Below are 519,542 nucleotides of genomic sequence, written 5' to 3'. Positions count from 1 at the left end.
TTGCGCGAATCATGATCCAACGATGTAACAAAAGGCTGTAATGGCAATAGTGCCACGAGAGCTCCGGTATTTTTACTCCTAATAGCAAGGTCAAACGGTGTTTGATTGCTGTGATTCACCGCGTTAAGGTTTCCTCCACCATTTAAGATTAAAATTACTATACGTGGTAAAATAAATTTGGTGTTCTTTACAGCCTCGTGTAATGGAGTGCCTCCATTACTGTCTATCGCGTTCACAAGAGCTCCGTGTTTCAACAATAAGGAAACTCCCTCAGGATGTTTTGTGAAAACAGACCGGTGTAAGACGGTGGTGCCTGAAACCTCATGACGTTTGTTCACATCGACACCATGGCTAAGAATCTTCTGCACAATTTTAATTTTTCCTTGCCTAACTGCATATCCTAATAAGCTATCAAACATGTCGGGAAGTTGCACGACAATGGTTGTATCTAATCCAAGGTCCAATAAAATCGAGAGCATGTCGTCGCGGTTCTTGTCAATGATCTCAGCCATAGTAAACCATTCTTGTAACATGTGACTGTTCCCAGATAGTTTCGAAGCAACCAATTGGACCATCTCAGCGCTATCAGAATTTACAGCGTCTTCAAGCAGACTGTTATTACCGAAATTGAATATGAACGGTATGATAATTGGCGTATGTTCCAAGAGATCCTTGACAACTGGTAGTTCCATGAGAAACTTGGCAGCTTCTAATCTCCCATTCACAACCGCAATATTCAACACTGTTGAGGAAGAGCTATGCGTCGTTAATAATTTCAAAATTGTAAAAGATGCTTCATCACCAGCTTTTTTTAAAATGTCGCGTAAGTCCTTTACGTTACCACGTTGAGCTGCATCAAACCATTCAGTTGCCAAATACATTTCATCTCGAATGTTAGCAATTAAGGAATTCACAACACCCTTGTGGTCTTTTACGTAGTGAATAGCATTTTGAAACAATTTCCAAAAGGATTCAGAACTTAAAAACTGTTTAATGTATTTCGATAGTTCTAGTAATTTTTCTTCTCCAAAATAATCTGGTATTTCCTTTTTCTTCAAGACACGTTTTATTCGTGGTAGAAAATTACGAGGAAGATGGTTTAAAGTAAGGACTTCGGTAAAAGAATTGTTGAAAAAAATATTCACCATACATTTTAATGTTTCATTATCGAAGTCAAGAAAGGGTATCTGTTCGAAAGCCCTTTTTAAATCGAGACTGAAACGATCAAAAACGGAACTGCAATCTTTCAAGTTCGCTAAATATTCGTGTAAAAATACACGAACCATATAATATCCTCTGTCATACAAAAGTTGTGACCCGACAGTTTGAACTATGCTATCTGGGATCTGTGGTTTCTCTAGGGCATTTATTAAAAATTTCGCGACAAAAAACTCCGCGAAGGTCAGATGGACGAATTGAATTGGGGTTTTAACTCTGACAACCAATCCCACTTTTAAGGCTATCACCTCAAGCATCTTCCTGACATCTGGTTCAAAGTCTTGCATTTCAATCGGGGCTGAATCTGTATTTCCGTATAGTATCTCAATAGCCAACTGCCCATGAAATTGGCGTAACAGTCTAAGGGCCAGTTTTTCACTGTTTTCCAAGTTGATATCACCGCGGGTACTCTTGCGTTTTTCATTTTCGTAAACTTCGATCTTCTTCTGCTCAAAGGCTTCGTATAAACTAAACAAGGATATATTATCCGATATATTACTAATATCCGTGTCTTCATATACTTCGGCTAACAGCCGACAATGCAATGGAACGCCGGCAAAGTTTGTCTCCCGGATGGATTTTCTAAATACTTCCATCAATTTCTTGGCTTTATTCTTCAAATCATCATTTGATTCATTATTAGTGTTTTTAAGCCAAACATCCACCAATAATTTAACTTGATCCTCCATCGTGAATGACCGCATTACAAAACATTGCGTTTTTAGAACGGTTTCAATTTGGTCTTTTGAGAAAGGTCTTGAGGTGACAAAAATGTTTGTGATCTTGGTTTTCATTAAGACGCTAAGTAATTCGATAAACACGCTTTCATAATTGGGGCTGATTTCATCAAATGCATCGAATAATAGAACCACCCCACCGGTATCAATTAATTTTCGTTTAAATATGTTTTTCTCTAACGTGGTTGCGAGTTTAGTATTGACATTACAATTCATAATTTTATCTAATAAGAAATCAACCGCGTTCGATACTTTGGGTTTGCCAAATTTTTCAGGGTCAAAATCCTTGCATACTTCTTTAAAAACCTCGGTGCAATCACTTAGATTAATTCTAACCACCCATAAGCTAGGATTATTTGACTTAATCTTGTGGCTTAAACTAGTTAACGAAGTTGTTTTACCCATTCCGACTGTGTCTGAAATGACCAACGACTTCATACGTCTCCTAGCATTTTCTATTTCATTTTCCTCCCAATTATGAGTTTTTCTATTATCTGTGAAATTGTACAGTTTATCAAACACTGTTATCACGTCCTCATTATGATGCAGATTTTGTTTAATATAATCTACAGAACCATGGGTTTCTTTCCATTTTAAAATATTCGATTCAAGCGTTAACCAATGAACATTTTTCGCTATTTTCGAAATCCTAACATGTTCAACTAATCGATTGAACTGATCGCGATCATTTTCACCAAGTATGAAAATCCTACCACGCTCTATATTAAAATTACCCTCATCGCACATTTGCACAAAATCTTTTTTTACACCAAACTGTTTTAAACCCTCATAGTTTATATAACTGCCACTAATTGCAATAATATCTCGAGTATTTTCTCTGTCCAATAAAACATTGGCATTAGCCTCGAATTCTAATAGAAAAACTCGAGGGACGTAACTATTCGTTATTTTTCCCAAGTCCGGGATTTGATTCCCGATTCGTATAAGTCTGCCTTTCATTAAAGAAATTATGGTTGAATTGTCAATGATATCTTGAATTACATCGTTTTCACGAAGAAGATGTTTCAAAGATATTGCTTCAACGGAGCCTTGAAATATCACCATGTTTTTTGACAAAAGCATTTCTTGGGCGTTTGATGTCAAGTCTGTCCATTTTAAACCTTCAAAGTCCACAATTTTAGCGGCTCCTTTAAGTTTCCTCTTAGTTAACTTTTCTAAGCAGCTGGTTATATCGGTTCTAATTTCACTAATTACGATAAGTTTGACGTTTTGCTTAACATTGGGATTAATCAAGACTTTTACGAGTTGTTTAAAAAATTCTTTAACTTCATCATCGTCCAAATTCACTATGCTCGGATTACAATCGAAAACTAAAAGTACTTTTCCAAAGGCCTGCGACATAAGCACTTCTTTTAAACTAACTGATTTATTCAAAGCTAGTACATTCTGTAAGCGCATAACTAAATAGTGTTCATGTTTTTTAAGCAAATTGTTTAACATGGCGGTAACAACATCGGTATCGCAATCATTAGGCGTTCGAATTTGTAAAATTTTTAAATCTGTTTTGAAAAATTCCTTGACAAGTTTTCTAAGTCCGCATTTTTTGCTGAAACAAACGGTCATCTTTTCCAACTTATTACTGTACTCGATTGACTCATTTTTATACGCGTATTTTCTAACCTCATCAATAGTCAAAGATTTTTCAGCCTCATCATTCAATTTAGGGTAAAATTCAAGTAATCTCTTAAGAAAATACACTAATTGTCCTAAACTACTTCCACTGACACACAGTGACTTAACTTTACCCGATTTGATTTCCAAGTATTGCAATTGTTCAAGTACGTAACTAGATTCAATTTCATTTGATGGCAGAATATCTTTAAACATTGTGATTGGTTTAAAATACTCGGGAACACCTCGTATCCATTGAAAGTGCTTTAAAAACTTCTGTTCGGGCAAAGTAAAGACACTGAGGCTACACGTGTTTTCTTTAAATGGTTTGGTTTGATACCTGACTGGAAAATAACCTTGACTTTGTGTCTGAGCGTAAACGAAAGCTTCGGTTTCGGTATTTGGAATTGCGCTTTTATCAAGCCATTTAAACTCGGGCAAAAGTAATGTGTCACATTCGCCCAAATTATTTATTGGCCAATCCCTTACGACTCTCATATCATGACTAGATGTCGACAGGTAGTCTAAAATGAGTTCTAAACTACTGGAATCTTGATAGTACTGGTCAGGGAAAGAATATTTGTCTGAATCAGGTTTAGTTATAAGAACAACATTCCCAATGTGTTTGAATAAACAGTTAACCACATTTGGGGATACAACAAAGTTGGTGATGTCCAAGTTGTTCAAATCAATTGTCTTGTCTTCATAACGGATATCGAAGTCATCAACAAATTTAGTTAAAAAATACTCACATCCGGCGCTATCAAAGACTTCAGTGTGAACCAAGTATCCGTCATCAGCATCCTCGCGTTGCAGAAACACATTTTTTAAACAGCTGCCTTTAACTAAGTACCGGGTGCTAAATGCTGCGACTTGAGCCAACCATCCACCGAAACCATGTCCAGTAAAGAATATTTGGAAACGCGCGTTAGTTTTTCCTTTGAATTCGTCAAGTTCTTTAATGACCTCGTACGCGAAAGTGACCGCTGAATGGACTTGCTTGAAGCATCGTTCGGAAATAGCTTGTAAGTGAGTTTTGTACGGTTCCTCATTGCTGTTTTTAGCACCGCGATGCGCGATAACTACTTGAAGTTTTTCAATGTTTATATAAGCAATTCCGAAGTAACCGCTTTTGTTAATAGGGGCAGTTGTTAACATCTTCCAACCATTTGGTAAACCAACGTTACTTTCGCTTTGTTGCGAGTTGTCACAGCATTTATAAGCAAATTGCGCCAGTTCAAAAGTCGACGGTGGACTGAGAGTTTGTAGTTGCAATAACTCATATTTCGTTTTTTCGAAGTATTTATTTTTTTTTAATTCATTTTTTATTTTCACGTTTAAAAGAATGAATTTTTTATCCCACTTCAGACTCTTAGAATAAGGAGCGGTTGCAGGTTCTTCGTCAGAATTTGTCTCTTCAGACGGTGTCTCACTGTCGTCAACTAAATTAAGCAACATCTAGTATTATAAATACGCAATTGGTTTCCATAAAACAGAGTTCTTGAAGTAACGATTAAGGATTTCGATTTTGAATGAATAGAAAGGATCAAGTTGGCGTCAACTAATGAAATAATTTTAATTACTCTAGAAAATATTGCACGATTTAAATTATTTCTAATACTTTAATCATATTTAAATTGATTTCCGAAATATTCATAGAGTGACGCTTGTATTCGCTACTCTCTCTCAACCATTACTTCAATTAACCCTGCCATTAACCATACCTCTAGCTGAGGTGTCCAATCTAGCTTTATTCGGTTTGGAACCCATTTTAAGTTCGGTTTTGTAATTTTCTCTCGTTAAGCCAAATTAAAAACTGCTAAATGACAATAAGACGTTAAATTTAAAAAATATTTAAACCCTAAATGCGCTCGGAAAGTAAATTCATTAAATAACTTGCCTTGCAAACAGACACCTTGTTTTCAAAAATATCAGCTGCTCCACATTCTCATCCTTCTTCATTCTAGAAGAAATGTTTGTTTTTAAATTCCCTTAAGTTAGTCCGGAGTCTTGTCTTTGGTTTTTACCTCTCCAAGTTTTCTTTGTTCTATGCCAGTCTTCCTCTTTCACACTGGCCATTTTTGAACCGAACTCGACCTCAAGGTACTTTAGAACAAGTTGGGAAACCAAAATAAACCTCTCCGAGCCGAGACGAATTTACTTTCTAAACACAGGTCCACCTGCCAATGAGAAAAACCGGAAATACGTAGTACAAATTGGCGAAATATTGCCAAGGTCTTTTGTAAAGGCTTAAGCGTTTAACAATTTCCTGTTATTCTAATAAGGACCAAATATCTATCACTGAAGTGTGTATTTAACTTTCGGCTCACTCTGAACCGTTTAACACCTCCTATAAGAGGACGCGAAACAAGGTCAATTCTAGTTTAAATCTTGGGTATCTTATTTCACAGACCCAATCATTTCAACACTTGTAGAGTGATCAAGAATTAACATCCCTATTGTCTAATGAATATAAAAAATGAGTTTACACTATATATAAATGTAGTAAAGCTGAATTAAAGAGTAAACAACCAATTTGAAATGTTAATATCAAAAGATGTTCTTGGAATATTAAGATGAAAAGAGCTGTATAGCTACACAGCTGCTAAAAGAATCGTATTGCCGAAAAATATTTGAAATATTTCCTATTAATATTCTGCAAAAAGAAAATGGTATCGTTTTGAAAGAGATCTTTTCATCCTACTCGCTTTATATTAACTTTGATATGCGTGTAGTGTTTCGATTCAGATGCAATCTTCATTACTCGTTCTATATAAACTCTCACTTGTGTCATTACATAGAAAGAAGTTTATCTTAAATAATTAAATAAATATAACTAATATTAATTATTTTAATCGTCAGTATTTTACGTTAATTATAGTTAAGTCGGTTTAAGAAACTTAATTCCTAAAATAATTGTAAACATAGCTATCTTTAACGTTATACCTCTAGGGAACACCTATATCAGAACTTTTGTAAATTTAGGGTATATAAGGCGATTGATTCACAATAAGGGATAAGAAAATACGCAATTGCGTGAACCTTTGGTGGAAGCCCTGCCATTGGGCATGAACGGAGGAACGGAGGGAAGCTTTTGTGAATTAGGTAATATTTCACGTATTAATTATTTGAATATGGGCATATACTGCGTGTATAAAAGCCAAAGTTATACGATAGAAGCCTGGAACCATGCTGCCACTATATTTTGAATTTGTTAAGTCGAGACATGGTCGAGAGAGGGCGTGATAAATGTAGCCAAAGAAGCATCATTTTTTTTTTTTTTTTTTGACCACCTACTAGCACTAGTGCTTAGCCGTGAGGCCTTTAGCACCAGGAAGAATTGAGCGGGAGACCCTACGCGGCCCAGCACTGACGGGGGCCGCTAGGTCGTATGTGTAGAAGCAGGGAAGGAATGAGGTTTTACTTGGGAGGTGACGGAAGGTGGAATTGGGGTAAGTCACCTCCGGCGGACACGGGACAGTCGGCACCTATAGGGTAGGATCGCCGACATGTGTCGTATTCCCTCAAACTTTGCCGCCCAGAAGCTTGGCTTACAGGAGTGCGCCACACTCCCGGCAAGAAGCATCATGGTGGTTTTACCACAGTGTGCAAGAATCTTTCCCCATTCCATCCCCCACAGTTTTCTCCCACTTGGGGGTGAAACTTACTACGCATAGTGACCGAGAAACGCTACTCAATTCGACTCCTCCCCCCTTTCTCCATGCTCCGTTGAAATCTACGCGCCACGAAATAGCAGAAGGCAATTAAATTAAACTCGCCACCATGGTGCCACAGACGGCGCCAGCTAATTAGGTCACGTGTGTTTACCACGATGTGGATGATGCGACCCCCACTATTTCAACCCACCCCGTCCTCCCGTTTTTGTGGGAAATTATATCGCGGATCGGGGCAGAGTTCGGTTCAAGATTTCGACTCCTCCCCCCTTTCTCCATGCATTGGGAGGCTAGACGTTTCTCGTAACCCTAGCCGCTCGCCGCGTACATCTTAAGCCTAACGACGATGATGGAGTAGAAGCCAATATTATAGATTGGTGTCTATGTGGTATAGACGAAAGACCAGTAGATGGTGGTGTTAGAAGCCAATGTTGCGGATTGGTGTCTATGTGGTATAGACGAAAGACCAGTAGATGGTGGTGTTAGAAACAAATAAGGATAGCTTGGTGTGTTTGTTGTATACACAAAAGACTAGTACATTGTGTTGTTGTTAGAAGCTAATAAATACCGATTGGTATTGAGTGAAAGAATAGGCGGTTAGCCAGCAGATGAAGGTGTAACGAATAGTTAATGACTGGCGATAAAGAAGATAGATAAAGTAATGAAGTAAAGTTTTCGGAATTTCTGTGTACTGCGAACGCGGTCCGGAAATTGCGAACACGTTTGCTCCGATTTGCCAACTGCGAACGCGGTGACAGACACACATCCACACAGACAGACACACACACACACACACAGACACGTCCAGTGTAAAACCTCTCCGTGACGTCATCGTCACTCGGAGAGGTAAAAAATCTGGATAACACTCCAATGAAGTTTTCTCGAAAAGATAGAGATCCAACCTTTTGATACAATTAGAGTCCTATTATCTGGTTTTCTAATGATATTGCATTGAAAAATATAATTGCAAGGAAAAAATGACATTTCGACCCCTCAATTAAAGGGATAAATAATATAGTATATATCAATCATTTAATTTTCAAAAGAAATGTGTTTGAAACAAAATATGTGCTTTGTTTTGCACAATTATATATTGCAATTTCAATAATTTTTCATGCTGCGGCACTATTTATGGAGAAAAGGACTCGAACTACACATTTGTTTCATCCATAGTGTCCATTTAATTTTACGCTTTAGAAATATTTACAATTTCTATCTAACTTTTTAATTGCCCATTTAAGTATTTAAAACTATCCAAACTCTTGAGTTTAAATTAACATTTACTACAGATAGTTTACACACATTGAGGATTCATACCATTTACACCAAAAAGTCTGGCTACGTAAAGGACTAAAGGCTAGTTTTCAATCAACCAAAAAGTTTACGCTTTTTGCTTACGATTGAGGTGGCAAATAAGCGTTATTTTCAATCAGCGCGCTACCGCGTGAGAAAAAAGCAAACTGCAAAACTACTAACCGTTTTCAAACTGGTCGCGCAAAGCTTTTAAAGCGTGTGGTTACCGATATCACGTGATAGTGGGCGGGTACCAAAGCATTTTCACCCCTAAAACTATAAAGAAATATGGCGGTCACCTCGAAAAGACGGTGTATGTTAAGCCTTAAGTTTGCTTTATGTCTCACCAATTTTTAAAAGCGCCATCTTTTTTAGCGGCCTGTCTTTCTATCCGTAGCATTTCTTTCATTATTTATTTTTTTATGCCATTTTCAATAATAGCATAATTGTTACAAGTTATTCAATGTAAAATATAACACTAAAAATCTCCGATTCTAACGGTCAACCACACTCAGAGGCATGAAAAATCGAGAATTTCTATTGAACACTAAACTGTGACGTCATCCTCTATCGCGCTTGAAAGCAAAAAGTTAACGCAAATATCTACGGAGGATAGATATCTGCTTGAAAGCAGAAGGGTTTTCGTCCTCCAGATGTAAGTGGTATGAATCCTCCTTGTTTTTATACTATCTATATCTAAAATAATTATTTTGGGTACTGTGCTTTTTGTATTGCACTAAGGATAAACTGAGCCCATGGGAGTGAAAATGTATCATAATATTTCATAATTTAGTGCCATTAAAACTAAATTAATTCATAATTAAAAACCAGTTTTTAGCTTACCTTAATTTCTGAACGCCGCTGTTACGCTATGTCCCGAAGTACCTAAAATCATCCGTTGTAAATGATTCAAACCAACAAGATAAGATTAAAAATCCTTCGTTATTGGTTGGCTTACAATGATGTCATACGGGTGATCTAGCTAATCGAGTCTCGAGACCAACAGCTGCTTCGATTTAAGATAGTATTATAACCGATTTTCGTACACTGAGATTAATCGCAGTGTTCTAACTGTAACTTTGACCTCTCGTCCTTGGGTAACGACCCCTGGTCATTGTCTTATTCCTTAATGTCTAGATATGACGAAGTCAGTGAAGACTCGGTTTTCAAGAATGATAATAATTTCAGTTTTAAAACAACATTGCATGTATTTTCAAAAATAACACTGATCGATCATGTTAAGTTTAACATTGCTATCTACTTTTAAACCCATGTTTACACTATGTTATTTACAATTACCGATGTTATGTGTAATTATCCAATTAACGGCCTCAAATAGCAAAACAACTCTGTTCCAATGATAAGATTAAAGGTATGTAGACGTATTAAAGTATTTTCGAACAGGTAATGTCCTCTTTAGAGTGAAACTATAAAAATATAAAACTTATCTTTATCTTTTTATTTTAACCATAGCTATTAAAAAATGTCCTATAAGCCTTTAAAAGCTAAAAACTCGTAGCGTAGAAACACGAAGACCTTAGCATTACGGCAATGCAATCATGTTAATGTATAGTTTGATAAAATATCAAACAAAATCCACTAAGACACAGGAACTAATCTTATGACGGAACATCCCATGGTATGTGAACATCGAAGACGTGTAAATTAAGATATGATGTCAAACAATACGGACTATCCAAATTTGGTGCAGGACTGGTAACTTTGAAGCCTTATCTAACGTCTTTGTTGTCCACATACCACCGGATGTTCTGTCTTAAGCCCATATCAAGCAAACGATAACTGCGCCCCCACCCCTTTTAACAAAGGGTATCGTAGCAAATATCCTATTGGCCCATACTTAAGGTGTTTGAGCAACTTATGGTCTTAAAACGGACCATCCGTTATGTAAACAGCAAAGACGTTCGATATAGCTTCAAACAAGAGGACTTTGGTGCAGGACTGGTAACTTTGAAGCCCAGTCAAACGTCTTTGTTGTCCACATACTACCCGGATGTTCCGCCTTAACCCTTTATCAAGCATGGAAAATTAAGTAAGCAGACGATACTGCGAGCCCTTTTTGACATGGGTCTATAAAGGAAGCATACGCGTGGACCCATACCATAAGTTCATAAGATGTGTTCCATAAGTTTGTCACTGGTTAGAAACTGGAGCTTGTCATGAAGTGATTGAAGTAGATCATAGATTCAGGGTAAAGCGACGCCTGGTGAGTGGGGCGCTGCTGTCAAATTTGGGCTTAGTAAGTTCAGACTAAATAGGACCTAGATGGAACTTGGTCCTGCAAAATTAATTAACCACCACCGAGTGTAGTTAGGACTTCAATTGACTCGCTTCCGTTGTTCTCCTTCTCGAACTAGTTATCTCTAGCTGTAAGCCCATCTCTAGCATTACGAACTTGTATAGGTAATGTCATACTTATGGAACATATCTTATAAAATTATGAACATACTTATGGTGAACATCATATGCTTATGAATACTAACGCAAATATATTTTTCCTTAACTGTCGAGATGAGGCAGGGCATGCAAGAGTCGCGAGAGAGAGGCTATTTGGCCGATTCAAGCCGTTGAAGCTAACTGGATCAATGGAACGATCGATAAGTTGGTCTCCGCAATGCAAGGCAACAGAAACCGTGCGAGAGCGTCGGTTCACGCAGCGCCAACGCCAAGAAGAAATCGGCTTAACACGCAGCATACCAAATTCTAAGACTCTCTACGAGTCTAAGAGAGGTCACGCGTTGCTAGCTGCTGCCAGTTGGGCTGGCAATTTGGTCAAACCAGGACTGTTACACCACCTCGCGCAGACGATGGTGACCTAAACCACTACCACCACCAAAACGTTGCACGTGGAATAATGCGGAGTGTTTCCAACATAGTTTCATTTTACATTTTGTTACTCTAAGAGATACCAAAGAATATTTTAAAGTGATCAACGTCTAAAAACAGGACAACTGGAAAAATGTAGTCGAATTTGATCCAGACAACAACACCAGAAATGATTTAAGAAAAAAGGTAAGGAAACCAGTGATGTATTTTACATATTTTTTGTTGCGGGCTTTGTTTTGGTTTTGTTGTCGATTAGTATTGATTTTTTTGTTAAGCGAGTACCTTTGACGTATCCGTATGTTGCATTTACTTGGGGTCTTTTTTTAGTGAGGTTAGAAAATGATTCCAAGTTTTGCGTTGTAGTTCGTACACTTTTTTTACATATCGCCTGTTGAAAAGGTCTTTAAGTAGCTTCAAGGTTATGTTTCATATTATGCTCCTTAGGGTTAATTACAACCTTGGCAAGAAATGGCGCAGCGTTAACCATAAGCTATAGGTTAGGTTAGATTAGATAAAGCATATGTATACGTTCAAAATTGATAAAGTGTACTCAGAGATGTTAGTCTTTGAACAAGTACCTTTATCCCATTTTAGCTTTACTTTTGGTTCTTAAAAGGTTCCTGGTTCAGTAAGATAAAATGACAAAAAGTTTGTGATACGAAAAATGGGACATTAATTGCACTTCATCTAGAATCAAAGAAATACTGTCGGCAATCCATACCCGAGCTTTTTCACCTGAATAAAAAGTACTAAGGTTACAGGGCGCAAATAATGATTATCGTAATTATCATTTAATTAAGTAAATTGCGATCCATTCTAAATAACCTTACATCGTTATGGAACATTTGGAAAAGATACCGAACGCGAAGGTTCTTTTGAGATAGGGTTAGGGTAAGGCAGGAATGCATTCAGTTATTAGGAATCATGGTTTAGGTTTCCTTGACCTCTTACGTTTTTCACACCTCCCAATAGGTACATAGGTAACCCTCAAGTAACAGTGGGTAAAAAGTGACATCAACACACTACAACCCAATAGACCCTTTCCTTCAGGGGAAGGCAATTAAGTCTGCTCGAGATAGGGTTAAGAAGAAACGTCCTAACGGTATGTGGACAACCAAGACTTTAGATAAGTTACCAGTCCTTGCACCAAAGTCCTTTTGTTGACGCAACATCTTAATTTAAGTCTTTGTTGTTCACATAAAGGATGTTTCATCATAAGACAACAGGGTTGTCAAACACCTGACTCTATTTTTCCCCCGACTTTTTAAAAGGATATATTCTATATTTTTTGAACGCGTCCTCAGCACTAAAATAGGTTCTTCATTTCAAACAAACCCTAGAAGGGCTAGAGAAATTTCCTCCCCACCGTTTCTTAACTTTAACTATAACTTTAACTGCGCATGCGCTACATTCAGGGTTGCCAGTAAGTTGATATTAGAGCATCTCCTACATCATTCAGGTAATTGGACACTGAATGACAAGTACTGAATCGAACAGAATACTACAAGCTTTTCAGTACGATTGTTGTAGATAGCGGTTAAATTGCACATGTCATAAATGACTGCCAACACTTGTCTGCAAAACATAGTTTTATCACAACCAAAATAACGAGTTAGGGTGTTTCCAGTTGAAATTCGAAGGCTACTTGACAATAAATAACCACTAATGATTCTAATTCCATAAAATCGTAGTTGTTGTTCCCCTTGAAGACCCGGCTCCACCCCGGTAAAGTAACAACTAATGTTCACCCATCAACACGAGCGCAAACCTCCGTAGTAAACCCTGGAAAAAGGCAGGATCCAATTTCACATTTTCAGGTTTAAAGCAAAGTAACCAAACCCATTACGGAAACTTCAAGTCTTTCCTTAAATTCCGGTTATTTTTCATTATGTACATTACATTTAAAGGACAAAAGAAGAATGGCATACACCAATCCCCCACCCTCTCTCTTCCCCCCCCGTCTTCCGTTATAAATGGTTCAACTGACAAGTATTCCAAATTGCGTTTCAATAATGGCTTTGAGAGGAGTTGCAAAGGCTTAAACTAAGATGCCTTGGATTAAATAATTACAGGAGTTAAGGGATTGCGTACGAAGAAACCAATGAATACACTAGATTATTATCGGAAACATTTAGTTAATTAGAAACAGTAACTGAAGAACTAATTAGTAATTACTGAGTTTAATAAATTGGGGAATGGAGGTAAGACGGAAATCTCACCTCCCCAGAGCATCATGGTGTGTTGGATTAGTTCAGGTTAGTTTAGGTTAGGTTTGGTAAGGGTTTGTTGGGGTTAGGTTAGGATAGGTAAGGATTTTGTTGGGGTTAGGTTAGGATAGGTAAGGATTTTGTTGGGGTTAGGTTAGGATAGGTAAGGATTTTGTTGGGGTTAGGTTAGGATAGGTAAGGATTTTGTTGGGGTTAGGTTAGATTTGGATAGGTTTGGTAAGGATTTTCTCGGGGTTAGGTTAGATTTGGATAGGTTTGGTAAGGATTTTCTCGGGGTTAGGTTAGATTTGGATAGGTTTGGTAAGGATTTTCTCGGGGTTAGGTTAGATTTGGATAGGTTTGGTAAGGATTTTGTCGGGGTTAGGTTAGGTTTGGTAAGGATTTTGTCGGGGTTAGGTTAGGTTTGGTAAGGATTTTGTCGGGGTTAGGTTAGGTTTGGTAAGGATTTTGTCGGGGTTAGGTTAGGTTTGGTAAGGATTTTGTCGGGGTTAGGTTAGGTTTGGTAAGGATTTTGTCGGGGTTAGGTTAAGTTTGGTAAGGATTTTGTCGGGGTTAGGTTAGGCTTGGTAAGTATTTTGTTAGGGTTAGGTTAGGCTATCCCTCACTTATAAAGGTTTTACCTAAGGGTTAGTGGGTTACCGTTTCCTAGCCCTTTGTCTTCATATTTAAATTGTTTGTTAATTAGCTGTTTCAAATTTCCCATAAACTTAAAAACAACTTAATTGTTCTCCGTTTGAAGACAATTGCACTACATAAACAATTAACTTATGAAAGTGAGAAATCCATGGAATTTAGAGTAACCCCCACGTTAAAATTTTTGAAATTCTTAGACGACACGTGATACGAAATCTTCTTAAGTTATGCTTCCACCAAATCTATATATGAGCCTTCTTAGCAAACCCCTTTTGACTTGAACTGGAGCCAGAAAAATCGCGGTATCGTGCACCCTAAGGAATCCTCATTCTTCTAAACCAACCATCCTTGCATTGTTTTTATATTAGAAGAAATGGTTGTATCTTAAGGCACTTGCCGTTGTGGACTCGAATTCTTCTTCGAAAAAAAAAGCTTGGCTTCTGAAAATAGAAACGGACGATCGATACTATTACTATTACTAGCCTCTTATCATAAGTAAATGAAGATAAAGTTTGGGATGTCATAAATTTTAAAGGAACGTACAATGCTTTTTGTAGAGACGTGTCAACTTCAAGAACTATGCCTTGAAGTAGTAGCGTTACTATTTCCTGAAGTAGTGATTGGGCAATGCCACGTGACTAAGCGTGGAACGACACAGCGGATAGATTCAACGGATATGTCGATGCACTGATAACTCCACGAAATTCACGCATGCCCAGTAGAGCTTGATGGAAGATTAGCTTGATATAAGCCACGCCCCTACATAACATATAGTACAGCCCTTTAACTAATTCGGCACGCAATTTGTACACATACATCTAAAACCCGAAATTGTGACGAACGTTCAATAACGTGTTTATTTAAATACCATAAAGGTTACTGGTGGATTGGCTAGTGCATTCTGGGTAGGAGATGTCCTCTCCTATTGGCTGGTTAGGCCAGGTTCAGCGTGTCTTAGAAAATATTAATCAATTACGAGTGAGCTAATTAAGGGGGTCAAAATTTCTACTGAACGTCAGCTCCTAGCCTTGACTTGCGTGAAGTTCGCCGCCATTTTGGTTGAAAGGGGAGGAGCCACACGTCCCTGGCCTATCCCCAAGGCAGCTAGAAACCGTACCTGAAGCATCTACGATCTAATACATCCCATAGATATCGCTCAACGCAAAATTCATCTCCTATTTCCTTACCCCTTTCGTCTTCCGCTCTATGTGGTTCACCACCATTTTGGTGGAATTTAAGTGGAGGAGTCATATTAAGCCACACCTCCGTGGCCTTTCCCTCTAGGCAGATTGAAACCGTGCTTTATACATGCACGATCAAATACAGCCCAAGGATGTTGCGATGCATTCACTACCCATAGATGTCCCTCCATTCCCATTATATTCCCACTTTTCCCAAGCCCCTCAAATTGGCAGCAGATTCTTTACCTTCTTCGATTAGAAGACTTAAGAGAAAAGACTTATGCTCCGGTAAAAATAACGGACCAAAAAATATAAGAGAAAAAAAGTTAGCCTGAGCATCTCTGGCCTGTAGTCTCGGGCTCAGAGGGTTAACTTCATTAGGGCGTGCCTTTCGGACTGCTATAGTAGATTGCCGGGAAAATGTCTCGATTGAAACCACCGCCAATTTCCTTGACAGCGCACCGATATAAAGGCATTTACAGTCTGTAGAAAGCTTGTTGCGGAGCCGTGTCCCATTAATGGCGTTTTTACCGAAGAGTATTAGAGATATCTCGGTCTTTGAGCGCTGAAATCGGGAGGGTCAAAGTCATTTAGTTATGGTTATGTTTTGGTACCCGTTAGAGCGTGAATTATAACCGGGGGACACCCTGACATTCTCAGAATTAATGAGAGAAATTAACGAAGACATTACAATAATTACTAAGTTTCGATTAACTACAGAGACCATAGGGTCGATTTTGTAGTAACAGAAGGTCATTACTTAAAATTATCCACCGATGTAGAAATGTAAAATAACAAATGTTACTGTCTTAAAAACTCATGTTTTGGTTGAGAATAGTTTTGAATAATATGACCTGTATCTTTAAAATGACAAAAATATCAGGTTATACCATTGTCAGTTATGGATGGATTTACCTTTTACCAAGGCAAATTAGAATAACAGAAGGGTGGATCAAAGCTTTCCGTATTTGCTAGTTCACCCTAAAGACGACTCCTTTTCTGGAAAAGTATGAAAGCAAACCAGTAAGCAGGTATGAGGCTCGGAGAGACGAAATTCTCTGTCATCCCCCCTTTCAAAACCGGTACCGAGCTGCAGCTCATTATCAGAGTTCTGCACATGCGCAATCGGCGCAACAGAGGGGAATAACTCAAAAGTTTGTCTACGGCCACGTGATGTCTGGCTCCTCAGCCATGCGCCGAGGTAGTTGCGCGTGAGAGAGATATCGGACTGTGCCGTTATAGTTACCTTCCCTCTTTGACTCCCCTTCTTATACGTGCTCACTGAGCAAACCAAATTGAAGTCAGTTTACGAATTTCTGATATAATTCTGTTAAATCGCAGGAGAGACAGACTGAGTCGTGTGGGCGAAACCTTTGTTCTTACCACCACTTTTTCACTTATAATGCAAGAATGCAAGCGGGGTTGACTAAATTAACACCCCCTCTCTTTCTAATTCTTTTATCGTTGTGGCTTTCAAATTAAACCAGGCATGCCTCGGTCGCTAACAAGCCCTAGCCAAGGCCTAACTCTAACATATTAAATCCCTTGATCTAATTAAGTCTGTTCCGTTGGTGGCTGCGGAGTCCTCGCCCGGCCATAGGGAGGTGATTGATGAAGATGTTCCGGGAACACGCTAAGACTCTACATCTTTGTTATTCTGCCAGATTTAACGCAATCAGGGTCGTTTATAATTTAAGAATTAAACTGCTTTTAATATCAACCACAATTAAATTTGGAGAATGGAAATGTGGCATTTTATAATTAGGAAAATTGGGTCATTTGGGGATGGTGTAGATTTGTCATGTGATGGATTAATATTATCTCTATAGACCATTCTATTAAATACTTGAAGAGAAACCAACGCACAGGGGCGGGGTCCCCAACGCAGATTTATTTCCCTTGCACTAAGAGGCAACACCGGACGCTCCCACGTTCACTACACGAGGAACTGGCTAGCCCACTCGAACTGCTGCCTCTAACGGTGCCTATTGGTTGGCACGAGGAAAATAACCCAAGAAGGTGATCTCCCTAGCCCCTCTGTGGTGTTTGGTGCTCTTATGGTATTAATGGAAAGGTCTATTACTGTACAAGTTGTTCCAAAAAGGGTCGTTGTGCCGAAGTACAGTGGTTCTATAGGGACTTGGCAGTACTACGTCAGGCTACATTCATAAAACATTTTGGCTTCAAAAACATACAGGGCACTACTTAAGCCTTGCATCCACACCAGACTCCAGGGTCCCACTTTCTGAACATTATTTCTATTTGCCTTTGGTATTGGATAACTACATCCGGTTTTTTTGGTTTACAAAAATTAATATGTATTATAGGAAACCGGAACTAAGAAAGTCAAACTTAATATAAAAAAACATACTGAATATCATTTCCGGAAATTGTAAGCGAAAGCTCAGAAGGTCACTATTTCAAGCTTAACCTAATCTTGCCTAAATTCTTTGTGGAAAACAAATTAAATGTTAAGTCGTGAAAGTAGGCTATGTACACTGAATACAGATTTCGGACCTATAACCAAGTTTTGGCGGATTATGATTGCGTGTTTGTGAGCTTTGCAAAATCGTACCAAGGGTAAATGTAAGAAGCAAGGTCGAGAAAAATCAATGTTTTATCATGGCTACAGATGCGGGACCTCAGCCGTTGCCTTTGCCTTTGCGTTTTAAAGGCCGGGATCCAACTAAAAACGTTCGAAAGAACTGTAAACAGAGCATCAAAACTAACATTTAGTTGCTCTCAGAGTGCTGTTCAAAATTTTTCATGTTTCATTCGAAGACTTAGATTAATTCGTGCTCGGATTGTCAGATTCATTCTATTTACTGAGCGTATGTACTCGGTGCTCGGTTTGAAGTTTGGTAGTACCGTTTATCGTTGGAACTCTGTCTTTAACCCATATTTATTTGGTAGCTCTGAAGCATTCATTTCATATATGACGTACTTCGGGTGACGTGACCGTTAGAAATTGTCATATATTATTAACGATTTCTCTAGAAAACCACGCATTCTTCCACCCTCCCTCCCCCCTAGACTGTAGTTTGTTGTCGAAACACGGTAGGGATTCTTTGGAAAGACCTTTACGAAACTAGGCCGAAAGTGTAATTTTTTTAAATAAATTTTAAAATATTAAGAATGGTGTGGTCATTCATTTCCCCATAAGTTTATAAGATTTGTTCCTTCCATAAGTATGACAGTACCTATACAATTTCGTAATGCTACTGAGAGACTTACAGTACTCGAGATAACTAGTTCGAGGGAGAACGACGGAAGAGAGTCAATTGAAGTCCTACACTCGGGTGGTGGTTAATTAATTTTGCAGGACCAAGTTCCATCTATCTATTTAGTCTGAACTTACTAAGCCCAAAATTTGACAGCAGTGCCTCACCAGGCGTATGTCGCTTTACCCTGAATCTATGACCTATACTTCAACCACTTCAAAATTACAAGCTCCAGTTTGTAACCAGTGACAAACTTATCATGGAACATATCTTATAAACTAACAACACAACGAAAATGTTGATGTCCATTCCCTATATGCACTGATAATGCTACAGCATTCACGCATGCTCAGTAGCGCTCTATTTGATGGATCATAAGCATCATATATGCCCCGCCCCTTTGATAATGGATCGCACATCCCTTCAAACATCCTGACGCGATAACTTCAGCATTTTCATTGAAACTTTGGCATGGAGTTTATTAGGAGAGTTTTTAAGATTGTTGGAAAATGGCGACTGGAAAAGTAGGTAGATCTGATTAAACTTTGTTTCAATTGTTTTTTTCAGGGGTGGAGATCGAACGTGGTTGATTCTTTCGGTTCAAGAAAATAGTGCAAAACGAGGGCCAAATGGAAAACGTCGAGTAGGAAAGCTGCTGCTGCGAGCATCTGTTTACAGATGTTAAAGAAAGGAGCTAGTGTTTCGATGCCATGCCAACGGCTGACGAGGACCGAATCAAGGACCGTGGTCGAAATAAGACAACGCGTCCTCCTCCTAACATTAAACACCACGTGACATTTCGAAAGACTCCGCCTTGTTTGCACATTGTCACTCCTCCAATCAGCGCTAGCTCTTCGCCGGACAATCTTTCGAACAACCAAGGCCCTTCTTGGAACTCCAGACCTCTTAGAATCAATAACAGACTTTTAAGGTAATGCTCCGGAAAAAAGAAACAACTTAACTTTCATCGGGGAACAATAGTAAACACTTTCGTTTCATCATAAGTTTATAAAGATATGTTCCATAAGTATGGACACTACCTATACTTCGTAATGCTACAGACTTACAGATCGAGAAAACTAGTTCGAGGGAGAACTAGTTTTCTCGATCTGTAAGAGAAGCGAGTCAATTGAAGTCCTAATTACACTCGGTGGTGGTTAATTAATTTTGCAGGACCAAGTTCCATCTAGGTCCTATTTAATCTGAACTTACTAAGCCCAAATTTGACAGCAGCGCCATACTCGCCAGGCGTCTTCGCTTTACCCTGAATCTATGACTTACTTCAATCACTTCAAAATTACAAGCTCTAGTTTCCAAGTTACCAGAGATTAACAAACTTATGGAATGGAACATATCTTATCTACTTATGGTTTCATGCATGCGTGTACATTGGAACGTTAAAGGCACTCTAGTTCTCGAAGCGTGATTGGCTTAGCGATATCAATAATGCCCTAACACATACGCAGTTACTATTTTTTTTTTTTTTTTCTAAAGACGGGAACTGTATCCGAGATTTTACCGCGAGTGAGAGGAGAAATAGCAGACGAAACGTAAATCAATTATTAGAACAATAAGCTAGGCGCCTTCCCAAAAACCCGCCTCCGTCATGATCCGTGACAGTTAAGCCTCGTTACTCTCGTGCCCAGCGACTTCGCCAGTTTCTAAACGCGCATATAATTTATAAAACCCTCGCTCGATAGATATAGCGCAAATTCTTTCTCTTCTCTAAATTGGTTTACTCATTTTCACACAAGGTAGGCAGACCCTTGTTTTTGTAATTAGGAATGCGCCCTCTAGTCATAGCGTCTGGAATTCAAAATTGAAACCAAGGCTTAATGATTAGAAAAGTATTCACAAAGTACGTCACGTGATATTACGAACGGTTAAAGCGCTCGCAACCAACTTCTCAATAGTCGATACCGCAATGGTCTGCTTGGAATAGAGATAAATTCTATTGCCATTTATTTAAAACTGATGTTTAAAACAAAACATAAGGTATGGGATCCAAAGACATTCGATAGGGCTTCGTAGTTACCTGTCCAGAACCAAGTCCTTTGTTTGAAGCCATATATAACGTCTTTGGATTTATGTTCTGTCTGAAGACAAAAAGGTGGTCACAAACCAGAATATTTTACCTTCGACATTTGAAAAGGGTATATTCTACCTTCGAGTGTTCGGTTAACCCGACTTTCAGCTTCTATTAACCTTTGCACACACTCCAGTTTCGTATATTTGCTCTTGATAAAAGTGTGCCTTTTTCTATTATCCCTGAGATGGGGGCCACTGAAGAGCTACAATTTCTAACAAGTAACAAAGGAAATATGTCTGAAAGAATTTAGATGTCTCGTGTATAGCTGTTCTTCCGGACTTTCTATCGAATGCTATAACATCAAAAAAGGAACCAATATATTCGGGCACAACATTCCTCTCGACATAGGGAAAGTTTAAGAGCATTATAACATAATGCTAAACAACATAGAAAAGAAAGTGGTCTTGCCAAAAGTACGGGTGAACACGTGGTATAAGTTTATAAGATATGTTCCAATAAGTATGACACTACCTATACAAGTTCATAATGCTAGAGATGGACTTAAGCTCTCGAGATAACTAGTTCGAGAAGGAGATAACGACGGAAGCGAGTCAATTGAAGTCCTAACTACACTCGATGGTGGTTAATTTTGCAGGACCAAGTTCCATCTAGGTTCTATTTAGTCTGAACTTACTAAGCCCAAATTTGACAGCAGCGCCCCACTCACCAGGCGTATGTCGCTTTACCCTGAATCTATGACCTCCCTACTTCAATCACTTCAAAATTACAAGCTCCAGTTTCTAAGTTACCAGAGATTAACAAACTTATGGAACGGAACATATCTTATAAACTTATATTTATAACAATAGATCAAAAGTAGAATATCTCCGTCCGGGAGACTTCCTTTCAACCAAAAAAAAAACCATACTCATCTATATATTGACTATTGGATCGAACATGGTTTTGGTTGGTTCACTCTGATTGTGTCTTACGAAGCATCAATCTTGGTTGGAGCACGCGATGCGTGAATCTCATTCCGCTATGAAGGTTTCTTTTAAAAACCAACCACGAAGTTATCTTCAACACCAGGGTCTTAGGACCATCTACAAAACCCTTGTTAGACTTTGTAAGGCTTTTCAAAGCTCATGCGATAATAATTAATGAAGATTTAGCACGGTGACAAAAAATTTAGACAGGACGTTATAGGACTTGGCGTGAGAAATATTCATTTCTATTGATTTTCCTTTTCCAATATCAGAAGATTATTTTTTTTTTCATATGGAGATTCTGGTTCAGTCTTAGATTAAAACCGATTGCAATAGAATTTTTTTTCTCGCAAAATTCTACTATTAATATAAACTGCCTTTCAAGGGACCCTTTTTGAAAGGCGGGGATTAAACAGTACGCTTTTTGAACACCTTTGGTTTTCTTAAAACTGAACATTGATAGGACGGTATGTCGACAACAAAGTCCAAAGACGTAAATTAAAGGACTTTGGTGCAGGACTGGTAAACTTGAAGCCATATCTAACGTCTTTGTTGTAAACATACCTTATGTTCCTATTTAACCCTATAATAACAAGACGATATTGCACCTCCCCCTCCCCTTCGAAAAGTGTCTATTCACTCTGTGAAAGTTTTACTTAAAATCAAAAATTCGCTAAAGAAATTTTGTTAGTATTATTGACGTATTGATTTGCAAAGAAATTTTTAAATTATCTAAAAACGTCTGGCCTTAACTCAGGGTTGAGAAAACGGTATTATTTGAACTTTGAAGAAAGACAGTGCCATCATGACATGGAAAAGGGTTCTCAGGGTTATCGAAACAGTGGTATCAAGAAGGTTGCTTAGGTTTTCCTTAGTTCATTCCAAAAGTTATTCTTTATTCAACCCTGAATGGTTGAACAAAAAGGCATTGTGTAAATTTACATACCATCATGGAAGTAACGAAGGGATTGTGTTTTGTTGTCGGTTGCAGATATCCATCGGAAATTATGCAAAACGGTGGAGGCGCTATGGGGGACAAGGACGAGAGTCGCTCGGTGGGATTGCCGGGTAGCGCCATGGTCGGCAAAACAGTCGGTGGTGTCCCGAGAGCCGTAACGGCTTCCATGACCAGCATGTTGTCACGACGGCAGTATTTTGGCCCGGACATTCTCATTATCGTCGGCATCGTTCTATCCATTATAGGCTCGATCGTGACAATCATCGGCATTCACGTGGAGATTGGTAATGGCCCGATCCACACGCTCGTCATGGGAATCGGACCTTCATTAGTCGCCATGGGTCTGTTGTTCGGCTTGTTAAGATTATTCTTTTGGAGGCCAAAGCTTCCGAACTGCTTCAAGTGTTGCTGCAAGAAACGGTTTCGCGCTACCGTCGACGTTGGTCTCAATGGCTCGGACCAATCTTTGACAATGGCCAAGCACAGGATCAACCCGGCGGATACGGCCGTCTTAACAGACGAGGCGCAAACGGGATGCGGGAATGTTTACGGAAACAGAAACTCCCTAAACTTAGACGCTTCCGTCCTTATGGCTGCTTGCACCGTTAATAACTCCAATCTTATCTCATCTCCGGCCAGCGCGGGTCTAACTTCTCCCAGCAACGATTTATCCGTTTCCAGAGTAGGTTCTAAAGTAAGTACCACAACCAACCCTTCTCGTATTAAACGACTTTGACTATATCATACACTCAATTTAAACAATCATAACAGGGTATTCCAACAAGGGTTTTAGGACAGAAGTACAACGGGTTCTATTGGTAATTTTGAGTCGAAAATGTAATGTCCAAGACTCAAAATTGCCCATTGTACTTGGATCCTTCCACACTTTTTGGGAAGACCTGCATATATTCTATTCATCATGCCTGAGATTGTGCAGTGTTATTTGTATATTACGTCCATTAACATAGAGCTATTTTATCGTAGTCGTTTTGTCACGTTTTTTTGCGACAAGATCGAAAAATCGTTGAAAGAACTTAAGTAAACACGAGACTTGTTGAGCTCTGCATGGTCATGTACTTATTGTCTGGTTTAGATGTATTTGAAAATTGGTAAATATTAGTTTCGTAACAAGGCTCTGCCCGATTATAATGATACGAAACGATAAATAATAGCATATGTTCATAAGATATGTTCCATAAGTCTGTCGCTGGTTACAAACTGGAACTTGCCATGAAGTGATTGAAGTAGGTCATAGATTCTCGTAAAGCGACGCCTGGTGAGGCGCTGTCAAAGGCTTAGTACAGACTAAATAGGAAGACAGACCGAGTGTAGGACTTCAATTCTCGCTTCCGTCGTTCTCCCTCGAACTAGCTCGAGCTGTAAGTCTCTAGCATTAAGAAGTATAGGAAGCGTCATACTTATGGAACATATCTTATGAACTTATGAATGTCAATGACTCAGACGAATGGACATGTTCCTACTTGTTTAACTTGAAATTTGAAAGGGAAATCATAGAAAAGGATTAGAATTGATTCCTTTTTTTCTTTAAATGTGGTTGTAAAGCGGAATATTGCGTTGAATTTGACTAATAATTCCATGCGCGGTGTGCATGCGCACTAAAAGAAATTCATCATGACCTTGCTCTATCTCCTTTGCTATTTTTCCTATTGAAGCACGTTTGTAAACACAAGGTCTTTGATTTCGCTTAAACTCATTCCATTAACGCCATCATGAAGGTCAAAGAAGGCGAATTATTTAAAATCAAGGACCTTGAATGTGACGCTCTTTGCTTAAATGTTCTTAGCTTACAGATATGTTTTGTACATGTGATGACGCTTCTCTCGGGCAGAGTATTTGCTTGACGGGTAATTGTTACGCGTCAACGTGGCACTATGACGGTAAACGATATTGTTAAAGTGCCAATTTGACGCGTTTCGCGGTCAGTTTCGGAAAACATTGTGAAAATTAGTCTTCGCAGTTGTTCGCGCTCGGAGAGACTAATTTCGTTTTTGTTTTTTATGCCTAGTTTGTGTTTTCTTTCGAAAGGTTAATACTCCAGATGACGGACACGTGACGGAAGCTTCGGAAAACGAAGACAACGAAATAACTGAGACGTTAATTAATTGCTTAAAAAGCAGCCGGTCCGCGAGAGGTCCGGGCGTGTCGTACGAGCATCCGGGATTAGGCAGGGAATTACCGGCTCATCTATGGAATATCCCACTAAACATATCTGGTGCTAATAGACCCCGGTCCGCCCCCACATCCGTTGCCGCTGTCACGCCGGCTTCATATCCAGTAACGCCATCTGACGAGAGAAGCGCCATCATAGGCGGAACTATCTACGGAAGGTAGTTTGACCAATTCGCCTCAAGTATAGACCACTTACGAGAGAAATTATCAAACCTCCACTAAGCTTATCTAGGCATGGATGATACCACCGGGAATGCATACCGCTAATAGGAAATCTATGTTTATTTCTATGCTGGTTTTGTGGGCGGGGCTTGGGTATTATCCACCCCGCGTGTACTAACTGTGATTTCATTGGTTGGTATCAACGCGAGGTCAGGTGCGCGCGTGCAAGGTTCAAAGCGCAGCGAGGTAAAACCATCCATGACGTTAAATTCGTCATGCATAATGATAAGTCTTTGCACTTCCCAGAAAATCCGCCTGGATACATAAGCATATAGTTTCAGAGATTTTTTTGAGTTGGTCTATACTGCAAAAGGCAAAATATAAATAAAGGGTTCTATGACAATGGCCTTTGTTGATAGATGCTCACAGTCACATAAAACTTACTCGCGAGGAAAGTGCTTTCAATTGCCCATTAAGTCTAATCGCAGTACCATTACAAAAGCGATATATTTCGAGAGAATAATCCAGAAGTTAATGACTTCTATCCAAGAAGTATAAGATTCATATTCGAAAACCAACGACAACTTGTTTATTAGTTCCAACAACAGCGCCCCTATTGTGCTTTTCTCGATAAGGCACGAGAACTGGGTCATTTCACGAGGTTAGGAACATTTTTACCCCCCTCTCTGATTAACCAATAATTCTATTGAGAACCTTTAGTCTTATACTTCTCAGGATCAAAGTCATTCACTTCTGGAAAAGACTCGGTTTTCCTTATTTGTTTAAAAGCTCAAGTAATGAATATGCATTTAATAAAAGCTTTCAAACTTTCTTAAAGTCACGTATTTCACTGCTATTATTTTTCTGCTACGAAAATAAAATCAGAGTTTTAAGTTCTTTTTGCAAATATTATTTTTTTAAAAAAGGCAAGTCAATAAATTATTTCCGGGTGTCTTTCCAAAACTTCCGGTGTAAGTCCCATTATCTAAAGCGTTTCGAATTATAAATTGGGCAGAGTGTATTGTTGTAATGTGTACTGTTACAAAAACACACATTACATAATCTAATGCGAGCGCACTAATGGGATTAAACACATAATTAGGATGTACTTATTTATGTATAAATAGAAATGGGTGTAAGCTGAATTATCTTTATACTTAATCTCAAAATTTTATCATTAATTCATGGGCGGAAATGGTTTTGGAAGTTATACTAATTAATACAGTTTTGCTTACGTTACTTGCCCCATCTATAATACTTCATATCATCTATGCATAAAGCAGGAATGCATACAATTAATTGGAATCGTTGCGCCCCCATTTATCCCATGTTAAATTCGATGAATTCGGGTTCTGTGGGTATTCCGGGATTGAGAACTAACTACGCGTCACCCCTATTCATAATTCTGATGGAGTCTTTCTAACTGTTGTTTCATTGGTTGGTAGCAACTCGAGGTCAAGGCGTAAGGAGCAGCGATATAGATATTATTCACGAGGTAAAATTAGTCGTGCAAAATGATTAGTCTAGCTAGCTCTTTCCATAAAATCCGCTTAGATACCTTGAGTGAAAATCAGGATACACAATGATTCCTAGTAGCTGTATCCATTCCTGCTAAAGCCATAAGAGTTACTTTGTTACCCCTGACGTTTCTTCGGGGTTAAACAGAGTCTTAATCGAAGTGACTTATATCGAACGGTACAGGTCTGACAGATTATATTTCCATACCAACGAGCATCGTCGATCTTCCTTGAACACTTTACCATCAGTAGATTGCTCCGCGTCACTGACGCCATTCAGTCATCCGTACCATCCACTTCAAGAAATCAAACGCTTCGAGATACGAAACGGTTGAACACATGCACCGCCCATCGTCCAATAAAATGGTCAAGTCTTACAACTTAATAATCTTCAATGTTTTTTCAAAATAAAACAAAAAATCGGATCAGAAGCGTAAGGGTAAATGGAAAAATCGTATTGAGAACATACCCACAGACAGCCTGCCAGCCAGCCAGCTATCCAGAATGTTTAACGAACGCGTATACCTAATAAAAAAAAGCTCAATACAACTTGTAATTGTGATCAGTTTCGCGTTCTAGGCACAAATACGATGCCAAAAAATGCGCTATCCGTTACGGTCACGTGTCTGTGAAAACAATTGAAAAAACGTTATTAGCGCCATCTGTCTGTCAGATTGAAAACAATTCGCTATCTCGTGCATTTTCACGCCAATTTTATTTTCGATATTTCTTCAGCAGGCCTATTTTGTGCGGTCTATAAACAATAAATGATAACTAATTATTAATTAAGACATTAAGGGTTGTGACCGTCGATCTCTTTCGAACTATTTTCAGCTAAGATGAAAAGGGAGATGTCCAAATTCCCGCACACGTGGTTAAGACTAACTTACTTACTAACTTTTCAACTGAGGAAAGAATCAAATTTTACATAAATAAAAATAAAAATGTTACTGAAGTTTTTATTTTATAATGTTGATGAACGGTTTTCCATATTGTACCGGCTTTGAAATTAACTTAATTTGATTAGTGAAATTGAAACTCTTGTGAAAAACAGTGATAATTAACGAATAAGTTTAACATCATTAATAAGAATGCATTATGTTTAAATTTGGTAATGGTTTAACCAGAAATTTAAAGATACTAGCAAACACTTTGCATTATAGCTGAAGCGTTTTGCCAGCCATGTTACTCCCATCTGTATTTATATTTCAGCCATTTTAGATTATCATTCTTAATGCCCAATAAACAATTATCTATGGCAATAAATTATCTATTAATTGCTGGTTTATTCTTTGCAACTTCTATAAAAGTTTTTCACATATTTTCAATAAATTAATCACGAAATTAATCACAAGCGTAAATTTCCAATCAAATTAAGCGAAAAAAATTCAAAATCGCTTTTCAGAAATCGTCCTGAAATAAAAAATAAACTAAATTAAATTATATATTAAATTTCAATAAAAAAATATAAATAAATTCACATAGCTCTGGAAATGAAACAGCTACCTTAATATTTCAGAAATAAAAAATTAATTTGCTAAATCGAAATTATGATCAGAAATAATTAAAGTGCTAATTAAGTGAAAAATATTAAAAACGGTGCATTTCTGAAGTACGAAACACAAATCAAATGGAATCAAACCACTTAAAAATTTCAAATTCGAAAAAATAACACGCTGAATTAATCACTTGTGTGTAATTACGAGGTTTAAAAATAATTCGTAAAAAAAATTAAATCACGAGCTGAATTCCGAATATATGAATAGCACCGCGTGCACGTGTTAAAAAAGCACTGAAATTAATGGATTAATGGATAACCGCTCATCACGAGTTATAAATAATCACTACTATCAACTAGGAATGGTTGTGCCATTTTAGCCCAATTACAGCTAATTAAGAATAATGGAGAGAACTGTATTTAATGTAGATTAAAATTTACAACAATCAGTAGGTGCATGAGTAGTGTCTATCTTAAGAAAACATTTTAAATAACTAAAATCGTGTTTTTAAAATTTAAAAATAATTGAAATAATTAAAAAAATATTAATTATAAAAGGCCTGTAATTGATGCAGCATTGAAAACTAAATATTAAGGCTTTGCATTTTATATTTAATCTCAATTAACTGTAAAAACCTAACCACTAATTTGCGCTAATACGAAGCACCCAATTGTTAAATTTTTTCGTTGACGTTTTACACTGAAAAAATTTAAATATGGTAAAATATAGCCTTGCTTAAAGAACCATATATAATCTTTTACAAGACCTTAGCACTAACCAGGTCAGAAAAACTTTCCTAAATATTAACTAACTTTAATTGGCTTTAAGCCTATATAAACATAATTTAAATTAAGTCATAATCATATCTTTAATCATATTAATTAAGCAAAATATGATTAAAATCATTTTAAATATAAACCTATATTACATTATCCGATTTTATTACGCTCAAAAAAAAAGAAAATGTTTTTATTAAAAAATAATAATAAAATTGTTATAAAATAAAATATTAGCTTTTACGAATATTAAAAAAAAAATAGATTTAGTATTTTAGATATTTTAAAGTTTTAAAAAGTGGTTATTTAGAAAATATATATATAGTTGAAAATAATATAACAGTCTTTGATAACTGGTTTAAAAAAATTGCTGCGCCTGCGCAGTTAGCATAACCGCCTTTTGTAGTAGACGATAAGATTTTAAACAACATTTAGTACAAGTTAATTATATAGCAATAGTTTTGTAGCAGTAAAAAGAGTGTGAAATTAATTAATAAACTTAAATATTATATATTAAGGTAATATTAAAATTATAATATTAAAAATATATTTAAATGAACAAATATTAAATATATATTACGTTTACAACAGTTTTCACAGGATTGCCATTCTTTCCAGATTAAAATTTCCACGTTTTTCCTGACCCTTATAAACTATTTCTCCTGACCTTTTGACCCTTTAATCATTATAACTAATAATTTATAATGAGCAATACAACTAAATACCCTTTCTTTTAGCCAATTTCAAATCCCCTGTCTCCTGATCTAGTTTTTAAATTCCCTGACTTTCTCCTGACCTAAATATCAAATACCCTAACCTTAGGCAATCCTGTTCATTATCAAGTTATAAATAAAATATAGAAAACCATATAATAATATAAAACTAAGCAAATACTAAGCCCGAATATTCGAAACTAACTATAATTATTATGCCAATTAGATATATTAGCTCGCTGAGATCTGAAACATATCTAGAACCATCTACCAAAACTGTATAAATAACACCACCAAAAAGTACGGTTATCCCTGTTGTCTAGAGTATATTATAATTTTATACCCTATAAGAAAATATCATCAATAATTTGCATAAACTCGCACCTGTTAATGCTGAATTTAAATTCAAAATTCAGAAATATAAGCTCATGTTTAAGCAATAATTGTTAATTAAACTTGTTCTTAAACATGCGATGAAAATGTATATGATAAAATGTGAAGATAGAAAATAAGAAATGAAAGTGTAAATAGTAAATAATACTAACAAGTTACTTTGAAAAATTTGAATTTATGACCCTCAATAGACGATGTGTCAATACGATACAAGCTATGAAGGTGCATTAAACTAAAAAGGTACTAGAACTTGCGTAACTATTTAATTTCGAAAGTCTAACCTGTGGTTAAAGACCTATTATTTGTGATTACATTAGCCAATGAGTGGAGAAACAAATAACGGTGTGTCAGGGTGATACGCACACGAAATTAGTAATAAAGCACTTGTTGATACTCATATATAACTAAACTGTGTGATCTCAACTAAGTGAACACGAAAACCAGCCAGCCAGCAAGCCAGTAGTGGTATGAATAAAACTTTTGTGGTATGCAATCGCGTAAAAAGCAAAAACGTAAAATTTTTCCACAAACGTAGAAATCACACCTTTTGGTAAAATTAATTCTAATTTTAATTAAATTAGCGTAATAAATACCCATAATTCCTTACCCTAAAAGTGATATTAGAGCTTCGAAAAAAAATATTAAATTAAAATGCTCAAACCTGTATATTAATTTCTAATTAACATAATCAGTCAATTAACTTAAGCCTAATCAAATTGAAGATTGCTGAAAACCCAATTATAATATGACGTTCATAAAACGTATGTATTAATATAATACAAATAAAAATAATCGATATATAAATGTTAATCACGCTTAAACATGACCTAACTAAACATTAAACCCAATAAACCCACGTGACACGTGACGTTACCAAAGTAACATGAAGTAGGCATATTCTATGCAGTTGTCTATAAAGTAATCTATAATTTAATGCCTGTAATAACGAAGGTACAAATACTATTTGATTAACAAATTAAATTGTCGAAATTAAAATTAAAAATTTCGGTTACGCCGCAATGTATGTAGGTGTTTAAGCAGCAATATAAATATATATGACAAATATCTTAATTCATATTAAAAAAAATGCTAACTCATTGATAAATTAATACAAATTGTGCCAACGACAATGGAAATGTTATAAAAATCTGATATAAATAAAATAAATGTTGACTTTAGACTAATTGGTTGATTTTTCCACCAATTTTATCACCATATTGGCAAGTAAATCGATTCATTGGCTTTTCATACGTTCTTAGGCACGATATGGGTTCTTGCTTTCGTTTTCTTTCACAACGTTAAGAACTATTCTGTTTTAACCATCTCTAGATTATTTCGCGATAAATTCGTTAAACTAATTCATTGTCAATCATGGTTAAATATAAATTAATTAAATGTTATAAATAATAATTAATTAACGACGGTAAAAGAAAGAGTATGGCGTACGCGACGCAATTAGGGTAACAAAAAGAGTGGCACTTACCTCGTGGAAATTTCCGTTAAACTGAGCAGCGCTGTCTTGAACGCGGCTGGAAAATAGGCCTAATCTACTTCTACCGAATGTTAACGTCATCATTTTCATTATGACTGTTTTATAAAAAATTAATAAAGCTGAACTATAGAAAAGACGAATTATTACGACTATTATTTATTTATTTGTTAAATATTGAGAATTAAAGAAAAATAATATTCTTAGTTTTAAAAGAAACCTTAAAATTAATTAAAAATCCTTTTTTAAATTAATTAAAAATCCTTTTTTAAATTAATTAAAAATCCATTTTTAAATTAATTAAAAATCCTTTTTTAAATTAATTAAAAATACTTTTTAATTAATTAAAAATACTATTTTTTTAATTATTTAAAAATACTTTTTTTAATTAATCAAAAATATTTTTTAAATTAATTAAAAACACTTTTTTAAATAATTAAAAATACTTTTTTAATTAATTAAAAATACTTTCTTAATTAATTAAAAATACTTTCTTAATTAATTAAAAATATTTTCTTAATTAATTAAAAATATTTTTGTAATTAATTTTACATTTGACTTTCTTGACGAAGAAGAAAAATGTATTTCAGAAAATTCAATTTGACCTCATTTTAATTATTAAATGGAATAACACCTTTATTTGTTGTTCGTGTGAAGGTTTTCCATGATGAACACGAGGAAAAATGGTTCTTACCAAATATAATAAATTGGGGCGTTCAAAACTGATTTAGAATTAGATGTTGAAAATTGCAATTATGAGTGTAGTTTGAGATTAGATATTCTTCCATTCTAGTTTGAATGTTAAAATTCATGTCTACTTATTTGAAAGTATCATAAGATTATGTCAATCATTTTTGAAAGCGACCAAAATAACTGTAGATCCTTTAGAAAGGGGGGGGGGGTTAAAACGGAACAAGTAGACCCAAAGACGTTAGACAGGGCCTCAAAGTTACCAGTCCACCGAAGTTCTTTCGTTTGAAGCCCTATCAATGTTCCTTCTTATGACAACAAGATGGTCATATATCAGACTCTATTTTGCAGTCCACGTTTGATAAGGGTCTATTTTCAATTTGAAGGTGGTGGTGGTACCTTTAAAACTCTTCATTGTTTACCATTACCGTTCTCCGGACGAACAGCTTCATCGTTGAACTGCAACAAGATGGCACAGTACGTCAACACGGCTGCCAGAACGTTAATCATAAAACTCCTTGAGACGATAAAAAACTTATAACCACTCAAATGCAGTTGAGCGTTTTGTAATTGTCTCTCAAAAGTCAGGAATTGTAGTTTACGATCCACTGTATCCAATGATACGGAGTAGGCTACTTTGGCCAAGTCATTCTTGCAATTCTCTCCGGCAATGTACACGGATGACGCACTCAAAGAGAGAATCAGGAATGCACCAGCAATAAAAATCACGTTTAGAATACTGTTTCCGAGATAAGCGGATGCACTATACTGTCCTTCGCCGTTGATTAAACTCGTAACTGTAACTAAAACAAACAACAAGACGGCCAGTATCCACCATAAGAGTTAACCAGAGAATACGTCTTCTATGATATCAATTACTTCCGATATGAGATACAAACGCTTTGAGATTTTAGCCATGTAGAGATCTTTCTCACTGGAACTTCTATTGTTCTTTATGTTATAAATGTCAGTTTGAAGAGATCTCAATAATCTGGTGATTAAAACGCAGAACAAGACGAAAAGGGTTATGACAAAAATACACGATCCCCATAAGAAAATGCTGAAGAAAAATAGGTCGGCTAAGCAAATGCACGTTGCACCCGTAAAGGTGACGCTCTCCATTTTGACGTTGAAAAAATCACCAACGAGGTAGTCGTTTAGATCCAGGACGCAAGAAAGTGTTGATAGGCACACCAATAAGACTAATACTAGGAACCAACCGAAGCCAACTGCTATTTGGACTGTTCTCTTCATTTGAATTTCCTTGAAATCACGCAGAGACATTTCTCTCTTTAAAAAATTTCCAAGCTTTTGAATCTGAAAAATACAGCAAGAAGTCCTGGGTAAAAGGTAGTCTGGGGTTTAACCAACTTGTTTATTTAAGAAGTAAATTAAGATACCGCGCGCCACCCCGTTTTGAAAAGCCTCTATTTTAAATAAAACAATAGAAGATACAGAGAAAGAAATCAAGACTTGGCGTAGCACGTCGTAAACATCATACTGGGAATACACTTCGGAATCCTTTCACTAACACCTACATCCCCAGTGCCTAGCTCACAGTTATTTGAGTTTGATAAAACTAGACCTATACTTCGATACACTCAAAATAGCGCCATATCATAGCTCTTTTCTTGAAATGCAACGAGATACGTTATAAGCCTGCAGGTCACGTATCTACTTTGAAAACATCACATCAATTCTACTAAAACATCGTGGCTTAAACTCGGTTGCGCGTATTTTTGTACGTGCCGAGTTTTAACCCTTAAAAGTGTTGCAATTGATCCTTTTCAAAAGGAGGGCGCAGTGTCGTCTCCTTAAAACCGAACATCCGGTGGTATGTGGACAACAAAGACTTTATATAGTACTTCAAAGTTACCAGTCCTGCACCAAATTTGGTTCGTATTGTTTGAAGCCATATCTTAATTTGCACATCTTTGGTGCTTACATACCGACCTACCAATGTTCAGCCTTAAGAAGGTGCTCAACACATCAGACTCTATTTTACCCTCGAGTTTTGATAGCATCTCTCAAAACACTGCCTCAGTAATTCAACCTAATTCACAAGCCTATCTTATCCGTTACCTTACTAACCTGTTTCCGTTTGTAAATGTAGATATCCAATGGTAAGACAGCTGAGACGCATATCAAGACGTCCAAACTTTGATTCCAGCGATCTTTGTCGTAGTAAATAACGGAGGCGCAGTTGTTCAGGACGCACAGATGTAGATAGATACAAAGCAGCTTATTTCTGATTGACAATTTTCCATCTTGATTTTGAAAGTTGAATGTTGGTAACCCCAATAACCGCATAGAGATAAACAACGGACGAAACGGTGCCCATATATCGTAAATGGCGTCCGAGAACACACGATAGTTTTCGTCTTCACTTATCTCTTTGGGTTCTTCCATTTTATCTTTATCTGAATTTAGAATCGAGACTAGGTTCGAATCGTCCAATGATAGTTGATCACTGAAAGTAAGTATTATTATCCCTTGATGTTTAATGGTTGAGATCCAATTAACGAAAGGGAACCTTCTTAGCTAACTGTAAACCGACCATCTATAACAATAAGTGACCATGTCGATGTCGGTCAAACGTTTGAGGAATTCTATGAGAACGACACGAGAATTGAAGCCCTACACTCACTTTTGCAGTCCATCTTCCCCTATTTAGTCTGTACTAAGCCTTTGACAGCGCCAAAACCAGGCGTGGCTTTACGAGAATCTATGACCTACATCACTTCATGACATGCTCCAGTTCGTAACCAGTGACAAACTTACGGAACATATCTTATGAACTTATGTTTAGATTCAGTTCGCCTATATCGTATCAGTTACCTAGCTAGAACCCCTCAAATTTTAGACGTCATTGGCTCTGTCATCCATTGTTAGTTCACTGACGGTTTTCAGATTGCCTTTGACCCTTTCCTTGAATCTCAACTTTTAAATCATACTTTACAGTTTTAAAAAATAAAAAATAAAAAACAGTTTTAATCTTACGGTAAAAGTAGTACAGAGACCATGAGACTCCAATAAGTGACCAAGGTAAAAGTTGAAAAATAAACGCGTCAGGCTCAAATATGCGTTGGTATTTTAAATCCAAGTGTTTTTGCGTTCAATAAAACTGGCCATGGGAATCCTGCTTGCACGAACTGACTGTCAAGTGTGGGACCGTTGAAATAATCGAGCAACAAACGATAGTTTAAGTATTTTACCGCTCTTAATAGCGCAATGTCGTGCAGTTAGAACAATACCACTTGGCAACGAATAAATATATGGGAACCGTGGGAATTAGATCCCATACTTTCCCCGAAAGGGTCGAGTGTCCATAAAACTCAGCAACCTTTCTTTAGCGAAATCACCTGATCAGTGAGACACAACAGTCTTGTCTGAAGATTATAAAGGAATTGAAACTTCTTCGTAACCACTCCTCTTAGACCTTGTAGAAGGAAAATTTATTCTGGAGCGGTAACAGAAACTTCTATAATCAATGTTTTCAGTTCCTGGTCCTTGTTTTCTTTGACACGTAAAAACACCACCTGGAGACAAAGTTCGAGACGCTTTAAAGAGTTTAGTAGCAGAATGCACTTTTTTTTTGTTTTGTTTTGAATGGCGTATGGTTTTATGAAACCCAATATTGATCTTTTTCTCTTATTCTTTCGTTTATCGATTTTGTTGAATGAATTATTAAGTATAAAGTCCTGTTGTTTACAACATTTCGAAGTTTCATCCGTGAACTTAAGTACCCTTCTTTTTTTATAATAAATAGTTTTTCCAGACTTGTCCATTAGTTCAATCATAAGCTAATAACACTAATCTTAAGTTACCGAAGAATATTTTTTAACTTTTCATTCATGCGATTCGAAACTTAAAAGCAAGTCACGCTGTGGTTTAGTTTAAACTAATGCCACTTGATGATCCCAGAGTCGTGGGGTGGAGGGCTTGCTAAACTTAGCAAAGGCTAGTTTTAGCTCCGCCTTAGAAGTTAACGAGTTTTGATTGGTTCCTGCCTTTGTCAACGGTAAAATTGGTGTGTAGAAGACTAGTCAGCATGTTAGAGGCGCCACAAAAACCGACATTTACTAGGATACTACTACAACAATTGACATTGCTAGCATTGAAATATACACTTAAAGAAAAATTATTTTTACAACTGCAAATTTGAGCGATACATATTTGTGAACAGATAATGGTGAATAGACCATTTCGATGTAACAAAGAGGGAAAGACACGGGGTGAAACTTGGCCTTCCATCTCGCTTTTTGGCGCCTGCGCTGTAGTCTTTTTAAATCATGAGAGTGCGCATAGATGGATGGCAATGTATCAACACCCTTGTATGCCCCAATACTGAGGGGTGTCTACCCCTTTTTTACATCGATACAGGTCTATGGACACAAATATTATAAACGTTTACACCTTCATGGTACTGGCATTACTACCAGGAAGTAAGCTTAGAATAGAAGTAAAACAATCAACCCCTAAAGGGTGAGGTAGAACCAAAAGGCTTTAGAATTTTCATTCAGGAACTTGGACAAACAAACCTTGTACAAAAATTTTGCATTGCGTTCGAGTTAGGACTAACTTATTGTGCTGCATTATTTTTCTCTGGGTTAACAACTTCATCGTTAAACTGCAGCAAGATGGCGCAATACGTCAAAACGGCAGCCACGACGTTAATCATAAAACTTCTAGAGACGACGAAAAACTTATAACCACTCAAATAAAGTTGAGAGTTTTGTAATTGCGCGTTGAACGTGAGCAATTGCAATTTACGATCGGCCGTATCGGAGGATAACGAGTAGGCCACTTTGCCCAAAGCGTTTTTGCAATTTTCTCCTTCAATGTAGACTGAAGAGGCGCTTAGAGAAAGTGCCAAGAAAGCACCGCAAATGAAAGTCACGTTTAGAACGCTGTTTCCGACGTACGAAGAGGCGCTGTACTGCCCTTCTTTGTTGATTAAACTCGTAACTGTAACTAAAACAAACAGTAGAACAGCTAGGATCCACCATAGGAGTGAACTAGAGAATACGTCTTCTATGATATCGATTACTTCTGATATGAGAAACAAGCGTTTAGATAGTTTAGACATGGCGATTCCCTTGTCGTTGCAGCTTCGTTTGTTCTTTTAAAAGAAAAGTCAAGTAAAATACATCAGAAAGGATTGGGTACTTATTAGTGACAGGGCGCCTAAAAGAGGGTAGATACTTTAACAAGACTTAATCAAGGTTCATTTCAAAGGAGTGCCTTACTCTAATCGTATTTAATTAACTGATCAAGTTTAATTTAATTGTGGAAAGTTTTTAAATCAGTTGAAACACCGGAAACAACTGAGTATTTGTAAAATATCTCCTGAATTAATATTTAAAGTCTAACATTTCTCATCATTCTTAATCTCAACTGGGACCACTCGCTATGTGGATTCGATCATAAGATATGTTCCATAAGTTTGTCACTGGTTACTAAGAGCTTGATGTAGGTGGAACGTCATAGATTCTCGTAAAGCGACGCCTGGTGAGGCGCTTTCAAAGCTAGGCTTAGTACAGACAGACTAAATAGGAAGATGGACTGCAAAATTAACCACCGAGTGTAGGACTTCAATTCTCGCTTGTCGTTCTCGAACTAGCACTCAGAAGTATAGGTAAGTGTCATACTTATGGAACATATCTTATAAACTTATGGAAGTATCAATTTTAAATTAAACATTCATTAATTTTACCTTTAAATTGTAAATATCAGTTCGAAGTGATTGCAATAATCTGGTGATTAAGACGCAGAACAGAATGAAAAACGTGATTAAGAATATGCAAGATCCCCATAAGAAAACGGAGAAGAAAAACAGATCAGTCAGGCAAATACAAGTGGCACCGGTAAATGTAACACTCTCCATTTTGACGTTGAAAAAATCGCCCATCAGGTAGTCATCAAGGTCCATGACGCACAAAAGTATCGAGAGACTTATGAGTAAGATGAACACGAGGAACCAAGCGAAGCCAACAGCTATTTGAACAGTTCTCTTCATTTTAATGTTGGTAAATTCACGAAGAACCAATTCTCTTTTTAAAAGATTACCAAGTTTTTGTATCTGAAACATGAAATTAGCTTCAAATTAGAACTTTCCAAAAAATACCAAATGCAACTGAATAACAGGGTGAAATGCAGTAGGTAGAACCAGGGATAGATTTCATTTTAGAAGTAGGAATGGAGAACGGTTAGTATTTACTTCAGTGAGCCCCTCCCTCCAACGCGTAACAAAAAGTTTAAATTATCTTGGCTCACTTAAACTACGTTTTGATGACGTTGCTGACGGAGACGGCGAAAAATACGTAATTCCTTTTTACCTCTGTCGCTATGACCCGCCCCGCCTCTTCTTTCATACCTCCCCCTCCGTACCGGGGAAGGGGATCCAGGACTTTGACGCGCGCCCGGATATTACTCTGTTCTCCATTCCTACTTCTAAAATTAAATCTATCCCTGGTAGAACGTAGGCAACATTCTGTTCAAACGTTCTATAAACCAATCCAATAATTACATAAACACCACCTACAAACCTGTTTTCGTTTGTAAATGTAGATATCCAATGGAATCACTACCGAGACGCATATCAATACGTCCAAACTTTGATTCCAGCGATCCTTATCGTAGTAAATGATGGAGGCAACGTTGTTAACAACGCACAGATGCAAATAGACACAAATCAACTTATTCCAGATAGATAATTTCCCTTTATCTTTCGAATTTTGCAAATTAAAAATTGGCAATCCTAACAAACGCATCGATATAAACAATGGACGAAATGGGTTCCAAATATTGAAGACAGTGTCTGAGAAAACTTGGTAGTTTCCATCATTAGCGATCACTTTAGGTTCCTCCATTTTATCACGATCTGCAATCTCGTGTTAGAAATCCGCCCGGCAATGAAAAAACTGATAATTTTTTGAATTGAATTTCGGAATTCGGAGTAAAATAAATATTAGCAGTGTGGGAATTAAAACTTTCTCGTGACAAATATGACGTCAAGCTTATAAAAATCGTACCACTTTCACCTTTGACTACAACCAAAGGCTGTTATATCATACTACTTCTCTTTCTCTAGTCTCAGGTGATATTGATTCAGAAACTTCGCAAACGTGCACACGCCACCTTGGCTGTGGAAAAATTTTCAGACAACATTGTTAGACTAGAAAATTTGTTAAGGAATAGAAATTAAGTATTCTAAATGTTTCTATCGAATCAATGAAAATAGAACTGAGCAAAACCATTTTAAAAGGTCTATTTACTTACAATTCCTTACTCTAGTTTCTTTGACAAATTTCGCAGCACCTGGAAATAGTGAGAAAGGAGGTTAGAAGGAGTGGTAATGATGGTGGGCGACCTGCTGCAATGAAAGTCTCCCAGTGTACCTTGAGCACGCCTCTACCCTTCGATAGGTGACCATTAAGTGCTGCCACGTAGCGCCATTGTATTTGAACGAGAAGCTTCTTTTTTAAGACACTGGGGTCATCCTTGACGTTTTCGTACTGTACGATCCTACTTAAACGCTGAGCATACTGGGAGGATTTCGGTGCCTATCTGTAGTTGAGGATACAGAGACAACGTTATAGGTTACCACTCCACCCCTCTCTCCTTCAAGCTGGAAACGCGTTTGTGTATCGGATTATAGAAACATAATGTAACACGTTTTTAAAATCCCAACATCGATCTGTTATGTTTCCTTGTGTTGTATTATTATTGATTCCCTTGAAATATTAAATACCTCTCTGGTTGTTTACTCTATTTCGAAGTTCCATCGAACTTAATACACTTAACGCAACACTGTCTTTATAAACGTATCATCGCTTAATAGAACCGTAAGACGAAGTGATTATGTTACATTAAAAGGGTTTAGAGTGCCGCTTCACCTGATATTACCAAAGACATTTTCATTCATAAAATTGTCAGTGATTTTATTGATTAATGATCTGCAATTAGAAACTTTTGTTTTAAGCAGATGTCACCTCCCTAATATACTGCCTAATCTTCAACACGTCAATTTTACATTGCAAAGGCAGGGGCCAATCGGAACTCGTTAACCTCGAGGGTGGAGCTAAAAATAGCCTTTCCTAAGCTTAGTGTAAATCCAGTACCCTTCAATTTGATGTAGTTTTAACGTTTCGTCGCTAAATGCAGCCATTTTGGGGATGGTTTACTGGCCCCTCAATGATAAGGGGGCCATAATTTCTAAACAAAGGCTTACCGTGTATTCTCCATTTATTTATTGAGGAAGAAAAGTTACATAACGATGATTGGTTAAAGTGCACTAAATTTCAAAAACCAAAAAAGGCTTAACTACATTTTTTCAAATATATATGCCAATGTCGGTTGTGAAAACTGCAATTGTGCATTAACGGTTTCAAGTATTCAAAGAACAGTTGCACGCTGCTTCACCCTGCAATTTTCTTAACACGGTTGGATTAAGTTGAATGTAAACAATGGTGTAAGTCACTCCCATTCCAACAAACGATAAAAACATGCTTCTTGTAATCAGGAACAACCCGGCAATTTTCACTCCAAAATCCTCTCCTTGCAATTGCGACTTGATAAACATATAGTCATGCATTCTACCCTTTGCGAAAAAGTCCTTCGACAATGTCAACAGTTTTTCGGACACTTCATTCATGGCTTCCGGTATTTTAGAGGCGAAAATTGTAATTGAACTTATGATCAATAAGTCCTGAAAAGCCACGTTTCCGTCAATATTTGAGTTTAAAATGAAAGCCATTAGACCGTTGAACGTGGAGTACAACGCACTAGAGAACCAAAAAGCCAGAAGTCCCTTCACTTGGTGATTTTGTCGTCGAATGAGGTTAACCAAGAAAATAAAATGTTCGTTGAATAAGTCCATTTGCCGAGGGTTAGCGGTGTCTTGCAAGATGTCCTTCAAATACTGGGAAAGTCGGGCCGTTTGCAGAAAGGTCAAACAAAGTGTTATAACCAAAAATAGTCTTAACGCCAGAAAACTCAGGAGTTCACAAGAAACTAAGATCACAGCGCAGAGCGATTCCGTAAATGGCGAAACTTTCTGATTTAACCCAAATCTCAGAAAATTAGCAAAACTAAAGTTTGGATCGTGGCCATTTTTAATTGTGGGCTCCAACGCCATATAAAACGCAAAAAGTACTACATTAAACACTACAGCCAAGACGATGTACCATTTTATGATCTTGTTTATCCTGCAAACCAGTTGCGGTGATACAATACGGAGCCGTGTAAAACCATCTAGCAAGATTTCCCGAATTTCTTGTCTCCTGTAAACAAAAGCGTACGTCGAAATCAAGAATCCAGCCATGGTGATCGATTTAGCGAAACCAATGTAAATGTCTTTGGAACTGTAACACATATATAATATGTCAGCCAACAGTAAGTACTTCATGATGAACATCGATGACCAGAAATAAATGTTGACAAAAACGGGTGTTTTTGAACCAAATACGGGTAAACGCGACGATACGTAATCTTCATCCATGGTTAATCGTTTAATTTGAGTTGTTGAAGATTTGCAAATTGAGGCACCCAACATGTTTAGATCGCAGGCGAATTTCTTCGTGTGGTTAGAATTTGGTTCGAGTTGAACTGTCAAAAACCTTTGATGATTTGTTAAGACCATCGATGAGAATTTCGAAATGACCTCTGGCTTTTCTTGAGGTATAAACAAGGGATAATATTTGCAAAACACAACAGTAAATGTAAATGTTTAAATAGAAAATGTTCTGAATACACAGAATCTTTTATTTTCTTACCATAACAGATACAATACATGGATGAGTGAACACAAATACAAGAGTGTACATTTGATGTATTTTAACTTTATATTTAATTATAATTCTAGTTTACATAATACTAGAAATAATTATTACTAAGGGCGTATCAATCTTAAATTATGATATTAGCAAAGTATTTCGCCACGATACCAATGACTAGCGTGCGAGGGTATAAGTTTCGAGTCGTCAGAATTTGTGGCGAGTACAAAAAAGATTTGAAGTCTTTACCTGTATATAAAGAAATAAAAAAGAAAGACCAAGGACTAACGAATTTTTCAAATTTATATTTGTTATAGCAGCAATGGAATTTTCTACAAGAAAAAATTACTTTAAGTATTCAAAGAACAGTTGCACGCTACTTCACCCTGCAATTTTCTTAATACAGTAGGATTAAGCTGAATGTAAACAATAGTGTAGGTCACTCACATTCCAACAAACGACAAAAACATGCTCCTTGTAATCAGGAACAACCCGGCAATTTTCACTCCAAAACCCTCTCCTAGCAATTGCGACTTGATAAACATATAGTCCTGCATTCTACCCTTTGCGAAAAAATCCCTCGACAATGTCAACAATTTTTCGGATACTTCATTCATGGCTTCCGGTATTTTAGAGGCGAAGATAGTAATTGAACTTATGACCAATAAGTCCTGAGACATGGTTGGAATCATAGCAACGTTTCCTTTAATATCTGAGGTTAAAATTAAAGTAACTAGACCACTGAACGTAGAGTACAACGCACCAGAGAACCAAAAAGCCAGCAGCCCCTTCACTTGGCCATTTTGTCGTCGGATGAGGTTAACCACGAAAAGAAAATGTTCGTTGAATAAGTCCATTTGACGAGGGTTAGTGGTGTCTTCCAAGATATCTTTCAAATACTGGGAAATTCGGGAGGTGTGTAGAAAGATCAAACAAAGCGTTATGATCAAAAATAGTCTCACTACCAGAAAACATAGGACTTCAGAAGCAATAAAGATCACAGCGCAAATGGATTCCTTAAATGGCGAAACGTTCTCAATTAACCCTAAACTTACAAACTTAGCGAAGCTAAAGTATGCATCGTAGCCATTTTGAATTGCGGGCTCGAACATAATATATAACACAAAAACTACTACATTAAACACTACAGCCAAGACGATGTACCATTTTATGATCTTGTTTATTCTACAAACCAGTTGCGGTGAGACACTACGGAGCCGTGTAACACTATCTCGCAATATTTCCCGAATTTCCTGTCTGCTGTACACAAAAGCGTACGTCGAAATCAAGAATCCAGCAATGGTGATCGATTTAGCGAAACCAATATAAATGTCTTTGGGACTGTTATACGTATATAATATGTCAGCCAACAGTAAGTACTTCATGATGAACATCGATGACCAGAAATAAATGTTGACAAGTAATGGTGTTTTTGAACCAAATACGGGTAAACGTGAAGATACGCAATCTTCATCTATGTTTAATGGTTTAATTTCAGTTGTTGAAGATTTGCGAATTGAAGCACCCATCATGTTTAGATCGCAGGCGAATCTCTTCTTGTGGTTAGAATTTAATTTGGCTCGTGTTGGACTGTCAAAAACCTTCGACGATTTGATAAAACAATCGATGGGAATTTCGAAATGTCCTCTGGCTTTACTTGAGGTATAAACAAGGGATAATATTTGCAAAACACAACAGTAAAAGTAAATGTTTAAATAAAAAATGTACTGTATGGACACCCTCTTTATTTTCTTACCATAACAAATACAATACACGAATGACTGAACGCAAATACAAGAGTGTTCATCTGTTACATTAGCGCTTGACAATTATTTTGTCATTAGTGTCACGAAATAAAGGGCTTTATATTTCAATTATAATTCTAGTTTTCTTAATACTATAAATAATTATTACTGAGGGCGTATCAATCTTAAATTATGACATTAACAAGGATTTTCGCCATGTTAACAATGAGAAGCGTAAGAAGTTTGAGTCTCCGGCTTTCCATGCTAATTCTAACTAATGACGGTGCTATAATTTGTCAAACCCTTTCAACTAATTGTTCCTTAAAGCCATTTTTGTTTAATTTTAATTCGTATATTAGAGAAATTCAAAAGAAGGGCCAAGGCTTAGCTAATTTTCAAATTTATATTTTGTGTTAGCAACAACGGAATTTTCAACTAAGGTGGTCATAAATTACTTTAACTATTCAAAGAACAGTTGCCCGGTACTTCACCCTGCAATTTTCTTAAAACGGTTGGATCAAGTTGAATGTAAACAATCGTGTAAGTCACTCCCATTCCAACAAACGATAAAAACATGCTTCTTGTAATCAGGAACAACCCAGCAATTTTCACTCCAAAACCCTCTCCTTGCAATTGCGATTTAATAAACAAATAATCCAGCATTCTACCCTTTGCGAAAAAATCCTTCGACAACGTCAACAGCTTCTCGGACACTTCATTCATGGCTTCCGGTATTTTAGAGGCAAAAATTGTCACTGAACATATGACTATTAAATCCTGAGACATGTTGGGAATCCAAGCCACCATTCCTTCATTACTCGAGCTTAAAACGAAAACCATTAGGCCGTTGAACGTGGAGTACAATGCCCCGCAGAAACATAAAGTCAGAATTCCCTTCACTTGCTCATTTTGACGGCGAATGAGGTTAACCACAAAATTAAAATGTTCGTTGAATAAGTCCATTTGCCGAGGGTTTGTGGTGTCTTCCAAGATATCTTTCAAATACTGGGAAAGTCGGGCCGTGTGTAGAAAAATTAAACCAAGTGTTATGACTAAAAATAGTCTTATTGCCAGAAAACTCAGGAGTGCAGAAGCGACTAAGATCACAGCGCAAAGCGATTCCGTAAATGGAGAAACGTTCTGATTTAACTGAAAACTTATATAATTAGCATAGCTAAAGTCTAGATTGTGGCCACTTTTAATTGCAGGCTCGAACTCCATATGAAGGGCAAAGATTACTACATTAAACACTACAGCCATGATGACGTACCATTTAATTATCTTGTTTATTTTAGAAACCCCATGGGGTGAGACATTATTGAGCCTTGAGAGACCACTTCGCAATATTTCCCGAACTGCTTGGCGATTGTAGACAAAAGTGTACGTCGAAGTCAAGTACACAGCCATGATGATAGTTTTAGAAGAAACTGTGTAAATTTCTTTGGGATTGTAATTCATATAAAATAAAGCAGCCACAAACAAGAACTTCGTGATGAACATCGATGACCAGAAGTAAATTTTAAAAAATAACGGTGTTTTTGAACCAAATACGGGTAAACGTGAAGATACGTAATCTTCATCCATATTTATTCGTTTAATTTCAGTTGTCGAAGATTTGCGAATTGAGGCACCCAACATGATTAGATTGCAAGCGAAATTCTTCGTGTGGTTAGAGTTAGAATTTGGTTTGTGTTCAACTGCCAAGAGCATTTGAAGATTTGATAAGAAAATCGATGGGGATTTCGAAATGACCTCGGGCTTTTCTTAGGTAAATGCGAGCGTCGAAAGAACGGATAGTGCTTGCACGACACTACAGTTAAAGTAAATGTTTACATAAAATATGTTCTGAGACCACACCCTCTTTATTTGCTTACAATAACAAATACAATACACGCATCACTGGACGCAAATACAAGAGTCTTCACCTGATATATGTTAGCTTGACACTTTTGTCATTTGTGTCACGAAATAAAGGACTTTATATTTAATTATAATTCTAGTTTACTTAATACTATAAATAATTATTACTAAGGGCGTATCAATCTTAAACTCTGACATTAGAAAAGTTTTTTGCCATGTTAACAATGAGTAGCGTGCCTGACGATAAGTTCTGTGTCGTCAGAACTTGTAGCGAAAAGAGAAAAGGTTATGAACTATTCACCTGTACCTGAAATGTTAATTCTCCAGATTTCCGCCCTAGTTATGACTTCTATCAATAACGATGCCTACGTAATTTGTCAAAAATTATCAACGAGATCTTAGAAGGTCCAAGGCTTAAAGAGTTTTTCAAATTGATATTTGTGTTAGTAACAACGGAATTTTTTACTAGGGTAGTCATAATTTACTTTAACTATTCAAAGAACAGTTACCCGCTACTTCACCCTGCAATTTTCTTAACACGGTTGGATTAAGTTGAATGTAAACAATGGTGTAAGTCACTCCCATTCCAACAAACGATAAAAACATGCTTCTTGTAATCAGGAACAACCCGGCAATTTTCACTCCAAAACCCTCTCCTTGCAATTGCGATTTGATAAACATATAGTCCTGCATTCTACCCTTTGCGTAAAAATCCTTCGACATTGTCAACAGTTTTTCAGACACTTCATTCATGGCTTCCGGTATTTTAGAGGCGAAAATTGTAACTGAACATATGATCAACAAGTCCTGAGACAAGTTAGGAATCAAAGCCACATTTCCTTCATTACTTGAGTTTAAAATGAAAGCAATCAGACTGTTGAATGTGGAGTACAACACCCCGAAGAACCATAAACCCAGGACTCCCTTCACTTGGTCATTTTGCCGGCGAATCAGATTAACCACGAAAATAAAATGTTCGTTGTATAAGTCCATTTGAAGAGGGTTAGCGATGTCCTCCAAGATATCATTCAAATACTGGGAAAGTCGGGCCATGTTCAGAAAGATCAAACAAAGTGTTATAACCAAAAATAGTCTCACTACCAGAAAACTCAGGACTTCAGAAGCAATAAAAATCACAGCGCAAATTGATTCCGCCAATGCCGAAACATTCTGACTTAACCCTAAACTTAGAAAATTAACGAAGCTAAGGTTTGGATCGTGGCCATTTCTAACTCCGGGCTCGGACGCCATATGAAGGGCAAAGATTACTACATTAAACATTACAGCCACGATGACGTACCATTTAATGATCTGGTTTATCCCACTAACCCTTTGCGGTGAAACTTTCCTGAGCCTCGAAAAACCATCTCGCAATACTTCCCGGATTGCCTGGCGATTGTACACAAAAATATAAGTCGAAACCAAGTATTCAGTTATGGTGGTCGTTTGAGCACCCATCACGTAAAGTTGCTCGGGTTTGTGAAAGATACAGACTGTGAAGGCCACAAACAAGTACTTCAAGATGAACAGCGAGGACCAGAAAGTACTTTTTAGTAGCCATGGTGTGTTTGAACCAAAAACAGGTAGACGCGATGATATGTAACCTTCGTCCATGGGTTCAGTTTTTGAAGATTTGCGAAACGAGGCACCCATCTTGACTAGATCATAGGCGAATTTCTTAGTGGGATTAGAATTCGGTTGAACCGTCAAAGGCCAAACCTTTAACTATAACTTATATACAAGTCAATCGATAACAGTTTCGAAACGTCCGTCCTCAAGTTTTCTTTATGTAAATAGAAGTGAGAAAGGAAGGTATTTACTTAGCACAACTGTTTACGTTTAGGCGTTAATGTTACAAACCTACCTGAAGGTGGGGCCTTTACCTTATCTCAACGAAATATGGCGTGATGACGCGCTTAGCTATACTTCTATAAAGGGGTCATTCATAAAAATAAATTTGCTTTTGTATAACCATGTCCATGGTTATGATAACTTTATCGAGTTTAATAAAACATAGAAGAAATAAACGTGGGTAAAATAAAACTTTACTATAAAAGTTAAAAGTATTTCCAGAAGCTTACTAGCTCGTGGCTCTTCTTCAACTGAAAGCGACTCGTTATTACATATTTGAACTTCGTTCAAGCGGTGTTTCCTACGCCTAACCAATATTTTTCAAAACAATATTATCCCATTTTTTACCTGAGAGGTTTCATGAAGTGACCTAAGTGAAACGTCATAGATTCTAGCAAAGCGATGCCTGGTGAGGAGGCGCTGACTAAATGGGAAGATGGACTGCTAAACCGAGTGTAGGACTTCAATTCTCGCTTGTCGTTCTCGAACTAGCCCGAGCTGTAAGTCTCTAGCACATAAAAGTATAATTAGTGTTATACTTATGGAACATATCTTATGAACTTAGGCTTGTAGGAAAAGAACGCCAACAGAAACCTCTTTTTGAAAGACCCCCAAACACCACCACCTATTTCTTTACTAACGGTTCTACATTCTATCAGAAGGGGATAATAGAAGAAGTATGCCACTCTGTATCCTCTTAATGCTTTAGTTATGTAACGTCATTCTTCCTAGGCTCACCCTTTTAGTTTGCTTTCCCGCTCATCAAACTACAAATGGGCATCGCACCGTACGGTCAATTCTATAGTTGTTTGGCACTAAATCCCCAGCAATCATCCCACAAACCTCGTCTTGACGTGGGACAAAATGCACAAGCGCGTCTTGCCAAATATTTAAGCGCTAATAGAGTAATGATGAGGGGACTATTTATCGTGTATGTGATTCGGTTTAGTAACCTTGCTCTAAATGTTCCGATGTTGGGAAGAGTGACGTTACACTTACCCCGCTTTGTGGTACACTTCTCTCGAAGAGAAGTATTATATACTTCTGATTCTATCTATTCGTCTCTTTCAAGTCAACGTAGACATGCTGGGAAAGGAGTGAAATCCCTTAAGGGCATGGTAAAGAAATCTACACCTTCAACTTCGGGCGTTTTGCCTAGCTCAAGTCAGTCTGCCCATAGCACCATAACGTCAGCTCGAATGGGGGATTTCAAATCGAAACAATTAAGGCGTCGACGAATTGGATAACAAAGCGAACAAGGTTTCTTTATTGCCATATTGCAAGATACACCCTTTAATAGCAGGGCGGCTCCCCTTAAAAGTGTGTGTGGAGGGAGCATATAAATTTAAAAAATAATACTTGCATAATAAAATATTAATATATAGTACAGTAATACATTTAACCAAAAATATGTAATATTTCATAGATACAAATGAAATATTATATATTTTCGATTTAACTAGCAACAACCAAGAAGCATGCTATTTAAGTATTTGGCTTTCAACAGAAATATATTACCTTACACGAAGTTCACTTCAATAATGGTTAGTACCGTGGACATCATCTATGAAGAGAAAACCCGAAAAAAAACTTTGCAAGAGTGAAGAGGCGTGATTTTTTCCCCCTCCCGACGCGCGCTAGTCGCGAAGAGAAAAAAATTTCCTCTCGAGAGAGAACTGTGATAAATGGCCACTGCCAAGATAATCTGACGTTTCCTAGAAACGGCGGGATTCAACTGTATTTCGCGCAAGTGAGAAGCCGCTGCATAAGATACAACCATGATACGATTGTAAGAAAAGCACATTTTTCTCACTACGCGACGCTAGTGTTTTTATTTTCACCTATCTGCCTCGCTGTTCGGGAGGAACGGTACCGTTTCTTGCCTGTAAAAATACTTCATAGATGATGGCCGGCGCGAGGTAGGGAGAAGTGAACTTCGTGTAAAGTAATATATTTCTGCTTTCAACTATATAAATTAATAAATGATACACAAACATGGAAAGGTTGACTATCCTATCACTTGGCTTGTTCCAGGGTACAATACACTGGATGCAATTACAAGTGTGTTCATTTCATGGGTTTTAGCTTTAAAATTACGTAATAAATAAAAAATTACTATTAAGTATTCAAAGAACAGTTGCCCACTACTTCACCCTGCAATTTGCTTAACACGGTTGGATTAAGTTGAATGTAAACAATCGTGTAAGTAACTCCCATTCCAATAAACGATAAAAACATTCTTCTTGTGATCAGGAACAACCCGGCAATTTTCACCCCAAAACCCTCTAATTGCAATTGCGACTTGAAAAACATATAGTCCTGCATTCTACCCTTTGCCAAAAAGTCCTTCGACATTGTCAACAGTTTCTCGGACACTTCGTTCATGGCTTCTGGTATTTTAGAGGCGAAAATTGTAACTGAACATATGATCAATAATTCCTGAGTCATGTTAGGTATCCAAGCCACTTTTCCTTCATGACATGAGCTTAAGATTAAAAAAATTAGACTGTTGATCGTGGAGTACAACGACCCGAAGAACCATAAAGCCAGAACTCCCTTCACTTGGTCGTTTTGACGGTGAATGAGGTTAACCACGAAATTAAAGTGTTCGTTGAATAAGTCCATTTGCCGAGGGTTAGCGGTGTCTTCCAAGATGTCCTTCAAATACTGGGAAAGTCGGGCCGTGTGTAGAAAAGTCAAACAAAGTGTTACGACCAAAAATAGTCTTAATGCCAGAAAACTCATTACTTCAAGAGCGAGTAAGATCACGGCGCAAGTGGTTTCCGTAAATGGTGAAACGTTCTCAATTACCCCTAAGCTTAGAAAATTACTGAAGCTAAGATTTGGATCGTGGCCATTTTTAAATACGGGCTCAAACGCCATGTGAAGGGCAAAAACTACTACATTATACATCACGGCCACGACGACGTACCATTTAATGATCTTGTTTATCGCATGCACCCCTTGAGGTGAAACATTATTAAGAAGCGAAAAACCATCTCGCAATATTTCCCGAATTGCCTGGCGATTGTACACAAAAGTATAAGTCGAATACAAGTACTCAATTATGGTGATCATATAAGCGCATACAACGTAAACTTCTTCGGGTTTGTGAAAGATACTGACTATGAAGGCCACGGCCAAGTACTTCAAGATGAACAGCGAGGACCAAAAATAAATCTTGATAAGTAATACTGTTTTTGAACCAAGTACGGGTAGACGCGACGACACGCAATCTTCATCCGTATTTAAAAGTTTAATTTTATTTGTTGAAGATTTGCGAATTGAGGCACCCATCATGACTAAAATGTACGCGAATATTTTTACGTGGTTAGAGTTTGATTTGCCAAAATTTTCACCGTCAACAACAGCCGTCAAGCTTTAGCTATAAGACTATGGACAGGAGTTTCGAAACGTCCTCGAGTTGTCTTTGTGTAAATAAGAGCGAGAAAGGTATTTACATAACACAACAGTTAATGTTTGCACGAAAAATACATTGAAACCACTCAGTATTTATTTTTCTAGGGTAATCATTCACAATACAGGAACTCAGTGGACGTGCAAAATTAACGCAAATAGAAAACAGCTCTTCTGATACATATTTTAACTTGACAATTTTGGCATTCATATGAAAATATAAAAATTTTACAAACATGTAATTATAATACTCGTTTACTTACTATTATAAATAATTTTGAAATAACAGACTCTTTCTTTGCTTACCATAACAGATACAATACATGGATGACTGAACGCAATTACAAGGGTGTTCTGCGTTTGGTATATTTAAGCTTGACGATTTTGTCATTTGTGTCACAAAATAAGTCATTATATTTAACTATAATTTTAGTTTACTTAAATTATCAATAATTATTGCTAACAACGCATCAATCTTAAACTCTGACATTATTAAAGGTTTTCGCAATGTTAGCAATGACTAGCGTCTGCTAGCGTGCGTGGATATAAGTTTCGTGTAGTCAGAACTTGTGGCAAAAAGAGAAAAGGTTATCGTTAATTCACTAGCTTTCTACTAGGGTAGTAATGTATTACCAGAAGTGAGATGAGACTAGAAGTGAAGGGCTCTAGCATTGATAGTAGATCCTGGCACTAGTGAACAAATTTGAGGATTTTATGCCGCTTCCCAAGCGCCTACACTACTGAGGAAAAAATTGGTCGAGTTCCAAAAACATTTCCTACCCCCTTCCCCTCAACCTAAAGCCGCCGAACACGGACGCGGCTCCATGAATCTAGTTCGGCCGTCTACCACCGCGAGCGTCTCACGTTTTGGAGGGGAAATTCTGAAACCGCCACCAGAGGGCCAACCGTTGGTGCGTTATCAAGAATATTCACTAATGCCGAGTGAAGAATTTGGTTAGCTCAGTACTTCTGGTCTCATCTCACTTCTGGTATTACTTCAACTATTCGAAGAACAGTTGCCCACTACTTCACCCTGCAATTTTCTTAACACGGTTGGATTAAGCTGAATGTAAACAATTGTGTAAGTCACCCCCATTCCAACAAACGATAAAAACATGCTTCTTGTAATCAGAAACAACCCGGCAATTTTCACTCCAAAACCCTCTCCTTGCAATTGCGATTTGATAAACATATAGTCATGCATTCTACCCTTTGTGTAAAAATCCTTCGACAATGTCAACAGTTTTTCGGACACTTCATTCATGGCTTCCGGTATTTTAGAGGCGAAAATTGTCACTGAACATATGATCATTAAGTCCTGAGACATGTTAGGAACCCAACCCATGTTTCCCTCATTACTAGAGGTTAAAATGAAATCAATTAGACTGTTGAACGTAGAGTACAACGCCCCGATGAACCATAAAGCCAGAACTCCTTTCACTTGGTCATTTTGTCGTCGGATGAGGTTGACAACGAAAAGAAAATGTTCGTTGAATAAGTCCATTTGCCGAGGGTTAGCGGTGACTTCCAAAATGTCATTCAAATACTGAGAAAGTCGTGCCGTGTGTAGAAAGGTCAAACAAAGTGTTATGACCAAAAACAGTCTTAACGCCAGGAAACTCAGGAGTTGCGAAACCACTAAGGTCACAGCGCATATCGATTCCGTGAATGGCGAAACGTTCTTATTTAACCCTAAACTTATAAAACTGGCGAAGCGAAAGTTTGGATTGTTTCCACTTTTAATTGCGGGCTCAAACACCATATGAAGGGCAAAAACGACTGCATTGTAAACCACAGTCACGATGACGTACCATTTAATAATCTTGTTTATCCTACTAACCCGTTGCGGTGAAACTTTACTGAGCCTTGAAACTCCGTCTCGCAATATTTCCCGAATTGATTGGCGATTGTACACAAAAGTGTACGTTGAAACCAAGAATCCAGCAATGGTAATCGTTTGGGCACTCATCACGTAAAGTTCTTCGGGATAGTAATAAATATTGACTATGAAGGCCACAAGCAAGTACTTCAAGATGAACAGCGATGACCAGAAATAAATGTTTAGAAGCAATGGTGTGTTTGAACCAAATACGGGTAGACTCGACAATAAGTAACCTTCATCCATGGTTAAACTTTTAATTTTATTTCTTGAAGATTTCAGATTAGTTGCACGCATCATGACTAAAACTTACTCGAATCTTTTAATGTGGTTAGAGTTTGGTTTGGAAAACCTAAGCTATTAACGATAAAACAATCGATCGGAGTTTAAAAACTTTCTCGAGTTAGTTTTCTCACTCTGTGTAGCTAGACGAAACAAGTGAAGGTATTTACACAGCACAAGAGTTAATGCTTACACGAAAAATACATTGGAACCACTCAGACTTTATTTTCTTAAAATAAGCGAACACAGTAATTGGACGTGCATAAGTTACGCAAATAGTTTTACTTGTCAAATTTGACATTCACGTGACAAAATAAATTCTTATATATATTTTAATTATAATTCTAGTTTAGTTAATATTATAAATAACAATAGTTGTGGTTCATTCGAAGGTTAAATCAATATATTCCAAGATATTTTGACATGTTAGCAAGATTAGCGTATTGTGAAAGCTCACTGTGAGGATAGGTGTGTTTAGAATCTATCATCTTTAAATGAAGAACAAATTCAACAGCATTTCATATAGGCCTTAGTACAACTTCTTTCAATTCAATATGGTGCTTGTAATTGGCCGAAAGTTTTGAACTAATTCTCTTTTAAAAATCATCTTAGTTTAGTTTTTATGTTTATGGTAAAACAGAGAAAAATCTATTTAAGGGCCAAGGCTTGACAAATTTATGTGCTACCGTCCGTTTCACCCTGTAATTTTCTTAACACATTTGGATTAAGTTGAATGTAAACAATCGTATAAGACACTCCCATTCCAACAAACGACAAAAACAAGCTTCTAGTTATCAAGAATAATCCGGCAATTTTCACTCCTAAACCGTTTTCTTGCAATTGCGATTTGATAAACATAAAATCCCTCATTCTACCCTTAGCCAAAAACACCGTCGACAATGTTAACAGTTTCTCAGACGCTTCATTCATGGCTTCCGGTATTTTAGAGGCGCAAATCGTTACTAAACACGTGATCAGTATGTCTTGCAGCATATTGGGAATCCAAGCAACGCTTCCCTCATTGTCTTTCTTTAAAATATAAATAATTATACAGTCAAACGTTGAATACAACGCACCGGAAAACCATAATGCAAGAAGTCTCTGCATTAACTTATTTTGTCGATGAATGAGATTAACCACAAAAAGATAATGTTCGTTGAACACGTGCAATTGACGAGGGTTAGCGGTATCTTCCAAGATATCAGTCAAACACTGCGCGAGGTTCGCCGTGTACAAAAAGGCCAACAATGGTGTTATGACTAAAAACAATCTTAACACGAGAATGCTCAGTATATTCGATAAATAAAAGCACACGGCGCAAGTGGTTTCCAACGCTGGCGTGGCATTTTGATATAACTGCAGAGTTATCATTTTTGTGTGGGAAAACTCTGAATCGTGGCCATTTGTTACTGCAGGCTCAAACGAGAAATGAAGGGCTAAAACTACGACGTTAAACACCACACCTATGATGACGTACCATTTAATGATCTTACTGGTTCTACCAATCCCTTGCGGTGAGATATTGTTAAGTCGTGTAAAACCATCTCGAAAAATATCCCGAAATCCTTGGCGATTGTACAACATGACGTAAGTTGAAACAATGTACCCAACTAGGGTCATCATTTTAGAGGTCAAGGCGTAGAATTTATCGGGATTGTAATATATATACACAGACCATGTCACAAACACGTACTTCATGATGAACACCGATGACCACAAAGAAATGTTCAGAAATAACGGTGTGTTTGAACCAAATACGGGTAAACGCGACGATACGCAATCTTGATCCATAGTTAAACTTTTGATTTCATTTCGTGGATATTTACGACTTGGGACACCCATCATGACAATAGAACGTATGTAATTTCTCCTTGCGGTCATAATTTGGTTTGTGAAATGTTCAAAAGACAAAAACCTTCGCCCTAATGATAAGGCAATCGAAAGGGCTTTTTAATGTACTCGAGTTTTTGTTTAAGTCAATAGGAACGTAGAAAAAAGGGAAATCATTTACATAATGCAGCAATTAAAGGAATAGTTCAAGGTACATAACATTGTATCTTAAATGAACGGACTTTTTCTAACTACAAAAGGTAAAACATTAAAGAAAATAAATGATCTCTTGTTACAAAATAATTAGCATTTAATTTGGCTTAAAAATAATCAAGGACTACTGCGCCAACCGCCATTGGTTTAGTGGCTCCGGCTACCCAGAACCTGTTACCCCCTTACCTCTCTCAGCCTGTAAGAATTCAACCAATTCCGTAGGGGTAAGAGGTTCAGGGTAGCAGACGCCACTAAACCAATGGTGGAGGCGCAGTAGTCCTTGATTTTTTTTTAGATTAATTAAATGTTAATTATCATATTGTAATAAGAGTTCATTTATTTTAATTTTAATATTTAACTCCTTTTATATTTAGAAAAAGCAGCCGTTCTGTTAAGGTATAATATTATGTTACCTGAACTTTTCCTTTAAGGTTTAAGTACATATGGGAAATATACTGACAAGACATTCCTAATGGTCTTACATTAATACAAAATACACAAATAACAGGAAGTAGGCAAATTTTGCACGCAAATGCTCTTCTGTTATATAATAAATTGGTATTCATATTACCGAATAAAGAACTTCTTTATATGATTAACTATAAATTTAGTTTACTTATTAATATAAATAACTATTGCAATGTCTTACATCAAAGGTAAAGCGAAAGGCAGTATCAATCTTACATTATGAAACTATTTCGCCGTGTTATGAATTAAAATTAAGCGTGATAAAGCATCGACTTCGTAATTCTAAGCAGGTTCAACAAAAGGAAATGTTTTTTGCGAACTGAACAATGTCGTTACCCCCCCCCCTAATTGAAATTTTAACACCATTAGGTCGAAGAACAGTTGCATGCTACTTCACCCTGCAATTTTCTTAAAACATTTGGATTAAGTTGAATGTAAACAATCGTGTAAGTCGCTCCCATTCCAACAAAAGACAAAAACAACTTTCTGGTAATCAGAAACAATCCGGCAATTTTCACACCGAAACTGTCCCCTTGCAATTGCGACTTGATAAAAGTATAATCCTTCATTTTACCCTTAGCCAAAAAGACCATGGACAACGTCAACAGTTTCTCAGACACTTCATTCATGGCTTCCGGTATTTCAGAAGCGCAAATCGTTACCAAACACGTGATCATTATGTCCTGCAACATATTGGGAATCCAAACAAAACTTCCTTCATTGTCTTTCTTTAGAATGTAAGTGATTATACAGTTTGAAGTGGCGAACAAAGCTCCGAAGAACCATAAAGCTAGAAGTCTCTTCATTACGTCGTTTTGCTTACGAATGAGGTTAACCACGAAAGTAAAATGTTCGTTGAAGACGTACAATTGACGAGGGTTAGCGGTATCTTCCAAGATATCAGTCAAACATTGCGCGAGTTTCGCCGTGTACAAAAAGGCCATCATTGGTGTTATAACCATAAACAATCTTAACACGAGAATGCACAGTATATTCGATGAAACAAATAAGACGGCGCAAGTTGTTTCCAACACTGGCGTGGCATTTTGATATAACTGCAGCGTTATCATTTTAGTGTAGAAAAACTCTGAATCGTCGCCATTTGTTAATACGGGGTCGAACGCCAAATTCAGGCCTAAAACAACTACATTAAAAGTCACAGCCACGATGACGTACCATTTAATGGTCTTGTTTATCTTGCTAATTCCTTGCGGTGATAGTTTATTGAGATGCGTAAAACCATCTCCAAATATGTCCCGAAATCCTTGGCGATAGTACACAAAAGTGTAGGTTGAAATCACGTATCCAAATAGGGTCGTCATTGTAGAGGCACAGCCATCAAACCTATCGGGATTGTAATGTACAAATACTGTCCAAGTCACAAACAAGTACTTCACGATAAACACCGATAACCAAAAAGTAATGCTGAAAAGTAACGGTGTATTTGAACCAAGTATGGGTAAACGCGACGATATGTAATCTTCATCCATGATTAAACTTTTAATTTCAGTTTTGAAAGATTTGCGAATTGATACACCCAGCATGACTAGAACATAACGTGAATGTGGTTAGAGTTTCTTCGAAGCTACAATTTTTTATAAGAAATTCGATAGAAGTTTCGTTATGTCCTCTAGTTTTGGTTAAGTAAATAAGAGAGCAAAAAGAATGGAAAGTATTTACATAATGCAACAGTTAAGGAAATGAAAAATATACAGAAACGAAAAACTCCTTATTTACTTACAATAACACATGCATCACTTCACGTACGAAAGGTACACGGATAGATAAGACTTGTCGGTGATCTGTTATGTTTCAACTTGACAAGTTTGGTGTTCGTCAAACCAAATAAAGACTTCGTTATATTTGCCTATAATTCTAATTTACTTAATATTTTTAACAACTATTAATAAATCTTACGTACTGACACATTGTAAACTATTTCGCCACGTTGGTAATGACAATCGTGCGTGTTAAAACATGGACTTAGTAATTTTTAAGGTGACCACCTGTACACAGTGAGCTTAAGTTAAAATGTAGTGACTGTGAACTTAATATATTCCAGAAAAAATACATATATATATCCTCATTTACATCGAAAAGTAGTTACTTGCTGCTTTTTCTAGCCATGTTTTATAAGAAATTCGATGGGATCGAGTTTATATGAAAAACATACAAAAACGAAAAACTCTTTATTTACTTACAATAACACATGCATCACTGGACCAACCAAAGGTACACGGATATAGGCCTATAAGAGTTGTCTATGATCTGTTACGTTTTAACTCGACAATTTTGGCGTTTGTATTACCAAGTTAAGACTTCGTCATTTTTTACAATAACTAGACTTTACTTAATATTTTTAAAAGACTTGCTATATCTTACATCAAAGGAAAGGCATACGTACTGACATATTGCAAACTATTTCGCCACGTTGCAAGGCAATGACAATCGTGTGTTTTTAAACACCGACAATTTATAATTTTAAAGGGGACCAGCAGAGTTGCGTGACCCGAGCAAAGGTCAAAACCATAAGTTATATAAGATATGTTCCATAAGTATGACACCTCCTATACTTCGCAATGCTACAAACTTACAGCTCGAACTAGTTCGAGAACGACAAGAGAGAATTGACACCACTCGGTTTTGTAGTCTTACTTCCTAAATAGGAAGCCTTTGACAGCTCCTCACCAGGCGTCACTTTAGGAGAATCTATGACGTTTCAACTATGTCACTTCATAACAAGCTCTCAGTAACCAGTGACAAACTTATGGAACATATCTTATGAACTTGTGTTAAAACGTTGTGAAGTTATATTCCAGGAAATAAAATACATATCCTCATTTACATCGAAAAGCAGTTGATTGCAACTTTTTTAAATTTATAGGCTATAGCGTTAGTTGCGTTAGCTGCAACGAGTTTTTCAACTTGTCTTAAAATACTTTACTGTATCATCTCTTCAGATTTCACTTACACGTCCATCTAGATCAAAATTTCAGGCGACTCAGCTGTTGTAGATTGAAGGTAAACTACGATATAAGTGACTGCCATACCCAGAAACGACAAAAACGACAAAAACAAGCCTCTTGTAATCAAGAACAACCCGGCAATTTTCACTCCAAAATCGTCCCCTGGCAATTGCGACTTGATAAACATATAATCCAGCATTCTACCCTTTGCAAAAAAATCCTTCGATAATGTCCACAGCTTTTCAGACACATCACTCATGGCTTCCGGTATTTTGGCAGCGCAAATTGTAAGCAAGCACATGATTAGTATGACCTGCACAATTTTTAGAACAAAAGTCACGCCTCCTTCATTACGTTGATTTGAAATGTAAACAAATACGTAGTCAAATATTGCATACAACCCTTCACAATACAACAAAACTATGAGTCCCTTCATTTGTTCATTTTGCCGGCGAATCAGGTTAACCACGAAGTTAAAATGATCGTTGAATAAGTGCATTTGTCGAGGGTTAGCGGTGTCTTCTAAGATATCATTCAAATACTGGGAAAGTCGGGCCGCGTGTAGAAAGATCAAACATAGTGTCACGATCAAAAAGAGTCTTAAAGCCAGAAAACTCAGGATTTCAAAAGAATAAAAGAACACGGCGGAAATCTTCTCTGATAATGGCGTAACGTTCTGGCATAACTGGAAACTTACAAGATTCGTGAAGATTAAACGTTGATCGCGGCCACTTGTAATTGCGGGCTCGAACACCATATGAAGGGCAAGGATTACTGCATTAAAAACGACAGCCACGATGACGTAAAATTTAATGATCCTGTTTATCCTACTAACCCCTTGCGGTGAGACTTTATTGAGCCGTGTAACACAATCTCGAAAGATTTCCCGAATTGATTTTCGATTGTACACTAAAGTGTAAGTCGAAATCAAGTACCCAGCAACGGTGATCATTTTTACAGCCATCTTAAATTTTTCTTTGGGATAAACAATCCCAGATACAAACAAGTACTTCATGATGAACATCGATGACCAGAAATAAATGTTCAAAATTAACGGTGTGTTTGAACCAAATACGGGTAGACGCACGCTATCTTCTTTTATGGTTAATCGTTTAATTTCAGTTGTAGAAGATTTGCGAATTGACGAGCCCATTATGGAAGTGGTTCCTTTAAATAGAGTCACAAATAATTTGTGTTGGTAATCTCAATTCAAAGCTCCCTTAGATAAAACTTGATACTACCTCTAATGTATAAGGAAGGTTTTTTGATTGCTAACTAAAAACACGTTATAGCCTATCAACACAAGTCCTCGTTTACTCAAGCGTACGATTTCGTGCAATTCCCAAAAGTCGCGAGAATTATTATCAGATTCCGTTATTTCTTTTTTCCCAACACATTGCCAATTGTTCATGTACGATTTGACTGCTATGAAAGAAAGAAAGCGCCAAACCATATTGTTAACTATAATTAAATGGGTAAATAATAATTTCTCGTCATGTTTCTAAGCAATGTGCAAGTTCTTGCTTGGGTAATTTTCTTTGTCCTTGGCCATACTTTCACATTAACTCCGAATTATTCCATGGACTTTGTAATTGTAAAGAGGACCAACAAAGATGTCATTTTGGAGAGCAGAACACAGTGAATTTAGGGGAATACATTATTTACATTTCGTACGTGCCAATATTTATTTTTCATTATCGATAAATTCATTTTAATTTCCAGTCCCTACAGGGAATATTTACAATATCCATATTTCTAAGCGTGGTCAAGTGACAGAAAGTACATTTATGCATTAATAAAATATATTGAAATATAACCACGTCTTTTCTGTGCATACAATAAACAAATGTTTCGGGAAATACCACCTGTTATACGTGACATTTATGAAATTTCTATAATAACTAACCACTAGCATTATTTCACCTGGTAGTAACAAAACCAAATAGAAATAATCGAAAGTTAGGCACTGAGGTGGATGAAAATCTTCTGCAGTGCTCATGGTTACGGAGAATATTTGAACATTTTTTAGCCACATCGTATGATGTACATCTACGATGAGGCTCTTAGTTTGACCTGCCCTGTTGTCATTCTCGTAGTGGTAGTGTCAATAGTAGAGCCTTTGGCAGTATAAAATTTTTCGATCGTCATTGAAGGGAAAGTGAAAGTGATATTTTTCGTTCGTCTACTTAAAAGGAAGGGAACTATGATAGTTAGGTTAAGCCATATACTCTCCCTTAAAAATTCCTCTCACCTGTCGACAATAAGAGTTTCACGCTTTCAATAGTCAATACTTCCCCTATTTCAACATTCAAAGAAATCGTGGGAAATTTGAAAGCAAAAGCAAGTATTTACTGACGTTCTTTTTAGAATGGTCTTAAGGCACCGGGATATTACAATTATTGGGTGTTTTACCGAATTCTTTCTCTTTCAAACGCTTCTGGCCGTTCATGTTAGAAACTTATAAGACGTGAAAATTATGCGTCGGCGTAAGTCTATGTTGTAAACTAAAACTTTCTGTACGTGTATTAATCGAGCGTTAAATACATAATCATTTTAGCACTGTTATAGTTCACTCTATCATCGAGGGGGTAATCACTAAAACTTTCTGTTCTTCTATTAAGGGTTACTTGCATGTAATCATTTTAGCATTGTTGTTTTTAGAATGGTCTTACGGGCAATCATTTTAGCAATGTTAAGGGTAGCGCATCGAGGGGCTACTCACTCAAAATTTCTCGTTGTGTCGCACTATTACAATTATAACATAAATTTATTGTAGTAAGGATTACTGGTAATCATTTTAGCACAGTTTAAAGTAGCGCATCGAGGGGCTATTCACATAAATTTTATGTACGCCTGTTAAGTACGGCACGATGTGGCTCCTATTACGGGCCCTTGGGTCGTCTTGTTATTCATGCATTAGAGAAATTCAAAAGAAAGCCCAACGATTAAAGAATGTTTCAAACTTTAACTATTCAAAGAACAGTTACCCACTACTTCACCCTGCAATTTTTTTTAATACAGTAGGATTAAACTGAATGTAAACAATGGTGTAAGTCACTCCCATTCCAACAAACGATAAAAACATGCTTCTTGTAATCAGAAACAACCCGGCAATTTTCACTCCAAAACCCTCTCCTTGCAATTGCGACTTGATAAACAAATAATCCAGCATTCTACCCTTCGCAAAAAAATCCTTCGACAACGTCAACAGTTTTTCTGACACTTCATCCATGGCTTCCGGTATTTTAGAGGCGAAAATTGTAACTGAACTTATGACCAAAAAGCTCTGAGACAAGTTAGGAATCAAAGCCACGTTTCCTTCATCACTTGGGTGTAAAATGAAAGAAACTAGATTGTTGAACGTAGAGTACAACGACCCGAAGAACAATAAAGCCAGAAGTCCCTTCACTTGGTCATTTTGCCGTCGGATGAGGTTGACAACGAAAACAAAATGTTCGTTGAATAAGTCCATTTGCCGAGGGTTAGTGGTGTCTTCCAAGATGTCCTTCAAATACAGGGAAAGTAGGGCCGTGTGTAGAAAGAACAAACCAAGTGTTATGACTAAAAATAGTCTTAACGCCAGAAAACTCAGAAGTTGAGAAGCGATAAAGATCACAGCGCAACTGGATTCCGTAAATGGCGAAACGTTCTCATTTAACCCTAAACTTAAAAACTTAGCAAAGCAAAAGTTCGGATCGTGGCCGCTTTTAATTGCGGGCTCGAACGCCATATGAAGGCCAAAAACGATTACATTAAACACTACAGCCACGATGACGTACCATTTAATGATCGTGTTTATTCTAGTAACTCCATGAGGTGAGACAGTACTGAGTCGTGCAAAACCATCTCGGAAAATGTCCTGAATTGATTGGCGATTGTACGCAAAAATATACATCGAAACCAAGTATTCAGTAATGGTGATCGTTTCAGAACTCATCACGTAAATTCCTTTGGAATAGTAAAAGATACTGGCTATGAAGGCCACAAACAAGTACTTCAAGATGAACACCGATGACCAGAAAGTAATATTGATAACTAATGATGTTTTTGAACCAAATATGGGTAGACGCGACGAAATGTAATCTTCATCCGTGGTTAAATTTTGAATTTCATTTGTAGAAGATTTGCGAATTGATGCACCCATTATGTTATGGCTGTTTTTATAATAAAGCCATAATAAAATAGTTTTCAGAGCTAAAGCGAAGTTGATATTACCGACAAAGCTAAGAACTGTTATAAAGCAAGTCTCGTCTGTGTTTTACTTCAAACAAATGCCACTAGACGCTGTCATAGTCGAGGGGTGAAAGGTCCACTCAGCTTAGCAAAGACTAGTTTTAGGTCAGCTCTCGTTAAAGAATTCTGATTGGTTCCTGTCTGGGGCTATTTACTTGTCCAGAATTTCTAAGTAACTACGATCGAATTAAACCATGCATTTTTAAATTCTAAAGAGGACCGGCAATACAGCATAGAAATAACTCTACAGGACTCGGGCACATAGCTTAGGTTAACAACGTCCCCAATTTCTAATGTTGTCAATTTCAATAAGAACTGCTACTTCATGGAGTAAATTTTATATGTTTATTTAAAATTTAAAATTTAAAACTTTGGGAGCTTTCGGACCGCGGTCCTTCCTCAGCCAATTTTTAAAATAAACTCCCCAATTTCCATACCACTATAGGGTTTAAAGGATCCATGATTATAGAGTTTTCAAATTTAAGGCTTGTTTTTCGTTTTGCATATTTTATGAGGTTAAAATGTAGTACGAACCTACAGAAAAAATGGTCAAATGACAGAAAGTATAGCGCTATATCAGTTGAAGGGGGGAAACGTCACAGTTGGGCCTGCCAATAAACGGAGCCGGTTTTCACCCTCCCTCCGTGCGGGACGCTGAAGAACTCTATGCTATTTTTCCCGCTTAATATGGCACCTAGGCGGGGACTAGTGAAACCCCGCCTCAAAATCTCTCCTTTCCCCCCGAATTGAAATACCTCTATAATTATGTATTGATAAAATATATTGAAACCATTTTTAACACGCATTTTCTGTGCTATATCACATAAAATAATACAATACTTGAATGTCGCGGGAAACACCACCTGTTTATTCTACAGGGCCGGTAGGCCCTTGTAGATATGACTTGATACCGTTTTGTAACGTTAAAGTAATATTCACCTGCTTTTGCTAATTTCCTATGGAGATTAACATGGGTTTTTCGTGATTTTTCCCCACCGATAACTTAAAAACTACAGCAAAGATACTTTTCGGAATTATCTTAAATTAACAATTAAGTATTCAGGGTGTGCTATCGGCCAGCTTGATCAAAACAATTAAGTCTAAGTATGTTAATTTTAGTTAATTACAGAAGTACGGCTTTGACCATCGTGATTGGACATAAAAATTAGCTAGATCTCTTGGAAAACTCAGTTTCACTACGTATCTGTAGTGTGGTGGTTATCACGTCTGCTTCACACGCGGAAGGTCCCAGGTTCGAGCCCTGGTAGATACATGAATTGGACATAAGAATTAGCTAGATCTCTTGGAAAACTCAGTGCTACCACGTATCTATGGTGCAGTGGTTAATGGTTATCACGTCCGCATCACACGCGGAAGGTCCCAGGTTCAAGCTCTGGTAGATACATGTTTTGACCATCGTGATTGGGCGCTTGAATTAGCTATATCTCTTGGAAAGCTCAGTATTACCACGTATCTATGGTGTAGTGGTTATCGCGCCCGCTTCACACACGGAAAGTCACAGGTTCGAGCCCAGGTAGATACATGTTTTAACCATCGTGATTGGGCATAATAATTAGTTAGGTCTCTTGGAAAACTTAGACTTACCACGTGTCTGTGGTGTAGTGGTTATAATAAATATTTAACAATTATTTCACTTCACTTGGTTTAATAATGTGACATAGGTAGCGTACTTTTTCCCTACTTTTAAAACCATTAAACTAAGTAATATTAGAAGTTCAACAGATTGTCAAAAAAAGATGTTAAAAGCCACTGTAAATGGTGCTTAAATGCCTAATATTTCTTTAATACTTCCAAATAATATTAGTAAATGGCGTGAATTGATCATAGAAATGGGGTTAAAGTACACCCTAAATGATGTCTTTTTTGGCACTGGAAAAAACAGCATATATGGTGTTTGAATGCACCATTATATTTTAGAGTGCAAATGTATGACGGTAAAGCAAACATAATTATTCAAAATTTAATTACATTAAGACTCAAGTAACAGATATTATATAAAAACGTCTTGGTTTGGACCAAGGCCGAAAAAACAAACGATATGTGTGAGGTTTATCAATTGACTGAAGTTTCAGATATTGAAATTTTTTTCTAGTTATTTTTATCCACTCAATCCTTAATCAATATTTAATTCAATCAACTGATTTTACTGTTAATCGATCTAGTCCCTCTAAATTAATTTAAAAAATTACATATCTACGCTTTTTCAAGAACAATTTATTTCATGATAAAATGTTTTCGGAAAATGTAATTGTTCTTGAAAAAGCGTAGATATGTAATTTTTAAATTAATTTAGAGGGACTAGATCGATTAACAGAAAATCAGTTGATTGAATTAAATATTGATTAAGGATTGAGTGAATAAAAATAACTAGAAAAAAAATCAATATCTGAAACTTCAGTCAATTGATAAACCTCACACATATCGTTTGTTTTTTCGGCCTTGGTCCAAACCAAGACGTTTTTATATAATACGTGACAGTTTTGAAATTTTTATAATAACTAACCACTAGTATTATTTCCCCTGCTAGTTACAAAAGCAAATAGTCATAAACGACCATTACGCAGACCATTTGGACACTAGTTTTTTTTTCTTATATTAGATCGATTCAAAAGAAGGGGCAAGGCTTAACGAATGTTTTCAACTTGAACTATTCAAAGAACAGTTACCCGCTACTTCACCCTGCAATTTTCTTAACACGGTTGGATTAAGTTGAATGTAAACAATCGTGTAAGTCACTCCCATTCCAACAAACGATAAAAACATGCTTCTTGTAATCGGGAACAATCCGGCAATTTTCACTCCAAAACCGTCTCCTTGCAATTGCGACTTGATAAACATATAGTCATGCATTCTACCCTTTGCGAAAAAGTCCTTCGACATTGTCAACAGTTTTTCGGAAACTTCATTCATGGCTTCCGGTATTTTAGCGGCGAAGATGGTAATTGAACTTATGATCAATAAGTCCTGAGAGAGGTTAGGAATCAAAGCCACGTTTCCTTCATCACTTGGGTGTAAAATTAAAGCAATTAGACTGTTGAACGTAGAGTACAACGACCCGAAGAACATTAAAGCCAGAACTCCCTTGACTTGGTCATTTTGCCGGCGAATGAGATTAACAACAAAAAGAAAATGTTCGTTGAATAATTCCATTTGAAGAGGGTTAGAGGTATCCTCCAAGATATCACTCAAATACTGGGAGAGTCGGGCCGTGTGTAGAAAGATCAAACTAAGTGTTACGACCAAAAAAAGTCTTAAGGCCAGAAAACTCAGAAGTTGAGAAGCAATAAAGATCACAGTGCAAATGGATTCCGTAAATGGCGAAACGTTTTCATTCAACCCTAAACTTAAAAACTTAGCGAAGCTAAAGTTCGGATCGTAGCCGCTTTTAATTGCGGGCTCGAACGCCACATGAAGGCCAACGACTACTAAATTAAACACTACAGCCACGATGACGTACCATTTAATTATCTTGTTTATTCTAGTAACTCCATGGGGTGAGACAGTATTGAGCCGTACAAAACTATCTCGGAAAATGTCCTGAATTGATTGGCGATTGTACACAAAAGTATACGTCGAAACCAAGTATTCAATAATGGTGATTATTACAGCACTAATCACGTAAATTGCTTCGGAATTGTTAAAGACATTACCAATGAAGGTCACAAACAAGTACTTCAAGATGAACACCGATGACCAGAAAGAAATGTTCAGAAACAATGGTGTGTTTGAACCAAAAACGGGTAGACGCGACGATATGTAACCTTCATCCATAATTAAATTTTGAATTTCATTTGTAGACGATTTGCGAATTGATGCACCCATTATATTAAGACCACAATAAATTTGTTTTCAGAGCTAAAGAGTAGTTTATATTACCGACAAAGCTAAAGGCTGGTATCTCGTCTGTGGTTTACTTCAAACAAATGCCACTAGATGCTGTGATAGTCGATTGGTGAAGGGTCCGCTAAGCTTAGCAAAGGCTAGTTTTAGCTCCACAATCGTTAAAAAAACTCTGACTGGTTCCAGTCTGGGGCAATTTACTTGTCCAGAATTTCAGAGTAACTACAAATTATACCATGGACTTTGAATTTCTAAAGAGGGCCGGCAATACAGCATAGAAGTAACTATATACACGACTCGGGCACAGAGTTTAGGTTAACAACGTCCCCAATTTCCCAACCCTTATGGGGTTGAAGGATCCATGATTATAGACAACTCAAGTTTTTGTTTCGCATATTGGATAAGGTAGTACGAACCTACAGAAAAAAGTATGGTCAGATGACAGAAAGTACATTTATGTATTGATAAAATATATTGAAACAATTATAAACACGCCTTTTCTGTGCTATATCAAAATAATAATATACAATACGTGAATAAAAGCGAAATACCACCTGTTATACGTGACACGGTGACAGTTTTGAAATTTCTATAATAACTAACCACTAGCATTATTTCACCTGCTAATAACAAAAGCAAATAGAAAAAATCGAAAGTTAGGCACTGAGGTGGATGAAAATCTGGAGAACATTTGAACACAAGTTTTTTTCGTGTATTAGAGAAATTCAAAAGAAAGACCAAAGCTTAAAGAATGTTTCTAACTTTAAATATTCAAAGAACAGTTACCCGCCACTTCACCCTGCAATTTTCTTAACACTGTTGGATTAAGTTGAATGTAAACAATGGTGTAAGTCACTCCCATTCCAACAAACGACAAAAACATCCTTCTTGTAATCTGGAACAACCCGGCAATTTTCACTCCAAAATCCTCTCCTTGCAATTGCGACTTGATAAACAAATAATCTAGCATTCTACCCTTCGCCAAAAAATCCTTCGATAATGTCAACAGTTTCTCGGACACTTCATTCATGGCTTCTGGTATTTTAGAGGCGAAAATTGTCACTGAACATATGATCAATAAGTCCTGAGACATGTTAGGAATCCAAGCCACTTTTCCTTCATAATTTGCGTGTAAAATTAAAGAAATTAGATTATTGAACGTGGAGTACAACGACCCGAAGAACCATAAAGCCAGAAGTCCCTTCACTTGGTCATTTTGCCGGTGAATGAGGTTAACCACGAAAAGAAAATGTTCGTTGAATAATTCCATTTGCCGAGGGTTAGTGGTGTCTTGCAAGATGACCTTCAAATACTGGGAAAGTCGGGCCGTGTGTAGAAAGATCAAACTAAGTGTTACGACCAAAAATAGTCTTAATGCCAGAAAACTTAGGACTTCACAAACGACTAAGATCACAGCGCAAGTGGATTCCGTAAAGGCCGAAACGTTCTTACTTAACCCTAAACTTAGAAACTTAGCGAAGCTAAAGTTTGGATCCTTACCACTTCTAATTGCGGGTTCGAACGCCATATGAAGTGCAAAAACGACTACATTGAAACCCACAGCCACTATGACGAACCATTTAATGATCTGGTTTATCCCACTAACACATTGCGGTGAAACACTACGGAGCCGTGAAAAACCATCTCGCAATATTTCCCGAATTGATTGGCGATTGTACACAAACGTGTACGTCAAAATTAAGAGTCCAGCGATGGTGAACGTTTTAGCACTCATCACGTAAAGTTCTTTGGGATAGTAAAAGATACTGACTATGAAGGCCACAAAGAAGTACTTCATGATGAACACCGATAACCAGAAAGTAATGTTGAGAAGTAACGGTGTCTTTGAACCAAATACGGGTAGACGCGAGGATACATAATCTTCATCCATAGTTAAACGTTTAATTTCATTTGCTGAAAATTGGCGAATTGATGCGCCCATTTTAATAAATTATTTGTTTTCAGAGCTAGAGGGTAGTTGACACTACCGTCAAAGCAAGTTTAGACTATGGTTCAATTTAAATGCCACCAGTCTAGGAGAGGAGGGTCTGATAGACTTATCAAAGGCTAGTTTTAGCTCCACCCTCGTTAACGAATTTTGATTGTATTGTGTATGTCGGTTGAATAATAGAACATATGTATTCAAGTTATACCAATATTATAAATTATTTTATTAGCTAAAATCCATTAAAGCATTACAATAGAACTAACTAGTTCCGCGTCATTTTCCAGAGTGATCTCTAACGGTTCTTTCTAGAGATCCCTAACACGCCCCTATCGGTCAACTCGTGAACTAAGTCTTATCAGTAGTAGGTGTAATCTGTAGGCGTAATTACGTTGTTACAACAATACTTTCTCCTTTTTTTTTTTTTTTTTTTTTTTTTTTTTAGGGAGCTCCTAGCAAAATTTATTTATTACAGTAACGAGCTGGTTTCCTTTTTGTGCGTCGTGGGCGGTTTTGTATTCTGACTGTTGGCGCTACTGGTTGCTTTGCCGGGGGTGTCTCTTCTGTACTGGGTGAATTTGAATTCCTATCGTGCGAGGAATGATTTTCTGAATTGGGTATGATGTCCAGTCGAGTCTGGTTGGTCCCGAGTGGTTCCTTTGCTGGGGTTTGAATTCCTTGTTCTGGAACTACCGCAGGTTCACCAACGTCTTTGTCAGGTTCTGGAGCTTCTAGTACTGGATGTTCATCTCCCTGAAGATCAATATCTGTTTGTGGCTTTGGTAGCTTTGTAAACTGCGGCTTCTGACTTTGGTTGGATACTTCCGGTGTATTCGGTGTTACTTTGATGTCCGAGCTTCTTCGGCGTATTTGATTTTGGTGCCTTCTAATTATTCCAAAGTCTGTTCCTATTTCAAACATGGTTGTTCCAAGTTTACGTTTTATTCTTCCTCTGAGCCACTTCTCTCCTTTACCAAAGTTCCGGGCATATACGGGGTCTGAGTTCTCAAAACATTTTCCCTGGGATGTTCCTTCCTTTTCCGGATCTGAGCCTTGAGAGTTTTCGTGTGGAAACTGTTTCTTCGGGTTACACAGATCTAGCCTAGATCTTATTTGTCGACCCAACATTAGTTCGGCTGGTGATTTTCCCGAAGAATTTGGTGTTCTCCTATTGTTTAAAAGAATTCTTGCCAATCTTGTTTCAAGGGTTCCTGTGTGGAAAGTTCGTAACCCTGCGTTTAGCGTATCGATGGCTTCTAATGTACCGGCACTAACTTTCTTCAAAGCTTCTTTTACTGTGCGAACAGTTCGTTCTGCTTGGCCGTTGCTGGCTGGGTGGTATGGTGCTGTTCTCAAATGATTTATTCCATTTTGGGATGTAAAATCTCTAAATGCCTCGCTTGTAAAACAAGTTCCATTGTCTGTGACGAGAGTTGGGATAATGCCGTATCGAGCCATATGTTGGCGTAAGCTTCGTGTTACTGCTTCCGTAGACGTGTTGGATGTTACTTCGACTTCGATCCATTTGCTATACGCATCCACTATTATGAGGAGGTATTTATTTTCTATGGGCCCTGCGAAGTCTGCGTGTACTCTTTGCCAGGGACCTGTCGGTTTCTTCCATTCCTGATAATGAGCTTTTGGCATTGGCGCTGAATTTTGGCACGTGGAGCAGCAATTTACCATTTCTTCTATATCAGAGTTTAGCGATGGCCACCATATCTTGGCCCTTGCCAAATTCTTCATTGCTACTATGCCTTGATGCGAGCTGTGTAATTCTGTTAACATCTCTGCTTGACAAGCTTTCGGAATTATTATTCGGTTTCCACGGAGTAGTATGTTTTCGTAGTTTGACAATTCCAGTCTTGCTCGATGGTAAGGTTCTAGGTTTGTCGGAATCTTCCTGCTCGGCCATCCTTCCCTCATGTATTTTGCTACCAGCTTTAGGTCGGGATCTTGTTGTGTTGCAAGTTCGAGTTCCTTAACCGATAAGGGACCCTTATCCATATCTCTGAGTAATAGGACATACTCCATTGGTACTGGCGTAATATTTTGTTCCATCGGTAGAGGTAATCGACTCAGAGCGTCGGCATTTCCGTTTAGCGAACCTTTCCGAAATTTTATGTCATAGCTATATGACGATAGCAAAAGAGCCCAACGCTGTATTCGAGCTGCTGCCATTTGTGGAATTTGCGTCTTCGCTCCAAATAGCGTCACTAGCGGTTGGTGGTCTGTGTGAAGCATGAACTTCTTCCCATACAAATAGTCACGAAATTTCATTACTCCAAAAATTATTCCCAAAGCTTCCTTCTCTATTTGTGAGTAGTTGCGTTCTGCCGTCGTTAGACTTCTAGAAGCGAATGCGATTGGTTGATCTTCCCCCTTGTCGTTCAGGTGAGAGATCACGGCTCCTAACCCTACCGGCGAGGCGTCTGTTGCGAGGTGAACTTCTCGTGAAACGTCGTAGTGTACCAGCAGATTAGAGGTTAAGATAGATGTTTTGGCATCTTCGAAAGCTTTCCTGTGTCTTTCCGTCCAATTCCATTTTTCTTCCTTATGTAACAACTCGTAGAGTGGTGCTAATTTTGTAGCGTTGTTTGATAAAAATTTGGAGTAATAATTCAATAGTCCCAAGAAAGCGCGAAGTTGTTCAACGTTTTCAGGTGGGGGTGCTCCTTTGATTGTTGTTAATTTGCTTTCTTGTGGATGCAATCCGTCTTTGTCTAGGAGGTGTCCTAAGAATTCGACTTCTGTTTCTAGGAATTTGCATTTCTCTTTCTTTAGCTTCAGTCCATTTTCCCGTAATGTTGTCAGAACGGCATCGAGGCATTTTAGATGTTCTTCGGCCGTTTTGCCGCCAAGCAATATGTCGTCCAAAAATGGCGATACATTACGGTGATGCTGTAAGATTCTTTCCATGTGTCGCTGGAAAATTGCAGATGAGGATGATATTCCTTGAGGTAATCGGGTATATCTGAATAGACCCTTTGTCGTGTTTATCACCGTGAATTCTCTAGAGGGTTCGTCGAGCTCAAGTTGATTATATGCTTCCTTTAAATCTAATCTGGAGAAGTATTGACATCCCGCTAGCTTGGAGAAGATTTCTTCGGCTCGAGGCAGTGGATAAACTTCTGTGTCCAAGTTTGGGTTTACTGTCGTTTTAAAGTCCCCACAGATTCTTATGGAGTTCCTTTTTGCTGTTATGCGTTGGCCTTCATCGTGGTTTCTCTGTGTCTGAACCTTCTGGACTGGTACGATTGGTGACGCATACTCTGAAAAGGCTACTGGCTCCAGAATTCCAACTTTGACCATTCTTTGAATTTCCTCTTCTACATCCTCTTTCATTGCATACGGTATCGACCGTGCTTTGCAATATTTCGGTATGGCATCAGGCTTCAAATGTAGATGAGCTTGCACGTCCTTTAACTTCCCGAGTTCCGGCGTGAAAAGGTCTGCGTTCTTGTCCAAAATGGTCTGTAACTGGCCATTCTTGGTTTCATCTCTAGATTGTTTCGAGGTCTGGTTTACTCTTGCGGAATGGTAGATCGATGGGAGAATGTTCAATGACGAGTATAACCACTTCCTTCCACATAGGTTTGGTCCGGGTCCATGTACTATTAAAACTGGCAGATCAGCCGTTTTTCCGTTGAATTTTACTGTAACCTTGGTTTCGCCTGTAATTTTTAGGCTATGTCCGGTGTAGGCTTGCAGTGGTGCTCGATTAAAAGGCTGAACCTTGTTCTTGTACCTCATTTTGTCGAACCAACTTTCCGTAATCATGGCGTGTCCAGAACCGTTATCTAGGTCGAAAGGGATGGGTGTTCCATTGACTTCTAGTTCTACTATCTCTGCTGGCGGTACCTCGTAATCTTCTTGAGTGAGTGTGGAACTTTCTTTAACGTTATAGACCGGGTATGAGTATTCCGGGTTGGAATCTTGAATGTGATGGCTAGTACGAGGTTTCTGGAATCGACCTCTCTGCATGGGCTTGTTAGAATTTGCCGCTGTTTTAGCTGCTCCCAGACAGGCTACTGCTAGATGTCCCTTTCTCTGGCAGTTATGACATATTTCCTGAATGTATGGGCAATCACTTGATTTGTGTCCTCCTTTAGTGCATCTAATGCATTGGGAAGAGTTTGGTACGAATCTTCCAGGTTGAGATCTACCCTTTTGATTGGGATTTCGTTGGGTGTCCTGGTTATTCTGCTTCGTTTTATCTCGGTGCCGATTGCTTCCTACGGCATTGATGGTTGTCCCATTATCTCCGTTGGTGTTTAAAACGTGAGTGTTTTTCGAAGCGGTTTCCATCCCTTGAATGGCGTTAATTATTTCGTCCAATGTAGCATCTTCATCCTTGCCAAGCTCCTCGAAAACCTTGCTTTGCATTGACGGATTGTTTATTCCCAGAACCAGTTGTTCTAGAAGGCGTTCGTTCAAATTTGTTCCCATTTTGCAGTATCGGGAAAGCCGTTTGAGTTCGGCCATGTAATCAGCCAATGATTCTCCGGACTTCCGTAGACGTTTCGTGAAGTGAAATCGTTCAACATACTTGCATGTTTTCGGGTTAAAATGAGTGTCCATCGTAGACGCTAACGTGGCATAAGCTACTGTAGCTATATCTGCTGGGAATACTAGATCCGTTAATAGCGAGAGTTCGCGAGCGCCAAGCAAAGTGAATAAATGATTTGCTTTCATAGCCTCTGGAACGTTGTTGACTGCGAAGAATGAGTTTAATCGTAGAGAGTACTGTTTCCATGTTTCGTAAGTACTGTCGTAAGTTGAAAGTCTCGCTCCTTGCGTTCTAGGCATTGGATCGTTTTCCATCTTGATAATTATCTTTCAAAATCTTCCTTCCAAATCGAAATTGATGTTTGATAATGTTGATGTAGACCAAGGCTTAAGTGGAATGTTGATGTAGACCAAGGCTTAAGTTCCACTTCCTACTTCCTTTCCGGCTTCAGTTAATTTTGGCTTACGTGTTAAACCTTTACTTCTTTAATCTTGTATTAAAGTTTTTTTTCTAAGCTTTCGTAAGACGTAAATCTTGACTCCACTAATTTAATTTCCTTCGTCAGGCGTCCTTAAATATAGTTGTAACTTGTAACTCACGAGCGTGGTGTTGAAAAGTTCTATCTTCTTTTTGTTCCCTCGTGGACGTCGTCTGCCGGGGCTTCTGCTTTTTACTGGATAGCTTGCGAGTTGAGTTATGGAATAGTCCAGGTATCCGTTGTCATCCAATCTCGCCTCCGTCGCCACTTATTGTGTATGTCGGTTGAATAATAGAACATATGTATTCAAGTTATACCAATATTATAAATTATTTTATTAGCTAAAATCCATTAAAGCATTACAATAGAACTAACTAGTTCCGCGTCATTTTCCAGAGTGATCTCTAACGGTTCTTTCTAGAGATCCCTAACACGCCCCTATCGGTCAACTCGTGAACTAAGTCTTATCAGTAGTAGGTGTAATCTGTAGGCGTAATTACGTTGTTACAACAGATTGGTTCCTGCCTTTGGCAACGGTAAAATTGGTGTGTAGCATGCTAGGGGCGCCACAGGTGCCAAAATTTGATTGAAACAGTAATTACTTGACGTGATACGGTTTTCCATTCCCATTGCGCAATCACTTGTTGGGGCAATTTACTTGTCCAGAATCGAATTATACCATGGACTTCGTAATTCTAAAGAGGGCCGGCAAAGAAGTAATTCTACACGACTCGGACACGGAGCTTAGGTGAACAAAGTCCCCAGTTTCCCAAAACCCTATAGAGTTTAAAGGATCCATGATTATAGGGTTTCGAATTTTAATGGTAGTTTTTCGTTTCGAATATTGGATGAAGTTCGAACCTACAGAAACCAAAATATGATCAAATGACAGAAAGTACATTTATGCATTAATAAAATATTTTGAAACAATTATACATACGGCTTTTCTGTGCTATAGAACATAATAACATATAATGCGGCGGGAAATACCACCTGTTATACGTGACAAGAAACACTAACGTTGTCTAACTGCAATTAAGGTTTGATTTCATAATAATTGGAAACTATAGTTCGCCCTGCAATTTTCTTAACACAGTTGGATTAAGTTGAATATAAACAATCGTATAAGTCGCTCCTATACCCAAAAATGACAAAAACAATCTTCTGGTAACAAGAAACAACCCAGCAACTTTGACCCCAAAACCATCTCCTTGCAATTGCAACTTGATAAAAATGTAATCACGCATTCTACCCTTTCCCAAAAAATCGTTTGACAATGTCAAAAGTTTCTCAGACACTTCATTCATGGCTTCCGGTATTTTAGCGGCGCAAATTGTTACTAAACACGTTATCATGAAGTTCTGCATCTCATTGGGAATCCAACCGGTTCGTAGACCAACCTTGGCGCCATTCTCGAGAAGGTGAAAAATTAATCCAGTGAAGGTTGAATACAAGGCCTCGCAGAACCACAAAAGTAACTGTCGCTTCATGAGTAAATTCAGCCTCCGTATGAAGTTGACAACGAACAGAAAATGATCGTTAAATTGTTCCACGGTTAAAGAATTCTCCAAAATATCTTCTAAATACCGCGCAAGTTCAGATGTAATTAAAAATAAGGAGCATGATGTCACCACCAAAAATAATCGCACCGCGAGGAACGACAGTATTTCCAAAGACAATAAGATAATTGCAGACGATCTTTCCACCGATGAGGTTACGTTAAAATGGTGATTGAATGTCAGAATGCTCACAAAGCTCAAATTAGGATTGTGTCCATTGACCACAGCGTATTCGATAGACAAATGAACACAGAGTAAGGCGATATTGTACATCACAGCCACTAAAACACACCATTTAACAACGGTATTTATGCGACGAACTCTTCGTGGTGAGACGCTATTAAGCCTTGTCAGACCATCGCGAAAGAGGTTTCGAATTTGAGTTCGATGGTACACGAAAGTGTACGTTGAAATCAAATACCCTGATATTGGGACGACTTTAGTATAACTAACGTCCCATCTTTCGGGTTGTGTATATATAGTGGTGATCCAGGTCATAAGCATGTACTTCAAGACGAACATCGACGACCAGAAATAAATGTTGACAAGTAATGGTGTGTTTGAACCAAAAACGGGTAGACGTGAAGATATGTAATTGACGGAGTTAATTGTTGAGTTTTGAAGTCTTGGTCTTTTGCGTAACGATGTACCCATGATGGTTTCAGACGTTTTAGTTCCGTACCAAAAACAAAATTTAGTTTGTTTCTTACTGTCATGTAAGGAAAATTTGTCAGAGACAGTATTTTCTGAACGTTCCACTTGATTGTAATATGTATTTCCAATAAACACAACCAAGTTTACAAAAGGAATAAAACATATTTATATGGCAGTCATATGCAATCATAAGCTTATGTTAAAGAAACTGTAAGAAGGTACCGGCGGATGGATAAATATTTTTGAAACAAGTCAAAGGTAGCGCGTGACGCCAAAAGTGTGACTTTAAACACCTAGGTAGTCTTGTCCATACTATCAATGAACTCACGAGACGAATCATTTTCATAGCGATTTCATGGCAAATTCGCAACTCATATTTATAAAATAGTCCAAGTGACTACAAGCCTTTTTCTGAAATTGAAAAATATTTGTACCAAGTAACAACACATGAATACATTAATAGTGAGTCACTAAGACCCTAGTTCGAAAGCCTGATCATACTTATGGAAGATAAGCTTATGAAATTATGTTGACGTGAATTAACACACACCCAAAACTATTTAAACCACACCCTTTCTGAAACGTTTCGGGCAAAGAAAACGCGAAAGGTTCATCAATTATTATTTCACACTAACAATTTCCAATTTTTATCTTTTGTAAATAGGCTGTTTTGTTCACATTACAGGAACAATGGATTTATCTAGAAATAGGCGTGTTAAAAATAATATATGATTATATAAGGCTTAGAATAGGTTTCCTTAGAAAACGTAACTCAAGGACAACGAAACTAAGCACAGCAAATGGAACCAACATTTACTTTGTTTTTGTTTACAGCTTATTCTTGTTGTTCTAATGTTATTTTCAAGACAATTTTGCAAGAACTTGGAATATCGTCGTAAAGTTAATTCCAAGGAACCTTTAGGTGTGTATTAATCGATCATATTTTTGGTTTCTGTACTTTGCTTTCGTGACTCAAGAGTCGAGTCAATAAAGAATGTAAAGTTAATTGCAATAGTCTTGGAAAGTCCATTATTTACCTATATATGTTTAACCAGAAGGGGATAATAGAAGAAGGATGACACTCTGTATCCTCATAATACTTTAGTTATGTAACACGATTCTTAACAGGCTGACCCTTTTCGTTTGCTCTCCCGTTCATCAAACTTCAGACGGGTAACTATCGCACCGCGCTAGGGTGAATTCTATAACTGTTCGGTATTTGCTAAATCCTCGGTAATCAATTAACCAACAATCCTTGATTGTCTTGACGTGGGACAAAAACACACAAGCGCATGCATGCGCCTTGGCAAATAGTTAAGCAGCGCTAATAGATATAGTTATGATGAGGGGAACTATTTACATGGCGTATGTGATTCGGTTTAGTACGTAGCCTTGCTCAAAATGTTGGGAACGATGTTGGGAAGAATCATGTTACAATTACCCCGCTTTGTGGTAGGTAAACTTCTCTCGAAGAGAGGTATTATATACTTCTGGTTTAACTTACTTCTCTCATCGATTCTGAAGCACACACGAACCATGAACACAGTGCATTAACGGTCCACCGGTTTAGTAGACGTCCATTTGACCATTGATTTCAGTTATGTTAATAAACAACAAAGACGCACTAGTCCGAGCTAAATTTAAATATCCTAAGACTTTTTCGTGATAATGTTGGACAAAACAGTAAGACGGTACGTGGCACGTACAAACCATGTGCAAAATACATTAACGGTCAAGGGGTTTTGAAGGCGTCTATTTTATTATTGAGGTCAGTACTGTTAATAAACAATATAGAAGCAATAGCTAAAACTGAATAACCTTCGATGCAAGGTTGGACAAAATACGGTGATTTTGGTGGTAACACAGTTTGTTCATTGGTTTTCAAAGTAAATACTGTGCTGAACAGATAAGACGAACAATTTTTTGTTTTTGAGTAAAACATCATTGTACTACTGGTGAAACCAGGTCCGTCATTATTTATACACACTTTTAAGGTATGTACAGTGCGTTAGGTAAGGGCGTATCAAGAACTATATTTTGAAGTTGCAATGCTACTATTTCCGTTTCTAGTGATTAGGCAATGTCACGTCTGCTTAAACGTAGAAGGCGTGGAACTACTTGGCGGATATATATACAAATGCCAATGCACTGATAATGCATGTACTGTATAGCTTTATTTGATGGAAGATAAGCTTGATGTGGGTCGCTCTCCTACTTAATACATTATGCAACCAGCATTTAAACGCAGTGTTATACTCGGTTCATTTCATAGGTCTGACATTTATCATACCAATTATTTTTCCGTCGACAGTACAACAGCACTCAAAATATGTATTCTTCTAATCTGTTCCACATTGAATAGCGAAAAATAAATGAGTTAAATTTAAGTGTGTAAAGATATTGGCAATATCGAACTGAAGGGTTCCCATTATTTTTTCACTTCTGAAAAAACAAATACAATCAGTCATAATGTTTCCTTTGTTGTCAGATCTTTTAAGCCAATGAACCTCTATGTAGGATCGAATCTTTATAAAATTTCGTGGTAGCATAATGTATTCTGACTGACGGTTAGGTGTCACGAATTTCGCTCCAAAAAGGGCAGTAGAACTGTAGAGGAAGTATGGGAAATCAATTTTGAGTCGAAAATGTAACTTCTATCTCCATTTTACCACAAGTTATGATTGGAAGTAATACAATGAAAGGCAATGCTAATTTTAATTAAGTGTTCATCCCTAACACCCTCACCATAACTTATTTAGGGTGTCCTATGTGTCAAAATGTCATGGAAGCTTATTGACTCCAAATGACCAATTGAAGGTATTGCACTTAAATCCTATCACCCTTTTTACAACACACTGTATTTCAGGCAATGTTAGCATATGTTTGAAATCCCACAGAGTGCATTTTATAACGTCAATTTATATTAACCATGGGAAATAGGTTAGGAAACACCGAAAATGATTCCGTGTGCGGTAGCTATAATATTACATAAAGCTAATAGGAATTATTGTGTATTAGCCATTTTGACTCAACGTATGTAGGTGGATATTGTGGGAAGAGCTAGCTAGGCTTATCATAATGTTTGACGAATTTTACCCATAGCGAATTAATCTATCTGGCTGCCTGTTCTACCTTTCACGCGCCTGAACTCGCGTTGCTTCCATCCAATGAAATCACAGTTAGAAAGACTCCATCAGAATTATTAACAGGCGTGATGGATAGTACGTTCTCAAGCCCGGCCCACAAAACCCGCATAGAAATTGACATGCGAGATACGGATGCACAATAATTCCTATTAGTTGTATGCATTCTTGCATTGAATTATAAATGTGTTGGGAGCGCATTATATATATATATATATCCTTCATTTTGATAATGTTTGGTGTGCAATGTTGGGTACGTTGAAAATTATACTAGTGGCATAATTTTCCACAGTCATTAGTGAGTAGTTCGTACTACCAACTTAATAATTGATTTACCATTGCTAATTAAGGAGAGTTATCGCAGTGTTGAAGTGCAAAAATGTTCGATACATTATTAACAAGGAGCTGATCACTACGCTCAATCGGGGAAAGTGTAACTTTAACGATAGCATTGTGATTACATGCTACAAAAAGGCACTGTTTTTCTCTGAATCTTCTTAGCTTAATTTCTTAAATGGATGTACATTGTGATTGCTAGTGGTTAGCTCCTTGAAAATTAACTAGTCCCAAACTACGAGTAACTTTTGCAGAAAAACAAAAGCGAACCAACTTTTCTAACTTCTCTCGATTAGTTAAGCTCAGGTTTGTTATTTTCGAAATGGTCGCGTGCACATTGCTTGGAAGTCAATATTTACTCTGCATTTACGATAAGTGCACCTAGTAAACGTACCTATTAGCTGCATTATTTTAAATAGGTACGTGTTTCGACTCACGGAATAAAAGACGTAGCCCGGCGTTAGGGAAATCAACATGCACTGACAGTAAACACAGAAGACGTTTCTGACTCGAAATTATAATTCCACATTCCCTTGGAATCGGTGGAAGACAAAATGTGAAGAAAATTTCCATGTCCTTAAACTACATCGATCATTCTAGATTCGGTTTAGGAAAAATTTCGATGTGTTCGAAAAATCTCAAACTGTTAATGTCACTATGCATTGCCATATTTGCAATTTCGTTGCCTTGGAGTTACGCAATGCAATTGGATATTATGTAAGTACAACATAATTTAAAGAAAGTTAACCAGTAAAAATCACAAGTGAACATATTTTCCATACATTAATCTCAATTATTTTCTTTCTCCATTTAAGTCTTTCCCCGGATTACGCAATTCAGGAAAAGGATGTAAAAGACTGCTACCATTTGACTAACCCGACATTATCCGGTAAAATAAGGTTACCAAAATTTCATAGATTAAAAACAAAAGAATACTTCGATCGTTAACAGTTCCCAGACTTTGTCTGTAGACGCCATGTAAAATGAGAAGCAAACGACCTTCCTCTTAACCTCTACACGAATCAACCAATCACAGAAGGTTTTTGAAGGTCAAACGTTTATAGAAAGTAGTACTCTAAAGTGTCGATCCAAACGTTAATTCTTGGTACTTGAGCTAGTATCTGCCACTTCAGGAGCCTAGTCACGTGAATATAATCACACGCAGAGGGGGGGTCGACACTTTTCTCATATTACACGGTGCCAACAAGTTTCAACGAAGCATACTTTTTGTTTTTATTCATGACCTTTTGTATATACATTCTTTTGGAAGAGGAATCTTTTAACTATTGAATGTTCAGGTCGGAAACAAGATGTTAAAGTATCAGTCAACATCATGGACATTGATCAAATTAGTGAAGATAATATGGTATTACCAATTATGATTGGGTCACCATATATAATTTGCTCACAAGTTCTGAATCATATGCAGGAATTTCGCTTGCACTGTTACATAGCGGAGGTTTGGGAAAACAAGAATTTGAATATAACAGCCACGAACAAAATTAGACCAACAGTTCTACCGCCTCTTTTGAGCGATTGCATGTGGAAGCCAGACGTAATATTCCCAAACACTAAGGAAATCATAACGTTTCAGGACTCGGTGCCTAATGTGGGCTACAAATACTTGCTAGATGGGTCTCTTTACAGAGTGGAAAGGTATTGCTTGTTTGTTTCACGTTGCGTAATGTTATTAAACAAATATGAATTATGGAACACTATTCAATGTTAGTCCACTTACAGATACATGATGAGAGTCTCATGCCCAATGATGTTCAATCTTTATCCCTTCGATACGCAACACTGCGTTTTCAAAATTGCTTTGGGTAAGAACTAATCTAAACAATACGTTTGGAAACGTACCTAATGGTTATGACTGCAATTCCGCAGTTGTAAATCCGGACGAATTAGTGAAACTTCAATGGTACAATCATTCGAGCGAGAAAATCGGAGTATTTTATCAGTATAAAATTGAACCATTGCAATTTAGTATAGAAGATCCTAAACCACACGTGATAACTGAATCGTGGATAACAGGTTTTTAACTTGTCAATTATTCTCCATGCCGCTTGCAAGGCCTAGCACGAAACGTTTTGTCAATTAAAAAATAATAAGCGTTCAGCCTTTGATTGTTCAAGAAGGGCTACAGATGAACCAATTACAATCGAGTCCGACTAATCCTCCCCCATTTTTGGGGTCCCACCCAATCTGAGCCGTTCCACAGTTAGGGCGCATGCCTATTTCCATCATCCTTGTTTTAACTCTCATTTGCAGGAAACTACACCGAATTATGGGCCAATATCACTTTTCACCGCCGTATGACAGGGAACATAATCAACTTTTACATTCCTAGCACATTAGTCGTCCTATTATCCTGGTTATCATTTTACATCGACGTACAAGCAGCACCTGCCAGGGTTACCCTAGGTATGCGTGATAAATAGCCAGCCACACTTCTATCTGAAGTCTAACACCGTTTCTTCTTGTACGCAGGTGTAACGGCGTTACTGACGATAACAACACAAATGGTTCAAGCTAGAAATATTCTACCACCAGTTCAATACATCACTGCTATAGATATCTGGCTTTTCGTTTGTCTTAGCGTCGTTTTCGCTTCGTTTATAGAATACAGCATAGCCTATTCTTACCAAGCCACTTTGAAAAAATCTACTACTATTTTTACCAATGATTGCTCAAATGAAAAGAAAAATAGTGCTTGGCTTCGAACGAAAACTGAACAACAACAATCACCAAATTTCGTATCAAGTTACAACAAATTGGACAAACACTCGCGATGGATTTTTCCAACGTTTATGGCACTATTCGTTATCTGCTATTGGTCTTACTATATGCGAATAACCGAGATTCCAATACATGGTTAATGAAAAAAGTCGTTCGTTTGTTTACCAACCTTTACCGTAATGGCGTTTTCACACCACCGACCATGCGTAATAATGGCGTTCGCGCAACATCACGCCAAATTAAAAACTTCCAAGGGTAGTAATGCCTTTGCATTCAATACATTGATTTCAATTGAGATCTGTTTGGACTGTAGATTAATTGCGATTGATGGTGAATCAACAGACAGCAAGACTGATACGACTGATGTTGTAGCACCATTTTTCCCCCTCTTGTTCAGTGATATTGAAGAAAGTGTTTCAGCGCTGGGTTAACAGTTTCAGGACCCAAGACAAGGCACATACATGTTATTTAACTCCATAAGTTTAATTTGGGCATAACCCTGAAGATATTCCGGGCTACAGGCAATTGCTCTGTTTACCTCTAGAGGTTAATATGACCTTACAGTGCTGCATGGACAGCCCTTAACATGTTTTAGTATATAGATAGCTATCCCAGAAGCCTTAGTGTGACGTCACCCATGCTATTTGCTGCACATAGAACCAAAGCGGTCCCGAACATGGCCGCCCACTGCCAAAGTTAAGCCCATGACCTTTTACCTAGGCAGAGACGTCGAATTTGAGACAGAGACCTGCACGGGCCGAGTTTTTCAGGCCCGACCCAAGCCCGGCCCGGTTTTAGCATTTTAAATAAGCCCGAAACCCGGCCCGAGTCCGAGTACATAGTTGGTTTTTCGGCCCGGCCCGGCCCGTTACATGCATTAACCAAGCCAGGCCCGGCCCGACCCGACACATTGCATGAATTGAACAGGCCCGACACAGCCCGGCCCGTTACACGTAGTGCAGTTGTAATTTTTATATTTTTTACATAAAATCAATGATTTGAATTCATAGTTGCTTTAGCGTCGATTATTTTTCATTTCTTTTGATAATTGTTCGTTACATTTGTCCTTAGAAGCTTATACTCATTTAAATTATCTTTCATTTGAACTTTGGATTAAATGATAATAGAGTTTGGCCCGGATCGAATTTTGAAAAATGAACAAAAGCCCGGCCCGTTAATTTCCAAAATTTTAAAAGCCCGACCCGACCCGGCCCGTTAATTTCCAAAATTTTAGAAGCCCGGCCCGATACAATTTTCAAAAGTGGAAAGCCCGGCTCCGACTAAAAGACGGCGCGATAAGATAAACACGACACAAACATATCAAATTTCATAATTTTCTTTATTGAGACACTTGAGTATCAAATTTCATTATTTTCATTAGTGGGACAGTTCATTATCAATTTTCAGTGTTACCTTCATATAGCTTAAATATCAAGCCTATTATATTAAAGTAACAACAAATTACACAATATAAAATAATTTAGCCTTTCGAAGATCGAACAATTTGTAATATATTTACACCAATGTCACGTTGGCGGTTTAGCGGATAAAATTAAGCTTTGCATTTCTGGAACACAAACTACTTTATTGTCAATTCGACCTAAAACCAGCATTTGTCCATCACAATCTCCCGTTTTGATTGACACAACGTCCTGGCGAAAACCTTGAGTCGTACCCAACTTTACACTGAAATTCATAGATCCCAAACTCAATTTGGTTTTCCCTGATTTGTAAACTCTTAATTTTCCAACTAAACCTTCCGGTAAATCGGAAAGGGTACAACTAGGTATATGAGGCGGACCTGCCTCTTCCTGAAAAACACCAAAAGTTATATCTATAACTTTTACAAAGTTGACAAAAGGGTAAGAAACCTCTTTAGACGATGACGTAGATGGTTTATTAGTATCGGGTTTTTTATTATTTTGCCTTATATCATCATCAGGGGTGCTTGCAGCACCCGGCAAACAATCGGGTAACTGCACAAAATATAGATGGCCTTTGTCTAACAAGCACCATTAATTAGTTAAGGCGAAAAAACGTCTTATAATGGTTAACTTATACCATAGCCCACTTGATCACGCACGCTGGCTGCACGCGCTCTAGAAGCCCGTCCAAACGATTTTTTTACATGTTAACTCGCGAATACGGCGCGTCACATAGGTTCAGTCTAAACTTTCAAACCCGTCTGGTTTTAATTTAACATGGGCGTCTATGGGAGGGAACCAGTTTTTTCAACGTTTTTGACAATATTAGTGCACACACTGGTTCAAATCTCTTGAATTTTTAATGAGACGTGTATTGAAAGGTTTGATATTATCCTGTAAAATTTAAAGTCTTCAGCTATAATAGTTTTTTTTATAAAAAATAAAAATCATCACATAGTAGAGAAATTGATGATTTTTATTTTTTATAAAAAAAACTATTATAGCTGGAGACTTTAAATTTTACAGGATAATATCAAACCTTTCAATACACGTCTCATTAAAAATTCAAGAGATTTGAACCAGTAGATGCACTAATATTGTCAAAAACGTTGAAAAAACTGGTCCCCTCCCACAGACGCCCATGTTAAAACCAGACGGGTTTGAATCTTAGACCGAACCTATTATATGTTATTCTCATTTTTAGGGTCGATTGAGCGGGCTTCTATAGCGCGTGCAGCCAGCGTGATCAAGTGGGCTATGCTTATACCAACCAGGAATGTTATCAACTTGAAAAATTTCAGATGTAGTTGCTTCCCGTGATTTTTCATAATGTAATATTATATTTTGTTTCTTTTCCTTGACTTCAGTCTTGGGTATATCAACATCCATTGGCTCTTCTCCATCACTCAAAATCTCTTTTTTTACTAAAAATATACATATTTTTTATAATTTTGTATGCGTTACAGCAAACAATGTCAAACTCCATTAACGCCATCTAGCGGAGTTTTTGAGTTTAATATGTTCTTTCAATCTGCAGTCAATATAATTACTGTAAAAAATTGTTTTAAGCCCTTAAAGCGCAATTAGCTTCTGTTCTAGTCAAACCCCACTAGCGCCATCTAGCGGATTTTTAACTTCTATTTTTTTTTATCTGCAGACAGTATTGTCACTGTTTTCCAATTTTATTGCAATTTGCAAGTTCTACTTAAAATTCCTCGATTTTTCTTCGACTCCATTAACGCCATCTAGCGGTTATTTTTTTTAATATATATATTTTTTTATCTTAATCTGCAATCAGTATAAAACGTTGCAGGACCTTGCAGTCCAATTCCTATACTCAGTAACTTTACACTCCTAATCAAAGTTCCGCAATTTTTTCATGACTATTACCGCCATCTAACGGTTTGTTTTAAATATATAATTTTTTATATCAATCTGCAATCAGTATAAAACGTTGCAGGACCTTGCAGTACCTTTACACTCCTAATCAAAGTTCCACCATCTTTTCATAACTATTACCGCCATCTAGCGGTTTGTTTTGAAATATATATTTTCCTCAATCTGCAATCAGTATAAAACGTTGCAGGACCTTGCAGTCCAACTCCTACTCAGTACCTTTACACTCCTAATCAAAGTTCCACCATTTTTTCATGACTATTACCGCCATCTAACGGATTTTTAACATTTTTGTGTTCAATCACTATAAAATGTTACAGGAACCTATCAGGCCAATTCCTGCTCAAACTTCAGGCAATAAAACCTGTTTTACTTTGTCTATTACAATTAGCGAGTCCCTTTAATCTACTAATTAAAATTCCACACCAATAAAAATGAAGCGTACTATTAATTTTTTCATCCTTAATTAACGATTCCTTTTTAACTTCAAGACCCAAAAGCGGTAGTTGCACTGGAAGAACTTTCTTTGAATGTTTATCATCAACATCATCTATAAACTGTAAAAATTTAAATTAATTATTATTAAATATTTAGAGGGTATCGATAGAAGACAACTATTAATTAATTTACATCATCTTTTAATAACTGATTCAAAAGTCTTTCATCCTCCTCTTTCTCTTCTTTGGTTTTCAAACCAACTGGTTTGTACTTAGGAACGGCAATTGACGTGTCGCGATCACCACCCCCACCACTGTTTCTCTCGAAAGAGGCTAAACATTTATCAAATCAAAATCGTTTATATTTGATTATAAAGCAAAAGATTTGATTGCTCATTGCCAGTCCTAGATGACTTTATCAACCTTAGTATGAAACTGAAATTGCAGACGACAAGAACATAGATATCACTAAATTGTGAAACAAAATGGCCGCCATTGTGCCAAGGCTTAGCCGCCATTGTAAAATTAGTGCCAAGGCTTAGCCGCCATTGTAAAATTAGTGCCAAGGCTTAGCCGCCATTGTAAAATTAGTGCCAAGGCTTAGCCGCCATTGTAAAATTAGTGCCAAGGCTTAGCCGCCATTGTAAAATTAGTGCCAAGGCTAAGCCGCCATTGTAAAATTAGTCCCAAGGCTAAGCCGCCATTGTAAAATTAGTCCCAAGGCTTAGCCGCCATTGTAAAATTAGTGCCAAGGCTTAGCCGCCATTGTAAAATTAGTGCCAAGGCTTAGCCGCCATTGTAAAATTAGTGCCAAGGCTTAGCCGCCATTGTAAAATTAGTGCCAAGGCTTAGCCGCCATTGTAAAATTAGTGCCAAGGCTTAACGTAAGGGTTCTAAATTTGGTAATACAATAGACGATATTTAAAATTGAATCGCGCGCGCTCAGAGCAGCTCCAGTGCAGACACAGCGCAGAGCAGCCGCTAGGGTGCAGTCAAGGTATTGTGGTCCCCAGCAAAACGTACGAGAAGAGTGTTAAATTTAAAAATTAAATCTAAACTTATGATAGGGTTTAAGAAATAAATTGTAAATGCCTACTGTTTGTTGCGTTCCCTTGTGTACCCAGCGAGGGTATAAAAAGGTTTTGGCAGATGGATCAGCAACAAAAGTAAATAAATAAACCCAACCGAGGCTTAGACCGTCGCGATAACACGGCCACGTTAAACTGATAAAATTTGAAATCATTATGTTAAAAATTGAATACCTGTAGCGAAAACCCATGATTTAATATGCAATAGTACCGCAAAAAAAGAAATCGAACCCCTAAACTAATTTGTATAATTTATAATTAATCTCAAAGTTTAATATACTGCCATAGACTTTACATTAGCTCCATTTTTTTTTGACTGCACCCCTCCCCGACAGAGTACGCTATGTTCTCAGTGCAGCTCGCGCGCCAATTTTAAATATTGTCTATAATGGCCATCTTTATTGCTCCAGGTCGCGTAAAACCTGATAATTGTGTCATAGAGATCAGGCTTAACACAATAAGATAGTCATAGAAGGACCAGCACGAACAGCTTTTAATTTAATCTCATACATTTTTTAGAAGCCCCGAGAGGTCCCTCGGAAAAAGTTCCCTGTAATTGAATCACATCAGCTCCTCTCCCACGTCCCCGACCTCGTCCCCTCCCCCTGCCTCTCTCAGTCGAGTTACGTTTGTGATCTCCTTTACCATCGGCAGACGATGCTTCAACTTTTGCTGTACTATTCAATAACCAAAAACCAAGATACTAAAATCAATTCTGATTAAATCAAACACGATCAAAAGATCACCACTAACATCTTTTGGCGTTCTTTTTTAACTGGTATATTTGGCGTGAATGTTCGTTTTGGTTGACCACCGAGAGTCAAATCTCTGGGTGATCGTAAAGATGGCAGTCTATGGTTAAATATTATATAAAATTATATTTAATATTTAATATTTATTTTTAAATAATTTATAAAGCTAATTATATTAATAAAATTATTATAAATACCTCGCACCCCTTGTAATCCCCCTCCCGAGGAGTCCACGTGGTAAATTGAGGTAATCATTAGGTGAATTATTTCCCACATGATTTGCGCCAGGACTTTGAGAGTTCATCTTTTATTTTATAATTACGTTTAATTTAACTTGCTTCAACTTAAGGATTACTTTAATTAAAACATTTGTATCAAGAATTCTTCCCCATTTTAAATTAAAATTAGTGGTTAAATATTTCGGAACACTCGCATAGATCGCCGACAAGTAAAGAAGTAATTACAGAAACTGCCATGCCAATGATGCCATATCGGTACTCGGTAGATAACGCTTGCTGGTTCGCGCATTCTCGAAATCGTAGACCATAGCCCACTCGATCCGCGCTCTTACACACACAAGACACAACCAGGGCTGGAAATAAGCACAGGACACTGGACATTGTCCAATAAAATTTTCCGAAGTTTTGATAGTTTGACTATGAAGATGCGACACTATTTTTGCACACTCCAGTGGACAATGTCCTATAATTTTTCCAGTCAAAGGGGGCGTCACTGGACACTTGTCCTATAAGAAATTTCCCTTATTTCCGGCCCTGGACACAACTAGTAATTATTTGGACTATGAAGCTTTGGGGAACAGATTAAAATAAACAACCTCGTCAAAATGAAATCTAACATGGAGTAATTTAACTGTAGAGAAAAATTAATTCCTCTTAAGTGCCTTGAATTGCAGCTAGAACTCATATGATATTGCTCCAAGGTGAGAGTTTGCTAGCAGTCGATGGCAAACCCGGCACCATGATTCATACATTTACGGCTTATTACTAGCTCCGTTTCTTCCGAAAATGCGTCTGCTATAACGTCAGCACCGAGCCGAATTCGATAAATTATGGACTCACCAATAAACGGGACTAAAAAATAGAGGGCAAATTTTAAAACACTGAACTTTCAAGCCACGTAAGCACTATAATACACATTGATTCTCGCTTAAATCTTATCATAGTCTTTCAGCGACTTGGTTAGCCCCCAAAATAAAAACAAAACCTGTTTATCAATTAGTTTTAGGTTAAACTAGTGTACTGGAAGAACGTAGTATTTTCAAGTCCCGATAATTTGAAGGTCTCTGCCAAAAACAAGTGCAGCCTTGGCCTTTGGGGTTGTACAACATAGACAAATTCAGAGGTTTACATACAGCAAAACATAATGGCGTCCAAATTATTGCGAAAATCCCATGAGTCATGAGAATAATATATGACAAAAAAATGTTTAACGGAAACAGAAGAAAAAAATTTCGTTCTTCTGGCAGAATATAGCAAATTACTCTTGAAATGCAACGCAATACACAAATACAAATACTCCGAGATTTCAAATATTTACCAACGATCCAAGATATTTTTGGGGTTATTGTTTATCAGTGGGTTATTATGGTCGCTAATCATTGGCTTATTGCAAAGGGGAGGCAATTTATCATTTAATAAAACATGAAATTACACTGCCCAAGCGTAAACTACACCACAATTTACACAAAACACTCGTTCCATATGTCAGCGTGAGCAAATCAACGCAACAAAAACTCATGATAAAAGAAAACCCTTTATCATAGCCGTATTTATTACGATAATGAGAAATAGTTCCCTTTCAGTCCCACGCTAAACTGAGAAACTTGAAACGTAATCGCATTAACAGCCAATAATAATCGTCATTGAACGAAAATAATATTTGCCAAGTACGGGGGTAAACAATAGTGGGATTTTTTCCATTACAAATATATGAAAGAGTCTATTCCCACGGAAATCCCGTCATAGGAAACCTTGAGTTATAGGAGATAATAAACGAGGACCACTTTGTTCCACGATTGTCTTGATTGAGAGGGGAGTGTTTCGTTCAAGTAATATATTATCTGTCATTCACCAGAACAGTTGTATGAAACGATCGTCAGAACAATAAATTAAGAATATATTTTATGCGGTTTTGGTTGTGGCTTGGGCTGTTCAAGAGCCGCGGGAAGTGACGGTGTTGAGCCTGGATTAACTTAATTTGCATACTAATTAAGCACGCGTTTTAGATTAGTTAATTATTTAGTCATGGCCGGCGACAACATGGACACGGGTGAAAGCTATTCGGCGCTTGTAAGTATCAGTATGATAAGTTTCAATGTTTTATCTCTATTTCTCAACTCTGCCGGTGCACAGTATTTTTCCTAAATTTCAAAACAACTACATTAACTACATTTAAATGTCGATAGTTCAAAGCTGTCACACTATATGCATATGCCGGTCTACAACACCATTGTTCGCATTGTATTTATTCCATTTATACTGGTCTATAGTACGCTCATTCCATTTATACTGGTCTATAGTACGCTCATTCCATTTATACTGGTCTATAGTACGCTCGTTCCATTTATACTGGTCTATAGTACGCTCATTCCATTTATACTGGTCTAGAGTACGCTCATTCCATTTATACTGGTCTACAGTACCCTCATACCATTTATACTAGTCTATAGTACGCTCATTCCATTTATACTGGTCTGTTGTTACGAGCATTGTATTTATACTGGTCGACTGTATGCGTATACCATTTATACTGGTCTATTGTACGCGCATTCCATTTATACTGGTCTATAGTACGCTCATTCCATTTATACTGGTCTATAGTACGCTCATTCCATTTATACTGGTCTATAGTACGCACATTCCATTTATACTTGTCTATAGTACGCTCATTCCATTTATACTTGTCTATAGTACGCTCGTTCCATTTATACTGGTCTATAGTACGCTCATTCCATTTATGCTGGTCTATAGTACGCTCAATCCATTTATACTGGTCTATAATACGCACATTCCGTTTATACTGGTCTATAGTACGCACATTCCGTTTATACTTGTCTATAGTACGCACATTCCATTTATACTTGTCTATAGTACGCTCATTCCATTAATACTGGTCTATTGTTACGCTCATTCCATTTATACTGGTCGACTGTACGCGTATACCATTTATACTGGTCTATTGTACGCGCATTCCATTTATACTGGTCTCTTGTACGCGAATTCCATTTATACTGGTCTACTGTACACATTACATCATATACTACGATATCGATATAGCATTATTCAGCAGTATTGTGCACAAATCATATACAACACTGATTCACATAATATTTTGGTCTATAACATGCACTTATGGTTCTCGTTATTCTATAAAATATTGGTCAATGAAACTATTGTGCACATTCAATCACATAATACATTGTGTTCAAGATCGCCGTTTCCTTCAAAAACCTTCATAAACCATTCTGTTTTATTCACAGGTTGGCTTGGTGTACATCTTTAACTTAATAGTCGGAACTGGTGCCTTAACTATGCCACACGCATTCAGTAGTGCGGGATGGTTACTTAGTCTAATGATAGTTATCGCCTTAGCTTTTATAAGGTACCTCGTAACCCCTTGCCGCCTACACAAATACGCATTAACAACCATTCGCGCATTTTCTGTGCAGTTACCTCACAGCTACCTTTGTAATAGAAGCCATGGCATCTGCCAATGCAATTATACGTTGGGAAACTGTTAAACAAATAAAGAGAGAAATTAACGAAGAATCTCATAATGGTCCATCAACTTCCTCCCTCTCAATATCGTCGTCATCTTCAAGCGGATCAACCACATCAACAGTATGTTGTTACTTTATTTTTTTACATAAAAAACCATCCTACAAACTCCAGAGAATAAGTCACTGTTAAATTTTCAAACTATGACGTATTTGCGATAATTGGAAAAAAAAAAAAAACGTTTCACCGCAAATGGAATTTTCCGTCAACAAAAAAAAAACAAAACGATAATATTTATCGTTTATTTCTCATAAATTAGAAATTGTAATGTAGAATTCCCGAATCAATGAATTTTGCAAGAACGCCCAGTACTTTTATTTGGACCATGAAGCGATATCTAGTTTACTAGGGAGAAGGTATAAGCATGGAAGAAAGTATGGAAGGCCAACTCAGCCCTTTTTTTGAAAGGTGACTGGTAGCCCTGCATACTACAGCGCCCCTAGCTGTCATACTGAAAACAAACATGGCGGCCTCCTTATTTCTTTTGGTGAAAAGGGTGGGTATATTAACGGGATGGCGGGAAATTTGAAATTTTAAAAATCCCGCCTTTTTTGACAGCCTGGAAACGGTCGCTTTCAGTATGACGGACAGAGGGCGAACCCGTCGCTATTTTTAAACCACCTTTCACATCTCAAAGGGGGAGTTGGCCTTCCATACTTTCTTCCATGGTATAAGATGCCGAAGTATTATTCGCGCGCCATAGTCCCAGTCCCCCTTTCAAAATACAATGGGGGGGGGGCGGAAAAGGCCGGGCTATTTCGCAGCCTCTCTCAGTCGGAAAATACAAGTAATTTTCTTTATCATTCGCGTCGCGCTGACGTGCACGAGTTTTCAATAACCAATGAGATGCTGGCTGGTTGTAATTTAGAGGCGGCGGGGGTTAACTCCGGACAGGCTACGTCTTTTGGACTGGAGATAAAGCTAGATTATAAATGTGGAGGCGAATTTATACCTTCTCCCTAGTAAACTAGATATCGCTTCTTGTTTGGACTTTTAAGTTGTACCTCATTAATCTCAAGTGCATCTGTCAAAATCCAAAAGGATTTGTACAGATAAAGTACTTAAATAGAACGGAATTTGCGCGCAGTATGCAGATGTGCATGAACACTATAAGCACTAGAAAATTTCCGAAACTATTCCTACATCGCCGCTAGAGATAAGGCATCTCGCGCACCCCCTATGCGAGCGTTTTTGTATTTTAATTTCCCTTACGGCCTTGCAAAATTAACATCTACTTAATCCACCTTATTCCCGATGCGTGTGCCAAGGCTTAACGCGTGATTTTAACTGACAGATCGAGGTCAAAATGATGCGTCGTCCGCTTCACGGTAGAAAATATTGGAAGCGGACGCATCATTTTGACCGTGATACTTCAGTTATAATCACGCTTTAAGCCTTGGCACACGCATCGGGAATAATAATAATGGCGTGTGCCAAGGCTTAAAGCGTGATTATAACTGAAGTATCACAGCCAAAATGATGCGTCCGCTTCCAATATTTTCTACATAGCGGACGACGCATCATTTTGACCTCGATCTGTCAGCTAAAATCGTGCTATAAGCCTTGGCACACGCATCGGGAATAATAATGGCGTGTGCCAAGGCTTAAAGCGTGATTATAACTGAAGTATCTAGGCCAAAATTATGCGTCAGCTTCCAATATTTTCTATCGTGAAGTGGACGACGCATCATTTTGACCTCGATCTGTCAGCTAAAATTGTGCTATAAGCCTTGGCACACGCATCGGGAATAATAATGGCGTGTGCCAAGGCTTAAAGCGTGATTATAACTGAAGTATCACAGCCAAAATGATGCGTCCGCTTCCAATATTTTCTATCTTGAAGCGGACGGCGCATCATTTTGACCTCGATCTGTCAGTTAAAATTGTGCCATAAGCCTTGGCACACGCATCGGGAATAAATTAAATTAAAATTAAATTAAATCTGTTTTATATTAGCCAACTCCACCCGAAGAAGAGCTTGAAGAAATTAACTTTATCGGGAAAAGTGAAAAACAACCTCTTCTTTCAGGTATAAAATCAATCTAGATGGCGTTGTTTAACTTTTCCCTAACTGATTAACATTAACATTAACATGTTCATTTATTAATTGCGATTAGCATATCTTGTGGGCAGCCCTAATGTTAGTGCGGAATCTCTAACAGACACGCCAAGCGTTGATTATTATAACATAACTGAAAGAATAGAAATGGTATGATTCGATCGACATTAATCTTTCATTTAAAAAAAGGAAATCAAGTAAATATATTTACAGGGCAAAATGGCGTCTTTGTTCTTCAACAAATGTAATTATATAATTTTCTAAAGCATAATTAAAAATATTCAATAACGTTTTTACATAGGGGGGCGTATATTATTCAACGTATGCATCGCCATCTATCTTTACGGAGATTTAGCAATTTACGGAGCTGCTGTTTCTAAATCCCTTCGAGACGTAATTTGGTAAGAACTTAATTGAACATTTAAAATATATATTACAGTAACTTTAATTGAAATTATTAATTTCTTTTAGTTTCTACGATAACTCATCAAATAGTTCAGAGGTGATAATAATTACACCGGAAGATGAGCTCAAAATGCCATGCTGGGATCCTAACATTGCAGTCAGAAGGGGTGACGCGTACAGAATATTCCTGGTACGTTGCAACACGTTTAACATGTGGTCTGCGTTTTAGTTATGGAAATACCCAATAGAGGGCGGGTGAAACTGTTAGTAAAAGCAGAAGGGGATAATGGAAGAAGGATGACACTCTGTATCCTCTTAATGCTTTAGTTATGTAACGTCATTCTTCCCAGGCTCACCCTTTTAGTTTGCTTTCCCGCTCATCAAACTACAAATAGGCATCGCACCGTAAGGTGAATTCTATAGTTGTTTGGCACTAAATCGCCAGAAATCATCCCACAAACCTCGTCTTGACGTGGGACAAAATTGCACAAGCGCGTCTTGCCAAATATTTAAACGCTAACTGAGTAATGATAAGGGAACTATTTATCGTGTATGTGATTCGGTTTAGTAACCTTGCTCTAAATGTTCCGATGTTGGGAAGAGTGACGTTACACTTACCCCCTTTGTGGTACACTTCTCTCGAAGAGAAGTATTATATACTTCTGGTAAAAGCAATTTAACCTTAACCAAACCTTACTCTTTATACAGACGATATTCCTAATGTTGTTAGGACCATTTACGTTCTTTAACGTTCAAAAGACGAAATATTTGCAGCTTTTAACTACATTATTAAGATGGGTTGGTGAGTATACCATCTTCCAATCATAGATGGCGCTGCCTTACGATCAAAATCTGACCAATTTAATTTAATCTAATTTCGTTGCAGCTTTTATTTCAATGATCGTTTTAGCAACATCAATATTAATCAGGGGGGAAGGAACGGGTAGACCAGTGGTAGCGAACGTTTCTAAAGTCCCGAACCTATTTGGTGTCTGCGTATACTCATTTATGTGCCACCATTCACTCCCTTCCCTCGTAACCCCGGTTAGAAGCAAGGAAAAAATATTTAAGCTCTTAGCATCGGATTATATCCTAATCCTACTATTTTACTCTCTGTTATCATTTACTGGGATATTCGCTCTTAAAAGAGTCGATGATATATACACTTTGAACTTTCAACCCGGTAAAGGCAGTGGTGCCGTTGATATTATAGTTTCTAATAAATTCCTAGAGTATTTTCTAGCACTTTTTCCCGTTTTTACGTTAAGCACTAATTTCCCAATTATCGCAATTACTCTACGTAATAATATGAAGAATTTATTCTTAGATGAATCTAAAACGTATCCTTACGCGTACAGGGAACTATTTTTTCCAATTGCAGCCGTTTTACCGCCGATTTTAATCGCGTATTTAACCGAAAACTTGGAATTTCTCGTAGCATTAACGGGTTCTTACGCCGGTGTAGGGATACAATATATTGTTCCGGCGCTTTTAGTATATTATGCTAGGAAGGATACACTTTTAGCTTTAGGTTTGGGCGTTAGAAATAATTATTCTTCGCCGTTTAGGGGGACATTGTGGATAGGTTTTGTTTTATTATGGTCGGCGGCTTGCATTATTTTTGTTACGGTTTATCACATAATAAATAAGGGTTAAGAACTTAAAGGAAAAGGAGAAGTTCAGGTAACGTAACATTATGCCTTAATTAATTAAAAGAACGGAATGGATGCTTTGCTTTTTCTAAATATAAAAGGAATTAAATATAAAAAATTAAAATAAATGATCTCTTATTACAATATGATAACTGTTTCGCCATCCGCCATTGGTTTAGTGCAGGCGTCTGCTAGCCAGAACCCACTCTTACCCCTTACCTCTCTCACCTTGTGAGAATTCAATTCAGCCAATCCTGTAGGGTTAAGTGGTTCGGGCTAGCAGACGCCACTAAACCAAGGGATTATAAAGGACTACTGCCTCGCCATCCGCCATTGGTTTAGTGCAGGCGTCTGCTAGCCAGAACCTACCCTACCCCTTACCTCTCTCAGCCTGTAATAATTCAGCCAATCCTGTAGGGTTAAGTGGTTCGGGCTAGCAGACGCCTGCACTAAACCAAGGGATTATAAAGGGCTACTGCCTCGCCATCCGCCATTGGTTTAGTGCAGGCGTCTGCTAGTCCGATCCTACCTTACCCTTAACCTCTCTCACCTTGTGAGAATTCAGCCAATCCTGTAGGGGTAAGTGGTTTGGGCTAGCAGACGCCTGCACTAAACCAATGGCGGATGGCGAGGCAGTAGTCCTTGATTATTTTTAATTCTAATTAAATGTACTAATTATCATATTGCAATAAGAGATCATTTATTTATTCTTTAATATTTAACTCCTTTTAAATTTAGAAAAAGCAGCCGTTTCCGTTCTTTTAATTAAGGTATAATGTTATGTTACCTGAACTTTTCTTTTAATAGACCAAATTAAACTTAATTTAATTCCCGCCACAGACGATATCATAAAATTAAAATTAAAAGTACTCCATGACGAAATAGAATTATATATTTTTAGATTAACTATAACTACACCTTTCCTAGAAAATCGGGATATTACCAATATATTTTTTAATAATTTGTAATGATGTGATCATAAAAGATATGAATGTAATTCTGATCTATAAAAAGAGAGTTCCTAAATTTATTTTAAAACGAAACGAAACTTAACACTGTACGTACCAATATTAATAACTGAAGAAAATGAAATTTCAATTAAGAAACTCTTACTCGATGTTTTATAATTTTTAATCTTAAATGTGCAATAAAAGATATTTTATGTATGGTATGGTTTACTTTATTGAGTCCATAGTGGGACCTAATATCAGCTAAATCATAGCCCACTTGATCACGCTGGCTGCACGCGCTCTAGAAGCCCCCTCAATCGACCCTAAGAATGAGAATAACATATAATAGGTTCGGTCTAAACTTTCAAACCCATCTGGTTTTATTTTAACATGGGCGTCTATGGGAGGGGACCAGTTTTATATCAACGTTTTTGGCCCAAATAGTGCATCCACTGGTTCAAATCTCTTGAATTTTTAATGAGACGTGTATTGAAAGGTTTGATATTATCCTGTAAAATTTAAAGTCTTCAGCTACAATAGTTTTTTTTATAAAAAATAAAAATCATCACATAGTTTTCGAAATAAATCAAAATTCAAGAGATTTGAACCAATGGATGCACTATTTGGGCCAAAAAGGTTGATAAAATTGGTCTCCTCCCATAGACGCACGCCCATGTTAAAACCAGACGGGTTTTCAAATAGTTTAGACCGAACCTATGTGACGCGCCGCATTCGCGAGTTAACATGTAAAAAAAATCGTTTGGACGGGCTTCTAGAGCGCGTGCAGCCAGCGTGCGTGATCAAGTGGGCTATGGCTAAATCAAGTGACTTATCATATCAAATTCAAGGCGGAATTTCAAGGGTTTCCAATTGATTTTATCAGGCAAATACAAATTGCCTGATTGATCAGTTGTTCAAATACTTTATCAGTACTTTATTTGATCACTTAACTCTAATGGGCCATTTATTTTAACGTTTAGCATTGTTTCCATTCCCCAAAACCGATTTTCTGTTGGTTACTAATAAAAAGCCACTTACCTGTACGGAATCCGGATAAGAACCGTTTCTCTTATTTATAATGGTTTCTATTGCATAAATTATGGGATTACCGAGTAATACCATTATTTGAGTTATTGTAGTAGTTTTTTGGAGATTGCAGCCTTTATTAGATTCAATACCGTTTTTCATATGAAAAATGCGTGTATTCTCTTTCAATGGATTTAATGAATGAATGAATATAAAAAAACGCGTACAAAAATTCATGTTAAACATATATAACTAACTACAAGCTTCCTTCCTCGATAAACGCTCTCCCGAGATTACGAGCCAAGCTGAGTCTTAACAACGATATTTTTTCACTATTTTCATCCTAGATTACGACCGCATCAATGTAATTACTAATTACCCACCAGTAACCAATTTTTTAATCCATATTATTCCTGATGCCTGTGCCGAGGCTTATCGCACGATTTTAACTGAAGTCTGAGTCAAACTGATGCGTCGTCTGCTTCTGAGCATCAGTTTAAAAACGGGTTATAGAGTGGTATTGAGAGGGGAGGAGCTATTTGGACGTGAGGTCAATATTGGTATAGTCTAAATTGTATGGCCTGGCTTTAACCGACTAATCTTAGTCAGATGCGTCGTCTGCTTCTGAGCATCAGTTTAAAATCGCGCATTAGAGTGGTACTGAAAGGGACGAGCTACGGGGACGTGAGGTCAATATTGGTATAGCCTAAATTGTATGGCCTGAGCAGACGATGGTCGCAAATGCGAGGTAAGAGATAGGAGGGTGTGGCGTCACGAGAAAGTTCGTAGTAGAAGAGTATAAGCCTCGGCAGATGCACGCATGGGAATAAGGTGGATTAAGGGAACTGTTATGGCCTGAAAAAGGTTAAAAACTCGCGCGCAACCGAGATACTTACATCAGTTTGACCTTTACTCGTTTGATAGGATTTACTTCCAATTAGTTCCTCTAAACAATACAGAAGTTGGTTTGTTTGTTGACTCGTTACAATGAGTTCCTCAGCTTCCAGTAAAGGAATTGCGTCCAATAATAACGTCATCCAGAAGCTAAAAACATAATTAGTTAATTACATTTGAAATGCACTTAAAGATTTGACCTTTTGTCTTTTTTTACTATTTGGGAGCGAGATTGGACGCTAATAAAGAAACCAAAAGATTCGAGGCGGTATGGAAATCTTTCTCGGCATAAACTTGATGAAATTCACGGTATTTTCCCAAGAATGTCAATCGATCACTGACAAGCATACAACTACCGAGAGTATCTAATATGTCCAAGTTTGAAAAGACCCCCTTTTCAGCGTATTCTTCTAAAAACCTTCAATGAAACGGTGGATTATGAATGTACTGCATCTAGGAGGTCCGTGTTATGTTATAGAGGGTTCATACAACTTTTTCCCTGATATTTCCAGGTTTTCCCCTCATATATTTCCAGGTTTTCCCCTCATATATTTCCAGGTTTTCCCCTCATATATTTCCAGGTTTTCCCCTCATATATTTCCAGGTTTTCCCCTCATATATTTCCAGGTTTTCCCCTCGTATATTTCCAGGTTTTCCCCTCGTATATTTCCAGGTTTTCCCCTCGTATATTTCCAGGTTTTCCCCTCGTATATTTCCAGGTTTTCCCCTCATATATTTCCAGGTTTTCCCCTCATATATTTCCAGGTTTCCCCTCATATATATTTCCAGGTTTTCCCTTCATATATATTTCCAGGTTTTCCCCTCATATATTTCCAGGTTTTCCCCTCATATATTTCCAGGTTTTCCCCTCATATATTTCCAGGTTTCCCCTCATATATATTTCCAGGTTTTCCCTTCATATATATTTCCAGGTTTTCCCCTCATATATTTCCAGGTTTTCCCCTCATATATTTCCAGGTTTTCCCCCTCATATATTTCCAGGTTTCCCCCTCATATATTTCCAGGTTTCCCCTCATATATTTCCAGGTTTTCCCTTCATATATATTTCCAGGTTTTCCCCTCATATATTTCCAGGTTTTCCCCTCATATATTTCCAGGTTTTCCCCCTCATATATTTCCAGGTTTTCCCCTCATATATTTCCAGGTTTTCCCCTCATATATTTCCAGGTTTTCCCCTCATATATTTCCAGGTTTTCCCCTCATACATTTCCAGGTTTTCCCCTCATATATTTCCAGGTTTTCCCTCATATATTTCCAGGTTTTCCCCCTCATATATTTCCAGGTTTTTCCCTCATATATTTCCAGGTTTTCCCCCTCATATATTTCCAGGTTTTCCCCTCATATATTTCCAGGTTTAAGGTGACAGCGGTTGTTTTAGGGGGGTCGTAACTACGGGACTGGTTATTTTTATCGGGAGCAAGCCCTTCAAGAAAACTTACAGAAGCCTAACGCATTTCCTTCATTTCCCGGAGTTTTACTTTAAAATATAAATTTCCCTGAGTTTTCCCTAATTTTTAGTCAATTTCCCTGACATATCCAGGTTTGTATGAACCCTAATGTAATAAAAGGTTAAGAGTACCTGTCGGCTAAATACGATGCAAAAACAGAATCCTAAAAATAATGAAAATGAAATTAAAACAGTGAATTGCGAAATAGAATAATCAATTCCTTGAATTATTTGCTTTAGAACAATGTAGATGGCGCTCGCTTCATAGTAACTGCGATAATAATCGCAAACCATAAAAACAAACAAGATGGCCTCGGCCACATTACAGTTTTGCGCGGACAAATTGGTGGTAACACCAAAAACTGGGGAAGAAAGGGGAATAGGCGCCCAGCCGCAAGGGGACGGAACAATAGTTTTCCAGCTCTAAAGAGTGCAAAACTAAAAAGAATTAAGTACTTACTTTGCCTCTAACGGCCCACATAACGGCGGATCCAATTTGTTTATTCTTTAAGGCTTTCCTTGCCATCATTTTACATACATTATTTGCTTAATAAGAAAATAAATAACATTGCAACAAAACAAACAAAATCATATAAACATTCCTTAAACTTTACTCAATGACGTGATCTCTTTCTTTTCGGCAATATGAAGAATTTTCCAAGCCTTAGCTTCAGTGTCTAAAGGGATTCTTTCCAAATATGTTTCTAGATAATTACTAATCAAATGCAAAACATCGTGTGGGGATTTAATTAATGTAAGCTTAGGCATTTGATAAGTAATTTATTACCTTCCACTATGAGGACAATGTTCCAAATAACCTATTCCAATTTCCCATAAACTAAAATTGTAACAGGAACAATTGCAATTAAACTTAACATATTGATTGCAACAGCAATTTAAGTAATTCCTAACCTTTTATGAGAAAATAAACTAGACGTGTAGTTGATTAAGAAATATTCCCTCATTTTGGGTGAACAACTGCAATTATTTCCGTTTTATAATTATTTCTGTATGCCTTTTGCGTGATTATAACTGGTTATTTTCAACTCTGAAGCAGACGAAGCTTCATTTTCTGTCAGTTATAAGCCTTGGCGCACGCATCGCGAATAAGCCTCACTGGTGCTTACCAAATTTCTTGTATTTAATGTATGCTTATTGCGCCAAATTATAAATGGTTATTTTCGACTCTGAAGCAGACAAAGCTTCATTTACGTCAGTTATAAGCCTTGGCGCACGCATCGCGAATAAGCCTCACTGGTGCTTACCAAATCTCTTGTATTTGTAACTGCCCACTATGATGCATCAAATCAACAAGATGAGTAACAAACCACCAGCCATCCGGGAAGTAACATAATTCTTGTAACACTTTCGTTATGTCAAATTCCATAGCTGCTAATAGAATATAGTCGACTTCCTCTAACATGGCGGAGCCACCAAATATTTCAGTACATTCCTACCACCGAAGAGAATAAATGAGACTTTCTGCACTACCACTACCAGGGCTTTAGTCATAGCCCACTTGATCACGCTGGCTGCACGCGCTATAGAAGCCCGCTCAATCGACCCTAAAAATGAGAATAACATAGGTTCGGTCTAAAATTCAAACCCGTCTGGTTTTAACATGGGCCTCTATGGGAGGGGACCAGTTTTTTCAACGTTTTTGACAATATTAGTGCATCTACTGGTTCAAATCTCTTGAATTTTTAATGAGACGTGTATTGAAAGGATGATATTATCCTGTAAAATTTAAAGTCTTCAGCTATAATAGTTTTTTTTATAAAAAATAAAAATCATCACATAGTAGAGAATTTTGCCCCTTCAATTTCTCTAGCTACTATGTGATGATTTTTATTTTTTATAAAAAAACTATTATAGCTGAAGACTTTAAATTTTACAGGATAATATCAAACCTTTCAATACACGTCTCATTAAAAATTCAAGAGATTTGAACCAGTGGATGCACTAATATTGTCAAAAACGTTGAAAAAACTGGTCCCTTCCCATAGACACACGCCCATGTTAAAACCAGACGGGTTTTCAAATAGTTTAGACCGAACCTATGTGACCCGCCGTATTCGCGAGTTAACATGTAAAAAAAATCGTTTGGACGGGCTTCTAGAGCGCGTGCAGCCAGCGTGCGTGATCAAGTGGGCTATGCTTTAGTGCGCTAGAGGGCGCTGAACGAGTAACATCGCCAAGGGTTAACTTACTTTCGCCACACTGTGCAAGTTATAGGCTTTTACACATGGATCGGTGTACAACAAATAAGCCGCCATTAAGTAATACCATGAACCACAGCATTCGCTATTCATAAGAAAAACGAAGTTCCTAAAACCGCCTTTTCACTAATTCTCCTCAACCAATCACATCTCACCTTAATTCAACAAAAATTTCCCGATCCCCACATAATATCTACCGCGAAAAATTAAAATCATCAAATTCTTAAGAACACTGTGCCTTAATTAATAAGAAGTGATATCTATAGTTTATTATGGAGAAGGTATAAATTCGCCCCACATTTATAATCTAGCTTTATCTCCAGTCCAGAGTCAATCCCCGCCTCTAAATTACAACCAGCCAGCATCTCATTGGTTCTTGAAAACTCGTGCACGTCAGCGCGACGCGAATGAGTACGAAAATTACAATCATATTTTCCGACTGAGTAGAGGCAGCGAAATAGCCTGGGGCCTCCTTTTACGCCCCCCCCCCTTGTATTTTGAAAGGGGGAGTGTCTGGGACTATGGCACGCGCGAATTAATACTTATAGGCATCTTATACCTTCTCCCTAATAAACTAGATATCCCTTCTTGGCCTTAATAAATTTAACACAAAATTACTCTGCATATTTTTTCCAAATTCTCCGCCGATGAGAACTCGCCATTTTTTAAGCGTCTCAAGCATTCATCTTGCCAGTAGCGCCATCTAATGTTAAATTCCCCAATGGGTTGTGTCCCGCTAGAATGGTACACTGGCATTTTTCGTAATAACTCATCTAAGCTGATAAAATCATCTCTATTGGCGTCACCGTGGATTTTTAAAAGGTTCCGAGCGTTATCAATCATTCCCAAGAAGGTGTAGGAGTAGATCTAATTAATTAATTTACAATGGATGTTTTTGAGCAACGCTTTTACGGTTGAACAAAAAGAGAAGATAAATTTAACGCACGGCTTCCCAATATGAAGTTTGATTCTCGGGGGTTTCAAATTCCATAGCTTCGTTTGCCCTTTTATCTCCGTCATCGCTATGCCATCTTACCCATTCTAATAAACTATTTAGAACAAGTCCACCTACATTCGTAGGATTCAGTTTTGAACATTAATTATGTTCACAGCAGCTGACCAATCACGTATTAGATTAGATTATATAATACTGACCAGGTTGAACATCAATAAACAATACTTCACACAAATTCCAAATTAGTTCAATAGTGTAGAATAATTCGCCCTAAATCCGTAATAATAATGGGTTTGATAGTTTCTTAAAGCAAAGCGCGGGTCACGTGGTTCCCCTACAAGTTGACTTTCCTTGAGTTCGTAAGGAAAGCCAACTTGTAGGAGAACTACGTGACACGCGCTTTGAACTAAGGTATGAAAAAAATGCTTATGACGTTTTTGTCTCAAGCAAGCTGAAAAAGGGTCTTTACTTGAGAAATTAGATTGTCTTTAACAGTTTCCTCAGTTGCACTCTCTATAAGTTTAATTATAATTAGAATTAAAGTTAAGTAAAGTGCGGGTTATGTGGTTCCCCCATTAAGTCTCAAAAGTTATCCGCCATTTTGATGAAAAGGGGAGGAGCCAATTTTAAGACCAGTGATCCATTTTGGCAGTGATATTTAAAGCAAAGCGCGGGTCACGTGGATCCCCTACAAGTTGACTTTCTTTCTGAACTCCGGGTTTAGCTTGGGAAAGGCTAGGGGGCGGGGTTTATATGTGCACTTATAAATCCCGCCCACAAATGCCTCCTGCCTTCGCCAAGCCAACACTGGAGTTCAGAAGGAGAGTTAATTTGTAGGGGACCACGTGACCCGCGCTTTGCTTTAAATATAACAGCCCAAATGGGTCACTGGTCTTAAGATTAGCTCCTCCCCTTTCCATCAAAATGGCGGATAACTTTTATAGACTTAATGGGGAAAGTTCCCTGAATTGTTAAGAGAGGGCCCTGACAATTACTAAGAGCTCCTCCCCTTTCCATCAAAATGGCGGATAACTTTGGAGACTAATGGGGAAAGTTCCCTGAATGGTTAAGAGAGGGCCCTGACAATTACCAGGAGCTCCTCCCCTTTCCATCAAAATGGCGGATAACTTAAGAGACTTAATGGGGAAAGTTCTCTGAATGGTTAAGAGAGGGCCCTGACAATTACTAGGAGCTCCTCCCCTTTCCATCAAAATGGCGGATAACTTTGGAGACTAATGGGGAAAGTTCCCTGAATGGTTAAGAGAGGGCCCTGACAATTACCAGGAGCTCCTCCCCTTTCCATCAAAATGGCGGATAACTTAAGAGACTTAATGGGGAAAGTTCTCTGAATGGTTAAGAGAGGGCCCTGACAATTACTAGGAGCTCCTCCCCTTTCCATCAAAATGGCGGATAACTTTGGAGACTAATGGGGAAAGTTCCCTGAATGGTTAAGAGAGGGCCCTGACAATTACTAGGGGAGATTTTAACCACTCTGAACTATCAGTTAGTTACATACCAGCAGCATTTTGAAGATTTAACATACAAGCACTAAGTACCGATCTGTACTTATGGCTTGTAGTGAGAACGCTGTTAAAACCATATAAATTTATTTAACCATTAAAATTTAACATATTTTTAAAATAACTATAACTGACTGTTCTTTGTTCAAGTTTGTTTCTTCGTCGCTTGAAATTTTGGACTGCAGTGATAAGAATATGCCTAAATTTTCAGGAATAGAATCAATTTAAGTGAAAGGAATGGATAAATAGAGGGAATTGGTTGTTTTAAGGCTAACCCTGGGACTCATTGACGAGTTTTCTAGTAGATGCATTATGCAACATGTCATTCCAATGAATATCATGAAGGTACGTTGGATTTGGCAATTTATTGCCGTTTTTGGAATAATCTAAAACAATGAAGATGTCTATTCCACCATTTTTTCTTTCTTTAGTGTGAAATGCACTATGTATGTTACCTTTACGTTTAGATACATTTTTTGAAGCAAACGCGATAAAGTTATTTCCGCAACCGAATTCAATAGCGGTACCTAATTTTGACATTAACAAATCTGGTACCTCCTAAAATTAAGATCGTAAATTCGTAATGTCTATGTAAAGCATGCTTGATTTGCAATTTGAAATTTCCCTCAAATATTCCGAGCTTAGGCCTAACTGTCTTTCAGTAAAATAGACATAACTTACAATAGTAAATCCCTTTTTGTCCTGCATTTCGATTGAAAGGTGTTCACAGTGATTACTGTTATTAATGATTTATAGTAATTCAATTTACTGTCGTTTTAACTTAATAGACACGTTGAATTTCGAACGGTTTTTGTTAAACCTCGGCCTATAAACTGTAGAAGTAGCAGACTACCTATGTTGACCTCCGCGAAGGCGCGAACAGTAGTGGAAATAAGCACACGACACTGGACCAGTCTTGGAAATAAGGATTTTTTTGAAACTAGTCCTCGGGACCAGTGACCCCCAGCGTCTACAATATTAAACTGGTCCTTGGGACCAGTGACCCTATCCCTAATTTTTTTTTACTAATCCTATTGAAAAATTAAGGGAGTATTTCGTTGACGCACAGCCCATTCGATCGGGCTATAGATGCAAAATTATGTCAAAAATCAGAGTTAACTCCGTCATTGGGGGGAACACCGGTTTTTGGTCCTAATTTTGAAAATACTGGTTGAAATCTTTTGAAATTTTAATGAGATTTGCAAAATAATGTTTGGTATTTTTGTGCAAAGTTTTTCTCTTACAAAGCTTTTTGTAACAACATTAAAACGAAAATGAACCATAATTTAATGGCTTAGTCTCAAACAGTTTAAATTTGTTTCCTTCAGCTTCACTGGTTCGAGCATAGATATAATAAAACTCTAAAGGGTCTAGATCCACTTCGCTGGCTTAGGCTTAACGAAAAAACGCGGAAGGGGCAACGAGCAGACAGCCGCTATTTTCTGGGGGTAGCCGTATAAAACGCCATCTATCGGGGACAAATTAGCGGCCAAAATTGGAACTATCATAAGGAGTAGTGGCACTCTATGTTAACTCCCTATAGGGCATAATAAGTCAAACCCTCGGAGATGCCATTACTCCATTTTATACGAGCTAAGAGCGGAAAAACGTATTTTATAAATTTTACACCTGTAAAATCTTTTAAAAGACACTTGGAACTTGTATTTCTACTTACTTTCGAGGAAATACCACCGTTTTCTGAAGGTAAGAGTATTTTTTATACATTTATTAGTAATAAAAACATTTAAGGCGAGCTAAGCCTTGGTCTTGTAAAACACGGCAGATTAGTGATTAGCGTCGTTTTCAGCGTTGAAAAACGTTATTTTATCATGTTAAAAAAAACGTTAGCAACGTTTTAAGGTACTGATATTTAAATATCCGGACATTAAACTGTTACATATTCTTAAAATAAGAGTCGATAATGGTGCCCACCAAAACAAACTTTGTTAAGTGTGTGTCTCTATATTTAAAGGCATAAAACGAAATATAACATAAACGTTTTTATTTACTTATTTATGTAACAATCATGGCTTCAACTCATGTTTGCTGCGTTCAAACTGTGGGTGTAAAGAAGGTTTTCTTTCTTACCACAACTTTCCGAAAGAGACTGTCACTAGAAAGAAGTGGATTGATTCTATAACAACAGCTGATATCTCCAGTTTACGGATTTGTTCAAAACATTTTACAAAATCAGATTTCTTTCCCACCACTGGAAAGAGACTACGTAGAGCGCTCAAACCGTTCGCGATTCCATACTAATTTGGAGATCAAATTAATGTAACCGATGAAATTATCCCTAAACTGACTCTCCGTAATTTGACTCTCGGGCAACAATCTGAAGCATTAGAAGAAATGGGAGCGTTGTCCTTTGATAATGGATTGAAGCATGAACCCGCTGCTTTTTCAAATATTCAGGCAACACATCAATACCCAGTGTCACACCTCTGTGGGTTTGATTGTTAATCCACAATTTTGCTTCCTTGGGGCAAGCCCCGATCGCCTTATACTGGTTGAGGACCAGCTGTACTTAGTGGAGATCAAATGCCCTTACGCTATTTTCAAGAATAAAGAAACTATCAAAGGAAAAGCAGCTTCGGGTAACTTTCACCTTTACATTGACGAAGAAACGGATGAACTGGAACTGAGAAAAACTTCAGACGTCTATCATCAGATTCAGGGTCAGCTTTTCGTGTGTAACGTACCCGTATGCTTTTTGGCAGTATTTGTGCCACCCGATAACATCGAAATCTTGATGATAGTGAAAGACAACCAATTCATCAATGATACCTTGCTTCCAAAATTATCCACTAAATATTTCATTAGTCTCCTACCTCATTTTGCCATAGAAATGTTCGAAAAGCCTAAAAAATAAATTTTCCAAGTCACGAAAGTACAGCCTCTTTCATTCTATCATTCTATGTGCAACAGTGCAAATCTACATTATGGCCATGACCAAGGCTTAGCTCGCCTTAAATGTTTTTATTACTAATAAATGTATAAAAAAAGACTCTTACCTTCAGAAAACGGTGGTATTTCCTCGAAAGTAAGTAGAAATACAAGTCCCAAGTGTTTTTTAAAAGATTTTACAGGTGTAAAATTTATAAAATACGTTTTTCCGCTCTTAGCTCGTACAAAATTGAGTAATGGCATCTCCGAGTTTTTTACTTATTATGCCCTATAGGGCGTTAACATAGAGTGCCACTACTCTAAGCTCATCCTTTAATTTAGTTTCGAAAGTTACCGATAGATGGCGTTTTATACGGCTACCCCCAGAAAATAGCGGCTGTCTGCTCTTTGCCCCTTCCGCGTCGACCTCCCATTGAATTGTGTATCTACCCTTTTAATATATCTATGGGTTCGAGTCTCTTGAAATTTTAGTGAAAGGCATATTTAAAGGTTTTAAATTATTGTGGAAAATTTCGAACTTTTAAAACGAATAGTCTTTTTCCTAAAATTTCCCTAAGCGACTAAATAGGTTGTAGGATTATGCACAAGCACAATTTTAATGAATTTTTTGGAAGTGAATTGTTTCTTTGAAAACTTTGAAACTTTGCATCATAACTTAAAACCGTTCAATGTGCCTCTCACTAAAATTTCAAGAGATTCGAACAAGTGAAACGGAAAAACTTATTAAACCGTTCCAAGACCAAGCCCTTTAAGTAGGGCTAATTTTCGTTCTAATATTTATACAAAAAAACTATAGAAGGGAAACTTTTTAAAATTTCCAAAACATAGCAAACGTTGTTTTGCACATCACTTTAAAATTTCAAGAGGTTTGCACCAGTAGTTTCAAAATTAGGGCAAAATAACTGTGTTCCTCCCATAGCCGGTCATGTTAAAAGCTGGCTCCTTGGATTTTTCGAGCGAAAAAGCTCATAATTACCAACACGCGCTTTTACATAGGAAAAACATTGTGTGAAGCCAAAGCGTGATCGAGTGGGCTGTGGTTGTAGCAAGGAAGGCAACTTAGGCAAGAATGAGAAAATGTCAAGGCTAGGAGACTATATCCATGGAGTAGAAATTTATAATGACTAGAATTTTTAAACTGGTCCCTCCTGAATTTTCATAAAAATTCTCAATTAATAAACTGGTCCCAAGGACCAGTAACCCCCGGATTTTGAATAAAAAAACTGGTCCGAGCAATTAATAAACTGGTTTTTGACCTGTGGACCTGTGCTATTTCCAAGACTGCACTGGACATTGTCCAATAAAATTTTAAAATGTCCCATAACTTTTTTCGAAAACTAAGGGGGTCACTGGACGGTTGACCAGTAAATTTTTCCCAAGTTTTGATAGCTTGACTATGAAAATGCGACACAATTTTTGGCGCACTCCAGTGGACAATGTCCTATAAATTTTCCAGTTAAAGGGGGTATCACTGTCCTATAAGAAATTTTTCTTATTTCTGGCCCTGAGGCGCGAACAAACATGGCACATGGGTGCGGAAACTGCGAACCACGATTAGTACTGCAACTCAACAGCAGCAACCCAACTAATACTACTCCATGGTGCAGAATGTGGTCTCCTGAGAGCGCTCCGAGATCGCTCCATATTTTTGTGTTACGTCACCGCTCTAGCTCGGAGGACCGAATGTAGTTGCTCCCAATGAAAGACAAAAGTTTTTCAGAGCGGTTTTGTGACGTCATCAAGCGCTCCATTTTGGTCGCTCCGTCTCTAGAGTCGGAGCGGTTGGGATCAATCCGGGAGCAAACCGGGAGGGAGCGACTGGGCCAATGTAAGACGCGCCTCCGTCTCGGAGCAGCTCGTTTTTTTCCAATGAAAGACATTTTTTTTTTTCGGAGCACTCCGGGAGCGCTCGGATCACCTCAAAGAAATACGCTATACGTTTGTTGACTCCTGCGAAGGCACGAACATGGGTGTGGAAACTGCGAACCACGATTAGCACTGCACCGCTAAAGCAGCAACCCAACTAATACTACTCCATGGTGCAGACACCAGCCAATGGAAAAAAATCGTCTGATTAGAGTTCTTCTTTGCCGCCTTTTTAAAATTCAAAATTCAAATTGTTTGTCGTATTTTAAAAAGTTGTACGGTTTACCATAAAAATGGTTCGTAACTTAAAACGCCAACGTAAACTTCAGACACCTTTAACTGTCAAAATACCTCTAAACATTGGAGACGAAAAATGGACTAAAAGGGTGTCATTTGAGTTCTACCCTCCAGTCCGTGACTGTCAGGAAGAATGGGAATGCGAAATTATAAAAGAAAACGAACTCCTTAAAATTAATGGGTCAAACTACCCATGTCGAAAATATGACGAACCAGAACATAACATCTATTTCAAACTAAACATACTCAATATATATGATAAAAAAATTTTCTCATCCATGTACTTTGATGCAAACTCATTATTTTTCAACTTCTATGTTAAAATGGATGAAAATATAGCTGCGGGAAAAACATTGAATCTCCACATTTATTTTGGTTGGGCATATTGGTCACCCATTGACCTTGAACTCCCTAACAATCGGGAGAACATTGATCTAGAAACTGTTGTTGAGAATGGAACACCAACTAACTTAGTTCTCAAAACAAAGGATGGAGATATAGGGTGTCATTTAGACGTCTTGCAGAAAAATTGCCATTATTTTGAGCAATTGGCCATATGTCTAATCAGCGCCACTAGCGGATGGTCTGAAAACTACTCCCATAGAGTCTAGGTATATTTAAGCGGGTTTGCAGAATTTCCGTCAGATGGCGCGGCATTCGAGCCACCTGGCGGAAATTCTGCAAACCCTCTTAAATATACCTAGTCTCTATGGGAGTAGTTCTCAGACCATCCGCTAGTGGCGCTGATTAGACATATGGCCAATTGCTGAATGGAAAACCAGATGTGCAAGAATTGGAGTCGGACTCTTTAGAAAAATTTGACAAAGCTGCTGTTAAAGATTTCTTGTTCTACATCTACACTCGTAAAATCCCGCCAAACATTGAGGAGACTTGCTTTAATTTAATTGAAGTCGCCAGTTTAACATCGGAATTGGACTTAAAATTGATGTGTGATTTCACCATGAGTCATATATTATCCCTAAACAATTTTTTACAAGTTTATGATAAAGTCGAGAAATTTCATTTGAAGAATTTGGAAGAGGTTTTTGTCAATTTCGTCATTGAAAATTACAAAGATGTGGAGAAACAAGACAGCTGGAAAAATATTGACGATGTGCGCGGAAAAAAATTGCTTTTCTTAGTTTGTAAGCACTCCGCTTATGGTAAAGTCTGTGACTGTGACGATTATCAAGACGAGTCCTATTAGGCCTAGTTGTCATTGCCACAACTCTCTGAAATATTTTCTATTTTATTGTTTTTAAATTTTCAGTTCATTCCTTGTAAACATTTTTTTAATAAAACTTTTTAACTAAAAAATACGCTTCAATAATTATATTTTCGTTCAGAGTTTCAACTAGGAGTTAGAATACAACGCGACGCTTGGAGATGTAGCTTCGCAGTGCAGGATAGACATATTTATCCTTGGACTTTTCGAGAAAGCGTTGTCTGCTACGTCGTATGATACCGAGGCGCATGCGCTCATACCGAATCCGCCTAATTCCCTGTCACCGGAAGTTAGGATTATCTCGTTCTCGGATTCGTGGAGAGTAACGGGAAGAAATTCATCTGTCGTCTGCTACAAAGGCCAAAATATGTACTGTACCAGACGACAGACGAATTTCTTCTCCCGAGATAGGCCTAACTTCCTGCGATAGGATTAGGGAATAAGGTGGATTTAGCTATGGAATTTTTTGCTTGGATTGGGACAAATAATTTTTAACCAACAAAAAAACTGACATAATGCACTCACGTGATAGTGCATAATTACGTAACAAAGACATTTTAAGACCTCTATAGGTTTTAAATAGGAAGTGTGTTTGATTTTGGTTTGTTAAAGGAAGTGGGCCGATCCCGGAGGTACTGCAATACCGGGTCAACCCGTGGCGGAGGTGGAGCAAGCCCCGAACTCTCCGCCGCCGTTCAAAAATAAGTTTAATATCTTGGGCCCCAATGGGACCCGTATCAGATATTAAGCTGATAAGAACAGATACTACACTTTGATCTTAGCCAAAAGGCCGAGAAGCGATAACCTACATTTGTATCCTTTTAAGCATATATAAAAATTCTTACCCAAACCCTGTATGGAAGAGGTGTCATATATAATACCACGTGTGTGCTTCACATACCTACGTTAACATTCATAACTTAATGTAAAATATAGACATTTTTTATATATTGTGCTATCGAAAAACGTATTTAAAAATTGACCTTATTTACTAGATAATTAAGAATATAAGAGTTTATTTTTCACGTTTTTCCAATGAAAAATATTGCAAGCCGTGCCATCTATTTTGCCTTCGTTGATAAGATAATCAAATTTGAGCTATTATCTTATCATGTAGTTAAATAAATTTTGATTAAGATAAAAAATTGTAGTATTCTGTTTTTAACAGCTCTTTTAAATTTAAAATTCTAAGACAAATTGCTAAAAATTCTACCAATAGATGGAAGCATTGTTCCATAAAATATGATAAAACATAGAAAAGGCGCAGAAATTCAAACTTACCGAATCTGATATAGTTTACACACATGAAGATTATGTAATGGTATGAATTCATCATGTTTGTAAACTATCTATATTTGATCCATATCATCAGAAGGGGATAATAGAGAAGTATTATTCTAAGGTAGCGGTTTTAAATCTAAAAATTAAGCTAAACATTAAAAAACTTTAGAAATAGCAGTTTTAAAATCTACAAAATCTCTCAACAATGATACTAGAATTGTTTCCGTTAATAAATGCATGCATTTCAACTTTTATAAATGCGTTAACGAAGCTAATTACTAATTAGTCACAATCAAAACTCATAATTATTTAACTTGATATTACAGTGTGTCACCCTTCTTCTATTATCCACTTCTGATATTACGTAACAATCATTTAATTTAATTATATTTGGCCTTATCTACATAGAGGCTTGCCAATTTTGCAGTTAATTGTTTCGTCTTTGGCCCCTTATATTTTAAGTAACTCTAAACATGCATTAAAATTAACAACATTAAAATAAGCACGCGTAATTATTAGTAAAGTACGTTGATTAAACAAGTTTAATTAACATTAACGCGCTTAATAATTTATTTAAACTTAAAAGCTTTAAGCTTACCTTAGAAAGACGCATCCCAAAAGCACCACAACACTAGACTAGAATAACTCTATTTCTAAATATAGGCCAGGCCTAGTAAATACAAGTTGGGAAAACCAAAATATTACCTCTCCGAGTCGGGGAAAAGATTAGTATACGACTCAATATCGAAATACAAGAGCAACATTTTTTCCCTTTGTTTTGTCTAACGAGGCTTAAGTCATTGAATAGTTTTCTCTACATTGTAAAATATATAATCATCCGCTAATCCTAGGTTTCAAATCATTATTTACAAAGAATATATAAGTTCTATGTTAAATTTTATTCTCTGATGCTTACCACTAACCCGATAAAGATTAGCCCTTTCACTGATCTAATGCTACCATGATGCTTTCTTCTATTATAAAATCTATATCTGATTACTTAAACGTGTATTTAACTTTCGGCTCACTCTGAACCGTTAATGTCCCTTCATTACAGACACGATAATCAAAACCCAAAGTTTACTCCACCTCAGGTCTCAATTATTTACTCTTTGGTTTACTAAGCCTATTGCGGATCAAAGTTGATTTACCCGACAGAATCCAGGCCTTAACTTTCTGCTTGAAATAACTAAAACAAGGATTATTCTATATACAGATGTAGTATAGCTTAAGTAATATATAAACAGCCATTTCAAATAATAATATTAAAAAACATCCTTGGAATATCAAAATGAAACAGAGCTTTAAAGCTACAAAAGTACAAAATGCATAGTAATTACGAAAAGGATTTCCACATATTCACTTTATATTATGGAAAAAGTGAATATCAAGGTTCTGTATGATTTCTTAACACATCAAAACAAAGCGAACTACTAACTCGGCGCACTAGTGTGACAACGGACAGACACACACAGACAAAAAAATAGACTGCTTTATAACTCTTTCCGTATTAATTTTGAATTGAGAAAAGAGATTATCTTAAATATAAAAACAAGATTATCTTAAATATTAAAATAAATATAATTAATATTTAATATTTTCTTCGTTAGATATTCGCCTTATTGAACGTTACATCGTTTTAAAAAAGAAAAATTAAACATTCTTGAGAGACTTGACTAATATTGGCGTTTGAAATGAAGCATATGCCGGTTGCTTCGCCTCACTAAAATAGGTAGTATATAAGGGTTTCGAATCGCAGCTATGGATAAGAACAGCGCAATTGCGTGAACCTTTGGTGGAAGCCCCACCTTAGGGAGGCCGGACGTTTCTCGTAACCCTGGCCGATCGCCGCGTATGTCTTAACCTTAACGATGATGATGGAGTAGAAGCCAGGTGTGCAGACTGGTGTCCTTGTGGGATGGACAAAAACAATGACCAGTAGATGGTGGTGTGTAGAAACCAGTGTGTACAGACTGGTGTCCATGTGGGATGGACAAAGACTAGAAGATGGTGGCGATCTCATTAGAAGCCAGGTGTACAGACTGGTGTCCATGTGGGATGGACAAAGACCACAAGAGGGTGGTGATTAGAAGCCAGTGTGTACAGACTGGTGTCCATGTGGGATGGACAAAGAGCAGCAGATGATTGTGATTAGAAGCCAGTATGTACAAACTGGTGTCCATGTGGGATGGACAAAGACCAGAGGCTGGTGATGTTAGACAGGCAATGGAGTAATAGCCTGTAAGTGTAATACAATTTCCGAAACTTCCGGAAATTGAGAACACGTTTGCTCCGATTTGCAAACTGCGAACGCGGTCACGTGGGTGTAACAACAGACAGACAGACAGACAGACACACAGACAGACACACAGACACGTCGAAATTAGAACCTCTCCGTGACATACGTCACTCGGAGAGGTAAAAACATCTCAAAAATACGTAAACAAGCAACCTGTCTCGCACCTGGGCTCAAATTTTCCAAGAAATAGAGAAAGAACTTGACACAATAGGAAGGGGGGGGAATAACTTCAATGGCGCCAGCCCCGCCCAGTAGTTTCTGCCTTTCACAGGTACTCACCTCGGTGCAAAACAGAGCACGTGTTCCTTTAAGCGGAGGAGGAGGGGGAGTGTTGTAAAATAAGTCCTTCTATTTATGACCACCACCAAATTTTCCATCAAAAAAAAAACCCCAAGCCGTACTTTCCCACTGGTCTTCTGTTCCCCGCCTCAACAGAGCATTTTAAAAAAAATTCTTCCCCCTTCGCTAACAAGTACAAGCATAAGTTCATAAGATATGTTCCATCCATAAGTTTGTTAATCTCTGGTAACTTCGAAACTGGAGCTTGTAATTTTGAAGTGATTGAAGTATAGGTCATAGATTCAGGGTAAAGCGACATACGCCTGGTGGTGAGGAGGCGTTGCTGTCAAATTTGGGTAACTTAGTAAGTTCAGACTATAGGACCTAGATGGAACTTGGTCCTGCAAAATTAATTAACCACCTGTACCGAGTGTAGTTAGGACTTCAATTGACTCGCTTAATTCCGTCGTTCTCCTTCTCGAACTAGTTATCTCGAGTACTGTAAGTCCATCTCAGTAGCATTACGAAATACGAACTTGAATAGGTAGTGCCATTCATACTTATGGAACGGAACATATCACTTATAAACTTATGGTACAAGCTACCCTTCCAAGGTTAAAGTTGATGGGCAGGACGGTCCTTATCTTATTTTTAGTTGAAAAAAGAGCGCCTGCTAGGCGACAGTGCTAGTCTTAAACAACCCCGAGCTGCAAAAATTCCCCGAATTGAGAATAATGGGCCTAACCCTACCCATGTTTCAACAATGACCAAAAGAAAGATAACATACCTTTTAGAACCCTCCTGTTAGAACCCATAAACGTTTTAAAGAAAATTCTAAAACTTTCATCCTTTACTTGTAAAACTTATCAGTATTATCTCTAACATAACAACACGAACGGAAAAGTTTTCTTCTAAGGTAACAACAATAAGTAGGCATATGACACTCAAGCGTGACCTTGTGTGTTTACTATTCGATTATAGACCATTCAATTACTAACAAAAGGGAAGCAAACACCATAGGGGCGGGGGGGGGGAGGTCACCTTCTTGGGTTATTTCTCTGGCGCCAACCTTACCATGAAGCATGTGGCCGCTAGAGACAGTGCGAGGCTCCCTAGTCCTACCCGCGTCACGTGTTGCAGGGAGCCCAACTAAAAATTTAAATTCCTTATAGGGAGAGGGCGTTTTTCAGGGAGGGAAAGAACATCCGACGTCATTTTATACCTCTACTTAGGGGAGCGTTTGTAGGCGCGATACTGAAATTCCCCCGTTAGGGGGATGGAATCGAGGTAAGAGATATAAGCCTATGACGTGCCAAGAATGGGTTTGCCCTCTCCCTAACAGAAGCGCCAGTGTGACGTCACCCATGCTGTTTTCCCATAAAGAAAAAACGGTAACTGTCATGGCCGCCCATTGCTAAAGGCAGACTCGTGACGTTAAACCTTGGATATGACGTCACAACTGACAGCACTCTATAGGTTTAGGAAGAATAGTATTTATTTTCTGCGTAATTATAGGATTTTATAGGAGAAATAAGGTGTTTTTATAGGAAAATATAACCTAACTAAAACCAAGTTACCAAAGATGGCGGCCCCGCCCCTCTCCGTTGGCTTTTTTACTTGTTTTTGCAAGTAATTACTGAAATGGTCTATTTTAAATTGCTTTATAGACGCCCCCCAAAGTAAGTATAACGAATTGTTTTGGGAAATAAAAATATACTTTATTTATCAACAGAGTCAATTTTCCCCCAAGCTACTGGTTATCAACAATAAAACCAGTATTAAGACAAAGTATTTAATAATTATATTAGCCTAAATAATAAATTTACGGAGGAATTAAATCGTGGGACTATTCATAATGAATAAACAGTCCTCTTCCTTCTTTATCCAATGAATTATTTTCTTCATGGCATTCGTCGCATCCATTTTGGTTACTAGAGGCTCGAACGCGGCGTATAGTTCAAAACCAGACATATGCTGTAATTAGAAATACTTAAAATGAGTTTCGTGATTTTCCCTATGTCGGGAAAGCGTCACGCCATTTTCCCTATCCCGGTAACAAGTCACGCCATTTTCCCTATCCCGAGAACGCGTCAGGCGATTTTCCCTATGGCGGGAACGCGTCAGGCGATTTTCCCTATCCCGGGAACGCGTCAGGCGGTTTTCCCTATCCCGGGAACGCGTCAGGCGATTTTCCCTATCCAGGAAACGCGTCAGGCGGTTTTCCTCATCCCGGGAACGCGTCAGGCGATTTTCCCTATCCCGGGAACGCGTCAGGCGAATTTCCCAAGCGCGGTAACGCGTCAGGCCATTTTCCCTATGGCGGGAACGCGTCGGGCGATTTTCCCTATCCCGGGAACGCGTCACGCCATTTTCCCTATCCCGGGAACGCGTCACGCCATTTTCCCTATCCCGGTAACGCGTCACGCCATTTTCCCTATCACCGGAAAGCGTCACGCCATTTTCCTTATCCCGGTAACGCGTCACGCCATTTTCCCTATCCCGGGAACGCGTCGGGCGATTTTCCCTATCCCGGGAACGCGTCAGGCGATTTTCCCTATGGCGGGAACGCGTCAGGTAATTTTCCCCTATCCAGGAAACGCGTCAGGCGACTTTCCCAAGCGCAGGGAAGCGTCAGCCGAATTTCCCTATCGCGCGAAAGCGTCACGCCATTTTCCCTATGGCGCGAAAGCGTCAGGCCATTTTCCCTATCCCGGGAACGCGTCACGCCATTTTCCCTATCCTGGGAACGCATCAGGCCATTTTCCCTGTCCCGGTAAGGCGTCACGTCATTTTCCCTATCCCGGGAACGCGTCACGCCATTTTGTCAATCCCAGGAACGCGTCAGGCGATTTTCCCTATCCCGGGAACGCGTCACGCCATTTTCCCTATCCCGGGAACGCATGCGTCTAAAATGTATGGCCTGAGCTGACAACTTAATTCCAATATGGTCACCAAAACCGAAGTAAAAAATGGGAGGGCGTGACGTCACGAGAAAGTTGAAAGAAGCAGACAAATAGAACGATAAACTCACCCATCCCAATAGCGTCTCTTTCTGTCCGCTATACTGCATCATCTTCAACGGTCTCGCGCCATTGTACATACGATGATGCAAATACTGGTACAATCCAAAAAGATGTTTCCATCCACGATCTTCGTGATACGGAATATCACGTTGAGGACTCGTGAATTGGGCGGCAGAACGAGACTTGTAAAGAAAATGCCTCAGCTCCAAAACCCCAACTTCGGAGACATCGTAACCGTTCTTATTCAGAGCTTTGTGAATGTGATCCAAACTCTGATACTTATTCAATCTTTCTATGATTTTCTTGCGACATTCTTGAAGTTGAAAAAACATGTCTCGGTCAACCGTTAATAGAAGAAGACAAACTTTGCACTCTTCGTCCAAGTACGAGATGTGAGCGTGTAGAAAACCGCTGTTTTGAAAATAAATGGCCACGCAATGTTGAAATTATACGATGTCTCCAATAAGAAAGAACAAGGCGAGGGGTCCGTCATTCGAAAAAAAAAAACGTACGGGATTTTTATGGATTTTTACGTATTTTTTTTATTTATATGGATTTGTCAATTTTTTATAAAAATCCAAAATCCAGTAGGATTTAAAAAAAAAACCGTTGTATTTTTGAATTTTTTCATGGAATTTCGTATTTTTTCTCGATATTTTGTATTTTTTTTCGGAATTTTGTATTTTTTTCGGGATTTTGTATTTTTTTTCGGGATTTTGTATTTTTTTCGGGATTTTGTATTTTTTTCGGGATTTTGTATTTTTTTCGGGATTTTGTATTTTTTTTCGGGATTTTGTATTTTTTTCGGGATTTTGTATTTTTTTCGGGATTTTGTATTTTTTTCGGGATTTTGTATTTTTTTCGGGATTTTGTATTTTTTTCGGGATTTTGTATTTTTTTCGGGATTTTGTATTTTTTTTCGGGATTTTGTATTTTTTTCGGGATTTTGTATTTTTTTTCGAGATTTTGTATTTTTTTTTCGGGATTTTGTAATTTTTCGGGGATTTTGTATTTTTTCGGGGATTTTGTATTTTTTTGGGATTTCGTAATTTGTTTTGGGATTTTGTATTTTTAACTGTAATGTTTATCGTCTTCCTGGATTTGTGAATTTGAAAATTTTGAATTTTTTGTGGATTTTCACAAAATTTTGGATTTTTTGTGGATTTTCCCAAAATTTTGGATTTTTTTGTGGATTTTCACAAAATTTTGGATTTTTTTGTGGAGTTTCACAAAATTTTGGATTTTTTTGTGGATTTTCACAAAATTTTGGATTTTTTTGTGGATTTTCACAAAATTTTGGATTTTTTTGTGGAGTTTCACAAAATTTTGGATTTTTTTGTGGATTTTCCCAAAATTTTGGATTTCTAAAAAATTCGAACACATTCCCGGATTTAACATGTTATTTTGGATTTCTAAAAAATTTTCGGTATTTTTGGATTTTTTTCTGGATTTTCGGTGGATTTTTGGATTTTTTACATAATTTTATATATTTTTAAACTTTTGAAAGATCTTCGGATTTTTCAAAAAATACAAAATCCTTTTTGTATTATTTTCACTGGAATTTTGGATTTGTTTTTGGATTTTTCCCCGAGTGTACGGGATTTTTTGGCAATGACGGACCCCTCGGAACAAGGACTTGTGTACGGCGAAGTACGAAACGAATTAAGTATTATCACCTTGAATCAAATTTGGGCAAACAGATCGGGGTCCATGACTCAGCGGCTTTAAAAGACTCGGACGAGTTGACTAGATTGATAATTAAATGCAAATCCGCGGCGTGAATTGAGTATTTTTTCATCCTCACTAATGTTACAAGTTGATTCTCAGCAACCATGATACTAAACACCAGATTCTGAAGTAAAAAAAGGTCATATAACCGCGTGACCTTTGAAGACCTTGATCATTGACCAATTAGCCTTATTCCTGATCAGCGCCACCTACCCATAGCGGCGACTTTGAGAACTACTGTAAATGGCAAGCCAATCAGATGCCGCTAAAATCTGGTGACGTCACTGACGGGCACTCTCGGGGTCTTACCAAAAATGACGTCACCAGATTTTAGCGACATCGGACTGGCTTGCCGCTTACAGTAGTTCTCAAAGTCGCCGCTATGGGTAGGTGGCGCTGATCAGGAATAAGGCTAATTCAAATCACCTTAACTTTAGAGCACTGTTGCGCCATAGCTTGACCAATATTCTCCCTAATCGAACTCTCTAACGGTAAACACCGTACAGCTCCGAGCAAAAAACTAGGGTCAGTATCCATAGTATCGACCAGCGAATCTATAAACTTCTCAGATCCACCGAGAAGTTTACGAAGATCATAATTACGGCGTTGTTCGAAGATTCGGATTAACTGAGTCAATGTTAAAACTGACAATATTTGATTGTAGACATAAGTGAGCTGTTTAATGAATTGGTTCAGTTCATATGTTCATTCATCGCAAGAAGGTGATTTGTTCCGAATCCTACTGAACTTACTTGAATGACTAATTGAGGAACCGAAGCTTGGGTGCACGAAACAGCAACGAGTATAAGAGGCATTCTAACGAGAAAAACGAACTTGTGGGATCCAGCTCGAATGGAACGTATTGAATCACCTTCTCCTTGCACAAACGAAACTATAGCTTGCATTACACCCATTACCGTAACTAGCTTGTCTTCCGAGCCATGTCTGCGAGTAATTCGATCTCATACATCATTTGTATGTTGTACATGATAATAAAACTAATAAAAAACACTGCCCACCCATACCTAGTGTAAATTGGTTTCCCAGCCTCGCTAAGAACAAAGACATGTTTTTCTTTCTCTCTCCACTCCGGACTATTATAGTCCTCTTCGGGGCCATCGTCAATATCAAGGTTATCCACGGATAGGTCATCGGAACATGTACCATCCTTTAAAACCCAATTATGGTGGAATTTATAAAGGTCGTACGCAACGCAATTTAGTACAGGCGAAGGCATGGCGTCGTGCGCGAAAGATAAACGTTTGCGCACGACACCCTGCCTTTGCCTGTACTAAATTGCGTTGCGTACGACCTTTATGAATTCCACCTTAAGCACGACGCCCTGCCTTTGCCTGCACTAAATTGCGTTGCGTCCGACGTTTATGAATTTTTTAAGGTGGAATTCATAAACGTTGGACGCAACGCAATTTAGTACAGGCGAAGGCATGGCGTCGTGCGCGAAAGACAAACGTTTGCGCACGACGCCCTGCCTTTGCCTGTACTAAATTGCGTTGCGTCTGACGTTTATGAATTCCACCTTACATAAACGTCGGACGCAACGCAATTTAGTACAGGCGAAGGCATGGCGTCGTGCGCAAACTTCCGCCTTTTGCACACGACGCCCTGCCTTTGTCTGTACTAAATTGCGTTGCATACAACCTTTATGAATTCCACCATAAATCCGCAATCAACGCTGCAATACGTGGATAAATATCGCGACTTACCTCTTTAGTACTTGTATCACTATCAATTCCCACTATGGCTTCTGCTTCTGCTTCGGCCTTCGCTAACTCACCAGCGGCAGCCTTTTCAATTTCTTCAATGTTACTTTGTCGTCGATGTAAGTCAGCCAAACTAAACTCAGAGTCCGAAGGGTCATCTTCTTCCTCGTAAGATTCCGCTGCCACTATAATAGTACCTTTCGAACATCCTGGTTCAAAATCTTTCGGAATTTCTATTTCGGTTTCGTCACCATCACCATCCTGAATGTTATTTGATTTTCCAATATTTATTCTTTTCGACGGTGTTGAAGTACGAGAAATATCTTCTCGGGCATCCATTTTGGGAATTAGTTAAATTAAATTAAAACAATATTACTTAAAACATTCTTAAATAAATTTGCTAATTAATAATGCCGAAAAATTCCGATCGCGTCGGCAATGGTCCCTGAGAACTGAAGCAGACGACGCTGCAGTAGATTTTTGACAGGGATGCCAGATTGAAAACTTTCAACCCGCCAAAATCAAATTGGAAACAAGCCCAAAAAAACGCCAATCGGTGTTTCGAAAAGAAGCCCAAAAACTGACTATCCAGCTCAAAAACAAGCCAAAAATTTTATCGTGAAAATTTGAAATTAGTTTTTTAGAAATTTTAATGTAAATTCTATACTGACAGCATTTTTAAAACGCAAAACAAAATGAAATCATTTTATTTAGTTTGACAGCACCATTTGTCAGTTTTTTGGGCATTCTAATGATCTTTCCCTATTGACTTTATTTTAAGTACAGAAAGCCAAAGAAAAACCCCGACAAGCCCAATTTCCAGCCAACAGCCAACCCTTTTATTTCAAGCCAATATTTTTGAGAAGAAGCCCAATTGGCGGCTTTCCAGCCCAATATGGCACCCTGATTTTTGAGCTTGTAGCCTGTCTACTCCTATACTATCTTTTCATGTCACTCAACAGCACGTAAAATATATGTGCGGAGGGATATTAAATAATTAAGCCGGTAGACCAGAAAGTAGTTATGGACAAATAAAAATCGATTATTGCTGCCGTGCTTGCTAATCGGCCTCGGGCATCGGGGGCAGTTCATTTGCCAAGGCTTAAAAACTGTCAATTTGTATTGTAAATTCGACTCAGAGGAGGCGTTTTCATAATTTTTCACTGAAATTAATCGAAATTAATTATTGACGCGTAATTTAAAATAAACTTTAATCATGGAAGAAGCGAAAGTCAAATTGGATAAGGTAATTTATTTCACTTAAACTTAATTACAGTGATTTGAATAATAATAAGTACTTAACAGGAACTCTACAATTTGTCATTGTTGAAAGAAACAATGCAAAAGAGCAATCAACTCGCGAATGGAATGGGTGGTATCCTAACCTCCTTCGAAGACCGCCTTGCAAAATTAGAAAAAACAATCCTACCAGTTTATCATGAGACTGAAAACCTACAACGTCGCCAAGAGAGTACATAATACGGCCCCTAAATGTTCAGCTTCTTTGCAAGCTTTGAAGGGACGTTTGCGGAAATAAATATATTATAATTAGATCCCTTCCAAGCTTGCAAACCGGCAGAAAATTATAAAAAAAACATTTAAATTCAACAGATATTGAGGGCACACTTAAAAACTTGGATTATGTCATTCAGTATTTCTCAATCCCAAAAAGAGTTGAACCCATAATTAGAGACGGGTATAAGAAATTAATTAAGTTAATTAACCCATAATTAATTTTAATTACATTGGGGGTTGAAAATTCCAGTTTAAATGACAATTTGGATATTTTCTTGAAAAGCATGGATGATTTAAGCAATGCAAAAGAGTTCTTTACAAAAAATCGATCTAATAGTGATGAATTAGAAGAAATTGTAAGAGATTTTTAGCAGAAAGCGATTCAATTTGAATCAATTCAATTCAGTTCTAATCGCAATCTTCGCAGACTTCGCTATTCAAAGCGGGTGGCAATGCATTACAAAGAGAATTTCGAGCTCTACTTTCGCGATCTAGTAAAGCGGTTCCCCCGATTGTGCTTCTAGATTTAGTTAACTCTGACGATGGTATAGTTAAATAGTTAGTTTCTGAAAAACTATCAGAAACTAAAAATATTAAATATTTATCTTAGAAATTGTTCAAGAGGAAGATAAAATGGTCCTTGAGCAATTGCCTGGTAATCTTTCTTTAGTTGGGTCTGAAATAATCCATAACCATAAAATTTATTTTATGGTTACGGATTATTAAACGAAAAGTTCAGGTTATATAACATTATAGCTTAGGCTTAAAAGAACGGCTGCTTTTTCTAAATATAAAAGGAAAAATATTAAAAGAAATAAATTATTCATTATTACAGAGTAATTAGTATTTAATTAGTCTTAAAAAAGGGGACTAGTGCGCCGCCATTGCTTTAATGTCGTCTGCTAACCTCTAACCGCTATGAGATTGGTTGAATTCTCACAGGCGGAGAGAGGCAAGCAGGGTGGGAAATAAGGATTTTTTTAAACTGGACATCGGGCCAGTGACCCCTCTGGCCTGGAATAAATAAACTGGTCCATGACCACTGACCAGGATGCGTCGTCTGCTAAATTGTAGAAGTGGATAATTAAAATATATTAGCTAATGTCTGGACTCTGGAAACCCTTGAATTTTCTTAGTGGTCCTGTGGACCACTGACCCCCCTCCGATTTAATTTTTAAACTGGTCCAGGCAATTTTTAAACTGGTCATTTGCCCTGTGCCACCGCCTTATTTCCCACGCTGGAGGCAAGGGTAAGATAGGGCATAGCCCACTCGATCACGCACGTGAGACGTTCGAGTTAGCAGCCGCCCTTGTAATGTGATGTGATGTTACCTGAACTTTTCCGTTAAAAATCAGAGTAACGTTACATTTAATAAAACATTTTATCGCGGTAAACAGAAAAGGTTTTGAGAGAATTAACACAAATCGCTAATTGGTTACGTCAAAATCGTAACGAAAATGAGGATTATACTAACATTTATTCGGCAATCCGTGCCGCGACTTTCCAAAAGTCGATTCAAGGTTTAAAAGAACACCAAAAATCTAGCAGTGGAAATAGTACCACAATGGCAATACATAATTCACCTATGCTGGTATATAAAACCAACCATAAGTTTATACGATATGTTCCATAAGTTCCTTCCATGGATAAAGAATGCAATGCGCGTGAGGAAATTTGTTTTCACGCTATAGGATCGGCAACTTCCTATCTCGAACGACAGAATATTCTGTATATACTCTGTTACAACGTCGATTGTCAGCACGCGCAAAGCTAAGTATCTATGCAACGTAGCTTTGTACGTGCTGTCAAGAGACAAAAAACTTCAGGATCTTCAGGATTTAAAATATCCGCGAGTTTTTTCGCTCGAGTGCACGGACCTCTGGGCCTTAGTTTCAAATACGTGTGAAATTGCATACATTCTACTACACGCATTTGAAACTAAGGTCTAGAAGTCCGTGCACTCGAGCTAAAAAACTCGCGGATATTTTAAATCCTGAAGATCCTGAAGTTTTTTGTCTCTTGACAGCACGTACAAAGCTACGTTAAATATAGACTTAGCTTTACACGTGCTGACAACCGATGTTGTCACAGAGTATATACAGAATAAGCTGTCGTTCGAGATAGGGAGTTGCCTTTCCTGTAGAGTGAAAACAAATTTCCTCACGCGCATCCTTCATCCATGTTCCTACTTCATACACTTCATGACAACGGACAAGCACCAGTCCAGTTTGTAACCAGTGACAAACTTATGCAGAACATATCGTATGAACTTTGTCGTAAATCAGTGGAACTTTTAATTCCAACGAAAATACTTAAACAATTAATAGGGTCGTAAAAATTTGGGGCGCGATACACCATCGAAGAAAGCTTCGAAGAAAATACAACAAGCATTAATGAAAAAAGCAACAGCCGCCATTATGAAATACTCGCCAAATGTCGAGGCGTCTGCTTTTGGTCACAAACTGCAAAATGCATTAATGGTCGACCCGAAAGACGAAATTACTGACCAAGAAATTGAAGCGTTCTTAACTTGCGTCACGGCTTTACACAAATTAATGCAGGTCTTTATTAGTACTGGCAGGAATAGATTTAATTTTAGCAGGGGTAAATAACGAAAGGAGTTAGAGACGCTAGCTTCCGTAGTGTAGAATACAGTGGGACCTTGAAACGTCATAGAATTTGTAACTAACGTAGTGCCATCTTTGGAACAGTATTGTAAATAAGACCAGAACCTTAAAAGTTTTGCCTTAAAATCTCGCACCGCAAGGTATTCTGGGTAAAGTAAAATGGCGGGTGTCGATGTTGTGAAGTCGTCTCATAAATCAACCCAATATAATTAGTATATTCAATCGCGAGAAAACAGCGATTTAAAGAAGAAAAATTAGTCAACAATTTGCAATTTGAAGCCGGGGAAATCCTCACAATGTGTTCAAACTTGTCTTGCCGTAAGTGCGCGGTTACAGAGTTGGCCCAGTGAGCCAAGGCTTAGTGATTTTTCCGAGTCAGTGCCAGTGGGAACTGTGGGATCAGGATCTACGACTGTATCTGTTACTAAAGAAATTAAAACAACTAAAACTGTATTGAAGGATGCAAAAACGACATTTAATTCCATTTCATTATCGAATAAGGAATTTACCAACTTTAAAGTTGCATGTTTCTAATTCAAGTGCACCTTAATGAATAAACTTTACTCTAAGCCTAATTATCACTCAGTCGTAAGCAGACGAACACTAGCAGACAAACATTAGCAGACGAACACTAGCAGACAAACATTAGCAGACGAACACTAGCAGACAGTAGAAAATCGATATCCCAGCATGACTTTCGAAACTTTGCTGCCACGCTATTGGTTGGAAAATATCATACTTATTTTGAATTATAGACGGCGTGACCGAGGCGTTTTCTCTTTTCTGTGTCTACGTTTGAAAGTCCCACTGTATTCTACAGTACGGAAGCTAGCGTCTCTAACTCCTTTCGTTATTTACCCCTGATTTTAGAAGTAGGAATGGAGAACGGAGTAATGTGGGCGCGCGTCAAAATCCCGGACGGACCCCCTTTCCACGGGACTGGGTGGTATGAAAGAAGAGGCGGGTCATAGCGACAGAGGTAAAAAGGAATTACGTCATTATTTTTCGCCGTCCCCGTCAGCAACGTCATCAAAACGTTTATGTGAGCCAATAAGATAATTTAAGCTGTTCGTTACGTATTGGAGGGAGGGGCTCTATACTGGGCTATGAGTCGGACTGAAGTAAATACTAACCGTTCTCCATTCCTGCTTCTAAAATTAAATCAATCCCTGGTACTGGTTAATTAACATTGCTACCGCTACGGGGTTTGACCTTGCATATCTGTTGCCTTTTTTAAAAGAGTGAGCAGCAATTGATGCAAGATATAATACCGGAAGAGCAACAAGTTGCAATATTCGAACGAGTAATTCAACCTGGGGTTGATAGCGTCGTTAGCGAAGGCGATGTTTTAATATCACGTGTCAAAAAATGCGTGGCTAAACACGATTTTTCCGTAGCTTTAACCCTTTTCCCAATTTTGAGACATTTATCCGCCATGAAAACCGAATTTGAGTTGTTATTGGATGTAAGAATTAATTCTTCTTACGATTTAATTTCTTTCGAATTGAAGTTAATTGGTTTATTAATGTTTGAAGGGGGAAAACTCGCCAACGAGATCGAAATTGCGTGGATTGTTAGTAACAACGCAAATTACTGTTAGTGAAACGAGATTTTTGAGGAGGGGGAATATTGGGAATTTAGGTTGAAGTTTATCGTCTATTTCAGATGAATAAAGCTTTAGAAGAATTCATTGAGAATATTAAAAATGATCAAGAAACAAAAATGCCAAAAGATGGTACCGTTCACGAATTGACAAGCAATGTTAGTAATCTTCAGGGGGGTTCATACAAACTTGGAAAACCCAGGGAAATAAGTAGGCTCATAACTTTGGTTCTATTAGAGATACGGGTATGCCCTTTGAGTATGTTATGGTCCCATTTGTCTCCTTTCCAATGATACTAAAAACTTGGGGTTACAGTAAACAGGTGCCGAGTAATTAAGGAAAATGTTAGTTAACAGTCCCTCCATAGGATGCTCCGTATATTTGTTTCATTACACGCAACGTCGGAGGCTTATAACTCTGGTTCTATTAGAGATACGGCGATGTCCTAAGAGTATGTTATAGTCCCATTTGTCCCCTTTTCAACGATACTAAATACTTGGGGTTACAGCAAACAGGGACCGAGTAATTAAGCAAAATGTTCGTTAACATTCCCTCAATAGGATACTTATGTATTTGTTTAAATACACGGAACCTCGGAGGCTCGTAACTCTGGTTCTATTAGAGATACGGGGATGTCCTTTGAGTATGTTATAGTCCTATTTGTCCCCTTTAAAACGATACTAAATACTTGAGATTACAGTAAACAGAGACCGAGTAATTAAGCAAAACGTTCGTTAACATTCCCTCCATAGGATACTCCATATATATGGGAAAACTATGGGTTTTCCAAAAGATGTATGAACCCTAACATTTTTTAAAACTTAAAAAGGCACAAGATTTGTAATTGAACAAATGAAAAATGCAATCCTCAGGTTATGATTCTGTTAGAGCAATTGCAAGACTTTGTCGATATGGCCGGTGTAGTTTTATGCATTACCGACGCGTCAACAATGAAAGCTGGCAAAAATAATCAAGATTTGGGCCGATATTCTTTGTCGCAATACATTAGTACGTAAAGAAACACATAACATTCGATTCGCTCCGATGTTGAAACACATTTCTTCGTCTTTAGCTCGTGTTTTAGCAGCATTAGGTCTTGCACTTCAAAACAAGAGCGAAATATACAACGACCCATTTTTGAAAGCAATATTTCGTCTCAATAACTTAACCTACATCTTGAAATCATTGCAACGGTATAATTGCACTGCATTTGCATTTAATTTAATTTAAGCAATTAAATTTACGGTCTTCAATATAGGTCTTCATTATTGAATATTGTATCAGAATACAATCCTGATTTAGATACTCACTACAATGACGAAATTCGTGAGCAAAAAAGGGTCTATTCTCAAAGGTATACATTAATTCCGGCGAATAACTTAAGTTAATTATAATTAACTTAATTTAAATAATAATTAGTTGGAGTCGGGTACTTCATTATATTATGGAAGTCGATAAGCCTTTGTCTCAACAACGTACGGCCTCGACTAACTCTTTGCCTCAAAATTCTTCTATGAAGGTTTTACTATTTAATTAAATCCTTAATTTAATCTAATTTTAATTACTTACTCTTTGCGATCTCGGATAATTTTATAGCTGAAGGATAAGGAGAAACAGAACATAAAAGACAGGTTTACGGTAAGTAAAGCAATTGTGCGCATATTTAATTGGTAATTTAATTTAATTTTAAGTTCTAATTAAGAGTTTAACTGATAAAATTAAAGATTAAATTAGGGCAGTTAAGTATTTTTCTTTCAGTTTTCGCTTAATCGTAAAGAAAAAACGATTAAAGATAGGTTTACCGTAAGTTTAATTCAATTGGTTACCATTTTTCCAAATGGTTTTCCAAATGATTTGGAATTTGGCCTGATTCATAATAATTTTAATAACCATCGAAAACTGACTTGGTTTTGATTAAATCATGATTAAATGATAATGTCCTACCATCTCACCCCCTTGCATATTAATTAAAGGACCACTTACCATTACCGGTATTACCACAGTATTAATTCAAAGCTAGAGATATGAACTAACTGAAAAACTTTGGCATTAACGGTTGCGTTTTCGCAGTTGAACACTAAATCCCCATAAAGTAATATAAGTAATAACATTTCGCAGGGTTTCAATAAAGAAATGGAGGAAGTTTATCGCATACAAAAAAGTTACGCGATACCTTCAGTTGAATTGCGTGAAAGTCTGAAACGGGATAACAAGGCTTATATTATGCCGAAATATCGAATCTTCTATGAAAAGTAATAATTAAATATTACTTCCTAATTTTCCCATGATTAAATTACGTCATAATAATTATTACTTAAGATACTTGAACACTGCATTCACAAAAAACCCCGGGAAGTATTTGAAATACACACCTGAACAAGTTGAAGCCCTTATCGATAAATTTTTCGATGCCGCTGCCTAATTTAAATTTAATTACTTTTAAACACATTAATATTAATTTCTGTATTTATAATTAATTAATTATTAACCAACCACTTAGTAAAATAAAGTTGTTATATTTATTTCAAATTGAAAAATATTCTTTGTTTTTTTTCGGTTGTGGGGAGGGACTAGCAAGAGCAGAAACGATGTCATGTGTATGGTCAAAAGGGGAGGAGTCATCGAAACTTTCGTTTATTGTCTCATTAACTTGCTAGGTTTCATTTCCTACGTTTTTTGTCATCTTTCCTGTCCTTATGATACTCTAAAAGCTTCCGTATTTCATTTTTAACGGCAGCGTATGACATTTTTGAGGGGCTGATATTTACATCAGGTTTACTGATGTTAATATTAACCATATAGGGATCAGCAGTTACTGATCGCTTACTGATAACGAGTTTATCATTTTGCGATGGCGGTTTCTTATTTTGGAAACTGTCCGAGAGTCTTTTCGCAACTGGAATGTCTAAGTTGTTGTTCTTAACGCGTTCATGATGAGGTAGTTCTACGTCATTGTTGTTATTATCAATCTGTTTAACATTAACGGTATCGCGAGCTGAATTTCGACTCAGGGAAGCGGAATTAACAATAGGTTGAACATTATTAGGTTCTGCGTTCATATTGTGAATGTATTTGTCCTTTTCAGGGTTGTTGTACTTAGTTTCCACGTTTTTTAACGGTTTCGGTTGAATATGGTTAATTTCAACCGAATTTTCTTTACGTATTTCAGTGTTTCTGGGATTAGGTACAACGTTACGCGTCTCGGTATTTAAATTAGGGTTAAGTTTCGGTTTCGGAATAGAATTAATCCGGGAATTAACTGCGTTTTGATTATCAACATTCTTTGCGCTCGTTTGTTGAATTTTTAAAGTATTATCGTTAAAATTTGAAGGATTGTTAATTATGGGTTTGGGGTCGTTTAAGAGGTTTGTATTTTCATATTTATTATTAGTTAGTTTCGGTTGTTTCAAATCGCCATTTATCGGAGATTGTGGTTGGAAGTTAGCTACAGGGTTGGGGACTATAGGACCTACGCGCTCTTTGGGGTTGGGGACTATTGGGACTCCGCGCGCTTCTGGGTTGGGGACTATAGGGACTCCGCGCGCTTCTGGGTTGGGGACTATAGGGACTCCGCGCGCTTCGAGGTTGGGGACTATGGGAACTCCGCGCGATTCTGGGTTGGGGACTATAGGGACTCCGCGCGCTTCTGGGTTGGGGACTATAGGGACTCCGCGCGCTTCTGGGTTGGGGACTATAGGGACTCCGCGCTCGTCGGGTTTGGGAACCAAAGGTTTTTTGGCGTTTTGCTTATTAAACTCACTTGATTCCGTTGGTTTAGCAACCTCGTCATCTTTATGATGACTTTCTTTATGCTCTTTAAGCTCAAGTAAAAGTTTACGTTGTTCTTCTAAAAGTTTTTTCTGTTCGCGTTGTTGAGCTTCTATTTTACGTAATAGTTCGTCTTGCTTCTGGGAAGCTTCTTCGGCTTTCTTTTCAGCGATTTCAGCTTTACGTTCGGCTTCCATAGCCTTTTTTTCAGCCTTTTTCTCAATTTGTTCGACTAAGTTCGGCGATAGTCGAGCGCTTTTGAGTTCCTTATCTTCTTTTTTCAAGGCATCCGGATCTATATCATTATTGTTTGCGTTTGAGGCGACAATTACGCTGTCTTTCGATTCTTTTAGTTTAGGTTTAGGACTTGGGGATGGGTGTTCTTTAATTTTAGGTGGTTCCGGAGATGGTGGAAGGATTTCTTTTGGTTTTTCTTCAACTTTTATTGTTGGTAGCTGAAGAGAAACAAATTAAGTACTAAACATGTAGGCCTATGCGAAATTATCAATGATAAATACTGTATGAAACCTTACGGGAACTGGTTTATCTTTGACAACAACTTCTTCTGGTTCTTGAGGAATGGGAGGCTCTTGCCGTTTTTCAGCCTCTTTTAAAGCTATATTAACAATCCCAAAATAAATGTCGTTACATTTGATTGTTAAACCACAGCAAAGGTTCATAAGATATGTTCCGTTCCATAAGTTTGTTAATCTCTGGTAACTTAGAAACTGTAGCTTGTAATTTTGAAGTGATTGAAGTAGGGAGGTCATAGATTCAGGGTAAAGCGACATACGCCTGGTGAGTCGGGTGGCGCTGCTGTCAAATTTGGGTAACTTAGTAAGTTCAGACTAAATAGGACCTAGATGGAATTAACTTGGTCCTGCAAAATTAATTAACCACAGGCACCGAGTGTAGTTAGGACTTCAATTGACTCGCTTAATTCCGTCGTTCTCCTTCTCGAACTAGTTATCTCGAGTACTGTAAGTCCATCTCTCAGTAGCATTACGAACTTGTATAGGTAGTGTCATTCATACTTATGGAACGGAACATATCACTTATAAACTTATGCTATATATATTCCATACTTTCTTTCTCTTTCACTCCTTTATCTTTAATAATCTCATCTTTAACATCTAATTTTAAAAGATCTGGGGGTATTTTTAATTCCGTTGCTAAAATTAATGGCCGATTAATTAACTTCCGGTTAGATTAAAAACAATTAAAAGAAAGAAAAACCTACGTTTCACCGGTATTTGACTCTCAATTTTATTTATGATTTTTTCCTCTGCAATTTTGGGAATTGCGGATAAAATTGGTGCCATGTTCACGGGAGTTTCCACAGTATTATGTGCGGATTCGTTTAATGTTGAATAAGAACACGCGATCAAAATAAATGCTCCAACACATAACACAAACTTAAAATGAAGAAATTGGTCAATTCGTTTTCAAGTAGATGACTTTTGTCAAATATTACTTTGGCTAATAGCCGTTCATTCGTGTTCTTATTTGTCATGCGTATAAAAACCATTGCAGGTAAAATAAACGATATGATGGCGCCAATGGTTGAACCAAGTAACCCTAATACAAATTCAATATTTGGAACCATAATGGCGGTTCCAATCGTTACTGCCACAAGCAGGAATGTTAAAAGACGGAAACGGTGATCTGGGATTAAATTTCCCGCCATGTCGTGAACGCTCACACCCTATTTTTGTTAAAGATTTTCCGTTCGTTTAATTGTATTTTTATTATTATTCTTAAAGGTTAAAGTTCAGGTAACATAACTGATTACACCTTAATTAAAAGAACGGCTGCTTTTTTCTAAATATAAAAGGAATTAAATATTAAAAGAAAGAAATAAACGATATCTTATTACAATATGATAATTAGTACATTTAATTAGAATTAAAAATAATCAAGGATTACTGCCTCGTCATCCGCAATTGATTTAGTGCAGGCGTCTGCTACCCAGAACCTACCTTACTCTTACCCCTCTCTCTCAGCCTGTGAGAATTCAACCAATCAAGTAAGGGTAAGAGGTTCGGGCTAGCAGACGCCACTAAAGCAATAGCTCGCTAGTACTGCGGTCTGCGCCGTCATTGCTTTAGTGGCGTCTGCTAGAACGAACCATGACCTTACCCCTTACCTCTCTCAGCCTGTGAGAATTCAACCAATCCCGTATGGGTAAGAGGTTCAGGCTAGCAGACGCCTGCACTAAAGCAATGGTGGATGGCGAGGCAGTAATCTTTGATTGTTTTTAATTCTAATTAAATGTACTAATTATCATATTGTAATAAGAGATCACTTTTATTTAAATTTTAATATTTAATTCCTTTTATATTTAGAAAAAGCAGCCGTTCCGTTCTTTTAATTAAGGTATAATCAGTTATGTAACCTGAACTTAATTTTACTTCAAGTTAACTCAATATTTAACGTACTGGTTTAAATAAAAGTGAATGTAGACTAGATCGGCATGGAAATAAACACAATGGGAAACTGACTACGATCGTTAAAACGAAACATAATTTGATTAATTTCGTTAAGTCAGTCCCGGGTAATTTGACTAGAATATTGCCTGATATCTGCTCATTATAAAAAGCAGCGTAGCCAAATAATCCAACCTAAAAAGTATACATATATATATATTTCGTCTGAGCGTTAGGTGAATTATTAATTTGTGTGACGTAATGTAAAGTTTTACTGTTGTATAAAAGACAGAGCATAAGTTAACGGCACTGCTAACAACAGAATCCATTCTTTTTAAATTCGGATCGTTATGTGTATCAAATATTTCGAAAAGTTGTCTAAAAACATTATCATAGGGTAAATCAATTTGTATAATTGTATCCAGGTTTTAACATGGATAAAGAATGCAATGCGCGTGCGGAAATTTGTTTTCACTCTACAGGATAGGCAACTCCCTATCTCGGTATATACTCTGTAACAACATCGGTTGTCAGCACGTGTAAAGCTACGTCTCTATGTAACGTAGCTTTGTACGTGCTGTCAAGAGACAAAGAACTTCAGGATTTAAAATATCCGCGAGTTTTTTAGCTCGAGTGTACGGACCTCTAGGCTTTAGTTTCAAATACGTGTAGAAGGCTGTATATAATTTCACACGTATTTGAAACTAGCTGTTACCCGCGGCGTCGCTCGCGTGTAATAAGAACTTCCATCAAAATGATACACGGAATGGGTAGATTTTACTGACGACTAATAATTTTGTAGCACCCTAGGAGCGAAGGCACTCGGCGTTGCCCGTCAGCCCGTCGGGATGCATTTTTTTATTACTTTTCACGCGGACATTACTCCATAAAGAAGGGTTTTAAATTTTTGGCCGCCATTTAAAAAGATGGCAACAATTCGAACCCAAAAGACCATTCAGCCCGTCTATAGGTTAAAGGAAACCAGTGTACTAAATATTTGTGAAATCGGTTGAAACGCGCGGACTTTGTTGCATAGAGAAGATTTTTTACATTTCTGGGCGCCATTTTTAAGATGGCGGCGGATTGGAAAAATCTTTCTTAGTACGCGCCTACTACTCATCAGTAACGTTCCTGCAAATTTTCAGCCTTCTAGGGCAAGCGGTTTGGGCTGGGCGTTGATTATCAGTCAGTCAATCAGTCAGTCAGGCAGGACTTCGATTTATATAGATATAGACTAAGGCCTAGAGGTCCGTGCACTCGAGCTAAAAACTCGCGGATATTTTAAATCCTGAAGATCCTGAAGTTTTTTCGTCTCTTGACAGCACGTACAAAGCTACGTTACATAGAGACTTAGCTTTACACGTGCTGACAACCGATGTTGTAACAGCTAGAGTATATACAGAATAAGCTGTCGTTCGCGATAGGGAGTTGCCTATCCTGTAGATTGAAAACAAATCAAAATTTCCTCACGCGAATTGCATTCTTTATCCATGGTTTTAACGCGAAAATCTTAATCTTACGTTTGGCAAGACAGGGCCATTGCGAATATTGGTAGGCATGATAGCAACCCCGATGGTTGCCACCAATTCATTTCATAAAATAGCTTTTCGTATGATAAGTTTGGTAACGCTTCTATTAATATCTGTACCAACAATTATGCAATTTAACGTAAATCTTCATTCTAAGTTCTTATATGTATTACAATCGTACCTTAAATACCAGAAACACGTAAAAAATAACTGAAAGTGTGCTACAGCTTGTTAAACTTTCAACTCGTTTTAATAGACCAAGTGGTAAACCAACGAAAAACCCCAAAATCAGTAAAACTTCAACCCTTAGTCTTGAAGTATTCTAAAAACAGCGAAGCAAGTAGTCTTATTACAAAGACATTTTTTTTGGATTAAAACCTGAACTATACCTCTAAGAAAAATATATCTGCAACTAATGGTGGCCCCAAATCGCCAACAACAACAAAAAATGCAATGCAAGCTCCCAAAAGGAAACCAATAATGCTAAATTACGTTCGTTGCCGTTATTAGAATTTTGTGTAATTTATTAAGGCAATTCTTTAAAACAAATTTACCCCAACTCAACAGCAAATTTTCCCATAGTCCCGAACGTATGGAATGCTTAAATAAAACCCCATACTGTTAGAATTATACACTGTAGACTTAATTAATAGGCCTATATGCAACTGCTAACCTAGGAACTCAAAATTTCTTCGTCTACCCATTATTGCTGCTTTTAATAAAAGGTGGCAAGTTGCTTTCGTTAAACAACCGCTTGCTAATATTAGTAGAATACTTAATAGTATTCCACACTAAAAATATGTTAGTATTAAATGATTTAATGCATAATTAGAAACGTGTTTTCAAAAACATACCTTGTAAAAACAATATGGCATTGCTAAAATGCTTACACCAATTATACTATTACCCAAATTTATAACACTTCGAAAACTACCTTCGGTATTCATTTTAGCTTGCAGTTTTACAAAATTTTACTTTAACAATATTAATACACGAAGCTGATTGATAAATGATCATGAAATGTACACGTAGTGACGTGCGTACTGCGTAGTGCTGTCTGTTAACGTTTGTTTCCGACACTAAGCCTTGGCTTGAAATCACTCAATAAATATTTTCGCTTATTTTACGTTGCAGTTAATGACATTCGAACATCTTTTTTTTCAGCTAATACATTTTTATGTTAATTAATTAACTAAATAAATCTGCATAAACAATAATAAGAGAAAAACCGAAGATTAACGAGCAACTCACGAGTGACAACTGTCACGGAATGTCACTCAAAATGCATGCGTCGTCTGCTAACAGTAACAAGGGAAAGAAGGTGCTGAATGAGGGTTGGAAATAAGGTGGATTTTGTTAATGGTCCTCTCCAAGATAGAAAACCCAACCCCATCCTCTTTGTCCAAAACATGCCTTTTAGAAAGTATTAGATTATACAAGATTTTAGCATATTGTCTAGCCCATAATTAATTAGTTTTACCTCAAGAAACCATGGAACGCTTTCGCGCACATGTCGGGGAAACTAACCTTAGTATTATTGTCCATTGTCATTACCAGAAGTCCATTAAAGCCTAGGCTAATTTAATGGACTTCTGGAGGGAAGACTCGCATCTCTCGCGATTGAACCATTTTAGGTGGAATTTCTGATAGCATTCTGACGTGTATTGCAACCCGATTATTCTTACAGGACACCCTCTTTATGGGGCAGCTAAACCTATATCATCTTCTTTCTTCATTACTATTTTTATTTTACTAATTTTCTAATTAAGAACAGGAATAATTAGGCCAAAAACAAAGAAAGATTTTGGAATATATATATATTTTCATTTCAGAACTTTTATTTGATCTAGATCAACGTAAAACTGGGTCCCCTGTAAAATGAATTAACTTTCATAGGAATTAGTTTAATTATTATGATTTCAGGTTTCGACCTATTAGACAAACATGTTTATAGGGTGGTTTTTCCAGCTATAGGACTCCATAAACTCCAGTACCACTTTTTAAAAGTGGAGAAAAGTGTTTTGGGCTGTTTAGAAGACATTAGTAAATTATAATTAATTAAATTATTAATTATATTAAAATAGAAACAATAAAATTGAAACGCACGCTCCCGCCATATTTTGAAGTCTGCCGCAGCCTAACTTAAGCAGCGCCATCTAGCGGTCCGTGTTTGAAGCCAATAAGATTATTCAATCAAGGTCATTTTTGGGGTCGTTTTCCGTAAGAACTAGCCGCTGCGATTTTCTGTCCGATCTTTGCTGGTAAATATTTTGATTTTATTTATATTTTAAGGGTTAATTTGGATTAAATACCAAAGTTTTATCGCTACCAATCGGAAATTAAGCGTTGCAAGTGGAAAATTTATGGTTTACCGTGCCAAATACGTTTGTTAATTACGACCAAGGCTTAAGCCTTTGTCTTTGGGGGTGTTGCCGCGTTTGCCGGAAGCAATAGCCTCTTCAGAAAGAGATCTTTCCAGGTAAATATTTTATTTATAAGGGTTAATATAGATTAAATACCAAAATTTTATCGCAACCAAATGGAAATTAAGTGTTACAAGTGGAAAATGTATCTTTTAACGTGGAAAATAGGTTTGTTAATTACGACCATTGTCTGTTTGAAGAAAACATAGCCTTAGTTTTTTTTATATATTGGTTACCAAACATAATGGTAGTTATTTGAAACTCCATAGTTCTAAATAACTAATGCACGTTTGTTGCTTTGGTTATTGGCTTTATATTGCCCTTAACTGAACCGAGTAGAAAACCTTTAACGGCAGATGTATTAACGCCGAAGTGAAGTTTATAAGAAACTGTAGTTCTCTAAAATGTTTTTAATTTACAAACCTATTGGTGTAAATATGGGTGTCTAGGGCCGGAAATAAGCGCAGGACACATTGTCCAGTAACATTTTAAAATGTCCCATACTATTTTTAAAAACTAAGGGGTGCACTAGACAGTTTGACCAATAAATTTTCCCCAAGTTTTGATAGCTTAACCATGAACACGCGATACTATTTTTGCACACTCTAGTGGACTAGAGATATAGGGGTGTCCTTTGACTATTTTATGGTCCTATTTGCCTCCCCCATCCCACCATAATTACACCCAACTTTGAAGGGTCATAACTCTGGTTCTACTAGAGATATAGGGGTGTCCTTTGACTATGTTATGATCCTATTCGCCCCCGCCCCCATCCCAAAATAATTACACCCAACTTTGAAGGCTCATAACTGTGGTTCTACTAGAGATATAGGGGTGTCCTTTGACTATGTTATGGTCCTATTTGCCCCCCCTCATCCCACCATAATTACACCCAATTCTGAAGGCTCATAACTGTGGTTCTACTAGATATATAGGGGTGTCCTTTGACTATGTTATGGTCCTATTTCCCCCCCCCATCCCACCATAATTACACCCAACTTTGAAGGGTCATAACTCTGGTTCTACTAGAGATATGGGGATGTCCTTTGACTATGTTATGGTCCTATTTCCCCCCCCCCCATCCCACCATAATTACACCCAACTTTGAAGGGTCATAACTCTGGTTCTACTAGAGATATAGGGGTGTCCTTAGACTATTTTATGGTCCTATTTGCCTCCCCCATCCCACCATAATTACACCCAACTTTGAAGGGTCATAACTCTGGTTCTGCTAGAGATATGGGGATGTCCCTTGACTATGTTATGGTCCTATTTGCCCCCCCCATCCCACCATACGTACACCCAACTTTGAAGGGTCATAACTCTGGTTCTACTAGAGATATAGGGGTGTCCTTTGACTATGTTATGGTCCTATTCGCCCCCGCCCCCATCCCACCATAATTACACCCAACTTTGAAGGCTCATAACTGTGGTTCTACTAGAGATATAGGGGGGTCCTTTGACTATGTTATGGTCCTATTTGCCCCCCCCCTCATCCCACCATAATTACACCCAATTCTGAAGGCTCATAACTGTGGTTCTACTAGATATATAGGGGTGTCCTTTGACTAGGTTATGGTCCTATTTCCCCCCCCATCCCACCATAATTACACCCAACTTTGAAGGGTCATAACTCTGGTTCTACTAGAGATATGGGGATGTCCTTTGACTATGTTATGGTCCTATTTCCCCCCCCCCCATCCCACCATAATTACACCCAACTTTGAAGGGTCATAACTCTGGTTCTACTAGAGATATAGGGGTGTCCTTAGACTATTTTATGGTCCTATTTGCCTCCCCCATCCCACCATAATTACACCCAACTTTGAAGGGTCATAACTCTGGTTCTGCTAGAGATATGGGGATGTCCTTTGACTGTGTTATGGTCCTATTTGCCCCCCCATCCCACCATAATTACACCCTACTTTGAAGGGTCATAACTCTGGTTCTACTAGAGATATAGGGGTGTCCTTTGACTATGTTATGGTCCTATTCGCCCCCGCCCCCATCCCACCATAATTACACCCAACTTTGAAGGCTCATAACTGTGGTTCTACTAGAGATATAGGGGGGTCCTTTGACTATGTTATGGTCCTATTTGCCCCCCCTCATCCCACCATAATTACACCCAATTCTGAAGGCTCATAACTGTGGTTCTACTAGATATATAGGGGTGTCCTTTGAGTATGTTATGGTCCTATTCCCCCCCCCCATCCCACCATAATTACACCCAACTTTGAAGGGTCATAACTCTGGTTCTACTAGAGATATGGGGATGTCCTTTGACTATGTTATGGTCCTATTTCCCCCCCCCATCCCACCATAATTACACCCAACTTTGAAGGGTCATAACTCTGGTTCTACTGGAGATATAGGGGTGTCCTTAGACTATTTTATGGTCCTATTTGCCTCCCCCATCCCACCATAATTACACCCAACTTTGAAGGGTCATAACTCTGGTTCTGCTAGAGATATGGGGATGTCCTTTGACTGTGTTATGGTCCTATTTGCCCCCCCATCCCACCATAATTACACCCTACTTTGAAGGGTCATAACTCTGGTTCTACTAGAGATATAGGGGTGGCCTTTGACTATGTTATGGTCCTATTTGCCCCCGCCCCCATCCCGCCATAATTACACCCAACTTTGAAGGCTCATAACTGTGGTTCTACTAGAGATATAGGGGTGTCCTTTGACTATGTTATGGTCCTATTTGCCCCCGCCCCCATCCCACCATAATTACACCCAACTTTGAAGGCTCATAACTGTGGTTCTACTAGAGATATAGGGGTGTCCTTTGACTATGTTATGGTCCTATTTGTCCCCCCTCATCCCACCATAATTACACCCAATTTTGAAGGCTCATAACTGTGGTTCTACTAGAGATATAGGGGTGTCCTTTGACTATGTTATGGTCCTATTTCCCCTCCCTCCCACCATAATTACACCCAACTTTGAAGGGTCATAACTCTGGTTCTACTAGAGATATGGGGATGTCCTTTGACTATGTTATGGTCCTATTTGCCCCCCCAATCCCACCATAATTACACCCAACTTTGAAGGCTCATAACTGTGGTTCTACTAGAGATATGGGGGTGTCCTTTGACTATGTTATATTCTTATTTGCCCCCCCCCATCCCACCATAATTACACCCAACTTTGAAGGCTCATAACTATGATTCTACTAAAGATACGCGGACTTTTTGCACACACTAGTGGACAAGGTCCTATAAATTTTCTAGTCAAAGGAGGGGACAGATGTTTTATATGAAAGTTTTCTTATTTCCGGCCCTGTGGGTGTCAAGCCCATTTTTTCCACCGTAACAGCACCATTTTTGTAGTTGCGATTTAGTCGTATCGAAATGGTTTCTTGGAAAGAATTTAGAAGTTTATTTTGGCACACAGTATTCATGATTCACATTTATGTCGTACTTATTCAAAATATTTGAAATTAATCTTATTAAATTTTTCTAATTAATCGCGCGTTGCATTTATTCCTGGTTTTACTATTCAATCTTTTAGTCGGTATAAAAGTAATTCAAAGTGATTGTTTATTTGACAAATATTTCAAGATTGACCTTAAACCGTATTAATATTTATCTTTCTAGTTATGTTAAATGATTTATTTGAAAGTAGAATTAATGTTATTCAAAATGCTTGTGCCCATTTAAGCTGATAATAATTTTGTATTTGATTGTTTGAATTGAACATATTTTTTTTTTTTAGCTATCATCGGTTTCCAAAGGAGAAATTTATGTTGGATTCTAGAATGAATTATTATTATTTGACAAATGCACCCTATATTAATCAGGTCAATGAACCCATTACAATTCCTTTCTTAATTCAGGTGTACACTTTGATTTTATCCGTTGAAACTGAATCTCACTAGGAAAACAATTTAGGCATTTTAGGCTCTCAGTGAAGTAATTAAATCTTATTAAGAGTAATTTAGCAATATTAACGGGACAATTCCATTCTCAATTCAGGTCTACACTTTGATTTTATCCGTTTAAAGGGAATCTCATTAGCAAAAAAGACTATTTCGACAGCCTGTCAAACATTGTAGGCAATTATTGGGGTATTTAGTTTATTATTTATTATTCTATTTATTCTTAGAAGGAAAGCGCTTGTGTCCTTTTCTGTGTAGGGATTTTTCTTTTCGCCAGGACATAAATAAAATGCTGAAATATGGAATAGGTGAGCACTGGTCCTAGCCCTCCCTTTTAAGAATAATGAACGCGTAATCAGGATTTCAATTGGTGAGATTCCCTTCGCGGTATTAAGGTATCTAGTTTATGGTTTTAATTATAAATATTTTTAGGGGAAAAGCGTTTGGCAACTCGTTGAGGGAGTTTTGTAGGATCTAAATAAATTTCTGATTTAGGTTTAAGGTAGAAGGTTGCTTATACGCTTTGTCCCTAAAAAGTAAACACGATTTTAAGCGGGTTTAAATCAAGGCTTGGCTTTTTATGGTATTATTTTACTTCCCCATACTAAGGTATTTAGTTTAATGTTAGGCGTGTGTTATTATGTCAAATAATAATAATTTGTCTTCTGCCCGAACATTTTACATCATGCAAGAATATTCAAGTGGATTTTCATATTAAGGTAATTTATTTCAAGTTATTCATGTGCCTTTTTCCAATTAATAATTCCAATTTTTCTTGCGCAGGAAGAATTGGACGTCTGCGAGTGGACTTTCATTGGAAATCCCATGCTTAGGACGAAGTTTCCTGGTTTTGGGGGCTCCACAGCGGGCCTTAGTTTAAATTTAATAATTCCCGAGTTGAACAGGGGACTTGTTAAATTTAAATTGGGCCCGCAAGGCTTACGTGGGGGGTGGTTCAGTAAGTATAGCTTTAAGTTTCGATACTAGGGGTGGAACGAAAAAAACAATCGCTGGACTTATAATCATTTTTTTGACCTTTTTTACGTGGTTTTTTTGTATTTTTATTAATTTTTTTATAAATTTTACATATTTTTGGTATAAAAAATTTTTTTTTATATAAAAATTTTTTATTTTTATAATGTTTTTGCCTTTTTTATTTAATAAAAAGCTTAAAAAGGGGCCTAAAAATATCACCCCAAGTCCAGAGGCAAAAAAATCGAAACCAAGTCTAGTATATTAAAAATTCAAGAAAAGAAAGAACGAGGTTTAAGGCAAAATTTATTCAATAAAAAACAAAAAAACCAAAGTGTTTACAAAAATTCCGAACAAAAAAATATTAAAGAGGTTTGTAAGTTAAAGTTTGAACGCGAAAAAAAATAATAAGTAGTTACAAATAAAATTTCCACGAAAAAAATTAAGTGGTTACATGAAAAATTTGCAAGTAAAAAAGATGTATTTGGTCTCTTCTAGTTTCGATGATTTCCTCCATATCTTTAAGTCAGCGCTGAGAGAAAGAGCAAGTCCAGAAGACATCATGTAACGTGAATCCAACGAAGCGAGTCATCAGGAATGATACATAGAGAGTCCAGAACAGCTTCGTCTTGCGTCAATCGGAACAAAGGATGTCATCTGGAAGGATACGTCTCGGAATGACCAGCGACAGAAAAATCCAAGAAAATCATCCACATCTATAAATTAAAACATATTAATAACACATATTAAACTATTGCCTACTAACAAAGTAATCTTGTATATTTAAATAATTTAAGAAAAGCGTGTCCTTAATTAAAAAAACTGGCTACCAAATTTATAAACCGAGACAAACTGCACCAACTAATTGCCAACCTAAATTAAAGAAAAAGAGTTAACTACCGTGAATTCCACCCCGAATTAAATAAATACTCTCGCTCTAGCTAATTCCCAAAATTGTATAGAAAATAGTTTTAAGAAAATCGGCCCTTTATTTAAAATTAAATTATGTAACTTAATAATGAAAATAATTTATAACATCCCCTAAACTAATTTCAGAAAAACTTGCCATTTATTTGTCTAAATTACGCAGCTTAATAATGAAATTAATTTAAAATATCCCTTAAATTAATTTTAGGTAAACCTAACATTTATTTAAACTAAATTGCTTGCCCCTTCTAATAGAATAATAATTTAAAATATCTTAATAGAACCCATAAACATAAACTTGAGTTGAAAGTGGACAAGGCCGAACTTAGGCTTAGGGGCAAACGTCCACGAGTCTTAAAACTATCTCTGCGAGACTTGATATTCGAAAATCTATCGCTTTAGCTCTAATTTAATTAATAATAGCTCCTAAACTAATTTTAGGAAAACCTTCCATTTATTTTAAAACTATTCCCACAGACAGATCCGTAAAATAACTAGAGTTTAATAAGACACGGCTTAATTTAGGCTTAGGGTCCTCGTGTTTTAAAATTCTCTCGGTGGGACCTGATTTCCGAAAATCTGTAGCGTTATCTCTAAATTAATTACGTACCCCGTTTAATAGATTATAATAATAATAGCCCATAAACTAATTTTAGGAAAACCTTCCATTTATTTTAAAACTATTCCAAAAGACAGTATCCGTAAAATAACTAGAGTTTAATAAGACAAGGCTCAATTTAGGCTTACGGTCCTCGTGTTTTAAAATTTTCTCTTGGGGGAACCTGATTTCCGAAAATCTGTCGCGTCATCTCTAAATTAATTACGTACTCCGTTTAATAGATTATAATAATAGCCCATAAACTAGTTATTAAGGGATTCTCTCTTGTCCAACATCTCGTTGTAAAATTATTTTACTTGATTTTTAATAAATAAATAAAATTTACTAACATTTAACACTACCTAATTAATTTAAATACTTGAAATAAAATAAATAATTTAAGGGGAGCTAGATGAGTTTGGATTATTGTAATGGTTAGGCTTACGGACTTTTAAAGCACCACGAGGCGAAGCAATGGCCGCAAAGTATGTTGAAGAGCTTCGAATTCAGCTTGCGTCCTCGGCAAAAACGATTTGCGAAATGGCGGAACGATCAAGAATCGACCTCAAAAGCCGGGATCACGATCACCATCAGCTGAGCGGGAAAGGTTTTTCCGAGCGACCTACTTCGACGACTTCCATTGAACGAATGAACCGGTTGACCTTTCCCTGCAACTTACAACTACGTAAATTTTCTGGCGTCGGGGGCGCTAAAAGCTCCTATGCGCGGACTCGGGTGCGCCATATCCCGGGCACGAAATTCAAATAGCTGAACACTGTTAGGCCTAAATGAATGAACGCTAGGCCTATATGAATGAACGGTAGGCCTATATGAATGAACGGTAGGCCTAAATGAATGGACAATCATTACCTTTTACCATTAACATCTGTCGTGACGTCACAAGTCAATAACCTCGTTGACGTCATAGGTGACGTCACCGGATATGACGTCATGACACGTCACCGGATATGACGTCATGACACGTCACCGGATATGACGTCATGACACGTCACCGGATATGACGTCATGACACGTCACCGGATATGACGTCATGACACGTCACCGGATATGACGTCATGACACGTCACCGGATATGACGTCATTGGTCACGTCACCGGATATGACGTCATAGCAAAATTTACCGTGCTTTAGATGTCAGTAAATACGTAACTACGTATGCAGCGCGCCCTAGCGACAAATCTTACAGCATGTTTAAGATGTCAGTAAATACGTAACTACGTATACAGCGCCCCTAACGGCAATTTATGAACTATATATTGCTTACACGAAAGTCTATCAGAATTTATCATGCTTTAGACGTCAGTAAATACGTAACTACGTATACAGCGCCCCTAACGGCAATTTATGAACTATATATTGCTTACACGAAAGTCTATCAGAATTTATCATGCTTTAGATGTCAGTAAATACGTAACTACGTATACAGCGCCCCTAGTGGCAAATGTGTTAATGCTTAATTATCCGTTCATAATGATAATAATAATAACCCATAGCCCCTAAGTAACCCCAAATCCCAATCCTGTTTAAAAGCACTAACGAGTTTTTAGTGAGTGGATGATTACTCGTAATCCAGAGGCAACCATTAATCCAAATCCATTTTAAATGGTTTTTAAAAAGCATCAATAGAAATCACCAATGAAAGAAAATTTTCATTAGTGAATAGCCCCTCGACGCACTGCCTTTAACAGTGCTAAAAAGTGATTTATTTATTAATGATCATATGTATGCCTGTAACTTTATTGAAAAGAAAAGCAATAAAAATGAGATTCATTAAATCGACGAACAATTATTTCATTTTATTTATTCTATAGTACATTTATATGGTATAAACAAAAGTATATGTGTTTAAAAACAGAAAGTACGCTTTGTTGAAAGTCGCTCTCGCCGTGCAATACGAGAAGTCTCCCTTTATTCCACAATAGTGTCGACGTACCTTCCCGAACGTGGCACAGTGAACAAGCCGTGAATAGGCTCATAATGTAGCATCAATGAAAATCCTATATGAAGGAAAATTGTCATTAGTGTTTGGCCCCTTTAATACAGGTACAGAAAGTTTTAGTTTACAGAAATTGAACCAATAGCAACCTATCGATTTTCTTCGACTTTATGGTCTGTGCAATAACGTTAATTTTTATCATATAAATAACGATTACGCCAAACTTTTTGCACAAATTCACCTGTTCTGTTATATTGAGAAAGAACTTTAATATAGTGGATCTTATACTTAACCAGAGGGTACAAATCAAGTTTTTTAACATAGCCATAACTATAATTAGTAAGCTTATAAATAGAAATGATTCTATCACATATTACTTAAAAATATTAATGCGAAGCTAAACGAAGCTAAACGAAGCTAAACGAAGCTAAACGAAGCTAAACGACTCTAAACGAAGCTAAACGAAGCTAAACGACTCTAAACGAAGCTAAACGAAGCTAAACGACTCTAAACGAAGCTAAACGAAGCTAAACGACTCTAAACGAAGCTAAACGACTCTAAACGAAGCTAAACGAAGCTAAACGACTCTAAACGAAGCTAAACGAAGCTAAACGACTCTAAACGAAGCTAAACGAAGCAAAACGACTCTAAACGAAGCTAAACGAAGCTAAACGACTCTAAACGAAGCTAAACGAAGCTAAACGAAGCTAAACGACTCTAAACGAAGCTAAGCGAAGCTAAACGAAGCTAAACGACTCTAAACGAAGCTAAACGAAGCTAAACGAAGCTAAATGAAGCTAAATGAAGCTAAACGAAGCTAAATGAAGCTAAACGAAGCTAAACGACTCTAAACGAAGCTAAACGAAGCTAAATGAAGCTAAACGACTCTAAACGAAGCTAAACGAAGCTAAACGAAGCTTAACGAAGCTAAACGACTCTAAACGAAGCTAAACGAAGCTAAACGACTCTAAACGAAGCTAAAGGAAGCTAAACGACTCTAAACGAAGCTAAACGAAGTTAAACGAAGCTAGACGAAGCTAAACGAAGCTAAACGAAACTAAACGAAGCTAAACGAAGCTAAACGACTCTAAACGAAGCTAAACGAAGCTAAACGACTCTAAACGAAGCTTAACGAAGCTAAACGACTTTAAACGAAGCTAAACGAAGCTAAACGACTCTAAACGAAGCTAAACGAAGCTAAACGACTCTAAACGAAGCTAAACGAAGCTAAACGAAGCTAAACGACTCTAAACGAAGCTAAACGAAGCTAAACGATTCTAAACGAAGCTAAACGAAGCTAAACGACTCTAAACGAAGCTAAACGAAGCTAAACGAAGCTAAACGACTCTAAACGAAGCTAAACGAAGCTAAACGAAGCTTAACGAAGCTAAACGAAGCTTAACGAAGCTAAACGACTCTAAACGAAGCTAAACGAAGCTAAACGACTCTAAACGAAGCTAAACGAAGCTAAACGACTCTAAACGAAGCTAAAAGAAGCTAAACGACTCTAAACGAAGCTAAACGAAGCTAAACGAAGCTTAACGAAGCTAAACGACTCTAAACGAAGCTAAACGAAGCTAAACGACTCTAAACGAAGCTAAAGGAAGCTAAACGACTCTAAACGAAGCTAAACGACTCTAAACGAAGCTAAACGAAGGTAAACGAAGCTAAACGACTCTAAACGAAGCTAAAAGAAGCTAAACGACTCTAAACGAAGCTAAACGAAGCTAAACGACTCTAAACGAAGCTAGACGAAGCTAAACGACTCTAAACGAAGCTAAACGAAGCTAAACGACTGTAAACGAAGCTAAACGAAGCTAAACGACTCTAAACGAAGCTAAACGAAGCTAAACGACTCTAAACGAAGCTAAACGACTCTAAACGAAGCTAAACGAAGCTAAACGACTCTAAACGAAGCTAAACGAAGCTAAACGACTCTAAACGAAGCTAAATGAAGCTAAACGAAGCTAAACGACTCTAAACGAAGCTAAACGAAGCTAAACGACTCTAAACGACTCTAAACGAAGCTAAACGACTCTAAACGAAGCTAAGCGAAGCTAAACGAAGCTAAACGACTCTAAACGAAGCTAAACGACTCTAAACGAAGCTAAACGAAGCTAAACGACTCTAAACGAAGCTAAACGAAGCTAAACGAAGCTAAACGACTCTAAACGAAGCTAAACGAAGCTAAACGAAGCTAAACGACTCTAAACGAAGCTAAACGAAGCTAAACGACTCTAAGCGAAGCTAAACGAAGCTAAACGACTCTAAACGAAGCTAAACGAAGCTAAACGAAGCTAAACGACTCTAAACGAAGCTAAACGAAGTTAAACGAAGCTAGACGAAGCTAAACGAAGCTAAACGAAACTAAACGAAGCTAAACGAAGCTAAACGAAGCTAAACGACTCTAAACGAAGCTAAACGAAGCTAAACGACTCTAAACGAAGCTAAACGACTCTAAACGAAGCTGAACGAAGCTAAACGAAGCTGAACGAAGCTAAACGAAGCTTAACGAAGCTAAACGACTCTAAACGAAGCTAAACGAAGCTAAACGACTCTAAACGAAGCTAAACGAAGCTAAACGACTCTAAACGAAGCTAAAAGAAGCTAAACGACTCTAAACGAAGGTAAACGAAGCTTAACGAAGCTAAACGACTCTAAACGAAGCTAAACGACTCTAAACGAAGCTAAACGAAGCTAAACGACTCTAAACGAAGCTAAACGACTCTAAACGAAGCTAAACGACTCTAAACGAAGCTAAACGACTCTAAACGAAGCTAAACGAAGCTAAACGACTCTAAACGAAGCTAAGCGAAGCTAAACGACTCTAAACGAAGCTAAACGAAGCTAGACGAAGCTAAACGAAGCTAAACGAAGCTAAACGACTCTAAACGAAGCTAAACGAAGCTAAACGAAGCTAGAGAATTACTAGATTTGAAAGTTTTATTTATTCCCGCCTAATCTACACCTAGATTAGGCGGGAATAAATAAAACTTTCAAATCTAGTAATTCTCTATTGTGAATGTAATATTTTCCTTTATGTTTAGCATATTTTTCAAGTTACTAATTTAATTATTATACCAGGGATAGATTTAATTTTAGAAGCAGTCATGGAGAACGGTTAGTATTTACTTCAGTCCGACTCATAGCCTAGTATAGAGCCCCTCCCTCCAAGACGTAATTAAAAGTTTAAATTACCTTATAGGCTCACTTAAAGTACGTTTTGATGACGTTTCTGACGGGGGAAGGCGAAAAATACGTAATTCCTTTTTACTTCTGTCGCTCTGACCCGCCTCTTCTTTCATACCCCTCCGTCCCGTGGAAGGGGGTCCGTTTTTTATCGTTATTTTATTTTTCAATAATAGTAAATTATGGTTCTTATAGCGATTTCCACTGACTGCTCCATAAAGGTAATGGTTTTTTCCTCTTTCCCTACACCAAAAACTCTACTAGATAAGTGTTTAAGATGGATTAAAGATTGTGGGAGGGTCGAGTTAACGTTAGCCCGATAAAATTAAAAAAAATATCACTACAAGCGCAGTCAACACGTAATATAGGCGGCGTTGCTTTAAAGTCCTAAGCTAGCATGAAAAACCCGCTATTTTTAAATTGGATTTGCGTGGTCACGTGATGCGCATAACCAAGGTAACTAGGTACGGGTGCACGAATCTCCCATCGGAGACGCCGAAACCTGAGCTCTAAGATGGGGCAGTTGAAGACTCCCTCACCCCTATATCCTCCTAGGGGTACCGCTTTTATATCCTATCCCTCTCTCTCTCTCTCTCTTGGATACTGAGCTAAACGAAGCTAAACGACTCTAAACGAAGCTGAACGAAGCTAAACGAAGCTGAACGAAGCTAAACGAAGCTTAACGAAGCTAAACGACTCTAAACGAAGCTAAACGAAGCTAAACGACTCTAAACGAAGCTAAACGAAGCTAAACGACTCTAAACGAAGCTAAAAGAAGCTAAACGACTCTAAACGAAGGTAAACGAAGCTTAACGAAGCTAAACGACTCTAAACGAAGCTAAACGACTCTAAACGAAGCTAAACGACTCTAAACGAAGCTAAACGACTCTAAACGAAGCTAAACGACTCTAAACGAAGCTAAACGACTCTAAACGAAGCTAAACGAAGCTAAACGACTCTAAACGAAGCTAAGCGAAGCTAAACGACTCTAAACGAAGCTAAACGAAGCTAGACGAAGCTAAACGAAGCTAAACGAAGCTAAACGAAGCTAAACGACTCTAAACGAAGCTAAACGAAGCTAAACGAAGCTAGAGAATTACTAGATTTGAAAGTTTTATTTATTCCCGCCTAATCTACACCTAGATTAGGCGGGAATAAATAAAACTTTCAAATCTAGTAATTCTCTATTGTGAATGTAATATTTTCCTTTATGTTTAGCATATTTTTCAAGTTACTAATTTAATTATTATACCAGGGATAGATTTAATTTTAGAAGCAGTCATGGAGAACGGTTAGTATTTACTTCAGTCCGACTCATAGCCTAGTATAGAGCCCCTCCCTCCAAGACGTAATTAAAAGTTTAAATTACCTTATAGGCTCACTTAAAGTACGTTTTGATGACGTTTCTGACGGGGGAAGGCGAAAAATACGTAATTCCTTTTTACTTCTGTCGCTCTGACCCGCCTCTTCTTTCATACCCCTCCGTCCCGTGGAAGGGGGTCCGTTTTTTATCGTTATTTTATTTTTTATTAATAGTAAATTATGGTTCTTAGATAAAGGTAACGGTTTTTTCCTCTTTCCCTACACCAAAAACTCTACTAGATAAGTGTTTAAGATGGATTAAAGATTGTGGGAGGGTCGAGTTAACGCCCGATAAAATTAAAAAAAATATCACTACAAGCGCAGTCAACACGTAATATAGGCGGCGTTGCTTCAAAGTCCTAAGCTAGCATGAAAAACCCGCTATTTTTTAATTGGATTTGCGTGGTCACGTGATGCGCATAACCAAGGTAACTAGGTACGGGTGCACGAATCTCCCATCGGAGACGCCGAAACCTGAGCTCTAAGATGGGGCAGTTGAAGACTCCCTCACCCCTATATCCTCCTAGGGGTACCGCTTTTATATCCTATCCCTCTCTCTCTCTCTCTCTTGGATACTGATAAAAATTATTGCATTAAAAAAAAAAACACAAGAAGCTTCAGAATGTCATCGAACAAGCAGAGTACCGCTTTCATTACATTTGGACCATTAGATCCAAAGATATTGTGGATTGAATACTGAATTTACAATTTTGACATTCGGAATTAACTTTTATTAAAAAAACAATCTATCGACTCTAAATGCTTGAACAAAATATAAATTAATCCATAAACATCCCTCTACAAATTCCAATAAAAGGTTGAAGTTCATCAATGTAGCAAAGAGCCCAAAGTAGCAAAGGTAAGACACTAAAAATGACTGTCCACGTCATTAAATTTGAGGTAGACTTTTCTTCAGGTACACTTTCTTCATCTTCAGGTCCCATGAAGCTAAAAATCAGATAACTCTAGAGTTAACACAATGACCCACGTTAAGCCTACTTCGGTTACCATGAACAGTGTTGAGAACGACAAACTTGCAACCAAATAATTATGATCAACAAACCGAAAAATTCTCTGAAAAATAAGTGTTTTGCAAATTGATACTTTAAAATCCAAAACAGAAAACTGAAAACCTACCTTCCTTCTTCATGATGTAATGGATTGTAAGTACCATTTTCTTTCACAACTTTATTAGTTAATTCGTATAGAACGTAACAGGCCATACAAATACATAAGATCACATGTGAAAGTGTCCCGTTATTCCATATACGACTTTCTAGTTGAAGATCAAGTACTTATTAACATCTGAACCTTCCTAGTGATAGAAATATAATCCACCTAATTCCCAATGCATGTGCCAAGGCTTAATGACCGTGGTTTTTAACAGTCAAAACAATGTGTCGTCTGCCTCAGAGTCCAAAATATTGGAACGTTTCAAATCTGAACCAAAAAATGCATAATTTTTTTGGTGCGTACTTGTGAGTTATAGAACTCGCGTTAAGCCTTGGCACAAGCATCGAGAATAAAGTGGATTACTCACCCTGTACAGTTGGACTAACTACTATAGCGAAAGATAAAACGGATGGAATTACGTATATAGCCTTAAATCATACAGATACAACGTTTTCGCCCCGATGTGGGTGGTTGATTCATATCCGAATGAGATTAAAGATAATCCGATTATTTTCGTAAATCAGGAAATGGGGAAAAATATTTTCGTTAACTTACGATCCATATCCAACTGTCAGGATCATTTAGCTACAAAAAATGGGGGGGTCTATAAGCTGCTTGAGAGCAAACTTGAAAGCAAAAGTTCGTAGATAAAACCAAAAAGTATACTTGACTGGAGCTTGCTGTCGCCGTGCAATATGAGAAACATCCCACAATTTCTCAGAATAGTTAACTTACATAGTTTTCAGACAAGGAGGATTCATACCATTAAAATAAGGAGACCTGGCTCTGACTTTGGCATCCTTGTGTAAATGGTATGAATACACCTAGTCTGAATGACAGCTCTAGTTATCGATAATAAACGTTTTCATCGCCACCCTAAACCTTTGACCTAAAAAAGAAGCTCACCTGTGATTGGTTTATTCTTGTAGGGGTTGAGGGGCTTCTCATTTTACATGGCTCCTATAGAGATATCTCAGTTGTGACGTTAGTGCTTAGGTAAAACGCCACAGGCTTAGCTTTGGCAGTGGGCTGCCATGTTTGGTACCACTTTGGTTCTATGAGCAAATAACATGGGTGACGTCACACCAAGGCGTCTGAGATAGCTTTATACACAGCCAAAGACTGGTTGACTAAGTTGTGAACGAAGTATACTTATTTGTATTTATCTATAGACTTTTGCTCCTCATACTTATCAGTATAAAATTATTTATTATGTAACGAAAAATCAAACCTTGGGTCATAGATTAAAAACACATACCTGTACAAAGGCAGCCATGGCAAAGAAAACACTCATGATAAAGTTGCATATCCTCCATAATTTAGTTTCATTAACGACAGTTCCCATCTTGGCTTTGAATTCATCAGTAAAATCCAAAATAAACCTCTTACTGGCTAGCTTAGCTATAGGCGTTTTCAGTCCTTATCGCTTAGTAAACAATTTTTAAGGGAACTTTTGGGAACTTTCCGTACATATCCAGTTAGCCCGCCTCCACCACTCTGAATCTGAAAGTCCACCAGCGGTTACACACGCACCGTCACTAAGAGGACTTGTCCGAACGAATTTTCTCGTCTAGGAGTGACTGGACATACATTGAAAAGCAATGTAATAAGATTTCCGCCCAATATCTTATTTTTAACGGGTGGGGGAACCCACGAACTTGGCTCTGATTGGTTAGAAAAATAAAATGGGGAGGTGTATATATATATATATGTATATGTATGCTTTAGCAAGGTTTTGCGTGTTTTCAAGCTGGGAGATTATACGGATAGAGTCAAGAAGTATCATTACAAGCATAAGTTTATAAGTGATATGTTCCGTTCCATAAGTATGAATGACACTACCTACTACAAGTTCGTAATGCTACTGAGATGGACTTACAGCCCTCGAGATAACTAGTTCGAGATGGAGAACGACAATTAAGCGAGTCAATTGAAGTCCTAACTACACTCGGTGGGTGGTTAATTAATTTTGCAGGACCAAGTTTCATCTAGGTCCTATTTAGTCTGAACTTACTAAGTTACCCAAATTTGACAGCAGCGCCATACTCACCAGGCGTATGTCGCTTTACCCTGAATCTTCAATCACTTCAAAATTACAAGCTCCAGTTTGTAAGTTACCAGTGACAAACTTGTGGAACTTATCTTATAAACTTATGTCTTTCCTGAGGGGGGGGGACGTAAAAAAATATCTGTGTTCTTTAGGGTATTTCAAGGACACTCTAAATTGTAAATCGATCACTGTTTAATAACAAATTAACATCGAGTCTATTATCAGCAATGACTGTACTTTCCTACCTTTAAAGACGTAGAGTTTATCATAAAATTAACATATTTTCAATGGGGGCAGACCTAACACTTCTTACAACCGCTAATACAGCAAAAGATAACTTCGTAGTATTTCTGAATAATTAAAAAAATAAACCTACATAGTTTAAAGTACGCTGATAACAGCCAATAACTAAAACTATTGCGTAAAGAGCTCGTAAGAGACACTTACCCTTAAAGGCTCTGAAATTTGAATACGTCATAGACACGTGAGTGACGTGACTGAGGAAATGGCGTGGTTCAAAGAAAATAATCAGTTTCGGGGAATTCGCCAACTGCAATCTCATGAAAAACAAATATTAGCTGCATCCAGTGACGTCCCACTGCATGTGTATTCGTCACGTGGTACCTGTGACGTGTTTCAAAATTATTTTTACGTTTTTACCCACCCTCTGACACTCTTTACAGCCACTTTAAAATATTATTTTAGAGATAGAACTTTAACAAGAAACACAAGTACCTAAAAAAACCCAAAAACAATTACCTGTAGATTAACTTCCTAAAAATATAAAACGTAGTTAAATCATTTCCGTGTTTACCTTGTATGTCCACATTTACTTCCTCGCACCATATATACTATAACTTATCTTATCTAAAAACATAACCGATGTCTACTAACAGACTAAAGAACGATATTACGAACACTGAATGATAAAATAAATAGATTTAGATATGGAAATCGTATACAGGGTGTTTCTGAAAAGTCCATCACAAATTAAGGGGCGTGTTTATGGGACCAAACTAAGCGGAAAGTACCAAAGAACATGGGGTGTACAACATTTTGTTACGGAGATATGGCCTTCCAAACATTCGCCCCTAAAACAAGGAAATATCCAAAAATGAGGAGTAACACTTAAGACCGACTAACCAGCTTGTTTAAAATTACTAGACAATTTCAATAGCCTTTAATCGAACAATTGATTTCTACCTTTACTAATCAGAAGCGTATAAATGAGTAGAAGTATGCCTACGGTGGTAATGTAAAATTAATCCCAAGTGACATGATGTTTCAAGATCTTCCCAGCACCAAGTAAAATGGTTCTGATTGAAGGGACTTTTATTAGCACAGCGTAAACAACGTTATTTTCAGGAATTAGTCCAAATGTCCACGGGCGGCATTACAAAAACGAGGCAGTCTTTCGAATGATACTTGGACATGTTGGAAGATCCCTGGCTTGTTCCTGTTATCTCAAACCGTAAAAAGCTACGCAAATCTTCATCATCACGGACAACACTCTTGTACGTTAGGTATGACCTTGAGAAAACCTAAAAGGACATCTCGAATGTATTTGAAAAACCCATCTCCAATTAAGGGGCGTGTTGTTTGTTTCCAACAGAGTAAACTCGCCCAGAGAACAATTACAATGCAGAGCCACGTTTCGGCGTTAATGGCCCACAAAGGTGGTCCCAAACAAAAGAACAAACTTTAATTTGTTTCGTTCAGTAAGTGTTTCATGTGTCATAGATAAAACGCCATGATTAATGCACAAAGAAAATGTTATTGACAAGTTTTCGGACCGCGATGCTGAAATGTGGTGGTGCACCATCGTGCATGAACCACATTCTGTTTATTAAACCTAAGGGTACGTCTTCGAGTAGTTCTGGTAAATCGTCCCGTAAGAACTACAAGTAAGCCACACCGTTTAACCTGGGCTCTAGGAAATATGGCCCAATTAAATTGTCACCCACAATACTACACCACACGTTTAAGCTGAATTGTACTTTGTGAATTCTAACGCAAGTTGCGTGTGGTTTTTTCTTAATCAGCAAACCAATTGGCGGCTGCTTGTTTTTGGATCGTCCTCGAAAATAGTGAGAACTTCGCCTATTCTTAAAAAACAGAGCACTAAAACAGAGCACTATGTTTTTTAAGAAAGGAATAAAAGAGGTTTCACGTACATGTGTTTGTTTTATTAAACTCATAATTCAACGAAGTCTGTTACAATGCCTTTCTTCACAAATGCCGAATATGCGGATATGCACCTAATGTATGGACTAGCCGAGGGGAATGCCGCTGCAGCTGTACGCTTGTATCAGGAAAGATTTCCGCAGAGGCGACTACCAAATCGACTGACGTTCGAGGCTGTGGACAGACGTTTGAGGCAAGATGGACGAATCCAACCGGCTGGACCTCAACCTAGAGCGAGAGCCATCCCAGAGGCCGTAGAAGACGAAGTTCTCACCATTTTCGAGGACGAGCCTGAATCAAGTACCCGCCAAGTTGGTCGCCGATTAGGCGTAAACCACACGCTCGTGTGGAAAATCCTCAGAAGCCACCGGTTTCATCCTTTCCATGTTCAAAAAGTTCAAGGTTTGAATCCAGCGGACTACCCACGACGCACGGCGTTTTGTCAGTGGTTTCTGGCTAAAGTAAACGATATCGATTTCCCACGGGATTTGTTGGTTACTGACGAAGCTAACTTTTCACGGGATGGTATTATTAACTTACATAATAAACATCAATGGTCCCAGCTAAACCCCCACGCAACTTGCGTTAGAAGTCACCAAGTACAATTCAGTTTAAACGTGTGGTGTGGTATTGTGGGTGACAATTTAATTGGGCCATATTTCCTAGAGCCCAGGTTAAACGGTGTGGCTTACTTGCAGTTCTTACGGGACGATTTACCGGAACTACTCGAAGGCGTACCCTTAGGTTTGGTAAACAGAATGTGGTTCATGCACGATGGTGCACCACCACATTTCAGCATCGCGGTCCGAAATTATCTTAACGCGACCTTCCCTTTGCGGTGGTTAGGTCGAGGTGGACCTGTGGAGTGGCCTGCTCGATCACCCGATCTGAACCCTTGTGATTTCTTTCTTTGGGGCCACCTGAAAGACTTAGTTTATCAGACTGAAGTGCCCGATGTTGAAGAGCTACGTCGACGAATAATTCACGGCTGTCAAACAATTCGCGAAACTCCAGGCATTTTTCAACGTGTAAGGGAATCATTTGTAAGACGTGCTAATGTGTGCCTTAACGCGGGTGGTGAACACTTTGAACAATTTTTGTAACTAGTTGCAATTAAATGTTAAAACTTGTCAATAAATTCATTTTCTTCGTGCATTAATCATGGCGTTTTATCTATGACAAATGAAACACTTACTGAACGAAACAAATTAAAGTTTGTTCTTGTTTTTGGGACCACCTTTGTGGGCCATTAACGCCGAAACGTGGCTCTGCATTGTAATTGTTCTCTGGGCGAGTTTACTCTGTTGGAAACAAACAACACGCCCCTTAATTGGAGATGGGTTTTTCAAATACATTCGAGATGTCCTTTTAGGTTTTCTCAAGGTCATACCTAACGTACAAGAGTGTTGTCCGTGATGATGAAGATTTGCGTAGCTTTTTACGGTTTGAGATAACAGGAACAAGCCAGGGATCTTCCAACATGTCCAAGTATCATTCGAAAGACTGCCTCGTTTTTGTAATGCCGCCCGTGGACATTTGGACTAATTCCTGAAAATAACGTTGTTTACGCTGTGCTAATAAAAGTCCCTTCAATCAGAACCATTTTACTTGGTGCTGGGAAGATCTTGAAACATCATGTCACTTGGGATTAATTTTACATTACCACCGTAGGCATACTTCTACTCATTTATACGCTTCTGATTAGTAAAGGTAGAAATCAATTGTTCGATTAAAGGCTATTGAAATTGTCTAGTAATTTTAAACAAGCTGGTTAGTCGGTCTTAAGTGTTACTCCTCATTTTTGGATATTTCCTTGTTTTAGGGGCGAATGTTTGGAAGGCCATATCTCCGTAACAAAATGTTGTACACCCCATGTTCTTTGGTACTTTCCGCTCAGTTTGGTCCCATAAACACGCCCCTTAATTTGTGATGGACTTTTCAGAAACACCCTGTATACGTCTAGCAAACAGAGAGAGCTCTTTCGACAGAAGTCGACTACTTTTGCCTTTTCGAAGATAAGGGTCTTGAAAAACACTTTTTCATTTACACAGACGAAATATCAAATATGGAAAACCAATAATAATACACGTCCAATAATAGCTAAGGACATCCTTAAAATATCGCACTGCACGCAAGTGGGCGTTCATAATAAATTGTTTCTATAAGAATATGTATAACTTTTAAGGGTAGCTTATAGCAAAAGTTCATAGATCGAAACAAAAAGTCTACTTCATTGAAGCTTGCTGGTGCCGTGTGATATGAGAAACGCCCCCCTTTACCTCTCAGAATAGTGTCAACCCCCACTGTGTATGATTATCTTCACGACCGTAGCACAGGAACAGGAGTGAATAGGCTTTCTATAGAGCTATGTCAGTTGTGATGTCAGTGCCTAGGTAAAACGTAAGGGGCTTAGCTTTGGCAGTGGGCGGCCATGTTTGGTACCGCTTCAGTTCTATGGGCAAATAGCATGGATGACGTCATACTAAGACTTCTGTATTAGCTCTATACATCTCTGACCCTCCAAAAAGCTCTTCTCTGATGGGTTGGTTCGAGTAGCGGTTCAGAGAAGGATCGTTAGCTACTTAGCTTCTCATTATACGTGGCGTCTACACTACAAACTTAAGACTGGGAACTGTGGACGTAGTACACTTTTTATTTTAATCTATGAACTTTTGCTTATGGTGACACGAAACGGGCCTATTTTGCAAACGGGACATCTTGTTATAAGTAAAAGGCGCCAAATACTGATGATTAATAGTGTCTCTGCCTATAAATGTCTTCGCGACTTCGCGTGACTCGAGCACTAGAATTATAACCACCAATTGACACGACAAACACCTTAGAACGAACACGAAGACGATGTAGGCAGGACCTGCCAATTTTAATTGAGGTGGAAATAGAGATAAAAGTATTGGAATAGAAAGTATGGTCTGCAATTGTTACAATACAATCACTCCATTTCTGGTTATGAGACGTTGCATCAAAGCGCCAATGCTGAATGACAACCAATCAGAGATATCCTGAAAGCTGAACCTAAAGGAGTAAAACCCGTACAATGCAAATAACCTTCTATTCCAGTACAATTTTCTCTGATAGAAAGCTCTAGGCTTGGAAAAATTCCTACCTTGCTTAGCTTGGAATGGAAGTTGGAACCCTACGCCTTCTTGGGTTGCATTTTATACCTAATTTCAGGTGATAATACTGAAGAAGTGTGCCACTCTGTACGCTCTTAATATTCTTTAGTTATGTAACATGAATGATTCTTCCCAGGCTGACCCCTCACTTTTTTGTTAATTTGCTCGATCCCGCTCATCAAGCTTAATTAAGATGGGCATATAACTATCGCTCACCGTGCTAGGGTGAATTAACTATAACTGTTTTTGGTATTTACTAAATCCCAATGCAGCAATCAATTAACCTTTGTACAAACCTTGATTGTCTTAATTGACGTGGGACAAAAATTAATTAACACACAAGCGCATGCGCCTTGGCAAATAGTTAAGCAACGCTAATAGATATAGTAATGCTGAGGAATTAACTATTTACATGGCGTATGTGCATGAGTCAGTTTAGCAATTAACCTTGCCTATAATAAATGTTAATTCTGATGAACGGTTAGTATTGAAGAATCACGTTATTATTACGATACCCGCTTTGTGGTGGTTGGTACACTTCCCTCGAAGAAGAGAAGTATTATATTCTTCTGGATGTAATTTTGAAAGCTATTACACTTACAACCGCTTTTAAAACCCAAAGAGCAGGAACATGATGGATTACGCAATCTGAGATTACACGACTTCAGATCTATGCTTTTCAAAACTATGTTTTTTATTGAATTTTAGAACTACAATGACAACTTTAGCAAGTTTGCAACAAAATACAGGATCCAATTGGTAATAGGTTTACAAAAACAACTTATTTTTGTGTTTAGGTAGTGGATTTGTTTTTGTGTTTGTTTTTTTCAAATTACATGTTACAAAGCGTGAAGTTATACAGAGAACAAAATGGAACCCGGAAGAAAAATATTTCCAATTAAACAAACTTAATTAGTTTGTTTTAATTGTTGATAAGGATTGGGACAGTAATTAATTATTTTTAGAGAAATTTAGAAAAATTGCGGATTATTTTGAAAGGTTTACAAGGAAGGATTAAATGGATAAATTAATTGACGTAAGACTTTAATTACCATTAATTAATTTTGATTAATAATATTGTGGTATATTATATTTTGAAACTGGGAAAAAAATCAGAGTGTGTGATTTATAGCTAGCCTAGGAATAATTTTGAGTCAATAATGATAAGGGTGGAATTTTTCGATTCTGAGGGTATTTAAATATGTTGACAATTTTGTCTACAACCCGATGACAATTCTGTCTACAACTCGTTGACAGTTTTGTCTACAGCTCTTTGATAATTGTTGAACAATTTGGTCTACAACACGTTGACAGTTGGGGGATAATTTAGCCTTCAATCCGTTGACAATTGTCGAACAATTTTGTCTACAACCCGATGAAAATTTTGTCTACAACCCGATGACAATTCCGTCTACAACCCGATGAAATTTTTGTCTACAATCCGTTGACAATTCTGTCTACAACCCATTGACAATTGTCGATGAATCTTGTCTACAACCCGTTGACAATTTTAGGGCAATTTTGTCTACAACCCATTGACAATTGTCGAACAATTTTGTCTACAATCCGTTGACAATTTCCAGAAATTTTATCTACAACCCGCTGACCATTGTGTGACAATTTTGTCAACAACCCGTTGACAATTGCGGCAAAATTTTGACTACAACCCGTTGACAATTGTGTGACAATTTTGTCTACATCCTGTTGACAGTTACGCAAAAATTTAGTCTACATCCCGTTGACAAATGTGTAACAATTTTGTCTACATCCCGTTGACAAAAACTGACAACTGTCAACGACACTATACTATACCAAAACAGAAATTAAGTTTATCATTCTTGACAATTGTCTACAACCCCTTGACAAAAATTGACAACTGTCAACGACGCTATACTATACCAAACAGAAATATAAGTTAATAATTCTTGAAAATTGTTTACAACCCCTTGACAAAAATTGACAACTGTCAACGACGCTGTACAATACCAAACAGAAATCGAAGTTAATCAATTTAAAGAAGCAAATAATATAACGATCTACCAAAAAAAATTTGACGTGGAGAGGGGGGGGCGTGGTTAAGGAAATTTACTATCATTAAAAAAATGGCTTAATTAAATTTAATTACGTAAGGTGTTGTTGTTGTTGTTGTTGCATAAACTACTTCAATCCCCTCCAAACATTCACTCCTCTTGACGACAGTGAAAGTGAAAAATCATAGAAATTTTTTCATTTAATTAATTTAAAAATTAATTAGCAATTGATCGCAAAAAATTGAAATAATTAAAAAAATTCTAAATTGGAGGTTATTAGTAGTAGTTTTTACGTAATTCTCCTGGAATTTAAACCAATCAACCACCTTTATTTTTGTAGCAGTAATAAACGTTATTGGGCAAAAAAATTAATCATCTCATATTGTTTTAATTTAATTAAACAACTAATTAACCGTTTTCTATAATTAGAAATCGATTAATTATACCCCCGAGTGGTACTTAGGTACTTCTTCCATTTTTATTTTTAAACACATTAATTTTTCTATAATTCTTTATGCCCGTTCTTTCCTTTTTAAGCCTTTGTTTAAAACTTTTTTTATACTTCTAAGCCATTTTTTATTTATTTTTATTTGATTTTTTTTGACCAAAAATTGAGCCCACAACAGTAGGCGAAATGTCGGTAACATTACTTATTTATTTTTTTAATATAAACCTCGACATAACTTGTTGTGGCTGTTTATTTTGTTGTTGTTTATTTTTTGGGCGGCGACGATGTCGTGAAAACATTATTTTGTTACTTTTATTTATTTGTTTACGCGTTTTTGAACAATTTTAACCCAGTAAAATCTTTTTTACTTTGGCCAATTTCACACCCATGAAGTCCAGCCTTCGTATAGGACAGCTAGGTTATCCAAATTGGTCGCCTCTTTGATCACGTAATCAACCTAGATTCGTTAATTAAGAGAATTTCCTTGATTTCTATGGAACGTGGTATACTTAGGTTTCTAATCTTATGGCAATGTAACATAACATTATACCAGGGATAGATTTAATTTTAGAAGTAGGAATGGAGAACAGAGTAATATCTGGGCGCGCGTCAAAGTCCCGGACGGACCCCCTTCCACGGGACGGAGGGGGGGGGGTATGAAAGAATTCAGAGGCGGGAGGGTCATAGCGACAGAGAGAGGTAAAAAGGGATTACGTCATTATTTTTCGCCGTCCCCGTCAGCAACGTCATCAAAACGTAGTTTAAGTGAGTGGGCCAATAAGATAATTTAAACTTTTCGTTAGTGTTGGAGGGAGCTAGGGCTCTATACTGGGTGGGCTATGAGTCGGAATAACTGAAGTAAATACTAACCGTTCTCCATTCCTACTTCTAAAATTAAATTTATCCCTGATTATATAGACACGTCAAGTCTGCATCCCAGGTCATAAATTAACCTGTCCTTCAAATAAGAAACTAACAATAGCATAAAAGCCAAGCCTCCAGTTAGCGTCACGGTTATTTATGGCCACTTTAGGGCATAACAACCATCATAGTGAACCCCCGCTGACAGTTGAAGAGGGGGAGATACCCAATTGGTAATGGTTGAGATACGATCGCGTCAAGATAACACACAGAGAAAATGTCATTGTACCAATAGTGCCAGGTAAAGTTGTCGCCATTTACGATTTTACAAGTATAAGCGCGAACCCCTTTTTCTCAATGGCAGTGGGCAGTACTTTGTAGGCCGGCCTTCCATCGCCCCTTTTTGTTAAAGTAGGAATACATACAGCTACTAGGAATCATTGCGCCCTCATATATATATCCCATGTTAATTTATATGAATTCGGGATTGAGAACTTACTATCACCCGTCACGCCAAGGTCATAATTCTGATGGCGTCTGGTAGCAACGCGAGTTCCTAGACGCGCAAGGCTCAAATGCAACAGGCAGCCAGATAGATTATTAATTCGCAATGCGTAAAATTCGATTATACATAATGATAAGTCAAGCTAGCTCCTCCCATAAAACCCGCCTAGGTACGTTGAGAAATTAAAATGGTGGATACACAATAATTCCTATTGTCTTTATGTATTCCTGGTAAGGTTCACAAAACCCACAAAAGCAAGAGAGAGAGAGAGAGATAAATGGGACTAACCTGTTCAGCCACAGACGATCTCTTATTAGGGTCGGGATCTCTACCATCCAACTTCATCTTGACACGTTTCCAGACATTTGTCGCGTAAGTATTTCGTTCTTGAATAACTGTCAAAGAAACCAACCGGACCCCAAACTTAATAACCAAACCCTAAACCCAACCCAACTGAAGAAAACCAGCCTAATAATATCTTGGCCAATCAAAGACTTCAAAGGGTATCTTACCTTTTCCGGTTCTAGGATCACGTGTTACTGTTCCCTTCTTGGAATTTTCAGTTGAACCTTGACGTGGTGGATGATTTTGACTTGTTGGTGAAACACCAGAGAGATGTTCTTGAGCTTTAAGGCGATTGGCGGTGCTTTTAGGGTTAGATGAAATGGTCTCTTCTTTGACATCGGTAATAGATGGGCTCGTTTGTTTCAAACCTTTCAATAAAATAATTTAAACCCGCTTTTGAAGTTAATGATTGTTCCTGAGTGGCTAATTACTCTCCGATGCCCACCACCCCTAGTGTCCAAAATAATGAACTGGCCCTTGGACTTGTCCCCCATAGACCAGTAACCACCGCTTCTTGAATTTAAAAACTGGTCCATGCAATTAATAAACTCTAGATGCAAACAGTCCAAAATAATAAACTGGCCCTTGGACGTGTCCCTTCCCCTTAGTTTGACCATGATTTGCAACTAATAAACTGGTCCAGAGGACCAGTAACCACCACTTCTTGAATTTAAAAACTGGTCCATGCAATTAATAAACTCTAGGTGCAAACAGTCCAAAATAATAAACTGGCCCTTGGACGTGTCCCTTCCCCTTAGTTTGACCATGATTTGCAACTAATAAACTGGTCCAGAGGACCAGTAACCACCACTTATTGAATTTAAAAACTGGTCCATGCAATTAATAAACTCTAGGTGCGAACAGTCCTACTTTCCATTTGGAATAATAAACTGGTCCTTAGACTTGTCCCCCCCCTTTAGTTTCCCTATGATTTGCAACTAATAAACTGGTCCCAAGGACCAGTAACCAACACTTCTTGAATTTAAAAACTGGCCCATGCAATTAATAAACTTACAGTGCGAACAGTCCTAGTTTCCAAAATAATAAACTGGCCCTTGGACTTGTCCCCCCCCCCTTAGTTTGACCATGATTTGCAACTAATAAACTGGTCCAGACGACCAGTAACCCCCACTTATTGAATTTAAAAACAAAACTGGTCCATGCAATTAATAAACCCTAGGTGCAAACAGTCCTAGTTTCCAAAATAATAAACTGGCCCTTGGACTTGTCCCCCCCTTAGTTTCCCCTATGATTTGCAACTAATAAACTGGTCCCAAGGCCCAGTAACAACCACTTCTTGAATTTAAAAACAAAACTGGTCCATGCAATTAATAAACCCTAGGTGCAAACAGTCCTAGTTTCCAAAATAATAAACTGGCCCTTGGACTTGTCCCCCCACCCCCCCTAGTTTCCCTATGATTTGCAACTAATAAACTGGCCCCAAGGACCAGTAACCACCACTTATTGAATTTAACAACTGGTCCATGCAATTAATAAACTCTAGGTGCAAACAGTCCTAGTTTAAAAAATAATAAACTGGCCCTTGGACTTGTCCCCTCCCCTTAGTTTGACCATGATTTGCAACTAATAAACTGGTCCAGAGGACCAGTAACAACCACTTCTTGAATTTAAAAACAAAACTGGTCCATGCAATTAATAAACTATAGGTGCAAACAGTCTCATGTCTCCATATGGAGTATTTGTATCGTAGAGTCACGTGGTGCTTGTGCCGTATTTAAAATATTTTGTACCCACTCGCCCCTGTCTACTTTACAGTCCCTTTAATTAACTTACCATTGGAATTGCTCATTGTCAAGGGTCCGGCCAACTCGAGTAACTCTTCGTAAACATCATAAGTCGTTCGTTTCAATTGTTCCAATTGGGAAGCGATTTTCTCAATTTGATTGGGTTCCATTTCTTCGTTATCGCGAATGACGTTGCATACTATTTTGGAGACACTCTCCGAAAAGGTTTTGTAGCGATTTATGTAGGCCTGAATCGGACCCTGATTACCGGAACCTTGTTCCTCCAGCTATATGATATGATTTAAAGCGAAGTTTTTTGTTATAGCTATATAACGTGAAAGGGGTGCATTGATAAAGGTGTAAAACTAAAAAGTGTACCTTTGCTAGGGATTTCAGTATGTTACGCAACTCCGACATGATTTTGTGATGAGTTGTTAACATATTGCGGATACTGTAGATGTGCGTTTTCACAATGTCCTACATTACAAAAGTATCGAGAAATTTGTTGTAAAATTGGCTATCGATGGCTGAAGGTTCAGATATTGGCAATGACTGTCAATGTGTCAATGAAATGGCTAAGGTTTTAAAGGTTGTTAACTACGCCTACTATTCGGATTATTATTGCTACTGAAGGTTCAGATATTGACAATGACTGTCAATGAAATGGCTACGATTTTAAAGGCTGTTATCTACGCCTACTATTCGGATTAATATTGTTACTGAAGGTGCAGATATTGGAATAATTAATTGAGTGTTATCTACGCGTAATATTGCTATTGAAGGTTCAGATATTGAAATATTATACATTGAGTGTTATCTATGCGTAATATTGCTATTGAAGGCTCAGATATTGAAATAATATATTGAGATATATACGAAAAATATTGCTGTTGAAGGTTCAGATATTAAAATAATACATTGAGTGTTACCTACGCGTAATATTGCTACTGAAGGTTCAGATAGTAAAATAACATATTAAGTGTTATGTACGCGAAATATTGCTATTGAAGGTTCAGATATTGAAATATTATATAGTGAGTGTTATCAAAGCGTAATATTGCTATTGAAGATACAGATATTGAAATAATACATTACGTGTTATTTACGCTTAATATTGCTATTGAAGGTTCAGATATTAAAGAAAATTGTAAAAAACATTTCACTTACCAAATGTGCGAAACACTCAATCTTTTGATTCTCTAATTTTTCTTTGCTGGCAGCTAAAAGCAAAGACACTTTCTCTAACAACTTGGCAATCCAATCTTGGGTAATTCCACCTTCTTCCGGAAGGGGCTTCAAAAAAATTATGTAAATATAATTTAAGTAGGCCTAGGTAGTAATTAATTTTAAGACCTACCAAAAGACTCAATAGGTGTTCCTCAATAGGAGTGGCTTGATTGCTACAACCCTCAGCTAACATACAACTCTCCTGGCATCTAATATTTAATCAACATTAACCTAACTATTCAATAATAATTAAATAATTAACCTTACTTGTTAATTAACGATAGAAAACTGTTATCGGAATTAATGGCTTCATTAGTTCGCGTTCGTAACGCTTCAAAATGTAGGATCGCGTTGCAAACGTTAACAAGCTCATGGGTAATTTGTGTCGAATTCTATTGGTCAAAACCAGTCACGTGTTACTCAAGGAAACTGGTTATAGTTTAATAAAGAAAAATAAATATAAACTTACAATAACCAGCCCCGTTTTCTTGGCAATGGCTATTTCAAATTCAGTTTGTGACGCGGCCAATGAAGGGTTAGCACCCGCTGCCCATTTCATACGTTGTTCGATACCAGCGGTCAAGCTTAAGTATCGATCCTGACTTGCAGCGACTGACGATTCCAAGGCAAGTAAGCCTTGAACGCTCTGAGGAAAAAGTTAGCTGTACTCATGAGGCGTAACTAAGCTACGGGGAGGAGATAGCGGGGTGTGGCTTCGGGAATGTCTCCTCCCCTTTCTCTCAAAATGGCGGATGAGATAACCATCCCATTGCTTACAGAGGGGTGTGGCTTCGCGAATAACCCCTCCCCTTTCCCTCAAAATGGCGGAAGAGATATCATTACCCGCAGAGGGGTGTGACTTCTGGAATAACTCAGCCCATTACCCGCAGAGGGACGAAGCATCGAGATTTACCCCTCCCCTTTCCCTCAAAATGGCGGAAGAGATAGTCACCCCATTGCCCGCAGAGGGGCGTGTCTTCGCGAATAACCCCTCCCCTTTCCCTCAAAATGGCGGAAATCATTTTCACACCATGGCTTGCATAATTAGTAAATACTTGAATGGTACATACCTTTCTCATTTCGGACATAACAGTGACTCTAGATGGTGGCACCACATTTTGTAAAGGCCCGATATTCCCTTGCACCAATAAATCTTCATAAAGCCATTGATGCCGAGCTAATTGCAACTGCAATCGATGAACGGTCGATTTGTATTGCACAATCGATTGATCGACTCTACGAGCCATATCGTCCTTTCTCCAAGCAGCGTCAAAGTTCTGAATCAACGTACGCGTTTGAGACAACTGCGGCGAGTTAAACTTGTCTAATCGCGAGCACACTTCGAAGGGTACTTTGGCCAACTGATCCAAAGCTACGCGTCCCTCAGCACCGATATCTCTTAACTCAATCTCGGCTGTGACGTCAGTATCCAAATATTTCATCAAACTGCATAACGCGAAACCGACGGCTTGAGACGCTAATCCCAAAACGTGTTTACGAATATATTCGGCGATGAATATTTTAATTGGTTTAAATAATTGGTCTTCCGTCGGTAAGTTATAATCAGGGGTCAAGTGAATATTGTTAATTTGCAAACTTTCAGCCATTCTTTGGGCCAATATAAAGAATTGTTGCATAGCGTGAAGTTTCTTTAGGAAGAATATGGCCGTTAAGTTGATACGTGTCCCCTCTAATTGTACAGGTGGCTTAAGAAGTAATAATTAATTATGCAATTAATTAAGTACTTTTAAATGAAGGGTGTTGCACAAAAGGGAGGGTAATTATAGGACTGAAGTACTTGAGTTGTATTACGTGGTTTTATAGGAAATCAATAACCCTCCCTTTTTGGATTGAATCCATGTAATATTTTTAATTACGTACCAAGAGAGCAGACGCTTCTCGTACAATATCAACTTTTTTCCATTGCGTTGGAATATCCAAAACAGCCAACGACTCCAAAAGGAAACACATATCAGAATCCAATTTCGAGAACAGACCGTTTAAACCCATATACAACATTTGTCCCGGTGAAAGTTCTTATAAAACCAAAGAAAAGACACATTTAAACCAATCGACAATTAAAAATTCATTCAAGAACATTATCATGTCGTCATGATGCCATTTTGTTGGTATTCAACTTACCAACTGCGTTAGGATCTAACGGTATAATGCTATTAAACTCTGTACGTAAATAGATCACAATCTGTAGCAGACCCGCGTCATTCATCTGAATAAAACACGAAATTAGGCATAAATCCCGTGAAAATAGACCAACTTTAAATACTGGTCTATGAACCCTTTTCAAAAAGTGGGAGGGACGTGGTATCCTCATTTTTACCAGTACCCTTTACCTTTGCATTATCCTATCCATTTAATCGCGTCCACTAACTTTTCGCGTGCATCACACAAAATAACTAACAAACTGAATACCAACGCATAACTCCGTTAGTATATTACATAACCACACGGAGACTTAACATTACGGTGTTCCAATTACCCCCGGACTTTGAAAAAGGGTTATTTACGATGTATACAACATACCTCTTTGCCAATAATAATATCCCGTGTATTTTTCTCTAACTGTTCCATGACAGTTTCCAAGGGTATTCCAACCCAATTAATTATATTATGAAGTTTCTCAATCATTTCTAAAACACTCGGTTCCTGAGTTTGTATTGACTTTACGGCTTCGGGTAGAATTATATTTTGAAAGTTTAAACTTAGATCCTCTAACGCGTTAAAAACGTTGTAGACGGCGAATACAGATTGTATTGCCGGGTCAACATCCGTTGAGTCCTGCAAATATTTAAATTAGCCCCCAAGAACGAGACGGTAATAGACCATTCCAAAAATTAGTTGCAGTAACAAAGTTTCCATTGTTAATTGCATAAGTTTATAAGTGATACGTTCCGTTCCATAAGTATAACACTAGCTATAGAAGTTCGTAATGCTACTGAGATGGACTTACAGTACTCGAGATAACTAGTTCGAGAAGGAGAACGACGGAATTAAGCGAGTCAATTGAAGTCCTACCTGCTACACTCGGTGCAGGTGGTTAATTAATTTTGCAGGACCAAGTTCAATCTAGGTCCTATTTAGTCTGAACTTACTAAGTTACCCAAATTTGACAGCAGCGTCCCACTCACCAGGCGTATGTCGCTTTACCCTGAATCTATGACCTCCCTACTTCAATCACTTCAAAATTACAAGCTCCAGTTTCTAAGTTACCAGAGATTAACAAACTTATCATGGAACGGAACATATCTTATGAACTTGTGTAAATGTTAAATGGTAAACGTACCAAATTTCGTTGTTGTACCATCCTGAACAACTGACAAATATGATTCATTGTACTGCATAGTTCATCTAAAAACCAATCACCCTCCCAAGATGTTAAATCCACAAGACAATCGCCAGCGGCTAATTATATTTAAGTTATTTAAGATTATAGCTAAGTTTAGGTTGAAAATAAAACCACATTCATTAAATATACTATTAGTTGTATTTTACCTGAGGCCGCATTTTCCATCATGAGCAATTTTTTGCCGAGACCGGAAACCATGCTTACAACGAAACATTGCAAACTCGAATAACCCTGCTCTCCATTTTCTAAAAGCATTAAAAGTTAGGCTTAAATCATTAACATCATATAGCTTATTAAATAGACCAGGGATAGATTTAATTTTAGAAGTAGGAATGGAGAACAGAGTAATATCTGGGCGCGCGTCAAAGTCCCGGAGCCCCTTCCACGGGACGGGGGGGGTATCAAAGAAGAGGCGGGTCATAGCGACAGAGGTAAAAAGGGATTACGTATTTTTCGCCGTTTCCGTCAGCAACGTTATTAAAACGTAGTTTAGGTCGGCCAATAAGGCAATTTAAACTTTTCGTTACGTGTTGGAGGGAGGGGCTCTATACTGGGTGGTCTATGAGTCGGAATAACTGAAGTAAATACTAACCGTTCTCTATTCCTGCTTCTAAAATTAAATCTATCCCTGATAGGGCCTTTCATGAAATTATAGGGTACTATAGGACAGGTTCAAAAATATAGGATTTTATAGGCCTCCTTCTCTATTTCCGAACTATATTACTGTACCTTTTAGGAAATGGGCTATGGCAGAACGGCTTTGTTCTAATAACGAAGCCAACATTTCAGGATCATCTAAACCTTCTCTACGACGTCTATCCAAGGCCTAATTATTTAATTAATGATGATATTTAAATATTTAATATTTTAATTAGTTTAATTGTTATTTTAAGGATAAATAAATAACGTACGTGCGATATTTTGGTATTGACATCAGCGATATGCGATTCAAGTTGAAATTGAACTGATATCGATATTTGAACCATGTTGATGTCAACACTATCAACGCGGTATTTGTTGTGAAATTCCGTGATTATTTGTTGACATCTAAATTGACTCAAAATTATTACTCAGATGAAAGGCATAGATATGCAAGGGTGTTCCATAAAGTTAGGGTAATTAAAGGACCGAAGTATGTACATGAGTGGGATGCGTGGATGGTTCTATGGGAAATCAACTGAATTTTGAGTGAATCGAAAATGTTAAATGTAACTTCCATGACCAGCCCTTAGATTTTGATTGAACAACCACAAGGGATGCATGTGCACCCCCCCCTAACCCACAAGTTACAAAAGAACATTGGGGAAGTGTTTATGATTGGATGTCTCAGTTAAATTTAATAAGTAAGAAACTGAACAGACAATGATTTCTAATTTAATGAAGGGGGTCATCCAATCATAAACACTTCTTCAATGTTCATTTATAACTTGTGGGTTAGGGGGTGCATGCATCCCTTGTGGGGGCTCAATCAAAATTCAAGGGCTGGTCATAGAAGTTACATTTAACATTTCATCGATTCACTCAAAATTCAGTTGATTTCCCATAGAACCATCCACGCATCCCACTCATGTACACACTTCGGTCCTATAATTACCCTATATTTTAAAAGAACACCCTTTATAATTTAAATTTAATTAAAATTAATTAAGAATATACCTATCAGTATTAAACTCAGTTAAAAGGCTTTCAAGCCAATATTTGAATTGATAACAACGATTTTGTTCAATATAATCAGGTGGATACTGCATAAGAACAAACAGTTAATAAATAAATACAACAAAATTTCTTCAGATATTCAAGTTTTTTTTTATATACAGATATGCAAGTTTTTGCAAACTTACATTCATTATAACTGTCGCGTAAGTTCGAACCAACTCGACGCAATTCCTCAACGCAGCTTTTTGCTGCTGCAACAACGAACCAAGCTCGGATTCAGCGTGTTCACTTTGTTGCACCAAATGTCCTTGTCCGGCTGTTTGCAAAAATTCCACAACGGGAGCAACTGAGAGGACATCAAGGGGTAAATCGTTCGTGGTTTCAGCACACCATTTCCCCAATTCAGGTCCGGTCATTGCAACAACAGCCATTGTGTGCAAATTTTGCCATTTATTGCATTCGGCAATTTTTTCCTTCACTGCTTCTTGCGTTGACATAACTACGTTTTTAACAATGGAATATTCTTCGTAACGTTGAGGCAAGGTGTACAACGAATGTTGATTGTTGCCCAATGCTTCTTCGAGAATTGCTCTTTGTTGGCAAGTATCTTGCAAATGGATTTCAGCCGCGTTTAAGTTCGATTGAGCTGCAACCCAATTTTTAAGGAACGCTTCCAGTTTGGGGAAGCTCTCAATTAACTCGTCTCTGTAAATTTCAGCAAAATTATGCAACAGGGACTTGCTATCCATGTTCTCGCAACACAATATAGCATAAGTTTATAAGTGATATGTTCCTTCCATAAGTATGAATGGCACTAGCTATACAAGTTCGTAATGCTACTGAGAGACTTGCAGTTCTCGAGATAACTAGTTCGAGAAGGAGAACGACGGAAGCGAGTCAATTGAAATCCTAACTACACTTGGTGGTGGTTAATTAATTTTGCAGGACCAAGTTCCATCTAGGTCCTATTTAGTCTGAACTTACTAAGCCCAAATTTGACAGCAGCGCCTCACCAGGCGTAATTCGCTTTACCCTGAATCTATGACCTACTTCAATCACTTCAGAATTACAAGCTCCAGTTTCTATGTTACCAGTGACAAACTTATGGATGGAACATATCTTATGAACTTATGGTTATACCTATTTTTAATCCAATCAGCCTTCATTTCGGCCACTCGTACAGCTAGCATTGCCTGAGCAATGTCTTGCTCCATTTGCTGTTTAGCCTGTTTAGTGTCAGAGGCGCCAATTTGACCTCCACCATAGACTGCGCCCGTATAACCACCTTCGTTACCGGGTGTCCAATCGACAAGGGGGTCGTATACGAAGGCCTCCAAAAGTGTCAAAAGAGTTTCGCGGCCTTTACGGAGCACACGCAGAACGTGTTCGCATGATACTCGAAATATTCCCTGTTGAGTGGTAACAGAGGAATTTAAGAGGTCAGTTAAGGTAAAGGACCAAACCTTTCTTGAGTCCCAAGGTTTTTTGCGACAAAGCGGAAATTATAACTTTCGTGCGATAATTTCAAGAAAATTTGAACTTTTTTAGCTTTGATAATTTTGCGAGATCTCAAACATTTTCTCATTAAATTTTGTGAGAACCCAAGCCATTTATTTCCCGACAATTGCAAGAAAACCCAAGCCATTTATTTCCCGACAATTGCAAGAAAACCCAAGCCATTTATTTCCCGACAATTGCACGAAAACCCAAGCCATTTATTTCCCGACAATTGCACGAAAACCCAAGCCATTTATTTCCCGATATTCCACGAAAATCCAAGCCATTTATTTCCCGATAATTTCACGAAAACCCAAAACAATTTCTCAATAATTCCACTTGAGTTCGAATTACGATAATTCTTAGTTTTCACCCAATACAAACCTTTTCCAGACAATATGCCAAAACAAATAAATCCTGTAACACATTAAATTTACACTCCAGATGCCCGGCAACAAGATATATATCTTTTGGTCTGAAATTGAGACGAACTAAAAAATTCCTTAGTGGGCATCTGGCTAAATGGCTTACTAGCTTGTAAGTCAAAAAATAGAATATTCAAGGTTTTAAAAAAATCATCAAGGCCTACAACGCCTATAAAGTCACCGATATACATAAAAAATGCAATATATAATTCTACTTAAGCTTGATAAGAAAATTACTATCCAACCAAGAAGCGATACCTAGTTTACTAGGGAGAAGGTATAAGATGCCTAAGTATTCCCGCGGGCCATAGTCCCAGCCAATCCCCCTTTCAAAATACAAAGGGGGACGTAAACGGAGGACCCGGGCTATTTCGCTGCCTCTCCTCAGTCGGAAAATACAAGTAATTTTCCTCATCATTCGCGTCGCGCTGACGTGCACGAGTTTTCACGAACCAATGAGATGCTGGCTGGTTGTAATTTAGAGGCGGCGGGGATTAACTCCGGACAGGCTACGTCTTTTGGACTGGAGATAAAGCTAGATTATAAATGTGGGGCGAATTTATACCTTCTCCCTAATAAACTAGATATCCCTTCTTGATCCAACTAAATCTACACGTACGACCCAAACAAACCACTTCAATAATTCTTTCGGCTATGTACGAGCGGTTATGTACATATTTATAAACTAAATCAGCGTGAGAACCTTGACATAAGCCGAAACCTCTTAAGTACACCGATGCAATAATAAGTATTAATTAACTTAATTCGATAATTTTTTTGTAATAAGTGTAGGGTAAATAAAATAAATTACCAAATTGCGTGTCTTAGTACCATCAATATTTACACGAAATATCCGCATATTGCAACAACAAAAAATTGCTCAAAGAAACCCACATAGTAAACGTCCAAACCACATGTTTATTCACACGATAAATTAATGGTCAATATTTTCAAAAGTACCTTGAAATTGTGTTACAAGAACGAAAGGCTATATAAACGTATTATGAACAACTCTTAACTCTCCAACCCAGAGCGACAATTGATTGATTTTAGGGTACGACCAGAAGGGGATAATAGAAGAAGGATGACACTCTGTATCCTCTTAATATTCTTTAGTTATGTAACGTGAATGATTCTTCCCAGGCGAGGGAGACCGAGGGAGACAGACCCTTTTTGTTAATTTGCTCGATCCCGCTCATCAAACTTAATTAAGATGGGTATATAACTATCGCTCACCGTGCTAGGGTGAATTAACTATAACTGTTTTTGGTAAAATCCCAATGCAGCAATCAATCAATTAACCAACAAACCTTGATTGTCTTAATTGACGTGGAACAAAAATTAATTAATCCACAAGCGCATGCGTGCATACGCCTTGGCAAATAGTTAAGCAGCGCTAATAGATATAGTAATGATGAGGAGTTAACTATTTACATGGAGTATGTGCATGAGTCGGTTTAGCAATTAACCTTGCCTATAATAAATGTTAATTCTGATGTTGGTTGGTATTGAAGAATCATATGTTACAATTACGGTACCCGCTTTGTGGAGGTGGTACACTTCTCTCTTAGAGAAGTATTATATACTTCAGATATGACTGAAACTTCCCATTGGGGTAATACCAAATTTCTTATGAAATCATGGAGAAAAGAGGTAGGATGGAGCGGTATTGATCTCCGAGTTTTATATCTATTGTAGCTTTTTAAATTTAGTTGGTATACATTTTAAAAAGACATACTACTGCTGCTAGGTTGTACGCGATTTTGAACATTTAAACTCAAAACAGTCTTGGGAAACATATTTACATCTGTTTCTTTAAACCTCTTAAAACACACGTTATAAATCTGCACGATACAGTTTTTAAATTGAATATTCCTCCATACATAAATCATGGGATTAATACACGGATTTAGAAAAGTTATCAACAAACACACATCGTAGGCCTGACAAAACGGTGGGGCATCAAACCCCAACAAAATCAAAGTCATTATAACATTATAAGGCGTAATAACAACTAAATAACTACTTATAATCAACCCAACAGTTGTCGCGAGTTTAATCTCTGATTTCTGCAATGCAGATTGATCGGTTGTTATCGTTGATATCGTGAAAGATTCACGATACAATTGTTTCTTCGCTTCCTTCATGAGTATTAGATACACGTACAATATGATAACACCAACGATTGTCAGCGGGAATATTAAAAACACGAACAAATACGAACGTGGTGAAACGCGCAAAAAATGGCACTTGCTGCAACATATTTCACCACTACATTCATTCCAAAATAACAGTAAAAACCCGTTAAGTATTGAATAAATCAATATTGCAACAATAATTCGTTTGGCAATACCCGCTGTTAAAATCTGTTTGTATCGTAACGGATGAAGTATCGCGATATATCGATCAATTGTCACGGCGAGTAGGCTACCAGCGGTGCCATGTGTCGGTACCAGCAACGCCACAAATCTTGCTAAACAACAGTACTTGCAACCACGCGTCACATAATCCGGTAGCATATAATAGACACTATGGTACGTAAGCGTGAATCCGAATATAAGATTAAATACACAGAGGCTGACCATAAAATGGTTAACGACAGTTCGCAGTGATCGATTACTCAAAACGATAATTATCGTTAAGCCATTACCCGTAATTGTAAGTATCGTCCATATCAATTCGATACCGAATTTTAAACCGCTGCTTGGTCCTGAGGGTAATAAGGTGAAATCGCCATCGCAATACGCGTGAGCTGGTGGTGAATTTGACGCGTTACTCGATATATTTTGACAAACTTCAATGGTATCGTTAGTATCGATCATTTTCAATTCGATAAATTAGTAATATAATATATTCCTTTGGATTGTTGTTAACAATTAACACTCGATATATTTTGGCAAATTTCGATTGTATCGTTAGTATCGATCATTTTCGATTCGATAAATTTATAATATAATATATTCCTTTGGATTGATGTTAACAATTAACATTGTTACAGAACGAGAAGGTTCTAATTTTCATCTATTTTTGAAAGATGATAGCGAAGTACGTAGCCTGATCTACACCACTTGGATCTTTCTAACTTGGGAACCGGTTAACTCTGGTCTCTGCTAGGAGAGCTAGTGTAAAAGATGTTGCCTCTCGAAGGGCTAATTTGATAATGGTGTAAGTACTCCGAGTCCGGGATCGCGTCGAGGCAACGGCTTTAAGGAAAGTGTACATTAAACACGCATTTTATAGCGTAGTGTGTTTGCATACAAGAATCCCTTCACGTCGGCTGATCAAGCCAGAATAAGTTTAACATGAAGTTCTCAAACACTATACTAATAAGTCATAACAGGTGGTTTATTTCCCTTACAAATTAACGTTCCCCTTTCTAGAGTTATGGTCAATAGTACGGCAGCTTAAAGATAATACCATAAGTTTATAAGTGATATGTTATGTTGCATAAGTACGAATGGCACTGCCGCACTAGCTATAGAAGTTCGTAATGCTACTGAGAGGCTTACAGTACTCGAGATAACTAGTTCGAGAAGGAGAACGACGGAAGCGAGTCAATTGAAGTCCTAACTACACTCGGTGGTGGTTAATTTTGCATTTGCCAAAACAGTTTAGTTATTGATATGTAAGTTAGTTTACTTCATTGAAATTAAAATATAACTTAAAACTATAAAAACCGGTTTTATCATTTAATTCTTCGTGCAAATTTCATTCACTTAGATTTTTTGTTTCGGGGGTGTTACTGTTACTCAACCTCGAATAACTTAATAACCGCTGCTTTATCGTAAAACAATGTCTGTACATGTTTTGTAGAGGTGAATAAGAGCTACAATTTTGTTATCGTAAAGTGAAAATCGGATAATTAGAACAGAAGGTATTAATAAATTAATTAGTCATTTTTATCCCCACAATTCTCTATCAATTTGTTTGAGGTCAAACTGTATCTCAACTGTACTAGTAGCTCAGTCGAGATTAACACTGTGTTTAGCTGCCTATCCTCTGCAATCAAAATTTAAAACGATAACTTCGGCAAAACGAATATTTCCCTTAATAACTTTACGTTAATTCACTTCTGACCAAAATTTTATATAAAAAAAATCACTCTCCACTTAAAAACACATCCGATGACTTAGTTCTAACCACAAAAAATCAATACCTTACAATTTTACGACACTGTTTGTTCTAGTATGTTATCTACTCAAAGCCTTTATTGTTTACAAGGCTGTAAACAAGCCCTAGCTGTTATCTATCCATAAAACAATATACTAAAAGCATACATAGTACAAACTATACTATACACGTTTCTACAAACATTATGTCACTCGAGTTTCGGTTTCTATATTATCAGTAAAGCGGGAAAAGCAAAGGGTTAACTTTTTTAAGCTAGTATCGTGCTAGTATCCACAACTTTATCGTAGATTTTCTATTTTTTCTTTACGTTTAAAGAACAGAGTTTTTACACGTGTATCTTGAAGGTCACCTTAACCCTTTACAAATGCGAGATCAAGTTAAACTTGTTCTGGAATACGTACTGAAGTATTTTGAGTTATTAGTATTGGTAAAAAAAAAACAAGTTGGGAAAAACCAAAATAACCTCTCCGAGTAGAGACGTTTTTCTTAAATAATTGAATAAATATAATTGATATTAATTATTTTCATCGACAGTAATTTACATTAATATTAGTTAAGTCGTTTTAAGAAACGTGTTTCCTAAAATCATTTTAAACATTGACGTTTGAATTCTAGCGTATGCCTCTTTAATAACTTTTGGAAATTTAGGGTATATAAGGCGATTGATTCACAATAAATGTTAAGAAAACTCGCAATTGCGTGAAACTTGGGTCCCTGCCAATGGGAGGCTATCTTAACCCTAAGGACGATAATGGAACTGCCAATGCGTTCCCGATATAGTATTTACATTTGCTCCGATTTGCGACAGACACACAGACACGTCCAGTGTAATACCTCTCCGTGATGTCATCGTCACTCGGAAAGGTAAAAATAAGGGGTGTGTATAAATCATTCAATCACTTTTTAGGGGGATAATCCGTGACACTAAATTAATATTATCATAAGAATATAATGTAAGAAAAGATACATTTGTCATAACCAGGAAAAATTCGTTATTAAAGCAAATGTAGGTTCCTGAGGCGCCCCTAACACGCTGGCTATTTATCCCAGTCTGATAGAATTTAATATTACTGGAGTCTCACTTATGGGGATTTAAAATAATATCCTTATGATATTAATTTAGCTACCTATTTAGGATTAGGAAAAACACAATTTCAAGGTTTAAAAATTAAAATTCTTGGAAATATTTCTGGGAAAATGTCTGGAGTGGTTTGGACTGCAGGTAGAAAGATTTGTATTAAGTTTCACGTTTTAATCTCGTGGCTTTTAATTAATTAGCATTTTTTTCTTCAAAACTATGATTGTTTTATAATAAATGGTTATCCCCATATTAATTTTGCCAATTTTCCGTATAAAGTAATTTTAAAGAAAACATTCGAGCTCGGTGACGTAAATCCAAACAGTTACTGACGTAAATCTTAAAAGGCGTAACCCCAAAATTATTCCTAATCTTCAAATAATTATAAATAAATAAGTAGTTTTAAAATCTAAAACAAAATCCGAGTTGTAACCGGCGTTAATTGCCAGAGTCAGTGAGAACGTATGACAAGGAGATCAAAGAGACCAAATTCTCCGTCAGCCCCCCCCCCCCTCCCCTTTCAAACAGAGTTCCACACATGCGCAATCGGCGCAACAGAGAGGAAAAAAATCAGAGAAGTTTGTTTACTACCGAGGCTACAGTTAACCACGCTGATCTCTAGTGTGAGCCTCTAACCGTCACTTCGTATTTACCCATTTTGAATTGCATTCTTAAGGGATCACGTTAGGTGCGCGTGGGAGAGAGATAACGGGCTGTGCGCGGAGTTAGGTGCGCGTTGGAGAGATAAAGGGCTATGCGCCGAGTTAGGTGCGCGTGGGAGAGAGATAACGAGCTGTGCGCCGAGTTAGGTGCGCGTGGGAGAGATATCGGGCTGTGCCCTTATAGTTACTTTTCCCACTTCCCTATTTGTCTCTCCTCTTCATACGCGCTCACTGCCTGAGTGTTTTCGTTACACTTCTTGCCGCCATTTTAAAATATGGCGTAGGGCATATTTAAACCCAAAGACCATACAGTACAATCCGCGTTATAACCCCAACAATAAATCAAAAAAATACAGAATAAATTGGTCTTACCTCAATACCGGTGACTCCCAAAGCAGTTTCAATGTTGGGGGTCATCCTAAAGGGCACTTTCTCGGGTACGCGCAAATTCTTTCCTTTTTCGAAACACACGTTATAGTCAATATGAACCACTTCACCAGTTGATAAATCCACAAGAACGTTATCCAAGTGACGATCACCGAGACCGATAATGTACCCGATAACTGACATAACCGCGGTTGAATGATTGTAAGTTTGAGTCACTTCCCACCACCCGGACGCGCTGCTACAAGAGCACCACAGTTCTTTAGCCAAAAGATCTTTCGGAGTCTCGTTCATTAATTCTTGAAGGACTTGAAGCATAACTTGTTGGGGCCATTCTTTACGATTGTCCAAGTTGCTGATGTCCTGTTTAGTAAATAGGTCCGTACAAAATTCACTTATTGCTCCAAACCAATAATTTTAATTTTTTCAAGATAAATATGATTTTCCGGAGTTTACTCGGCACCCGATCAATTTTCCCCCGAGTTTACTGGACACCCGATCAATTTCCCCCGAGTTTGCTGGACACCCGATCAATTTCCCCCGAGTTTGCTGGACACCCGATCAATTTCCCTCCCCCCCCCGAGTTTGCTGGACACCCGATCAATTTCCCTCCCCCCCCAAGTTTGCTGGACACCCGATCAATTTCCCTCCCCCCCCCGAGTTTGCTGGACACCCGATCAATTTCCCTCCCCCCCCCCGAGTTTGCTGGACACCCGATCAATTCCCCCCCCCGAGTTTGCTGGACACCCGATCAATTTCCCTCCCCCCCGAGTTTGCTGGACACCCGATCAATTTCCCTCCCCCCCCCGAGTTTGCTGGACACCCGATCAATTTCCCTCCCCCCCCCCGAGTTTGCTGGACACCCGATCAATTTCCCCCGAGTTTGCTGGACACCCGATCAATTTCCCTCCCCCCGAGTTTGCTGGACACCCGATCAATTTCCCTCCCCCCCCGAGTTTGCTGGACACCCGATCAATTTCCCTCCCCCCCCCCGAGTTTGCTGGACACCCGATCAATTTCCCTCCCCCCCCCCCCCGAGTTTGCTGGACACCCGATCATTTTCCCTCCCCCCGAGTTTACTGGACACCCGATCAGTTTCCCCCCGAGTTTACTGGACACCCGATCAGTTTCCCCCCGAGTTTACTGGACACCCGATCAGTTTTCCCCGAGTTTACTGGACACCCGATCAGTTTCCCCCTGAGTTTACCGGACACCCGATCGGTTTTTACGAGTTTACCGGACACCCGATCGGTTTTTACGAGTTTACCGGACACCCGATCGGTTTTTACGAGTTTACCGGACACCCGATCGGTTTTTACGAGTTTACTGGACACCCGATCAATTTCCCCCCGAGTTTACCGGACACCCGATCAATTCCCCCGAGTTTACCTGGCTCCCGACCCAGAACGAGATAGACATAACTTTGTAACGCTTACCTTTTCTTTCAGAAGTGGTGTTAGCTTGTTGTAATAAATCTCCGAGGGTCTAAGCATGGTCGGTGTTGGAGCCGAAGGATTATTTTGCGTTTTGAGAGCTTGAGCCGTAACTTCTCGTTGCTGCCAGCGTTTGTAGAGCCCAAACAAGGGTGAAGCACCATCGACCCATTCAATAAGACCCGATCTGGGTCCCAAGGGAGTAACGGAATAGTGTCGCGCGTTGTAAAGAGCTTTACCGCGTTTACGGCTTTTGACGAACATGTTATTGACAATCGAGAGGAACTGCATAATTCGTTCGTCTAAATGCAGATCTTCGAGACCTTTGAACAGGTAATTGTACCTAAAAAAATGAAACGTAACGTTTCATTTTAGACATTTCGCGCCTACAAATACCACGGGATTCGGGCCGGCCAATCACCACGGGACCCTCATCAGCAGACTCTAAGGGACCCACGCCGGCCAATCGCTACGGAGACCCGCTTCGGGATTCGCGCAGGCCAACGGCCGCGGGAACCGAGCCCGAGGACTCTACGGGACCCGCGCCGGCCAACCCCGACTGGATTCGCACCGGTAGACTCTAAGGGACCCGCGCCGCCAGACTCTAAGGGATTCGCTACGGAAACAGCGCGGGCCGACCTCGACGGGACCCGCTCCCGGATTCGCGACGGCCAACGGCCGCGGGACCCGGGCCGGCAGACTCTACGGGGACGCGCGCCGGCAGACTCTACGAGACCCGCGCCGGCAGGGTCTAAGGGACCCATGTAAGAGGACTTGATAAGGCGCTGTACCTAGCTGGGGGGCACTCGCGCCGGCAACCACCATGCGATTCGCGCAAGTAAATGATACGTGTTAATTAATACAACTTACTTTTTGCCATCTGATCCAAAGAAAGCCAATTTCTTGGGCCGTGTTTTTGTTGGCAAAATTGAGATAGTATTTTGCACCGATTTGATAGTAACCATTGTAGTTGATTTATTATTAATACCGGGCATGGGTATTACTGTCGACTGCAATGTCGAGAGTACGGGGCTAATTTGATCCAAGAACAAACTGGATCGCGTTTGTTGCTGGATTCTTTGCTGAAGCGTCTGATGAAGTTTACGAATCAAAAGCCAACTTTGCTGAGGTTTACTAGGATCAGTTGGTTCTTTCAAATTCGCGATGGTGTCGCTAATAAGCTTCCCGAATGTGTCTTGAAACCTCTGTTCGTGAGGGGTTTCCGCGGTTTGAATCGTAATGTTTTGTAGTTGCTCAAGAATGAATAAAGTCTAAAGAACATTAAAAAAAAGGACCAAGTTTGGTATTATAAGAAAGAGCGTACAAAATAATGAATATTTCAAATTGGAACCATGTTTCTATCTGCAATATTAAAGGAGATATAAGCAATTAAGTTTTAATACAGGAGCCTGCGCGTTAGGCTTCTCTGTGAATCAAGTGACGTAATGCGGTGTGTGAATTGTAATTGGCCTAAAACAAAAGTGCTCGTATCTTTTTTAATATGGTAGATAGAGACATGGTTCCAATTTGAATTATTCATTATTTTACACGCTCTTTCAAATGATAATAAAAGATTTAAGGAGTGACGTAGTGCGGTGTGTGAACTGTTATTGGCCTAAAACTAAATTGCTCGTATCTTTTTTAATATAATAGTTAGAGACATGGCTTCAATTTGAACTATTCATTATTTTACATGCTCTTTCAAATGATAAGCCTTGAGTAGTAATTTGCAAAGGCTTAAAGAAGACAAGATTGCGGCGCGACTTCAAACGATTCCCCTCGTTCCCCAATCCCATTCGTCCGTCATACATAACGTCATACTATGCACGTCATGAGTTCGCGAAAGATATAAAACAAAAATAGACTTACCGGTTTCATAAAAATTGAATATTTCTCCTTAATAATTGCAGTTTTCTCTTCTTTAGTCAAAGTTGCGCTTGATTGCACCTTACTAATCTCATCCTCGAGATTCTGAATTCGACGTTGCATTTCTTGATGATGAAGATTCAAGGAACCCAACCATAACTCGTCCCAAAGTAAAGTAATCCTTCTCAGTTCATGAACGAGATTTTTAACTTCTTCGATAGTACAGGCGTCTTGCCTAGCCAAAGTATCAACCAAAACTGCGAAACAATTTTGCATAATGGCGGCCTTTTGACTATCATCTTCGTCTTGTTCCAATTCCTCATCCTCCAATTCATCTCGAGGTAGAAGCGACTTCGTCAAAGCAGAATGATCGGGCGAGTTCGATCCCAAGTTATCGTTCAACCCTAACTCCTGCGACAAACAGGACTTCAAGAAAGCTGGATTCTCCTTCAAATTGTTGGATTTTAACGTAAGTGAACCGACAACAGCCGGGAACACGATCAAATGCGGCGATGCCTGAGCGACACGACAAAGTAAATCAGAAATACTCTGACGAACGTAAAGCTCAGGGTGACTTAAACGCGAGAATAGCTGAGGTATAATCCCGCGCCAAGGCCCAGTTGGTGTTTTAGCAAGTTCAACTTCTAACACGTCACGTAATTCAGTGGCGTGTTTTACCACCAGTCTCAAAAGACGTAGAGTTGCTGTAACATTATCATCTTCGTATTTATCATTCGAAGGTTGCTGGGCGTTTAGTTGTAGGTATTGGAAATAAGCCTTGGCGGCAAGTTCGTAATAGCAATAAGCACGTTTTACGACTTGGCACCATATTTTAATGAGGTAATTTAGCGCCTGCGTATTTTCCAAGGCGGGACAAGCATTTAGGAGTTGGTAGCGTGTGATTTCAACACTATCGGAGTACGCGTCTAAGCCTAATTCTTCCCAATCTCCTTCCGGAGTTACGTGAAGTTGACTCATGACTTGGATTATGGCTTCGCATTCTTCGGTTGTTGCATTGATAGGGGTTAGTTCTAAAATTTCGTTTTTCTCCTCGGGTAATAGTTCAATGCAACCATCGCTGTAACATACGCGTTAAGTACCTTCTCAAGTACTGTAGAGTTTAAAACTTACCTTGATGCGTCAACGACTTTGCGACCCCAACGATAACACCAGGCTGCTAATGCAGACCAGGCTTTAGCAAGTTGGGGACATTGGAATACGCATCGTTGCAATAAACGTCCAACTGCGACTTCTGAATCGCCTATCACGCCGTCTTTTGAGAATGACGCGTCTTTCAAATCTAAATCAATCACGAATATTTCAACCAAGGCTTAACCGTTAAATCACGAATATTTCAACCAAGGCTTAACCGTTAAATCACGAATATTTCAACCAAGGCTTAACCGTTAAATCACGAATATTTCAACCAAGGCTTAACCGTTAAATCACGAATATTTCAACCAAGGCTTAACCGTTAAATCACGAATATTTCAACCAAGGCTTAGATCGAGTTCAATAACGAAAATTTCAAAAAAAGGCTTATAGTTCAATAACGAAAATTTCAAAAAAGGCTTATAGTTCAATAACGAAAATTTCAAAAAAAGGCTTATAGTTCAATAACGAAAATTTCAAAAAAGGCTTATAGTTCAATAACGAAAATTTCAAAAAAAGGCTTATAGTTCAATAACGAAAATTTCAAAAAAAGGCTTAACCGTTAAATCACGAAAATTTCAAAAAAGGCTTAACCGTTAAATCACGAAAATTTCAAAAAAGGCTTAACCGTTAAATCACGAAAATTTCAAAAAAGGCTTAACCGTTAAATCACGAAAATTTCAAAAAAGGCTTAACCGTTAAATCACGAAAATTTCAAAAAAAGGCTTAACCGTTAAATCACGAAAATTTCAAAAAAAGGCTTAACCGTTAAATCACGAAAATTTCAAAAAAGGCTTAACCGTTAAATCACGAAAATTTCAAAAAAGGCTTAACCGTTAAATCACGAAAATTTCAAAAAAGGCTTAACCGTTAAATCACGAAAATTTCAAAAAAGGCTTAACCGTTAAATCACGAAAATTTCATAGCATATCTTACCTGTCAGTCTGTCCTTGAATCCAGTATCGAAATTATTTGAAGGAAGACCCAAATCAAGTGGCAAATTCAACAAGTTCTCTAGAACTAAGTTTAAGGGTGATTGATGACTTCCGAAATTGGGTAAAACTTTGGAATCATGTTGAACGTATTTAACGATACATAACAATGATCGCGATATTTCCTCTCCGATCGCAGTATGATCGTTCATCTTCAATCTAAGATCATTGGCGGTATTTCTTCCCAATACAAAGTTAGTTGCAGTTATGGAGCCGTTTATAAGCGCGTCAATTGCGCCGTTAACATTCCCCGATGCAAATAGCAATTTTGCACCTTCGCGTTGCACTTTCATTAATTTCTCATTGAACGGCATCGTATTTACCAATTCGATCATATCAGCGATTGTGCATGATTTTTCATTTAGGTTGACATAACTGGCACCACTTATTGAAAGTGCGTTTTTCACCAAAAGCCGTTGGGCCAGTTTGATATTTTGTTGTTTGCGAGCTAATCTGGCCACAGTTAATGTTAAATCATTTACTGATCCCAATTGTGGTCTAACATTCTGCTCTTTAGCAGTTACGTGTTGATACAGACTCGTCCAAGCTAATGAAGAGCTTAGAACGGATGTTGAAAAGTCAGGAGGGTCAAGTTTAATGTTTTCGGAGAGAATGGCCGGTGATATCTATTTAAAATTAAAGTTAATGGCGATTTAACAGGGTTCGGACGAAAGCATGGTTTGATATACCAAACGAAATCCCCGACATTTTAAGCACAAAACTTTACATCCCCGACATTTTAAGCACAAAACTTTACATCCCCGACATTTTAAGCACAAAACTTTAAATCCCCGACATTTTAAGCACAAAACTTTACATCCCCGACATTTTAAGCACAAAACTTTAAATCCCCGACATTTTAAGCACAAAACTTTAAATCCCCGACATTTTAAGCACAAAACTTTACATCCCCGACATTTTAAGCATAAAACTTTAAATCCCCGACATTTTAAGCACAAAACTTTAAATCCCCGACATTTTAAGCATAAAACTTTACATCCCCGACATTTTAAGCACAAAACTTTACATCCCCGACATTTTAAGCACAAAACTTTACATCCCCGACATTTTAAGCATAAAACTTTACATCCCCGACATTTTAAGCATAAAACTTTAAATCCCCGACGTTTTAGGACAAAACTTTAAAATCCCTGACTTATCAAGGTTCCATACGAACCCTGGATTAAATAAATTTCAACACAAACTCCTTCTTACCTTTCTCCCTTTTTGAAACGCAGTTGAACAAGCAAACGCGGGAAGATACAAGGCACCAACTCTCGGAATTACAGTTGGTGGCCATGATCGGCAAGATATTTGTATCAAAGACGACAAATGTTGGGCGACTTTTTGCATTTGGTCGCAAGCCGCGTCTCTGTTGTCAAAAACAACAAAATAAAGGCCTTTTCAGACTACACAACTTTTTGGCTCATTTGATGGGTTATGTGAACAGAAGTTGGTTGGACAAGTTGAACAACCAAATTAAAAATTGATCACAGACCAATTTTTCCTCACTCAACTTTTTGACCCAAAACTTGTATCGTCTGAAACGCAACCAGAAAACCCCCCTACAATAAACTTAACAAATACTTACGTATCAATTGTTGTTGGTTTGGCCTTATTATAGTACGTAAACGCAGCATTGACTAAGGTTTGTTCAGCCCATATTTGTTGGGCATCAAGTTCCCATGAAACAGGAGCTGACTTGCAGCTCATACCTGCATCCAACAACTCGCAATCGGCAAGAGTTTTGCTACCACCCATGGCTGAAACCCTTAAATTATCCTCAAAAGACGATAAGGCCTGAATGTAACTCAAGTCACCGATATCATCAAACGTATTATGATACAGTCGACCATTTTGTGTGGCATTGCCTTTCCGCTCAGTCCACGCCAGGACATCATTCCAGCTGCCAAGACTACGATAACAATCTATATTTTGTTGCAACAAAAACGATTGCAAGTACTGATCATTGGTAATCGTCGGATTATCTTGCAATTCGAGTTGCTGAAAAGTTTTGCTCAACGGAGTTTGTTGTTCATCTTCGTCTTTATGCCATAAGTAACTGTCTTCGGTCTTATTTATCGGTGGACTCGCAACGTTCCTTAAACTTTTCATGACGCATGCGTATTCGGTGCAGGCTGTTTCGTACTTCCCGGCAGCGTGGTCAACAGCAGCTTTGACCCAAACGTACTTCCGGCCCGTTTTCTCTCGTAGCCATACATAAAGACCCAAAACGGCCTCGGGGTTTTGAAGATGGGTCAAAGCGTGTACCAAGTAAATCAGTAAACGTTCGAAATCAGGGGATTGCGTGTTTTCAGCGTCAATTTTTTCTTGTAGTAATTGGTAACCGTGACGTACGGCCGTTGGGTATTCCCCGGCTTGTAAGGCAACTTTAACAGTTGCTAGACGTACGCGGCTAAGCCATTCCAAACACGTACCTTTGTTGGTACGGAAAAAACTTCGTACATTCTGAAGTGTAATAGGACTTGTTGTATATCAATTGGAAATAAAACTTGGAAGTTTACCATCATACCTTGGGGGCACTTGGCAAAGCCATAGAACAGCCTTCATAGGCATTGTACATTGATTTTTCCAAATGCTCCATAAACTGTAGGAGCAATTTCACGCGTAGTAATGTTTCTAAGCGATCACTAGCTTTGGCGCCAGTTTTACGATCTACTTTACTTATATCGCCAGCGTACATTTTCAAAGCACCTAAAAACGCGCATATTTCATCGATTAGTTGAAGCTTAAGTTCATAAGTCTCAGTAATCAGTGACCAACTTATGGAACACATCTTATGAACATGAGCTAACACTAACCTTCAATTGTTGTGAAAGTCTCTTGTGGTTTACCCAAAGCAGTCCTCAACTTGTACAAGACGCAATGTTGGGCCGATTCCCACGTAGCCCAAAACCACAAACTACTAGTATTGAATCGAGACACTTGCCACAACAATCGTTCGGTTTTGGTTTGCCGATCTAATTGCTGGTAAGCGCAATACATATTCAATTGCCAATCCTTATCTTTAGGTTTCTGTCCGAGTAAGATGTAGGCCAGAACTTTCTTGAACATTTGGGCGCTAAATTCTCCGGTTGCCGTACGGGTCATGTAACCGTGTTGCGCCGCCCATATGTCTTGCATGCTTATCTTCCAACCATCTAAATCATCATCGCCATTGGCCAAATTTTGAATCTTTTGATTCTGCGAGCCCAGTTTGGATACGCTGAATGGGTAACCACTCGTGGCGATACCCAGGGGTAACAGGGCTAATAGGACAGAGTACGCTTCGCATACTTGGGTGTTATTACTGCCTAACCTTAAAACGCAGGCTTCATAGCATCTATATCATCGAGAAAAGGTGTATTCGTAAAGATGTTCAACACCAGGATTTGAATATTGAAGGGAGTATAAAGATGAAATTCATCGTGGGTCTAGAAAAGGTCGGCAGTGAAGATATTGAAAAAATTGTTTGGGCAAGGGACAACATGTTTTCTATGCAACAGAGCTATCTCAGAAGTCGTTGTCTGACGTCACTCATGCCACTTGCCCATAGAACCAAAACGGTACCAAACATTGCCGCCCACTGCCAAAGCTAACCTCGTGACGTTTTACCAAGGGATTAGTCACTTAGCGTAATCGGTGTACACGGCTGTACATTTGACTGTTACGTGTAAGCCTGCCTCTGACAGTGCTAAAATTATCAAGAGTAATCCGTAATCGGTGTACATTAACTATCCGAGTGGTTAGCCCCTCGCATTTTACTTAGGCACTGACGTCACAACTGAGATGGTCCTACTGGCTAGCCCCTCGCGTTTTACCTAGGAACTGACGTCACAACTGAGATGGTCCTACTGGCTAGCCCCTCGCGTTTTACCTAGGCACTGACGTAACAACTGAGATGGTCCTACTGGCGGCCTTCAGGTAAACCCCCACTCCAAATTTATGTCTTTATACTCCCTTTAAAGGAACTAGCAAGACAGCAAAATTAAACCAAAAAATTGTTGCCGCTCTAATTGCCTTAAATGCAAGAGTCTAAAATGGGTCCCTGCCATACTTGCAAGTCCCTTCAACAACAACAAGATTAAACCTACTTTCTCAACAAATTTTCGGGTAAAACCGAACCAGCATTTTTTAACAGTATCTGCATAGCGAGACAACTACTGATACTTAACGCCGGGTTCATCAAAAAGCCTAATTAATTACACAAATCATTAACCGTAAGTAAGTGCTTGAAAATCAGTTCAGATCTGATTTGAACTCACAGGAATCCAAGATAATTTCAACAAACGACAAAAACTCTGTTAAATGGCAGAGTTTAGCAGCATGATGCTGCAATGACTCGACAATTTCTTGAATCCAACGCATACAAAGCGATCTACAATCGTACGAGACACCCTGAAGTTTGACCACCGTTGTCAGTAAAGTCAGAATCGAAGAAAGATGACCACTACTTGGTGGTGATATCATGGAAACGTTTCCCAATATTGGCGAGGCCAAAGACGTAGTTGTTTGTTTATAAGATACCGTAGCACCACTCGGGTCAGACGGGGTCAAACTTTGACTTAGTAATGTACTACTGGACACGAAATGACCGTGTCTCGAGCAGTGCGAATAAAGAGTGTACAGAATTGAAAAATGCACCGCTGGAAATCGCGTCGCTAAAGATTTTGAAGTCGGTTTCAAACGATGTGCGACCAAATCAAAGAAACTGGGTTTCAAAGCCCACATCTGTTCAAACCATTTGAAGTTAATTATTAACCTAATTTTAAATAACTTCTGTTTTAAATAACTAACTAACCCCAATGATTGAATGTTTCGCATTCCCAATCTCGGCTAATGCGCAAAGGCACGAAAGTACGGTAACTTCAGCCTTTTTCAAATTTTTGGGTTCGGTATCAAAATTGGGGCTACAGGAAGTCGTTGATATCAATTGGGTATCTTCCCCTAATAATTCCGAGAAGCCATCTTGCAAATTTTGCAATAAACAACGGTAGGCTTCTTCGAGTAAGGGGACATTTTTAAGACCCAAAATTGCGCGTTGCAATGACAAAAGTTGTTGCTGAATCTGGAAATGATCATAGCGGTTGCGATTTCTTAGATTTAAGTGTAACACTTAGAGCAGGGAGAAATGAGGTAAGATGGAGTGGCCCTGTGGCAATGAAACCCTCCCAGAGTACCTCGCGCACGCCCCTACCCTAAAGTAAGTAGGCGATTGTTAAGTGCTGCCGTGTAGCACCATTGCATTTGCATCTGAACTAGCTCCTATTTTCAAGACAGAGCAGTTGACAATTTTGTACTGTACGACCTTACCTAAACGCTACTGAGGATGCTGGGAGGGCTTCGGAGCCTAAGTTGGGGGTAGTGAGGCAATGGAATAGGTATGGGGCATTACCACTCCATCCCTATCTCCTTCAAGCTTATAGTGGCGACATTTTGCGCTTGCATGATAAATAAAATTGCCTCAGCGGAATTACCTTGTGATAAGGTGAAAATTTCAACTTTTGGCAAATTGAATCAGGTCCGAAGATGTATTGTATAAAATCAAGGGGTAATTGGGTTCCAAGCTCTTTTATGGCTTGACCCATTAATCGTAATAGAGACAGTAGATAAACTTCCGAAGAGTTTTCAACCGGAAACGATTGTATTACGCCAACGTATTTCAAAAGATCGTCGGAAGTAGACGCGGCATGTACTTGGCAAAGTACCAAGAGTAATGTAGCGCAGTCATTAGCTTAATTTAAAAAAAAATAAAAGTTTCAAGAATCAAGTTACAATTATGGTACCCGTTTTGTGGTGTTGTACACTTCTCTCGAAGAGAAGTATTATATACTTCTTGGGTAAAATTAGGATAATTCTAACCTGCAGTAATTAGTTCTTCATCGTACGCGTAATCGATAATTAATAGAGTGCATTTAAACAAGCATTTCACGCTATCAATCAAAAAATTCCAAGTCATCGACGGATTCTGATTGGGTGAGGCGTGATTACCCAAACTTTTCAATACAGTCATAAATACTCGAACCAAAGACGATATTTTGTCCAAACACTCATCGTTAGCCGGTGGACTATCATCTGCTATTTTAGTATCTTTTGTTTGCACTAAATCCTACAATTAAAATTTGAACAACACTTAAACATCGTTGATTAACAAGGGACATAAGTTCATAAGATATGTTCCGTTCCGTAAGTTTGTTAATCTCTGGTAACTTAGAAAGTGGAGCTTGTAATTTTGAAGTGATTGAAGTAGGGAGGTCATAGATTCAGGGTAAAGCGACATACGCCTGGTGAGTGGGGCGCTGCTGTCAAATTTGGGTAACTTAGTAAGTTCAGACTAAATAGGACCTAGATGGAACTTGGTCCTAGCTGCAATATTAATTAACCACCTGCACCGAGTGTAGCAGGTAGGACTTCAATTGACTCGCTTAATTGTCGTTCTCCTTCTCGAACTAGTTATCTCGAGTACTGTAGGTCCATCTCAGTAGCATTACGAACTCGTATTGGTAGTGCCATTCATACTTATGGAAGGAACATATCACAAAACCTTATGTTGCGAGGAACATACCTCCGAATATGCCTCCATATCCTCCAAAAATTGCCCGAGCAACGTTAAAGAAAACGTCATATCGGCAATCCAAAATTGCTGAAAACTTATCAACGCTTTTGACGTGTATTGTGTTAAGCAAGACATTTGAGTCGGGTCTATATGCCATCCGACCAGGATATCAACAATATCCTGTAAAATTTACCCAAGTAAACCGTTTCAATCTTTAGTTTAACTATCTTGAAAATAATCTACAAGGTGTTCTTCCAAAAAGGGGTGAGGGTAATTATAGAACCGTAGTATTGTACATGAGTGGGATGCGTTGATGGTTCTATGGGGAAATCAACTGAATTTTGAGTGAATCGAAAATGTTAAATGTAACTTCTATGACCAGCCCTTAGATTTTGATTGAGCCCCCACAAGGGATACATGTGCACCCTAACCCACAAGTTAGGAATGAACATTGGAGAAGTTTTTATGATTGGATGACCCCTTAAATTTAATAAGTAATCATTGTCTGTTCAGTTGCTTATTAAAGTTAAGGGGGTCATCCAATCATAAACACTTCTCCAATGTTCATTTGTAACTTGTGAGTTAGGGGGTGCATGCATCCCTTATGGGGGCTCAATCAAAATCTAAGGGCTGGTCATAGAAGCTACATTTAACATTTTCGATTCACTCAAAATTCAGTTGATTTCCCATGGAACCATCATACTCATGTACCCATACTTCGGTCCTATAATTAGTACCACACCCGTTTTTGGAACCCAACACCCTGTATGGAATAATTAAGAAAGACTAACTCTGAAATGGCTCCGAAATACGGAAGGATAGGCACTAGCTATGAATGTTATAACATCAACAATAGCCGTTAGTAAATCGGGTATGTCAGCATTTTCGAGAGCGACTTGTGTATTGCTCATAATGTACTGTAAAATATTGGATGGTGGTTAATATTTTAAACGGTGGGGTATGTGTGTTTGTGTGAGTGTGGATCGTACCTCCAGTCGGGAGATTAAACTTACCTCCATCAATTGATTGACTTTTTGCGTATCTTTGTCATTTTTTAAGTTCTAATAAAATGGTATACGTTAATTAACTGTCTCGAACAAAATGGCTAAACGAGTCAAAATGTTTGGAATATACCTCGAGTAAAATTCTTAACAGCATTATTTTAACATCATCTGACAAATCCGCAAAGTAATTGTTGAAAATCCATTCGAAAAATCTTTAAAAACGTTTAATTAACCTTTAACTACTACTACAGCTTTAATTACAATTAAATTAAACTTTTAATCTTACGCTTTGCAATCTTGCTCTAAAATGGGTCCCAATGAACCCAAACACTGAGCAATTTCATGTCGAATATCAGCGTGTAGTCTATATACATATATAATTTATTCAAGTTCATGATATCTTAATTAGCATATTGCCAAATTATATCAGGGGATAGATTTAATTTGAGAAGTAGGAATGGAGAACAGAGTAATATCTTGGCGCGCGTCAAAGTCCCGGACCCCCTTCCACTAGACGGAGGGGGGGGGGTATGAAAAGAAGACGCGGGTTTACCATAGCGACAGAGGTAAAAAAGGAATTACGTCATTATTTTTCGCCGTCCCCGTCAGCAACGTCATCAAAACGTAGTTTAAGTGAGCAGCCAATAAGATAATTTAAACTTTTCGTTACATTACGTGTAGGAGGAAGGGGCTCTACACTGGGTGGGCTACGAGTCGGAATAACTGAAGTAAATGCTAACACCGTTCTCCATTCCTACTTCTAAAATTAAATCTATCCCTGATTATGTAAATTAATCATACCGCATTTGCAAAACTTCATCGAAATATGATATGATATTGTAATAACTGGTTTCGACAGACTGTTAATTGATCAACAACAAAAAATTAGTTTTAGTTGCAACTGGTGAAACTAATGGGGCAAATTAACGAATACCTTGGCATTATCGGGGTTTAAGAAAAAATCTTTTAATTGCCTTAAGGCAATTATTTGTCTTTCACGATCGGAATCATTGTTAAGTCGATTTAAAATACGGAATAATCGTGAGTCTTCATTTTCGTGAGATCCTAAAATTTTGAACTTAAAAGTTAACGTCTTGTAGAAGCAGAAGCGACTTATATTAGAAGTCATAATTAAGTACAGTCAGTGTTTTGTACAAAATATATCCCCTGGTAAACCGTCAATGCAAAATACTACGAAGTTTAGGAACATATAGAGGTGTTCCTGATAAGTATGTCATAAATTAAAGAGTATATTCTATGGGTCAGACTACGTGTCAAAGGTCATGGGGTCTAAAATATTTACTTTCGGAGTTACGGGTCCCCAAACATTGATAGTCCCCTAAATATGGAAATTGGCATACATGTGAAGAATAAGACATATCAGAGTGCTCATCTTGTTTAGACAATTTCAATAGCCTCCGATCTAAGAATGTTAATGAGCAGTAGTTCAAAATGTAATAGACCAAGAGTCGATTGACATTTTGAAGAACACTTTTAAATAACGATGTTAACTTGGTGCGAATCAAAAGAAACATGAACTTCAAACTTATGTGCTGTTTACACTTTGAACTACTTTACATTACCATTTCTGGTAGATTCCGTAAGGCTCATTAACGTTCTTAGATTTGGGGCTATTGAAATTGTCAAAACAAGTTGAGCAAGCTGATATGTCTTACTCTCCACATGTGCCAATTACCTTGTTTTTTTTTACAATTTTAAAACTCCCTGACATGTAACGAAGTCTTGCTTATTTTATGGAATTTTCAGGATGATTGTATTGTATTTTCAAACGACGGAAAACATATTTTGAAAACAATACTACGCTTATATCAAATAAAGATTGTAATAAAAATCTTAAGAAGCAGGGGTACAAAAGTCTAGTAGCATTTCCAGTAGCAACGTAAGCATTTTTTGACTAAAATAGATATTCTAGCTTATTGAGAACGCGTGTAAAGATTATTTATAATAAAGATAGAATTTTATCTAATTTGTTTCGCTGCAAAAACCAACAACGAAATCGAAATTATTTTTCTTGGGAATCTTAATAAATAGGTATATCTATTGCGATGTCTAAGAAAAATAAATGGCACTAATTTTCGACCTTTTGTAATCAAATTTGAATAAAAAGTGAATTTTAGTGCACAAAAAAGTGACTCAAATACCCAAAATGAACAAAATATAAACAATAATAAAATCAACACCTTTACACAAGTTTGAATCATCCAGAACGATGTAGTAGGGTTTATACAACCGAACCACGGGCACGTATATAGTCTTCATCATAATTTAACTTAACATTTAAATCCAATTAAGCTTAAATTCACGCAAATCTACATACTTAAGTTTAAAATAATCCTAAGCCTATTTTAATTATTATTGAAACTATTAAAATACGAAATACATCCTTTCCGCGTCGCGTTGCACTATAAAACTAAAATAAAAACGGTTTCTAACATACAGGTAGATAATCCTACGTCTAAAATACGGTAAAGGTAAAAACTAAACTAAAAAAAAATACGATAAAACCCTGCATGCATGCACCTGTCGTAATTAAACAAAACCTTAAAATGTAATGCTATAAACGAAGTTAGAAGCTTAGAACATTTGTTAGTAATTTACGTATAAAATTCCAATTTCCAATAACAAATGCACACCGTCACCGAAGTTTTAAATGTACGTTATTCATTTATTTATTTACCAGAAGTTTCCAGCAGTTCTTCGGTAGAATTTACCTGCACTGTTAAATTTTGCGATATAGATGTGGCTATTGTCGAATTGTCTGAATGTACTAACACGTGGCCCGAGTACAGCCAGTAAATTCTAGCTCTAACGCAACAAGGAGGTAACGTCATGTTAACGTTACCGGAATTGTTAATAGGTGTTTATTGTTTCATGGCTTAGAAGAACGTGCATGAAAAATACGGCGTAGTTTAGTTTTAAAAGTGTTATAACAGTGTACAGGTGTGTTTATAACATGTGTTTTGATTTCGTCCTAATTTCCTGTTAAAGTGTGTGATGGTGTAGACCAATCGGTAGTATTGCCGTTAATGCATATTGGTAAGTTTTTGAGGTTTTTGATGGAATACGTCATATTTTGTTTTTATTTAGTATATTATATTAAATATTGTTGGTATTGGTTCCGGTTGTTAAAATAATTTTAACTTAGCGTATATTAATTAAACTTGTACAGAATGTTTTTATGGTGTTTATGAAATGCTGAATTGAATTTAAAAGGGGTTCATTCATTGGATGAGGTGTAATTTATGTCATTGGTGGCGCCACCCCCAAAAAATATATCGTGAATGACGCAAAATAAGCCCCTCCTTAAATTAATTGCTATTCAGATTAAAGGAAAGTTCAGGTAATGTAACGTTATACCTTAATTAAAAGAACGGAACGGCTGCTTTTTCTAAATATAAAAGGAGTTAAATATTAAAATTAATTGAATAAATGATCTCTTATTACAATATGATAATTAGTACATTTAATTAGTCAGATTAAAAATAATCAAGGACTACTGCCTCGCCATCCTCCATTGGTTTAGTGCTGGCGTCTGCTAGCCCGAACCCACTCTTACCCCAACGGGATTGGTTAATTGAATTCTCACAGGCTAAGAGCGGTAAGGGGTAAGAGGTTCGATTTAGCAGACGCTACTGGTTTAGTGGCGTCTGCTAGGCCGAACCTCTTACCTCCACCCTATCCTTACAGCCTGTGAGAATTCAACCAATCCCGTATGGGTAAGAGGTTCGATTTAGCAGACGCCTGCACTAAAGCAATGGCGGATGGCGAGGCAGTAGTCCTTGATTATTTTTAATCTGACTAATTAAATGTACTAATTATCATATTGTAATAAGATATCATTTATTCAATTAATTTTTAATAGTTAATTCCTTTTATTATATTTAGAAAAAGCAGCCATTCTTTTAATTAAGGTATAATCAGTTATGTTACCTGAACTTTCCTTTTAATTAATTGCTATTCAAATTGACATTATCAAAGAGAATAAGGACATTTGTTTTCACTCTGTGACTGTGATTTCAAAGAAAATATGGAATTTCATAGACTGATATTCAAAAGATAAAGGTGTCAATATGGAAATTTGTTTTTAAAATTAAATAGGTGTTGAAATACCAATTTTCATATGGTTCGTTATCTCAATTAAATTCAAGGTCACAAAAACGTTTAAATCCACTTTAAAAATTAGGGTGCTATAAAATGATACCAGCTACTTGGTACCTTAACTCAAGGTCACCAAAACAACCCCATTGACCCTTAAATGTCAGTAAACTCAAAAGTGTAACAACATATACACTTTTATTTATTTAATGATATTTTTCAGTTCTTATCATAAAGAAATTTTTCCCAAATCTTTTATCAGAATATTCAGGCCCTTCAAATCATATTATTAATAGCATATTTTATGACAGTTAACGCTGATTCATGTCAATGGCAAAAATGGTCATAGTCTTTAAGCAAATTTGCTTATAAATCTACCCCTTCAAACATAAACATAATCTAATAGATTATCTAGTAATCTATGATGGTTGAAGCTCAAATGACCCCAAACAAGTCCTCCCTCCGTTTATTGGAAAACACCCTTCGTCCTTACTCTCTCTAATTAGCAAAAAACGAACCTTACCCTTAATGTCGCCTAACTTATTATTATAATATTTTGCAATAACGAAATCATACGTACGAACTCTGACCCAAACACCACCCCAACCCAACCAGACCCAAGGTAAAAACATAAACAATCCTACCTTTACGTAAGGACTCATGATGACTACCACCGATCTTTCCACCACCCATACGACTTCCATGTTCCGATGTTCCAATAGACGATTTTTGTTTATAAAAGGTTCCTGAATTAGATCTGCCCCCAGATCCGTGTCTGGTCAAGCCACTATTGTCTCTCATTGTATCGGAATGTGATACCCTTCCCAATGGAGGGGAATTCTCGGGTGTAGGTTGGCTAAAATTGCCGGAACGAATTTTTCCACGTTCTTGTCTCCGATAAACAACGTGACCATCGCGACTTCGCGAACGGGTTTTTTCGCCTCCTATTGTTTTTGTGACATTTGTTCCCGTTTGTCTATTACCTGTGACATTTGAACCCCCGTAAAATGCAGGCGCGGTAACCGTTGTTTCCGCCGCACTTGGTAGGTTTTTCTCAGAGGAACTCCTATGGGGTACCGATTCAGCGTCCCATTCGTCCTCTTGACGGGGTCTACGAAATTTATCGCGATTACGAACCTCTTTAACTTTACCGTTGCTAGTTCTTTGATTCATTACTTTGTTAAAGTCATTAATTTCATAATTAAATATCCGTTAGCGTGGGTTTTTAATCTGGTAAGAAATCACAAACACACTTTCTCAACGAGAGCAGACATTTTTTTCTCGAAGAAAAGTGCACTACAAAGCGACACCTAGGCCTAAATTGGCGCGTAAAATGTTGAGAGGATAAAAAATTGCGCAATAAACAAGGAGTAAAAACCTTTTCGTGATGGGAGTGGAAATGATATGAGCGGCTAAATGTGCGCCTGTTTTTGTTATTATCAAGTTATAAATTTCCCCTTTTCCAAAATTTTACTAAATAGAATATGTTTTTACCCCTAATTATTGGTACCTTTCCAAATTATGGCTAATTAGCTTGTTTATTGCCACCTTTTTCAAAACATTATTATTTTTAGTTTCTTTCTACCCTAAAAAAGGCGCACTTTTAGCCATTCGTGAAATGATTATTATTTCACCTTCCCGTTATCAATTTATTATTAGTATAATATAAGCCTAAGTATATAAATATTTAACGATATTATATTAAAATTAGACTACTTAATTAAGAAATAATGACAAAAATATATTAACTAACTTTGAACTGGAGCGATGGTGCCAGGAGGGAGGTTGCAATTTTGCGTGACGCAGTGGGCTATGTTGAAGGACTTGACTCGTCTTTCCAAGTCTGGCAGCGCTGTTCTGTAAGTGATCGATGATAAGCCCCGCCTTTGAAATAGTTGGCGCCTTTTTAAAACCTATTAGAAACATCCGTATTGAGGAAAAGGCAGCTCCCCGCGTTCGGCTGTATTAGGCTCTATGGCAATACAACATTTAGTGCCATTAGTGTAATTTGGCGCGAAAATAGAACCAATTTTTTTATGATAAATGCACAGACCAAAAATTATTTATTTTAACTCTTTCCCAAGCAGGACGATCATATTTCTTGTTCTAAATTTTCTTTCCAACTGACATGGAGGAGATAAACACTCTCCCATTTCATAGAAAAAAAAATTCACTATTTACAAATTTTCTTAATTTTTTCCTTTCTTTTAAAATTGGGGGGAATTTTACATAGCAGTATAAAAGTCTTTGCCGGTTCCTTTTTACCACTAAAATAATAATTCAAAACTTTAACATGTTCATTTTTTTGTTTAATATCACTAACGTTTTTTTTTTTTTGAAAACCCAAAACCATTCTCGTCATCAACAATTTTGTACAGGATTTCCACTCCAAATTGTAAACGTGTTAGTTCTCTACACTTTGGTTTTTTTATCAAGGTCACATGGGGCGAAAATTAAGTTACCAATCATCGTTTATACCCACGAAATGTGGGCGGAGAAATAAGCCTTTTTCTAACGCAAAATTTTTGAGTTTTTTTTATCGAAATTTTAATTTACTGAAGAAAGAAACTAACTAACTACACTTAGAGAATAAATTAAATTAATTTTTTTTTAAATTTTAAAGATTTCTGTACAAAAATAAATGGAGATGGAAATACTGTTAAAAATTAATATTTTTTTAAAGAATTATTACAGATTTAATTGAAACTAAATTAAGATTGTTTTTTAATCTAGAAAAGTGAAAAAATTGAGAATAAAAAGTTTTTTAAGTAGCATTTAAATTTTTTTGTACAAAATCACGGAATCCATTCTTACTGTTTAATCTCCCGAAAAATTTATGGACCTCATTTTCCTGCGTTTAAAAAATACCCGCAGCGGGTTTTTAAGTTTTGGTAACTTGTTATTTTAGGCCTGCACCAGAACGGAACATTTCAAATTGTTTTTTATCATTTAATTTTTTTGGTTAATTTTAGAATTTTTTTTTAAATAACTTTACCCAATGGGGAACTGGGGAAAGATTATGTACATATTAAAGAGGAATTTAAGATTTTAAAACCCCTTAAATTTTCTCTAAAATCTTTTATGGTTTTTTTTTATCGCAAAGGCCCGAAAAATACGTTATTATTTTAGTTTTGTTTTGCCTCTACAACGAGAGAGCCAAATAGTTTTACAAAATAATTAAAACTATCTGGTAGTTTTGTTTATTATTTATTTATTAACTTACACAAGGCAGATTTAAGATCACTGTCATGTTGTTTGTTTGTTTGTATATTTCGTGTTGTTTCTTGCCCCCAAAACTTTACTGGATTTAAATATCTCGTTCGTGAACCCTCTCGAGTCATCTCACGCATTTGGACCAAAAATCTCGTACTATTACTGTTGCGTTTATTTAATTTAACGTAAAAATTTACCGAGAAATCTTAAAAATGTTAATTAATCTTAGAGATTCTTACTTATAATTATAATTACTTACTTTAAAATAAATTATAATTAAATAATTTTATTTGTAAAATAATAATTTAAAACTAATGTATTGTATATATATAATTATTTTTAAGATTTCAATGCAAATTTTTACGTCTTTGTTTGTTGATTCCTTGGCAGTATTTTGAGTTGATTGATTGATTGATAAGTATGGGATATTTTTTTGTTAATGGAGACTTATTTGTACCTTCATTGCTTTAAATTTAATTTACTTAAATGGTGTTTAATTTAAATTAAATTTAACTAACCTTAATCTGAAAAAAATTGAAGAAAAATTAAAAAATATCTACGGCGATTTTTTTCTAAATGTAATTAAAAATAATTAATCACAAGAATTAAGCTAGTAACTTTAGGAGTAAATTTATAAATGAAGCTCATCTTTATTTGGAAGTAGTTTTATATTTTCGCTAAAACCTTAAGCTTTTGTAAGTAAGTAATATCTGAAAGTGTACTTTTAAATAACCGGGGTTCGGAGACCAATTAGACGCGGACCGAAGGCGTCGGTTCAAATTCAAATGGAACACTACATTAGAGTGTTCCATTGAATTCTTTCTTACGTAAATCTGCTTAAATTAGAACTGTTCCCGAGATCGGTAACCATTAGAAACCGTCCTAGGCCTAATTTGAACTTAAAAACACGTCGACAAAACCCTCCTAAGTCCCAAGACAAAAAAAAAATTGTTGATAAAGAAAACAATTTTAGAATAAAAATTAGTGTATTTTCATCTATAAACAAAAAAACAAAGATTTTTCTTTTCTTTCAAATACTTTTTTTTTTGAAACCGGAAAAAAAAATGTGATTCGTTTTTAATTTTTATTGAGAAAAAAAAAACCCTAATCGTAAATAAAACCTTTTACGATCTAGTTTTTTTTAATAAATTTCATTTACATCCCCAAATAATTCCCCCACGGATCCCGAAGATGTTGGTTGTTGTTTCAGTTGTTGTTGTAGTTGATTTCCCCCCAAAATTAGATGTTATGTCACTGCTCACCGTTTTATTTTAAACCGTACGTACGTAGGACTCGCATAAAAAAGAAAAAAAAAGGCGGTGCGGCTTCGATCTTCTCAAAAAACCAAAAAAAAAAAAAAAATTAAAAAACCTTTCTCGGAACTTAAAAAAGGATCATTTTTGTATCTGTGCATAATTACACTTTTTTTTAATAGTTTTAAAAAGACCTTCTTCAAAGTTATGGTTTTTTTTTCTTTAATAGAATCCCTGCACGGCTTTTTTATTCAACAAATGTTTTTTTTCATTTTTTTATCAGTTTTTTTTTTAAATTCAGTTCAGTTCTCTGTCTTCTAAGTACCGATACTCAAACGTAAATCCTTCTTTTTTCCTTTGGCCCCATTTTTCAAAGTCAAAGTAAATGTACGTCCCCTGAGAAGAATATATAATAATACGGAAAACGGACTTATTGTAACTTACTACGTTTTTATCGAACCCCACAACTTTGGCACAAAACAACGAAGACACTAAATTTACCTGTTCAAACTCGTCAGTTATAGTCTTAGGTTCTTCGTGCCTTTGAAACCACATCATATACTTAGTATGAAACCTCCAAGACTGCTTCTTTAAGGCTTTTGCTGCCAAATACTGAGCTTTTGTACCCTACACGACACAATTTAATTAAAACACGTCAAAATACACCCGTTAATACGCGAGGATTATTCCCGATGCACAAGCAAGGCTTAGTAATTCTCAGTCTCGCTAAGCCTTGCATATGTTGGTAATGATGATGGAGGAAGAAATCGGCCCGCTAACTGTGGAACGACTCAGGTCCAGTGGGACGCTAGGAAATTTGGGAGGAATATACGGAAAAATGGCGGGCGGTCTTCCAGATTCGTCTGACGTAGACCATCCGCCATTTTTCCGAGTATTCCTGCTCCATTTCTAGCATCCAACCGGACACGAGTCGTTCCACAGCGTGCCCATTTCCCTCAGATTATTCATCCTCCCCCGTCATCCCTGTCGTCGGCAAGCCTTGCAATAATCATGGGCAAGGCTTAGTAATCTTCATCTACCCTCTAATCCTTGCACTCGTCGACAAGGCTTAGCAATTTTCATCTGCCCCTCTAAGCCTCGCAATGGTCGACAAGCCTTAGCAATCTTTATCTACCCTCTAATCCTTGCACTCGTCGACAAGGCTTAGCAATCATCTGCCCCTCTAAGCCTCGCAATGGTCGACAAGGCTTAGCAATCATCTGCCCCTCTAAGCCTCGCAATGGTCGACAAGGCTTAGCAATTTTCATCTGCCCCTCTAAGCCTCGAAATCGTCGACAAGGCTTAGCAATTTTCATCTGCCCCTCTAAGCCTCGAAATCGTCGACAAGGCTTAGCAATTTTCATCTGCCCCTCTAAGCCTCGAAATCGTCGACAAGGCTTAGCAATTTTCATCTGCCCCTCTAAGCCTCGCAATGGTCGATAAGCCTTAGCAATCTTTATCTACCCCACTAACTAAGCCTTGCAATCGGCATCAGAAATGCCAATGCATTAAGGATAGGTAAGAAAACTGTCGGAATATGGTCGAAACGATTACATTACCTCCATAAAATAAAAGACAAAAAATAAAGTCTCTGTAGACAAGCGTTGGAAGAACTCCACAGAATCACTGTGAGGTAATCCCTGGGGATAATAAGAAGGAACCGGACAAGGCATTCGCGCCAAGAAGGCCCTAAAAACACAATGCAGAACACTACTATTTAACCAAACCAAACTTTGTTATAGAACTTAACGCGAAGTCGCGTCGCGCCTTAAGCATTATCCATCGTCTGCTCTTTTAATCTATATCTATATAAATCAAAGTCCTGACTGACTGACAGACTGACTGATAATCAACGCCCAGCCCAAACCGCTTGCCCTAGAAGTCTGAAAATTTGCAGGAACGTTACTCATAAGTAGTAGGCGCGTACTAAGAGAGATTTTTTCCAATCCGCCGCCATCTTAAAAAATGGCGGCCAGAAATGTAAAAAATCTTCTCTATGCAACAAAGTCAGCGCGTTTCAACCGATTTCACAAATATTTAGTACACTGCTTTCCTTTAACCTATAGACGGGCTGAATGGTCTTTTGGGTTCGATTTGATGCCATCTTTTTAAATGGCGGCCAAAAACTTAAAAACCCTTCTTTATAGAATAATGTCCGCGTGAAAAGTAATAAAAACTATCCTGACGGGCTGACGGGCAACACCGAGTGCCTTCGCTAATAGGGTGCTACAAAAATATTAGTCATCGGTAAAATCTTTTTAAATGGTGGCCAAAAACTTAAAAACCCTTCTTTATGGAATAATGTCCGCGTGAAAAGTAATAAAAACTATCCTGACGGGCTGACGGGCAACGCCGAGGGCTACAAAAATATTAGTCATCAGTAAAATCTTTTTAAATGGCGGCCAAAAACTTAAAAACCCTTCTTTATAGAATAAGTCCGCGTAAAAAGTAATAAAAAATGCATCCTGACGGGCTGACGGGCAACACCGAGTGCCTTCGCTAATAGGGTGCTCAAAAATATTAGTCGAATCAGTAAAATCTACCCATTCTTTATATAATTTTGATGGAAGTTCTTATTACACGCGAGCGACGCCGCGGGTAACAGCTAGCAAGGTATCAAAACGATCCTGGGGGGACACACAACATTACCTGGCTCTCTCAGAGTGTATCGGTTGTGGCATGTGCCTACAGGCAGCTTCTAGCATATGCTGTTGGAAAAAATGATCTTTGGTGAGCGTGGTGGAACCCAAGGGAGCGACTCCTAGTAACGGAGGGATATGCGCTTCCGTAGTGGAGGAGGAAGCGGGCGTAGGAGCTCGAACCACCGACGATGGATTAACAGACGACGACGACGAAGGTGGCTGGATGACTTTCGCGGAGAGATTACACACGCTGCTGTTGCTGTTGTTACTATTGCTCACCACATTATCATACATATCTAACCCGAGCGCCGCCATCAACAAAAGAAACCAACCAACGCGTCACCCGACGTAAAGAAATAGAAGACGAGTTGCAGACACAGAAGAATAAGAAAAGAAAGGACAAAATGGACAAGAAAAAACTCAAATCAGAGGCCAATCTTAAAAAAGAATCAAAACCTTTCCAACAGATAAGAGTATTAAGTCATACTTCTATCCGTTGAACTTATAGGTGAATACAATCGAGTTTCTAAACCTGCATTTAAGACGGCCTGCTGCGCCATGGACTTCAGAGACGACATTGATTCAGACACCTAATATTACCATTAAGAAATAAATTACAAGCTCCACTTACTTAGTTCCGACGGGAGGACTTACTTTGGGCATAACTGGACCATTCATTAATAGAACGTTGTTGGAAGCCTGCATATTCCCGCTACTGCCATTGTTGTTGTTGTTGTTATTACCTCCCGTGCCTACGCCGCCGCTATTGTGGCCTCCACTATTGTTGTTGCTGTTAGAATTGTTGTTAGGAGTGGTACTGACTCCACCGAGCAGCATACTGTTACTCATGACCGAACCGGAAAGGGGTAGCAGCGACGTCCCAGCCGTCGCTACACTATACAATGCGGTCGTGTTTGAAACAGCGCTGTTGTTCCCACTAAAGTTCGTTCCTAACGAGGCGGCCAATGAGGAAGCCGTTGTTGATGATAAAGGCGCGCTTCCGCCAAGCATACCAGCCACGACGGACTGATGAAGAACAACAGTTAAACCCCCACAAGTTCATAAGATATGTTCCTGAGGAACATAACTTAACATACCTGGCCCGCTATATTGGCGACAGTTTGACTACTACTTCCGGTACTGTTTCCAATAATGGATGAAAGCGCCGTTAAATGTAAAGACGAATTTGAGTTGGACTGCGCTATTGCGGAGGACGAACCACTGAGAGGAATTTGGTTATTGATGGCAAAGGATGATGAAGAGGATGATGAGGAGGAGACTGTGGTGGGTGAAGAGTTGCTACAGTTCATATGAGAAACGTTGCTTGTAGGAGAACTGGAACTTGACGAGACCATGTTATCCACGCAGTTACTTTGCCTGTAGTTCTCGGGAGAGCTATGTACTGGAAAATCAAAAGACACTTTCGTACAAAGGTCCCGTCATTAGTACGTACATCACTTAAAGACGCCTGCCCAGACTTAGAGACGCCCCCTGAGAGTTAGAAACGCCCCCAAAAACTTACAAACGCCCCCAAAAACTTACAAACGCCCCCAAAAACTTACAAACGCCCCCAAAAACTTACAAACGCCCCCAAAAACTTACAAACGCCCCCAAAAACTTACAAACGCCCCCAAAAACTTACAAACGCCCCCAAAAACTTACAAACGCCCCCAAAAACTTACAAACGCCCCCAAAAACTTACAAACGCCCCCAAAAACTTACAAACGCCCCCAAAAACTTACAAACGCCCCCAAAAACTTACAAACGCCCCCAAAAACTTACAAACGCCCCCAAAAACTTACAAACGCCCTCAAAAACTTACAAACGCCCTCAAAAACTTACAAACGCCCTCAAAAACTTACAAACGCCCTCAAAAACTTACAAACGCCCTCAAAAACTTACAAACGCCCTCAAAAACTTAAAAACGCCCCCTAAGGCTTAAAAACGCACCCCTAAGACTTAAAAACGCCCCCCTAAGACTTAAAAACGCCCCCCTAAAACTTAAAAACGCCCCCCTAAAACTTAAAAACGCCCCCCTAAAACTTAAAAACGCCCCCCCTAAAACTTAGAAACGCCCCCCTAAAACTTAAAAACGCCCTCAAAAACTTACAAACGCCCTCAAAAACTTAAAAACGCCCCCTAAGGCTTAAAAACGCCCCCTAAGGCTTAAAAACGCCCCCTAAGGCTTAAAAACGCCCCCCTAAGACTTAAAAACGCCCCCCTAAGACTTAAAAACGCCCCCCTAAAACTTAAAAACGCCCCCCTAAAACTTAAAAACGCCCCCCTAGAACTTAAAAACGCCCCCCTAAAACTTAAAAACGCCCCCCTAAAACTTAAAAACGCCCCCCTAAAACTTAAAAACGCCCCCCTAAAACTTAAAAACGCCCCCCTAAAACTTAGAAACGCCCCCCCTAAAACTTAGAAACGCCCCCCCTAAAACTTAGAAACGCCCCCCCTAAAACTTAGAAACGCCCCCCCTAAAACTTAGAAACGCCCCCCCTAAAACTTAGAAACGCCCCCCCTAAAACTTAGAAACGCCCCCCTAAAACTTAAAAACGCCCCCCTAAAACTTAAAAACGCCCCCCTAAAACTTAGAAACGCCCCCCCTAAAACTTAGAAACGCCCCCCCTAAAACTTAGAAACGCCCCCCTAAGGCTTAAAAACGCCCCCCTAAGGCTTAAAAACGCCCCCCTAAGGCTTAAAAACGCCCCCTAAGATTTAAAAACGCCCCCTAAGACTTAAAAACGCCCCCCTAAAACTTAAAAACGCCCCCTAAGACTTAAAACGCCCCCTAAGACTTAAAGACTTACTTTTATTGGAGTTTGGTTGCGTCCCCGCTGCCGCTACGGAATAGGGCGTCGTAGGAGGAGACATGATCGAGTGGTTGTTATTAGAGTTCATGGAGGGCGAACTACTGTTGCTACTGTGTGATGAGCTGTTGTTCCGAGAAGGCATTGGTGGCATTCCTTTCACACTCTGTACAATTGTGCTTGAAGACGAAGATGAATTCGAATTCTGCGCTCGAATCGCCACAGGTTTCACAGGCTGCCCACACTACAAACATAAATTACCCCTCAACGTGTAAAGACCAAGTGAAAAAAAAGACATACGTACAAGAAACACATAAATCCCCCTCAACATGTAAAGACTAACCCTCAAAAGACATACATACCTCGTTGGTCTTGGAATGATTGGTCAATCCAGGACTAGTTGGAGGAGAGAAGGAATTAGTAGAAGTTGGTGTGATGGACTGAACTGTTGAGCAATCGTCGTCTCCCGTCGTCGATGTCTTCAGATCAAATGTGTTATGATCTACTTTTAATTTTAATTAAAGAAAAACCGAATTAGCCCTGAAAGACGTTCGTAAAACAGCAGCCTAGTTCCGAATGACTCCGATTCTCTGAGTCAAAACGGAACTAGACTTAAAGAGAGATAGTCAAGCAAGCGCTTAATTAAGTATAAGCTTATAATTAAAACAATTCAATCAATTTCACCGTTGTACGAATTGGTTTAGTCTCAAGACAAATATATAAATAACTAAAAATGGAAACTCAAAAAAAAGGCAAAATGAACAATAAATAATAAAACTCAAATTACTGTTTTCAGAGTTCTCACCAAAAGCGAGAGCCGCTCTCGTCTTGGCTAGGAAATCCTGCATATTTTCCAGTTCTAAGTCATCGTAAACAAATTCATTCTCTTCAAAGTCCGGTTCTTGCGAAGACTCGATGTAATACTCCACATCTTCCTTAATTTTTTTAATTTGGTCAACGTCGACCGTACTGTTATCTAACATTCGCATCAACGTTTCCAGTTGTTTAATATGATATCGATGTTTTTCCAGCCACGCTTTTAGTTCGTCTATCCTTTCTAGTTTCTAATTAATCGGTGCCCAATTAATTAAAAGATTAACAGCAAAAAACCAAAGAAACCCAATTCGTTAACGAACTAACAAAGGAACTTACATCTTTATCATTTTTTTTCTTTTTTAACGCAATCATTAAGGACTCAATTTCTGACTCAAACTGATCTACTTGAATATTTAATTGTTCTATTGAATTCTAAAAGTAATTAGGCCGAAAGTTAATTAGCAATTAATTAAAGAAACCCCATTGAGATAAATTGTGACTTAACAACGTACCGCTAACCAGTTCGTAATCTCATCTTTCTCCTTTTGGGCCGGATCTAATTTTTGTGCGGCTCCTAACCCTTCTTTGGAGTATGCTTTGGTTTTCGTTTCTCTTTCTACAACCTTAAACCTCTCCATTTGCTATTTATTGTACGATCAAAGGACATGGTTTTTAATTGCTTAAGTTAATTGCCCAGTCTTAATTATGAAGTGTACTAACGGTTTCAATAAGTTTTCTATTTTCCAATAACACTCTCTTGTCTTTGATCTCACTGGACGCAACCCACGTTTTAATTTGGTCTCGTAACCTCTGTTAGTTAATAACAGATTCGCAAGTTTTAAAGAAAAGTGTGTTGGGGAATGTTAACAAAAGGGTCCGACATTTACACGAAATCAAATAAGAAATCCCGAAATCTTTGTCGAAATCGCGAAATCAAAAGAAATTCAGAAATCTTTGTCAAAATCCCGAAATTCGAAATCAAAGAAGAAATCCCTATCGCTAAATCAAAGAAAAATTACCGAAATGTTTTGTCTAAATCGCGAAATCTTTGTCGAAACCCCGAAATGTTTTGTCTAAATCGCGAAATCTTTGTCGAAACCCCGAAATGTTTTGTCTAAATCGCGAAATCTTTGTCGAAACCCCGAAATCTTGGTAGAAATCGCGAAATCAAAGAAAAAACCCGAAATCTTTGTCGAAATCGCGAAATCAAAGAAAAAACCCGAAATTTTTGTCGAAATCGCGAAATCAAAAGAAATCCCGAAATTTTTGTCGAAATCGCGAAATCAAAAGAAATCCCGAAATTTTTGTCGAAATCGCGAAATCAAAAGAAGAAATCCCGAAATTTTTGTCGAAATCGCGAAATCAAAGAAAAAAATCCCGAAATCTTTGTCGAAATCGCGAAATCAAAAGAAGAAATTCCGAAATTTTTGTCGAAATCGCGAAATTAAAGAAAAACTCCCGAAATCTTTGTCGAAATTGCGAAATCAAAGAAAAAATCCCGAAATCTTTGTCGAAATTGCGAAATCAAAGAAAAAATCCCGAAATCTTTGTCGAAATTGCGAAATCAAAGAAAAAATCCCGAAATCTTTGTCGAAATCACGAAATCAAAGGAAAAATCCCGAAATCTTTGTCGAAATCGCGAAATCAAAGAAAAAAAATCCCCAAAAAATCGTGAAATCACGAAATCCCGTACGCTTTTGGGGGGGGGGGGAATGTCGGACCCATCGACATTAACGATCACGCTCAAACTATCTTACTTGCAACTTTTTAATCTCTTTCTTAAGATCTGCCTCATATTTCTCCTTCTGATTGCTGTTCGCTGCATTATGTACCTAATTTTTGTTTTTATTTATTTATAGTGTAAAAAGAAACAAAAGATCTATAAGTCTTAAGTCAAGCTGTACGAACTCGCATTTAAAAAAGAAAACTCCGGAACTTTCGCACTCAGCCTACAGGTGAAAAGATACCGTTTTAAATGCGATTGGCGAGTTTTTAAAAAGAGAACAACGAGGGTCACAATCAACGCATCCGCCGTCACCGTAGTTTCAAATTTTGGGACAATGCCTTGTCAACTACGGTTAAGTAAGTGAAATATTGGAAAGATTAAACATCCCTTGAAAACAAAACTAAAGTTGTGGTTTAAAACTTTGCAATTAATGCAAAAACTAAAGATTAGACGTTTCAAGTCATAAAACTGATCGCATCGTCAATGTTCACGAACAACGACGAATTTTTATATTGAAAATCCCTGACTTAAAACCTGCTTATCCCTGACAAAATTTTGGCAATATCCCTGACCATTTAAAGGTGTTTACCAGAGCCCACTTCATAATTACACCTGGGCCCATATTTACCATTGCTTGAAGCAATCATGGTTTGATATACCAAACGAAATCCCTGACTTTTTACGAAAAAGCCTTTAAATCCCCGACTTTTTATGAAAAAACCTTTAAATCCCGAACTTTTCCAGCTTATCCCTGACAAAATTTTGAAAATATTCCTGGGACCATTTTAAGGTGTTTACCAGAGCCCACTTCATAATTACACCTGCAACCCATATTTAGCATTGATCGAAGCAATCATGGTTTGATATACCAAACGAAAACGAAATCCCTGACTTTTTAGGGAAAAACCATTAAATCCCCGACTTATTCCCTCATTTTTCAAATCCCTGACTTTTTCCTGTTAAACGTCAGAATTTGTGCCTAACATTGGCTTTTTCATTTAACGTCTGGTTCATCAGGGATATTTAAACTTTCTAATGACAAAAATGTTACACCTTCGTCTTGTAAAATGTTCAATGCTCTTTTACAATATGGCCTACCATTCTACCACTATGTAGGCATAGGCTTACTCTTGCATTTACAGAATAATCTGCTTCAAATTTAAGAATAACGTAGTAACATTTGTGAATGTTACACATTTGCTAACGATGCCTTGTAAAATGTTCATGGTTATTTTACAATATGGCCTACCGTTCTACCACTATGACCTTTTGTACTTAGACGAAAAGATACTTCAAATTTAAGAACATCGTAGTAACATTTGTGAATATTACACATTTGCTTACGATGCCTTGTAAAATGTGCATGGTTATTGTACAATATGTTCTACCATTCTAGAACTATGACCTTTTGTGCTTAGACAAAAAGATACTTCAAATTCAAGAACATCGTCGTAACATTTGTGAATTTCACTGTGGCTTACTAGTTATAGTTAAAAAGGCATCGCAATACTTGAAACCATTCTACCAATAAAACGTTATAATGAAACAACTAAAAATTAAACTAATTTAACCTTAATTAGCACATCATGTGGAATCTAAACTACACCTAATTACTAAACTAAACTAAACTAGACTCGATTGCGGTTTCAAATATGACGCAATTATCATGAAACCAACCGCAACATTTCAAATATAGAGAAACGCGACGACAAAAATCCCGAAACCACGTGACACGAGACCTTACAACATTACGTAAGTTCTGCGTCACAATACTACAAATACCGAAATAAAATTTTCATTACCAGAATACCACTACTAATTTGAAACGTAATTAATACCCTACTTTCAGATCATAAAATTAATATTAACAGCTCAGGATTTTCATATAAACGTTTCTCTACCTAACTAAACTAAACCTAAAAATTGGATCGACAGTTTGCGTTGACAGTTAAGACGAGAGTTTTTGACACAAACAAGAGGATAACGAATAAGAGTAGATTTTAAAGTTCAAACTTGTACATCGGCGGAGTTCCTTACATGCGATGACTCAAATTTAGATATTTGTTGTATCTAAAATAATATTACATAAAAAAAGCTCCGAGATTAGCGATGAAAAGTACTTGAATGTTAATGTTTTTAAACGATATATTTTTCTGTGTGTAAAAGGTAAACCAGAAGAAGAAATGGAAACTCCACCTTTTGCCAGATATCCTCGAAGATTTCAACCCCTTCGGTGACCTTTTTCAAACACCTGTCAATCTCTCCTGAAAGGAAACAATACCTTACCCTTAACTAAGAATGTTTGGCAGTCAACTAAAACGCTAACGTTTATAAAAACACTATATATAACCAACAAAAGTGTATAGAATATCAAAATAAGACATGTTATTATAATTATTCTTGTATGTAAGAATAATTCACGTCACACCACGTGCCCTTTATAATAAATGTTTATGTGTAATCAGGGATAGATTTAATTTTAGAAGTAGGAATGGAGAACAGTAATATCTGGGCGCCCGTCAAAATCCCGGCCGGACCCCCATCCACGGGACGGGGGGGGGGGGGAGGTGTATGAAAGAAAAGGCGGGTCATAGTCATAGCGACAGAGGTAAAAAGGAATTACGTCATTATTTTTCGCCGTCCCCGTCAGCAACGTCATCAAAACGTATAGTTTAAGTGAGATAATTTAAACTTTTCGCTACATTACGTGTTGGAGGGAGGGGCTTTATACTATACTGGGTGGTCTATGAGTCGGAATAACTGAAGTAAATACTAACCGTTCCGTTCCCCATTCCTACTTCCAAAATTCAATCTATCCCTGTTGTATTCTTAACGTATACTTTTGAATTTGAACACTTTCTATACCATGAATTAACAAGCCAACAAATAACCCAATTAAACCTCAAAAGTTAATTAATTACGCCTAATTTCCTAATCAAAAACAAATTAAGTAAAATATCCCAAACCATAAAGGTTAAGTATTAGTCTTGTGTAGAGAGATCAATATTGCTATTATTATATTGATGTAAACTATGTATGGGACGTAGATAACTTCCAATATTACCAATAATCTATAATTCCATACATATTGGCACGTTGCCAATTTTTTTTTCCCTTTTAATATAGAAGGATTTTTGACATTAGCTAGATTAAAATATTTTTAGAAAAAAACCAAAACCAATAACGGGATCCATTGGGATATTAAGCTTTATAAGGATTTTTGGATAACTTAATCTTTCTACATCAATAAATAACAAATTCAATATATTTCGTAATAAAATGCGTAAAGTGACTGACTATGGTCACTTTTAAAGTCTGTCGACATAAATTCTCAGGGTTCATACAACTTTTGGAAAACAAATTTCCCCGAGATTTCCATGAGGTTTTTCCCCATATACTTCCCTGAATTTTCCAGGTTTTTCCCTTATATGGAGTATCCTATGGAGCAAATGTTATCGAAGGAAGGGGGGGGGCAAATTGGACTATAACATATTAAAAGGGCATCCCTGTAGCTCTAGTAGAACCAGAGTTATGAGCCTCCAAAGTTGGGTGTAATGTTAATCCTACGGAGGGGATGTTTATGAACATTTCGCTTAATTACTCGGCCCCTGTTTGTCGTAGCCCAAAGTTTTTAGTATGGTTGGATGGGGGGCAAATTGGACTATAACATACTCAAAGGACATCTCCGTATCTCTAATAGAACCAGAGTTATGAGCCTCCAAAGTTGGGTGTAATGTTAATCCTACGGAGGGGATGTTTATGAACATTTTGCTTAATTACTCGGCCCCTGTTTGTTGTAGCCCCAAGCTTTTAGTATGGTTGGAAGGGGGGCAAATTGGACTATAACATACTAAACGGATATTCCCGTATCTCTAGTAGAGCCAGAGTTATGAGCCTCCAAAGTTGGGTGTAATGTTAATCCTATGGAGGGGATGTTTATGAACATTTTGCTTAATTACTAAGCCCCTGATTGACGCAAATTTCCCTGATTTCCCTGAGGATTTTGTCAACTATTTATTTCCCTGATTTTTCAAGGTTTTCCCCGTTTTCCAGGTTTGTATGAACCCTGATTCTAATCATATGAAGAAATTGTTCCGTTTTTGCCAAAAACCGAAATTATTTATAGTTCTGGTACAAATTATTTAGCCTACCTTTCAGTTTCAAAGGTACGTAATAAAGCTTGAATTATTGCGTAATATAATTTCTAAATCTGAATTATAAATAAACAAGACATAATAATGGACGTATGTTTCAGCTGAAAGCAGTTTGAAATTTGAAGTCTACAGAAGTCTATTATTATTTTTTTCTCCTTAAATTTTACACGATTTGTTAAATATAATTTATAATTTTGGGTGGAACTAATAAGTTTTTTTTATTTTTTTTTATGTAGCAAATTTAAAAACAGGATACGGTCCAGCCATCAACGCAACCTTACGTTTGCACCTGCCAACTATTACTATGTATATATTATTTAAATTCTTTTAAAATATTTGAATAAAAAAGAAAGATATAAAAAATTCATAATTTCGTGTCAATTCTATCTTTTGTTTTTCGTTAAATAAAGATATGATACTTTCTTTCAATTCTGTGTATTTAACTGAGAGTATTAAAATTAAATAATGTCGCAACAATTAAGTAATGAGACATTAAAATCAATTTAACGCTAATTATTTACTATTAAGTGTTTGGAAAAGTGCCTGCATTTTTAAGTCATTATTATGTCATGTTTTGCCAACTTAAATTATCTACTGTTTAATAATTTGAATGACAACCAAAGTTTAGCCACGATTTTCCCTGACGTTCGGCCACGATTTCCCCTGACGTTCGGCCACGATTTCCCCTGACGTTCGGCCACGATTTCCCCTGACGTTCCGGCCACGATTTTCCCTGACGTTCCGGCCACGATTTTCCCTGACGTTCCGGCCACGATTTTCCCTGACGTTCCGGCCACGATTTTCCCTGACGTTCGGCCACGATTTTCCCTGACGTTCGGCCACGATTTTCCCTGACGTTCGGCCACGATTTTCCCTGACGTTCGGCCACGATTTTCCCTGACGTTCGGCCACGATTTTCCCTGACGTTCGGCCACGATTTTCCCTGACGTTCGGCCACGATTTTCCCTGACGTTTGGCCACGATTTTCCCTGACGTTTGGCCACGATTTTCCCTGACGTTTGGCCACGATTTTCCCTGACGTTTGGCCACGATTTCCCCTGACGTTTGGCCACGATTTCCCCTGACGTTTGGCCACGATTTTCCCTGACGTTTGGCCACGATTTCCCCTAACGTTTGGCCACGATTTTCCCTGACGTTTGGCCACGATTTTCCCTGACGTTTGGCCACGATTTTCCCTGACGTATGGCCAAGATTTCCCCTGACGTTTGGCCACGATTTCCCCTGACGTTTGGCCACGATTTCCCCTGACGTTTGGCCAAGATTTTCCCTGACGTTTGGCCACGATTTCCCCTGACGTTTGGCCACGATTTCCCCTGACGTTTGGCCACGATTTCCCCTGACGTTTGGCCACGATTTTCCCTGACGTTTGGCCACGATTTCCCCTGACGTTTGGCCACGATTTGCCCTGACGTTTGGCCACGATTTCCCCTGACGTTTGGCCACGATTTCCCCTGACGTTTGGCCACGATTTCCCCTGACGTTTGGCCACGATTTCCCCTGACGTTTGGCCACGATTTCCCCTGACGTTTGGCCACGATTTCCCCTGACGTTTGGCCACGATTTCCCCTGACGTTTGGCCACGATTTCCCCTGACGTTTGGCCACGATTTCCCCTGACGTTTGGCCACGATTTCCCCTGACGTTTGGCCACGATTTTCCCTGACGTTTAGCCAAGATTTTCCCTGACGTTTGGCCACGATTTCCCCTGACGTTTGGCCACGATTTCCCCTGACGTTTGGCCACGATTTCCCCTGACGTTTGGCCAAGATTTTCCCTGACGTTTGGCCACGATTTTCCCTGACGTTTGGCCAAGATTTTCCCTGACGTTTGGCCAAGATTTTCCCTGACGTTTAGTCACGATTTCCCTGACGTTTAGTCACGATTTTCCCTGACGTTTGGCCAAGATTTTCCCTGACGTTTGGCCACGATTTCCCCTGACGTTTGGCCAAGATTTCCCCTGACGTTTAGCCACGATTTCCCTGACGTTTAGTCACGATTTCCCTGACGTTTAGTCACGATTTTCCCTGACGTTTGGCCAAGATTTTCCCTGACGTTTGGCCACGATTTCCCCTGACGTTTGGCCAAGATTTTCCCTGACGTTTGGCCACGATTTCCCCTGACGTTTGGCCACGATTTCCCCTGACGTTTGGCCACGATTTCCCCTGACGTTTGGCCACGATTTCCCCTGACGTTTGGCCACGATTTCCCCTGACGTTTGGCCACGATTTCCCCTGACGTTTGGCCACGATTTTCCCTGACGTTTGGCCACGATTTCCCCTGACGTTTGGCCACGATTTCCCCTGACGTTTGGCCACGATTTTCCCTGACGTTTAGCCAAGATTTTCCCTGACGTTTGGCCACGATTTCCCCTGACGTTTGGCCAAGATTTCCCCTGACGTTTAGCCAAGATTTTCCCTGACGTTTGGCCACGATTTTCCCTGACGTTTGGTCACGATTTTCCCTGACGTTTGGCCAAGATTTTCCCTGACGTTTGGCCAAGATTTTCCCTGACGTTTGGCCACGATTTCCCTGACGTTTGGCCAAGATTTTCCCTGACGTTTAGCCACGATTTCCCCTGACGTTTAGTCACGATTTCCCCTGACGTTTGGCCACGATTTTCCCTGACGTTTGGCCACGATTTCCCCTGACGTTTAGTCACGATTTCCCTGACGTTTGGCCAAGATTTCCCCTGACGTTTGGCCACGATTTCCCCTGACGTTTGGCCACGATTTCCCCTGACGTTTGGCCACGATTTCCCCTGACGTTTGGCCACGATTTCCCCTGACGTTTGGCCACGATTTCCCCTGACGTTTAGCCACGATTTCCCTGACGTTTAGTCACGATTTTCCCTGACGTTTAGCCACGGTTTCCCCTGACGTTTGGCCACGGTTTCCCCTGACGTTTGGCCATGGTTTCCCCTGACGTTTGGCCACGGTTTTCCCTGACGTTTAGCCAAGACTTTCCATTAGTAACAGTGTCACTGACCACTGTGTCCAAGCCCTCTAACTACCATCTCAGCATACTGTCTACCCTCTACTCCACCTTAAAATTCGTACATTTTCCCCAGAGTTCTACCAACCATTTCAAACTATTTCACGTCTAAAACTATCAAAAATCAGCAAAATCGGATATCAGTCAAGTTTAGTCACTTCTGATAACACCTATTTAAGCCATATCTAAACAAGGAGTCGATCCCTTTATCAGTGATAAAACAGCCAGAATAGGTCAACAAATACTGGACTCTCAAGTATCAAGTATCAAGTACTAACTAGAGACTTATTTCCATCCATCATCTTGCGAAAGAGAAGATTGAAATTAGACCATCCCTACACTTTTGTTCAAGAGCAAAACAATTCAAGGCTCTTGTAGTATTTCAGATAAACTTGTCTTAGTGGGACGTGTGCCTTCCCAAGAGTCTATAGCTAGCTAGCTAGCCACGAATCAGACTTAAGACTTGATCTTACGAACACTTTTATCTCAAAAATGATACTGTTATCATAAAAGGACCAGCCTTAAATATTGCAGACAAGCAATGCATAAGTCCAAAAATAAAAACTAACAAATTCCATATTCTCCATCAAGGTTCGATTACTAAGTGTCACCTGTGAACTTTGACCTTGAAATTTTACTGTTCTACTACTACTACTACTATTACTACAATAATTAATTAGAATTGAGCTATTTATAACTCTTAATTAAATTCTCTCCATCATGGTTTGATTACTAAATGTCATGATTAAATAACCCCGTGAACTTTCAACTTTGACCTTGAAATTTTACTGTTCAACTTCAAATTCTACTACAACAATTATTAATAATTAGAGTTGAGCTATTTATAATATAACTCTTAATTAAATACAGGGTTTCTGCGCTCATATTAATTAATTAAGAGATATTTCGTCACCTAATTTTAATTTAAGTTAATTAAAATTTAATTTATATCTCAGGGCTGTCAAATATTTCTAATTGATTTGACAGTGGCTTAATTGGTTTGGTTTTCTGAGTCCCATATTTTGATAAATTAAAACAAGCATATTCATAAATTAGCAATATTGACCTTTCTCGACCCCTCTACTTTATCTAATCAACCAAATAAACATTTGTTGCAATTCATTAACTCTTTTGTTACATGATGAACAAGAATTAATGCAAGATTGACCTTTCTTGACCCCTCTACTTCATCTAAACAACCTAATTAGTTGCATTGCTATTCAATAACTCTTTGTTTTATGAAATTATGAAACAAATTTTCAGTAATATCATGAATTGTGTTCAAACAGGGTTCATACAACATTTGAAAAAACAAATTTCCCTGAGATTTCCAGGTTTTTTTCCCATATACTTCCCAGAATTTTACTAAAAATTCGAAATTTCCCTGAATTTTCCCTCAGGATTTTGTCAACTATTTATTTCTCTGATTTTTCCAGGTTTTTTTATGAACCCTGAGTAAGAGGTTCGATTTAGCAGACGCTATTGGTTAGTGGCGTCTGCTAGACCGAACCTCTTACCCTTACAGCCTGTGATAATTCAACCAATCCTGTAGGAGTAACAGGGTTCATACAACTTTTGAAAAAAAAAAAAAAACAAATTTCCCTGAGATTTCCAGGGTTTTTTTTTTCGATATTCTTCTATAAATTTTATTAAAAATTGGAAATTTCCCTGAATTTTCCCTGAGGTTTTTGTCAACTATTTATTTCCCTGATTTTTCCAGGTTTGTATGAACCCTGTCAAAGATGAACCAGCGTCAATGCAAGATTGACCTTTCTTGACCCCTCTACTTCATCTAAACAACCAAATTAGTTTCATTTCAATTCAATAACTCTTTTGTTATTTCAAATTATGAAACCAAGATTGAAGATTGACCTTTCTTGACCCCTCTACTTCATCTAAACAACCTAATTAGTTGCATTTCAATTCAATAACTCTTTGTTATATGAAATTATGAAACCAAGATTGAAGATTGACCTTTCTTGACCCCTCTCCATAAACTAATACACCAAATAATAATAATAATAATTCATTGGCTTGTTACTAAAACTCATTCTTTACACAAAATTATCATTAAACCATAATTTGAATTTTTGTTTATAACAATAAATTTGGGTCTAAATTGACGAGGTTCGTTTTCATTCTGAGTCAGAACCATTTAAATTTCAGTGTAGACGAAGCGAACAAAATTTGGTGTTTTAACAGACCAAATATTACTAATAAATCCAAAACCCAGCAATGCAATGGGCTCTCGAACAAAATACTTACGATTCATGGCAAAATTCATCTGAAATTATTATTAAACAATGTGAAGTAGGGCTAATCGATACTCGAAGAAAAGTATCAGCTAGCTGCGTACGAATACCAATGTTCTTTATATCACGCGTTATTTATATATTAATTAACTTTTAATATTATTAATAATAATATAATTAAAGAGAATTAGCTTTATATTAATCCTTGTGCAAGTACATTATGAACACAATACAACTCCAAAAGTGATATGATCTTGGACTAAACAGCTGTGCAAGTCTTAACAAGTTCATATAAGTCAAAACCAATGTTGTTTTGAGTTAAATCACGTATTAATATGGCTCAAATATAATTATTTTAATGCCAATTAAATTAATTGTCCAGACTTTTAGCCTAAATAGGCTAATTTTGTCACAAAATATTATTCCATAATGCATGCATCAAGGAGATGCATTTAAAGATCGCATCTCCAGGGTTGGAGGCGTTTGATTGTGGATTTAAATACAAAATACTTCACCTTTAAATAAAAATAATCCAAAGTTTTACAAGAATTTGATCATAAGCCTGTGCGTATCAAAATAAATTTAATGAATCGGAGTTGTTAAGACTTGGCTTAGGTATTTTATAAAGGGCCGAGGCTTATATTAGAGTAACGATGCAACAATGATATTCGTACGCGATGGTTGAATGACTACCCGAAGGGAATAAGGCCTACTAATGTGACTAAATTTCATCCCAGGCCTACCTTGAAGCTTTCTCCTGTCGGCCATGGCTACGAATATACATTTGTCGGATTCTGGAGCATAGTAACAAGGCAAAATATAATACTTCAGATTGAAAATTGTAGTTGAATTTTTAATTTCAAAATTTGTACGAGCAGCTTTGTTCACTAAGAAAATGGCTCCCCTCGAGAGTTTTTGATAACGCAGAAAAATCGTCGCGTTTCGTCCGGTAGTCCTGCACCCCTTCTTTCGATAAAATTTATTTAGAATATTTTAGATCCCGACTTAACGCGCTTAATAGCTAAAAATTTATATAAATTAGGTTAATTAATTATGTTTATAATTCATCTATAGAAGTCGAAACGTTCGCTAATTTGGTAGCGATAAAGATATTTTGGCTTGGATAAAAGTAGTTTTCCGACGCGGAATGATACAACGGTAACCTAAGTGCGAGTTTTACCGTGGCTGGCGCAGGAAGAAATCGAACCGAACTTGAACCACTATTTTTTTCCTTTTTTCCAGTCCAAAAAAAAAAAGATTTATAGGGCTTCATAAAATCATATAAATATTATTACGAATTTATGATATGTTTATACCAATATTATACGTAACTAAATTTAATTAACAACTATAAAGTTATATATCGATAAATACACTTTATAATCTGGCAGAAAATTTAATCTCCTTGCCCATTCTATAAAATTATCTATAAATCTCTACCATATTGAGCTGGATAATTTAGGGCTTGCCCCAAGAATTCATAGCAGTAAAGCAATTCGTGGATGGATAATGAAGCCCTAGTCTCGTGACCTCCCCCAACTTTGCCCCCACCCCGCTAAGCCCGGAGCGGACTTGTTTAGGTTTCCGAAAAGTGACAGAAGGGTGTTGTGAAGTTTTGAACAACGCGATTTCGGGGATAATTAGTTAAGATAAAGCGACAGTTTCGGTTTAGTTAACGTCGGGATAACAGCGTATTACTTTTAAAGTGATACCTAGTAAAATTTATTTCGAAATAAAACCACTAGTGTACCTTCAATCGGAATTACCGCTAAGCCTTGGTCATCGTTTCTCATTGTTTAGTGTTTACCAGAGTTCGTTCCTACACCCGGGGTCCGGGGATGCCAATATATTGGATATTTTAAAATATTGTAAAACACTGTGGTATGAACCGTTTATAATTTTTAACTGTCAAGTGATTTATCATTAAGGTAATGCCACCAACCGTTAGAATAAAGACTTTGTAAACACACCCCATTTTTTGCCGCACTCCAACCAATGGGGAAGTGCCTTTCTTGTTGTCGCATGTTAGATGCCCGCAACAATTCGAGTAATAGCAGCAGTTTTCAGCAGAAACCGTTAGACACGACTGTTTCCTGCAAAGTTGAAGATCTGTCGCAAACTGTTCAAACCACAACAACCCTAACATTGCCTTCCACCGATAACGTCATCAACACCGAAGTCGTTAACAAAAGGAATAGCTTTTTAGAAAGCAATGGCGATTACTACTATAACAGTACGCGTAAAGCTAGCTTTAACGAGAAAAAATACTCAGCTCCGCTCAAAAACTCCTCCTCTAAAACAAATAGCAAAGTTGACAAAAATACTAGTCCGAACGCCAAGAAGGAACGAGAACGAGAATTTTCGGAAATAAAAATTAACACCCTTTTTGAACAATATAAAGATCCTAAAGAGGATGCCATATTATCCGAGGGTATCGAACGGTTTTGCCATGATTTAGAAGTTAAACCTGAAGAATTTGTCGTGTTACTGTTAGCGTGGAACTTTGGCGCAACGCAAATGTGTAGATTTACCCGTGAAGAGTTTATTAATGGTTGTAAGAGATTAAAAGTTGACTCTACAATGGGAATAAAACTAATATTTAACGAAATGAAAGATGAGGTTAGGGACTACGAAAAATTTAAGGATCTCTATAGATTTACGTACAAATTTGGATTGGAAGTCGACCAACGCGTTCTTCCGTCAGAAATGGCCATTCAACTTTGGAAACTAGTCTTTTCGCAGCGCGAACCTCCTATTTTAGAACGATGGCTAGCTTTTCTCGAGAAACATCCTCACGTACGCGGTATTCCTCGTGATACGTGGAACATGTTTCTAAATTTTTGTGACGCTGTTGGAAATGACCTTAGTAATTACGACGATACGGAAGCGTGGCCGTGTTTATTCGACGATTTTGTCGAGTACGAGAACGATAAGACAAATCAGAACTTTGACAAAAGCAAAAACTAAGACCTAAGGTGTCAAATGATGTACTTTAAATTAATATTTCCTTCTCAATATCTTAAGACGTTGAAGCAGTGGCTTATATTCTTAATCACTCGTACTTCAATTATTTTTAATTATTTAAGTGAATTAATAAATAAAGAAAAAAATAACAAATTTTGTCAGCCTTGTGATATTGTAATTGCCCCTTTGAAATGACGGTGGCGTTAAATTTTTTTCTGGCATGACTATAATCTTGACAATAAAATAAAATAAACAAATTTAAGGTTGTAATTTAAACGACAAAACTAAAAAACTGTCTTTTTGGCATCTCGCAATGTTTTAAGTGGCATTACTATAAATTTTGTAAGCTTTTATTTATATCAGCTGGAAACGGCCAAACTGTAAAATAAATTATATATAATTTTCACAATCTAATTGAACTGTTTATTAAAACACCATAGCATACATTTTCCTACACTAATCACCAACAGGAATAACAACAAACTTCAAACTGTTTTATTATAATACCAGTTTCTAGAGTATTAGGCCTAACATCGGCTACGTGAGGTATTATTCACGTACACCAATAGTGGTACTGAGAGGGTAAGAGCTACGTGAACGTGACGTTAACATTGGTAGTGTAATTTCAATTGTATGGCCTGAGCTGACGATTTCCAATATGGCCGACGGAACCGAGGTAAGAGATAGGTGGGTGTGACGTCACGAAAAAGTTCGTAGTGGAAGACTATAGAGAGCTTTCCGTGGGTAAGGAGCTAAGATTCGTGAGAAAATTTTCACGGCCATATTGGTGGGTTCAAACAGAAGTCCATTAAATTAGTGTTCTGGTTCAATTGAAACCACCAATATGGCTGCGAGAACAGTGGTAAGGCTTAGGAGGGTGTGAGTGTGACATAGTACTTCAATACAAAACTTTGCACAAAAGAATTTCTTCAATATTCTATGTCTCATTTCAGTTTAAGTGACCATGGTTGTATTTACATACATTTGTTCTTAAAACATGAGGAATATATTAAGAATAATGTCCCTATTAAAATTCCACAGTTCGTGAAAATGTCGCATACGATAGGTTATTCAAATTTGGCGCCAATGAATCCTTTCTTCTAGGCGGGTAACTGAACTGACTCACTTCAACCTTTTTTTTTCATATATTCTTAAAAAATGGGTTTATGGGAGAAGATTATATTTTACTTTTATTAATTAATACGTAATAATTATGAGCATAAAATATTAAACTTGTTGAGTTACACAAAAAAATAGAGGAAAGGGCTGGAAATAAAAAACACGAATCTTAATTTTTTTAGTTTGGCAGACGACCTTGGAGGAGTGACTGTCAAAAATACCCCGCGGTTTTCAAGTAACAGGAGTCCGAGGCGATAATCTTTCGATAAGTTTCACTTGATAACAGTGAATCAGTTATATTTTGTACTTGTTCGGAGTTGTTATTATATTTTTAAAATTTTATTGGAATTCATTAGTACATAAATAATTCGCGATGGATGAAGCTAAAGGTGAAAAAACCCTACAACCAGCTACGGATCTCCCCGCTCTGAAACTACTCAACTTATTCGGTAAAGAGGATGAACGGGAAATGGCTGCAGCTACTGCAATAGTAGCTGTTCCAGCCAATCCAACGAGATTTAATCCGATGAGAAATGCCAAACTTAAAGTGAAATACATTGCAGTGAAAAGTACGCCTAAAAAACGTGCAGTCAAAAAGGTTCCTGCTGAGCAAAATGTTGAAGACCAAAATGATCCAGCAGTTAAACCTAAAAAACCCGCAGTAAAAAAGGTTGCATCGAAAGCCACTGCAGTGAAAAAACCTGCAGTCAAAAAAATTCCTGCCCCCACACGCCAAGATCCTGCTGCGCAAAATATTGACGAAGTTAGGCCTAAAAAACCGGCAGTCAAAAAGGTTAAAGCGCAAGCCACTGCAGTCAAAAAGGTTTCTGCTCCTAAACGCAAACCTCTCGAGGACCACAAAGATCCGGCGGTTGCAACTAAAACACCCGCAGTCGAAATGATTCCTGCCCCAACACGCGATGTTCCTGCTGCTCAAAATCTTGAGGACCAAAATGATCCAGCAGTAAGACCTAAAAAAACCGCAGCCAGAAAGGTCCCAGCCCGTAAATTGATATTTCCTGATGCCCAAGATGTTGAGGACCAAAATGGTGCCGCGGTTGGACCGAAAAAACCTGCAGTCAAAAAGGTTCCTGCTCGTAAACGCATAGTTCCTGATGCCCAAGATGTTGAGGACCAAAATGGTGCCGCGGTTGGACCTAAAATACCCGCAGTCAAGAAGATTCCAGCTCCTAAACGCATAGTTCCTGATGCCCAAGATGTTGAGGACCAAAATGGTGCCGCGGTTGGACCGAAAAAACCTGCAGTCCAAAAGGTTCCAGCTCGTAAACGCGGAATTCCTGCTGCGCAACATCTTCAGGACCAAAATGTTCTAGACTTTCAACCAGCAACAAATGATTATTCACTCAACAAAGGTCCAGAGGATGGAGACGCAGTATTTCAGATAGAGGAAGAAAAGATTCCCACCCCTAAAAAAAAGTTTCCTATCTCGGAAAGAATAGAAATTGTAGATAAAGTGGTAAGTTAAAAACTATTATAGCTTCACTCACAATACGTTTAACCACGTGGTCTAGTAGCAAGTATTATAAAATATTAACGGGGCAAGAAGTGATATCTATAGTTTATTAGGGAGAAGGTATAAGATGCCTAAGTATTCGCGCGCCATATTCCCAGTCCCCCTTTCAAAATACAAGGGGGACGTAAAAGGAAGGCCGGGCTATTTCGCGGCCTCTCCTCAGTCGGAAAATACAAGTAATTTTCCCGTCATTCGCGTCGCGCTGACGTGAGTTTACAAGAACCAATGACATGCTGGTTGTAATTTAGAGGCGGCGGGGATTAACTCCGGACAGGCTACGTCTTTTGGACTGGAGATTATAAATGTGGGGCGAATTTATACCTTCTCCCTAATAAACTAGATATCACTTCTTGAACGGGGGAAAGCAGGGTCACTACGATTGTCCTCTTGTTTTCTTGCTCCCTTTACGCAAATTAATTATCATCAAAACTAATTATGCTATTCTAAATAAGCTTACACGGTTAATATGCATTTACACCGTAAAACTTAGTATCTACCCAAGGTCAAAAGGTCATTTTTCGATTTGGGCATCTGATTGGTTATTTATTCAATATTCCTCTTTCCGTTGAATCATAAGTTCATAAGATATGTTCCATAAGTGTGACATTACCTATAGAAGTTCGTAATGCTAGGGACTTGGTTTTGCAATCCATCTTCCTATTTAGTCTGTACTAAGCCCAAATTTGACAGCGCCTCACCAGACGTTGCTTTTCGAGAATCTATGACCTACGCTTCATGATATGATAACCTCTCCGTAACCAGTATGGAACATACCTTATGACCTTACGATTCAACCAGGGATAGATTTAATTTTAGAAGTAGGAATGGAGGACGGTTAGTATTTACTTCAGTCCGAGTCATAGACCACCCAGTATAGAGCCCGTCCCTCCAACACGTAGCGAAAAGTTTAAATTATCTTATTGGCTTACTTAATCTACGTTTTGATGACGTTGCTGACGAGGACGGCGAAAAATACGTAATTCCATTTAACCTCTGTGGCTATGACCCGCCTATTCTTTCTTACCCCCCCCCCGTCCCGTCCCGTGGAAGGGGGTCCGGGACTTTGACACGCGCCCAGATTACTCTGTTCTCCATTCCTACTTCAAAAATTAAATCTATCCCTGATTCAACGGAAAGGCCGATTCCAATTCTCAATACACTGATTACGCTACAAAAATCAGGCATACCCACACATTGCCCATCCCTTAAAACCGTGACTATAATGTTCGTTTTATTTGGTCAACAGTCTAGTGTTTTTCCGGAACTTGGTGTAGGCGCAATTCTTGACTTAATGAACCTAGTCACGGACAAACACGTGGACACCGTTCAAACCGCGGTTGAAAAGATAATTAACCATAAGCTGCAAAACCAACAAATTGTAGAGGAGTTCAAAATCCAAAAGGCAACCATCGAGGAAATTTTGGAACCAAACGAATTGGCCATTCCCTTCATTGACCTTACCGATTCGATACCTAACGAAATAAACCATGAAGAGGATAAAGAGGTTGACAATAATTTAGACTTAATGGACTTAGCAAGACAGTTGGCGGGAAATGATAAGCGTGCAACACGTCACGTCGCTGAGAACGTAAAAGTCGATGATCATAAGAACTTCATGGATTTAACGGGAAATACCGAACAAAAACGGAAGAAGTTAGGGGAAACGATGAACACACCAAACTGGGACAATCACATGAAAAATATTGACCAAAAAGTTGATGAATTAAGGAAGATCATGCAGCGATTGCAAGATGATGCACCTTTAAAGGCTTCGAGTTCTGTGGCCAAGAAAACCAGTTACTACGTACCACGGACAGTAACTGCAACTACAACTGCGACTGCGACTAAGGTAATTACCGAAAATTTATTAACTAAAAGGAATTGGGGGCAACATTTGGCGAAAACTGCAAACGCCAAAGCGCATTATCAGGGATAGATTTAATTTTAGAAGTAGGAATGGAGAAGTTAACAGCGTCAAAGTTCCGGACCCCCTTCCACGGGACGGGGGGCGGGGTATGAAATAAAGAGGCGGGAGGGGTCATAGCGACAGAGGTAAAAAGGAATTACGGGAATTTTTCGCCGTCCCCGTCAACAACGTCATCAAAACGTAGTTTAAGTGTGCCAATAAGATAATTTAAACTTTTCGTTACGTGTTAGAGGGAGGGGCTCTATACTGGGTGGTCTATGAGTCGGACTGAAGTAAATACTAACCGTTCTCTATTCCTACTTCTAAAATTAAATCTATCCCCGGTATTATAATTCGTGAATATCTTGCAGGAGAGTGCAACAGCCGCAACATCTAGAAGCGCCCTAACTGAAGACGTTGAAGTCATGATAGAATGTTCTTGTTGCTACAACGAAGTTCCTATCGAATATATGGTGCAGTGCTACGAAGGCCATCTTTTATGCTGTCAATGTTTAGAACGCTATGCCCAAGAATCTGTTTATGGCCAAGGAAAGGGAGAATTGACATGCTTGTCCGTCAACTGCGAAGCCAATTATCCCGAAAGTAAGTAGCTCTGTACGCTCTTAATATTCTTTAGTTATGTAACATGAATGATTCTTCCCGGGATCATGGCACCATTTTTGTTAATTTGCTCGATCCCGCTCATCAAACTTAATTAAGATGGATAGCTTAACTATCGCACCTTGCTAGGGTGAATTAACTATAACTGTTTGATATTTACTAAATCCCAATGCAGCAATCAATCAATTAACCCACAAACCTTGATTGTCTTAATTGACGTGCTGTAACAAAAATTAATTAACACACAAGCGCATGCATGCATGCGCCTTGGCAAATAGTTAAGCAGCGCTAATAGATATAGTAATGATGAGGAATTAACTATTTACATCATGGCGTATGTGATTCGGTTTAGCAATTAACCTTGCCTATAATAAATGTTAATTCTGATTGTTGGTTGGGAAGAATCATGTTATAATTACGGTATCCCGTTTTGTGGTGGTGGTACACTTCTCTCGAAGAGAAGTATTATATATACTTCTGATAATAACAATAACCACTCATTTTAATGGTATTTGTTAAAACAGGTCAGCTCTATCGCGCTTTACCCGAAAAGTTGTACGCAAAATACGAAGAACGTATCAGAGACGAAAATTTGAACATCGCGGATATTGAAAATTTCATGAGATGCAAATTTTGCAATTATGGAGCTGTACTCGGTCCGGAATTTGAATATTTTTCGTGCCCGCAATGCTTTAATGTACCAGACTTACTCTTTAACACTTCATACAACATAACAGGCCTAAATGTAATATATATTTTTTATACAGATGTTTTGCCGTAAGTGCGAGGTACCCTTTAAAGATCACAAGGGTTTAACGTGCGAACAAATTGAGAAAGACGTGGAAACGAAGCTTAGAATTGACTTGTAAGTTGTTGTTGTCGTCAATTTTTCATTTACCATACCATAAGTTTATAGCTTATCTACGTAGATAAGTTATAAACTTATGTCATACACGATTCCCAACCATAAGTTCATAAGATATGTTCCATCCATAAGTTTGTTAATCTGTGGTAACTTCGAAACTGGAGCTTGTAATTTTGAAGTGATTGAAGTAGGGAGGTCATAGATTCAGGGTAAAGCGAGCGACATACGCCTGGTGAGTGGGGCGCTGCTGTCAAATTTGGGTAACTTAGTAAGTTCAGACTAAATAGGACCTAGATGAAACTCGGTCCTAGCTGCAAAATTAATTAACCACCACCTGCACCGAGTGTAGCAGGTAGGACTTCAATTGACTCGCTTAATTCCGTCGTTCTCCTTCTCGAACTAGTTATCTCGAGGACTGTAAGTCCATCTCAGTAGTATTTTTACGAACTTGTATTGGTAGTGCCATTCATACTTATGGAACGGAACATATCACTTATAAACTTATGATAACCAAACCACAACATTTTTAATCATTTTACAGCGAGGAAAAAATGTCCAATGCTAAAATCAGGACTTGCCCTAGCTGCAAATCAAACTTTACTAAGGACAGTGGCTGCAATAAAATGACTTGTCGTTGTGGCGCAACTATGTGTTACATTTGCCGAATGCCAAACGTATTATTTTGATTATTTTAATTTATTTTCCTAATTAGGGTATTTTTTATTTTATTATTATTGTCTCGCGTAATTAATTTATATTTTAATTCAGATTGATTACAAGCATTATTGCCAACACGTCCGATCTCCGACCAAAAAAGGTTGCGCCGAATGCGCAGCTTGCTTTTTATGGTCTAATGCCGATCAAGATGATAAAATGGCCATTTGTGAGATTAAAAAGGATGCTTTAAAAGCCAGAGAGATTGAAGGTAAGTGAAATCAAGAAGGGATATCTATAGTTTATTAGGGAGAAGGTATAAGATGCCGAAGTATTAATTCGCGCGTGCCATAATCCCAGCCAGTCCCCCTTTCAAAATACAAGGGGGGGACGTAAAAAGAGGTCCCGGGCTATTTCGTGGCCTCTCCTCAGTCGGAGGAAAATACAAGTAATTTTCGTTATCATTCGCGTCGCGCTGACGTGCACGAGTTTTAAAGAACCAATGAGATGCCGGTTGTAATTTAGAGGTGGGGATTAACTCCGGACCTACTATACGTCTTTTGGACTGGAGATAAGCTAGATTATAAATGTGGGGCGAATTTATACCTTCTCCCTAATAAATTAGATATATCACTTCTTGGTAAGGGTCTATGGAGGGTGGTCCTTTAGTCATAGAACATTTTAGACTCAAAATCGCCCATAGAATATTTCTGCTAATTTTTTAAGTTATCTTTTATCTTTAAAGGTTTCGCGATGGAACGAGAGATTGGAGTTCCGATGGATACATTAAACGAAAGTATTTCAACAATGGAACCGCCTACTATCATTGCTCAGCCAGTGCCGCCACCAAGGCCTCAACCTGAACCAAGGCCTAGGAAGCGCGGACGCGCTCCAAATGTTGCCAGGGCTCTAGTAATTCCTTGAAATTCATTGTTTCGGTTGTTAAATACGCTCTATTTGTTCTTAAAATCTTTCATTGTTCTTAGTTTTAACAAAAAAAATATAAGAGTTTCTTTTAATGCTTCGTAAAGAATAGATGCGATAGTTTTATGTGGTTCCATTGTATTCGCTTTTTAAAAATGTAATATGTAATATGTATTTTAATAATCATATTGGTTTGTACTATTTTTTCCTTATAGTTTGCCCTAAAAGGGCTAATAAAAGTTTGGCAAAAACCAAGAAAACTAATTTAATTTAATTTAATTTAAGCTTATTTAATTTAAGCTTATTTAATTAGTAAATGTAATGATCAGTAACACGAGGATCCGACTCAATCTCAATTTGGTTCAGTAATTTACAGTATTTAAAAAATAAAAACTTAGCTCACCTTTGAAATTTCTATTAAAAAAGACTCGGGTGGTCTAATTTCTAATCCACGCTTGTTAAAGTCACGTGGTTCACGGGCACGGCTGGGTCATGGGGTCGCCAAAGGCCCATGGCGCCACGTTGACAGCCATTTCAGGCCAAGGCTTATGCGTGATCTTTGAATATTTCATCTTTATTTTTGACTGTTATTTGGTCTTAATTTTATTAAGTTATAATTTTAATTCGTGGCTTAAATAGTAACTATATATAGTAATTAAAGTAATAACTAAGTAATTTCTTAAGTTCTGTTTCACTAGAACTCAAGAAACAAAGCGAAGCGAACAAAGACAAGAACAATCATGACCATAGAGATACAAGAGGAACAGTTGAGAGTCATTTTTGTGACGGTTTTAGGGCATTCGCCCCTTCGCATGTGTGATGGGGTGAAAGACTGGTGGCGCCCCCCTATCGACGAGCGAAGGAGTTATTAATAAGGATGAGCTTAGAGTAGTGGCACTCTATGTTAACTCCCTATAGGGAATAATAAGTCAAAACCTCGGAGATGCCATTACTCCATTTTATACGAGCTAAGAGCGGAAAAACGTATTTTATAAATTTTACACCTGTAAAATCTTTTAAAAAACACTTGGAACTTGTATTTCTACTTACTTTCGAGGAAATACCACCGTTTTCTGAAGGTAAGAGTCTTTTTTTATACATTTATTAGTAATAAAAACATTTAAGGCGAGCTAAGCCTTGGTCTTGTAAAACACGGCAGATTAGTGATTAGCGCGAGGATTAGCGTCGTTTTCAAAATCACTCATCTGCCGTGTTTTACAAGACCAAGGCTTAGCTCGCCTTAAATGTTTTTATTACTAATAAATGTATAAAAAAAGACTCTTACCTTCAGAAAACGGTGGTATTTCCTCGAAAGTAAGTAGAAATACAAGTTCCAAGTGTTTTTTAAAAGATTTTACAGGTGTAAAATTTATAAAATACGTTTTTCCGCTCTTAGCTCGTATAAAATGGAGTAATGGCATCTCCGAGGGTTTGACTTATTATGCCCTATAGGGAGTTAACATAGAGTGCCACTACTCCTTATTAATAACTCCTTCGCTCGTCGATAGGGGGCGCCACCAGTCATTCACCCTATCACACATGCGAAGGAGGAGAAGCGAAAAATCCCTCACAAAAACGTTCAAGGACCGCTTTCCCCAATAGTTTGTCTAGGCTTTAATAGTGTTATAATGTCTATGATCATGACCATTCTCAACGATTTCACTAACTCTGCAATCACTTATCTCCATCTCCATCTCCATTCTTACGCTCCGCAAACATCATCCGGCATGATCCGGCCAAGCCGGCAAAGGCACAAACCATGGAGGAAGGATACGGTATCCTTCCTCCATGGCACAAACTTTTAAATTTAGCAGAATGCTTAGCAGACCACTTTTGAAAGTGTTGCCCAATGCAGGGCCGGAAATAAGCACAGGACACTGGACATTGTCCAATAAAATTTTAAAATGTCCCATAATTTTTTTAAAAACTATGGGGGTCACTGGACAGTTTGACCAATAAATTTTTCAAAGTTTTGTTAGCTTTACTATGAAGATGCAACACTATTTTTGCACACTCCAGTGGACAATGTCCTATAAATTTTGCAGTCAAACGGGGGGGTCACTGGACACTTGTCCTATAAGAAATTTTTCTTATTTCCGGCCCTGGCCCAATGCCCGCTGCGATTCCTAGCTATTACCATGGAGTAGTATTTAAGGAGAATTACTTTCAATGTACAGCACGTTATTATTATTATTATAGCAAAAATGGCATTGTTTACAAAGCCAGCAGGTTTCTTAGATTAAGTTAATCTTCATTATCACTCGAATTATATAATTTAATGTTATTTAATTTTGTTGCACGAATTTTGTTACGGGAGTAAAGTCACCTTTAGCACCAAGCAGACGCCTAGGCTCATAGTCTTACATAGTCCATAGTTCGGTTGTGAACTCGAGATAAAAAAAAAATGCTCATTTCGGAACTGAAACTCTAACTGAAAAGGGAACTGGATCTAGTAGGTGGAAACAGTTAGTGGCCGCGTGTACGGTACGGACGGTCTGCGTCTTGCACTGCCACTTAGTGTGTATGGTTATGGCGGGATTTTCAGTTTCAGATTTTTAGTCAACTAAAACATTTAACCTACTTAATTTTTACTCGCGGCTAAAACCGACCTTATAGTTTTTATTATTTTTCTTATTATTCTGTTCGTATTACCGTAATTTACAAAACAAAATGAATGATAGTTTCGAAGATGGTGAAAGCGCAATAGTCGCACATGTGGTAAGTATTTTTCCTTTTATAACTTAAGTTTTAAACAAAACACCTAACTCTCTAATCAAACTTAATTAAATCTCACGAAAAATATGTTAAAAATATGCTTATTCAATAATAAATAATAAATAATAGGCTGAAGTGTTCACTGATGTCCAAGTTGACACAATATTTGGTCTAATAAGACGCATAACAAAATTTCACACTATGGAAGATACCATAGACAGCGCTGTTGAAAAAATTAGCAATTACCTTCTCGAGAACAACAATTCCTCGATAATAATAGACGATGACATCATTGAAGATCATTTCGAAACCCAAAACTCGCCCGATCCCCAAGTTATCGAGTTAAACGACTCATTTAACGAAGAAATAGAAGAACCTAATCTGATGGCTTTAGCTCGACAACTAGCTGGAAACGGAAACGTAAAACCGGAAGTCGAACCTGATGTCGTATCCAAGGAACGTAATGAAGAAATTTTTCAATGGCTCGATAAAAAAGACGTTCCCGAGCCAGTTACAAATGAACCAGTGCCTTTAACGGATCAACCCGATGGTCCACTAGGTCAAGGAGACGCCAAACCCAAAATGAAACCCAAAAACAAAACAGTCACTAAAACTAAAGTTCCTAAAGAACATAAAGTAAAACGGCGGAAAAAGGAAATGCCATTGGAAAATATCCCCGAAGACGCAATTCCTGCAGTTGCTGTTGCCGAACCAGAAATTGAACCTCAAGCTCAAGCACCCGAAGTCCCAGCTCCTACTGAACCCGAAGAAGCCAATAATGATAAAATGGAAACTTCAGCAGCTGGAGGAGTTGTACGTTGCTTATTTTAAAAGTAACGATGACGTTACCGCGACTAAAAAGTTTTCATTCATTCAAAGGGATTTGAATCAAAGAAAGATGATTTGAACATTGTCTCCACAATACCCGACTTGGATCGCACTGTAACAGACATTGACGTCATGTTCGAGTGCATGTGTTGCTACAACGAAGTGCCTTTTGATTATATGGTCCAGTGTTCCGAGGGGCATTTATTTTGTTGTCAATGCCTAGAACGTTACGCCCAGGAGTCGGTATATGGTCACGGAAAAGGGGATTTGAAATGCATGACAACTGAATGTTCGGAGAGTTTCCCCAGAAGTACAATTCGTTTACGATTACGGAAATTTCAAACAAATTTAGAAATTTCCAATTAGCCTTATTCCTGATCAGCGCCACCTACCCATAGCGGCGACTTTGAGAACTACTGTAAGCGGCAAGCCAATCAGATGTCGCTAAAATCTGGTGACGTCACTGACTGGCACTCTCGGGTCTTACCAAAAATGACGTCACCAGATTTTAGCGACACCTGATTGGCTTGCCGCTTACAGTAGTTCTCAAAGTCACCGCTATGGGTAGATGGCGCTGATCAGGAATAAGGCTAATTGGAAATTTCTCAATTTAGGTCAATTACAACGAGCTTTACCCGCTGATCTTTACAAAAAATACGAAGAAAGAGTTAGCGACGAATGCTTAAATAGCGCAAATTTGGAAAACTTTATTCGTTGCAAATTTTGCAATTATGGGGCGGAGTTGGATCCAGCTCAATCATTTTTCAATTGCCCTCAATGTGCCAAAGTAATTAAATTGGCAAATTACTTAAAACCATCGTAGAATTCAATATAATTGAACTAATATTCATATTGTTGCAGCACTTTTGTCGAAAATGCCAAGAACTGTTTCAAGACCACGAAGGATTAACGTGCGAACAAGTTGAAAAGGACGGAGAAACGAAAATTCGCACGAACTAGTAAATAATATCCTTAAAATAATGTAAAGGGAAGTAAGTTCTAAAGTTGTACCATCGCATCGCATTGCAGTGAAGAAAAAATGGCTGAAGCCAAAATTCGTACTTGTCCTAAATGCAAATCGCGTTTTACAAAGGAAAGTGGCTGCAACAAAATCACTTGCCGATGTGGGAAAACAATGTGCTACATTTGCCGTACACCCGATGTAATCAACATTTTCTTTTGTGTACTGTTAATGAATTGGATTGGCAGACGTCATGTGTTAGTTATTCTTTTCGCACTACAGATACATTACGACCACTTTTGTCAACATGTACGAACGCCAAACCAAGGATGTAAAAAATGCAAGGCATGTTTCTTATGGTCAAACGCCGATGAAGATGACCGATTGGCCATTGAGGAAATTCGAAAAGAGGGAGTTAAGGCTCGTGAAAGAGAAGGTATGAAGAACCTTACTCTTATGTTACCTTATCGGGTTGTAAGCCAATAAGTACTTTGTTTGCTCTTAGGTTTTACCGAAGAAAAGGTCATTGGGGCTCCGAAAGATCCTGAACCACCAGCCCGGGCTGGAGCAGCAGCAGCAGCGAATAATATTGATGAAGCCATTAGAGCTGTTGCTGAACGAGCTCGAATTGAAGCTATGGAGGCTGTACGTTTACAGAGACACTTACAACAAGCTCGTAGACCCGCACCCATGGCTAGAAGAAGAGGTGTACGTGATCGTAGAGTTGCAGCCATGGCTGCAGCAGTTGGGGTTGATCTCGCCCATGTCGCGCAGGGTCAAGCTGCAGCTCCTAATGTTGCGCAAGGTCAAGCTGGAGCTGCTAATGTTCCACAGGCACGAGCTGCAGCTCCAAATGTTATAGAGGCTCAAGCTGCAGTTCCAATTGTTAGAGAAGCTCAAGCTGCAGTTCCAAATGTTATACAGGGTCAACCTGAGGTTGTTAATGTTCCGCAAGCTCGAGCTGCAGTTGGTAATGTCCAGCGAGAGGTTTTTATTCAACCCAGGCCACCTCGACAGATGGTTCCACAGATTTACAATCCTATCGTGCCTCATGATGGTCTTGTTGCAAACCTGGAACGAAATTACTATCAAAGACGCGCGGAAGGTATGGAGAGGATGCCCGAAGAGATAATAGATGAAATGCCAATTCGAGAAAGACTCGAGCGCGATCGCCTTAATTTGGATTTCATAAGGCAGGGGCAAATGCAAATGAGACGTATTGAAGCAAATCGAAATGCGGCCCTGCTACGAAGTAAGTCCTGTAGGCCTGTATCTTTTGGGGGTTGATTATTGATGAGTTTAATAAAGGAAAAGTTTGGGTAACATAACTGATAGTACCTTAATTAAAAGAACGGAATGGCTGCTTTTTTCCTAAATATAAAAGGAATTAAATATTAAAATTAAAATAAAAAATTACCTCTTATTACAATATGATAATTAGTATATTTAATTAGAATTAAAAATAATCAAGGACTACTGTTTCGCCATCCGCCATTGCTTTAGTTTAGTGCAGGCGTCTGCTACCCAGAACCCACTCTTACCCCTACGGGATTGGTTAATTGAATTCTCACAGGCTGAGAGAGGTAAGGGTAAGGGGTTCGATTTAGCAGACGCTACTGGTTTAGTGGCGTCTGCTAGGCCGAACCTCTTACCCCCACCCTATCCTTACAGCCTGTGAGAATTCAATTAACCAATCCCGTAGGGGTAAGAGTGGGTTCGGGCTAGCAGACGCCTGCACTAAAGCAATGGCGGATGGCGAGGCAGTAGTCCTTGATTATTTTTAATTCTAATTAAATGTACTAATTATCATATTGTAATAAGAGGTAATTTTTTATTTTAATTTTAATATTTAATTCCGTTTTATATTTAGAAAAAGCAGCCGTTCCGTTCTTTTAATTAAGATACTATCAGTTATGTTACCTGAACGTTACCTTTGATTAATAATCAGCAATGCGGGATTCTACCTTATAATTTTGTGCTTCTTTAATTTATTAGATGAACCGGAATATTTTAATTTTCATTTTCAATATTGAGTTGAGGGTTTTTCGCTATTTCATGAACCAGTTATCAGTTTTAAATTAATTAATTTCATTTTATATGTTTTTCGTCAATTCAAAATTTCTAATTTTCAACAAACCAAAACTTCGCATGTATTTTCTATTTCATTTCATTCATTTATTTTTTTAGTGTATTTGTTTTAAAAAAAACATTTTAGCGGCTCTTGTCCTTAATAAATTTGCCTAAATTATAATTCCGACTTTCCGAGAGCATTAGCTTGTTCCTTTTTTTTTTAATCTGTTCAGAGTTAGAGAATGAGTTCGACAAACTGAACATTTGAATATTTAAATATGTCAAGAAAGAATCAAATAAAATTCGGAGCTCGTAGAGTCATACATAGTGAGTAAATGAACAAATGACGAATGTGTGTGTGTACGATTTGCTGCGAATGTTTTGCAAAAGAAGCAATGTGTTTGTTCACTTAAAGTTGTTTTAGAAGAAAAATTAAAAGTAAAAGTTTAGGTAACATAACATTAATTTAAGGTATAATCAAGAAGCGATATCTATAGTTTATTAGGGAGAAGGTATAAGATGTCTAAGTATAAATTCGCGCGCCATAGCCCCTGCAGTCCCCCTTTCAAAATACAAGGGGGGGGCGACGTAAAAGGAGGCCCCGGGCTATTTCGCGGCCTCTCCTCAGTCGGAAAATACAACTGTAATTTTCGTACTCATTCGCGTTGGTCGCGCTGACGTGCACGAGTTTTCAAGAACCAATAAGATGCTGGCTGCTGGTTGTAATTTAGAGGCGGCGGGGATTAACTCCGGACAGACTATCCCCCTTTCAAAATACAAGGGGGGACGTAAAAGGAGGCCGGGCTATTTTGCAGCCTCTCCTCAGTCGGAGGAAAATACAAGTAATTTTCGTACTCATTCGCGTTGGTCGCGCTGACGTGCACGAGTTTTCAAGAACCAATGAGATGCTGCAGCTGGTTGTAATTTAGAGGCGGCGGGGATTAACAGTCCGGACAGGCTACGTCTACGTTTGGACTGGAGATAAAGTTAGATTATATATGTGGGGCGTTTTTATACCTTCTCCCTAATAAACTATAGATATCACTTCTTGGTATAATGTTATGTCACCAGAACCTTTCCTTTAACACATGCATTGCGCAAACATTTTTCCATGAAATGCCGGCTTGCTACATCTACATTAAAATTCATAACGGATTAGCACAAGCATTAAATTACTGTCGCACGCGACTAATTTTTAACGCAGAATATCAATATCTCAATCAGTTTCATCTCTAATTAATCGCATGCATGGTTTGGTTTAATTCAATTGCTAAGGCGCCATCTTTTTATTTTTTCCCCCCAAATTCCAACCGCAATTACATGGACTCTATCCGAATAATATAGGGGCAAGAGCGTTAGAGTTACAGTTACATATGCGGGAGCGCGCTGTTCCACACCCTGCTCTATACAATCGTGCGCTGGACCTAAATCGGGATGTTCATCGCGACCCAAGACCACGCCGACCCGCTCCCGGCGCTCTAAACTTAGCTAATCCACAACAGCGACAAGAAATTGACCTAAACGTTCCTCCTTTTGCCGCAAATGCTCAAGTACCTAACGATAGGTAACTTGCAATCGTAACTTCACCATGTGTAATGAATGCGCGTGAGGAAATTTGTTTTCACGCTATAGGATAGGCAACTCCCTATCTCCGACGGTGGTTTATTCTGTATATACTCTGTCCCAGCTTCGGTTGTCAGTACACGCAAAGATAGGTCTCTATGTAACGTAGCTTTGTGCGTGTTGACAACAAACGAACGAAATACTAACAGGGTTCATACAAACCTGGAAAAATCAGGGAAATAAATAGTTGACAAAAACCTCGGGGAAAATTCAGGGAAATTTCGGATTTTCAGTAAAATTCAGGGAAATTTGCGTCAAACATTGGCCGAGTAATTAAGCAAATTGTTCGTGAACATTCGCTCCATAGGATTAACATTACACTATACTTTGGAGGCTCATAACTCTGGTTATATTAGAGATACGGGGATGTCCTTTGAGTATGTTATAGTCCAATTTGCCCCCCATCCAACCATACTAAAGACTTGGGGCTACGACAAACAGGGGCCGAATAATTAAGCAAAATGTTCGGAAACATCCCCTCCATAGGATTAACATTACACTATACTTTGGAGGCTCATAACTCTGGTTATATTAGAGATACGGGGATGTTCTTTTAGTATGTTATAGTCCTATTTATCCCCCATCCAACCATACTAAAGACTTGGGGCTACGACAAACAGGGGCCGAGTAATTAAGCAAAATGTTCGTAAACATCCCCTCCATAGGATTAACATTACACTATACTTTGGAGGCTCATAACTCTGGTTATATTAGAGATACGGGGATGTCCTTTGATTATGTTATAGTCCAATTTGCCCCCCATCCAACCATACTAAAAACTTGGGGCTACGACAATCAGGGGCCGAGTAATTAACAGGGCTCCCACCAGGTCCCTAAAAGTCCCTATTTTCCTACAAGGTCCTTAATCTATCCTAAAATTGGTATTCGGTCCTTAAATCACCCTATTTTTGTAAACCTCAGAAAAAGTACAAGGGTGACCTGAAAATGTCTTGTCTGAGATTTGACCAGAGCCCCAAATTTGCGGAGCTCGCTTCGCTCGCTCCGGTTATTTATGATTTACTTAATGTTATATTTAAACGAATTAATTGGCTAATTTTTATAACAATAACAACTCGTGCAAAAATTATTCGAGTGGTTTTAGATTGGTCTTCATATATGTTCGCCATGTACGTTATTGCAAATGGTCAGAGAAATTTGTTCAAGTTAGTCACGGAAAACCTGGAAAAGTCAGGGAATTTCATTCCAAAAATTTTGTACGAATCCTGTAAAGGCCCAAATTCTAGTTCAGTGGATTTTTTTAAAAAACAGTAAACATGATACGAAAATAGTTACTTCTAATCAAAATACCTTCCTTATACATTAGAGCCAGTATCAAGTCTTACCTACCGCTCCCTCAGAATAAGAATATAAACAAAAGAAAGTCAGAAATAATATCCTATTTTGTCGAAAAAATAGAAAAGAGTAATAGGGGCCTAATTGTTTGTGATGTTTTCACAGAAAAGATATCATTTTGTTTTACCAGTGGTCCCTTTTTGGTTCCTAATTTTAGAATTTAGGTCCCTATTTTACCCTATTTTTATCGTGAAAAGTCCCTTTTTCCCCTATTTATTTTTGAGATTTTGGTGGGAGCCCTGAATTAAGCAAAACGTAAACAACAACCCCCTCCATAGGATTAACATTACACTATACTTTGGAGGCTCATAACTCTGGTTATATTAGAGATACGGGGATGTCCTTTGAGTATGTTATAGTCCAATTTATCCCCCATCCAACCATACTAAAAACTTTGGGCTACGACAAACAGGGGCCAAGTAATTAAGCAAAATGTTCATAAACATACCCTCCATAGGATTAACATTACACTATACTTTGAGGGCTCATAACTCTGGTTATATTAGAGATACGTGGATGTAATTTGAGTATGTTATTGTCCAATTTGCCCCCCATCCAACCATATTAAAAACTTGGGGCTACGACAAACATGGGCCAAGTAATTAAGCAAAATGTTCGTGAACATACCCTCCATAGGATTAACATTACACTATACTTTGGAGGCTCATAACTCTGGTTATATTAGAGATACGGGGATGTCCTTTGATTATGTAATAGTCATATTTGCCCCCCCCCCCTCCTTCGTTAACATTTGCTCCATAGGATACTCCATATACGGGAAAAACATGGAAAATTCAGGGAAGTATATGGGGAAAAACCTCATGGAAATCTCAGGGAAATTAGTTTTCCAAAAGTTGTATGATCCCTGATCGACTAATGTTCAGGATTTAAATCTCGAGGTTTTAGACGCTGAACATGCGTATTCCTTTAGTCTGTTGACAGCACGTTCAAAGCTACGTTACATACAGACCTAGCTTTGCGTGTACTGACAACCGAAACTGGAACAGAGTATATACAGAATAAACTACCGTCAGAGATAAGGAGTTGCCTATCCTATAGTGTGAAAACAAACTTCCTTACGCGCATTGCATTCTTTATCCATGATATAACAATTAATTAACTCTGCGTTTAATTAAACACTTAAACACTTAATTATTTCAGGCCAGCGGTAAATAACTTAGATCAAAACGACGCAGGCCCTGTAATAGTGGACGTGGTCCAAGAGGGACCAGGCCCTGTTAACAACCTTCCTAGAAACGCTGCCGCCGCTAATAACAATGCAAATGCGCAAGATGGTGACAATATTGCCGTGAAAAAAGAAACCAAAGCTATCTTGGATAATCTAGTGACTCGTTTAGAAGCTGCCTTACAAAATGGACAAATTGAATTAGCTAAAAAAATAACAAAGGGTATGAAAATTATCCTGGACACAATGAAATGATTCCCCAATCGTACCTGAAATAGTATTAATTATTATGTAACAATTGAAAAGCTTTAAAAAACGAATTGAAAATGTTTAAGAGATTATTTTTTTATAATCGAATGATTTTTTTTGACTGCACTTTGTATGATTTTTCTTACCGAGTTTCATTAAAGAAAATATTTTCTTTTTTTTTAATAAATACTTACCTGAACTTTTCCTTTAATACACTCATACCTGTACTTTTCCTTTAATACACACAAACCTGAATTTTTCCTTTAATACACACAAACCTGTACTTTTCCTTTAATACACACAAACCTGAACTTTTCCTTTTATACACACAAACCTGAATTTTTCCTTTAATACACACAAACCTGAACTTTTCCTTTAATACACACAAACCAGAACTTTTCCTTTAATACACACAAACCTTAACCTTTCCTTTAATACACACATACTTACCTGAACTTTTCCTTTAATACACACATACTTACCTGAACTTTTCCTTTAATACACACAAACCTGAACTTTCACTTTAATACGCACAAACCTGAATTTTTCCTTTAATACACCCAAACCTGAACTTTTCCTTTAATACACAGAAACCTGAACTTTCACTTTAATACACCCAAACCTGAATTTTTCCTTTAATACACACAAACCTGAATTTTTCCTTTAATACACCCAAACCTGAATTTTTCCTTTAATACAGACAAACCTGAATTTTTCCTTTAATACACACATACCTTAACTTTTCCTTTAATACACACATACTTACCTGAACTTTTCCTTTAATACACACATACTTACCTGAACTTTTCCTTTAATACACACAAACCTGAACTTTCACTTTAATACGCACAAACCTGAATTTTTCCTTTAATACACCCAAACCTGAACTTTTCCTTTAATGCACCCAAACCTGAACTTTTCCTTTAATACACCCAAACCTGAACTTTTCCTTTAATACACCCAAACCTGAACTTTTCCTTTAATACACACAAACCTGAACTTTTCCTTTAATACACACATACTTACCTGAACTTTTCCTTTAATACGCACAAACCTGAACTTTTCCTTTGATACACACAAACCTGAACTTCTCCTTTAATACACACATACTTACCTGTACTTTTCCTTTAATACACACATACTTACCTGAACTTTTCCTTTAATACAGACAAACCTGAACTTTTCCTTTATGAGAATACACACAAACACATACTAAACATTTGTACATAAAAATCATTTTGAATTTATTTAAAATCATAATATTAACACTTCCACTTGATATTGTCCTTGAGCACGAGCCTGTGGTACTTTCTTACCATTTAGAATGGTTTGAATAACGTTGGCAAGCTCATCAATGGCTTCATACGTCTTAAACTACGCGATAATGAAACATCTGTGAATACGTTCCATTATTTAAATAAGTAGGGAGCCCAGCGGTCCTATTATTCCCATAAAATCCTAACATTTTTCTCATATTTCCCTGTTTAAACGCATTTTCTCCTATAATTTCCTATAAAAACACATTTTCTCCTATAACTCCCTATAAAAACACATTTTCTCCTATAATTTCCTATAAAAACACATTTTCTCCTATAACTCCTATAAAAACACATTTTCTCCTATAACTCCCTATAAAAACACATTTTCTCCAATAATTCCCTATAAAAACACATTTTCTCTCCGATAATTCCCTATAAAACACATTTTCTCTCCGATAATTCCCTATAAAAACACATTTTCTCTCCAATAATTCCCTATAAAAACACATTTTCTCTCCGATAATTCCCTATAAAAACATATTTCCTCTCCGATAACTCCCTATAAAAACACATTTCCTCTCCGATAATTCCCTATAAAAACACATTTTTTCCTATAATTCCCTATAAAAACACATTTTTCTCCTATAATTCTCTATAAAACACATTTTTGCTTCTATAATTCCCTATAAAAACACATTTCTCCTATAATTCCCTATAAAAGCACATTTTTCTCCTATAATTCCCTATAAAAGCACATTTTTCTCCTATAATTCCCTACAAAAACACATTTTTCTAATATAATTTCCTATAAAAACACATTTCCTCTCCAATAATTCCCTATAAAAACACATTTCCTCTCCAATAATTCCCTATAAAAGCACATTTTCTCTCCAATAATTTCCCATAAAAATAAAAACACATTTCCTCTCCAATAATTCCCTATAAAAACACTTTTTTCCTCCTATAAAATCCTATAACTCCGGGAGAAAAAATTCCTACATTTGTCTGGGCTCCCTTGTTTTATTTTAACTTAGATAAAACTTACGTAATCATTAACGGTCTCGCTTAATTGCATCAAAAACTCCTGAATCTCGGTACCTTTCATCATCAAGAAATCATTATAATGCGAATCGAGCAAAATGTTAATCCAAGTTACGCCTTGCGATAATTTCAATTCTTTATCAATTGAATTATAAACTAAGAGATTTTCTTTCAACCATAAATGTAAGAATTTAAGAAGAATCTAAGAGTAAATTAAATTAAATTAAGTTAAATGGTTAAAATGTGCCATAAATTAACATTTCTCAATTAAAGGGATTGTGAAGTAGAAAATCAAGTGATTTTTTATCGATTCTTCTACCAATTATAAGACCAGTCTGCATAGTGAAACATTCAGGAAATACCAGTTCCGAATGATTTTAAAATTATTTCAAATTAGGTTCAGATTTTAAGAATAACGCCTTGCCTTTTTATTAACAAAATTCTCGTGGCACGCATGCTCCATGTCTCGCGCCACGATTATCACGTCGCGCGCGAATTCTATCAAATCTCGTGATAAATATCATTCGACACGGAACGTGACACGAGAATTTTGTTAATGAAAAGGCAGGGCGTTACGTGATTGGTCGGAGGGGCTTCTTTAAAATTATCCTTAAAATCTGAACCTAATTTGAAATAATTTTAAAATCATTCGGAACTGGTATTTCCTGAATGTTTCACTATGCAGACTGGTCTTGTAATTAGTAGAAGAATCGATAAAAAATCACTTTATTTTATACTTCACCCTCCCTTTAAAAACCCTTTAATTACCAGCGTGTCTTGGCTGGATATTTTCTTAAGGTCTTGATACAAGAATACATCGTTAAATGATGTTTGCATTAAACGTAATCTACCAGGGGGGACAAAAATAATTGTTGTTTCGTTTAAAATGAAGCCACCCAGTGTTTTTTTGAAATGACTTACATGCACGATGTTTTTTGTTCAGAATATAAATCGTTTTTGAACAAAAATTCAACATCGATATCTTTAAAGTGTTTTTCGTCGGTTCTGTTAATACTTAACAGTTTAGTGGGGGTTTTAAGAGAAAGTTTAGGTAACCTAACATTATACCTTAAAATAACGGCCTTTTTCTAAATATTAAAATGAAAATAAATGATCTCTTATTACAATATGATAATTACTACATTTAATTAGAATTAAAAATAATCAAGGACTACTGTAACGCCATCCGCCATTGGTTTAGTGCAGGCGTCTGCTAGCCAGAACCCACTCTTCCCCATACAGGATTGGTTGAATTCTCACAGGCTTAGAGAGGTAATTGGGTAAGAGGTTCGGGATAGCAGACGCTACTGGTTTAGTGGCGTCTGCTAGGCCGAACCTCTTACCCCCACCCTATCCTTACAGCCTGTGAGAATTCCCCCCCCCCCCGTAGAGGTAAATGGTTCTGGCTAGCAGACGCCTGCACTAAAGCAATGGCGGATGGCGAGGCAGTAGTCCTTGATTGTTTTTAAGACTAATTAAATGAAGTAATTATAATATTGTAATAAGAGATCATTTATTTTAATTTTAATATATAATTCCTTTCATATTTGGAAAAAGCAGCCGTTCTCTTAAGGGTTAATGTTATGTTATTGACATAGGGAAACCAATCTTAAACTTACTCTAAAATAAATTTAAGAATGGTGGCTATTTCTGGTTCGGGAATGTCCTTATAATTTTGTAAAAGGTTCATCATAGCCTTAACGTCTTTCTTCTCGGCAGTTTTATGGATTTCATCTTTACATATTCTATATTATGATTATTTTTTATTTAATTTAACATTAAGGGTATTCTATATTATGATCATTATTTAATTTAATTTAACATTAAGGGGCTTTAAGTTATTATTATTATTAAATCAACAAGTAGGAGATGTCATTTCATAAATGCACAATGATTCCTAGTAGCTATATATATTCCTACTTTAGCAAAAAGTGGCGACAGTGGGCCTACAACGGGGAAGATTTTGGTCAAGATGTACTGTCCGCTGTGATAGAGAAAAAGGGGTTCCCTTATACTTGTCAAACCGAAAATGGCGACAACTCTATCTGGCAGTATTGATACAATGACGGACCCAGTGCGTTATCTTCTCGCGATCTCCGTTTCTGAACCATTACCAATTCGGTACCTCCTTTTTAACTGACAGAGGGGGTGGTTAAGGCCTTTAAAGTGGCCATAAATTTCCCTGACGCTAACTGGAGGCTTGGCTTATACCTTATTGTTAGGTTCTGATTTGAAGGACAGGCACAGGTTAATTTATGACCACGGAAGGGGACTTGTCTATATTGGCTATTGGCTAAATGCCTATTTTAACGGGCGGTGCGCATGGTAGTGATTTTCTACCATGCCAATGGGGAACAGGGATTTATATAGAGTGGTACTGAGAGGGGAGGAGCTACGGGCAGTGACGTCATATTGGTAGTCTAAATAGAGTAGTGGCACTCAGTGTTAAATACCCATAGAGTGTTATACAGTCAGAGGCTGGGAAGTGCCATTACTCAATTGCATAAAGGTGTGACGTCACTAGAAAGTGGAGTTCATGGTAGCGGATTATAGAACATTTGGATATGTAACTGAGAGGGAAAGAAAGGGGGTAAAACTTTGCTTTCCAAGTCACTTTTTGGCGCATGCGCTGTTCTGTAGTCTTGCTGTTCTGTAGTCTTTTTGTTATCATGACTCGAGTACACAGTATGTCCCAATACTGACGGTTGCTTACCCCCTTTTTTACATGGAAAAGGTCTACTGCTGGGGGCTTAGGGTACTATTTTTATTAAACCCAGGCCTATATAAAGGAGATTTCATCTTTATATAGGCCTATCAGAAAATTATTTAATTTTGAACATGCGTTCAGCTTTATCATAAGCCCATTACAATCTCCATAAGTATGGGTACTACTTTTTATAAAACCTAGGCCTACATAAAGGAGATTTCATCTTTCTTTATATATTAGAAAATCATTTAATTTTGAACATGTGTTCAGCTTTATCATAACCCCATACCAACCTCCATAAGTAAGGGTATTTTTTTCTATTAAACCCTTTGCTTCAAGTAATAAATCAAAATATAGTATACTCACACAGTGGTACTCCTTGGATTCAATTCCTTCACATCCACCTCCATATCACCAATTTCTGTCCCTTTTCCATCACTCTTTAAATCGGAACCCCACTTAATTTTTTTCAATGCAGGTACAAATACAACCTCTTCCTTTAAGTCAACATTTTTGCCAATAGCACTAGCTAAAGAGGTATTTAAGACCCTAACACCGCAAGAATATATCTGATTTCCGGATAAAACCAATAAAGTTTCATCCAACAACGATAACTGAGATGATTTATCGACAACCAAACTAATTCTCCTTTTAGTTTTGCAGACATTAAACCTCAAATCCCATATTTGTATTTCAGATTCCGAATTAACGACAACTGCGTGTGTCGCGTCTATAAGACGTAAATAAATCCATTTTTTATTTAACGGGAGGGTTTTAATTGAAGTTGCGGTGTCGAATGACGGAATCGGGTGTTTGAGAATTTCCCCGTTTTCCCCTGTAATTAGTTAATTACGATAGTTTAACTAATTATGGTTATGAAATAGTTAATTTAAACTAACTTACAAAGTGTATATAAGGATGGTTTATCTTTAATTGTGATTAAACTCCAATCATTTAACTTTAATTCCTTATTTTTTAAAGTTTGCTTAGAAATTTGGAGTTCGCTCTCATCGGAGTTGAGAGAAAATGAAACCAAGTAAAATTCCGCAGACTAATTTAATTTCAAAATTTAGAGTTAATTAAGTTTTAGCTTGAATTATTAACGTACCTCTGCATTAATTTGGTACAAAACTGTGATAACATCGTTACCAACTACAGCTTGAACCCTAACGATCTTTTCCCCTTTTCCAACTACTTGTTTTGTCCCCGATTTTTCAGTTACTTTATTTAATAATGCACAATCACCTGTAGCAAAAACTACAAGGGTTGAACCATTATTTAAACTTATAAACTGATGTACAGGAGCGGAAACCTTCAAAGGTTTCTCCGAGTCAATTGATTCTGAATCTATTGACCATCTTCTCAACATCTAACATGACAATTTATATAATTATATCAAAATAACTTACATAAATTAATTAATAATTCAATATAATTATAATTACGATTAATTTCTGTACGCTGCATAATAAATTAGTTGACTTATCAAACACTACGGGACACGTGAAGGGTTGATTTTGTTTAGCAGACCAACTTTTAAAGGGTTTTGTATCTGTAAGCTAGAAATATAGCCAAGGCTTAGCGGACCACATGGTAATTTTAGATTTATAACTATTATAGTAAACGTACCTTTATTAAACTAACGGTGTTTTTACTAGTAGTAACCACAAAACTATCTTTTTCCGCATAATTAGACGCTGGAAACGCGTTACAATTAACAAAATCGTGATTTTCAATAAGCGTGTTTATTAAACACGGTTCCCGAATATCCGCCATTTTTGTTTTTGGTCTCTAATCCTGAGCTCAGTGCTGAACCACAGCCCACTCGATCACGCAAGTTGCACGCGCTATAGAAGCCCCTTCAAACAGCCAAAAGTCAAGAATATGACCGATTAGTACTCCTTGGTAAACGAGTCTAAGAATTAGCATTATGTCTATGGGAAAAATGCCGTTTTTTGAAGTAAAATGGGTGTAATTTCGCTTTTTGTGGATCAAATGTCGTGAAAATTTAAGAAAAGGTGCGTAGTAACGTTTTCTAAAGTCCTACAAATTTTCAAGTTTCAAGAGTGAATAGTTTTTCAGTAAAAAAATAAACACTAGGCCCAACCGATAACGTTCGTCAAAGCAGTCTAAGAATTAGCATTATGTCTATGAGAAAAATGCCGTTTTTTGGGGTAAAATGGGCGTAATTTCGCTTTTTGTGGGTCAAATGTCGTAAAATTTTAATGAGAGGTGCGTAGTAACGTTTTCTAAAGCCTACAAATTTTGAAGTTTCAAGCGTGAATAGTTTTTGAGTAAAAAATTCTAGAGGGCCGGTAGGCCCTTCTAGATAAGAACCCACACCCTCCCGTAATGTTAAAGAAATAATTCACAGATTTTAGGCTTAGCGTCCCATAGAAAAAGCATGGGATTTTTGGTGTTCCACTCCATCGAATAACTCAGAAACTACTGCGAAGTTAAGGTTCAGAACACTTTTGAATTATCAAGCAACTATGGAATGTTGAACTTCTGAAGTTTGATTAAGAACAATTAAGTCTAAGTATTTTATTTTGATTAATTTAAAAATCATGGAAAAACCGTTACATATATTACACTGTTTGCATAGCATTTATTTTGCCTCAAACGGGTTTGTGGCGAATAGGATAACGCTTCTGCATACGGAGCAGAAGATTGCAGGTTCGAATCCTGGCAAGCTCGGTGTTTATTTTTACAGATCTTTTATACATCATAAAAGAAATATCCTATAAATACAATGTTTGGATATTTTTTTTTGCTGTTACAAATACGAGCATGTGGCGTAATGGATAACTCGTTTGCATTCGAGGCAAAACATTGCAGGTTCGAGTCTTGGAACGCTCGTTGTCAATGTTTGATGAAGATTCTTAGTATATAGAAGGAGAAATTCTTAAATAACAAACTTTCAATGAAATGTGCGCGTCCTGGCGCATGGTTTAGAAACAACTTTTTTTTAAATCTATACAAAATGGTTAACTAAACTTTACACGGAGAGATGTGCCTTTGCTAATATATTGCTGTAAAGTTTTGTTGTGAAAAAAGTACACCCACTTGGTTGCGAAACCTTGGGTATAACTCTGAAAATTCTTTTCACGTCGTAATGTTAAGCTCCGTAGAGATTAACAATAAGAGTTAGGATTGAGTATATATAGAAAATCCCAGACGCGATTTTCTAAATTATGGGTCATTTAAAATTTTATTGGACATAGTTCAGTGTGCTGTTTTTATTTCCGGCCCAGGTCAGGATAGGTGAAACTATCTCAGGGCCGTAAATAAGCACAGGACACTGGACATTGTCCAATAAATATTTAAAATGTTCCATTATTTTTATTTAAAACTAAACGGGTCATCGGACGGTTGACCAGTAAACTTCTCCGAAGTTTTGATGGCTTGAACATTGATAAAGGATGCGCGTGAAAAACATTTGTCGCTCTATAGGATGTGCAACTCCCTATATTAAAAAGTAGACAAGTAGATACTAGCGCCACCTGGCTACCAGTGCTGGAAAGCATCGCGTGAAAAATAAAATGTAATTAATACAAATTAAGGCTGAAGGAACAGATATTATATAAAAAAGACTTGGCTTGCCCAAGCCTTAAAAACAAAACGATAAGAGTTTTTCCAGTTGACTGAAGCGTGGATATTATTTTTTTTCTATTGAATTTTAAAGACAATCCGTATTTTACTTCTCTTTAGAATTTAATTCAATCACCTGATTTTACTGCTAATGGATTAGTTTCCTATAAATTAATTGAAATAAAAAATTACTTATCTCAGATTTTTCAACAACAATTCCATTTTCCTGAAACATTTTATCGTGCAGCTATTATTTTTAGGGATATCAAATTGACTCTTTCTTTTTTAATTACCGGGAATTTTCCTTTCAAAAGGTTTTAAACACATGAAGTTTTCATAATGTTGTCAACTAAACAGCAACTCAACCTACACTTCTAAAATTTTCCCCACAAGTACTGATATACACAGTTCAATAATTGTCACTGTGCTTAAAGAAACGGACCCCTTTATAAAATATAAGAAAGGTGATAACAGCCCCCTTTTGTATTCGAAAAGACCGCATATAATACATTATGAATGAGAGTATTATTTGAAAACTAAAGTACGGGGGTTAAGGAATGTCCAGTCTTAGATTGGAGGAAATTACGATTGCCACTCTTGAAACGTTCCATTTTCTCTCTTGAAAAGAGAACATTTCAGAAAAATGGAATTGTGGTTGAAAAATCTGAGATAAGTAATTTTTTATTTCAATTAATTTATAGGAAACTAATCCATTAGCAGTAAAATCAGGTGATTGAATTAAATTCTAAAGAGAAGTAAAATACGGATTGTCTTTAAAATTCAATAGAAAAAAAATAATATCCACGCTTCAGTCAACTGGAAAAACTCTTATCGTTTTGTTTTTAAGGCTTGGGCAAGCCAAGTCTTTTTTATATAATTAAAGACTAGGTCCAACCAATCCAGCTGATAACGTCAGAAGGGAATTCCCTTCTGATAACGTTCTTCATCAAAATACTGTATTTAATATCTTATATTTGATTTATTATTACAATTAACTAGTCGTTAAAACTAATTGGCAAATATGTGAAACCAAGTACTACAAGTATTGGGGGAAAACTTATTTATTTGAAACATTTGCCCAGCGCGTTTTAAAATGGCTAGAAGTCATCCAGAGTTGAAAAAACCACAAACTGAAAGTTTGATAATTTTTAGAAAAATAACTATTAGTCCTAAGCCTTTCAAAATATTTTTTAAATTTTTAGTGTACTTTAATTTACAAATAGTAAAAAAATCAGGAAGCTAGAGCTTACATTTTTCACTTTCCTATAAAAGTTTGTTCATCAACTCGACAATTCCCCCTAACATTTCAGTGCTTTTTGTCTCAAAAATCTAGACTCGTTCATGTTTTTACTAGCTTTTCCACTACACCCTCTCGATTCTTGAAAATGCATGGGTTTTGAATTCTTTGAACGGGCTTCTATAGCGCGTGCAACTTGCGTGATCGAGTGGGCTGTGGCTGAACATAAGCACGCTATTTACGATATTATTACATCCCCGCCAAAAGCCGGGAATACAAGAAGTTTATAGCAAGAAACACGTATCTCTGAATTTAATTTCCAAAATGAGGTTCTTCAATATAGTTACTAATGAAAGGGGCCCAGGATTGGAAACCTCATATATATAACGCACTAAACTTGTATAGTGTATATGAAAAAGTATGAATAATTCCATATACGTTTTATGAACGTTATAAACCACCTGCTACGTTAAGTTCTATCTTATTTATGCTGGTTTAGATATTAAAACAGTCTTGTATTACGCTATGGCAGCAACGTTCATATGTTTTCTAGATATAAATATTTTTGAAATGAAATAAAAGTAGGCCTATAGTTTCGAATAGCATGCCGTTTAAAAGCATGGCAAAAGGTAAATTTAACCCTTTTATTGATTAAATGTGTATGGTAATTAACTGGGTTTTTCTTTGTTTCCCGTTATTTAGTCATACACCGCTATGACAGTTGAGATTTCGAGCGTTTTACCACGTATTGGTTTTGCTATTGTGGTTGGATTTATATTTTTTCTAATATTAAGATCGGAATTAAGCAGATTACAGCATAAACCAGGTAAGTTTAATTTTAATACCATTAACGGAGTAGGTGTAAACACTAAAAGTAGAAAACATATTCGAGTTCACTGTGAATTGTTTGTTAAATAAACACCTGTTTTATGTAAGATATACGCGTTTACCGTTACTAGTTCCTTAACAAGAGTTTATTCAATCACACCATGAATATTTCTAAGCGTTTATCTCAGTCATCATAAGTTTATAAAATATGTTCCATATAAGTATGACACTACCTATATATACTTCGTAATGGTAGAGACCTACAGCTCGAGTTAGTTCGAGGGAGAACGACGGAAGCGCGCCAATTGAGGTCCTACACTCGGTTAATTTTGCAGTCCATCTATGTCCTATTTAGTCTGAACTTACTAAGCCCAAATTTGACAGCGCCTCACCAGGCGTCGCTTTACCCTGAATCTATGACCTACCCCCTCCCCCTCATTTCATAACAAACTCCAGTTTGTAACCAGTGACAAACTTATGGAACACATCCTTTGAACTTATGCAGTAAAGTTATTTTACCCGTTCAATATTCAGGCGAGAATTGAATGTACAAATTAAATCCGTACCTATACTGTTGGATATTTTCAAACAAATTTATAATATTCTTCACTTAAAATGTACAGGAGTTTTAACACGCAACCAACTTAGGTTAATTCTGCGTTTTATCATAATTAAAATGGCCAACTTAGCCTGATATTTTCACGAATTGAAACATTTAAATCAGCATGTTGATGCCGTTTACTTATGGAACATAATTATGAACTTATGATATTAATAAATAACCCAAGATAAGACCTTAAAAGTTTCACAACGGAAGCCTGCGATAAGACATTCAGGATCCAAGTGGCTTATACACGGAAACGCTGGAATTTCGCGGATGTCGATCTTAAGTATTTGGGTCTTAAGAAAGCTTCACAGTGTAGTTGTATGTAATGGATGTTCGGGAAAAATCAAGCCTAATATTATTGATAATAATAATATAGAGCATCATGGTCATGTGCTTGTTTATATGATCGACGTTAAGCCTTCTCTAAAGTCAGGGTCGTTCTAAGCACCAGTACGGTACTGCGTATGTACATTGTACAGCAAAGGTTATTTATTTACGAAAGCTGCTATGTACCTTGCGTGTCGACGTTTCATAAAGATAACCTACTACAATTTATTTTAATCACAAAAAAATAATTTCCCAAGCTCATTAACCCAAAAATCTAATTTACATTAGAACTCATATAAGACACGAGTACGTTCAAAGATATATTCAAAAGTATATAGGAAAAAACAAAAAACAGAAAGTGTACAGATAGGCACTGGGAAGGTTAATAAAAGCCTTTAATTTTAGCATAAGTTTATAAGAATATGTTCCTTCCATAAGTTTGTTAATCTCTGGTAACTTAGAAACTGGAGCTTGTAATTTTGAAGTGATTGAAGTAGGGAGGTCATAGATTCAGGGTAAAGCGACATACGCCTGGTGAGTAAGGCGCTGCTGTCAAATTTGGGCTTAGTAAGTTCAGACTAAATAGGACCTAGATGGAACTTGGTCCTGCATGCAAAATTAATTAACCACCACCACCGAGTGTAGTTAGGACTTCAATTGACTCACTTAATTGTCGTTCTCCCTCGAACTAGTTATCTCGAGAACTGTAAGTCTCTCAGTAGCATTACGAACTTGTATAGCTATAGTGTCATACTTTTGAAACATAAACTAGTTTTCCCCTAGTATACCACGACCGAACTTTCCACTATATCTATTTACTTTTGCTATAAACCCACCTCAATCTTACATTAACAGATACAGAAGAATCAGTTGCAAATGAACCAAATGGCGAAATCAACACTGAACGCTACGTTGTCTCCCGCCTAAAACGTTACGTCCCCTATGACGACACTAACTTCACAGACCAAGTTCCATTACCGGAAAACTCAACCCATATCAAGGTCATCGCGTACCTCCTTAGTAACCAAGACAACCTAACTGAAATAAGGCGGGAACTTGAAGATAACCGCATCAAAACCGACTTCCTATTCTGGGTAATCTGTGGTATCGCCGTTATCTTTGTGACGTCATGTTTCGTGGTGGCCATTGTACTTCTGTTACAATCCCACGTGAGTTTACAATGTTCCTCAAGATCGCGGGCCTACCGGGACAAATGGTGGGAGACAAAGGACGAAGATTATGTCAACTACGCGAGTTTCTTCCGTCAAAATATTAAACTAGTCGAAGAAATGGACCCAATTGACGCGGACACGCGAGTCCATGACGCGTCGAACGCCATGTTTAAACGACCATCGCGTCCTCTATCGACCATAGACGAAGGTGACGAGTTCAATGTTAATAATAACAGGCAATCGTTAATAACCAGTGAGTACTCCGTTGATTTGACTCCAGGTGTTAAGGGCACTGGCGTTATTTCAAGCCTGTATCCGGTAAATGGACATAAAACGTACAAGGTTTTTAAACCACCTTTAGTTAGTATGGTTTATAATGCCCCTGATTTCCGTAAAGCAGGTATGCCATACGTATGTGTTCCGGCTTTACCCTTACATAAAGATTAGATTAGGCTTAGGGTTCAAATACTCCCTCCCCAAATAAAAATTGTATTTAGGGGTCAATGAGCGTACTACGTTGTAAATTGTAACAGGAAATTTGTATTGTAGAGAGATGATGCTAGGAATAAATACAGCTACTAGGAATTATCGTGTTTCCCCCCATGTATGTCCCGTGTTAATTTCTATGCCTATTTCTATACGTTGAGTGAAAATGGTTACACAATGATTCCAATGAGCTGTATTTATTCCTGATGATACTTACGGATGCGTGTGGGAGTGGAGATTTCTTAATTGATATCAACATGGACTAAATGTTGTCATTTTACTAAAGTACATGTTGAGATAAAATAGGCAAACCAAAGATTTCTTATCTCTCTACTTTTTTTTCGACTATTCCTTGTCTGTCCACTTTTTGTGCATTTGAATATTATAAGCACAATCTGTATTTGCACAAAATATATACTTTTTTACTTAAACACTTTTGTACTCTTCAAATAATAAAGAGCATTTCTTGATTCCAAAATTTCATTGCCTTTCTCATACCTTGCCTTATAATATAAATGTTTTTAATTAAATTACTTTTTGGAAAGGGGTTAATTTTAATAATATTATTTTAACGAATATAAATAAATATATTAGTCAATTTTCATAAAAAATACTTATTTTCTGGTCAGTAAGAAAATAATTAAAATTTATATATTTGAAGTAATGACGTAACCCGTCCAAAACTAACCTTTGACCCAAATCATTTGTGGAAGGAAACTTTTGGGTAATTTCCTCTTTTAAACAAAAGTATTTTAGTAGAGGATAATGATTAATGCGTCGTTTAAACCACATAGTGATAAGACTTTTGATAAATTTTAATATATTGAGCTATTTAATCTGACAAGGTTAGTTGAGTGAGTTTCCAGCTTGATAAATATTGGAAGATGCAGGAAGTTCCCAGGGAGTCGGGACCCAGGCGTCTTCGCTTTACCCTGAATCTATGACCTCCCTACCTCACTCACTTCAAAATTACAAGCTCCAGTTTCTAAGTTACCAGAGATTAACAAACTTATCACGGAACATATCTTATAAACTTATGCTAGCACTAATAAAAATTCGAGCAACTGTAATTAAAAATTTAAAATCCAATAATATTCCGTGTCAAATTCCATCCATAGAAATGAAATCGCGAGTGATAAAATATCAACCACGTGGCCTTAGAAATCTTTTAAAAAACCGTTGTAGTTACAACCTCTACCCTAAAAGCGCGCCAAATGTTCCCGCCAAAAGCGTCACAGCGGGATTTTTAGTACCGCGTTGTTGCAAACGATTTCCCAATCCTTTTTAACTCAAACCAAACCTAAAACTAAACTTGAACTGTCGTCTGATCCCACGCAAACAGATAACAGAAATATATTAAATAACTACATTATTTAAATTGTTTAAAACGGGTTTAAAGATCCAGTTAGTAACAACACAATGGACTAATCGTTCCATAAATGAGCAAAAACCAAATGTGAAACTAAAATTTTCATTTTATCTTTGATCTATTTATTTCTCTTATCAGGAGAGTTAAAGGCAGTCAATTTCTCTTGAAAATTGTAGGGGTATGCGTATGTCTAGAGGAAAACAGTATAGGCTTAGGCTGTGTCGAATTGCTAGTCATATTTAGTTAAACGAGTATCAATGGAGAATGTAGAGGTTTCAGCAGAAACTATTTCAAACGATGAATTCCAAGAACGTCTTAGGGCTGTTCAAGAAAGGATATTTATGGAAAATATAGCCAATGTTGGACAGAGCTATGATGATATATTTCAACAAGTAAGTTTGAATTTATGTATTTAAAATTATAGGCTACCCAGTTCCGTTTCTGGCGCCTTAAAAATCGTATTGCACTACAGTCGGCATGAACTTTGTGATTCTAAAAAGCACTAACAAAGATCAGAAATAATTTTTGACAACGAAATTTAATTAGCATAAATTATGCCGTGGGCTTAGAGGGAATACATTATTTACTCCCCAAGACACGCCTACCTTTATACGGTTCTTTCACTTTAAAGTGACCTTGATATACCAGAAAAATATACAGATACGTTTTACGTACCCTCTTTGCGCCTACCTTGAATTTAAATATTCAGTTATTTCTGAAATAATTAAATTTGGGAATATTTATAAGAATGCTTACTTACACCAGGGATAGATTTAATTTTATAAGTAGGAATGGAGAACAGAGCGCGTCAAAGTCCCGGACCCCCTTCCACGGGACGGGGGGGGGGTATGAAAGAGGAGGCGGGTCATAGCGACAGAGGTAAAAAGGAATTAAATCATTATTTTTCGCCGTCCCCGTCAGCAACGTCATCAAAACGTAGTTTAAAACTGAGCTACCCAATAAAATCATTTAAACTTTTCGTTACATTACGTGTTGGACGGGGAGGGACTCTATACTGGGTGGTCGAGTCGGAATAACTGAAGTAAATACTGACCGTTCCGTTCTCCATTCCTACTTCTAAAATTAAATCTATCCCTGCTTACACATAAACCAATCAATCATTTTGGTCATGCAGGATTCTTTGTTCACGTGTGGTTGCTGCTACGAAGATGTTGAAATTGACTCCATGGTTCAATGTATTGAAGGTCATCTCTTCTGCGCATTATGTTTGAGACGCTACGCGGAGGAATCCATATTCGGACAAGGAACGGTAATAAGCATGATGAATAATCAGTTCTAAAACGTATTTCTAACTCAAACTTTTTAGAGTGGGTTAAAATGTATGACCGAAGATTGTGACTCAACCTTTTCAAGAGGTACGTATCCCACAGAATGTGAAGGAGTTCACCACAAAAAAATATACGCCTATCTCTTCAATTTTTCTTCCGCCATTAGAACAACTGATCAAAGCTTTACCAGAGGCGGTATTTGAAAAATATGAGGACCAGAAATTGCAGGATAGTTTAAACACAGCGGGGCTTGAAGATTTTGTAAGGTAAGTACTAATTAGCCATTAAATTTAATTATGATTAGTGCATGGAGTAAACTTCGTTAAAATCGCGCGTAGATGCAAGTTTTGCAGTTTTGGCGCTGAACTTGATCCTAATGTATTATTTTTTCACTGCTTAAAATGTGATAAGGTAAATTACGATTCCCGCCTATTTTGAAGCCCCTAGCTGTTAAGCCTAATCGTAAGGCTACTTTTAAACAGCAATTTTGTCGCAAATGCGAGGAACTGTTCGAAGTTCATCAAGGGTTAACTTGTGAACAGATTGAAAAGAATGATGAAACGCAAATCAGAAAAACATAGTAATAAATATTAATGGTTTTACGCAAGAAACTGTTCATTCTCAGTGACTTTATACATCTTATTATTGACAATAGCGAAGAAAAAATGGCAGACGCCAAAATTAGAACTTGCAGCAAATGCAAGGCAAGATTTACGAAGGAAAGCGGTTGTAACTTAATAACGTGTCCCTGTACGACAACCATGTGCTACATTTGCCGAAAACCCAACGTACGTCCCAGCAAACGCAAACTGCAAGTGATTGTACTGTTGTACATCACTAATTATTTTTCAGGTTAAATACGATCACTTCTGCAGACACCAAAACGGAGTTACCTGTGGTCGTTGCGGCACGGAATGTGCCTTGTATAGCAATGATGTGCAAGATGACGAAAGGGCAATTCGAGAGTTGCAAGAAATCGCCCGTAACGCCCGCATTGAGTCGGGTATGATCAAGCAATATTTAAACACTCTTTTAATTAAAAAGTTACGTTGAAGCGCTTCAACGTAATTTTTCATTTTTTAAAGGTTTTGTTCAGGAGAGAACTATAGGTGTACCATCAACCAATAACGAGACACAAGTGCCAAACGCAACACTTCAACCACGAGTGCAATACCTATATCCGAGACCTCTACCACAGGCGCCGCAGTATGTAGCCCAAAACCCAATTGCAGCACCTCAACCACAGGCGCCGCGGTATGTAGCCCAAAACCCAATTGCCGCACCTCAACCACGAAAACGTGGAATATTTGCAAAATACCATCCAAACCAAGATATGCAACGAGCAATGATACTTGCACGAAACCAAACTGTGCCAGGAGTTGAAATTCCTCCACCGAACCCAAACATGCCAATGGCTCAAGTTGTAGAACATGACTATGTTCTTGTCCATAACGCACCACCGCCACTTGTTATTCCACCAATTGACAGGCAAGCCGTGCATAGAGTATTTGATTTGCTTCAAAGTAATCGTCAAGGCAAACCGAATCAGGGTGCAACAAATGCTAATCCGAATCGGGCTGCGGCAACTGCTAATCCGAATCGGGCTGCAGCAACTGCTAATCCGAATCGGGCTGCGGCAACTGCTAATCCGAATCGGGCTGCGGCAACTGCTAATCCGAATCGGGCTGCAGCAACTGCTAATCCGAATCGTGCTGCAGCAACTGCTAATCCGAATCGGGCTGCAGCAACTGCGAATCCGAATCGGGCTGCGGCAACTGCTAATCCGAATCGGGCTGCAGCAACTGCTAATCCGAATCGGGCTGCGGCAACTGCTAATCCGAATCGGGCTGCAGCAACTGCTAATCCGAATCGGGCTGCAGCAACTGCTAATCCGAATCGTGCTGCAGCAACTGCTAATCCGAATCGGGCTGCAGCAACTGCTAATCCGAATCGGGCTGCAGCAACTGCGAATCCGAATCGGGCTGCAGCAACTGCTAATCCGAATCGGGCTGCAGCAACTGCTAATCCGAATCGGGCTGCAGCAACTGCGAATCCGAATCGGGCTGCAGCGACTGCGAATCCGAATCGGGCTGCAGCAACTGCGAATCCAATTCAGGGTGCAGGATTACCGATTTCAAACCCAATCCAAATGGGTCTTGGTCGATCGCATCCATCTTTATCCCGAGCGCACTCATCCCCATCAAAACAATCCCAACGTATCTTGGCTGAAGCAATCGGAGGGAATCCATTTCTAACCAGAGAACAATGTTTTGTAACCAACTCAAATGTTCCCGTTACGGCTGGACTACTGCGCAATAATACAGTATCAGGGAGAACTGTTCTAAGACCAGTTCAACCAGCTATGGCGCAACCAAATGAAACTCTTCGTGATCCAGTGTCTATTGGAATGTTAACAACAAGGATGGGACCTACAAGGCTTTCAAACTACGCGACTAATTTCCCAGATTACCATTTCAATGCGAACACCGCTGGTGCATCATGGAGTCTCAATGCCACACCTCAACCAATGAACGGGGCTGATAACTGCTTACCTTTACGTCGTGATCCATTGTCGGACTTGATGGGCGGTGGGTTAGGAAGGGGTAGGTGTATGCCACCCAGAAAACCACCTAAAAAATAAAAGAAACATTGTCTGGTTATATAATGCTAAACTAGTAAAACTTTGTTAATTTCCTATTTTTCAAATAAAGCTATGAAAAATATGTGTTCTTCTTTACAATAGGAAGTCAGGGCGGGTAATAAGAAAAATTTCTTATAGAGTGCTGTAAGTTGTGACGTCAGATCCAAGGTTAAACGTCACGAGTCTGCCTTTAGCAATGGGCGGCCATGACAGTTACCGTTTTTTCTTTATGGGAAACCCGCATGGGTGACGTCACACCAGCGCTTCTGACAGCACTCTATACTACGTGTGTCCAGTGAACCCCCCCCCCTTTGAAAGGACATTGTCCACTGGAGTGCGCAAAAATAGTGTCGCATCTTCATAATCAAGCTAACAAAACTTATTTAAAAAAATTTATTGGTCAACTGTCCAGTGACCCCCTTAGTTTTTTAAAAGGTTATGGGCCATTTTAAAATATTATTGGACAATGGCCTTTGTCCTGTGCTTATTTCCGGCCCTGTAGGTGGTAGTCCGTTCGTATTCACTATCACGTGACATTACTCTATCAATTGTTAAAGCGCGGGAAATTTCAAAATTACTTATCTTCTGGAATTAATGGTTATAGTCTTAAGATGACGAATGTATCTTTATTATTGGGAACATTGAAAAGGTAAGTTTTTTTTCCCTAACAAGTTTTCTTATTAGGTGAAGATTGAATTAAATTACGGATTTGCAATAAATAGAACGAATAAGTTCTCGTTTTCGATATGTGTAAGGTAAGTTAAGGTCAGTGTCACTAGGGCGACGTCACTAGTATAACAACCTTTGAAGAAGCGGCTGGCTTTTACACATCAATCTTAAAAGAACATTTATCACTATTTGAGACTTAGAAGAGAGGCATTAAAAATGGGTTGAAACTAAAGGAAAGGTAACGCAGGAATGTTATTCGCTATTCACCCACTGTCCTATGAGTATGATTAGAAGAAGGTAATACTTCTCTTCGAGAGAAGTGTACCACAAAGCGGGGTAATTGAAACGTGATTCTATACAACATTCAAAAATAGTTCCCCTCATAATTACTATATCTATTAGCGCTGCTTAACTATTTGCCAAGGCGCATGCATGCGCTTGTTTGTTAATTTTTGCCCCACGTCAATTAAGACAATAAAGGCTTGTTGGTTAATTGATTGATTGCTGCATTGGGATTTAGTAAATACCAAAAACAGTTATAGTTAATTCACCCTAGCACGGTGAGCGATAGTTATATACCCATCTTAATTAAGTTTGATGAGCGGGATCGAGCAAATTAACAAAAAGGGTCTGTCTCCCTCGCCTGGGAATAATCATTCATGTTACATAACTAAAGAATATTAAGAGAGAATACAGAGTGTCATATCCTTCTTCAGTATTATCCCCTTCTGGTATGATAATACCCACAAATATCTACCACCACCCATGTGCCCATTACAATCGTGGCTACCGAACTGAGATAAAATTTTATATAGATAGATAAAGGAAAGGTGATAAAATTAGTCAAATATCGAGTTTCCTCGAATTAGCTATTTTGTTATTTTGTTTCATAGCGTAGGCGTCGCTTGAAAAGGTAATTTTTTGACGCAGACTGCATTGAAAGGGTCACAATATAAAAACTATCCCAGTAAAAAGTAAAAACAAGTTTTCTCAAATTGTGCCAAGTTCCAAAAACGTCCGTTTTCGCGGTCGGGGTCACTTTGGGAATTTTGGTTGGCCCTTTTTTCTCATGCATCATTCACTGAATTATTTTAAAACAATTTTTTTATGTAAATCCTTTGGGGTTTTTTTCTGTTTTGTTTCCATTATTGCTATGCCTAATTCGGTTATTAATTTTAATTCTCGAGATTGAAATGGATATTTCACATTGTTAAATTGAAGTGACAACAGTAAAAAAGTGTAAAATATTTAAATTTAAAAAAGTGTAAAATATTTAAATTTAAAAAAGTGTAAAATATTTAAATTAAAAAAAAGTGTAAAATATTTAAATTAAAAAAAAGTGTAAAATGTTTAAATTATAAAAAGTGTAAAATATTTAAATTAAAAAAAGTGTAAAATATTTAAATTAAAAAAATGTAAAATATTTAAATTAAAAAAGTGTAAAATATTTAAATAAAATCAAGTGTAAAATATTTAAATAAAAAAACTAGTGTAAAATATAGAAATAAAAAATAGCATTAAATTTCAATTAAGAAATAACGGAAAAGCACATATTCCCATAGACATAAATTACATTTCCTTGTATATTGTTAGAAAGTAACAACTAATGTTTACATACGTTACGCTTGACTGAAAAACACAATAGAAAAACCATGAAAGAAAACAATTACAAAACCTTTAAACTTCTGTATGCCTGCCTTATTCAGTTGTATTAGATATTAATTTAACACAAATTACGTTAGGAAATGATGAGATAATCACTACATATATTGTCCCTAAATCTCAATAAATACTATATTTAACTTCAGCTTAATCTCTACTGCCAAGTGATAATGGTACGGGGAAATTTTTTCAACTATATGCTTTCAAAGGAAAAGTTCAGGTAACATAACTGATTATACCTTAATTAAAAGAACGGATTTTTTTCTTTATATAAAACGGAATTAAATATTAAAAAATAAATAAATAAATTACCTCTTATTACAATTAGTACATTTAATTATCTCTCTCAGCCTGTGAGAATTCAACCAATCCGTAGGGGTAAATGTTACCTGAACTTTCCCTTTAAGTTTGTAGAAAGTGGGTTATAAAATGAGAGCGTTAATTATTCTACCCGTATTTAATTCGTAGTACAGACTTAAACTGATAAACGTACTTAAATTTAGGGTAAATTTCATTTAGTTTTAATACCACGTGTAAACGTGTAATCTTTCCAAGTTCATTCAACTCATCTTTTTTACGTTTATTTCAACGAATTTTAACAAAAAAGTTAACTTTCGGAGTTTGCGATGGCTGAAGTTGAAAAGACTTAAGTATTGTATTAGTGGGAGGTATTTTGTTGTTTTTGCCAGAGAACAACTTTGAAATGACTTTTAAAATCATGATATTAAAAAAAACCAACATTGAAGCTATTATGATAGGGGGTATTTACTATTTTTAGTTGTTTAAGATGGTTTTGTTCTATATAAATATTTAAATGGGTCTCTATTGCGTGTATTCAGTGTATTGTAGTTTTTACTGAAAAATTATTTTTATGAAAAGCAGTCTAAAATGTTTAAAGATGACACTTTTATTTTTTTTTTGTATTAAATTTATTTGATTTCAATATTAATGGATGTAAATGAAATTTTGCGAGCCCGTTCATGGTAAGCTTCAATATTGCGTAGTTTTTATAATCTGATCGGCGGCCATGTTTGAAAATGGTGGACAGTAATTTTAGACTTAACAGCTCGGTATAATAACTCATAATTTCAAACTACCAATTGCACATGCATTAATGAAATACTTTAAAATAGTTGTTGGGAAAATATTAGTTGAAATGAATGAATACATGGGTTAATTACAAACTATAATATTAATTAAGTCGCGTGTTATTACTTTTGTATTGTTTAAGAACCCTATTTAGGGTCATTCAAAAATTAAGTTGAATCGCTCAATACGCTCCCTCGCACGGTAAAAAATAGTAAAAGGCGATTTTTTAATGCGTGTTGAGAGGAAGCGAGCAATTTGAATTTAATCTTAACAGCGATCGTTGCGATATTTACGGAAAAATACTAGCCCTAAAACTAACCATAGATGTGAGGTATATCCTATTTTATAAGCATAAAATTCTGAAATGACGTATAGAGTGTACTTCAAACTGACTAATCATCACCAATAAATAATATTCACTTATTTATAATCCAAATTATCTTATTTAATCAAATCAAATTAATTTAATTTTTTGAAAGTTCAAAAACCAGGTAGAGTTTCTAATGTTTAATTACGTCCATATAATTGCGTTGTTGTCTGTCCATCAATTAAAATGCCACCCTAATGACAACAAATAAACAATGCCAAGGAAAAATAGAAGCGACACCAGGAATACCTCTCTAGAAGTCCCTGAAACTGTAATGCTAATAAACAGATATAATACAAGTTCATAAAACCAATTAAAGTATCAACATAAAGATTCCAGGTGTCGCTTATATGTTTACGTTACAGTACCCATAATAAATCTAGAAGAATTCGGTTCTTTCAAAAACTTAAATAAATTAAGAACTAGTACATTGACTCAAAAGTTCAGATATTATGCAACTATATTATAATTTGGGTTTTCTTTCAAAAAAAAAATAAAAATAAGATAATTTAAATTATTCGGTAATGAATATACAAGCTCAGCGAACTCTACTAATGAATAATGTATTAATTAAACAAAATTCAAAATAATTCCATACTCAGGAAAAACCTTTTTTCCACAATGTTAATTTTTGCAATGCTTTAAGTTTATCTATCAAATTAACTAGCGCAGTATACAAAAAGTTATAATAGTCTACTTGCATCTGAGTTTGTAACCCCTTTAGAATAACAAACGTGGTATTTCAAGAACCATGTTTTTTTGCCATACCTACGTCAGTTTATTTTAATTGGCCATTAAAATTTCCGACGTCTCGAATCGAATTTATAAGAATCAAAAAACAAATTAAATAATTCGAAATAGAAATAATTGAATTTTAATGTAAAATAGTTTTATATAATTTTATTTCATTACCGGACCCGTCTGATTTAAAGACTTGACGCTTCTTGGGAATTTCAAACGGAATTTTAATTAGCTTTGATACCGGTGTTATGTAAATTTTGATGTATGAATTAATTTCTGTTATATAATAATGCTATTTAACAGTAAGGTTAATGTTAATTAACGGTACGGTAATGATCGTGATTATAATTAGTGTTTTGTGGCGCGACTAATTGACAAAATACAGAGGAGCATCATGTTTAAAACACAGAATGCAATCACAAAGTTTCCAATACTTATTCGTTTTAAACATACTTGTAACCTTAGACGTAATAATGTTAGGAGACTCTGATATGATTGAGTGTGAATTTACTTTTGTATTGTTAAGGAACCCTTGCCTTTTCAGGTTAGGGCTATTCAAAAATTAATTTGATTTGCTCATCATGCTCCTTCTCACGGTAAAAAATAGTAAAAAGCGATTTTTTAATACGTTATAGGAAGAAGCGAGCCATTTTATGCTAATTTTTTCGGAAGTAGTTTTGGAATTTATGAAAAAATACTACCACTAAAACTGACCATACATGCGACGTATATCCCATTTTATAAACATGTAATGATCCAAAGACACATAACGTTTACTTGATACTAACTACACATAACTAATAAATAAAACTGACAAAAAATAATCAAGTTTTAATCGTTTTATAATTAGTAATATTGTAATTAAGAGTATTTTTAAGTTATTCAAAATTTAAGAAACAAGACTTTTCGGATGTCTGTCAGTAAAAATTATACCCACGTATCGCGGAGAGTGAGCTAAGAAATTAACCAAGCTTGACCAATGGTCAAGTTTTCTCTCCTCTCTCTATGGGCCTAAACTTCAACTAGTTCCAGTTTCTCACGACAACGGCGCTGAAGCTCGAGTCAAAAATTGAAATCCATAGAAACCGTTTAATGTAGCAATGTTAGCTTAGCTAAGGTGGTTCGTGATATGAAATTAATTAGGGTTACCTATTGAAAGTTTGTTGGGAAAAAGAAAATTAAAATTAGCCTATGGGTTAAAATTTTTTCAGGAAGTAATAACAAGCACGTGGGTTAAAAACACTTCCTCGTTGGCGGTTACTTTGGCATTTCCGATATTTGTGGCGAACTTTATTGAATTAATAAGTGGATTTAGGCGATAATAATTAATGTTTTAATAAGTACATGTGACCTCTTATGATATGGAATTACAAATAATTGTACTTATTTAATTCAATAAAGATTTACTGTTAGTAAATACTTCAAAAATTAATCTAGGCAAACTATTTTTGGGATATTTTTGCTACATCTGAGGCGGATATTTTTAAACATGGTGACGAATTAAACCCAAAAGACGACTAAGTCTGTCTACAGTGTACTAAATATTAGAGAAATGGCTTGAAACACCAAAATATTATTGAAATAAAAAATACTTCTTACATTTTTGGCCGCCATTTTTCAATATGGCGGAGGATTGGGATAATATTTCTTAGCGCGTTCCTACTATTTTGGAGTAACGTCCCTGCAAATTTTCATCCTTGTAGGTAAAACGGTTTGGGGTAGGTGTTGATTACAAGTCACTAAGTCATGGAGGACTAAAGGTACTGAGGCCTAATTTGTTTGGGGACTCCTTATTTGTTTCGTCCAAGGATGAGTACCTGCTCATTATTATGCAAGCTATAAAAGCGTCGTTTTTCAAAAACACCTAACCGTATTTATTAATGATCGTGGGGCTAGGGCTAGTCGCCCAGTCTTTATATAAAAATATCAAGAAAAACTGCGAGAATTATCTTTCATTGGCGTGGGTTCATGGTCAAAAATATTACCACTTTCTCTCTCCGCAAAAAAATAAACCCCCTAAACGACCTTGAGAAAGTTTGTCGGAAACAAGTTTGTCCAGCACCGGTACCATATTTGATTTTACTTCAAAAACTTAATCACGATTAAAAATGGGTTAATAGCTAAGTTGAATTAAAAGGAAAATCATGTAGTTTTTCGATGGATTCTTCTACTAAACATCAAAAGCCTGCTAGAGGTGATCTTGTAATTTATTCTCCTATTTTAATCCAAGGCTATGAGAAATCTAAACCTAACATAAACCTACCTCAAGTCTAACCTAAGCCTAACTTAAGTCTAATCTAAACCTAACTTAAGTCTAATCTAAACCTAACAAAACCTAACTTAAGCCTGATCCAAACCTGACTTGAGCCTAATCTAAACCTAACTTAAGCCTAATCCAAACCTAACTTGAGCCTAACCGAAATCTAACTTAAGTCTAACCTAAACCTAACTCAAGTCTAACCTAAACCTAACTCTAGTCTAACCTAAACCTAACTTAAGTATAATCTAAACCAAACTCAAGTCTAATCTAAACCTAACTTGAAAGACTAATCTAAACCTATCCTAAGCCTCATTTAAACCCAACTTAAACCTAACCCAAACCTATACTAAGCCTAACCCAAACCTACGGTAAACCTAACACTCAAAAAACAATACCTTCGCATTTTGATAAGACGAATTCGGAGTGAATCTAAAAAATCACACGGTTCATTAAATTTCACGAGCTGGGCCTAAGTCCCGGTATCATTATTAAGACCAAAATAATAATTGGAATTTCTAATACCCCCCTTATATTATAAAGTAACCCTTTCGCTTCTCAAAACGGCATTCACTTATCGTTCATATTCAATGTCAAGCGACAATGTCTTATCTTATTCGCCATACCTATTTCGAAGCTAATGATAACGCGTTCGAGAGAGAAAAAAGGCGAGAGATGAATTATTAAAAAACCTTAAACGAAATCATCAAGCTCGCTCGCCTTTTCTGAAATCTCAAAACGTGGTACGAATTTTAAACTTTAAGAGTCATGATTTTGGAGCACTGTTAAGATCTCCAGTTTGGTAACTAAAGGGTTGAAGGACAATTGCTCATAACTTTAACATAAAATGTAACTTAAGTTTCTTGAACCTTAATTATTAAATAATTTGCATAAAAAGACTTAGCAATGCGTTGTAGTTTAGTAAATTACCATAAGTTTATAAGATATGTTCTTTTCATAAGTATAACACTACCTATAGAAGTTCGTAATGCTAGAGACTTACAGCTCGAGCAAGAAGTGATCTCTAGTTTATTAGAGAGAAGGTATAAGATGCCTAAATATTCGGGCGCCATAGTCCCAGTCCCCCTTTCAAAATACAAGGGGGGGGGGACGTAAAAGGAGACCGCCGGGCTATTTCGCAGCCTCTCCTCAGTTGAAGAATACAAGTAATTTTTAGTTATTCGCGTCGCGCTGACGTGAGCTTTCAAGAACCAATGAGATGCTAATTTGTAATTTAGAGGTGGGGATTAACTCCGGACCTACGTTTGGACTGGAGATAAAAATGGAAATGAGGGCAATTTATACCTTCTCCCTAATAAACTAGATATCACTTCTTGGCTCGAGCTAGTTGAAAAACGACGGAAGCGAGAATTGAAGTACTACACTCGGTTAATTTTGCAGGACTTCCATCAAGGTCCTATTTAGTCTGTACTTACTATGCCCCAATTTGACAGCAGCGCCACCTCACTCACCAGGCGTATGTCGCTTTACCCTGAATCTATGACCTCCCTACTTCAATCACTTCAAAATTACAAGCTCCAGTTTCTAAGTTACCAGTGACAAACTTATCATGGAACATATCTTATGAACTTATGATTGCTGTTAGTACCTCAAAGTATTTAATCAAGAATTAAGCATAGAAGGTGCCATGAAAATTGAAAGCAAGAATTATTAAGAACAGTATGGGAATTAGACTCAAGAAGTAGAACTGTTATATAAGTATAATAAACACTTTCTAACGATATCGAAACCTCGAATAATTCATTAAGGTGGTACAGCACATACTCAACAAGCTCCAGTTAGCATTAAAAAACTTTGGAAAGCACAAACCGATGACATAAATTCTTCGAAAACAAAAATTGTTTTTACTTATACAGCATTATCTGTAGGAGGGGCTCGTTGCAGCTAGCTAAAAACTCAACGTAAGAAACTGTACATTTCAACATAAGAAAACGTATTAAAGTCCAGTATGATTTACAGGTTTTTAAGAATGTATTAAGGTATAGCGTTGAAACAAGGTCAAAAACTTCCTCTTGGAGTCGTTCGTATTTGCCAAAAATACCGTTGAGCCAGTTTTCTCCGCCAAACGTTTTCAAAAAAACCCCTGAGGCAAAATTAATACCGATTTTATGAGGAAAGCGAAAATGTAGGTTTTAAAAGAATCTATTAAGAAAGAATGTGAATTTCTTCTGATTAATTTCTAATTGGATGTATCTTTCGCACGAACAAGTGTAGAGATACGAGGTTTTGTCGTGTTTAAGAGAAAGCATCTGAATTACGATGACTTAAAAATTTTTAAGTTTCTAGGCACTTTTTTAAAAAAAGTTTTACCTTCAGGATTTACCGGCGCCACTTCCGATGTTTTCTTTTTATTGTGGTTTCAAGTTTTAATAAATTTTTTTAAGTTTTTGTTTGGTATCTTGCATCCAGTTTTGTTAGAAATAGCAAAGGTTTATAAGATATGTTCTGCAAAAGTTTGTCGATGGTAACTTAGAAACTGGAGCTTGTAATTTTGAAGTGATTGAAGTAGGGAGGTCATAGATTCAGGGTAAAGCGACATACGCCTGGTGAATAGGACCTAGATGGAACTTGGTCCTGCATGGAAAATTAATTAACTACCACCGAGTGTAGTTAGGACTTCAATTAACTCGCTTAATTCCGTCGTTCTCCTTCTCGAACTAGTTATCTCGAGTACTGCAAATCTCTCAGTAGCTTTACGAACTTGTATAGCTAGTGCCATTCATACTTATGGAAGGAACATATCTTGTAAACTTATGGTATTACCTAGCATTGACCAGTGCAGGAACCCCATAGCAAAGTATGACAATGATGGTATGATGGGCCAAAGACCAAATGCATATTTGTGATAGAGGTCAAAGAGCAAATGCATATTTGTGATAGAGGTCAAAGAGCAAATGCATATTTGTGATAGAGGTCAAAGAGCAAATGCATATTTGTGATAGAGGTCAAAGACCAAATGCATATTTGTGATAGAGGTTAAAGACCAAATGCATATTTGTGATAGAGGTCAAAGACCAAATGCATATTTGTGATAGAGGTCAAAGACCAAATGCATATTTGCATAAGATATGTTACATAAGTACCTATACTTCGTAATGGTAGTGACTTAAAGCTATGTTCTTCAACTACCTACAATTAATGGGCTTCTAATAAAAACTTGAAACATTATAAATTCTTTACGGAATAAGGACCAATTAATCATTAGATAATTACGCAATCAGTTTTAATTGCCCGACAATTTTCGTAGCATGCAGCGTACTGAATTTAATGTTGCAGGTGGCCTGACCGGACATCTTTGTTTTCCGAAAGCAATTAACATTTTTTCGTTGATAATTTTTAATTGCCTTTCATCTTTCCCGAGCGCCAATGCTCGTTCATCTTCGAGTTTACGAATAATCGTTGTATCCCAATTTTATGATAATTCGAGGTGGTTTTTTTTGTTCTCATAATGAATGGGAGGAATATCTAAAAGTTCAATCTTTCTTTAAAATTCTTTTGCATAACATAATCAGGGGAACGAAATTGTCGCTATTGTTTCCATTACAATACAACTTTAATTATCTTAGCTCGGCCTTCTAATAGGGGGCGCTATAGGTCATATTTAAATTAAACTTAATCGTATTCATTTTTGGAAGTTTCCTTAAAAACCTGAATAAGTTTGAGGTCTTTCAAATATGGTATTTGTTTTATTTGAGGTCATTTTCTTAACCCCCAGTTGGGGCTATTCGAAGATGAATTTGATGTTACCAGGGATAGAATTAATTTTAGAAGTAGGAATGGAGAACGGAACGGTTAGTATTTACTTTCAGTTCGACTCATGCCTATTCGAAGATGAATTTTATGTTACCAGGGATATTTTTAATTTTAGAAGTAGGAATGGAGAACGGAACGGTTAGTATTTACTTCAGTTATTCCGACTCATAGCCCACCCAGTATAGTATGGATCCCCTCCCTCCAACACGTAATGTAACGAAAAGTTTAAATTATCTTATTGGCTGTCTCACTTAAACTATACGTTTTGATGACGTTACTGACGGGGACGGCGAAAAATACGTAATTCCTTTTTATCTCTGTCGCTATGACCCGCCCCGCCTCTTCCATCATGACCCCCCCCCCCCCTGCGTCCCGTGGAAGGGGGGTCCGGGACTTTGACGCGCGCCCAGATATTACTCTGTTCTCCATTCCTACTTCTAAAATTAAATCTATCCCTGATGAAACTGAATAACGCGAAAACAGTGTCTCTTAGTGCAAAATGGAGATATAAATTACATTTTTGACTCAAATCGACAACCTTGTGAGGAATGCCTACCCCTTTTCTACGTCGCAAAGGTCTATTAGGGGTGGACCAGTTTAAGTGTGGTCCTTCCTTCTCTACCCAAGCTGAGTGTGAGAATGGATGAAGGTGTGTTCTAAGAATAAGAATTAAGAATGAGTTTAAAGTTAGGTCGAGATCCAAATACGTCAAACGTTTCTCCAATTGTGGATTGATGGAACCAACCCGGTTTTGTAAGTATAAGCAGCGAGAATCACGACCATCATTTGAAGAAAAGCACTCTCTGGAGATTAATCTCACTCAAATTAACAAGCACAAGTGTCCGTGTATACAGAGTGAGAGAATTTATTAAGCTGGTTTTCATAATTTCCATTTTTTTTATTTATTTATTTAATATAATTCCAATTTTATTTTCCTTTCTAAATTTGGTTAGGCCTATATCCCGTTTATGGTGGTAGGTATTAAATGATCTCAAAGAGGCGTCTGCTACGAATTTTTTTTTTTTTTTTGAGTATCCATCCAAATATTTGGGTCAGTTTGAACCAAAAAAGAAGTAGCCTTGTTTATGCGGAAAATTTTTTTTTTTTTCAATGTTAGATGTGTGATTGTTTTTAGTGTAATTTAATACTTGGGTTGAAATAATGTGCTAAGAAAGGCAGTAACTTAGTAATAGTAAATCATAGAGCCCTTTAAAATTGGGTGGGGTCTTAGTGTCGTCTGCTTGATTTAGGGTTAAAAAGGAACATCCGGTAATTGTGGACAACAAAGATGTTTGATAGAGCTTCAACGTTGCCAGTCCTGGATCAAATTTGAATTGTCCGTATAGGGACTTGGCAGTACTACGTCAGGCGCTAAAAACATACCAGGAGGAGGGGCTTATATAGCTTTCATTCTGTTAAAAAACATACCACAATGGCGCTGGGGGCGGAGTTAAGCCCTATTGTTTGAAGCCATTATCTTAAAACTTGTTCACTCTTAAGAAAACCTAGGTGGTCAACACACAGACTATTTCACCCCTTCGAAATGTCGAGAGGCTAAAAACTCTCGGATTACTTGTAACGACTGTCAAGGTCTCAATAAATTTGAATTAAATGTTTTGTTTTGTACTCGTCAACGCGTGTATTTTGTTTAACAATTACCTTCCTGTCCCAGAACTGGGAGTTGGGAACAGTGTCTTAATTCCTTTGTCCATCGAGACGTATCGAGTCTATTTCTTTACCGGCGGTGGTTATGCATGGACCGAAGTTTCAAAAACATTTATTTATGGAAATAAATATTCTAATATCCATATTTATTGTTTTAATGTCTGCATGATTACCCAACCCAAATATGGATAATCAACTTAGTAGCAAAGGTAAATACGAAAAACGGAAAGTGTACAGCTAGGAACTGGAAGAGTTACGGTGCCGCAGGTCGCCCATCTTCATTTCCACTCCATTTTCCCTGATTCAAGAAGTGATATCTATAGTTTATTAGGGAGAAGGTATAATATGCCTAAGTATTCGCGCGCCATAGTCCCTGCAGTCAGTCCTTCTTTCAAAATACAAGGGGGGACGTAAAAGGAGGTCGGGCTATTTCGCCGCCTCTCCTCAGTCGGAAAATACAAGTAATTTTCCTCATCATTCGCGTCGCGGTGACGTGCACGAGTTTTCAAGAACCAATGAGATGCTGGCTGGTTGTAATTTAGAGGCGGGGATTAACTCCGGACACACCTACGTCTTTTGGACTGGAGATAAATCTAGATTATAAATGTGGGGCGAATTTATACCTTCTCCCTAATAAACTAGATATCACTTCTTGCCTGATTTCTCCTTGGTATGACTAAAGTATTCATAAGCGAGTTTTAAATTTCTATAGTACACCACGAGGGGGTAGTTATTACGTTTTCGTTGCCTCAAGCCTGCACTCGCCTTATAATTTCTGTTACACTTTCCGTTTTTTCTATTTGCATTTGAAAGACTACTGATTCGTTAAATTATAATCGCAATTCGTACGTATTTTTTATGATTTGTCGGTTTAACCCATTTTCTTCAATTGATGAATTGAAGAGGCGCGAAAATCAAATATTGATTGGACACCACCATCAACCTACATCATTAACAATAGCCAAAACTATCTGACATATTTATAACAAAAGAAAATATTAATATTTTAAATATATTTTGAAAAATAAAATAATAATAAAAAAATAATTATTTCGGTTTTTCTAGATTTGAAAGTAATCAATATTTTTTCAAATTAAACCACACCTAGGATTAACAATTAATTTTAAATATATTAATAAATGATAAAGGATGTCACGTGATTGGTGTATACCGTCGGATTGTCCATAGCTTAAATCATAAGTTTAAAAGTGATATGTTCCGTTCCATAAGTATGAATGGCACTAGCTATACAAGTTCGTAATGCTACTGAGAGACTTACAGTCCTCGAGATAACTAGTTCGAGAAGGAGAACGACAATTAAGCGAGTCAATTGAAGTCCTAGCTACACTCGGTGGTGGTTAATTAATTTTGCAGGACCAAGTTAATTCCATCTAGGTCCTATTTAGTCTGAACTTACTAAGTTACCCAAATTTGACAGCAGCGCCCCACTCACCAGGCGTATGTCGCTTTACCCTGAATCTACGACCCACTTCAATCACTTCAAAATTACAAGCTCCAGTTTCTAAGTTACCAGAGATTAGCAAACTTATGGATGGAACATATCTTATTAACTTATGCTTAAATATAGTACATGATCATCAAAATTAGTGTCGAAAATGCACCGTACTTCATGAAACTAATGATCTGAAACCATACCGCTAAGTTCACTTAATACAAGTAGCTATAAGTACCTCGTTGAAAACTATATGCTTACTAATTAAAGAGTACAGGTATACTTAACCGTGTATCTAAAAGGGAAACTTTTACACAGAATATTTTATTAAAAGATAGTGATAGGGTTAAAGAATTAATAGTTCTCGGCTAGACCGCTAGACGTGAGGAGGCTTCAAATACAGGGTGTAACAGTACAAAAAGGGATGGTGGGTAATTATAGGACCGAAGTATTGTACATGAGTGGGATGCATGGATGCTGGTTCTATGGGAAATCAACTGAATTTAGAGAATCGAGAATGTTAAATGTAACTTCTATGACCAGCCCTTAGATTTTGATTGAGCCCCACAAGGGATGCATGCACCCCCTAACCCACAAGTTACGAATAAACATTGTTCAGAGTGTTTATGATTGGATGACCCCTTAATTAAATTAGAAATCATTGTCTGTTCAGTTCTTACTTATTGAATTTAAGGGGGCCATCCAATCATAAACACTCTGAACAATGTTTATTCGTAACTTGTGGGTTAGGGGGTGCAATGGTGCATCCCTTGTGGCGGCTCAATTAAAATCTAAGGGCTGGCCATAGAAGTTACATAACATATTTCATCGATTCACTCAAAATTCAGTTGATTTCCCATAGAACCATTCACGCATCCCACTCACTTACCTACACTTCGGTCCTATAATTACCCCCAAACCTTTTTGGAAGAACACCCTGTATTATTATTAACTTTTATCCTGGTACAGAACCAAACTTATAATTAATGCGTATGAATGTATACTTTATAAGATAAGAACTGAAGAAGATTCAAGGTGAACTCGCGCCAAAGGAGCGTACATTGCACGCGCGTTGCATTTCAACGCGCAAAATAAGAATTAACTCATGTCCTAAAGAAATGATAATAAATACGCTCCCATTTTTCCTTAAATTCAATTTCCCTTAATTAAGTTACAGAAGAAAGTTTTTCATCCTCGATTTTCTTATATTATAAGTGATATATTTCTCTGTTTATTGATAGTTTATGAACACTTTGGAGCGATATTGCTTTGGTTTTTTTAAGAGATACAAGTTATTCCTTTGAGTATGTGATAGCCCTATTTCTTCTCTACACAATGGTACTAAATTCTTGGGGTTACGACAATCAGGGCCCGAGTAATTAAGCAAAATGTTCACATTTATGTTCTGTACATGGATTAACATGGACACCTTTAACCCTGGTTCTATAAGAGATACAAGGAATTCCTTCGAGTATGTTATAGTCCTATTTCTCCCCTTTCCAACGATACCAAATACTTCAATACCCGAGTAATTAAGAAAAATGTTCATAAGCGTCATTTTTAACAAGTTAAGCTACAATATTAAGGAAACCATCACCATTTTATGATATTTTGAACCAACGGGTTGCTTAAAATTCGCCAAAATTTCAATATTATAACATTTTATACGATTTAAAAGGACTTTTGCCAAAAATATAGGATTTAATAGGACTTTTGCCAAAAATATAGGATTTAATAAGACTTTTGCCAAAAATATAGGATTTAATAGGGCTTTTGCCAAAAATATAGGATTTAATAGGACTTTTGCCAAAAATATAGGATTTAATAGGACTTTTGCAAAAAATATAGGATTTAATAGGACTTTTGCCAAAAATATAGGATTTAATATTACTTTTGCCAAAATTATAGGATTTAATAGGACTTTTGCCAAAAATATAGGATTTAATAGGACTTTGGCCAAAAATATAGGATTTAATAGGACTTTTGCCAAAAATATAGGATTTAATAGGACTTTTGACAAAAATATAGGATTTAATAGGACTTTTGCCAAAAATATAGGATTTAATAGGACTTTGGCCAAAAATATAGGATTTAATAGGACTTTTGCCAAAAATATATTATTTTACAGGAATTATAGGACCTCTGGGGTCCCTGCATCTAATTCCTCGTTCAAATACTTGGAAATCTTTGAGTACGCTATAAGTCTGTCAAATATCATCCAATAGGCCTATTTGAAACATCTTAAAATCTTGCCAAGTGAAGTCCCCAAAATCTTTGAGTAAAATTTAAAACTCAGTGAATCCAATCCCAATTTGAAATTTTACGAGGAAGCAAGACGTACAAGACCGCTTTTTATATTATTATATTAAAAAAAGATATTATATATACTAAGAAGAAGTACGTTAGACCGGTTTCTGCTTGCCGCCAAATAAATGACCCAAATTTCGGCATCGCAAAAGCGAGTTACGCCAGTCTCTTAAAGACGATCAACAGCTTTCAGTTGCAATAGTGAAAGCATTCGACCAAGAACCGCGTATGAGCGAGCACCAATATCGAATGTTCTTCGCGAACAACTTCACATAATATTTTGCGCGAACAGTATTAAACCCCCGAAGTCGTTCTAAATACCAAGAGACAGAAGATACGATACACTATTTGGACCAAAAGGATTATACTTGATTTATTTTTGTCACTTGTTTTAAAAACGTTTTTATGGTGTTTTTGACTGTTCTCCTGCCGTTAATATTGGATTGAGGAAAATTGTTGCTAATTTTTGGAAATTTTCCATTTTTCTTTAAGAGGTAAGATTTGCTTTTTAATTTCTTGGTTTTATCTAAAAGTTTAATTTCTTTTTTAATTGAGATCAAGGTTGATTTTAAAATAAGATAAATTGAAGTATTTTAAGTTTTTAAGGGTTGTTTTTTTGGCTTAAAAGGTGTAATAGTAATAGCCTTGGCAGTGATTTTAAGTGTACATTTACGTATGGAGTCCAGCCAAAAATTTTAAATTCCTTTTAGGAATTATAGGGATTTTTCAAGGGAATTATGGGATTTTATAGGAGAAAAAAATCATGTGTTTTTATAGGAAATTATAGGGTTAAAAATTATGATCATATATAATACTATTTTGGCTTAAACTATGCATAGAAAAATATGAATAAAAAATAAATAACAAATTGGATTTTACTTTGAAAATTCAGAGGAACTTAATTGAATTAAATGATATAATATAATTAAAAAATCCTGAGCGAGCCTTTGAAGTAATTTCGAACATGTCTATAGTCAAATGTCATCTCTATTTTAAAAGAGATAACTAAAATTTTTATAAATAAATTTGATGCTAAACTATAATACGAAAACTTCCCAAACTAAGTCGAAAAAATATAGGATATTATAGGACATACCTTTCATGAAATTATAGGATAATAATATAGGACACTGTAAAAAATATAGGATTTTATAGGAATTATAAAACCACTGTGCTCTCTGGAATTAGATTGAGCTGCCCCTCGAGGGGTAAATTGAAGATTTGTTAAGCTTGATTAGTTTTGGCTATACCTTAAATGTGGTTTTAAATTTATGTTCATTTTTCCCTAAATTTTCGTAATTTTTCACTTTTTTTCTTCTACTGTTTGCTCTGGTGAGCTAAATCTTTTTGAAGTTTTGAAAAGTTTCGTAGTTGTTCTATATTTTCTATATAAAGTTTCCAAGTTTCGTAATATTTCTTGACAGTAGTTATTTAAGCGGGTCATATAATGATGATATTGCGTTTAAAAACTGTTTCTAGTTGAAAATTTATTTTTTGACGATATTTTCTTAGTTGTTCTAAAAATTGTATCACGTGGTATTTCGTTTAATATTGTAGTTGTTAGTCGTTAAGTGGTAAAATAATGCTTGTCAGTTTTCACGCATTTTTCGTAATGTTACAAGCATTTGTAATTTCTTTGACTAGTAGGCTACCCATCGCAAAACGTACAGTTTCTAATCACGTCGAAAAGACATTCTTTTAATTCATAGCTCAAACTTAAGCTGACGATAATTTTAGATAAACCTGGCAAATATATTGAGCTAAAACAGTATAAATAGCCCAAACTCGCAGGTAAACAATATATTGAGCTCAAACTCGAGAATTGACAATATGATTAGCTCAAATTTAAAAGTTGACAAAATATATTGAGCTAAAACTCGAGCATTGAAAGTATAAATAGCTCAATCTCGCAGGTTAACAATATATTGCGCCCAAACTCGAGAATTGACAACATGATTAGCTCAAGTTGAAAAAAGTTGACAAAATATATTGAGCTAAAACTCGAACGTTGAGAGTATAAATAGCTCAATTTTGCAGCATGTCAATATATTAAGCTCAAACTCGAAAATATGATTCTCACAATTTAAAAAGTTGAATGACAAAATATAATGACCTAAAACTCGAACGTTAACAAAGATCAAATTTGCGTTAAAACTCGAACGTTGACAAAGATCAAATTCGCGTTAAAACTCGAACTTTGACAATATATTTAACTTTAAATTAGTAAGTTGACGTATTTAGTTCACACTCGTAAGTTGACAAACAAGTTAAACAACAAACCACATCAATTCTACGCAGAAAAAAATTAGTTAGCTCAAAAGTCAATTCCCAAAATCCAATTAATTAAAAATAAAAGTCGAGTTAATCAAATTCGCTTGACAAGCAAACTCTTTGTCAAAAATTAAACAAATCCCTCGTTAAATTAAATTGGGGGTGTGGATTAAGTTCGAATCGCTCCATTGACTCAGAAAAACAATTTAAACAAAAGTTAAGCCGTATAAACCACTATGCAGGTTATAGGCATTACAAATTAACAATCACATTCAAAATCTTCGTGCCGACACGCTATTTATTCTTCGGTTTTTTTTAACTTTCAACACCTTAAATCAATCTGCACGTTTATTTTCATCGAAATTAATCATTAACCGTGAACCCTACTTTGGATTAAGAGGTTTCGTTCTATTTGATTTGCTTTCTTGAAAGAAAAAATATTTGTAGAGCTTTAATATGCAAATATATCGGTTCACGCTTTGTGATTATCTTGTTTGAAAGTTTAGTACTTATTTTAGACTAGCTTAAGATTTTTTTTTTAGTTTTAAATACTTAATTTAAAAGAGATCCAATTCAAAAGTTAATGGTGGAGACTGGTGTTTCAGATTCAAATTCCCTGGACTTTTTCTGACCTTTTTCCCTGATATTTTCCCTGATGTTTTAGGCCCAATTGTCATTGTTCTAAATATAACTAGCTATTCGATGAAATTCTTAAAATTCCCTGACTTTTCGCGTCCATTTTGAAAATACATGAATTTTCCCTGAATTTCTCGGGCCTATTTTGAAATTCCCTGACGTTTCCTTGAATGAACGTTTTGGGCCCATTTTGAAATTCCCTGACGTTTCCTTGAATGAACGTTTTGGGCCCATTTTGAAAATCCATAAATTTTCCCTGACGTTTCAGAGCTCATTTTTGAAATTCCCTGACGTTTCCTTGAATGTTTTGGGCCCATTTTCGAAATTCCATAACTTTTCCCTGACCTTTTGGGCTCATTTTGAAATTACATGACTTTTCCCTGAACTTTTTGGGCCCATTTTGAATTTCCCCGAATTATCCCTGAAGTATTTGGGCCCATTTTGAAATTCCATGACTTTTCCAGGGTTTTCCTGACATGTAGCAACTCTGTTATAATTACGCCGGCTTCCCAGAGAACCTTTACTTCTAGTAATAAACTTCCGCTCAAACTCGAAAAATCTAAAAAGCTCATTTTAACGGTTACTTTACCGGTTTGTATTTCAAATACACCTGAACGACGAAAATTCTTTTAACTATAATTTTTTTTAAATCAAATTTAGATGCTTTTGAAATTGAAAATTATTGGGGAAGTTTATATTTATTATAAGGGAAAGTATTTTGAAAACATCGGGGTATTTATTATTATTATTAGTTTTAAATTAAGTTTATTTTAAGCTACATTATTTTATTTAATTAGAATATTTAGAAAACAAATGTTAGGTACGCTACTTCAAGCTTCATTTACTATCCAGGATAATCTTTTAAATTTGCGTGTTTTTGTGCGTGTAATGTTTTAAATTGCATTCATTAATTTGGTATGTAAATTTTTGCTAAAACAATTTAAGTTTCGTGTAAACGTGGTTCGAATTAACAATTGTTTCTCAATTTTGATATTTTCTATATTTACCTAGAAACTTTCCCATAGTTTTAATATTTATAGTTTAAATTTAGATGCATATTTATTTAGTATTAATTGCAATATTAAAATAGTCAGCAATGTTTTAAAAAATGTTGTAAAGAAAGGTTTAGTTTAAAAAAAAAATGGTGAAGGATTTTGATTGGTTTGAAAGTTAGAATAGTTTAAAATTAAATTTAGATGCAAATTTATGAAAAATTTATTAATTTCTCTATTAAAATAGCAAGTCTATTTTAAATAATTGCAATGAAAACAGCAATTAAGTCGCATTTATCAAAATGCAAAAATAAAACTGCAGTTTTAAAACGGCAAAGGATTTTGATTGGCTAAATTATTCAAATTAATTTTTATTAAAGTTATAAATTCATAATTAAACTTATCAATATTTAACTTTATATTAAATATTAAAATTAATGCCAATTTTAAACCCCAAATACAGCAACCCACATTTTAAATAATTGCCATGAAAAGAGCAACTAAGTCAACTTAATTTAAGTTTTTAAACGGTGAAGAATTTTGATTGCCTAAATTTAAAATTAATAGTTCAACTTATCAATAATTAATTTTTCTATTGAGACTAACATTAAAATTAATAATGATGCTATAAAAATGCAAAATCTCAAATACAGCACGCGAATTCAAATTTAAAAATAAAAAACCCAATTAAAATTAATTTGGCCTTAATTTAAAACGAAAAAAAATAAATAAATAATTAAACTATATCTATAGAGACTGAGAATCAGTCACCATTCAAGGCTTTCAAGTCAGAATCACCTCACCTCACCCTGGACCACACCTCTAAAAAAAACCTGTACCTGTACATAAATTTCAAAGTAAAACATCAATTTAAATTTCCCTTAAATTTTTTTTACAAAAGTAACTATTTATTATTTAAAAAAAAAAAATGAAATTGAATCTGGGCGCGACAATAGAACCCAACTGATATAAGGTCAAATTATTTGACAGTAAATTTCACTGTGAAATTCAACCACGGTGAATGATTTAATAAGCAGGGTGCTACCTTTGGTTGAAGTATAAACTCGAGTTGAAAAAAAAATTAAACATTTTTGAATATTTGAAATATTTTTAGCTTACGTAAGTGAAAATCAAAGTTTACAAGGCGAAACGAGCGGTGGTTTTAAAAATTAAGGTTACTAGCAAGGCGTAACCGGCTAAAATTATTAAAATAAGTGGAATAAACCAGTGTGGAACACACTTGTTTAAAGGGAAACAAGTTGGGTATATTATATATTTACGAACGACGTTGGATTTAAATTATCGTTTCATATTTTATTGGGAGGCTTCGATAAATGGTTCACTTTCTTTTCTTTTCTTTCAAACCAAAAACTGGTCCAGACAGACGGACGATATTAAAATTAGTAATTAGGGGGTGTTTTCTTTTCGAGTTATTGCTAGAATATGTTAATCGAACGTGAGTTTCGAAATTGATCGATAATTTTCTGAATAATCGCCGAAATTGATCAATAATTATCGGAATAATCGAAGATAATGATCGATTATTTTCAGAATTATTTGACGATAATGATCGATAATTTTATCTGAATAATCGTCGAAACTGATCGATAATTTTCTGAATAATCGACCAAATTGATCAATAATTATCGGAATAATCGAAGATAATGATCGATTATTTTCAGAATTATTTGACGATAATGATCGATAATTTTATCTGAATAATCGTCGAAACTGATCGATAATTTTCTGAATAATCGACCAAATTTATCGATAATTTTCTGAATACTCGAAAAAATTGATCGATAATGTTATGAATAATCGACGAAATTGATCGATAATTATCCGAAAATGATGAAATTAAACGATAATTTTCTGAAAATCGACGAAACTGATCGATAATTTTCTGAAAAATTGATGAAATTGACATATAATTTTCTCAATACGGCGAAATTGATCTATAATTTTCCGAATACTAGACGAAATTGATCGATAATTTTCCAAATACTAGACGAAACTGATCGATAATATTCTTATGGTAGTTAAAACTGCTACTGCAAGATTTTCAATTACATAACTCTCACAAATGTTATAAAATCATGGAGTTGGAACTTAAGCGTTTCCTTCAAAAGTGAAATAAAGAAATGTGTATAAGTGTGTTATCAGCAATTAATTTTGGACACCGATACGCTTGGAATATTCAAAGCTAGTTTTCTACAATTTGCAAAAAATTCTTTCTAAAATTTTTCAATCAAAAAGACTGACGACTAGATTTTGATGAGAAATTGAGAAATTAAACTGGTATACATTTTTTTCTTCGCGAATATCTTTTAATTGAAGGGTTTTGTGTTAGAAGTAAATTGGTGTCATGTCTTTTGAGGATTAGACGAATGGATTAAAAAGTTTAATTTTGCTGTTTTGCTTAAATTCTTCAACCGGAACTATGAAATTTTACATAATTTATAAAAAAAAAATATTTCTTTCATAAAATTTATTTTAATTGTTAACTAGAAAAAAATAATTTCATAATTCAAATGAATGAGTTCAAACAGCGTATCATTAATTATTTAAAAGCTTTTAAAACTTATCTAATCACAATTTAAATTTACTCTTTTCAAATCATTCCCTCAAGATAGAGAAAAGTTTAAAAACATTTATAAAATTCGAGAACATTTTTCAAATTATCCCTAAAAGTCACGAATATCCCTAAAATGCCTAGATATTTTTAAAATCATCCCTAAAATTTATGAATATTTTTCGAGCCATCCCTAAAATTCATGGACATTTTTCGAGTCATTCCTAAAATACATAGACATTTTTCAGATCATCCCTAAAAGACATGAACATTTTTCTAGTCATCCCTAAAAGACATGAACATTTTTCTAGTCATCCCTAAAATTCCAAGACATTTTTAAAGCCATCCCTAAAATTCCAAGGCATTTTTAAAATCATCCCTAAAATTCCTCGGTATTTTTAAAGCTATCCCTAAAATTCCTAGGCATTTATAAAAGCATCCCTAAAATTCCAAGGCATTTCCATTCCTAAATTCCTTGGTATTTTAAAGTCATCCCTAAAATTTTTCAGTTATCCCTAAAAGTTCTAGGTATTCTTAAAATCATCCCTAAAAATCATGGACATTTCTAAAACCATCCCTAAAATTCATGGACATTTCTAAAACCATCCCTAAAGTTCATCAAAATCTCTCAAACAATTTCAGCGATATAACTCCACTAAACTCTTTCTAAAATTAGAAATTCAATAGAGCAAATCATTTTCTCCCAGTCAAAATATTAAATGAAATATTTCCGTCAAACGTATAACAATTAAAAACCCCAGAAATAAAACATAATAGATCCGGATAGTAAAATAGTAGCTTTGAAATGAAATGACTAGAAAAGAAAGCTCCACTACCCCCAGCACCACCGAATCAACTTCTTACACAACTAGTTAAAAGAGATAGATAATCGACACTACAAAAAAATTTCTATTTTGGGCAAAGAATTTCTTGTAACGGAACGAGACACAAAAAGCCAAAAAACAGGTCCTATAATTTTTAACGGGGAAAACTAGACTAGCAAGTTATATCGTTGTTTAATCTTATTAAGTGTATATAAAAAATTACCAAAAAGACCAAGTCTAACCAAGGCTTAAAATTACCCCCAAAAGAATTTTATCAATGTTATAAAAATAGGTTACTGTTAGTAGTAGCTCTTTCTACACAAAGTTAAGTTTTAAATTTTTACAAATTGAGCATCTATAGTGCAATGTTTCGTAGAATTATATTATCACTATATATGTGCGGGATCACGACTTTCAAGAACTTTTTGAGAATTTGAGGTTGAATTTTTTTTTTCAAGTTTATTTATATGGGAAGGTTTCAATGTTTTATTAAAAAAAGAGAGGAAATTTTGTTCTTAATATAGAGGGGGTCAATAAACATTTGACATGTTTGTTTTAAGGAGGGTTTTGACCTTTGAACTCGTATATAATCAGCTGAGATTAAGTACAGGCATAAGTTTATAATTTACGTTCCATGGCGTCTACAGCATAAAGACTGGGAACTGCGAAGGAAGTACACTTTTGGTTTTTAATCTGTGTACTTTTGATTATATCATAAGTTTATAATATATGTACCATCCATAAGTTTGTAAATTCTGGTAACTTAGAAACTGGAGCTTGTAATTTTGAAGTGATTGAAGTATAGGTCATAGATTCAGGGTAAAGCGACATACGCCTGGTGAGTGAGGCGCTGCTGTCAAATTTGGGCTTAGTAAGTTCAGGCTAAATAGGACCTAGATGGAACTTGGTCCTGCAAAATTAATTAACCACCACCGAGTGTACTTAGGACTTCAATTGACTCACTTAATTGTCGTTCTCCTTCTCGAACTAGTTATCTCGAGCTGTTGTAAGTCTCTCAGTAGCATTACGAACTTGAATAGGAAGTGTCGTCATACTTATGTAATATACCTTATGATTATTATAATATTTCTACGAGACCAAGCAGTAATTTAGGAATCAAAATGGTGTTAAATAAAAACTTAACAACAAAAAATCATAACGGGTCTTTAACAACCATTGCCAATAGGGTTAGCGTTACAACTACAACTACTGATGTAGGTATCAATTAACTACAAAAAATAGAATAGAATCTTCAAAAGGAGAGATTCACGATCTTTTAAAGCCATTTTTTGAAACGAGGAACTAAAGTCTTAGTCTGTTCCTACTTATTTTCATTAACCGGTTATAACGATTATTCATACATACATACATCATGAATAACGGAAAACGGTATGTACTGTAATGTAAAAAAACCTGATTCAAGGTTTTATTGGGAAAAATGCAAAAGGACAACCCCTTAGCTAGGCTAGTCTAGTGTCTCCAATAAAATATAAAAAGAAATTAAACTTCATGTGTACAGTACTTTTAAATCAAACTGGATTGACCATAAAGGTCATCTTCTCTTCTATAGAATTATAACGCCCCATACATTAAACCTTAATTAAAATATAATTAGTTTATTAACAAATTTAAATGGAAAAATATGGCAGAGATAATTTATTGTTAAAATGACTCAGTAATAATCAACGCCTAGACGATTTGGGTAAATTAACACGACTCTATGATCTCTATCTATAAGTTAACTAAAAATTTATGATTAAACCACAAAATTAAATAAACATAAACGTTTCAATCTTTTTCAGATGGCAGGTTTCATCTCATTTGCCAGTCTCCTAATTCTGGTGGTAGCAACAACACGTAAGTACCAAATAAATAAATAAATAAATAAATAAATAAACAATAGACCCTTTTTAAAAAATCGGGGTGTAAAATAGAGGTTTGGTATTTGAACACCTTGTTGACAACAAAGACTTTTGAATTAAGATATGGCTTCAATTAACAATACGGACCATCCAAATTTGGTGCGGGACTACGAACGTTGAAGCCCTCTGAGTCTTTGATGTCTAAATACTGCCTTATAAATGGTCAACCAAGAAGTGATATCTAGTTTACAAGGGAGAAGTTATAAGATGCCTAAGTATTCGCGCCAGCCATAGTCCTGCAGTCCCCCTTTCAAAATACAAGGGACGTAAAAAGAGGCCCCGGAGTTTTCAATTACCAATGAGATGCTGGCTGGTTGTAATTTAGAGGCGGCGGGGATTAACTCGGGACCTACGTCTTTTGCACTGGAGATAAAGCTAGATTATAAATGTGGGGCGAATTCACACCTTCTCCCTAATAAACTAGATATCGCTTCTTGGTAAAACCTTAACCCTAACATGAAGCAGACGACACTGCATGATGCCCCCCCCCCACTTGAAAAAGGTCTATTAATATGTAAAACTATTTCTTATTATTATCACAGTCTGCACGTTTTGCCCCTTATATACCCTAATTTAAACTTAATCTCTATTAAAGAATATTCTATTACGTCAAGTATATTCTATTACTGCCCATCGGCTATAAAACAACAAAATTAATGATTATAATTTTTGGTTTTTTTTTTTCAATTCGCAAAAGACCATGGGCAATTTCACTTACATCCTAAGTTCCAAAGAGCACAACCTATTATTACACGAGTTTTTAATTCACTTTCTTTGGTTTGTGTTCTCGTGAGAGTTTAAAGATAGCTTAAGGGGTTGAAAGTTGGGAGGAAATTACTAAGAAAGACGTCACGGTTTTTTTTAAACTGTCTCATCCATTTTATGATTTGCGGTAACAGTTAGTTCCGGCGGAAAACTTTCAGGAAAAAATTATTATTTTATTATTAGGCCTACTTTTAATTTTTTCTTTCTTTTTATGTCACGCTTTGACCTGATTTGGTTTCAAAATACCTTTTTCTTCTGTGGGTTTTTTATGTTTTATCAATTTGGTTTTTATTTTCTGTCAATATTTATTGATTAATAACGTCAGTTAGATTAAATATTATATCTATTAAATTAATTGAAAAGTATTAATTTGGAAATTGGTATTGAAATATTAATTTTGAAATTAATTATGAAATATTAATTCTCAAATTAATAAAAATATATTAATTTTTAAATTTATAAAATTATACTAATTTTTAAATTAATAAAAATATGTTAATTTTTAAATTAATAAAAATATATTAATCTTTTAATAAATTACTCAATATTAACTTCTTAATTAATTATTCAATAATATTTTTTAATTAATTGCTCAATAATATTTTTTAATTAATTACTCAATAATATTTTAAATTAACTACTCAATGTTAATCTCTTAATTAATTACCCTATATCAGTTTTTAAAATAATAAAAAATATTAATTAGGAAAAGAATTAAAAATATATTAATTTCGAAAAGAATTAAAAATATATTAATTTGGAAAAGAATAAAAAATATTAATTTGGAAAAGAATAAAAATATTAATTTAAAAATTAATAAAAAAATATTAATTTGGAAATTAATAAAACAATAAACCCCAATCGAAATTTCTACATTTAAACCGAATTTCCCATTAAATTTGGCAGTTAGCATAAATTACACTAAAAACAATTAAACAACCTTGAATATTAAATAATTATACACCTCATCCGGAATTCCTGAGAGCCAGATGTGCTAGCCTTAAATCAAAGAGACCAATAAAATCTATTATCTTAATATCTCCTACAATTTCTATGAAAGCACTTGCTATCTTTTCAAACGACATAATAACGCTAAAAATTGAAACTATTATAATAAACCAATCAAGCGTGTCATTCCTAGAGCTTCATTTTCCCTAAGTGAATTTGTGACTTAAAATATATTATATTAAAAAAAAACCTTGGCCTGATTTAAAAACAAAAATCAATACCACCCAATCCAATAATAATAAATTAGAGCTTTCATAATTTCTTCGAACCTTGCTCCAATAAATATTTGCTAATTATAATTATAATAATAATTAATTACTAAATTAGAAGCATTAAGACATTAGGTTCATTTCAAACCAAACCCCAAACATTTAGAGCAAATATGTTTCCAGATGGAAATGGATTTAAAAGACATCACTATCACTAGGACTAACTACGAACCTCCTTGCTCCAACCAATATTTATGACGTAATTAGTAATAATAATTAAAAATAATTACTTAACTTTAAGTACTAAGACATTAGGAACATTCCAAGCTGGACCCCAAACATTTTCAACAAATATGTTTCCTGATGCAAATGGATTGGAAAAATTTATAAAAAAAAAATCACTACCACCCAAATACGAACCTCCTTGATCTCTCAAGTATTTATTACTTCAAAATAATGAAAAATAATTACTATATTAAAAGAATAAAGACATTAACTCAATGGGGACCCCCAAATATTTCAATAAATACGTTCCTACACCCATGATGCAAATGGATTGAAAAATTGTTTCCAATTAATGATTATATCGATATTAGATGTTAATATTTAACTCAATATGGAAGTGATTCAAACCACGCGATATTAACGCCTTGAAATATTCAATTAATTGGTTAATAATTTAGGCCTAGTTTAATAAATGTAGGCTTGATTGGTTTATGGACATTTTGTAGCCCTGGGGTAGTTAGTAATTAATATAAAAAATAAATGTTAAATTTTATGGGCTAGGCGTAAAAATCGTGGGTTATATTATCACCCTGGGCAGAAATATTAGAAAAATAGGAAAATCAAATCGTGTACCCAGGATTTGGTTTTTTTTACCATATTTATGTCTATAGTTTTAAAACTATGATTTTTTTGTTCAAATGGGGCTACGCCCTTAAGAGGTGTAGTTGCAACTTAAGAGTTTATTGGAGAGAGTGATGATTTACTAATGGGCATTGATGTCATAGCAAAAAAACCGTTATTATAATACATTTATAGAGTATGACATACTTGAAGGAGTTTCGAATATACGCTACAGTTTTAGGCCAAGGTATGACAACTAAAATGTTCAAAATTAATTGGGTTCTATTCTGGGTTAGCTCATAATTATATCTAGAACAATTGCGTCATAAATACTTCGTAAACTGTTGAATTCATCCCGTTTCAATTTCAAAGCCTAGATTACCTTCTGTTAAAGCTTATCTTACTAAGCCTAGATTAACTTCTGTTGTAGTTCAATTTACTTAGCCTAGATTAACATCTGTTGTAGCTCAATTTACTAAGCCTAGATTAACTTCTGTTCTAGCTAAATTTACTAAGCCTAGATTAACTTCTGTTTTAGCTCAATTTACTAAGAATAGATTAACTTCTGTTCTAGCTACATTTACTAAGCCTAGACAAGCTTAGATTATTATTATTAAATATACTAAGCCTATATTAACATCTGTTCTAGCTCAATTTACTAAGCCTAGATTAACATCTGTTCTAGCTCAATTTACTAAGCCTAGATTAACTTCTGCTCTAGCTCAATTTACTAAGCTTAGATTAAGTTCTGTTCCAGCTCAATTTACTAAGCCTAGAATAACTTCTGTTCTAGCTCAATTTACTAAGCCTAGATTAACTCTTGTTCTAGCTCAATTTACTAAGCCTAGATTAACTTCTGTTGTAGCTCAATTTACTAAGCCTAATCCAAGCTCTATTCTAGCTCAATTTATATCATTATTTGAAAATTAGATCTAAGAGAAGCCAAAAATCAACATAGAAACAATCAAACCACGCCTATATTGTATTTGCATAAAACCTTAATCTAAAATGAAGGTATAATAACATAATTTAAATTCTTCTTTCAAAAACCCATAGATAAAGAAAAAAAACCCCAAAAACAATGAATCAGCAGTCATTACGATCTCACGTAGAACAAAACAATTACAAACCCTTTATATCTGCTATTAGTACCCACCCATTGTAAAAATACCAAGAAAATTAAAAAAAATTGGTGCATACCTACTAAGGTATTTAGAAGATATTTTAGCCCAGATATTTACAAACTTCCCAGAATGCCCTTCGCGCGGTCAAAGTAAACAATGGCTACCCCTTTTCCCCGCTATAGTAATGATTAATCTAGATTCCCAACCGCAAATGAGCTCATTATAATACATTACCGCCTTCAAGAAAACACAACACCAAACTCATTTGTTAAAAACCAATGAACCAGAGAAGAATACAGGGCGGACATAAACGAAAATATTTTAAAGGCAACCGAATTGGGAATTTAGCATAGAAATATGGTAAAATGGGTACACCATTATTCTTATTAGCTGTATGCATTCCTAGCTTCGAATATACGGCCATAAAATGCGGGTAAAATTAGAGTTTCTAGTGTTTTCCTTTGTTTAACAAGGTCACTAGATTATAAGGCGAAGAATATGTTGGTATCTGTCAAAGCGTTGAAACATAAGTTTATAAGTGATAAGTTCTGTTCCATAAGTATGAATGGCACTACCTATACAAGTTCGTAAAAATGCTACTGAGAGACTTACAGTTCTCGAGATAATTAGTTCGAGAAGGAGAACGACGGAATTAAGCGAGTCAATTGAAGTCCAATCTACACTCGGTGCTGGTGGTTAATTAATTTTGCAGCTAGGACCAAGTTCCATCTAGGTCCTATTTAGTCTGAACTTACTAAGTTACCCAAATTTGACAGCAGCGCCCCACTCACCAGGCGTATGCCGCTTTACCCTGAATCTATGACCTCCCTACTTCAATCACTTCAAAATTACAAGCTCCAGTTTCTAAGTTACCAGAGATTAACAAACTTATATGGAAGGAACATATCTTATAAGCTTATGAATGAAACTATAGAGACATTTCAGTTGGCTGCGTAGAACGCAAAACCCTCCTAAGTCCTACCACGGTTTTGGCAGCCATATTGGGTGGGTTTGATCTTTCCTTATGGGCAATAAACCCACCAATATGGCGGTGTAATTATCTTAGCTCCTCCTCCAAAGGAAAGCTGTTATTATTCACCATAAAATCAATAATATTCTTAAACCAACTTCAAACAAATACCAAAAAAACTTGTGGAATTAATGCCTTGGGAATCATTACACTAAAATATGTTATTATAATAATTATCCCAAGGCATATTTATTATAAACGAGTAAGGTGGTAAAATTCTATGTTTTCATCAATGTATCTTAAGGCCTTTCATTTGAAAGGTTGAGTTGAGTTTGCATTGCGTTATTTAGGCATACAAATACTTCCGGCCTCCTGACGCAGTTACTCTAGCGTGACGTGAAATTTGTAAATATATTTGCTGTAGGCGCTTTGTGTTTAAACACCCCCTTAACGCTAGGAGGGTGCCATGCAGATAACAATTACATTCCTTGTTTAACAGATTAATGGCACCTGACTGCCTTTAGCTACATTACGTTCCATGAGAAATTAACATGGAGTGCTAGCTACTACGACTCTATTATTTAAAAGCGGAATTAATGATTTTATTTATTTTATTTATTTACTTCCTACATTGGTTTTGGACTCTTCGAACTCAACTATACTGTTTCCTTCTTTAACGGTTAATGCTCTCGTAAGTTTTGTCATGTGATTTTTTGCCTATAGACGCTTTTCAAAAGCAGTGTCGTCTGCTTCATAGTGAGAAGACAAGTGTTGCCAGTCAGTTTGTGACGTGTGCAATTGCAAGGTCGCTATCTATCTACAACAACAGACGTACTGAAAAGCTAGTAGTATTCTGTGTCGATTCAGTAATTACAGGGATAGATTTAATTTTAGAAGTAGGAATGGAGTCTAACTGTTAGTATTTACTTCAGTTATTCCGACTCATAGACCACCCAGTATAGATTGGGCCCCTCCCTTCAACACGTAATGTAACGAAAAGTTTAAATTATCTTATTGACTCAGTTTTAAACTACGTTTTGATGACGTTGCTTGCTGACGGAGATGGCGAAAAAAAATGACGTAATTCCTTTTTACCTCTGTCGCTATGACCCTCCGTCTCTTCTTTCATACCCCCCTTCATCCCGTGGAAGGGGGTCCAGCCGGGATTTTGACGAACGCGCGCCCAGATATTACTCTGTTCTCCATTCCTACTTCTAAAATTAAATCTATCCCTGGTAATTAAAATTCAATTTCAAACATGAATGATGCAGGTGATACTCTAATAACAAATTACTGCATTGCAACCCCCCTGAATGGAGCGCATGCGCAGTTAACCCTCCTTTGTAGTGGACATTATCAATTAATTTATTAAAATTGTTACAGCTAATATTTACTAATAGTGACACATTTCAAAGAAAAACTTTAAACCCTTCACGAAATTTATTTCAAATATAAAAACAACTTCCCACCTCAAATTTCAGGAAATAGGAAGTTCGTCTGAATTGAAACATCCAAATAAATTAAACCCAATCAAGTTGAATCTTCATGGCCGAACAAAGACCTTCAAAAAAATTACCTTTAAATTCATATAAAAATCGCTAAAATCACTCGTCCTTAAACAGAAATAATTTAACCATATCATCCCTTAGTTAAACTTCACTGTCAATCAACAGGCGTTTTTATGAAACCCTATCCACCTAGACCTTGGTAGGTAAGTTGGGTGGAATACCATTGCCATAGATCACTTCACTTCCTTCGCATGACAATGTTAAAATTCGGAACACACCCATCACGAATTCGTAGCAAATACCCCGGGTTTAATACCTACTATCAAGTGAAGGTTGACAAATTAATGGGTTAGAATACGAATTTATCAATTTAAGTGTAATAATTATGAGAGTTTTAAGACTCTACAGGTGCTAAAAGTTTGTGTCAGTGGGTTTTGGGTTTACGCCTTAAAATTAATTTCTTGTCTTTATTAGGAAAATTGTGGTGAGTAGGAATTATTTAATAGAGGTAGTTGCAATATTCAAATTGTATTCATTAGGTTTTATCAGGAACGCATAGAGCTACTAGGAATCATAGTGTATCCATTTTACTAAACGTATCAAGGCGAGAACACCTATAGACTAGTCAAGTTCATCAGATATTCCATGAGTATGACAAAACTATGCAAGTTCGTAATGCTACTGAGAGACTTACATTACTCGAGATAACTAGTTCGAGAAGGAGAACGACAATTAAGCGAGTCAATTGAAGTCCTAACTACACTCGGTGGTGGTGGTTAATTAATTTTGCAGCTAGGACCAAGTTCCATCTAGGTCCTATTTAGTCTGAACTTACTAAGTTACCCAAATTTGACAGCAGCGCCTCACTCACCAGCCTGCGTATGTCGCTTTAACCTGAATCTATGACCTCCCTACTTCAATCACTTCAAAATTACAAGCTCCAGTTTATAAGTTACCAGTGACAAACAAACTTATCACGGAACATATCTTATAAACTTATGATATTACTATTAAAGTCGTAAAGTTGTGACCATATTTTAATTTTAAATTTCCCAACACTATTATTTTTAATTTAAAGAAAGTTTCTTTCAATTTAAGCAATCAACTAAATCATTCACTAATTATTTATTGTTCAATAATTTTAAACAATCAAACGTAACATCACACCTTTTTACAGAATTACTTTTAATACACAATCAAATAATCTCTCTTATTTTCAACTCCAAGTACGACGCAATCAAGATTAGGGGGGAGATAAGTGAGTGCGAAGGACACTATCTAAGCTCTAATCCGTGGGAACCAAAAACTCTTAGTGTCATCAAAGAAATAAAAAAACAATTTTAAACAATAGAATGGAAATGAAATGAAACCGGAAAAGGAGAAATTATTATCTATTGACTTCATAGGAAAGGTTAATTTAATTATAATTGCGATTTGGAGCGTGACAAGGTTTCACTTCCAATAAAACCTTGGATCATCAGATACCGTTGTTCAGCGTAGGATTAAATTACCTAGTCTAATTAAAGGTTTCAAAATGGTTTTATTGACAATTATTTTCCATTATTAACAAATTTTAATTAACTTGGATTAAATTAAAATTTAAACTACGATATCATCTTGATTTATTTACTCATAGCACATGAAATTAACTTCAGAGATTTTTGGTGAATAAAAGAGAATGTATGACCTACGTCACTTCATGACAAGCTCCAGTTTGTAACCAGTGACAGACTTATGGAAGATACCTTATGATTATAGAGATGTGAAATTACCGTAATTTTTAAAATGGTAATTTACCTGGTAAATTACCGAAAAATTACCGATTAAAATTTTGAAATTACAAAAATTACCGTAATTTATGGTATTTTATGTTTTAACAGGCTTATTACCGCGGTAATTTTGTAATTTACCGGTAAATTACCATTCTAAAATTACGGTAAGATATAAATCGGTAATTTACGGACGGTAAATTACCGACTCACATCTCTACTTATGAACATATGATTTTATCTTTGAACGAATATTTTCCAAAACTTATATGGGTCCTTATTAGTTTAACATACATGAATGTTCTCAATTTGTTCGCTATCAGCGGAAATTCTTTCAATTTTGTCACCTAAGACTTCAATACACTCCAATACTCGCTTCAAAGACAGTTCGTTATTGTTCTCACCCTTCAAATCACCCACAACAGTCTTATTAATTTCAAGTAACGCCAGTCTGGCTTCCAATATATCCAGCTTACATCGCAAACCTTCGATTTCTTTCTCCAACTTCTCTTGGACACAATCAACCTTGTGCATATCTTCCACTCTCTGCAGGATCTCAACGATACTGGTAAATCCTTTCTCCATGGCAATATCCAGGGCACTCATACCGTAACGATCGGTGACTTTAACATCAGCACCATGAGCCAGAAGTATCCTGACGACATCTTTTTCGTTACTTAAGGCAGCGGCGTGTAACGGTGTCCTATGGTAGTAGCTTCTGACATTGACATCAGCTCCCTTATCAATAAAGGCGAAGACAGTTTCTTCGTGTCCTCCAACGCAAGCCAAGTATAAGGGTGTCCTTCCTTTATTGTCAACTGTCTCGATTCTGGATCCTTTTTCAATAAGGCTTAATACTAAATCCTTATGTCCTTGACTGGACGCAAGATGTAAGGGTGTACAACCATTCTCTTCGCAGACATCAATACCGGCACCTTTTGAAATCAAGTACATGGCGATGTCCTTACGTCCCTGACTACAAGCCAAGTGTAACGGCGTGCAAGATTTGACATCGGTCGCGTTGACATCAGCTCCTTTTTCGACCAAGGTAACGGTTATCTTCAAGTGTCCACCACAAGCTGCCAAATGTAACGGCGTCCTTTTGACGGAGTTGACCATATTGATGTCGGTTCCGTTTTTAAGTAAGGATAGTACTTGCTTCTCAAAACCTTCTTGGGCGGCGTCGTGAAGATTGCAGGAATGGGCTTGGCATTTGTACATGCCCCAATCGAATGGTACTGAACGTGAATTTGAGTTGTTGTTATTGATGTTACTTCTTAATGGTAACATTTGAAGAGAGGTTTTGCGAATCGACTGCATCTTGAGATTTTTAAGTGATTCTATTTCGGTGTATCGATTATCGACTGTTTATATAATATTTAGCTCTATCGAGTATTTTGGAGGTTTTTAAAGATTACTTGAATTCTTTGAACCTACCAACCAAACAAAACCAAAAACTGTACTGATAAGATGTTGCTGTACGTTTACTCAATTTTGAAGAGCATTTTGTTTAGATAATGATGTGCAGAGGACTGTTATTTTGAGGGGACAATTCAAGTGCTTAATGATTGGCCTTGTGAACTACAGGAGTGTCTAAGTCAAGGAAAAATTCAAACGCCTTCCTTGACGTCAGTTACGCTTGGAGGCCGGATATCACGTCATGAACTATACGTCATTGTATTGTACTGGTTAAAGGGTTTAAGGTCTACGAAAACGTTATTCCTGTGGAGTTTTTGTCGTCATTCTAGCGACTGAATGACTATTGAAGCACATTAAATTGAAGCAGAAGTATATAATACTTCTCTTAAGGAGAGAGGTGTAGCTACCACAAAGCGGGGCAATTGTAACATCCCTTAACGTCTTAAGTTTGATGAGCAGGAGAGCTAACAAAAAGGGGGTCCCTCGCCTGGGAAGAATCATTCATGTTACATAACTAAAGAATATTAAGAGGATACAGAGTGTCACACTTCTTCAATTATCCCCTTCTGATTGAAATAAAACAAACTTAACTACATTTTCAATTAAGATTTGTGCGATGGTATTTTATAAAACCAAAATAAAGTATTTAAATTTAAGCTTTTAAAATAAATTCTTAACAACATGGGATGGCAATATTCCAAACGTTAACAACTTAATTTCAAGGCCAATTACATTTAAGATGAAAAACAGTTATTAAATCTTCAATCTAAGACGAAACGAAACCCTCGTGTTTTTTTAAAAAACATTTAAACCAGTTTCTTCGGCACCGTTAGGTTATTATAAAGAAGAATAGTAAGGGCTATGTTAAAGGTGTTTACAGTGATACCTCATGTACTATGATGAGTCTCTTTAATCGAACCGGTATGTAACCTACCCCTTTTTTACGGCATGAAAAAACAAGGTCACCCCACAAAGATATCTGATGCCATCATTCCAAAATACCTGTCGTTCAAATGTGGTGTTTTATCATAAGAGAAGGTCAAATAATAACGCGGTGCTGGAGATTAAATTTGCTTAATCTAACCCGTCATTATATAGCCTGTTTCTGATGCATACAGCTAGGGTTCGGACGAAATTTTTTTATATTGAAAATCCCTGACTTTTGAAACCAGCTTATCCCTGACCATAATTACACCTTATGTCTAACTTTTTAGGGAAAAACATTAACATCCCTGAATTTTTAGGGAAAAACATTAAATCCCTGACTTTTTAGGGAAAAGCATTAAATCCCTGACTTTTTAAGGAAAAACATTAAATCCCTGACTTTTTAAGGAAAAACATTAAATCCCTGACTTTTTAGGGAAAAACATAGTCCACTTCATAATTACACCTGGGCATGTAACTTTTATCTCCATACTGCCTTACTTTCTGTTAATTTCTATTTGCTTTTGTTGGTGGTGATTTTCACTTTAAAATGTCTTACATTTCCCAAAACTCTCAGTTTCAAGTAAAAAAGAAATAAAAACCAAAAGGGATATTTTTTTCCCAACAAACTAATTAATTATAAAAACTGGAATAACCCGAGACAAGTTTTTATCTCCATTGGAGGTAAAAGTCGGTAAAAAAAAGAATGCGTTAATTTTTTTTTCTAATTTTAAAAAGAAGAAGATTTACGTTTTGACGTGAGAAAAATCACTACTGACGAAGCACGATAATTATTTAAGAAATAATATGGTAGGGGGACCCATCATGCATTGCGAGCAACTTAAAACTTAACGTTATTAATCAGATACTTTTAAAAGTACTCAGCCTGACACCCAGAAAGGGTCAGGTCAATAATAAGGTTTACTTACTGAATTGAGGGGTTATAAACACTTCAATAAATGTTCGTGATAACTTGTGGGTTAGGGGGTGCCATTCCTTGTGGTGGCTCAATCAAAATCTAAGGGCTGCTCATAGAAGTTACATTTAACATTTCATCGATTCACTCAAAATTCAGTTGATTTCCCTTAGAACCATCCATCCCACTCATCATGTACTTGGTCCTTTTTGGAACACAAATATGTAAATCCCTCTACAGTGTAATTAATTTATTTTAAATCCGAGTATGTGGTCATGCTCGGCCTCCTCAGACAGTCACCTTTAAAGATGTATTTTACATTTTCTTTTCCCTGATATTGAGTTTGTAGGGCACTAAATTCTCTATACCTATCTTAAAATTCAGGCTGTACACTGACCGACTTAGGCTAGTATTTAATGTTATCCGGTCGAAACTGACAGTAAATCAAAACGAGTTGGCGTTGTTGGGTTTGATTCCGTGCACCTTTGAAATTATAAAAAGATATTTTAAACAACCCCCTTTTTAATTTTAAACGGGGTAGATACGCTTGATTATTAATTGTTTCGTGCATCATTTGACACCTAATTAATACATTTTCACACTTTTTTTACCCCAACTTTGTAATTGAGGCTGTAAGGTTGTTAAAGATCATTGGCTTTTGAATTTAAAGTGTCGTTGACTAAGTTTAAGTGTTTTAGGTTTTATATCAGTTGGATCTAAGATGGTCACACAATAGGTTCACAAATGCCACAATCGCTTTTAACTTTATCAACTTGCACGTTTTGTAAGGCTGTTAAAGTAAGATCATTGGCTCTTGAATTTAAAGTGTTTTAGGTTTTATGTCAGTTGGATATAAGATGGTCACACAATAATTTCACAAATGTCACAACTGTTTATTACACTATCTACTTGCAAGTTTTGGAGTTTTAACGGAGTGTGTTATGATGAGTTAAAAAAGATCTCATAGAAATAAATATGCCATATTCATAAATGTCACATTTCGTTTAAACTATGATAAGAAAAGGTCGCAAAGTATATTCACAAAATGTGACATTAAGCAATTTATATATTGTAAGTACTCATTTTAAAGGTATAAACGAGACAAACACGATGGTCTATACTAGCAAAGTATTTGAAGGCATATAAAGTTGCAAATTGCCTCTTAAACATTATGAAAACGTGCAGGCAGTATCAGTCTTAAATTAAGTATTAACATTATTCTTTTCCACATGCAGAAGTCATACAAGCCAAGAAAGAAATTTCCAACGATGACTTGAAGCTGGTCTGCTATTACTCGAATTGGGCGGTTTACAGGCCCGGTTTGAACAAATTCACGCCACAAAACATTAACCCTTATCTGTGTACTCACATCATCTACGCCTTCGCGGGAATGTCCAAAGACTTTGACCTGAAGCCTTTCGACGCCTACAACGATATTGAGCAAGGTAGGCGAGCCATTACGCGCGTACAAGTACTTAAGAAAGTGTTAACCATCTTAATAATTTTAGGCAACTTTAAGAAGTTCGTCGGACTCAAGTCCTACAACCCTAAGTTGAAAACACTGATTGCTATTGGCGGTTGGAACGAAGGCTCAAAGAGGTGAGTTAAATAATAACCAGACAAGTGGGATTAGAATATCATACAACATATTATGGTAGAAGAAATGGTACAACGCGTGAAAAGATGTGAACATCGGGAAATAATAGTTCATAAAAGCTCTACTTGCAATTGGATTCAGGCATATTCAGGGCTCAATCGGTTGACCATAGTGGGATTAGCTAGGACATACAGTCAGGCATAATTACACGTTCGTGTACTGAAAACTAGGAAATACAGCTGAAAGAACGTCATCACTGCTTGACGTTGTTATTAAACCCCGCCTCATTTGTCCAGGCACATAGTTAATCTCATAAAACATGATCCTTACGTTGCGACCAAGTGGTCATCAAACAGCACGTCATAAACAATCAACAGCACAGTACCATAAGCCACTTATAAAATCCCCATAAGTCGCAAACAACACCTCATATTCCAACTTAAGTAAAAACCAAAGCAATTAACGAATCTAACTAAGACGTTAACCCTAAATATGGAAAAGACATTAAAATCAATCATACAACCCTTAAAAGATTTGAAACATCTTTAAGAAAACACTCCCCTATACTGAATGAAGCAAAACCTACACAACACTCCATTGAAGAAAAGACAAACCTATGTCTATTGTTTATTACTTATAACATTTCTAACAATTTTTCTCCACCCATATCGTAGGTTTTCAAAATTAGTGTCGTCGTACTCTTCAAGACAGCGTTTTGTGCGTAGTGCAGTACGTTTCTTGCGGCAGCACAATTTCGATGGGTTAGACTTGGATTGGGAGTACCCTGGTTTTAGGGACGGCGCCTCTGAAGACGACAAAGTGGGATACGCCCAACTTATGAAAGTGAGTTCTAGTGTTTCTTTCTTTTTTTTCTTAAAATGTTCTTAACCTTGTTTCCTTAATTGGTATACGTAAGCCTGTTAGGTCTTTAACACGAGAGTAAACCGAGGCTTAAGGTACTTAATTATTTCTTCTTTTTTACTCTTGATGGGTTTTTTAGGAACTGAGGGATGCATTCGAAGCGGAACGTGTTCCAAATGGAAAAGATAGGTTGCTACTTTCCGTCGCTGTACCTGCTGGCAAGGAATACATTGATGGAGGATTTGACGTGCCATCTATTGCAAAGTGAGGCTTCTTAAATGAGCATTATTTTTTTTGTTATTCTCGATGCAAATGGCAAGGCTTAGCAATCCTATCTTAAGTTAGCTATTTAGCAGCTGACAAGGTTTCGGGTGAGATTTGTTGATGCTAAAATATTCCATGGTATGCAGGCGCAAGGGATCGTTAGGATTCTAGTATATCAAGGTTATTCTGCACTGTTTACAGCTAGGTTGTTATTCTCGATGCTCATGACAAGGGTTAGCAATCGTATCTTAAGTTAGCTATTTAGCAGACGACGCAGTTTCGGGTGTGGTTGTCGATACAAAAATATTCCACGGTATGCAGGCGCGAGGGATCGTTATGATTCTATCAAGGTCATTCAGAACTCACTGTTTAAAGCTAGGACTTAAAAAATGAAGTTAGGATCTGAATTTTCCTGATATATCAAGGTCACTGGATAAAAATCAATTTAAAAGTGATCACTATTTAAAAGAAAATGAAATTATGGCATTCCTCCAAGCTCATAGAATATGCTCGGGTAGCAATAGCAAATTACATTGTTCTGGTCCACTTTAGAATCACAAAGTACCCCAAAACACGAAACGTAAAAAACAATGGACACTTATTTTTACTAGCTAGTTAGAAGCCACCTGAAATTTTTTGATTTAAAAAAGTGTGTTATGGCCAAACGAAATCTAGACGATGCACACTTTCACGAGACGCAAATGACGTAAATTAGGGTTTGAAAGTACCAGGTAAATAACCCAATATTCAAATTCGTGCCACCTAAATTCCATCCATACGCGGTACCTTCCTGCCAAACTTCTTCCAGACGTGATAAAAACCAAAACACAAAAGAACACAGAAAAAAATATACAATAGATATAAAAAACAAGATCTGCTATTCAAAAATTTAAAATGGGTTGTTGTCACGCACGCGTTCTAGCGAAAGGTGCATATGGTTCCCCTCAAAATAGGTTCGGCTCTATTGTCTAGAACAGAAGTGTTCCAATTTCTCCATAACTCTCTCTTCAATTATTTATGGATGGTCCGATGAAGGAAATGAGTTTTCTTAATCTTGTGATTTTTATGGGGCTTTTTTTCAAGGTCGGTCGATTTCATGAACGTCTTGACGTATGATTATCACACGGCTTATGAATCCGAAACACATCATCACGCACCGTTGCGTGCACGAGATGATTTAGTGGATTGGGACGAGAGAAAGAAGTTGAATATCGTAAGTAAAGTGATAAAACAGCGAATAGTTAAAATTGAACAGGCTTTATGATAAGTTAAAGCTTGCAAGAATCGTTGAATTTGTATTGTTAAGAGCTTTCAAATAAGTAGTTACACCATTATGGTTCTTTCGATAAGTCTACGGGGCAGGTCACAAAGTGTGAACCTTTGTGTAGAACTTCAGAATGAAATTAAACCATATCTTGTAGAAAGCTCTTGACCATGTTATGATAAGAGAACGAGCGACATTGAGCTTTCAATAAGTATTTAAACCACATGGTGCTTTTGATAATTCCATCGACTATGTCACAAAGTGTGAACCTTTGTGAAGAACTTCAGAATGCATTTAAACAATACTTGTAGAAAAGCTTTTGACCATGTTATGATAAGAGAACCAGAGACATTGGATTTCAAATAAGTACTTACACCACTTGGTACTTTCGATAAGTCTATCGGGTAGGTCACAAAGTGTGAAGCTTTGTGAACAGTTTGCGAAAGCATTTAAACCATATCTTGTAATATGTTGTAGAAAAACTCTTGACAAGCTAAATTCAATAGTTATATCGTAGCTCTTAAATAAGGGTAGGGGAAACTGTACCGGAAATACAACCATAGCAGTTGCAATATTAACAAATGAAAAATATTATATTATGTTTCAATTAGGCATGGACTATCGATTACTATATTCAAAATGGAGCCCCGAAACACAAAATCATTGTTGGAATTCCAACATACGGTCGTTCATACACGCTACAAGACGCCAAGGACAATGATCTTGAATCACCAACTGACGGACCAGGCGAACCTGGAGTGGCTACGAGGGAAAAGGGATATTTGGCTTACTACGAGGTTTGAACCCTTACTAAGTAGTTCCACAAACCAGAAAGTACTAACTTTTCTTTACTGTAACAGATCTGCCAGAAAATTAAAGACGACGGCTGGACCGTTGAACGACCTTACCCTAAATTATCTGGACCCTACGCTTATGGAGATAACCAATGGGTTGGGTATGATGACGAGGATGCTATAATCGAAAAAGTAGGACCTTAAATTCAACATCATACGTAACCAAACTTTAACCATACATAATCTTAGGTTCGCTACATTTTGGACAAAGGCTTAGGAGGTGCCATGGTTTGGACATTAGACAACGACGATTTCCGCGGTAATTGCGGCGAAGAACAAAGTCCCTTGATCAACACCATTCGCGCTTCTCTCTTGGCCAACGCCATTGATGGAAACTCGAACCATCGTACACTAGCGCGTGCCATTAAGGATGACGTAAGCTCAGCCGAAAGCAGCTCTGAAGAAGAGGATTACGAAGACGAAGAAGAAACCACAACCCAAGCACCCACAACTACCACCACAAAGAAACCCGCACGATTTGGCAGCTCGCGCCGTACCTCCTCCAACACAAGACGCAACAAGAAACCAGCCACTGCCGTCACACCATCATTCACCACCCCTGAACCACCACCAACCCCTGACCCAGGTCCAGCATTCGAATGTACGGATGAAGGTTTCTTTAATAACCCTAAAGATTGCAAGAAGTACTTCTGGTGTTTGGACAGTGGACCAGCTAATTTAGGTGTGGTACCTCACGCTTTCACGTGTCCATCTGGATTATTCTTCAACTCGAGATCCGAAGCTTGCGATTACCCCGAGAATGTTGTTTGCAAACTGCCACCCGGCGCTGGAGGAATTGATATTAAAAAACCAAAGAACAAAGTCGTTCGACCGACTACTCGTACCACCAAGAAACCTAAAACGACTACGGAGGAACCGGAAATTGAACCAGAGATTGCGAAGGCGGTTAGGAAGTTGAAAAACAAGGATGAAAATAGCGATATCTCTGAGGTACTTAGATTGCTTAAAGAATTGGGTGGCGTTGAAGGTGTGCAAGCTCTATTAGCCAAGAATGCGACAGAAGCACCAACAGGCCCTCCAACGTTACCACCGACAAGACGTTCGAGCCGACGCAGACCAAAAACTACAACAACAACTACTACTACTACGACAACTACTCAAGCTCCAGCTACCACAAAAGCCTCGCGTACCGCGCGTTACAGACCACCGTTTACTCCGGAACCATATAAACCAGCAACGGCTGAAGAAGTTGATGATTTCACACCAGCGTCAGCCCCTTCTACCAGAGGAGTACAATTCCAACGTCGCCCACAATTCAGTTCACCGGCAACAACAACCGAGGTTCCCGAAATACCGGATACACCCCAATCAGCGCCGGCCATCTTTAATTACGTAGAACCTAACAGGTCCGCTCCACCACCACGACCACCACAAGCTGTTGCTACTGAAGCCCCAGGTTTCCAATTCGTTTACCAAACACCCGGTAGGACGTTGCAAGATCAAGACCTTACCGTTCCACCGTCATCTGAGGTACCATCATTCCCGGTAGATGATATATTTTCCTACCAAACACCGGCAAGAGCAGCCTTCCCAACAACCGCAATTACCCTTGCACCACCAAGGGAGGTCACCTACCCCACTTCGATAGAACCCAATGTCCCGGACACACCGAGAGACGATAATGCTGGAGTTTACCGCGTACCAATCCGCGTTCAAAATAATGGCGCAAGACGTGTCACTTCTACCGATGCCAATGGTCGACGACGCGCTAGAGTAAGGGTAAAGGCTGGTTCAATACGTCCCTTAACCGGAGATGACGTAGTTGAAAGCGTTAGTCAATTACCCGATGGAAGCAGAGTAATCCGTAGACGCCCGGTTCAAAATGGTTACGACAGTCTACCAAGAGCTTCGGTCCTCGATGAATCACCCAGGACCCAAGTTAACACCGAAATAAACCGATTCAGAACAACTACTACTTTGCAACCAACATCTTACGATACAACCATGTACTACAACCCAACAACCTCCAGACCACAAACAACTCTCCGACAAAATTACAGAAGGGTTGTAACTACCACTCTTCAACCTCAAACTGATTTGTACGACTACGATCTTGATTACGACCATACCGAACCGCCTCAGACCACGACGGCTCGCCCACGAACGACAACAACACGGGCCCCTAAGAGACAACAAAGTAACAGACGACGAACTGGCACAACAAGGAAACCAGTTACGCAAGCGCCAACTGCCCCACCGCCACCCCCTCCACCAAGAACCAGGGTGAAGCCCGAATACAAGGGACCCTCCGTTACCATCAGCTCATCTGGAGAGTTGGAATGCCAGAGAAGGGGAGTTTTCGTTCATCCAAAGCAATGTGGTCAGTTTGTGGTCTGCGCACCAACCAGAAGTAAGGAGGAGTTAATCGTTAGAGACCATCATTGTCCGGCAGACCATATTTTCTTGGAAGATGTTGGAAGGTGTATGAGGGGTGACAAAATCAAGTGCGAGGTCCGATTGTAATAACCAATAACAGCGTTAAAGACATTACTATGCGCGAGCGGAAGAAATACCCAAATTTTCAACAGCCGTCCAATAGGAAACTAGCCTCTAGTACGACGTCACGATTTCAAATGGCGGCCCCCATGAAAATATTTCCACCGAGCATAGTTTTGACTTTGATAGACTTTTGGGTTCGCAATTTCACCTAACAAAGGCATTTAATTGTTGTCTCAAGTGTTGAACGCGATTAAGGATACTGCCAAAAATAATCAATCCACTTTACAGACAATTTTAATTACCCCTCGCCCCCTTTATCAAGTTGTTAATTATTTAAAAATCTCAAGATGTCGTCGTTTTACCCTTTCACCCCTTCTAGTACTTCCCCCCTCCATTTCAAAAACGCACATTTTGAAATACCCCCAACGTTTCAAGACAGTGTTCGACGTCCCAAGAGTTGATAATCAATCCAGTTTTGTTTAATTGTATGTTAATGTTATTGTATGTCAGATATGTTTTTGATTTCGCCAACTACTAGAAGAATGACGGCAATCCCAAAACAATCCGTACTTTTGATTTTTTTTTTTTTTTACATCTTAATTTTCTATTTTTGATATTAAAAATCTCATGTACGAAAACAATAAAAAAGAAATGTGCTGAATATTTTGTGTCATTCTGGCATGGATCTTATAATAAAGATCATTAAAGGCTCATTAACATTCTTAGATTGGAGTGTATTGAAATTGTCTAAACAAGATCGGCACTATGATATGTCTTACTCCACATGTGTGCGAAATTCCTTGCATTAGGACCCAATGTCTTAGGACCCGTACCAAAGAAACTAAATGTTATAGACCCCATATTCCTCAACACTTTTCTCTCAGTCTGACCCAAAGAACATCCCCTTAATTTATGGTAGACATATCAGAAACACCCTGCATAATAAAGGTCCTGGTCCTCTTTTGAATTACAGTAGTCCACAACGAAACTATAGAGCAAAATGTCATAGAAGTTACATTATCAGCTAGAAATCGTCCATAGAAACAAACCAAACCCACAGTATTTCGATCATACCACCATTTTTAACAATTCAGGACTTTTATAGTTCAACAAAGGTATGAAAATACCTATATTTATTTTTCAAACGTAAATTCCGACATTTTTAATTATATTCCTCTTCAATTTAAACTCCTCCATCATGATGATGACCATGACGATGAAGATGATGATGATGATGATATTTCTGATGGTGTTGTCTTTGTTTTTCACACCCATTTGAATTTGATTTAAAAATCTGAGAATGGTAATTCACAGCAGGTGGATTAGTAATTTTTTCGACTAATTCCGAATTATGGTCCAAGTTCAGTGCCAAATCTAAAGCTGTTTGTCCATAGCGATCGAATATTTTAGTATTAGCTCCATGTGTTAATAAAACATCAACAATTTTCTGTTTTTTCCAATCGTAGGCGTCTTTACTGATCTTCGTCAAGGCCTTACTTAAAACCGCGGCGTGTAACGGTGTCAGTCCGAACATATCTTGGGCGTTAATATCGGCTCCATTATCCAGAAGGTAAAAAATAATCAAATCAAAACCATTATGGGCTGCCAAATGTAAAGGAGTTTGTCCGTATGTTAATACAGCCTCGTCATTAGCTCCGTGTGTAATTAACAATTGAACTATGTCCAAGTGACCATATTCACAGGCCAAATGTAACGGTGTTCGACCATACGTCACGCAAGCTTCAACACTAGCACCCTTTTTTATAAGTTCCATCGCGATATCGAGGTAACCATTGGCCGCTGCTAAATGTAAAGGCGTGGTACCATCCGTCATTGGAGCGTTTACGCAGGCGCCTGACGAAATTAGCATCTTTACCGCGTCGAATTTACCGTATTCCGTCGCTAAATGTAACGCGGTTTTACCGATTTCGTTACAAATATTGGGATTAGCTCTTTTACGTAATATCAACTTCACTGATTCGGTCATACCTTTGGCCGATGCTAACATAAGTGTTGTTGAGGCGTACATTTCATCGCATACCTTGTACGTTTTGTTTAAACTAGATTCGCTGGTTTTTGAGAGTAACATGGGTACTAACTCCTCGAAATTTCGCAACAATGCGTAGAAAACTGGCGAGTACCCATTAGAAAATTCAATATCGACGCATGCACCTTCGAATATAAGGTATTCGATAAGGTCTGCCAGACCCAACTGTCCGTATATCATGACGCATTCGAGAGGTGTTCTTCCTAGTTCGTCTCTACCGTTGACGTCAAGTCCGTTTTCAATTAGTGTTTTACATCCTTCATAAAGCTTATCACGCGACGTGTTGTCCTCCTTAAGATTTCTGAACAAGTCCGCGACACATTCTGGTGGTTTTGGTGCTTCATTTTCATCATCACCCTTTTCATTTTCGTTGGTAGATGAGGCATTTTCACAGCAAGTAGATGAGGTACTTTCGGTTGTAGATGAGGTAACTTGGTTGCTCTCGGACATTTTAACACTGGAAGGTTTCATTTGAACCTTTCGGACAATCTGCTAGCTTTTAAATACAGCTTTAAAAAACACAGCTGTTACCATTCAGTTTGCAATGGTTTCTACAAAATGTCGACACATTGGAAATGAGATAAATTTCAACGAGGGTTGTTTAAGATTATTGTGTGTACATTTTGCAAGAAGGAAATGTACAATAGAAATATGTTCAGTTCAGGCTTTTTCCACTGGCTGCTACCATGGAGTTATATTTATGTATTGCTAGCTGCAATGTAATACCCTCTTAACGAAACTTATATTATCACTCTGATAAAATAACTCCATGGAAAATTACACTGGCAAGCGGTATCAGGGTATCTAATCGCTTTCCAAGTCGATCTTTTAAACGTACTTGGAGACATGACAATATAACAGCCGAAACAATGTGTCACGTGAAACTCTGACAAATGGGAGAACACGTGAATAAACACTTTATAGGGTAATATACCCAAAAAGTTTTATATCTTTCCCTTCTAGTCTTTCTAGAATCAAACAGAACTAGTGGAGTGTTGTAACTATGGTTCTGTAAGAGATACGGTGATATCTTTTGAGTATGTCATTGCCGTACTTCTTGTCTTTCAAACGATACCAAATATTTGTACTTACAACAAATAGCACTCAAGTAATTAAACAAAATAGCAAACAAGATGATTTTAAAATAAATTTACCACATCTCAATTAAATCTTTATTACACTTTAGAGAACCTACCAATGTTTCACCATACATTAATGCCTGAACTTGTAAAGTGACTGTAAACCCCAATGAAGTTTTGGAGCAGATTTCCAACTATAGAGAGATGAGAGGGGAGGAGCTACGGGGTCGTGACGTCAATAATAGTAGCCTACAATTGTATGGCCCAACTCCTGCGCTGTCGACTTCCAATATGGTCGCCAAAACCTAGGTAAGAGGACCTAAGAGGGTGTGACGTCACGAGAAATTTCGTAGCAGACTACACAAACCCCAAAAACAAATAAAATAATTATACTTCATAATATAAAAATCTTTTTATTGAAAGAGTTGAACTCTATTTGATACCGTATTTACAAAAAAAATAGAGATACTAAGATCCTGTCCGAGTAACACACGACAATATGATTAATATACATTTCATACATTCCATAATGAAATCATTTTCGTAATGATAAAGTACCACCAGCACTCGACACCACTTACATAATTAGATAAGGAACTTAAAAAACGCCTTAATATTTCAATGATAATTGTATAAAAAAGCTCATAAAATCAATTAAATGCGAGGAGGAACAAGTTCAGGAGAATTATAAAATATATGATGATGATTACGATGGATGAAGTTAGTACAGTCCAAATTTACTTTTTCCCCTTCTTTTTAGAAGCCTTTTTCGCGGGTGATTTTGCCTTCGCTGGAGATTTAGGCTTAGGAGATGATTTTGCGGGTGATTTCGATTTCGCGGCTGCTGCTTTGGCTTTCGGTTTCGACTTCGGCTTGGCGGCTTTGGGTTTCGGCTCAGGTTCAGCGGCTTTGACTTTGGCTTTAGGCTCCTCTTTCGGTTTGGTTTCCTTCTTTTTGCTAGCCGCGGCGGCTGCGGCTTTGGGTTTCTTAGCCGATTTCTTGGGAGACGCTTTCTTAGCCGACTTTTTCGGTGTAGCAGCAGCCGGTTTTTTGGGAGACGCGGGAGCTACCGGGGCCTTGGCTTTCACGGCGGCGGTAGCGGCTTTTTTCGTGACTTTAGCAGCGACGGGTGCCGGTTTTTTAACGGGCGTTTTAGGCTTAGGTTTAACAGCCTGTTTCTTATGATTCCTTTTTTCAATAAGGAAACCTTTTTTACTACCTTCTTTAGTTACCTTGTATCGTCCGGTTAAAATCTGTACCGATGATTGTCCTTTCGGTCTTGTTAATAGAGCTTCTTGTAATCCTTTAGCCAAAGCGGCTTTCATCATGGTTTTAATCATGTCTTGTCGAACCGTAAGGTAATTAGCGAGGATATATTGTCGAATACTCACAACGGAAGAACCCTTTGAATCATTAAGACGTTCAATCGCCTCTATTATCATGTCCAAAGTCCTAGGATGCGTTTTGGGACTCTTTTTCTTACTGGCGAATGTTTTGTTGACCGTTGCGGCCGCTGGTTTCTTAGCCGATGCAGCCCGAGGCTTAACTATTTTAACGGCCGGGGTTTTCTTCTTTGCCGCGGCTTTTCTCTTACCACCCGCGGCAGCTGGAGCGGCTTCCTCGGCCGCATCATCCTCGGTTTTCTCCGTGGTTTCGGCTCCATCCGCTTCATCTACTTCCATTTTATTTTCGGCAGTTTCTTCAGATTCTTTCGCGGCGTCTGTTTCATTATCTTTAATATCTTCCTTAACTTCCTCTTTATTATCCGTATTTTCACCGTCAGCCATTGTTTAATTTAAACGTAAATAAAAACAGAACACGGGAAAAAGTAAAACTAGGCCTAAAAATCAAGCGACGTGAACTCCGCCTCTGCTAGGTAATGAATGAAGTTTCGAAAGACCGAGGGGGGCTTTTTATACTCGGAGTTTCCGACCCCATGCTTGGAGTCTCGCGTCTTTTCCCTCAAGTTGAGCCATTTTTTACTCGACGTTTGTGCTTCGTAACTGACATTTATAATTAATTTAAGCCCCTTAATATTAATTAACGCGATTAAAACTTATACCATTGGATTCGTTAGGTCGAAATCTATACTCCCAAACCATTTTAAACTTAAAATAGGCAATATTTTCAATAGAAATTAAGGCAAAACTACTACCCGCTGCTAGTGAAAGCCTGGTTGAAAGTCAATTTAAACGATGATAATTAAGTTAAATATGATAATTAAGCGCCGATTTTTGGCTCGATTGAAGGTATAGGCCTTATGTTTATGTCTATATTGTTTAAAAGCGTTTATCTAATGGCATTTAAGTCGAAAATTAATTTTTAATTGGACCCCAGAAGCACAAGTAGATACCAATGGGTATTTATATGGTAACCCCACGTAGGGGTGGATTTTAACATTGAAATCCAATATTGGTAAAAAAAAGTTGTATTTATGGGGGACACACCTATATCAATTTCAAATTTATATTTAAACAATATCAAATTCAATTATTTATACTTGAATAAATTAAAAAGTTGTTTATTATCTTGAAATTTGTAAAGTGATATTTGTAATGGTGATAGGATGTTGGTATGTGTGTTTATTGGTGGGTAATTTTATTTAGTTAATACTATAAGTTTAATTTTAAATTAAATTAGGTTTTCAAGTTAATTATTATTATTAATTTAAGTATTTAAGATAGCAATTAAGTTTTTATATTAATCTAGTAAGCCTGCCAATTAAGAACTTTACTTCATCAATTAATATTGGTCTAATCGGGTACTAATTTGACCTATTTTTAAGTCTATAATTTCAACAAATTTTAGGTCTATTTTTGACCTATTCCGGGTTTAATTTCACTTCCAATTTCAACCAATAAAATTCGAAGTGTAATTTAATTGGGTACCGTTAAAAGTTAGATGTTTTTTAACCTACAACCGTATTTAAATTTAAATTTCGCTCTCATTTTAGGTCTATTTTTGACCTATTCCGGGTTTAATTTCACTTCCAATTTAAATCAATCAAATTAGAGGTGTAATTTAATTGGCTACAATTAAAATTTAGACGTTTATTAAACCTTAACTACCGTATTTAAATTTAAATTTTGCTCCACATTTTAGGCCTATTTTTGACCTAAAACTGCTAAAAATATCTCAAATACCGGAGATAATTCAATTGAAGTAAAACAAAGTTCAAGAATTCAAAAGTAATTTGAGTATTTGATGTTTATGTTAATGAAATAATTAAAAAATTAAAAAAATTAAGTTAATCAATTTTACGACTTTCCAAATTCGCACTAGCCACTTGATGGGCTGCAATAAATGCAAAGGCAGTTGCCACAAAATGCGTAATCCTCCATGTTGTCGTAAAGGAGAACATGGATGTTAGAACAGCCTGGGCTGCCAGAATGGCCACTATGGTTTTATAACGGTACCTGTACATAATATTGCATAGGTACTTTAGAATTTTTTTAGGCCCAATTGCCAGTTAGTATTGGAACGGGAAATACATCGATCTATGTGCAATTAGCTAGCGCAAGATTCTATTTACTACGTAGCATTGCAATTTCTTATCGCATGCATTTATGCAAATATTGCAAAAAACGAAACGAGGTATGTGAATTTATAATTAGTAAAAAGATGAGAAAAATTATGTGAGATGCAGGGAAAATCTATGAAGTTTGTGACTGAACATGGTTTTCACAATTTGTGAACGTGAAGAAGAAGATATATGTTAATACGCTTAATCTATGGTTTTCCACTAATTGTGAATGTCGGTCACATTTTGTGACCACATATTTCTAACTATTTCTTAGAATATAAAACCCCAACTATGATTTTTCACTAATTGTGAATTTCGGTCACATTGTGACCACATATTTCTAACTATTTCTTAAAAGGTCTAATATACGCTTATAGAATATTAAACCCCAACTATGATTTTTCACTAATTGTGAATTTCGGTCACATTTTGTGAACACATTTCATATACTATTCCTTAGAAACTCAGATACAATCTTACAGAATATAAAACCCCAACTATGATTTTCACTAATTGTGAATTTAGGTCACATTTTGTGACCACATATTACTTACTAAGTTCTGATATACACGTATAGAATATAAACCCCAACTACGTTTTTTCACTAATTGTGAACATCGGTCACATTTTGTGAACAAATTTCATACTATTCCTTAGAAGCTCAGATATATGCTTATAGAATATAAACCCCAACTACGATTTTCACTAATTGTGAAATTCGGTCACATTTTGTAAACAAATATACAAATGTTGTTAAGTGTAAATTAGCTTAATTTCCCAAACAACCCAATTTAATTAACGCTAATTATCACTTAATTAAGTAAAATAATCACTAATTGCTCTTTTAAACGAACAATTATCAATAAGGCAAATTAAATTGCCAAATATTTGAATACAGTTTGCGATTTGATACCAATAAGTCTGGGCCCTAACTTTTCAAAGTTTGTTAAACATAAAGAAAAAACCTTCACAGATAATAAATAGTGTCAAAAGTAAATAAATATTTACTTCTGATAGCGTTCTATCCATTGTAGGTGAAATTTAGGTCAAATATGTGTTTGTTTGCATTAGCATTAACTTGTTAAAAATGTGTTAAAAAAACTCGATCAGCTCATACGTGCACAGTGCAAATATAAGTTGATTTCTAATATGATATTAATGTTTTGGACTCCGATAAATAAATAAACAAAAACAAATCATGGTTCGTACAATGTGACCAGGCACGAACCCCATGAATGACCCCGGGGTCAAAACGCCTCATGACCCATCATTGGGTCACAAAATAGCGGCACAAATCCCTTACAATATTTGCCAAATTTACAATAAACAAACAAAACCTTGGCGTTTGTCGAAACATATTGGTGAATAGTGCAAAAAGGGGTATTCAAAACCAACAGCAATAAATCAACACTATACTCTTTGAGTGGCTTGGCATAACCCCCCAAAAATATATATATATATATACATATTGTTATTAAATTAAAACCCGGTTTTTGTCGTTAAACCTTTTTATTATTATTATTTTCCGGTTATTTCCAAGTCGCTCAAAGAGTACGGACGAATGCAAGCAATAATATAGTCTTTGAGTGACTTGGACAAAACCAAAAAATAATAAAATTAAAATTCCTCATAGCAAAACCCGATTTGGGTCTTTAAAAAAATATTTTGTGTTAGTCCCAAGTCACTCAAAGGATATATACCAATGCAAGCAATACTATAGTCTTTAAGTGACTTGGACAAACACAAAAAAAATTAAAAAACCCTCATTATAGAAAAACCCGGTTTTGATCTTCAAAAAAACATTTTTCTTTTGTGTTAGTCCCAAGTCACTCAAAGGGTATATACCAATACAAGCAATACTGTCATAACAAGCCTCAAAAACTATATCTAATGTGCAGCTTGTCAGCCCCCAAAATTCACAAAAACAAACTAATTTCGAAGCTGCTAAAACACTACAATAATATAGGCCTAAAAAAATTGCAAATAAAATTGCAAATGAACACTCACGTGGTCTTGGCTGGTATCGCCGGCTGCCAGAGCGACGCGTGCGCCATGATGGTCACAATAGCAGGCACCAGATGTGGGTCATTGACTAAACGGAAGTTGTTAAAGACATTTTGCGCCCATACGACTAGAGAGGGTGACATGACAGCAGTGGCCATCAGTTGCAGCAAAAATATGCAATGGTGGAAATGCCATCGAGTAGACGAAGCCGTCAAACCGCGACGGTCCTCTTCGATGCGGTTGTAACCACACATCCTAACAAGCTGCAATGATACGGGAAGTTCCAAATTGTAGGCCTTGAGAATGTCAAGTGGTACGGTACGACCAGGAATGCATACAGCTAATAGGAATCATTGTGTTCCCACACATAATACAGGGAGCCCAGACAAAAGTTTAAACTCCTTAAAGGAAAATATAGGAATGTTTTCCCCCGGAATTGTAGGATTTTATAGGAGAAAAAAGATCATGCGTCTTTATAGGAAAATATACGATTTTATAAGAGACAAAGAACCATGCGTTTTTATAGGAAAATATAGGATTTTATACGAGAGAAAAATCATGCGTCTTTATAAGAAAATATACGATTTTATAAGAGACAAAGAACCATGCGTTTTTATAGGAAAATATAGGATTTTTTACGAGAGAAAGAACCATGCGTTTTTATAGGAAAATATAGGATTTTATACGAGAGAAAAATCATGCGTCTTTATAAGAAAATATACGATTTTATAAGAGACAAAGAACCATGCGTTTTTATAGGAAAATATAGGATTTTTTACGAGAGAAAAAATCATGCATCTTTATAAGAAAATATAGGATTTTTAGGAGAGAAAGAATCATGCGTTTTTATAGGAAAATATAGGATTTTATAAGAGAAAAAATGCGTTTTTATAGGAAAGTATAGGATTTTATATGAGAAAAAATGCGTTTTATAGGAAAGTATAGGATTTTTATAGGAGAATAAATCATGTGTTATTAAAGGGAAATATAGGATTTTATAGCAGAAAAAACGCGTGTTTACAGGAAAATATAGGATTTTATAGGAGAATAAATCATGTGTTTTTAAAGGGAAATATAGGATTTTATAAGAGAAAAATGTGTTTTTATAGGAAAATATAGGAATTTATAAAAGAAAAATGTGTTTTTATAGGAAAATATAGGAATTTATTAGAGAAAAATGTGTTTTTATAGGAAAATATAGAATTTTATAGAAGAAATGTGTTTTTATAGCAAAATATAGGGATTTATAGGAGAAAAAATGTGTTTTATAGACAAATATAGGGATTTATAGGAGAAAAAATGTGTTTTATAGAAAAATATAGGATTTTATAGGAGAAAAATGTGTTTTTATAGGAAAATATAGGATTTCATAGGAGAAAAAATGTGCTTTTATAACTAAGTAAAAAATATAGGTATTATAGGACCTTTCATGGAATTATCGGATAATATAGGACAGGCTCAAAAATATAGGATTTTATAGGAATTATACGACCACTGAGCTCCCTGCATAGGTTATCTCAAGCAGACGACATCTCCCACACCCCATATTGAAGACATAAATGGCTCTACTCACCTTAAACAACTGAATGAAAAGTGAAACGACCATGGCCAAGGCACCGCAGAAACACAACGAAATCAACGTCAACAAACTACAGGCTAACAACGTCATGATACTGGATGACGTCGTAGGCTTCGGATTGGGTAACATGGGCGCCTTATTTCCGTTTCCACACCAAATGACCAATCGTCCAGCGAGAATCAAGAACGCTTGACTGACAAGGGACAAGGTCACCAATATTCCATAGGATATTAAGAAGCCAATGGGTCTCAACATCATGAAATGGTAACGTTGTTGGAATAACGCGATGTCATCCGGTTTGGGGATGAATGGTGCCATCGAATGGTAATTGCGAATGGCCCATGCTATCAGCTCGGGTATGATTACGAGTAAGGCGAACCCGGGAAAGGTTTGACGCGCGTCTAACAATGATAGTATTGTTCCTAATAATGAAATAAACGTTGATTTGCGATCATTAGGGTTTAATCTTGATTATTTCTTTAATTATTTTGTTAAGTGAGGTATAATGTATGTGATTCAATTGGATTGAACATTGGCTTCCGAAGGGGAAACAAATTTACACGAATCTCTTATGTTACTTATTAAATCGCGAAATGTTTGAAGAAACTATGACATCTGTGATAAAATCGCTCGCAACATCTATCTGAAGAAATCTTCGCGGTTTCTTCAGATAGATTTCGCGGTTTCTTCAGAAAGATTTCGCGGTTTCTTCAGAAAGATTTCGCGGTTTCTTCAGAAAGATTTCGCGATTTCTTCAGAAAGATTTCGCGGTTTCTTCAGAAAGATTTCGCGATTTCTTCAGAAAGATTTCGCGCTTTCTTCAGAAAGATTTCGCGCTTTCTTCAGAAAGATTTCGCCATTTCTTCAGAAAGATTTCGCGATTTCTTCAGAAAGATTTCGCGATTTCTTCAGAAAGATTTCGCGATTTCTTCAGAAAGATTTCGCGCTTTCTTCAGAAAGATTTCGCCATTTCTTCAGAAAGATTTCGCCATTTCTTCAGAAAGATTTATCGCTTTCTTCAGAAAGATTTCGCGATTTCTTCAGGAAGATTTCGCGATTTCTTCAGAGAAAGATTTCGCGATTTCTTCAGAGAAAGATTTCGCGATTTCTTCAGAGAAAGATTTCGCGATTTCTTCAGAGAAAGATTTCGCGCTTTCTTCAGGGAAAGATTTCGCGCTTTCTTCAGGGAAAGATTTCGCGCTTTCTTCAGAGAAAGATTTCGCGCTTTCTTCAGAGAAAGATTTCACGCTTTCTTCAGAGAAAGATTTCGAGCTTTCTTCAGAGAAAGATTTCGCGCTTTCTTCCTAAAGATTACGCCGTTTCCTCAGAAAGATTTCGCGAAATTTTTTGGTGCAAATCGCGGAATAGAGTAATGTCAGTTCAACGTATGCAAACGTCATACCCTTCTATCTCTTAGGTAAGTGTCATCCCAATACCAGGCGCGTACAGTATCCCCTCTAACAAAAGCGCGCCTAGAGGGAGGGATACACAGTTTACTCCCCTCTCTACCGACACTACTCTATAAAGCAGAAAACCCATTGAGTATAAACAACCTTATAAAATCTTACCTTTAACACTTAAATTGTATATCTGCGCGCAAAGAGCGCCTAATAACAGCGCAGTTACATAGGCGGGAATTGCATTATGGAAGAACCGTAAGTACTGAAATTAATCCAATAAAATAATCGCGTTAATTTAATTTGCATTAGGCCTAGAACTAAACTGGAATTAAATATTTTATAATTACTTGCGCTGATAGATGACCGATGGGTATTCGAACAAACATAACGTAACTACAGTCGGGATTTAATACAATGTGAAGTTGAGGGTAACCTTTGACATTGGCGGGTCTCGGAGTGTACAATGTACCTTTTATTGTTGTGACCGAATTAATGGAAGATCTAGCGAGATATAAAGTGACCTATGGTCAGTATATTGCGAAGTTGCGATAACTAATTGCAGGGGATTTACTTTATTGGATAGTAACGATCTTCGTTACTCCAAGGAACGTGGTATCGCACAAATCCATCACCTATTTTGGGACAAAGGCCACAAAGAGGTTTTGAAAGGATTCTGGTTACGTCGTCCAAGGTTTAGGGTTAATCGCATAGGCTTAGGGAAATCGCAAATGTTTACGTTAGTTGCAACAAAAAAGGCTTACCGTAAGCGCAAAAAATGCTTAACATAATCGCAAATGCTTAAGATATTTGCGAAAAGGGTTAAAAAGTAATCGCAAAGGTACTATAATTGCAAAAACAGCTTAAAGGGTCTGCAAAGAAGGCATCGGCGGGTGGGTAAAAATTATTTGAAATACGTCACAGACATCACGTGATGCCAAGATACAAAGGCTCCTCATAGAGTAGAACTGGACATCTAGTCCTTGTTTTTTGCGAGATTGCAGCGCCAATTCCGTGAAGTGGTAGTTTTCGAAATAAATCGAACTAAGTTTCTTTGAACCACGCCTCTCCTTGGTCACGTGCCTCTGACGTATTTCAAATAATTTTTACCCACCCGCCGATGCCTTCTTTACAGTCCCTTTAATGCAAGCGCAAAAATGGGCTTAAGGCAATCGCAAAAAGCCTTAAGGCATTGGAAAGTCGCAAAACGGGGTTTAAGGCAATCGCAAAAAGCCTTAAGGCATTGTAAGTCGCAAAAAGGGGTTTAAGGCAATCGCAAAAAGCCTTAAGACATTGGAAGTCGCAAAAAGGGGTTTAAGGCAGTCGCAAAAAAGCGTTAAGGCATTGGAAGTCGCAAAAAGGGGTTTAAGGCAATCGCAAAAGGGGTTTAAGGCATTGGATAGGACGTCGCAAAAAGGGGTTTAAGGCAATCGCAAAAAGGCCTCAAGGCATTGTACGTCGCAAAAAGGGGTTTAAGGCAATCGCACAAAGGCCTTAAGCCATTGGAAGTCGCAAAAAGGGGTTTAAGGCAATCACAAAAAAGCCTTAAGGCACTGGACGTCGCTAAAAGGGGTTTAAGGCAATCCCAAAAAGGCCTTAAGGCATTGAAAATCGCAAAAAGAGGTTTAAGGCAATCGCACAAAGGCCTTAAGCCATTGGAAGTCGCAAAAAGGGGCTTAAGGCAATCGCAAAAAGGCCTTAAGGCATTGGCCGTCGCAAAAAAAGCCTTAAGGCAATAGCAAAAAGGCCAAAAGTAATTGCAATCAGCAAAAGCTTAACTCCTAGAGCAATTTGACGCGTACGCGTTCTCCTAAATAGAAAAATTCTTACCAGTGACTCCGTGTTTGCAAATTCTAGTTTCCATTGAAAAGGAATAGTGTTGCCAAAGCTCAGTTAAACCTCTTAAAGAAATATTATGATACACAGCTCCTTCTGATAAAGGTGACGTCAACATTTTTAATGGTGAAAACGCGGCAAGAGAACGAATTAAAGTAGGAAGTATCACAATTTTATGGCGCGTTTGTGGCTTGTACCGTTCACCGTAAATGCTGATCTAATCATATGAAATGTATGATATATATGTATCGGTTAAGTTTAATTAGTAATTTGCATTAAACTAATCTTGGATTCTTTTTGTGGCTGACCTTAGTGGAAGGTGGTAAGTGAACTAGGACATGAGAATGTCCTTTCACGATTAAATCTTTAGCATTGATTCGAAATAGACGATTTTCAGACTTCTCTTTAGAGAAACTAGGGACTACTTTGGCACCGTCTGATAGATTTTCACCTTCAACACTTTAAATATAAGTGGGATTAAATTAAACTAAGTGGGATTAAATTAAATTAAAAGGGGTTTTAATTAAATTAAGTGGGTTTTAATTAAATTAAGTGGGGTTTTATTAAATTAAATTTAGGGGGTTTTAATTCAATTAAATTTAGGGGGTTTTAATTCAATTAAGTGGAATTAAATTAAACTAAATTAAGAGGGATTAAATTAAATTAAATTAAGTGGGATTAAATTAAATTAAATTAAGTGGAATTAAATTAAACTAAATTAAGTGGGATTAAATTAAATTAAATTAAGTGGGATTAAATTAAATTAAATTAAGTGGGATTAAATTAAATTAAATTAAGTGGGATTAAATTAAATTAAATTAAGTGGGATTAAATTAAATTAAATTAAGTGGGATTAAATTAAATTAAATTAAGTGGGATTAAATTAAATTAAATTAAGTGGGATTAAATTAAATTAAATTAAGTGGGATTAAATTAAATTAAGTGGGATTAAATTAAATTAAATTAAGTGGGATTAAATTAAATTAAATTAAGTGGGATTAAATTAAATTAAATTAAGTGGGATTAAATTAAATTAAATTAAGTGGGATTAAATTAAATTAAATGGGATTAAATTAAATTAAATGGGATTAAATTAAATTAAATGGGATTAAATTAAATTAAATGGGATTAAATTAAATTAAATGGGATTAAATTAAATTTAGGGAAATTAAATTAAATGGGATTAAATTAAATTTAGGGAAATTAAATTAAATGGGATTAAATTAAATTAGGGGAATTAAATTAAATGGGATTAAATTAAGTTAAACGAGATTAAATTAAGTTAAATCATTTAAATGAGATTAAATTAAATGGGATTCAATTAAATTAGGTGGGCTTGAATTAAATTGAGATTAAATTAAATTAAGTGAGCTTAAATTAAATTAGGTTGGATTAAATTAAGTGGAATTAAGTTAAATGTGATTAAATTAAATTAAGTGAAATTAGACTAAATGAAATAAAATTGAAGGTGTAATTCAAAATAATTACCATATTTTGCTTGAAGTTGATACATTACACGCAAATACCCAGTTTAATTTCTCCTAATTAAATTTAATTATACTTAATAAGTAATTACCGATAAAACCCTATTACTAAAAATTAAAATGAATACACTTACAATTCCAATAGCATTTATTGCCACAATTTGACCTTCTTCAAGTGGGACTAGAATGTAAACTGCTTGTAATATCTAAACAAAATTAAGATTAAAATTAAACAAAATTAACATTAAAATTAAACAAAATTAATTTGACTAAGATTATTAATTTGAAGTTCATCATTTGAAGTACCTTATTCCTGGTAAATCTCCATGATCTTTCAGTTTTAAAAATCCACTCTCCAGTTTGTGAAAATGTTACTGGAACTGTATAAGAATTTGGCGCAAAACGGTGCCCACGTGATCTCTCAAGAAAATAAAATTTAGTAACTTCTTGAATCAAATTAGCGTCTTTGGTGATCTGTATATTAATTTTAAAGATGGAAAGAACATGATACATCATGTACTTCAAGTTATACAACAAATTTGTAATGGTTTGATAATTCGCCAAAAAGGAAAAACAACAACAAGTTTGTAATTTATTTTAGACAAATAAAGCAGTGATTTGAAAGAAACGTCAGATTTTGAAGTCAGTGAAAAGTTTATATCAGATATTTCATGATTTTTCTCAAAGATGGGTTGCCACAAAATTATCAGATTCTAATTTCCTGACTTATCCAGATTTTCCCTGAACTTTTAGGCCTATTTTAAATACCCTCAACTTTTAGGTCTGTTTTAAATACCCTCAACTTTAGGCCTATTTTAAATACCCTCAACTTTTAGGCCTATTTTAAATTCCTTAACCTTTCTTGGGCCAATTTTTAATTCCTTAAACACCTTTTTTGGCCTATTTTAAATTCCTTAACCTTTTTTAGGCCTATTTTAAATTCCTTAACCTTTTTTGGCCTATTTTAAATTCCTTAACCTTTTTATGCCTATTTTAAATTCCTTAACCTTTTTAGGCCTATTTTAAATTCCTTAACCTTTTTAGGCCTATTTTACTATCTATAACCTTTTTAAGGCCTATTTTACTTTCCTTAACCTTTTTAAGGCCTATTTTACTTTCCTTAACCTTTTTTTAGGCCTATTTTAAATTCCTTAACCTTTCTTAGGCCCATTTTAAATTCCTTAACCTTTTTAGACCTATTTTACTTTAATTAACCATTTTTAGACCTATTTTACTTTCCTTAACGTTTTTAGGCCTATTTTACTTTAATTAACCATTTTTAGACCTATTTTACTTTCCTTAACGTTTTAGGCCTATTTTACTTTCCTTAACCTTTTTAGGCCTATTTTAAATTCCTTAACCTTTTTTCGACCTATTTTACTTTCCTTAACCTTTTTAGGCCTATTTTACATTATTTAACCTATTTTAAATTCCTTAACCTTTTTTAGGCCTATTTTCAATTCCTTAACCACCTTTTTTAGACCTATTTAAAATCCCTTAACCTTTTTTAGCCCTATTTTACTTTCCTTAACCCTTTTTTAGACCTATTTTAAACTCAACCTTTTTAAGTCTTTCTGCAATCTGGCAACCCTTTCCCATCCAGATACACAACAATTTTATTGAATATTCAAACCATCACTGTCAAAAAAAAAAAAAAAAACCAAAAACCCCTTATGCTTACACTTAGCGTATTTTTATCCACAAGATCAAACAAACATCGTGATAATGTCATCACAAGTTGTTTGCACCACAATATACATAAATGATCAGTAGATAACCAAACTCCTGGTATTGCCGTAGTTACAGTACTAATATTTGACCGTATTCCATTGCCTTTCAACACAGTTAAGTCACTACGAACTAGAATATCTCTTTCACCACCCCCAATTGAAATGACCGGTGGAATATCGGACATTTTTTCACTTTGATTCCAAAAATTGTGAATATCGGAGTAGAAATTTGTAATGTGACTATCGGTGTTTAATGCGGCGTCTTTAAGAGGCGTTGCTTTGTTTATAATCAATGAAATAAGGTTGTTATCGAACTTCGATAACAGAAAAACAGCCTGGGCCGTAACTCCACCCATAGAATGGCCAATTAAAATTACGGATCGTGTTAAGCCTTTGCTTTTATATAAATCAGTGATGAATGTGATGCATTCCTTAAGAAATACTATTAACAAAATTAAAAGGGTTAATTAAAGGTAAAATTGATTAAAGGTTTATTAAACAGGGTTCGTTCACACAACTTTTGGAAAACCTATTTCCCTGATATTTCCAGGTTTTTCCCCATATACTTCCCTGAATTTTCCAGGTTTTTCCCGTTAACATAGGAGGGGGGGGGCAAATAGGGCTGGCTATAACATACTCAAAGGACATCCCCGTATCTCTAATAGAACCAGAGTTATGAGCCTCCAAATTATAGTGTAATGTTAATCCTATGGAGGGGATGTTTATGAACATTTTCCTTAATTACTCGGCCCCTGTTTGTCGTAGCCCCAAGTGTTTAGTATGGTTGGATGGGGGATAAATAGGACTATAACACACTCAAAGGACATCCCTGTGTCTTTAATATAACCAGAGTTATGAGCCTCCAAAGTATAGTGTAATGTTAATCCAATGGAGGGGATGTTTATGAATATTTTCCTTAATTACTCGGCCCCTGTTTGTCGTAGCCCCAAGTTTTTAGTATGGTTGGATGGGGGATAAATAGGACTATAACATACTCAAAGGACATCCCGCTATCTCTAATATAACCAGAGTTACGAGCCTCCAAAGTATAGTGTAATGTTAATTCTATGGAGAGTATGTTCACGAACATTTTGCTTAATAACTCGGCCCCTGTTTGACACAAATTTCCCTGAATTCCCTGAATTTTACTAAAAATTTGAAATTTCCCTGAGGTTTTTCTCAACTATTTATTTCCCTGATTTTTCCAGGTTTTCCAGGTTTGTATGAACCCTGTTTTTTAAAGGTATTAATTTGCATACATGTTTGGTCCCAAAGAATTCCACCGTAAAGTGCACTCCACTCTTGGTTAAAATCAAGGGTAAAGAAGTTAAAATGAAACTGACTTTGATGACTATAAGCCATTCTTAAAGCTACAGAGCCAATAGATCTAACTTGACGATGGCTACCACCGCTACCAGGTATAAATAACACAGGGATGCCGGAGAAATGACCTTTTTTCAAATCATCAGCATATCTCCTGTTTATAATTAATAATTCCTACTTTTAACAACCTTTTAATGCTAATTTTTATTAAAATGAAACAGTTACCCTTCGCCATATAAGTATAAATTGTATTTTGGGTATTTTTTCGATAATTTTTCAGGTAGTTTCTGTTTCTGTTTGGTACATAAGGTTTCGTTTTTCAAACAAATTTTCAATTTGACATTAGCCAAGGCTTAACGTGCCGGTTTCCAATCTAGGGACTTTTAGGGTTTAATACTTACGATATACTCGGGATTTTCAAACATATAGGTCATTTCACATTTATTTTCTTCAATATCAGTCAGGAAAATATATAAACCAAAGAAAAACAACCCAAAATAAACAAAACCGAGCCATGTTCTCCATCCAAAGACTGTCATTTTGAATCTGAAAATTTTGGTTTCTTAAAATTCGTCTGCTTGAAAAGTTGCAACATTTTCATCACAGCCATCAAAAAAATTAGAAAAATAAGAATTTTTGAAGAGAAAAATGTCAGAACTTAAAAGACACTTTGTTTATACAACAATAAATGTGCAGAAATAAAATGTTATGTTAGAAAACAATAGTTTAATAAGCTTATTAAGTTCAAGGAAATAAGGTCGATTGCGCAACACTTTATCATCACACATTCACACTGCATAACATTTGCTCCTCCCATGACGCAATAGTAAAGGCCACTTCACAACCTCAATCCTAAACTTTTTTATCATTCTTTATCTCAAGTAAAATAATTGTTTAGAAGGCAGAAATATGAAGTAAATGTTACGTAGGAACGTTTTTGTTCTGAGATTCCAAGGGCAAGTGACAAATTAAAATAACTTAATTAACGTCTCACGTACGCAATTAAAACTGTGGACAAACTCGTACGTGTGAAGATCCCTTTTAATGACGTGTTTTACAAAACGAAGCAACTACCAACACGCCCCTTCCACGCTGTCCGAAGCTACAGTTTGAGTTTCACCACATAAGTCGATAAGATATCTAGATATAAATACGGCCGTTGGGCGTGTATCGTCATTTTCATTTGAGACTAGTAGGCAAATTGAAAGGGTTAATTTACAAAATGAATTCGCTAATCAAAGGAGAATATACGGAAACTATTCGTTATGTATGGTTAATTGAAAAGTTTTTCGAGCAATTTCAAAGGTAAATTAACTTTATCATCTTATAAATATAAGTTGTCCGTTTGTTCCTTACGCATGAAATGGCTCGGTTCCTCAAGGTGGGGTCCGAGAACCCCTAGAAATTAAAGGGCCTGTAAAGCTAGCATAGGCGGGTGGGTAAAACATATTTGAAGCAGAAGTGTATAATACTTTTCTTCGTGAGAAGTGTACCACCACAAAGCGGGTACTGTAATTGTAACATGATGCTTCCCAACCAACATCAGAATTAACATTTATTATAGCAAGGTTACTAAACCGAATCACATACGCGATAAATAGTTCCCTCATCATTACTCTATAGAGTAATTTCTTTCCCATATACGTCAACGTCATAACCCTCTATCTCTTACCTTAGTGATATCCCCCCTCCCCTTCCCTTCCGGGGGCAAATAGTATTCTCTAGTACAAAGTTGCCCCTAATGTAGGGGATACACAGTTCACTCCCCCTCTCAATCGAAATTACTCTATTAGGTAACGCTTCACTATTTGCCAAGGTGCATGCATGCGCTTGTGCGTTTTTGTTCCGCGTCAAGACAATCAAGGTTTGTGGGTTGATTGCTGAGGATTTGGTAACAAACAGTCATTGGCTAAGTGCTGATGATGCACACTCCGAAGTTTAATAAGACAATAAAGAGGGATGGGCTAGTAACCAGAGTGTACTCAATTCTTGGTGTTGCAAACCGTAAAATTAACAATGTTCTTCATTATTCCAGCAATGGACTTAGCGTCGGCCGCAGAATTTCAAGCCCATACTTTCCAACTGAGGGTACGGAAGACACCATCGAAAGCTGGAGGGTTAACATACGCGCCAGTCGCAAAAGCCGGGCTCCTGACAGCCCAACTGACTCACCGGAAGAGACATTTTTAATCATCCACGTCTGGAATCGCAACCCCGACTACAGCATGTCCGCAGCGTTTGCCGATTATTGCAAGCTTGAAATGATGAGCGAAGATCAATCGTGCCTGTTCAGTGTTGTCGTCCCCAAGACCGTGTCCTGGCCTGATTTCAGTTTCAGTACGTTTTGCAACCTTAACGAGTTAGAGCGTCAAAATCCGAACTTAAAAACAGATGGTTCTTTGACGATAATCGTAAGTCTTGGCGTGGATCCGAAGCCATGGTTGCAGACACCAAAATACAAGTTATCTCGCTTAACCGACGAAAGTCAATTAGTGGCTAAGAAACCATTACCGAACATTTTTAAATCTCTAAAACAAATGTTTGACGAGGACGATCTGACTGATATCACGATAAAAACGAAGACCAAGAACTTCTTCTGTCATAAAGTTGTTTTAGCCGCGTCATCGGAGTACTTTCGTGGCATGCTGCAATGCAAAATGAAGGAAGAGTCTGAAAACTCCGTGGACTTCGGCGACACCTTCGACGAGACCACAATGAAGGCTGTTTTGGACTTCATGTACACTGAAAGTGCCCCAACGGAAACTCCTGACTTATCGTACCAGAAGTTGTACGTTGCCGCGGACTACTTTCAGTTGTCCGAACTAAAGGACATTTGTGCCATCAAGTTATATTACTCGCTTAACGTGGACAACGCCGCGGACATCCTGCAATTGTCCGAACAGTACAAAGAAGAGTTACTGAGGGACCAAGTGATGAAATTCATGGAAGAGAACATGTCAGAGGTGATTAAAACTTCGGCATGGTCCAATATACCCGGTGACGTCATTAAAAACTTATTACCATTATTTTTACAGTACAGTAAATGCAAATAGATGTTTGAATCGCAAAAGTCTTCAAGGGTGCTTTCACCAACCTTCACCTCGATTATTTTATATTAGTTCTGTATTATTTTTAAACAGTGTTGTTGTTGTTGTAAATATTGATTTTATGTCAATAAATAAAATACGTAATTGAAAACTGGTATAATTATTAAATTATTGAAGCAAAAGTAATACCATAAGTTTATAAGTGATATGTTCCGTTCCATAAGTATGAATGGCACTTTCTATACAAGTTCGTAATGCTACTGAGAGACTTGCAGTACTCGAGATAACTAGTTCGAAAAGGAGAACGACGGAATTAAGCGAGTCAATTGAAGTCCTAACTACACTCGGTGCAGGTGGTTAATTAATTTTGCAGGACCAAGTTCCATCTAGGTCCTATTTACTCTGAACTTACTAAGCTCAAATTTGACAGCAGCGCTTTCACTCACCAGGCGTATCATGTCGCTTTACCCTGAATCTATGACCTACTTCAATCACTTCAAAATTACAAGCTCCAGTTTCTAAGTTACCAGTGACAAACTTATGGAAGGAACATATCTTATGAACTTAAAGGGACTGTAAAGAAGGCATCGGCGGGTGGGTAAAAATTATTTGAATTACGTCAGAGGCACGTGACCGAGGAAAGGCGTGGATCAAAGAAGCTTAGTTCGTTTTATTTCGAAAAACCACCGCTTCCTGGAATTGGCGTTGGAATCTCGCGAAAAACAAAAACTAGGTGTCCAGTCCCACTTTATGTGGAGTCTTTATATCTTGTGGTCACGTGGTGCCAGTGATGTATTTCAAATAATATTTATATACAGAAAGGTCAAGGACAGCGGGAAATAAAAATTACTAGATGTATTGATTGTGCGTGATTGCGTATGAGGGTGAAAGAAATTAGTGTGAAGGAACCTTCAAATTATGATGACGTGTTTTTAAACACGCCCTTCTACGTTTCCTGCTTCGGCATTTCAAGGAACAAGTTCATTCCGTGTAATGCCCCGAAAGGAAGTATAAATAAGATAAACGAACGAGTATTGTAATTCTTGTTTGAAACGGGCGCAATAAAAGTTGTTTAAACTAAAAATGAATTCGCAAATGAAAGGAGAATTTACCGAAACTGTTCGCTATATTTGGACAATTAAAAACTTCTTTAAACTTTTTCACGGGTAAAGTATATAAATTTTCTCTATATTATGTGTCCGTTTAGTAGCGCGGTTATTCACTGAAAATGTCCAGTGACAATAAGTTGTAAGATAAATAAAGCCAGAAGTATATAATACTTCTCTTTGAGAGAGAAGTGTATCACACCACAAAACGGGTACCGTAATTGTAACATGATTCTTCAATCCCAACCAACATCAGAATTAACATTTATTATAGCAAGGTTAATTGTTAAACCGAATCACATACGCCATGTAAATAGTTAATTCCCCATCATTACTATATCTATTAGCGCTGCTTAACTATTTGCCAAGGCGCATGCATGCGCTAATTAATTTTTGTCCTACGTCAATTAAGACAATCAAGGTTTTTTGGTTAATTGATTGCTGCATTGGGATTTAGTAAATACCAAACAGTTAAACTTAAATCACCCTAGCACGGTGCGATAGTTAAATACCCATCTTTATTAAGTTTAATGAGCGGGAGAGCAAATTAACAAAAAGGGGGTGTGAGCCTGGGAAGAATCATTCATGTTACATAACTAAAGAATATTAAGAGATGATACAACGTGTCATCTTCTGCTAGGTATTGTTTTAGATTCAAAAATAACGGTGGTCACAAACTATCATTATTATTCCAGCAAAGATCATTGCCTAGGCAACCGAGTCTCGAGTCCATACTTTCCAACAGAAGGTACGAAAGACATCGTGGAAAAATGGATCGTTAACATACGTGCCAGCAACAAAAGCCGGTTGCCTGACAGCCCAATTGTCTCTTGGGACGATAGATTCTTAATCATCGACGTCAGGAACATCAACCCTGATTACAGCATGTCCGCATCATTCCCTGATTACTGCAAACTGGAAATGATGGACGAAGATGAATCCTGCCTGTTTAGTATTGTCGTACCCAAGAAAGTGTCCTTTCCGGATTGTACTTTTAACACGCAATGCCATCTAAACGAGCTGTTGCGTCAAATTCCGGCCCTAAAAACTGATGACGCTTTAACGATAATCGTAACTCTTGGTGTGGACCCGATTCCTTGGTTGCAGACACCGAAATATAATCAAAGCCCATTAACTGACCAATTAGATAAGAACCCATTGCCGAAGTTTTTCAAATATCTAAAACAAATGTTGGACCAAGGCGATCTAACGGATTTTACAATAAAAACCAAAAGCAAAAACTTTAACTGCCATAAAGTTGTTTTAGCCGCGTCATCGCAGTACTTTCGTGCCATGCTACAATGTAAAATGAAGGAACAGTCTGAAAACACCGTGGACTTTGGAGATAGCTTCGATGAGACAACGATGAAAGCCGTTTTGGACTTTATGTACACGGACAGAGCACCAACGGATACCCAAGACTTATCGTACCAGAAATTGTACGTTGCCGCGGACTACTTTCAATTGTCCAAACTGAAGGAAATTTGCGCCATCAAGTTGTGCCACTCTCTCAACGTTGACAACGCCATGGATATCTTGCAATTTGCCGAAGAGTGCAATGAAAACTTATTGAAGGGTCAAGTGGTTAAATTTATGGAAGAAAACTTTTCATGGTCTAAAAAATTCTGGGGCGTTGTTAGAGGCGTATTGCTACTGTTTTTGCAATACACTAATTGTCTCATATCTCTTCTTTCCTTTGGAAGAATATCGATGGAAAGTCTTATTTTCACTCCAGTAAAATTATTTCGTAGAAAATTGCATGGGCAAATAGCGTAAAATAGTTTATTATTTTCGTCATTAATGGGTCCAAATCACAAGTTCAAAATTTCCCAGACTGGTGTGATTCGTGAACCACAACAAAAAGTGCATTCACCAACTTTCACCAAAGTTATCAATAACTTATAGCGTTTTCCTTTGTGGTCGCCCGAGAGCGCTCCGAGATCACTCCATATTTTCGTGGTACGTCATCGCTCTAGCTCGGAGGACCGAATGTAGTTGCTCTCAATGAAAGACAAAAGTTTTTTCGGAGCGGTTTTGTGACGTCATCAAGCGGTCCATTTTGGTCGCTCCGTCTCTAGAGTCGGAGCGGTTGGGATCAATCCGGGAGCAAACCGGGAGGGAGCGACTGGGCCATTGTAAGACGCGCCTCCGTCTCGGAGCAGCTCGTTCTTTCCAATGAAAGACGACTTTTTTTTCGGAGCGCTCGGATCACCTCAAAGAAAAACGCTATAATTTTCCTAAATGCGCCGCCGCCAGACTTGGAAATAGCACAGGTCCACAGGTCAAAAACCAGTTTATTAATTGCTCGGACCAGTTTTTTTATTCAAAATCCGGGGGTTACTGGTCCTTGGGACCAGTTTATTAATTGAGAATTTTTATGAAAATTCAGGAGGGACCGGTTTAAAAATTCTAGACATTATAAATTTCTACTCCATGGATATAGTCTCCTAGCCTTGACATTTTCTAATTCTTTCCTTCCTTGCTACAACCACTGCCCACTCGATCACGCTTTGGCTTCACACGCTTTGCTATAGATTATAGAAGCCCCTCCACACAATGTTTTTCCTATGTAAAAGCGCGTGTTGGTAATTTTGTGCTTTTTCGCTCGAAAAATCCAAGGAGCCAGCTTTTAACATGACCGGCTATGGGAGGAACACCGTTATTTTGCCCTAATTTTGAAACTATTGGTGCAAACCTCTTGAAATTTTAAAGAGATGTGAAAAAACAACGTTTGCTATGTTTTGGAAATTTTGAAAAGTTTCCCTTCTTTTTTTTTGTATAAATATTAGAACGAAAATTAGCCCTACTTAAAGGGCTTGGTCTTCGAACAGTTTAATAAGTTTCTTTTGTTTCACTTGTTCGAATCTCTTGAAATTTTAGTGAGAGGCACATTGAACGGTTTTAAGTTATGATGCAAAGTTTCGAAGTTTTCAAAGAAACAATTCACTTCCAAAAAATTCATTAAAATTGTGCTTGTGCATAATCCTACAACCTATTTAGTCGCTTAGGGAAATTTTAGGAAAAGGACTATTCGTTTTAAAAGTTCGAAATTTTCCACAATAATTTAAAAACTTTAAATATGCCTTTCACTAAAATTTCAAGAGACTCGAACCAAAGAAGCTGAAAGAAACAAATTTAAACTGTTTGAGACTAAGCCATTAAATTATGGTTCATTTTCGTTTTAATGTTGTTACAAAAAGCTTTGTAAGAGAAAAACTTTGCACAAAAATACCAAACATTATTTTGCAAATCTCATTAAAATTTCAAGAGATTTCAACCAGTATTTTCAAAATTAGGACGGAAATGTTAAGAGTTAACTCTGATTTTTGACATAATTTTGCATCTATAGCCCGATCGAGTGGGCTGTGCGTCAACGAAATACTCCCTTAATTTTTCAATAGGATTAGTAAAAAATAAATTAGGGATAGGGTCACTGGTCCCAAGGACCAGTTTAATATTGTAGACGCTGGGGGTCACTGGTCCCGAGGACTAGTTTCAAAAAAATCCTTATTTCCAAGACTGGCCGCCGCCGCGGGAATTTTTAGCAGACTACATTTTTTTCTGACGTCTGCTTCTAGTTCTGCTATATTTTTAGATTTTTCTTTGCAACGGATTCACGCTATGTTATTTTATGTTGTAAATGTATTTTTAATGCGATTAAAGGCTTCGTAATTGAAAACTAAGTTTAATTATTGAATAATTAGTAATGTCCGAAGAAGACAGTGAAAGTGACGAAGATATGATAGACATTGCTAGCGCATTACGTGAAGTGTTCAACGCCGAAACTCGTCAGATTAGTAATAAAAGAAAGTTATCTGATAGGGACCAAAAGGTCCCAGTTGATACTAATGACTCGACGTCAACACCGGAAACCAAGGGGTACATCAAATGCGACGAATGCGATTACAAATGTCCCGATTTATACACCTTGAAGTACCATTGCAGTTCAAAGCATCATGAAAAGGAACTGGTTCAATGCGAATACTGCGACAAAACTTATAATTCCAAGAAACATTTACAGGACCACATTCGATTAGTACATTTGAGAAGCAAGAAAACGTTTGATTGCGACAACTGCGATCGCAAATTTAGCCGGCGTTCGTATTTACGGGAACACCAACTGGCAACACATGAGAAAGAATAACATATAGTTGCAGTACACCACGTGGTGCATGTGTCATATATTGTTGTTTTTGTGTAATGATATGCATCATAATAAAAACAGAATTTTATATGTTATAAGAGTTTGTGTTTGATTTGTTTTGTTAAATACTTTTCAGTGTCGTCTGCTTGATAAAGCGTTATGACCATAAGTCTATGAGATACGTTCCATAAGTATGACACTACCTATAGAAGTTCGTAATGCTACTGAGAGACTTACAGTACTCGAGATAACTAGTTCGAGAAGGAGAACGACAATTAGGCGAGTCAATTGAAGTCCTAGTTACACTCGGTGCAGGTGGTTAATTAATTTTGCAGCTAGGACCAAGTTCCATCTAGGTCCTATTTAGTCTGAACTTACTAAGTTACCCAAATTTGACAGCAGCGCCTCACTCACCAGGCGTATGTCGCTTTACCCTGAATCTATGACCTATACTTCAATCACTTCAAAATTACAAGCTCCAGTTTCCAAGTTACCAAAGATTTTACAAACTTATCACGGAACATATCTTATAAACTTATAATCTTATAACAAGCGCCTTTCAGTTGGTTTATAACAAACAGTAAAGGTTAACACTAGGTACTTGTAACTTGAGTTACGTAGGCATTCATCGCTAACAAAGCGACGTGGTACCGTGGTAAGACGACAACAACAATTATCGTTCCTGGGCCATTGTATGTAAATCATTTTAAGTCTACGTCCGCATAACTTTATAAATATTAAATTATTCTATATGATATGTTTAAAATCGGATATGTCCTATATAATTTAAAGAACAAAGCCTTATCTAAATTCAGGATGTTTCTGATAACTCTGGTGGCATAAATTAAGTCTGGGGATGTTCTTTGGGAAATAGATTTATGGTCGAAAATGTATGTAATTTCTATCTCCATTTTGTTTGCCCTAAGGGACATTGTTTTCAAGTTATGATTTGATTTCATTGTTTTAGGGATGACCCCTTAATTAAATTAAATTAGAAATTATTGTCTAAATCAGTTTCTTAATTAAATTTAAGGGGTCATCCGTAAAATACTGATACTCCAATCTTAACTCGATTTGAAACCAGTGTCCCTTAGGACAAACAAAATGTCATAAATAGAAGTATAGAACATTTTCGACTCAAAATTAATTTCCCATAGAACCAATTATACTTCGGTCCTATAATTACCCTTTTTAGGAACATTCTGTACAGAGCGATGCTATTTAAGGATAAGAGTATCATAGTTTCAGTTTCTTACGGGTTAAACCGGTTGAATCAGCTAATACCTTTACTTAGAGTATAGGCAGAAGTATATAATACTTCTCTTCGAGAGAAGTGTACCACACCACAAAGCAGGGTTCCGTAATTGTAACAACATGATTCTTCCCAACCAACCTACATCAGAATTAACATTTATTATAGGCAAGGTTAATTGCTAAACCGACTCATGCACATACGCCATGTAAATAGTTAATTCCTAATCATTACCATATCTATTAGCGCTGCTTAACTATTTGCCAAGACGCATGCATGCGCTTGTGTGTTAATTAATTTTTGGTCCCACGTCAATTAAGATAATCAAGGTTTGTGGGTTAATTGATTACTGCATTGGGATTTAGTAAATACCATAAAGTTATAGTTAATTCACCCTAGCACGGTGAGCGATAGTTATATACCCATCTTAATTAAGTTTGATGAGCGGGATCGAGCAAATTAACAAAAAGGGTAGGGGTCCCTCGCCTGGGAAGAATCATTCATGTTACATAACTAAATAATATTAAGAGATGATAAAGAGTGTCACACTTCTTCAGTATTATCCCCTTCAGGTACAGGTAAGCAATTCTTTTTACAACTACGTATTTTAGAAGGAGACATTTTCGTGGCAAGTGTTCAAACATCAACAACTACCTTTTAAAACATTTCCTGACGCGTGAATAAATATACGTTCTCGTGGAAAATGTTTAAAAATATGGCAAACATTTCGTCGCATTCTAAACCGGACCTTGACGAGGAGTTTTCGTTTACAACTACTACAGTTACATTTCAAAGTGTAGTCAACGAAGAGGCAGCGGTGACAGATGCATTCGTAACTACTATGAGTGAAGTTGATATAAAATCCATAGATACCAGCGATGTTGGCAATTTGTTGGGGAAATTCAAACGTTGGCAAATCATTTATTTCGCCACTATTGTTTATATCTATGGTGTTACGTCATTCTCATCGTTAGGTGTCATTTTTCTGGCACCTGATTTGAATTTTACGTGCGTGGAACAATCCCACGTGACGTTTACAAATTTTACCGGGATTTTGAACGCGAAAACATTGGAAAATAACCAATGCGAGTACGTTGCAAATGGAAGCGTCGTGCCTTGTAACAGCTGGGAATATGATAGGAGTTTTTATAAACAAACCTTTACCGAAGAGGTTAGTACTGGCCATTTTTGATATGTTTCATAGTTTTAACCCTAAGTAGGTAGTAAAGGGACCCACCTGTAAATAAGCCACAGGCTTAGTGTGGAAAACCCTTCATAGACAAAGCCTAGATTATTAATTAAAGTTTGCTAGGGGGTGATTTTAATATAAAATAAATACCCCTCCCGTAGTTATTACTCCATATATGGGAAAAAACCTGGAAAATTCAGGGAAATATATGGGAAAAAATAACACTGGAAAACTCAGGGAAATCGGTTTTCAAACGTTGTATGTACACGGTATTATTTCAAATAATATTTAGTCAAACGATCCCTGTTTGTATATGTATCTGCGGTGTAGTGGTTATATCATCCGTTACATGCACGGAGGGCCTCAGGTTCGAGGCCGCGTGGGAGTAGTGAAATGCTTTAATGCTCATTAGTTTAAATTCTCAACTAAATTAGCTCAAAGAGAGATAAACATTGTGTATCATGGCGCAGTTGGTAGCGCCGTTGAATGCCGGGTTCTATAAGGTCAGTCTGCGAAGATGGCCAGTATCACATGTAGGATTAGTGACCGGTGAAGTGCATGGTCAGATACAGATTTTCTATTATTTTATAGTTAGTTTTTAATTTAAATAAGATTTAGTCAGATAATCATTATCTGTATCTGCTGTTCAGTGGTTATCTCCTCCGCTTCGCACACGCAAGGCCCAGAATTCGAGACCACGTGGGTGCGGAGCATATTTTTCATGCTAATTATTTTAAATTGACAACTAAATTAAGATTCAATTTTCGTGATGGGTCAGTGTCCCAGGGTTCATACAAACCTGGAAAACAGGCAAAACTTGGAAAACTCGGGGAAATAAATATATGAAGAAAAAACTTAGTAAAATAAGCTCATCTTAATTTTATGGAGAGGACGTTTACGAACATATCGCTAGATTACTCGGGCCTTGATTGTTGTAACCCGTCCCCAAGTATTTAGTATCAGGGTAAACTCCACTTGTTCCATAGTTACTTGTATCATGACTTCTCAAAATTACATTGCAGTACAACTTGGTATGCAGCAGGTCGTACATGAAATCATTGGCCAACAGCCTTCAACATGTAGGGGACGTCGTAGGAGCACTATTCTTGGGTCATTTAGCTGACCGGTGAGTTTAGTCTACCTGCGTCCAGATGTACATGTGTTGGGATAGCTTTGGTAGTTTGGTATTTAGATTCAATGGGATCGGTTTACCGTCTTCTAGTCTGCATGGACCATTCCATAAATCACTTGAAGAGAATCCAACACACAGGGGCGGTAGGGCGTCTCCCCTCTTAGGTAACACATTCCCTTGGCGCCAACCAAGAGACAACTCTGGAACTAACGTTCTCAGCCACTAGCGGTCACATGCTACTTGGTTAACGCCAGGGAAATAACCCAAGAAGGTTGTGATCTCCTCCGCCCCTGTAAGGTTTGCTTCTCTTATGAAATTATTGGAAAGGTCTATATAGCCACCACTAACAGTTGAAAATTTTTAAACAGATATGGACGACGACGTGTTTTACTGTCTAGCATGTTTTGTGGAATTACAGCGTCATTATTAAGTCAATTCGCACCTTCATTCGAGTACATTCTAGTAGGAAAGGTTTTCTATGGCTTCTCTGGAATTGGTTTGGCCTCCGTTGGCTTTGTGTTGCGTAAGTACTTGGTGATAATCACTCAATTACAACGTTTATATAACTAATTAATTATACCTCAATTAAAAGAACAGATGCTTTTTCCTAAATATAAAAGGAATTAAATATTAAACAAATTAAAATAAATGATCTCTTATTACAATATGATAATTAGTACATTTAATTAGTCTTAAAAATAATCAAGGACTACTGCCTCGCCATCCGCCATTGGTTTAGTGCAGGCGTCTGCTAAATCGAACCCCTCTAACCCCTTGGTTGAATCCTCACAGGCTGTGAGAGGTAAGGGTAAGATAGGTTCTGGGTAGCAGACGCGGATGGCGAGGCACTAGTCCTTGATTATTTTTAATCTGACTAATTAAATGTACTAATTATCATATCGTAATAAGAGATAATTTATTTTTTATATTTAATTCCTTTTGTATTTAGAAAAGGCAGCCGTTCTTTTAAAGGTACTTGAACTTTTAGTTTAAGTGAAAATTGAAAATCTTTATACAATGAATTAAAGTCATGGAGATATGTGGCATCGAATACCGAGGAATTCTGGGAATCGCCGTTGAATTTGGATGGGTTACTTATTACGTGGCTTTACCAGGACTCTCGTGGCTTCTAAGGGACTCCAATTACTTGCAATGGATTTTCACTATATCTTACTTCTTGCTTTGCCTCATGTACTTGTACGTATTTCAATGTTTCTACCAGGAATACATACCGCTACTGGGAATCATTGTGCTCCCATGTTAATTTCTATGAATTCGGGTTTTGTGGGTATACCGGGCTTAAGAACTTACTACGCTTATTAATAATTCTGATGGCGTCTTTCTAACTGTCGTTTCATTGGTAATTGGTAACAACGCGAGTTCCTATGCGCGTAAGACGCAAGGTGCAACGCGCAGCGAGATAGGTTATTAATTCGCGAGGCGGTAAACGAGACCCGCCTAGTTAGGATAATTAGCTGTATCAGAAGAGGATAATTGAAAAAGCGTGACACTCTGTATCCCCTCTTAATATTCTTTAGTTATGTAACATGAATGATTCTTCCCGGGCGAGGGAGACAGACCCTTTTTGTTAATTTGCTCGATCCCGCTCATCAAACTTAATTAAGATGGGTATATAATTATAGCTCACCGTGCTAGGGTGAATTAACTATAACTGTTTGGTATTTACTAAATCCCAATGCAGCAATCAATTAACCAACAAACCTTGATTGTATTAATTGACGTGCTGTAACAAAATTTAATTAACACACAAGCGCACGCATGCATGCGCCTTGGCAAATAGTTAAGCAGCGCTAATAGATATAGTAATGATGAGAAATTAACTATTTACATGGCGTATGTGATTCGGTTTAGTAATTAACCTTGCTATAAAAAATGTTAATTCTGATGTTGGTTGGGATTAAAGAGTCGTGTTACAAATACGGTAACCGCTTTGTGATAGGTGGTACACTTCTCTCGAAGAGAAGAATTATATACTTCTAAAAGAACTGTTATTTTTAGCACAGTACCCGAGTCACCACGTTGGTTGCTACTTAAGAACAGACCCAAGGAAGCTATCAAAGTTATGCAAAAAGCGTTGGATATGAACAAAATGGAAATAAATAATTTAGACGAAGTTGTGGCTAAGCTGTCCTCAATCATTAAAGTGAGCTTTAGATAATTTGAAGTGCGTTGCAATTACGGAAATTTATTCAAAAGTCTATTTGCAGTTATCAGAACAAAACGTTAAGTCAAACAGCGCCATAGACTTATTTCGTACACCATCTCTGAGAAAACGAACTTTGATTCTTTACTTATATTGGTAAGAATATTCCTTGTCTTTAACTCAACGAAAAAATATATATAAGTGCTTCTAAATTCAGGGAGATGTTCTTTGGGCAATTTTGAGTCGAAAATGCAATTTCCATGACATTTTAACGTCCTGGCCAATGTTTTCTAGTTAAGATTAAATCAATATATACTGAATAACAATGCCCGTATCTCTAGAAAATCCAGAGTTATGAACCTCCAAAGTTGGGTGTAAGGCAATTCCTATGGAGGGTATGGTTGTTGTTATACTCAAAGGACATCCCCGTATATAAAGTAGAACAAGAGTTACGACTTTTACGAGCCTATAAAGTTTAGTGTAAAGCTATACCTATTAAGGGTAATTTCCTTAATTACTCGGCCCCTGTTTACTCGATCCCCACGTTTTTAGTATCGTTGGATGGGCGACAAATTGGACGATAACATACTCAAAGGACATCCCCGTATCTCTACTAGAACCAGAGTTACGAGCCTCCAAAGTTGGGTCTAATGCTATTCCTATGGAGGGGTTGTTTGTTTACGTTTTGCTTAATTACTTGGCCCCTGTTTGTCGTAGCCCAAAGTTTTTAGTATGGTTGGATGGGGGACAAATTGGACTATAACATACTCAAAGGACATCCCCCCTATGTCTAGTAGAACCAGAGTTACGAGCCTCTAAAGTTGGGTGTGACGCTATTTCTATGGCATGTTTTTGAACATTTCCCTTAATTACTCGGCCCCTGTTTGACGCAACCCCTAACCTTTGGTATAGTAGGATGGGGGACAAATTGGACCATAAAATACTCAAAGGACATCCCCCTATGTCTTGTAGAACCAGAGTTACGAGCCTCTAAAGTTGGGTGTGACGCTATTTCTGTGGCATGTTTTTGAATATTTCGCTTAATTTTTCGGCCCCTGTTTGACGCAACCCCAAACCTTTGGTATAGTAGGATGTGGGACAAATTGGACGATAACATACTCAAAGGACATCCCCGTATCTCTACTAGAACCAGAGTTACGAGCCTCCAAAGTTGGGTCTAATGCTATTCCTATGGAGGGATTGTTTGTTTACGTTTTGCCTAATTACTTGGCCGCTGTTTGTCGTAGCCCAAAGTTTTTAGTATGGTTAGATGGGGGACAAATTGCACTATTACCTATCCAAAGAACATCCCCTTGTCTCTAGTAGAAACAGAGTTACGAGCCTGCAAAGTATAGTCGAAAGCTATTCCTATGGAGGGGTTTGATTGTTTACGTTTTGCTTAATTACTCGGCCCCTGTTTGTCGTAGCCCTACGTTTTTAGTATGGTTAGATGGGGGACAAATTGCACTATAACATATCCGAAGGACATCCCCGTGTCTCTAGTAGAAACAGAGTTACGAGCCTGCAAAGTATAGTCTAAAGCTATTCCTATGGCGGGGTTTGTTTGAACACGTTTTCCTTAATTACTCTGCCTGTTTTCTCGGTCACCAATAATAACATCTCTGTAGTGTAGTGGTTAACACATCCGCCTTACACCCGGAAGGCCATAGGTTCAAAACCGCGAAGTTTTTTTTTTTTTTTGCTTGGGATATCTAAAGACCTTTATAATTATCCGACCATTTAAGTCAAGGTGACATTATTTACATTCCCGTATCTCTGGTAGAACCAGAGTTACGAGCCTGCAAAGAATAGTCTAATGCTATTCCTATGGAGGGGTTGTTTGTTTACGTTTTGCTTAATTACTTGGCCCCTGTTTGTCGTAGCCCAAAGTTTTTAGTATGGTTAGATGGGGGACAAATAGCACTATAACTTGCTCAAAGGACATCCCCGTATCTCTACTAGAACCAGAGTTACGAGCCTCCAAAATTGGGTCAAATGCTTTTCCTATGGAGGGGTTGTTCGTTTACGTTTTGCTTAATTACTTGGCCCATGTTTGTCGTAGCCCAAAGTTTTTAGTATGGAAAGATGGGGGACAAATTGCACTATAACTTACTCAAAGGACATCCCCGAATCTCTACTAGAACCAGAGTTACGAGCCTCCAAAATTAAGTCAAACGCTTTTCCTATGGAGGGGCTGTTTGTTTACGTTTTGCTTAATTACTTGGCCCATGTTTGTCGTAGCCCTAAGTTTTTAGTATGGTTAGATGGGGGACAAATTGCACTATTACATATCCAAAGAACATCCCCTTGTCTCTAGTAGAAACAGAGTTACGAGCCTGCAAAGTATAGTCGAAAGCTATTCCTATGGAGGGGTTTGATTGTTTACGTTTTGCTTAATTACTCGGCCCCTGTTTGTCGTAGCCCTACGTTTTTAGTACGGTTAGATGGGGGACAAATTGCACTATAACATATCCGAAGGACATCCCCGTGTCTCTAGTAGAAACAGAGTTACGAGCCTGCAAAGTATAGTCTAAAGCTATTCCAATGGCAAGGTTTGTTAAAACACGTTTTCCTTAATTACTCGGCCTGTTTTCTCGGTCACCAATAATAACATGTCTGTAGTTTAGTGGTTAACACATCCGCCTCACACCCGGAAGGCCATAGGTTCGAAACCGCGATGTTTTTTTTTTCTTTTTTTTTTCTTGGGATATCTAAAGACCTTTATAATTATCCGAACATTTAAGTCAAGGTGACATTATTTACATTCCCGTATCTCTGGTAGAACCAGAGTTACGAGCCTCCAAAGTTGGGTCTAATGCTATTCCTATGGAGGGGTTGTTTGTTTACGTTTTGCTTAATTACTTGGCCCCTGTTTGTCGTAGCCCAAAGTTTATAGTATGGTTAGATGGGGGACAAATAGCACTATAACTTGCTCAAAGGACATCCCCGTATCTCTACTAGAACCAGAGTTACGAGCCTCCAGTATTGGGTCAAATGCTTTTCCTATGGAGGGGTTGTTCGTTTACGTTTTGCTTAATTACTTGGCCCATGTTTATCGTAGCCCAAAGTTTTTAGTATGGTTAGATTGGGGACAAATTGCACTATAACTTACTCAAAGGACATCCCGGTATCTCTACTAGAAACAGAGTTACGAGCCTCCAAAATTGGGTCAAACGCTTTTCCTATGGAGGGGTTGTTTGTTTACGTTTTGCTTAATTACTTGGCCCATGTTTGTCGTAGCCCTACGTTTTTAGTATGGTTAGATGGGGGACAAATTGCACTATAACATACTTAAAGGACATCCCCGTATCTCTACTAGAACCAGAGTTACGAGCCTCCAAAATTGGGTCTTATGCTATTCCTATGGCGGGGTTTGATCGTTTACGTTTTCCTTAATTACTCTCACTGTTTTCTTGATCACCAATAAGAACAAATCTGTAGTGTAGTGGTTAACACATCCGCCTTACACCCGGAAGGCCACAGGATCGAAACCGCGAAGTTTTTTTTTCTTTTTTTTTTTTTGCTTGGGATATGTAAAGACCTTTATAATTATCCGAACATTTGTGTCAAGGTGACATTATTTACATTCCCGTATTTCATTCTCTGGTAGAACCAGAGTTACGAGCCTCCAGAATTTAGTGTAATGCTATTCGACGGACGGGGTTGTTTGTTTACGTTTTGCATAATTACTCGGCACCTGTTTGTCGTATCCCTAAGTTTTTTGTATGGTTAGATGGGGGACAAATTGCACTATTACATATCCAAAGGACATCCCCTTGTCTCTAGTAGAAACAGAGTTACGAGCCTGCAAAGTATGGTCTAAAGCTATTCCTATGGAGGGGTTTGATTGTTTACGTTTTGCTTAATTACTCGGCCCCTGTTTGTCGTAGCCCTACGTTTTTAGTATGGTTAGATGGGGGACAAATTGTACTATAACATAGCCAAAGGACATCCCCGTATCTCTAGTAGAAACAGAGTTACGAGCCTGCAAAGTATAGTCTAAAGCTATTCCTAGGGCAAGGTTTGTTTAAACACGTTTTCCTTAATTACTCAGCCTGTTTTCTCGGTCACCAATAATAACATATCTGTAGTTTAGTGGTTAACACATCCGCCTCACACCCGGAAGGCCATAGGTTCGAAACCGCGATGTTTTTTTTTTCTTTTTTTTTTCTTGGGATATCTAAAGACCTTTATAATTATCCGAACATTTAAGTCAAGGTGACATTATTTACATTCCCGTATCTCTGGTAGAACAATAAACAAACGCTTTTCCTATGGAGGGGTTGTTCGTTTACGTTTTGCTTAATTACTTGGCCCATGTTTGTCGTAGCCCAAAGTTTATAGTATGGTTAGATGGGGGACAAATAGCACTATAACTTGCTCAAAGGACATCCCCGTATCTCTACTAGAACCAGAGTTACGAGCCTCCAGTATTGGGTCAAATGCTTTTCCTATGGAGGGGTTGTTCGTTTACGTTTTGCTTAATTACTTGGCCCATGTTTATCGTAGCCCAAAGTTTTTAGTATGGTTAGATTGGGGACAAATTGCACTATAACTTACTCAAAGGACATCCCGGTATCTCTACTAGAAACAGAGTTACGAGCCTCCAAAATTGGGTCAAACGCTTTTCCTATGGAGGGGTTGTTTGTTTACGTTTTGCTTAATTACTTGGCCCATGTTTGTCGTAGCCCTACGTTTTTAGTATGGTTAGATGGGGGACAAATTGCACTATAACATACTTAAAGGACATCCCCGTATCTCTACTAGAACCAGAGTTACGAGCCTCCAAAATTGGGTCTTATGCTATTCCTATGGCGGGGTTTGATCGTTTACGTTTTCCTTAATTACTCTCACTGTTTTCTTGATCACCAATAAGAACAAATCTGTAGTGTAGTGGTTAACACATCCGCCTTACACCCGGAAGGCCACAGGATCGAAACCGCGAAGTTTTTTTTTCTTTTTTTTTTTTTGCTTGGGATATGTAAAGACCTTTATAATTATCCGAACATTTGTGTCAAGGTGACATTATTTACATTCCCGTATTTCATTCTCTGGTAGAACCAGAGTTACGAGCCTCCAGAATTTAGTGTAATGCTATTCGACGGACGGGGTTGTTTGTTTACGTTTTGCATAATTACTCGGCACCTGTTTGTCGTATCCCTAAGTTTTTTGTATGGTTAGATGGGGGACAAATTGCACTATTACATATCCAAAGGACATCCCCTTGTCTCTAGTAGAAACAGAGTTACGAGCCTGCAAAGTATGGTCTAAAGCTATTCCTATGGAGGGGTTTGATTGTTTACGTTTTGCTTAATTACTCGGCCCCTGTTTGTCGTAGCCCTACGTTTTTAGTATGGTTAGATGGGGGACAAATTGTACTATAACATAGCCAAAGGACATCCCCGTATCTCTAGTAGAAACAGAGTTACGAGCCTGCAAAGTATAGTCTAAAGCTATTCCTAGGGCAAGGTTTGTTTAAACACGTTTTCCTTAATTACTCAGCCTGTTTTCTCGGTCACCAATAATAACATATCTGTAGTTTAGTGGTTAACACATCCGCCTCACACCCGGAAGGCCATAGGTTCGAAACCGCGATGTTTTTTTTTTCTTTTTTTTTTCTTGGGATATCTAAAGACCTTTATAATTATCCGAACATTTAAGTCAAGGTGACATTATTTACATTCCCGTATCTCTGGTAGAACAATAAACAAACGCTTTTCCTATGGAGGGGTTGTTCGTTTACGTTTTGCTTAATTACTTGGCCCATGTTTGTCGTAGCCCAAAGTTTTTAGTATGGTTAGATGGGGGACAAATAGCACTATAACTTGCTCAAAGGACATCCCGGTATCTCTACTAGAACCAGAGTTACGAGCCTCCAAAATTGGGTCAAACGCTTTTCCTATGGAGGGGTTGTTTGTTTACGTTTTGCTTAATTACTTGGCCCATGTTTGTCGTAGCCCTACGTTTTTAGTATGGTTAGATGGGGGACAAATTGCAATATAACATACTTAAAGGACATCGCCGTATCTTTACTAGAACCAGAGTTACGAGTCTCCAAAGTTGGGTCTAATGCTATTCCTAAGGAAGGAGTTGTTTGTTTACATTTTCCTTAATTACTCGGCCTTGTATTCTCGGTCACCCATAATATCATATCTGTAGTGTAGTGGTTAACACATCCGCCTCACTCCCGGAAGGCCACAGGTTCGAAACCGGGAAGTTTTTTTTTTTCGATTGGGATATGTAAAGACCTTTATAATAATCCGAACATTTGTGTCAAGGTCACATTATTTACATCCCCGTATCTCTGGTAGAACCAGAGTTCCGAGCCCCCAAAATTAAGTTTAATGCATTTCCTATGGAGGGGTTTGTTTCATTACGTTTTGCTTAAGTACTCGGCCCCTGTTTGTCGTAGCCCAAAGTTTTTAGTATGGTTAGGTGGGGGACAAATTGGGCTATAACATACTCAAAGGACATCCCCGTATCTCTAGTAGAAAAAGAGTTACGAGCCTGCAAAGTTTATTTTCAAAAACCAAAAGTAACCTCCTAACAATAAGTGAGACAAAAAATAAGTTGACGACGATATTGAGGTAGCCTCAAGTTTAAAGTATCCTTGTATGGGGAGCAAAGAGTACTATAACATATCCAAAGGAGATCCCCGTATCTCTTATAGAACGAGAGTTATGAGCCTACAAAGTTCAGTGTTAAAATCATAAGTAATATAATAACAATAAGTGAGACGATACCATACGTTGACGAACATTTTGCTTAATATCTCGGCCCCTTTTTGTCGTAGCCATATGTTCTTAGTATGGTTGGATGGGGGACAAATTGGACTATAACATACTCAAAGGACATCCCCCCATGTCTAGTAGAACCAGAGTTACGAGCCTCTAAAGCTGGGTGTGACGTAGCCCAAAGTTTTTAGTATGGTTAGGTGGGGGACAAATTGGGCTATAACATACTCAAAGGACATCCCCGTATCTCTAGTAGAAAAAGAGTTACGAGCCTGCAAAATTTATTTTCAAAAACCAAAAGTAACCTCCTAACAATAAGTGAGACAAAAAATAAGTTGACGACGATATTGAGGTAGCCTCAAGTTTAAAGTATCCTTGTATGGGGAGCAAAGAGTACTATAACATATCCAAAGGAGATCCCCGTATCTCTTATAGAACGAGAGTTATGAGCCTACAAAGTTCAGTGTTAAAATCATAAGTAATATAATAACAATAAGTGAGACGATACCATACGTTGACGAACATTTTGCTTAATATCTCGGCCCCTGTTTGTCGTAGCCATATGTTCTTAGTATGGTTGGATGGGGGACAAATTGGACTATAACATACTCAAAGGACATCCCCCCATGTCTAGTAGAACCAGAGTTACGAGCCTCTAAAGCTGGGTGTGACGCTATTTCTATGGCTTGTTTTTGAACATTTCCCTTAATTACTCGGCCCCTGTTTGACGCAATCCCTAACCTTTGGTATAGTAGGATGGGGGACAAATTGGACCATAAAATACTCAAAGGACATCCCTCTATGTCTAGTAGAACCAGAGTTACGAGTCTCTAAAGTTGGGTGTGACGCTATTTCTATGGCATGTTTTTGAATATTTCGCTTAATTTTTCGGCCCCAGTTTGACGCAGCCCCAAACCTTTGGTATAGTAGGATGGGGGACAAATTGGACGATAACATACTCAAAGGACATCCCCGTATCCCTACTAGAACCAGAGTAACGAGCCTCCAAAGTTGGGTCTAATGCTATTCCTATGGAGGGGTTGTTCGTTTACGTTTTGCTTAATTACTTGGCCCATGTTTGTCGTAGCCCAAAGATTTTAGTATGGTTAGATGGGGGACAAATTGCACTATAACTTACTCAAAGGACATCCCCGTATCTCTACTAGAACCAGAGTTACAAGCCTCCAAAATTGGGTCAAACGCTTTTCCTATGGAGGGGTTGTTTGTTTACGTTTTGCTTAATTACTTGGCCCATGTTTGTCGTAGCCCAAAGATTTTAGTATGGTTAGATGGGGGACAAATTGCACTATAACATACTCAAAGGACATCGCCGTATCTCTACTAGAACCAGAGTTACGAGTCTCCAAAGTTGGGTCTAATGCTATTCCTAAGGAAGGAGTTGTTTGTTTACATTTTCCTTAATTACTCAGCCTGTTTTCTCGGTCACCAATAATAACATATCTGTAGTTTAGTGGTGAACACATCCGCCTCGCACCCGGAAGGCTATCGGTTCGAAACCGCGATGTTTTTTTTTCTTTTTTTTTCTTGGGATATCTAAAGACCTTTATAATTATCCGAACATTTAAGTCAAGGTGACATTTTTTACATTCCCGTATCTCTGGTAGAACCAGAGTTACGAGCCTCCAAAGTTGGGTCTAATGCTATTCCTATGGAGGGGTTGTTTGTTTACGTTTTGCTTAATTACTTGGCCCCTGTTTGTCGTAGCCCAAAGTTTTTAGTATGGTTAGATGGGGGACAAATAGCACTATAACTTGCTCAAAGGACATCCCGGTATCTCTACTAGAACCAGAGTTACGAGCCTCCAAAATTGGGTCAAACGCTTTTCCTATGGAGGGGTTGTTTGTTTACGTTTTGCTTAATTACTTGGCCCATGTTTGTCGTAGCCCTACGTTTTTAGTATGGTTAGATGGGGGACAAATTGCACTATAACATACTCAAAGGACATCGCCGTATCTCTACTAGAACCAGAGTTACGAGTCTCCAAAGTTGGGTCTAATGCTATTCCTAAGGAAGGAGTTGTTTGTTTACATTTTCCTTAATTACTCGGCCTTGTATTCTCGGTCACCCATAATATCATATCTGTAGTGTAGTGGTTAACACATCCGCCTCACACCCGGAAGGCCATAGGTTCAAAACCGCGATGTTTTTTTTTTCTTTTTTTTTTCTTGGGATATCTAAAGACCTTTATAATTATCCGAACATTTAAGTCAAGGTGACATTTTTTACATTCCCGTATCTCTGGTAGAACCAGAGTTACGAGCCTCCATAGTTGGGTCTAATGCTATTCCTATGGAGGGGTTGTTTGTTTACGTTTTGCTTAAGTACTCGGCCCCTGTTTGTCGTAGCCCAAAGTTTTTAGTATGGTTAGGTGGGGGACAAATTGGGCTATAACATACTCAAAGGACATCCCCGTATCTCTAGTAGAAAAAGAGTTACGAGCCTGCAAAGTTTATTTTCAAAAACCAAACGTAACCTCCTAACAATAAGTGAGACAAAAAATAAGTTGACGACGATATTGAGGTAGCCTCAAGTTTAAAGTATCCTTGTATGGGGAGCAAAGAGTACTATAACATATCCAAAGGAGATCCCCGTATCCCTTATAGAACGAGAGTTATGAGCCTACAAAGTTCAGTGTTAAAATCATAAGTAATATAATAACAATAAGTGAGACGATACCATACGTTGACGAACATTTTGCTTAATATCTCGGCCCCTGTTTGTCGTAGCCATATGTTCTTAGTATGGTTGGATGGGGGACAAATTGGACTATAAAATACTCAAAGGACATCCCCCCATGTCTAGTAGAACCAGAGTTACGAGCCTCTAAAGTTGGGTGTGACGCTATTTCTATGGCTTGTTTTTGAACATTTCCCTTAATTACTCGGCCCCTGTTTGACGCAACCCCTAACCTTTGGTATAGTAGGATGGGGGACAAATTGGACCATAAAATACTCAAAGGACATCCCCCTATGTCTAGTAGAACCAGAGTTACGAGTCTCTAAAGTTGGGTGTGACGCTATTTCTATGGCATGTTTTTGAATATTTCGCTTAATTTTTCGGCCCCAGTTTGACGCAGCCCCAAACCATTGGTATAGTAGGATGGGGGACAAATTGGACGAAAACATACTCAAAGGACATCCCCGTATCTCTACTAGAACCAGAGTTACGAGCCTCCAAAGTTGGGTCTAATGCTATTCCTATGGAGGGGTTGTTTGTTTACGTTTTGCTTAATTACTTGGCCCCTGTTTGTCGTAGCCCAAAGTTTTTAGTATGGTTAGATGGGGGACAAATAGCACTATAACTTGCTCAAGGGACATCCCCGTATCTATACTAGAACCAGAGTTACGAGCCTCCAAAGTTGGGTCTAAAGCTATTCCTATGGAGGGATTGTTTGTTTACGTTTTGCTTAATTACTTGGCCCCTGTTTGTTGTAGCCCAAAGTTTTTAGTATGGTTAGATGGGGGACAAATAGCACTATAACTTGCTCAAAGGACATCCCCGTATCTCTACTAGAACCAGAGTTACGAGCCTCCAAAATTGGGTCTAATGCTATTCCTATGGCGGGGTTTGATTGTTTACATTTCCTTAACTACTCTGCCTGTTTTCTTGATAACCAACAAGCACAAATCTGTAGTGTAGTTGTTAACACATCCGCCTCACACCCGGAAGGCCACAGGATCGAAACCGCGAAGTTTTTTTTTCTTTTTTTTTTTTTTGCTTGGGATATGTAAAGACCTTTATAATTATCCGAACACTTGTGTCAAGGTGACATTATTTACATTCCCGTATCTCATTCTCTGGTAGAATCAGAGTTACGAGCCTCCAGAATTTAGTGTAATGCTATTCGACGGACGGGGTTGTTTGTTTACGTTTTGCATAATTACTCGGCACCGGTTTGTCGTATCCCCAAGTTTTTTGTATGGTTAGATGGGGGACAAATTGCACTATTACATATCCAAAGGACATCCCCTTGTCTCTAGTAGAAACAGAGTTACGAGCCTGCAAAGTATGGTCTAAAGCTATTCCTATGGAGGGGTTTGATTGTTTACGTTTTGCTTAATTACTCGGCCCCTGTTTGTCGTAGCCCTACGTTTTTAGTATGGTTAGATGGGGGACAAACTGTACTATAACATAGCCAAAGGACATCCCCGTATCTCAACTAGAACCAGAGTTACGAGCCTCCAAAATTGGGTCTAATGCTATTCCTATGGCAGGGTTTGATTGTTTACGTTTACCTTAATTACTCAGCCTGTTTTCTGGATCACCAATAAGAACAAATCTGTAGTGTAGTGGTTAACACATCCGCCTTACACCCGGAAGGCCATAGGTTCGAAACCACGATGTTTTTTTTTCTTTTTTTTTTGCTTGGGATATCTAAAGACCTTTAAAATTATCCGAACATTTAAGTCAAGGTGACATTATTTACATTCCCGTATCTCTGGTAGAACCAGAGTTACGAGCCTCCAAAGTTGGGTCTAATGCTATTCCTATGGAGGGGTTGTTTGTTTACGTTTTGCTTAATTACTTGGCCCCTGTTTGTCGTAGCCCAAAGTTTTAAGTATGGTTAGATGGGGGACAAATAGCACTATAACTTGCTCAAAGGACATCCCCGTATCTCTACTAGAACCAGAGTTACGAGCCTCCAATATTGGGTCAAATGCTTTTCCTATGGAGGGGTTGTTCGTTTACGTTTTGCTTAATTACTTGGCCCATGTTTGTCGTAGCCCAAAGATTTTAGTATGGTTAGATGGGGGACAAATTGCACTATAACTTACTGAAAGGACATCCCCGTATCTCTACTAGAACCAGAGTTACGAGCCTCCAAAATTGGGTCAAATGCTTTTCCTATGGAGGGGTTGTTCGTTTACGTTTTGCTTAATTACTTGGCCCATGTTTATCGTAGCCCAAAGTTTTTAGTATGGTTAGATGGGGGACAAATTGCACTATAACTTACTCAAAGGACATCCCGGTATCTCTACTAGAACCAGAGTTACGAGCCTCCAAAATTGGGTCAAACGCTTTTCCTATGGAGGGGTTGTTTGATTACGTTTTGCTTAATTACTTGGCCCATGTTTGTCGTAGCCCTACGTTTTTAGTATGGTTAGATGGGGGACAAATTGCACTATAACATACTCAAAGGACATCGCCGTATCTCTACTAGAACCAGAGTTACGAGTCTCCAAAGTTGGGTCTAATGCTATTCCTAAGGAAGGAGTTGTTTGTTTACATTTTCCTTAATTACTCGACCTTGTATTCTCGGTCACCCATCATAACATATCTGTAGTTTAGTGGTTAACACATCCGCCTCACACCCGGAAGGCCATAGGTTCGAAACCGCGATGTTTTTTTTTTCTATTTTTTTTCTTGGGATATCTAAAGACCTTTATAATTATCCGAACATTTAAGTCAAGGTGACATTTTTTACATTCCCGTATCTCTGGTAGAACCAGAGTTACGAGCCTCCATAGTTGGGTCTAATGCTATTCCTATGGAGGGGTTGTTTGTTTACGTTTTGCTTAATTACTTGGCCCCTGTTTGTCGTAGCCCAAAGTTTTTAGTATGGTTAGATGGGGGACAAATAGCACTATAACTTGCTCAAAGGACATCCCCGTATCTCTACTAGAACCAGAGTTACGAGCCTCCAATATTGGGTCAAATGCTTTTCCTATGGAGGGGTTGTTCGATTACGTTTTGCTTAATTACTTGGCCCATGTTTGTCGTAGCCCAAAGATTTTAGTATGGTTAGATGGGGGACAAATTGGACTATAACATACTCAAAGGACATCCCCCCATGTCTAGAAGAACCAGAGTTACGAGTCTCTAAAGTTGGGTGTGACGCTATTTCTATGGCATGTTTTTGAATATTTCGCTTAATTTTTCGGCCCCAGTTTGACGCAGCCCCAAACCTTTGGTATAGTAGGATGGGGGACAAATTGGACGAAAACATACTCAAAGGACATCCCCGTATCTCTACTAGAACCAGAGTTACGAGCCTCCAAAGTTGGGTCTAAAGCTATTCCTATGGAGGGGTTGTTTGTTTACGTTTTGCATAATTACTCGGCACCGGTTTGTCGTATCCCTAAGTTTTTTGTATGGTTAGATGGGGGACAAATTGCACTATTACATATCCAAAGGACATCCCCTTGTCTCTAGTAGAAACAGAGTTACGAGCCTGCAAAGTATGGTCTAAAGCTATTCCTATGGAGGGGTTTGATTGTTTACGTTTTGCTTAATTACTTGGCCCCTGTTTGTTGCGGCCCTACGTTTTTAGTATGGTTAGATGGGGGACAAACTGTACTATAACATAGCCAAAGGACATCCCCGTATCTCAACTAGAACCAGAGTTACGAGCCTCCAAAATTGGGTCTAATGCTATTCCTATGGCAGGGTTTGATTGTTTACGTTTACCTTAATTACTCAGCCTGTTTTCTGGATCACCAATAAGAACAAATCTGTAGTGTAGTGGTTAACACATCCGCCTTACACCCGGAAGGCCATAGGTTCGAAACCACGATGTTTTTTTTTCTTTTTTTTTGCTTGGGATATCTAAAGACCTTTAAAATTATCCGAACATTTAAGTCAAGGTGACATTATTTACATTCCCGTATCTCTGGTAGAACCAGAGTTACGAGCCTCCAAAGTTGGGTCTAATGCTATTCCTATGGAGGGGTTGTTTGTTTACGTTTTGCTTAATTACTTGGCCCCTGTTTGTCGTAGCCCAAAGTTTTTAGTATGGTTAGATGGGGGAAAAATAGCACTATAACTTGCTCAAAGGACATCCCCGTATCTCTACTAGAACCAGAGTTACGAGCCTCCAATATTGGGTCAAATGCTTTTCCTATGGAGGGGTTGTTCGTTTACGTTTTGCTTAATTACTTGGCCCATGTTTGTCGTAGCCCAAAGATTTTAGTATGGTTAGATGGGGGACAAATTGCACTATAACTTACTGAAAGGACATCCCCGTATCTCTACTAGAACCAGAGTTACGAGCCTCCAAAATTGGGTCAAATGCTTTTCCTATGGAGGGGTTGTTCGTTTACGTTTTGCTTAATTACTTGGCCCATGTTTATCGTAGCCCAAAGTTTTTAGTATGGTTAGATGGGGGACAAATTGCACTATAACTTACTCAAAGGACATCCCGGTATCTCTACTAGAACCAGAGTTACGAGCCTCCAAAATTGGGTCAAACGCTTTTCCTATGGAGGGGTTGTTTGTTTACGTTTTGCTTAATTACTTGGCCGATGTTTGTCGTAGGCCTACGTTTTTAGTATGGTTAGATGGGGGACAAATTGCACTATAACATACTCAAAGGACATCGCCGTATCTCTACTAGAACCAGAGTTACGAGTCTCCAAAGTTGGGTCTAATGCTATTCCTAAGGAAGGAGTTGTTTGTTTACATTTTCCTTAATTACTCGGCCTTGTATTCTCGGTCACCCATGATATCATATCTGTAGTGTAGTGGTTAACACATCCGCCTCACTCCCGGAAGGCCACAGGTTCGAAACCGGGAAGTTTTTTTTTTTTTTTCGCTTGGGATATGTAAAGACCTTTATAATTATCCGAACATTTGTGTCAAGGTCACATTATTTACATCCCCGTATCTCTGGTAGAACCAGAGTTCCGAGCCCCCAAAATTAAGTTTAATGCATTTCCTATGGAGGGGTTTGTTTCATTACGTTTTGCTTAAGTACTCGGCCCCTGTTTGTCGTAGCCCAAAGTTTTTAGTATGGCTAGGTGGGGGACAAATTGGGCTATAACATACTCAAAGGACATCCCCGTATCTCTAGTAGAAAAAGAGTTACGAGCCTGCAAAGTTTATTTTCAAAAATCAAAAGTAACCTCCTAACAATAAGTGAGACAAAAAATAAGTTGACGACGATATTGAGGTAGCCTCAAGTTTAAAGTATCCTTGTATGGGGAGCAAAGAGTACTATAACATATCCAAAGGAGATCCCCGTATCCCTTATAGAACGAGAGTTATGAGCCTACAAAGTTCAGTGTTAAAATCATAAGTAATATAATAACAATAAGTGAGACGATACCATACGTTGACGAACATTTTGCTTAATATCTCGGCCCCTGTTTGTCGTAGCCATATGTTCTTAGTATGGTTGGATGGGGGACAAATTGGACTATAACATACTCAAAGGACATCCCCCCATGTCTAGTAGAACCAGAGTTACGAGCCTCTAAAGTTGGGTGTGACGCTATTTCTATGGCTTGTTTTTGAACATTTCCCTTAATTACTCGGCCCCTGTTTGACGCAACCCCTAACCTTTGGTATAGTAGGATGGGGGACAAATTGGACCATAAAATACTCAAAGGACATCCCCCTATGTCTAGTAGAACCAGAGTTACGAGTCTCTAAAGTTGGGTGTGACGCTATTTCTATGGCATGTTTTTGAATATTTCGCTTAATTTTTCGGCCCCAGTTTGACGCAGCCCCAAACCTTTGGTATAGTAGGATCGGGGACAAATTGGACGAAAACATACTCAAAGGACATCCCCGTATCTCTACTAGAACCAGAGTTACGAGCCTCCAAAGTTGGGTCTAAAGCTATTACTATGGAGGGGTTGTTTGTTTACGTTTTGCTTAATTACTTGGCCCCTGTTTGTCGTAGCCCAAAGTTTTTAGTATGGTTAGATGGGGGACAAATAGCACTATAACTTGCTCAAAGGACATCCCCGTATCTCTACTAGAACCAGAGTTACGAGCCTCCAAAATTGGGTCTAATGCTATTCCTATGGCGGGGTTTGATTGTTTACATTTCCTTAATTACTCAGCCTGTTTTCTTGATAACGAACAAGCACAAATCTGTAGTGTAGTGGTTAACACATCCGCCTCACACCCGGAAGGCCACAGGATCGAAACCGCGAAGTTTTTTTTCTTTTTTTTTTTTTTGCTTGGGATATGTAAAGACCTTTATAATTATCCGAACACTTGTGTCAAGGTGACATTATTTACATTCCCGTATCTCTGGTAGAACCAGAGTTACGAGCCTCCAAAGTTGGGTCTAATGCTATTCCTATGGAGGGGTTGTTTGTTTACGTTTTGCTTAATTACTTGGCCCCTGTTTGTCGTAGCCCAAAGTTTTTAGTATGGTTAGATGGGGGACAAATAGCACTATAACTTGCTCAAAGGACATCCCCGTATCTCTACTAGAACCAGAGTTACGAGCCTCCAAAGTTGGGTCTAAAGCTATTCCTATGGAGGGGTTGTTTGTTTACGTTTTGCTTAATTACTTGGCCCCTGTTTGTTGTAGCCCAAAGTTTTTGTATGGTTAGATGGGGGACAAATAGCACTATAACTTGCTCAAAGGACATCCCCGTATCTCTACTAGAACCAGAGTTACGAGCCTCCAAAATTGGGTCTAATGCTATTCCTAAGGCGGGGTTTGATTGTTTACATTTCCTTAATTACTCAGCCTGTTTTCTTGATAACCAACAAGCACAAATCTGTAGTGTAGTGGTTAACACATCCGCCTCACACCCGGAAGGCCACAGGATCGAAACCGCGAAGTTTTTTTTCTTTTTTTTTTTTTTGCTTGGGATATGTAAAGACCTTTATAATTATCCGAACACTTGTGTCAAGGTGACATTATTTACATTCCCGTATCTCTGGTAGAACCAGAGTTACGAGCCTCCAAAGTTGGGTCTAATGCTATTCCTATGGAGGGGTTGTTTGTTTACGTTTTGCTTAATTACTTGGCCCCTGTTTGTCGTAGCCCAAAGTTTTTAGTATGGTTAGATGGGGGACAAATAGCACTATAACTTGCTCAAAGGACATCCCCGTATCTCTACTAGAACCAGAGTTACGAGCCTCCAAAGTTGGGTCTAAAGCTATTCCTATGGAGGGGTTGTTTGTTTACGTTTTGCTTAATTACTTGGCCCCTGTTTGTCGTAGCCCAAAGTTTTTAGTATGGTTAGATGGGGGACAAATAGCACTATAACTTGCTCAAAGGACATCCCCGTATCTCTACTAGAACCAGAGTTACGAGCCTCCAAAATTGGGTCTAATGCTATTCCTATGGCGGGGTTTGATTGTTTACATTTCCTTAATTACTCAGCCTGTTTTCTTGATAACGAACAAGCACAAATCTGTAGTGTAGTGGTTAACACATCCGCCTCACACCCGGAAGGCCACAGGATCGAAACCGCGAAGTTTTTTTTCTTTTTTTTTTTTTTGCTTGGGATATGTAAAGACCTTTATAATTATCCGAACACTTGTGTCAAGGTGACATTATTTACATTCCCGTATCTCTGGTAGAACCAGAGTTACGAGCCTCCAAAGTTGGGTCTAATGCTATTCCTATGGAGGGGTTGTTTGTTTACGTTTTGCTTAATTACTTGGCCCCTGTTTGTCGTAGCCCAAAGTTTTTAGTATGGTTAGATGGGGGACAAATAGCACTATAACTTGCTCAAAGGACATCCCCGTATCTCTACTAGAACCAGAGTTACGAGCCTCCAAAGTTGGGTCTAAAGCTATTCCTATGGAGGGGTTGTTTGTTTACGTTTTGCTTAATTACTTGGCCCCTGTTTGTTGTAGCCCAAAGTTTTTGTATGGTTAGATGGGGGACAAATAGCACTATAACTTGCTCAAAGGACATCCCCGTATCTCTACTAGAACCAGAGTTACGAGCCTCCAAAATTGGGTCTAATGCTATTCCTAAGGCGGGGTTTGATTGTTTACATTTCCTTAATTACTCAGCCTGTTTTCTTGATAACCAACAAGCACAAATCTGTAGTGTAGTTGTTAACACATCCGCCTCACACCCGGAAGGCCACAGGATCGAAACCGCGAAGTTTTTTTTTCTTTTTTTTTTGCTTGGGATATCTAAAGACCTTTAAAATTATCCGAACATTTAAGTCAAGGTGACATTATTTACATTCCCGTATCTCTGGTAGAACCAGAGTTCCGAGCCTCCAAAGTTGGGTCTAATGCTATTCCTATGGAGGGGTTGTTTGTTTACGTTTTGCTTAATTACTTGGCCCCTGTTTGTCGTAGCCCAAAGTTTTTAGTATGGTTAGATGGGGGACAAATAGCACTATAACTTGCTCAAAGGACATCCCCGTATCTCTACTAGAACCAGAGTTACGAGCCTCCAATATTGGGTCAAATGCTTTTCCTATGGAGGGGTTGTTCGTTTACGTTTTGCTTAATTACTTGGCCCATGTTTGTCGTAGCCCAAAGATTTTAGTATGGTTAGATGGGGGACAAATTGCACTATAACTTACTGAAAGGACATCCCCGTATCTCTACTAGAACCAGAGTTACGAGCCTCCAAAATTGGGTCAAATGCTTTTCCTATGGAGGGGTTGTTCGTTTACGTTTTGCTTAATTACTTGGCCCATGTTTATCGTAGCCCAAAGTTTTTAGTATGGTTAGATGGGGGACAAATTGCACTATAACTTACTCAAAGGACATCCCGGTATCTCTAATAGAACCAGAGTTACGAGCCTCCAAAATTGGGTCAAACGCTTTTAATATGGAGGGGTTGTTTGTTTACGTTTTGCTTAATTACTTGGCCCATGTTTGTCGTAGGCCTACGTTTTTAGTATGGTTAGATGGGGGACAAATTGAACTATAACATACTCAAAGGACATCGCCGTATCTCTACTAGAACAAGAGTTACGAGTCTCCAAAGTTGGGTCTAATGCTATTCCTAAGGAAGGAGTTGTTTGTCTACATTTTCCTTAATTACTCGGCCTTGTATTCTCGGCCACCCATAATATCATATCTGTAGTGTAGTGGTTAACACATCCGCCTCACTCCCGGAAGGCCACAGGTTCGAAACCGGGAAGTTTTTTTTTTTTTTTTTCGCTTGGGATATGTAAAGACCTTTATAATTATCCGAACATTTGTGTCAAGGTCACATTATTTACATCCCCGTATCTCTGGTAGAACCAGAGTTCCGAGCCCCCAAAATTAAGTTTAATGCATTTCCTATGGAGGGGTTTGTTTCATTACGTTTTGCTTAAGTACTCGGCCCCTGTTTGTCGTAGCCCAAAGTTTTTAGTATGGTTAGGTGGGGGACAAATTGGGCTATAACATACTCAAAGGACATCCCCGTATCTCTAGTAGAAAAAGAGTTACGAGCCTGCAAAGTTTATTTTCAAAAATCAAAAGTAACCTCCTAACAATAAGTGAGACAAAAAATAAGTTGACGACGATATTGAGGTAGCCTCAAGTTTAAAGTATCCTTGTATGGGGAGCAAAGAGTACTATAACATATCCAAAGGAGATCCCCGTATCCCTTATAGAACGAGAGTTATGAGCCTACAAAGTTCAGTGTTAAAATCATAAGTAATATAATAACAATAAGTGAGACGATACAATACGTTGACGAACATTTTGCTTAATATCTCGGCCCCTGTTTGTCGTAGCCATATGTTCTTAGTATGGTTGGATGGGGGACAAATTGGACTATAACATACTCAAAGGACATCCCCCCATGTCTAGTAGAACCAGAGTTACGAGCCTCTAAAGTTGGGTGTGACGCTATTTCTATGGCTTGTTTTTGAACATTTCCCTTAATTACTCGGCCCCTGTTTGACGCAACCCCTAACCTTTGGTATAGTAGGATGGGGGACAAATTGGACCATAAAATACTCAAAGGACATCCCCCTATGTCTAGTAGAACCAGAGTTACGAGTCTCTAAAGTTGGGTGTGACGCTATTTCTATGGCATGTTTTTGAATATTTCGCTTAATTTTTCGGCCCCAGTTTGACGCAGCCCCAAACCTTTGGTATAGTAGGATGGGGGACAAATTGGACGAAAACATACTCAAAGGACATCCCCGTATCTCTACTAGAACCAGAGTTACGAGCCTCCAAAGTTGGGTCTAAAGCTATTCCTATGGAGGGGTTGTTTGTTTACGTTTTGCTTAATTACTTGGCCCCTGTTTGTCGTAGCCCAAAGTTTTTAGTATGGTTAGATGGGGGACAAATAGCACTATACCTTGCTCAAAGGACATCCCCGTATCTCTACTAGAACCAGAGTTACGAGCCTCCAAAGTTGGGTCTAAAGCTATTCCTATGGAGGGGTTGTTTGTTTACGTTTTGCTTAATTACTTGGCCCCTGTTTGTTGTGGCCCAAAGTTTTTAGTATGGTTAGATGGGGGACAAATAGCACTATAACATGCTCAAAGGACATCCCCGTATCTCTACTAGAACCAGAGTTACGAGCCTCCAAAATTGGGTCTAATGCTATTCCTATGGCGGGGTTTGATTGTTTACATTTCCTTAATTACTCTGCCTGTTTTCTTGATAACCAACAAGCACAAATCTGAAGTGTAGTTGTTAACACATCCGCCTCACACCCGGAAGGCCACAGGATCGAAACCGCGAAGTTTTTTTTTCTTTTTTTTTTTTTTTGCTTGGGATATGTAAAAACCTTTATAATTATCCGAACACTTGTGTCAAGGTGACATTATTTACATTCCCGTATCTCATTCTCTGGTAGAATCAGAGTTACGAGCCTCCAGAATTTAGTGTAATGCTATTCGACGGACGGGGTTGTTTGTTTACGTTTTGCATAATTACTCGGCACCGGTTTGTCGTATCCCTAAGTTTTTTGTATGGTTAGATGGGGGACAAATTGCACTATTACATATCCAAAGGACATCCCCTTGTCTCTAGTAGAAACAGAGTTACGAGCCTGCAAAGTATGGTCTAAAGCTATTCCTATGGAGGGGTTTGATTGTTTACGTTTTGCTTAATTACTCGGCCCCTGTTTGTCGTAGCCCTACGTTTTTAGTATGGTTAGATGGGGGACAAACTGTACTATAACATAGCCAAAGGACATCCCCGTATCTCAACTAGAACCAGAGTTACGAGCCTCCAAAATTGGGTCTAATGCTATTCCTATGGCAGGGTTTGATTGTTTACGTTTACCTTAATTACTCAGCCTGTTTTCTGGATCACCAATAAGAACAAATCTGTAGTGTAGTGGTTAACACATCCGCCTTACACCCGGAAGGCCATAGGTTCGAAACCACGATGTTTTTTTTTCTTTTTTTTTTGCTTGGGATATCTAAAGACCTTTAAAATTATCCGAACATTTAAGTCAAGGTGACATTATTTACATTCCCGTATCTCTGGTAGAACCAGAGTTACGAGCCTCCAAAGTTGGGTCTAATGCTATTCCTATGGAGGGGTTGTTTGTTTACGTTTTGCTTAATTACTTGGCCCCTGTTTGTCGTAGCCCAAAGTTTTTAGTATGGTTAGATGGGGGAAAAATAGCACTATAACTTGCTCAAAGGACATCCCCGTATCTCTACTAGAACCAGAGTTACGAGCCTCCAATATTGGGTCAAATGCTTTTCCTATGGAGGGGTTGTTCGTTTACGTTTTGCTTAATTACTTGGCCCATGTTTGTCGTAGCCCAAAAATTTTAGTATGGTTAGATGGGGGACAAATTGCACTATACCTTACTGAAAGGACATCCCCGTATCTCTACTAGAACCAGAGTTACGAGCCTCCAAAATTGGGTCAAATGCTTTTCCTATGGAGGGGTTGTTCGTTTACGTTTTGCTTAATTACTTGGCCCATGTTTATCGTAGCCCAAAGTTTTTAGTATGGTTAGATGGGGGACAAATTGCACTATAACTTACTCAAAGGACATCCCGGTATCTCTACTAGAACCAGAGTTACGAGCCTCCAAAATTGGGTCAAACGCTTTTCCTATGGAGGGGTTGTTTGTTTACGTTTTGCTTAATTACTTGGCCGATGTTTGTCGTAGGCCTACGTTTTTAGTATGGTTAGATGGGGGACAAATTGCACTATAACATACTCAAAGGACATCGCCGTATCTCTACTAGAACCAGAGTTACGAGTCTCCAAAGTTGGGTCTAATGCTATTCCTAAGGAAGGAGTTGTTTGTTTACATTTTCCTTAATTACTCGGCCTTGTATTCTCGGTCACCCATAATATCATATCTGTAGTGTAGTGGTTAACACATCCGCCTCACTCCCGGAAGGCCACAGGTTCGAAACCGGGAAGTTTTTTTTTTTTTCGCTTGGGATATGTAAAGACCTTTATAATTATCCGAACATTTGTGTCAAGGTCACATTATTTACATCCCCGTATCTCTGGTAGAACCAGAGTTCCGAGCCCCCAGAATTAAGTTTAATGCATTTCCTATGGAGGGGTTTGTTTCATTACGTTTTGCTTAAGTACTCGGCCCCTGTTTGTCGTAGCCCAAAGTTTTTAGTATGGTTAGGTGGGGGACAAATTGGGCTATAACATACTCAAAGGACATCCCCGTATCTCTAGTAGAAAAAGAGTTACGAGCCTGCAAAGTTTATTTTCAAAAATCAAAAGTAACCTCCTAACAATAAGTGAGACAAAAAATAAGTTGACGACGATATTGAGGTAGCCTCAAGTTTAAAGTATCCTTGTATGGGGAGCAAAGAGTACTATAACATATCCAAAGGAGATCCCCGTATCCCTTATAGAACGAGAGTTATGAGCCTACAAAGTTCAGTGTTAAAATCATAAGTAATATAATAACAATAAGTGAGACGATACAATACGTTGACGAACATTTTGCTTAATATCTCGGCCCCTGTTTGTCGTAGCCATATGTTCTTAGTATGGTTGGATGGGGGACAAATTGGACTATAACATACTCAAAGGACATCCCCCCATGTCTAGTAGAACCAGAGTTACGAGCCTCTAAAGTTGGGTGTGACACTATTTCTATGGCTTGTTTTTGAACATTTCCCTTAATTACTCGGCCCCTGTTTGACGCAACCCCTAACCTTTGGTATAGTAGGATGGGGGACAAATTGGACCATAAAATACTCAAAGGACATCCCCCTATGTCTAGTAGAACCAGAGTTACGAGTCTCTAAAGTTGGGTGTGACGCTATTTCTATGGCATGTTTTTGAATATTTCGCTTAATTTTTCGGCCCCAGTTTGACGCAGCCCCAAACCTTTGGTATAGTAGGATGGGGGACAAATTGGACGAAAACATACTCAAAGGACATCCCCGTATCTCTACTAGAACCAGAGTTACGAGCCTCCAAAGTTGGGTCTAAAGCTATTACTATGGAGGGGTTGTTTGTTTACGTTTTGCTTAATTACTTGGCCCCTGTTTGTCGTAGCCCAAAGTTTTTAGTATGGTTAGATGGGGGACAAATAGCACTATAACTTGCTCAAAGGACATCCCAGTATCTCTACTAGAACCAGAGTTACGAGCCTCCAAAATTGGGTCTAATGCTATTCCTATGGCGGGGTTTGATTGTTTACATTTCCTTAATTACTCAGCCTGTTTTCTTGATAACGAACAAGCACAAATCTGTAGTGTAGTGGTTAACACATCCGCCTCACACCCGGAAGGCCACAGGATCGAAACCGCGAAGTTTTTTTTTCTTTTTTTTTTTTTTGCTTGGGATATGTAAAGACCTTTATAATTATCCGAACACTTGTGTCAAGGTGACATTATTTACATTCCCGTATCTCTGGTAGAACCAGAGTTACGAGCCTCCAAAGTTGGGTCTAATGCTATTCCTATGGAGGGGTTGTTTGTTTACGTTTTGCTTAATTACTTGGCCCCTGTTTGTCGTAGCCCAAAGTTTTTAGTATGGTTAGATGGGGGACAAATAGCACTATAACTTGCTCAAAGGACATCCCCGTATCTCTACTAGAACCAGAGTTACGAGCCTCCAAAGTTGGGTCTAAAGCTATTCCTATGGAGGGGTTGTTTGTTTACGTTTTGCTTAATTACTTGGCCCGTGTTTGTTGTAGCCCAAAGTTTTTAGTATGGTTAGATGGGGGACAAATAGCACTATAACTTGCTCAAAGGACATCCCCGTATCTCTACTAGAACCAGAGTTACGAGCCTCCAAAATTGGGTCTAATGCTATTCCTATGGCGGGGTTTGATTGTTTACATTTCCTTAATTACTCTGCCTGTTTTCTTGATAACCAACAAGCACAAATCTGTAGTGTAGTTGTTAACACATCCGCCTCACACCCGGAAGGCCACAGGATCGAAACCGCGAAGTTTTTTTTTTCTTTTTTTTTTTTTTTGCTTGGGATATGTAAAAACCTTTATAATTATCCGAACACTTGTGTCAAGGTGACATTATTTACATTCCCGTATCTCATTCTCTGGTAGAATCAGAATTACGAGCCTCCAGAATTTAGTGTAATGCTATTCGACGGACGGGGTTGTTTGTTTACGTTTTGCATAATTACTCGGCAGCGGTTTGTCGTATCCCTAAGTTTTTTGTATGGTTAGATGGGGGTCAAATTGCACTATTACATATCCAAAGGACATCCCCTTGTCTCTATTAGAAACAGAGTTACGAGCCTGCAAAGTATGGTCTAAAGCTATTCCTATGGAGGGGTTTGATTGTTTACGTTTTGCTTAATTACTCGGCCCCTGTTTGTCGTAGCCCTACGTTTTTAGTATGGTTAGATGGGGGACAAATTGTACTATAACATAGCCAAAGGACATCCCCGTATCTCAACTAGAACCAGAGTTACGAGCCTCCAAAATTGGGTCTAATGCTATTCCTATGGCGGGGTTTGATTGTTTACGTTTACCTTAATTACTCAGTCTGTTTTCTGGATCACCAATAAGAAAAAATCTACGGTGTAGTGGTTAACACATCCGCCTTACACCCGGAAGGCCATAGGTTCGAAACCACGATGTTTTTTTTTTTTTTTTTTTTGCTTGGGATATCTAAAGACCTTTAAAATTATCCGAACATTTAAGTCAAGGTGACATTATTTACATTCCCGTATCTCTGGTAGAACCAGAGTTCCGAGCCTCCAAAGTTGGGTCTAATGCTATTCCTATGGAGGGGTTGTTTGTTTACGTTTTGCTTAATTACTTGGCCCCTGTTTGTCGTAGCCCAAAGTTTTTAGTATGGTTAGATGGGGGACAAATAGCACTATAACTTGCTCAAAGGACATCCCCGTATCTCTACTAGAACCAGAGTTACGAGCCTCCAATATTGGGTCAAATGCTTTTCCTATGGAGGGGTTGTTCGTTTACGTTTTCCTTAATTACTTGGCCCATGTTTGTCGTAGCCCAAAGTTTTTAGTATGGTTAGGTGGGGGACAAATTGGGCTATAACATACTCAAAGGACATCCCCGTATCTCTAGTAGAAAAAGAGTTACGAGCCTGCAAAGTTTATTTTCAAAAATCAAAAGTAACCTCCTAACAATAAGTGAGACAAAAAATAAGTTGACGACGATATTGAGGTAGCCTCAAGTTTAAAGTATCCTTGTATGGGGAGCAAAGAGTACTATAACATATCCAAAGGAGATCCCCGTATCCCTTATAGAACGAGAGTTATGAGCCTACAAAGTTCAGTGTTAAAATCATAAGTAATATAATAACAATAAGTGAGACGATACCATACGTTGACGAACATTTTGCTTAATATCTCGGCCCCTGTTTGTCGTAGCCATATGTTCTTAGTATGGTTGGATGGGGGACAAATTGGACTATAACATACTCAAAGGACATCCCCCCATGTCTAGTAGAACCAGAGTTACGAGCCTCTAAAGTTGGGTGTGACGCTATTTCTATGGCTTGTTTTTGAACATTTCCCTTAATTACTCGGCCCCTGTTTGACGCAACCCCTAACCTTTGGTATAGTAGGATGGGGGACAAATTGGACCATAAAATACTCAAAGGACATCCCCCTATGTCTAGTAGAACCAGAGTTACGAGTCTCTAAAGTTGGGTGTGACGCTATTTCTATGGCATGTTTTTGAATATTTCGCTTAATTTTTCGGCCCCAGTTTGACGCAGCCCCAAACCTTTGGTATAGTAGGATCGGGGACAAATTGGACGAAAACATACTCAAAGGACATCCCCGTATCTCTACTAGAACCAGAGTTACGAGCCTCCAAAGTTGGGTCTAAAGCTATTACTATGGAGGGGTTGTTTGTTTACGTTTTGCTTAATTACTTGGCCCCTGTTTGTCGTAGCCCAAAGTTTTTAGTATGGTTAGATGGGGGACAAATAGCACTATAACTTGCTCAAAGGACATCCCCGTATCTCTACTAGAACCAGAGTTACGAGCCTCCAAAATTGGGTCTAATGCTATTCCTATGGCGGGGTTTGATTGTTTACATTTCCTTAATTACTCAGCCTGTTTTCTTGATAACGAACAAGCACAAATCTGTAGTGTAGTGGTTAACACATCCGCCTCACACCCGGAAGGCCACAGGATCGAAACCGCGAAGTTTTTTTTCTTTTTTTTTTTTTTGCTTGGGATATGTAAAGACCTTTATAATTATCCGAACACTTGTGTCAAGGTGACATTATTTACATTCCCGTATCTCTGGTAGAACCAGAGTTACGAGCCTCCAAAGTTGGGTCTAATGCTATTCCTATGGAGGGGTTGTTTGTTTACGTTTTGCTTAATTACTTGGCCCCTGTTTGTCGTAGCCCAAAGTTTTTAGTATGGTTAGATGGGGGACAAATAGCACTATAACTTGCTCAAAGGACATCCCCGTATCTCTACTAGAACCAGAGTTACGAGCCTCCAAAGTTGGGTCTAAAGCTATTCCTATGGAGGGGTTGTTTGTTTACGTTTTGCTTAATTACTTGGCCCCTGTTTGTTGTAGCCCAAAGTTTTTGTATGGTTAGATGGGGGACAAATAGCACTATAACTTGCTCAAAGGACATCCCCGTATCTCTACTAGAACCAGAGTTACGAGCCTCCAAAATTGGGTCTAATGCTATTCCTAAGGCGGGGTTTGATTGTTTACATTTCCTTAATTACTCAGCCTGTTTTCTTGATAACCAACAAGCACAAATCTGTAGTGTAGTGGTTAACACATCCGCCTCACACCCGGAAGGCCACAGGATCGAAACCGCGAAGTTTTTTTTCTTTTTTTTTTTTTTGCTTGGGATATGTAAAGACCTTTATAATTATCCGAACACTTGTGTCAAGGTGACATTATTTACATTCCCGTATCTCTGGTAGAACCAGAGTTACGAGCCTCCAAAGTTGGGTCTAATGCTATTCCTATGGAGGGGTTGTTTGTTTACGTTTTGCTTAATTACTTGGCCCCTGTTTGTCGTAGCCCAAAGTTTTTAGTATGGTTAGATGGGGGACAAATAGCACTATAACTTGCTCAAAGGACATCCCCGTATCTCTACTAGAACCAGAGTTACGAGCCTCCAATATTGGGTCAAATGCTTTTCCTATGGAGGGGTTGTTCGTTTACGTTTTGCTTAATTACTTGGCCCATGTTTGTCGTAGCCCAAAGATTTTAGTATGGTTAGATGGGGGACAAATTGCACTATAACTTACTGAAAGGACATCCCCGTATCTCTACTAGAACCAGAGTTACGAGCCTCCAAAATTGGGTCAAATGCTTTTCCTATGGAGGGGTTGTTCGTTTACGTTTTGCTTAATTACTTGGCCCATGTTTATCGTAGCCCAAAGTTTTTAGTATGGTTAGATGGGGGACAAATTGCACTATAACTTACTCAAAGGACATCCCGGTATCTCTAATAGAACCAGAGTTACGAGCCTCCAAAATTGGGTCAAACGCTTTTAATATGGAGGGGTTGTTTGTTTACGTTTTGCTTAATTACTTGGCCCATGTTTGTCGTAGGCCTACGTTTTTAGTATGGTTAGATGGGGGACAAATTGAACTATAACATACTCAAAGGACATCGCCGTATCTCTACTAGAACAAGAGTTACGAGTCTCCAAAGTTGGGTCTAATGCTATTCCTAAGGAAGGAGTTGTTTGTCTACATTTTCCTTAATTACTCGGCCTTGTATTCTCGGCCACCCATAATATCATATCTGTAGTGTAGTGGTTAACACATCCGCCTCACTCCCGGAAGGCCACAGGTTCGAAACCGGGAAGTTTTTTTTTTTTTTTTCGCTTGGGATATGTAAAGACCTTTATAATTATCCGAACATTTGTGTCAAGGTCACATTATTTACATCCCCGTATCTCTGGTAGAACCAGACTTCCGAGCCCCCAAAATTAAGTTTAATGCATTTCCTATGGAGGGGTTTGTTTCATTACGTTTTGCTTAAGTACTCGGCCCCTGTTTGTCGTAGCCCAAAGTTTTTAGTATGGTTAGGTGGGGGACAAATTGGGCTATAACATACTCAAAGGACATCCCCGTATCTCTAGTAGAAAAAGAGTTACGAGCCTGCAAAGTTTATTTTCAAAAATCAAAAGTAACCTCCTAACAATAAGTGAGACAAAAAATAAGTTGACGACGATATTGAGGTAGCCTCAAGTTTAAAGTATCCTTGTATGGGGAGCAAAGAGTACTATAACATATCCAAAGGAGATCCCCGTATCCCTTATAGAACGAGAGTTATGAGCCTACAAAGTTCAGTGTTAAAATCATAAGTAATATAATAACAATAAGTGAGACGATACAATACGTTGACGAACATTTTGCTTAATATCTCGGCCCCTGTTTGTCGTAGCCATATGTTCTTAGTATGGTTGGATGGGGGACAAATTGGACTATAACATACTCAAAGGACATCCCCCCATGTCTAGTAGAACCAGAGTTACGAGCCTCTAAAGTTGGGTGTGACGCTATTTCTATGGCTTGTTTTTGAACATTTCCCTTAATTACTCGGCCCCTGTTTGACGCAACCCCTAACCTTTGGTATAGTAGGATGGGGGACAAATTGGACCATAAAATACTCAAAGGACATCCCCCTATGTCTAGTAGAACCAGAGTTACGAGTCTCTAAAGTTGGGTGTGACGCTATTTCTATGGCATGTTTTTGAATATTTCGCTTAATTTTTCGGCCCCAGTTTGACGCAGCCCCAAACCTTTGGTATAGTAGGATGGGGGACAAATTGGACCATAAAATACTCAAAGGACATCCCCCTATGTCTAGTAGAACCAGAGTTACGAGTCTCTAAAGTTGGGTGTGACGCTATTTCTATGGCATGTTTTTGAATATTTCGCTTAATTTTTCGGCCCCAGTTTGACGCAGCCCCAAACCTTTGGTATAGTAGGATGGGGGACAAATTGGACGAAAACATACTCAAAGGACATCCCCGTATCTCTACTAGAACCAGAGTTACGAGCCTCCAAAGTTGGGTCTAAAGCTATTCCTATGGAGGGGTTGTTTGTTTACGTTTTGCTTAATTACTTGGCCCCTGTTTGTCGTAGCCCAAAGTTTTTAGTATGGTTAGATGGGGGACAAATAGCACTATAACTTGCTCAAAGGACATCCCCGTATCTCTACTAGAACCAGAGTTACGAGCCTCCAAAGTTGGGTCTAAAGCTATTCCTATGGAGGGGTTGTTTGTTTACGATTTGCTTAATTACTTGGCCCCTGTTTGTTGTGGCCCAAAGTTTTTAGTATGGTTAGATGGGGGACAAATAGCACTATAACTTGCTCAAAGGACATCCCCGTATCTCTACTAGAACCAGAGTTACGAGCCTCCAAAATTGGGTCTAATGCTAATCCTATGGCGGGGTTTGGTTGTTTACATTTCCTTAATTACTCACCCTGTTTTCTTGATAACGAACAAGCACAAATCTGTAGTGTAGTGGTTAACACATCCGCCTCACACCCGGAAGGCCACAGGATCGAAACCGCGAAGTTTTTTTTTCTTTTTTTTTTTTTGCTTGGGATATGTAAAGACCTTTATAATTATCCGAACACTTGTGTCAAGGTGACATTATTTACATTCCCGTATCTCTGGTAGAACCAGAGTTACGAGCCTCCAAAGTTGGGTCTAATGCTATTCCTATGGAGGGGTTGTTTGTTTACGTTTTGCTTAATTACTTGGCCCCTGTTTGTCGTAGCCCAAAGTTTTTAGTATGGTTAGATGGGGGACAAATAGCACTATAACTTGCTCAAAGGACATCCCCGTATCTCTACTAGAACCAGAGTTACGAGCCTCCAAAATTGGGTCTAATGCTATTCCTATGGCGGGGTTTGATTGTTTACATATCCTTAATTACTCTGCCTGTTTTCTTGATAACCAACAAGCACAAATCTGTAGTGTAGTTGTTAACACATCCGCCTCACACCCGGAAGGCCACAGGATCGAAACCGCGAAGTTTTTTTTTCTTTTTTTTTTTTTTTTTGCTTGGGATATGTAAAGACCTTTATAATTATCCGAACGCTTGTGTCAAGGTGACATTATTTACATTCCCGTATCTCATTCTCTGGTAGAATCAGAGTTACGAGCCTCCAGAATTTAGTGTAATGCTATTCGACGGACGGGGTTGTTTGTTTACGTTTTGCATAATTACTCGGCACCGGTTTGTCGTATCCCTAAGTTTTTTGTATGGTTAGATGGGGCACAAATTGCACTATTACATATCCAAAGGACATCCCCTTGTCTCTAGTAGAAACAGAGTTACGAGCCTGCAAAGTATGGTCTAAAGCTATTCCTATGGAGGGGTTTGATTGTTTACGTTTTGCTTAATTACTCGGCCCCTGTTTGTCGTAGCCCTACGTTTTTAGTATGGTTAGATGGGGGACAAATTGTACTATAACATAGCCAAAGGACATCCCCGTATCTCAACTAGAACCAGAGTTACGAGCCTCCAATATTGGGTCAAATGCTTTTCCTATGGAGGGGTTGTTCGTTTACGTTTTGCTTAATTACTTGGCCCATGTTTGTCGTAGCCCAAAGATTTTAGTATGGTTAGATGGGGGACAAATTGCACTATAACTTACTCAAAGGACATCCCCGTATCTCTACTAGAACCAGAGTTACGAGCCTCCAAAATTGGGTCTAATGCTATTCCTATGGCGGGGTTTGATTGTTTACGTTTTCCTTAATTACTCATCCTGTTTTCTGGGTCACCAATAAGAACAAATCTGTAGTGTAGTGGTTAACACATCCGCCTTACACCCGGAAGGCCATAGGTTCGAAACCGAGATGTTTTTTTTTTCTTTTTTTTGCTTGGGATATCTAAAGACCTTTAAAATTATCCGAACATTTAAGTCAAGGTGACATTATTTACATTCCCGTATCTCTGGTAGAACCAGAGTTACGAGCCTCCAAAGTTGGGTCTAATGCTATTCCTATGGAGGGGTTGTTTGTTTACGTTTTGCTTAATTACTTGGCCCCTGTTTGTCGTAGCCCAAAGTTTTTAGTATGGTTAGGTGGGGGACAAATTGGGCTATAACATACTCAAAGGACATCCCCGTATCTCTAGTAGAAAAAGAGTTACGAGCCTGCAAAGTTTATTTTCAAAAATCAAAAGTAACCTCCTAACAATAAGTGAGACAAAAAATAAGTTGACGACGATATTGAGGTAGCCTCAAGTTTAAAGTATCCTTTTATGGGGAGCAAAGAGTACTATAACATATCCAAAGGAGATCCCCGTATCCCTTATAGAACGAGAGTTATGAGCCTACAAAGTTCAGTGTTAAAATCATAAGTAATATAATAACAATAAGTGAGACGATACCATACGTTGACGAACATTTTGCTTAATATCTCGGCCCCTGTTTGTCGTAGCCATATGTTCTTAGTATGGTTGGATGGGGGACAAATAGGACTATAACATACTCAAAGGACATCCCCCCATGTCTAGTAGAACCAGAGTTACGAGCCTCTAAAGTTGGGTGTGACGCTATTTCTATGGCTTGTTTTTGAACATTTCCCTTAATTACTCGGCCCCTGTTTGACGCAACCCCTAACCTTTGGTATAGTAGGATGGGGGACAAATTGGACCATAAAATACTCAAAGGACATCCCCCTATGTCTAGTAGAACCAGAGTTACGAGTCTCTAAAGTTGGGTGTGACGCTATTTCTATGGCTTGTTTTTGAACATTTCCCTTAATTACTCGGCCCCTGTTTGACGCAACCCCTAACCTTTGGTATAGTAGGATGGGGGACAAATTGGACCATAAAATACTCAAAGGACATCCCCCTATGTCTAGTAGAACCAGAGTTACGAGTCTCTAAAGTTGGGTGTGACGCTATTTCTATGGCATGTTTTTGAATATTTCGCTTAATTTTTCGGCCCCAGTTTGACGCAGCCCCAAACCTTTGGTATAGTAGGATGGGGGACAAATTGGACGAAAACATACTCAAAGGACATCCCCGTATCTCTACTAGAACCAGAGTTACGAGCCTCCAAAGTTGGGTCTAAAGCTATTCCTATGGAGGGGTTGTTTGTTTACGTTTTGCTCAATTTCTTGGCCCCTGTTTGTCGTAGCCCAAAGTTTTTAGTATGGTTAGATGGGGGACAAATAGCACTATAACTTGCTCAAAGGACATCCCCGTATCTCTACTAGAACCAGAGTTACGAGCCTCCAAAGTTGGGTCTAAAGCTATTCCTATGGAGGGGTTGTTTGTTTACGTTTTGCTTAATTACTTGGCCCGTGTTTGTTGTGGCCCAAAGTTTTTAGTATGGTTAGATGGGGGACAAATAGCACTATAACTTGCTCAAAGGACATCCCCGTATCTCTACTAGAACCAGAGTTACGAGCCTCCAAAATTGGGTCTAATGCTATTCCTATGGCGGGGTTTGATTGTTTACATTTCCTTAATTACTCTGCCTGTTTTCTTGATAACCAACAAGCACAAATCTGTAGTGTAGTGGTTAACACATCCGCCTCACACCCGGAAGGCCACAGGATCTAAACCGCGAAGTTTTTTTTTTCTTTTTTTTTTTTTTGCTTGGGATATGTAAAGACCTTTATAATTATCCGAACACTTGTGTCAAGGTGACATTATTTACATTCCCGTATCTCATTCTCTGGTAGAATCAGAGTTACGAGCCTCCAGAATTTAGTGTAATGCTATTCGACGGACGGGGTTGTTTGTTTACGTTTTGCATAATTACTCGGCACCGGTTTGTCGTATCCCTAAGTTTTTTGTATGGTTAGATGGGGGACAAATTGCACTATTACATATCCAAAGGACATCCCCTTGTCTCTAGTAGAAACAGAGTTACGAGCCTGCAAAGTTGGGTCTAAAGCTATTCCTATGGAGGGGTTTGATTGTTTACGTTTTGCTTAATTACTCGGCCCCTGTTTGTCGTAGCCCTACGTTTTTAGTATGGTTAGATGGGGGACAAATTGTACTATAACATAGCCAAAGGACATCCCCGTATCTCAACTAGAACCAGAGTTACGAGCCTCCAATATTGGGTCAAATGCTTTTCCTATGGAGGGGTTGTTCGTTTACGTTTTGCTTAATTACTTGGCCCATGTTTGTCGTAGCCCAAAGATTTTAGTATGGTTAGATGGGGGACAAATTGCACTATAACTTACTCAAAGGACACCCCCGTACCTCTACTAGAACCAGAGTTGCGAGCCTCCAAAATTGGGTCTAATGCTATTCCTATGGCGGGGTTTGATTGTTTACGTTTTCCTTAATTACTCAGCTGTTTTCTGGGTCACCAATAAGAACAAATCTGTAGTGTAGTGGTTAACACATCCGCCTTACACCCGGAAGGCCATAGGTTCGAAACCGCGATGTTTTTTTTTTTCTTTTTTTTTTGCTTGGGATATCTAAAGACCTTTAAAATTATCCGAACATTTAAGTCAAGGTGACATTATTTACATTCCCGTATCTCTGGTAGAACCAGAGTTACGAGCCTCCAAAGTTGGGTCTAATGCTATTCCTATGGAGGGGTTGTTTGTTTACGTTTTGCTTAATTACTTGGCCCCTGTTTGTCGTAGCCCAAAGTTTTTAGTATGGTTAGATGGGGGACAAATAGCACTATAACTTGCTCAAAGGACATCCCCGTATCTCTACTAGAACCAGAGTTACGAGCCTCCAAAGTTGGGTCTAAAGCTATTCCTATGGAGGGGTTGTTTGTTTACGTTTTGCTTAATTACTTGGCCCCTGTTTGTCGTAGCCCAAAGTTTATAGTATGGTTAGATGGGGGACAAATAGCACTATAACTTGCTCAAAGGACATCCCCGTATCTCTACTAGAACCAGAGTTACGAGCCTCCAAAATTGGGTCAAATGCTTTTCCTATGGAGGGGTTGTTCGTTTACGTTTTGCTTAATTACTTGGCCCATGTTTATCGTAGCCCAAAGTTTTTAGTATGGTTAGATGGGGGACAAATTGCACTATAACTTACTCAAAGTACATCCCGGTATCTCTACTAGAACCAGAGTTACGAGCCTCCAAAATTGGGTCAAACGCTTTTCCTATGGAGGGGTTGTTTGTTTACGTTTTGCTTAATTACTTGGCCCATGTTTGTCGTAGGCCTACGTTTTTAGTATGGTTAGATGGGGGACAAATTGCACTATAACATACTCAAAGGACATCGCCGTATCTCTACTAGAACCAGAGTTACGAGTCTCCAAAGTTGGGTCTAATGCTATTCCTAAGGAAGGAGTTGTTTGTTTACATTTTCCTTAATTACTCGGACTTGTATTCTCGGTCACCCATAAAATCATATCTGTAGTGTAGTGGTTAACACATCCGCCTCACTCCCGGAAGGCCACAGGTTCGAAACCGGGAAGTTTTTTTTTTTTTTCGCTTGGGATGTGTAAAGACCTTTATAATTATCCGAACATTTGTGTCAAGGTCACATTATTTACATCCCCGTATCTCTGGTAGAACCAGAGTTCCGAGCCCCCAAAATTAAGTTTATTGCATTTCCTATGGAGGGGTTTGTTTCATTACGTTTTGCTTAAGTACTCGGCCCCTGTTTGTCGTAGCCCAAAGTTTTTAGTATGGTTAGGTGGGGGACAAATTGGGCTATAACATACTCAAAGGACATCCCCGTATCTCTAGTAGAAAAAGAGTTACGAGCCTGCAAAGTTTATTTTCAAAAATCAAAAGTAACCTCCTAACAATAAGTGAGACAAAAAATAAGTTGACGACGATATTGAGGTAGCCTCAAGTTTAAAGTATCCTTGTATGGGGAGCAAAGAGTACTATAACATATCCAAAGGAGATCCCCGTATCCCTTATAGAACGAGAGTTATGAGCCTACAAAGTTCAGTGTTAAAATCATAAGTAATATAATAACAATAAGTGAGACGATACCATACGTTGACGAACATTTTGCTTAATATCTCGGCCCCTGTTTGTCGTAGCCATATGTTCTTAGTATGGTTGGATGGGGGACAAATAGGACTATAACATACTCAAAGGACATCCCCCCATGTCTAGTAGAACCAGAGTTACGAGCCTCTAAAGTTGGGTGTGACGCTATTTCTATGGCTTGTTTTTGAACATTTCCCTTAATTACTCGGCCCCTGTTTGACGCAACCCCTAACCTTTGGTATAGTAGGATGGGGGACAAATTGGACCATAAAATACTCAAAGGACATCCCCCTATGTCTAGTAGAACCAGAGTTACGAGTCTCTAAAGTTGGGTGTGACGCTATTTCTATGGCATGTTTTTGAATATTTCGCTTAATTTTTCGGCCCCAGTTTGACGCAGCCCCAAACCTTTGGTATAGTAGGTTGGGGGACAAATTGGACGAAAACATACTCAAAGGACATCCCCGTATCTCTACTAGAACCAGAGTTACGAGCCTCCAAAGTTGGGTCTAAAGCTATTCCTATGGAGGGGTTGTTTGTTTACGTTTTGCTTAATTACTTGGCCCCTGTTTGTCGTAGCCCAAAGTTTTTAGTATGGTTAGATGGGGGACAAATAGCACTATAACTTGCTCAAAGGACATCCCCGTATCTCTACTAGAACCAGAGTTACGAGCCTTCAAAGTTGGGTCTAAAGCTATTCCTATGGAGGGGTTGTTTGTTTACGTTTTGCTTAATTACTTGGCCCGTGTTTGTTGTGGCCCAAAGTTTTAAGTATGGTTAGATGGGGGACAAATAGCACTATAACTTGCTCAAAGGACATCCCCGTATCTCTACTAGAACCAGAGTTACGAGCCTCCAAAATTGGGTCTAATGCTATTCCTATGGCGGGGTTTGATTGTTTACATTTCCTTAATTACTCTGCCTGTTTTCTTGATAACCAACAAGCACAAATCTGTAGTGTAGTTGTTAACACATCCGCCTCACACCCGGAAGGCCACAGGATCGAACCCGCGAAGTTTTTTTTTCTTTTTTTTTTTTTTTTTGGCTTGGGATATGCAAAGACCTTTATAATTATCCGAACACTTGTGTCAAGGTGACATTATTTACATTCCCGTATCTCATTCTCTGGTAGAACCAGAGTTACGAGCCTCCAGAACTTAGTGTAATGCTATTCGACGGACGGGGTTGTTTGTTTACGTTTTGCATAATTACTCGGCACCTGTTTGTCGTATCCCTAATTTTTTAGTATGGTTAGATGGGGGACAAATTGCACTATTACATATCTCAAGGACATCCCCTTGTCTCTAGTAGAAACAGAGTTACGAGCCTGCAAAGTATGGTCTAAAGCTATTCCTATGGAGGGGTTTGATTGTTTACGTTTTGCTTAATTACTCGGCCCCTGTTTGTCGTAGCCCTACGTTTTTAGTATGGTTAGATGGGGGACAAATTGTACTATAACATAGCCAAAGGACATCCCCGTATCTCTAGTAGAAACAGAGTTACGAGCCTGCAAAGTATAGCCTAAAGCTATTCCTATGGCAAGGTTTGTTTAAACACGTTTTCCTTAATTACTCAGCCTGTTTTCTCGGTCACCAATAATAACATATCTGTAGTTTAGTGGTTAACACATCCGCCTCACACCCTTAAGGCCATAGGTTCGAAACCGCGATGTTTTTTCTTTCTTTTTTTTTTGCTTGGGATATCTAAAGACCTTTATAATTATCCGAACATTTAAGTCAAGGTGACATTATTTACATTCCCGTATCTCTGGTAGAACCAGAGTTACGAGCCTCCAAAGTTGGGTCTAATGCTATTCCTATGGAGGGGTTTCATTGTTTACGTTTTTCTTAATTACTTGGCCCCTGTTTGTCGTAGCCCAAAGTTTCTAGTATGGTTACATGGGGGACAAATTGCACTATAACATATCGAAAGGACATCCCCGTGTCTCTAGTAGAAACAGAGTTACGAGCCTGCAAAGTATAGTCTAATGCAATTCCTATAAAGGAGTTTGATTGTTTACGTTTTCCTTAATTACTCGACCCTGTGTGCTCGACCACCAATGTCTGTGGTGTAGTGGTGTGCCTTAATAGAAGCCACATCCTTATCTATTTAATTAGCACATACATAAAAAGAAAAGAAATGTAAAGACCAAAAGACACAAATTCAAAAGTATCCGACCCCAAAAATAAATAGGGCCCGCCCTCATTCCCGACCCTCCAGAGTTGAATTAAAGGAAGAAAACTCGCTGTTTATCTGAAGCATTGATGGTATAGTGGTAGAGTGGTAGAGTGTCTTGCTGCTGCGCGTGGGACCCGGGTTCGAATCCCGACCGTGACAAAGAAATATTTTAATTAAAATGAAATCTCTAACCGAGCTCAGTTACCCCTGTGGGTGGGTTGAGGTACTATCGAGTTCCTTTTAAGCTAAAAATCTAACGACAACGAAAGCGACAACCCCGGCCACTACTACTACTACTACTACTACTACAACTACTACTGCTCGGGTCAATCTAATAGCCTATTGTATACTACGATGTGGCTAAAAAAGGCTTCAATTAAGCTTCCAAGTGTCTAGAATTTAATGTTTGCCATTTATTCCCAGGTTCGTAAATGGCTTCGTTTACTACGGAATCTCGCAGAACGCTGGCATCTTTGGCAGTGATTATTACCTGAACTTTTTCTTATTTGGAGTTGTGGAGTTTCCAGCTTACATTATATTCGCGTTAATACTCAGACGGGGTGGTCGAAAATGGCCACTCGGGATAATCATGGGTTTGGCCGGTGTTTTTACCGGATTAGTTGGACTTATACCAACAAGTGAGAGTGAGTATTTTTCCAGGGATACTAGATGTTTTACGAGGGATGGTGAAGTAGAAAATCAAGTGATTTTTATCGATTCTTCTACTAATTATAAGACCAGTCTGCATAGTGAAACATTCAGGAAATACTTCCGAATGATTTTAAAATTCAAATTAGGTTCAGATTTTAAGGATAATTTTAAATAAGGACCTCCGACCAATCGCGTAACGCCCTGTCTTTTTATTAAGAAAATAGTCGAGTCTCTCCTCCCTGCTTACACAATTTCAATCTCTCTTCAAACACGCTTCGAATCCCTCTTAAAGGCCGACTTCCAACGAAAAGGGTCTTAAAGGCCGACTTCCAACAAAAAGGGTCTTAAAGGCCGACTTCCAACAAAAAGGGTCTTAAAGGCCGACTTCCAACAAAAAGGGTCTTAAAGGCCGACTTCCAGCGAAAAGGGTTCTAGCGCACTGAAAACCGAGCATCGTCGAGACTATAACAATGAAGCGACAGTGCCGATTTTCGAAGCCCCGCTGGGTCAAAAGTTGGAAGGCTTCTAGCTAACTGAAAACCGTGCTATGTGGTCTTAGCGAACTGAAGATACCAAGAGAAAATAGAGGAAGATTTTTTTCCTCTCTATCTCGCTCTTTTCCCAACCCATGAGCCTTTGCAGCGGAACTACGTCATGCAAATCGTCCAAAAAAAAATCACTCATTTGAAAGCTCTGATTGGCTCCTCAATTTAAAGAGGGGAAAGATTCTCGGGAGCCCCTCAAACAAGGCGCGATGCCTTAGCGAAGCTAAAAATACTCTCTTCTATTTTCTCTTGAAGATACGCAATAGAGCATTTCCTTCAGAGGAAAGCAAAAATTTGGGAGGAAAAACGATTTCTATTGTTTATCTTCTGTTCGCTAGAACCACATTGCACGGCTTTCAGTTAGTTAGAATTAGAACCCTTCCAACTGTTTACCTAGCGGGAATTCGATAATCGGCATGTCGCTTCATTGTTATAGTCTCGATGCTCGGTTTTCAGTGCGCTAGAACCATTTTCGTTGGAAGTCGGCCTTTAATCCATCTAGTATCCCTGATTTCTCATCATCATCATGAGCCAACAAAGACCATTTGAATTCAACTTATTTTGCAGATATTTACTGGTTAGTCGTGACATTAACTGTACTGGGAAAGTTTTGCATCGCGTCTTCATTCGCCTTAGCGTATCCCTACACGACGGAAGCATTTCCAACTGCGGTTAGGGGAATTGGATTGGGTACCTGTTCAACTTGCGCACGAATCTCAGCGACAATCGCGCCGTTCGTCAGAGAACTTGTAAGCCTATAATCATTTTGGTCTATTTTTCAAATCTATATAAGCAGAAGGGGATAATACTGAAGAAGTGTGACCTTCTCTAGTAGTTCAATGATGTTTCTTCCACAGGAGGAAGTTATTGGTCTCGCAGGTGTCATGGGCATTTTTGGAATTATGGGTATCGTTTCGGGGGTAACTGTATATTGGTTACCCGAAACTCGGGGAACGCCATTGGCTGATACGCTATTACAAGGAGAACATATAGGACAGGAATCGGAGTTAGTGCCAGTTTCAAGAGACAATGGAACTGATTTATGATAAAAGTTTTGAACTGAATCAAAGAATATTTTTACACGATAATGTAACTGGTATTTTAATAAAAATTAATATTAACCCTGATTACTTCACGATGTGACGATGACGTCACGGAGAGGTATTACCGAATTCTACAACTATCTAATATTATATTGCATATGATAGAACCATGAGTTATAGTGTAACCTTCCATAGTAGTTTAGGGACCTCCTGAGTTTCTACTCCAGGGGTGTAAGGTTTATATAGAGGATTAACACCCTGTGTAACCTTTGACCTTTCCCGAACTATAAAAGGGTCGACTGCTACTGAATAACAGTCACAGTCAGTCATTATCCACTACTAAGATATAGTAGTTCGTGGTTATAATAGTATCTTTAGTACGGAGAAACATTAACAATCGAGTTGTCGATGGAACTCTTAATAACTCTTAGATAAATCAATATTTAAAATTTAAGGCCCGTAGTTGTTTATCAATATATAGCGATAGTTAATTGCATATTCAAAAAATTAAGTAGGTAGATAACCCTTGTCTCGACTCGGAGAGTTTTATTTCGGTTTCCCAACTTGTTTTTTTATAGAAATGACGCATTGAAACATTAATGTTCAATACTGAGCTAGGAAATTAGGCTTATAGGGTGATTTAATGACGTAATATCAATTAGGGGCCTTGTAGGAAAATAGGGACTTTTATGGACATATAGTGTTAGCCCCGAAATGGAACTATGGGTTCAGGGTTCAGTTGAAAAGTCAAAAGTTCGAATATATTGAACATCGCGTCGAATATCGTTCATAGCATAAAACCACCATGCAAAAATATTACTTAAAAGACAAAAATGTACTTACGAAATTATGGTTTTTCCTTCCAAAAATCTTTAATTACATTATCCTTAATATCAGAAAAGCGCATTTCACGCACCTCAGTCAATACGCATATAGTCCAACGCCATTTTACTTGAAAATCCTACAACAGTTAAGCCTTGTCCCGTAGAAGCTACAAACAAAGCTTAGCGTAGGCAACGTTCAAAGACAATAGACAAAGAGATTCACAAAATCGTATTTTCTTCAAAAGTTATATACTTTCATCCGTGTCTTAACTAATAAAATCGAACTACGCGACTACTTAGCTTGCAATTTTTATTAAAATTAAAAAGAATTACTGGAATTACTTTAATATTAATTGGATATAAAACTTCTAAGTTCCATAATGAGTGTACTTGACTTCCAACCGCCAATTCCCGGATGTTGTCCCCCCCCCCCCAACCAACCAAACTCGGCTACCTTTTCATCAAAAGCTGTCTGCTGTAAATTCGGTACTTAAAGGAATACGAAATTACGAACAATTATTTTTAATTTAAAACAATTTATTTTATTATGATAAACGAATTGAAACCTAATTAGTAATTACAGTTTAGGACCTGTTCCAAAACATAAATAACATAGAACGAAAAAAACACAAATGACAGGAACTCATGAACTAGGAAAGGGTTAAAGGGTACATGGCCGCCATAAAAGAAATGTTCAGTTTTGTTCAGTGCTGCCAGACCCTATAAAATATGGCACATTAATTTAATCAAAAGTTTCGGAACATTAATAAAGTTTAATTTTCTACAATTAGATCTTGTTAGAGAGCGTCATCTTTACTATTTTATTTTAACTCTTAAGGGGATTACTGCGATGTCATCACAGTTACAGATTGTTTCAACATTAAATGGCTCAGGGGTTAGGGATTAGGGATTGGGACCTCTTGATGAAGATGGAGTGGCGGAAGTCGCTACACCATCTACTGGTCTAACATACGCGATGGGATCCATGGGCAACAGTCGCCTTTCAACACCTTCCGCGGTTAAACGGCTATTCTTGACGCTTTGACTTAGTCCATTTAGGGCAATTAACACCTCGTAAATGCTCCCAGCAAACCAACGTCGATTTCGTTCAGGATCTTCCTTCCACGCGTCAGTCTTGACAACCTCGTCGTAATTCGTAATCACAAAGTTCAGTGCCGAGTCTTTCAACTCCGCTAAGTCAAACAGTTCGGCACTAGCCAGAACTTCAACTACGTCATCGACACTGACGATCTGTCCCAAGATGAAGGCGCAAACGTTTTTCAATTCTTCTAAAAGCGTCAAGTGCGCCACCTCTAATAAACTCAAACACTCCGGCATTTTCATTTCTTGGGCGGGTATCTTTCCAGTATAAAGGAAATGTAACAATATTTCGACCGTGGTTGAGTCAAAGACACCTCGCCAATCAATGACGTTGTCTTGACTTTCGGACATATTGGTACGGAACATGGTCATAAAATATTCCGATTCCGCCGCGAGGACCAGTTTGTGGCACCGAAAGTCTTTACCCTCGGTACGAACGATTAAATCGGTTAACAAACCCTGGTCGAACATGGTCTTCAAGTTGGACCATGATTTAGGTTTCATGTCGTAGCAAGCGCCAAACGCCACGGATATGGTAATCTCGATCACGTCAGGTGCGATCGACAAAAGAAACCGGAACTCGTCGTACTTAGGTTTACTTAACTCGACTTTGGAATTAAAGATCTCTATCTGGCCATCGAGGACCCGGACTAGACAGTCACTTTTACCGTAGGTGACTCCCGACACGGAGTAACCGTGAAGCCATAGTGTCGAGTAACCAGCGTCAGTTCGTCGGTTAGGGACGACGCAAGTGGTGATTGTTAAGATCCAAGGGTCGCTTTGAATGACGTTCGCGACTGGTAGGTGAAAGGATATACCGGCGTTTTTACCATTGTTTCGGTACGAAAAGTAGAATTTCGATTGTCTCATGACATGCATCTTTGTTGGTTGAAGATTGCACCGAAACTGTTGTTGTCTTGGCTCCTAAACTGAAAGCAACGTTTCGAACGACTCTTTTCGAAACGTTTACTTTTGGTTGGCGAATCTCTCCCATCAGGAACTTTGAACCTTTTGTAAAGATTATTTAGCTAGTCACCCTTCTTGCGTTGTTTTATCTATTCAAGTTTGTTATCGAAACGTGATAGCCTAAGTTTATAAGATGTGTTCCGTAAGTTTGTTTGTGGTTACAAACTGGAGCTTGTCATGAAGTGACGTAGGTCATAGATTCGAGATTAAGCGACGCCTAGTGAGGCGCTGTCAAAGGCTTAGTACAGACTAAATAAGAAGATGGACTGCAAAATTAACCGAGTGTGGTCAATTCTCGCTTGTCGTTCTTGAACTAGCTCGAGTTGTAACTCTCTAGCATTACGAAGTATACATAGTTTACACGCAAGGAGGATTCATACCATTTGCACAAGGAGACCAGGCAACTTAGAGCGTAAAATAGCAGACGATTTTACACTCTAAGTCGCTTGGTCTCCATGTGTTAATGGTAGGAATCCTTCATGCCTGTAAACTATATATAGAGTAGTGTCGGTAGAGAGGGGAGTTGACGGTGTATCCCTCCCTCTAGGCGCGCTTTTGTAAGAGGGGATACTGTACGCGCCTGGTAGGGGGGATGACACTGAGCTAAGAGATAGAAGGGTATGACGTTTGCATACGTAGAACTGACATTACTCTATAGGTAGAGTCATACTTATGGAACACATCTTATATACTTATGGTGATAGGCATAGTAGCTATTGTTAACAATAGTAGTTTTACAAGATAAAGCAAAGGTTTAACAAATATAGGATAGGAAGCTTCTAAAATATAATCTTGTCAAAAGTTTGTCGCCCTACAGATCATAATGTTATTCTTTTTCAAATTCCCCGCCTTATGACTAGGACTGTATACTTAGTGTCCTATATAGTCTATGGAATTCGCGTACATAAGCCAAAAAAATTCACCTCGCAAGGCTTATCGTTACAACACGATAATTAAACAGAAAATGCAATCAAACCTTAAAAGAGGGTATGCTTTTGAAGTGGGAGATAATCTCTTAGCATTCTTCCGACAAAAATCTATCAAATTGTTAATATTTGGTCGTCATACCACATAAAAATATTGCTAAACTGGCACAAAACCACACAGGCAGAGTGGCAGAATCACAAACCCAAAGTAAAACCAGGGCATGACATAAGGCACTAGTCAAGGCATTTGACTACTAAAAAAAATGCCTTGATTACTAAAATAAATCGAAATCTGGGGGTTCACTAGTCAACTTGACTAGTATAAAAAATGTCCCAAATATTCGTAAACCATGCGTCTCACTAGTCAGTGACTACTAAAAAAAATTGGGATAGGGGGGGCTCACTCACTAGTCAGGCTGACTACTAAAAAAATATCCTTATGTAGAGCCCTGCCTAAAACCGACGTAATGTCGTCTGCTTAAGAGACTCCGATGGCGCGTCCGCGGACTCCTTCTCATGTAGAGAGTAGGCTGGGTAGCCTTTGCTGAAATTTTGAGTTTGATCATAGTTAACTTAAATTTAATTTTAACGCGTTAAATCGATATTAATTCAAGATGGGACGACGCTCTATAAGTACCACTAAAAGTGGTAAATTTATGAATCCAACTGATCAAGCTAGTAAGTAAATTTTAATGTTGTTTTTGTTAAGCCTTGGCCTAATTCTAATTTTCTAAAACAATGCCGGAATTAAATTAAGTATATTTAATTTAATTAGCTAAATTAATTAAAACGCAACATTAATTTACAGGGAAAGAAGCTCGAAAACGGGAACTAAAAAAGGTAGGCAATTATTACATAAATAACGTTGTTATCAGCTTTATAATGTATGTTGCCGTTGTTATGTCGTTCTTGAGTAGAACAAGAAACAGCGGCAAATGGTTCGCGCTGCTGTTTTGAAAGGCAAGGACCCGAATCAACTCATCCAAGACTTGGAAAAAATTGACCAAATGGGTATGTTAAATCGTTTTTATGCCCTTAAAACCCACCCAATCTTACTAAATAAAGTCTATATTTTAGAATTTAACGTAACCTGTCCACCACCGTTAAATGAAAAGGTCTTAAAAGACAAACGAAAGAAGTTAAAAGATACTTGGAATCGTGTTATGAGACTTTACGTAAGTATTTACCATCGAATTAATCCAAAAATTTCGTTAAAATAATAAAATAAACGTGAAATTTTCAAGTTTAAAGAAGACCATACACGATGGGAGGAATTAAAAAGAATGGAATTAGAATATGAAAAGAGGCGACAACAACTTATAAGATTTTATGGTTGGTATTTTTAATTAATACATTTATTTTTTTAATGACTATTACTATTCATTATTAATCTTAAACCTCTTTCAGAGTCCGTCAAATTTGCTCAACAGGTTTCCGTTGATCAAATCCCGCTCCCCGATGCCCCAATGAGTGACAATATTAGTAAGTATTAACTATTAATATTAATTCACATACTTCAAATTTAATAGTTACTTATTTTTAATCTTCAGATCCAGCGCAAATTCCTTTACCAAGTGAAATGCCTGATGAAGTTAATATGCATTCGATTTTGAAGAAGCCAGCACTTTATATGTAAGTAGCGTTAAAGGAAATGTTTAGGTAACATGACATTATACCTTAAAAGAAAAGTTTTTTCTAAATATAAAACGGAAAAATATTGAAAAATAAATAAATGATCTCTTATTCCGAGAAAATTTTCATTTAATTGGTCTTAATAATGAGATCTTTTCCATTAATTATCTTTTAGTGGTGTTCGAAAACCACCTGGAGTTCCTGTTGGTCCTCCACCTGCATTATCTGATGATGAAGATGATGATATTTATGCCACACTCGGTAAGTAATTAAATTAACCATTTAAAGGAACTTTTTATTTGTGGGAAACTTAAAAAAAAAACAAAATGATTCATCTTTTCAGAATCGGCTGTTGATGCCTTGGGTACTGAAAAATCATCTAAAACTAGACGAATTCGTTTTGCTGATGAACCAACTGATAAGTCGAAATCGGATGACAAGGAAAAGGATGATAAGCTTGCAACTTCTGATATTCCAGTACCACAATTACCACCTGGACCGCCACCCGGTTTGCCGCCTTGTAAGTATCATATTATAAGCTGTTATTAACGTTACTAAACAAGATGGTAAGGCATATACTTGGTTTTTGCGATCTATTTGACCAAGGGTTAAGGTTAAGCAATCTATTTGACCAAGGCATAAGGTTAAGCAATCTATTTGACCAAGGCATAAGGTTAAGCAATCTATTTGACCAAGGCATAAGGTTAAGCAATCTATTTGACCAAGGCATAAGGTTAAGCAATCTATTTGACCAAGGCATAAGGTTAAGCAATCTATTTGACCAAGGCATAAGGTTAAGCAATCTATTTGACCAAGGGTTAAGGTTAAGCAATCTATTTGACCAAGGCATAAGGTTAAGCAATCTATTTGACCAAGGGTTAAGGTTAAGCAATCTATTTGACCAAGGCATAAGGTTAAGCAATCTATTTGACCAAGGCACAAGGTTAAGCAATCTATTTGACCAAGGCATAAGGTTAAGCAATCTATTTGACCAAGGCACAAGGTTAAGCAATCTATTTGACCAAGGCACAAGGTTAAGCAATCTATTTGACCAAGGCACAAGGTTAAGCAATCTATTTGACCGAGGCATAAGGTTAAGCAATCTATTTGACCGAGGTTTAAGGTTAAGCAATCTATTTGACCGAGGTTTAAGGTTAAGCAATCTATTTGACCGAGGGTTAAGGTTAAGCAATCTATTTGACCAAGGGTTAAGGTTAAGCAATCTATTTGACCAAGGGTTAAGTTTTAATTCAATTCCCATTGTAACTCCTTTAAAATTTTTAATCTTAACTAATCTGAGCAAGAGGATCCATGTATTAAACCGTTTTTTCGTGATCTATTGACCAAGGCTTAAAGTTTAATTGAATTTACAAAGAATTTCTTAATATATTTCCATTGAATTTTTTACAGTACCGCCACCTGGACCACCTCCAATTATGTTTAGACCACCTCCAATGCGTACTGGTTTAAACGCGTCACGTATTGGTCCACCTGGTATGGCTTTACCATCCAGACCAGGTTTACCACCAGGCCCACCTCCTGGTTTACCACCTCGTGTTGGAATGCCTATTAGACTACCTCCCGGTCCACCGCCCGGTATGCCACCTCCGAGGTTGATGAGGCCGCATAATCTCTCCCAAAATATGTCTCACATGATGCAGCAACAAATGCACCAAGGCCCGAAATCAAATAATCCTTTGTCAAATGTGGTTAGTGCACCACCAAATTTGATTCAAAATCGACAGAAATCTGGTTCCGGTTCCGGAGAACGCGATGATGACAAGAGGTCCATTATTGAAGCAAAACCGCAGTTGAGGAGTTTGAGTCAGGAGTTGACCAAATTCATGCCTACGACACTTAGGATTAAGCGAGAGGATAAGTTGAAGAAAAGTGGAACCAAAACTGGAACTAGTAAGCTTAATTTTAATTTTAAAGAGTACTTTTGCTACTTTAGTCGTTAAGCCTTGGTTGGGTTCAACGCCAAGGCTTAGGAAATAATTATAATGACCATGATATTTCTGACTAATTCAATGTTTTTTCTTTTTGTTTTTCAGTTGGTGAGAGTAAAGATCCAATGTTATCATCAGCTAGAAGTTCAGCTGCTGTTTCAGCACCGACTAAAGATGACACTTACGAACAGTTCATGAAAGAAATGCAAGGACTCATTTAGCATGTTAAAAATTTTTTGGTCAAAAATTCATTGTATAAATAAAGATCGCCATTAATGTATTTAAATATGTTTGGTTTTATTAATTAAGCTTTTGAAAAACTAAGTTTTAATTTTCCCATGAATTTTCTCCGATGTACCGAAGATTTCATTGCTTATTTTCAGCCCTCCGAAAATGATTTCTGCAGTCAAAATATAGCCAACTCGATCACGCTCTTAATGACGCAAACTGATATAGTGACTTTCATAATTAAAATTGTAAACCATTTTATGTTAAAAAGTCAAATGTATAAATAAAAATCACCATTACCGAATTTAAATATAGTTGGTTTTAATAATTAATGCGCAGAAACAAATTTTTATTTACTCCATATTGAATTTAGCATTTCTTATTTTCAGCCCCATTGAAAAGATTGCATTCATTACTGTCTGCTTGAATTTCAGGTGAATTTTTTGTTGTTGACAATTTTATGTCAAAAATGCATTACATAATTAATAAAAATCACCTTTAGCGTATTTAAATATATTTAGTTTTATTAATTAATGCGCTGAATCAATAAATTTTGATTTACTCCGTACTGTACTACTGTAACTCAATTAATTATTACTTATTTTCAGCCCTTCGAAAAGATTTCTTCACTGACTTACTGTCTGCTTGAAGTTCAGCAAAAGTAATAGAATTCCTTTGTTTCTGTGTGCACCTCGTCGAGACGTTGACACGAAGATACAGTTCGGAATTAGGGAAGACATTTAAATAAGATTAAAGTCAGTTATTACTTAAAATATTAATATATCTCTTGGAAAAGGTAAGAATTATTTTATTTAGTTTAAAACCAAAATCCATCGGGCAAATATTTTTATATGAGATCCTAACTCAAACTGTAACTATAACTGATGGTGAAAGGTTGTTTGAAACAGGTTAGGAACTTAGGACTAGATTGTTGTATGCATTACGGGGAATCTAACGTAACTTTATTAGAGCTACTTGAAGATTCATGTAATTAATTTAAAATTAACTCAGTCATGTCCCATATTGAAACCTTTCGATTATTCCAAATTCATCCTAACTTAAAAATAAATGTTGCCCTATAGATAGTGTACAGACAAGTGTTGCTAATCATTTGTGAGTGCAATTCAGGCGCTATCTACAACAGACTGAAAAGCGTGTAGCTCTGTTCGATTCAGATCATTCAGTTCCGAACCTAAGATGCTCTCAGAGATTAATGGTAACCCTGAAGTTAGCCCCTTTATTGCACACTATCTATACATCGTTTTCAGGCTAGTAGAATTGATATCATTTACACCAGTGCAATATCAAGTAGCCTGGTCTCCTGGTGTAAATGGTATCAATCCTCCAGCGTGAAAACTATGTATTACAATAGAGCTATCTCAGAAACCTTAGTGTGTCGTCACCCATGCTATTTCCACATAGAACCAAAGACGTACTAGGGATAGATTTAATTTTAGAAGTAGGAATGGAGATGTACGGTTAGTATTTACTTCAGTTATTCCGACTCATAGCCCACCCAGTATAAGAGCCCCTCCCTCCAACACGTAATGTAACGAAAAGTTTAAATTATCTTATTGGCTCGGTTTTAAACTACGTTTTGATGACGTTGCTGACGGGGACGGCGAAAAATAATGACGTAATTCCTTTTTACCTCTGTCGCTATGACCCTCCCGCCTCTGAATTCTTTCATAACCCCCCCCCCCCGGTCCCGTGGATGGGGGTCCGTCCGGGACTTTGACGCGCGCCCAGATATTAATTACTCTGTTTTCCATTCCTACTTCTAAAATTAAATCTATCCCTGGCCGTAACAATATGGCCTCCCACTGACAAAGCTAAGAATAAGAAGACAGTGATGTTTTACCTAGGCCCTGACGTCACAACTGAGATAACTCTGTCCCAACCTGTACTAAATGCCCTTGCATTACATCGCTTTAGTTATAGTTCTTGTTAGAGTTACGCAATTTTTTACGTTTATTTCAATTAAAAAATACATACCGCCATTATTTATTTAAAATGTAAAACAGTTTAAGGCTTAACAATGCCGAAGAAACCAGTAAAAAACGCGTTATATTTCTACATGAGAGACCTCCAACAAGAAATGCGTGAAGGCGGTAAAACATTACCTTTAAAAGAGATTGCGGAATTCGCTTGCCCCAAATTTAAGGAACTACCCCACGATATTAAACTACAATACGAGAAATTGGCCAAAGATAACAAAGTACAAAGAAAAGAATTTGAAGTCGATAGATTTACATCGAATTGTGTTCCGATCAACGAAATTTTGGCCATGGAGGAAGAACAAAGGAGACTTGAATCTGAACGAGTCCAACGCGTCCACGACTTTGTCGCTAACGAAATTGCAACCATCCCCGATCTTACCATCTATATCGTCTGCTTCAATATCCTGGTAGCTACAAGAGAAAACTTATGGCTACCAAACGAATTCGCGATTGCCGAGTATTCGTTACGAGATGGGATTAAAAAATGGCATCACGTCTTTATCAACCCAGGAAGGGTTCCTCTTGGATATATGAGCGACGCCAAGGCTCATAGCAACGAATTCACTCAATTACCAGTAATTATGGATGAATTCACTGCCGGACCCATGGAAGACGATTGTAGCAAGATCCTGAACGACATTGTCGCCTTTACCCAATCAAAAAACACTCCGATACTTTTATTCACTCATGAGAATCAAATTGAGCAGACGGAAGGCGCTCTTAATTGGATGATTGAAAGGGCCTCGGATGACGTAATTGATGTTGAGATCCATGTCCTCGATATCTGCGAATTGATCATTGAACTATTCGATGTTTCTGGGAAAAGTCTTCCGAGTCAAACAGCCGCGTATGACATCATAAATCAAAGCTCTTTCGATTACTTGCTCAACACCGCTTGCTCTTATCACGAGGACTTGGATTGCCGTTACTGTCCATTGGCCGTTGTTAAACGTCATTGCTACATCATCTCCGATTCGCTGGTAAAGAATTTCCAGTTGGAATTGACTCCGAATCATTTGCCGGAACGTCAGGCTGCAATTGCCGCTGAAGAACTTGAGGATGTCAGGATTGGACCCGATGTCCTGAATTTGGTGATACGTTCGCCTGTCAAGGGCAAGAGGAATGGTGGCAAGAAGCAGCAGAATGATGACGTGTCTGATTTAGAAGATTCTGTTCATGGGTTGCCGGTCAAGGGCAACAGGAATGGTGGCAAGAAACAGCAGAATGATGACGTGTCTGATTTGGAAGATTCTGTTCATGGGTTGCCGGTCAAGGGCAAGAGGAATGGTGGCAAGAAGCAACAGAATGATGACGTGTCTGATTTGGAAGATTCTGTTGATGGGTTGCCGGTCAAGGGCAAGAGGAATGGTGGCAAGAAGCAGCAGAATGATGACGTGTCTGATTTAGAAGATTCTGTTGATGGGTTGCCGGTCAAGGGCAAGAGGAATGGTGGCAAGAAGCAGCAGAATGATGACGTGTCTGATTTAGAAGATTCTGTTGATGGGTTGCCGGTCAAGGGAAAGAGGAATGGTGGCAAGAAACAGCGGAATGATGACGTGTCTGATTTAGAAGATTCTGTTGATGGGTGGCCGGTCAAGGGCAAGAGGAATGGTGGCAAGAAACAGCAGAATGATGACGTATCTGATTTGGAAGATTCTGTTGATGGGTTGCCGGTCAAGGGCAAGAGGAATGGTGGCAAGAAGCAGCAGAATGATGACGTGTCTGACTTGGAAGATTCTGTTGATGGGTTTTCTGATAATGATGGGGCAGCAGCGATTGGTAAACCGGAAGTAGATGAGGAGGATAAGGAAATTCTGACGATTCCCAAGGAAGTTTTACTTCAAACGGAATTTAATGAAAATGAGAATCGTAATGCGGCCGCCGCCGGCAAAGGAAGGGGTCTTCCTTTTTTAAACAAATTAAATGTGATTTGATTTGATTTAACTTGATTTCTTTCATTTGTATTTCAAAAATATTGTCATATTTTTGTAACCGATATTCAAAAATATTTTTGTTACACATAATAACAAAAATGTGCATTTGCATTTCATAAAGTGTTTAAGAAAAAAATACATTGCTTTCATGGAAAATACGTTTTCTTTTCTTTCTTTTTTTCATAAGTTTAAAATGTTTACCAAAGTGTGGTAATTAGTAATTAAGTATTATTCTCAAATTGTGATGACATTTTTCTAAAAGAACCAACATTGTTTCAGGTACGTTTTTTCAACTTTTTGGTTTTTTTTTTTTTTTCGTAATTTTTTTATTGTTTTTCTATAGTTTTAAGATAAAAACCAAACTAAAACACCAAAAGAAATAATAAAAAAATATTGTCATATTTTGAAACATGTTCCTAAAAAAAATATCAAATATTGTTATTTAGTTATTTTATTGTTGTTCTTCCGTATTTTTAAGGTAAACAATAAAATGTTCCTTTTTTTTCACATTTGAGTCGATTTTTTCCAGTTGAAAATGGTTTGAATTAGCAGCGTTCTTATTCGTTGATTATGGCGTATTTTTCAAATGAATTCATAGTTAGACCACGTGCCTATGATGAAGGTTAAATGAAGCGTCGTCTGCTTCAAAATTTAAAATATTGAAACGTTCCGATTAGGGTTAAACGGGCGACGAATCATTTTAAAACACATTTCTCAATTAAAAATCCCGCATTAAGTTTTGGAAAGAGTTGGATAATAGTCTGCTACTACTAACTTTATCGTGACGTCACCCTCTCCTACCTCGATTCTGGCAACCATGTTGGAAGTCGTCAGCTCTGGGCCATACAAAGACACCACCAATATTGACGTCACGTCTCCGCGGCTCCCCCCTTTCAGTTCAACTCTATTCTTTTATTCAGTGAAGTTTGAATTAGCCGCGGTGTTGTATGATTGGTTAATAATTGCACCTCTATCAGAATTTGGCGCCCTTTTTAAATTAATTCGATCCACGTGCCTCAATACAATCTTAAGCCAAGGCTTATTTCAAGGCCATATTCGCCAGCCATTTAATTAGGCCTAACTTTTAAAAGGATTAGAAAGTAGAAACATTGCTAATATGCCATCTCAGTGATAAATGGCTTTCTCTAACCAGATTTTAGTTAGTTTTCTTTGCTTTCATTTCGTGTTTAGGGGCTATATGTCAAAACGGAAATTTTTTTTACGGATTTTAACTCTGAATAGAAAAACGCAATTTCCATGAAATCTCAGTAGGCTCGTCTTTTGACATTTGAAACGTTTCCTTCAAATAAAAAATAAAATAAATTTCCCTTTCTTTAGTATGTTGAATAATAAAATATAAATGGGAAAAATGTCTAAAGGCCCGTTCAGACGACACTCTTTTTCTCGCTACGCTCGCTGTGCTGAGCTCATCAGATTTTCTGGCTTCACCAGCCTTTAGAAAATTCACTGTTCACACGGACAAAATTTTCTCACTGTTGACCTCGGTGAGGAAATTTTGTCCGTGTGAACAGTGAATTTTCTAAAGGCTGGTGAAACCAGAAAATCTGATGAGCTCAGCACAGCGAGCGTAGCGAGAAAAATAGTGTCGTCTGAACCGGCCTTAACATAACGGAAGTTTCCCAACATTACTATATCCATTCATCTTTATTTCTTGTTTTTTTAAAAAGGGATTTTTAAATTAAGCGATTCATCTAGCCAAGGCATAGCAACGTTTCTTTCATCTTGTATTTTTGTTTATTGATTTGAATTCATTCAACGTTATATTTAGCCGTTTATGGACGGTTTAATTTTTTATTTATTTCTCAAATCTCAAGTACATTCGCATTTAACCTCAAAATGGCCGCTGTTCGTCGTCTGCTCAAAAAGATAGAATTGGTCTGTCTATTTTTGTTATGTACACTTTTAAATTATTTCGACATAAAACAGCCAGCTAGCAAAATACATTTAATTATACAGCAACCTCGGTCGATATATTGATTAAAATGTTATAAATAATGTAAGATATGTAAATTTCCAAAAAAAAAAGATTTACTTATTTACAGCCCTTTTATAAAGTAGCAGAAGACCTAAAAACTGTCAAAATTATTTGGCGGGTTATTTTGACAGTTCTGATTGAAAGTTCTAACGCAGTTAGGGTTAACGTATTCCTTGAAAATGTTTTGGAAAAGGTGAGAATAATTCTTTTGGAACAATAGAAACCGCGCAACTACTCGTTAATTATGCGTAAAACATTATTTTCATTTACAGCTGCAAAAATGCGAGATAGGAATATAGGCCTTAAGTCGTTTGATAGTCCCGGGATTCGGGAAGCGCGGGCTTCTTCCTATACCTCTGGGAATACAAAAATCGATAGCGACCAATCAAAAGGCTCGGTTACGCGGCGCGTGCGTAGTACCCATCTTCCTGTTTCCGACTGTCGAGCGAGATTCGGGTAGTGAAGCCGCTCGCGCGGGAGAACCGGAGAGCGGAGAAGCTGAAGCTATTCAGTGCGGCGGAAACGTTTGATGAACGAAGGTGTTTTTACGTAATCTTAATAAAGCGCGTATAGTTTAAACGTTACTTCCCGGGCTATTCACCGGAGGGTGGTCGACGGAAACATGGCCGACGAAGCTCCCGAGTTCGACGATGCTAACCAACAAGGGACCGATGGACAATCTTACTGGGCAGTGCGTTATCGCGCCCGTAAAGGTGCTCTCAAAAAGAAAAATGTCTACGAAATCAAGGATCACAAGTTCATGCCTCGGTTTTTCAAACAACCTACGTTTTGCAGCCACTGCAAGGACTTCATTTGGTAAGTCAAATTTTTCATTAATCCCTCAGCATCCCTATTTATCTATTTATTTCCCGCCGAAGCCGAGGCTTAAAGTCTTTACCGAATACCGAGTCAGGGACCTTATTTAAACACACGAAACTTTTATTACTTTTTTCAATATTATCTAACATTTTTCGGGGTCATTGAGGTTAGATAAAAGCCGCGGGAAATTTCGTGAAAGGCGGGAAACTATTGAAGGTTGTCTAACTAGTAAATTGCGCAACTTTTTATCGGCTATATAAATTTTTTGACGTCTTGATTACGTATTTTGAAATTTTTTTACTCTCAATTTTATTCCGAAATTGAAGGGTTTTTAATTTTAATTTGTCTTGCGAAACTTTTCGTACAACCATGAATAATTTAGTAAGAACATTTCAAAAGAGTTTTTAACGCTAATAATACTGGTGGTGTTATTATTGCGAGAGACGCGAGGATAGGTGTAATGTATAAATAAATGTAAATGTAATGTATTTTGATCTACATTTTATCTTTTGACAAGTAAAAGGTCTCGGTGTGGGTTGGGTTGGTCGGAAGCGGAACGGAACCTTTCATGTATGTTCCCTACACCGGTTTCTTTCTTTTTTTTTTTTTCATGGGCGGGTTATGTTTTTATAACTTGTGGGAGTCTGGCTTCAATTTGGGGGAATAAATTTTGTCAATTGATGACTTTTACGGTCGCGTTTCGCGGAATTATGAAGTGGAGTATTTGTTTTTGGAGAGGTATTTCTAGTACACGTGATTGAACCGTTTTTTGGGGGATATATATTTTGACCGATTTTATAAACAAATAATTTTTAATTTTTGGTCTATTGTACGTACTTTTGTGAAACTTATTGATTGATGATTTTTAATCAAAATTTATTTTATAAGAAAATCAATATTTAAATGTATTTTTGATCTACTGTAGGTTTGTAAAACTTGTTGAGGGTTTTTTTTTTGGTCCAAATCGATTGCTATTTGACGCCGTTTTTTTGGGGGGGGGGGGGGTGTACAAACTAATTAATCTAATTTAATTTAATTTAATTAAAATATCCACGATGCAAAATAGATTTAATTTGTCATAGCTAATCATGGCAGTAACTTGTAGACCAAAACATAAACCGAGCAAAAGATAGTTGACAAATTCGTAGACCAAAACCTAAACCAAGTAAAAGATTGTAGACCAATCAGTAGACCAATTTCTTAACCGTACAAAATATTGTAGACTAATCAGTAGACCTAAAACTTAACGGACCAAAGGATTGTAGACCAAACCCTTATCTGAGCAGAAGATTGTAGACCAATTAGTAGACCAAACCCTTAACCATGTAAAAGATTGTAGACCAATTAGTAGACCAAACCCTTAACCATTTAAAAGATTGTAGACCAATCCGTAGACCAAAACCTCAACCGAACAAAGATAGTAGACGAATCAGTAGACCTAAACCTCAACCGAACAAAGATAGTAGACGAATCAGTAGACCTAAACCTTAACCGACCAAAGAATTGTTGACGAATCAGTAGACCTAAACCTTAAACGACCAAAGAATTGTAGACGAATCAGTAGACCTAAACCTTAACAGACCAAGGAATTGTAGACGAATCAGTAGACCTAAACCTTAACGAACCAAAGAATTGTAGACGAATCAGTAGACCTAAACCTTAACAGACCAAGGAATTGTAGACGAATCAGTAGACCTAAACCTTAACGAACCAAAGAATTGTAGACGAATCAGTAGACCTAAACCTTAACGAACCAAAGAATTGTAGACGAATCAGTAGACCTAAACCTTAACCGAACAAAGATAGTAGACCAATAAGTAGACCTTAACCTTAACCGAATAAAGATAGTAGACAAATCAGTAGACCTTAACAGACCAAAGAATTGTAGACGAATCAGTAGACCTAAACCTCAACCGACCAAAGGATTGTAGACAAATCAGTAGACCTAAATCTTAACCGAGCAGAAGATAGTAGATCAAATAGTAGACCAAAACCTTATCCGAGCAGAAGATAGTAGATCAAACAGTAGACCAAAACCTTATCCGAGCAGAAGATAGTAGATCAAACAGCAGATCAAAACCTTATCCGAGCAGAAGATAGTAGATCAAACAGTAGACCAAAACCTTAACGGTACAAAATATTGTAGACCTTAATCTTAACAGCGCAAAAAATACTAAAACCACCTAATAACACCACACCACACCACGCCGTGGAGGTATTATCAAAATTACCTGTCATCAATTAAGATTAACCCTAACCGCCTTTTGAGTAGAATAATTAAAAGATTAAGTGTGCAAAATAGAAAGTTCAGAAAAATAAAAAAATATAATAATAATCGTTATCTCAGCGGAGACGGGGTAAGGTGATGGTGGTAGTGGGCCTTACCTGAGCTAGCTTAAGTTCATTATCGGTGAAAACCAACCGTTTATCGACAATTTTAATCTAGGTTAAATATATTAAAGCCTCCACTATAGTTTTATAATAATAATAATAATAATGAGAATAATAATGACGACGAGTTAAGTAACTAACCGTATATAATAAAAGACTTAAAAAGAAAATTGTTAAAACCACGTCGTTATAGAGTTAAGTTAGAAATTGCGAAACTTCTACCTGACTATTATTTATAATTCAATTTATAATATATTTCTTTATTTTTATTTTTAATATATTTTCTTGGGTTTTTTTAATTTTTAAGTTTTAAAGAATGGTAGCATAAGTTTATAAGATATGTTCCATAAGTATGTCACTACCTCTACTTCGTAATGCCAGAGGTTTAATGAGAGCTAGTCCAAGAACGACGCGAGAATTGACTACACTCGATTTTGCAGTCCATCCTCCTATTTAGTCTATACTAAGCCTTTGATAGCGCCTCACCAGGCGTCGCTTTACGAGAATCTATGACGTTTCGCCTACGTCACTTCATGACAAGCTCTCATTAACGAGTGACACACTTATGGAACATAGCTTATAAACTTATGATGGTAGTTAGGTTCAAATTGTTTTTTAATTATTCAACTTTTTTTAGAAGTAAATTAAAATGAAGTTTGACTAATAGTTTTATTACTGGCTAGGCTATACGCTTAATTATTTAATTACCGATGGTAATTAACGAGTTTTAATCAACGGTAGAATACCTTTACATTTACAAGGTCAAATAAATAAAATTATCTCTAATTTTTTTTTATATTTGATTAAGTATTCAATTTGGTATTTAATAATTAATTGAGAATCGCCGATAAAATCTGGAATATTTATTTCTCAAGGTTTTATTGAACCAATTAATAACCTTGTTAGTTAAATTTAAAATTTTAAAAAAAATTAATTGAAAGAAAATGCCTTTAAATCGAGGGGGTAACCATTAGCGTTTTAAACGTACACCATACTAAATATTACTCGGTACTACGAATATATTACGAAATTTTTGGTAATACAAATAATACACGATACTTCCAGATATTACACGATAATTCCCCATACTACGAATTTACTTCTAAATATTACGCGATATTTCCAAATATTACGGAAAAGTTCAAAATATTACTGGATATTTTGAAATTACACAATTTATGGAATATTCTCCCAACTTCAAATATTACACTATACAACGAATATACTTACTTTTTCTACCCGTTATTTCCAATATTACACCAGCTCTGAACAGTGAAGATACTCAAAAACGTAATTCAACGCGTTATAGTTCTCTGGATAATTCTGAACCACGCGTTATTACAATTTACTTTAAAAGTTCAAATAACTCATGTCATAAAAATGGTAATTTACCGATGAATTACCGATTGAAATTTTGGGAAAACAAAAGCTAGCACTCAATTGGTAATTTTTGGTAATTTATAATTTCCCGTGCTTACAATCCGTTACTTTAAACAACGTTTAATTGTGAGCACTATCTTGACTGCTGACACGTATTTGCCAAAGCGGCAGCAGTGGCCTTTCTAATCTGATCTCTAACTGAAGATTTATTAAAAGTCTAATTTCTAGCGCAACTTTGTAAGTTCTGACTAGCGAATAGCGTCTGGTGAGTCATTTTAGAAGTAAACACAGAAATAATTGATCATTTAAGTGTAAAATGAACTTTTAATGCGTTATAAAAATGTTTGGTAATTTACCGCCGTTATTTACCAGTAAATTGCCATTGTAAAATTGCGGTAAGACATAAAACGGTAATTTACTCGGTATTTGGTAAATTACTGGTAATATACGGACGGCAAATTACCGACTCACATCTCTATGAGTTACACTTACTAGTTGCAATATTTCGATATTATAGTACTTCCATCTAATACGTACTATCTTGTTTAACCTTTTTTATGGTATTGTAGAATATAACTTTGTTTTTGGGTAGAAAAACTGATGGTTCGTCGATCGTGTTTTCATGGAAATTTTGGCTTTTTTCTAAGGCGCTCATGGGCTCATAATTACCGATCCGCGACAATTTGGTCTCGCCGTTTTGATCTCGGGACAAATGGGTCTCGAGACAATAGGGTACCGGGACAATTGGGTCTCGGGACAAATGGGTCTCGGGAGAATTGGGTCTCGGGACAAATGGGTCTCGAGATAATTGGGTCTCGTGTCAAATGGATCTCGGGACCTAACCCAACCCAACCTTGTTTGGAGGTAAGAAGATTATTTATATGAGTATTAAAAGCCCGCCTCTTACCACGCACAATTTATTAGCAATAATAGAAATATTTTGGAAAAGGTGTCAGAAATTAATAGGAGAATATTTTGGAAAAGCTGGCAGCTAATTACTTGGAGAATATTTTGGAAAAGGTGGCAACGAATTATCAGAACCATTGTTTTGGAAAAGGTGGCATCGAATTATCAGAACCATTGTTTTGGAAAAGGTGGCATCGAATTATCAGAACCATTGTTTTGGAAAAGGATGCAACTAATTAGGTGACCAAATAATCACGAGACCAAATAGTCCCGAGACCAAATAGTCCCGAGACCAAATAGTCCCGATACCAAATAGTCCCGAGACCAAATAGTCCCGAGACCAAACAGTCCCGAGACCAAACAGTCCCGAGACCAAATAGTCCCGATACCAAATAGTCTCGAGACCAAATAATCACGATACCAAATAGTCCCGAGACCAAATCGGCGAGACCGATATATCGGTTAAAGTCAAATATCGGTACCGATACCGATATGGGATCGGTATCGACCAATCTCTAATAGATAATAGAGAGATTAAGTAAAGGGCGAAACTACGTCTGTAAAGCTCAAGCTCACTTTATGTAATTGTTGGTAATAGAGATATGATTTCTTATTCATATCTTTATTACGTCAAGCGAACTTAATGATGTTAAATATCACAGGAATTAATAATCATGTGCGCCCGAACATAAAATTAGGAATCAAGCATCTTGCTTAACCTCTCTCTTTAAAGCATCCCTTTACCAGTATATGTGGCGTTTAAAGTGTTGGTGGAAAAGGGGTGAAACTCCCCTACTAAACGTCAGATCACAGCTTAAGCCAATCGAAAACCTTGCCTTACCACTCTCCTACTCTGTAAAGCTATATGCTCGGTATCTACCGTGAGAAAGTTCGGGGATTTGGACTAAAATCCGAGATACTCTGTTTCCCACCGTTATAATATGGGATGGAAACAAAATTCTGCGAGACTTCTCGATTTTATAAAATATTACACTAAGATTCTTAATATTCGTAACGATTCGCGAAATACTTCGGATATTTACATCATACTCTTCATATTCTCAGTATTCTCTTCGTATTACATGTATTACACTTAATACACCATAATTTGCAATATTTCAATATTTCGAATATACTTCACATTACTTTTCGATAATTTTTATTACTTTAAATATTACAAAACCAAATGTACACCTACTTCACGTAGTGGCTACCCCCTCGCTTTAAATATAGATAGTGCCAATTATTTGTGACGTGTTCAATTTAACAGACGTACTGAAAGGGTTGTATTTTCTGTGTCGATTCATTATCATTCAGTGTCCAATTACCTGAATGATGCAGGAGATGCTTTAATAACCAATTTCTGGCAACCCTGCATGAAACGCATGCGCAGATAAAGTTATGAAAGGGGGGGGCGTGGAAATTTCTCGAGCCCCTTTATAATGGACACTACCTATAGATTCCTGTTGTTCCTTTCAATACTACCATTCGAAGTCCTAAGTTGTCAAGTTGACCTTCTTCTGACATGGTTTGTTTTAATATTATCAGGGATAGGTTTAATTTTAGAAGTAGGAATGGAGAACAGAGTAATAATCTGGGCGCGCGTCAAAGTCCCGGACCCCCTTCCACGGAACGGAGGGGGGGGGGTATGAAAGAAGAGGCGGGAGGGTCATAGCAACTGAGGTAAAAAGGAATTACGTCATTATTTTTCGCCGTCCCCGTCAGCAACGTTATCAAAACGTAGTTTAAGTGAGTGGGCCAATAAGATAATTTAAACTTTTCGTTACGTGTTTGAGTGAGGGGCTCTATACTGGGTGGGCTATGAGCCGGAATAACTGAAGTAAATACTAACCGTTAATCTCCATTCCTACTTATAAAATTAAATCTATCCCTGATATTATTTAAATTTAATTAAAAATGTGCCAATCTTGGCGAGATTTGAAACGTAAAACAGATCTGTATGTAGGCCTAGAGCTCTCACTTTTGATTCAGTTATACTTTGCTGTAGTCGTGTTTTGATAACGTATATTGTACACGTCCTATTGAACAACTACGAAGCCAGCTGCAAATACGACTAGATTTAAATTAACAAGTTGATTAATAACGAATTCCGTTGGGTCTAGCGGTTCTCTGAGATGGCTCGCGAGGGGTTCGTACAAACCTGGGAAACCCATGGAGAACCTGGAAATGTCAGGAAATTAAATTGTTGACTAAAAACTCACGGAAAATTCGACCAAAATTAAATGTTTAGTCAAATTTGTGGAAATTATGGAAATTTGAGAGGGTTTGCCCTTAAGGGGTTGCTCCAATAGGGTTCCCACAGGTTAGGGAAAACCTGGAAAACACACGGAGACCCTGGAAATGTCAGGAAATTAAATTTTTGACTGAACTCATGGAAAATTCGGGGAAAATTAAAATGTTTAGTAAAATTTATGGATATAAAGGAAATTTGAGAGGGTTTGCGCTTAAGGGTTTGCTCTAATAGGGTTCCCACAGGTCAGGGAAAACCTGGAAAAGTCAGGGAATTTCAAAATGGGCCAGGAAAGGTCAGGGAAAGTCATGGAATTATAAGAATTTGAACCAAGTTATTGAATCTTAAGAATTTGCACGAGGTCATGGGAATTAAGTTAGGGAATTTTAAGAATTTGGACAAAATCAGGGAGATGTCGGGGAATTTTGAAAATTTTAACGAAGTCAGGGAATTTCAAGAAACATATTAGGAGGGGAATCCTGGAAATGTCAAGGAAATCAGTTTTCCAAAAGTCATGCTCTTTACCAGTGTCAACCTGAACACGTGATGTAAAGAAAATTCAGCCTTAAATATGTAAAGGCAAAACAAGCTTTCAGAAGAAGTCCGTAAATGTCGCTTTTTACAAGAAAAACTGTTTATGGTTGTTGTCAAAATAATAAGGGGATTACGTCAAAGAGGGAGGGTGCATACACCGCTTCTGAAGCGTAACACAACACAGCCACGTGTTTCGACAAGTATGACGTCACTAAAGTGCGTAAATGGAATATTAATATAAAGACACACATTTTTTTGTGGGGCCTTGAATTTCCTTGGCAATGTACCATGACTCGTTAGGGTTTTTTTAGCGGACTTGAGGTAACGGATTGGTGGTGGCCATAGTATTTTTTATACTGTAATTTAGTGTCTTTCATCTGTTAATTAAAGGAAAGCGTTAGGTAACATAACTCACTGAGGGTTGACAGAGGTAAGGGGTAAGAGGTTCTGGGTAGCAGACGCCTGCACTAAAGCAATGGGGGATGGCGAGGCAGTAGTCCTTGATTATTTTTAATCTGAATAATTAAATGTACTAATTATCATATTGTAATAATAGATCATTTATTCAATTATTTTTTAATATTTAATGCTTTTATATTTAGAAAAATCAGCCGTTCTTTTAATTAAGGTATAATCAGTTATGTTAACTAAACCTATCCTTCAATTAAAAAAAAAATTATTTAAATTTTAATAAAAAACAACGTTGTCCGTCGAGCCGGATTTGAACCAGCGACCTATGGATATCAATTTTGTAACTCTACAGTCCACCGCTCTACCAACTGAGCTATCGACGGTTATGATACAAATATTAACAATTTCCCCAATCTCACCCTCGTCAAATAAATTTCAAGTTTGGCGGTGGAATTTGACCCAGATTAGATAGATACAGACATTCAGGCAAACTCCGTCCCGATAAAGACACTTTCCCCCCAAAACACACCAACCAGATATCGAGGTTTTAATTGCCGTTAAAGGAGCAGAAGTAACATTGTTATAATAGACTTAAAGTGTTAGAGTCACCAAAAGTCGCTATTTTTAAAACTAAAAGGTTTTATTCCCATCTGAAAGATCAAATCTTTCTGATTCAGAATATCTATTTATTTAATGCATTATAATTTTCCAAATATTATTAAAACCCCGGCTTTCGGAACCTACTCGCAGAATTTTTTCAAACTATTTTGACAGTTGAATACTCCATATACCCCTGGTGACGTCACGAATCGAGCGCGCGTGAGCAGGCGGCACGCGCGACTCCGCAAGTCCTATTTTTTATTGATAGGTGGTGCTTTCAAAGTGATCGAATTTGACGCGCGCGCGATGTTTAAAAATTAGGCTTAGCTCTCGTAATGAAATCTGTCTCGCGCTGGTCAACCTCTTATGACGTCACCAGGGGTATATTTATAATTCCGTTTAAATGAGGTATGTGAAATATCAATTTTCTTTTTCATATTACAAAATGAATAAATTTCTATAAGACTTTTTACCTTGGATCTACTGTTATTATAACCCAATTGATGTTTTAAAACGAAAATTAGCCACTTTTCAAAAAACGTGGCACTAACACTTTAAGTACATCAATTTATAACTAAAACCTTACTAAACTATGCTAGTAGTGTAAAAATTGTTGTAATTCGCTTAGGAAGTAAAGTACATATATGACTTAATTTGGCGTTTTGCAAAGAAATGATTAGACCTTGTCTATGGATAATGGGGCTTCACTGGACACACGACGAAGCCATTGCAATTCCAACAGTTCGCGGTTCATTTCACCTACCTACATTTGAAAGAGAGCTACTTGAATCAATTCCTAAGCTAGGTTAATCCCATAGACTAGTATACTCGTAGTATAGCTATGGGAAAGTGTCCCTGACGTCAAATAATAAGCTTAGAGGAATCAGGAATGTGCAGGATGAGGAGATTTGAAAGCGAAATGCTGCATGCATGGCCACGAACAGATACAGGGCCCGGGTGCATGGTGCATAGCTAAAGATAGGGTAGGGCTTCACTGTTCCATTTAGATATCATGGTTTTCACCTCTAACTAAAGGCAGGGAGTCCAGCCAAAATTCAAATTCCTTATAGGGAAAAATAGGAATTTTATAGGGGAAAAAATGTGTTTTTATAGGGGAAAAAATGTGTTTTTATAGGGGAAAAAATGTGTTTTTATAGGGGAAAAATGTGTTTTTATAGGGGAAAAAATGTGTTTTTATAGGGGAAAAATGTGTTTTTATAGGGGAAAAATGTGTTTTTATAGGGGAAAAAATGTGTTTTTATAGGGGAAAAAATGTGTTTTTATAGGGGAAAAAATGTGTTTTTATAGGGGAAAAAATGTGTTTTTATAGGGGAAAAAATGTGTTTTTATAGGGGAAAAAATGTGTTTTTATAGGGGAAAAAATGTGTTTTTATAGGGGAAAAAATGTGTTTTTATAGGGGAAAAAATGTGTTTTTATAGGGGGAAAAATGTGTTTTTATAGGGGAAAAAATGTGTTTTTATAGGGGAAAAAATGTGTTTTTATAGGGGAAAAAATGTGTTTTTATAGGGGAAAAAATGTGTTTTTATAGGGGGAAAAATGTGTTTTTATAGGAAAATATAATCTGACTAAAAATGTATGCTCATATATAATACTGTTTTGTCTTAAACTATGTAGGAAAATCGCAAAATAAATAATAATAACAAATTGGATTTTACTTTGAAAATTCAGAGGAACTTAATTAATTTAAAATATAATATAATTAAAAAATCCTGAGCGAGCTTTTGAAGCAATTTCGGACATGTCTATTGTCAAATGTCATCTCTATTTTAAAAGAGATAACTAAATTTTGATAAATTAAATTTGATGCTAAACTATAATACGAAAACTAAGCCAAACTAAGTAAATAAAAATATAGGAAATTATAGGACATACCTTTCATGAAATTATAGGATAATAACATAGGACATGTTAAAAAATATAGGATTTTATAGGAATTATATTATTGGACCTCCGGGATAAATTTTGATAATCCTCTTCTGATAATGATTAATAATAATAATATACCATTTTTAGATTTAGGTATAAAAACTTTAGACACATATTATTCAAAATTAATATCACTTTCATAAGTATGCGAAACTAATTGAAAAATCACGATTCTAGAGAGACAGAGACAACCTTGAATAAGATTTATACAAAATGTATATATTTTCATTTCAAGATATCGTGTCATAGGCGCCCATCAAACTACCATTCAGAAAGAATAACCCGTTCCTAACAAAGGTCAAAAAGGGTTAATATAAAGGTATTTGCTGCTAAGCCTAAATCCTGAATAATAATATAATTATAATACCCATCCATCACCCATCATTAACTTATAAAAAAATAAAACAAAAAAAGAAAAACAAGATGGCCCAAGGGCTGGGCCTTAATAGTAATTTTACACGGCTCACGTGACCCCCCGTATAGTTGATTTCCAATAAATCGTACAACTAAAAACATTTCTGAAACACAATCGTGTATCCCTTTAATTTCTAATAACGTCACATTTCAAATAATATTAATGAAACTAAATTGTGCACCCCACTAAAGTATAATTTTTAAAAACCATACGAATCAAATAATGTATTTAAAAATTCCGTGTAAAATTAAAAAATACCTTAGAAAAAAATTAAAGACCTTGAAATCAACTTACAGAATTAAAATGATCATTAAAATTTACTGCAATTGTCTTTACGGATATAATAAAACCAGCAGGCAACTTAGTTCTAAGTGGAGTGGCCCTTGTCTGTTGAAAATATTCACAATAGAGGATCTGAGGATGGAAAATCAAAGATTGATACATTTTGGCAATTAAAAGCTCGATATCTGGTTGGTGGTGTGTTGGGGGAAAGTGTCTTTATCGGGACGGAGTTTGTTTGACTGAATGTCTGTATCTAATCTGGGTCAAATTCCACCGCCAAACTTGAAATTTATTGGAGAAGGGTGGGAATGGGGAAAAATTGTTAAGATTTGAATCATAACCGTCGATAGCTCAGTTGGTAGAGCGGTGGACTGTAGAGTTACAAAATTGATATCCATAGGTCGCTGGTTCAAATCCGGCTCGACGGACAACGTTGTTTTTTTTTTTTTTTAAATTTTATAACTGATTATACCTTAATTAAAAGAACGGCTGCTTTTTCTAAATATAAAACGGAATTAAATATTAAAACAGAAATAAATAAATGCATCTCTTATTACAATATAATAATTAGTACATTTAATTAGTCGGATTAAAAATAATTAAGGACTACTGCCTCGCCATCCGCCATTGCTTTAGTGCAGGCGTCTGCTAACCCAAACCCTTACCTCTCTCAACCTGTGAGAATTCAACCAATCCCATAGGGGTAAGGTCATGGTTCTGGCTAGTAGACGCCTGCACTAAATCAATATCGGATGTCGAGGCAGTAATCCTTGATAATTTTTAAATCTAATTAAATGTACTAATTATCATATTGTAATAAGTAATAATTTATTATTTATTGTTAATATTTAATTCCTTTTATATTTAGAAAAAGCACAACGTTCTTTTAAATTAAGGTATAATTAGTTATATTACTTAACATTGTCCTTTAAAAATGAGGTTTTTTTTCTTTTCTTTAGTTAAATAAAACCGTAATTTATATTCATATTTCATACCTAATATAAAAAGAAGAAAAAGGACTTAAGTTTGTTACATTCATCCCAGGCCAGAAAATCCTTCTTTTTCTATTTGCATAATAGCCAATAAATCTGTCAAACCATTCCATAGCTTGAACCTCCAATCCTGCCCAGTCCTTTCCTCTCCTCTCTCTTTGCTATAATAAATTTTAGATGAAATTCTCTGATATCGTTCGCTCGTCTTTAGATAACCCCCTACCTATTCCGTTAGAGGCTGAGGGAGCTTCTCTACTTGTAAATCAAATTATTGTTAAAACACACACATATAAGAATAAGATAAGGCAATCCACGTTTTATACGGTTTTTATCTTGATAACAAAAGCCACTCCTCCGCTCCCCCTCCCCCAATAAAATGAAAACAGTTTCCTCATTTTTATGCGAAATTAATCACTGCTCCCACGACGAAGTTTTACTGAAATTTTTAGGGTTTTTTGTTGAAGATTTTATCTGTTAAAGGGAGGGTAAAGTGATTTTTTTATACATCGTTTTCAGGCTAGGATTATTAATATCATTTATCCAAGGAGGCCCAGCTTCAGGTGGGACTCCCTGGTGGAGTCAAAAGCCAGGACTCCTTGTGTAAATGGTATGAATCCTCCTAGTCTCAAAACTATGCATTGATTATTATATTATTTTGCACCTCCTATTTTGAGTCGAAAATGTAACTTCTATCCCTCACCATTTTACCCTAAGGGACACTGTTTCAAATCAAGTTATGATTTGATTCAATTGTTTAAGGGATGACCCCTTAATTAAATTAGATATCATTATCTGTTCAGTTTTTTTAATTAAATTTAAGGTGTCATCCGTAAAATACTGGTATTCAAATCTTAACTAGAAAACAGTATTCAAATCTTAACTAGAAAACAGTGTCCCTTGTGACAAACAAAATCGAGATAGAAGTTACATACATTTTCAACTCAAAATTAGTTGATTTCCCAAAGAACATCTCCTTGGCTTATTGGGTTCGTACCTACAAAATTTTGGTCACATATTTTATCAAATCATGAAAAGTCCCTTTTCAACTGTTTATTTTTGAAATTTGGTGGGAGCTAACCCTTGAAAAGAGTCCATTTGATTTTACCAAAAAATTATTTCTTCTTTGCTCCGGTCCTTTATAACACCATAAGCTTATAATAAGTGATATGTTCCGTTCCATAAGTGTGAATGGCACTACCAATAGAAGTTCGTAATGCTACTGAGAGACTTACAGTACTCAAGATAACTAGTTCGTGAAGGAGAACGACGGAAGCGAGTCAATTGAAGTCCTACCTGCTACACTCGGTGCAAGTGGTTAATTAATTTTGCAGCTAGGACCAAGTTCCATCTAGGTCCTATTTAGTCTGAACTTACTAAGCCCAAATTTGACAGCAGCGCCTCACTCACCAGGCGTATGTCGCTTTACCCCGAATCTATGACCTCCCTACTTCAATCACTTCAAAATTACAAGCTCCAGTTTCTAAGTTACCAGAGATTAACAAACTTAAACTTATAGAACTGGAACATATCTTATAAACTTATGATTAAACACGTAACATTTAGTGTAAGGAAGAAGTTTAACCAACTAAACCGAGTCGGCATTCTTCTTTTCTTTGGACTATTTGCGTGGGAGCATGCCACGCTTCCAATTCAAGCGTAATAAAACTAATTAGGCTTAGGCTTCAGGATGGGTAGGAAGGGGGGGGGGAGCTTGCCAGGATCGAATCATTTGAATTGCGTGTTTCTAAGTAGTTAAGAAAGAGTATAGTCTGCGTTATAATGTATTTTTTATTGCGTATCAAGGTCTCTTTTATAAATGTGTTTGTGTGTGAAGTATTTTACTCTTTTTATTGGGTTTTTAAAACGTAATTAGGATCTATTTTTTTTTTTTGATACAGTTAATATTTTTTTGTTTTCTTGTTTTGGTGTCGTTTGTGAATAGAGGATGTTTGGTTTCAAGGGTTTTCCCCATTAGACTTGACTTTCAAAATTTTAAATGATCTTTCTTTTGTTTTGAATAATCTTGTTATTCAGGGAAAACACAGGGAAATTAATGAAAATAAACATTTTGTGGAATTCAGGGAAACTTTTCGTCTTTTTTTTTCTTTTTGTAAAGTTCAGGGAACTTATTGTTTTTCTTTTTGTAAAGTTCAGGGAACTTATTGTTTTTCTTTTTTGTGAAATTCAGGGAAATTTATAATTTTACTAATATTCAGGGAAAATTTGGGGAAATTAAATTTTTTTTGTGAAAAACTCGACAAAATTTTTAATTTTTAGTAAAATTAAAGGAAAACTGGGAAAATTAAAAATAAGTAATTTTTTTTTGTGAAATACAGGGAAAATTAAAAATAAGTAATTTTTTTTGTGAAATACAAGGAAAATCATGGAAATTTATAGGGTTTTTTTTTTGTAAAATTCAAGGAAAACTCTGGGAAATTTGTGAGGTTTGAATAAGTTTGCCACGAAGGGTTTACTGACACTAAAAATAACTAATCCCGTAGTCATAACTGCAGAAAAACCACTCGAGCAGTTACTATAGGTGGTCTTGCACCTGGAAATATCAGATAAACATAGAAAAACCTGGAACTGTCAGTGAAATATGATTAAAAAAACTGTCAGGGAAACCGGTTTTCCAAACGTTGTAGGAACTTTGTATGTAGTATTACATACAATAACGGGTGTAACAAGTAACACAATGCGATTCAATCTAAAATTGTTATCTTTAAAGATGAGACGTTTCGTTATAACTGTAATTTCGTTTCATAAGCGACTGCAAATAAAACAATCAAACTCAATTGTTCCTCCATTCAATTCACATGCCATATCCGTAAATATTTTTTCATTAACAAGTTACATCCTTTCGACTCATCCATCGCCAAGTGCTGATAAGATATCGCCTCCCCCCGAGGAGTAATACACTCTTGAAAAGTTGATATAGATACTTTTACTGAATGGGGGGGGCTCAATATCGTCTGCTTCATGTTAGGCTTAAGAGGGAACATTTATACAGGGTTCATACAAACCTGGAAAACATGGAAAAATCAGGGAAATAAATAGTTGACAAAAACCTCAGGGAAAATTTAGGGAAAACTGAGGGGGGTCTGCAGTATCGTCAGCTTGATGTTAAAGGTTAAGAAGTAACATTTATACAGGGTTAATTTTTAGTGTAAATTCAGGGAAACCTCAGGGAAATTTGCGTCAAACAGGGGCCGAGTAATTAAGCAAAATGTTCATAAACATGCCCTCCATAGGATTAACAACACCCAACTTTGGAGGCTCATAACTCTGGTTATATTAGAGATACGGGGATGTCCTTTGAGTATGTAATAGTCCTATTTGCCCCTCCCCTCCTTCGTTAACATTTGCTCCATAGGATACTCATATACGGGAAAACATGGAAAATTCAGGGAAGTATATGGGGAAAAACCTCATGGAAATCTCAGGGAAATTTGTTTTCCAAAAGTTGTATGAACCCTGAAATGGTATTAATTCTCTATGTTCAATTTTTACCCAAGTACTTTACCCCTCGGAAATTATCATCCTGCCTAACCCACACTGCCAACTACAACTGTCCAACACTTTAAATCCCTGCCTTTCGACTGCACTGTCAACTAAAATGAAAAATACATAGTTGACTTGTGTTTTATTCAATCAAAGACAATACAAAAATCAATCACAATTTAACTTTAGTTTTAATACCTTTTAAACCATATTGTAAGCCTTATCTTTAGTGCAAAGTTAGGGTGGAATTTTCGATGGATGAAAAAGTTAAGGGTGTTAAAATGTCAGAGGTTGTCTTCGGGGATAAGCACCCGAGGATTGTGTCCTTGTATGTCAATTTTACTATCACGTGACGTCTTTTTTTATATACAATGCCACTTTTAACGTGTTAAGCCATCTTACCAGGTTTTTATTTAGTTTGACGGGTTTTTATTGTGTAATTGGAGCTCAAGTTACTTGGTTTAGTTTTATTCAATGGAGTAGTGGCACCTTGTTGCCTTTGACTATGTAATGTTCTATGGGATGTTACCATACTCTCTAGCGGATGTTGTTAGGAAGGATTGTAGTAGGATTGAGGAAATTTAATCTGGTTTGGGAATTAAGTATTCAAATCAAAGGTTTATTTATTTATAAATTTAAATGAGGGTTTTCTGTTGAATTTTATTATCTTTGGATTATAGTGTTGTTTCTTGAAGGGTTTTTTTTAATAGCTCTGCAGGGGTTCCATAGGTCAGGGATAAATTTATCTGGAGGGGTTTTCAAGGTGTCCTTGAATTAAAGGATAGGGTCAAAAGGTCAGGAAATTAAAATGTTGCTTATGTAGAGGTTTTATATTGGCCAAAATTATCTAGGAAAAGTCAGGGAGGTTTAAAATAGGTCTTAAGGATTTGGGAAATTCAGGGAGTTTTAAAATAGGCCAAAATTATCTGGGAAAAGTCAGGGAGGTTTAAAATAGGTCGAAATTATCTGGGAAAATTCGGGGTCAAAAATATTTGGGAAAACTCGGGGTTTTAAAATAGGTCTGAAAGATTTGGGAAAAGTCGGGGATTTTATAAAATTGGTCAAAAATATTTGGGAAAAGACGAAGTTTTAAAATAAGGCTAAAAGGTTTGGGAAAGGTTGTGACATATATTAAAAATTGCCTAAAAGATTTGGGAAAAGTAAGGGAGTTAAAGAATTAGTCAAAAAAATTTGGGAAAAGTCGGAGAGTTTTAAAATAGGCCAAGAAAATCTTTGAAACGTCGGGGAATTTTAAAATTGGGCCAAAAAGGTTTTGGAAAAGTTGGAAGCTTCATAAAATTGACGAAAAATATTTGGGAAGAGTCAGTGAATTTTAAGATTTCAAACAAAGTCAGGGGATTTGAGTTTTAATTGCTATTAACTTTGAACATGTGTTCCTTGTTAGTTATTATTTTGTTCTCAACAAATATCCCTGTTAACATTGATTGACAACTAACTTTAATCATACTTAATAAACATCGAAAATCGTACTTTAAATTCAAGGAAAACCGTGCAAAAGCCTAAGCTACCAAATTTCAGTTTGAAACATTTTCTGGCAACCCTGTTATGATACTCTTCTAAAAACCCATTTTATAAACAGACTGAAAAACATTATCGCAGAATTAAAAGCAAAAGTTACATTTACCTTAATACCCACCACGTTAAATCCGCTGAAAAACCATATCCCAAACTCGCATTACCGTCAACCTAACCTCAAAGCACTGTTAACCCTACGATAGTATTAATTTTACTGTCAAGTTAAACAAGTTCTCCCATACAAACAGAGCTAAAAATACGTCGTAACCTGTCAGTAAAGCTAACCCCTATACTGTCAACTGAAACGCGTTATCCAATTAAAAATTAATGCAGAGTTACAAAGTCACTTGTCAGTAAAGCTAAAGCCTGTCGGTTAACCCCTGAGAAGCTAACTTCCTGTGATGTGTGGGACAGGAAAATCAATAGAAAACAGGTGCCTTACCTTTAACTAACCACAATTTAACATGTTAGCGTGTATTTGGGCTTGTAGGACATTTTATTTCCAAGTTAAGTCGTGGGATTTTTTTTCCTCTAACGGGTGTCTGCTTTGAGAGATATACTGCTTATTTTGAGCCATGCCGTTATGTTAACGATGTATCTTGACACTGTGTTGAAAAAAATATGGTTTATATTTTATAAATGATATTTGGGATTTTGGACAACTTTTGATATTTTTATAATGACGTCACGTTGCTATGACACAAGCGTATGCTATTTTCCCTTTTAACAATATTTAAGGCTAAATAATATTAAACCAATATTTATTACTATAATTCATTAAAGGATAATCTGAAATATTTAATCTTAATAAGAGAAAAAATTTTTATCTAAAATATATAAGATTCAGAAATAAAATATTTTTTAAAAATGCCAAATATTGTAATAACTATTTTATAAATATACTTAATCAAATTATTCTTTGACAGTATGATAGATTAACTATATTTACACCAACTAGAAATATCGGTTAAGTTTTATCTAAATATAAACAGTTAATAATTAAGATAACGCAGTCATATATGGTGCGCTTTGGCGTTCCTATTTTTCTTTAAAACCCTTCCGTTCCCACTCTATTGTTATCCCTGCTATCTTTGTATTTATACGGGGTAGCGGGGGGAAAGGCTCGCTTCATCACATCACGCATAAAAATTTCGCCTTTTACTAAATTTTTCCGTGCGATGGAGCGTAAAGAGCTACTGAATTCAATTTTTGAATTGCTCTTGTCCTAGTGGCGAGGGTTACTAATTAATCCAAAATTAAACACACATAATTGATACGTTATCAGGAATCTAAGATATTGAAGATTATTTCTATTGTCGAATTTCTTGATGTATCATTTAAGCCTATGATAAAAACTTTATCAATTGAAACAACATCACGATCAACTGACCGACCCCTCGAATATAGATAATGTTATTTACGGCAAAATAGAGCCTTTATATTTTTCACCAATAAAATTTACATTTCATCTTTACTTTAGAAAAATAGATTTATTTTCCTATAAAGTTTAGAATTGTAGACGTAAATTCTTCTACACCCACGTATAGCCCGTCATGCATTGCGATCATATAATATAGCCTGCGTTATGAAATGTAAAACCACAAAGGGACTATTTTCGCTACCGTTCGAATAAATATTGTTGGGCCTCGGTCCGGAAAAGATGCCGTTGGAATATTTTAGCTTAAACTTAGACGCGTGACTGGCTTTTCAAATTATCTTAACTAATAATAGACAGGTTAAGAAACTAAATAAAAAACTTAAGCCTAAATTTAATAAGCTAAATTAAAAAAATGTTTGATAAGGAATTAAATACAGGGTTGGTAATTAGAGGACCGAAATACTTGAGTGGGATAGTTGGACTGTTGGTTCTATGGGAAGTCAGTGTGACATTGGAGTCAGTGTTTTGTGGATGACCCCCTTAAATTTAACGTAAGAAATTGAACGGCAATGATTTCTAATTTAATTTATTTAAGGGGCCATCCATAAAATACTCCAATTATAATATGGTTGCTGTGGTACAATGTTATAGATTCTGATTCAGTTATTTGAGAGCTTAGCCTCTCTATTTCTTGCCAAAAAGACCTCCCAATATTTAAGTCTGGATTTTCTTGTAAAATATTCTAGACTAGTTAGAAATATTTTTGAAAATTGCTGTTTGTAGTTTCGGCGTTACGTAGGCATAAAAGAGAAACTTATTTTCAACTTTAAAATAGGTTAAACTGTATTTTATTTTAAACTTAATTGAATAATTTTAAAAAGAGGGAGTGAAATGGAAAATCAAGGAGTTTGTTTTTTTGGTTTTTGTGTATCGATTTTTCTACTAATTATAAAACTAATCTGCATAATGAAACATCTAGGTAATAAATATCTCAAGAGGTATTTTAAAATTCAAATTAGTTTTGATGAGATTAAGATTTCATATAGAGATTTCCACTGACTGCTCGCGGAGCGCTCCCATGGAGCCATATAAATGGGAGAAGTAGTTCTCGGCTTCGTTAAAGACTGTTTTTGCTAAATCAGGGTCTCCTATATTTATTGCTCCATGGGAGCGACCCGAGAGCAATCAGTGGAATTCGCTAATAGATAATTTTAAATTTGCCCCTCCAACCAATCTCCTTCTTTTTAACAAAATTCCACGTGACACGCTCCATGTAGCGTGAAATTTGGCGCGAGATTTGATAAAAATTGCGCGTGATATTTAGGCCCAGCGCGCCACGTGACTTTTATTTTTAACAAGAAGACAGCTGGGGCGTTACGCCATTGGTCGGAGGTGCAAGTTTAAATTTTTTCCCGAAATCTCACGAAACTAATTTGTATTTAAAAATAATTCATGGGTATTTTATTTAGTTTAATATTTCATTATTCAGATTGGTCTTAAAATTAGTAGAAGAATCAGTAAAACAATACCTTTTTTGTTAAAAAAAACTCAAAAATGCAGCTGGGGCGTTACGCGATTGGTCGAAAGTGCAAATATAAAATTACGCATGAAATCTCATCAAACTAATTTTAATTTTAAAATAATTCATGGGTATTTCATTTATTATTTCACTGTGCAGATAGGTCTTAAAATTAGTAGAAGAATCAGTAAAACAATATCTTTTTTATTAATAAAAAAGTAGCTGAGCTGGGGCGTTACGCGATTGGTCGAAAGTGCAAATTTAAAAATACGTATGAAATCTCATCAAACTAATTTTAATTTTTGAAATAATTCATGGATATTTCCCTTAATATTTCACTACGTAGATTGGTCTTATAATTAGTAGAAGAATCATTAAGAAAAAATAACCTTAATTTGTCCCCTTCCATTTTAAAGATTTTAGCATAGCAATTTAAATCAATTATTTATAATTTTAAAATATTCAAATTCTTGGAACGAAGCTTAAGTAGCAAGTCTTTGCTGTAGATTGCTTTCAGTGGAAAAATCTAAACAAATAAATAAACAGTAAACAATTGTAACGTTTCTACTTAATTATTTAAAAGACAAAACTTCAACTTCACAAAGTCTGATTCTGATTCTATTCTGTTCATCTCCAGAATAACATCAATATTATGAATTATTAAATAATGAAATAAAAGACTCTACAGGGACGGACTACGTTCTAACTTCTAGGTCAGCTAGCCCTAGCCCTAACCTTACCATACAGGCAAAACCTGATAGCCTTAAGGCCCAACCAAGGCTTACAAGCAGCATATAGCCAAGGCCCTTCTCTCCTCTCTTTCTCGATGCACGTGTAGTTTTAAAATCCTATTGATTTTTCTCTCCTCAAAACTTTAAAGCATTCGAACCTGCTAGCGTTAAGGCTAAGGCTAAAGGCAAAGGTAAAACTTGCTTGCCTAAGGCTTCAGGGGATGGGAGAGGGAGTAGCAAGAAATCTCGGTTTTTAACTTCTAACCACTCCAGAAGAGGGCGTCCCCAGCCCGTTCTATACCTTACTTACTAGGTAATATCCTGCAATGACAAGTGATATGCGTTTAATGCGTAGTAAATGTATTGGAAGGACAGTTTAACTTGTCCCCATTGGATTTTTTTTTTATTTTTTATTATTTTTTAAATTTATAATATAAGGTGACTACTTAAAGGGCAAGTCTCATTTAAAGGAAAAGTTCAGGTGACATAATATTATACCTTAATTAAAAGAAAGGCTGCTATTTCTAAATATAAAAGGAATTAAATATTAAAAATAATTAATAAATGATCTCTTATTACAATATGATAATTAGTACATTTAATTATAATTTAAAATAATCAAGGACTACTGCTTCGCCATCCGCCATTGTTTTAGTGCAGGCGTCTGCTAGCCAGAACCCACTCTTAACATTACGGGATTGGTCGAATTCTCACTGGCTGAGAGAGGTAAGGGTAAGATGGGTTCTGGCTAGCAGACGCTACTGAAGTAGTGGCGTCTGCTATCCCGAACCTCTTAACACTACGGGATAGGTTGAATTCTTACAGGCTGAGAGAGGTAAGGGTAAGAGTGGGTTCTGGGTAGCAGACGCCTGCACTAACCCAATGGTGAATGGCTTAACAGTAGTCCTTGATTAATTTTATATTTAGAAAAAGCAGCCATTATTTTAATTAAGGTATTATCAGTTATGTTACCTGAATTTTGCTTTTATTGAGACTTGCCCTTTAACTTACACCAGGAAAATGAACTTATTCTACCCATCAAATGAACAGTGAAAGGTTGAAAGCCTCTTGGTGTTGAAAACTCGCACTATGTAAAACCGTACTACCTTTGGCCTTGAAAGTTGAATCCTTGCTTGTCTGTCGCTGCTTAATTAACGTGGTGCTTGATTGGTTGTCTTAACTCCTGATGTAGAGGCCTGTTAGTTATCAGATTTTTTTAGGGCCTCTGAAGACAGTTGTTGTTGCTGTAAAGTGGATGATCCATTAGTTGTAGTAGGAAGTCTGTGACATTACCAGGGATGGGATTAATTTTAGAAGTAGGAATGGAGTCTAACGGTTCGTATTTACTTCAGTTATTCCGACTCATAGACCACCCAGTATAGTATAGAGCCCCTCCCTCCAACACGTAATGTCACGAAAAGTTTAAATTATCTTATTGGCTGACTAAGTTTTGATGACGTTGCTGCCGGGGACGGCGAAAAATAATGACGTAATTCCTTTTTACCTCTGTCGCTATAACCCTCCCGCCTCTTCTCTTCTTTCATACCCCCCTCCGTCCCGTGGAAGGGGGTCCGTCCGGGATTTTGACGTGCGCCCACAATGATTACTCTGTTCTCCATTCCTACTTCTAAAATTAAATCTATCCCTGCTATATATAATGAAATATATATCTTAAATGTTAAAATATTTGATAAACCGTCCATAACAACCGGCTGGCTCTAACTATTATAAAAACATCAGTATACCGACCGACGACAAAGACTTAGCATTGTTAGTTCGATGAAGCGTTGAAAAACCTTTCCACAAAAGGTATCTTTCGTTTTCAATTTGACATTATTCCAATGCTAAGCCTAAAACCGATATATCCCCGCCTTAATATTAAGTACAAACTCACTGTGAAAACTAGAAAAGGTAAACCCATTTTTCTCTGCTAAACACAACTTGGGTTAGGGTTAGAAAGGGAGAGAAATGCAACAGAACAGAGGGAGAGAAGACCCCCTGGCAAGGCTTAACCGACAAATGCCTTTTTCACGCCTCAATGACCTTATCGTGATAAGAGTTCATAGCGTAAAGGACGTATATTTACGAGTTGGACTTGTACAGGGTGATAGGGTCGTAGTTCATGAGTGGGATGCGTGGATGGTTCTATGGGGAAATCAACTTAATTTTGAGTGAATCGATGAAATGTTAAATGTAACTTCTTCTGTGACCAGCCCTTAGATTTTGATTGAGCCCCCACAAGGGATGCATGCACCTCCTAACCCACAAGTTATCATGAATTAACATTGGAAACTTTACTCATGTACATGCTTCGGTCATATAATTACCCCCACTAAGAAGTGATATCTAGTATACTAGGGAGAAGGTATAAGATGCCTAAGTATACGCGCGCCTTAGTCCCAGTCCCCCTTTCAAAATACAAGGGGGGACGTAAAAGGAGGCCCCCGGGCTATTTCGCTGTTTCTCCTCAGTCGTAAAATACAAGTAATTTATTGCTCACTCGAGTCGCGCTGACGTCAGTTTTCAAGAACCAATGAGATGCTGCAGCTGGTTGTAATTTAAAGGCGGGGCGGGGATTAACAGTCCGGACAGGCGTCGTCTACGTTTGGACTGGAGATAAAGAGCTAGATTATAAATGTGGAGGCGAATTTATACCTTCTCCGTAATAAACTGTAGATATCACTTCTTGGTAACACCCTGTCAATTGAAAGATACGTGGTTTTTCCTTGAAAGGGTTTACTTTCGCCTTATGATTTTTCTTATCATAAAAAAGAAGGGGAATGGAATACGAATACATTTGTTTTGTTCTTCTCTTACATATCACGACACGTAATCTCCTTACGCTATTTGCGTTGCAACGTTTTCTTGCGGTTATTGCTTTATTTCTTTTATCCATTGTTTTATTTTTTTTTATTTGGTATTCCTGAATCATGCATTGCATGAACGAAAAATGAATGTTGCCGCGGGATAAGGAGATTTTGTAAACACTTTTCTAATTTAAGGGGGGTCGAATGCAGTTGCAGACTTTGTCGTCTGCTTCGTTTAAGATGGATGAAAGATTGATAGGACGGTGTGTTGACGCAAAGTCAAGGTTACAAGTCCATCAAATTTAGTCCGTATTGTTGTTGAAGCGGGGATACATAACAGCTAATGGAAATTATTGTGTATCCACCATTTTAATTTCTCAACGTATCTAGGCGGATTTTGTGGGAGGAGCTAGCTAGACTAGTCATTGTGTGTGACCAATTTTTAACAATCTATTATTAATTGCACCTTGCTTGTGCCTAGGACCTCGTCTTGCTACCAACCAATGGAATTACAGTTAGAAAGAAGACGTCAGAATTATGAGGCGTGACGGATAGTAAGTTCTCAAGCCCCGCCCACAAAACCCGCATACAAATTAACACTAGATATATGAGGGGCTGTATCATAAGTTTATGAGCTACGTTCCACGAAGTTTGTCACTGGTTACAAACTGGTGTGATTGACGTAGGCCATAGATTCAGGGTAAATCGAGGGACGCCTGGTGAGGCGCTGTAAGTTCAGACTAAATAGGACCTAGATGGAACTTGGTCCTGCATGCAAAATTAATTAACCACCTGCACCGAGTGTAGCAGGTAGGACTTCAATTGACTCGCTTAATTGCCGTTCTCCTTCTCGAACTAGTTATCTCGAGTACTGTAAGTCTCTCAGTAGCATTACGAACTTGTATAGGTAGTGCCATTCATACTTATGGAACGGAACATTATATACCCGGGCTGCCCGGTCCATACTTAGGTATGCGTTATAGGGTTATGTTGTAACGTGTTCGAGATAACCTCTTTTGACACGAGAGAAATAATAGCTTGTAAAGAAAGAAAAAATGTCGATTCAATTGGTTTTCTTTTTTGGCGAGGGGATCCCATGATAAATGCTATGTATGATGAAGGTATATTTGACTGGTGAAAGGCCGTGCTGACACCAGGGTTTCTGAGACCATCACCATCACCGTTTATCGATCGGAGACGTCGCCTTTACTATTGTTTGTTGTTTCAGGCTGTGCTGTACCAATGGGATGGGATAGTATTATTCAACTATGATATAGCGATTTTCCTACTGCAGGTGCTAGGTGGGTACGCGAGAAAACCAAATTAGGAAGGATAGGATGAATTCATTCTTCTTTAGAAGAAGAGTTATTGGGTTGGTTTCAAAAATAGATATGAATTGGAATAATGGATGTTGGATGTTTGGGGCTCGTTAGACCAATAGATCATTTCGGAAATTACCTATGGGGAGCTACCATAGAGGTGTGGCTTAAAATGGCTCCTCCCCTATCCACTAAAATGGCGGCAAACTTCACAAAGTGAAAGGCTAGTGGGGAAAGGCGTCTGATTGGCTAAGTGAGGGTCTGACGCTTAGTAGGGCAGATTTTCACGCCTCTCCCTATAGAAAAAGCAACACATAAGGGTATATCCTGGATTTTGCGCTCAAGTTTTTGCTGGATTCCTGGATGTTTGTAGGCTGTGGAGATAAATATTGGAATGGAATTCTTGATTTCAAAGTATTTTCGAAGACGTCCTAACTACCATATTTTGAAGTGGTTCATTTTCTCACTTAATAATTATAGTTGGGATGTCGAAATTAGCTTAAAATGTTAGCAAATATTAAATTTGCAAGACTATAAACACCAATATTATTTGGAAATTGATGTAAATACTCTTTATCATATAATTAACAATAATTGGTGCGAATTGAACGCCATGATCCTATTTAATTATCGCGCTGTTAAAAAACAGGTTTTTCTAGTCCTAGTGGTGTTTTTTTTTTTTTTAATGTTTTGTCTCTATTACTTCACACTACAATATATATCTTATCTGGGTCATTTTAGGCGGGGATACCGATTGAAATTATTCGTGTGATGATTAAATTTAACTTTGTAATTCGACCGTCGATAGCTCAGTTGGTAGAGCGGTGGACTGTAGAGTTAAAATTGATATCCATAGGTCGCTGGTTCAAATCCGGCTCGACGGACAACAAAGTTTTTTTAAATTTTATTTTAATTTTTCATTTATTTATTTATTTATTTACCCACCATATATATAACTTTGATGAATTTAAATGCTAAAATAATTTATTGTTAATCATAGTTTTTAACATCTTTTTTGTTTCAACTCCCAAAGTATTATTTAATAATAAATATTGTAGTTTATAAAACATTTTAAGATTTTTTTTTTCTGAATTATTTGTATTATTTTAAATATTTTCAATGTAGAGATTGTGATACCAGGGATAGATTTAATTTTAGAAGTAGGAATCGAGAACGGTTAGTAGTTACTTCAGTTATTCCGACTCATACTCCACCCAGTATAGAGCCCCTCCCTCCAACACGCAACGAAAAGTTTAAATTATCTTATTGGCTCACTTAAACTACGTTTTGATGACGTTGCTGATGCGGGGATGGCGAAAAATAATGACGTAATTCCTTTTTACCTCTGTCGCTATGACCCGCCCCGCCTCTTCTTTCATACCCCCCCCCGTCCCGTGGAAGGGGGTCCGGGACTTTGACGCGCGCCCAGATATTACTCTGTTCTCCATTCCTACTTCTAAAATTAAATCTATCCCTGGTTCTAGATAATAATATTGTAGTTCATAAATCGCTTTAAATATTTTCAATGTAGAAATTGTGATATCAAATGGAATTCATTAATTGAAATTAACAAATATAATTACAAGTCCCTGAAAGAGAAAAAAATACCATGCGGCGGTACACACGGTACAGTACCATATGTTCCCTTTAATATTCATTGTTTCGTACCATTGATATAAAAACCGCAATTGCATCTATACCCTACCCTTGCCTTTGAGAAAGCCAAAGAAAGAGAAAAGAGAAAGTGGCATCTTTCGTTCCCTTTCAAGTTACTTCTTCTTTGGCTCAGTTTCCCACTAATGGTCTGTGCCCAAAGAAAGATTCCTTCCTGTAAATAGCAAAACAGAGACCTCCTCATATTGAAGTTCATAACATAAAGTAAAACATCAGGACATGCATGAACACTACCGGATCAACACCCTCGGGGGGCACTACTAGGTGTTCGGGGGCCCACTGCGATATGACAGGTTAGAGCTTAAGGCTGGCCATCGGGGAACCCTGAACTCTAGGGCCCCTAGGGTCGTGCTTGGAGGATAATCCGGTACTTCAGCATGAAGTTAAGACTTAACATTCATTGGGTATTTGGATTAGTCTGGGAAATTAAAATAGTTTTCAAACCGGTCCTAGGGACCAGTGACTCCCCTCCCTAGGGTCCAAAATTATAATCTGGTCCTTGGGACTGGTCCCCAACACACCAGATGTTCTATTTTTACCCATGACATTTTGGAAAAGTTCTCTCTTGGTTTTTACTTTGGTTCATGGAGTTTTGATTGTAAGGCTATCTGTACTTGAAAAGAATCTGGGGTATTTGTAGCGAATGGTCATTGGTCCAATAGAATTGCACGGATACTCCGTAACTATACCTACGTGAAATTACCGCACACCACGTATAAAGATGAAGAACGAAATAATTTCGAAGTGTGATCGTGTATGTGCCCACCTAACCATATTTCAAAACGTTAGATATACTTGTTGGTATGTTCTTTAGAATTATACAGGGTGTTCCAAGAAGGGTGATTTATTTTAGAATCGAAGTACATGAGTGGGATGCGTGGATGGTTCTATGGAAATGAATTCTGAATTTTGAGTGAATCGATGAAATGTTAAATGTAACTTCTATGACCAGCCCTTATATTTTGATGCATCCCCTAAGCCTAACCCACAAGTTATCATGAATGAACATTTGAGAAGTGTTTATGATTGAATGACCCCCTTAACTAAATTAATAATCACGCTCTATTGAACACGTGTCAAATCATTTCCCTTTTCAAATTATTTGTTATTGAACATTACCAGGTTTCAATATGTTCTTAATTTTAAATACATAACATTTTCATTATAATTTAAATCAATAATAATTAAGCTGGCAGTAATCGAAATTAAACTCTATAATATGTTTTTAAATTAAAACTGAAAAGATTTTTATTAAATTCGTTTTAATCATTTACTTCCATATTTATCAACTTCCGATTTAGTGATACACCTAATCTTAATTTTAAATTTTTTATTTATTTTAATTAGCATTTAAATCCATTACAATTAATCTTGCAGTAGACCTTCGAAATTAACCAAAACCTTTCTTAAATTAAAACTCGAAAGGTTTCTGTTAAATTCGTTATAAACATCTAGTTCCTTCTTCATCAACTTCCGATTTAGTGATACACCTATTCTTAATTTTAAATTTTATTTTCATTAGCATTTAAATCCATAACAATTAAGCTTGTAGACCTTATCGAAATCAACCAAAACCCATTTTTAAATTAAAACTCGAAAGGTTTTTATTAAATTCGTTGATCATTTACTTCCATATTTATCTACTTCCGATTTAGCGAGATACACCTACCTACCTATGTACCCTATCCGAACCCATTTCCTGCGGCGGCATTTCTGTGATGGTTAGGGTTTAGATTTGGGTTTTGGGTTTCTCTAGTACATCTTTTCTAATGTTTAAAGGAGGGCTGTTCTGGACCTGGATCTAGCCGTTGGCGCTAGTAGCTGGCTGCTTCGTTATGTCAGACAGACAGACAGAGTGGAAGATGGAGAAGAGGGGTATAAGAGAAACCATCTGTAGAGTTGTAAATAATATCCGGAAAACTCTCTCCTCTCTCTCTTGCTCCCTCTCTCTCTCTCTCTCTCTCTCTCTCTCTCTCTCTCTCTCTCTCTCTCTCTCTCTCTCTCTCCTTCATATATTCAATCCTAACCTGGCGTGTTGGTACTTGGTTGTAAAGCCAGCCAACTTAGAGACTAGCTAGCTAGCTCTTCTACCAAAACAAAGAGGGTATAAAATGGAGGAGTAGAAGGCAATTGATGGAGTGTTCTCGCTTTGAAAGTTTATCTCTAAGCTTCCGGTGTGTAGGCGAGCGCGTGCCCGCATCTTTCTCTGCCTTTCCCTCTTATTGGTTGAAATCGGCGAGCACTTACACGAAGGAGAGTCAACTAGGGAAGGGGGTAGGTAACCATAGAGGATATACTGTTGAGGAGTAGATAGTTGTTGTATTTATTCAGTTATGGTTAAATTTTTTGGAGATACTTCCGGATCACTTTCTTGGTGACACTAGGTTCGTTACCTCTGACGAAATATTACTCTCGTTCTCCATAGAGGGCAGGGCATACGGTAAAGCAGACAACATTTTTCAACCAATAATGATATGTCTTTTACAGTGGGGGAAGTAAACCGGAAATGAATAGTAAAAATTGGCCAGATAATCATTCCCTTGTGTATTTAAGATATTTATAAAGGCTAAAGTTTCTACTCCTCTGCTGTATATTCTCTCTGAATTAAAAACTAAGAGGTTAAGAAGTCACAACCGAGATAGCTTTCTTTATTGGTTGAAATGCGGTGATGAACCGGATATTAAAAGGAAAATATAATAATAATAATAAAAATAAATTAATATTTATGAAGGCTAAAGTTTCTACTCCTCTACTATATATCCTCTATGATGTAACTAAGACGTCACAACTGAGATAGCTTTCTTTATTGGTTGAAATGCGGTGATGAACCTTACCGGATATTAAAAGGAAAATATAACAATAAAAATAAATTAAAAATAATTTTTCCTAGAACTACAAAAATACTTCGATAAAGCTGGTGCTTTCAACTCCTCTTTTGAATTTTACACGTAATTTTAATTACGGTAAAATTTAAGAAACGGCACCAAAACCCCTGTCCCTGTGCCGGACGCGTCCGCGAAACGAACGCTTACGATAAGAGAGGGAAACCGGTCGCGTCCGCGAAACGTACGCTTACGATGAGAGAGAGAGATCGCTAGCGTACGCGGTGGCGATACGAAGCTCCGCGTAGAGAGAGAACTGCCTGCCTGGTATATTAGTGAGAGGGGGAAGAGGGAGAGGGGGCATCCCGCTCGGAGAGAGAGGAAAGAAAGGTAGTTTAAATCTCGCGGGCTTTTTTGAGTGAAGGGAAACAAGATGATAATTTTCGTGCACTACTGCACTTTGTGCGCGTGATACATCAGAGATTATGCTGGATGGTTAGGTTAGGTTTCGTAAAATAGAGGGGACGCTTTACGGTCATAGTGATGGGTGCACAATTTAGTTTCATTAATATTATTTGATATGTGACGTTATTAGAAATTAAAGGGATACACGATTGTGTTTCAGAAATGTTTTTAGTTGTACGATTTATTGGAAATCAACTATACGGGGGGTCACGTGAGCCGTGTATTAGTGAGAGGGGGAAGAGGGAGAGGGGGCATCCCGCTCGGAGAGAGAGGAAAGAAAGGTAGTTTAAATCTCGCGGGCTTTTTTGAGTGAAGGGAAACAAGATGATAATTTTCGTGCACTACTGCACTTTGTGCGCGTGATACATCAGAGATTATGCTGGATGGTTAGGTTAGGTTTCGTAAAATAGAGGGGACGCTTTACGGTCATAGTGATTTCTGGTTTAGGGGATCCAGGATTTTGTTTAAATACATTATTTGATTCGTATGGTTTTTAAAAATTATACTTTAGTGGGGTGCACAATTTAGTTTCATTAATATTATTTGAAATGTGACGTTATTAGAAATTAAAGGGATACACGATTGTGTTTCAGAAATGTTTTTAGTTGTCAACTATACGGGGGGTCACGTGAGCCGTGTAAAATTACTATTAAGGCCCAGCCCTTGGGCCATCTTGTTTATACCCTCTTTGCTTCTACTACAATATGTATGCTTTGTTCAAATGGCGGATTTTCATCACAAAAGTTGTCGCCCGCGGTGTTAGAAATTGAGTTACACCTGTTAATTCAATTATGTTTTTGTGGTTTCACCGTTTGTTTTGGTTTGTGTTCTGTATGAGTAATTGTGTTTCATATTGTGGTAGAATATGGGATGTACTGTAGGTGTTGCCCCTTGTGACTTGTGACGTCAGGAATACATACAGATTCTGGGAATAATTGCGACGTGCCATTTTCATTCAACGTACATAAATGAATTTTATTGAAAGAGCTTGGCTAATCATTATGTTTATATGAGCATAAGTTTGTAAGTGATATGTTCCGTTCCATAAGTATGAATAGCACTACCAATAGAAGTTCGTATAATGCTACTGAGAGACTTACAGTACTCGAGATAACTAGTTCGAGAAGGAGAACGACGATTAACCGAGTCAATTGAAGTCCTAACTACACTCGGTGGTGGTGGTTATATTCCCTACTTCAATCACTTCAAAATTACAAGCTCCAGTTTCTTAGTTACCAGAGATTAACAAACTTATATTATGGAACATATCTTATAAACTTATGATTGATAAATGCAATTGCAAAGTATGTTTAGACACTGCCATCCATATAGACCTTTTTACATAAACTCCCCAGCTATTTTTGGTTTTTCTCAAAACTGGCGCGAAACCTCTAATGAAAACCCACTTCTATTGGGAACGTGTAACCATGGCAACGTGTGGCCGCAGCTGCTTTTCAGTCCGTTATTCTTTCTTTTGCCCGGTACTCACTCACTCAACTGTTGGTCGGTATGTGAAGGCTGATTCAATCGCTGTATCTATTTATCAATACCTCTGAGCTCAAAAGGAGAACCAAACCCTTCGGAAAAATTTATGGCTTTAAAATAGGGATGGGTCCGTGGTTAACTTAAGACTAACGTACGTTGTGAAAGATACAGAAACGAAATAACCAAATATTGGGGTTTAATTTAGAGAATTGTAACCAGTGACAAACTTATGGATGGAACCATAAGTTTATCATGCCTCTAAGTACACAAATATGGGTTACAACTGGGCATGCATCTTCCGCAGGCTACTGTGACGTCAGAACTCGTGCTCGTATAGCGCTACGCTAAGTTCCGAAGAGAGAAAATTTTGAAATTTCCGTCGCGGTGCAGCCACCAAGCGGTCGAGACGATTACTAAATGGGTCACGTGAAAAACATCATCCAATGGAATAAAGGAGATTTTTACGTTTCGTATACGGGATTTACGGGAGCAACTCTCCGAAAAGGGGGCGGTAACCTCGTAAGTCCCGTATAGGCAGGCATGGGGGGGAACGAATTTTACTTAAGCAACCCCAAAATCCCTCTCTCTCGTGAGATAGAGGCGGTTTCAGTCCTGAAACATTCTAAAAGGGATAAAAGAAACGCTAGGCTAGGCAGTATAATTTTGTATTGAAGTTGAGGTGATAAATGATACGGAGAGAGTATACTTAGGGTTTCGTTAAAGGAAGCCAGACAAACACTATTGCCATAGGAGTAGCAGCCATTTATCTACTTAGACTTAGAGGCATGATAAACTTATGGTTTTATACATCCACTACTTTTCATTTCTTCTATTTACGTTTGCTAAAACAATTCTTTCAATAAATAACCCCATTGTTTGAATTTATTTATTTTTTTTTTTTTGGAAGTAAATGCTTGGAATAATTTGAATAAACGTGTTGAAGTTAACCATATAAGAATGACAACGCATAAAAAACTAGGGGAAGATATATTACTGTGTATTTAGGAGAAATAAGAGTGAATACTTAGGCTTAAGTTGAGCACTTGTGTTGGTTCTTTTTCTCTGCGCTTTTTAAAATAAGAGAGAGAATTCAGCTGAAATAAGCAATTTTTTATTTTTGCTTTTAAAATAATAATATACATAAAAAAACACACAAATCTAGAAGCTCCCTTTGTGTTTGTAAAAGTTACTGCTAGACTCTATTGTGCTGACAATTGCATGAAAAAATAAATACGTCTGTACAGGGTGTTCTGCTAAAAGGGATGGGTATAATTATAGGACCGAAGTGGTACTTGAGTGGGATGCATTGCGTGGATGGTTCTATGGGAAATCAACTGAATTTTGAGTGAATCGATGAAATGTTAAATGTAACTTCTATGACCAGCCCTTAGATTTTGATTGAGCCCCCACAAGGGATGCATGTGCACCCCTAACCCACAAGTTACTGATGAACATTGTGTTTATGATTGGATGACCCCTTTTTGAACACCCTGTATATAAGATGTACGGTTTTTTTTAGTTTAGTTTGTGTTTTATCGAAATATGACATAATTCAAAAATTGCTGTCTGAATTTTCTCTGTTTGAAAAATGGTACCTAGTGTTATAAAACTAAATTTTATTTATTTGTTTTATTTATGTATTATGTAAGCAATGGAACATTTATTACCACATATTTATAGTGTTATATTCCCTTTAATGGGAAGGTTGGCTAATGGCTATAAGCTTAAGTGTATTATTAAGAAATGATGTATAATGCTAATTATCTCGTTTCATAGAAAATGTTTATTTATAAAAAAAATACTTTTATATTTATACATATATACATGGATTTTTACAAGTTAGTTAAAAATTAACTTTTTAATTTTAAAATTTAGACAGAAAATTGTTAAAATTCATTAAACTTTTGGAAAACCGATCTCCCTGAGTTTTCTACGAGTTTTTTCCCGTGTATTTGTCAACTATTTATTTCCCTGAGTTTTTCGTTAAAATTTAGACAGAAAATTGTTAAAATTCTGACAGAAAATTGTTAAAATTCTCACAGAAAATTGTTAAAATTCTGACAGAAAATTGTTAAAATTCTGACAGAAAATTGTTAAAATTCTGACAGAAAATTGTTAAAATTCTGACAGAAAATTGTTAAAATTCTGACAGAAAATTGTTAAAATTCTGACAGAAAATTGTTAAAATTCTGACAGAAAATTGTTAAAATTCAGACAGAAAATTGTTAAAATTCAATCTTGGTTAAAATCGGTTTTTTAAAATGAAAACCGAAAACCGAATCAGTCCTTTTTTTTTTTAAGTTCCGGGGGTTGTCCAATCTCGGTCCAGGGTCAAATTCGGGGGTTGTCCAATCTCGGTCCAGGGTCAAATTCGGGGGTTGTCCAATCTCGGTCCAGGGTCAAATTCGGGGGTTGTCCAATCTCGGTCCAGGGTCAAATTCGGGGGTTGTCCAATCTCGGTCCAGGGTCAAATTCGGGGGTTGTCCAATCTCGGTCCAGGGTCAAATTCGGGGGTTGTCCAATCTCGGTCCAGGGTCAAATTCGGGGGTTGTCCAATCTCGGTCCAGGGTCAAATTAGGGGGTTGTCCAATCTCGGTCCAGGGTCAAATTCGGGGGTTGTCCAATCTCGGTCCAGGGTCAAATTAGGGGGTTGTCCAATCTCGGTCCAGGGTCAAATTCGGGGGTTGTCCAGGTTCGGGAAATCGGTAATTGGGGGCAGTCCAGGTTCGGGAAATCGGTAATCGGGGGCAGTCCAGGTTCGGTAATCAGGGGCGGTCCAGGGTCATTCCGGGGGGTGGTCGAGGTCGGGTGGTCCGTGGGTCAGTTCAGCCTTAACTATAATTAAAATGAATGCGCTATTAGAACATAAATACTACAATTTACTAAATTTCAATATAGGCCGGCCTAATCACAGCTGTTTCAATGGCAAATGTTTAAAAATATACTCAAAATTGTAGCTAATTTGAGTATGTGGTCTATAAGCGACTTGGAAAGTTAATGTTTATCAACATAAATTTAGAAGTCGATAAAATCCCTAACTCTAATTCGAAAGAAGAAGTCCAACAACCTCAAATGATCTTACATCGCTTAAAACTTGAAATAATAGCTTGGAATTAAATTTAACTTACTCGTCATATTCATAATCCAGCAATTCCGTCCAATTAGGCATCGGAGCTTGCTCCACGGTGGGCGGGCCCGATGGCGGCGTAGGAGCTCGAGCCACCGACGATGGAGCCGTTGGCGCCGCGTCGTTGGGCTCTGGGGTCGGGCATGATGAAGTCGTTGGCGCCGCATCGTTGGGCTCTGGGGTCGGGCACGATGGAGGCGTTGGCACCGCGTCGTTAGGCTTAGGGGTCGGGGTCGGGCCCGGCGTTTCCTCCACCGGGGTCCCAGTGAGAACCTCCTCACTTGGAGCTCCAACGGCCGTAGCAACTTTAGGCGGGGCTGTCGGTGCCTCTACGGGGGGATCCGGGGTGCTTACGTCTGGCGTTGTCCTCGGTGTCACGGCCCTCGTAGGCTTCGAGGCCCTTGAAGTTCCCGGCGTTGAAACAGGCGGGATCCATTTAACGTCCCCTACGGCTGCTCCATTAGGGGGAAACGGTGCTCCCGTGGCCGTGTTCGGCGCGGTCTTCACCCTGTTGTCGAGGACGTACGAGGCCCTTCCACGTCCACGGTACGGGTTTCCGCGGGGATGGCGACCACGTCCACGGTATCCGTTTGGTTGGGGACCGTGGACTGGTTTTGCCTCGGCTTTCAGGGCTCCGGGGCGACGGTCGAGGGAATAAGGATTTCTCCCTGTGGTCCCAGACCACCGCTGCCAGATCGGGAGATAATCCCCATGACGGGGTTTGGGTTTAGCTTGGTGTCGGTTGTTCATGACTGTTCTATGCAAGTGATATAGAAAAGAGTGATGGAAGATCATAGTATTCAATTGGGCTTATATAGATAAATGGTCTACAATCGCCACGCCCCCTTTTTTCTAACGGTCCAATAAGATCGATGCTTTACTTACGAAGATGGGTTTTTACCAGGAATAGTAAATAGTGACACCATGGTCGAGGGTCAAGACCAGTGAAGTTGTTTTCGGTTATTGGTACTTCCTCCCCCCTTCTCTAACCGGACCAGGGCTCGAGACAATTGCATTGTTATCAGTATCGGGTCGCTAGCTTATCTTTTATGGAAGAAAGGGTTGCTGCAGTGCTATCGGACCAAGTTCAACTTTGACCTGCATTGAGAAATTGAGATCTTCATGGTTTAATTGTTTACCTTTTTACAAAAGAACGTAAAAGCAAAGCAACACTTGGGAATTTTTACGTTCTGAGTAAGAGGCAGCGCAACAGCCTGCAGGTGTTACCTTAACCTTGGCCTACCACGTGGACTTTTGAAATTATTATTAGCAAATTCTTGAAATGCGTTTCTAAATGGTTTGGTTTAATAAGCCTTTTTCTATGTAAAAAGGGGTAAATAACCTTCAGTATAGAGAGAGGCCCTTGACCATATATGAGATGAGGTGACCTTTGACCTGAATTATCTAATTAAATTATCTTAATTATAGTTTTCACTAAAGGGCTTATATAAAATTCCTTACCCTATCTAGGCTTAAACTTCAGTGCAGTGTTGTCAGGCCCTCTGTGACTGTGTTAAGTTGTGATCAAGTACCAAGTGAAACTGAAAATACTGCTCGCCTTTATCTATGCATTGTTTTGACTCACTAATGGCCTGGCAACACTGGGGAACGGAAAACTGCCTTTAATAGCCGTTAATAATTATGAAAATTGGTCATCTCTGAAAATGGTTTTTACCCCAGCTTGCCCCATTTAAATACCTTTTAATTTGGTCATTTATTTAATCACTTTTTATTAAAATTGTTAATCACTTTTCACTACTAATTAAGTGTATGACTGAGTCACAACCCTGGCTTAAGAATGCATTCCTACAATAACCCTTTTCTTTATTTTAAAGAAAATTCCCCTTTACTACGGAATATTTTTAAAACCAAATAATTTTAATTAAAAACTCGCAACTGTTAATTAAGCCAAGTTTCTTATAAATAAATTATTTTCGTGGATTATAATATATTTAATAGCAGAATTTTGTATGAAATCCACGTTCAAAATGTCGTAAAACTAGCTCTAAACCATTATATTTAGTTGTTAAAACGGAACTTTCAGAGCTTAGTGAAAACGTGACAGTTTTATTTTTGGGGGACTAGGGCCTCAAAAATGCTTTATGTACAGTAAAAGTATGTTTTAGGCCTAATATTAAATTTACCCTTGAAGAAAATAAAGTCATGAACATAACGAAACGTAGCCAAAATGTGTAGTAGAAGCTAGGTAGAAGTGTAACTAATCGATTAAAGGCAGAGTTCCAGTGAACTTAGTTTAAAACTGACTAACAATTCCCGGGCGACCGTGCAGATTTTAGAATCCCCGCTGGGGCTGAATTTGAGTTTCTAGCTTTCTATTTAAAAGGGGGTAGGCAACCCTCTGTATCGGGCTGTACAGATCCTTTGCCGTCTCTCTCTGAACTCTATAGAATCTACCAAGCCTACAGCGCAGGCGCTAAAAGCGGGATGGAAAGAAAAGTTTTACCCACGTGTCTTCCCCTCTTAGCTGTCTGTATAAAAGTTTGGAGAGAAAAATATAAAATGCTTTAGTTAGTTTTTACCTAGAAGGCTAGAATCCTTCGCTGGAAAATCTGCATGGTGTTAGTCTCGATGCTAACTTTTCGTGGAACGCGGCCTTTAAAAGTGTTATAAAAGGTAACCTACAGCCCTAAGTTGAATAGGTTTATGCCACCTGCATTGAGCTAAAGCGGAGTTCACAATGTGGGCTACCTATTGTGGTATCAAGCGCTTTTATTGCTAATTTTATTTTCAAATACATGTTTTTTGGTGGAATTTTTCTTTATGTAACAAATAAGACTTACAAAAACATCATTTAAAGCGTGAATTTTTTTGCAAAAAAAAAAAACGGTCTTTTCCAATGTTGAGAATTCGGTTGGGTGACCTTTGACCTCATATGGAAATATATTTTTAAAATAAGACCATAAACAAGGCAAATATTTTATTCTAAGAATTGTTTGCCAAAAATGTGGCCTCTCCCAATCTAAACAAACATTAAATTGAGTGACCTTCGACCTCTGATGGAAATTTATTTTTGAAATCTGACCACAAACAAGGCAAAAACTATCGTTTGAAGCATTGTTTGCCCAAAAATGTGTCTTTAGTCAATGTGAACAAACATATAATTTTAAATTCTTAAAACCTATAATATTATTTTTCAAAGATTATTATTCCCAGGGCGTGATAAGCTTTAATCGGTTTGGAATGATTAAAGAAAAAGGCGGGAAACTCCACGTGGAATTTTAGATTTTTAAAGGGTCGTTAAGTATGGTAGGCTTCAGGTAAAAGGGCGCGTAATAATTAAGGTGACGTTACAGCACACTCTAGAGTGTGGAAAAGGGCGCCAAAGTGCTTACTTAATGAAACCGGGGGCTAGGCTTAGTAATTAATGATCCAGTAACGCGGCCTCCCAAACTCCCAAAGACCAAATTTTACTCAACTGAATCTTGCAAAAAATAATGAAATAAAATAATATTAAAAATATAATCTTGGTGATAATAGGGGCCCTGATTGCAGGGGCTACAGCTGAATAATGTGTTTATTGTTCTATGTAAGAATAAATATACAGGGTGCACTGTTCCAAAAAGGGGTGGTGGGTAATTATGGGACCGAAATACGTACATGAGTGGGATGCGTGGATGGTGGTTCTATGGGAAATCAACTGAATTTTGAGTGAATCGATGAAATGTTAAATGTAATAAGTTCTATGAGCAGCCCTTAGATTTTGATTGAGCCCCCACAAGTAGGGCCGGAAATAAGAAAAATTTCATATAGGACATGTGTCCACTGACACCCCATTTGACTGGAAAATTTATAGGACATTGTCCACTGGAGTGTGCAAAAATAGTGTCGCGTCTTCATAGTCAAGCTATCAAAACTTAGGAAAATTTATTGGTCAAAATGTCCATTGACACCCTTAGTTTTTAAAAAGTTATGGGACATTTTAAAAAATTATTGGACAATGTCCAGTGTCCTGTGCTTATTTCCGGCCCTGCCCACAAGGGATGCATGCACCCCCTTACCCACAAGTTATAATTAAACATTGAATGAGTGTTTATGATTGGATGGCCCCTAAATTAAATAGAAATCATTACCTGTTCAGTTTCTTATAAGGGGTCATCCGTAAAACACATTAATTTGTTTTCAAATTTGATCTTTTCCGTTGTAAATCTCATTTGTCTTACTTTTTATTCTATTCCTATTTGCATTTGATAGTAGTAATAAATGATTGGGTAGGTTCTGGAGATTCCTATTAATATGCAAATGAGACGTGCACTTCCACCGCCCACGTCCGTCTTTTTGCCATAACTAACCGGAAGTAATTTTATAACTATTTCCTCTTTCTACTTCCACAAAGAAAGAAAGGTTTTATGTATGTCAAGAAATAGACAAATTCATGTATATTTATTACAAAAATCTCGTAAAATTCGGAAATTATTGCATAAGGAAGGCTTTGGTATTAGATATACTATAAAGTTAAGGTCCATGAGCTGGCTTCTACCCTAAAATTAATTAACTATATTCAATTTAATTATTTATGTTTGTCAATAATTGTTTTAATCTTATCCCAAATCTTTTTGTGTCTTTTCAGGGGTTTTGGTAAACAAGGATTTCAGTGCCAAAGTAAGTTATTTTGTTATTATTATATTTTTTTAAATAAAATAAAATTTATTTTATATATTGTATACAACTGTAAGGGAGCTCAGTGGTCCTCTAAAAACCTATATTATTGAATCTGTAATATATTATCCTATAATTTCATGAAAGGCATGTCCTATAATATCCTAAATTTTTTTGACTTAGTTTGGCAAGTCCTATAAAATTCAGGAAAAAAATCCTATTTTCCCTATAAGGAGTTTAAATTTTTGGCTGGGCTCCCTGGTGTTTGTTTTCCCGCAAATAATTGAGATGTGATGATATAATTTCGATTGAATTTACTTCTGATTTATTATGAAACTCGCAGCTCACTCAGCTTTTCATTATTTGTAATTTAATAAACATTTTTCAAAATGTCAGACACAAAGCAATGAGAGCCAGTATAGAAGTAGTAAATGTACTTTGCTAATGGATTTTCATGTACGTGCCCAGTTAATTAAGATCAATGTGCCAAAAATTAACGATGGCAACTCAATTAGGCTACTAGCCCTCCCCCCAACTTTTGATGGAGTTTTTTTTTATTTAATCAAAAAGTATTAATTATTACTCCAATTTTAATATATAGGTATATATTAATATTAATATTAATATTTTAATAAAAAAGGTCCTTATTAACTTATTGAATTCAAGTTAATTAATTAAGTGATTGTGAATTAAAACTAATTGATATTCGGGGGTTAGGGCAAAATAGAGATAGAAACAACCTGTATTCTGTGAAGTTTAATTAGTTTTATTTATTTTTGAGGTTATTTAATTAACAATTTTGTTAATTTTTATTTTTTTTTATTTTACAGTATGCAGTTTTGTTGTACATAAAAGATGCCATGAATTTGTGACCTTCAAATGCCCTGGTGCCGACAAAGGAGTCGATTCTGACGTAAGTAACCACAATATTTGTTATTTTCTTATCATTACCATGAAATTACTGAAATTACAAATTTTAATTGGATTTTGTAGAATTAAAAATTAAAAGTCAGTGAAATTAGAAATATTAATATATTTATTAGTTAGTCCACAAATTAGAACTGATTGATTGAAAAATGATAAGCAAAGGCTTAGAAAACTAAAAATAACTGGGAAAATATTATAAATTTGGGTTGATGTAAGAATAAATACAGCTACTAGGAATAATTGTGTAGCCATACCTCTCATGTTAGTTTCTATGATTTCGGGTTTTGTGGGTATTCCGGGCTTGAAAACTTATTATCCCTCACGCCTAATCATAATTTTGACGGCGTCTTTCTAACTGTTGTTTCATTGGATGGTAGCAACGCCAGTTCCTAGGGGCTCAGGCGCAAGGTGCAACAGGTAACGAGATTGATTATTTTTAGGGAACTAACAGTTCTGACCCTGAAACGTCACACCCGACCCTTCTATCTCTTACTGGAGTTTCATCCTCCTAACGGTTAATTTGGAAACAGTATTCTACGCGCTAAAATCCCAACCAGAGGGGGCTGCGTGACGTCAGACTATCTCTTACCCGTAGCCAGTTGTTACCTCCCTATTAGCTATGGGTAAAATTCCTCATACATAATCGTTAGTCTAGCTAACTCCTCCCACAAACCGTGCCTAGATACGTTGAGAAATTAAAATGATGGATACACAATTATTCCTAGTAGCTGTATGTATTCCTGGTTTCTTACGCCCACTCACGTGGTTGATGCATCTGCAACAAAGATTGCAGTTTTGGTTCACGTTTGTATATGTATACCTTGGGGCGATGGTTTCAATCAAGCTGATTTTGCAAAATCCTTTTTGGTAAACAGAAGTATGAACTAACTAACCGCCCACGGACGGAGTCATTTTAAAATATTTATTAATATATAGGTACATAGGGTCTCGTTATTGGAGATTTTAATTAAAGGGAATGTTAAGTTGCGTAACGTTTCGTGTTTGTCAGCAAATTTAAATTACAATTGTTTGGGATAACCCTTTTCTGACAGTTGTTTGCCTATAATTAGGGAATATTTAAAAATGGGTCAAAAAGTCAGCTGGGGATTTTACTAATTGGTAAATGGTCAATATAGCTCAGGGAATTTTAAAAAAAATTCCGATGGTCAATATTGCTCAGGGAATTTTAAAAAAAAATCCGATGGTCAATATAGCTCAGGGAATTTTTTAAAAAATTGTCCGATGGTCAATACAGCTCAGGGAATTTTTTAAAAAATTGTCCGATGGTCAATATAGCTCAGGGAATATTTTAAAAAATTGTCCGATGGTCAATATAGCTCAGGGAATTTTTTAAAAAATTGTCCGATGGTCAATATAGCTCAGGGAATTTTTTAAAAAATTGTCCGATGGTCAATATAGCTCAGGGAATTTTTTAAAAAATTGTCCGATGGTCAATATAGCTCAGGGAATTTTTTAAAAAATTGTCCGATGGTCAATATAGCTCAGGGAATTTAAAAAATATCTTCAAAATTCTACTGACAATCCTGTTTATTCTCAGCAAACAATTATTTACTAAACATACAAACCGTGATATCTGATATGACCAGCTAAAACAACACCAAACAAATTTTTAACAAAATCAAAAATATTATGGTAAATCTATATTTACTTATAGTAAACAACAATATTATACTAAACAAACCAATATACCTGATCTGACAAGCTTAAACGACACCAAACCCAATTTTTAACAGCCAGCAACCACCAAAAATCAAAAAAATAACACGATTATAAATGAATTTAGTCAACCGATAATGTCACGTAATATGTAAAACAAAAGACTAGGTCCCGTACCACTTGTCAGCGCGTGTTAAAGGCGGGGGTACGAGCTTTTTCAGGGTTTTTGAAAAGCCTGTTGATTTTTCGTGACTTTGAATAATTAGGCTGGATTTTCACGAGAGGCTAAACTCAAATATTTACGCTTGGCTGAAGTTCTCAGATTCACGCGCCAACCAATTCTGGGAAGCTCGTGCCTGGTTTTGGCCTGTTCGCACTGAAATTTGAGCCCTCTTTTTATTCGTTTTAATATTTAACGGAGTAGTTTTATTGGAGTGTGAACGAAGGTTTTATTAAAAATGCTTTAAATGTATCTACGTCTCTTTTAATATTGCTCCATGGTGGCAGATTGCTAGTATTAGTTTCTAATAGGGGAAAGATGATTGGATGGTTATGGAAGGCTCGTTCGCATTTATCTTAACTAATATTTAATTAACGATTAATATTAATAATTAGTAACTAATTTAATTAGGGGCTTTTCTACCAATTTATATTTTAAAGGGAGAATGAACTTGGTTTATTTTTTTTAAATTTTTTTTGGGTTTAGAAATTTGTTAAAATTATTTGGGGGTGTTACCTTCTTTTATTGGTTTAAATATTAGCCAATTAGATCATTCGCCATTCATATTTTTATAGAAAGTATCAATTAAAGGTTCAAACAAATTGATTTTGATTTTATATTTTAAAAGGAGAATGAAGGTGGTTTATTTTTAATTTTTTGGGGGGGGTTTAGAAATTTGTTAAAATGGGGTAGGGGGTGTTTGTTACCTTCTTTTATTGGCTTAACTATTAGCCAATTAAATCATTCGCCAGTAGGTTTTGCTAGAAAATGTGAATTAATGGTTCAAACAAATTGATTGTATTTGATTTTTTAGACATATTTGATAAAATGGGGGTGTGCCTTTCTTTCATTGGCTGAAATTTTAAACCAATTAGATCGCAAGTCGTATGAACTTGGCTTAGAAATAGAGAAGTTGAAGTTATTCATCTTTTGTAGACCTAAAATAGTCCTATGCAATTTTGAAAGGCGATAAAAATTAATTAAAATGTTTTTATAAATTTTAATTAACGTTTTTTTAATCAAATATAATTAATTCGCCCTTGTATAACATCTATAAAGACTTTTTACTCATATTTAAATTTAGTTAATTTTGTTTGCGAAGTTCCCCTTAACAAACACTGTAATCATAATTAACCCTAATTAGACATAATTAAAATTAATCATCTTTGGCCCAGTTACGTAAAACAACAGCCTTTCTTAAATTACTAATTACCAATCAAAATATGCTCGGCCGGCATTGTTCTAAAAAGCTAAAAGCTTAATGTATCATAAAAACATACTGTTCAAATAACATGTACTTGATACAGCGTGGACGTGTAGAGTTACTTGTACCAGGAATGCATACAGCTACTAGGAATCATTGTGTATCCACCATTTTAATTTCTCAACGCGCTTTGTGGGAGGAGCTAGCTAGACTAGTCATTATGTATAATCGAATTTTACCCATAGAGAATTAATAACGTATCTCGCTGCCTGCGCACCAAGGACCTCGTGTTGCTACCAACCAATGAAACTACAGTTATAAAAGACTCCATCAGAATTATGACCTCGGCGTGACGCGTAGTAAGTTCTCAAGCCCGATATACCCACAAAACCCAAATAGGGTCTTTGCAGTACTACGTCATGAAACGTCAGGCTACCTTCCACTAGCGCTGAAAAACATACCAGGAGGAGGGGCTTATATAGCTTTCATTCTGTTAAAAAAAACATACCATAATGGCGCAGGGGGCGGAGTTAAGCCCGAATTTTCAAGTCCCTATTCATAGAAATTAACATGGGGGATATATGGCTACACAATGATTCCAATTAACTGTATGAATTCCTGTTTTTACTTAAGAGGTATTCCCCGATAATAAGGAAACATATTATCGATTATTTCAAAATCGATTAATCGATTTGGGGGAAAAGAAAAAGTATATGTAGGCCTAGCTTTCCTTTTCCAAAATATGATAAGGTAAAATGAACTATATTTTATTTAGTACTCTATCAGGCTGAGATTGTAACTTCTAAGCTAGTTCGCGTTTGATTTGGAATTTCTGGACTTTTAATTGAGATAGACTATTCTACAGGGCCGGTAGGCCCTTGTAGATATGACTTGACACCCTTTTGTAACGTTAAAGCAAAATTCACATGCTTTTACTAAATTTCCTATGGAGATTAACATGGGGTTTTTCGTGATTTACCCCCACCGCGCACAGAAAAACTACAGCGAAGTTACTTTTCGGAATACTCTTGAATTAACAATTAAGTATTCAAGGTGTGCTATCGGCTAGTTTAATTTAAATCAATTAACTCTAAGTATGTTAATTTTAGTTAATTCTGAAAGTACGTCAAAAATTACTTTTGGGTCAGACTATCTAGCAGTAGACGCTGACAAATTACTTTGGTATTTCATCCGAGCTTGAGCACCTTTATATATATTTTTTAATTAACTGTAGCACCCTTAATAAGAAATACGTCGTTATCAGGTCGAATTTTCGTCTAGAAAAGTAATTCAGGTAAATAATTGCAGTTAACAGAGGTTTTTATATCATTTAAAGTAAGTTTTTGGAACGTTCTTTACGGCCAAGGCTTAATTTGTATTTTAGTTTGTCTATGTAATATAGTCTTTATAGTGTCTTTCTTTCCCCTTTAAAGATAAAAAAGCTAATTTCCAGCTCTGTATTTCAAAAATACGCAGTCTGCTTCGTTTTCTGCTACCAACAAATATAGGAGGTATACAGGGTTTCATTATTTGTTAATCTCATTAAAATGCTACTAATTGTGAAGATGTGTGATATTATATTTCCTTAAACTGAACCAATGTAGAGGAATTTCCATGTTTACATCAGCACAGATTCTCTCAACGTAACCACGTTGGAAACGATTCGTTAAAACAATTTTTTTCCTGGAGAAACAGTCCGTATATGATATTACGTTTTATAAATTATTTGTTACAAAGAGTGGATTGTTTAATTTAGAAATATAAGTAACAGTGGTGCTGGTTAATCCAGGAGAACATTGTCTTTACGTTTAGTCAAATAAATTCCATGTGCAGATTTTTTCAACGTAAACAGAGGGTTGCGTTCGCTATTTCCACAGTCCTTATTGCCGTTTGTTTATATGTCAGAATTGCTATGAATTGTTTAGGTATTTGATTTAATTTCTGGTATTTAAGCGAAACTATGGAATCACATCATTCATTAAAATTGTAACCTTTGTAGTGATCCGTTGTAGCGGGCTCCCCGGTACAACATATTTAATTGTTAATCTTCACGTTACCGCAAATTTAGCACGGGGCATGATAAAAATTGAACGCAATGCATTGGAACTAATCAAAAACTCATCTAAACATTAAAATTAAGGTTAATAATTTTTTGAAGCTCAATTATAGCTAAATCAATACTGCCAAACCACAATCCTTCATTAATTTCAACATAATTAAGTATAATTAGGGTGAATTTAAGCATAAAATATACATATTTTGGATAAAAACTCGAATAAATTTTAAATGTACTACTTAATTAATATTTAAACTGTATAGCTGTTGATAAAGCCTCGTATTTCTATTTCACACTTAATCAAGATAAACTTTTAATTAAACTTAATCAGGATAAACCTTTAAATTATACTTAATTAGGATAAACCTTTAATTAAACTTAATCCAGATAAACCTTTAATTAAACTTATTCCGGATAAACCTTTAAATTTAACTTAATCCGGATAAACCTTTAATTAAACTTAATCCGGATAAACCTTTAAATTTAACTTAATCCGGATAAACCTTTAAATTAAACTTAATCGAGATAAACCTTTAAATTAAACTTAATCGAGATAAGCCTCTAAACCAAACTTAATCGAGATAAACCTTTAAATTAAACTTAATCGAGATAAGCCTCTAAACCAAACTTAATCGAGATAAGCCTCTAAACCAAACTTAATCGAGATAAGCCTTTAAACCAAACTTAATCGAGATAAGCCTTTAAACCAAACTTAATCGAGTTAAACCTTTAAACTAAACTTAATCGAGTTAAGCCTTTAAACTAAACTTAATCGAGATAAGCCTTTAAACTAAACTTAATCGAGATAAGCCTTTAAACTAAACTTAATCGAGATAAGCCTTTAAACTAAACTTAATCGAGATAAGCCTTTAAACTAAACTTAATCGAGATAAGCCTTTAAACTAAACTTAATCGAGATAAGCCTTTAAACTAAACTTAATCGAGATAAGCCTTTAAACTAAACTTAATCGAGATAAGCCTTTAAACTAAACTTAATCGAGATAAGCCTTTAAACTAAACTTAATCGAGATAAGCCTTTAAACTAAACTTAATCGAGATAAGCCTTTAAACTAAACTTAATCGAGATAAGCCTTTAAACTAAACTTAATCGAGATAAACCTTTAAACGTAAGTAAAATTAAGGTGAAATTAACGCAAAACACGATTTTTTTGGTTAAATTCATGGATACCTTATTTAATTGAAATTAAAACTACACTTATCTTTCACCCAGTCTCAATTTTCCTATTTAATCTTTACAATTAAATGAGCACTAAAGTCCATATTTAGACCCATTTCAAGTCCATATTTAGACCCATTTCAAGTCCATATTTAGACCCATTTCAAGTCGATATTTAGACCCATTTCAAGTCGATATTTGGACCCATTTCAAGTCGATATTTGGACCCATTTCAAGTCGATATTTGGACCCATTTCAAGTCGATATTTGGACCCATTTCAAGTCGATATTTGGACCCATTTCAAGTCGATATTTGGACCCATTTCAAGTCCATATTTAGACCCATTTCAAGTCGATATTTAGACCCATTTCAAGTCGATATTTGGACCCATTTCAAGTCGATATTTGGACCCATTTCAAGTCGATATTTGGACCCATTTCAAGTCGATATTTGGACCCATTTCAAGTCGATATTTGGACCCATTTCAAGTCGATATTTGGACCCATTTCAAGTCGATATTTGGACCCATTTCAAGTCGATATTTGGACCCATTTCAAGTCGATATTTGGACCCATTTCAAGTCGATATTTGGACCCATTTCAAGTCGATATTTGGACCCATTTCAAGTCGATATTTGGACCCATTTCAAGTCGATATTTGGACCCATTTCAAGTCGATATTTGGACCCATTTCAAGTCGATATTTGGACCCATTTCAAGTCGATATTTGGACCCATTTCAAGTCGATATTTGGACCCATTTCAAGTCGATATTTGGACCCATTTCAAGTCGATATTTGGACCCATTTCAAGTCGATATTTGGACCCATTTCAAGTCGATATTTGGACCCATTTCAAGTCGATATTTGGACCCATTTCAAGTCGATATTTGGACCCATTTCAAGTCGATATTTGGACCCATTTCAAGTCGATATTTGGACCCATTTCAAGTCGATATTTGGACCCATTTCAAGTCGATATTTGGACCCATTTCAAGTCGATATTTGGACCCATTTCAAGTCGATATTTGGACCCATTTCAAGTCGATATTTGGACCCATTTCAAGTCGATATTTGGACCCATTTCAAGTCGATATTTGGACCCATTTCAAGTCGATATTTGGACCCATTTCAAGTCGATATTTGGACCCATTTCAAGTCGATATTTAGACCCATTTCAAGTCGATATTTAGACCCATTTCAAGTCGATATTTAGACCCATTTCAAGTCATATTTGGACCCATTTCAAGTCGATATTTGGACCCATTTCAAGTCGATATTTAGACCCATTTCAAGTCGATATTTAGACCCATTTCAAGTCGATATTTGGACCCATTTCAAGTCGATATTTGGACCCATTTCAAGTCGATATTTGGACCCATTTCAAGTCGATATTTGGACCCATTTCAAGTCGATATTTGGACCCATTTCAAGTCGATATTTGGACCCATTTCAAGTCGATATTTGGACCCATTTCAAGTCGATATTTGGACCCATTTCAAGTCGATATTTGGACCCATTTCAAGTCGATATTTGGACCCATTTCAAGTCGATATTTTGACCCATTTCAAGTCCATATTTAGACCCATTTCAAGTCATATTTAGACCCATTTCAAGTCATATTTAGACCCATTTCAAGTCGATATTTGGACCCATTTCAAGTCGATATTTGGACCCATTTCAAGTCGATATTTGGACCCATTTCAAGTCGATATTTGGACCCATTTCAAGTCCATATTTAGACCCATTTCAAGTCATATTTAGACCCATTTCAAGTCGATATTTGGACCCATTTCAAGTCGATATTTGGACCCATTTCAAGTCGATATTTGGACCCATTTCAAGTCGATATTTGGACCCATTTCAAGTCGATATTTGGACCCATTTCAAGTCGATATTTGGACCCATTTCAAGTCGATATTTAGACCCATTTCAAGTCGATATTTCGACCCATTTCAAGTCGATATTTCGACCCATTTCAAGTCGATATTTCGACCCATTTCAAGTCGATATTTCGACCCATTTCAAGTCGATATTTCGACCCATTTCAAGTCGATATTTGGACCCATTTCAAGTCGATATTTCGACCCATTTCAAGTCGATATTTACCCCCATTTCAAGTCGATATTTACCCCCATTTCAAGTCGATATTTACCCCCATTTCAAGTCGATATTTACCCCTATTTCAAGTCGATATTTACCCCCATTTCAAGTCGATATTTACCCCCATTTCAAGTCGATATTTACCCCCATTTCATGTCCCAATTTACCCCCATTTCATGTCCCAATTTAAAACCCCTATTAATCTCATATCAAACCCCTGTTCACCCCATATCAGGACCATGCGCCTGATTTACAGGAATATTTATAGTCTTGTTCAGTGGGACTTCACTACCTTTCCTATTGTGTTTGTACACGTTGAAGGCTCTCTTATTATATCAATCCTGACTGAACACGATTTTAAGTAAAAATGTTAATGCCGTTAAAATTATCCAAATGAACTATTTTGGGCAACAACTAATGTAATAGAGTCAGATTGGTTTTAATTAGGGGTGTACGAATACCACTTTTTGGGTATCGAACCGGTTATCGAATACTAAAAAATTTTCCTTATCAAATACCGAATCGAATAGTTTTTATTCCAAATCGAATACCGAATAGTTAGGCCTTGGTAAATATTTTACTAACCGATTAATCGCGAATAGTTAAGCCTAGTATTCGCGAATAGTTAACCCTAATACTCGCGAATACTAGGCTTAACTATTCGCCATTAATCGGGTGGTAACCCTTTATTCGCAAATAAATAATACAAAGCTATGAGAAAAACATTTAGAAGCTCCTAAATTTCAAAATGCCTCTCCTCATTGGTGGCCAAGTATTGTTTAAACTTTTCCTAGGCACTTGATGGTAGTTTTTGATGGAGGACAAATAAAATCGGGATGATAATTTTTAAAATAAGGTGGGTCTCTCTACTGCCAAGGACCTAAATTTATGGTAGTCGAACTTTAACCGAATAGTCAGTTCGGTATTCGATATTCGTATCGAATAGTGAAAATGGGCTTATCGAATACCGAATCGAATAATTCGGTTCGGTATTTGATCGAATTATTCGATTGAAACGGTTAACCGTACACCTCTAGTTTTAATAATGAGCATGTTTTACTTTTTAAAACATCACTTAAAAACCTTTCTGAGGTCTGTATGCACAATTTTTTAAAAATACATGCTTATTGGAAAATATTTCATGGCATAAGAATTTTATTTTTATTTTAGAAACCGAGATTAATATTAGGTCATTACTAATCAACTCGGGCCTTTTCCAAAAAATCGTTTATTTTTCAAGGTCCCTCAACAAAAAACGTTGAAAATATTGCTGGTTTTATAGGTCGGGTTAGGTAAGGCATATGTTAGTTAGGTTACGTGTCATTGAGACACAAATTTCAAGCATTGTACCTCTTAATAGTAGACGTATTTATCCTATAAATGTTATAAATTTAATAAAAAAAAGTTCAATAATAACAAACGTTTTATCGTTGACAGCGTTTAAAAATAAAAATATTTTCTTTTAATAATATGTGGTTTTTCATAGGCACTATATTACGTTAGAAAATTATTTTTGGGAACTCATTCTATGTTCAAACTTCGTTTAAGTTCGTTACAGTGTTACGTAATTTGACTTAAAAATTAAAATAAGCGAATCGCTTTATAACGGTGCATTTCTGCTATTTAAAAATATTTCATTCTTCAAAACTGTAAATTTTGCTTAATGTTTTACAAAATAGATGAGATTATTGCTCATTTTACATAACCACTCAAGTTAATCAGATGTTAACGGGCGTAGATAGAATTTTAATTTAAGCCAAGATGTTTGTCCCATTAGACCAAATCCAAAACCGCCAAATTGCGGTAGTTTTCAGCCGAATTGGAATTCGGTCGTAAGGCAGGCAAGCGGTTAATTACCATAGTACAATTAACTTGAAATGGGTCAATAGGGCCTTAAAAGTTAAAACGGGGGAAATAGGGTCTTTAAATGGGTAAACAGGTCTTTAAATGGGTAAACAGGGACTTGAAATGGTGTATTGACCGATTTGTTTTACACCATAAACGTGGTGCTAAATATGGAAAAAATAAATATTTTACAACTATTTCACTTCACTTGGTTTAATAATGTGACAGAGGTAGCGTACTTTTTTCATACTTTTAACACCATTAAACTAAGTAATATTAGAAGTTCAACAGATTGCCTAACAAAGATGTTAAAAACCACTGTAAATGGTGCATTAATGCCTAATATTTTCTTAATACTTGCAAATAATATTAGCAAATGGCGTGAATTGATCATAAAAATGGGGTTAAAGTACACCCTAAATGATGTCTTTTTTGGCACCGGAAAAACAGCATATATGGTGTTTGAATGCACCGTTATATTTTAGAGTGCAAATGTATGACGGTGAAGCAAACATGATTATTCAAAATTTAATTACATTAAGACTGAAGTGACAGATATTATAAAAAACCGTCTTGGTTTGGACCAAGGCCGAAAAAACAAACGATATGTTTGAGGTTTATCAATTGACTGAAGTTTCAGATATTGAAATTTTTTTCTAGTTATTTTTATCCACTCAATCCTTAATCAATATTTAATTCAATCAACTGATTTTACTGTTAATCGATCTAGTCCCTCTAAATTAATTGAAAAAATTACATATCTACGCTTTTTCAAGAACAATTACATTTTCCGAAAACATTTTATCATGAAATTAATTATTTTGAAGGGATTTCGTGTCGATGCTCTCTAACTTGTAAGCACCTTGACCAACATAGTTTTAATTGTTGCTGGCTTGACAAATTTTCAAGTTTGCACCAAAAGAAGTTTAAATCTGTTTTAAGTTGTTGATAAGACTGTCGTTTACAGTGAATGTCGTCTACTTAAGACAAAGCAACAAAGTTTATCCTGCGTGGTTAAGGGTAAAGATCACATAAACAGAAATACTTCTCAGTATCAATGACTTGTTATATTCATTTCTCGCGGAGATAATATGGTTAAACACATCATTCATTACTAGTTATGCCAAGGTCACATTTAACTCCGACACCCCCTTCCTTCCTCTATTTTCCCAATATATTGCATTTTATAATCACCAGTGGTTCCAGTGTATGGGTCATCTGAGCCGTCGCAACACACTATATTATATTACCATATAGATCGAAACCTTTTCACATTAGTAAACGGTACTGTACATGACACTCCGGGCTTGCCCGCCAACCTTATTAACCTAACGCTATAAAACATTCGTGTACATGAATGGTTATGGTTATGGCTTGACACTCGCTAGCGCCCGAACGACCGATCACTCAGTGTAATCGGTGTACAGTACATTTGTAAGTGAGTTTGGAAATTACATACAGAGAAACTAAAACACAGGTGTGATCCCGCCATTGGGGTGTTTTCTCTCTTTCATTTTCTCGCTCGCTTAGAAGCACCGCTATAGGCAGTGCTAGTTGACTAGCCTCCTGCCCGTAGTGAACTCTGGCACCGTCTGGCGATGACCCTTGGTGCGAGGGAGAATACACCCCAATGGTGGCCTCGCCCCGGTGTTTTCCGAAATGATCTTTACGCTTGCTAAAATGATTACGCGTAATACGTAACCGGTGTAAAGTAGGGGTGACGTTTCAAATGAAGACTGAGTTATGACCAAGAAATTCTTAGGTATGGAAATGGAAGTTCCAGTGCAACTTTACCTTCATAGAGGCGACAATAGAAATGTAGCATTTCGATATACGAAATTTAATGTATAAATTCGCGCAACACCCTGGTTTGGCATCAATTAAATATTTACATTTTCCATTCGAGTTATGCCAAAGTTCGCTTGCTCTTTTTAGACATCCAGTAGAACATTTCAAATATTCAATACTGATGCCTCAACACGTACTCCCTTCAAAATAATTAATTTCATGATAAAATGTTTTCGGAAAATGTAATTGTTCTTGAAAAAGCGTAGATATGTAATTTTTTCAATTAATTTAGAGGGACTAGATCGATTAACAGTAAAATCAGTTGATTGAATTAAATATTGATTAAGGATTGAGTGGATAAAAATAACTAGAAAAAAATTTCAATATCTGAAACTTCAGTCAATTGATAAACCTCAAACATATCGTTTGTTTTTTCGGCCTTGGTCCAAACCAAGACGGTTTTTTATAATTATTGATGACGTCAATTTGTAGGCCTTAATTAATTTAAAGAGACTCCAAATAAGGCAGTGGCACGTGGGTATAAATTATATGAATTGCGTTAGAGCCACGTGACCGATGAGAGGCGTGGTTCAAAAGAAATTCTGTTGGTTTTTATTTTGAAAACTGATTCTCAGACACTAATATTTATTTTCCCGACACTAATATTTTTCGCCGATACAAGACACATGTAATCGTAGACTATATAAATTCAATACAAATCGATTTGTTCCTTTATAATACTTGATCGTTCGATAGATAAAAATGTAAATTCAAGTTTGAAAATACTCTAAAAGTCGAAGTTAGGCGGAGTTACACAATCACGCAAACGAGTGTAACCATAAGTTCATACGATATGTTCCATAATATAAGTTTGTTAGTTTCTGGTAACTTAGAAACTGGAGCTTGTAACTTTGAAGTGATTGAAGTAGGGAGGTCATAGATTCAGGGTAAAGCGACATACGCCTGGTGAGTGAGGCGCTGCTGTCAAATTTGGGTAACTTAGTAAGTTCTTGGAAGAGGGAAGTAACTGGAATGGAAATCTTGCGGTACCCAAGCTCGGGACACGGAATTGCGCAATTGGTTGAACGTCATATAGTGCTGCCACCTTTAAGAGTAATTTTGAAGTAAAAGTACTTTTATTTTTATGGCGAACGTTCAGGCTTGGAAGAGGGAAGTACTCTTTATTTATATTTTTATGATATCGGAAGTCACTTTTACCATTAATGTAACACAATTAATGTAACAGCAGTACTTCCCCATAACTAAACAGAGTAAAAATAATAAAAACAGTTGCGAATTGCGCGTTGCTAAACTTTGGAAGAGAAAAGTTAGCCTAGACCGTGCCGCCCGCCCGTCACTGAATTTATTTTTTTCGAAACTGAAAAAAGCAGACGAATTTCACAAAATAAGAATAAATTTCAACACTAGGTGCCGCTACAGACTGACGTTCAACCAAATTCGCCCCCCTCCTGTCCCGCGCCTGGGTACGTACGGCTTATGTTAGAGGTATCGTATTTTCCATTCCAGTACTTCTCTCTTCCAAGGTAAGTTCAGACTAAATAGGACCTAGATGGAACTTGGTTCTAGCTGCAAAATTAATTAACCACTACCGAGTGTTGTTAGGACTTCAATTGACTCGCTTAATTGCGTCGTTCTCCTTCTCGAACTAGTTATCTCGAGTACTGTAAGTCTCTCAGTAGCATTACGAACTTGAATACAGGTAGTGCCATTCATACTTATGGAACGGAATATATATCTTATAGACTTATGATGTAACTGAAAATAGTCCATACATTAAAAATAGATAAAACGTTCGTTGTTATAGGATTTTCTTCTTAAATGGCAAAGAAACGTGACGCAAGAAAATAAAAGTTCAAAAAAGAAAAAATATTTATTTTTTGTTGCGAAAAATTGCCGGGGACAAAAGGGTTTTTGCAAGAAAACGAAAACAATTTCAGGAGAAAAAAATTGGATTGAATTTTTATCTTGCTGGACTCTTTATTTTAATAATTTTTTATTCTTATTCTTAGGGGGAGGGAATTTAGTAAACTGGTGTGTAATTACATATCCAGAAAGTAAATTGATTTTTAGGTTTTTCGTTACAAATAAATTTGGTTTCAAATTGCATGGGCGTATATAGGCTTGTAAATTGCATTTGAAAGTTAATTAGCCTAGCTTGCTTTGTCATATAATAATAATGTACAGTGTGTAGCGTGTTCAACAGATCTAAGGCCATTAAACACAGATGACTAAAATCCCCGATCTGATCTTCTAATGGCATCGCCTATAGTCACCCCTAGCGGAAGAGTTCCGAAATATTTCGACACATAAATCATGTTATGGACATGGTTTGAGTCGAAAAGGTTTCAATATTGGTCGCAGCGTGGCGCTGCCCTAAAATAAACACGCCCCTTAATTTAAGCATTCACAATCTGATAAGTTAATATTCTGACAAGAAGTGATATCTAGTTTACTAGGGAGAAGGTATAAACTCGCCATATTTATAATCTAGCTAGGTTCATTTCAAAAAGGGAGTACATAGTGTCGTCTGCTTGATATATAGGGTAATCGGGAACATTTATTGGACGGTATGCAGACGACAAAGTGGAAATTTTCATACCCATAACCTTAAGGAAGAAGTAATATCTAGTTTATTAGGGAGAAGGTATAAATTCGCCACGTTATCAGCTTTATCTCCAGTCCAAACGTTACGTATCCTGTCCGGACTGTTAATCCCCGCCGCCTCTAAATTACAACCAGCTGCAGCATCTCATTGGTTCTTGAAAACTCGTGCACGTCAGCGCGACGCGATTGAGGTAAAAAATTACTTGTATTTTCCGACTGAGGAGAGGCTGCGAAATATCCCGGTGGCCTCTTTTACGCCTCCCTTGTATTATGAAAGGGCGATTGCAGGGACTATGGCGCGCGCGAATTAATACTTAGGCATCTTATACCTTCCTCCTAATAAACTAGATATCACTTCTTGATTCTAATTTAAGGAAAAAGAAATACGACAATTCATTTGTTTTTTAAATTTAACTTAAAACAGTTGAGTGATTTTGAAGGTGGACTTTATTGATTTGTCCAAGTACATTTGGCCTAAAAAAATGGACATGTAGGCCTATTCAAATATTTAAATTTTGTAAGACATTTAACTCTACTATCAGCAACGATTGAAATAACCTAGATCATTTTCATAGACCATTTACCATGCTAAACTGTACCAGGAATAAATACAGCTACTAGGAATGAATCTTTGTGTATCCACCATTTTCATTTCTCAACGTATCTAGGCGCGCTTTGAGGGAGGAGCTAGCTAGACTAATCATTATATATGACGAATTTTACCCATAATGAATTGTTTCTAGCTGCCTGTTGCACCTTGCGCCTGCGCGCCTAGGAACTCTTATTGCTACCCAACCAATGATAAAATCCCAGTTAGATAGACGCCATCAGAATTATGATCTTAGCGTGACGCGTAGTAAGTTCTCTAGCTCGGTATACCCACAAAACCCGAAATCATAGAAGTTAATATGGGAGATCAATGATTCTTAGTGGCTGTATGTATCCCTGGTAAAATTCAGACGCTGCAAGAAAAGAATAAATACTTATAAAAAATAAATTCTTTTTGAGATGTCTGCGATAGGCAAGGAAAAGAGATACTTTAGTATTGAATAAAGTTGAATCTCCAGGGCAACCGATACCCTAGCTCTTTAGCAACAAATTGCCCCCATTATTCCCACACATAAAAAATATATATTCTAAATAGGGTTATTACGCGTATAAGTTACCTACTCTAGTCACGCTGAAGTCACTCGGATTGTTCAAAAGAACTTAAAACTTCAGCGAGGCATGATTAACGTTCATCCATCGTTAGGAATGCATTATCAAAGTTGCGCTTCCTTTTCACTTCACTTTATGCATAAGTTAATAATTACACACAATAAGTCAGAAAGAGACACATGGTGTTCTTGAAAAAAGGGTGGTGGGTAATTATTGGGATGAAGTATAGGTACATGAGTGGGATGCGTGGATGGTTCTATGGGAAATCAATTGAATTTTGAGTGACTCGATTTTGAAATGTTAAATGTAACTTCCTTCGTCTATGAGCAGCCCTTAGATTTTGATTGAGCCCCAACAAGGGATGCATGCACACCTGAACCCACAAGTTATGTCATGAACATTGGAGAAGTGTTTATGATTGGATGACCCCTTAATTAAATTAGAAATCATTAATTGTCTATTCAGTTCCTTAATTTCTTATTAAATTTAAGGGGGTCATCCAATCATAAACACTTCCCCAATGTTCATTCATGATAACTTGTGGGTTAGGGGTGCACATGCACTTCCCTTGTGGGGTCTCAATCAAAATCTAAGGGCTGCTCATAGAACTTCTTATATTTAACATTTCATCGATTCACTCAAAATTCAGAATTGATTTCCCATAGAACCATCCACGCATCCCACTCATGTACAATAAATACTTAGGTCCTATAATTACCCAACACCCCTTTTTATAACACAATACAACACCCTGTATGTGTAATATTTTACGTTTTCATTATTATTATTCAAAGTTCATTTCTTGGGTACATTAAATTTCCTTAAAAGCAACAGTCACTTAGAATAAATTTTGGGTTTTCATCTCTACTTCTTTAAATTGCTGCTTTTTTAAAAAGATTCACTTCCCCGGAAGTGAACCATTTACTTCCTATCTTAAAATGTCCAATATCCTAATTGGGAATACACCACAAAGTAACCCCTTTTGAAGACTGCAAATTTTATGTAATAGTTCCTCCTACAAGTCATTGGTTGTGAATGGTTTCCCTGACCATCCTTTAGATGGTTTTCCTTATTTTTTCTTTGAAAAAGGAAAGAATGTCCTGGAAAGTTTTTTTTTTTCGTTTTTTTCTTCATTTTTATCCGAGGGGCTAATCACTCTTAGCATCGAAACATATTGATTATAGATTACTCGTAATCGTTTTTCATTTTAGCACTGTCATGCAAGGGTAGGGCTTTTAAAGATTACACGCAGTTTATAAGTGATATGTTTCTTCCATAAGTATGAATGGCACTACCAATACAAGTTCGTAATGCTACTGAGAGACTTACAGTCCTCGAGATAACTAGTTCGAGAAGGAGAACGACGGAATTAAGCGAGTCAATTGAAGTCCTACCTGCTACACTCGGTGCAGGTGGTTAATTAATTTTGCAGCTAGGGCCAAGTTCCATCTAGGTCCTATTTAGTCTGAACTTACTAAGTTACCCAAATTTGACAGCAGCGCCTTACTCACCAGGCGTATGTCGCTTTACCCTGAATCTATGACCTCCCTACTTCAATCACTTCCAAATTACAAGCTCCACTTTCTAAGTTACCAGAGATTAACAAAATTAGGGATGGAACATATCTTATGAGCTTATGATAAAATCTTTAGTCTGATCAAAGATACACCGAGTGAATGGCCCCTCGGTTTTATTTTCTTTGTCGTTAGGTGGCGCTGCCCAACAGAAATGCGTGGAATGTTATTCTTTTTTCTTTAGAGTGACTTTAGGGTTGGTGGTTCCATAACGGAACGGAGCGGTGGCTATCCATTGTTTATTGCACAGTGACCCTATAAACTCTAGCAGTTTGACCTCTCTTTCAAAGAATGCCCCTTTTTTACTGGTTTCCGGAAGTAGAAAGTTTTTCCGAGTGTAATGTTTGTTCCTACTTTTGAAAGATTTAGGGATGTTGTGCAACGTTCATTGTTTTATTTTATTTTTTCAAAATTTAGGGACACAGCTTTCATTCTTTTATTTATTTATTACTTATTTATTTGACCAAATTCCAAAAGGATTGAATTTAAATTATTTGTTTAATTATTTATGTTTATACCAGGGATAGATTTAATTTTAGAAGTAGGAATGGAGAACGGTTAGTATTTACTTCAGTTATTCCGACTCATAGCCCGCCCATTATAGTCTCCCTCCAACACGTAATGTAAATGTAACGAAAAGTTTAAATTATCTTATTGGCTGGCTCACTTAAAGTACGTTTTGATGACGTTGCTGACGGGGACGGCGAGAAATAATGACGTAATTCCTTTTTACCTCTGTCGCTATGACCAGTCCGTCTCTTCTTTCATACCCCCCTCTCCGTCCCGTGGAAGGGGGTCCGTCCGGGATTTGACGCGCTCCCAGATATTAATTACTCTGTTCTCCATTCCTACTTATAAAGTTGAATCTATCCCTGGTTGAACGTTATCCAATGGCAATCCCATATCCCGCATAGTATGTACGTTAAAATGTATATAGTGAGTGGAGATAATATGTGTTTACTCTGGAAAGTTGCAATGCCTTGCCTGCCCGTGTCCGTTAAGGATTTCATCCGTTAAAGTCCATCCTTTTGACCCCCTGGGGAGGATCAAGACTGCAAGAAGGAGGACTTCCCAAGATAGGATAGGGGCTTACAAAAGGATTAACTCTCTTTCCCATGGAACATTTCACGTTAAGATCCCATTCCCTGCCTTCGTCTTAAACATAGATATATATGGTCTTAAACCAGTGTCGTTCGCTCGTTCTCTACCTTTACAGATACTGTGTAATACAATATTCATTGAATTTGATTGAAACTAAACCTAATTAATATCAAACGACTTTCAGTCATTACAGTTGTTATCTTCTTGTTGAGTTTCGGTCCTTCAAAGTAAAATAATTGTTTCTTAAAATCAGTTGGATCGGGTAGTCTTGGAGGAAGTTTTGATTTAAAATGTAATAGATTATTGCGATTTGCGAACCTTTTTGATTTATATAGGATTATAGCTTACATTTGATTTTAGGTAAATAGTAGAATTAGACTTAACACTTTTTAGTCAAATATTAGTATTAGGCTTAGAGGTTATAGGTTACATTTGATTTTAGATAAATAGTGTAATTAGGCTTAGAGGTTATACGTTACATTTGATTTTAGATTAATAGTGGAATTAGGCTTAACGATTATAGATTACATTTGATTTTAGATAAATATTGGAATTAGGCTTAACGATTATAGGTTACATTTGCTTTTGGATAAATAGTGGAATCAGGTTTAGAGGTTATAGGTTACATTTGATTTTGGATAAATAGTGGAATTAGGCTTAGAGGTTATAGGTTACATTTGATTTTGGATAAATAGTGGAATTAGGCTTAGAGGTTATAGGTTACATTTGATTTTGGATAAATAGTGGAATTAGGCTTAGAGGTTATAGGTTACATTTGATTTTTGATAAATAGTGGAATTAGGCTTAGAGGTTATAGGTTACATTTGATTTTGGATAAATAGTGGAATTAGGCTTAGAGGTTATAGGTTACATTTGATTTTTGATAAATAGTGGAATTAGGCTTAGAGCTTATAGGTTACATTTGATTTTAGATAAATAGTGGTATTAGGCTTAATGATTTTTAGGCAAATAGTATAACTTTAGAATTATTCTTATTGATAATAATAGTAGAAGTTAAGAATTAGGCTTAACCATTTTTGGTTGTTAATAGGGTGGAATTGGGCTTAAGGATCGTAGATTAATACCTAGGCTTAACGATTTTTACAAATTAATACAGTTGTGGTAGGCTTAACCATTTTGGGTTGTTAATAAGGTGGAATTAGGGTTAGGCTTAAGAATCGTGGATTAATACCTAAAAGTTGCATGAAGCTTAACGATTTTTACTCTTTACGTGAATGAGATCTTGTAATAGATAATAAATAGTAGAATTAGTCTTGGCTATTTTTGGTTATTAATACAGTTGGTTGTAAAAGACTTAACGAGTATATAGGTAAATACTAAATAATAATACATTTTATCATACAAATAATGCCAAAATACCAAGGGCTACACCTTAACGGTACCATTTTCAAGGTGGAATTAAAGCTTTGATATTTTTATAAAGACAAGAAACCCCTATCTTGTTTTATCTAGGGCGTTATTATATTATATTATATTAATATATTATTAAAGGGTATTTCTTAGATGAAAACCCATAAGAAGCCTCCTGAGGTTTCGTGTGCACGTAATTTCGCGTAAGGAGAAGATTGGATTTTCCAATCTATAAGGGTCTTTTAAAAGCTCAACCTAACTTCTTAAATTGGATTAAAATATTATCGATATCGCAAATTGCTCCTACGAAATGGCCACATGTTCCTATCATTACGCGGACTATACCCCATCTATCATCTATTACGTGTACAACCAGGAATGCATACAGTTAATTGGAATCATTGTGTGCTACATCCATTTTAATTTCTCAACGTATCTAGGCACGCTTTGTGGGAGGAGCTAGCTAGACTAATCATTATGTATGACGAATTTTACCCATAGCAAATTAATAATCTATTACATGTACAACTAGGAATGCATACAGTTAATTGGAATCATTGTGTAGCCACCATTTTAATTTCTCAACGTATCTAGGCACGCTTTGTGGGAGGAGCTACAGACTAATAATTATGTATGACGAATTTTACTCATAGCGAATTAATAATCTATCTCGATGCCTGTTGCACCGTGCGCCTGCGCGTCTTGGAACTGGCTTTGCTATTAACCAATGAAACAACAGTTAGAAAGACACCATCAGAATTATGAGATGCATGACGCGTAGTAAGTTCTCCAGCCCGGTATACCCACAAACCCCGCATAGAAATTAACATGGGAGATCAGTAATTCCTAGTAGCTGTATTTATTCCTGGTACAATTTAAAGCCAATTGATTCCCGGACGATTTGAGGTATTAGTCTAGGTCTAGACTATGTATTAACGTGGAAATTAATTAATTTTCGTTTTCTTCTAGTATTTTGATAAATATTTAACATACATCTCTATATATTTATATTAATTTATTCTATACTGATACCTATTTCTATTGAGTTTTATATTATGTTTACTCCACTGTGAATTTTCTTATCTATAGGCCTAGTTTCTCATTCTGTTATCGTTTCAATTTTGATTAAACTTTGATTAGACTTAAATTAATTAAATATACAGGGTGTTGGGAGGGTTCTATGGGAAATCAACTGAATTTTGAGTGAATGGAAAATGTTAAATGTAATTAGTTCTATGAGCAGCCCTTAGATTTTGATTGAGCCCCCACAAGGGATGCATGCACCCCACCTAACCCAAAAGTTACTGATGAATTAACATTGGAGAAGTGTTCATTCATTCATAACTTGTGGGTTAGGGGGTGCATGCATCCCTTGTGGGGGCTCAATCAAAATATAAGGGCTGCTCATAGAAGTTATGTCATTTAACATTTTCGATTCTCAAATTAATGTTGGTCATTTAATTACCCTTCCATTTATGGAGCACCCCTTCACGTGTCGTTTTGAAGACATTAGTATTCATTAAGCCTTTGTTTTTTCATTTGAAATTTTATGGTCGCCGCCATAAGCTATCAGCGTGCTTTTGTTAATGGTTAACATTCAGTATTGGAAGAAGTCTTTGTAGACTGGGATATCCAACTCCCCTATCACTGTTGACCAAGAATAAATACAGCTACTTGGAATTATTGTGCCCTAATTTCTCCCATTTTAATTTCTATGAATTCGAATTTTGTGGGTATACCGGGCTTCAGAACTTACTATTCAATCCATCACGCGTCTCACAATTCTCAGGGCGTCTTTCTAACTGTTGTTTCATTGGTTGGTAGTAACACCAGTTCCTAGGTGGCGTGCGCAGGCGCAACAGGCACAGAGGTAGGTTAGTAATTCGCTATGGGCAAAATTCGTCATACATATTGATTAGTTTAGCTCCTCCCTAGATACGTTGAGAAATTAAAATGGATGTAGTACACAATGATTCCAATTAGCTGTATGTATTCCTGCCGGGACCCTTATGGTACCGTGCCGTAGGGGTACTTTGAAATTTGATCTTTGACCCCTATTGTTTACGCGTACTCTTTCCCCTAAGCCTCGGTCATCCATGGAAGGGAACCGATGAGACCAGCCTATGTTCTATCAAGTGAAAGATAGTGAAAAGCCCTTTATGTTTATGGAAAAGGCAGCTCCGTGTTATCTCATCATACAGGCTTATACAACCAAAGGCAGGGAGTTGCCGTTACGCCTGTCTTATTAAAGCCCCAATGGGACAGACAATAGAAGAGGAACTGTGGGACGTCGTATCGGTGCAAAGAGAATGTGCCATGAGCCTGAGGAGTGGAAATAGAAATGCTATACTCAGGGTTGCCACTGGTCAGGGAAAACCTGGAAAACAGGAAAAGTCAGGGAATTTATTAATGAGCCGAAAAGTCAGGGAATTTTAAAAATTTCAGCAAAGTCAGAGAATTTCCCATAGAACCACGCATCCCACTCTTGTACATACTTCGGTCTTGAAGGAGAGAGGAATGGAGTGGAAACCCCCATACCTATAGCGTTGCCTCTGTACCCCCACCTCCGGCACCGTAATCCTCCCAGGATGATCCTCAGCGGCTAGGTAGGGTCGTACCGGACGAAATTGTAAAGGACGCTCCCTCTGTCTTAAAAATAGAAGCTAGTTTTCATACAAATAAAATGGCGCGACGCGGCAGCACTTAGCAATCGCCTACCAAAAGGGTAGGGGCGTGCGCGAGGTACACTGGGAGAGATACGGTGCCGCAGGTCGCCCATCATCATTTCCAATCCATCTCACCTCCCTTTTCCCTGCTTCGGTCCTATAATTACCCACCCCCTTTTGTAAGAACACCATGAATCTTCTACTCCTCTTGGAACATTCTCTTTGTTCACGGGTGGGTACGTGAAGCAGGCGCGTGTCAGGCTCTAATAAAGAGGTTTAAGTAAAGAAAAGCAAGGACATGTATCGACTGCATGGTTGCCAACCGTTCCTGTTTCTATAGTCTTCGAGATAAGATAAATCTGTCTCCTCTGTACTTTCATCGGGAAATACAATTTTTTGCACGCTTGTGTTGTCTGTCCTCTATAGCGAAAGGGGATCGTAGTAGTAGCTTAGCAACTTGAAGGACAAGTAAATTAAGCTTATCTTTGTTTTTAATCGAAAGTAAATAATAATGGCCAGACTGGGTTGGGTTAGGTTGTTTATCTTAAGTTAGAAACGATTTGCACTGGGTTTTAGCCTTAGGTAGACTCAAGAGGGTCGGTTTACAATTTGATGAATAGAGCTATATTAGTTGTGACGTCAGTGTCTAGGTAAAACGTCACGGGCTTAGCTTTGGCAGTGGGCAACCATGTTTGGTACCACTTTGCTTCCAAGGGCAAATAGCATAGGTCACGTTACTCTAAAGCTTCTGAGATAGCTTTATAATCCCTTTTTCAAAAACGCAGTTTCGTCTGCTTTTTGTAGGGGTTAAAGGCCGACTTCCAGCGAAAAGGGTTCTAGCGAACTGAAAACCGAGCATCGAGACTAACAATGGAGCGACCGTGCCGATTTTCGAATCCCCGCTGGGGTAAAAGTTGGAAGGGTTCTCACTAACTGAAAGCCGTGCAATGTGGTTCTAGCGAACTGAAGATGAACAATAGAAATCCTTTTCAATTTATTTACTCTCGAATTTTTGCTTTCCCCTGAAGGAAATTCCTATTGTGTATCTTCAGTTCGTTAGAACCACTGATTGCACGGCTTTCAGTTAGCTAGAACCCTTCCATCTTTTACCCCAGCGGGGATTCGAAAATCGGCACGGTCGCGCCATTGTTAGTCTCGATGCTCGGTTTTCAGTTCGCTAGAACCCTTTTCGCTGGAAGTCGGCCTTTAAGATGGAATATTGTTTGGTGGGGTATGTAAACGCAAAGACGTTAGATTGGGCTAAAAGTCGTTCACCAATTTTGGATGCTCGGTGAACTCTTTGAAGTTCATAGGATATGTTCCGTTCCATAAGGTTGTTAATCTCTGGTAACTTAGAAACTGGAGCTTGTAATTTTGAAGTGATTGAAGTAGGGAGATCATATATTCAGGGTAAAGCGACATAGGCCTGGTGAGTGGGGCGCTGCTGTAAAATTTGGGTAACTTAGTAAGTTCAGTCTAAATAGGACCTAGATGGAACTTGGTCCTAGCTGCAAAATTAATTAACCACCACCAACCGAGTGTATAATAGGACTTCAATTGACTCGCTTGATTCCGTCGTTCTCCTTCTCGAACTATAGTTATCTCGAGAACTGTAAGTCCATCTCTCAGTAGCATTACGAACTTGTATTGGTAGTGCCATTCATACTTATGGAACGGAACATATCACTTATAAACTTATGTATGTAATTATACACTTATGCTTTAATGGATAAGAGAACAATTGAATGTCATAGCAATGTTCTGAAGTAATATAAAAATATATAGAAGCAAATAATGGACGAAAAATAATACCATTCCATTGTTTCTTGAGAGTAGCTTAGCGAGGCTTTTAAAGAAATAGACATCGAGGAGCTACTCACTCTAAAATAATATTTTTTCAATTATTACGAGTAACTTATGGGGGAGGGGGGATTACGATAGGTTTATGGTAATACGTAAATTGGCCTATTAAACTACTAGGTGAACAGTTTTTTAGACCTAGACAACCTTCAAATAGAGCGAAAAAGCCAAAAAGAAAAATGGGAATAGAATAAAATCTGAAATGCCATCTAGTTTCCTTTTTTTGACCCAAAGGGAGTTAGAGCTCGTTATGTCACTTACACAAAGTCGAAAAGTGGGCGTGTCAGTTTCTACCGCTACTAAAGTTATTGATATTTCATTTTGGTCTTTTCGTTTTTTGGACTTTAACTCACGTCATCATTGTCTGTCACGAGGGGCTAATCACTCTTAGTAATGTACTTGACCTTTACAAGGTGTTTCTTCTGATAAGTCTGCCCTACATAGACTAAGGGCAAGAAGCGATATCTAGTTTATTAGGGAGAAGGTATAAGATGCCGAAGTATTAATTCGCGCGTGCCGTAGTCCCAGCCAGCCCCCCTTTCAAAATACAAGGGGGGACGTAAAAGGAGTTAGCCGGGCTATTTCGCCATCTCTCCTCAGTCGGAAAATACAAGTAATTTTCGTTATCATTCGCGTCGTGCTGACGTGCACGAGTTTTCAAGAACCAATGAGATGCTGCAGCTGGTTGTAATTTAGAAGCGGCGGTGATTAACAGTCCGGACCTACTATAAGTTTGTACTGGAGATGAAGAGCTAGATTATAAATGTGGAGGCGAATTTATACCTTCTCCCTAATAAACTAGATATCGCTTCTTGCTGCAACCTAGGGTAATTTATTTTAAACGTTATTATAAATGATTTAAACCCAAGAAAATGTTAGCTCGAATCTGACCTTTAAAAGTACAGACAGATAACTTTTAGTGAATAGCCCCTCGTATTCTGTTGAAAGTGTGGTGTCGCTTTGAGGTTGGGGGTTTTTTTTTTATTATTTTTCTTCTACATTTTTTTTCTTATTTCAAATAAAGTATCTCGGGAAAACCTAATTTAAAATCTCAACCTTTCCATGTACGAAAAATCAATATGAGACCAATTTGATGTCAAATCATACTGCGCACAACTCCAACTGTAACTTAAAGCAAATGGTCCTTTTTTTGTCCCAAGGGGCATATAAAATCTTGGTGGAGAGAAGTGGAATGGAGTAGTAATACTGGGTGTGAAATGTACCTCCCAGAATACCTCGCGTACGTATTTGGTATAAGCATAACTTAAGTTCATAAGATGTGTTCCGTTCCATAAGTTTGTAAATCTCTGGTATCTTAGAAACTGGAGCTTGTAATTTTGAAGTGATTGCAGTAGGTAGGTCATAGATTCAGGGTAAAGCGACATACGCCTGGTGAGTAAGTTGCTGCTGTCAAATTTGGGTAACTTAGTAAGTTCAGACTAAATAGGACCTAGATGGAATGGAACTTGGTCCTAGCTGCAAAATTAATTGACTCGCTTAATTCCGTCGTTCTCCTTCTCGAAATAGTTATCTCGAGTACTAGCTGTAAGTCTCTCAGTAGCATTACGAACTTGTATAGGGGATTTTTAAGTGCTGCCACCTAGCGATGTTTAAAAATAGTTAAGCAAATTCTCACGAATTAGCTACTATTTTAAGACACAGGTGGCAGCATTGTCCATGTTTTAGTATCACGGTCGACCCCACCAAAACTAATTCTAAACTGAGGATGCTGGATTGATTTCGTTGCTGTTCCGTTCCATAGATGGCGGTACAAAGTCTTCGTTATAGGGATGGAGTATGGAGATTTCAACTCCATTTCACCTCTTTCCTTTAAGATAAAATCATGAAGCGTAACTTGAAATGGAGATACGTGCTATTGACTAAGTTTTAAGACTTACACAACAACACATTCCGTATTGGTTGGATGTTGCTAAAGTTTACCCAAGAGTAAATATTGCTTGCGCCCAAGGCATTCTGGGAATGTTGTTACGCGTGTTTCTGTTTCTTTTTCTTATTATTGACGAAGATGCCTTGTTGCTTTTCCTCCTCCTTAAGGTTATTTATTGTAGGGAACTAAATTTAAGCTCAAATCCGGCGACTTGTTTTCCAAGACGGTTTCGATAGATATATTGTATTATTTTAAGCCTTTGCAACTCGCCAAGGCTTAGTAGCTATAAACTCGAGTAATGGCAGCCTCCCAACCTTGACTTTGTTTGACAAGTAACATAGGGTGCCACTAGTCTATATAATATTACAGGGTTGCCAGAAAACGGGGAAAAATTGGTTGGGGAAAAAGGGGGAATTTGATTTAAGATGCGGCAAAATTCCTTGATGTTCCTAGGACAATTTCAATCAACGTTATGTTTGTATATAACACAATAATATTCTTTCAAAATTTACTGTTAATATTAATAACCTTCGACCATAAGTTTATAAGTGATAGGTTCCTTTCATAAGTATGAATGACACTACCTATACATGTTCGTAATGTTACTGAGAATGAGACTTACAGTGCTCGAGATAACTAGTTCGAGAAGGAGAACGACGGAATCAAGCGAGTCAATTGAAGTCCTACCTGCTACACTCGGTGCAGGTGGTTAATTAATTTTGCAGCTAGGACCGAGTTCCATCTAGGTCCTATTTAGTCTGAACTTACTAAGTTACCCAAATTTGACAGCAGCGCCTTCTCACTCACCAGGCGTATGTCGCTTTACCCTGAATCTATGACCTCCCTACTTCAATCACTTCAAAATTACAAGCTCCAGTTTCTAAGTTACCAGAGATTAACAAACTTATGGAACGGAACATATCTTATGCTTTGACCTATAATGTTCAGGGCAGTGAACATTTCTTTCGACCCTTACTTATGTAGGGTATGATGGGTTTATGAATTTGGTTGAAATATTCGTTCAGCGCGGTTTTTTTATTTGGGGGTATTTTATGGCATGTATTCGAGGCTGAATTATAAATGACTTCATTCCTTGATATGATTAGTTTAGGCGACCCGAAGGGCGGTGACCTTCACCCCTTTCTTTCCGTTTTTATCAAGCTCAATATCTTAGAAATTACGTTACATTTTTCTTCGTATGCCGAGAGTCAATTTGCCTTCTTTACCGGCAACCATGATTTATGATACATAATATAAAAGGCAAACTTATTGCCAAAATGTTCTATCTTCAAAATTAAAGGTTTTTAGTTTACTGGTTATTTTACTTTTAGGTGAAGTTCATGAAAGTAGTTGTAGAAATTAAGGCACTTCCTGAGGGGCTAAAGTTAACGAAAAATCTGCGACAAAACTTAAATAAAAACTAGGTTTAGACCAGGAATAGATTTAATTTTAGAAGTAGGAATGGAGAACGGTGTTAGTATTTACTTCAGTTATTCCAACTCATAGCCCACCCAGTTTAGAGCCCCTCCCTCCAACACGTAATGTAACGAAAAGTTTAAATTTAATTCCTTTTATATTTAGTTTAGAAAAAGCAGCCGTTTTTTTAATTAAGGTATAATCAGTTGTGTTATCTGAACCTATAATTTAAGTAATTTAAAAAATTATTTATATTTTTTTAAATATTAATAAAATTTAAAAACATTGTTGTCCGTCGAGCCGGATTTGAACCAGCGACCTATGGATATCAATTTTGTAACTCTACAGTCCACCGCTCTACCAACTGAGCTATCGACGGTTAGGATTCAAATCTTAACAATTTTTCCCCATTCCCCCCCTTCTTCAATAAATTTCAAGTTTGGCGGTGGAATTTGACCCAGATTAGATACAGACATTCAGGCCGCAAACACCCGATAAAGACACTTTCCCCCACACAAACCAAACCAACCAGATATCGAGGTTTTAATTGTCATTAAAGGAATAGATTTAATTTTAGAAGTAGGAATGGAGAACGGAACGGTTAGTATTTACTTCAGTTATTCCGACTCATAGCCCACCCAGTATAAAGCCCCTCCCTCCAACACGTAACGTAACGAAAAGTTTAAATTATCTTATTGGCTGCTCACTTAAACTTCTTTTTGATGACGTTGCTGACGGGGACGGCGAAAAATAATGACGTAATTACTTTTTACCTCTCTCTGTCGCTATGACCCTCCCGCCTCTGAATTCTATCATACCCCCCCCCCCGTCCCGTGGAAGGGGGACCGGCCGGGATTTTGACGCGCGTCCAGATATTACTCTGTTCTCCATTCCTACTTCTAAAATTAAATCTATCCCTTATTAAAATGACCCCGATAGACTTACGATATTTCTGCCCTTAGGTCAAGATAGTTTGGGGCCCCCCAATTGGCCATCTCCTTTTCAATTAATTTGTCCCGCCCTTTGAGTTTCCTGTGGATGAAGAAGTAGCTGAGCCTACCAGCTATAGCTATCAGCAGAAGTGAGATGAGACCAGAAGTACTGAGCTAACCAAATTCTTCACTCGGCGAAAGTGAATATTCTTGATAACACACCAACGGTTGGCCCTCTGGTGGCGGTTTCAGAATTTCCCCTCCAAAACGTGAGACGCTCGCGGTGGTAGACGGCCGAACTAGATTCAAGGAGCCGCGTCCGTGTTCGGCCGCTTTAGGTTGAGGGGAAGGGGGTAGGAAATGTTTTTTGGAACTCGACCAATTTTTTTCTCTCTAGTTTTAGCGCGTGGGAAGCGGCATAAAATCCTCAAATTTGTTCACTAGTGCCAGGATCTACTATCAATGCTAGAGCCCTTCACTTCTAGTCTCATCTCACTTCTGCTATCAGAAACGTTAAGGCGGCAATCCTTTTAAAAAGCTAAAAAGCCAGCCCATCAGGGGCTTTTGTATTGTCATTAAGCCTTGTCGGCCGCGACTTAAGGCTTTTTAATTATTCATCTTTATTTCTCCATCTACTGTTCTCCCTCTCTCTCAACTCCCACGTCTTCACTCCGTTTTTTATCCTTTCGTAATTAATTGCTTTCTTGGTAAAAGCAGCTAGGGGATGAAGTTTCTATCCTTAAGCTTTTAAATAGCTGATGAATTCCTGGAGTTTGATATGTTCTTTTCTTTTATGGCCTTGGTTTAACCATTCATAAGTTTATAAGATATGTTCCATCCGTATAAGTTTGTTAATCTCTGGTAACTTAGAAACTGGAGCTTGTAATTTTGAAGTGATTGAAGTAGGGAGGTCATAGATTCAGGGTAAAGCGAGCGACATACGCCTGGTGAGTGAGGTGGCGCTGCTGTCAAATTTGGGTAACTTAGTAAGTTCAGACTAAATAGGACCTAGATGGAACTTGGTCCTAGCTGCAAAATTAATTAACCACCACCACCGAGTGTAGTTAGGACTTCAATTGACTCGCTTAATTGTATGTCGTTCTCCTTCTCGAACTAGTTATCTCGAGGACTGTAAGTCCATCTCTCAGTAGCATTACGGACTCGTATTGGTAGTGCCATTCATACTTATGGAACGGAACATTTCTTATAAACTTATGGTTTAACGGTATTCCAAAATTCCCCAACGTTGTTGGTTGCTTTGAGTTTTTTATTGGCTTTGCAAGCCCCTCAAATACTACACTTTTTTAGATTCGAAATATACCCCTTAAGGATAACAGACTGAATCTTATTTGGTGTAGATAGTGTGCAAATACAAGTGTTGCCAGTTATTTGTGACGTGTGAAATTTTCAACCACATGTCTACAACAGACGTACTGAAAAGCTTGTACCAAGCATACATACTGTCTATCAATTTATTACAAACTTATAATAACCAGGCTACAATGTGTTTTTTATTAGCTTAATACATTTTTTAAACTTGAATATTTTTATCTCGTTTATAGAGAAAGGTTTAAACTGGTTTTATATAACACTTTCAAATTTTGCTTGAAGCGTTTTACTTTCATTGCGTTGGGATGTATTTGGGTCAAATAACGGTATTTGAGACAAGATATTTAAGTATAACTTCAACCGTCGATAGCTCAGTTGGTAGAGCGGTGGACTGTAGAGTTAAAAGTTGATATCCATAGGTCGCTGGTTCAAATCCGGCTCGACGGACAATTTCATTTTTTTTTTAATTTTAATTTTAATTTAATTAACCTTAATTTAACCTTTGTTTATCAGCACCCCTAAATGCTCATTTATTTATTTATTTATTTATTCATTTATTTATTTATTTATTTATTAACCTTTGTTTATCAGCACCCCTAAATGCTCATTTATTTATTTATTTTATTTATTTATTTATTTATTTATTTATTTATTGAATATCAGTTATTTCAAAAAATATCAGGAATCCATACAGCTACTAGGAATAATTTTGTACCCACCATTTTAATTTCTCAACGTATCTAGGCATGTTTTGTGGGAGGAGCTAGTTAGACTAATCATAATGCATGACGAATTTTACCCATAGCGAATTAATAATCTATCTAGCTGCCTGTTGCACCTTGCGCTTAAGAACTAGCATTGCTATCAACCAATGAAATCACAGCCATCAGAATTATGAGGCATAATTGAAGGATAGTAAGTTCTCAAGCCCGGAATTAATACCCACAAAACCCGAACTCATAAAAATTAACATGGGATATATATGGGGTTGCACAATAATTCCTAGTATATGTTTGTATTCCTGGAAATATATACTTTCTCAAGGAAAGTGAACCACAGTACCACTCTTATCTTTAAAAGTATAATTCTTTTGTTACATTTAAAATAAAAAATAGCTACAACCTAACCAATATAACCCTTTTTTTTTAAAAAAAAAATCCATTTGAAAAAATCGGTAAAATTAAGTTACAAAACCTACTAAGCCAAAATCGATAAACTTCTAAATAAAAGAAAGAAGAAAAAGAATTCTAGGCCCTAGCTTTTAGAATCTTCCATCATTCTGTCTTGAGAATCAATACGCGCATTGAACTGATTCGGGTGGCTTTTTTCTTCAAAAAAAAAAAAATCTTAGAACTTCTCAAATATCTCCAACCCTTTCCCAAAAAAAGCACTTGACCCCTAGTGACCTTGCAGTATTACTTTCATCCTCTTACTTCTCTCAACTCGATAATGTAACTGAAGTCCGAAAGTCCCTGAAAAGTGAAAAACCGCACGTTTTAAGCCAAGGCCTAGTAGTAATATCAATGGCAAATAGAGATAAAGGAAAGTAGTCAAACGGTGCCTCTATGCCAACAAAAACGTATTTACTGCCCCCTTGTTGAGTGTTTTAGGGATTAAATTAGAAATCAATGTATGTTAAATTTCTTAATAAAATCAAGAAGCGATATCTAGTTTACTAGGGAGAAGGTATAAGATGCTTAAGTATTCGCGCGGGCCATAGTCCCAGTCCCCCTTTCAAAATACAAGGAGGGACGTAAAAGGAGGCACCGGGCTATTTCGCCAGCTCTCCTCAGTCGGAAAATACAAGTAATTTTCTTTATCATTCGCGTCGCGCTGACGTGCACGAGTTTTCAAGAACCAATGAGATGCTGCAGCTGGTTGTAATTTAGAGGCGGCGGGGATTAACAGTCCGGACAGGCTACGTCTTTTGGACTGGAGAAAAAGCTAGATTATAAATGTGGAGGCGAATTTATACCTTCTCCCTAATAAACTAGATATCACTTCTTGATTAAATTTAAGGGGTCATCTGTAAAATACTGATACTCCAATCTTAACTTGAAAACAGTTCCCTTGGGACAAACAAAATGGAGATAGAAGTTCCATTTTTCCCAAAGAACATCCCATTGGCTTAATTTATGGCTGCAGACTTATCAGAAACACCCTGTATCTATTGGAACTATTTATCTTTCAGTGGAAGGAAAATTCCCACTTACAGAGTTTTCCTCCTAAATTTCCCCCTAAATTCAATTTAGGATTGAAGTCTGGAACTCTGGATTCCGGTCGGTTCTCTCTCAACACGACAAGGGGTAACACTCACTACATATTGGACAATCAATCAACCTTTAAGTGGCTGGCTATATCTGACCACTGGTTTTTACTTATTCTTTACTAACCAATAAACCTCTTAAGTGGGTACTCAAGTTTTTCAAATTATAAATTTTTTTATTTAATATCTGCACCTTCAGGAAATTGAGTTAAAGATGTTTTCAATACATTTAAGAATTTCTTGCCCTCTTTTAGGACTGTGTCAACTTATCAATTAACTCTTTTATTGCATTAAACTAAACTTAATCGCGTCAGTAATTTAGGTTTATTTATTTAATAATAATAAATAACGTTCATGAACATTTTTCTTAATTACTCGGGCCCTGATTGACACAACCCCAAGTATTAGGTATGGTTGGATGGGTGGCAAATAGGGCTATAACATACTCAAAGGACATCCCTGTATCTCTAGTAGAACCAGAGTTATGAGCCTCCAAAGTTGGGTATAACGCTATTCCTAAGGAGGGGGTTATGTCTGTGAACATTTTGCTTAATTGCTCGGCCCCTGTTTGCCTTAATCCCTAGTTTTTAGTATGGTGGGATGGGGGACAAATAGGACTATAACATACTCAAAGGACATCCCAGTACCTCTAGTAGAACCAGAGTTATGAGCCTCCAAAGTCGGGTGTAATGCTATTCCTATTGAGGGGTGTATGTTTGTGAACGTTTTACTTAATTAATCGGCCCCTGTTTGTCGTAACCCTAAGTCTTTAGTATGGTTGGATGGGGGACAAATAGGACTATAACATACTCAAAGGACATCACTGTATCTCTAGTAGAACCAGAGTTATGAGACTCCAAAGTTGGGTGTAATGCTATTCCTATGGAGGGTGGTATGTTTTTGAACGTTTTACTTAATTACTCGGCCTCTGTTTGCCTTAATCCCAAGTTTTTGGTATGGTTTGATGGGGGACAAATAGGACTAAAACATACTCAAAGGGCATCCCAGTATCTCTAGTAGAACCAGAGTTATGAACCTCCAAAGTTGGGTGTAATGCTATTCCTATGGAGGGATATGTTTACGAAAATTTTTCTTAATTTTTCATTTATTTCTGTTTCAGGACGCTAGGACGAAACATAACTTTGCAATTCACACTTATACGAGCCCTACCTTTTGCGATCATTGTGGATCTCTACTCTACGGTATTATACATCAAGGCTTCAAATGCAAAGGTAATACAATATTTTTAATTTTTTAACAAAAGAGTTGCTCAATTATCACGCAATTTTTAAAATTATCAAGAAAAGGAATAAATTTTCATGTAGAAAACATATTGGGTCAGAATCATGAATCGATATAAATTTAAAATGAATATTTAACATTGGTTTTGAGGGTTGCAAGTTGGACTTGGGAGGTCCAGCGACGTACTCCCGTAATCTGGTGGAAATAAGACAGAAACGTGACCTCCTCCAATTGACCCCGTGGTATTAATGTTTAGGTAACGTTAGGTTTAGGTTTGGCCAGGGATAGATTTAATTTTAGAAGTTGGAATGGAGAACAGAGTGATTAATATCTGGGCGCGCGTCAAAATCCCGGCCGGACCCCCTTCCACGGGACGGGACGGAGGGGGGTATGAAAGAAGAGGCGGGAGGGTAATAGCGACAGAGGTAAAAGGAATTACGTCATTATTTTTCGCGGCGTCCCCGTCAGCAACGTCATCAAAACGTAGTTTAAGTGAGCAGCCAATAAGATAATTTAAACTTTTCGTTACATTACGTGTTGGAGGGAGGGGCTTTATACTATACTGGGTGGGATATGAGTCGGAATAACTGAAGTAAATACTAACCGTTCCGTTCTCCATTCCTACTTCTAAAATTAAATCTATCCCTGGTTTGGGTTTGGCTTTGGTTATATTTCTTAATTGGGTTTGTTTTATTATTCATGGGGAAAATTGAGTAATTCACGATCAAGACGAGCTAGTAAAATCTCTTAGGTACCTGCAAAAAGCAGGGTTTTTCTATTTTGCTTCCTACTTTTGGTTCCAACTCTGATTAAATTTTTCTCTGCGAAATCTGTTTGGTTCTTTTTAAAAAATTCTTTTAAAGCTATCTTTATGAAGGGGGGGGGGGAAAGGCTTGTCGCGCTGCATTTTGTGCCTTCATGCGTACATCATAGACAAATGTCATCACGTAGGGACATTGTACCGACCCATTTCAGCTGTGTCGTCTGCTTGATACGTGGGGTAATAGGGAACATTGATATATAGGACGTATGTGGACGACAAAGTGGAAATTGTCATACCCATAACCTTAAGGGCAAGAAGTGATATCTAGTTTATTAGGGAGAAGGTATAAATTCGCCTGCACGTTTATAACCTAGCTCTTTATCTCCAGTCCAAACGTAGACGTAGCCTGTCCGGACTGTTAATCCCCGCCTCCGCCTCTAAATTACAACCAGCCAGCATCTCATTGGTTCTTTAAAACTCGTTTACGTCAGCGCGACGCGAATGAGGTAAAAAATTACTTGTATTTTCCCACTCTGAGGAGAGGCTGCGAAATAGCCCGGGGCCTCCTTTTACGTCCCCCCCCCCCTGTATTTTGAAAGGGGGACTGGGACTATGGCACGTGCGAATTAATACTTCGGCATCTTATACCTTCTCCCAAATAAACTATAGATATCACTTCTTGGTAATTGAATAGTTGTCTGTCCTTATGAAGAAATATTTGTCTGGTCGTACGCAGTTGCTTTAAAGATTTTCTGCCTCGAAATTTCAAAAGATTGAGATGATGAGAGGAGAGAGAGAGTGCGTAGGAACGTTTTCTATTTGCATTTGACTTCGAAAGACTAGAAATTCGAGCAAATTTCATTTGACCCTTCCCGTACCAACCAAAACCCCAAAGTTGTATGTACGCATATATATGTTCGACACTACTACACTACACTAGGGCGCGCTTAAAATAGGCGGGACTTAGTGGGACTATGTTTGTATGTGACGTCAGAGTTAACGACTTGTAGCCTAGGTATGGTCAGGTCACAGAGAGAGAGAGAAAGTACTCTGAATTTTGAAGCGTGGGTCGAAAAGGCTTAGTCTTTTTTAGTAAAAGAAATTCTACCAAATAATCCTGGTCCAGGAAAATGGAATTGTATTTTTGTGTTTATCTTTATTAAGAGTTAGGCCTACTGATTTAAATTTAATTTTATTTAGTTGCGTTACGTTGTATAAGGAAGCAATTTGGTACTTGGGAACATTGAAATATACAGGGTTTTATAAAAAAGGGGGTTGTTATTATTTCTATGAGCAGCCCTTAGATTTTGATTGAGCCCCCACAAGGGATGCATGCACACCCTAACCCACAAGTTACTGATGAATGAACATTGGAGAAGTGTTTATGATTGGATGACCCCCTTAAATTTAAAAAGTAATTATGAAAATGAACAGACAATTAATGATTTCTATTTTAATTAAGGGGGTCATCCAATCATAAACACGAGTTCCAATGTTAATTCATGATAACTTGTGGGTTAGGGGGTGCATGCACTAACCTTGTGGGGGCTCAATCAAATTCAAACTGGGCTGCTCATAGAAGTTACTGATTTAACATTTCATCGATTCACTCAAAATTCAGTTGATTTCCCATAGAACCATCCACGCATCCCACTCATGTACCCATACTTCGGTCCTATAATTACCCCCCACCCCTATTTGGAAGTTGGAACACCCTTTATGGACGGAATAGGCGAAAATAGACATAGTCTCTTAATCTCTTGGGACGATACAAAATATTTGTCTAAAACTGTACGTAGGTTTTAAATCGAGTCGAATAAATATAAATCTTCATCGAAGCGTTCCTAAAACTTTGACTCAACGCCTCTGAAAAGAAGTCGAAAACATTGAAAGTCTTTTTGCCAAAGAAGAACTGAAGAGCAACTTCTCGCGTCTATCTAATAGATGTCGCCTTTTTCTAAAAAGTTCCGGCCCATTATTTAAAGGGTTCCCTCTATCCGCGCGTTCATCCGTTTCGATAAAAAGACAGCGACAATTTAAGTTGAAAATTCCCTTTAAAAGGATACTTAAAGTGTGTAGTTCTATTGTAACCCAGCAGAAAGACTATCAAGTTAAATTGGTATTTAAGCCCCTACCCCTGGCACACTTTTGAAATGGTCTGGGTGCAGTTAATACTTAAAGGGGACAGGGATAGATGGGAATCCCCTTACCTATAACGTTGCCTCTGTACCCCAACCTACGACACGGAAGTCCTCCCAGTATCCTCAGTAGCGTTTAGGTAGGATCGTACAGTACAGTACAAAATCGTAAACAGCGCCCCCTCTGTCTTAAAAATAGAAGCTAGTACAGATACAAATACAATGGCGCTACGCGGCAGCACTTACAATCGTCTACCGAAGGGTAGGGGCGTGCGCGAGGTACACTGGGAGAGTTACGGTGCAGGGCATGCCGCAGGTCGCCCGTCATCATTTCCAATCCCACCTCATTTATCCCTGGCTCAATGATACTAGAAATTTGGTTAGCGCTGGAATTGAAATTATCCGTGGTTGGTGCGTTGAAGGTATCCCTTTAAACTAAGTGTTACCAAAAAGGATAGATATCCTTGACTATTTCCGTCTTTTGAAGTTATATTGTCGTTCCGGGGGCGTTGGAGCGTTAATATACTGGCGCCACCACCATCTATCTCGGGGAAAACTCTTCTAGTTCGGGCGGGGATCTCTAGGGACACGACAGGCAACGAAAGGAAGACTGCCGTTACCGTATCAGAACGGAAAAGGCAGGCTGCTGCACCAGTCTCAACCCATTTATTTTTACCTGCGAACAAAACACTCCCCCCTTCTATAAAGATATTCATTTCTGAACTGTAGCCTGTAGCCTGTAGGACAGTTCAGACAAATTTAAATGGTTTTAAGTTATGCATACGTACTGACGGGGCCATGGAGGTTAGATGGGTCATCTAACATAATTACGGGGTCATAACATCGCAGCTTTATGACCTTATTCGCGATGCGTGGGCCGAGGCTTAAAGCGATATTTCTAACTGGTAAATTTGGGATTTAAATGGTTTTAAGTTATGCATACTGACTGGGCCATGGAGGTTAGATAGGTCATCTCGACCTCTTTATTTAGCATAAATACAATGTCAGCTTTATGACCTTATTCGCGATGCGTGGGCCGAGGCTTAAAGCGATATTTCTAACTGACAAATCTGGGTCGAAATTATGCGTCGTCTGCTTCACAGTAGAAATAAACGTTTAAAATTTTTGTATTTGGACTCTAAAGCAGACGACGTGTCATTTTGACCTATATTTATCATTTAAGAATAGCACGTTAAGCCTTGGCACACGCATCGGGAATAATGTGTTTTCTTCTACACACGTTACTCTATTAGATATTAAAGAACGTGAAATATTGAACTTAGAACCAAAGCTTAACGAATATTTTACGTTATGCGTGGAAATGGGCTTTTATAGTGGGATATATTAAACAAATTGTTTGATTTTATTGTTCATATGCTAAATTTTATATTTGTGATTACAGTATGCGACATGAACGTTCACAAACGATGTCAGGAGAGTGTTCCAAATTTGTGCGGCTGCGACCATACGGAACGTCGTGGAAGAATAGAGCTCAAGGTCTACGCTCAGAACAACAAAATGATATGCGAAGGTAGGACACATTTGGGTTTTTGAACATTCAAAAATAAATCATTATCATGGAACCCAGAACAAAACAGTGTATGAAGTTGCCAGAAAAAAGTTTTGTAAGAAAAGTTAAGTTCGTTAAAAGATTTTTCAGTTTCAAATTGTAGTCGCACGAGGGCGCCAGGTTATTTTTACCTATAATGCTAAGATTCTAACGATTCTAAAAATGCCACCACGAACCGATTTCACTCTCCTCTCTCTTTGTGCTGTTTTTTGGACAAAAGTGTCGGAATAGGTGGTCCTCTGAGTTTCCCCCTAACTGGCCCCGTCCCCCGGAGCAGGGTCGATTCAATAAATCAAGTTTTCAATGACATGTTTTTGTCACGAAGAGTTTAGTTGGCCTGGTGAGGGCTTTTATAAAATAGGTACTACAAGTTTTCCATTTGTGGAAGGGTGGGTAACTGAATGGGTGGGAAAACGGCCGACTCTTTTCTTCTCCTTTCTATTTTTCTTCCATGACACGCTAGGCCTAAAAACTTTGCCTAGCCCCTAAGCCGGAATTTTTTCTACTCAACGTAACCAAGCCCGCTTTTTTCTTAACCCACCTGAAATACCCCCGATTTTAAACCCGCTTATAGCAGACGATATTTCAGTTTGTAAAATTTTTCTTTAACGGTTAACGCGTGCAGCCATTCAAAAAATAAATAAAATGTCGAAAATGAAAGAGTTCAAGAATAAATTTGAATGGAAGATAGCTAATCCGTTATCCTTTATCGATAGGGACCCTATTTACAGTGATTGTTTTCCCCATATACCCGGCTTCAATTATCAATGGAGATTACGAATGAAAATTGAAAAAATGGCGAACCATTATTTGTTAAGCCTTTACCTCTACAAACACGTTGAGGGTAAAGGTCAAGTGAGAGTCGTGAGTGCGAACAGAGTATGGGTCCAAGTATTGGATAGCGATATGTATATTTTAAAGACAATACCTTACCAACCACCTACAAACACCAGCGCAACTGGCTTCCAAATGTCTATAAGACCAAAAAACATTGATAGAATTGAAACAAGTATCACAATAAGATGCATTGTCATGGAAACACAAGGTGCTATGTGTCCACCAGTTATGGGTTTGAAGAAATGTAAACCAATAGCTGCACCAGTTAATACTGTTGAAGATACGCCAGTTTGTAGTGATAAAGATCCTCCAGTAATTATTTTTAAAGATGCACCACTTATAAAAGGTACAAAAACAGTAAGACAACCAATATGTTGTGAAATGGCTAGACAACCACCTTCAAACCAAACACCGAGTAATGTCTACAAAGAAATGTGTGCTAACGTGCCTACTGACGCCATAATTATCAGTAAAGATCGTGTTCATCCGTGTCACAAAGCTGTACTTTCAAGTACTTCAACAGTACTGAAGCTTCAGTTCGATAACGGATGGGTTCAGAAACCTAAAGTTCTGGATTTAAGTCTTGACTTTGATGGAAATGCAATTAATGATTTTTTGCTTTATATTTATACCAACGAAGCTCCCAATTTGGCCACAACCGCTGGTCAAGTAATTAAATTAGCCAGGTTATATGAAATAAATGACCTTGTACGCAAGTGTGTTGAAAAATTAGCAAAATGTAAAATTAATATGTGAAATTATTATGTTTCATTTGGCTTACTTTTTTTTAAAACAATATCAGAAGTTGTTGTTGTATTTTTTGTGTGAATTATTAAATTTTTTGCAAAAACAAATTGGTGTTCGTTAATTTTTTTCTTGGGTCAAAGTTCAAATGTTACTTCCGTGAATTTTGTTGTAGCCCCTGTTTTTGTATCCATTATGAAAAGGTTTATATCCGTGAATTTAAAAATGCCCACCACTTCGAGTTCGAGATGGCGCTGGTTAATTAACCCTATATTAAGCAGACGAAAAGGGTTTGTAGTCTGCTACTACGAACTCTCTCGTGACGTCACACCCTCTTATCTCTTACCTCGGTGTTGGGTAACCATATTGGAAGTCGACAGCTCAGGCCATACAATTTAGACTATACCAATATTGACGTCACGTTCCCGTAGCTCCTCCCCTCTCGGTACAAATCTAAATTAAAAAAAAACCGAAAATCGTCCACTCTTACGTAATAATGATTTAACATTGGTTTTCAATGTCAAATTGAAACGATGACGCGTTGTTTTTCAACCCTAAAACCTTCACAACTAACACAATGATCATACGATAACGCGATTTAAATAAAATTCTGTAGCGAAACTAAACCGGAAATCAAACAGAATTCATTATTTATTTTAATTAAAAATATGCATACAATGACAATTTCAAATGAAAGCAAACGTTTCGCCCAATTATAAATAAATAAATAAATACAACGCATCTGAAAATAGTTAACCAATAATAACGGTAAACAATATAAGGAAAACAATGAATCAACAAGGTTGGTGTGATGTCTTGACCCATTAACCTGCTATTTATAAAGGCCTGCACCATATTGAGTGTAAGTTAGTCGTGGAACCAACGCCGTTGAGGTATTTCTATCATCTGAATCGGATTCAATTACCATTTACAATGAGTGCCAGTTTGGACGAAGACCCAGACAATCAAACTGTTCTTCAAAACAGGCAACTGTCTTACATTTGGAACATCACAAATGCGGAGATATCCCCGTCACAGAACGAAATTAACAGTACATCGTTTCCGGAAAAGGCTCCAGTACTACACCAATGGTTCCTGCAATTGGTTATGAATGGGGATACATTTACCATCAAAGTACTGCAAGGCGAACACGGGAAACCGGTGGTAAACCGTCAAGTTAAAAGTTGCTGCGTTGTGGAGATTTTCACGTCGGATGGATTCAAGTTGCATACGGTTTCGGACCAGACCAACGATGGGACGTATCAGTTCAAAGTACCCGTTGATGGACTTAAAATGCGGGAGGTATCGAAACGTTTGGAATTAGGGTACGAGTTAGGGTGTATCGTGTATTGTACCATTGAAGAACTGAACCGAACTAATTGGGTTGATGAGACGAACGTAGCTGATACAATCCTACGTAATTTGGCAAGGGAGGGTACCGCCTCTGATGTCTCTTTAGTCACCAAAGACGCCAAGATCCCCTGTCACAAATGCGTACTGTCCGCAGTCTCAACTGTCTTTCGGACCATGTTCCAAGAAGATTACAAATTGGACAGAGATTGCGTCATCAAAATGGGTAACGAATACGACAGCACCACTGTTGAGGACTTGGTCAGTTATATCTACTTGAATGAGATACCACATATCGGACAGACTTGCAGCACCTTACTGATGGCAGCAGATTACTACGATTTGAAAGGGTTAAAGATACGTTGCGAAAGGGCCTTGTTGAAAAGAGTGACTATTTTAAACGCAGCCGATATTTTGGTGCTGGCCGAAAAGTGTAAGGCAAGGTATCTTAAAAAGGAAGTAATTCGGTTCTGTTTTGATCATCGAAAAGACGTGATACAAACTGAAGCCTGGAAGTTTTTACCCATGGATTCGTGTCGTGAGGTTTTGACAGCCTTTTTGGATGTCTTGTAGACTTGTTGTAAAGAAATTGAAGTAACTAAGTGTGGTAGACTTTGGAGGCTAATGAAAACCTTTAGTAGTGAGTGTCCAGTATGGTTTACGAAACGACGTACACCAATCATAGTCTTTTTGGATGTATTGTAGACTTACAGTAAAGAAATTGAAGTAACTAAGTGTGGTACAGTACACTTGGGAGGTTAATGAAACCCTAGTAGAGTGTGTCCCCAGTATGGTTTACGAAACGACGTACACCAATCATAGTCTTGATATCTTTCTCTGTAGTTTCATTGGCTGGATAGCCAGCCAATCAGTGATTGCTCCACTTTAACTATTACCATTTATCTTTTGTTAATCTCTTTAAAAGTGTAGTTAAAATAGTCAACAAATTCGGTTAATTCATTGATCTAGAAATTGTTATATTTAAATTTGCTTAAACGAGGTTATAATGATACATTAGATTTCGTATATTGCGACACCTGGTGCTTTTAAATGTAATTTAGAGCATTCATGCGTAATTAAACTTAATTATAATTAAAGTATTCGTATTGAATTACAGTAAGTATAGATAATAACAAAGAAATCGCCATATATAATGTCAATAACCTAATTTGACCCCTGGAATGTTTATTCAATTAATTATTCAAGATTCTCTATCCAATGTCTATCGATTACTAACTAATGCAGAAAAAGGCTGGTAGTAAGAAAAATATCACAGTGTTCCTTTCTCATTAGGTATTCCCTTAATTGTATCAAATAATCTTAACAAACTATAATTATTCGTCGTTAATCCAGACTTCTTTTTACTTCATCAATCTATACTAATTACTTATTCTAATGTATCAATTTTGAAGTAGGGTTAGTTGAAAGGAGAACTTATATAGTCTTGTACAAACAAGGCTTAGAAATTCTCGGACTTAATTGGTACAGAAAGGCAATTAAACCTTCGAAGAGTTTGACCCCGCAGCGACCTGTAATTATATCTTTAGTACTTAACAATGTTTACGCTTCAGTATCGAGTGTTAATTTTGTTACAAAAGTGATATCTGATAGCAGGAATACATAAAGCTAATTGGAATCATTGTGTAGCTAGTCATTTTAATTTCTCAACGTATATAGGCGCGTTTTGTGAGAGGAGCTAGCTAGACTAATCATAATGTATGACGAATTTTACCCATAGCGAATTAATGATCTATCTCGCTGCCTGTTGCACCAAGCAATGAAACAACAGTTAGAAAGACGCCATCAGAATTATTAATAGGCGTGACGGGGGGTAGTAAGTTGTCAAGCCCGGCCCATAAAACCCGCATAGAAATTAACATGGGATATATATTGGGGCACAATGATTCCAATTAACTGTATGTATTCCTGCTCATAATCATAGACTGCGTACATCGTACATCATGGAATTTCGAATTCTATGTTTTTACTTTTTCGATGCCTAAAGTTGATGTGAAAAGTTATTGTGTTGACCTGCCAGGCTGGCTGGACGTTTTCAAATCATGTGACGTGAAAAATGCATGCGTTCATCAAAATCCGAATTTTACAGTTTTAAATTGTTCCTTTTGTTGTAAAACAATCTATTTCCAACACTGTAACACTTTGATTGTGAAACTAACAACAATTTTACCTTAACACTCGTTTCAAAATTAAAACCAAAAAACACAGTTTTTACGTCGTCGCATCGTGCCAAATTATCACTGAAATTCATAAGCAAATTGTGTCAAGAAAATTACTTATATAACAGGTGTTTTATATTAAATTACTGTTAGTGAAACTTCCTTTACTACGTCATCACTTAAATCAGTTCACGCCCATAGATTGGATTGATATTACAATAGTAATCTCAGAAATCGAAACAGTTAAATCCACTCTCGTACTTTGCCGGCATTGATTAGCAGTAATTCTCGCATTCTATCCAGTAAGGCTCTAACCAACCACTTACTCATCATATCCTTGCCTTTGCCTTAGGACCTTAGGTAAGGCGTAAGACAGCGGCGTCCCCCTAAGGCTCTGTTCTTTGAAACAAAAATCTTTCTATGGTGTAATCAAGAAGTGATATCTAGTTTATTAGGGAGAAGTTATAAATTCGCCTCCACATTTATAATATAGCTTTATCTCCAGTCCAAAAGACGTAGCCTGTCCGGACTGTTAATCCCCGCCGCCTCTAAATTACAACCAGCCATTGGTTCTTGAAAACTCGTGCACGTCAGTGCGACGCGAATGAGGTAAAAAATTACTTGTATTTTTCGACTGAGGAGAGGCTGCGAAATAGCCCGGCCTCCTTTTACGTCCCCCCTTGCATTTTGAAAGGGGGACTGGGACTATGGCACGCGGGAATACTTAGGGATCTTATACCTTCTCCCTAATAAACTAGATATCACTTCTTGCTTGTATAATCCAATCCAATGCAGGGTAGTATACAAGTTTCCTCGGGGTCCATTTATCGGAGATTTAAGCCTTGGTTCAATTAGTCTCGCCAACCAAAAACCCTGGGACCCCTCCTACGTCGTTAGTCAAGTAGAAGTAACTATCTACTCACTGTCATTTACTCTTGTCGAAGAAAGGGGTTAAGAGGATTCGCGGTCAACCTTGGATGACTATAACAATGAATGATTGTTAAACCAATATCGATTTCGCGGGATTTTGGGGAAGCCGAGGTTTACACTAAACTAGATTAAGTTAACTCAATCATTTAAAGGGTCAATTCAGATTGACTTCAAGGCTATTTAACAAAGAGTTATTGTTCTAAAGTATAATGTATCCATGGTTTCAATTGAGTTAGTTCAACTGATTTAGTTTTGAAACAAAACTAATATTGTTGATGACTTACAAAAAATTATTGGGAATTTTAATATTTGATTCTTTTATCCGTAATCGATATTTTAGGTATTGGTATTCAATTTATATTATCATAGGTTTATTAGCAGTCATTCAGTAACAAGAGAGCTCATTGACTAAAAGAAAAGCAGAAGTATATAATACATCTTAATTAAGTTTGATGAGCGGGAGAGCAAATTAACTAAAAGGGGCTCCCTCGCCTGGGAAGAACGATGTTACATAACTAAAGAATATTAAGAGATGATACAGAGTGTCATATCCTTCTTCAATATTATCCCCTTCTGGTATAAGTAACAATTTCTCAAAATTTCAACCCAAGTTATTGTATTAAATATAAATAAAAACCAACAAAACAAAAGTAAACATAATTCACCATGAAGAAAACGAAATTAGATCAGAACCACTGAAAGAGACTCGACCCTAAATATAGAAAAACCAGGCAGAAAAACTCTTTAAGGGTTCAGGGAGCTGATTGATCGATTGACCCCAACCAATTTCCCACGTGACCCGCATGAGAAGTTCCGTCCTAAATGGAGATTATAGTCCCAGTATCTCAAACCCCCCCCCTTAACTCACTCATCCTCTCCAACCCAAGGCGTAACGATGGATCAAACAAGACCTCTTAGAGCTACATACTCTCTAATAGAGAGATTAAGTTAGTAGATCATTTCCAAAAGGGGAAAGGGGAGGGGCCACAGTGTCGTCTGCTAGTCGTTGGGTTAAGAAGAAACATTGATAGGACACGAGAATTGAAGTCCAACACTCAGTGGTTAATTTTGCAGGACCAAGTTCCATCTAGGTCCTATTTAGTCTGAACTTACTAAGCCCAAATTTGACAGCGCCTCACCTGGCGTCACTTTACCCTGAATCTATGACCTACGTCAATCACTTAATGACAAGCTCCAGTTTGTAACCAGTGACAAACTTATGGATGGAACATATCTTATGAACTTTAGGTGTAATAAACCAATATTTTGTGACCCAAAAAAAGACGTCAATAGATGGCGTAAGGAGTTGCTAGAAGTTTTATGTTCGATGCAACTCTCGTGTTTTCTTAACCTCTCTATTGATTGTCTGTCTATCCTGTTAAGGAGGATAACATTGGCCGAGAAAGAGGGTTAACTTTGTTCAACACTACACAGATCTAACTCATCGCGGAGTGCTACGGACACACCGAGTTAAATTGAGTGCAAATTGAGCAATACATGTGTGTGTGTATTATATTTCCAAGTTTGCTCTATCTGCCTGTCTCTCGGTTTGCATCCCTCCGTTTGTGCCTAATTACTCGAGAATTGATAGTTGTATTGCCAAGTTTTAGGTATCGTTGGAAAGAGGAGAAATAGGGCTATGACATACTCCAAAAGGTTTTGTTGTAACCCTTATAGAACCAGAGTTATAACACTCCTAAATTTGTCTCAATAAGCAGAAGGGGATACTGAAGAAGGGTGACACTCTGTATCATCTCTTAATATTCTTTAGTTACGTAACATGAATGATTCTTCCCTGCAGGCGAGGGAGACAGACCCTTTTTGTTAATTTGCTCGATCCCGCTCATCAAACTTAATTAAGATGGGTATATAACTATTGCGCACCGTGCTAGGGTGAATGAACTATAACTGTTTGGTATTTACTAAATCCCAATGCAGCAATCAATTAACCAACAAACCTTGATTGCCTTAATTGACGTGGGACAAAAATTAACACACAAGGGCATGCATGGGCCTTGGCAAATAGTTAAGCGGCGCTGATAGATATAGTAATGATGAGGAATTAACTATTTACATGGCGTATGTGATTCGGTTTAGCAATTAATTCTGAAGTTGATGTTGGGAAGAATCATGTTACAATTACATTACCCGCTTTGTGGTAGTGATACACTTCTCTCGAAGAGGAGTATTATATACTTCTGATTATAGGTTATTTTTATTATGTTCCTTACGATATTGCAAATTTTGAATAAATTTATAGACAAATTTAAAATAGTATTTTCAAAATACTGAATTTACTGATACGTTTTATCCATTTATTTTTATCTCTTTGTACCAATTCGATGATAAAAGTCCAAACTTGTCAAACCTTGGATTTACTTGAACTACTTTTTAGTCTACGCGTATTTATTTTACATATTAGTACGCGTACTTTTTCCCTTAAGTGTATATTCCCTGTGAAATTGACTAATATCTCGCTCTGACCGCATTGACCCAGAATTGTGATACGTCCGACAATTGGACAGTCGCTTTATGAATATGTGACAGTTATTGAGAATGTCATCTATAAAACATTTATACCGAAGGACAAAAAGATGCGGCCCAAAAGGACCTTGACATTTTCCGGCGCCATTTATCCGTTTGCAATCTTAAAATGGCTTTCCTCCGTTTAAATAAAACCAGGCTGGGAAATGGTCACTTTTAAGTCTGCTAAAGAATACATACACGTACAGTCTCTGATTTCAGAAACTAATAAAGAGAAAAAAGGTAACAAGAAATGGGCTGGATTCGAGAATCGAATCGAAACTCATAGGTTAATTTCGTAAGAGTGACTTGCCTCTGCCTCTGATTCGTACGAAGTTCGAAACAGTTGTGGGATAATTGCTTTACCTGGAATTTATTTATTTAAAAGTAGCAAGAATGAATAACCATGCACTCTACTTAAAGATTTGAGTCTCGTCGGTGGTTTAGTTCAAATAAATGCCACTAGATGGCTCTATAGTCGTGGGGTTTAGAATGTCCCGCTAAGCTTGTCAAAGGCTAGTTTTAGTTCGGCTGCGGTTTAATTCAAATAAATACCACTAGAGGTGCTCATAATCGAGAGATGGAGCTTTGCTTGGCCAAGGCTAGTTTTAGCTCCACCCTCGACGTTAACGAGTTCTGATTGGTTAATCCCGCCTTAGGCAACGATAAAATTTATTTTCCGAATATTAAAATTATTTAAAATGCGTCAGAGGCACGTGACCAGCGAAAGACTCACGTGGTTCGAATAAACTTGAATCGTTTTATTCCGTAAACTGCAATTGTCTCTGCAATCTCGCGAAAAACAATGACAAGGTGTCCATGATGCTACTATGTGCAGTCTTTGGATCATGGTGTCACGTGGGTGCCTGTAACGTTTTGCATATATTTTTACGCGCTGCATACGTTCTTTGAAAATAAGACCCGTCTTAAAGGGGCGTTTCCCCAATGAGATCCATTATCCATTCTTACTTTATATAAATGAATAACTTTCTGATTTTAATGTTACGAAACTACTATTTGGAAAATCATTTCACCAAGTTACTAGTGTTGAACTTATTTGGAACTACATATAAAATAAGCTTATGACGTTTTTTCTCTAGCCTACTTAAAATTCGTCGGGGGTTTTCAACTTATCGGATATTTATTAGTTTTTCTTTTATTCTTTTCTTCGATGCACAGTTCGCCAGGCCAAGAATTTGATTCCAATGGATCCGAATGGTTTATCGGATCCATATGTCAAGATGAAACTTATTCCTGACAATGGCGACTCCGTCAAAAAGAAGACAAAGACCATCAAGGCTAACCTCAATCCAGCCTGGAGAGAAACGCTTGTATTGTAAGAACAAACTTACACCCATTTATTTATGTATTTATTTATTTATCATATTGGCAGTTTTATTTTATTTTTGGTTCAATAGATTTGTAGGCCTAAATAAATTAAGATACGTATTTTATTTTGGGGTACAAAATGAAACCCGGTTTCAAAAGTCAGAGGGTAAAATTATAAGAGTGGTTTTGGTTGGGTGAAGCCGACATTTAGGCGATTTGAATCCATTGTTAACTCTATGGCGCCTGTAGAAATGTTTACACTGCTGCACACGCGTGTTTAGGGTAATGCTATTTCCAAGGGACCATATTTATAGAGTAATGGCACCTCCCTACCTTTGGCTACGTTATGTTCTATGAGAAATTAACATGTAGTGCCACTACTCTATTAGCGTATTTTGAATTATTTTTGCAGAATATACAATTTTTAACTTTAAGTTAAGAAATTTTAAGTATTTTTTTTAACAATTTATTTTAATTTTGAGGGGGAAAATTTTTTTGATTGGCTTTACGAAAATGGCAATCATTTTTAAACACGTCACGTGTTCCAGTAGCGTTGTTGCACTTGTTACAATAAATATATTTTAAAACAAAATTTACAAATTAAGAGCTGACACAATAGCATTCCAAACAATACACTCTTTGGAATTTCCCAAAGAAGTTAATCAGGGAAATTAAATTTAAGGAAGTATAAATTCTTGTTAAAACCTTACTTTAATGTGATGTACAATCCGTTATGAATTTGATGATTGAAGACGTTGTTATTTTAAATCTCGTTAATTAGGCCTATTATTTGAATGTTAATTAGTGATTTGAGGCCTGAGGACAAGGACCGGCGGTTGCTGCTAGAAGTTTGGGACTGGGACCGGACGTCTCGGAACGATTTCATGGGATCATTGTCGTTCGGCGTTTCGGAAATCATGAAGAACCCGGCGGAGGGTTGGTACAAACTGCTAACGGCTGAAGAAGGCGAGTTCTACAATGTCCACGTGCCTCCGGATGATGGCGATATCTCGGAGTTGAAGAGCCAGATGAAGGTAGGAACGGTGAGAAAAAGAGCAAAGTTATTACACCATCTCGATGTCGTTCGTAACCGTAAAATCAGTCGTGACCAACAACAACACTCACGGTAAACCGCAACGCACGACTGTTATCGCCTGACAACCACTGAAATTGCCATGATTGTAGACACTTATAGCAAACGTTGATAGATAAAAACAAAAAGTGTACTTCATTGATGATTGCTAGCGATGTGTAATATGAGGAACGCCCCCTTTCCTCTCGGAATAGTGTCGACCCCTCCCCCTTTGGGGTTGATTACCTTCACGACCGTAGTACAGGGAACATGCGTGAACAGGCTCAATGTAGTAGCCGATGCTAGGTCTAGTACCAAGAATTAACGTTTGGATCGTCACTATAGAGTACTATTTTCTTTAAACCTTTGAGCTCAAAAAAATAAGCTCTTATTTGATTGGTTGGTTCGTGTAGGGGTTGAGAGGAGGGTCATGTTCTTCTCATTTTACATAGCGCCGTCTACAGCTAAAGGTTGGGAAACGTGAACGAAGTATACTTTGGGTTATTATCTGTGAACTTTGGTTTTTGTAGTAGAAATATTGAATGACTTTGGCACAAGAAGTTTGTTTGAATTGTACTATGATGATATGAACGACACAATAGTGTTAAATGATGCTGGTACTTGGTAGTCAGGACATTGAGGCTACCTTTAAAGGTTCATGCACTCTCTTCTGTTTAAGAGACAAGATCCAATTAACTTTAGTAATCCACACCGTGCTCCAATATTTAAACAGTATTTTGAAATTTGACCTTGATATAGGGGCTAGAGAAATTTCCTCCCCCGTTTCTTAACTTTAACTGCGCATGCCCTTAAGGATTGCCAACCAGTAATTAGTTATTAGAGCATCCCCTGCATCATTCAGGTTTAGAACTTAATGATAATTACTGAATCGACACAGAAAACTACAAGCTCTTCAGTACATCTGTTGTAGATAACCTATTGAATTCCACACGTCACAAATGACTGTCAACACTTGGTTTCAATTGTTCCTTTCTGAAGCACAATGTCCCTGTGTGTCTAACAACGTCCTGACTATCAACTGCACACAAAATATTTAGAGATGGCTGTGAAATGAAGCTTTGTTCTGACATTGAAACATGATTAAGCCTAAATGTTACAATATTACCCAAAAACAATACTGGTAGAACTAAAAGTGTTTCCTATTTCTCTGCCGCCATCTTGGACCTTTACAGTCAAGGTTATCATTAGCTACGAAAAAAGCTGATAAAATCTCTCAAATGACTGACATTCCTCATAACATGGGCAAACAAGATGTCATCAGGGCGTCCGATTTCAACTTTGTCATGGTGCTCGGTAAAGGCAGTTTTGGAAAGGTGCGAACGCAACCTTGTCCAACACGGTGCGCAATAGTGTTAAGTTTTAAATTGTGCGCAGGTCATGCTCGCGGAACGAAAAGGTACCGACGAGTTATACGCCATCAAAATACTGAAGAAAGATATTATAATTCAAGACGATGATGTTGAATGTGCCATGGTTGAAAAACGGGTGCTAGCCTTGGCCAGCAAACCACCTTTTCTAGTGCAACTACACTCTTGTTTCCAAACAATGGTTAGTATAAACCCATATTGCATATAACTTCAGGAATACATACAGCTACTAGGAATGATTGATCTCCCATGTTAATTTCTATGCGGGTTTTGTGGGCCGGGCTTCAGAACTTACTATCCGTCACGCCGAAGGGAGGCTTATTATAGTATATTTAGTTACACATAAAGATTAGTAGAGCTCTTCTCACAAAGCGCGCCTAGATACTTTGAGTGAAAATTGCATTTCTGCTAAAAACAATTAACATTTTACACTTAATTAGGACCGATTATATTTTGTTATGGAATACGTAAATGGGGGAGATCTCATGTTCCAAATTCAACAATGTGGCAAATTCAAAGAGCCAGTAGCGGTGTAAGTATTATTATTTTTTTTAATATCTGCTCCTACAGGCATATCACGTCTTCATTTTCAATTGCACATTTGCTTATTTCTAACATTTAAATAATTACTATTTCAGCTTCTATGCAGCAGAAATAGCAATTGGCTTGTTCTTCCTACACAACAGGGGCATTATTTACAGGTATTTACAGATCCTGTAACTCCGAATTAAAAAAATATAACGCATATGAACTGAACTGACTTATTGTAAACAGAGATCTGAAATTAGACAACGTATTGCTTGATCAAGATGGCCACATCAAAATAGCCGATTTCGGTATGTGTAAAGAAGGTATCAGTAGCGATAAAACGACTAAGACGTTTTGCGGGACTCCTGACTATATTGCCCCTGAGGTAAGCATCGTTTTTACTTTCTATTATACCCTATTTGTTCCTGATATGCTACAATCGAAATACAAGCGTGTTGTTCGGGGGGTTTTCTTTCGTAGATAATTTTGTACCAGCCTTATGGCAAGTCAGTTGATTGGTGGGCGTATGGTGTTTTACTCTATGAAATGCTTGTTGGACAGGTAAGAAATGGTTTGGTCTAGTTTAATTATTAGTCCTTGTTTTTTTTTTTTCATAAGTAACATAAAAACAATAAAATTACACCATGTTCTTGTTGTCGTAATGCTTATTTCTTAATGATAGTTGAAAATAAACGCTCATCTATTAAATCTATTTAAATATTGTTAATATTAATTAACTTAGTTTTATTATCGCCGGTAATTAGCCTCCATTTGACGGTGAAGACGAAGAGGAGTTGTTCGCTTCCATAACAGATCACAATGTCTCCTATCCAAAATCTCTCTCAAAGGAAGCCAAAGATACTTGCAAAGGGGTAAGTCTGCAACTTATTAAGCCTACTACTAACCCTAATCATTAACCACGTGACATTACTCTATAGTTCTTTACGCGCGGAATTTCATAAAGACAAAGGCTTAACTTATAATTGAAGTTTCATGTTCTTGTGCGTGTTGTTGTATTAGTGGCAAATAACCACGTGACATTACTCTTATAGTTCTTAAAGCGCGGAATTTCACAAAGACAAAGGCTGAACTGAAAAATTAAGTTTCATGTTCTAGTGCGCGTTGTTGTATTAGCCACAACTGATCACGTGATATTACGAATTTTAATTTTTCAAAAGACAAAGGCTTAACGGATGTTTTAGATTTTATTTGCTAGTTTGCTTTGTATTAGTTCTTCCTTACTATTGGCCGACTATATTCGGTAATCACGTGACGTTGTTCATTGTTAGTCGCGTGGAATTTCAAAGTTTAGAAACCAAGGCTTAACGAATGTCGGCAACTAGTTTTTCTACGTCTACAATTAGAATTTTGTACCGTTTTTGCAGTTTTTGACGAAAAACCCTGCTAAACGATTGGGTTGCGGTTCTCGCGGTGAGGAAGATGTTAGGGGCCACCCTTTCTTCCGTCGCATTGATTGGTTAAAGATTGAGAACAGGGAAGTTCAACCGCCGTTTAAACCAAGAATCGTAAGTCCATGCTTTTCATATGTTTTTAATTTTCTTTCAAAACATCTTTATTTTTCATTTATCAAAAAACGCATTTTGTCGATTTACAAGCACGATGTTTTATCATACGGTAGTTTTATTAGTTATTACAATTGATTGAATTAGATAAATTGAATAAGTAGATAATTTTCACACTTTCGTTAATCCACCTTATTCCTTGTGCATGTGCCAAGGCTTATCACTCGATTTTCAACTGACGAATCCGTTCAAAATTAATACTCATAAGCAGACGACGCATTATTTGTCACTTGAAATCGGCGCCATAAGCCTCGGCAGATGCAATGGAATAAGGAGTAAATAATTTTGAAATTTTTAAGAATATCGTTCATGATTTAGTATTACTAGAAATTTAGGTTTAATTGCGGAATTAGGTAGGTATTTTTAAGCCTTTGCGTTCAGCAGTAGGTTCCCGACTGGCCTAGAGGGTAAGCAGCCATTATTTATTTCACTCTATTGCCGCCATCTAGGCCAGTGGATGCGCAACAAATTCAAATATTTAATTTTGAGAAACATGTTTTTTAGAAAAACATTATTCGCGTTGCTTGGTGCAAGGGTTAGTAGTGTTTACTTTTACTTAAGCCTTGCCAACTGTATCGCGAATAACGACGATTTATCAAATGATTTTGATGATATAGAAATCTCTAGTTATGTTCCATAAGTATGTCGCGTAATTTGCAACGCAATCATAATGAAAATTTACGTTGCAAAGACACGAGAATTGACTACAGTCAGGTTAAATTATCGTCCATAATGCTAAGCCTTGGTCTTGATAGCAACTCGTGGATGGTTATGGAACATTTAAAATTGAATTGAATTGAACTGTGTGGGGTTTTTGTCAATGTGGCTTATGGTAAATGGTATAAAGGGATTTTGCTGTGACTGTTGGTTATGGTACTTTTTTAACCATATTTGTGTCATGATGGTTTAAATACAATTTGATTTAATTGGGTTTTTTTAAACCTAATTTAAGCATGTTGGGTAATGAGCATCAATTCTAATTTCTAATTAGTTTTTTAAACATCGATTATGGTTTGGTAAGTTTGTGGTGACCTCTAGGGTTAAAGGTTAAATTTAAGTTTTAATTATTAATAATTAAAATAATTAGTATTTTGCACGAAATTCTGTAAATATTTTTCTCTTTTTGTGGACTATTTTCTCTTTGTCTTCTTGTCAGTATTCTTTATTTCATCTTTACTATTAGCATGTTTAATTTTAATTAAGGGTTGATTACCATTCCCGTCTCTAATTAACTCTGTCCTATTAATAATGAAAATAAGGTTTCTTCGTAACAAACAAAGAAGTACACAAAATATTGAAAATATAGTAACATACGTAGGCCTAAATCTCCTGAAGTAGAAATTTATTTATTTATTAAATGTTAAAATAATGGTGATAAACATACAATTATACGTTTTATTTTGAAATCAAATCAAATCTACAATATTTCAAGAAGAATTTCATCCGATTTTTCAAGCCTACATTTTTTAGGAAAATTTAAATTTCAGAATCAAATTTTATCATGTAGCGTCGTAATTTTTAACGATGGTTGATAACAATTTATTAACCGATGCCGATATTGAAGTTTTACTGGAACCGATTATTTAAACTTTGCGATATAACCGATTATTTAACCCAATTTAACCGATATCGGGGGCAATTCTCTAACTTTAAAAGCGTGTTATCGCAAGTGATAACTATCGTCTAAAGGGTTGGTGTCTGAGAGCGCGATATCTAAATAGGCTATTATTCATATGTTTCATCAACCCTTGAACGAAAAGGGGCGGTTGTTTCGCGAATTCCCCTCGTGCTAATAAAAACCAGGTGGTCAAGTTAAAAATTTTACCGTCTTTAGTTATAAAGCAAGCGATAACTTATCGATCAGCTTAACCCTTTCGCTAATTCAGTTTTCACTCTCGTGAAAATTAAAAACGGTGAAATTTTTATTTAACCACCTTGTTTTTATTAGTACGATGGGAATTCACGAGACATCCGCCACTTTTCGTCAAAGGTTTGATGACACCCATGAATAATCACCTATTTAGATATCGCGATCTCATATAACGCACGCGGTTGACACCAACCCTTTAAACCGATATATCGGTTAAAGTGCCATATCGGTTTGCTTCCCCGTCTAGTATTTTTATTTGTGTCAATGAAAACAAAAATTGGGCATTATTATTTGAACAAAATTATTAGAAGTATATATTAAGGAAATTCAGTTAATACAGGATGGGAAATCAATTTTAAGATGATGTCCTTGTGGAGGCGCAATGACATAGAAGTTAAATTTACGATTCAAAATTGATTTCGCATAGAACCATTTCACTGTACTTCAGGCTTACCACCCTGCCTTTCCTTTTTTTTTTGGAACAAAAAGTTCATGAAAATCGCGATAAGCTTGAATTTACCCATTTTACCCTAAATATTAATTTAAAAATATTGCCGGTTTCACTCAACAAAACTCTGGTGTGTCGAATTTAAATAAAATTTGGCAAAACAGGACATAATGGCTCTAACATTGGCTTTGTTTTTTATTTATTTAACCCTGTAGATACTAGAATTGCCCAATTATTTCATTATTAATGTGCTGATTTACGTTCAAACCTCGATCCCTCAATACCCTTTGGCTATTTTAATTTCTAGGTGTTTATTCCGTTATTTTTTTCGTAGCTGTTCTGTTAATACTTCTGCTTTTATTGCATGGCTGTTTTTATATAATTTATATTCCTTCATTTGCATGCATTTTAATTTATAACTCGTGTAAGACAACGTATCGCTTAAGTATTTGTAGGGAGTTAAGGAATTAGAAACTATTTATTAGACGTAATTGAGAAGTTTATTTAAAACGTGTTATTATTCTTTTGAAGAACCACTTAGACCTTTGCCCCAAATTTATTTTTACTATAAACATTTTACATAGATATGTTTTTAAAAATACGAATATGAAAGGTTATTTTTCTACTAAGTTTATTTACTAATCAAGTTCATGTTAGAAAATAACTCGTAAAACGAAATTTGCAAATTCATTAGGGTCATCCTTATTGTTACGTTAATTATTTTAACCGGAATTTAAAATAATTTTAAAGATAGCACCAGTTTAATTTCGACTACAATAACAATATTGGTAGTTTAAAATACCTTAAAATGTGCAAAATAAAGCTTGATTTTTACTAATTAAATCAAGTGCACTTTTTGTAGTGCACCAATTTCTGTTCAGAAATATCTATAAATATTGCGAAGTGTAACGCTTAACTTCAACATAACTGCCCTTTAATAACGAGTTAATCAAAGTTAGAGCATAGATATGTTTAAATACTACGTATAATGGATTCCCAACTATTGCCGAAAGCTGGCCTCCAAATTCGCGGATGTGAAGCGGCTATAAATTGAGTCAGAGGAGAAGCTAGGCCACGTGGGGAAAAGGAACGATATATATCTCCGGAGAAACGGAGTATCGTGAGTGGTGGGTTTGAATTTTCACCCATGCGCAGAGAGAGATAAAGAGAGAGAAAACACGAGCTTCCCTCTCTCTCTCTCACACACACACAAGGTTGGGGGTTGGAAGTTATATTTCTTTCTCTGCTGAACGGGCGCCTGAACGAAATGCTTTAATAGATGGGAATCCATAATACATATCCATGATTAAAGAGCATCGTACTGTACATTATTATCAAACCGATCAAGGCATGTGGTTCTTCAATTGAAAAGTTATAAAACAATTTAGCAATTAAACCCTTAAGATTATGATTGATCCAATTAAGAGTTTTTATTTTGTTATTTTTTGTATTATTTATTTATTTACTTTTTTTTGGCTTGCCCATTATTTGTTCTTTTTTTGCACACAGAAAAATCCTCGAGCCGGTGAAAATTTTGACCCGATCTTCACGAATGCGAAAACGACTTTGACCCCGGCTGACATGGTCGTCATCAATAATTTGACCGGCAGCGAATTTGACGGATTCACTTTTACCAATCCATTTTACGCCGAAATTAAACCTGGACTCTGAATTAATTAATGGCGTACAAATTAATTAATAATTAATAGGAATTAAGATTATATATATTAACCAACCATTACCAATTTAATATTAACATTAATATTAATCTTTCGGAAGTAATTATTATTATTATTATTAAAGAAAAACAATTAAGGTAATTAGGGGGAAAGATACAATTAAGACCTAACGGAAATTAATTAAATAAATAATTAATTTAATTAATTATTAACTGATATATAATTAAAAATTATGAGATGAAACTCAAAAAGATGAAAAAATCTCGTAAACCAGAGACAGTTGAAAGTACATATAAATATATACATATACATATATTTTCCCTGTCATATACTACTATATAATATATATATGCGTGTTATTTTCCAATTTCAAAAGAACACACTAATATACACATAAACATAAAAAAGTACACACTCACTTTATGCCTGCATATATATATATATAATACCTCACATTTTTAAAACATAACATAAATAATTATGATATGATATAATACACACATATATGCACCTTTTAACACACTTTAACTAATACTATAACTATAATATACTATTTTTAAATTTTACTAATATGCCTTTAAAATGAATTCAAACCTACCTAATCAACTTTCGATGGTAATCTCTTTAATCGCTAATTAAGGTACTGGGGTCGAATAAAGTTATTTTTAGGCTAATTGCGCGCGCTCTCGCTGTTAATTAGGTTAGTTTTTAATTATAATTAATGCCCCCTCTTCTTCCCCCCCCCCTCCCCCTTCCCGGGAAAATTGCGATGTTGTTTTATATAGAGAAGTCTCTTAAATACGTTTTAGGGGATTTTTGGTGTCATATTTGAGGGAAACCCCAAATTTGGCTTCGAAACTGTGAATTTTTGAGTAAAAAATCCCGAAAATTTGCTATGAAAATGTTAATTTTTGAGTCCAAAAACTCGAAAGTTTACCTTGAAAATGTTAATTTTTGAGTCCGAAACCCCGAAAATTGGCTTTGAAAATGTTAATTTTTGAGTCCGAAACCCCGAAAATTGGCTTTGAAAATGTTAATTTTTGAGTCCGAAACCCGAAAATTGGCTTTGAAAATGTTCATTTTTGAGTCCGAAACCCCGAAAATTGGCTTTGAAAATGTTAATTTTTGAGTCCGAAACCCGAAAATTGGCTTTGAAAATGTCAAGTTTTGAGTAAAACCCCAAAAATTGGCTTAGAAAATGTTAATTTTTGACTGAACACGCAAATATTGGCTTAGAAATGTCAAATTTTGAGTCCGAAAATTTAATTCGAAAAAAATCACACGTTTTTGAGTCGAAATGAGATTAAACTTACTTCAAAAAACATCAAAGTCAAACTTAAGAGTTACACACATGGAAATTGCTTCATAAACTCTAAACTTCAACACAAAAACGTGGTCAAAAAACCCTAACTCTAATTCTAACAATTGAATAGCAAACTTCTCTCTATAAAACAAACCTCAATATTCCCATACCATACCATACCAATTCCCTTCACTACAAAAGTTAAAATAATGTCAATGCTCAACACGAAATGTGATGCAAGAACCAAACAAACCGTATTTCCGTCTTGTTTATCATAACGTTAACCCTTTTCAATTATTCAATTGTCTTCATTAATTGCTGTTGTTGTTGTTATTGTTGATTGTTATTATAAATATTTAATCTGAATCAGTTCAAAAAATACACACCTTAAAACCATTCCCCAGCGGTCATGAACACGTACAGCTAATTAGCTGTATGCCTTCCAACCCGCATTAATCGTTATCCACAAAGTGTTATCTGATTATGCTAGCATACAAATTAAGTGCCAGATAAATCAACACTAATTATAATTCTTCCTAATTAACTAACACTCAATCATACATACTAAAATCACTCATTTTTATTTCACTTTATCTTTTGCTCGAATCTGTTTTCATTGACACTATCAATGTGTTTTTCCTAACACTTTATTAATCTCACATTTTCTTACTATTTTCACTAATTAATTTGTTGAAATTAATTTTGTTACCTAGGCCTACGTTTTCATGAATTTTTTTAATTTCTAATTGGTTAGTTTAATTATTTAAATAGTTAATTAGATTTCTTCTTTTGTTTTGATTAATTAATGCGGAAATTAATTTCCTAATTGGATAGTTAATTTAATTAAGTTTATTTAATTTGTAAGTAATAAAGGTTGTTTGAAATTAATTAATTAAGGATTAGTTAATTGCATTTTTTTGAGTTATGTTTTATATTTTAGCGGTGTTTTTTAGGTGATTCTGGTACTGTTAACGGACTTAGGTGGAGGGTTACATAAAGTAAAATGCCCGGCGGTTTATACAAAAAGTAGTTCTGAAATTGGAGTAGCTTGAAAAATTTGAGATTTGGTGGCTTTGCCTTTATTATGTGCTTTCTTAATTGCACACTGAGACATTCCCCTGAACACACGAAGAAACGTTGAAATTATGTTAAGTTTATTATTAGTTTATGAAAATGTGCTCGTGTGTTTTCACCTCGTTAACATGGGAGCTAAAACATTAGTGCTAAACACGACGACTAAACATGCCAGAAACGCGATTAGCAAAATAAATTTTCAATTTTATTTTCGTGTTGTTTTTAGCTTATTTAAAACGTGTTAAAATCTGAGCACATAAACATTATATTTGGACTCCTTACTTCAGCTAACATTAAATAAAATTAGTCAAATTCTTTAATTTTTTTCAATCCAAGCAGTGCTGTGATAAATTAATAATAATAAAATTAATTAATAACAAAAAATCGCAGATTTCCAAAAAAAATAAATAAATAAATAAACCCTCAAAATTCTCTAAAAATTCCTATATTATTTTCTGTTTTCCTATAAAAAAACTCACTTTAATTCTCACATTTCTCCTTTTACACCCTCACGTGATCTTTACTACCCATAATGCATCTTTTTTTTTTCTTTCACATTTTTCATTGTAAAATGTTTATCTTTCAAACTTTTTCGAATTCATATATATATATCAAACGTTATAGAACTGCTAGCATGTTTATGTGTAATTTTTAAACTTAACGTTTTGCATTTGTGCTCGAGTCGAGTTTTGGTGGAATTGAACTGAATTGAGCCACTAAACAAATATAAATTAACCGTTAAGGTAAGGGCAATGCAACGCGATCAGTTGTACGTTTAACATTTTTCTATTTGAATATAAATATGCACATATAGGTACTATTGCAGTGTACATCAAAATTACGTTTCATCAAATCATTATTGATGAAATGTTTTGATGAATTTGGTTCATTTAGTTAGTGTTTAGGCACAGCCAACTTGCGTGATCGAGTGGGCTGTGGTTTAGGTAAATAGTTGTTGGTGCGTTTAGGTGATGTTAACACTTTAATCTTAAGTGTTAAGTGGTTAAGGAAACATTTTTAAGGAAAAAAAACGTAGTTTTTCGATTATCGTGTACAATTTGGTATTGTGGTAAAGTTGTACATCACACCGCCTGTACAATTAACACTAATTAAGCTTAAAATTAATTAAACACACAAACCCTTTAAAAGGCCTACTACCGGTTTCAACAGGGTAAATAAAGAAACGTCTAACTGAAAGTAAATTAGCTAAAATTATTCTAAAAACACAAAAACTTCCAACTTTTTCGATTAATACACATGATCATAAGTGGTATAACGACAATAAGTGTGACATTTTTGAAGGGTTTACGATGACACAATAAAAGTGGACATTTTGTCCTCATGTATCATGGATGAAAATGTTATAATGTTCATGTAAAACATCAATATTTAACATGGAAACGAACCTCCATTAAGAAATTTTGCAATAATGTCAAACTTATGGTTATTATACCACTTATTTCAAAACACATACTTAGCACATGCGTATGGTTCTATTTTAATATGTACATAATTAACAAAGAAGTTAAACAAATTTTATTCAAAAAATTATACAAATTCACTAAATGTAATTGCTAATTATAAATCTTATTACACGACAAAAACAAAACACATTGTTTACACATACACATACACACACAAACACATGTTGAAAACAATATATCACTATCAGTGTTGGGCACAATATTGCTAAAGGTTAATTAATGTTAATTAATATTTATGATAAGAGGTATATATTGAAACGTTGCTGTTGATATCGAAGTGGAATTTAAAAAAAGCACATGTAAGGATTTAAAAACATTATCAAAATTATTATACACGTGTAGTAAATTTTAATGTAGTTATATTATTATATTTATGTCCTTGCCTAATTAGTAATTAGATCTAATTAAGGGGCGCTTAAAATTTAATGAACGTAGCTGTTTAATAATAGAGTATTAGAATTTTTAGATATGCTAGCTTATATACCTTCTAAATCGTGCCAAGTTAGGAAAAATGGTTAAATTCTAGTTAATTTTTAAAAATATCTTAATTAAATCTATAACTTTTTATTGATAATTCCAACTTTTAGCTAAGATTTTTAGGAACATTATATGGTGCAAGAACATACGGAACCTTTGTCTATATTCCTAGAAAATGAAAATATTATTATTTCTAATTTGTTAATTATTATTCTTATTATTATATATTTGGATTTTAATTTTTTTTAATTTTAAGTTTATTTGAAAATCAGATTTTTATTTACATAATAATCTTGTTTTAATTTTGGCGGTTTACGATATCCACGTGCGACTTGTTTAGATAGTTACCTGTGAAGGGTTAATTCTGTTAAGGACGTGGGGTTTGAAATTATATAGTGTTAAAAGGGTTGTTTCAGAATGTGTTGCCGAAAAAAGGAAGTATTGATTTTGGAATTATTTTTTTCTTGAAATTTTGGTTTTAATAAACACTGAATTTCAGTGGGAAAAGCTTAATTTTTCGTTTTTAAATCCTGAATATGGTGAAAAACAATTATTTTTGATTTATAAGCCTCGAATTTCAATGGAAAAATTGAGTTGTTAACTTATAAAACTTAAATTTGGTTTTAAAAATACGTTTTTACTTTTGCGCTTTTTAGAGGTGCAAAAGTAATGCTCTTACCATTTGCTGGCTGGGCGCCTTTTCATTCTTTTCGCGTTTTCTCTCTATAAACCTTCCATTTTCGGTTTATAAATTCCAAATTTTATAATACCAAAACCAATACTTTCGTTTTGGTCAACATACTTCAACAGATACGAAAAAGTAGTGCCAAAATCATATTAAACATGTGACCAACCAAAGTCGCAAAACCGGGCTATATATATATACATATTTGTTCTGTTTATCTACGGTATGATTATAACTAAAAAAAAACTAAACATTTTTGAAACTATCACAGGCCTAAATTTAATACATACAAACAAATATATAAAATAATTAAAAAAATATTATATATATATATACAGTATATATACAAGTTTACTCTTTTACTATACATGTAGATGTTACTATACGAAAAAATAATTCTAAATAACCTAATAAATGGTTCAAAAAGATTACGATGTTGTACACACGTACGCAAAAACGGATAAATATTTACAAAGAATTATCTAAACAAAAACAAAATAATTATATATGTTAATTAAACATTTTTTTTTTTTGGTTTTATGGAATGAAAAATTGTTATTAAATGTTTTTCGAATCTCTACAAGATATTCTTAGTCCCCCCCCCCTCAATTAACTTAAAGTGTTAGTAATAATTTGGTATTGTTAATTATCCTTTTTAATTAATTCGCTAATCAGTTCAGCTCCAAAATAAATGTTCAACATTTATTAATTTTCTTCGCAAGTCAAGGGTTAAAGGTTCATCCCGTTCATGTTGTATTGCACTTACGTAATAATGGGAAAGTATAGAAGCGCTTTTAAGTTACGATGCAATACAGTGAATATGTATAAGCATATTAAAACCTAATTTGCTTACTAACATAAGTATATTATGTTAGATCCCCATAAGTAGTGTACTCCTATGAAGACAGAAAGAAAATACAGCGATCCTCAGCTTCTTCAACGCGTCGTTTCATCATAAGTTTATAAGATATGTTCCGTTCCATAAGTGTGAATGGCACTACATATACAAGTTCGTAATGCTACTGAGAGACTTACAGTACTCGAGATAACTAGTTCGAGAAGGAGAACGACAATTAAGCGAGTCAATTGAAGTCCTAACTACACTCGGTGGGTGGTGGTTAATTAATTTTGCAGCTAGGACCAAGTTCCATCTAGGCCCTATTTAGTCTGAACTTACTAAGCCCAAATTTGACAGCAGCGCCTCCTTACCAGGCGCCACTCGCTTTACCCTGAATCTATGACTTCCCTACTTCAATCACTTCAAAATTACAAGCTCCAGTTTCTAAGTTACCAGAATTTACAAACTTATGGAAGGAACATATCTTATGAACTTATGAATAAACTGTTTTCACATAAATATCGAAACCGTAATTACAATACCAAATTAAATTCACTTTAAACATCATTCTCAGATCAATGAACGAACTCATATTTTGAAAACAACATTTTTTTTTTGAGTCCCTGTAGTTTTCGACATTTTTCTAGATCAAGTGTCAAAAAAATCTAGTGACAACAAAAAACATTCGAAAAAAGATGAATTAATTTGCCTATGAATAATTTTATCTTTTTCCATGATTGCTAACATCGGTGTATGTGTACATGCGCACAATATGTACACTAAACATGGCCATTTAATTATCTGGTAAATCATTTTCAACATTTTAACTGTTAACAAATCTATTGCTATTAGTATATATTTTCTCTACCAACCCACCGTATATCTATCACCTACCATTTATATTTCAACCAAACCATACCAATTTACCAAATATTTACGTATCAAAAAATATTAACACACACCACAAACATTCCCCCTTCTTCTCTCAAAATATGTTAAACCTAACTTCTTTTTTTTTACATTTTAATTGTTGTAAAACACATCACCACAAACAACAAATATCTATTTTAGTGCTTTTTATGTTTAAAAGGTCTATTAAGTCTTTTTACACCATAACTCTATAATGGCTAAGTATGGGTCTACCGTAGTGTTTTCTGTGAGACAAAATTGCAGAGACTCCAGCGACATCTATGTCTAAAAGTTTCCGGAACAGAATTGAGGCATAACCTACTATGATCTAATTTCCTTTCTTTGGTAATTTAGTGGGGTTACGGCCGGGTAGAGTAAGTAGAGATCGCAGTAGGCTATCATGGTTTCTGTTTCCGCCACCAGGAGATGCGAATCTACGAGAGAAAAAAACACCGGTACGAGACGCGTGCGTATATCGTTTAGACCCATACTTATCAAGAGTATGATACCCTTATTTTAAATCAATTTCGGAAATTTGGACGTTGCTAATAATCTTAAATTAAATATAGCAATTAAAATTAAACTAATTAGATTTAATAGACCTTAAAAATTTGTGTAAATACTATTAATTGTTAAGTATTTAAACCTTTTGTTAAGTTTCAGGTAACGAACATCGAGGTTTTCTTCTGATTTTTTCGAATTTTCTGTAAAATATTTTAAAAGAAAAATTGTACGTTTTGAACTCCTAAAATCTAATAATTTGAAATTTGGGTATCGGTATATTAGACGCTAAATATTATTATATTTATTAATACACCGTTCTGTTAGATAACACGTAGAGTAGATATTGCATGTAATATTGCTTTTTAGGCTTAGATGCACTATATATATAACGTAGATGTTATAACATTACCGCTACCCAGTTTCATACCGTGATATTTTGATGTATAATTCAATGTTCGGGGACAACGAAGTTCTACGTACATTACTGGTATTTTACAGAAATGTTTTATAAAATTTGGTTCAGTTAATTAATTAAGAGGTATATTTAATTAACACAAAACGCAATATTGGTTTTTATTTACTATTTAATAATTATTTTTAATTAAGGAATTGTGTTTTTAGGACTTACAAAATTATAACTATAATTATTATTATTTTAAGTTATATTTGAGATATTATTTATCTGATTGGCGTATTATCTATTATCTATTATCTATAAAAATTGGTTTTTAACAGTACGTATTTCTTAATTAAAATAATTTTTATGACTTAATATTAAACTATAATTATTATAGTTTAAATATCTCATTAAAAAAATTGAAATTAAATCAGCATGATTTGGAGTGAATAAAATAGAAAATACATCTGGAATTCTAACCTACACTATGTAAGAATGATACTTCACTATGTGGGCGTGGTCTTCCGTAAGCTCCTCCCACAAATACAAGTAACATCGCTTCAAAATAAAAATTCGCTGTGTCGCTTTAAAAATTTGATAATCGAACTGTTACTGTTACTGTTTCAAACCAATTTACAAAATTCCCAAATTGTCAGTGATTGATTTGACATATCAACGCAAATCAGGAAACATTCATTCAATTTCCTGTTTTAAATTGTTCAACAATCACCGATGAATCAAGATAATAGACGCCATAATAATAACCCAATCATTTTAAAATAAGTCTCGTTTCCTTTCTGTCAAATCACAAATTTGTCTCGACCGTTTATAACTTAAACTAAATTGAATTAAATTAGATTAAAAAAAATTAACTACGGTTCGGTTTAACCAACCAGAACTGACAATCAATTTGTAAAATGATCTAATTTTAAGAAAATATTTTCTCTCCTTTTATCTACTTCTTCTTCCGTTCATGACGTCACTCACGCGCATGCGTCTGTATAAAAAACTACGTCATTTATACAGAAACATCGAAAGGATGTTAGTAACTTTGACAAGCAATTTACGAGCGAAAAGACGGACTTAACACCGACGGACAAGCTGTTCATGATGAACTTGGATCAAACTGAATTCTTCGGTTTTTCTTTTCTCAATCCAGAGTACATTCAACACGTCTAGCTGCAAAGGCTTAACGAAGTAGGCCTAATTAAAACTGCCTAATTAGGTAAAATAATTAAAATAAATTAAATTATATAATATTATATATAAAGAAATATATATTAACTAACTTAAACCCAGTAGCAAGGCCACAAAGGAACAAATTAAACAATTAACCGGATACGGATAAAGTATTTAATTGCTAAATAAATTAAATTAATTCCAATTTAATTAAAATTAATTAATTAATTAATTAATTAATTAATTGAGTATAAATAACACGTAACACATTCCTATTGGGATTGGGATTGGGACAACGTATCAGGGTTATGTAATGTGTAAAGAGGATATTTTTAAACTTTAAAAATTATTGGTTAGTCGAATTAACTAACCATTTCTTTATTAACCCTGATCATGTTAGTTCGTTTTTTGGGGGGAAATTTACGTTAATGGGTCACAATTTTTATTTTACTGGTTTTTTGGTATGTCATACTCCCTTTGAAATTTGTGTCTTCCCAGTATCGGGTATGGGATTATGGGAAAAAATTTAAAATTTAAAATTTGGGTGTAAAAATAAATTGTTCCTTAATCAAGCAAAAAACACTTAAAAATCTTCCTAATTATAATGTATTCTAGCTAATTACTAATTTGACTAATTATCTAATTTATTCTTAATTGGGGACAGAAATGGGGAACTAACTCGGAATTAAGATGTTAAATACGAAAGAAATTTAAAAAAAAAATTTAAGAAAATATTAAAATTAACAATTTAAGTGTTAATTAACGCGTATTAATTTTTGTATATATTTCCTGTTAGGTATGAAGGGTTAATATTTTGAAATATTGAAAAAATCAAATCAAATTTAAAATTTACTAAGCAATTAAGATTAAGAAAAGGGGAAAGATTGTTAAAATTATACTAAAGATTGAAACTGTACATGTGTTGTTAACTTGTTCGCTTTTGGGTCGCAATATTTATACTTTAAATATTGCAGGCGATGTAGGTAAGTAAGTGTTGGACTGAGAACAGCAATGTGTGGCTGGTACCGTACAGGTTACGTGAAACTTTAAATATAGCTATTTAGTTAATTACTTAATTAATTCATTTAAATCCTAATTACACATTATTTACAACACAATTAATATTTTTCAATTTATATATATATTTAAACATTTAAGGCTTTAATTTATATTTGGGTTAATTTAATTTAATTATATTAATTAGAATTAGGGATTAAAATTAATAATTAAGCCAAAGATATATAAAAAAGAAAAATTAAAACCCAAAGATAGGATTTTCAATTAAAAAAATAATCTATTTTCTAGTCAGATCGTAATTTAATTACTTAAAATAATTATACACTTAAGCGCCAATATGAAAATTGAGATATCTCAAGTGCCATATAGTTAGAAAAACAATTTAGGTGTTAATTTGCAACATTACTAACAATCACTCGCATTTAATTTTTAAATTAAATTAAACAGCTTTTTAAATTAATTATAATTAAAGTCTATGCCACTAGATGAAGATGACGATCTTAAATTTAAAAAATCAAAATCAGCAATCTGATTGGATACATTTCTGTCCAATCAGAACGACAATAGCAGCGATATAAACCAACTAACCAATCAAACAAACTGAATTATTTCCTCAAATATGATTGGCTGCCTTTCAACCAATCATAATCTAATGCATTCCAATTATAATAAAGAAAGCAAAAACTTTAATTTAAATTTAATATTGTTTCTATCGAAGCGCGCAGAAACTTAAATAAACAAACAATGAAGTAGAAATTTAAACGTTGCGGTGCTGCTGGGTTTTATTTCCATCATTAAAAACAAAACAGTCTTCGAATCTCATTCAAAAAAATTTTATATATTCATAAAAAAAAATACTGAATGCAATACTTTAAAACAATATACTACCATAGGCTCTATCTTATAGTGTATATTATTATAAAAAAAACATTTCTTATACATTTTCTTCCCCTTAACTATGTGTGCATTAGGATTTAAAAAAATATATAAATTTAGAAAAATTTAAAATTAAAATTAAAATTTTCTAAAAAATTCTTTTCATTACTCGGGCTATTCTGGTAACGTAAGATATTAATTAAAATTTAAAACTATACTAATTATTTTAAAGGAGAAAATAATTAAACAAAGAAACAAAAAAAGAAGTATTAGAATCGAACAAACTTGACAGAAGTTACGCTACTTCCATCAAGATGGCGCCCGCGCATGCGTATCAAATTCGATTCTGCTGCAAATGAATAGATGGCGCCAAGTTACTATTAACCAAAATGGAGGTCAGTAAGAAGCAGTTTTTATTGCAATTTTGCATTTGCAAACGCCACTGGCAGATCAGCCAAGGCTTATATTAATTAATATATATGGAACTATCGAGTTTTCAAATTAACCCAAGATGGCGCAAAGTAACTATTAATCAAAGTAGAGGTCAGTTAAAAGCCATTTATCATTGAAATTTTGCGAACGCCACTGGAAGATCAGCCAAGGCTTAAATTAACCAAAATATATATGGAACTTTTAAATTAGGGCCTAAACCAACCCTTAAAATCGGTTCTATATTATAGAAGACACGCTTGCCTTTTAAATAAATGCAAAAATGCCTGATCTAGCTGTTGCTTTGAACTCCATTTTGGACTTAAATTAATTAAAATTAACTAAGAAATGTCGTTTTAATTTAATATGTATATATATTTTAATTCTTAAAAACAAAATGTCCATCAATAATGGACGACATAAACTCTATACTTAGTGAAGGGCTACCTGCAATAAAGTACACATGAATATCAATGTTGTAACTTCCCTAAGATAAAAAATATCGGTAAAAAATTAACCGATATTCCTCGCAAATTAACTTAGGAAGTATATAAGCTATACATCAAAAAACAAATAATTTTTATTTGCAGCATTTTTACAGTATAACACGCTTAAATGGACTTAATTCGCACTAAAAAGGGTAGTAGCATATGCATCGCGTTTAATTTTAGTTTTTAAACATTTTATATTTAAAAATAATACAGATATTTCCCGTCAGACTGCGCCAGATACAAATTACCTATTTAATTTTATTTTCCCATCTTCAAATAACAAAAATTAGATTTTTGCGCTTAATTTTTACATATTAATGCATTTAAAACTACTTAACCGTTTAAAGTAATCATAATTAAACGCTACTGACCCTTCAATTATCATCTCCAAGTTTCGTTGCAAATATAAAAGATATTAATTTCTCTCAAGGCCACCACCAGATGTCGCCTCTAGTCTTTCCCCTCTGTTTTTTTCACCCCTAACAAACTTTACCTCCCCCCTCCCCAAGTTGAACCCTTCCGTGGCCAAGTTGAGATTTGTAAATCAAGTTAAATTAGTACACAAATTGGAAAACAAACAAAATACATTTACGCAAAAAACAAAAACAAACTTGTTGTGTACATAAACAAACAATTAAGACAGGACAGCATGAATTGCCCAAAAGTAGGTATAATTTTTATTAGAAAATAGCGGGAAAAGTTTTGAATCCCGATTTTAAATAAATAAACATAACTTTTGCACGCCAACAATTCGGTGGCGCAAAAGTAAAAAACTAACAAAAACCCATTCTTGTAAATAGAAAAGGGCTTAAAATGTATAATAACTCGAAAAGGGTCAAAGGTTAAGCATGTTTGAAAAGGTTACGATTACGTAATCGCTTCGAAAATTAATTCAAAACGTGCAACCATAGAATTCTAATAATTATATGGAATATTTATAAACAAATAAATAAATAAATAAATAAAAACAAAATTTACGTAAATGACGAATTGCTTAACTTTTACTCTTTAAGAGATTTTAAATACGCAAGCTCAAATGCGTAAATTAAATAAATAATTGTAGGTAAATTTATAGTAATGTTTTGGGGCCTAAGTATGTACATTTGGCTTATGAACAAAAACAAAAAAAAACGTATATTAAATCGCATATAATAATTTTATTTGGATAATCAAAAACACTTTGATATTTAATCAAAATTATAGTTTTTAGTTATCAGAAATATTTGTTACAAAAAAACAAACACATTGCAATTTTTGCACTCAATAACTAAAGTTTTTATTAAATTAAACTTTTTCTCAAGCCCAAGCACTTAAAATTAACTCAATTATAGTTGATAATTAATTATTAACACCCCGACGTTATAGTGATGTAAATTAATGTTAATTTTTATTTCTTTAAATTAGTTTATAGATATTTCTACCAATTTTTACTACTACTAAATAATAATAAAACTTCTTGGGCTTTTACTACATCATGATTGCACTAATCCCTGTATTTGTGTGAAAAAAAACCACCCTAATTAAGGTAAACAACAAATTTATTTAATTATTATTAATTAATTATTTCGTTCCTGAAAGAAATTATGCGTTTGTATATCAGAGTGGTACCTGATTTTGTGCCAATAAAATTATTTCAAATTGTTATAAAATTGTTAGTTGTTAAAATTTCCGTGAGGTTTTAGATTTAAACCTCGCGCCATTTCTCCAAAGATAGAAGCCAGCCAGTTTTTCAACCAATCAGACGTCGAGTTGCTTTTTGCGTGATCGAGTGTGCCAGACTCAGAGCCTACTTGACTCAAATTGAATATAGCGGCCTGAACGTAAATCAACTTTTTCCCAATTTCTAAAAGCCGTTTTTAAATATAAATTTTTAGGCATAATTATATTTGTAAATAGTAATTTTCAAATATGTTCTTTTATCTTTGATTAATTAACAGGGAAATATCGATTTTATGTTAAAATTTCAAGGTTACAAAAAATGGACATTTTTCTTTGAGCACGAAATACGATCGATAGAGGGCCTTCATGTCCATTTTTTCCCACGGAGGCGATCGTTAAGTGCCCGGATCCGGGATTTTGTTATGCGGTAAGAAGACGTTATTTTACGTTTAATTTATACATCAATTATGGAAATTATGGTAAGTACGCTTTTAATTTGTTATAATTAATTATTTAAAACTATAGTTTACGTTTATAAATGATTTTTAAACCTGTAAAATATGTATTAATACCACTAAACGTGGCCGAAATCAGGCATACTTTTTATCGCCAAGGCTTAACGAATCAAGGAGACAAGACAAGGTCTAGGAAATTAGGCTTATGACAAATAAAATTACTAAAACCCCGTTGATATTGACTAAATATAATTAAAACTAACGAATTATGGTGTAAAAATAACCATTTTTATATAGTCATAGCGATGACGTAAAAATTTGTTAAAATTTACCGAAAATAATAATATTGACGTCATTTTGGCGGGTAATTTATTATAATACCTATAGTATGTATAGACCAAGTCCTATTGTAGCACATGTTTTGAAATTATATAGGGCATATTTGACGATTCAAGCCATTGATAATGAAAGACGTTAAGCCTTGCCAAATTTTTATTCCGAATCCGATTTAATTAAGAACAGCGTGTGGGGTTTTTACTTAATTATAAAAATGGTTATATATAATCATTTTATTATGTAGCCAAATACTTTCCAACATTTATGCATTCACCTTGAACCTCTTGGACTGAAAATAGTTCCAAATGCAAGGTTTTTGAGCGGGAAGCTGCCCTAAATACCTATTAATACCCTGAGGACGTTTATATTTTCGATAATGGAAGAGATATAAGCTTATAAACATTTGAGATAACTGGATTTCTCTTTTGTCAAACATACTTTTTGGCTTTGTGTTAAATTCTTCACCATGTTAGCCTCTCACACGCAAATTTCAAACAAGATAACTAGTTCCCTCTCATTAGGAAAACAGGTACATAGATCAATGTTTAAAGGAAGTGAACACATTTTGATTTTACTAAATGAAATATAAACACAATTTTTAAAAAAGGTTGCGAGTGCTTCCCATTCTTCGTTACTTTCATCACACGTAGACTTTACTCCAAGTGACAATGATCACAGTATGAGTACTAACGCTCTTAAAGCTAAATACCGCCAATTTGGTACTGACAACGACAATAATAAGATGCTTCCCGAGGTTCACATGAATGGACAAACAAAGTTTACTACAAGTCACAAATCTAAAAGTAATGTCTACTTCAGGGTTCATACAAACCTGGAAAACAGGGAAAAATCAGGGAAATAAATAGTTGACAAAAACCTCGGGGAAAACTCTGGGAAATTTTGAATTTTTAGTAAATTTCAGGGAAATTTGCGTCAAAAACATACCCTCCATAGGATTAAAATTACACCCAACTTTGGAGGCTCGTAACTCTGGTTATATTAGAGATACGGGGATGTCCTTTGAGTATGTTATAGTCCTATTTGCCCCCCATCCAACCATACTAAAAACTTGAGGCTACGACAAACAGGGGCCGAGTAATTGAGCAAAATGTTCGTGAACATCCCCTCCATAGGAAAAGCATTTGACCCAATTTTGGAGGCTCGTAACTCTGGTTCTATTAGTGATACGGAGGTGTCCTTTGAGTATGTTATAGTCCTATTTGCCCCCCATCCAACCATACTAAAAACTTAGGGCTACGACAAACAGGGGCCGAGTAATTAAGGAAAATGTTCATAAACATCCCCTCCATAGGATTAACATTACACTATATTTTGGAGGCTCATAACTCTGGTTCTACTAGAGATATGGAGATGCCTTTTGAGTATGTTATAGTCCAATTTGTCCCCCATCCAACCATACTAAAAACTTGGGGCTACGACAAACAGGGGCCGAGTAATTAAGCAAAATGTTCGTGAACATATACCCTCCATAGGAAAAGCATTTGACCCAATTTTGGAGGCTCATAACTCTGGTTATATCAGAGATACAGTGATGTCCTTTGAGTATGTTATAGTCCTATTTATCACCCATCCAACCATACTAAAAATTTGAGGCTACGACAAACAGGGGCCGAGTAATTGAGTGAAAGGTTCATGAACATTCCCTCCATAGGGTTAACATCACACTATACTTTGGAGGCTCATAACTCTGGTTATATTAGAGATACGTGGATGCAATTTGAGTATGTTATAGCCCAATTTGCCCCCCATCCAACCATACTAAACACTTAGTGCTACGACAAACAGGGGCCGAGTAATTAAACAAAATGTTCATGAACATACCCTCCATAGGATTAACAATACACCCAACTTTGGAGGCTCATAACTCTGGTTATATTAGAGATATGGGGATGTCCTTTGAGTATGTTATAGTCCAATTTGCCCTATTCCCCTCCTTCGTTAACATTTGCTTCAAGGAATACTCCATATACGGGAAAAAGCAGTAAAATTAAGTGAAATTCGTTTTCCAAAAGTTGTATGAACCCTGTACTTTAACCCCCATAAAACAAACAAACAAACAAACACTCATAATAATTGTCACACAATCTTTTTAAAAGACTCGCATAATGGTTTTGAAGATAACAACCGTAACTACGTGGCCGATGGCATCCCCCAACCTAAAGTTCAACTTTACAACCCAGCAAAAATCTCTTTAGAATGGAAACAAACGCACAAAATAGGCGCTGGATTAGTTAATGTTGGCAATACGTGTTTTATGAATACAGTGTTACAATGTTTAACTTATTGCCCACCGTTAGCCAATTATCTTCTTTTTGAAGAGGATCATTGCGCAAAATGTACGTTATATTAAAGGTGAAGTAGAAAATCAAGTGATTTTTTTATCGATTCTTCTACTAATTTTAAGACCAGTCTGCATAGTGAAACATTCAGGAAATACCAGTTCCGAATGATTTTAAAATTAATTCAAATTAGGTTCAGATTTTAAGGATAATTTTAAACAAGCCCCTCCGACCAATCACGTAACGCCCTGCCTTTTTATTAACAAAATTCTCGTGGCACGCATGCTCCATGTCTCGCGCCACGATTATCACGTCGCGCGCGAATTTTATCAAATCTCGTGATAAATTTCATTCGACACGGAACATGCCACGAGAATTTTTGTTGTGATTGGTCGGAGGTTCTTGTTTAAAATTATCCTTAAAATCTGAACCTAATTTGAAATAATTTTAAAATCATTCGGAACTGGTATTTCCTGAATGTTTCACTATGCAGACTGGTCTTAAAATTGGTAGAAGAATCGATAAAAAAAATCACTTGATTTTCTACTTCACCCTCCCTTTAACAATATTGCCCCTAGAAACTTCGTTTAATAACGTACGTACGTAAATACGTTTGTAGGTAAATTAGGTAACTTTTGTCTCATGTGCGAAATGCAAAAACACATGAAACGTGTCATGGATCATCATGGGCAAGCCATAAAACCCCTCTCAATTTATCAGAAACTTAGATGTAAGAGAAATGAATAAATATTTTTAGCAATTAACGAGTTTTACAACTTTGCTAATTAATCTATGCTAATTAGCTATTGCAAAACACTTTCAATTTGGGCGCCAAGAAGATGCGCATGAATTCCTACGTTATGTTATTGATCATCTTTGGAAAGCTTCTCTAGCAAACTCTCACACTGACTTTAAGTAAGAACTTATTGAGCGAACTCCGTGTTTTTTTTTTTTTTTTGGTGACGTAATTTTTGTTTAAAAACACGTAATGTTAAACAATGTTTATTTATTTTTATTAAGGCTTGATCCTGCCAGCAAAGAAACAACGGTTATTAATTATATATTTGGTGGCTATAATCGTAGTCAAGGTAATTATAATTAATTAAACTCTTGTTTAAATTAATTTTTATTATGTAGATTTTAATGTTAATGTTGTATTTTTTTTTTTTTTTTTTTTGCAGTAATTTGTTTGAACTGTCAAGGACGTAGTAATACATTTGATCATTTTATGGACTTCATATTAGATATTAAGGTATGTTTTGAACATGTTCTATATTATTCCGTAGTTTTTGAACACGTTCTATATTATTCCGTAGTTTTTGAACGCGTTCTATAGTATCCTATCGTTTTTGAACGCGTTCTATAGTATCCTATCGTTTTTGAACACGTTCTATAGTATCCTATAGTTTTTGAACACGCCCTATAGTATCCTATCGTTTTTGAACGCGTTCTATAGTATCCTATAGTGTTTGAACACGTTCTATAGTATCCTATAGTGTTTGAACACGTTCTACACTATCCTATAGTGTTTGAACACGTTCTATAGTATCCTATAGTGTTTGAACACGTTCTACACTATCCTATAGTTTTGAACACGTTCTATACTATCCTATAGTTTTGAACACGTTCTATACTATCCTATAGTTTTGAACACGTTCTATACTATCCTATAGTTTTGAACACGTTCTATACTATCCTATAGTTTTGAACACGTTCTACACTATCCTATAGTTTTGAACACGTTCTATACTATCCTATAGTTTTGAACACGTTCTATACTATCCTATAGTTTTGAACACGTTCTATACTATCCTATAGTTTTGAACACGTTCTATACTATCCTATAGTTTTGAACACGTTCTATACTATCCTATAGTTTTGAACACGTTCTATACTATCCTATAGTTTTGAACATGTTCTACACTATCCTATAGTGTTTGAACGCGTTCTATAGTATCCTATAGTGTTTGAACACGTTCTACACTATCCTATAGTGTTTGAACACGTTCTATACTATCCTATAGTGTTTGAACACGTTCTACACTATCCTATAGTTTTGAACACGTTCTATACTATCCTATAGTTTTGAACACGTTCTATACTATCCTATAGTTTTGAACACGTTCTATACTATCCTATAGTTTTGAACACGTTCTACACTATCCTATAGTGTTTGAACACGTTCTACACTATCCTATAGTGTTTGAACACGTTCTACACTATCCTATAGTGTTTGAACACGTTCTACACTATCCTATAGTTTTGAACACGTTCTATACTATCCTATAGTTTTGAACACGTTCTATACTATCCTATAGTTTTGAACACGTTCTACACTATCCTATAGTTTTGAACACGTTCTACACTATCCTATAGTTTTGAACACGTTCTATACTATCCTATAGTTTTGAACACGTTCTACACTATCCTATAGTTTTGAACATGTTCTATAGTATCCCGTCGTTTTTGAACACGTCCCATAGTATCCCGTCGTTTCTGAACGCGTCCTATAGTATTCCGTCGTTTTTGAACGCGTCCTATAATATTCTACTGTGTTTGAACACGTCCTATAGTATTCCGTCGTTTTTGAACACGTTCTATAGTATCCTATCGTTTTTGAACACGTTCCACGGTATCCCGTAGTGTTTGAACACGTTCTATTGTATCCTATAGTGTTTGAACACGTCCTATGCTATCACGTAGTTTCTGAACACGTCCCACGGTATCCCGTAGTTTCTGAACACGTCCCACGGTATCCCGTAGTTTCTGAACACGTCCCACGGTATCCCGTAGTTTCTGAACACGTCCCACGGTATCCCGTAGTTTCTGAACACGTCCCACGGTATCCCGTAGTTTCTGAACACGTCCTACGCTATCCCGTAGTTTCTGAACACGTCCTACGCTATCACGTAGTTTCTGAACGCGTTCTATCGTAGTCCGTCGTTTTTTACACGTTCTATACTATCCCGTAGTTTTTGAACACGTTCTATACTATCCCGTAGTTTTTGAACACGTTCTATACTATCCCGTAGTTTTTGAACACGTTCTATACTATCCCGTAGTTTTTGAACACGTTCTATACTATCCTATAGTGTTTGAACACGTTCTATACTATCCTATAGTGTTTGAACACGTTCTATACTATCCTATAGTGTTTGAACACCTTTTATACTATCCTATAGTGTTTGAACACCTTTTATACTATCCTATAGTGTTTGAACACCTTTTATACTATCCTATAGTGTATGAACGCGTCCCATAGTATGCTATAGGTTTTATTTACGTTTAAACCTTTCTGTTCATAGAATGTTTCTAGTCTGGAAGGTGCTCTTAAGAAATTTGTCGAGCCTGAAATGCTTGAAGATGATAACGCCTATAAATGTCCAAAATGCGGGACTAAAGTCAGAGCTGAGAAGAAATTCACCGTCCATCGAGCTCCCAATGTTGCCACGTTCCAATTTAAAAGGTAATGTGACACCCGTTTTCTCTCTTAATTCCCATAATTCCTTGAAGAACTTAAATTTTAAGATTATTTTGATTTGAAACCCGATTTTTATTGAGATTATAATTTGATACTTTGCAAAAACACGAAAGATCGTCAAAAACTCAAATACAAGGATTGATATTCATTTTGACTAGAATGGGCACGTGGGTTTGTTATCTTTGGGTTATGTTGATGGGTGTTGCTCATTCTCTGTTGGGAATATATATTGATTCTTGTTAGGGAATCTATCTAATCTTGTTGAGAGTTAATTTAACAGTTTTCGAGAGTGTTTTTGCAGCAGTTGATACATTGTGTCTTGTAAATCACGTCTTGGTTGCAAGCCAAAGGTCAGGGTGTGTTAAAATATGTGAAAAAGGTCGGGGTGTGTTAAAATATGTGGGAAAATGGTTAGGGAGTGTTAAAATATGTGGGAAAAGGTCAGGGTGTGTTAAAATATGTGGAAAAAGGCTAGGGAGTGTTAAAATATGTGGGAAAATGGTTAGGGAGTGTTAAAATATGTGGGAAAATGGTTAGGGAGTGTTAAAATATGTGGAAAAATGTTAGGGAGTGTTAAAATATGTGGGAAAAGGACAGGGTGTGTTAAAATATGTGGAAAAATGTCTGGGAGTGTTAAAATATGTGGGAAAAGGTCAGGGAGTGTTAAAATATAAGGGAAAATGTCAGGGAGTGTTAAAATATGTGAAAAAGGTCGGGGAGTGTTAAAATATGTGGGAAAATGTCGGGGAGTGTTAAAATATGTGAAAAAGGTCGGGGAGTGTTAAAATATGTGGGAAAATGTCAGGGAGTGTTAAAATATGTGAAAAAGGTCGGGTAGTGTCAATATGTGAAAAAATGTCAGGTAGTGTTAAAATATGTGCAAAAATGTCAGGTAGTGTTAAAATGTGTCAAAAAAAGTCAGGTAGTGTTAAAATATGTCAAAAAAATGTCAGGTAGTGTTAAAATATGTCAAAAAATGTTAGGTAGTGTTAAAATATGTGCAGAAATGTCAGGTAGTGTTAAAATATGTCAAAAAATGTCAGGTAGTGTTAAAATATGTGCAGAAATGTCAGGTAGTGTTAAAATATGTCAAAAAATGTCAGGTAGTGTTAAAATATGTCAAAAAATGTCAGGTAGTGTTAAAATATGTCAAAAAATGTTAGGTAGTGTTAAAATATGTGCAGAAATGTCAGGTAGTGTTAAAATATGTCAAAAAATGTCAGTGAATTCAAATATGGGCCAAAATGATCAAGGAAATGTCACTAAAATTAAAAATAGGCCAAAAAGATCAAGAAAATATTGGCATTTGTGAAGAGTGTAGTTCAATTTTGACATTGCCCTATTTTAGCCTAAAAAATTATGTAATGACAGTAGTTAAGTCGAGTTAAACCTTTGAAAAATCGCGATTTCGGAATTTTCATGGGTACATTATTACTGGAAGAGGTTTAATGTACCTTGACGTTTTGGGCAGATTTGACTACAACCGAATGTTCGGTGGAAAAATCACGAAACACGTGACATACCCAGAAAGACTGGATTTGCGACCATATATGTCAGAAAACAAAGGAAGTCCCGTGACTTACAAACTTAGCTCGGTATTAGTTCACATGGGTCACACGTGCAACTCCGGTCATTACTATTGCTACATCCGTAACTCCAATGGTCTATGGTACGTCATGGATGACACGCGAGTCAGTCAAGTCACGCAAAATCAAGTTTTGGCCCAACAAGCTTACGTGCTATTCTATGTCAAAGTTCAACCTACCGTAATCTCCAAAGGACTCATCAAGGTAAGAGAATACGATTTTTTGCCTATTTAACAGGGTTCGTTCGAAACCCGGGGGGAATGAGTCAGGGATTTGGGAAATGGGAGAATAAGTCAGGGATTTAAACTTTTTCCCTAAAAACTTCGGGGATAGATCATGGGTTTTGTTTGGTGTATCAAACCAATATGGGCCAGGTGTGATTAAGTGGGCTCTTCGGGTAAACACCTTAAAACGGTCCCAGGGATATTGGCAAAATTTGGTCAGGGATAAGCTGGAAAAGTCAGGGATTTTACGTTTTTTCCCTAAAAAGTCAGAGATTTTACGTTTTTTTCCCCTAAAAAGTCAGGGATTTTACGTTTTTTTCCCCTAAAAAGTCAGGGATTTTACGTTTTTTTCCCCTAAAAAGTCAGGGATTTTACGTTTTTTTCCCCTAAAAAGTCAGGGATTTTACGTTTTTTTCCCCTAAAAAGTCAGGGATTTTACGTTTTTTTTTTCCTAAAAAGTCAGGGATTTTAGGTTTTTTCCCTAAAAAGTCAGGGATTTTAGGTTTTTTCCCTAAAAAGTCAGGGATTTTAGGTTTTTTCCCTAAAAAGTCAGGGATTTTAGGTTTTTTCCCTAAAAAGTCAGGGATTTTACGTTTTTTTCCCTAAAAAGTCAGGGATTTTACGTTTTTTTCCCCTATAAAGTCAGGGATTTTACGTTTTTTCCCTAAAAAGTCAGGGATTTTACGTTTTTTCCCTAAATAGTCAGGGATTTTACGTTTTTTTCCCTAAATAGTCAGGGATTTTACGTTTTTTTCCCTAATAAGTCGGGGATCGGTCAGGGATTTTGTTTGGTATATCAAACCATGATTGCTTCGTGCGATGCTAAATATGGGCCCAGGTGTAATTATGAAGTGGGCTCTGCTGGTAAACACGTTACTTAAAACTGTCAGGGATATTTTACCAAGAATTTCGTCAGGGACAAGCTGGAAAAGTCAGGGATTTATAGTTTTTTCCCTTAAAAGTCAGGGATTTTGTTTGGTATATCAAACCTGGCTTCAAGCAATGCTAAATATGGCCCAGGTGTAATTATGAAGTGGGCTCCGGTAAACACGTACTTAAAATGGTCAGGGATATTTTACCAAAATTTCGTCAGGGATAAGCTGGAAAAGTCAGGGATTTAAAATTTTTTTCCTGAAAAGTCAGGGATTTTGTTTGGTGTATCAAACCATGATTGCTTCGTGCAATGCTAAATATGGGCCCAGGTGTAATTATGAAGGGAACTCTGCGGGTAAACACCTTAAAATGGTCAGGGATATAGGCTTTAAAAGTCAGGGATTTAAAGTTTCTTTCTAAAAAAGTCAGGGATTGCGTTTTGGTATGTCAAACCATGCTCCGAGCAGTGATAATGGGACAGGTGTGGTGAAGGGGACTCTGCGTGTAAACACCTTAAAATGGCCAGGGATATTGACAAAATTTCGTCAGGGATTTCGTCCGAACCCTGTTTAAGTCTTTAGCATTTTATCGTGTTGTTTCGTTTCTGATGCATGGTCGGGTATTTAATTAATTTCAGAAACCAATCTCTAGTTTACCTTCAAATAGTAAACTAGTTAAAAACGGACCAATTGGTCCTAACTTTGATTCCCGGGTAACGTTACCCCAATCCCCTTACATAAACCACCATCATAGTTGCGTCTCAAATTCCTCCACCTCTTTATCAACCTCAAACCCAAACTCTATTATCCCAAACGGCAAACACGTCTTCAATCCGAACGGTAACAGTCCCAGACCCAATAATTCTTTCTCGAACAACCATCACCTCAAACGCGATAAAATATCATTTGATATTAAAAGACCGTTGGTAACATCATCAACGACAAACAGTAGTAAGACAACAAACGGCAATATTGCTTCGGCAACTGGCAACAATTTAAATAACACTTATCGACCCGATCTTGGTGGTGTCGTTATCGTGAAAGGAAACGAAGTGGTTAATAATAAACTTAAGATTGTTCCTAAAACCTTATCGGTTTTAAACGCAACTGCAACTGCAACTACAACCGCGACTAAAACGCTCGTGCCTTACGCCGGAGATTCCTCCGAAACTGATGACGAGAAACCCTTACCCTCAAATAAAATGGTCAATGGACATTGTAATAACATTAAGAAGGATAGTACCGCCGCGTTAAAACTATCCGAGATACCTCTTCCTGGTGAGAAAGACCTCCTCAAAAAGGTCACTACTACTACTAACGTTTCGGAGAAAAACCCTGCCGTGTTACCTCAAGACAGTTCTTCTGTCTTTGACCAACCCTCGTCGCGTCTTGAAAAATCATTGGCCAAGCTATCTTTACCCCTTAACAGTCGCACTAGTGAAGGGTTAAGGGTTAAATCGACCCTTAATTGGAATGTGTTAGAAGATAGGAATCTTTCCCCGTCGATTACGTCCAATTCCAGCAATTGTAGCATTAATTCGACTACAGATTGGAACGTTACCGAACAAGAGAATTTAAGTGCTAAAAAAGAAAGGGGGATTCATGGGAATTGGTCTATTAAGTCGAAGGAAACCGCCAATCATTTGATTTCTTCAGCTCATAGCAAGGATAAGAAACCCTTAGACGTTTTATCAATTTCTTCACGGGAAATTGCTTCCGGTGATGGTGGTGTTAATACTTCTTCTTCGGCGATTAGTGGTGGTGTTAATCGACTCGCGAATGATTCGGGTCACCGCGAGAACGGGGTTGTTAGTAGCGAAGTGGACCGTTTAGGGTTGCCTCCAAATTCTTTTCCGGGGCGCGGGGAACCAGATCGTTGCGAAAGACAGTTTACGAACCGAGACCCCCATGGTGGGGATAATAGAACTTCCCCCGGGTGTAATAGTGGGAAAAGCAACAGCAACAACACCGGCGGCGGCGGCGACGCAACGCAATCCAAAAGTCAGAACAACGATTCTAGGGTCGTTAATAGGAAACGTTGGCGGCATGACTTTGATAGCGGTAATGAAAAGGGCGATATTTCATTGTCTAAGAAGTACAAAGCTATCGGGGGAGAATCAAATCGAGAACCCGCGCAGGAGAAGCAGTGCAACGGAAGAATAGCTAGTACTACTACTACTAGTGCTACGATAAGTCTGAATCAAAGCTGTGATAATAATGTCGAGAGACGTAAGAAGAAAAAGAAGTCTCATCGTAAAAGATCCGATGATGAATCTTCGGAATCCAGCTACGAATGGATTGAAAAGACTAAAGAGACTGTGGAAGCTGAAAAAACAAAGCCGACCAGTGTTGGTAAGTGATTATATTTATTTATTTATTTATTTACGTTTAACAGGGTTCATACAAACCTGGGAAACCTGGGGAAATAAATAGTTCACAAAAATCTCACGGGAAATATCGAATTTTTAGTAAAATTCAGGGAAATCGGGGAAGTTTGTGAGATTTGAGTGAGTTTGCAAAGAGAGGCCGAATATTATAAAAAACTTTGGAGGCTCATAACTCTGGTTCTACTTGAGATACGGGGATGTCCTTTGAGTATGTTATGGTCCAATTTGTCCCCCATCCAACCATACTAAAAACGTAGGGCTACGACAAACAGGGGCCGAGTAATTAAGCAAAACGTAAACAAACAACCCCCTCCATAGAAATAGCGTTACTCTAAACTTTGGAGGCTCATAACTCTGGTTCTAGTAGAGATACGGGGATGTCCTTTGAGTATGTTATGGTCCAATTTGTCCCCCATCCAACCATACTAAAAACTTTGGGCTACGACAAACAGGGGCCAAGTAATTAAGCAAAACGTAAACAAACAACCCCCTCCATAGGAATAGCATTAGACCCAACTTTGGAGGCTCGTAACTCTGGTTCTAGTAGAGGTACGGGGATGTCCTTTGAGTATGTTATCGTCCAATTTGTCCCCCATCCAACCATACTAAAAACATAGGGCTACGACAAACAGGGGCCGAGTAATTAAGCAAAACGTAAACAAACAACCCCCTCCATAGAAATAGCGTTACTCTAAACTTTGGAGGCTCATAACTCTGGTTCTAGTAGAGATACGGGGATGTCCTTTGAGTATGCTATAGTCCTATTTGCCCCCCATCCAACGATTCTAAAAACTTGGGGTTCCGGCAAACAGGGGCCAAGTAATTAAGCAAAATGTTCGTTATCGCATTCTAGCACCGAGTAAACTATGGGACGCGGACATTAGAGATGGTTATAAACGTAACCAAGATAATAGTTACAATAAAGCTACCACAAATGGAGGGACACATTGGGACGGAACTAAAAAAGGGAATGTAGTTTCCGAGCTACTAGAATTATCCGGTAAAGGAGACAGTAGTAATGGTAAGATCGGTAAAAATCTTACTTTAATCAAAGTGCTCAGACAGTTGACCATATTTTTAATAATTAACAGTTACTACATGGGATGGTAGTCAAAGTATGTTAGATAGAGATAATTCACGCGATGGTTACCGTAAAAGATTTTATCCTGTTGATGATTACGATGAAGAATTCGATAAAGGAAAGGTACAAAAAATTTTGACGAAATACTTAGGGTGATTTTTTTTATTATTAATACCGATGATATTATAGGTTAAAAAAATAAAGAAACGTTATTCAGAACCAGATTTTAATAAATCTTCACGAAATCCTTTTCAACAATATCACCAACAAAATCGACGCGATCGACCAAATGTAAGAAAAATTTAAAATTTTTAAATTTATCTGTTACCAGGCCTAACTCTCGATCTTTTTTTAAAAAAAAAAAAACTTTTCTTCCCAATTCCTTCCTCTTAACCCTTTTTCTCTTTAAAATTAAAATCTATTGCTGCTGTTGCTGATGCGTTATTCAGGACCGGTTTTCTTGGAACCGTAATTCGCAGTCGAATAACGGAGGCGGTGGCGCTAAATACAATAATAACAACAATGGCGGTACGTACCCGAATAACCGCTATTCCTTTAATAACAAAGGAAATAACGGCGGTGGCGGCGATAATCGCTATCGGTATCACAGTAACGGATACCAAAATCACAATCGGTCCCATAATAGATATCATAACCCTAACTATTCGCGTTAACGTTGCGGTTTCGCGATTTTGACCTACTTTGACCTATTTTTTCTGGCAAAAAAAACTATGAATAAACGAAACATTCTGTCCAACAACGCTAAAACTGAGTTTGCGCAAATTTAAGCCTAACCTAATCTGATTAATTAATTAATTAATAAAGATACGCAAAGCCTAAAGCTAAGTAATTAGGCTTTTTTAACATTAGTACTTTTTTTAGTTAACGGGGGTTTAATTGAACATATGTGATTAAGGGGAAAAAAACGTGTTAACATGCGGTGAAAACATTTTAGGATCAGTTTAATAAAAATTAAGGAAGACGTGTACATAAATAAATAAATAATTAATTAATTAGTCTTTTCATAATTAACGGGAAAACATTTAATAAAAATTAATCGCGATTAGAATTAAAACGTGTTTACTCGCGCTAAACATAAACATAAACATAAACATCGTGTGTATATATTGATAAATATATATATATATATAAATGCGTATAGTATGGTTGGATTGCAAAAGACTTAATTAATTAACACTCGGAATTAAATTAAGTATTAATAATTGATAAACAAACAAACAAACAAACAAAATTAAACTGTGAAAATATATATATACATAAATATATATCTTCCTGACAGTGTTACATATAGTTTAATGTTTAATCAATCGTCAACGGAAACGTATATAAAGTGAAAAAGTAAGTCGTTCTGGTTTTTCCCTTTTTTTTTTTTTTTTTTTTGCAAAAGTGAGACAATTAAAAACAAATTTAGGTATATTAATTATAATTAAACTCTTGTATATTTATGCATACCGCGATGAAAACAAACAAACAAACAATAGGTTAAGATTGAAATAAACAAACATTTTTTGGGGTGGGTATGGTTTAAAAGATTGAATGAACGAGCGAACGGAGGTTTTAAACAAAAAAAGCGTCTGCTATTGTTTTTTGTTTAAAAGATTGATCGAACGTACGGAGGTTTTAAACAAAAAAGCGTCTGCTATTGTTTTTTGTTTAAAAGATTTGAACGAACGGAGGTTTTAAACAAAAAGCGTCTGCTATTGTTTTTTGTTTAAAAGATTTGAACGAACGGAGGTTTTAAACAAAAAGCGTCTGCTATTGTTTTTTGTTTAAAGATTGAACCAACGGAGGTTTTAAACAAAAAGCGTCTGCTATTGTTTTTTGTTTAAAAGATTGATCGAACGTACGGAGGTTTTAAACAAAAAGCGTCTGCTATTGTTTTTTGTTTAAAAGATTTGAACGGAGGTTTTAAACAAAAGCGTCTGCTATTGTTTTTTGTTTAAAAGATTTGAACGGACGGAGGTTTTAAACAAAAAGCGTCTGCTACTGGTTTTTTTTTTTGTTAATAATTTTTGCGCACTAATTTAGAACAACAAAATGCGTAGATAATTAATAAAATTTGAAATAAACAAATAAGCAACAACAACCATTATAAATTTCTGCCGGACTTTGTAAATATTAGGTAAATATATTACTAAAATTATTATATCTCAGGTGCCATTTTTTTCCTTCAAAAAAATTTGTTGTTTGTTTTTTTATCGTTGGACATTCCTACTGTGAGAAACTGTTTTTATTTGTGTAAATGAAGGAAAACTTAAACAACAACAGCAACAAGAGTCACCTATCTCCCCCACTCTGTGTTCTTTGAGAAAAAATTAAAATGAAAAAAGTCATCATGCACTGATAAAGAGTCAAATGTGATATAGTCGTTATTTGCCTAAATTACTCAAACATCGAAGGAGGTTGTGTTTCAACTGAGGTGACGTAAAAGAGGTATTATTTCACGTGAGGTGACGTACTGTAAAAGAGTTATTATTTCACGTGAGGTAACGTACTGTAAAAGAGGTATTATTTCACGTGAGGTAACGTACTGTAAAAGAGGTATTATTTCACGTGAGGTGACGTACTGTAAAAAAGGTGTTATTTCACGTGAGGTGACGTACTGTAAAAGAGGTATTATTTCACGTGAGGTAACGTACTGCAAAAGAGGTATTATTTCACGTGAGGTAACATACTGTAAAAGAGGTATTATTTCACGTGAGGTAACGTACTGTAAAAGAGGTATTATTTCACGTGAGGTGACGTACTGTAAGAGGTATTATTTCACGTGAGGTGACGTACTGTAAGAGGTTATATTTTACCTGAGGTGACGTGAAAGAGTTATTATTTCACCCGAGGTGACGTGAAAGAGGTTTTATTTCACCCGAGGTGACGTAAAAGAAGTATTATTTTAAGTGAGGTGACGTAAAAAAGGTATTATTTCACCAGAGGTGACGTAAAAGAGATTTGATCAGTTTCCTCCCCCTACCTCATTCCTGGTTTACTCTAATGTCAACAACAGTATCCTTTCAAAGCCCCGCCCATGTCGAAGACAAAAGGTTATCAAACCCATTCTCCCCGTAGTTGTACACATACATTCATGGTTAAATGAATAATTTCATAATAGAACACACCCTAAAAGAAAGAACCATTATTTATTGTAATGGCCTGTCAACTAAACGCTTAAAGAGTTCCTAGCAAGAGTTAGGCGGGTGATGACAGGTGCCTAGCATTAATTAAGTCTAAACGGACAGGTGCATCTTTTTGATGATGTAGATAGATTGTATAAAACAAAACGTCAGTTCATTGCACTGCTTTATGTAAAACAGTTTTATGCGTCTTATAAAAAATGCCCCTTTTTTTAAAAACCGTAAATAAATTAAAAATTTATTTACTAAGAATGCAAGCAAGATATGTCAAAATCGAAATCAGGTGTTTATTGAGATATTTTTGGGGAAGGTTGGAATGGGTTTTCCCAAAACCCAACAATGGTACGGTTTTTTTTTGGAATCGGAAGTACTTGCCGCTTAGACGATTACTTGGGAGTTCAGTTAGAACTTAGTGTTGCCAGAATTTCAGAATGACAACATTAGATGGCGCTTTAAATAACGAGGCTTGAAGCCGGTAAGGTCTTTGACAATCCTAAATTACTTTTACCGCAAATAACATACAGGTACGCTCTTTGCTATCGTATATATTTTGAATTAACTGCGCACCGGTACTTTCAAAGTACTGATAAAATCATAAGTTTATAAGTGATATGTTCCGTTCCATAAGTATGAATGGCACTCCCTGTACGAGTTCGTAATGCTACCGAGATGGACTTACAGTACCCGAGATAACTAGTTCGAGAAGGAGAACGACGGAATTAAGCGAGTCAATTGAAGTCCTGGTGGTTAATTAATTTTGCAGTCTGACCAAGTTCCATCTAGGTCCTATTTAGTCTGAACTTACTAAGCCCAAATTTGACAGCAGCGCCCCACTCACCAGGCGTATGTCGCTTTACCCTGAATCTATGACCTCCCTACTTCAATCACTTCAAAATTACAAACAAGCTCCAGTTTCTAAGTTACCAGAGATTAACAAACTTATGGATGGAACATATCTTATGAACTTATGGTACCGATAAAGTAGGTACATAACGCCGAAAGGAAATCAACTAGCTGATAAAAATTGGGCCAACCCTTGAATTGTTGAAATTATAAAATGAACTTCAGCTAGCTTTTTCCGTTATGTTGATAAGAATAATTGGAATTAGATAAAAAATATTCTCATGGTATTTTTTTTTTCGTAATAACTAAATATTAACTACACTATCACGCTATCGTAAATTAGTAATCTAACAAATATGGCATTGATTTATCAATCTTGATGAAGGTTCTTGATTAAATGGCGGTTCTTTCTGATATTGTTTCAAAAACAATATGTTTTACCCTTTTGCGAATAATTATGAGTAATTCGTTATATGTTGAAATTTATGAATAGAAAAAAAAACGCCCCAAAAATTAAGAGAATCGTTATTTAATGTGGTAGTCGCTTATATAAGTTGGTGAAACTTACTGGGACGTCCTTTGAGTATGTTATAGTCCTATTTGCCCCCCATCCAACCATACTAAAAACTTGGGTTTAAGACAATCAGGGCCCGAGTAATCAAGCAAAATGTCCATAAACATACCCCCCCCCTCCATAGGAATAGCAATATACACCCAACTTTGGAGGCTCATAACTCTGGTTCTACTAGAGATACGGGGATGCCCTTTGAGTATGTTATAGTCCTATTTGCCAACCATAGGGAAAACTTGGGATTAAGACAAACAGGGGCCGAGTAATTAAGCAAAATGTTCACAAACATACCCCTAACATAGGAATAGCGTTAGACCCAACTTTGGAGGCTCATAACTCTGGTTCTACTAGTGAAACGGGGATGCCCTTTGAGTATGTTATAGTCCTATTTGCCCCCCATCCAACCATACTAAAAACTTAGGGCTACGATAAACAGGGGCCGAGTAATTAAGCAAAATGTTCAAAAACATACCACCCTCCATAGGAATAGTATTACACCCAACTTTGGACGCTTATAACTCGGGTTCTACTAGAGATACGGGGATGCCCTTTGAGTATGTTATAGCCGCATTTCTCCCCTTTCCGACGATCCTAAATACTTTGGGTTACAACAATCAGGGCCCGAGTAACTAAGCAAAACAACTAAAGACAGTGTTAATTATCCACTAACTAATAGTGTGGCAAGGAATGAGGACTTTCCAAATAAAAATACTTAATAGACCTATTGCCAAAGCTAAACCCGTGACGTTATACTTAGGCACTTACGTCACAACTGCGACGGCTCTATTTACGACTATCTCTTTTAAACCATATTCAACGACACTTTAAAAATTATGAAGTACTTGTAAACAAACCCATAAATTGAATTCACACTGCCTACTTTCCTTTAGTAACAAACAAAACATACACAAGGAAAAACGAAACCAATATGTTTAGTAATTCATTACATAAAAATAAAACCAACCCGCATTTTGCTTCTGATATAGTTTAACCTTCATTTATCTCTAAACTCTAATCTCAAAGTCAAAATTCACTTTAAAAAGAAGGAAACAAACACACTTAACACAACACAACACAAGTTCTAGAAAATGGTTCAAAAGACTGGCGCATTTCCCTGTCCGTTATAAAAACCTGTCTTTAAAATACAGTTTACCCACTTTTACCGTTGGCGTCTAACGTGTACCACCAACTAAGTGTCATTTAAAGCTAAATTAGCCCTGGGGCATAATTTAAAATTTAACACCAATTTTGAAACTTAAAAAAAAAATTTAATACAAAATCAAAGCGGATCGAGTCGGCACTCGGAGTCGAAACCAGTTCAATATAATAATAAAACCTTTGCATATTTCTTTTTTATTATTATTGTACAGGGTGTTGGGATGCGTGGATGGTTCTATGGGAAATCAACTGAATTTTGAGTGAATCGTAAATGTTAAATGTAACTTCTATGACCAGCCCTTAGATTTTGATTGAGCCCACACAAGGGATGCTTCATTGCACCCCCTAACACGCAAGTTATCATATGAACATTGGAGAAGTATTTATGATTGGATGACCCCTTAATTATTGTCTGTTCAGTTTCTTACTTATTAAATTTAAGGGAGTCATCCAATCATAAACACTTCTTCAATGTTCATTCGTAACTTGTGGGTTAGGGGGTGCATGCACTTCCCTTGTGGGGGCTCAATCAAAATCCAAGGGCTGGTCATAGAAGTTACTGATTTAACATTTCATCGATTCACTCAAAATTCAGTTGATTTCCCATAGAACCATCCACGCATCCCACTCATGTACCCATACTTCGGTCCTATCAAGAAGTGATATCTAGTTTATTAGGGAGAAGGTATAAGATGCCTCCTATAATTACCCACCACCCTTTTTTGGAAGAACACCCTGTATGTTTCTAATCAATCCAGAAAAGTAGGACTACGGAACGAACGGTATTTTTCGGAGCTCAAGAAAATAGTAATTTTAATAAACTTCATTTCAATTTTTTTTTTTCAAATCCAAAGTTTAATAATACACAACCATTTTTATTTTTATTATTTTTCGATAAACATTTTTTTACATATTTTTAATAATTGATTTCCTATCTTTATTTTTAATTATTTTATTTATTTTTTTCGTATTGCAGAATATATTTATTATTTATTAACTAGTAATCAATAATACCATTACGAGTTTTCGTATTTATTTATTATTTATTTTTTTTTTTACAAATATATGAAGTCTTGTATATATTAATCAAAAATGTCTTGATTAGAATCAAGTCCTAAAAAGTATCGATAAGACTGAGGTTATCACTTGACTGAAGGATCAGATATTAACTTTTCTTTTTAATTGAAACTTAAAGGCATGCTTAAGAAAAAACAACGTTCCATTACCGTTTTCCGTTGAAATAACTTATTTTACAGGTAATCAATTTCAAAAATTTACTTATCTCGGGTTTTCGGGCACAATTCCATTCCCCCAAAACATTTTATCATTACATTAATCACTTTTGAGAGAGTACGTGTATGACATTCCCTCATTTGTGCCCGGCATGCTTCGCAGTGGATACGTTTTAAAACAATGGCGGAAAATTAAGTAGGGACAGTTAGATTTTTACTCGTGGTTATGAAAAATGATGTAATGTCTAGTGTACTTCAGTCAACAGTCATACTGTTCATTCTCATAGCTCAGGACATGATTAATGCTGCTCACTATTTCTCTCTCTAGTTTCAAACAATGGTTAGAGACCATTCAGTGCCGCGGGTCGCACATGAATATATTTCAACTACAGTTTACATCAATTCTCCGTGGTCGTACTATTAGCGGGTTAAGCACTAATTTGTTCAGAACATGTCTCGAAAGTGTGCTTGTTGTAAGTTTTTAAAGCAGTGTTGCAAATGTGTGGGTAATTTCCCACATCGTGGGAGATTTAGGTTTGGTTTTAGGCTCTGTGGGGAAAAAGTAATATTTTTCCGAAATCAATCAAATGTCGGAATTTTCCTGTTCAAGGGTTAATAGTGCGAAATTTTCAAAATTTTATCCGGTTTAATAATTTCAAGCGACATTTTGAAATAAATTCGGTGATTTTAAGTTTGGCACTGAAAAAAAAGAAAGCATATTTTGAGAATTTTAAAGCTTTATAGCATTTGTACATATTGTCAAAGCCATGCGGAGTGATATTCCATATTAAACTTAGTATGATAAAATAGTCCAGATAAATATGACTGTAAAAAAGGGGGTGTGGGAAATGCGGCAAATTTTTAAAATGGAAGTGGGAAAATCCACTTTCTAACATTAGCAACACTGATTTGAAGGTTTTGGTCATGGCTAAACAGACCGCTCATTCAGTTTTCTATTGTTTTAAAGCTTATTTTGACACGTTATCTCTCAAAAGTGATTAATGTAATGATAAAATGTTTTGGGGGAATGGAATTGTGCCCGAAAACCCGAGATAAGTAAATTTTTGAAATTGATTACCTGTAAAATAAGTTATTTCAACGGAAAACGGTAATGGAACGTTGTTTTTTCTTAAGCATGCCTTTAAGTTTCAATTAAAAAGAAAAGTTAATATCTGATCCTTCAGTCAAGTGATAACCTCAGTCTTATCGATACTTTTTAGGACTTGATTCTAATCAAGACATTTTTGATTAATATCTGCTCCTTCAGTCTTCATTTTAATTAAGATTGTTAAGAAACTGTTTTACATTTTCAAAATCTACACTAAGCAGAAACATATAAAAAGGGGACCGTAACTTTTGCTCAATCAGTCATTTATTTATAATGATACTCCAAAAAATAAAAACGTAACTCATTGAAAATTTGTATTCTTATTGTAATTAACATAATACAATTTTTTACAACCCTTTATTGAAACGCGAGGCGCTCCCCTAAAAATTCCACAAATAGGACCAAATTGACAGTTTTACACAATTTTTTAAAACGCTGATTTAGCCTATGTCTGTTTAACCTTTAGCTCAAACTTTTCATAAGCCCAATATGAAATTCGGATGTCCTTAAAACTTCTCAACGACGATCCGAGATTTTCAATTTCGAACTTTTTTGTAGCATTAACTAACGTCTGTTTGATATTAAGCTTATAAACCTTAAACACAATATAGTCAGGGCAATGCCGACTCAATTTTTAAGGGCTACCCTAAAAGTCCACAAAGGTGATCCAAGATTGTTAATAAATACGCCTAAAAAGTGCCCTCTTCAAAATATGTAGCCGGGGAAAAGAGAGCGTGATCGAGTGGGCTATGCTAGTGGGTATTTTGGTAGTAAGTAACGGGGGTTGGGACTCCAGGCATAGCCCGCTCCATCACGCACTCGACAACGCAAAGCAGCTCGTGCCAGCGTGGGAAATAAGGCGGTAACACAGGGCAAATGACGAGTTTAAAAATCGCCTGGTACAGTTCAAAAATTAAATCGGAGGGGGGGGGGGTCAGTGGTCCACGAGACTACTAAAAAATTCAAGGGTAACCAGAGTCCACACATTAAAATTCTAATATTTTAATTATCCACTTCCTTAGCTTAGCAGACGACGTGCTCTGGCCAATGGTCACGGACCAGTTTATTTATTCCAAGTCAGGAGGGTCTCTGGTCTAATGTCCAGTTTAAAAAAATCCTTATTTCCCACCCTGACTCGCGCTATAGGGCAAGCAGCTTGCGACGTGTTGCGCGTGATCGAGTAGGCTATGGTCCGGTCAAAAGAAATCTTCAGTTCAGCCAAGAAGTTATATCAGTATCTCAGAGAGAAGATATAAGATGCCTTTGTATTCGCGCGCCATAGTCCCAGTCCCCCTTTCAAAATACAAGGGGGGACGTAAAAGGAGGCGCCGGGCTATTTCGCTCTAGTCAGTCGGAAATTTTCCTCACTCGCGTCGTCGCGCTGACGTGAGTTTTCAAGAACCAATGAGATGCTGGTTGTAATTTAGAGACGGGGATTGACTGCGGACCTACGTTAGGACTGGAAATAAAGCTGGAAATCTGGCGAATTTATATCTTCTCTCTGAGATACTGATATAACTTCTTGGTTCAGCGTTGTAAATAAGGCGGTGGCACAGGGAAAATGACCAGTTTAAAAATTAAATCGGAGGGGGAGCAGTGGACCACAGGACCACTAAGGAAATTCTAGGGTAACCAGGGTCCAGACATTATCTCAACTATTTTAATTACCCACTTCTTTAGTTTAGCAGACGCCGCGCCCTGGTCAATGGTCA

At 37.0% G+C, this 519,542-nt stretch overlaps 33 protein-coding genes, 4 long non-coding RNA genes and 10 other non-coding genes across 80 annotated transcripts; 26 read left to right on the top strand and 21 right to left on the bottom strand.

The window, feature by feature from the left end:
* The first annotated feature begins 11,075 nt into the window (after positions 1-11,075).
* Positions 11,076-28,546, top strand: LOC149618445 (uncharacterized). Of its 2 annotated transcripts, XM_089854973.1 has the most exons (5): positions 11,076-11,584; positions 19,229-19,592; positions 22,668-23,328; positions 24,681-24,982; positions 26,688-27,935. In XM_089854973.1, exons 2-5 carry the CDS (start codon positions 19,372-19,374, stop codon positions 26,836-26,838), a joined length of 1,335 nt encoding a protein of 444 aa, XP_089711099.1. In that variant the 5' UTR covers positions 11,076-11,584; positions 19,229-19,371; the 3' UTR covers positions 26,839-27,935. The 2 variants fall into 2 exon arrangements, with proteins under 2 accessions (XP_089711099.1, XP_089711100.1); XM_089854974.1 differs by lacking the exon at positions 19,229-19,592 and having other exon boundaries at positions 26,688-28,546.
* Positions 28,547-36,645: 8,099 nt separating this feature from the next.
* Positions 36,646-38,935, bottom strand: LOC149618444 (uncharacterized). Its single transcript, XM_089854018.1, has 3 exons — positions 38,612-38,935; positions 37,780-38,145; positions 36,646-37,185 (listed from the first exon to the last, which is right to left on the bottom strand). Exons 1-3 carry the CDS (start codon positions 38,933-38,935, stop codon positions 36,646-36,648), a joined length of 1,230 nt encoding a protein of 409 aa, XP_089710144.1.
* A 24,848-nt stretch (positions 38,936-63,783) lies between these two features.
* Positions 63,784-63,856, top strand: TRNAV-CAC (transfer RNA valine (anticodon CAC)). Its single transcript has one exon. It is a non-coding gene; the product is annotated as a tRNA-Val (tRNA).
* Positions 63,857-79,746: 15,890 nt separating this feature from the next.
* Positions 79,747-82,081, top strand: LOC149618442 (glutamate-gated chloride channel alpha-like). The gene is made up of 7 exons (XM_089854982.1): positions 79,747-79,958; positions 80,368-80,435; positions 80,499-80,725; positions 80,810-80,892; positions 80,957-81,103; positions 81,341-81,493; positions 81,560-82,081. The coding sequence occupies exons 2-7, from the start codon at positions 80,403-80,405 to the stop codon at positions 81,946-81,948; spliced, it is 1,032 nt and encodes a 343-aa protein (XP_089711108.1). The 5' UTR covers positions 79,747-79,958; positions 80,368-80,402; the 3' UTR covers positions 81,949-82,081.
* A 1,047-nt stretch (positions 82,082-83,128) lies between these two features.
* Positions 83,129-87,965, bottom strand: Polr3D (RNA polymerase III subunit C53). Its single transcript, XM_089854976.1, has 8 exons — positions 87,603-87,965; positions 87,407-87,505; positions 87,164-87,330; positions 85,759-85,898; positions 85,574-85,685; positions 84,504-84,656; positions 83,680-83,810; positions 83,129-83,619 (listed from the first exon to the last, which is right to left on the bottom strand). The coding sequence occupies exons 1-8, from the start codon at positions 87,707-87,709 to the stop codon at positions 83,335-83,337; spliced, it is 1,194 nt and encodes a 397-aa protein (XP_089711102.1). The 5' UTR covers positions 87,710-87,965; the 3' UTR covers positions 83,129-83,334.
* Positions 87,966-89,358: 1,393 nt separating this feature from the next.
* LOC149618440 (putative sodium-coupled neutral amino acid transporter 12) lies at positions 89,359-96,484 on the top strand. The gene is made up of 10 exons (XM_089854966.1): positions 89,359-89,714; positions 90,905-91,026; positions 91,094-91,265; positions 93,159-93,231; positions 93,320-93,411; positions 93,475-93,505; positions 93,563-93,662; positions 93,733-93,856; positions 94,375-94,468; positions 94,553-96,484. Exons 1-10 carry the CDS (start codon positions 89,670-89,672, stop codon positions 95,320-95,322), a joined length of 1,623 nt encoding a protein of 540 aa, XP_089711092.1. The 5' UTR covers positions 89,359-89,669; the 3' UTR covers positions 95,323-96,484.
* A 914-nt stretch (positions 96,485-97,398) lies between these two features.
* Nup75 (nuclear pore complex protein Nup75) lies at positions 97,399-105,265 on the bottom strand. Its single transcript, XM_089854961.1, has 20 exons — positions 105,032-105,265; positions 104,806-104,908; positions 104,626-104,736; positions 104,486-104,549; positions 104,347-104,417; positions 103,300-103,343; positions 103,031-103,100; positions 102,822-102,943; positions 102,494-102,742; positions 102,031-102,068; positions 101,867-101,960; positions 100,922-101,109; positions 100,569-100,634; positions 100,444-100,494; positions 100,271-100,371; positions 100,117-100,202; positions 99,789-99,820; positions 98,406-98,606; positions 98,191-98,338; positions 97,399-97,637 (listed from the first exon to the last, which is right to left on the bottom strand). The coding sequence occupies exons 1-20, from the start codon at positions 105,056-105,058 to the stop codon at positions 97,551-97,553; spliced, it is 1,953 nt and encodes a 650-aa protein (XP_089711087.1). The 5' UTR covers positions 105,059-105,265; the 3' UTR covers positions 97,399-97,550.
* A 155-nt stretch (positions 105,266-105,420) lies between these two features.
* On the top strand, positions 105,421-107,240 carry LOC149618438 (uncharacterized). Of its 4 annotated transcripts, none has more exons than XM_089855007.1 (2): positions 105,421-106,054; positions 106,425-107,240. In XM_089855007.1, exon 2 carries the CDS (start codon positions 106,737-106,739, stop codon positions 107,220-107,222), a length of 486 nt encoding a protein of 161 aa, XP_089711133.1. In that variant the 5' UTR covers positions 105,421-106,054; positions 106,425-106,736; the 3' UTR covers positions 107,223-107,240. The 4 variants fall into 4 exon arrangements, with proteins under 4 accessions (XP_089711133.1, XP_089711130.1, XP_089711132.1 ...); XM_089855004.1 differs by having other exon boundaries at positions 106,422-107,240; XM_089855006.1 differs by lacking the exon at positions 105,421-106,054 and adding an exon at positions 106,069-106,300.
* Positions 107,241-111,255: 4,015 nt separating this feature from the next.
* On the bottom strand, positions 111,256-111,447 carry LOC149618437 (U2 spliceosomal RNA). Its single transcript, XR_016375639.1, has one exon. It is a non-coding gene; the product is annotated as a U2 spliceosomal RNA (small nuclear RNA).
* A 4,750-nt stretch (positions 111,448-116,197) lies between these two features.
* Positions 116,198-121,406, bottom strand: Mon1 (vacuolar fusion protein MON1 homolog). Its single transcript, XM_089854965.1, has 7 exons — positions 120,980-121,406; positions 120,281-120,423; positions 120,008-120,200; positions 119,682-119,930; positions 119,204-119,379; positions 117,536-117,938; positions 116,198-116,478 (listed from the first exon to the last, which is right to left on the bottom strand). Exons 1-7 carry the CDS (start codon positions 121,313-121,315, stop codon positions 116,338-116,340), a joined length of 1,641 nt encoding a protein of 546 aa, XP_089711091.1. The 5' UTR covers positions 121,316-121,406; the 3' UTR covers positions 116,198-116,337.
* A 663-nt stretch (positions 121,407-122,069) lies between these two features.
* Exo70 (exocyst complex component 7) lies at positions 122,070-129,259 on the top strand. The gene is made up of 18 exons (XM_089854956.1): positions 122,070-122,222; positions 122,282-122,447; positions 122,588-122,672; positions 122,742-122,847; positions 122,919-123,036; positions 123,102-123,146; positions 123,890-124,083; positions 124,820-125,053; positions 126,360-126,584; positions 126,655-126,714; positions 126,785-126,880; positions 127,595-127,730; positions 127,795-127,915; positions 127,981-128,076; positions 128,142-128,241; positions 128,319-128,360; positions 128,841-128,974; positions 129,042-129,259. Exons 1-18 carry the CDS (start codon positions 122,193-122,195, stop codon positions 129,142-129,144), a joined length of 2,091 nt encoding a protein of 696 aa, XP_089711082.1. The 5' UTR covers positions 122,070-122,192; the 3' UTR covers positions 129,145-129,259.
* LOC149618434 (uncharacterized) lies at positions 129,223-135,961 on the bottom strand. 2 transcript variants are annotated; one of them, XM_089854935.1, is made up of 13 exons: positions 135,300-135,961; positions 135,119-135,236; positions 135,000-135,045; positions 134,835-134,928; positions 134,627-134,767; positions 134,437-134,558; positions 133,192-133,294; positions 132,929-133,111; positions 131,965-132,195; positions 131,731-131,905; positions 131,576-131,638; positions 131,024-131,106; positions 129,223-130,945 (listed from the first exon to the last, which is right to left on the bottom strand). In XM_089854935.1, exons 1-13 carry the CDS (start codon positions 135,390-135,392, stop codon positions 129,383-129,385), a joined length of 3,015 nt encoding a protein of 1,004 aa, XP_089711061.1. In that variant the 5' UTR covers positions 135,393-135,961; the 3' UTR covers positions 129,223-129,382. The 2 variants fall into 2 exon arrangements, with proteins under 2 accessions (XP_089711061.1, XP_089711060.1); XM_089854934.1 differs by having other exon boundaries at positions 131,576-131,662; positions 135,300-135,957.
* Positions 135,962-136,617: 656 nt separating this feature from the next.
* On the top strand, positions 136,618-143,605 carry LOC149618433 (uncharacterized). Of its 3 annotated transcripts, XR_016375367.1 has the most exons (5): positions 136,618-136,706; positions 136,790-136,924; positions 140,595-141,476; positions 141,541-141,715; positions 142,228-143,605. It is a non-coding gene; the product is annotated as an uncharacterized LOC149618433 (long non-coding RNA). The 3 variants fall into 3 exon arrangements; XR_016375365.1 differs by having other exon boundaries at positions 141,541-143,605; XR_016375366.1 differs by having other exon boundaries at positions 136,647-136,706; positions 136,763-136,924; positions 141,541-143,605.
* A 6,865-nt stretch (positions 143,606-150,470) lies between these two features.
* On the bottom strand, positions 150,471-153,917 carry LOC149618432 (transmembrane protein 220-like). 3 transcript variants are annotated; one of them, XM_089855002.1, is made up of 8 exons: positions 153,800-153,917; positions 153,650-153,720; positions 152,194-152,515; positions 151,491-151,520; positions 151,303-151,363; positions 150,900-151,038; positions 150,771-150,836; positions 150,471-150,710 (listed from the first exon to the last, which is right to left on the bottom strand). In XM_089855002.1, exons 3-8 carry the CDS (start codon positions 152,278-152,280, stop codon positions 150,542-150,544), a joined length of 552 nt encoding a protein of 183 aa, XP_089711128.1. In that variant the 5' UTR covers positions 152,281-152,515; positions 153,650-153,720; positions 153,800-153,917; the 3' UTR covers positions 150,471-150,541. The 3 variants fall into 3 exon arrangements, with proteins under 3 accessions (XP_089711128.1, XP_089711127.1, XP_089711129.1); XM_089855001.1 differs by adding an exon at positions 153,231-153,335 and having other exon boundaries at positions 153,433-153,895; XM_089855003.1 differs by lacking the exons at positions 152,194-152,515; positions 153,650-153,720; positions 153,800-153,917 and adding an exon at positions 151,842-152,115.
* Positions 153,918-153,977: 60 nt separating this feature from the next.
* On the top strand, positions 153,978-156,328 carry LOC149618431 (uncharacterized). The gene is made up of 3 exons (XR_016375363.1): positions 153,978-154,508; positions 154,598-154,703; positions 156,016-156,328. It is a non-coding gene; the product is annotated as an uncharacterized LOC149618431 (long non-coding RNA).
* Positions 156,329-158,974: 2,646 nt separating this feature from the next.
* nonC (serine/threonine-protein kinase Smg1) lies at positions 158,975-197,079 on the bottom strand. 2 transcript variants are annotated; one of them, XM_089854920.1, is made up of 43 exons: positions 196,425-197,079; positions 192,599-192,729; positions 192,466-192,524; positions 191,951-192,028; positions 191,795-191,876; positions 191,674-191,721; positions 191,452-191,577; positions 190,670-190,840; positions 189,967-190,213; positions 189,582-189,838; positions 188,906-189,172; positions 188,370-188,835; positions 188,199-188,298; positions 186,927-187,447; positions 186,638-186,819; positions 185,696-186,573; positions 185,320-185,476; positions 184,049-184,730; positions 183,092-183,260; positions 181,964-183,038; positions 180,965-181,365; positions 180,098-180,437; positions 178,650-179,024; positions 171,625-171,893; positions 170,670-171,189; positions 170,485-170,570; positions 169,740-169,875; positions 169,558-169,654; positions 168,975-169,073; positions 168,766-168,884; positions 168,006-168,260; positions 167,607-167,691; positions 167,346-167,500; positions 166,535-167,170; positions 165,934-166,110; positions 165,732-165,856; positions 165,595-165,673; positions 165,405-165,530; positions 164,616-164,714; positions 164,287-164,524; positions 162,660-162,860; positions 162,436-162,542; positions 158,975-161,238 (listed from the first exon to the last, which is right to left on the bottom strand). In XM_089854920.1, the coding sequence occupies exons 1-43, from the start codon at positions 196,951-196,953 to the stop codon at positions 161,161-161,163; spliced, it is 11,028 nt and encodes a 3,675-aa protein (XP_089711046.1). In that variant the 5' UTR covers positions 196,954-197,079; the 3' UTR covers positions 158,975-161,160. The 2 variants fall into 2 exon arrangements, with proteins under 2 accessions (XP_089711046.1, XP_089711047.1); XM_089854921.1 differs by having other exon boundaries at positions 168,766-168,830.
* LOC149618430 (adenosine receptor A2b-like) lies at positions 171,941-178,632 on the bottom strand. The gene has a single exon (XM_089854979.1). It carries the CDS (start codon positions 175,226-175,228, stop codon positions 174,131-174,133), a length of 1,098 nt encoding a protein of 365 aa, XP_089711105.1. The 5' UTR covers positions 175,229-178,632; the 3' UTR covers positions 171,941-174,130.
* A 906-nt stretch (positions 197,080-197,985) lies between the features above and the next one.
* Not3 (CCR4-associated factor Not3) lies at positions 197,986-218,839 on the bottom strand. 9 transcript variants are annotated; one of them, XM_089854951.1, is made up of 18 exons: positions 218,401-218,838; positions 217,671-217,689; positions 210,437-210,504; positions 210,260-210,310; positions 208,272-208,346; positions 207,235-207,324; positions 207,027-207,155; positions 206,851-206,946; positions 206,486-206,762; positions 206,061-206,203; positions 205,699-205,942; positions 203,986-204,308; positions 203,543-203,914; positions 203,376-203,478; positions 202,896-203,184; positions 201,806-201,935; positions 200,748-200,873; positions 197,986-200,642 (listed from the first exon to the last, which is right to left on the bottom strand). In XM_089854951.1, the coding sequence occupies exons 2-18, from the start codon at positions 217,687-217,689 to the stop codon at positions 200,544-200,546; spliced, it is 2,634 nt and encodes an 877-aa protein (XP_089711077.1). In that variant the 5' UTR covers positions 218,401-218,838; the 3' UTR covers positions 197,986-200,543. The 9 variants fall into 9 exon arrangements, with proteins under 9 accessions (XP_089711077.1, XP_089711074.1, XP_089711073.1 ...); XM_089854948.1 differs by having other exon boundaries at positions 210,254-210,310; positions 218,401-218,836; XM_089854947.1 differs by lacking the exon at positions 217,671-217,689 and having other exon boundaries at positions 206,061-206,200; positions 210,254-210,310; positions 218,401-218,839.
* A 361-nt stretch (positions 218,840-219,200) lies between these two features.
* SCCRO3 (defective in cullin neddylation 1 domain containing SCCRO3) lies at positions 219,201-221,035 on the top strand. The gene has a single exon (XM_089854987.1). It carries the CDS (start codon positions 219,653-219,655, stop codon positions 220,622-220,624), a length of 972 nt encoding a protein of 323 aa, XP_089711113.1. The 5' UTR covers positions 219,201-219,652; the 3' UTR covers positions 220,625-221,035.
* Positions 221,036-221,970: 935 nt separating this feature from the next.
* LOC149618426 (uncharacterized) lies at positions 221,971-228,498 on the top strand. Of its 2 annotated transcripts, XM_089854942.1 has the most exons (9): positions 221,971-222,189; positions 222,304-223,217; positions 224,521-225,123; positions 225,552-225,783; positions 226,326-226,498; positions 226,569-226,666; positions 227,208-227,340; positions 227,435-227,591; positions 228,066-228,498. In XM_089854942.1, exons 1-9 carry the CDS (start codon positions 222,114-222,116, stop codon positions 228,242-228,244), a joined length of 2,565 nt encoding a protein of 854 aa, XP_089711068.1. In that variant the 5' UTR covers positions 221,971-222,113; the 3' UTR covers positions 228,245-228,498. The 2 variants fall into 2 exon arrangements, with proteins under 2 accessions (XP_089711068.1, XP_089711067.1); XM_089854941.1 differs by having other exon boundaries at positions 221,971-223,217.
* Positions 228,499-230,657: 2,159 nt separating this feature from the next.
* Positions 230,658-239,412, top strand: LOC149618425 (uncharacterized). 2 transcript variants are annotated; one of them, XM_089854936.1, is made up of 10 exons: positions 230,659-230,962; positions 231,089-231,772; positions 231,839-232,097; positions 232,402-232,574; positions 232,649-232,746; positions 232,817-232,949; positions 233,031-233,184; positions 233,254-234,000; positions 236,163-236,382; positions 238,956-239,412. In XM_089854936.1, the coding sequence occupies exons 1-10, from the start codon at positions 230,915-230,917 to the stop codon at positions 239,233-239,235; spliced, it is 2,796 nt and encodes a 931-aa protein (XP_089711062.1). In that variant the 5' UTR covers positions 230,659-230,914; the 3' UTR covers positions 239,236-239,412. The 2 variants fall into 2 exon arrangements, with proteins under 2 accessions (XP_089711063.1, XP_089711062.1); XM_089854937.1 differs by lacking the exons at positions 236,163-236,382; positions 238,956-239,412 and adding an exon at positions 234,744-234,978 and having other exon boundaries at positions 230,658-230,962.
* Positions 239,413-240,444: 1,032 nt separating this feature from the next.
* On the bottom strand, positions 240,445-246,048 carry LOC149618424 (nucleolar protein 11-like). 2 transcript variants are annotated; one of them, XM_089854963.1, is made up of 10 exons: positions 245,866-246,048; positions 245,682-245,795; positions 245,345-245,605; positions 245,140-245,287; positions 244,603-245,071; positions 243,149-243,274; positions 242,451-242,543; positions 242,298-242,376; positions 241,534-241,731; positions 240,445-240,603 (listed from the first exon to the last, which is right to left on the bottom strand). In XM_089854963.1, exons 1-10 carry the CDS (start codon positions 246,010-246,012, stop codon positions 240,484-240,486), a joined length of 1,755 nt encoding a protein of 584 aa, XP_089711089.1. In that variant the 5' UTR covers positions 246,013-246,048; the 3' UTR covers positions 240,445-240,483. The 2 variants fall into 2 exon arrangements, with proteins under 2 accessions (XP_089711089.1, XP_089711090.1); XM_089854964.1 differs by having other exon boundaries at positions 242,451-242,534.
* A 3,381-nt stretch (positions 246,049-249,429) lies between these two features.
* Positions 249,430-252,962, top strand: LOC149618423 (uncharacterized). Its single transcript, XM_089854990.1, has 3 exons — positions 249,430-249,693; positions 249,767-249,890; positions 251,682-252,962. The coding sequence occupies exons 2-3, from the start codon at positions 249,779-249,781 to the stop codon at positions 252,443-252,445; spliced, it is 876 nt and encodes a 291-aa protein (XP_089711116.1). The 5' UTR covers positions 249,430-249,693; positions 249,767-249,778; the 3' UTR covers positions 252,446-252,962.
* A 1,129-nt stretch (positions 252,963-254,091) lies between these two features.
* LOC149618422 (uncharacterized) lies at positions 254,092-255,356 on the bottom strand. The gene is made up of 2 exons (XR_016375364.1): positions 255,219-255,356; positions 254,092-255,149 (listed from the first exon to the last, which is right to left on the bottom strand). It is a non-coding gene; the product is annotated as an uncharacterized LOC149618422 (long non-coding RNA).
* LOC149618421 (uncharacterized) lies at positions 254,111-257,865 on the top strand. Its single transcript, XM_089854955.1, has 9 exons — positions 254,111-254,245; positions 254,989-255,123; positions 255,181-255,229; positions 255,309-255,408; positions 255,481-255,553; positions 255,625-255,722; positions 255,798-255,930; positions 255,995-256,145; positions 256,228-257,865. Exons 1-9 carry the CDS (start codon positions 254,111-254,113, stop codon positions 257,781-257,783), a joined length of 2,430 nt encoding a protein of 809 aa, XP_089711081.1. The 3' UTR covers positions 257,784-257,865.
* PGAP1 (GPI inositol-deacylase) lies at positions 257,631-374,147 on the bottom strand. Of its 2 annotated transcripts, XM_089854938.1 has the most exons (16): positions 373,751-374,147; positions 320,146-320,290; positions 319,970-320,037; positions 319,681-319,898; positions 318,373-318,863; positions 316,998-317,165; positions 316,826-316,897; positions 316,696-316,748; positions 315,516-315,666; positions 315,202-315,424; positions 313,946-314,006; positions 313,722-313,875; positions 313,543-313,636; positions 311,969-312,396; positions 310,399-310,658; positions 307,373-308,284 (listed from the first exon to the last, which is right to left on the bottom strand). In XM_089854938.1, the coding sequence occupies exons 2-16, from the start codon at positions 320,281-320,283 to the stop codon at positions 308,116-308,118; spliced, it is 2,748 nt and encodes a 915-aa protein (XP_089711064.1). In that variant the 5' UTR covers positions 320,284-320,290; positions 373,751-374,147; the 3' UTR covers positions 307,373-308,115. The 2 variants fall into 2 exon arrangements, with proteins under 2 accessions (XP_089711065.1, XP_089711064.1); XM_089854939.1 differs by lacking the exons at positions 307,373-308,284; positions 373,751-374,147 and adding an exon at positions 257,631-257,772.
* On the bottom strand, positions 261,345-261,459 carry LOC149618420 (U5 spliceosomal RNA). Its single transcript, XR_016375637.1, has one exon. It is a non-coding gene; the product is annotated as a U5 spliceosomal RNA (small nuclear RNA).
* On the bottom strand, positions 262,844-262,962 carry LOC149618419 (U5 spliceosomal RNA). Its single transcript, XR_016375638.1, has one exon. It is a non-coding gene; the product is annotated as a U5 spliceosomal RNA (small nuclear RNA).
* Positions 273,974-302,403, top strand: LOC149618417 (uncharacterized). The gene is made up of 10 exons (XM_089854930.1): positions 273,974-274,261; positions 282,865-282,919; positions 295,678-295,887; positions 295,951-296,041; positions 296,714-296,882; positions 297,040-297,164; positions 298,248-298,377; positions 299,040-299,225; positions 299,289-299,414; positions 299,472-302,403. The coding sequence occupies exons 2-10, from the start codon at positions 282,865-282,867 to the stop codon at positions 301,764-301,766; spliced, it is 3,387 nt and encodes a 1,128-aa protein (XP_089711056.1). The 5' UTR covers positions 273,974-274,261; the 3' UTR covers positions 301,767-302,403.
* LOC149618418 (uncharacterized) lies at positions 290,525-293,229 on the bottom strand. Its single transcript, XM_089854981.1, has one exon. The coding sequence runs from the start codon at positions 292,501-292,503 to the stop codon at positions 291,469-291,471; it is 1,035 nt and encodes a 344-aa protein (XP_089711107.1). The 5' UTR covers positions 292,504-293,229; the 3' UTR covers positions 290,525-291,468.
* LOC149618416 (uncharacterized) lies at positions 302,840-304,333 on the bottom strand. The gene has a single exon (XM_089854975.1). It carries the CDS (start codon positions 304,258-304,260, stop codon positions 302,926-302,928), a length of 1,335 nt encoding a protein of 444 aa, XP_089711101.1. The 5' UTR covers positions 304,261-304,333; the 3' UTR covers positions 302,840-302,925.
* On the bottom strand, positions 305,262-306,763 carry LOC149618415 (uncharacterized). Its single transcript, XM_089854980.1, has one exon. It carries the CDS (start codon positions 306,653-306,655, stop codon positions 305,606-305,608), a length of 1,050 nt encoding a protein of 349 aa, XP_089711106.1. The 5' UTR covers positions 306,656-306,763; the 3' UTR covers positions 305,262-305,605.
* On the top strand, positions 320,848-322,938 carry LOC149618414 (speckle-type POZ protein-like). Of its 2 annotated transcripts, XM_089854978.1 has the most exons (3): positions 320,849-321,049; positions 321,780-322,707; positions 322,780-322,936. In XM_089854978.1, the coding sequence occupies exons 1-3, from the start codon at positions 320,967-320,969 to the stop codon at positions 322,795-322,797; spliced, it is 1,029 nt and encodes a 342-aa protein (XP_089711104.1). In that variant the 5' UTR covers positions 320,849-320,966; the 3' UTR covers positions 322,798-322,936. The 2 variants fall into 2 exon arrangements, with proteins under 2 accessions (XP_089711103.1, XP_089711104.1); XM_089854977.1 differs by having other exon boundaries at positions 320,848-321,049; positions 321,780-322,938.
* LOC149618413 (speckle-type POZ protein-like) lies at positions 323,407-326,158 on the top strand. The gene is made up of 2 exons (XM_089854015.1): positions 323,407-323,957; positions 324,593-326,158. The coding sequence occupies exons 1-2, from the start codon at positions 323,875-323,877 to the stop codon at positions 325,671-325,673; spliced, it is 1,164 nt and encodes a 387-aa protein (XP_089710141.1). The 5' UTR covers positions 323,407-323,874; the 3' UTR covers positions 325,674-326,158.
* On the top strand, positions 330,009-372,910 carry LOC149618412 (organic cation transporter protein-like). The gene is made up of 9 exons (XM_089855748.1): positions 330,009-330,464; positions 331,505-331,608; positions 331,983-332,137; positions 332,643-332,811; positions 333,634-333,778; positions 333,843-333,934; positions 371,092-371,306; positions 372,432-372,613; positions 372,722-372,910. Exons 1-9 carry the CDS (start codon positions 330,009-330,011, stop codon positions 372,908-372,910), a joined length of 1,707 nt encoding a protein of 568 aa, XP_089711874.1.
* Positions 374,148-374,247: 100 nt separating the features above from the next.
* On the bottom strand, positions 374,248-376,957 carry LOC149618410 (TD and POZ domain-containing protein 3-like). The gene is made up of 2 exons (XM_089855437.1): positions 376,775-376,957; positions 374,248-375,840 (listed from the first exon to the last, which is right to left on the bottom strand). The coding sequence occupies exon 2, from the start codon at positions 375,709-375,711 to the stop codon at positions 374,635-374,637; it is 1,077 nt and encodes a 358-aa protein (XP_089711563.1). The 5' UTR covers positions 375,712-375,840; positions 376,775-376,957; the 3' UTR covers positions 374,248-374,634.
* Positions 376,958-377,214: 257 nt separating this feature from the next.
* On the top strand, positions 377,215-380,591 carry LOC149618409 (uncharacterized). The gene is made up of 11 exons (XM_089855436.1): positions 377,215-377,402; positions 377,533-377,564; positions 377,642-377,735; positions 377,802-377,899; positions 377,969-378,056; positions 378,132-378,206; positions 378,275-378,356; positions 378,532-378,617; positions 378,700-378,876; positions 379,767-380,267; positions 380,411-380,591. The coding sequence occupies exons 1-11, from the start codon at positions 377,339-377,341 to the stop codon at positions 380,524-380,526; spliced, it is 1,413 nt and encodes a 470-aa protein (XP_089711562.1). The 5' UTR covers positions 377,215-377,338; the 3' UTR covers positions 380,527-380,591.
* Positions 380,592-381,175: 584 nt separating this feature from the next.
* LOC149618408 (protein maelstrom homolog) lies at positions 381,176-384,976 on the top strand. Its single transcript, XM_089855435.1, has 2 exons — positions 381,176-381,329; positions 382,558-384,976. The coding sequence occupies exon 2, from the start codon at positions 382,572-382,574 to the stop codon at positions 384,465-384,467; it is 1,896 nt and encodes a 631-aa protein (XP_089711561.1). The 5' UTR covers positions 381,176-381,329; positions 382,558-382,571; the 3' UTR covers positions 384,468-384,976.
* A 1,768-nt stretch (positions 384,977-386,744) lies between these two features.
* Positions 386,745-496,361, top strand: Pkc53E (Protein C kinase 53E). 4 transcript variants are annotated; one of them, XM_089854959.1, is made up of 16 exons: positions 386,745-387,279; positions 426,345-426,376; positions 427,204-427,286; positions 460,675-460,786; positions 465,100-465,228; positions 475,008-475,164; positions 475,963-476,200; positions 477,423-477,563; positions 477,625-477,798; positions 478,058-478,149; positions 478,256-478,318; positions 478,392-478,530; positions 478,626-478,706; positions 478,910-479,017; positions 479,531-479,671; positions 492,423-496,361. In XM_089854959.1, exons 1-16 carry the CDS (start codon positions 387,086-387,088, stop codon positions 492,573-492,575), a joined length of 2,037 nt encoding a protein of 678 aa, XP_089711085.1. In that variant the 5' UTR covers positions 386,745-387,085; the 3' UTR covers positions 492,576-496,361. The 4 variants fall into 4 exon arrangements, with proteins under 4 accessions (XP_089711085.1, XP_089711086.1, XP_089711083.1 ...); XM_089854960.1 differs by having other exon boundaries at positions 386,756-387,279; positions 475,963-476,191; XM_089854957.1 differs by lacking the exon at positions 492,423-496,361 and adding an exon at positions 483,556-489,331 and having other exon boundaries at positions 386,836-387,279.
* On the bottom strand, positions 395,451-395,538 carry TRNAY-GUA (transfer RNA tyrosine (anticodon GUA)). Its single transcript is given in 2 exon segments — positions 395,451-395,486; positions 395,502-395,538. It is a non-coding gene; the product is annotated as a tRNA-Tyr (tRNA).
* On the top strand, positions 398,741-398,828 carry TRNAY-GUA (transfer RNA tyrosine (anticodon GUA)). The gene is given in 2 exon segments: positions 398,741-398,777; positions 398,793-398,828. It is a non-coding gene; the product is annotated as a tRNA-Tyr (tRNA).
* LOC149618405 (U5 spliceosomal RNA) lies at positions 405,547-405,668 on the top strand. The gene has a single exon (XR_016375636.1). It is a non-coding gene; the product is annotated as a U5 spliceosomal RNA (small nuclear RNA).
* Positions 412,982-413,067, top strand: TRNAY-GUA (transfer RNA tyrosine (anticodon GUA)). The gene is given in 2 exon segments: positions 412,982-413,018; positions 413,032-413,067. It is a non-coding gene; the product is annotated as a tRNA-Tyr (tRNA).
* LOC149618403 (uncharacterized) lies at positions 431,258-436,297 on the top strand. Of its 7 annotated transcripts, none has more exons than XR_016375358.1 (4): positions 431,258-431,695; positions 431,835-431,912; positions 431,967-432,541; positions 435,971-436,297. It is a non-coding gene; the product is annotated as an uncharacterized LOC149618403 (long non-coding RNA). The 7 variants fall into 7 exon arrangements; XR_016375362.1 differs by lacking the exon at positions 435,971-436,297 and having other exon boundaries at positions 432,006-432,095; positions 432,158-432,629; XR_016375361.1 differs by lacking the exon at positions 435,971-436,297 and having other exon boundaries at positions 431,967-432,326; positions 432,401-432,629.
* Positions 455,319-455,406, bottom strand: TRNAY-GUA (transfer RNA tyrosine (anticodon GUA)). The gene is given in 2 exon segments: positions 455,319-455,354; positions 455,370-455,406. It is a non-coding gene; the product is annotated as a tRNA-Tyr (tRNA).
* On the top strand, positions 457,649-457,735 carry TRNAY-GUA (transfer RNA tyrosine (anticodon GUA)). Its single transcript is given in 2 exon segments — positions 457,649-457,685; positions 457,700-457,735. It is a non-coding gene; the product is annotated as a tRNA-Tyr (tRNA).
* A 1,010-nt stretch (positions 496,362-497,371) lies between the features above and the next one.
* scny (ubiquitin specific peptidase 36) lies at positions 497,372-512,146 on the top strand. Of its 2 annotated transcripts, XR_016375355.1 has the most exons (16): positions 497,372-497,526; positions 498,083-498,367; positions 498,446-498,641; positions 499,956-500,195; positions 500,758-500,868; positions 500,942-501,053; positions 501,159-501,226; positions 501,320-501,390; positions 503,444-503,604; positions 505,091-505,409; positions 506,940-508,653; positions 509,542-509,709; positions 509,780-509,892; positions 509,959-510,060; positions 510,219-511,344; positions 511,581-512,146. XR_016375355.1 is itself a non-coding variant. In XM_089854928.1 (15 exons), the coding sequence occupies exons 2-15, from the start codon at positions 498,305-498,307 to the stop codon at positions 510,441-510,443; spliced, it is 3,663 nt and encodes a 1,220-aa protein (XP_089711054.1). In that variant the 5' UTR covers positions 497,372-497,526; positions 498,083-498,304; the 3' UTR covers positions 510,444-512,146. The 2 variants fall into 2 exon arrangements, 1 of the variants encoding a protein (XP_089711054.1); XM_089854928.1 differs by having other exon boundaries at positions 510,219-512,146.
* The last annotated feature ends 7,396 nt before the right edge of the window (positions 512,147-519,542 follow it).

Source organism: Phalangium opilio, unplaced genomic scaffold, assembly GCF_054372755.1.
Source record: "Phalangium opilio isolate 3A_F unplaced genomic scaffold, DU_Popi_V2 ptg000209l_1, whole genome shotgun sequence".
Classification (NCBI taxonomy): Eukaryota; Metazoa; Arthropoda; class Arachnida; order Opiliones; family Phalangiidae; genus Phalangium; species Phalangium opilio.
This window is presented reverse-complemented; position numbering and strand designations above follow the sequence as displayed.

Bases quoted from the DNA above. Each gene is read 5' to 3' on its own strand.
- LOC149618445 (XM_089854973.1), top strand. From the start codon at position 19,372: ATGCCAACGGCTGACGAGGACCGAATCAAGGACCGTGGTCGAAATAAG. The intron at 19,593-22,667 runs GTAATGCTCCGG...TGTCGGTTGCAG, and splicing joins ATCAATAACAGACTTTTAAG to ATATCCATCGGAAATTATGC. The intron at 24,983-26,687 runs GTAGTTTGACCA...CGAACGGTACAG, and splicing joins GGCGGAACTATCTACGGAAG to GTCTGACAGATTATATTTCC.
- LOC149618444 (XM_089854018.1), bottom strand. From the start codon at position 38,935: ATGGAGGAACCTAAAGTGATCGCTAATGATGGAAACTACCAAGTTTTC. The intron at 38,146-38,611 runs GTTTGTAGGTGG...TTCATGTTTCAG, and splicing joins ACATTTACAAACGAAAACAG to ATACAAAAACTTGGTAATCT. The intron at 37,186-37,779 runs GTAAAATTAATG...TTCTTTTAAAAG, and splicing joins CTGATATTTACAATTTAAAG to AACAAACGAAGCTGCAACGA.
- LOC149618442 (XM_089854982.1), top strand. From the start codon at position 80,403: ATGGACATTGATCAAATTAGTGAAGATAATATG. The intron at 80,436-80,498 runs GTATTACCAATT...AATCATATGCAG, and splicing joins AAATTAGTGAAGATAATATG to GAATTTCGCTTGCACTGTTA. The intron at 81,494-81,559 runs GTATGCGTGATA...TCTTGTACGCAG, and splicing joins ACCTGCCAGGGTTACCCTAG to GTGTAACGGCGTTACTGACG.
- Polr3D (XM_089854976.1), bottom strand. From the start codon at position 87,709: ATGAACTCTCAAAGTCCTGGCGCAAATCATGTGGGAAATAATTCACCT. The intron at 85,686-85,758 runs GTAAATTAATTA...AAATTTTTACAG, and splicing joins ATCAGTTATTAAAAGATGAT to TTTATAGATGATGTTGATGA. The intron at 83,811-84,503 runs GTTGGTATAAGC...GGTGCTTGTTAG, and splicing joins TCAAGTTGATAACATTCCTG to ACAAAGGCCATCTATATTTT.
- LOC149618440 (XM_089854966.1), top strand. From the start codon at position 89,670: ATGGCCGGCGACAACATGGACACGGGTGAAAGCTATTCGGCGCTT. The intron at 93,663-93,732 runs GTAAGAACTTAA...AATTTCTTTTAG, and splicing joins TCCCTTCGAGACGTAATTTG to TTTCTACGATAACTCATCAA. The intron at 93,857-94,374 runs GTACGTTGCAAC...CTCTTTATACAG, and splicing joins ACGCGTACAGAATATTCCTG to ACGATATTCCTAATGTTGTT.
- Nup75 (XM_089854961.1), bottom strand. From the start codon at position 105,058: ATGCAGGACAAAAAGGGATTTACTATT. The intron at 104,418-104,485 runs GTCAGTTATAGT...TGGTTTTAACAG, and splicing joins ACAAACTTGAACAAAGAACA to CGTTCTCACTACAAGCCATA. The intron at 101,961-102,030 runs GTGAGATGTGAT...TCTTATGAATAG, and splicing joins GAAATTTTTGTTGAATTAAG to CGAATGCTGTGGTTCATGGT.
- LOC149618438 (XM_089855007.1), top strand. From the start codon at position 106,737: ATGAACCCGCTGCTTTTTCAAATATTCAGGCAACACATCAATACCCAG.
- Mon1 (XM_089854965.1), bottom strand. From the start codon at position 121,315: ATGGATGCCCGAGAAGATATTTCTCGTACTTCAACACCGTCGAAAAGA. The intron at 119,380-119,681 runs GTGATTTGAATT...TTTTTACTTCAG, and splicing joins AACAGTGCTCTAAAGTTAAG to AATCTGGTGTTTAGTATCAT. The intron at 117,939-119,203 runs GTGATAATACTT...TTTTCAAAACAG, and splicing joins TTGCCCAAATTTGATTCAAG to CGGTTTTCTACACGCTCACA.
- Exo70 (XM_089854956.1), top strand. From the start codon at position 122,193: ATGGAAGAAGCGAAAGTCAAATTGGATAAG. The intron at 127,916-127,980 runs GTATAATTGCAC...TCTTCAATATAG, and splicing joins ATCTTGAAATCATTGCAACG to GTCTTCATTATTGAATATTG. The intron at 128,361-128,840 runs GTAAGTAAAGCA...AACATTTCGCAG, and splicing joins ACATAAAAGACAGGTTTACG to GGTTTCAATAAAGAAATGGA.
- LOC149618434 (XM_089854934.1), bottom strand. From the start codon at position 135,392: ATGAATACCGAAGGTAGTTTTCGAAGTGTTATAAATTTGGGTAATAGT. The intron at 135,046-135,118 runs GTTAGCAGTTGC...GTTTTATTTAAG, and splicing joins AAGAAATTTTGAGTTCCTAG to CATTCCATACGTTCGGGACT. The intron at 133,112-133,191 runs GTAAAACTTTAC...TATACTTTTTAG, and splicing joins GCTCTGTCTTTTATACAACA to GTTGGATTATTTGGCTACGC.
- LOC149618432 (XM_089855002.1), bottom strand. From the start codon at position 152,280: ATGGGAACTGTCGTTAATGAAACTAAATTATGGAGGATATGCAACTTT. The intron at 151,039-151,302 runs GTGAGTAATCCA...ATCTTCAACTAG, and splicing joins AGTTAGTCCAACTGTACAGG to AAAGTCGTATATGGAATAAC. The intron at 150,711-150,770 runs GTAACCGAAGTA...TCTGATTTTTAG, and splicing joins CGTTCTCAACACTGTTCATG to CTTCATGGGACCTGAAGATG.
- LOC149618430 (XM_089854979.1), bottom strand. From the start codon at position 175,228: ATGATCGATACTAACGATACCATTGAAGTTTGTCAAAATATATCGAGT.
- nonC (XM_089854920.1), bottom strand. From the start codon at position 196,953: ATGAATCAAAGAACTAGCAACGGTAAAGTTAAAGAGGTTCGTAATCGC. The intron at 191,722-191,794 runs GTATATTCCAAA...CCATTTTATTAG, and splicing joins TGTTAAGAATTTTACTCGAG to AACTTAAAAAATGACAAAGA. The intron at 165,674-165,731 runs GTAAGGTTAATT...ATTAAATATTAG, and splicing joins TTTCTATCGTTAATTAACAA to ATGCCAGGAGAGTTGTATGT.
- Not3 (XM_089854945.1), bottom strand. From the start codon at position 218,425: ATGGCCGACAGGAGAAAGCTTCAAG. The intron at 206,947-207,026 runs GTACGTTGTTAA...AATTACTTTTAG, and splicing joins AGATTACGAACTGGTTAGCG to AATTCAATAGAACAATTAAA. The intron at 201,936-202,895 runs GTAATGTTGTGT...TTGTGTTTTTAG, and splicing joins ATACACTCTGAGAGAGCCAG to GGCCTTCTTGGCGCGAATGC.
- SCCRO3 (XM_089854987.1), top strand. From the start codon at position 219,653: ATGGGGAAGTGCCTTTCTTGTTGTCGCATGTTAGATGCCCGCAACAAT.
- LOC149618426 (XM_089854941.1), top strand. From the start codon at position 222,114: ATGGATGAAGCTAAAGGTGAAAAAACCCTACAACCAGCTACGGATCTC. The intron at 223,218-224,520 runs GTAAGTTAAAAA...TTTGGTCAACAG, and splicing joins TAGAAATTGTAGATAAAGTG to TCTAGTGTTTTTCCGGAACT. The intron at 225,784-226,325 runs GTAAGTAGCTCT...TTGTTAAAACAG, and splicing joins CGAAGCCAATTATCCCGAAA to GTCAGCTCTATCGCGCTTTA.
- LOC149618425 (XM_089854936.1), top strand. From the start codon at position 230,915: ATGAATGATAGTTTCGAAGATGGTGAAAGCGCAATAGTCGCACATGTG. The intron at 230,963-231,088 runs GTAAGTATTTTT...AATAAATAATAG, and splicing joins GCGCAATAGTCGCACATGTG to GCTGAAGTGTTCACTGATGT. The intron at 233,185-233,253 runs GTATGAAGAACC...GTTTGCTCTTAG, and splicing joins TAAGGCTCGTGAAAGAGAAG to GTTTTACCGAAGAAAAGGTC.
- LOC149618424 (XM_089854963.1), bottom strand. From the start codon at position 246,012: ATGGCGGATATTCGGGAACCGTGTTTAATAAACACGCTTATTGAAAAT. The intron at 245,072-245,139 runs GTAAGTTAGTTT...AACTAATTACAG, and splicing joins ACCATCCTTATATACACTTT to GGGAAAACGGGGAAATTCTC. The intron at 242,544-243,148 runs GTAAGTTTAAGA...TAAACTGTTAAG, and splicing joins ATTCTTAAATTTATTTTAGA to TATTAACAGAACCGACGAAA.
- LOC149618423 (XM_089854990.1), top strand. From the start codon at position 249,779: ATGACAGTTGAGATTTCGAGCGTTTTACCACGTATTGGTTTTGCTATT. The intron at 249,891-251,681 runs GTAAGTTTAATT...TTACATTAACAG, and splicing joins CAGATTACAGCATAAACCAG to ATACAGAAGAATCAGTTGCA.
- LOC149618421 (XM_089854955.1), top strand. From the start codon at position 254,111: ATGGAGAATGTAGAGGTTTCAGCAGAAACTATTTCAAACGATGAATTC. The intron at 255,230-255,308 runs GTACGTATCCCA...TTCCGCCATTAG, and splicing joins TGACTCAACCTTTTCAAGAG to AACAACTGATCAAAGCTTTA. The intron at 256,146-256,227 runs GTATGATCAAGC...CATTTTTTAAAG, and splicing joins TAACGCCCGCATTGAGTCGG to GTTTTGTTCAGGAGAGAACT.
- LOC149618417 (XM_089854930.1), top strand. From the start codon at position 282,865: ATGGCAGGTTTCATCTCATTTGCCAGTCTCCTAATTCTGGTGGTAGCA. The intron at 295,888-295,950 runs GTAGGCGAGCCA...TAATAATTTTAG, and splicing joins CTACAACGATATTGAGCAAG to GCAACTTTAAGAAGTTCGTC. The intron at 296,042-296,713 runs GTGAGTTAAATA...CCCATATCGTAG, and splicing joins TGGAACGAAGGCTCAAAGAG to GTTTTCAAAATTAGTGTCGT.
- LOC149618418 (XM_089854981.1), bottom strand. From the start codon at position 292,503: ATGCAGTCGATTCGCAAAACCTCTCTTCAAATGTTACCATTAAGAAGT.
- LOC149618416 (XM_089854975.1), bottom strand. From the start codon at position 304,260: ATGAAACCTTCCAGTGTTAAAATGTCCGAGAGCAACCAAGTTACCTCA.
- LOC149618415 (XM_089854980.1), bottom strand. From the start codon at position 306,655: ATGGCTGACGGTGAAAATACGGATAATAAAGAGGAAGTTAAGGAAGAT.
- PGAP1 (XM_089854938.1), bottom strand. From the start codon at position 320,283: ATGACAGTCTTTGGATGGAGAACATGGCTCGGTTTTGTTTATTTTGGG. The intron at 317,166-318,372 runs GTAAGCATAAGG...ATTAATATACAG, and splicing joins TGGATAAAAATACGCTAAGT to ATCACCAAAGACGCTAATTT. The intron at 316,749-316,825 runs GTAAGTGTATTC...AAATTTAATTAG, and splicing joins CAATAAATGCTATTGGAATT to GAGAAATTAAACTGGGTATT.
- LOC149618414 (XM_089854977.1), top strand. From the start codon at position 320,967: ATGAATTCGCTAATCAAAGGAGAATATACGGAAACTATTCGTTATGTA. The intron at 321,050-321,779 runs GTAAATTAACTT...TCATTATTCCAG, and splicing joins TTTTTCGAGCAATTTCAAAG to CAATGGACTTAGCGTCGGCC.
- LOC149618413 (XM_089854015.1), top strand. From the start codon at position 323,875: ATGAATTCGCAAATGAAAGGAGAATTTACCGAAACTGTTCGCTATATT. The intron at 323,958-324,592 runs GTAAAGTATATA...TTATTATTCCAG, and splicing joins TTCTTTAAACTTTTTCACGG to CAAAGATCATTGCCTAGGCA.
- LOC149618412 (XM_089855748.1), top strand. From the start codon at position 330,009: ATGGCAAACATTTCGTCGCATTCTAAACCGGACCTTGACGAGGAGTTT. The intron at 332,138-332,642 runs GTAAGTACTTGG...AATGAATTAAAG, and splicing joins CTCCGTTGGCTTTGTGTTGC to TCATGGAGATATGTGGCATC. The intron at 372,614-372,721 runs GTAAGCCTATAA...TTTCTTCCACAG, and splicing joins CGCCGTTCGTCAGAGAACTT to GAGGAAGTTATTGGTCTCGC.
- LOC149618410 (XM_089855437.1), bottom strand. From the start codon at position 375,711: ATGCATGTCATGAGACAATCGAAATTCTACTTTTCGTACCGAAACAAT.
- LOC149618409 (XM_089855436.1), top strand. From the start codon at position 377,339: ATGGGACGACGCTCTATAAGTACCACTAAAAGTGGTAAATTTATGAAT. The intron at 377,403-377,532 runs GTAAGTAAATTT...ATTAATTTACAG, and splicing joins GAATCCAACTGATCAAGCTA to GGAAAGAAGCTCGAAAACGG. The intron at 378,207-378,274 runs GTAAGTATTAAC...TTTAATCTTCAG, and splicing joins CCCAATGAGTGACAATATTA to ATCCAGCGCAAATTCCTTTA.
- LOC149618408 (XM_089855435.1), top strand. From the start codon at position 382,572: ATGCCGAAGAAACCAGTAAAAAACGCGTTATATTTCTACATGAGAGAC.
- Pkc53E (XM_089854957.1), top strand. From the start codon at position 387,086: ATGGCCGACGAAGCTCCCGAGTTCGACGATGCTAACCAACAAGGGACC. The intron at 477,799-478,057 runs GTTAGTATAAAC...ACACTTAATTAG, and splicing joins ACTCTTGTTTCCAAACAATG to GACCGATTATATTTTGTTAT. The intron at 478,707-478,909 runs GTAAGAAATGGT...GCCGGTAATTAG, and splicing joins ATGAAATGCTTGTTGGACAG to CCTCCATTTGACGGTGAAGA.
- scny (XM_089854928.1), top strand. From the start codon at position 498,305: ATGTTAGCCTCTCACACGCAAATTTCAAACAAGATAACTAGTTCCCTC. The intron at 501,054-501,158 runs GTAAGAACTTAT...ATTTTTATTAAG, and splicing joins AACTCTCACACTGACTTTAA to GCTTGATCCTGCCAGCAAAG. The intron at 510,061-510,218 runs GTAAGAAAAATT...TGCGTTATTCAG, and splicing joins ATCGACGCGATCGACCAAAT to GACCGGTTTTCTTGGAACCG.